A 576,716-nucleotide genomic window follows, 5' to 3' on the forward strand; every position below is an offset into this window, starting at 1 on the left:
TCCTGCCAGAATGAGAAGCCCTTGATGAATTGGATTAACACTGCATTCCTTTCTTCCTATCCCTGTATAGACATATATGACAACGCCAGCGACCTGGTACTACCCTGTCTAGTGGTGATTGGTTAAGTGATGGTCCCCAGAGTTGGAAGCTACACACCGCCATTCACATAAATAATTAGCATAAAATTCACATCGAGTATACTTAATATGAGTTTTCCGCATTCCATTCATGACCACCTTGGTGACGCGGGGTATTGGTTACTCTTTAAGGGCCTTTTCCGGGGCTTTGTGACCAGACCGCCTTGGGCATCCTGGTGGTTCCTAATACTGGTTCAACGGTCCACTTATGCACTCCTCTACACCCAGCGACGACTATTTCGTTTTTCCAGTCATTTTACCTAAATACATGGTTTTATTGTATTTATCATTTTTAATTACTGGGGAACGCTTATTACCCTTAGCTCACTATAAACGTTTGTCAATAAAAGTTCCAGCGCTCCACGCATGTGCTGTGTCCCCCCCTCTGAGCCGCCACGTTTGATTAAGTCAGAAGTCTAGATGCAGACACCCACGTATCTCGCACTCGTGATCACGTGCTGCTACAGCCTCCCTATTACAAACAGTTACCGGGACCGCTCAGTTGTCGGGTCCTGATCCATGTACCAGGTTTGGAAGTTCCGCTAGAGGAGACAAAGGTGAGTAACAGCTACCCATTTACCGGCGTATTGCACCCTTTTTTGGCTGTCTATCGCCTTCATTACGAACTTACGAACTTAAACACCTGATCACAACTATTTTCCTACCTATCTACAGGGTCCCCTAGCACTTCAACGTGTGACAGGATCCCTGTACCAAGATACCCGTAAAGATAAAGTGAGCGACTTTCTTCTTTGTTACGTGTTGTTTGTCCCGTTTTGTCTTTGCACATGACGAATGTATTCCAAAACACATACCACGCGCTATTTCTCTGATATTATTTTTATATAGAAGTATACCCACACAGGATGTGCCATAGTTATATTTCTAGGCACCATAAGAGCATTCTACTAGTAGTCGATAAAAGTCCACCTTGGCACATCGCACAGGTTTTTTTCAGCGCTCGCATGCCTGCCGCACTTGATCCTGACATGCATGATGCATGAAAGAAGCAGGTATTTCCACCTGGGCATTATTCGCTCACCACAAGCACAATATAAGCGATTCTGATTACGATGATAGAATATGCTTTGCATTATATTGTTTTCTTTTCAGATACTTTACGTACAGGATCTGTGAGTATATCGATCCACTACATACACAATGCGCTTTAGGGTGCGCGTTGATATACCTACACTCCGCAGTGGCCACCCAAACCTTTTTTGGCCACTCACACTATTGGTCCTGAAGAAAGCCTCACGACTATCGTAGAAGGCTGAAACTAGTAGACCTACACCTCTTGATTGAGATATAGAGGGACATTTTTCCCTCAATTATATCCTGCCTATGTTTTTACCCATGCCATAGGACCCTTCAATTAAAACTTTTAAAAGGGAATTTCCTATAGGCATTTTTAGCACATAACTCACTTCACATAGCACGTTCACTTTCACACGAAATCCTGCTCCGCTGTAGACAGGCGTTGCAGCACAGCTGGATCGCACTCGGTGATCCAGCTGGGCCCCGATGATGAAGCATGGCACCTACCAGGTAGGTGGGTGAGGGGTTTCTTAACAACAACAATCTGTTGTTATCATCATATGACCAGGTGCCAGGGTAATATCCCTGACCTGTACCTGCTCGAGGTCTTGTCCAAGTTATTCTAATATTGATTCAGCAGGTAGACCATTACCCATCCAAACACGTGGCTCATGGGAATCAATGTATAGTAAAGCAGTAGACATGCACTGAAAAGATTTTTTAGCAGAAGTGTAGCACTTGGCTGCTGGTTTAGCTCTCATCAGGGTCGGACTGGCCTTTAGGGCAATCAGGCAGTGCCCGATGGGCTGATCTGACAGAACAGTTGTGGGTCAGTGTTTCAGCAATTGGTGGGCTGTATTTTGTGGTAGTTGGGCCGCCTTTTACTGTAAATTTCCCTGACACTACCCCTAGCATTGCCTGCAGCAATCACAAAAGCATGCAATCTCCCATACTTTGCAAAATATCCTTACATCATGTTTTTACAAGTTCAAAACTGGCCTGATTTGTAAATGTGGGCCACTTTTTTTCGCTATATGGTTCGCTAATGGGGGCCTCTTTTATTTTGGTCCCCAAGGCCTATTTTTTGTTCCAGTCTGCCCCTGGCTGTCATCTCCACATGCATGCCCCATTCTGATTCTGACACACAAAATATAATTGGAGGAATGCTAGCAAATAGTTTAAACCAGTGATAACTTCTCCCAGTAGCTAGTGGCGTAACAAAGGCCTCTGCAGCTCCAGCGGTACAGAGGGGCCTACGTGATCTAGCGTCAAGACACTACATCCCCATCAATTACTAAATAATCATGCAGAGTAGAATTCAAAATAGAAACTGGAAGTTTCTAATAACTGAGTTGTAGATAAAAATAAAGTTTCAATTATTTATTGCAGAATTGTTAAGATAAACAATTCAGGAAAAATCATTGCTTGCAAAGAAGGCTCAGATACAGAGCACTGAATCATAAAATTGTAGTAAAAATCACTATTTAGACAATTTAAATCCCTCCAGATTCTGTCAAGCCGACAAAGAGATCTGACTGTATTCAAAGGGAAAAAGAGAAAGTCACTGAATAATCGGACATAGTCTCAAGAGGAAAATTAGAAGTCAAGCTCGAACCTTCAAAACCAGGTTCTTTATATACACAATGTATGCATAACAATTAGCAAATTTGCAGATTCAGCATGGTATGATCATGGTTTGGTTGCAGTGGCAAATCAAAACCACTCGCAATATTTAAAACTTCTTAACACTAACCCATTTCTTAAGCTTTTCTTCTGCTTGCGTCGTCAGCATCTGAAGAACCGGGATAACCCACTTACTGGGTCTCGGCGGCGGGGGAACCGCCCAAATCTTCCATACCTTCCATACTTAGTAAAAGGAGACACAGGAGCCTTCATCTGCAGGAGGAACCCAGATTTATTTCAATAGCCCGGGCTATGGAACAGAGTCCCAAACTAGTCAGAGGCAATACCCAGGAGGCTGCTACTTCACTCTGTAGCTTACAAGCCTTTTATACATTTTTCATCCCAGTCTTTGGCTGTCAGACCATTGTTTAATCAGGGCAGTGTTTACAGTCGATAACCAGATCCAGACGATGTTTGTAGTTAGTGACCTGGTCAAGGCTTGGTACACAGATCATTGTTCACTCGGCTTTGATCAAGGCTCAGTTTTTCAGGTCTTTGTTCAATTGCTTTTATCAAAGCCCGGTCCTTCAAGTAATTGTTTAATCACCCTGATCAGGGCCCAACAGTCAGACCATTGTCTAGATAACCTGATCACGGTGTCAAGGATGTTTACCAGGCTGGGAGCAGGAGATGGAAAACAAGCTTGTTTACACGGGGCGTGGGTGTCTCATGGCTTTCTGTTGAACTGCAAAGAACAGGGGGTTGGGTGTGCGACAGTTCCTGGGCAGAAATGCAGGTTGCAAGATGGGTTTTGTTGTGTCAGTTTAGATTTTCCTCAGGTATCAGCAGAAATGACCAGGTGGGACGTGTGGAAGTGTTTGATACGAGATGGCAATGAAAAAACAATGGAGTCCCGGTAAAGATGATGCTAATCAGAAAAACACTTTTCCGCAGACCCTCCTTTTGTCATTGAGTGGCAAATACTTTTAAGAAATGTCAATGTTCATAAGACCATCTGATTCTTGTTGGAGCATCATCATCATCATATTGGTATTGTGAATGTTAGAGGGTGGAGGCTTGATGGTCTGCACACACATTGTACAGAGCACTGGCAGGCACTGAAAGCACAAACAGCAGGAGACCAGGACAGCTACTCCCAAGGCAAGGAAGGTGAGGACCCTCTAACCCCACTGGGAAAGGAGGCCCCAGATCCAGCCGGTGAGGGCCCAGCTGCCTTCATCCAAATGAATTTCGGAAGAAAGGCGACGCAGACGTCTGATGGCATCGTACACTGTAGGTGCGTTGTCTGGGATGTACACGCAGCAGCTGGAGCCGATCAATTTAAATACACCACCACGATCAGCAAGGATGACGTCGAGGACTATGCGGTTTTGGAGCATTATAAGGCGGTTCGCCTGTAGCTCTGCAGTGATATTGGCGAGGGCACCAGCTGTTACTGTGATGGTGGCCTCAAGGACCCCGGTCAGTCCTCGTACAGCCCGACTGTTTGCCATGGGGCCCCAGAATGGAAGGAAACCTTTAAAGAAGTCCCCGGCTTCCTGGCCCAATGTATCCTAGGCTGATATGACGCCCCTACGTGAGCGGCGCAGGGCGCCCTTCATTGACTGGTGGTAACCTTCATGGGTAGAGTATGTTGGTGGAAGGAGGAAGGCCAGATAGCAGGTACCAGACCAGTTACGGGGGAGCCAAGTGTAGGCGGCAGTGCCACAGATGAAATAGGTGTTGGGGGATGCCACCAGCTTCGGAGGAGATGTAGAGTTCAAAGCTTTTGTGATATCACATGTACTGGTACCAACTTTCTTAGTCCCGAGGCCATGGATGCAGACACAGCCTTGCACATTTATGACATTCACAGTGTCTCGTTCATCAGGCAGTATCCTTCTTGTGCGGAATCTGGAAAATGTTCGTCGAGTGGTTGAGTTGAATACTACCATTTCACTGAGTTCATCTGGTGGTAGTAGCAATGTGGACAAGCTGGTCGGGCAAAAAGGAGCATTGGCATTGCCAGATCTGTTCCGCCAGAAGTCATCCCGAAATGTCCCAAGGATAGAATTGGCAGTACCATTGACAGTGTAGGCCTCCTGCATCAGCATCCACCATGCAAGACAAGACCCAGTGATGGAGAAGGGGTAAGGAAAGAATGGAACAGGGTGTATCATGGAATGTGGCGTCAGTCCACAAACCCAGCAGTTGGAAGTGTTCATGATCAGCTGATGATGATGCAACATTTGGATGAAGGTGTTGTTGAAGAATTCTGCATGGTGGGGTAATTTGTGGGCTGGTAGCGTGTAATACTGCTGTCCTGCAGGAGTCGGGGTAGGAGTTGGTGAGGTAACAGGATGGTAGATTAGTAACAGCCAACCAAGGATAGACAGGATGAGGGAGACAAACAGCGTCACCACGGTTGCTATGGAGCATTTCCTATGTCGGAGACTTACATCTTGTTTCTGGATTCATGCGTTTTGGACGGCTGCCATTGTGCTAAGCCAGGGACCTCTAGCGGCTGTCTGTGATTGGTGGTTGCTTCACTGGGCGCAGGTGCCAAGGAGCACCATGGCATACCTTAGTCTGACACATCAGCACTACTCTCATCTGGGAAGATCACAGCCCTACAGCCTATCGGCACTTGGCGAAGTCAAGGGCATGTCTTCCCTCGGGGGCGCAAGTTATATCGGTCGGAAGTAGGAACAGTATGGTCGGGAAACAATTGTTCTTGGTGTTGAGCAGAGTTAGGGGAAGGTTCCACGCTTCCTTTCAGTATGTTGTCACTCTCTGCGTCCGTAGATGTAGAATGCAGTCTGGCATCGCTGAATGGGACACACGTCTGAACTGTTTCTGTTTCTGAGTCTCCTTCTCCTTCCCTCACCCACTGATCATAGGGGAGGGGCAGAGGCACACGCCAGCAGTGAGACGAATTAACCCAATTCTTCCAACCTTCTACATTCAGAGCGGTGCGGGTGGCCAGTAACACCTGACGGGGCTGTGTCCATAGGGGTTCGAGGCTCTTAGTCCGTTGAAAGTTCCGGATCAGGACATAATCTCCAGGTTGGATAAGGTGTCCTGGGCCCTCGCTTTTGTCATGTATGGCCTCGTGCACCTGGTGATAAAGAGTACGAAAGGTATTAGTTAGACTGTACAGATAATCAGTTAATACAGGGTATTCAACATCAGACAGTTTCTTAGGCCGTGGGACACCCCAGACATTGGCAGGCCTCCTGACCACGATCTCGTGGGGGGATAGCCCTATCCGGGTGTGTGCCGTTGGTCTTGTAGACAGTGGGGCTAGGGGCAGAGCATCAACTCAAATGACACCTGTCTCGGCTACTATTTTGGACATTTTAGTTTTTAGGATGCCATTGTACACCTCTACTAGACCTGCTGACTGGGGTGGTTAGCTGCATGACATTTTTGTTTTATACCCAATGCTGTACAGACATATTCCATATTTTGGGCTTTAAAGTGGGTCCCGTTATCACTCCAGACGAAGCAGGGCAAACCGAATCGTGGGAGGTATTCTTTTAATAGCACTTTGGCGGTAGTGATAGCAGTGCAGTCTTTGACGGGGTAGGCCTCCACCCATCTGCTGAAGGTACAGACCACCACCAGGACATATTTTAGATTGTTACATCTGTCCATCTGGATGTAATCCATTAGGAGGACTTCAAAAGGGAAGGTAGGAGGAGAGAATCCTCCGTTAGGAGTAACTGTGCCTTTTCCTGGGTTATACATTAGGCAAATCATGCATGTTTTAAACAGCTTTTCAGCATATGCTGGTATCTTAGAGTTGTACCACGTAGGTTTCAACAGCTTGCATATCCCTTTTGCACTAATGTGAGCAGGACCATGGGCCATCGTAACTACTGGTGGCACGTGACTGTCAGGTGACATCCATCGTCTTTCCATAGTCGTACGGACCCAGCAACCATCAATTCACTCCTTTGCTAATTGCTCCTTCCACACCCTTAGTTCCTCAGGAGTAGCATGGGACTGAATATCAATCACGCTTTGTACTGTGTTTTCAACCATGCCCTCGTCTGCTATCCACCTAGCGAGGGACCTCCTACATACATTCCTTCCATTTTCCTAAGAGCTGTTTGTCTGGCCGTCTGGTCAGCCAGAGCATTGCCTTTCCAAACATCATCTGTCACTTTCTTATGGGCCTTACATTTTATAATGGCCACCTTTCTGGGGAGTGTCAGGGAGTTTAACAGTCGGTGAATTAGGGGGCCATGTTGAATCTTGGTCCCATGGGAAGTAAGGAAATTCCTTTCATTCCACAACCTCCCGAAGTTGTGGGCCACCCCGAAGGCATACTGACTGTCAGTATAGATATTTACTGTTATTCCCTTGCTTAACTCACAGGCTCTAGTGAGGGCCACTAATTCTGCTGCCTGAGCAGAGCACTGTGGAATCTGAGCTGTTTCTACTACTTGCCCCAATGTCGTGAGGGCATAGGCGGCTGAGGTGTTACCATCTGGCCCTCTGAGACATGATCCGTCCACATATAGTGTACCTTCTGGTTCTGCAATCGGGGTATCCTGTAAGTCAACCCGTCCCTTTGACTCCTCCTCTGTCCTTAATATGCAGTCATGTGGGTCTAAGCGGGCATCCTGAGTATCCAGTGGGAGTAATGTGGCGGGGTTCAGTACAGTGCGTCTTTTTATGTTGATGTGGCTGGCAAAGAGTGTCAGTTCATATCCTGTGAGTCGTGCGCTAGTGAGGTACTGTGTCTTGGTCTTATTGAGGAGGGTATCTACAGAATGGGGGACCATCAGAGTCAGGGGGAGTTCATGACGATTCCCGCACTCTGACAGACCATGAGGGCGGCCACAGCGGTCGCCCGTAGGCATCCTAGTAGAGCCCTTGCAACAGGATCTAAGGTGGCTGAAAAATAGGCAAATGGCCGTTGGTGACCTCCAAACATCTGGGTCAAGATAGTGCATGCACAGCCGTCTGTCTCATGTACAAAAATAAAAAATTGTTTGCTATAGTCAGGAGTACCAAGGACTGGAGCAGTACACAGGGCCCTCTTCAAATCTTGGAAGGCCTGTGCATGCTCTGTAGTCCATGGAAAGGAACTGCCTGATATGTCCTTAGTGGCGAGGGCAAGAAGAGGTTTGACCATGGCCGAAAATTGGAAATCCACTGCCTACAGTATGAGGTTTGGCCTATGAAGGCTCGCACCTGCTTTTGTGTTCGTGGGGCCGTCATAGCATTGATAATGGCTACACGATCAGCGGTGAGCTGCCTTCCCTCCTTCGAGTGGAGATGACCTAAATAGGTCACCTTCTCTTGACAAAATTGAAGCTTTTTCAAAGAGACTTTTTGATTATGGAGGGCAAGGTGGCGTAACAAACAGAGAGTAGCTTCTTTACATGCTGGGGCAGAATTTGCAGCAATGAGGAGGTCATCTACATATTGTAATAGTGTGGAATTATCAGGGAGTTCCAAGGAATCTAGTTGACTTTTTAGGTCTTGACTATAGATACGGGGGCTCTCGGTGAAACCTTGAGGGGCGCGGCAGAATCTAAAGCTCCGCCTACAAAGGGAGAAACCAAAAAAATGTCTGCTGTCAGGATGTATAGGAATGCTGAAAAAAGCATTCTTCAGGTCTATGACAGAGAAGTGTGTGGCGTCAGAAGGGACGATCGTTAAGAGGGCTGTAATATCGGGGACAACAGGATATTGGGAGATTGTTATTTTGTTAAGGCCTCTCAGGTCAATCAAAAATCGGTATATTTTAGGGGAGAGAGAATCTCCATTGGTCTTTTTAAGAACAGGAATAATGGGACTGTTACAGATATTGCTACGTGTCTCCTCCACTACGCCCTTGTCCATCAATTCAGATATTATTGTCAAAAGGGCCATTTCTCCTTCCGCGGGTAGTCGATACTGTCGGAGGTGGGGGAGAAGTGCACCTGGCTGGATGCGTACCACATGAGGCGGAATGTTGAGACACCCTACATCAGTGTCTGATGATGCCCAGAGGGAGGAAGGTAAAGACTGCAACTCTGGTGGGAGGGGACCGGACAGATACATCTAGGAAGCTGCGGTGGGAGAAATTGTTAGGGATACACCTTGGAGATTACATCATATGGTTGCATACAGAGCTTTCAGTAAATCCATCCCTAACAAGTTTTCACTGCAACCTGTAGTAAGTACCAAGGGACCGTCAACATGTGCAGGGCCAATATCGAGAGGGAGGGGTTCAGAGACAGGACTGGTCACGGGTGTCCCTGCAAAACCCACGGAGAGATTCATATTGCCAGAAAGGGGTGCCTCCGGGACTGACAGATGTGCTATAGAAGACCTGATGGCCCCAGTATCCGAAAGAAAATTCTTACTGTTCCCACAACTGACATTTGAACATACGGGCCCCTTTGATCCACTGGAATTTGCACTCTGGTAATACCCCTTTCCTGGCTGTCCTATGCTTGGTAGGATCCTGTCTCATCAACTTCGTCAGAATGATCATTGTAATAAGTGCGTGTTGCTTCGTACCCATCAAACCTGTTGGCCGGGCGCGGCCGGACGGGAGCGTCATCCCTGGGCCTACGTTCTTTATCCTGTGGATGAGGCGGGCCATGGTCCCTAGTCGGCCTCGCTTCCCTAGGAGCACGAGGCCGAGTCTTCCCTGTTCGGATTTTTCAACTAACACAGGACACTCATCTATCCACTGCCCGTACCCCTTACAATAAGCACACTGATCTGTTTGGAGGGCTCCCGTGCGTTGAGGGCTGGAGGGGGTAGACTGGCAAGCCCTCGTAAGGGGTTGGAGTTGAGGTCTAAAATTCCCGCACGCATCGGGACCTCGGGGAGGGTAAGCCTGCTGCAGAAGTGCCTTAGGGCCATATATATCAAGGTACCCATTTGCGATTCTGAAATAGCGATTTTTAAAAAATTGCTATTTCAGAATCGCAAATTGATATGTATGTACAAATTCACATTTTTTGTGTGAATTCTTAGTATTCCTTAATTGCGATTAGCAAATTATGAATCGCAATTAAGGAATACTTAACCATTCATTTCTATGGCCAGGAGACCCATAGGAATGAATGGGAAGGTATTCTCAATTTTGCGATTCGCAATTTGAAAATTGCAAATTGAGAATAATTTCAAGGGTACAGGGGTGTCCAAAGGACAACCTGTTGCACCCCTGAAATAAGCATGAGTGCACATGTGGTGCACATACATGCCCTAAGGGCATGTATGTGCGTCACATGGCACTTTGAAAAATGCAAAAATTGGCATTTTTCAAGGAATTCGCAAATTACCACCAACTTGAAGTTGGTGGTAATTTGCGATTCCATAGGGACAATTTGCAATTTTTTTTGCTTCATACATTGCATTTTGGAATCGCAAAATTTGCCATTGACATACGTTCCTGTTTTCTTTCTTGAGCCTTCTGTTTTCTAGCTCTCTGCTCTATCTCTTTCCTCCAAAATCGGACAGACATCCCAGTTCAGAACCTGGCTACATGCAAATTAGTCTGTCCCTGGCCCAGTGCATCATGGGAGCAGGGCAGACCAAACTACCAAGCCAATTCTTTACTGGAAAGGAAACAAGCTTCCGGGGACCGGTTTCTGGCATTAAGTGTGGAAGGGTATGCTCAGATGTGAGTCCCTTGCTCACTGCACCATCAGGATTCAAGCAAGCCGGGCCGAAGACGGCTGTAATGCCAGAAACTGGTCCCCGGAAGCTTGTTTCCTTTCCAGTAAAGAATTGGCTTGGTAGTTTGGTCTGCCCTGTTCCCATGATGCACTGGGCCAAGGACAGACTAATTTGCATGTAGCCAGGTTCTGAACTGGGATGGTGCAGTGAGCTAAAAAACGGTGATGGATCAAGCCCTGATCTGTTGACTGGGTAGGAGTGTTCTGATTAACTCAGATACTCTGTCCATCACCACCCCCTTTTTGAAATTATTTTGGCCACCATAAGTGTGGAAGGGTATGCTCAGACATGAGTCCCTTGCTCACTGCACCATCAGGATTCAAGCAAGCCGGGCCGAAGACGGCTGTAATGCCAGAAACCGGTCCCCGGAAGCTTGTTTCCTTTCCAGTAAAGAATTGGCTTGGTAGTTTGGTCTGCCCTGTTCCCATGATGCACTGGGCCAGGGACAGACTAATTTGCATGTAGCCAGGTTCTGAACTGGGATGGTGCAGTGAGCTAAAAAACGGTGATGGATCAAGCCCTGATCTGTTGACTGGGTAGGAGTGTTCTGATTAACTCAGATACTCTGTCCATCACCACCCCCTTCTTGAAATTATTTTGGCCACCATAAGTGTGGAAGGGTATGCTCAGACATGAGTCCCTTGCTCACTGCACCATCAGGATTCAAGCAAGCCGGGCCGAAGACGGCTGTAATGCCAGAAACCGGTTCCCGGAAGCTTGTTTCCTTTCCAGTAAAGAATTGGCTTGGTAGTTTGGTCTGCCCTGTTCCCATGATGCACTGGGCCAGGGACAGACTAATTTGCATGTAGCCAGGTTCTGAACTGGGATGGTGCAGTGAGCTAAAAAACGGTGATGGATCAAGCCCTGATCTGTTGACTGGGTAGGAGTGTTCTGATTAACTCAGATACTCTGTCCATCACCACCCCCTTTTTGAAATTATTTTTCTGGTAGAGAAGCACAACAGACCTTCTGAGTGTACCACAGGTCCAGAGGGGTACCGAAAAGTTGGACCTGAGGGTCCAACATGTATACCTGGTGCCCATTTTGAAGTAGGAGAAGATTTTGGAAGGTTCCACCCCCAGAGATGCTTGAAATTTTAAGCTTCACTGCCCTGCCCCAGACGGTCTCCGGTCACAGCAGACTAGTGTCAAACCCTTTGTGAGTGTGCTCAGGTAAAGCCTTTGTGCTGTGCAAGTGTGGTAGGTGACAGCTCCTCCCCTTCATCAAGTCAAAGATGGTGCATCCTGTCAATGTCTATGGCCTTTTGTTACACTGTCTGGGAGAAATACACAAAGACCAGCTGCCAGCTACACCTAGTCCCATGATCAAGGATTCAGGCAGCAGGTACGAAATGGTTGGGACAAGAAAATTCCAACTTTCTAAAAGTGCCATTTACAGAACTGTGACTTAAAATGTACCATTAACGAGGGCTCTAAATTACAATTCTCAGACACCAAACTCATCATTCCTACCTGCTCTCAATTGAAAGTTATCACTTATTAAATGTAATAAGTTAACCCAATTCTATCCTATGGGAGAGGTAGGCCTTGCAGAAGTGAACAACAAATTTAAGAGTTTTTCACTACCAGGGCATATAACTATTTAAATACACTGCGTGCTTCCCTATGGTCTATTTAGGGCAGGGGTACTCGCAAACATTTTCCCAAGGGCCAAAAAGTTCTGTCTGTGATGTGACTGAGGGCCACAAGGCCACATTGATGCCAGGAGGGTGGTGGTTGGGGCGTAGGTGGTGTAAGGTGGGTGTAGGGAAAGTGACCCATGTGCATATAGTGGTTGAATTCTACCTGGGATAAATCCTGGCTTCCCCACTTGACCAAATTGTGTGATCGTAGACAACTGTTTTATTTTACTTTGCCACCTTTTTCTTCCATTTCACACATAGGAAGACCTCAAAATACAGGACTTCAAGACGTGTCGAACAAAACCTTCTTGTGATTGACTTAATAAACTATAATGTTGTCCATATTTAATAGCAACAGGAGAGACAGAGGGTGCCCATACAACTTGATTGCCTCTTAGTTCTCTACTGGCATTGTTGTCAGGGTGATGGGAGACATGAATATTTCTAAATTCATATTTGAAAACTGTTGCTTTAAAAATAAAACACAGTAACGCTTCTGCATGTTAATGAAATACACGTTTTTGACTCGAAGGGGTTTTTACACTTTTTTTGCAAGATGTCTTCAAATAGGTGATCCTAAAGTTAAGTGGTTCTGTGCTATTTTTTTTTACTTCAGTTGGACGGTAAATAAATGCTTGCAGTTATTTTATATATTCATGAGTATCAGTGCTTTGTAAACCAGACAGCAGCCTACTGCTGCTGTTCAATCGGGGGCCGCATGTAAAGGGCAGGCGGGCTGCATGCGGACCCAGGGCCGTACTATGAGTATTGCTGGTTTAGGGCCTACCGTAAGGGTGACTTATATGTATTAAAAGGGAAGGTTTTGGATTGGCAAAAGGTTTATTTTGGCAGTTAAAAATGGCCTGTTTTAACTGCACACATTCTGCAACGGCTGGCCTGGGACTTGTTTAAAAGGCAATGTAAAGAGTGTGGCAGGGCCACTAGTGTTTAAAAATACAAGAGCAACCCAAATGTCCATGTGTTTCGAGTATAAGCTTGGAACATGCATTCACATGGAACTCATTTGTTTTAAAAAACAATATAATACAACATGAATTTCCATTCTGAAATCAATCAAAATCAAAACATTACTAATGGGAAAGAAGTAGTCTGTCAATAATCAATCTAGGCACAACACATGAAAGTCAACTAGTATGTCATTGTCATATTCAATTTGTCAGAATTGACAAAAAAACAGACATAAAAATGTTCAAGAACAGAATTATGCAATCAGGTGAGTGGTGAGATTGTTTTTCAAGAAGCCTCAAGTGAAAGAAAACATAAACAAAGAGGAAACGTCAAGGCTGCAGGGATGGCTGCAAGGATGGGGTCCAGGTAGTAACCTGTACAGAGATACATGCAAGATTTTAGGTAATGGAAAGGGCACTGATACCGCATAGTTATATAAGTGTGGGTCAGAAGCTGCTTGCCAAGGGATGTAATAAGTAATGGATGCATTTAAATGCCAAGGTCACCAATGTGCAAGATAAAGGACATTTTGAATACTGACGAGCTCTACCTACAGTCGTGCATAAAAAAAAGAAATCAAAGATGAGAGGCTGTGATTCAAAACATAATGCCGGTCTCTTAATTAAAATATCAAGCATAGATTATAGAGGTTTGATTTGAATTAAGGTCTAGGACGTTCCAGTTTCAACTTTCAACCACCCAGGAGTCAGAAATAGAGAGACTGCCACAAAGCATGCCATATGTCATATTAGGAAAAGTGTATTGGAATCTAAATTGTGAAATGTTACAATTTATATTTCTTGTTTTAGATGTCAACGCTTTTGTAATGCTGGGTGAGCGCAGAAGACAGAACAGACAGATTGAAGATATCCAGTGTCTGTTTCTCTCTCTTGCTCCATTCCAATTATCCTGGGTCTACTGCTGATCCTGTGCATGAGTGTCAGTGGATTTAGGGGTTTGAGGTGATTAGCATCACTCCTGTTGGATTCAGTTTGCCAGGTTAGTGCAAACATGACAATAGGTAATCTTATTACTCCAAATGGGCCTACCTCAACCCATACTCAGTTTTGGGTGGTCCCTCCTTACAATGCAGGCACATGACTGCTCCTAAACAAATTTGACTCCACTTCTACTTGGGTGAGTGATCATGCAAGAAATCCAGGTTGGTACGTGTTGGACCTGGCACCATTGGCGTGAGTCTCCCTTCCATTTTGTCGGATTGCCTCCTCTGTTTTTGATATGTTTTTGCTGGTTATATGCTTTGAGCACTGTGCCACTGCTATTCAGTGCCACAGTGCAAGTGCTCCCTGTGTTAAATTAATGTACTAATAAGTGAGTCCATGATTGGGTTATTTGATTTACTTGTCAGACCCTAGTACAGTGCACCATGTGTGCCCAGGGCTTGTAAATCAAATGCTGCTGGTGGGCCTGCAGCACTAGTTGTGCCACCCACAGAAGCAGCTGGTAAAGTGTGTTTCAGGCCTGCCATTGCAAGGCCTGTGTGCAGTCTGTGAGTACCATGTCGATTTGGCAAGTGCACCCACTTGCCAGTCCCTAAACCTTCCCTTTTCTTCATATCAGACACCTTTAAGGTAGGCCCAAGGGCAGGGTGCATTGTAAGTATAAGGTAGGACATGCCTTGGTGTGTGTGGCATGTCCTAATAGTGAATTACAGCCATTTTCGTTTTTCACTATTGCAAGGCTACCTGTTCTCCATAGGCCAGAATGGGCAGTTAGATTATTACATGTTATAATCCTAACTGACTCAGGGAACATGGTAGAAATTCGAATTTAGTATGCCTGAACTCAGAATGATAAAATACATCTTTTAGTAAAGTTGGTTTTAACATTCTGTGTTTGAAAATACCACTTTTAGAAAGTAGGTATTTTCTTGTCTAACTATCCAGGCCTGCCTCTGATAGGCTGTGTATTCCTTGTCCGAAGTTTGAGTGACAAGGCTGGGGTATTCAAAGAGACAGAATGAGTCAGCCCAGTGGTGAATAGGGAGATCTGCATCTAGATGGAAGGGAGAAGTTGCAACTGGGACCTGAATGGGGCTGGGCCTTTGATCCACAATGCTGGCTCCACCCCCTGGGATGCGGCTGATGTCTCTGCCCTGCACCGTGAAAGAAGAGAAGGAATCATGTCAACAAAGTGCTCCAGGGCTGTGCTTTCCCTCCACAATGCTGACTCTACCTCCTGCCGGGCGACTGATGTTTCTGCCCTGGACTGTGAAAGGAAAGAAGGAGTCATATAAACAGAGTGCTCCACAACTGGTTGGACTGGGCAAAGGCCCCTCTGCCTTCAGAGAACAAAGAGAAAAGCAGTATAAATATTGGGACCCAGACCCAAGAACTTTACATCCCTTCTGGGAACAAGACAAACCTTTTGCCAAGGAGAAGAACCAAGGAAGCTGCAGGAGTTTGGACTGCCCCTCTGCCAGTGTGCTGTTTGCTGGGTTGGCCTGTAGTGGTTTCTTTATTTCCAAGGCAAAGGAGAAGGAACTTATTAAGGATGCACCGAGAAGAAGCGTGATGCCACCGTAGCTGTAGTCGTCACATTGCCGGAGAAAGCGTGCCGCCGCTGCATCTTCCAGGAAGCGCGTCTTCGTCGAAGCTGTCTGCTGTCGCATCACTGGAAAAGCGTGTCGCAGGGCCTGTTGCAGCTCCAAAGTACAGAGTCGTCGCAAGGCTGCCAGGGTGTGAATGCATCGTCGTCACATCAAGGGCGCCAATTCTCGCATCGCACCAGAATTGTCGCATCGCATCGAGGCGCCATCTTGCACATTGTTACTGGGCTGCAAGCCAGGAACCTACACATCATCCTCACATCGGTAAGGATCACGACGCATCCCCTACTCTGCGCAAGCATTGAGGCGCGACGCATCATCTCCCCCGGAGCACGGAACCGACGCATCTCCCTTTGCGAGCCTTTTGGGGGTTTTTTGCGTTACGCATCCAAGTACTTTTGTGAGAACTGTGTTGCATTTATCATTAACTTGAACTAAGCAACTTTTACCATCTTTAAGTCAATCTTAAGTACAGTATTGTGGATTTTTGTCATTTGTGGTCTTGTGATAAGACTGTATAAAGAATACTTATTTTTAAAACCTGTGTTGTGTCCATCCGTAGTGTTTTCACTATATCACTGTATATATTCACAAATGCTTAACACTCTGCCTTTGAGATAAGCCTGTCTGCTCGTGCCAAGCTACCAAGGAGGTGAGCAGGGGCTATCCAGTAGTGTAATCCCCTTATCCGGACTTAGAAGCAAGGGTCCCTATTTAGACAAAGGTGTATACCATTGCCAACTAGTGACCCCCAGATCTAACAGTACGCCTCAATGCAATTAGGATTACAAAACTCCAATTTTGCCAAGGGGAGTCTTTCACATTTGATTCGCTGGAGACCCTGTACTGTGGAATCTCAAACTGAGAACCAAGTACCCTTGGATCCCATGATTCTCTGACTTTTACATACTTTCAATTGCAAATAGTCCAGAAAACCAAGACCTAGAAATGCCATGGGTGGACACACTCAGAGGACACACCAACAGATCAGCCCTGAGGGAACTTGTGATGAACCTAAACCTATGATAGACCTGCTAATTCTATACTACAGGTGACTAAAGGTGCCATCATTTTCATGAATGTGGTCAGACTGTTGGGGGGTCTTCACTGTCTTGTCAGCAGCTTGATAGCAGTAGAATGTTGTGGTGCTCCTGCTTCTTCTGGGGCACCTCAGAAAATATTTAAATGTAGGTCAAATGGACTGTGGGGTGCTCCTTTAGCCTCAGGGTTCCCTATCTATCATTTGATTCTCCCACAGTTTCTGCTGCAATATTTTTACTCTACTTTCCCTTTTTTACACTTTTTGTTTTTGGAGGGCTTCCTGGCCTTCAAATTCTAATTGGTATTTTTTAGTATTTGGAGATGTTTTTCCACAGTCTTTAGGCACTGTTGATTCCTTGTTTTTCGCTGCTGCTGGACTGGAAGAGTCTGGACCTGCCCTCCGTTCCAGTCCTGACCATGGTTCTTTCAATAGCATATCAAGGACTTTACAGCAGACCATTATCCTTGTGTACTCATTGACTCATTGTCAGTGAAATGGCTCTCCCCTCCACGCAGCTATACCATCAAGTGAGGCTTTCCCCGAGCCCCTGCACTCTTGAGTGCTGGTGTTCGAGGCCCTCCTCCACCCGCAGGTTTTACCTGCGCCGCATCCCTGGTGGTCCAGTGGACCTCTGTCTCCTTTCTCTCGCTCTGCTCTTTCTCGCCGTTTTCACTTGTTTTTCACTGATTTTAATCTTCCCCTTTTACACTCCTTCAGTGTCTTTCCACCGTTTTCTCTCATTTTTTTACTGATTTCAATCTCCCCCTTTCACTCCCCCACTGTGTCTCTCCTCTGTTTTCACTAGTTTTTTACTGATTTCAATCTCCCCCTTTCACTCCCCCTCTGTGTCTCTCTTCCATTTTAACTTGTTTTCTACTGATTTCAATATCCCCCTTTCACTCCCCCTGTGTCTTTCCTCCGTTTTCACTTATTTTTTACTGAATTCAATCTCCCCCTTTCACTCCCCTTCTGTGTTTCCTCCGTTTTCACTCGTTTTTCACTGATTTAATCTTCCCCTCTCACTTTCCTTCTTTGTCTTTCCCCCACCTTTCTTGCACCTTTCACTGCCTCATTTCCACTCTTTCCTCTCTTTTGCCTTTTCTGCCTGTTTTTCCCTGCCACTTCTGCCCCCGCAGCCCCTCCTCCCAGCACGACCAACGTGATCAGCCCAATCCAGCTCCCCTCCCCACTCCCGCCTCCCAGCTGTCCAGCCCTCCCCTACCCCTACTTAATGGCAGCCGCTGCAGGGACAGGCGAGCAAGAACACTGACTCATTTTCAGTGAAATTGCTCTCCCCCCTCGCAGCACCACCATCAAGTAAGGCCTTCCCCGAGCCCCTGCACTCTTGAGAGCTGGTGTTCGAGGCCCTCCTCCACCCGCAGGTTTTACCTGTGCCTCATCCATGGTGATCCAGTAGACCTCTTTCTCCTTTCTCTCATACTGCTCTTTCTTTCCATTTTCACTTGTTTTTCACTAATTTCAATCTCCCCCTTTTACTCTCCTGTGTCTTTCCTCCATTTTCTCTTGTTTTTTTATTGATTTCAATCCCCCCTATTACTCCCCCTCTGTGTCTCTCCTCTGTTTACACTAGTTTTTTACTAATTTCAATCTCCCCCTTTCACGACCGCTCTGTGTCTCTCCCCCATTTTCCATAGTTTTTTACTTATTTCAATCTCCCACGCGACCGGCCCAATCCAGCTCCCCGCTCCACCTCCAAGCTGTCCAGCTCTCCCTGACCCCAACTTAATGGTGGCCGCTGCACGTCCGTGCAAGCGCTGCTGGACAGCCAAAGGCAAGCTCATCTGCGCCCGTCTGTGACCCGACTGCAAGCAGCGCCAGGAACCCTGGACCTCCTCAACACCAATGCTACGACCCAGCGGCACTCCCCGCTCTCAACCCAAGACGCAACAACTGCAAGGTAGCATCACCAGCCGACACCCACGGACCCTTAAGCTGTCACTGCTGCCGGCACACCAGCAGCACCGCTAGGACCACGGACCCGGCGCAACCCACCCGCAAGACCAAAACCCAACCAAAGTCCCTGCAATGCATCTTCCTCAACGTCCGATCCCTCCACAAACACACAACCGAAATCTGGGACCTCCTCGACAGCACCACCCCGGACGTAGCGTTCTTCACCGAAACATGAACCAACACCGCCTCGGGACCGGACATCGCCATCGCCATTCCCCAAGGATGCAAGATTTCCAGGAAGGACCGCCCCACCCGCCCGGGAGGAGGAATCGCCATTGTTGACAAATCCAACCTCCACCTGAGCACACTCCCTGATGAGCCCACAGACATGATGGAACACCTTCACTTCAAGATACTGGCCAGCCCTACCACCACCCTCCGAGGAACCCTCATCTACCAACCCCCTGGACCCCGCAGACTCATCTCCCCACATGCCATTACGTCCATCACTACACCCTACTGGGAGACCTCAACTTCCACCTCGACAACCAACTGGACCCCAGCACCACATCCCTCCTGGACAACCTCCACAACATTGGACTCCGCCAGATCGTGACCGAACACATGCACTCAGCAGGACACACCCTCCACCCCCTCTTCACAACAGGTAAGTCCACCACCTTCAGCCACACCACCGAACTCCCATGGACTGACCATCGAAACGTCCACTTCACCCTCAGAACACCCACCATACACAGACACGTGCACCTGCTCCCACGAAGAAACTGGACCAGAATCACCATCGACCAGCTAATCACATCACCCAGCCACTCCACCCCAACCATCACGGAAAACGACGACCCCAACACCGCAGCCCGAACCCTGCACAGATGGACTTCAGACAGCGCCAACATCATAGCCCCCCTCAAGAAAAACACCCACGCCAAGAAAGCCAGATGGTTTACCACCGACATTCGAGAGTCCAGATGCACTTGCCACCGCCCCAAAAAGGCCTGGAGGAACACCAAATCCACAGGAGCCTACAACAACTTCAGAGCCCCCACCAATGCCCACCACTAACTCATCAGAAAAACGAGAAAAAAGCGATTGAAGACAGAATCTCCACTCACGCACACAACAGCAAAGAACTCTTCAACATCATCAAGGAGTTCGCCCAACCCACCAGCTAGTCCACCAACATCCCTCCCTCACAAGACCTCTGCGTCAAACTCAGCACCTTTTTCCCCCACAAAATCAAGTGCATCTATGACAACCAACACACTGAACCCTCACCAACCGCCCTCGACACCCTCAAGCCAGCGATCGACAACTGGACAGCCCTCACCACCGAAGACACACTGAAGACGATGAAGTCAATCAACTCCGGGGCTCCCACGGACCCATGCCCCACCACATTTCCAACAGAGCCGTCGACACAATCGCACCCATGCTCTGCCACACCATTCACCGCTCCCTGCCAACCGCCACGTTCCCCGATGACTGGAAACACGCCGAGGTCAACCCCCTCCTGAAGAAACCCCTGGCGGACCCCAAGGACCTCAAACACTACAGACGCTTCTCTCTGCTCCCGTTCCCAGCGAAAGTCATCGAGAAAGTCATCAACAGCCAACTCGCCACATTCATCAAAGAGCACAATATCCTCAACTCCTCCCAATCCGGCTTCAGAAAAAACCACAGTATAGAAACCGCCCTCCGCGCTGCAACAGACTATATATGCACCCTACTGGACAAAGAACAAACAGCAGCCCTCATCCTCCTCGACCTCTCAGCGGCGTTCGACACAGTCTCTCATCACACCCTAATACGCAGACTCCACGACGCAGGGATCCAAGACAAGGCCCTCAACTGAATCTGCTCCTTCCTCTCCGGCAGAACCCAGTAGGTCAGACTCCCCCTTTGCTCTCTGACCCTACACCTACCACCTGCGGAGTCCCCCTGGGGTCCTCCCTCAGCCCTACACTCTTTAACGTCTACATGGCTCCGCTCGCCCCCATCATCAGAACCTACAGACTCAACATTGTGTCATATGCAGATGACACCCAACTCATCCTCTCCCTATCCAACTAACTCAATACCGCCAGACACAATTTTCGAGAAGGCATGGAAGCCGTCACCAAATGGATGAAAAACAGCTGCCTACAACTAAACACCAACAAAACAGAAGTACTCATCATGGGCCCAAACCCCGACGCATAGAACGACACCTGGTGGCCCCCGCCCGCGGAAGCCTGCCCACCCCTAAGGACCACGCACGCAACCTGAGAATCATCCTGGACTCCAAGCTCAAAATGGACCGCCAGATCAACTCCGTCTTGTCCTCCTGCTTCCACACCCTCCGCCCCCTACGTGAGACCTTCAAATGGATCCCGCTCGAACACAGAAAGACCGTCACTCATGCCCTGGTCAACAGCAGACTCGACTACGGCAACGCACTCTACGCTGGAAACAAACACCAAAAACAAAAACCTAACCCGCAAGCTACTGAACATCCAGAACGCCGCCGCAAGACTGGTCCTCGAATTGCCAAGACACTGCCACATCTCCCAGCACCTGTGCACACTCCACTGGCTCCTCATCTAAGCTAGAGTCACCTTCAAGATGCTCACTCATGCCCACAAGGCCCTCCACGACACGGGACCAGCATACCCCAACAGCCGACTCCAATTCCACGCACCCCGAAGGACCCTACAATCTGCCCAGCTCTCCTACGCTGTGGTCCCCCGCACCAGAAAGACCAGATCAGGAGGCTGCTCCTTCTCCTTCCTCGTGACCCGAGCCTGGAACGCCCTGCCGCTCCACCTCAGACAGACAGCATCCCACCCCATCTCCGCAAGAAACCTCAAAACCTGGCTCTTTAACAGACCCCACCCTTGATGGACTGGAGCCTGCTAAAACTCCCCCCTCAGCACCTTGAGACCCTTACGGGTGAGTAGTCGCCCTTAACAAACGCCTTATTGATTGATTGATGTACACTGCCCAAGCATCCAAGTCATTCTGCCACTTGTAGGGTGCATCTTTTCCCATCAAGGACTTGAGGCACCCACAACCAGAACCAGCCATAACAGTCCATAGGAGACCCCCTTTTGTAAAGGTCCTCATCAAGGGCAGCCTAACTTGGCTTGAGATGGAGATGGGCAGCACATACGCTAGCTCTGGATACAGAGCTCAACAAAAGTCTAATAAGTAAAAGCTAAGAGCCCTTCTACTCAAGACAGTGGTTTGCCTACAGTGTCGGTACATCCTTCTGTTGCTCCTCTTCTCCTCAAAGGTTCTTCCATGTCTAAGGGTTTAATAATGGAAACAGGAAATTCTTACAGAGCAGCAACTGCTTCAATGCAGTCATTGAATACCTTACTCTCTCCAGTCATTTCTTATAACAATTTAAAAGATGAATCACTACTAACCCTTACGCCACAGGTTAAAGGGGAAGATGCAATGATTCGGATAAGGTAGTCTCAATCAGAGTAATGGCACTAGTGAGGATATCTTGAACCCAATTAGTGAATGCGAGGTCTTTGTATTCGAAGAGACCTAATCAGACATTAGGAACAACTTCGCACATGCACGTTATTTAATCAGCATCAAATAATCCACAATGAAGACCACATATTCCACCTATGCCCAATAACAAACTCTTGATGCAATACAAAATAGAATATCATACTTACTTTTTATTATGGATTTAGTAAGTTATTATATCACTTAAAAGCGTGAACGGGGCCTCGAAACAGTAAAATAACTTTTTTACAACATGAAGTTGTAAGTGCAAATAAAGCCGCCTTCTTAGAATTTTTGATTGGAGTGTTGTACCTTAATTACTTAAGATATTAACCTAACTACCACCCCCCCCCCCCCCAAGTAATCTGAAGAGCGAAAGGTTTACATCCTTCTCCCACAATTTCAGATCACTTAGGGATTACTATGAATAGTACAGGATCCAGAAACTAGAAGAAGTGAATATATTTGGTGGATATGTACAGGTGATGTGATCATACTATGGAAAGGTTAGAGGACAATTTTAAAGAACTTCACCAATGTAGGAAAACTAAATCGTGAACCTTTTGGATGGATTAGAACCGACGAAAGGCTCAACATTAAATACAACAATATACAGCAAACAAACAAATAACAAACCACACCTTAAAGGTATGTTTCCATTCCAGAAACTTGATTCCAAAATTACCTTAATGCCAATCGCTAAGACTCTAAGAATTCTTTCGAACACACAAATCTATGTGCATAAAGAAGAGCGATTTCTGACTAAATTTCAGCCACGAAGATATTGGGAAGACACTTTACAAGTGGCAAGAGATAGATTAGTAGTGAATCAGTACTCAGCAGTATCAAGAAATATAAAATGAATCGTCATGGGTCATTGGGAAATGATCCAACAAGAGAGATAATTACAGAGCATTTTCCCACAAGACCCTTTGTTTATATATAAAAAGTCATGCAACTTGAAGGGCCTACCAATAAGAGCTGAAAGGGCATTTTAGAAAGAAAAGCAAAAAGCCATCAGAACATAACAAGCTGGATTACTACTGTGCTTATCATGTTATAATTCAAGAGTGATGTTAAAGAACACCCACACAAGGAAAACAATGTAAGACACATACGTGACATTTGTGATAGTACATACATGATATAGAGCATTTTGATGAGATGAAACAAATAGTGTCAGAAATAAAAATTCAAATACTGGAACAAGTTGCTCCATAGATAACAGGAAGTGGAAGACATCTGAAATTAAGCCTGTGTGAAACTTGTTGGACCAATTTGCTAGAAACACCTGTACCAATCATATTAAATGGGTATGAGAACCTATTGTGTTATATCACACCAGTTACATCTTGCCTTTGGTAGAAATCCCATCCAAAGTGGCAGACGGATAATGACATGATAACATATGAAAGTAAAGAACAAGGTCAAAAAATGGTGTTAGATAAGCGTGGCTTGACACATGTAGACAAAGAACTCTGCAGAGTATGAGTGTAAGCCCGGAAATAAGGGGAAAATCTATTGCACAGAGGTATTGTGTATAATTATAGGAAGCTTTTGTTGAAGATCTCATACCCAAATACTGGCTTGTTTATTAAATGTATTTGTAGATTATCTGCCAGAGAACCCATTAAAACACTATACTCATGTTAATGGGAGATACTAAAAGTAATTTAAAGCATGTACATAATGAAATGAGTTAAGGGAGTGGAAATTGACAGTTGTTATGTGATTTATGTCCTGTATTGTTTCTGTGAAAAGATATCATTCGAAGGTAACGTGTCTTACCATTTAGCTTGTTGATGTCAGTTCCTTTATTTGTGTGCCAACAGTTGCGGATCTGGAGAGCTACCTCCGCCATTTTTTGACCACCTTTTTCTTGGCTTTTGTCAGGCCATTTTTCAAACATTGTTCCAGTGTGCTAGGAACATGCCTCCAAACCCATAACCCATGCTGTGGTTGACACAGGCAGATGTCTGTGAATGATCCCCACTTGGTCTGGCTTTAATGCCCACGGTTGTCACAACTCGAAATCCTGTCAGGATTGTCAGTTGATGCAGTCAAAGGCGATTTGGGAGAGAATGCTGAAGCACCTCGCTGTAGGGATGGTCTCTGCTCCACTGCCCCCTTCGACCGCTTGTTTTCTTAAACAAAGCTGTTGTCAGGTAAGTCCAAGAAAAATAAGTCAAACCACCGTGCCCTTTTCACATGTGAGGCAGGTTACTGTAAGGAAGACAACCTGTTGCTGTTAGGCTAATCAGTGAAAGACTGGCCTCACTCTGACTGACCCTTCAATCAGCATGGTTACTCTGATGACCAAACAAGTATCGCTTGTTATTGGAGATGACTCTGAGGCAGGAAATAGTATCACCGGATGCATACCCAGGTCTGAAAAGGTCTTTCAAGATGGTTTCAGATTCCAGTCTTTTCTTATTGCCGCAACTAACATTTGGGAAAATGATGATCTTAGAATCAAGGTAGAGCATCTTCCCTTTTTATATTTCACCCTACACAACAGTAAGCATAGTCCGATTCACGCTCTAACTACACTAACACCCCAGTGATTATTGTGCAGGCTCTATTATTGGCTTGTGTTATATATGTGCCAAGATGTAGGAAAGTGCCTCTTTTGGCATGGTTAACTCCTACTTTTTGCCTGGTGTATGATGTGATTTCGAATTGAAAGTGCATTGGGTGCCTGCCAACCAGGTTCCCAGTGCCAGATCTCTTTCCTAAAACTGTACCATGATTGGCACAACTTAAGCAACCCCTGTAATTTCCTAGTAAATGGAACCCCTGGTACCTAGGTCAGTGTACTGAAGAGGGTCCCCTGCGGCTGCAGCACCAATTGTGCCACCCCAGAGACCCCTCACCAAGACCATGCAAACTCCCATTGCAGCCTGCGTGTCTTGGTGCAGAGAAAACCGAAGAGGCGACATGGCACACAGGCCCACATACACTGCATGAGGCATAGGCAAGTCACCCCTACTGCAGGCCATATAGCCCTAAGGCAGGGTGGGTGCACTATATCCCATGTGTGGACATATCTGCATGAGCAGATATGACCCTGCAATATCTGAGTCATTCTTGGATATTGTAAGTGCACAGGGAAGCCAAAGAGAGTGCAAGGGCTGGATACTTGTTTCTTAGCTCCACGATAGCTTCACTGTTCCATAAGATGTGCTTGGTACCAAACATCTCATCTTAATAAATCCTCGCTGATGCCAGTATTGTATTTATTAATAACCGCACACAGGAGAACATTTAGAGGGTCCCCTGAAAACCTACCAAGCACTGGTATGGTCTCTGACTAGTCTTAGCCAGCCATCCACTACCACTTATGTTCCTGACCTCATGGGGTGACCGCCAGCGCTCTCAGAAGCCAAGAACAAACCCTGCTCTGGGCAGAGGTGCTTCACACCCCCTCCAAGCCAGGATGGCCTTCCAGAGCGGGAAGCTTCAAAGACGATGCCGCCTTTGAAATGGGACCCAGGCATCTCCAGATAGTGGAGCATGCCAACCCCCATTTCCTGCTCCACATTTGGTGGGAGGATAGATGGGAAAATTAGTTAAATTAGGTAGTGGGTCCCCGTTCAGCCAACAGCACCCCTAAGGTGAGGCAGGTGATGTGGAGCCCACTTTTCATTTCCCTCCATCTTGGTTGTAGAGAGAATTTGACATTTATGGTCAGGGTAGTGCCCTTTCCCACAGGAAGTGGTCACTTAGAGGGTGAAGACACCCTAAAGGTAGGTAGACCATTGACTACTACCTGTCATCCCCTTTAAGGCCCTTAAATTTAGTATTTAGGGGGCGTGGCCAAGATGGCGGCGTGAGCCGATATGTCTTTCCGAGCTCCCGCCGCCGGCCTTTCCTAGCACGGGCTCTAGCAATCCTGAGCCCTTCATCAGCCTCATAAACGGACCGCCCGGTACCCCCAGTGGTCCCTGGCAAAGGTGGGGGCCGGCGGCGAGCAGCGTGGGCTTTCCGGCCGCGGTAGTCAGCGCGGCCTGCTGGGCGGCCCGGCGTAGCGGATCGGTGAGTGGGCGGAGCCAGAGTCGAGCCCAGGACCTGCCGAGTCTGGTGGAGGCCGCCCCGGGGGAGCGCTACGCATGATACGGTGCGGCAATGGTGGGTCCAGCCCGCACGTGCACATTGCGCGAGGCGCCGGGAGAAAAGCTGCCCGGAGGCTACTGCGGACCCACCTACAGCTGTGCGGCTGGATCAGCGCGAGCCCCCGCTGAGAGCCTCGAGGCGGATGAGACAGGAGCGGCTGTGGGTCGGCCGCAGCCTTTTCAAAATCCCCGCTGGTGGAGACAACAGAGAGTGGAGCGGGGACCGGACGGCTTCAGCGGCACGGTGGAGAGGGCGGTCGGCGACCCCAACACCGCAGCCCGAACCCTGCACAGATGGACTTCAGACAGCGCCAACATCATAGCCCCCCTCAAGAAAAACAACAACACCCACGCCAAGAAAGCCAGATGGTTTACCACCGACATTCGAGAGTCCAGATGCACTTGCCACCGCCCCAAAAAGGCCTGGAGGAACACCAAATCCACAGGAGCCTACAACAACTTCAGAGCCCCCACCAATGCCCACCACTAACTCATCAGAAAAACGAGAAAAAAGCGATTGAAGACAGAATCTCCACTCACGCACACAACAGCAAAGAACTCTTCAACATCATCAAGGAGTTCGCCCAACCCACCAGCTAGTCCACCAACATCCCTCCCTCACAAGACCTCTGCGTCAAACTCAGCACCTTTTTCCCCCACAAAATCAAGTGCATCTATGACAACCAACACACTGAACCCTCACCAACCGCCCTCGACACCCTCAAGCCAGCGATCGACAACTGGACAGCCCTCACCACCGAAGACACACTGAAGACGATGAAGTCAATCAACTCCGGGGCTCCCACGGACCCATGCCCCACCACATTTCCAACAGAGCCGTCGACACAATCGCACCCATGCTCTGCCACACCATTCACCGCTCCCTGCCAACCGCCACGTTCCCCGATGACTGGAAACACGCCGAGGTCAACCCCCTCCTGAAGAAACCCCTGGCGGACCCCAAGAACCTCAAAAACTACAGACGCTTCTCTCTGCTCCCGTTCCCAGCGAAAGTCATCGAGAAAGTCATCAACAGCCAACTCGCCACATTCATCAAAGAGCACAATATCCTCAACTCCTCCCAATCCGGCTTCAGAAAAAACCACAGTATAGAAACTGCCCTCCGCGCTGCAACAGACTATATATGCACCCTACTGGACGAAGAACAAACAGCAGCCCTCATCCTCCTCGACCTCTCAGCGGCGTTCGACACAGTCTCTCATCACACCCTAATACGCAGACTCCACGACGCAGGGATCCAAGACAAGGCCCTCAACTGAATCTGCTCCTTCCTCTCCGGCAGAACCCAGTAGGTCAGACTCCCCCTTTGCTCTCTGACCCTACACCTACCACCTGCGGAGTCCCCCTGGGGTCCTCCCTCAGCCCTACACTCTTTAACGTCTACATGGCTCCGCTCGCCCCCATCGTCAGAACCTACAGACTCAACATTGTGTCATATGCAGATGATACCCAACTCATCCTCTCCCTATCCAACTAACTCAATACCGCCAGACACAATTTTCGAGAAGGCATGGAAGCCGTCACCAAATGGATGAAAAACAGCTGCCTACAACTAAACACCAACAAAACAGAAGTGCTCATCATGGGCCCAAACCCCGACGCATAGAACGACACCTGGTGGCCCCCGCCCGCGGAAGCCTGCCCACCCCTAAGGACCACGCACGCAACCTGAGAATCATCCTGGACTCCAAGCTCAAAATGGACCGCCAGATCACCTCCGTCTTGTCCTCCTGCTTCCACGCCCTCCGCCCCCTACGTGAGACCTTCAAATGGATCCCGCTCGAACACAGAAAGACCGTCACTCATGCCCTGGTCAACAGCAGACTCGACTACGGCAACGCACTCTACGCTGGAAACAAACACCAAAAACAAAAACCTCACCCGCAAGCTACTGAACATCCAGAACGCCGCCGCAAGACTGGTCCTCGACTTGCCAAGACACTGCCACATCTCCCAGCACCTGTGCACACTCCACTGGCTCCTCATCGAAGCTAGAGTCACCTTCAAGATGCTCACTCATGCCCACAAGGCCCTCCATGACACGGGACCAGCATACCCCAACAGCCGACTCCAATTCCACGCACCCCGAAGGACCCTACGATCTGCCCAGCTCTCCTACGCTGTGGTCCCCCGCACCGGAAAGACCAGATCAGGAGGCTGCTCCTTCTCCTTCCTCGTGACCCGAGCCTGGAACGCCCTGCCGCTCCACCTCAGACAGACAGCATCCCACCCCATCTCCGCAAGAAACCTCAAAACCTGGCTCTTTAACAGACCCCACCCTTGATGGACTGGAGCCTGCTAAAACTCCCCCCTCAGCACCTTGAGACCCTTACGGGTGAGTAGTCGCCCTTAACAAACGCCTGATTGATTGATTGATGTACACTGCCCAAGCATCCAAGTCATTCTGCCACTTGTAGGGTGCATCTTTTCCCATCAAGGACTTGAGGCACCCACAACCAGAACCAGCCATAACAGTCCATAGGAGACCCCCTTTTGTAAAGGTCCTCAACAAGGGCAGCCTAACTTGGCTTGAGATGGAGATGGGCAGCACATACGCTAGCTCTGGATACAGAGCTCAACAAAAGTCTAATAAGTAAAAGCTAAGAGCCCTTCTACTCAAGACAGTGGTTTGCCTACAGTGTCGGTACATCCTTCTGTTGCTCCTCTTCTCCTCAAAGGTTCTTCCATGTCTAAGGGTTTAATAATGGAAACAGGAAATTCTTACAGAGCAGCAACTGCTTCAATGCAGTCATTGAATACCTTACTCTCTCCAGTCATTTCTTATAACAATTTAAAAGATGAATCACTACTAACCCTTACGCCACAGGTTAAAGGGGAAGATGCAATGATTCGGATAAGGTAGTCTCAATCAGAGTAATGGCACTAGTGAAGATATCTTGAACCCAATTAGTGAATGTGAGGTCTTTGTATTCGAGGAGACCTAATCAGACATTAGGAACAACTTCGCACATGCACGTTATTTAATCAGCATCAAATAATCCACAATGAAGACCACATATTCCACTTATGCCCAATAACAAACTCTTGATGCAATACAAAATAGAATATCATACTTACTTTTTATTATGGATTTAGTAAGTTATTATATCACTTAAAAGCGTGAACGGGGCCTCGAAACAGTAAAATAACTTTTTTACAACATGAAGTTGTAAGTGCAAATAAAGCCGCCTTCTTAGAATTTTTGATTGGAGTGTTGTACCTTAATTACTTAAGATATTAACCTAACTACCACCCCCCCCAAGTAATCTGAAGAGCAAAAGGTTTACATCCTTCTCCCACAATTTCAGATCACTTAGGGATTACTATGAATAGTACAGGATCCAGAAACTTGAAGAAGTGAATATATTTGGTGGATATGTACAGGTGATGTGATCATACTATGGAAAGGTTAGAGGACAATTTTAAAGAACTTCACCAATGTAGGAAAACTAAATCGTGAACCTTTTGGATGGATTAGAACCGACGAAAGGCTCAACATTAAATACAACAATATACAGCAAACAAACAAATAACAAACCACACCTTAAAGGTATGTTTCCATTCCAGAAACTTGATTCCAAAATTACCTTACAGCCAATCGCTAAGACTCTAAGAATTCTTTCGAACACACAAATCTATGTGCATAAAGAAGAGCAATTTCTGACTAAATTTCAGCCACGAAGATATTGGGAAGACACTTTACAAGTGGCAAGAGATAGATTAGGAGTGAATCAGTACTCAGCAGTATCAAGAAATATAAAATGAATCGTCATGGGTCATTGGGAAATGATCCAACAAGAGAGATAATTACAGAGCATTTTCCCACAAGACCCTTTGTTTATATATAAAAAGTCATGCAACTTGAAGGGCCTACCAATAAGAGCTGAAAGGGCATTTTAGAAAGAAAAGCAAAAAGCCATCAGAACATAACAAGCTGGATTACTACTGTGCTTATCATGTTATAATTCAAGAGTGATGTTAAAGAACACCCACACAAGGAAAACAATGTAAGACACATACGTGACATTTGTGATAGTACATACATGATATAGAGCATTTTGATGAGATGAAACAAATAGTGTCAGAAATAAAAATTCAAATACTGGAACAAGTTGCTCCATAGATAACAGGAAGTGGAAGACATCTGAAATTAAGCCTGTGTGAAACTTGTTGGACCAATTTACTAGAAACACCTGTACCAATCGTATTAAATGGGTATGAGAACGTATTGTGTTATATCACACCAGTTACATCTTGTCTTTGGTAGAAATCCCATCCAAAGTGGCAGACGGATAATAACATGATAGCATATGAAAGTAAAGAACAAGGTCAAAAAATGGTGTTAGATAAGCGTGGCTTGACACATGTAGACAAAGAACTCTCCAAAGTATGAGTGTAAGCCCGGAAATAAGGGGAAAATCTATTGCACAGAGGTGTTGTGTATAATTATAGGAAGCTTTTGTTGAAGATCTCATACCCAAATACTGGCTTGTTTATTAAATGTATTTGTAGATTATCTGCCAGAGAACCCATTAAAACACTATACTCATGTTAATGGGAGATACTAAAAGTAATTTAAAGCATGTACATAATGAAATGAGTTAAGTGAGTGGAAATTGACAGTTGTTATGTGATTTATGTCCTGTATTGTTTCTGTGAAAAGATATAATTCGAAGGTAACGTGTCTTACCATTTAGCTTGTTGATGTCAGTTCCTTTATTTGTGTGCCAACAGTTGCGGATCTGGAGAGCTACCTCCGCCATTTTTTGACCACCTTTTTCTTGGCTTTTGTCAGGCCATTTTTCAAACATTGTTCCAGTGTGCTAGGAACATGCCTCCAAACCCATAACCCATGCTGTGGTTGACACAGGCAGATGTCTGTGAATGATCCCCACTTGGTCTGGCTTTAATGCCCACGGTTGTCACAACTTGAAATCCTGTCAGGATTGTCAGTTGATGCAGTCAAAGGCGATTTGGGAGAGAATGCTGAAGCACCTCGCTGTAGGGATGGTCTCTGCTCCACTGCCCCCTTCGACCGCTTGTTTTCTTAAACAAAGCTGTTGTCAGGTAAGTCCAAGAAAAATAAGTCAAACCACCGTGCCCTTTTCACATGTGAGGCAGGTTACTGTAAGGAAGACAACCTGTTGCTGTTAGGCTAATCAGTGAAAGACTGGCCTCACTCTGACTGACCCTTCAATCAGCATGGTTACTCTGATGACCAAACAAGTATCGCTTGTTATTGGAGATGACTCTGAGGCAGGAAATAGTATCACCGGACGCATACCCAGGTCTGAAAAGGTCTTTCAAGATGGTCTCAGATTCCAGTCTTTTCTTATTGCCGCAACTAACATTTGGGAAAATGATGATCTTAGAATCAAGGTAGAGCAACTTCCCTTTTTATTTCACCCTACACAACAGTAAGCATAGTCCGATTCACGCTCTAACTACACTAACACCCCAGTGATTATTGTGCAGGCTCTATTATTGGCTTGTGTTATATATGTGCCAAGATGTAGGAAAGTGCCTCTTTTGGCATGGTTAACTGCTACTTTTTGCCTGGTGTATGATGTGATTTCGAATTGAAAGTGCATTGGGTGCCTGCCAACCAGGTTCCCAGTGCCAGATCTCTTTCCTAAAACTGTACCATGATTGGCACAACTTAAGCAACCCCTGTAATCTCCTAGTAAATGGACCCCTGAAGAGGGTCCCCTGCGGCTGCAGCACCAATTGTGCCACCCCAGAGACCCCTCACCAAGACCATGCAAACTCCCATTGCAGCCTGCGTGTCTTGGTGCAGAGAAAACCGAAGAGGCGACATGGCACACAGGCCCACATACACTGCATGAGGCATAGGCAAGTCACCCCTACTGCAGGCCATATAGCCCTAAGGCAGGGTGGGTGCACTATATTCCATGTGTGGACATATCTGCATGAGCAGATATGACCCTGCAATATCTGAGTCATTCTTGGATATTGTAAGTGCACAGGGAAGCCAAAGAGAGTGCAAGGGCTGGATACTTGTTTCTTAGCTCCACGATAGCTTCACTGTTCCATAAGATGTGCTTGGTACCAAACATCTCATCTTAATAAATCCTCGCTGATGCCAGTATTGTATTTATTAATAACCGCACACAGGAGAACATTTAGAGGGTCCCCTGAAAACCTACCAATCACTGGTATGGTCTCTGACTAGTCTTAGCCAGCCATCCACTACCACTTATGTTCCTGACCTCATGGGGTGACCGCCAGCGCTCTCAGAAGCCAAGAACAAACCCTGCTCTGGGCAGAGGTGCTTCACACCCCCTCCAAGCCAGGATGGCCTTCCAGAGCGGGAAGCTTCAAAGACGATGCCGCCTTTGAAATGGGACCCAGGCATCTCCAGATAGTGGAGCATGCCAACCCCCATTTCCTGCTCCACATTTGGTGGGAGGATAGATGGGAAAATTAGTTAAATTAGGTAGTGGGTCCCCGTTCAGCCAACACCACCCCTAAGGTGAGGCAGGTGATGTGGAGCCCACTTTTCATTTCCCTCCATCTTGGTTGTAGAGAGAGTTTGACATTAATGGTCAGGGTAGTGCCCTTTCCCACAGGAAGTGGTCACTTAGAGGGTGAAGACACCCTAAAGGTAGGTAGACCATTGACTACTACCTGTCATCCCCTTTAAGGCCCTTAAATTTAGTATTTAGGGGCGTGGCCAAGATGGCGGCGTGAGCCGATGTGTCTTTCCGAGCTCCCGCCGCCGGCCTTTCCTAGCACGGGCTCTAGAAATCCTGAGCCCTTCATCAGCCTCATAAACGGACCGCCCGGTACCCCCAGTGGTCCCTGGCAAAGGTGGGGGCCGGCGGCGAGCAGCGTGGGCTTTCCGGCCGCGGTAGTCAGCGCGGCCTGCTGGGCGGCCCGGCGTAGCGGATCGGTGAGTGGGCGGAGCCGGAGTCGAGCCCAGGACCTGCCGAGTCTGGTGGAGGCCGCCCCGGGGGAGCGCTACGCACGATACGGTGCGGCAATGGTGGGTCCGGCCCGCACGTGCACATTGCGCCAGGCGCCGGGAGAAAAGCTGCCGGGAGGCTACTGCGGACCCACCTACAGCTGTGCGGCTGGATCAGCGCGAGCCCCCGCTGAGAGCCTCGAGGCGGAGGAGACAGGAGCGGCTGTGGGTCGGCCGCAGCCTTTTCAAAATCCCCGCTGGTGGAGACAACAGAGAGTGGAGCGGGGACCGGACGCCTTCAGCGGCACGGTGGAGAGGGCGGTCGGCGTCAGTGGCTCCGGTAGTCAGAGCGAAGGTGAGGTGCGGTGTGGCGGCCTGGAGGGCGGACATTAGCAGCACGGCCTGCTGCACGTGAGGCACTATATTGGCACGGCTGGCTACGAGAGAGAGCACTGCGGGCCCCCGACATTGGAAATAGTGGACTGTGGGGCTGCTGGAGACAACTGTGAGCAGGTAGGTAGTTTGCCTACGACCTTGCGTCCCCTACACAGAGTGCACCAGGGCCCCATACCGGCTGAGGGACTGGAGCTGGGAATCGGCCGATGAAGTGAGAGGCCGCGGCCAGAAACAGGGTTGCGCCAGCAGTGGGCCGCAGCGACAACTCGAGGGAGGCTTCGAGAGGCGGGGCCGGACATACAACTCCGGGCCCAGCGGCAGAGGGACAAAGCAGCCAGGCTGTAGCCCCAGCAGCACAGGGCCCGCTCCAATTGCCTGAGAACACTCCCGCGAAAATTTTTTGGAGGAGGCCTGGGGAGCGCAGAGACAAGCAGGAGACTACGCTATCTCGAGCGCTGGTAACTACCGCATTTGCACACGATTTTAAATGTGAAATAATGTGATTTTAAACTTGTAAGCACTCACTTGATTATTTGTAAAGCGCACTTGTTCCCCGGTCCGCCGCCAAAAGTTTGGTTTGAGTGGAGGGACGGCGCCACGCCCACCACAGAGGAAGTGATTGCTACTTCCTGTGCCCAACCAATCAGCGATCTGCAGCTGACTCTCCACAGGCTCTTAAGCCGCTACCACCATTCACGCTGTTGATTCTTGAGTGCAGAGACAAGCAGGAGACTACGCTATCTCGAGCGCTGGTAACTACCGCATTTGCACACAATTTTAAATGTGAAATAATGTGATTTTAAACTTGTAAGCACTTACTTGATTATTTGTAAAGCGCACTTGTTCCCCGGTCCACCGCCAAAAGTTTGTTTTGAGTGGAGGGACGGCGCCACGCCCACCACAAAGGAAGTGATTGCTACTTCCTATGCCCAACCAATCAGCGATCTGCAGGTGACTCTCCACAGGCTCTTAAGCCGCTACCACCATTCACGCTGTTGATTCTTGAGCGCAGAGACAAGCAGGACTACGCTATCTCGAGCGCTGGTAACTACCGCATTTGCACACGATTTTAAATGTGAAATATTGTGATTTTAAACTTGTAAGCACTCACTTGATTATTTGTAAAGCGCACTTGTTCCCCGGTCCGCCGCCAAAAGTTTGGTTTGAGTGGAGGGACGGCGCCACGCCCACCACAGAGGAAGTGATTGCTACTTCCTGTGCCCAACCAATCAGCGATCTGCAGCTGACTCTCCACAGGCTCTTAAGCCGCTACCACCATTCACGCTGTTGATTCTTGAACGCAGAGACAAGCAGGGGACTACGCTATCTCGAGTGCTGGTAACTACCGCATTTGCACACGATTTTAAATGTGAAATAATGTGATTTTAAAATTGTAAGCACTCACTTGATTATTTGTAAAGCGCACTTGTTCCCCGGTCCACCGCCAAAAGTTTGGTTTGAGTGGAGGGACGGCGCCACGCCCACCACAGAGGAAGTGATTGCTACTTCCTGTGCCCAACCAATCAGCGATCTGCAGCTGACTCCGCCCCTGCCCATTTAACACATGTGTCCTCGGCCGCGCAGCGGACGCGCGCAGCGGGCGCGCCGATGTCGCGCCGAAGTCAAGCCAAAGTCCTGCCCGTCTGCGCCCGTCCGCGACCAAACGCGGCCAGGGGCCCCTATCCTTAGCTCTTCCAACTACACCCCCATTACCTACTCCAAAGAGGTTCTTATGGCATGTATTCCTCCTACTTGCTCTAAAGGCAATCCCATTAATTGCATAGATACCCCTTTCACATGCCCTGACTGCAGCCTCTGTCTCCATTCCCTACCCTCTGAAACTGATCTGGAAATTGCCGACTTTCCACCGGCACAGCATATAATAACTCCTACTCCACCCTTAATGGACCTCTCTTTCATCAGTCTGAATTGCAGGTCACTACCTAAACATAAAAGGGATATTTTTGATTTACTCACGTCGTCACAACCAGCTGCACTCTTCCTCACGGAGACCTGGCTGAAAAATAGCTCGGGTCCAGACATAGCAGCTGCGCTGCCCGCTAACTACAGCTACATTAGCAAAAACAGAATCCATAAAGAGGGAGGTGGAATCGCTATCATTTTTCAAAACATATATACATGTCAATGGATAGATCTGGACATCCCTAACTGTGAAGCCGGATCTTTTAAGCTCTTGCTATCCCCAAACTTCACGTTAACTGGTGCTTTAATATATCGTTCTCCTGGCACAGCCAGCACCTGGGCAGCCTCTTTCCCGGAGCTCATTGCACCTTATCTGTTAGATGCAAATAACTTTTTGATAGTCGGTGACTTAAACATCCATCTAAATGACACCTCAAGTCATACCAGTACTAATTTTATTGCGGATCTATCTGCCCTAAACCTCACTCTCCATAATGCAGGTCCTACCCATAAGGCGGGAAATCTTCTTGACCCTATATTCTTCAACCAAGATAACATTGTTTGTAAAACATCGACTCCTATCCCCTGGTCTGATCACTACGTAGTGGAATTTACAATAGTAGTGCCACGACCGGCCATTTCTCATAAGGCCCCCTCCGGACCTAGGATACTAAGGAACTGGAAAAAGCTGGACACGACCAAGTTGAATACTCATCTTAACGACACCAGGCCCTTTACTAATATAACAAACATAGAGGAAGCTTCCACCATTCACAACTGGCTCAGCTCTGCCATCAACGTATGCCTCCCACAGAAAAATAAAAAACAAATCCCACTGCATCCCCCAGCCCCCTGGTATACAGATGCACTTAAATTAGAAAAAACGGCCTGTAAAAATCTAGAGCGTAGATGGCGGGTCCACTATGACCCGGCACAAAAATCATTATATAAAGCAGCCCTTCGGAAATATCATGCTAACTGTGCATCAGCTAGAGCTGAATTTGCCAAAACAACCATTGAGAATGATCAAAATCGGCCCAAAGCACTTTTTAAAATAGTCCAGGAACTCTCTGGTGCATCTTGCCAACCGAAAGCCCCCTCCCTGGACGCTGTACAATGCAATGCTCTGGCGGAATTCTTCATAAACAAAATTGACAAAATATATGAAGAGTTCAAAGATTCAACTTCTTCCCCATCAGTCCCAAATTCCCCGGTTAGCATGTCCAACTGTGAAAATGCTAGTACACACCCTCCCTCAGGTGTCCCCCCTCAGCATCTAGCCAACTGGGACCCCCTCAACCTGTCATCATTGCATGAAATCATAAAATCTATCAAATCTGGCTCCCCCCTTGACCCTTTTCCCCCTCAAATCCTCCTTTCACTCGACACCCCCTCCCTTACGCTTATCTTAGAGCTTCTGAACTCTTCTTTAATAGAGGCCAAAGTTCTAAAGCATGGAAACATGCCATGGTCGCACCTCTACTGAAGAAAGCCACTGCTGATCCAAACGACCCATCTAATTTCCGTCCAATTTCATTGCTACCCCTATTCTCCAAAATTTTGGAGAAACATATTGTAACCCAACTTACTCACTTCACAGAAACTAATCACCTCCTCCACACATCCCAGTCAGGATTTAGGGCAGGTTTTTCAACGGAATCTACCCTACTGGGGGTTTCCGAAACGATACGCCGACAAGTTGATGAGGGGGAGACCGTGGCACTCATCTTACTCGACCTAAGTGCTGCATTTGACACGGTCTCCCACGCCATCCTCCTTAACACCTTGCAAACTTGTGGCATTACTGGACCTGCCCTGGCATGGCTAAAAAGTTTCCTCTCCGATAGAACCTTTCAAGTCTTCTCTTCCACATCCTCTTCCAAACTTCAGAATTCAGCATTTGGGGTTCCCCAGGGTTCGACACTCAGCCCCATACTATTTAACTTATACCTCAGTCCCCTTGCCACCTTAGCCGAAAAATCTGGGTTGACGATCTACTCATGACGACACCCAGATTGTCTACTCACTTTCGGCGAATGCACACTCCAACCCGTCCTCCCTCCATTCGGGCCTTAATAACATTGCCAAATGGATGTTTGACAACAAACTAAAACTCAATGGAGGAAAGACTGAACTACTCCTGTTTGGGAAACATACTACCCTATGGGGCCCACTACATTGGCCTTCTCAGATGGGACCTACACCCACCCCCTCCAAAACCGCTCGCAACTTGGGCATCATCTTTGATGAACACTTGTCCATGAAACAACAAGCGATCAGAGTGGCAGCCACTTGTTTCAACATACTCAAATGGCTCAAGAAATTCAGGTGGATGCTCCCCCAGAACACACTAAAAACCGTAGTCCAAGCTCTAATTACATCTAGACTGGACTACGGCAACATCTTATATCTGGGGGCTTGCAAAGAAGTCACTAAGAAACTTCAAACAGTGCAAAACGAAGCAGTGAGGCTGATATGCATGATACCAAAAAAAGCACCAACTTCATCTGGTCTTCGGAGTCTCCACTGGCTCCGTATCGAACAACGAGCAAAATTTAAAGCTCTATGTTTCATGCATAGAATCAAGTCTGGCAAGGCCCCAGCCTATCTCAGCTCTCTTGTCCATCAATATGTTCCTCCAAGAACCCTCCGTTCCTCGACCCAACACAAGTTCCAGATACCCAGGATCAATCGAGTTAGACAGGGTGGTCGCTCTTTTTCCTATCTGGCCCCCTCCCTATGGAACTCCCTTCCATTTCAGCTCCGCACGACCGATTGTTACCTTCAATTTCGTAAGAACCTAAAAACATGGTTGTTCAACCAATAATTCCGTTATCAACAGTTCACTAGTCCCCTCTTTGTTTATTCGCTCATTTTGTCCTCAGCGCCGGGAGACCTTTGGGTAGCTGTGCGCTCTACAAAAATAAATATAATAATAATAATAATAATAAGTAGACGGTTGGCGATAGCTCACGGTAGCGAGTGTCTGGAGGACCCGTCCCGGTGCAGGCGCTACACAGGGGCACGGCAGAGTATGCGACAAGCCCAGTACTGCGGGGAGATCCTCTACGACCGGTGTTCGCAGGACAGGCCTGGTACCGAGGTTGTCAACCCAGCACAGAGCGAGACCGGCAGGGACGCGCCCCCCGATACAGCACACTAGAGTCTAACAAACCACCGAGCTGCCCACGTTGCTTGGATAGCACTTTCGAAGCAGGCCCGCGAGGAAACTACGGAACCAGGGATGAGTCAGGGCTAGGAAAAGTTCTCTCGGAAGTTCCACCCAGGTCTGCGACGCGAGCCTCATGTCAGTTACGAAGGTCCGCAAGGACAAAACAGTGAAGGAGATGTTTGCTAAAGCCCAGTCGTCCCGTCACCTAAAGACACGTTGACGGCTGAGGCCTGCCAGGCTGAGACCGCGACTGTTGGTACGGAACCCATCACGAAAGCCTTCTTGGAATCTCTCTTTACGGCCTTAAGGGATGACATCCACACCTTCAAGAAGGAATTTTCGGAGGAGCTTCGGGAAGTTCGTAGAGACATTGATGGCATTGGGGAATGAGTAGTGGAGCTAGAAGCCAAGCAGGAGGGATGAGACACCGAGATCGAGGCACTGCAGCAAGAGATAATAAGGATACACGATCAACAGGTGGACTTGCAAACCCACCTAGAGGACCTGGGAAACCGCTCTCGTCGGCACAATGTACGAATCCGAGGGGTGACGTTGACGGAGGACACCAAAGACCTGTTTAAATTTACAAGAGAACTCTTCAACCGTGTCTTGGGACGGCCTTTGGAGGCAGAACTGAGGCTGGATAGGGCACACAGAGTGGGACCCCCACAAGCCACGTCACCCCCCCAAAACCAAAGACTTACCGGCTCCAGGAGGGGTCGCAGAGACGCTGCCTACATCGCCTTTGCCACACAGCACCGCTGGGTCCCTGACGTTGTGGTCGCCCCCGCAGCTGTGCAGCGCCATCGCACGGCCGCGGAGCGGAGCAGACCACAACTCCCAGCGAGCCCTGCAGTTACCTCCGCCCACTTCCTGCACAAGCGCCAGGAGGCGCTACTAAAGGCGACAGCTCCCGGAGAGGAGCGGGGGTCCAAACCAAAGACTTACCGGCTCCAGGAGGGGTCGCAGAGACGCTGCCTACATCGCCTTTGCCACACAGCACCGCTGGGTCCCTGACGTTGTGGTCGCCCCCGCCGCTGTGCAGCGCCATCGCACGGCCGCGGAGCGGAGCAGACCACAACTCCCAGCGAGCCCTGCAGTTACCTCCGCCCACTTCCTGCACAAGCGCCAGGAGGCGCTACTAAAGGCGACAGCTCCCGGAGAGGAGCGGGGGTCCAAACCAAAGACTTACCGGCTCCAGGAGGGGTCGCAGAGACGCTGCCTACATCGCCTTTGCCACACAGCACCGCCGGGTCCCTGACGTGTGGTCGCCCCCGCCGCTGTGCAGCGCCATCGCACGGCCGCGGAGCGGAGCAGACCACAACTCCCAGCGAGCCCTGCAGTTACCTCCGCCCACTTCCTGCACAAGCGCCAGGAGGCGCTACTAAAGGCGACAGCTCCCGGAGAGGAGCGGGGGTCCAAACCAAAGACTTACCGGCTCCAGGAGGGGTCGCAGAGACGCTGCCTACATCGCCTTTGCCACACAGCACCGCTGGGTCCCTGACGTTGTGGTCGCCCCCGCCGCTGTGCAGCGCCATCGCACGGCCGCGGAGCGGAGCAGACCACAACTCCCAGCGAGCCCTGCAGTTACCTCCGCCCACTTCCTGCACAAGCGCCAGGAGGCGCTACTAAAGGCGACAGCTCCCGGAGAGGAGCGGGGGTCCAAACCAAAGACTTACCGGCTCCAGGAGGGGTCGCAGAGACGCTGCCTACATCGCCTTTGCCACACAGCACCGCTGGGTCCCTGACGTTGTGGTCGCCCCCGCCGCTGTGCAGCGCCATCGCACGGCCGCGGAGCGGAGCAGACCACAACTCCCAGCGAGCCCTGCAGTTACCTCCGCCCACTTCCTGCACAAGCGCCAGGAGGCGCTACTAAAGGCGACAGCTCCCGGAGAGGAGCGGGGGTCCAAACCAAAGACTTACCGGCTCCAGGAGGGGTCGCAGAGACGCTGCCTACATCGCCTTTGCCACACAGCACCGCTGGGTCCCTGACGTTGTGGTCGCCCCCGCCGCTGTGCAGCGCCATCGCAAGGCCGCGGAGCGGAGCAGACCACAACTCCCAGCGAGCCCTGCAGTTACCTCCGCCCACTTCCTGCACAAGCGCCAGGAGGCGCTACTAAAGGCGACAGCTTCCTCCGCGTCGCGGACGCGCGCGGACGGCGCCGGGCGGAGCCCGGGCAGAGGGCGGGCCGTCTAAGGCCGTCCAAGGACGACCAGGGACGGGACGGGCCACGTCCGTAACATCATTAATCATGGGTAAGCGTAAATTGGTTACATCAGCGGCAGATGAAGCAAAAGCGAAGGTGCCAAAGTATACTACCAGCATACTGACATACTTAACAACAAAGGTGGGGGAATTATCATCGCAGATTGCTGAGTCCGAGCGTGAACTAGGCCTTGTCCCTAGCCCTGGGATTGTTGATACATCCAATTCCTCTGCTATAAACTGTATTCCGTTGGAGCCCCGGGTTATCATTGAGGCTTGTAGACCTACTTTATCCCAACTCGCCACAGTTCTTCCATGTCCGGCTGTAACTGAAACTGTGATACCTAACTTTCCTATGAACCCCGGGGAGGTTGGAAGGTCTGCTCTAACTATGGCTGGCTCTACCCAGCCAACTTTTGTAACGGAGGAGGGCATTATGGCCTTATTGGAAAAACTGTTCACAGAAAGACTGGAGACTGCCTTAATTCAGATTGCCTCGGACATTAATGAAACTCTGAAGGACTGTGTTAAGAACCTTATGGCAAAATGTGATCGCATCAATGATACTCTTAGCATTCGGGCCCCTTCTTCTTTTATGCCTTTGGCTCCATGTCCTTCAGTTGTGCAGGTGTCTGCCACCAAAGTTGGTGACCCACCCACAATCAGGCCGGTTGCTATCCCTCTTCTGCCTATTGTTAACCCTGTGCCACAAAAAGGGAAAGTAGATAATGGGATATATATTCCCATAACAGAGGCTGGCAACAGTGCAAGTTCCTCCACAAGGCCTAGAGGCCAGTGGGGGGCAGTGGAAAAAAGGGTTCCCCCAATAAATTTACCTCCGGATGCAACACCATTTGTTGCAATTTTGGTTAACGTGCCCAAACTTGAAGACGGGGTGGTGGAACAACATGAGACCCTTCTTAGGCACGTTAAAAAATGGTGTAATGCTAACTGCACGGGAGAAAGTAATATTGCAGACAATATCGTAACAAGTAGACGGGTAAATTGGGTGGGCAGAAGCAAGAAAGAGGTATCTGGAGATTGTGTCATTGTAAATTTCAAATCCAAGAATGTCGCTAGTCGACTTTTCTGGGATGACTCTCCTCTGGATTCTGCAAGTAAAGGGGTTCGGGCGATGCCCCTTGGCTTTTTTTATCCTCGTCTTTATAGACCAGGTGTTATGGAGATCAATAAGTTACAGTCTACTGATAATACCTGGGCAGAGGATAAACTTATCTCACCTATGCCTACTAATGTCTGGATGATTAAGCCAACCAAAGGTAATGGGGTGGTAAATGCTGTAAGAAACACACCCTCTAATGATCTTCCATTGTCAAACATGTTTTCGGCTCTAGCTGATAGAATAGACATTGAATGACTAGAACCTGAACCTGAACAGGAAAACCTGACTCTCCTATGTACAGGCAATACTGAGGTGGCCCCACCTGATGACAGAGTTGAAACTGTTATAAATGACCCATTACAAATAGGTGGGGGCACATACGGATATTATCATGGAACATTGCGGGCCTACGGGCAAAACAGGACGATCTGATTTGGTTACAATCAGTGAAGAACCATGATATAGTTGCCTTACAAGAAACTTGGACGAAAGATAAAGGCTTCTGGGTAGATGGATACATTTCTTTCTTTGTTGATGCCCAGAGCTCTACATCAGGAAGGGATAGAGGGGGTTTGTTACTCCTTGTTTCAGTTAAAATTGCAGGGAATGTTAGAGAAATCCCCAGTGCTTCGCATTATTTTCAGCTGGTGGAAATTTGCTTGGCTGACAGGAATAAGATTGTATTAATAAATTGTTATAATTCTATGCAGGGGGGCCCCCAAATTTTGTGTTAGATGGTTTATCGGCCTTTTTAACCAAATATATGTCAAAACAAACCACTTTTGTCCAGTTTATAATGATGGGTGATTTTAATGTTCATGCGTGTAAGTCCCATTGTCAGATCATTGATGATACCGGTCCTGATTATACTTCGCTGCCACACTTTGAACATAGCCCTAAAGGTGTGGCATTGGAAAACCTGTTATCATCAAATGACTTATATGAACCGGGGTTTTCAGATCCAATAAACCGTGTGGTCACGTATAACGCAAGGGGCAGTGAATCGATTATCGATTACTTTTTTATGTCTCCAGGGCTCCTTCGTTACGTATTGTTTTATAATGCAATTGTAAGTGGGTTTAGTGACCACAATCCTGTCTTGTTGGTTTTGGACGCCCTCTCTGGGTTGCATAAAGGAGAATTAAGGGCTAGCTCTACAAGGGACGTAAGGAGTAAAGATCAGGGAAGACGCCTTAAATGGTGTAAAGTCTGCCCAGAGGATTTTCATGGTCTTATTGTACAAGATATGTTAGTCGAAATTGAGAAATGTAGGAATGGAGAGAGGAGGGAGGGGGAGGTTGTGAGTGCCTTTGAAGCTATCTGTGCTAGAGTAGAAAAAGAGCTTAGAGCTAAACCAGGGAGGGGTTCTGCTCCAGCGTGTAGATGGTTTGACCGCTCTTGCTCACAGGCTCACTCAGCTTTGCTGAAGGGTCTTAAACAATCTCCTAGAGATAGGTCTTTGGTGGCACATTTAAGAAGACAATATGTTTTGGCAGTTAAACTTCGGAAAAAAGCCATCAAAGATGAAGCATGGGACTCTTTGATGGACCCTATAACTCTTAAACATAGCTCCAAATTCTGGGCCATAATAAATAATCCTTTGTTCTCCCACACTAACAACATGGATCTTGAAACAAATATATCTGAAGCTGACTGGATTAACCATTTCTCCAATATATATGGTTCAAATGAAATAGCCGAGGCGTTTAATATACCTTACTCCTCATCGTCTCCCTCTAAATTAAATTTTACCAAATCAGAAGTAGAGTTGGCAATTTTAGGCTCTGCTGCAAATAAAGCCCCGGGCCCGGATGGGGTACCCCTGGACCTATATAAACTTAACTCTGAGATGTGGGCTGAGATTTTAGCTAATGTTTTTAACTGTGTGTATGAGGGGGGTTTGCCAAAAACGTGGTCTTGTGCTATTATAGTACCCATTTTTAAAAAGGGTCAAAGAAGCGACCCTAAGTGTTTTCGACCAATTTCGTTATTAGATTCTTCTATGAAGATTTTGGGCAAAGTCCTGTTAGCTAGAATTAACACCTGGTCCATAGACAATGATATTCTAGTAGATGCCCAGTATGGGTTCCGTGCTGGTAGAGGGACTGAGGACCAATGCTTAAATCTTCATTTGTTAATTTCGAAATACACAATTGTTAAAAAAGGGTCAATTTTTGTTGCTTTTATGGACCTGTCCACGGCTTTTGATTTGGTGAATAGAGCCCGGCTGTGGACCATGCTGTTAAAGCTGGGCCTTGATCCTCCCCTTGTATACTTTTTGGCAGAACTACATAAAGATTTAAAAGCCCCAATTAGAATGGACCAAGAAGGTAATTGTACTGCGTGGTTCAAATCCAGTAGGGGCGTGCGGCAGGGCTGCATTCTTGCTCCCATTCTGTTCACTTTGTATATAAATTCACTTGAGGAGACTCTTTTAACTGCTACCTTGGATACTCCGCGTGCAGGGGACACTCGTATTCCTGTGCTCCTGTACGCGGATGACGCAGCTTTAATAGCTCGGACCCCGATAGGTTTGCAAAAACTTTTAAATGCTTTTAATGATTTTATGTCATCATTAGACTTAGTGATAAACAACTCCAAATCTCACGTCATGGCTTTTGGGGCTGGTAAAAATAATTCTAAACAGTTCTACTGCAATGGTGACGTGATCACTAATGTCAAAATTTTCACGTACCTGGGTGTTATTTTTGATACTAAGGGGAGTTGGGCTCCGCAAATTGTAGCTAAAACCAAAGCGGTCAGGAGCTCGGCCACCGCTATTTTAAGTTTTTCCAGGAGACTGGGCGGGAAGCCAACTGGTGCCTTACTTAACTTGTACAGGGCGAAATCAGTAGCAATAGCCAGGTACGGCTCAGGTTTGTGGGGCTATGTAAATAGTGAATCAGTACAAAGGGAAGAAAATAAGTTCCTGCGTTCCACCTTAGGGCTTCCCCAATCTACAGCCACGTTTTCAGTTCACCAGGAAGTTGGCCTTGGGTACATATCTGACATCCTTCTCATGGCCCCTATCTTGTTATGGATAAGGCTCTGGACCAACAAAAACTTGGGTCTGAATCATAAAATACTGGTGGACTGTTTAAATCTGGATAATTACAAAAACATTACTTGGCTTTCTTACATACAAAAGTGTTCTCTGGACCTGGGACGTCCTGACATTTTTCTGGTCCCCCAGGGTCTAAAGAAATCTGATTTAGATTGGGTGAAGGCCAATTTCATTACATTGAAAAATGTGGAGAGGGAGGAACGCCAATTACTTAAGCCCACGGTCAGAGCCCATTACCTGACCATCACCTGCCTTACTATACAACCGTACCTTACTATCGTCACTATCCCTTTCCATAGGTGGCTTCTGGTTAAACTCCAGTTTAATCAGATTTACACAGTTTTGTGTGATAGTCAAGGCTGGTTTAAGGAGGAGGACGCACCTGTCTGTAATTGCGATAATTTTTCTACGCAAAATAATATGCACTTTATGTTGTTTTGTAATTTTTTCACTGCGCCCAGACAGAAATACCTGGTACCATTATTAAAGGACAAAGCTTTTTACCAGGCAAAACCTGCCCTCCTCTATCTCCAATTATTGGACTCTGCGTTGGCCATGTTTAGCGTGGCCAATTATCTTGTTGCTGCTGTTAGGATTAGGAGGAGAAGACTTAATAATGCTACATTAGGGTTTTGTAGAGAAGACTGAAATGGAAATGTTGTGCATATTTAAATATCTATCTTATTGAGTATTTACTCTTTTTACGATGTATTTTTACACTGTATATTAATTAATTATTATTGATGTTTTCTCATATCATCTTTTTATTATGCATATGTAAATACTATTGATTGATGATTTTTGTAACTCCTTATGAATTTGTATTGCCCTTCTTCTGTTGTGATTGTAGAATGCTTTTATGATTTTTAACTAAATCGAATAAAGTGGTTTTTGACTTGACGTCACCCCCCCCTCCCCCCCCGGACATCTTAGTCTGTTTACAGGACTTTCGGACAAAAGAGGAAATTCTCCAGAAAGCTCGGCAACTACACCTTATTTCTTTCAAGAATCAATCACCGACCCTGTTTCAGGACCTGTCTGCACTCACGTTACAGAAATGTCGAATCTTTAGGCCAGTCACAACGTACCTCCAACAGCAAAACATTCCCTATAGATGGGGCCATCCCTTCCGTATCGTGTTTAAATTATAAAACAAGCTTTACCAGCTCCGCTCCCTGAAGGAAGCATGTCACCTGTTGGGTATTGACCCGCCGGAGGGGAACCCGTCAACCCGCTCTGGGAGTTCGGTGGCCCCGACATCCCAATGGCGTCAGCAGGGCAGACAACGCCGCGTCAAGAAACCCCCGAAAACCGAGATTGATGATGGCCAGCGGGCGGCCCTGGCAGCAGTGGCTTCGGATTTAGCCTCATCTCATCCAAGCTGAATGCTCCGCCGACGCCCCTTGAGACTGAGGGTTGTTAGTCATTCTTACCAGGTCGGCGGTGGGAAGGTGGAGGGTTTTGATTAGATTGCATTACCCCGTGCTATATTACTGCCAATCACCTATGAGGATGATGGACTATGGTCTGTTTAACTTTAATTTTTCTGTTGGGGGATTTCTGGTTGAGGAGGGGGGGGTTGGTGTTCGGGAATGGGGAAGGGATGGGGGGAGGGTTGTTCCATGTCTATCGGGTATGCTAGAGGACCTAAGACGACCGTTTCTGAGATCTTCTGAAACAACTGGTGCCCCTGGGTTCTTGACTACACTTCATTTTTGCGGGGCTCCTGCCCCTCGACCTACCCTTACGGTAGACGCTACAAGGGGTTTGCACTTTTACGTCCCGATTAAATACTAACTATGCCGACCTCCACACTTAAGATCGTGACCCTAAATGTGCAGGGTCTCAATAACCCGGTAAAGCGCAGAGCGGTCCTGTCATGCTTAGAAAATATGCAGGCGGATATCTGCCTCTTACAAGAAACTCACCTTTTAGCAAGAGACTGCCAGCGCCTGCGTTCCTCGAAATTCCCCACCCAATTTTTTTCATCTGGCCCCACTAAGACAGCAGGAGTAGCGATTCTGGTGGCTCAGCGGTTCCGGGGGGAGATTTTGCAGAAAGAAGCGGAAGTCAAGGGGAGGCTTTTGGTCTATCGTTTTGCTCTTAATGGCATGACTTTTACCATCGGCGCCATCTACGCACCTAATGAAGGCCAGGAAAGATTCCTGCACGAGACCCTAGCGAAGGCTACAGATACCACAGATAGGCACATCATATTGGGGGGGGGCCTAAACCTGGTCTTTGATAATCATAGGGACAGGTCAAGTCAACTCTCTCACCAAACGGGCGCTATTTCTAGGGAGGGGATCACCCGCATTAGCGACTTAGGCCTATGTGATCTCTGGCGCGACCTACATCCACAAGAACGAGAGTACTCATATTGTTCCAACGCACACAAGACATACGCGAGATTAGACCATTTTCTAGCATCCGCATCGGTCTGTGCACTCACGGCTTGGGTTGAGATAGGGACGGCATCCCTGTCGGACCATTCGCCAGTCATTGCTACCCTCACCCTCCCACCTAGAACTCTACCTTCTAGAGTGTGGCGCCTCCGAGACCCGCTCCTTCACCGGCCAGATGTGGTTAAGCGTATACAGACCTCCATTACTGAGTACCTCTCCCAAAAAGCTAACCTGGACACCATTCTGGCAACGCAGTGGGCAGCGTTAAAAGCAGTGGTGAGGAGGGAGTTCATTGCCATTGTAGTAGCCGATAATGTTGAGCGCAAACGTAAGAGGGAAGAACTGACGCAACAAACTAAGGAACTAGAGAGGATACATCAGAGGACGGGCGTTCCGAGGGTATGAAAACAGCTGAAAGCCGCGCACCGTCAGCTAGCAGCGCTTGATCAAGACAGGGCGGAATTCGCTGCGCTGCGCTTAAAACACTCCGACTACACGGGTGGGGATAGATGTGGACGCCTTTTGGCCCATCGGTTGAGAGAAGCGCGTCAGAAACAGGGGGTCCCAGAAATCCGTAGAGCAGATGGTTCATGCGTTACCGAAGATGAGGCGATAGCCGGGGCATTTCGTGACTTTTATGCCACCCTCTACTCCGGCGCCCCGTTAGATGGCACAGACGGGACAACTTTTTTAGATTCAGTCACTCTGCCGGTTCTCACCCAAACGCAGGCCAATCACCTGGATCAGGATATACGCACGGAAGAGGTCATTTCGGCCTTCTCACGTCTTAAACCGGCTAAGGCACCAGGGCGGGACGGCTTTTCCGCTATATTCTATAAGACCTTCTGTGCCACCTTGGCCCCCTTGCTCACTAAGCTCTTCAATTCGTTCGCTGACCCAGGGGCAGTTCCGAGCGATCTTTTAGAGGCATCAATCGCAGTCATTCCCAAACCAGGGAAAGATAAAACTGAGTGTGGAGCATACCGGCCGATATCTCTCCTTAATATTGACCTGAAATTATACACTAGCATACTAGCGGCTCACCTCGGCCCACTCATGTCGGGGCTTATAGACCCAGATCAGGCGGGATTTATTCCCGAACGCCAGACATTGGATAATACCAAACGGGTTCTCACCTCATCGAGAAGGCCACACGAATCCCGGGAGAATATATGATGCTCACTATTGACGCTGAGAAGGCGTTTGAACGTGTTCACTGGCAGTATCTAGCGCAGGTACTGGAACGCACGGGATGGGTGAGAAGTTCTGTACCTATATTCTCAATTGTTATAAGTATCCTACGGCAGTGGTTCGCGTGAATGGGCACACATCAGCTCGGTTTCCCATTGGGAGCGGCACGAGGCAGGGGTGCCCCTTGTCGCCCCTCCTCTTCGCCCTCTATATGGAGCCGCTGGCGGCGAGGATGCGGGAGAACCCAGCCATTACTCGCATAAAGTTCAGCGGATATGTCCACACGATCTGCCTGTACGCGGACGATGTCTTGATCGCTCTCACCAACCCAGGGACTGCGCTGCCAGCCTGTATGGAGGACTTGGTCGCCTATGCCCGCGCGGCAGGCTTTAAGGTGAATACTGATAAATCGGTTGCCATTGATCTCTCGCTGTTGAAATCTACCCGGGAGCGCCTGCGGGACTTGCTCCCTATACAATGGGCCAAGACTACGACCCCATATCTGGGGATCCAACTGGCCTCTTCACTCCCTGAGGTGGTCAACACTAATTATTCCCTTCTGAGTCAGAAGATCCGACGAGAACTCGGCAGGTGGAAACATTACCCTATATCATGGCTTGGTAAAATCGCGGCGGTCAAAATTACCATTTTACTCCAGATACTATACCTCTTCCGAGCCATCCCTCTCCGGCCCCCGGTGGGATGGATACGCCAGACACAGGCCGAACTTGCACAATTCATCTGGAATGGACGGAATCCTTGGATGCAACGGGAGTTGTCGATGCTTGCCCCAGAGGGGGGTGGACTGGGAATTCCAAACCTCCATCTCTATTTTCAGGTCGCCCAGTTGCGGTATATGGTAGAGTGGAACCGGTGGGAGTCGGAGAAGCACTGGCTCTTTCAAGACCAAGCGGTATCAGCGCGACCCTTACAGGGCGTCCCATTTCTTCGTAAAGCACATAGACCCCCTAATCTATACGCCTCGCATATTACACGGGTTCCCTTGGAGGTGTGGGACGCTACTAACATCAAGCACCAACCTACATCCTTTCCCTCCCCACTAACGCCACTACAGGATAACCCGGACTTCACCCCTGGCACGGACTCGGTGGCCTTTGCAAGATGGGGGCCTGCCGGATGTCGCGTCCTATACCAGGTCTATAGTGCGGAAGGAGCCCTTCCTTTTCCCCAGCTGAAGCAGACTTATGGACTCTCAGAAACAGACAGACTTCAATATCTTCAAGTAAGGCACTGGGCGCTTCAACCTAGCGTCCGCACCCATGCAAATAGACTCCTGTTCCCTTACGAGAGATGGTTAATCACCCGCACATCTGACAAGAAACTCATTTCTGATTTGTATAAGGTGCTACAAGGGCGCCTAACACATACCTACAATCCTAGCAGGGCGAGGTGGGAGAGGGAGATCGGTAGAGTCCTCAGCCAGAAAGAGTGGGAAAGCATCTACTATAGGGCTCGACATTCCGCATACCACATGGAGCACACCGACACTCTCACGAAGATAGCCACATACTGGTACTATACTCCGGAGCGTCTGCACGCGATGGATAACACACAAGAGGCGCTGTGCTGGAGGGGCTGTGGTGAAGTGGGTACCCTAGTACATTTATTGTGGGAATGTGAGCATGTACAGGCATACTGGGCCCAGGTCTTAGATGAAGTAGACAAGCACTTTGAGATAGAGCTTCCGCGCTTCCCAGCGTATGTTTTGCTTGGCCTCCCCAACCCATTGATGTGCCCGCTGCGCTCCCGTAGAGGCAGGCAGATAGCAATAGCGTTAGGATCTGCGACACAAAATATACTCACACATTGGAGTACTTCCAATGCCCCTACATTCACTGGATGGTTGTATCGTCTGTGGCACGTCCTCGGAATGGAAAAACTGTCACTCACTCTAGTCGGCAAGGGACCTAAGTACAATGAATTGTGGCAACCCTTTCTGTCACTTCTGGCCACAGAATTTAGGGAAATAACATGCCCCAAATACTTGAGACTATTGCGCCTCACTGGTCGGCGGGAGACAACCTGAAGGGGAAAAGGACTGCAGAAGAAATTGGATATATTTGGCAAGAGACGTGGAACATGAGGAAGGGAGGGGGAGGCCGGTTGGGGGGAGGGAGTGTTTATGGGGGTTGTTTTCTTAGTTGGATACGTAATTGGTGGCGGCACTATTTGATGATGTACCAATCGTTGAGTTTCATTGTTTAGACTCGCAGACTGTGACTGTCTACCCCGGAGCTTTAATGATTGATAACTACCTATATGTTATTATGTGCTTGTGTTGTGCCTTAAACCTACAATAAAGAAATTGAAACCTAAATGTAGTATTTATGTGGCATCCTTGGACCCTGAACTTAGATTCGAATGAAACAAAGAAGAAAAGGACAAAGAAGAGCTACTGAAGCCTTGCTGCAGAACATTGGCGCCAAACCCTGCCTGCTGCCATGAGGACTCGACAATTGTGGTGTGCTGTCTCGTCCTGCAACTGTGAGGGCTCCAAGAACCCCGGAGCCCCTCCAACCTTCGACAAATTGCTAAAGAACTCCCTTGGAGTGGTGGTACCGCTCCCCTGCAGCCACAGGCACTAAACCACAGAATCTGGTTTTACAGACTGGTTGCTCCCCGGCGACTCCGATGCAGCACCCAAACCAAAAGTAGTACACCAGCTCCAGAGGATCAAATCTGTCATCCCTCCAGGGATTACCGGAGCTGTGCCCCAGCAATACCCAGGGTACCAGACCCTTTGCAGCATTCACTGAGATGAAGAGTCTATCCAATCCGGACCCCAACAGCCCAGGAAGCAAGTATCTGTCGAGGGATGTCGAGACTTCTGAGACCCACTTCTCATCCCTATTATTTCATGAGTTTAGTGCTTGCCGTTTTCATCATTCATTCTCTGCATTGTCAATAAAGACTGTTCAGATTACCAAGTGGTTTCCCCCTTTGTGGTGTTTTCCTTTAATTTGTAACCCTCTTAACGAGACACTTGACATCTTTCACGTATACTATTTAGTTCAGGATGGCACCATGACCACTGGAAGGAGTAGCCCTTCTGCTCTGGCAAATCTAAAAGGGGACTAAGGAGACAGTCTGGGCGTCCAGTTCTTGAAAGTTTGATGTGCTCATAGACTATATTAAACACCTCCCAGACACTACTGCTTCTCAGTCAGATTTACAAAGAATTTTTAAAATCAATGATTTTTATCTGTGACGGGTTACTTAAAAAAATTAATGACTGATTATAACAAATAGTTGCCGCACACCTCAATTTCTATGCAACATAGGATATTTTTGTATTTGAAATGGACAATCGGATCTAATGTGGGCCTGTGAGTCAAAAAGGTATGCTCATTTCGAGAAGCATTTTGCAAAGTGAAAAAATATCTGTCTCTGCACAAACGTTTGGGGTGAAAAGAAACACAGCTTTAAAAATTTTTAAAGCATTTGTGCTTTTGTTTTAACTTAGAGTGATCTATTTCACGTTCTCCTTATTAGCATGTATGTTTACGGTGCAGCCACTTCGAAATATACACAATATAAAAATGCACCTATAGCATGGGAAAATATTGACTAGAAGCAAATATTGGCAGATCAATAGGTCTAGCTTTTTATTAGGGGGCTTTGATAACAGTTGGGTGACTTTGTTTGTGTTACCCTTATTTAATGTGGCATAAGTAACCCATAGAGAAGCTACAGAGGAGGCATTGGAATCAGTTTTAATTTTGAGGCAGCTTTTTGACTGCTCTTGTAGTGAAGGCGATAGCCGAGCAGTATTTCATTTGTAGGCTTCTGTCTGTAATTTGTTTTGCTCTGAGTAGTAATTAGTGGTCACTTATCTTGCAAGAAATCCCCCTGGCAGTCAGTTCTACACACAAATCAAAGACACTAGTCAAATGAGTCTTTCGGGGAAAATCCTCACAGGCAAAGAAAGGCAGACATCGATCGTGCAGGAAATAAAACCAGGGACCTTCCACGGGATTCATGAATTATAAACCGTCAACGTGTGGTGTGGAGTAAATGCTACTAAACAGTGTCTTATTTAATACACCATTCTGGGTAACAATCTTTGAAATAAGTAAATATATTTGCTATCAACGCAGTACTTGGAGAAAGTCTTGGCGCTGTTTTCGTTTGCAGTAAATCCATCTCTAATTCCTTTATTTTTACGCCTGTGAATTTCATAAAATGGATGCATATTCTATTTCCCAGCGCGTGAAAAACCTGGGCCCTAGACATCATTTTGCAGACGTCACGTTGATGCCGCATTCTTACGTTATTCGCGAGACTGTTTTACGCCGGTGCTTTCTCGTAGAAATTGAAAGCTGCGTCATGTGCACCTGAACGTGTACTTCATTCTTCACGTCGTGAATCACAGCTTCCGTACGACCCTCGTCATTGCACAGATGAATATGGAGCTCGACAACCTTTATTGCAATCCTGAACAATGTCTATTAAGATGCATGCTTATTTATTGTTTGTTTATAACACACTCATGCAGCTGTCACATTGCTTCATAGTGTGAAGAAAATGAGGAGAAAAAGGTTGTGAGAAAGTAGGGGAAGTAAACGAATGTAAGTGTTTAAAGGTGTTAATATTCGGAAGGAAATGGCTGGTGCTCAGACTTCGAGTTTTGAAAATGTGCTTTGTAGATTTTGGTGAAAAATGCTTCTGTCTTTCTTCCTCAGTGTACACCACAAATAGGGCCATAAGTACTAATACCCAGTTGCTTTTTGCAACCAGTATGTTTGTAACATTCAAGAATTTTAGAACCTATGTTGTAATAGGTAGTTGATAAAAATGTTGATTCCGAATCAGACATAATCCTACCTACCTTATGAATATTAAAGAGTTAGGTTGCATCTCATGGATGGCAGTTGACTAGGGTCATCAGACTACCATGCCTGTGATGCCTTTCAAAAAGATTTTTTTTTAAATAATTAAGCCTCTTTTCCTTAAAGGAAATAGGGTTGCGTTAAAAAAAAACTAACGTTGTTTCAATCAATCAATCAATCAAGAATTTGTATAGCGTGCTACTCACCCGTAGGGTCTCAAGCCGCTTGGGGAGGGGGGTCCGCCAATGCTCGAACAGCCAGGTCTTGAGTTGCTTACTGAAGGCGAGGTGGTCTTGGGTAAGACGGAGGTGGATCGGGAGGGAATTCCAGGTCTTTGCTGCCAGATAGGAAAAGGATCTTCCTCCCATGGTGGCTCTTCGAATATGTGGAACGGCGGCGCGGGCGTGGCTGGTTGATCGTAGTTGGCGGGTCGGAGTGTAGAAGGTCAGGCGGTTGTTGAGGTACCTTGGGCCTAGGTCGTGGAGGGCTTTGTGTGCGTGGGTGAGGAGGCGGAACGTGATTCTTTTGCTGACGGGGAGCCAGGGCAGGTCTTTCAGGTGTCCGGAGATGCGGCTGTGACGGGGGATGTCCAGGATGAGTCGTGCGGAGTCGTTCTGGATGCGTTGGAGTCTCTTCTGCAGTTTGGCTGTGGTTCCGGTGTAGAGGGTGTTTCCGTAATCCAGTCGGCTGGTGACGAGTGCCTGGGTGACCGTCTTCCTGGTTTCGGTGGGGATCCATCGGAAGATCTTACGGAGCATGCGTAGGATGTTGAAACATGATGACGAGACGACGTTGACTTGTCTGGTCATCGATAGGGAGGAGTCCAGGATGAAGCCCAGGTTGCATGCGTGGTCCATTGGTTTGGGTGCGCTGCCTAGGGCTGGGGGCCACCGGGAGTTGTCCCAGGCAGATGGTGATGATCCCAGGATGAGGATTTCCGTCTTGTCTGAGTTCAGTTTCAAGCGGCTGTTCTTCATCCATTCGGCTACTTCTTTCATCCCTTCGTGTAGGTTGGTTCTGGCGGTGGCGGGGTTGTTGGTGAGGGAGAGGATCAGCTGGGTGTTGTCGGCGTAGGAGATGATGTTGAGGCTGTGTTGACGTGCGATGGCTGCGAGGGGGCTCATGTACATGTTGAAGAGGGTGGGGCTGAGTGATGATCCTTGTGGTACGCCGCAGATGACTTCGGTGGCCTCGGATCAGAACGGGGGGAGGCGGACTCTCTGGGTTCTTCCGGCGAGGAACGAGATGATCCAATCCAGCGCCTTCTCTTGGAGCAGTGGCAGACAGTATCGAACGCTGCGGAGAGGTCCAAGAGGATGAGGGCCGCTGTTTCCCCGTTGTCGAGCAGGGTTCGGATGTCGTCAGTGGCTGCGATGAGGGCGGTCTCGGTGCTGTGGTTGGCTCGGAAGCCGGACTGTGAGTGGTCGAGGGATCCGTTCGTCTCGAGGAAGGAGGCAAGCTGTCTGTTGACGGTCTTCTCGATGACTTTGGCAGGAAACGGGAGGAGCGAGATGGAGCAGTAGTTCTTGAGGTCGGTGGGGTCTGCTGATGGTTTCTTCAGGAGGGCGCTGAGTTCGGCGTGCATCCAGCTCTCCGGGAAGGTGGCAGTGTTGAAGGAGCAGTTGATGATGTCCCGGAGTTGGGGTGCGATGACGGAGTCGACCTTGTTGAAGATGTGGTGGGGGCATGGGTCGGTTGGCGATCCGGAGTGGATGGTGTTCATCGTGTGGATGGTGTCCTCGGTGTTGACTGGGGTCCAGGCGCGGAGGGTGGTGGTGAGGGGCCTTGGTTCTGCGGTTGGGTGTGTGGCTTGTTCGTCGAAGCTGTTGTGTATGTCTGCGATCTTGTTGTGGAAGAGCGTTGCGAGTGAGTCGCAGAGGTCTTGCGAGGGGGTGATTTTGTTGTTTCCGGCACTGGGGTTGGAGAGCTCTTTGACGATGCTGAAGAGCTCCTTGCTGTTGTGTACGTTGTTGTCTATTTGTTCCTTGAATGCTGACTTCTTGGTGGTGTGGATCAGCTGGTGGTGTTTGCGGGTGGCGAACTTGAGGGCTGTCATGTTGTCTGTGGTCGGGTTCTTTCGCCAGGCTTTCTCAAGGGTGCGGCAGTTCTTCTTGGAGTTCTTGAGGTCGTCGTTGAACCTTGGGGCTTTCTTGCTTCCGGGCCTGTTGGGATGGGTTTTCAGGGGTGCGAGGTCGTCGGCGCAGTTGGTGATCCACTGTGCGAGGTTGAGGGCTGCCTGGTTGGGGTCCGTTGATCCGGCGGGAGGGTTCTGGCTAAGTGATGTGATGAGCTGGTCGGTGGTGATCTTGTTCCAACTCCTGCGGGGAACTTGTTGCGGGAGGTGGTGAGTCGTGGTCTTTCTGAAGCTGAAGTGGACGCAGCTGTGGTCGGTCCAGTGGAGTCCGGTGGAGTGGCTGAAGGAGATGTGCTTGCTGGAGGAAAAGATTGGGTCCAGCGTGTGTCCGGCGTAGTGGGTAGGGGTGTTCACCAGTTGCTTGAGTCCGAGGTTGTCCAGCAGGGTGGTGGTGTTGTTGTCGTTGTTGTTCTCCAGGTGGAAGTTGAGGTCTCCTAGGAGGATGTAGTCAGCGGAGGGGAGGGCGTGTGGGCTGATGAAGTCTGCGATGTCTTTGCTGAATTGTGTGCGGGGTCCTGGGGGGTCTGTAGATGAGGGTGCCTCTGAGAGTGGTCTTGGGGTCGGTGTGTATTTGAAAGTGAAGATGTTCGGCGACCGTGAGGGTGTCGTCGGAGTTGGTCGTGATGCAGATGGTGTTCTTGTGGACGATGGCGATGCCTCCTCCAGTCTGGTTGACGCGGTCCCTCCGGGTGATCTTGTATCCGTCCGGGATGGCTGTGGCGATGTCGGATGCTGAGGAGGCGTTCATCCAAGTCTCTGTTAGGAAGGCGACGTCCGGAGAGGTGGTGTCGAGCAGGTTCCATAGTTCCACGGCGTGTCTGTGGACGGATCGGGTGTTGAGCAGGATGCACTTCAGGTGGTTGCTGTTGGTGCTCGGCTTGGCGGGTGCAGGTGAGTTCCAGGTCCGGTTGCAGGAGAATTTGCAGGATTGGCAGGTGAAGGGTCCGTGGGTGTGTCCTGGGGCGGCTTGGTGGCAGCCAGGGGGTCGGCCGGCGTTGAGTGCGCTGAGGGTGGCGGCGTCGTATGTCCGGCGGGTGGAATGGCATCTGCGGGGGCCAGGGGGTATGGTGCTGGGCGCAGTCCAGGCACGGACGGCGCAGACGGGCTTGCCTTTGGCGCGCCTTCGGCGCACCATTGGCGCGCCCGCTGCGCGCACGTGCGGACCCTGCCATATATGGAGAGTGGTGGGGCGGTGCGAGGGAGGAGCAGCTGGGAGGCAGGAGCGGGGTGGCGAGTGGGTGGGAAAAAGCGGTGATGCAGGAGGGAACGGGGGTGGGGGGAGCAGCAGCAGGGAGCGGGGTGGAGGGGCACAGGGGTCGAGAACACAACAACCAAAAATACAGTGGCACAACAGGGGCAGAAACAAAGACGGTCACGAACAAAATAATATGCTCAACAAGTAAACGGCAACAAAACGAGATACTGTACGGTCAGGTGAGCTCAGGGGCACAGGAGCTCAGGGGCACAACAGAGGCACAGCGGGCAGCGGCGGCGGCAGCAAGCGGAGATCGGGCACACCAGGGATGGGCCACGAGGTGGGTGGAGCGACCGGCTCTGACCAGGTCAGGTCAGGTCACAGCTCCCCGCCTCGCGGACGCAGCCCTAAGATACCAGTGGGAGGGAGGAGCAGCTGGGAGGCGGGAGCGGGATGGCGAGTGGGGAGGGGAGAAGCGGTCATGCAGGAGGGAACGGGGGTGGGGGGAGCAGCGGCAGGGAGCGGGGTGGAGGGGCACAGGGGTCGAGAACACAACAACCAAAAATACAATGGCAGAACAGGGGCAGAAACAAAGACGGTCACAAACAAAATAATATGCTCAACAAGTAAACGGCAACAAAACGAGATACTGTACGGTCAGGCGAGCTCAGGGGCACAGGAGCTATGGGGCTCAACAGAGGCACAGCGGGCAGCGGCGGCGGCAGCAAGCGGAGATCGGGCACACCAGGGATGGGCCACGAGGCGGGTGGAGCGACCGGCTCTGACCAGGTCAGGTCAAAACAGTTTGTTTGAGAGTTGGAAGTGATCACCTGGTCCACTGACCACTCCCAAACAGTTTCTTAAGATTCTCAGAAGGGTTTTTGCGAATATGTTACAACTCCAACTGGGGAGTCTGTAACTCTTTACCGGCCCATGCAACAAAGGAAAAACTGGTCGCACACGGGCAGATTCTCAGAAGCTGCCCCTTTGCGACCAGTATTTTTGCATTTGGGATGATGCATCCCAAATGCAAAAATATCTCTAACTTGCGATTCCTTAAATTGCGATTGCATTTAAGGAATCCCAAATTGAGATTCCTTAAATGCAATGCATGAAAGTTAAAAAATTAGTGAGTTGAACTTCATGGTAATTTTCAAAAACTTAGAAAAATGCACTTTTGTGCATTTTTCAAAGTTTCATGTTGCCCACACACATGCCCTAAGGGCATGTGTGTGTGCAGCATATGTGCACAGATCAATTTCAGGGGTGCAACAGGGTGTCATTTTGACACCCTTGTACCCTTGAAATTGCATGAGCAATTTGCGAGTACCTACTGGTACTCGCAAATTGCTCATGCAATCTCCAATTCAATCCTATGGAACTGGAGGCCCATAGGAATGAATTGGACAGCATTCCTTAATTGCGACTAGCAATTTGCGAGTAGCAATTAAGGAATATGTATCGCTATTTTTATAGCGATTCCTACCTGCATAGGCTTTTGAGATTCCTAAATAGCGATTCCTTTGAAAATCGCTATTTAAGAATCGCAATTCCTTCTGTTGATGCATGTGGCAGTTAATGTTTTGCGACCGAATTTTAATCTCAAAACACAGATACATTGCATACCGAATTAGTATTTGGAAGTGACACCTAAAACATGCCCCTTCCAAACAGCAATTCGGTATGGTGTCAGAATTCCATTTAATGAGTCAGTAAAGGTTTACCAAATCCAAAAATTGGATTCATAAGTTATGAATAGTATTTTAGTGGTAGTAAACTCCAAATCAGAGTGTTTCCGACCGTAAAATGCTTCATATAGCAAGCCCGTAGGTCCAGCGGATGACAGCTCACACAGTGAAACATGACACAAAACCTCTTTTCAGGAACAAGGATTGTTTTAAAATGCCTATATTTGGGTTGCCCAAGCTGTGACATCTTAAGAATTTGAGTCGCCCATGGCAAGATATACTTTGGGGCCCCCTGTTTGGAACAACTTTGAATTTATTATCCATAATCAACTCATTTAAGACCTTGGGGAGCGAGGCTTGCAGCCGATGGCGACAGACGCGAGCTGATGAGCTTCGACCGCCACTTTCCTGTGCACAAGTATCCTGACCCCCAGACACAGCGGGGGAGCCAGAATCCATGGAGTGCAGCACCGGAAAGTGGGTGCTTCCGACGGCAGAGCCCTGAAACGGCTCTGAGGTGGTGGCTGAGGAGAAATTGTAGAGCTCCTGGCCGGGTGGACCTGTGAACAAAATGGCAGGTGGTTCATGATTCCACCGCCGCTGCTGCCCTACGTTCTGACCCCGACGGAGAAGGCTGTACCGGGCAGTGGAGCCTAACGGTGTGCAGCGGAGTTGGGGGCAGAGCGAAGGCTGTCACGCTGACCGGTGCATCCAGCCCCGGTGACCTGCTGCGGTGTTGGTGAGGCCAGTGATAACATGGCGGCCACATCACCCGCGCCCTGAAGCGTGTTCCGCGACATTGAGGAGACCAACTGTGGCGGTCCTCAACTGGCCCCATTGGGGTCTCTGAAGCCTTGTGCGTCATGGTGGGGTGCCGGCCCATGCTGGGGAGCCTCCGGGGCCGATAAGCTGCTGTGAAGAGGGTCTGGTAGGACTGACTTCAAGATGGCACCTGCCTGGAGGCCACCTCAGCAGCTCCTTGAATGTCCATGAATGAGTGGAGAAGTGTGGCTCACTGGTTAGAGGAGGCAGACCTGGAAGCAGAGGTCAGCCCGGGACCAGGGTTCAATTCCCGGCTCGCGGGGTCTTGAGTCCTAAAATGTCCATGGACTCGACAATTCTCGCTCCGGTGCCTACTCGATTCACGGGATCACACTCTGCGACTCTGGGCAATAGCTTGCTTAATCTCCACAACGGCCCCTCGCGGCGGGATGCCTGGCTTTCACCTTGCGGATACCCTGCCGGGGTTATCTCACAGGGGAATACCAGGACGGGTTCCCTAAGCAAGCGCTTAGAAACCGCTCGGTGATTTGCGCTATATAAATTCCTGTACATGTACATGTACATGTACACATGTCCACCTGATTAACGTACTATGTCCTGCAGCAAACTTGCCCGGTGAGGAGAACTGATTTAGGGCGCCTGGTTGGGAGTGAACTCAGCAAGGGCGAGAAGTGACCTGGGTACTGGCGCTGCCAGCATTGACTCTGGCGGGCTTTCCTTCAGCTGGCGGCGAGAGAGCGGGATGCCTGAGGTGGCTGGTGCGACTTGGCCCAGTCAGGAAGCGGTGGAAAGCCCCCATTCCCTGCTGAGTGCCTCGAGAGGTGAGCACGCCTGCGGGACCCTGGGGAGTGACGCAGCGGCGGGGAGCCCACACGGAGTGACACCTGAACTGGCAGGAGTGCATTCGAGTTGGTGCCGGTGTCCTATATGTCCTAGTGGAGGTCAAAACGGAGGGTCGGTAGTGGCAAGCAGGACCTACCCCGCTGGAGGTGCTTAAGTGGACTGAGAACTGACTGACCCCACCACTTGACAAATAGGGCCAAAGGAGGCACGGGGACATCTGGTCTGGCGGGGGGACAGTGGAGTGCGGGCTGGGCCCGGTCCCCCTATCGGGGAACAGAGAACCCTGCACTACTGTTGGATAATCTTCCCGCTTGCCAGCCCGTGGAGAAGGGGCCAGTGATTGATGCTGCGCAGACAGCGGGGACAGTGGCGCGCCTGATGTAAAGCGGTCCCTTTCGGGGCTGGAGCGGGGGGCGACTTCTGCCCTGCCGGGGCTGCCCAATAACTGGCTGCCACCACCAAAAGACGGCGACTCCTTTGACTTACGGCAACATTGCCACGCTCTGTGGTCCTGGGAGGGTGCCTCGCAAGCGGCAGGCTTCGCTCCCACCACGTACGGACCCCTGCTGGAGTCTCAACATGACTACAAGGCGGTGATCACATGGTTACAGGACACCCACGCGGAGGCCTGGACTGTGGGGAGGCCACTCCCTGCAATCAGCGGATAGTGTCATCTGGTGAGTGGGGGGCACCTAGCCTGGTGAGGTTCGAGGTGGGGTGCATCCTGAGCCCAAGCCACATAATGATGACAGGAGGAGTTGCCAGGTGACCCGCGGTAGCAACAAAACGGCTGTGCAGCTCCCAGAACCTGGCGAACTGGACCGCATAGGGGGCGCCAAAAACATCACTGTGACTTCACTCTCGCTGTAGTAGGGTGCAAAGGAGAAAAGGAGCTGAGGAGAAAGTTTGGGGCACGTAGCTGTCAGAAACGAACTATCCCAAGGTCACGCCTCAGACGGCGGATGATCTCATGTGAAACGTTGGTCATGGCAAGGAGGAGTGATGCCTTTCAAAGCGCTGGAGGTTTCGAAGGTTGCCCTTGGCTATGCCCGGGGCTCCAGCTGTCTCCCATGGGACGGCGATCCTGAGGGGCAGGGGCAGAAGTTTCCAGTTACCAGGCATAGACTCCTTTTACTGACACTCTCCTCATAGACCTAAGTACACTCCGCACTGCAGTGCTGCCCTTGGCCAACAGGTCTGGGGTTTTTTGAGATTGGGCTGGGATGTCTGATTAATGTGCTGGGGAGGCAGGGGTGCGGTACCCTAGCACCGAGACTGTAAGTTGTCCACCCCTCTAACTGTTACTGGTTGATGGTAGGGTTCAGAATTGTTTGGATGGGAGCTAGTTCTTTGGCACCTGTCCTAGGGAAGGGGAGTTGGGGTTGTTTATTAGGGTTGGGTATGTTTTGGGGACCCAGGCGTTTCGGGGGAGGGAGTTTTAACAATGACAAGATCACACCACGGCAAAGGGATTCCCACTAGGCTTGAAATGTATGTAGTGGAACGTGCGGGGTTTGCACTCAATGGTACGCCATCATAATATTCACTCCTATCTGGTTCGCTGGGGGATTCAGATAGCTTTCCTACAAGAAACCCACACATTGGCGAAAGAAGGATTGGCTTTACAGCGCCGCTGAAGGGGTCAAACATATTACACCACTTACTCCTCATTTGCACGGGGGGTTTAATTTGGATAAGAGCAGGAATTCCATTTCAGTGCACACTCCCGTTATTGATGTGCAAGGTCTTACCACATGGCGGGAATTGGCTGAGACTGCAGAACTGGGCAGACCTGGGATTGGCCAGTTTAGGAGACCTATACGAGAAGGGCACCATGCTCCCGTTCAATGATTTGCAAACTAGATATGACCTACTCGGGGGAGACTTTCTGCTGTATACAGCACTTACAGCGACTATCCGCAAGCACTGGGGGGTGGGTCTCAATGAACCAAACACGTCAATGAGTTGCCAATACGTGGTAATGGCGGCAGGCACGTTCAAAGCAGTGACGTGTCTATATAGACGCATGACATTTGAGGCTTTACCTCCCCTGACTATCTTGAAGCTTAAATCGGAAGCCGACCTTGGGGAAGATATCCCAGAGAAATCTTGGGGGGAGTTGGTGGAGAGAGCTTGGAAGAGCACCAGGAATGCACGGTTCCAATTAGTACATTTCTATATTCTACACAGGGCTTCACTACCCCGGAAAAGCTCAATAAGTATTTCTCCAACACCTCGGCGGCGTGCAACACTGAGGAGGTAGGCTTCAAGCACATGTTATGGGACTGCCCGTGTCTAGACAGTTACTGGGAGGAATTAACAATGATACTGACTGATGTCACGAATTGGGAATTGGAACCGTCCCTGAAACACTGCGTCTTACATTGGTTCCCTCATACATCCCAAAATAAAGTCACAAGTAAATTTCTGGACTTGGGTTTACTCCTGGCTAAGTGTAATATCACTATATATTGGAAAGCGAGGGGGAGGCCAAGCATAGCGCGCTGGAAAGTAGAGCTCCTTAAATGGGTTGAATGCAAGGGAGTGATTCAATTGCAGAAAGCGACACGCACAAGGAGTGAGAAGGCGTTTGTAAACAGCAAAGGCCTGGGAGGCATTAGTGGTAGAACTCAAATCCCCTGATACTAGCGAAGATGACGCCTCGGCGGGGGGCCCAGCAATCGACTCTGGGTAATCTGTGGACGAGCGTGGAGTACAGGGAGCCTATTACTCTGCTTCAGGAGAATACAGCAAAACACCTTACCGGGATGAGTTCCCCTACAGTGATACCCCAACTAGAGGGGAGGCCCGCCAAGCCCTGTATGAATCTCTCATATAACTGATATAGACTTACGTGTCATGACTGCGGGGGCGGGATGGGAGGGGGTAGTTGGAAGGGGTTGGTTGGAGGGTAGGAGGGAGGGAGCAGTTTGGGAGCCAGGGGTGGCATTTGCAGCAGTTGCTATTGGATCTGACTGCAAGAACTGACACAGCGCCAGTTAGCTGAGGGGCCCACATTAAAATGCAGCTGATCTGCTATCTTGTGGGTCCTATTTCGCTCTACTTTTGATACAAGTAACTTGTTGCCCAACTGTATGTTTTACCGGGGCGAGATGCCACGGCCTACACTCTTTGTATGAAACTCAATAAAGTCTGTTTAAAAAAAAAATCAACTCATTCAAGTCCCTGTGATGCCAAACAACATTGAATTATAAGTTGAACTTTCCGAAATGGGGGTAAGCCAAACAAGCTTTAAGCTCAAGCTGGTGGTGTCCTCTAGCCAAATAGTAACAAAATTAATCTTGAACAAGCATTGATGAAACTGCTGGAGTGGGAATCAATTTAAAGAAAGCAGTTTATCACTATCCAACTCAAACAGGGTGGATCCCTGCCCGGTGGGACATGTGCCCTTCTCTCTATGCGACAGACTTTTGCCGGCATATATGAGAGGATGAGGAGCTAAAAATTGTAATCACGATAACGATCTTAAGTTCAGTAACTAATGAAAGTTATGTGTACGTTTTAGAGTTTTATTTTCTTTAAACGTGTAGTAGAGTTCCTTTATTCAGTTAGTTCAATTATCAGTCAGTTCACAGAATTGGACACAAATATGGTTAGAATAAATCATAATCAACAATGGATCAAGTGCGTTCCATGAAGGAGAGAATCCCTATTCTAAGAATGGGGCGGAAATGGTCTTAGCGTGAACCTATAAAGAGTTCAAGATTTGAGAAGAAAGAATGAGATAGAGCATGAAGCTCAAATTCGATTAATCAATATCTGTAGAACATTCCATTAAGAGAGGTTAATGAAACTCAGTAAAGTTTCAAGGAATAAGGCAAAATAATCATGCAACATCAAACTGCAATCAGCAACATGGTCGAAAAGAATGGTAAATCAGCGTTCATACTTCAACAGTAAGCCATTAGCATCCAGAGTAAGGGAAATGGGAAGTGTATGAAACAAGGGTCTGGGAAAAAAAGGCTTTAACCTACTCTAGGAACACGCATTAATATAAACAGTTGAAAGAAATGTTGCAGTGCACATTGTATCTTCTTCTCCTCTCTACCAATCAGCTTTCGGTGTTCTTCTGAGAACACTCTTCTCTCCCTTTCTCACGTTAGGTGCTATGGCCTACTGAAAGTTAGCATGAAATATGAAACATTATTATGAGAGTGTCTACCTATTGGGTTTGTCGATGCACAAATCTCCTTTTCTCATGAGCATGACTACATTCTTAACCTTCTAATAAAATTATTGTATGTTAACCAGACAATAGACTATATGAAATAGAAAAATCAATGGCAATGAAATGTTACTCAGCACCACATCTTTTCATTATAAAATGAGGAAAATATGCTAAAAAGGGTCAACATTTCTGTTCATGCATTGAATTTCGTGTGAATTAGTTTAGTCAATTATAAAGCTTTCTTAGCAAATATTTTTAAAACGTTATTATTAATCAGAATCATTATGCAATGTTATGTGAAGATTTCATTTGAAAGCATATCATGGTAAGGTCAATCTTAAAACCTTTTATGCATGTCTGAGCACATTTGGTTAAGTCACTAATAAAATAGAGCTGCTTGGGGGGGCGTGGCCTGACAGGGAATGGAGTGAGACACAACTTGTCTGAGTTCCCCATGGTCCATAATGCATCTAAAGGCCACTTCTGCACGGCCGTTCGACACCTGGTGACACCTACAGAGGCACAGAGTCAGGCTTGACGGCAAACTGCCTTTGGGAAGCCGGAGATGCAGACGGAAGCTCACCTGCTCTTCCGTGCGGCCTGCTCCAGAGGGGAGGTGCCATTGTGTCCCCTTGCTGCAGCACTGGTAATTGGCTATCCGGGAGAAAGGCCTTTCCAGAGGCGTCAGCGATCTCGGGGCGGACGCAAACCGGGCGGAGCAGCCCATATGAAGAACCACTAGCAACAGTTGGCCTTTGAAGGAGCCCTATAGGAGGGCAGCTCCTACCACTGCCTGACCTGCAGGGGCTGAAGGGGGCCTGCCCACCCACTCCTACCACATGCATTAGGGTTACTTCTTGACATGCCCCCCACGCACCTGTTATCAGCCCTGGGGTGACCCGAACCTGAGGGCATTTAACGATTACACACCGTCCCACACGGTGGGGGACTGAAGAGGCCTGCAGCACTGGTGGGTGGACGCGGCCTACTGCTCCATCTGAGATGTTTGCCTGTGGCCCCGGCACTGACCTACTCTTTTGAGGGCCTCAAACTGGTGAGCACTGCAGTGATCAACCCGTGCTGATTCCACTGGGCCGGGCCCCTGCGTGCCTATATGCTGAGTGGGAGAGCTGCCTAGCGAGGAGGATCCCAACGGCATACACGGGCCTGGTGCCTTCTGGGCCTATGGGGAGACATTTGCAGAGCTGGCACAACAGCATGACAAAGTGGTAAGCACCTACCATTGCCTTTGCAGAGCCTGGGAAATGTGCGGGCCTTGGTGACTCACAGACTGTCACAATTGTCCCCCTTGCTACCAAAGACAGGAGGGCGAATTACTTGACCCCACGCAACAATAGCCCACTTTCTGAAACTTGGCGGACACAGTCTTAAGGCACCTGCCACCAAAACCGCAGCAGAATGTCCCAATTTTCTGGCCTCTGCCCAGACACCTTCCCAGGCACAGTGGACTATCCTGCCTACTCCACACTCACCGGTTACAGGAGCCATACAAGCCAGTGAGCTCTGGTTAGACATTAAGACACAATGCTGAAGTGGCATTGCGCACAGCGCAGAGGGGGGCCCGCTCTTCTGCCCATACCTGGGAGCTGCTCCCCCCTTGACTTTTGGGGCGTATAGGGGTCCTGGACGCCCCAGTGGCACAATACGCCAGAGAATATCTTGGACCTTCCCTGAATACGAAAATTCTCGCCACAAAGCCCTAGACTGACTTCTCCAGGCAGGATTCTCCTCTCTCTGGTGACTATATCCATACCGAGCTTTGGCCCACCCGCTGCAGCGACATCTCTATTTCTCCCTGGCCAGGATTAACCACACTGATCGTGGTAGACTGCCTCCCCACAATGCCTCGGGGTAATACCCACTGCAACAACCATGAATAAAAAAACAGAACCCCATCCGTAGGCTGCCTCACCATCCCTCAGCCCTTATATTACTCAGGACTACATGGAGCGATTCCTAGGTGAAATCCGCCAAGAAATGACCTCACTGAAACCGGATTATAAAAGCTGTCTCAACGGCCTGTGTAGGTACATCATGGAGGTGGTTGAAAGGGTGGATGATCTCGAACACACCATGAACTCCCGAACAGAAGATCAGGAGACACTGTGGAGACATGTCTAGCTCTAGAGGAGCTACACATGGACCTCCAGGCTAAACAGGAGAACTTGGAAAATCGTGGACACCGCAATGACATTCATATAGGGGGAATCCTGCACAGCTCAGAGTGTGATGACATGTTGACATTCACTAGAGATCTCCCCACCGCAATCCGGGGGGACGACAAAGGCCAACCTTTAATCCTAGACAGAGCACACAGCGTAGCACCTTCAGCTATCCGCCTAGACTCCCCCTGACATAGTGACCCAAGTCTACTTCTTTCTGGAAAAAGAGGCCATCCTCAAGGCGGCAAGGGGTAAGGCAGACCTAGTCTTCTGAGGACACACAATGCAAGAGTACCAGGGCCTCTCACCATTGACACTCCAAACACAATGAGATTTCAAATCAATTACTGAAAAACGGAGAGAACAAGACGTCAAATATCACTGGACTCATCCCTTTGGCCTACTCTTCCAGTGGAACAGTAGAAAACTGACAATTCACTCACTACAAGAAGCAAACTGCATGCTCAACCTGCCGGAAGATGCTCCTGATGAGGGCATTCCTCCCTCTCAATCCATGACTGGCAATTGGAGGTCCACTTGGACGTCTGTCCGGAGGAAATACTCAAACCATGGCAGTGCAGCTGCAGCTTCCAACTTGACCAAAGAAGAAACCATCGCCCATCTCCATGACATGAAACAGGACCCTTCCAATTTGACTGCGAATTAATATATATCCACTGCTCCCCATTAGAGACCCAGCACAGATATGCTAATAAGCCATTCAACCTACATGAAGGCCCCTCAACTTCACGGCTGGATTCATGGACTGGAGCCAGACCCATTTTGTCTGGAGTATTGTTTGCTCTCGCTAACCAATTTTTTTCTAGCAGATTGTTCGTTGCTGGCAGATTGATCAGCCAACTCCCCTCTTTATTGGACCATTCTCTGTAGCACGTTACACCTCAGACAAGATAGGGTTGGCTTTTCCCACTCCTCTCTGGATGGAGTGATCCCCATTGTTGGGCCCTGGTGGCCTCTTAGTTTTTCCGACAACTCTCCCCTCCATAGAAAGTCTCCCAACAATCTTCACTGTCCTAGGAGGCCATCTAATGTGGGGTTTAGATTAATTGGCTGCAGAACCAGAATTTCAGAGGGCTTTAATCCTGACACAACATTGCTCTACCCCCACATACACTCATTGACACCGTGGCAGCAGTTCAACTTTTACCCTAAATGTTCGGGGGCTTAACTCACCCAATACACACTGCCAGGTATGGAGATAGCTTTTACAACAGGATTCCAACATAATCTATTTGCAGGAGGCTCATCTCCGCAGGGAAGACTGTATGTTTCAGTGGAGAACTCGGGCTGGGCTGTGAAGGAATCTGACAAGAAGGAAGCCTTCCAAACATTCTATAAAAACCTAAACACAGATGGGTGGAAGATCAAATCGCCATTGACTCGTACTTGGCAGACTGCCCGTGGCCCCTTTTTCACCCAAGCTCACACAAGACTTAGAGAAACCCTTCTCATTGGATGAACTCCAGAGATTAAACACCCCAGGGAACAGTATAACAAGACCATAATCGCCAGGAAAAAAAAAATTAAAGGGAAAAATCATGGTTACATTTGCTCTAAGCCGTGGAAAGCAATGATATTTCACTGTTTTGGAGCACTGTAAATACTGCTTACCTGAAGGATGAGGCGAGCCCAGTGCTTACCTCCCTGATATCCTCACAGGCCTGGGTGGACCATTTTGAGATACTTTTTGATCCAGCTTTGAATGATGACTTAAAGCCTGCATCATTGGCCCAAATAATATGATCAATAGACCTACCTGTGGTAAAACCCCCTCTAACATTTACGTTAAATGAAATCTTGGATGATTTGCGTAGTTGTGCAGGGGGGAAGGCCCCTGCATTTGACGGGGTTTCTGTTGATGCATTTTTGGGGAAAGTAGAATTGTGGGCACCAATATTGACCCGTATCTTTAATTCAGCTGTACAGGGTATCTTCCCTTCTTCTTGGGCCAAGTTTGTCATAGTTCCAATATACAAGAAAGGCAATAAAGCAGATCCAAAATGCTACTGTCCCATTTCCCTCCTGGATTCCTCTTCCAAACTCCTGGGATGGGTAGTTCTAAAGACACTGGAAGAATGAGCAATGGACAATTCTATTCTGTCAGAGGCCCAGTATGGATTTAGAAAGGGATTTGGGATGGTGAAACAATGCTTAAACTTGGAACATTTGAGGGGGAAGTACACTAAAGCAAAGACGGGCTTGCTGCATATGTGCTTTGCGGACCTTACTAGTGCATTTGACTTAGTTGACCACAGGATTTTGTGGACCACTCAGCTTTCATACGGAGCCCCTATGGAAACTGTCTTCCTCCTTGCGCAGATTTATGAAAATCTATCAGCCACAGTGAGGTTCTGACCCAATGGTGAACTGTGCCCCTCATTTAGAATTAGGCCAGGTGTCCACCAGGGCTACAAAATTGGCACCCTTCTTATTCTCCTTGTTCATAAATGTGGTTTACATTATGTGGAGATCCTTGCTGGCCGATGCACCAGTTGTTGCTGTCCGCTTGGTGCCAGTCCTCCGATAACGCAGTACGTTTATCAAGGACCACAGTTGGGCTGCAGAGACTAATAGACTCCTTTGCAAACTTCATGCTTTCAAAAAAATCAATAATCAATGTCAAAAACCTTCATAATGACCTGTGGGAAAACCTATAAAAACTACATTTATTGTATCTAGTGGGTACCCAGGTTGCAAAGGTCAAGTCTTTTTTTTTTACCTGGGAATGTCATTCTCTGCCAATGGTTTGTGGGCTGGACATATTCATAATACAAGGCTCAAGATGAAAATACTGTATGAGGGTACATTTACATTTGCTTCTCAATTAGGAAGTCGGCATATTAAAGAGGTGGTCATCATTTATAAAGCCATGGGTCTATCCACTGCAAACCATGGTGGAGGAGTGTGGGGCCACGCAAGTACCTATCCTTTACAGGTTGAGGATAACAATTTATTATGGCGTTTGATGTGCCCCTCCCCCCCCCCCTACTCCGCTATCCTACTGCATAGGGAAATAAGGCTGAACAATCTGGATGATATTTTGTTCTCTAAACCATTCACCTTATGGTATTCATTCTGGGCCAAATCTGAAACCGATCTAAGGCTATTGCATTGGACTGCCTAACTCTTGCCCGTATTCCTAAAATACCATGGCTATCCTCTTTTAAACAAGGTGTTCAGTTTGTCTGTTTTGATGACCCGGTTAAAGATTTTAAAAATTACAGAAGTCGCCAGTAAAGGCTGCCTGTGGGACTTGGCCCGTTTTGGCTAGAGTTCCCTAAACTTTTTGCTTTTCCCTTAGAATTTTTTTTCTGACATGTGTTGCCAACTTAGATGCTTTGGACACTTTGCCACTGCTAAACAGTGTCAAAGTGCAAGTGCTCTCTGTGTAGAGTGTAATGGAGATTGGCTGTCCATTATTGGTATGTTTGCTTTACTAGTAAAGTCCCTAGTAAAGTACATTATATGTGCCAGGGCTAATAACGCAAATGCTACTGGTGGGCCTGCAGCACTTATTGTGCCACCCACTCAAGTAGCCTTGAGAAGAGAACTCAGGCCCGCCACTGCAGGGCCTGTGCGCAGTTTCCTAAAGTGCCATGCTGCTCTGGTAAGTGCACGCACTTACCAGATCCTGCCCTTCCCTTTCCATACACATCAGGCACCCCTATGGTAGGTCTAGGGTACCCCCTGGACAGGGTGCAGTGCATGTGAAAGGTGGGACATGTACCAAGGTGTATACCATGTCCTGGCAGTGAAATATTCTCCATTTCGTTTTAACTGCTGAAAGGCCATCTTGTCCATTAGAATAGAATGGAAAGGCTGTGTAATGTGTTTGCCAGCCTATATTACCAAAGGATTAAGATGGAAAGGTGAAGCTTAGTTTACCTGAACTCACCCTGCAATAACACATCTTTTTATAAAGATGGTTTTTGCATTATGTGTTTGTATTCCACTGTTTCAGAAGTGGCTGGGTTTTTGTCCTTTAAACACTTTTGTGTGTCTCTGCCTGGTTGTGGATTGACTGGCTGGATTTGAAAGCGATAGGATCTGGGGGATGTCGTGACCCAGGGGAGGAGGTGAGACAACACAGGCTGACATGCATCTGGAGTGTGTAGGGGGAGGCCTAGAGGCGAAGAGGCCTGGGCTGGTGCTATAAAACAATTGCTCCATCGCCTGCTAGGTGATTGAGAATCCAGACCCCCACTAATCAAAGAAAGAAGGTGTCACTGGTAGGGAGGCACCCAGAACTAGTTTGAGTTGGGGTCAGTGCCCCCTGTAACACAAAGACTTCAAAGCCAATGAGGGGTATAACTATGCGAGCTGAAGCTTTGGAGAATGGCTTGATCAAGTGTGAACAAGACTGAAGCTACTTCATGGATCAAGAGGAACCTTTACCAAGGAAGAAGCAACTGAAGAGACTGTTGGATAGGACCGCTCTTGCTGTGTAAGCTGGGGCTGGCCTGCAGTTTGCTGTTTCAACTAAGGAAAGGCTGTAGGGACTTTACTGTGTGCTGTGTCCCCCTGCTTGAAGGACTTTGCTGTGTGCCGTGTTCTGAAGTAACTCCCCAAGGGCCCGAGGTGAGCTGACTCCCTGTTTGGAAACACAGGAACACAAAAGTTTCCAATGAAGACTCTTAGATACGCTGTAGGTGCGTGTGCTCTGTCTAGCCTGAGACCTTCGCAAGTCGTGCCCTGTGATCTTGGGCACCCGGAGTTCCAAACGAGACTCAGAGACGCGATGTGCGTGTGCTCTGTCTAGCCTGAGTCCTTCGAGAGGATCGTCCTGTGAATGTGTGTACCGGGGAGTCAAGTAAGTCTCAGCGACGCAGTGTGCGTGTGCTTGGGGGCAGCCTGAGACATTCGTGTGGATTGGCCCGTGATCGTGTACATCAGAAGAGCAAATGTGTCTCAGCGAAGCTGTGTGCTTGTGCTGTTTGCAGCCTGAGACCCTCGCTGGAGGTGCCCTGTGATCTGGGGCACCGGAAGATAAAGTGTGTCTCAGCGACGCTGGGTGCGTGTACCATCTACTGCCTGAGACCAGCGCAAGAGGTGCCCTGTGATCGGGGGCACTGGAAGATAAAGTGTGTTTCAGCGATGCTGTGTGCGTGTACCTTCTACTAGCTGAGACCTGTGCAAGTGGTGCCCTGTGATCCTGGGCACCAGAAGATCAAGTGTGTCTCAGCGACGCTGCGTGCATGTGCCGTGCGCAGCCTGAGACTATCATGAGGAGTTGTCTGGTTATCGTGCACCCGAAGTTCCTGTGAGTCTCACTGACTCTGAGTGCAGGTGTAGTGTGCAGCCTGGGATCTTCCCTTTGCCCGGAAATTCAGAGTAATTGCATCGGAGGCCCAAGTCGCTGGACGAGGTGAGGAGAGTGGGTTCGCGCCTCCAGGTAACGTATGTCGACTCCTGGGGCGGGACGCAGGCTCAGAGGGAGACGCTCTCGGCCTCTCTCTCTGTCCTGCAGTGCAAGACTGTGCTTCGGCTCGGATTGAGACCCGTGTGCCAATGGAGTGGCAGCACCGGGGGCCTGAGTGCGAAGCAGCATTTACTGTGTTCTATCTTACCCGTGTGGGTGGGGGCAACTGTGGTCGGAGAGTAACCGCAAGCCAGCATGAGTTGCGGAGAGACAGCCGGAGGCACCATGAACGGTGCCGTAGTAAATTACATATTGCATTACTTCTGCATCCCGGAGTATCTGATGATTGTATAACGCATTGCTTTATTCCTGCACAGCGTACTGCCTGCTTTCTCGTATTGCTCACTGCATTAGTTTGCTGATGGGTGTGTTATGCATTGCACTAGGTTTGCATAACGAACTGCCTGATAAATTTGTTACGCCTTGTCTGAGTCCTGCATCACGCTCTGCTGGATTGTCGTATTACACATTGCATTAGTGTTGCATACCAAACTGAGAGATATATGTGTTCTGCATTGCATTCGTTTCACATAACAAACTGCCTGAAAACTGTATTACACGTTGCATTGCTTTTTCCTAACAGAGTACCTGAAAGGGGACCGTACTCATTGCATTACGGGGGTATAGCAGTTTACCACGTTGTTGCTTTACGCATTGTATTACAGTGACAGTACAAATCGCCAGATAGCCGTATTACGATCTGCCTTATTCTTATGTTGTGAAGTACCTGATCCTTGCATAACGAACTGCATATTACGACATTAGGATTACGTAGGATTGTTTAGTTTAGCTCAAAAATAATGTGGGTTTAGTATTGCCTGGTCGCATGGTATATCTTTTTATAAACATATACATGCTTTTCTATGAAACACGTGTGGAGTCTATTTGTGGTGTCATCATTGGAGGTCTTCTACTGAAAGGGAGAAACACACAGTAACAAGGTATGTCATATAACTTTCCAATAGGATCTCATCCATATTTAACCTGGGTACTAAATCATCAGCATTGGTATGCCCTGACCAGGCTACGCCTGAATATGGTGCACCATCTAGTCTCCTTCTCCAAAATCAAACAATGGGACTCGACATCTATCCTATGTCCATGTGATGTTGATTTTAAATAATGTACATTACATTTTATGCTTTTTCGTCGGTTTTATGACAATTTAAGGAAGCAATTTCTAAAAACCCTTATTTATTGCGCACAATATTAGGGACTCTAAAGCAGCCATGTACTTTTTATGTGCTTTGGGATCCCCAACTGTATGTTTTAGCGTTGCGTCATACGTCTGCAATGCAATTCGCATTAGGAAGAGTTTGTGCTAAGGCTGCTCTGCTCTGTAGGTATCTGGGGTGTGCTTTCAAATGTTAATTGCCATCTGACGTGTTGTTTTTACTGTTCATTCAATACGAGAGAGCACACATATTTAATTGTATTGGGCGTGGGGTAATTGCATTTTTAAACGCTGTTTTTAATTGAATGTTTTTATATCTATTATATGCACTTTTATGGCCTTTAACAATAGTGGCGAAATAAAGTTTCTTTGACTTGACAAGATGTTAAGTGGACTAGTGCATAATGCTGAAGTAAGACGTGCACATACTGCTTGAAATTGTAGCTTGGTTGCTGAATATTTGTAATCACAAATCTATACCCCTTCACTGCTGTCATTCTTGCTGAAACATTGAAAATCAAAGCCTTGCCCCAACTCTCCTCTTTATAAGTGTTCAAGTCTCCTGCTGACAGTTACCCGCGACCCTGCTGAGTAAGAGAAATGGGATGGACAGAATACAGGAGATCGACAGAGACATAAAGGGAATGGTAGAACTAGAATAATGAAGTAGAATGAGAGATAAAGATGATGTCGAAAAGACATGAGACGTAGGGAGGGAAATCGAGAAAGATGAGGTAGCTAGAAGGAAGGATAAGAAGATGTAGGTAGACGATGAGATGTAGAAAAATAAGTAAAGTATTAGAATGCAATAGATCGAGATGGGGAGAAGCAACTTAATAAATAGGCAGAGGAGTCCAATACTCCATAAGGGGAGCTAGCAAGACAAGTAATGTTGAGGAAGGGAATGATTTTGCTATATAGATATCCTGGGACACTCTCAATACTTAGCCAGCATGAACCCCTGAGTAGGCCCTGCTGCCTTAATGTTACATTGGCCAGAGAGCTGCCATTTTCTCTCAGTTAAGCAGAGAGCAGGTCTGACCCAGGCTTCACCCCAGCCCCACTTGTCTGCGAGGCTCCACACTCCTATTTCAGGCCCCCACCCTACTGTGTGCTAAGTTCACGAACGTTAAAGTTCAAGTTCCCCTTATTATTTCACACACCCCGGAGCACCACCTAAGGCTTTGAATGAGGAAAAGGGAAGTACCAGCCACAGCTATGCTAATCTTGTATGATAAATGTGGCTACAAGAATGACAGACTGGCATATACACGCATAAAGAAAATCCTTTTGCGCAATAATAACACTTCTCTGCCGTCCATGCACAATTTATGACACCCTTCCAGTCAACAAGGCACGACCTTTAGTCTAGACTGGTGTGCGTGCCACAGTTACAGGAAAGGGGCTACATTTGAACGTACGGATGGGAAAGGTACAGGGCAGGTCGTAAGTGACGATGGAAGGGTATGTGATACGAGGTGGCGCGAGATGACGTGATTATATTCTCACCGTTTGGACAGTATAAAAATGAGACCCGCAAGAATATCTTTGGGCAACTCCTCATCTGTTTGTAGGTATTCAGGCACAGAGTTGTCTCCAAGGGCCCTTGATCAATTGTTCATACTTTGTGTATACCTATATTTTACCTGCATTGTATTTTAGCTGCTTTTTTAATAAGAAAATGTATCTGCAAATGTTCTCTTAACTTGTGTCAACCTTAATCACATTACATGCTTTTCTATTGTGATTGCAGGATATCTCACTTATGTAGTTTTGTGGGTGTTCCCAATGATATGTACCTTGTATTTTATGATAATTTCAGGACTTCTCACTTATCTCACTTATAGGCGAATGTGAGTATTCTCAATGAAATGTGCATAACCATTTATATGCAATCTGCCTCAAAGCTTACAAGTGTTTATAAAGTATAGTCTCTCTCTCCAATATAAGCTGAAAAACTGTATTTAGTATAATCAAACTGGCTTATGCGACTTTCAGTGAATGCGGAGCGCTGGCCATGTACTTATGTGATTTGTTATGATATGATTGCTCATTTCTACAACTTGCACCTCCTCAATAAAACTGTTATACTTTCAGCCTCAGTTTCCACGGCTCATATATCTGTTTATCTCTGTTTTTATAGCAAGCGTTCCAGGACCACCCCGGTACAAATTAAGCCACCCCATTTGTCCCTAGCTCACTCTCACAATCTTCCCAGCGCAGGCTTCTGAGCCGCTGCGCCAAGCCCTGACCCCCCCTGCCCTGCAATAAATCTCCCTCCAACGATATAGAAAAAAAATACTTACAGAGAAGCAGCAAGGGGTAGACGTACACAGCAAGACTTGTGGAAAAACAAAGCGATGCAAGGTAGAGCAACAACAAAATGAGAAGAGGTAGAGAAAAACAGGGAGTTGAAATTGAGAACAATGTCCAGAAGAGATATATGTTTGGAGGAGAGAGACAGAGGGGGAAACAGAGGAGAAGATGATATAGAAAATGTAACAGAAGTATAGAGGAAGAGTTCGCTAGAAAGGAGTCAAATGTTTTAGAAATGAAGGAAAGGGACCAGTCGTAGAACAAAAGAAAGTTGAGGTGCATAGATGAGGTAGAGAAATCGTGAGGTAAGTTGAAAGGTTACGAAGTGAGAGAGCGGTGGGGAAGAGAGAGGTGAAGAGGATGTGAGAAGAGAGAAATTAAATAGAGAAGTGAGAAGAAGTGGTAAGGTAGAGAAACGGCTGAGAGATAATGTAAAAAAGAAATGAAGAGAGATACAGAGGTGAGGTAGACATAGAGATGAGATTGTGTGAAAACTGAAGTGGATGGAGGCAAGATATTGGTAGGGCAGATGGAAAAATTGCAGCGAGGTCAGAGGGAGGGATGCGGTTGAGGAAGAGAACGGGACTCAAGAGTGACAGATAAAGATGTAGGCACAGAGTGATTGAGATGGTCAAGTCATGAGAGAAACGTAGAGAGAGATTAAGCCGAGTGAAGTATAGTGAAAGAAGGATCAGTAAGAAAAGTGAGGAAGAGAGAGCTGAGGAAGAGAGACCTGAGATAGAGAGATAAAGAGGATGATAGTATTAAGCAAAGTAGAGATATAAGGAGGGGTTAAGAGAGAGGGTTAAGGTAGAAGTGGATATATGAAGTAGGGAGAGAAATTACACAAATATTAGTTTTCAGTTTAGTTGCCACTAACTGCCTGAAAGTTGGAGGGTTAAGACTGGGCAGGTCAGGCATGTGAAAGTGGAATATTTATTGTTATAGCCACAGTTGCTGTGCTGCCTTGCACAAGGGGAAGAAAGAAGCACATAGTTGATTTTATTACAAATTACATGCTTCTGCTCAGTATTCCTGCACAGGTGCATACACAGATTGCTCATCGCCTAAGTGTGCTGTCTTGCACAGGATTTGAACTGGAAGCATACCTTCTATACAAAATCTTTTGCCTAGACACATTTGGAAACACTTCACACTTTTTATGAGTGATCTACAATGTTTGGAAGATTTGGAGAAAGGAAAGCAATTCTCCATGTTTGCACCTGGCTTAAGGAGGCGTTTTTTTATGCAAAACCTGGTCAGGGTATCTAAGCAGATCAGGCGTTGTGTCAAAAACTTTGGGTTCTTGCAGCAATCCACCCAAATTACACACAACTAATGCCCCTTGATGCAAAATGGTGCAAAGTGATGCAAAGCAGTACAAAGCTCTATTTGCTCTGAGAAAAGAGCGCCTTTCAAGCATAAAATAAATACCTTTTGTGCTGAAAAGTAAATACCCTTGCCAGAGGTTGTGCTGCTTTGTATCACTTTGTAAAACGTTGTCCTGGTGCAAACCAGTCGGAAATCTGGACCCCAGTTTCTGTTCAGCATGCTCATTGCTCAACTTTCAAATTAGAAAACAAAAGTTTTTTATGAGCAACATAATTGTGGCAAGAATGTCAATTGTACCAATCACTTTGTCAGGGGGCCCCTTGGAATGTCGGGAACCTGGGCATTCGCACACTTTGCTCATTCCTTAACCCCTCCGACGCTCATGACGAGCTCAGCTCGTCATGAGCCACGATTCTCGTGTGCTCATGACGAGCTCAGCTCGTCATGACCGTTAGAACGCTCAGGTGCGGGGCTAATTTCCCTGCTGTGCTGGGCGTTCTAACTAACGGGCGTGGTCATGACGAGCTCAGCTCGTCATGAGCGCACGAGAAACGTGGCTCATTACGAGCTGAGCTCGTCATGAGCACCGGGACGCTGTGCGCGCCCCCCAGCACAGCGGGGGAATCAGCCCCGCAGCCAAGGGGTTAAAACGTCTCTGTACCTAAGTACCACATGCCAAACATTTCGGTCACTCACAAACCACAACACATAATACTAGATCCTGCTTTTTCCCGGCTTAAAGATGCCCTGTTTAGTTCCTTGTCCCATTGGATACCTTAATAACATAAGGGGATCATCTGTGTTCTGCTACCAAATCTGAAATGTTTCTGGGTTTTTCTTCTATTCTTAACCCTGCTTCATATCCCTACCTGCCCTTCGTCCTGGATTCTTCCTGGCACTTTCTGTAAACCTTTTCATAGACGCCACTTCAACAGTCATTAACTGCACCATTCATCGTTTCAGCATTTTTCTGTACATCCTTCCTTGCCAGCCATTGAGGACTTCAGGACTCCCACAGTAGCTTGGCTTCTGCAGGTCAAAAGCTGCAGTGCAACCTGTTAAAATAACCCTTTTTGACAGGTACAATCCTCCCTTTTAAATACTAAAGTGTCGCCCTTATGTAGGCTATGTAGCCCACAAGATCAGGTGTGTGGAATTTAAAAATGGGACCTGTAGAAACTTATAATTAATGTTACCATCTTCTGCCAATGACAGGTGCTTAATGCTATTTTCACTGTAGCAGGCCTAGTTTTTCTGCACAGTACAGATTAAAACACGATCTCAGGAATGGGACTAGCTATGAAAATAATTAAACAACTATTTTTAATACCTATAAAAATGCAATTCAATAGTGAAGTCGGATTCTTAACCCCATCGTTGTGGGGCTAATTCCCCCGCGGTGTGGGGGGAGGAGGGCCGCGCGCCGCGCCGCGGTGCTGAGGACGAGCTCGGCTCGTCATGCAGCACGGTGGTGCTGTGCTGATGACGACCTGAGCTCGTCATGGCCCGGCCCGCTCAATGGAACGCCCAGCACAGCGTGGGAATTATCCCCGCATGGGCGTTCAGCGGAAGCCATGACGAGCTCAGCTAGTCATCAGCACAGCGCCATCGTGCTGCATGACGAGCTGAGCTCGTCATCAGCATGGAAGAAGTTAAAAATGTTCAGAAAATGTAACTTCAAAAAGTAACCTGTACCCTGCCTGAAGTTCCTGGAGCTAATTTACATTACTAGTACTTGGCCTGTATAAGGTGTGAAGTCCCCCACAGTCCTAGTGCTGAAGGATACTGCTTTTGTCTTTCCAGACTTCTGTCTCCTGATTTTTGTTGTGGGAACAGGGATGCTTCAAACTGGATTATAGTGTTAAATGTGGAAGGATACTGCTGATTACCATAGTATAGACCCCTGTACAAGTCACAACTCTCAGAGCCCACGTTTAGGGTTGTAAAGGTTTTCACCATTTTGAAAATGACCTGGCACATGGCATTTTGGGCCTCTCTGTAATACAGCAGACAGCAACTACTGAAAAAATGGATAGGGTTGTCTGAGGAACTTTTAGCCCGTAGTGCCAGGCACTTCAAGGCAACTCCTTAGAACTCTTTCTGAACCTGTGGAAGACTAGAGGAAGGACTGCACTTGCTGTTTGAGACCTTCAAGGAGACTGAACTGCTAGGCCTGCTCCAACTTGTACCCAGGACAGAGAAGTGAACGCCAAAGAACAGATGGCTACCCTCCCGTAAGGGTCACAAGGCTTTTTCCTAAAGTGCCTAGTTGACAAGAAGCGTACTCCTATGGTTGTTTGGGCACCAAAAGAAAATTTGGAAACTTTACAAAACTTTTCTGCCAGACCAGTGGAACTTAAACACATTTTTTTAAACTTTCTGACTTCCATATTTTCATGAGAGCAGTTCACTTGGTGTATCTGGCCCGGCCTCAATCCCTGTCAGACTGAAATTGCATCTTGGACCCAGTCTAATGCGACCATTGAGTGTCACTGGTGCTTTATTTTTTCTAGGTGGTTATTTGCACATAAATCTTTAAAAATTCATATCTCCAGTTCCCCTATCGAATTTCTGTCATTTTGGTGTAATTTCACTCATTACATTTTCCTTGCTTTTTTTATAAACTGGAGTGGGATTTTTATTTTGTTGTGTTTTGACTTTTTAACTGTTTCAGTACCTCTACATGCTTTACACATGTTCTCCAAGTTCAGCCTGTCTGCTCAGTGCTATAGCTAACAGGGGTTGAGGTCAGGTTTAAATATTGAAACCCTTGACTGGACCTAACAGATTAGTGAATTTATTACTTGTGGTGCATTACCATCCACCCCATATATGCTTCACCTTTTTGCACACAGACTATAGAAAAAAACTGGGATGCAGCAACTGAAGGAATCATTGAATTCTCAAAGGTTAGTCCATGGGCACGAGGGGGCAATGGGGTGGAATAGTGGTGTAGCATATGTTTTTTGTGTACAGATGTCAGGTAACTTTGTGCTTATATCAGTGTCTGATGCTATATTTGCATCAGTTATGTTTCCTACTATGGAAACTGAGGTAGCATCATAGTGCCATTCAATGCAGTTTGTTCTTGTACAAACTGGGCTTGCTGTCAGGATATTTTGGTGGAGGTGTAGTAGAAGCATGGTAGAACGTCCAAGAGCCGCCCCATAGCTTACTAGGAACCGACTCAACAGAGTGCAAGAGTGTGCTTGCTTGGCAGAGGAACGGGGCAGGCTCCAAATGTCTGGTCTGATTGGGGGAGGTCCTTGCAGAGGAGTTGCTCAAGGTGAAGATGTTATCCCCTTCCATCCCCAGCATAGCAAGCTAAGAATCCCAGTGAGGCAGGTAGATGATGTGTCACTCGTGGCACTGTGACTAAGGTTTAGAATGTATGCCTATAGGTTAAGGTTTAGAGTTCCATTTTCAATATTGTTAGGTGTTGGTTTGTTGGGTGGTTCAATGGGTATCTCTTGGGTAACTGAAAAGTCAATGGCTTTAATATTGCAAAACATAGCCACAATTTAGGGAATGTTTGGAGCCATTGAGAAGAATGCTCAGGTTTGCCTGATTCAGTCATTGAGCTCAGCATTGTGGGTTGTGGGCCTTGTTCCAGTATGGGGAGGTAACGTTCTAATTTATATACAGTATATATTCGCCTGCATTACATGGTGTCTCTCCAACAGTTCAGTGAACTCTCTAGCCACATGATTTTATGTTCTTCACGTGCCAACATAATCTAGGAGTTTGGTGCAAGTGCATCTAAAGGCAACATGATGGGGTCATTACGGCACAAGATGGGACACAGCAACCATGGGCAGTAGGCTCAGATATGTGTAAGCCTGGCATGGAGATGCAGGGGAGGCCTGCTCCCTTGGCATCGGAGCAGTAGATCAATATCATGTGTGCATGGCTGTTGGGTTTGGAAAACAAGTTATGAACCTTCGGTGATGCTCAGTGTGGTGAATGCTCGATCCACAGATTCCTCACCTTATCAATATCCACGGGCACCAAAACTGGACCCGAGGAATTTTCTCAGCAATGCTTTAGCGTGTGATTCGGTGGCAGCATGTGCATCCATGTTGACTCCATACGATCCAGAAGTAACACAGCAGAGTCGAAAAGAAGCACCCTCAGATACCTCATCTTAATAGCAAATACAACAGTAGTACTTTTCAATGTTGGAGGGTTTGGAACAGGATCAGAACGTCCTGCAGGACTGAGCAGACAAAACGGCCTGTGCAATCAGACCTTACTGTGAAGGCAGTACTGTGTTGTCAACATGTGCACAGACGCCCACGTCAGTGACTGGCAGATGTCCAGTAGAAGCAGCCCCCTTGCCATGCCATCATAGTAGCTTTGACCCTGGTAGAATGAGCCTGCAAGCCTTCAATGGGGTTGATTCCTTGTCACCACATAGCAGATTTTAATGCACAGGCTATCCATTTTGACAGGGTTCATTTCTGCATCACCTTCCCTTTCTTAACTCCAAAGAATGCTACAGAGAGCCAATTGTCCACACAATAGTATTTTGTGCTGTAACTGCAAAAACTCAATGCCTATTTTGAGTTGGATGGAAGGAGTCTCTCCTATTCCTTCAAAGGGTGAGATGGATAAAAAAAGACGTTGTCAGTGACAGTCTGACAAACGTGAAAATGTATCACAACTTTGGCTAGGAAAGCCATCCATGTTCCCAGCACAAACTTGTCCAGAAAGAAGGTACTGTAGGGTGATTGCATTCATAGTGCCTGCAGTTTACTCATCTGCAAACACAAGGAGATGATGGATGGAGCGCTGAAACTTTTCAGACACTCACCCCCAGTCGCAGATCTGGGTTGAATCCATTATCATTCTTTAGCTCACTTCGCCACCCCAGTTCAGACAGAGCTATATGTAAATCAGTCTTGGTCCTGTCCCTCATGGGAACAGTCCAGCCCGAACTGCCAAGCCATGTCTTCCCTGGACTGGAAACATGCATCCTGGGGCCGATTTCAGGCTAACAGCCTTCATCAGCTCTGGCTAGCTTGAATCCAGTGGCATAGTGAGCAAGGGACCCACGTCTGGGCATACTCTGCCAACTTAGGGCGAACAAAGCAAACACAAGGAGATGATGGACGGAGCACTGAAACTTTTCAGACACTTACCCACAGACACAGATCTGGGTTGAATCCATCATCATTCTTTAGCTCACTTCGCCACCCCAGTTCAGACACAGCTATAAGCAAATCAGTCTTGGTCCTTTGCCTTATGGGAACAGTCCAGCCTGAACTGCCAAGCAATGTCTTCCCTGAACCTGAAACAAGCATCCTGGAACTGGTTTCAGGCTAACAGCCCTCATCAGCCAGGCTAGCTTGAATCCAGTGACAAAGTGAGCAAGGGATCCACGTCTGGGCATACCCTGCCAACTTAGGGCGAACAAAGCAATCCTCATCCGCAGCACAGTGGTGATGGTAATTAGGAAGACTGTTTTGAGCATTAGCAGTCTCTTAAGTTAAACCTGACTGTTCTATGCCAAGCAAGGGATAGCACAGGTTAATTTAGGGTGTGTATCTGACTTTCCCTGATTAGGACTGTGGTTCCTGTTTGGACAGGGCGCATACCTCTGCAAACCAGAAACTCGATTTCTAACACCAGCCAACTTGCAGAGATATACTAATATGGATTAAGGTAAACATTCATTTGATTTAGAATAGGCTGTACCCTGAGAGAGGAGGCATGCTGAGGATGGAAAGGAAGGAGATAGTCAATCAAAAGAAAAAGGGGAGTTGAGAACTGGAAGTTTTAGTCTGCAGCGAGTTTTCATGCAGGAATTTTATTAATTTTATGAAGGCTTTTGAGAAAGTATGCAAACCTGTAGAAAGAAATAACATTATGTGCATGTGTTGCAATATCATTGTAGGCTAAACAAACAACAGTGCACACATGCAACACCATCACCCATGGGTAAATAGAATTTAAAAAAATATGGTTTCATTTTCCCATAAAATCCAATGGAAGGAAAACAGGAATTTTGTATTTTAAATGTCTGAGATAGAGATGCATTACCCCTTTCACTCTGAGGATCAGGGCAGGATAAAGGAGAACAGAGTCTGTTTCAGTTTATTTGTGTAAAGTAATGCTTTTCATGGCATGGAGACCTGGGGATGTATCTAATCTGGATCACCCACAACATAAACACAATGAGGTGTGAGAATTTGCATCTGGTTGTCATTCAGACTTCTTGTAGCAGTAATCAGACATGGTCGACTCCTTCAAATAATCAACCACTCCTGGTGGCTAGGGTCTGAACACTGCACTTTCGACCCACCTTTGAAGGTCATCTTCTGTTTCACTGTTAGTGAGCTAGCCAGCGCCAAGGAGGAGATGGGTGCTCCTCTCAGTTACTACCAACCAATCAAGGGAACAACAGCATTCAAACAAAAGAGCAAGTTCCAGCCTGTCCTTACTTCAGTGTTAAGAAAGACAATAAAACACAATTGATTATCTGATTTACATTTGGCACACCTTTTAACAGGACAACTTTTGGTACTGTATGTGTTGTTCCTATTACCTGCAACACAAGCAAAATTAGTGGATCACTGGTAAAACTGCTCTATGAAGGCTACATAGAATGACAATATTAAGATTATTATTAAAGGGTTAGATTGCTAACTTTAGCTAATAAAATAGCATTGCCACAATGAAGCCATCACACGTTTCAATCATTTTGGAAATGTATTTAAAAAATGTATTGTAAAAATAAAACAGTCAAACCAACAACGTTAGGAATTTGACTGATGTGTCTTATTTAGTCATTACCAATGAAGTTAAATATCGTTGAGCATGTTCTGGACTAAAATAACCAATCAGAAGTTAAAATATTTGGCCTTTTGCCGTGATGCTACTTACCAAACAACAGTGATAATTGTGGCAAAGGGGGACACCCAACCATAAAATTTTCGAAAACGAAATAATTGCTCCCATACACACTTTTTCTCCTGAGACATTTTGATACAACGCCCAAGTTCCTAGGTGAAGAAAAAAAATTAAATACTCAGAGTGGGCCGAGGCGAGAACTAATGTTCTCCCCTACCATATCCTGCCAGTCCCAGACATCTACTATGAGTGTGAAGTAGCAGGAGTGACAATAGCTAGGTTGGAAGGCGGGTCCCGTGCCCGATAAGTCTCGCTGTTGGAGATACGTTAGCCTGAAACCTCTGAACCCCTCCCCTTCTCACCCAAGTCTCAAGCATTGTACCAATGGGTATCAGGTGTTCCGGCCTGACTGGTGGGTGAGCTTTAGAGGTACAGTTTTTGACTTGTAATTTTTTCATTCAAGTATAATTTAGCTCAATTTAAAAAAGAAAAAAGAATTTACCAAGGGGTTTTTAGTTGTGTATTTACTGCTTCTCTAAAATGGCTGCCAATAGAGGAATCGCACTCTCTAGGGACGGCCTGACAGGTGGGTGAGCATTAGAGGTACAGTATTCAACTTAAAAAAATGTTTTATTTCATTCAAGTATGATATATCTCAAATTGTTTATAAAGCATTTACTAAGAGCTTTTGGCTGTGTATATACTGCATGCACAAGATGGCTGCCAAAAGAGGAACTACACTCTCTAGGGAAGGCCTGACTGGTGCGTGAGCATTTAGAGGTGCAGTATTCTACTTAAAACATTTTTTTTATCTCATTCAAGTATGATGTGTCTTAATTTTTTTTAAGCATTTACTAGGAGCTTTTGGTTGTGTAAATACTGCTTGAACAAGATGGCTGCCAAAAGAGGAACTACACTGTCGACTGTGAAACACAAAACTATTACAGCATGTGCCACACAGGTGCACGCGCACTTTGCTTCAGTATAAGGAGCCATTACATTTCAGAGTAAATGAACAGTTAGCCTGCATGACAGCCAATGAGAACGACTCGTCAATGTCATGGCCCTGTGCTAGCTGCCTGCAATTTATAAAACAGCAGAACACGAGTGACATGAATGTAGTGTGCAAGCGTATGTTCCATATTATGGACGTCTTTTACTGCCACAGCTAACTGCCCAGAGAATGTCCCACTTGACAGGTGGCTTATTAAAAACAGAAATAAACCATGAGTTTTCTTTAAAAAAAAAAAATACAGCGAAAGTGTGATGCCATTCAGAAAGCACAATGTACAGCTAAAGCTCACACCCCCATAGCACCGTAGGAGAGTTGGTTGCTACATGGAGTTAAATTGCAACACGTCCAATTCTATTTACATTGCTTTCAAGGAGCCGCTTTGGTAATACAAAAACATTTCAGTGCTAAAAAATATTTTAACTAGGAGATCATGGTCAGCTTCCATCCTCCAGGGGACAAAAGTAATCGATGTGCTGGAATTTGAGAACCTCATTGCCCCAACTGGTCCAGCCGGCTTGCAGGTTACGCGCAAACAGCTCCAAGCACTCTGCTCCCGGCTTGATGTAATCTGTCAGGACCTCTGCAAAACACAAGCAACACAAAGATGACGAAGAGGAGCAAGGCGAGCACACACAAAAAAATCAATCTCTTCTCAGCTGCTGGAAGATGAAAAAAAGGGATGTGTCATTAGAAAAAGAAGACAGCAAATTAATTTCAAGGATTTCATCAACAGGCCTTGCTATTTATAGGGAGAAAATCGTTCGAAATAAGCGCCCTTGAGGCCGCGAACAATACCGACAGAACCTTCAATAGGTGTGATTTATCAGTTTTCATTTAGAGACGGGGACTCGGGATTTCACAGCTATGCGGGTGACTTTTCAATATTTCAATATAGTCATCTTAGCACATGTCTCCTGGGTGCAGACTTAATGTTCCAAATGTTAGGCACGTCTAAGTGGAGGAGTGAACCCAATGAGGACAGGATCCGAGCATTTAACAAATGTTAGCCTTCTAAAGCCCTCAGACAAAAAACGTCACTTATGGAAAAATGTAATATATGCTGCAGCTGTGAGTTATGATCAGGCCCTCATTCTGTTAACTATTCCGTTTGTAATAATATATACTTATTCTGTTCAACACATCCTATTTTCTATTATATGTTTTGTTTATTTGATCACTTTTGCGTCGTGCTTTTCCCAAAAATTGGTATACAAATTCATATCAGAAAAAGGCAGGGAAACATTACATTGGTTCTGAACTGGAAACGAGCAGGAGAATCTCCAGCTACAAGTGAAAGGTGGAAGTCACAATAGAAATGAATCACAGGGCATTTCTGAAATTGAGGATTTTGTGGGGAAGACTCTCGATAGGTTGAGTTAATCACTAAAGAATTGTCTGACAGTTGCGATGGTCACAAAAAAGAACATCTCAAAAGGAAAACGCCTTAGAGAAGCCTCGTCAAGTGGCAAAAATGGCAGCAAATACAAGCAGATAAAATGGGATGGTCTAAACTAGAGGCTTGAGACCTAAATCAACACTATGGGGATGAATACGATACCGTCGACCGCTATCGCAACGGTCAGACAGCCCGACATGCAGTCGGTGGTTCGGCCGCTGAATTAGGATGTGACCAACGGGCTGGCGGTCGCAAAGTGCTCTTTTTCACGATGGCTTATGTTGCAGCCCAGGAAAAGGGCCGCAGCAAAGTCGCCGTGAAAACAAGCACTTCCTACACTTCCATGGACCTTGTGCCATTCACCATGTGGTGCATGGCACACGGTGCATGGAGTTGAGCAGGGGCACTATATTTGCAGTGGCCCCTGTTTGGGGCTCCCAATATCCCTTTCTGATCGCCTGTACATGGCAGTGTTCCTCCCATGAACAGGCTGTTGGAAAGGGATATCCAAATACCGACAACGTTGCCTAGCTCGGCACAGCCGCCATTCTGGGCCGCGACTCCAATTGCCACCCCCGTCGGAATCAGATATCTTGTCGGAGGCGGCGGTCTGGACTCTGCTTGCTGTGGCCCTGACCGCCACATTAAAATGCAGTGGTCGGACCAAAGGGCTGTCGGCAGTCGGACTACCACTGACTGCTTGTGGTTGTGCGGTCCAACCAACATCATAATCATCCCCCATACTCTGGAAAATATAGCCAGCCTTCAGCCACCCCTGGGGATCTTGAGAATGCTAAATCTTTGAGGTCATTGGCTCACAAACTAACAATAAGCACCACTAAATGAGCATTTAAATTAACAGCTGATTGCATTTAGGTGTTATTAAAAAGCCTGACTCATAGCTTGGGTTCTACAAACTTTGGGATTGTTTTAGTCTTGTTCACTTTAACCTTCCTATTCTCTTGCTTGTAAATAAAGTTTTATCCCTTCTTTAAAAAAGTAGGACTGACAAGACACTGAATTTTTCTGTTTGTGATTGTTGTGTCATACTGTATTTAGCCATACACATTCCACCTGCTATAGTAAACCTAGACTGTTTGACTAAGTAATAATTGGAAAGTCAATTATAAAAAAAAAAGAGTCTAGGCTCACAATTTGCAGATACCAGAAGCCAAAGCCGAGTTTACCCAGTGACCACAAACTGCCACTTTACTTAGAATGCAAATAGTGATGGTTTGCAAGAACACTGAGAAGTCAGATGTAGCTGTTGAGATATTAGTGTGCCTCAACAATTCCAAAGGTGTATAAAATAACCTTTCTTCTGTATCTCGTTGTTTAGATTGAATCTCAATCTTGAAATATATTTCACACTTACTGTGGCTACTCTTTTACTCCAGAAAGTAGAAAAAATTGTTCAACACATCCTCTCAATTTGTATTGATTCATTTCTGGATAGGCGAACTCACACAAAAGTAACCGAGTTATTTCAAGAGTTTGGGCCTTTGATGGGGCGAAGTAGCTCGTTTAGCTATTTATTTGAGTCTCCTGTAGTACGAATATAGAATGCTGACATGCTGCTGTACGGTAGGTAGCATTATTGTAAAGAAGTACGGTAACATAAGACAAGAACTCTGTTGAAGCAGGTCGAAGGATGAAGAGACTGCAGCAGGGGTTGCACAGATTGATCACATAATAATATATATGAGATCAGGGGCTATTGGCAGGGGTATCCTAAACTGTATAGCTGGCTTTTCTGGGGCGGTGAACCGGTTTAAATAAGCAGGTTTTCAGTAGACTAAAGAATGTGAGCAAAAAATAAATAAACAATAATAAAAGAGAAACTAAGTAGGTTGATGGTTCTGATGTGTGCACACAATTAGTTAGAAAGGCATAGGTTGTTGCTATACAGGAGCTACCACAGCAGAGAGCTTGCTTATCCTTTGGGATTTCTTAATTAACATTATGGCCTGTGTTTGTTAAGTGGTGTCAGTTTACTTGTAAGATAGGAGAGATTCCAGGTGTCGAACAATTTACATGGAATGCAGTGGCATCTATGCATGACGCCAAATCACCACACTGGTGCCTATAGCGCAGTCAACACAGTCTGTGGTGTCCAACTCGGCCCATAAAACATATTTTGCTTCATCTTGCTCATCGTGGAGTGTCTTCAATCAATCAATCAATCAATCAATCAATCAATCAATCAATCAGTATTTGTAGAGCACGCTAATCACCCGGAGGGGTATCCAGGCGTGGTGTCTGCGCCCAGAGGTAGTTCAAAGGGTCTTCGCCCAGTGGGGCGTGCCTTAGTTAAATCTGTTTGCTATGCCAACATCACTCAATGTTGCGTCCTTTAACACTCTGGACTATACATCTCAAGGCTCCTTGGAAGACATGTTTCACCTTCAGTGGCATTCTGGGCTCCTTTCTGCATTTGCGCCTCTACCTCTGCTATCCCAGTTTTGAAGAAGGTCAGGAAAGACTGGGGATGCCAAATGAACATCACAGGATGTCTCCAGAAGTGTAAGTACTACAAAACTTTATCTGGGTGTAAATGTGACCTATGTGTGGGAAATTCTTAATTAAACAGGTAGGTATGCACGTTACACATCCTTAATGGATGCTAAGTGTGTAGGCAATATGCACAAGTGAGAAAACATGGAGGAGAAGGAGGAACGTTCCCAGGGAAATTCTATATGCGACATGTCGTACTGTGATGGTAGTGTTTGACCTTAGCAGTGGTAAGGAACCATGAAGTGGTACATTCCAGACTATGAGGGCTGTCTCTGCCTTAAGAATGGTCATTGTACATTGAATGGTGGCATCCCCTTCAACACAGTAAGGGCAAACACCATTCGGCTGAAACAATCTACACTGTACAATGCTCTGAACAATGGCACCCAGGACTTGGGGCACGCCCCACGTTTCAAGTTTAAGTATTACCCTAATTAACATGCCTTAACAGTACGGGGGCTCCCACATTGTGATGGTACAGTCTGTCCTGCAATATCCACCAGGATCTTTTTGTGAGATGTCCCACACTGATAGTAATGGGTGCCTCCAGTGTTTGTGCTGCATATTCCATAATGGGTAGGCATTGCTTTCCTTAAGCCATGGCCACTGGGATTTTGTTTAAAGATGCTTATTCCAAACTGTGACACTCCGGTATACCTTCAGTCATGGCCGCTTGGCGCTGGCCATGAGCATTCCACAGCATAAGGACACCATATGCAACGAACAATGGTGCAAGACAGCCGATTCTACCACGCAAGGGTAATGACTGCCCTGAGAAATGGATGCGGGCTTTGCTGCAAAACATTCCACGCTGTGAAGAGACTGTCTTCAGCATTTGGTACCAGGCTTGGCTAAGAAACATCCCAGGTCACAATGTGGCAATTTCTCACACATTGCAAGTGAAAACCTTAACCCAGGAAACGTCCCAGGCCTTCCACACACAAGGTGTGCCACACTTTGTGGGCGGTGTCTGTCTTGAGCATAGCTGCTAGGCCTAGGCATGAGACACTGCGCCGCACTGCGTCAGGGGATGTATGACGTTACAACGCATACTTTTACATCACACACCTTTACAACGCATTTTTTCAACGCATTCCATTACAACACATGCCATTACAACGAATCTTTTAAAACTCCCTTTACAACGCATTCCATTACAACGCATAATACCTTTACAAGGCATACCATTACAACGCATAACATTACATTGCATGTATGGTAAGTATTGGATAGTGTAGGGGTAAAAATGACTATTCTAACCCCAGGGGATGCAACAGTAGGGTACGTGTTGGATAGTGTAGGGGTAAAAATTACTATTCTAACTCCAAGGGGTACAACAGTAGGGTAAGTGTTGGATGGTAATTGTATGCGTTGTAATGGTATGCGTTTTAATGACTGCGTTGTAATGACATGCGTTGTAATGGTATGCGTTGTAGTGTCATGCGTTGTAATGGTTGCGTTGTAATGGCATGCTATGTAATGGATGTTGCGTTGTAAAAGTTTCGTTGTAATGGTAGTGCGTTGTAAAAGTTGCGTTGTAAAGGTTGTTTCCTACGTCAGGACAGTTTCTAACCCAAACAATGGCTGCCGACATTGTGGAGTGCACTGACTTGCCTGGTTTTGGCACAAGTACTCTCTGATCTTACAGGAGACTTGGTTACCTGTTTGTACAAGGGTGTCAAAGGCTGCAATGTTCTCTCATGTTTCCCGCCAGTTTTTATTTAACCCCTTCTGTGCGGGGCTGTTTACCCCGCTGTGGTGGGGGGCCGGGGGGGGCGTACAGCGCCCCGGTGCTGATGACGAGGTCAGCTCGTCATGAGCTACGGCGCTCCGGTGCTCATGACAAGCTGAGCTCGTCATGGTCACACCCGTTTCCATGGAACGTTCAGCACAGCAGGGGAATCAGCCCAGCGTGCGAGCGTTCCACGAAATGTGCGAGGTCATGACGAGCTCAGCTCGTCATGAGCACCGAAGCGCCGTAGCTCATGACGAGCTGACCTTGTCATGAGCACCCAAGGGGTTAATGCGGGAAATGGTAGAAGAGGTAAGTCTACAGCCAAAAGCTGAGATTAGCAGGAAAATACCTGCCAGGACTTCAGTTGGAGCAGTCGCCTTTCTTTTCCTCCTCTCCCTAGCCCTGTCATATTCCAGCCTTGTAGAGTCTCAGGTTTTCTTATCCTACCTTGAAGATCGCAGTGCACCAAGTCTTTCTTTTGAAGAGGGCATGCTCCCTGACAGCCCACTGTGAAACATCCAACAAGTGCTGATTCATTTGAATCTAACGTGCAGATCGCTGTGCTCTCAGTAAGAGCAGCTATGCCATTTTGCACACAATAGCCCTCAATGCAATAACTCCTATTCACTTACAAATTATTAAATGTGATGTATCTAAATAATTACAAGTAATATACTTATTTTTAATAAATATAAAAGGACATGAATTTCTAAATTTAAAAAAGGTCAATAGTTGTTAAAAAGTACAATAATTCTGTTTTATTAAAAGCAATTTTTGTAACATTATATAACGTTTTTTAATAGTTGAAATAATGTATTAAAGAATGAGGTCCAATGATTTTTTTTAAATCCCTACCCCTAATATGTTCTCTGGGAGGGTGCTGTAGTACTTGTGGATGGCAATGGGTGGTTCTGGACATACGCCATCTCGGAGCTGGATTATATTTTCGGCTGTTTTAGATCCTTTGTGACTGTGGGAACTATAGAAGTGCCATTCGTGAATAGGAAAGGGCTTTCTATTTTGTGGGTGGATGCATGACCCTCCCTAAACTCCTCTCTACTCGTCCCTTAACCGCCCCTTAATTTCGCCTAAACCCCTCCCCTTTAGTAGTATTACCCTTTTCCAGCCACTCCCCTCTTCCCTCCCACATTTACTACTAAAATGTAGGCATAAGTGTATGGAAATCTCTGCAGTCGGACGGAGACCTCTGCAAATAAAAGATTGGAGAACAAAGATCTCAGCACGTATTTTAGTGAATAGAATTTGGAGTATATTAGTAGTACTATTAAATGCATTGATATTTATACTGCATTTAATTATTGTACTTACTTAGCAGTCTAAAAGCTTCTCTAAAAGAACCAGAAGTGTTCAACAAATGTGGAACCATTGATGTTTATTGTAAAGAAATAACCCAAGTCATGCTTTGATTTTTTCATGACTCAATACCTAGTGGCATCATTCTACACAGGTAGGGCTATTTTGGTGAAGGAGACGAGCCATAAAGAGGATGGAAGCTGTGGGCGCCCGGCACATAGGTGTCTTGCTAAGGGCGACTGTTATTATTTATCAAATGGTACTCTGTAAAAAAGTTTATTTAGGACACCCCAAGCACCATCACAACACTGGTAGCGGGGATTCTGCTTTACTGCTGCCTTTCTGATGATTGGCCTTCTGCCAAGGTAGCATGAATGCTTGCCCACTGTCGTTCTACTTATTAGACTTCTGTTGGCGGCATTTACAAACAAAGGGCACAAAGTAGGAAATAGCATGTGAGGGCAGCGGTATCATCACCACAATAGGATGCCCTCCAAAGGCAGGGTTGATCACCAAGATAGAGTAAGACCTCCTACAAGAACTCCTCACCTTGCTAGCCCCTCTCACGCAGCCTTTAGCATTTCACCCTCCTACTTTTCTCTCCAACATACTTGATCTCCAGTGTATATTTTGTAGAAGAATAAGTGCTGGTGCCCTGGCCCTGCTCAGAAGCCCTCAGCAGGTACCGGTACACGAATACTAAAGGTGTGTAGGTTGGAATCTACCTCGTGCCTCTTTAATCGACTACCAAGGAACTCTCGCCACTTTATCTCACTCTAGCAGGTTTCTGATTTCCATTTATTCGAAGTTTTTTTCTGCCTTTATCTTTCTCCTTTGTGCGTTTTCCCTCTCTTGCTCTCGGGAAATGCCTGATAACAAAAAATAAGTGCTGGTCCTCAACTTGGAGGGCCGATGGGCCCCACTGGCAACCACCAGCTCAAATTAAGTACTGCTGATCTCTCTCACTGCACCTCTTTCCTTTTAAACCTTACCTCCCCCACTACCTCCACCATCCAAGAAATATCCAAGTTCACATTAAAATCAGCAAGTAAATGAAGACCGCCCAAAGAGATGTTGGAGGATCACACCATCCAGTAACGGGAACTAATCCTAAAACACAAGGAAAGCATGGCCATCAATTGACTCAGGACCATACCCACCTAAGAACAAAAATGTGTTGCCTCCGAAGGGATGGTAGGCAAGATCACATGCACAACTATGTATCACTCTATTTATTCTACTCCAGGCAAAAGCTTAGGTTAAGGATTACCGGGGAAGTTTTAACCACCCAATCAAAATATTTAACACAGAGGACACGCAACCTTTTTCAAACAGACAGGATAACAGTTTTGAAATCAAATATTCTAACATTTATTTTTGACTCCACTACATTTCTTAATACTGTGACATATGACAAGTTAAAGAGCACCACTCTGGTTTCCCACACAACACCAAATCGGACAAAGGCTCCCACACTACTAGCCTGCAGCATCCTTCCAATCAAGCACAACCTATGACATTGCTCGCTACCTCTTCGCTAATGAATTATGCACCTCATTAGATATGAAGGGCTACACAAAAGCCGACTACAGTACTATTAACAGTCTATTTATGCTTTGCTTCTTGGTTGAATCTGTTCCAGCCCTTCCGCAGATCTTTTCTCCTTCACAGACTGTTTCCTGACTGCTTTTAGTTTTCCTTAGCCATAGCAAAAAAAATCTCCGTGCTCCCAAACTTTAGTAAAGTGCATTTGTGGCATTTTTGCTAGTTTGCTTCTTTTTGTTAAGCGAGCAAGAACTATATATATAAATTAAATAAAGCAGGCACTGCCATGAAGATAATGCAGTGAAATGGACACATCTGTGTGAGAGAGCGCCATTTACAGTGAAATTTGTAGGGGTGCATCATATGTACAAGTAGTCAGCACCCGTATATACATAGAGGACTTTAATCATGTTTAGATGCAAGGTGGGATCGAGTACTAGAGTAATGGGTCTTAGAAAACGTGAAGAGCCTTATGAATTGCAAATCCACACTTGCTGTTTAACATAGAGATGTCATTGAAATGAAATCTTTCACTAATGAGATGTGTGTTTAAACGAGCACTATTGTGCATATAGAGGCTGTTTTATTGAAATGTGTTACAGTGTTTTTATATACTCGATAACTAGCTTAAAGTAGAAAATGCATTTGCTGTTAAGGTTGGAGGCCTAATGAACCAAGGGATTGCTCATGTAAGATGTTGGGCCTATAAATCAAGCAGACGCCTAGTTCATAGAAATGGTGCAGGCCTGTGCGAAAATGTCTTGCTTAACATTTAAACTGTAGAAATGCTTTATAAAAGAGGCCTTTAGAAAATGTTGCAACATTATTAGACTGTGAGCCTATTTGTGTGTATTTCTTTGCAGGTGCATCACCAAGTAGATTGTAGAGTAGAAGGGCCCATTGTGTATGAGAGTTAGAAATGCTAGACTCAGACATGGAGGAGTAGACCAGGAATTTGAAGAAGCAAGTTGAAGCGATGAAGAGTCTGGGACCCAAGGACGTCTGCACGGACAAGGATGGACAAGTGCCATACTGGAAAATTTTGAAAGCCAACACCTTCAAGAGGGGCGTACCTGAAGGCGTGTCGTTCACATTGTGGGGTTTCGTATTAGGGACAGCACCCCGAGGGTGGAAGTAGAGCAGACGAGCTGAGGAGCTAGAGAGAGCGGTTGTTTGGGCAAAGAGCTTAGTTGCGAAGCAGGAGTCTCTAGTCTAAGAGAGAATGTGGGCGAACTTCTTTGGGAAGTCACCACGGCTGACACCTTTTGGTTAGGTTGGGCTATTGTTGAGTAGGGATGTCACTTAGTATAGTGTAGGGACAGATTAATCTGAATTTATGCTTTTCCCAATGAATACCAGATCCCAGGTTATAGCAATTCTGTTTAGTCTAATGATTCTGGAATTGATTCTCGTATTATTCATTAGTCGCTTGAGACTTTTCTGTAGGATTATGTTTGTATTAGTGCCTGTTTATATTCTGAATCTTTTGCTGAGGTGTTTATACCTTCAGTTGTTTTTGGTTATGTAATAAACCTTTAAATTCAGTCCTTAGTCAGTGGTTCTTTGGGGAAAGTTGATGGGAAGCTTTAGAATTGGATTTATTAATTGTGACTAGATTGCCTAATTCATTCTATGACAGGTAAAAAGGTCCAGTCGACCTGTGACGGGATTCTGGAGAATGGTAAGCAGACTCTAGAGGTGAAATCCCGCCTTTCCAGTTGGTAGCAGACACCCGCGTAGCAAGGGGGGTGCGGTCCGCCCCAGGCGGCACTATTTTTGGGGCGGCCGGGGCCGCACGGCACCGGAGGCCCGTTGCGGCCGCCTTTATAATTTATTTGGGAATGAACACAGTGTCCCCAAATAAATTATAAAGGCGGCCGCGCCTACGCCAGTTGCTAGCACGCTCCGGCGCCACCTGTGTGCACCCCGGGCCGCAGAAGACTTCACTTGCGAGCAGCAGCAGCTCAACAGTTAAAGATCTGCTCTGACTCTAGTCCTACAATGTTACATTATTTGCCCTGCTTCCTGCGAAATTCCCGCCGGCTGCGCGGCTAGTGTCATTCACATTGAGCCACTCTGACTGCAGCCCAAATAATTCCGACACCCCGCAGAAATAATATTTTTTTTAAATGTGACCAACGACGACATCCACACGATCGTTAGCTAACCCGACCTGACCCCAACAAGCACAGGAACGGCGCGGTGACTTCTACATCCCAGAACACACTCGGCCCGGGCTGCTGAATTTTCATGCAGCTGGAGTGGTTGTGTTCACGAGGAGGCCGATCCCGTACCAGTTTTCAGCTGCTGAAGCTCACCTCAGAAAGTAAGTAGAGTGAGATATCCTCTCTCCTCTAAAATGTGGTTTCAATTATATTATATCATGTGGGTTATCTTTGCCTGCCTGCCCTGTGTTTACAGCTGAAGACTAAGTGCGAGTACTTCATTTTCAGCTGCGACATCATCTGTACCATACTGGTGGCTGCGCGCTGACTTGGACGATCGCAGGTCTCGGGGTGAATGATTTAGGGTCGAGTCATTATTTAAATAAAGATTGAGATAGCATAGCGTGCACCTTGGTTGTGACCTATGTATGTTTTGCGCTTCAGCCTGAGGCTTCGATGCTCGGCTGTCGAGTCCGATAGTCAGCAGACTGTTGACTATTTCTTTTTAATTACTTCAGCTGACGAAGAAGATCCATGTTGTTGGGGCCTCGCATCCTATTTTGGCGAGGTCCAACGTGGGACAGAGTGGCCTGCAGTGCACATTTGCTCTGCATCTGATTGATTGCCAGGGAGTACCCAGAGGGGCCCAGTTGGCAAAGGCTGGCTAAAGCGGGGAATGTTACTTAATGGTCTGCCGGTCCGCTCTGCTGGGCCTGGGGCACACCTGTCCGGTCACGCTGTGACTAGGTTCCACGAGTTGTCTTTAAAAGACAGCATTGCGATACTTCACTCTGCTCTGCACCACAGACCATGTCGATTTAAGGCTCAAGCATGAGCGTATTATAAAAAAAATGTATTTGTAAAGTGTATATAGGGACTTTACTTTCTGTCTTCACTTTATTTATGAGCCAGTTATTAACTTCGCAGCTCCAGAACACTGCAAAGAGTTTTTATTTTTACTGTTTAAAATATGCGCTTATGAGGGGAAAAATATCGACTTTCATGGCTTCTCAGAATTTTTGTAACAGCCAGGACAATTAAATACTGGTCATGCCAGTAAAACAGAGCCTGATGGTAACCCTGAAAGTAAGTGACTATTCTGCAGCAGATCACATGTAGTTCCTACTGTACCAGATAGCAATAGTGAAGGCAGTAATCCTTGTTATTGGCAGGAGGGTAAATGGGCACACTGAGAAGCATTTGCTGCTGCTTTTGGGCCAGTCCAGGCCTGGTTGTATCTTTTTGTTATTATGGTGGGGAGAAGGGTTTACATTACTTATCAGGTTACATTTGTGTCAAAGGGTGGCTGGCTCTCTGTGTCACCTAACACCAAGTACTATAATGTGACCTATCCATAGCTGCTTCCTGTTGCGCTTCATGTGAATTGTAACAGTGGGAATCCTGACTTGTTATTCCTACATACTTTGGAATCTGAGATTAATAGTTTTCTCCTTTTCTATAATAATGCATGGGCATACAAACCCCAGAATACAAAGAACACCTAGGTATAAAAAGCAGACATTTGGTGATCAATAGGAAACTTTAATTTCAGGTGCTCTGCAGCAGTTTCAAGATCTTTTTAGAGTTTCTCACAGCTCAAAAAAGTATAATTTGTAATATTTATCCGTTCCCATGGACTTCATTGCTTGGTTTTGCTTGCGAGAAATTGTCACTCATAATCATTGAAATGTCATTCATATAATAGCACTGAAATTAAAAAAATGTCACACATAGCAATCAGTGACCTGTTATGCGCTTCACCGCTGCGCTTCACCACTACGCTCTTGTGAGGAGTCCATTCCGGCCTGGTGCTTGCAGCTTTGGGCATCGTTTTGCTGGCTCTCTGGACTGAGAGTCTGGCTGCTGCACTGCAAACTCAGTACAGCAGAAGTTATTAGGGGATCAAAGTTCGAACAGAACCACCCCTGCCTGCCATAGAGACCCTGCCTGGAGCGAGTGAGGTAAGAGGAGAGCAGCAGCAAGCTCAGAGGGGTGGGTGGCTGAGTCTGTGGCTCATCCATAGCTGCCAAGGTTTCAGAATGCTATGTGTGGCACTTTCAGAATGTCATTGTAATTATGAGTGACATTTCAACGTCTAGGAGTCACACTTTCTCACGGGCAAAAATTAAAATCACTCAATAAAGATGAAGGAAAGTCATATGAATTCCAGAAATTACAGCCATCACTCCTCCACGCCCCGCCCCCCAAGCGGCGGCAATCTGAGGGATAGCCCCGGGCGCCACAAGCTCTAGCTACGCCCCTGGTAGCAGAGTAGGATGGTTTACCTTCTGGAGTGAGGGTAATCTAGAAGTAGGTTGAGATTTCCCCGAGGCCCATAGAGAATCAATGAAGAGTGTCCAGAGAGTTGCGGACGGAGGATGGCGTTCCAAGGAAACTGACAGAGAGTGGCAGTGCGGCAGAAAGCAGCAGGTCGGAGGAGAGTGAGTATGAAAAGGGTCATGCGTCGTTAGATTGCGGTTATGTTGTGTTGTTGTGTTGTGATGTCTTGCGGAGTTGAATGCCTGTAGTGTGAAAGGATCAGGTTGTGAGCACGCGCAACCGGATAAAATCTTAGGCTCAAGGGGAGTTTAAGTGGTTCGGGTGTATCGAACACCCAAAGTAATTGTCGACCATTGTTAAGGGGGTCATGAGGTACCATTGATCGCCCGAAGGACCGAGATAGGGGGAACGAATGTGTGAGTGCGTGGGTAACGGACGCTGGTCGGAAGTTGCCGTGTGTTTGTAACCTATCAGTTGAGGCGATTGTCCGGTCGTTGGTGGACAAACATTTGCCGGTTCGGTGACAATTACAGTTAGACTGTGAACGTACAGTCAGGAAAGTGGTCGCTTGGTCGGAAGTGATCATTTTCAGAGTATGATTGGGACGCATGCGTGACCGGGAGACGAGCAGAGAGAGGAGGGGAGCTGCTGCGAAACGGAGGTGAGTGACGTCAGAAGGAGCCGCGCTGGGATAGGGCGGTTAGTGTGAAGCCGCGCTGGGATTGGAGGATTGTCATCAGGAAGTAAATGAGCGCTGTGAACAAGGAAACGTTGTGGTTTTCATCATGAAATGTTTTAAAGTGTTGCGGAATTGTTTCAAGGGTGAAAAGATGATAGAACCTCGGGTTGGGGAGGAGGCTCCACCCGAGGATACTCCAGCTTATTACATGGCAACAAATGTTGGGTTACATACCATATTGTGGCTTGATAACTGGTGTAAGATGACAGACGGAAACGAAGAATTGACATTTCCTAAATACGGAACGTTTAGACTAGAAGTGTTGTATCAGCTGAAAGCGATTATGGCTGCGTTGCGACCTTTGCCCAGACCAACACAGTTTGAAGCGCTAAATGCATGGATCAGGGCAGCCCATGACAGGAACAGAGATAGGCGACAAGAAAGAGTGAAACGATCAGTTAGGGCGGTCCAAGATGCGAGATGGGATGCCATGGCCAAGAGGTGGAGGGTACAGACCATTAAAGGGGATAGGTTGTACCCGTTGCTGGAAAATACAGGGGATGCGCAGAGGAAAAGTACGGAGGATGAGGACAGTGAGACAGACGACAGCCTGATAGAGAGGCTGTTGTCAGGGAGACCACCTCCATACAATCCTGAATTGGAGGGAACGCCAACATCAGCAAAGAACTGAGAAGTCTCTGACGGGGATGGTGGGGTCCAAATGGTGAGTGGTTTGAGTACCTCAGGGGACAAGTTTTGCCCAGCGGAGGGAGAAAAGGCACCTCCTCCTTCCCCAGTGACGAGAGTAGTGGGGAGATTTACAGTACAAAAAGTTCGGGTTGAAGAGGGTGTAAACTCTCAGAAACTGCCAGATGCCCTTACAGTACCTGTTACCATAGGTCCCATAGTATCAGTGTACAATCCCGAACAGAGCCGAGGTGAGGATCCACCACCAAGAGAGAGTGAGAGATGTGTCAGTGAAGACAGGGGTAATGTGGCGGATGGATGGAGGCAAATACCAAGGCCGGTAGAGAGGAGCACCCCTTTGGTAGCATCAGCAGACTCCTCGGAAAACCAGGGGGGTTGGAGGGGCCGATGGATCTGAGGGGACCGCGGCCAAGGTCGATGAGAGAATTAAGGCCAGATTTGAGAACTTGGGAAACCATTGTGGACACTCAGAGCGACAGATCGAGGAATGTGTTTGGGTCTGGGAACCAGGAGAATAGGATGGAGTCTCACTGTGCGCCTAGCGAAAGCAGGCAGAAATCGGAACGCGGAAGTGTGGGGAGTAAGGGGGTGTCCCACCATACCTCGGGCGACCGTAGACAGGAGTGGGACTGCGAGGGTTGGGAGAACAGGAGGGTTCCCCCTAACACACCTGAAGAGAACAGAAGGGAGAGTCAGGACTGTGGCGGGAGGGACTCTAAGGAAACTTCTAACCAAGGCACATTGAGGGCGGCAATAAAGGCAAGACGGTTGGATGTGTTGAGACTAAAATCAGAAGTGGAGGAAATAGTGGAAGGTACATTGCCATTAGAAAGGATCGAACTCTATGAGCCAGATGAGTTGTTGTTTGTGGCGAAGGATGTTACACGGAGGGCTAGGACAGCTCAAGAGAAACTTTCTGAATTGGCGAACAAGTATACTGTAGACTTGACGAAAACAAAAGCACTGCAGGGTGGCCACCGGTTACAGTACTCAGACCAAGATCTAGAGGAAAAGAGGGTGATCGGATTAAAAACTCACATTAGGGAGCTGATTGTGGGAATACGAACATGGTCCCAGTTGGAGAAATGGGAGGAAAGGTGGTCAAAGAAAAAGAGTGCTAGACGGAGTACTATTGAGACATCCCCGGGAGGAGGGTTGATGCATACAGAGGCGTACCCCTTGCGGGAGGTGGCTCATGGGGGATATGTACATGTACCCTGGAGTAGGGGAGATTTGGCTGCCTTTACGAACACATTTCCAAAGGTGCGTGAGAGTCCAGTGGAATGGTACAAGCAGGTAGAGAGGTTCGTTAAAATCTCAAAGGTGCTGTGGATTGATTTAAACACGCTGTTTGACATTGTGGTTCCAGGAGATTTGTGGATAGCATGTAAAGTCAGTGTTGAATGGCCCACGGCGGAGCCAGAACGAGATGCGGCCACCAATGGACCGTCACCCAGGGTGATGGCAAAGTACGAGCAGGCGATCACATGGTTAAAGACTAAGGTACCACCACAGGACATAGATTGGGTGAAAATAGACCGGACTAGACAGGAACCAAAGGAGACAGTACATGAATATTATGAGCGATTATTGCAGATTTTTAAACAATACAGTGGGTTAGATGTGATGGACCCAAAGGACATGGGACAGTTCGTCTCCAAGTTTGTTCTGGGATTGAGGCCTGATATCTGCCTCATGATACAGCAACATTTAATCTGTTGGCAAAACAAGCCTCTGGATGAGATCTTGAGGTATGCGAGGTATTGCAGTGATGAGATAGATTCGCAGACAAGGAAGCTCAAGGATAAACTGATGTTAGTACAGATGCAAGCGGGAGGACAGGGTCAGTCAGGCAATGGCACATTGGGGAGGAAATCAGGGGGACAGAAAAGGGACAACGAGGAAGGTCTGAGACCAAAGATAGATATATCGACCCTGAAAAAGACGACCAAGTGCCATCAATGTCATGAGGTCGGACATTGGAGACGCAAGTGTCCCCATAACCCTGACAATCAGGTACAGGAGGAGGAGGAGGAGGAAGTTCAAGCCCCTCCGGTACGGAAGGTGACAGTAACCAAGTTCCAGACGACAAAAGGGGGGACTTCAGCCCCTAGGGCTCCGGTTCCCCAGCCGCCGAAGATTTCCGCAGGGAACAAGATCTACAAACAGATGCCTTTTATAGTTGAGGGGGACGAGTACTATTACTTTGACCCAGTGACAGGACGGTGCCTGAGTGGGGAGGAGGACTGTACCCTTGGGGCAGTTCTAGAAGTAGATCAGAGGGGACCTTTTGTGGGGGCAGATGTGGACGGGCACCCTACCACTTTTTTGGTTGATACTGGTGCTTCCCGTTCTACTGTGCGGTCCGCAGTTGTACCCAACTTACCCCTTTCAGGACAGACTATTCAAGTTGTAGGAGTCGCAAACAGAAGAATGACAAACCCCCTGACTGAGCCAGTCCCGGTGAAGATCGGAAGTTTCAGGGACAGACATCAGTTTGTAGTATGTGATTCCAGTCCCGTATGCCTGTTAGGAAGAGATCTTTTGTGTAAACTCAATTGCACCATCTATTGTACCCCCAAGGGAGTAGAGTTACAGACAAACGATGACGATGCTGATTTTAAGGTTGCGAATACGCATGTGTGCATCGAATTGTACCCTGCTATAACTGTGGAGGAACTCCCTTGGGATTTCAGGGATTCGGTCTCACCGGAGGTGTGGGACTTTACAGGGGAGGAGATCGGATTAGCCAGTCAGAATTCAAGTAAGACCGAATGCTGAATTTCCAAGAGCACCCCAGTACAAGTTGACCCCAGAAACACTTGCAGGTATAAAACCCGTGATTGAGTCCATGATTAGACAGAGAATTCTGAAGGAGGTCAAGGGCAGTCCCTGTAACTCTCCGATCATGGGTTTGCAGAAACCAAGCGGGAAGTTCAGGATTGTGCAGGATGTACGAAAGGTGAACAACATAGTTGTTCCATGCTGTCCAGTGGTACCGAATCCATCAGTGATACTGTTTCAGATACCGTTCCAAGCTGAATGGTTTTCTGTGATTGATTTGTGTCAGGCTTTCTTTTCCATCCCATTGCATGAGGAGAGCCAATTTCTTTTTGCGTTCAAAATAGAGAACCGCGTCCTAACATGGTGTTGTATCCCTCAAGGGTATACAGAGAGCCCATCGATCTTTAATCAACTGCTGAAGAGGAATCTTGAGAGTCTGGTACTGCCGCAGAACTCTGTTCTCGTACAGTACATAGACGACCTCCTTTTTGCGTCAGACACCGAAGATGCTTGTAGGATTGATACCATTGCCTTGCTGAACCATTTGGCAGAAAATGGACACAAGGTATCCCCCAACAAGTTACAATACTGCCTGTCTGAAGTGCAGTATCTGGGTCACAGAATAGAGAAGGGAAAGAGAAAAGTGTCGCCTGACAGGATTGAGGCGATCATGAGAATGACGGTGCCCTCGACTCAAAGAGAGGTTAGGATGTTCCTAGGCATGGTTGGCTATTGCCGACAGTGGATTGCTAACTTTTCCCTGAAGGCGAAACCATTGCAGAAACTGACGCACAAGGACGTGAGTGATCCGGTACCATGGGACACAGATTGTATGATGGCTTTTCTTGAGTTGAGAGAGGACTTGTGTCGTGCTCCGGCTCTGGGAATGCCCGATTACACCAAATCATTTGCATTATTCTGCTGTGAGAGAGAGGGGTGTGCTTTGGCAGTCTTAGTGCAGGATCATGGAGGAGTCCGTAGACCAGTTGCTTACTTTTCGGCTACCTTAGATCCAGTAGCCGCAGCGTTGCCCGGATGTCTCAAATCCGTTGCTGCAACAGCTGTCAGCATTGAAAGGTGTGAAAGTATCGTGATGGGATATCCACTGACAGTACATGTGCCTCACTCTGTGGAATTGTTGATGACCAGGACCAAGACGCAGCACTTAACCAACAACAGGCTCACACGCTACGAGCAGGTTATACTTGCTGCGGAGAATGTGACTCTCAGGAGGTGCTCTGTCTTGAATCCTGCTACTTTGTTGCCATTACCAAATGATATAGAAGATGATTGGGAAGACCATGATTGTCTTGATGTGACTGAACTATGCACCAAACCTAGACCGGATATTGTTGATGAGCCATTGACGGACCCTGACGAAATTTACTTTGTGGATGGCTCATGTGTAAGGGACAATACTGGTCAATTGAGAGCAACGTTTGCTGTCTGTACTATTTCTGGAATCATTGAAGCAGCCTGCCTAGAAGGAGTACACTCTGCGCAGGTGGCTGAGATAATTGCATTGACGCGTGCCTGTCTGGCAGCCAATGGGATTCGGATCACCATATTCACTGACAGTCAATATGGATTTGGGGTGGTTCATGACTTCGGGCAATTGTGGTCTCAAAGGGGTTACATGACATCATCGGGTTCCCCAATCAGAAATGGAGATTTCATCAGGTTACTGCTGGAGGCTTTGCAAGGTCCAGCAGAGATAGCTATGGTAAAATGCACAGCCCATACCAAAGGAACTGATTTTGTGTCCATGGGGAATCGCTATGCCGATGAAGTCGCACGTTATTGTGCAGAGCAGGGATACTCCTTTACTGAACAAACTGTCGAAGGGCCAAGGGAAAGAACCGAGTTAAGCATGATGCTTGAGGTGGCTGACACATGGGAAGAATTGAAGAGCATGCAGGGTCAGGCGTCAGATTATGAGAAAAGGGTGTGGGAATTAGCTGGTTGTGTAAAGGGAGACTTGGACATGTGGGTTTCGGCTGATGGAAGAGCTGTGTTGCCGAACGAGCTGGTGAGTTCGATGGCACGACAGATACATGGTCCTGTACATCTGGGAAGAGATGCGATGATGCGTGTATTCAGGCAAACGTGGTACAATCCCAAATTTAGACAGGCTGCGAAAGCAGTATGTCAGAGATGTGTGACATGTCAACAGATGAATGTGGGGAAAAGAACACCAGTTACATTGAGTCACATCGGAAGGTCTGGTGGACCTTTCTATAGGATGCAACTGGATTTTATGCCGAGGTGCAACCGCCTCAGGTATGTCTTGGTGATTGTGTGTGTGTTCTCTAGATGGGTTGAGGCATATCCCACTCGGAGGTGCGACACACTTAGCAAAACTATTGTTGAGGGAGCTAGTGCCACGATTCGGGGCTCCGACCTCTTTGGAATCGGACAGAGGGAAGCACTTTAATAGCGAAGTTGTTAAGATGCTCTGCTCTGCCCTGAACATTGACCAGAGACTGCATTGTAGCTACCGTCCAGAGGCTTCTGGCATAGTGGAGCAAGTAAACGGAACTCTAAAGGCCCGAATGGCAAAAGTGTGCTCATCCACATCCCTGAAGTGGCCCGATGCATTGCCGTTGGTACTAATGAGTATGCGTAGTACCCCAGACAGGAGGACAGGGCTCTCACCTCATGAAGTACTGATGGGGAGGGCTGTGAGACTGCCATCTATTCCTACAACTGCCTTGCTGAATATCACAGATGATCTGATTCTTGATTACTGCAGGGGACTTTCTGATGTCATCCGTTCTGTGTCTCTTCAGGTGCAGGCTGCTGAAATCCCGGCTTCTAGCGACCTTTGTCACGACCTGTGCCCGGGTGACTGGGTCCTGGTGCGGAAGCACGTCAGGAAGAGCTGCCTGGATGTGCGCTGGAGAGGACCTTTCCAAGTTATTCTGGTGACAACCACTGCTGTGAAGTGTGGTGGATTGCCAAACTGGATCAATGCTTCTCACACCCGCCGAGTCCCAGCACCCTTGGAAGGAACAGCTCCCCAAGTAGAGGGAAATCCTGACGAGGAAGAAGATCCAGAAGGGGAGACGAGCCAAGCTGTGGGGGTGCCGGTGGAAGTTGGTGACTCTCCTGATCGAGCAGAAAGTGACCACGACAACAGTGACACTGAGTCTGCCTCAGAAAGGGGAAGTGGCGACGAAGGTGATCTGAGCACAGAAGAGGCTGACAGTGGGCACGAACAGGGTGTGCAAACGAGAAGCAGAAGAGCAAGAAGTGCAGAGGCTCATTGGCCCGAGAGACGGAGGCGAATGAATGTGAGATTGGCTTCCGAAAGAGATCTTGCCCCTGTGTCCGAAGAATCAGATCCGGAAGAGGGAGATCAAGAATCAGAGCAAAGGGGTCCGAGAAGATCAAGGAGGGTGAGAGTACCTTGTCGAAGATACGCCACTCCTGAGTGGACCTACCCTTTTACAAACGCCAGGTGTACTGAGGTCCGGGAGGGTGAGGTCAGTGGCTGTGACCAGTACGATCCCAAACGTTAAGTTGGAAGTGATACTGTTGGTACCTGGACTTGAAATCGAAGGCGTACTGACACTCACAATTCCTAATCCCCCTCTCCTAAGCAAGATACGTGATTTACTCCTGGATAGACTGATTTTTCCTACATTTGGTCCGGAAATACCATCTTATGACGCGGTTGTGCTCCGCATGGAACTTTTAGACTATGTGTTGCAGGCAATTGGAGCAAGTATCATCATTGATTATTAAAGACTTGTAAAGACTTTGAAAAGACTTTTGTAAATAGCTGTTGAACTAACCTAGAGCCGAGTGGAAGAAGAAGACATTTAGGGACTTTCCACAGAGGACGGAGAAGGGTTAGGGCTGTCTGTTGTTGAAGTAAAAGAGGAACCGAAACAGGGATTTCTGCTGCCAGATGTGGTTTGAGAGACTCAAATAACAAAGAAAGAGACTTTGGGTGCTTTCCGAGAACAAACTACTTTGTGCTGAGACCATGGCGGCTGGAAACCCGAATCGTAGAGCTAAGTGCATAGTAGGCACCCTTTTGGGAGGAGTGATACTCCTTATAGTTATAGTAGTTTTAGTTTCCTATTTTGCACCACACGAACAGGTAGTGAAGGCTGAGGGGACACCGACACCAACCACCCCTAGCCAGAAGGAAGACAGAGCAAGAAGAGAGAAAGCATTGCTGGCTGCTGAAAGTTGTAGGTTACATGCAGATCTGTCTAAGGAAAATTTTGGACAGAATGCGTATGCAAAGCTGTTGTATGAATACATTGATGCGATGGATGCGAAGGACTGTTATGTGTGTATGCAACTGCCAGCTTCAGTAGATGAGGGTATTAGATACCATCACCTTCCATTGACATATGGAATTTCATGTAGTTTGCTGCTTAGCATATTTTATGGGCGAAACCATTTTGAATATTTCTTTTCGAATTATGATGCTGTGTTACCAGAAGTCCCTGCTTATAGGCACTTGAATAAGTGGGATTATTATAAGTCAGAGGACAGACTTGGATACTTTTTCATCCCCACACAAGAGCTAGACACCCCGTATGCACACCGACACAATTTGACATGCTTATTGTCTGAGACAGAGAAGAAGTTCATTGAGCAAGTAGAAGATAGGTACACGAAGCAAAAACAGTTGCGAGATTCAGGACAAGGCAAGGTAGATTGGACCGAAGAAGAGAAGCAGCATAGGTCAAGAGGGAGTTATGGTCCAATAGCTTTAGATGCGGTACAGAAAGGGAAGTTGTGCCTTCACCGACCACAGACGTATTATGAAAATGTATATGTGGGTCATACTAAATGTGAACACACCTTCACATTGGAATATTACACGAAAGATTTCCTGAAGAGTGTGGTGCAGGTGATCCCTACTGTGTATTTTGTCTGCGGAAAGAATGCGTATGTGAGGTTGCCAGAGAAGTGGAATGGAACATGCTACCTAGCAATTATTTTCCCCAAGATTTATCACACCGAGGATTTTGTGCTTTTAGAGGGAGGGCCTCAAAGGAGGGTGAAGCGAGGGGAAAGTGCTGGAGCAATTGTGGGAGATGTGTTTGGAGCAGCGATACCTATGCTGGGTGTCCTTTTGAATGACATAAAGATACGGCGGTTGGCAACTGTGGTGGATGAATTGTCAATGAATACAGCTAAGTCATTAGTGCTGGTCGAGGGTGAGATGTTGTCGATCAGGACAATGGTTTTACAGAACAGACTTGCTTTAGACGTCATCTTAGCGAAAGAGGGCGGAGTCTGTAAGCGTTTGAAGGTTCAGGAATGTTGTACTTGTATTCCAGACAACTCTAAAGATCTGGAGAAATATATAAGCAACATTACTGCAATCCATTATGAGATTGAGGATTTGACCCAAGAGAATGCGTGGGAGACGGTTGGCAAGGGATTTGGAAAGGTTGGAAACTGGTTTCCAAACCTAGGGAAGGGTTTCCTTGGGTTTGTACTGAAACCCCTTATCATAGTAGTGGCGTGTGTGATTGGATTGTGGGGTTTAGTGAGGATGTACAAGGGGTATATGTCAACTAGATTGGCGAGATCAATGAGAGCGCAAGAGATGCGAATGGAGAGGCTGCAAGACAATCAATACCGCAGCTTGAGAGCATTAGAGATGCTCAAGAGGGGGAAATGGCCACAAGCTCTGTTTAGCTTGGTTCTTACCCTGAGGATGATGTAAGGGTGGTGATGACACGGGTCATCAAAGGGGGGAACTGAGAGAGCGCCATTTACAGTGAAATTTGTAGGGGTGCATCATATGTACAAGTAGTCAGCACCCGTATATACATAGAGGACTTTAATCATGTTTAGATGCAAGGTGGGATCGAGTACTAGAGTAATGGGTCTAAGAAAACGTGAAGAGCCTTATGAATTGCAAATCCACACTTGCTGTTTAACATAGAGATGTCGTTGAAATGAAATCTTTCACTAATGAGATGTGTGTTTAAACAAGCACTATTGTGCATATAGAGGCTGTTTTATTGAAATGTGTAACAGTGTTTTTATATACTCGATAACTAGCTTAAAGTAGAAAATGCATTTGCTGTTAAGGTTGGAGGCCTAATGAACCAAGGGATTGCTCATGTAAGATGTTGGGCCTATAAATCAAGCAGAGGCCTAGTTCATAGAAAAGGTGCAGGCTTGTGCGAAAATGTCTTGCTTAACATTTAAACTGTAGAAATGCTTTATAAAAGAGGCCTTTAGAAAATGTTGCGCAACATTATTAGACTGTGAGCCTATTTGTGTGTATTTCTTTGCAGGTGCATCACCAAGTAGATTGTAGAGTAGAAGGGCCCATTGTGTATGAGAGTTAGAAATGCTAGACTCAGACATGGAGGAGTAGACCAGGAATTTGAAGAAGCAACTTGAAGCGATGAAGAGTCTGGGACCCAAGGACGTCTGCACGGACAAGGATAGACAAGTGCCATACTGGAAAATTTTGAAAGCCAACACCTTCAAGAGGGGCGTACCTGAAGGCGTGTCGTTCACATTGTGGGGTTTCGTATTAGGGACAGCACCCCGAGGGTGGAAGTAGAGCAGACGAGCTGAGGAGCTAGAGAGAGCGGTTGTTTGGGCAAAGAGCTTAGTTGCGAAGCAGGAGTCTCTAGTCTAAGAGAGAATGTGGGCGAACTTCTTTGGGAAGTCACCACGGCTGACACCGTTTGGTTAGGTTGGGCTATTGTTGAGTAGGGATGTCACTTAGTATAGTGTAGGGACAGATTAATCTGAATTCAATTTATGCTTTTCCCAATGAATACCAGATCCCAGGTTATAGCAATTTTGTTTAGTCTAATGATTCTGGAATTGATTCTCGTATTCTTCATTAGTCGCTTGAGACTTTTCCGTAGGATTATGTTTGTATTAGTGCCTGTTTATCTTCTGAATCTTTTGCTGAGGTGTTTAAACCTTCAGTTGTTTTTGGTTATGTAATAAACCTTTAAATTCAGTCCTTAGTCAGTGGTTCTTTGGGGAAAGTTCATGGGAAGCTTTAGAATTGGATTTATTAATTGTGACTAGATTGCCTAATTCATTCTATGACAGGTAAAAAGGTCCAGTCGACCTGTGACGGGATTCTGGAGAATGGTAAGCAGACTCTAGAGGTGAAATCCCGCCTTTCCATGTGTGCACTGCTGCAGGATGTGTGTAGGAAAGCATGGCGATGCATAGCTACTAGCATGTATAAATAATTAATTTTGATGGTGATAAATGTTCTTAGGTAATATCATTATAAATGTGTAATTTATGTTACCCTAGAAATTCATGCCATATGTAATCGGGGAGATTTATCTTATTGCAAACAGCCATAAATCTTTTTTCTCTTCATAAACAGTACTGACTTATGCATGCAGGTGTATAATTTGCGCACTGGTCTAACAGAAATGTTTGAATACTCAAAAATTGCAAATTAGGCACACACAGCAATATTCTTGGTTTTTTCTCGTGTGTCTCTATTCTGTAATGGGATTGGTCAGCCACCTTTGAATAGCGCTTGCCTCCTGCACTGTAGCTGCTATATGATGAAGACCATGGAGGGCGCCATGCTGTTTCACAGGTGCCCATTCATAAATCTCAGAGGACAAACTCCACTCTCTCCATCTCTCCTGTAGACACCTCCTCTAGGAGAGCTGTTCTTCCATCAACAAGTAACCACCTTGACAGGCATGCTTCTACAAGACAATATGCACAGGAACTCTACTGAAATAATTGGGACTGGAAAACTGATGTTGATTTCCCATGACAATAAATTAGCAACTAGTCTACAAGAATGAAATAAATTAGAACAATGAGAAATATGAGAACAATCCTTCCTTGTTTCCGCAAGGATTTACTGATTTCCTTATTGGGTTCAGCCCACTGCAGGGGTGTCACTACTGCCCCCTGAACTTATCAACACTGGGGGGTTCCTTTAAATCTGGTAATGCGAAATTAACTGGGGTTTGGGTTGAACCATGCGAATACCTAGAAGAATGAGAAATTATATGTGGAAGCGATAATTCCTGGTCTGAATATAGTAGCTGAAATCTCAAAGAGAAATATGACGGATCAGCTGTAACTTCAGACCTTATAATTCCCTATAGGGCCAGTAACAGGGTTCCCCGCACCTTTGGGAATGGCAGGCCTCACAATATGAGGGTCACTTTGCGCTAAATTGTAAAAGTTATGCATGCTAATTCTCAATACACATTTCCAATTTGCTTATTTATAAGGCGATAATTGTTTTACACTTCTGTGTCGATTTTTGCTACCTAAATATGTCGAACTATCACTGTAAACAAAAATCTATTTTTCTGCTGTTTAAGACTGTCAGCCTGTTACAACAAGGGACGCCTTCTGAGAAGGTAATACCTCAAGAGGTTTTTAAAGCATTGTCTCTGCTTGGCACCGATGCCAGTGCCACAAACTATGTATTTGCCTTTTTTCTGAAGCTATTTGAAAGAATAAATCCGAATTACAAGTCCAAATAGCAGGATTTATAGGGGAAAACACTTCTTAAATCAGAACACTTGTTTTTGCACTCATAAATGGATTTACTCATACCAGGGTTACCTTAGGTAATCTACTTCTGAAGTTGATCAGTAGGGCGCCCCTGGGTGGGAATTCCCTAGAAGTTTGTGCACAACCACTAACTGGCACATCTGTGGGTATTCACAAACCATTTTTAGACATATTTCCATTCTCGAAATGGTCTGATATTTAATCCTCTCAAGAACAAGAGTACAACCTTTCCAAAGTGGGAATGGAACACCAACAAAGTGTTTCAGGATAGGGGAACATATTTTCTCTATGGTGAAAAAACAGATATACGTTTCTTTGCATCTGAAAATATACAATATCTTACATGTGAAAAATGAATTCAATTTTCATGAGTATAGCTTCAGCACTGATATTGGCACGAGTTTCCAGGTATAACCAAGAAACATTTAGCATTTCTTGAGATGAGTAAATCTGTACTTACATGAGGTTTTAAAGTCACTTCAGCAGCATATCCCATGTTTGGATATTACACGTGTTGCTCAAGATTTGATAATCCCCCCCCCTCCCCCCCCCCCCCCCCCCCAAAAAAAAGTAGATGTGTGGATTGCGCAGAAGTTATGTTGAAACTGCATGCAAAAATCGCAAACGGTGTACTTTATGCCTGGACCGATTTATAAAGAAATTTCGCAATTTGCTCCCCTTGTGTTACTCCTACATTTCCAACAAATGTTCAACTGTCTTGGAATTCATAAAGAATTCTAGGACTACTTCTGGGAAACTGAGACTCTCGCCGAACTCCAGGAGGGTTCAGATGTGTAGACATCTGCACTTGCTAACATGTTTTCTATTTGGAAAAATGACTTTCCATACACCGCCACTAATTTGGGAAGGGAGGCTCTTGCATCTCTTTTCCCAACCCTAAAACAATAATTGCTCCTGCTCCAGACAGGAGTAAATATGCAACTATTTCAAGATGACCATTGAAAAAGTTTTAAGAATACCCACACATTTCCAAATGTATAGCTATTCACCACCGTCTGTAGGTGTTTCCAAAGTGGGACACCCACAAGGAAAACCTATGAACAGATATGTCCACATATATGTTTGTTTTGTGAATCACAAAGATTAATATACTGCACATGTAAGTGTCACAGAGAAGCATAAATAGATTTGTAAATCAGGTCAGACGCATTTCCAAGTTTTTTTAATTTCAAAGAGGTTTTTATTAAAGTTTTGTACGAACAGGAGAGTACAGCTGAAAAACATAGAAAAAACAATCTGTGGGATGGTACCAACATATCGTATGGAGGCAAGAGTACATCATGTGCTAAGTGAATCTCGTATATTAGCAATGGAGGGTAGGTGTAATTGTATATATGTGAGATAATGAAGTGGAATGAACTGTTGTTTTTAAGGTAAGGGAGTGAAACTATTTAGAGAGAGAATAGTGCGGGTACCCTGGTTGGTAGCGAGATAGGTGGAGAGCGAGAAAAATTAAGAGGAGGAGAGAAAGAAGAGAGAGGAAGAGAATAGACAGGCTAGATTTAGAATAGGGAAAGTGTGTGCAGAGTAGCAAATGAAGAAGGAGCGCGGGGGATGGTGAGATGGGGAAGGGAGAGTGGAAGTGGCAAATCCTACTAATTTAGAGACATAATTGAGATAAAACTATATAATTTGAGACAGATTTTACTACTGATCATTGATGGTGTCCTTACGTATGTGTTTAGTGAGTTAATTGCACCTCTATTGCACTAAACCCAATCCCACCAGGTACGGGAGGAGAGTTTGGATATGTCCTTCTACTCGGAGTGTATGTCTTTGAAGCCGACTGAGATCAGGATGTCCCACAAAAAGCGGTCTTCTTTATTTAGGGTATATTTTAAGTGTGGGGGAGGATTCCTAATTTAATGGAGGCTAGATTAGGAGTCCAAGTTATGTGAAGAATTTGTGAAATGGTATTACTAATGTCTAACCAGAATTGCTTAGTGAAAGTACACTCCAGTAACATATACCTTAAGTCACCTGCTTCTTTCTCACAGCTCCAGCACGTGTCAGAGGATCGAAGACCGAGTTCACATAGTTTCCCTGGGGTCCATTGATACATATATGCAATCCAGTCCCAACATTGCACAAGTGATGGTGTGATTATGCAAGAGGTAAGGCTCTCCCATATGGACGGCCAGTCTAGCGTCATCTCCTGGAAGCATTTTGAGTCAGAGAGTAAGGATTTCCATTTATATTGTATTAATTCGGTTAGAGTGGTTTTTGAAGCGGAGAGGAGAGAGTATAGTTTGGATGCTAGATGTCCACCTTTGCTATGCGATTGTAGTGTGTTGGGTAGGTCGGTAGGATTTCAGTCTGGCTATGTGTGTCTTAATCTTTAAGAAGTGCAAAACATCTAGGTTATTAGGTCGAAAATAGGTTTGAGTTGGGAGAAGGGTATAGGCTAGGAGGGTGTACCGAGATCTCCTACCAATTGTATGCCTTTTTGTGCCCATTCCTCTTCAAACAGAGTTTTTCCTTCCAAGTTCAGATTTTTGTTTTGCCATAGGGAAACTATGTGTCAATATCGCATTTTTTTAGAGAGTTTGTTATCGATTTTACGCAAGGCTTGTACTATGCTTGATAGGATGTTTGCAAAGTGGTCCACTTTTATTTTCTTAATAGTTATAAGAGATATAAGCGAGAGTGGTTTAACAAGTTCTTTTTCAATAGAAAGCCAGGAAGGGGAGGAGTGGATAGAAGGCAGAAACCAGAAGCTTCCCTGTTTTGCTAGGAAAGTGTGTTGATATCTCTTACAGAATGGTAGGTTTAGGCCACCAAGTTTTTTAGGTAGCCTTAATTTCTTCAGAGCAATTCTAAGTTTTTTGGAACACCATAAGGACTCCATAAGCATTGCATCTATTTTACAGAGAGGGTGTCTGAAAGGTGTATGGGGCACATACTGAACAAAAAATGGGTAAGGGGAATGACCATCATTCCGATGGATTTTATTCTGTCCCACCACGTATTGAATCTGGAGGACCATTTTTCTAAACTGACCTTAATTTTTTCTGGTGTAATTTTTTCGTTGAGGTCTATGAAATCTTTGAGGTTTTGGGTGGACCAGATTCCCAGATATTTTATCTTCTCAGAGGCCCATTTGAGGTATTGACCGCTAATAAACGTGCTCTTACAATGCACATTAAGTGGGAGGACCTCTGTTTTATCTTTGTTGAGACACTATCCTGATTCTTTTAAGTACTCATTGATGGAGGATATAATGTGAGGGAGAGATGATTCTACTTGCCACATAGGCGGGCAGTTTCTGTGGACCTGAAGAGAATGGAAAGCCAGGGATAAGGGGATTTTCTCGAATTAGTATGAGCAAAGGTTCTAGCGGTTCTAAGACTAAAAGAAAGAGAGAGAGCATCCTTGTCTGGTTCCTTGTTGGAGGTTAAATTAATTGGATAAGGCGCCATTGATGTTTAGTCTAGCTCTAGGTTCTTTATAGAAGGCGAGAATCATCCTGGATAAGGAGAACCCTAGGTTGAACGAGGTGACAGTGGCATGGAGAAGGGCCCTTGCTTTCAGAGTGTTGGCATGCTCTCCTCTCTTCCTGGTGCATTGGTGCACTCTTCCCAGTGTAACTTGATAATAAGCTGTTCTCAGGTTGAGCTCCGCAACCGTAGCATCCTCAGGTTAAAGGGAAGAGCACAGCTGTTGAGAATGATTTCCAGAGTTTTATGGCAATTAGGTTTCCTGTTATGTTGCCTGTTTGGTGAGCTTCACTTGGGAAAGGAGGCATGCATTACATTTTTTTTAAAAAGAGAATCGATTCCTTGATGACCAGTGGTGGCAGCACAAGGGTACTGTGTTAGAGCGACGGCCGAACTATTTTTCCACAGTACTGTGATATATGCTAGCAGGGTTTCAGAACCACTATATATATAAATGGCGCTCAAAATCCTCCTACTTCAAAAAGGACAACAGCACTCCGGGGGTGGTGAAGATCACAGCGGTCTTTAATGAAAAGTATACAAACGCGTTTCGGCGCAAGCCTTCGCCAGTGTCAATGACTCAATTTAAAGCTCCTACATGGTAGTAGACATCAGCAAAGGACTTGCCCAAAGTCAAATATAGACGCCATCTTGTAACGAATAGAGTCCAATACATAAGATATGTATCTGCACCCCGTGCAAGACAATAGTACCGTACATCGGTACACATACAAGAAGTATGGGCATAAAAATTATAAATTGCAAAATGTAACAACATCTAGCCGTGGATCGGCAAGAGTCCTTTAACAATCAGTCTGCCCCAGCAGGAGTAAAGCATGAATCAGCGAGACATTCATTAAAAGCAATTGCATAAATGTACATATATAAACAAATGGCCATCAAAACTCCAATATTTCTACATCCTATGCTCCTAGGAGCAAGTAAAAAATGACCATTATGTGCCATATCATATCCTATAAGAGGATTAATCAATATACCCCCGCGACCATCCCACCCATGTAAAGGAAATAGGATAAAAGCAAGAAAAAAAAGGGAAAAAAATACACATACACACATATATATGCCTGCATACATATAAATTAGATAGATATATACATATATATATATAAATATATTATTATTATTTTTTGAAACACGGTGGAAGGAATATTGGAGAAAGGGAATCTTTTTAATTCTTCATTACAAGCACTTTTTAAGACAAATGTGGTCCTTGATAGTAGACTGTATAAGAACAGCAGTCGTCTTGTCCTGTGTTTTTCAATCATGGAGCACAGAAAACACTCCTCCAAGGGACACAACTGTTCAAGAGATGATTGTGCTGATGGAAAGATACATAAGCAGGATAAATTATCCCCTGTTTGTACTTCTGGGGCTTTTCAGTTCTCCGAGGAACACATGCAGTATTTGATTGCCTCTTTGCCTGATCCTCTTGCTAAATCTAAAGATAATTCCAGTTGTCGTCATTCTATGTCCTCTCCCACACCATTTAACATTTCTTCTCCTTCATCTGTTTCATGAAGATTGTCTCCTGAATATGAATAATAGGAGATTCAGGTCCATGAAACAACTCATAAGAGCAAATTCATTCAGAAGCCTGACCGTTAAGGGATGATTTACTTATTCCTAGGGAAGAGGAAATGCCAAGCACTTGTACTGGGATATACAAATAACTACAGTTCCACTCTCCGGCTTGTTTAGCTATGAATAAGGAGGTAATGGATTTACTTCTGAGGGAATTGAACAATCAGGTGAAGGCAGAATTTCCTAAATTCTTAACTCAGTTGTGCCTTTTGTCTAAAAATGACATGAAAATTCCCTAAACCATTAGGATTGACTCAATGTTGGCTAATCTTGCTGGGCATTCAATGGTAATAGCGGAAGAAGTTACAGTTGCAGATATTGTGGACTGAAAGGTGGGGAATTCCTTGAAAACTTTATTTAGGGCTAAACCTGGCATTGAGAGCAACGGCTTATGCATTATATGTCTCCAATCTTTGGTGAAAGATTTTCAAGCTTTAACTTCTGCAGTACAGGAGAAGAAAATATTGGCCAAATTCTTATCATACATATCGTGTGATATTTTGAAGGAATCTGCTTCCTCTATAGCTTCCAATTTAGCTCCCAGATGTCAAATTTATTTAGGAATTGTAAAGCTGAATGGTCCTCAAGAAGGAAGGGCCGCTACATATGCCCTTTTCTAGAATAAATTATTTGGAGATCAGTAAGAGGATATGCTGTGAAGAGCCTTTCAGAAACATGCTCAGTTGTTCAGGGCTCAAGGTAACTCAGTCCCCCCTTAACTAGCTGCAAGAAGGAGATGACAGATATGTTTTTAATTTAGTTTTTTAAACTTGCTAAATAAGTCGCATCAGTTTTACTCAAGCAGGGGTCAGTGTTTGAAGCTCCCGTCTCCTCCTCCAAAGCCTGAGAAGCACTCCTTACTATGGCGAGCCCCTGGTCGGAGGACAACATTCCTTTTTCCTTCAAAAATGGAAAGAAAATGTTTCAGATGCCTAGGTTCTTCAACCAGCAGAAAGAGGTTATGCTTTGAAGTTTGAGGAGAATCCTCCAGACTTGGGGCCGATCCATCTGTCATACTCAAAGGATCCAATCAAAGTTAAAGTTTTGTCTCAGGAGATATCTGTACTACTATTAACTAATGTAATCTGTCCAGTTTTGGAAGATTGGAAAGGAAAAGAGTTTTATTTTACTGTCTTCCTGGTCCAAAAACTCTCCCAGGAAGTACAGACTGATAATCAACTTAAAGAAATTGACTGTGTTTCTCTGAAACACCCATTTCAAGATGGAGACACTTCAAAGGATAATTCCTTTGGTAATACTGGGGGAATGCATGACGGCTCTGGACCTGAGAGATGCTTATTTCCACATTCTTTTTCCCCTCATCAAAACTTCCACAGATTCTATGTGGAAGGTCAAAATAGACAGTTTAGGTGCTTCCCTTTGGTCTAACATTATCTCCCAGAGAATTCACGAAAGTTCTAGCACCAATAGTGGCAACTCTGAAAATCAGAGTGATTCGGATCCACCCTTATTTGGATGATTGGCTTAACAATTCTCCCTCAAAAACAGTGCTTCTTAGTCACACCAATCAGATTTGTCTGACTTTGTAAGAATTCGGTCTCTTGATAAACTGGGAAAAATCTCATCTTTTACCCACAAAGGACTTGGAGTTTACTGGAGCACGGTTCCAGACTCATCTTGGGATGGTGAGTGTACCAGAAACGAGAACTCAAGTTATCCTAAGCCACCTTCTTTCACCTGGTCGGCAGTCAGAGGTCGCTGCCTGACAGTGGTTGCATCTACAAGGACACATGGTAAGCCAATTTCTAATAGGAAGACTTTCTTTTCTGTCATGTTTTCTTATGGATTATTTCATAAGTCCTACTGAATCATTTTTTTTTCTTTAGGCAGCATTTGTTTGCAGTGTCATGGGCTCACCTCCATTTGAGTCCTTTGGTTTGTCATTTTTTTAGCTTGCTGGAATCTGGCATTGGACAATCTAGAAAATATGGTGCCTGTAACGGATCACATACATTTAGCAAGGGAAGTCCGGCTAAACCATGGCCTCACCTTACATTCGGACTATGGATACAAGCAAGTTGGGTTGGGCGGCCACTTAAGGCAACCAGTTTGTTCAGGGGACATGGCCGGGAGAGAAAAGGTCTTACTCCTCGTACTTAGAAGGAAATGACAGCGGTTCATCATGCTCTTCTTCATTTTCCCCACATTCTTCTAAATCAGGTTGTCATAGTGAGAACAGACAACACAGTCACAAAATGTTACATTAACAACGAGCCAGGGACAGGGCCATATGGAGCTTGCCTTCCAGATAATCCGTTGGGTGGAGACTCATCTGATAGCCTTGTCAGCAACCTACATTCAGGTGAAGGACAATGTTCTGTGGGATAGGTTAAGCAGGTAATTACCTTCTTCCCACAAAATTTGTTTAGCTCCTTTAATTGTCAACCAAATATGTCAAAGGTTCGGTACCCCACAGCTAGATTACTTTTGCCAGTGCATAGAATACTCTTCTGCCAGCATTTCTGTCAAGATTTCAAGAGCAGGGTTGTTGGAGAGTGGATGCCCTGACTTGTCCAAGGCCTACTGTCCTACTGTTTGACTTCCCTCCCTTTCCTCTGATATCTAAACTGCTAGCCAGGTTGATGAGGGAGAAAGTGGACCTTGTCCCAGTGGTTCCAGTCTGGCCAGCAATGGGATGGGTTTCTTTAATGATGATAATGGCAAAAGGTGCAGAATGGATACTTCCGCTAGATCAAAGTTCCCTTCAGTCTCCATTACTTCCTTTAACCACATGTAGAAGGATGAGACTGTTGGCATGGTTGTTGAAAGGAGGGCTTTGAAAAATCTGGAACTTTCTTCTCTAGTAGCCAGTTATATTCAACAATCAAGAAGAGTATCCACTAGAAAATCTTATGATCACCATTTGTCATCTTTTTCTAGATGGGCTATACAGAGATCTTTAAGCTCTACGTATTGTGAATTCAGATGGATTCTTCACTTTTTGCAGGTCAGATTTGAAGAGGGTCTAACAGTTGCTATTTTAAAAGTCCAATGGGCTACAATAAAAGCAGTTAGTGCACCTTAGAGTATTACTGAGATAGATTCCTTAGGTTCAAGGTTGCTGAAGGCTTTCTCCTTATTGAAGCCAAATGTAAGATCAAGTTATCCTTCTTAGGATTTTCCTCTGTTTCTCCAAGCATTACAATCTCATCCCATTGAACCTCTAGAAGAGATTGATTTGAAACACCTTTCCTTGAAGGTTTGTTTTTTATAGCCCATAAGATCTGCCCTTACATTTCAAGAACTGGGTCCGTTGTCTATTAAGCCTCCTTATTCAAGAAGATTTTTTCAGATAGATGAGGTATTAATTGGGGCCAGCTTTTTGTTCCAAGATACTGTTTTCAGTGGGTGTGGCCGAGGCAAGCTGCAAGATGGCTGCTTGCTAGTGTGGCTCTGCCGGCTGAGCACACAATCCTACAAATATCCGGCGCCCAGCTACAGATCCTAAGCAAAGTTCAGCCGGGGCAACAACTAAACGTGAAAGGAAGAATTAGAGCGGTTTTCAGCAGCACCAAGCCGCGATTTGAAGACGTAAACTACAGCGGAGCTGCTGAGCGGGTTCTCTGCCATGGAGCTAAGAAGGCGCCAGCTGAGTGACTGAGGCCCTGGGAGGTGAACGGCGACCCGGGAGACATCAGTGACAGGAGCTGACTGGGCCGTGCGGCGCAAATGCCGGAGGCTACGAGAGGCGGTGGCCGGAGGAGCTCTGAATCTCCAGCACCGCGGACTAATCTAGCAACTGACGGCCGGGTGAGTGAGCGGCGGCCGCAAAACCTACCTGCGCGGCCTGGCAATTATCGAGGAGCCTGCAGTGCTGCATAACAGCGAACGCCCAGGCCGTATGTGAATCACCCCTGGCACGTGCATAATTAAAGGAACAGGAGTGTTGGCGACTCGGCCAGACACCAGTTTGGGGGGCCCTGGGTGAAACCAAAGAAGAAGACAGGGCAAACCAGAAATCACACTCACAGTTCAGGGCAGCTGCCGAGGGCAGGGACCACCAAAAGAGACAGGCTGCGCGAGGGGTAACACACCGCATTGGCAGCAGTGAGCAACAACAGGAAAAGCACAGAATAGCATAGGAGGGACAACTAGACCACACGCGGCGGGCACACAGCTGTGCACTGGCCACACCTGCGTGATCACTTAACGGCAGGACAGGAGTGGTGAAGGAGCGCCTTCACTGGACTGACGGCTGTAACACAGTGAAGGCCCTGGTATATCCACCGGACATCGCGGGTGGACGCTGACAGCAAGTGCTACCTTGCTGAGGCGTCTCACAAGCTGCACAATCTGACCTCTACAAGTGGTGAACAACTACGGTTGGTGTCCCCCACACTATCGCCATAAAACACCAGCGGGTCAGCAACAGAGTAAAGGGTTCCCCTCAGCACCAACAGCCTGCGCAGCCTAAGTGAAGAGACTGAGACCTGAGGCCGCGTGGCAGCCGCCTCCTCGTGCGGGCGACCACATACATAGAGGCCGAAGACATCCAAAGCCATAGATGGCCTAGAAGGGGGGACACAACACAACAGACGCAAGTCATGGAAGCAGCAGACGAGCACCAATAAAAACAAACCAGAATAGTCCGGAAAGCAGTGGAGGTGCAATCACCAGGTGCAATCGTTACAAAACACCAAAACGAGAAGTTATACTCAGAGACGAGCTGGCGGAACGTGGCCCTGGGTTCATACCAACTACAGACAGACGCTACAGTAGAAGAGCATATATGGGGAAAACGGATAACAAACAAGCCAAAATAATTTTTGAAAACCGCTCATCCAGGCCAACAGACATCGGTTCCACCCCAATGACTGTAGTACGGGAGAAGCAGATGGAACCAGAGCTGGAAAATGACATCAAAAGCATGTTCCAGGAAGTGAAGGTCAGCCTTAGAGAAATAGATGCCAAATTGGACTCCCTGGCGCTGAGACTGGACAACGTCACACAAAAAGTAGATAAACATGAAACCAGAATCGACACCTTGGAAACCAGAGTCTCAGATTCGGACAATCGGCAAGTAGAGACACAAGAGCATCTACTCAGAATGAATAAGGTGCTAGACGTCATCAAGGCACGCAACGAAGATCGGGGGGCCAGGTCACAACAAAATAACGTCCAAATAACTGGAATACCTTAGTCCACCAGCATACCCAACATGGAAAAAATTGTAGGGGGTCTCCTGAGAGACGTGTTTGACCCTGACTTATCACCAATGTTCCTGGTGGAGAGAGCGCACAGAACCCTGGGACCCAGACCTCCGCCTGGTACTCAACCTAGAACAATCATGGCTCACTTGCTCAACTATAAGGACAAAGACACCATACTGAGGCTGGCCAGAGAGAAAGGTGACCTGAGACATCAAGGATATACCGTCGCATTCTATCCGGACTTCACCCAAGCAGGGCGGCGAGATTTTATACCAGCAAAGAAACTGTTCCTAAAAGCCGGCACAAAATACGCGATGCTGTACCCCGCGAAGCTAAGAGTGCACACTGGGCGAAAACCTATGATATTCACTGAAGCTAGTGCTGCATTAAAGTTTGCCAAACAGACGCTGAGAAAGCAACACAGCAGAGACGCTGAAGCTGCGAGATCCTCTGGCAGTCAACTGAGCAACAATTACTAAAACCTAACAGCTGAAAGAATGTCATTTGCAGGGGTGGTGCTCACAGTCTCACACACCAGTTGAAGCTCAAGGTTTGATTTGATTCGAAATGTTAGATTAAGAAGGTCTAATACTCGGCCACCCCATCAACAGGTGGACGGGGCACTATGCCAGCATCTCCATGCCCCTACGGAATGATTCCCACTGACAAAATATCACCTGGGTCAAAACTCGCTAAGGGGGTGTGGGGGAGGTATGGAGGGACACACAACCTGATTGGGGGGTTGATGTGGGTGAGAGGGTGGGAAGGGGACATTCATGTTATATGTTGGCAAGTTCTTTACACTATAGATCTGTCACACAAATCTCTCGCGCTGAAGATCACATTATACCAAAAGGGCATGACAAGTTAACTCGCAGACATATAGCACAAGGCATGCAGGGAGAGGTTTATAGGGCCCGGGCGCCTCAACACTGGGATCCCAGGACATATACAGCACCGAAGCATCACATCTCTAAATGTCTAAACTAACATGTATCACTTGGAACATTCGCCGTTTCAATGACCACTACAAAGTAAGATTGGTACAGGCATACCTAGCTAGACACATGTACAATATATGTCTCCTACAGGAGACGCATCTGAAAGATGACACTCGAAAATGATTGACCACCAACGGATGGAGTCACGTTCAAACCTCAAGCTACTCAAGTTACTCCTGTGGTGTAGCCATAATGATTAGGAAAGGTATACCATGGCAGACACACAAAACACTATGTGACCCGGAGGGTCGGCATATAATACTAAAAGGGTCGCTATGTAATCGGCTGGTCACAATAGCAAATGTCTACTGTCCCAACACAGATGACCCTCTCTTCTTCCAACACATTTGGCACAAGATTCAGTCACTGGGAAATGCTGCGTTATTGTGGGGAAGACACTTTAATGTTGTGATGTCACTCACTGAGGATAGGGAGGGAGCATCCCGCACACACCACCCCCGAGCCACGGCGATATTGCAGGGGATACTGCAAGATCCTCATCTAGTAGACTCGTGGCGTGCGATCCACCCTACGAAGCGGGAAGGCATGGTATAACACAACAGTATCAGGCATGGTCCAGACTGGATTTTTGGCCCGCAACCAAAGACTTACATGCATGGGTCGTAGATACACAGCACCAAGCTCACACCTCATCAGACCATGCCCCGGTGATGCTGGCTCTTTCTGTGCCAACACCCTATATACAGCCATTTGCGTGGCGGCTCCCGCCTAATGCACTCTTAGACACAGCATTTCGGGAGACCCTTCGAACGCAGATTACAGATTATTTCGAGCAAAATACGGAGTCAGTGGACACATTGGGAACTCTGTGGGAGGCGTTCAAAGTGGTGATATGAGGGCACTGTATAGCTGAACAATCAGGGGTGCCATAGGCAGCCTGCCAGCCAAATTTTATAAAGAGTACTTCGACCTCCTGGCGCCACAGCTCTTCCCCGTTTACAATGAGACCGCGGAATCCGGCATATTGCCAGACTCCATGCGTGAGGCCATCGTTATCACCATATTAAAACCCGACAAAAACCCTACTGAAGGTGACTCTTATAGGCCACTCTCACTTATTAATTTAGACACAAAGATATTCGCCAAGCTAGTAGCAGCCCGGCTCCAGCCGTTGCTACCGCTGATAGTTTGTCCAGATCAATAAGGTTTCATACCAGGGCGATCCACCTCTCATAATCGGAGAACGCTATTCGCGCTCATCCACTACCTCGCCCCCCCATGTGCCTGCGGTGGCAGCGTTATTAGACACCACCAAGGCATTAAAATCCTTGGAGTGGGTGTTCTTATTCCCGCTCCTTCACTGACTCGACATGAGCCCATTATTCATTAAACAAATCCAACTGCTCTACACCAGACCAACGGCGCGACTAAGAGTAAATTGCCTAGTCTCCAACCCAATATCTATCACAAGAGGCACCCGACAAGGATGCTCTTTGTTGCTGCTACTATTTGCAATAGCCACTGAGCCACTGACGGCCAGAATCAGGCAGCACCACACGGACAAAGGTATCGATTCACCACACAAGCACTCACTGTGTCCATGTACGCAGATGATATCACCCTATATATGGTAAACCCAAAGGACAACTTCTCACCCATGACACGCAAGGTGGTGCGATACGAGGGGTTGTCGGGAGTGGAGGTAAATTGGGGCAAATCCGTCAATCCCGCTGACACCCTTTGATAAGGAATACCCCATAGGTTGGCCAACTGAGCCGACACGATATCTGGGAATTTGGGTAAGCAACGACTTGCAAGAAATCTGGAAGAGCAACTATGGAAGAGTGACGGACTGGTTTGAGGCCAAGGTGCAAAGGGGGAAGAACCGTCCTCTATCTTTAATAGGCCGCATTGCAGTGGCCAAAATGGTAATTCTCCCAAAACTGCTATATTTATTTGTAAATGTCCCTATTCCCCTCACAGCACAATTCTTCAAAAAGATTTGCTCCTTAATGATAGAACTGATCTGGGCAGGAAGACAACCAAGGATCACTTGGGTAATACTCACACTGCCGCAGGCGCAGGGAGGGCTGGCAGCTTCGGACTTTGCCCTATACGCTTACTGCGCGCAAGCACAGATCCTGCACTATTGGGTGTACCTCACCCCGTTCCAGCCCTACGTCGCGATCGAACTGGACAGAGTTGCTCCTCTCCCACTTAAGACCGCCATCTATAAACCCTTCCTTTAAGGAAAACGGACTGCATTTTTTTTTAAACTGCTTTATTAAAAAAAGTAGTCACAGACATGGTGGTCTGCTGACCCCAGCAGGCCACCATCCCTATGAGTGCGAGCCATTCCCAATGGGGTCGCAAATTGCGACAGCCTCATGACTATTAATGAGGCATGCAATTTGCGACCTCATTCGGAATCGCAAACAGTGTCCGAGGCACTATTGTACATCAAGTCGCAATTTGATGCAATTTGCGACTCGCAAAAATGAATGGTCGTACATCTGGCCCTCAGCTCTTCCTTGATTGCATTACGGTCAAGTTCAGTACTGGTCATAATTTTCAACATTTCCCATCTGGTTATTTGCAGCCAGCGGACGTTTGCTTTCATCTGCACAGTGAAGAAGGGTATGGACCCTCCCGCATTTACTTGTTTGTCAGAAAACAGTCTAAATTCTTCCAGAATGTCTTTGAACTGAGCCAGCCAAAATAATCATTTCTTTTCTCTCGAGCCTGATTAAACAGAGTTGTCTTCTTCAGGGTCAGGTGTTGGTACAACTATGACAGATCTTCTCCAGGAAGGGTCGGGTGTGTATGGTGATGAAGGAGCATAGATCCCACCATCCGGGGACGAGCTGGATGTAGGCAAATTCACTGCACTGCCAGTAGGCATCCATCAGCGTGGACGTGTCCCATTGGATGTCTGGTATGTGTAGTATTGAGCCACAGTTCTCAATTGTGCCGAGTGGAATTGTTCCTTTACCTGTGAAACACAAGGAATACAGCACAAGTTTCCATACAATTAGGGATTGCCCCTTTCCTTTCAACCATGGGAACCTATCTATCTCGGTATCCCATATGTCCTGACATGGGTTATCCGTGCTGGTGGGAGACTTATTTCCCTTTGTATCCTCAAGGTGGATGGCCATATACTGGAACTTCATGTCTGGCATCCATCTGTTATTAAAGAAGACTGCCCTACACAACCTAAGGGCCACTATGGGATCACAGACAAAGTGGGAGCGGATGTGTTTGGGCACTGGTGCAGTGGCTTTGTTATTTCCAAGAATTTCTTTTCTAGAAAGTCTTGGGCCAAACAGTGTCCTCCCTATGGTGCCGCTCCTGCGCATCCTATCTAGCTCGGTTTGAATAACGCTAGGCTCAGTGAAGAGGTACAGCTCTGCGGGGTTGGTCTTGTGATAGGTCATATTTACCACTACTCTATGGAGTTCTACTCTGTTGGGTTGTATATTGGTCCTATTTCTACATAAGTACAGGTGGAGAAGGCATTTCGCTTTTTCGGGGGCTATCTCTTGGGATAAGTAAAGCCTGTCTGGGCCCACTGAAAGCGGTATCAGTGAGCAGACGTAACATGACCTGGCTGATGTCTGGGCGCCCACGGCAGTCATGTGCTGATACCATGTGTTGTGTAGGAGTGCGATGTGTAGTGCGTTTGGGATGCTAGTGATGGGTTAAGTGTAATTATAAGTCAAATGGGAGAGGTACCTATGCAAGTGATGTGCAAATGCCTGGATGAATTCCATTTGACTAAGCGGATATTTGGCAACGTATGGATGCAGCTACAACCTCAGTATACAATTGTACAATAACACATAACTTATTGAACATTGCAGGTCTTGGGGATGGATTCAGGGACGATGTCTGTAGTCCTCTGGTAATCAGGAGTTTCTTTACTTTTGGAAGAGTTCAAAAAGTTCATGGAAAATGTTTGTGGAAAAAGTTTCTGGTCTTTGACTTGCACACTTGGGTCTTGTTAGGATTACTGAAGTGGTTGCCGAAGAGATGGTGGCCAGCTGTAAGTGTGGTGCACTTTGGTGGCTCGATTGTGGACCTGATGGATAAGAGCTGTTGTTCATTGGTTAAGATCAGAAAACAATTGTATCATTACGTATACCTTCATCAATCATTTTTTGGATTCCTGTTCCTTTTTTTTTTTTAGGAGTGCGCCTTTATATTCATACATGCTATTTTAGTGGGGCACCAGAAGGTGGCCCCAATCGGGGTGTCTGCTTTTGCTACATTTTAAAACACTAGGTATTTATTCATGGTTTGCCTTAACTCTATTGTTATGGGTCATCTGTTCTCCCCCCTCACCCTTAAAGAAAAGGATGTTCGTTAAGGTGTGGTCTTCATGAGCGTGTGGATAATCTTGGTTGCTTTAACTAAAATGTTATGGGTGTCACTAGACTTCCAACATCCTACCTTCCCTAATGTGTGTGCGACGGAGGTGCTTCTTGACCTACATGTGTGAGGGGCGATGTATAAAGAGGGGGCATGCTGCAAATAGATGTTGTTCATGATTGCATCGCGCTCTTGGGTCATGTGTGTACCCCTCCAGTCCTGGCATGTGACGTGCAGTGGGACACTCCCTAACGGCACCAGGTGTCTGGACTATGCCCTTTTTCTAAAGGAAGCATTCTATTTGGGCTAGCTTTGGGCTTCTTTTTACTGATCTTTTAGGTGTTTCCCTATGTTTCCATGTGATTTGCTTGTTCTAGTGTCGTGTACCGAGAGGGTCCGAGAGCTGTCCCGTGTCCCTCATGTGTTTCTGATGTGGCGGTGTCTGAGATTGGGTATTTACTTCCCTAGAAGGTGTGTGTTAGGCCTTGTGTGTCAGCTGACTACTAGGCCAGATATATTTCTGAGTACCTCGCATGGAGCTGTGATGGGATTTTGCAGTCTTTCTCCTTCCCAGCAGCCCCTTTCACTCCATCAATGTCCTATCCAGGATATTTTTGGCCTGCTGTCCCTGCCTATCTGTGGTATTAATCTGGATATTTCCTGTTCACACATTTGTTCTTCTGGTTACGTGTCACCCCACCTGTGATCTATCAATCAGTTGCCTCTGGCCTAGGATGCAGGACCTGCCTGACCATGTATTTGTACCTCAGGGTTGACGGAGAGGTCATATGGGGTGATTTCGACAACAGTGATTCGATTTAGTTTTTATGCACATATATATCATTGCGGACATCAATATTCACAGAAGCATGGCTCTCAAAAACTGGCTGGAATCATGTAAAAAAGAAAAACATTGATATCATACACATATGGGTGCATGACCAAACACTGTTGTTGCATGTGAAGTTGCATGAGCTGCGCCTCATTATAGGAGTAATGCCAAACATGATTGTTCCCGATCTCCAAACTGATGGCTGTGCTACCACTAGGAGTACATCCATTTCCCTATGCACCATATAACTTTCCGAAAATCGTAGATAGAAATATTGTTTGAAAGAAATAATGAGTCCTTAATATCATTGACAAAGTCATTATCCCATTGGGTGTATCTATTCTCAGTTGTGGCCCGCAATATTGTCAGCAAGTGTAGCACTGTGGTTGGGTTTGCACACCACCTGCTACAAGCGCATTGAAACCTTTTTGAAGCAGCTGGCACGTGTTCCTGCCTACAGCATAGGTAATTATGCCGAGTGGCTGTGCTGCTACAAATAACAGTGACCCTCTAGGTAACGGCTGTATCTTAATACATGTAAAACCAATAAATCAACAGGAAACGCAGGTCTCTAAGTGACAGCAGCAGGAACTTGAAGATGCTGGTGTGACTATCACCCAAGTGAGAATTGTGTTAGGTTATGCATATTTACGAACTCATCCACCTCTGCATTGCTCGTATTGAGTAAAGCACCTGCTCCAGGGACCTGTCTGTGATCTACATGCCACTCATGCCTTAACTGTACATGTTCTGTGAGCGATGAAAGCCTGTACAAGTCTGCTCTTCTGATTCTTCTATTGTGCCAGATGGGCAATATGTGTGTAAACTATATTTAGCACATAATATGTCATACAATATTCTGACTATGATATTCTGGTGCCTCCCCCATACATACGAGGGCAGAATCCCCCAGCAAGGAGATATTGCATCAGTCCTGCAGCAATCATCAGTCCACATGAGGGTTTATCGGGAAATCATCATATCGATTCAGACGAAGAGGAAACAAAATTGCCAGGCCCCAAACCAGGACTGAAAAAGTGCTCAATCCTCCACCTTGCATGCCCTGATTTAAACTCTTTTTCTGTCATGGTCTATAAAAGGTTCAAAGTCAACACCAGTATTGCTTGTGCCAGCAACCCAGGGCACCAATGAAGACTCATGTGTGGTGTTGATGCTGAGAACATGCAGTTACCACTCTGTTGGCACATTCACTATGGCAGACTCCAGGCACACATATACTGCAAATCCCTGTGCCAATTCAGAAATCCTAGACAATGCCAATAGAGAACCCTTCGATGTCAAACTGGCCTAAGGATGCATGGACAGAGCTACCCTGCAACAGCAGCACCTTTAACAGAGGCAGGATATGAGAGAGCTTTACCTCTCAATGCAGCAGACTGCTGAGGGTTGTGGACCATATACACTGGAACACAGATGGACAAGAAACTACATTGACTGAGTTGTGCTGACTGGTATTATTACTGTGTCCTTTAAAGTAACTGCAACTAGGCAAAACACCTCAAACACACTGTCTCCACCTGCAGAAACACTCATATCAGTGGTCCCAGTATGGCTACAACCCCCAACTCATCCGGCTTTGAGGCAGCTACTTCTGCAATGTGCAAGATATCAAGCACATAAACACATTGCCCATAAGTCCTAGTGCAATCACCTCATCTCAAACTACCATCTCCAACATCACTGCAGTTCACTTACCATGCAGGGCAAACAGATCTCATCTGGGGCAGTGTCCTCTCTAAGGGTGCAATCTGTCATGCACACACACAACATGAACTTCAGAACTAATAATATACAAATGAGTACGTGATTCAACTACAGGGATTTGGTTAAAATAAAAAAAGAGGACAAAAGAAATGTAATGGGAAGGAATGGTAAATGTAGGAATCGTCATAGACAGTAGAACTCAACAAAATATAATCATTTGGTGCCTGCAACTTGTATCCTGAGACACATGACTGGGTGTTGCTGGCAGTAGGTCTTTCTTTGTGTATTACTCCCAGACAGTGAGAAAAAGGGGGAAAGGGTGTTTGCAGGATGGGCCATCTCGAACTTGGTGAGTGGGCAGAGCTGTCATCTACCACACTTGCACAGCACATAGGCTCGGCTCAGCACACTCACAAAGGGTTTGATACTAGTCTTTTGTGCCCACAGACAAGCTGTGGCTAGGGTAGTGAGGAAGGAAATTCCAGACACCTCTGGGAGGGGTAGATTGGATAAATAGTGGTCCCTCAGAACCACCTCTTCATTACACCTCTGGACCCATGAAAGACTCAGAAGGACTGCAGTGCTGCTCAACTGCAAGGAGGACTGCGACTCGGTTACCCTCCACTCTGCTGCTGTGTAGCCCTCCTGCCTTGGTGAAAAGGACTGGACTTGCATCTTGATCCGAGGACAACCAGAATGATTCCAAGGGCTAGATGGCTGGCCTCCTGATCAGAGCCTCAGTGCCAGAATAGCCGCCAACTACCTTTAATGCAGCACCTAGATCTATCTGCTGTGAGTCTTGCCCCCAAAAGTTTCTGGTCGCTGTACACCACTCGTAGCGTGGGAGCCTTTTGCTCTTTAGATATCCCAGATATCAGTATACGGACTGCTAGGCTTCAGAAACAAATTACATGATCGACCCTGGACCAGGTGGCGTTAAAGGCTGTGGGCAATCCCTTTTTAAGCACTTTTTCATACAATTACCAAGAAGTAGCCCATAAGTATACTTGAGTAAACCTGGACTTGCTACCATAAATGTTGCACCAAAGGGTAGTATATAAACATGAGATCCTAGGTCCCAGTCTTTACATCGCGAGCACTTTGGATCATCTTCAAGGAGCTACTCAGGAATACATGTTGGATTATAAATAAGCCTGAAAAGGTAAAACAGAGAGAACGCCGATTGTTAGTTACTCAAAAAAGAGTTTGATTTTCTTGAATAATTGAAAATGACCAATGTGGTTCATTCTATGTCAGCTTTAGTCAGTTTCTCTTGTATATCTGAAAATGAGTTGTCACCAGTATAGTTCAACAATAAACTGGTATATCTCTCACTTGCTTGTAGAGATGGATCAAACAAGAGTGTACCTAGTCAGGTTCAAAGGAATCCATAATAGATAAAAGCCAACAACAGAGTTTAAGATAGTGAAAAAAGGCCCCTCTATTGGTATACCGTTTTCCACCTTAATCCCGGGAAAGGGTTTGATTGAACCATCTGGATCTCCAATAGTTTTAATTCCTTTTTTCCTGAAACATTATCATCAGATAGTGCTGAGGGAGTCATAATTTCCCCAGAGTTGTGTCAGTTCAAGAATTTGAGGGGCCTTATTAATCGTTTGTGCATAGCACAGAATGCTTTATGGTAAGTAGCCAGGATACAAAATGTGATTTATTTTTAATTTGAGATGGTCAAATTTAAAACTATATCCTTTCATTCCTCTTTGACCTGACATGAACCACATCAAACTGTGGGAGAAATTAAAATACTTTGACATAAGGATACATATTACTAAATATTTTTTCTGAAACATTTTTAATATCTACACATATCAAGGGTAAAATAATTATACCATGAGGGATTGCGGGGTCTTACTTTACAGGGACAGTGTGTGAATATGTCACAGGTTATTTGTATTTTTTCTTGATTATATTGTTAATATGTATACTTTTACATACAGACCCAAAATGTGAAGGTTTTTCTATTAGTTATAATTGCTTTTGAGATTTTCACATGGTATGTTGTGCTCCACTTACCTTTAGTTTTGCTGAGCAGCTCCCAGGGGGATCACAACTACTTGAAGATGCATTTCCCATGGCAACAGGGACTCCATGGTTCTGTTGAATATGGTGTGGAATGGGTTTGATATTTAACCCTCACGCGCAGGTGTAGAGTATTGTCTGCAATGGATCTGTCGGTGGGCGGCATTCTAAAAATGGCGGCTGGAGTGAAGCTTCTTTTGCTGGTCTGTCAACTAGTTTTCTTCCATACAAACTTTGACGGAGGAGCAGGAGTGTGGGGAAAGAGGCGGACGAATACAGATGTTGCAAAGAAAATGCTCCAGACGCTCAGTACTGTTGACTGTTCCTCTGCATCCACCAAACTCTTAAGGTTAAAGTCAGCAGCGACCGCCATAAACAAAGGGTGGTGGTGCGGGTGGGGTCGCACGGGAGGCTTCTCTCTGGAGGGGGAGGGAGGAACAATTTTTTTTTTTAAAGGAACTTACCTTTTTCCGCTGACCGCCTCCGGCGTCTGGTCGTGCCACCTCTCCTTCCTGCTTGTCCCAGCAGCCCCTGAGGCAGACTCCCTGTCCAATCCCTAATGCAAGGATTTGTCTGAGCAGGCAGGAAAGACGCCCTGCTTAAATCAGGAAGCCTGTGGGGTTTCTCCAGCCCGGCTGCCTAATGCAGCTGGACTGGACAAACCTAAGTGCGCATGTGTGTTTTGATCGGCCTGGGACGGCCAGCCAAACACACAAGCGCACTTAGGAAGTGGGGTGCACATAGCACTCCTCCTCCTCCCTCCCATGCCTAGCCCCACCCCTCCCAACACCGCTGGCTAAGAGCCGGCAAATGTAAAATAGAACAATGCAAGAACATTGCTTTATTTTACATTTGCTGGCTGTGAGCCAGGCAGTGGGGTGACGCTGCTCCGCCATTGCGGGGAGCCGCCACTCCAAAAAGTCTTGTTGGAGATGGACCAATAGTACCGTCTGCACAGAAGGTGAAATCAAATACTGTGTTCCTCACACGATGAGAATGAGAATGTAAACCGGTAAAGCCGTTAAAGTTATAATAATGCCTTTAGTTCTAGAATGGTGAGGCAAAGGTCGTTCTGAGGCGTCCAACCGGCGATCACCTTTTTTATTTTCAACATCTGTTCCAAAGCATTAATTTTAAACAAATTAATGGTATTTCTTGAGGTTTTCGTATCTGTTGTTCCTCGGAAAACATGGGCTTTCGTATCACAATTTTCAGTATCTACATCAAAATTCATAAAGTACGCAGCAAACCCCCCATTTGTCTCTTTCGCAAGATCACACATGCCAATACATTGATTATATGGTAAACCTTTGTTCAGCATCGAATTCAGGAAACGGCAGTAGCTGAGACACTTCTATTTTTAAAACGTTCAAGTTTCATTTCTATGTTCGACATGTTTTGTGCATTGCTTTAAGTTTCTTGCACCGTAATACATGGTTTACAGTCAACTTTTTGAATAATTCCTGCCAATGAAACTAAGTATGATTCATGACTGTATGAGGGACAAAAAAAGACACAATGTCTTAACATTTGCTAAACTAAAAAGGTCCTAAATGGCGGAGCTGGGGGTTGTAAATCAGACCCGACACGACGCCTGCTGGTGTCTGAGTCAAAGCTATGACATATTAAATTTAATCCCGAACCATTTGCATGAAGTAGTTTAAATACATTTCCTGTGACATGAGAAAGCTGCGAGCACGGGATGCGGGACATGTATCACCACGAACGGAGCCCTGCAGTCATGATTTCATAGTTAGGAGCTCGGCAGGAAGCTGCGTGTCTCCCTGTGATGGCTTACTTTAATTTGCATCCGATTCCTCTTTGTGAGCCAGAGGAATAAATTGATGCAATCCTTCACTAAAAAATAGGATCCGGGTTTGTGTCGGCAACAGTGGCGCGGGACAAAATGACAGACAATAGTAATAAATGCCTATATTTGTGTCCAAAACAAAACGTAAAAAACTCGAATGAGTCATCGAGGTCTTATACGGCCCTCACTTCTCGCCAAAGTAGAAAACTTTTCTTCACATTGTTCAGAAAAGTTCACCCGTGTGGGTATGCTGCTCTCTGGTGGCACATATAAGTAATGCATCTTTCTCAAAGCGTCTGCTGCTGCACTGGTTCTATATGTTTTATGTAGTCGTTCTGAACAAGAGTGAAGGTAATATGACTGTTTTAGTAACTTTAAAAAAGCCACCTCTTTACTGGGAAAATGAAAAATTAATTTGATCTCGGGGGGGTGGGGGGGACATATTTGTACCTAAACATTTGGATTTTCAGTCCACACGTTTCCAAGAAATTACAAAATAGGATTAGGTTTTATTTTTTTAAATTTAAGTTAAGACAATGATAGTCAATTTGTCGGTGCAACATGTGTTAAATGTGAGGGTTAAGACTTTGGGAGGAAAAACATCATTCAATCTTTGTGACTTAGTAAACACAAATGAAGATGTTTATACGAGTATTGAAAACTGGGAAAAAGTGTGCTTTGCTTTTACTGTGGCGGCTGTAGTGTCCTGGTCAGGGCCTGCACTAGTAGGAGACAGGACACAGGTCGTATGGTTTGTGGCAGCAACTAACTTCACCACGCCCAGCTCCCTGGGCCTTTTATTCAATCACCAGCGTGTCCACGCTTACGCATGGAACAGACCAACAGCCCCCTTACGCTCTGGGGGTAGAATAGGGACAACAGTGGGGAGGGGACGTGCGCTGCAGTGGTACACCCCACTGGCAGCAACACTACATTCCTCCTTTACTTAGGGTACAAACAAACTGGAGAAACACAGGGTTATACAAAAGTGTCGGGTGGTCAGCGAAAGTGCTATGACCGGTAACTCTGCAAATGTTCAACACAGTCCACTGGACAGTCTCTCGTGCAGTCTCTGAATTGCTCTAACCAACATAACATCTAGGGTACAACTAGGAACAGTCTTACTTGTGTTCTCGGCGGGGTCAGCCATCTGGAGCATCTCATCGCCAGCACTGGGCCACAAAGTCTTGATACCTCTGGGAAGGCATGGGGCACGGGCGTAGATTGTACCTCGTTTGGCTGCGTTCGTCTGCCGAGGCTGTGGGGATGTCTTCCGCTTCTCCAGCGTCAGCGACGCTGGGGACTTCAGATGATGTGGTGGTGTTTGCGTTGGTTGACCCTGACGGTCCGTGCTGCGGGCACAGATCTCTGTCTTCCGGTTCCGGGCCTTCTTCTCTTTCCGGCACTTGCTTGAAGAATGAAATGTTTCTTGTGACTACCTCTCCATTTCTGACGGCAGTGATCATAGTCCCGTTCACTTCGGTGACCTTCCAGGGGTCCAGTTCAAATGGAAGGCGGAATTTCCCGCCGGGGTGACGGTCTCTCACAAGAACTGCGTCTCCGGCTTGAATGGGGCTGTCTGTAGCCCTCCGTCTTCGGGACGCCTCCTGGTTGTTCTTGGCGCGTTGTTCCATGGACCGGTTGCTGGGGTTTGGGGCCAGCTACCACGTGGGATGGTGCGGGATAGTGTCAGTAGTAGCCCGGTTGAAAGAGAGTCTGTTCGGGGTGATTCCAGTAGTGCAGTGTGGGGTCTGGCGGTATTCTCGGAGAAACTGGTAAACAGCCAGTTCCAGACACTGACCGTCTGCAACTGCAATTTGGATTGTCTTATTCAGAGTTCTCATTAGCCGTTCGACCTCTCCGTTGGCTTGCGGCCATCTTGGTGTTATTCGTTTATGTTTGACGCCATGGCTTTGCAGGTACTCTGTGAACTCGCTGCCGTTGAATGGGGGCCCATTGTCTGTGCGGACTTCCTTCATGATTCCGTGGGTGGCAATGATCTTCTCGAATTTTGGTATCACCTCTGACGCTGACGTGGAGGTCACAATTTCTACCTCAGGGTAGTGGGAGAAGTCATCTACTACGACCAGCATGTGCTTGCCTCCTGGGAGGCTGCCAAAGTCTGCGCTCACTCGAATCCACGGGGAAGTTGGCCCTTCCTCGGTAATGATCGGTGCAGGAGGGTTCGGTAGGCTTGTCGCCAGGCACACTGGACAGCTGTGAACTACGTCTTCGACGGCTTTGTCGAGTCCCGGGAACCACAACTTACTTCGGAGCCTGTTTTTGGACTTGACTATCCCTTGATGTGACCCGTGTGCCAGCAAAGCCGCCTGCCGGGCGAGGCTGCTGGGTAGCACTAGGCGCGGGCCTCTCAGTAAACATCCTTCACCTGAGACGGATAGTTCATGTTTTACCTGGAATAGTGCTTTTAGGACCGCTTGGGCATCTTGAGTGCGAAACGATGCTGGGCTTTGTAGTGCCTTCCAGTCGCTGGATTCTATGGCTTGGATAGCCATCTGGAGGCAATCGTCGTCTTTCGTGGCTCTCGTTACATCTTCTAGGGACATTGGACGTGGTTTCGACCGTTCGACAATTAGCCGGACATACTCTTCCGTGGCTGCTGCTTCAGCTGCTTCAGCGTCTGTGGCTGGTCGAGCGTGTCTTGACAGGTAATCTGCAGGATTCCGCGTGCCAGGTCGGTATTCCACGGTGAAGTGGAATTCTTGCAATTGCAACACCCATTTTTCAATCCTCGGAGGTGGGCGAGAAGATGAGCCTTGGAAGAGCGGGATGAGGGGCTTGTGATCGGTGACCACTGAGAAGGGATGTCCGTAGAGGTAGATGTGGAAGTGACGGCATCCCCATAATATGGCAATTGCTTCACGTTCTATTTGAGAATACCGTTGCTCGGTCGGGGTCAGCGTGCGGCTGGCGTACGCTACGGGTGCCCACTCTCCACATGCTTGACGCTGCGACAGGACTGCTCCTAGGCCAGTGGGGCTGGCGTCCACTAGTAGTTGTGATTCGTGTTGCGGGTTGAAGTATGCCAGGGTCGTGTCGGCCGACAGGGCCGCCTTGGTGTTTGTGAACGACTCTTGCTGTTCCGGGCCCCACTTCCATGTGGCATTTGACTTTGTAAGATCGCGGAGTGGTCCCTTTAGATCTGACAGATCCTTGATGAAACGCCCGCAGTATGTCACCATACCTAGGAAGCTGCGGACGGCAGTCACAGAGGTGGGGGCTGGTGCGTCATGGATGTCCTTGACCTTGTCCGGGTCGGGGCCAACTCCTTGGTCGGAGAACCTATATCCGAAAAAGCTGATGTCTTTGCGAAGGAATTCACATTTGTCTTTGTGGAGGGTCAGTCCTCTCTCTTTTAGCCGGTCGAACACTGCTTGGAGGCGTGCGACGTGCTCTTCCAGTGTTGGGGCGTGCACGAGGATGTCGTCGCTCACATTGAGTACCCCGTCCAGGCCTTGGAGGACATTGTGAATGATGTTCTGGAACACCTCGGCTGCACTTGAGATGCCAAAGTTCAGCCTCGTGTATCTCCACAGGCCAGCGTGTGTGGAAAAGGTTGTTATAGGGCGCAAGTCTGGGTGAAGAGGGATCTGATGGTATCCCGACCGCAGGTCCATCTTGGAGAACCATTTCGACCCTGCAAGTTCTCCGATGATGTCGTCGATGGTCGGCGTCAGGTGACGCTCCCTCTTGATCGCCAGGTTGGGGAGGCGCATATCCACGCATATTCTCACGGCTTCGGGTTGCTTTGGCTTCTTGGCCACGACGATGGGGGACACCCATGGCGTGGGTCCAGTCACCCGTTCGATGATGCCGGCGTGTTCGAGCATCAGCTTCGACTTTCGGCCGGAGGTGAAAAGCGATCCGTCTGTGGCGGAGAGCCACTGGGGCTACCGACTGGTCAATGTGGAGCCGGACGGGAGGGCCTCGTAGGCACCCAATGCCTTCAAACAGCGAAGAATGCTCTGTCACCAGCTGGTCTATGCCTTGGGCTTGCACTGTTAAAGCGAAGTGTATCAGGCCGAGCTCTTGTGCTGTCCTGCAGCCAAGGAGGAATCCTGACCCCTCCTGGGACACATAGATTTTTGTCTGTAGCTGCGTCGAGTCGTGGGCCACAGTTGTCTGGAACACCCCGCATAGGCGCAACGGGCGCCGGGTCCCGTAAGCAAATACTTGCACTCTCGTGGGGTGAAGTACGGGGGCATTTTCGAGGCACTGGAACACACTGGCAGCCATGAGATTTATGGTGGCGCCGGTGTCGATGAGGGCTCTGACTGATTGGTCGTGTACCTGGACAGTGCACATCGGTTCGGTCGGCGATCTGGCAGCTAAAGCGTTGAGCATGCGTACTACGTGGACTGTCTTGGCGTCTTCTTCGTCGTCGTCCATGTCGCTGCTGTTCGACGTGTTCGGCAATGGTGCTACTTGTCGCACTCTCCTGGGCGGGCCGCTCTGCTTCTTCCGTTGGGACGACAAACAGACACTGGCATAGTGATTTGCTTTACCGCATGCGCTGCAGATCTTGCCATGGGCCGGGCAGGCGCCTTTGTGGGGTGTGACGCCTCCGCACCACATGCAGCTCTGGTCGTGGGTGGATTGGGTCGGATTCGGTCGCCATTTCCTGGGGGTTCTTACTCTGCTGTCTGTGGGTTTCGACCTGATGGCACACACGGGCTCCGTCTTGATCGTCACCGCCGGAGATGGTTCCATGTGGGCGGCACGTGCTTTTGAGAGTTCTTTAGATCGCCCTAGGGCCAGGATGTCGCGCATGGGCATCGCGTCCGTTTCCAGCACCCTCTCTCGTAGCTTCAGGGAAGAGCACCCTTGTATAAATTGGGCGCGAATTTCATCAGCTGCATCCGGGAGAGTGCACGTGCTCGCTAATTTCTTGAGCCGAGCGTAGAATACATCCACGGACTCTTCTGGGAGTTGGCGCGCTTGGCGTAGCAGGAAACGTTCATAGTCTGCGCTAGTAAATGGCTCAAAGTACCTCGTAATGGCGTCACGTAGAGTTGCGTATGTGTGTGGTGGGGCGCCTTCCTTGATGTCTTTGGAGATATCGTGGATGGCCTCGCCTCCTAGGTGGAGCAGCATGGCACGTTGACGCCCTACTGCGATATTCGCCGCGATAAAGTAGTTCTCCAACCTCTCAACCCATTTTTTCCAGCGGGCAGCCTGAGAGGGGGGGCTGCCTGTGACCTCGAAGGGTTCAAGATGAGGCACGGTGGCCATGATGACGGAAGCACTGGAGGTTGGGTGGCAAAAGGGGCTTCAGGAGGCACTGCAGAGTAGTGTAAACACCCGGAATGGATGCCAAGAAACGGAGGGGCCTGGGGGCTCCGTTCCGCGAAATGCGTGAGCAATTGCAGGTCTGTGCTCACGCGGGAAGCGTGAGGATCGGAGGGTCCGCCGCGCGGGCGGCAGGAGCGAGATGCCGGTGCACACCGCGCATGCGCGGGAAGACTGAAGAGCCGATCTGGGGGGGCCGGAGGGCCGCGCTGAGCGGTGCAGCCAGGGCTTGAGGCAGAGCGTGGCAGCGGGGCACACACGGTACCTGATGACGGTGATCCGGGCAATGGAGCAGCGGCAACGCGGGGGAGTCCAGGAAGTGGATCCGGGACGTCGGCCGGCCGCAGTGAGTGGAACGCCGGGGTGGCGGGCGGAGCGCCACGCGCAGGGGCTGCACGGCGTACAGTTGTAGGGCACGCCTGGGTTGCGAGGGTGTAGCGGTGGGCGCTACAGGGTGGATTGCTGACCACCTCGTCGCCAGTGTAGTGTCCTGGTCAGGGCCTGCACTAGTAGGAGACAGGACACAGGTCGTATGGTTTGTGGCAGCAACTAACTTCACCACGCCCAGCTCCCTGGGCCTTTTATTCAATCACCAGCGTGTCCACGCTTACGCATGGAACAGACCAACAGCCCCCTTACGCTCTGGGGGTAGAATAGGGACAACAGTGGGGAGGGGACGTGCGCTGCAGTGGTACACCCCACTGGCAGCAACACTACAGCGGCCACTGCCTATCTTGAGTGGTAGGGCGGCTGCGAGAGGAGGGCAGGGGTTGGGCCGGGGGGGGAGGGGGGCGGCGATAAAATAATACAAAAAATTAAAGACTAACCTGCTCCTCTCCTCGCCGTCAGGCCGGATGGGGATCAGCCCCCAGGGCACAGGCTCCACATCCAATCCTGATGCTCCTGCCACATGAGAGCAGCACCAGGATTGGTCAGAGTGACTTTGTTTGCCACTCGGACGGTGCATTGAAGCCTGTGCCTTTTCTCCAACCCTGTTGTGTAACAGCCTGGTCGGAGAAACATAAGTGAGCACGTGTGCTTGGCTGGCTTAAAACGGCCGGCCCGCCAAGCATATATGTGCACTTATGAGTGCACTGTACACCTTCCTGATATGCCCGGCCCCACTCTATAGTCATTGCGGGGCTCGGACAGACAGCATAAATAAAATGACAATAACCATACCATACTAATACCACTGCTGGCGCGGGCTGTGGGGCGACGCTCCTCCGCCATTATTTAGCACAAAAAGCGAGGATGGAATGCTTGAATCAATCTCTACCACTGGTAATTATTCTGGGCTGCTTTCCAGCCAATTGCAGTGCTAGCGTATCTGTGCCCTTGTGAAAGGGACCAAACATAAGCAAATCAGCCTTCCTTTCTCCCAGAAGGGACAATCCAGATGCAACTACTAGGCCAAATCCCAACTGAACAGAAAGAAAAGCCACCCCTGGTCACTTTGAGCCTTTCTGGGTACCATCAATGAGGTGCAGCTTGAGTCCTAAGGCACGCAAACAAAACCCACTTTCGGGCATACCTATTGAACTTAGGGTGACTCACCACAAAAGCTGATGGATGGGATGCTTGAATTAATTACAGTCAATGGTAATCTGGACTGTAGTCCAGTCAATCCTAGTTTTATTGTATATTCATCAATACAGTCATGGGATGGTCATGGAGTAATTAGTCTTTGCCCTGCCTCAGAAGGGATAGCACAAATAGAACTGGCCAGGTTCTATCTGAACAGAAATATTAGCAACCCCTTAGTGGTTTAACCCCTTAGCTGCGGCGGCTATTCCGGAGGGGGAGGCGGGGCCACGCGGAGCTCCCGTACTCATGACGGAACCGCTCCGTCACGGGCCTCGGGTGAGCTGTGCTTGTGATGAAACGGTTCCGTCACGGCCCCGCCCGCTCTTTAGAACGTCAGAGCAGGTGCGGAATTCGCGCCGGCGGAATTCGTGCCGCGCATGCGTGGCGAGCGGGCCGTGACGGAACCGTTCCGTCACCAGCACAGCCCACCCGAGGCTCGTGAGGGAACCGTTCCGTCACGAGCACGCAAACGGTTAAGCTTACTGGGCTACATCAGTGAGTAGCAGCTTGAGGTCTAAGGCACACTGACCTTGAGACCCATGCTTGGGCATATCCTACTACTTTGGAAGGCTTACTTGGATAGCAGAAAAATGCTTACTTGTCAAAATAAAGAGCGGGTTGAGGGCAGGGGCTGACGGCCATGTGCAGCAGGGGTCAGCCACCCTCGGAGTTGGGAGCATGGCCAGGCCAAAGGCCCCTTTTCAGGATTTGAGGAAGCTTGACACCTAATGTGGAGGCCAGGGTCTGAGGTATCAAACCGTCTTTGAGTCTCTACCATGGTCTGCGCTCTATGAAACTTGTGGGCCCACTTTAGGCTCTCTTCCATAGTCCAATGTCTCTATACCAAGATCACAGGATGCAGCGCCAGGATTTTGAGTCTGCAGCATTGAAAGAAAGTCTGTGGACTATGAACACATTTGGGCACAGTTCTAAACTTAAAACCAAATCATCCCATCAGAAAATTGCCCACTTAGGTGTAGAATAGCATCAGATTCAACTTTAAATAGGGGACTTCAAAGGGAAGTCAACTTTCTGAGAATGGAACTTGTCACATCTAGCATTCAGGGCAGATCTTCCTTTATGGTTTGTACACTTCTGGTCGAGTACACAGATGTATTTGCAAATCTGAAGAGCATTCTGAGTTTGGGAAACAAATGGACAAACCTCAAGACGGACAATTTATTGCTACCCCTGAAAAAGAAGTAGTATTATGCCGTGGAGAGAGTGAAAAGGTGAAAAGCACAGCAAAGATTCAGAAGAGGGGGAGTTCCCACAAAAACTGGTGGGGAAAGAGACTTGATTCAAGAAGAGTCGCCTCTGAGCTATGGGACCCTGGGCCAGATGTACAAAAGATTTTTCCGGTTACACATGTGCGACTAGAAACATTGTTTTTCTGCAGCACAAATGCAAAATGCTGTCATACGGCTTGTACCTTCATCCTTAAAACTGTGCGTTTGTTGGACAAGATAAACGGCAGGATTGAGCCAGACTGATTATATTCACACCGTCAGGATATGTTGTTCTGTATCCCTGCTAGCCCACATTGCACCATCTGCACCCCTAACCTGAAAGGATAACAAATGTGTGTGCAACTTCAGAACATGACAACCGAGATCCCCCAAGGAAATTGTGGTAACAGACCTAGAAACTTTTCGCTTGGCCTGTCTTGCATACCCAAAGAAATACACAATAAATAGTCAGAAAGGAGTTTCAATATTTATTGAAACATTGTGATTCTTGTATAAAATATGTGCGCTGTGATAATCAATGGAATTAAACAGATTAATTAGCATTACAAGAAAAGTGGAAACAATGAACATTTCTACCAGTGTGCTAAGACAGTGAATGTACGCAGGTATACAAGTACTGTGTACAGTTGTACTCCTACCTAGTTCTCCACAGCCTAGTCTTGTCTAGGATGGTTGATTAGCCAATTCCCTGCCTGGGTGGTCTAACTCCCCATTACCAGCTGGTAAATGTCATCAGGCTGTCTATCTTGGTGTAGAGCTGGACATCCCTCGTGTTGGTATGCAGGAATCAGCAGAGCTGGAATTCTGGTATGTAGTGAACTCCCAGTGTCAGCTGAGTGCTCCTCTCCCTAAACAAGGAAGTGGTTCTGTATATATAATAACAGTACCCATGTGGCTGTCACAACCCCTGTCAGGCATCAAATGCTTATTCTGGTTAGATAGCGCAACTTCCAATTGGACGATAACATTAATAACATTTGCGCAGTGAACTTTATCCTTTGTAATGAATGTTCAAGGTGTCGTGAGAGAGTGCCTACGAAATGGAAATATAAGCAGTGCAGATTCAGAGAATGTTATCCCACATGGTCATACATGCAAATCTATGTCAAAAGTCACTGTGTGTAAAAGAAACGTGAGCATGTAAATTGTAGTGTTTCTAACCGGGGCTATCCTGACCACATGACAGTGTGATTCGGTAACTTGTGATTCGGTATTGGGAAGGGGCATGTTTAAGACGTCCCGTACAAATACAAAATTGGTACGGCATGTATTACTATTTTCCGACCAAATGCTGGTTGCATAACAGTAAACCTTTACCACCAGTTTAAAACTGTGGTAGCCCATTCTCAAAGAAGAAGGGGTCTGCAAGGGACCCCTTCTACTTTGAGAATGTAAAAAATGAAACTGCAAAGTTTCTTTTTTATTTTTAAATGCATCCCATTTTTCTCTAAGGAAAACAGGCTGCATTAAAAAAAAAGTTGCTTTATCAAAAAGCAATTACAGACATGGTGGTCTGCTGACCTCAGCAGGCCACCATCCCTGTGATAGCTGCTATTCCTAGTGTGTCGCAAATTGCGACCTACCTCATTATTATGCATGAGGTAGGACTATTTGCGACCCATTAGGAATCCCTAATAAAACTCAAAAGAGTTTCACACATTAGGAATACCTATTTCCAAATTGCAATTCGGAGAGAACCACAATTCGGAAATCACTATTTCTAATGTTAGTACATCTGGCCCATAATGCTTAGCAGGAAGCAAGAAGGAGTCTACTCCTTCACAACATTAACAATGTAACAATACCCAAAAGTGGAAGCAGTGAGAAGGAGTACAGGGAGTGTCTGCAGGAGCAGAAGAAAAAAATACCAATACACCAAGAATCGGAAAGACCACACAATATTCTGCAAGTAATGCTACAGTAAGCAGAACAAAACAATCACCAATAAAGCTTCTCTGCACTCTACTGCACAAGGGACAAGCACAACATCTGGTGTGGGAAGAAGGAAAAAAAACTAAAAAGTTAATCAGTACTAGTTCACTACCCAAGTTGCAGAAAAACAATAAAAACACGAAAAAGAACAAAAACGCTAAATTACAAAAAAGAAACAGTTCTTTGGAGAACTACCCAAAAATAAATGACTAGGGCCCAACAATTCCACCTTCAGTGGGTTGCTTGCAGGGCTTTACTGTAGGCCGGGACATGCACTCAACCACCTCAACTCAACCACTAAGGCACTAGCCAAAGACTATGCACGTATGCATTGGAGGTTGGCCTCCAACAGTGAGGCGGGCGCAGGGCAAGGTCCAGGCTCTGCAGCCAACCCCCACAGTGCACAGTGGGGAAGGGAATCATTTCATAAACGCTGAATGTAGCATAAAACTACAGTTTAAGTGAAGTAATGGTTAGGATTGGGTATCGCACCTTAACAATGTTTTTTTTTTTTTTAAACTACTGAAATTCAATTTAAAACAGTTAAAGTTTTGAAATGCTGTTTTTCAGCTTCTTTTTCCTTGTCTCTTTTTCGTTCCCCTCTCCTCACCACCCTTAACTGCTGTTTCTTATCCTTTTTTCGTTGTACCTAATTAGAGGTATGCCCCTTAACACCCTAAGCCCCTTTCCCTACTTCCCTGTCAACATACTAGGGCCCCTCCTCAGTACCCCTTCAATGCACGACTCTTTGCCCCAACATCACCCCTTAATATATTTAAAAGTACGTTGATTTCTTCTTTTTTCCCCAAAGCTTAAATCCATCTCGCTCTCCTTATCCCTTTTTCTAACTGGCCCTATAATATCATATCATGAAGCCTTTAAAACAAGCCCTAGAATACAAACTATGCACACTGACAAACCAAACTTGGACTCCAGATAACTTTTTTCTTGTAGTGCTCCAGGTCAGTAGACACAACCAGCGAGCACCACTACCAGAAAGAGTACCGTAAGTGAGGACACCACAGGATCCATCTGGCACCATGACTCTTGTGCACCTTCCTCCGCAAATACTCCCCTCAACAGTAAAATGGTGAAATGGGCAAGATGGGCCAATCTATGATGGAAATACACGATCCATCCAAACCATCTCCACCAAAACTAGGTCAACTCTTCCACTGGATATTACTTGAAATTGTCAATCCTTAGAAACAGTCCCACAAAAAGGAACGTTAATGTGAGGCGTGACTCTTGAACATGCCAAGACCCAAAGTTATATGCCAGTAAAAATTTGTCCAAAAACCATCTAATAAAAAGAGCAAATGTCCCACCATAAAATGCAAAACATCAATGTATAGGTGGGAGTCATGCAAAGCACACAAAGTAGCAATTGTACTATTTCCCTTCACAGTCAAGCCTCTGAGGGAAAAAATCAGTAGCTGCCCCAACTCAGGTGTGATGAGCAAAATCCCCATCTTATAGGGATGTCTGCAACCTCACAAAATTCAACACAGTAAATAATCCTGAGAGCTGTCATCTGTTTCTAAGGCACCCGTCAACTTCAGAAGCATGTGCATCTATTCATGAATTATTTGTCAGTCGTTGAATTGAAATAATAAGCAGCCTTCGTGTGGCCCAGAGCTTACGATTGGTCATCAAATTGGAAGAATGCGATATCAGGAGAGGATAATACAAAATCGTGTGATTAACTCGAAATTCTGAGACAACCCTGGGCAAAAAAGAATATTTACCATTTTAGAAACCAGCATGAGCAGATCAGTCGACATCAGCGACAATTGAACGAATCTTCTGACAGAGGGAAAACCATCATAAAACTGATCAGAGGAAAGGGATTTTGAAAATTCACAGTTTTAGTTGATATCTGCAACTAGAGGAGTCAAACAAGGACCCTCCAATGCTTTTCCTAAAAAATGGAAGGGTCGTCAATGTAACCCCGAATAACTGAGAGATAAAATCGTATTCTTACGTTAAAGGTGGAAATCTTGCAGAGGTTGACAAACGTCTTGCATGAGGCACAGGGCGCCCAGGAGGAAATGGTGTTGGCCTCCACTGATATCGAGAAGGCATTCAACACGGTGAACTGGGAGTACCTCCTGGGAGTCATGCAGGCCATGGGATTTAGTCTTCGGTTTTTGCCCTGGATACGACTGTTGCAAACTAACCTGGTTGCATATGCCACTGTTTAGCACAGGCACGCCACACTTTACTAAAACCGTTGTTTCTAAAATATGGAACACGCACATGTCAAGATGCGATGGAACTTCTTTTTAACTTGGACATTCCAACGGAACTGGCAAGATTTGCGAAATCTAAATATAAGGTGAAAGAACTTTTAGCTAATGCTTCACACATTGCACTTTAATTGAATTCCTCGCGGCTAAAGCACCGAATACGGACCTGCACAGTCGCCATGGAAATTTTCCTAGGTCCCATAAAGATGAGCGAAAGTTTGCACTTCAATGAAAAAACTCTAAACCATCGCCTAATCAGGGATTGTAACTAATTTAAGGCATTGACAGCAGACTATTTGCACTGTTTTACTTATTTTAGCGTCAAATGTAATATTTTTAATCAATTTTATTCTTGTGGTATTTATTATTGGTTGAATAGATACCGACCATAACTGAATCAATTAAGTTCTGGAATATCTTCGCTGGTTCTCCATTGTAACAATTTTAATTAATTGAAACAATAAAATGTATTTCATTTCATTACTAACCTGGTTGCGCGGGTCTGGGTAGACCAGTACTGTTTGGCTTAATGGAACATTGAGCGCAGCACCAGACAGAAATTACCCTTATCGCCCCTCCTGTCCACCTTGGCGGTTGAGCCACTGGCTACTCAGGTCTGGCGTGTGATGCACACTTGGGGGAGTGAACTTGGGCATAGTAGACAGGTGGTGTCTTTGCATTGCCTTGTTCTATCTGTGCGCTCCGAAGGAGTCGTTGCCGATGTTGTTGCTGATTTTGAAGGACTTTGGTGGGGTGTTTGGTCTCAGACTTAATAGAGCGAAGTCATTGTTATTCCCCTTTGTGGCATTGTAGTGAGTACCTGGGTGGGGGGGGGGGGTCACTGCCAGACCTGGGGTTGAGGTGGTAGTTAGTTCATTTTCGTTACCTGGGAGTGATGGTGGCACACACTAAGGAGATGGAATTATGCTCTAATGTTGAGAGGGTGTTGGACTCCCTGCAGAGTCCCGTACAGTTTTGCAAAACATTGCCACTATTTCTCATGGGTAGAATCGCAGTGTAAAAGATGGTGCTGTTGCCACAATGTTTACATAACATCCAGCATTCGATGTGCCCCTTGCAGACCGGAGTCTTTGTACGCCTCAATGCGCTCCTCACTTCACTCCTATGGGCTGGGAAGAGGTGCTTGGTAGCTCGGACAACACTGATGAGGGGGTATCCGGATTGAAAGCTGGGTGCCAAAAACCTGGAATTTTAATTTTTATGCATTCCATCAGCAGCACACAGCACATTGGATGGCTGAGGGGGACAACTGGCAAGAAAATCTGTTGGCGGGGTTGGTGGAGGATGACAAGCTTCCAGAGATGCTGATGGCGGGCTCAAGCATCCTTATTGAGGCTCCTTATATAGTGTGACAGGCCGCGGCTATCTGGTAGAGGGTGGGTACAGTTGTAATAACGAGGGCTCCCTTTCATAGGGAATTACCACTTCAGGTATTGGCCCCATTTCACCCAGTATATAGGGCCATTTCGTTTCAGGGGGTTAACTGAGTCGAAATTGCAGAGAAGCTCTGATATATTATTTGCACAACGTGAACAACAAGTCTCCTCAGTTCTTTGCTCAGCCATAGTGACGAGATGTGCGCAAGGCCGAGACCGGGCTAGAGTGATGTTGCCGACTCGGTTTTCTAGTGGTAGAGGGTAGAGGGTAGAGCGTAGAGTCGCGGACAGACATGCTCCCTGAACTGCGCTTGCCCAAGATAACTAGAAACGAGATGTGAGAGCTGCTGGTGTGCGCACGCAGTTGCGAGCATCAGCATATGTTTCCAATTATCGCGCCTGCGTCTGGGCACGATAATTGGAAACATATGCTGCTGCTGCGCGTAACCGCAAGCATTAGGCCGTGGGCGTGAACATGTGGAAAAAAAGGTGGGACAAAAAGAGCCTTTGGCCAATTGCGTGCTGTCTTTGTGAAAAAGACGCACGCAAAGGCCAATAGCCTGGGACAAAAACACAAGCGTGGTGAGCTTTCTGAAAGACCTTACATAAAGTCAAGCAGTGCATGCGCGATGCACTAGGCTCGACCTAAAAACACATTTTTAGGTCTTTGCTAAACCTTAGCAGGGTGGTGTATGATTTTAAATACAGTGGAAGGCTGTTCCATAGCATTGCGATACCGCCAATAAAACTCTTGCCTCCTCATTTGGCCAGTTTAAACTGGGAAGTCCTGACATTTTTAACTGAGGCAGAACGAAGAGTTCTGGCAGGGGTATACGATTAAAGGGTCTTGCTGAAATATTCAGGGCCTGGGTCATGTACGGCCTTGTGGGTGATGCAGAGGGCTTTGAAAATACTTCGTTTTTTGGTGGGTCGCCAATAAAGTTTATCTAGGGCTTGGAAGGCTGACTGAAATTGTAGGATCCCTGAGAGCATAGGAGCAGCTGCATTCGGCATGGTGTGAAGCTTGTTTGGCAGGCATTGTTGCAAGTTAAGATAGAGGGCGTTGTTGTAATCAATTTTTGACAGAACCAGGGTAACAATCACTGTTTCTGGAGTTCAAGGGGAATAAACAGATTTTTTTTTTTTTATTATTCTTAAAGTGTTGAAGGAGGGTGAGTTGAGCACATTCACCTGGGCTCTGAACGTCAGTTTGTCATCAAATAAGACGCCCAGGTTTCCAGGCTTTTTTTTTCTTTTTTACTTTTTATTAAACAATCATCGGCATATGATCAATGAAGTCAGTACGATACAGAAATATGCATGACAACAGGCATTACAATAGCAGATTACATGCAGTGAGGACTTTCAGGGGGAAAGTAAATCATCAAGCTCGATACTTTGTGGGGGGTACAAATATCACCACGATAGGAGTTCCACTGTGACCAAATGCGGGCCCATTTTATGGGGCAAACTCGGGCCGTATACACTGTTTTCTCTCTAAACATACACCGGTCCATATCATTCTCCCACCCATCTAGTTTAGGAGGGGCTGCCACTCCCCAGGCCTGTGCAATATTTCTTTTTGCCATCATGAAACCCAAAGTTGCCCATTGTGTTTGGTGAAAGTTCAGATCAGTCGGCTCCCAAATGTTTAGTAAGCACTTGCGTGCCTCCGGATGAATAGGGACAGTCAATACTGCGCTCATCACTTCGTGTACGAAATAAGCTCTGAAGTGGAGAAGGCATCACTGATGAGAGTTGTCTTTTAAGGAGCGGGAAGATAAAGAGAAGGTTGCTCAAATGAGGTGTGGAAGGCTGTAGGAGGGGGAGGACCAATCCATGAACTGTTTCACAGCTAATCTCCTGTGCTTTAATGTCATCTGTTTCTTCTTGCAGTATTCAGTCACTACTGTTGTCTCTTACCTGATGAAGTAGATATGAAAGGATCTTGCCAGTTCAAGTGAAAGTAGCCATGAGCTGGCCTTGTGCCTGCTGCGATACTGGCCCGCGTCCTAGGTGGGTACACTACTGACCACTGTGAAGGGAAGACGTTGCGTATCTTTAATCCAAGTTAAAACAGCATTAGTGAACTCAATGTAGCTGCTGAAACAGGAAAGGAAGGTATGGGGAAAATGCTTCTGACCCACACAGGGTCGATATTATTGATATAATCCAGGAATGTTGGGCCCCAGTCACCAGGAAGCAGATTCTACTCCGCAGTGAAAACCCATCTGGGGTAGCTGTGCAAGGTACACGTAGCACGAGGTGGAGGCAGTTGCTCAAAATAGATGACGGACAAATGGTGGTGCAGCGGCCAGAGCGGCTGACTCCTGAGCGTGGAGCTCATTGTCCAATCCCCAGTGCCGGCTGCAGCTCAGCTACGCATCATGTGACTCCGGGTAATAGTTCACTTGATCTCCACGACAGTCCCGAAACGCCTGGATACCCTTAGGGGTGATATGTTTGCACTTTACAAATGTGGAATTATTATTATATGCAGGAAAAATACTTTCTGAAGGAAAATCTCGTGGGAGACTCTAAGGTGACCCAAAAGGTAAAAGAGAGTTAGATGCAAGGATAGGTTTACTAAATATGAGTTAACTTCAGTCTAGCCCTTCATGATGCAGTTTTGAGTCTCGGCCACTTTAGCAGCACAACTCAAGCCTTTAATTTCTAAAGTGGATAGGCTTACATCCTTGATACATTCCAAATGGCCACATAAAACGCATGGGCAAGGGATCACAGATTCAGTCCCTAAATGCTCAACAAATGTTCAGTCCCCCAAAGATGTATCAAACAACACTCAAGCTACTGTAGCACCTGGGAACCTAGTTACATCTCAAGTGTTGCAAATAGGGAACAACCCACCCCAATTTAAAACTACACCCACCTTAAAGGAGAAGGCTCCCAATCTGACTCATCAACACTCTGCCGATGGAAATAACACCACCATAATCCAAGTAAAAGATGCTGCAGAGAAACCCAACATACCTTCAGTATCTCTTCCCATGAACAAACTCGAAGGCCCTAAGGCAAAGCAGGCACGCTTTAGGTCAATTAATCTACCTCCAGAGGTTTCCCCTTTTGTGGTAGTGTTGACAGCAGTCCCCCCGCTGAAGGAGGGTGTAAAAGAAACTTTCACTGAGCTTAGAAACAAATGTGCCCAATGGCTGCACCTACATAAACCCTTACCTAACAACATGAACGGTGAAATTCTTACCGTGCGTAGAGGGGACTGGGTGGGCAGAAGTAAGAAAACTATAGTAGGGGATGTAATTACAATTAATTTTAGGGATATAGGGGCTGCTAGCTATATATGTAATGCACCCAATAGTGGTCCTGCAACTCAAATTAACCCACTTCCTTTGTCCTTCTTTTTACCGATGTCTTCAAGACTAAATCCTCCTTGCCCCCCATTTCAAAGTAACGGTGGACCTGTGTACCCTCCACAATTTGCTGCCAAACCCTGGCAGCATCCTCTTCATCCGCCTCCTTTTCTTCCAGACAGTGTTAATTTTCAGCAGCATCCATTAATTGTCCCACCTTTCCCTATGCTCCCGGTTAATTCCCATTGGCAATATCCCCTTCATTTCCCAACACCTCTGCCTCAGTCTGCCCATCAGTGGCAGCAATCTTTTCTGCCACTTCGACCAGATAAACATCAGTGGCAACAAACACGGCAGGACCTGCCCCATTCCCACAACCCCCAGTTTTCACAATTTGCCCATCCAAATAAATTTGCTGCGCTAGATCAGGTAGATTGACTCAGTCCTACTAAATCTTCGGATATTAAAACCCCTACGCCCTATTTAGATATGGCGAGTCCTTCTCTTGTCATGCCTATAGCCGCGTTTTCCGAACATTTAATAGTACCACTGGTAACACCCCTCTTGTGTACAGAAAATAGGGGTAGCCCTGACACATGTACAACTATTGTTCGTTCCAGACTAAGTCTAGATACCACCCCTCTCGAAGACGGCCCAGCTCTATTACCAGTAACCCAGTTAGAACCATGTGTTGGCAATGATCCTGGTAAACCAGTAGGACTTTCTTTTGTTTCCTGGAACATTGCCGGCCTTGCCAGCAAATTGGGTACACCCTTCTGGACCAGCTTTTTGGGGGAGGGACTGGACTTAATTTTATTGCAGGAAACCTGGTGTCCAGACCTCATAAATGTTGAAGGGTACGCATCTTATTGCCTTAGAGCAATTAAATCTAGCTCGGGTAGGGCCAAGGGGGGTCTTATGTTGCTCTTATCCACCAAGCTGTGTGACTGCACGGTCAAATATAATACGACTGTGGGGACGCACAGCCAAGTAATAAGGGTGGAGTGCAGGAAGAATACTGATTTAGTAGTTGTAAATTTTTACAACAACATTTTTGACGCCACTAGAGGGGATATTTTACCACCTCTAGAAAGGGAAATTGTCAAAGCCCTTGAATTCTCGAAAAGAAAAGCCGTGGTTGTCTGGGCAGGTGATTTTAACTTGCAGCCTTGCCATCTGTCTAACGGCAACACCTGTGGCTTTGGGGCAGCAACGAGTAGTCATTGGGGGGGCTTGGGGGCATGGGAGGATTTTCCTCACTTTCAACACTGTAGCTATGGTTCCACACTAAATAATATGCTAGTCACGCTAGATATGACCCTGTTAAACTGCAATATCAACAATCAGGCAATTATATGCCCCACATTTACAGGCAGAGATGCAGGTTCATTTATAGATCATATTTTGTTGTCTAGCAGTGGAGACTTTACTAATCTATATGTAAACGAAGAAAGTCTTAGTGATCATAACAGCATTCGTGTTACTCTCCTGGGGCATGGTACTTCGTTAGTCACAGGAGGGAAATGTTCAACTGACCTAGTACCCATTAGACCAAAAGGCCTAAGGATCAAATGGACTGGTTTAAATTCTAAAACCAAGCAGAAAGAGGTTCTTACCCAGTGCAGGAACCAAATCAGTTGCTGTTTGGACGAAGATAGCGATTTTAGCTGCTTAATAGTTCATTTCGTTTCCATGAACAGAATAATCGACGGTATTTTCACTAAGACTCTGTCAGCCAATAGTGCTCCGAAGCAGGGGTGGTTTGACAAGATCTGTACAGTAGCCCTCCGCGACCTAAAGAAGGCCTTAGGCACTAAACCGCGGGTCATGACGGATATACAACACTTTAGGGCTAAATACAAACTTGCAATTAACAATAGAAAAAGGGTTTTACAGTCTGAGGCGTGGGATAAGTTGAAGGAGGCTGCCGAGACTAAAAACAGTAAATTGTATTGGGAGACAGTCAATAGTCCGTTTCTCAATAAAGATAATGTACCAGAACTAACCTCCTACGTAGCATGTAATGACTGGGTTAGTCATTTTTCCAAGATATTCAATCCTGAAGGGTTATCTTCTGAGTCAACGTTACTAGAGCCTACTCCATGGCTGCCCTTACCATTGGGAATAACATTAGAAGAAAGCCACGAAGCAATTTCTCTAAGCAAAGGAGGTAAGGCCCCTGGCCCTGATGGGGTCCCACTGGATTTATATAAAGATGAAACGGCCTTATGGGCCCCCATCCTGACGGGGATATTCAATAGTGCGGTAGAAACCAATTTTCCATCTACCTGGGGCCAATCAGTTATTATTCCTTTACATAAGAAAGGTGATAAATCAGAGGCCTCCAATTATCGTCCAATTTCATTATTGGACGCCTCCGTTAAAGTGATGAGTAGGATTTTGCTTAAGAGGCTGGAAGAATGGGCAATAGATTTTAATATTTTAACTAGAGTCCAATATGGCTTTCGGAAAGGCCTGGGCACACTGGATCAATGTGTCAATTTGGACCTATTGATCAATAAATATACTGTGGCCAAAAATGGCAACCTCTTTTTATGTTTCGCTGATTTGAGCAGCGCTTTCGATTTGGTTAACCATAACATTCTTTGGGATGTTTTGCTTGATGCAGGGGCCCCAAGGGAAATAGTTCATTTTTTGGCTAGACTCTACGAAAAGCTTTCTTGTAAAGTCCGTTATGGTACCCTTGGTGAATGTACCCCGTTTTTTAAAGTGTCTCGCGGTATACGCCAGGGATGTGTTTTGGCCCCGCTTTTATTTTCCCTTTTTATTAACGAGGTCGACCGTTCCCTGGGTAACATCCCAGCAGATGCCCCCCAGATTGGTGGTAAACCCGTCCCGCTATTACTTTATGCGGATGACGCTGTTCTTTTATCTCGTACACAGATGGGCCTTCAGCGCCTGATCGATAGTTTTATGCAGTTCATTCAAGCTAGGCGGCTTTGTGTGAATAAAGCCAAGACTTATGTAATGTCGTGCGGTCAGGCAGCTAAGCAGGCAAAGCATACTTTTTTTCTGGATAAGGAAAAGTTGACTTCAGTTAAATCCTTTTGTTATCTAGGAATCACATACACTAATAGTGGGTCCTGGACCGAGGAATTTGAATCTATTAGAATAAAAATGCTGCGGTCCACAAATAGTATTTTCCGTTTCGCCTCTAAACTTGGCTCACGTAGCATCTCAGACATGATAAACATATACAATGTATGCTGCGTTTCCTCTGCTCTGTATGGGGCAGGGGTGTGGGGACAGAGCGAGGGTATTGCCCTGCAGAAGGAAGAAAACAAGTTCTTAAGGAGGTTGTTATGTGTTCCCCCTTCTGCCTCCATCCAGCTGATTCATGATGAAGTTGGGATCGAGTTTATTTCTGACTTAGCAGCAGTTCGGCCACTCTTATTGTGGCGTTCTATTTGGGCTAAGACAGAGACTCGATTCACCCAAGATATTATTCTTGATTGTATAGGCCTGGACCATTCATCACGTATATCATGGCTAAGTTACATTCATCGCTGGTATCTCCTTCTTTTTGATATCGATGTGTTCCATGAGCCTGAGGAGGTTGCTTTTATTTCAAAAAAAGAGATTAAGACAACGTTTCTAAATTATCGGAAGGCAGAACGTGATAAAATGTCTGGCAAACTTGTCTCTGTGAAATTTTATAAAGATTTAAAGTTAATTTCAGGACTCCAATCCTATCTTGTGTATGTGACTCGACCCTCCCATCAGTATGTTTTAACACGTGTTAGATTGGGTATCGTTCATCACCTGGTTGCTTTTCCAAACATGAGAACCAGTTCGGACATACCCTGCCCGTGTGATAATATTTCACGGCAGAGTAGTTGCCATTTTTTGCTTTTTTGTAAATTTTTCCATTTTCTGAGGATAAAGTATCTTAAACCAATTTTTATTAAATATAATATTTGTACAACAAAAACAGCATTAATATTTTTATCCTCATTAGAGAACGAGGAGATCTGTTTTTTTTTGGCTACTTTTATCTTGAAATGTACAGCTGCCAGGAAAAGTATTGTATTATAATATGATTCTTATAAGTACCTGTCTGTACCTTTGCTATACAGCTGCCAGGAAATGTTCTAATGCTATTACCGCTAAACAATCCTGTCTGTATATATATGTTTTTAATTTTTATATCAATCTTTGTAAATTTGGTATTATTTATATCTGTCCACAGTATATTATGATCATTTATAAATGTACAGTTGCTAGGAAAGGCCTCTTGAGTATTCCTACTGATCCTCATTTCTGCACACGTAAGAATGTTATGCATTATGGTGACTTACAGAGATATGTTCACTTATTAATTGCTGCAATTTAATTCCTTCACTTTGTCACTTTCTAAGAGAGTTTATATGACGATTTTAATATTTTAATTATGTACCTTGCTTGTATGATTTGTATGTACAAATCGAATAAAAGCTTTTTGAAATTGAAATTGAAATTGAGTCTCGAACCCAAGCAGGCATAAGTCCACGTAGAATTAACATTTTTCAACTTTTTCTACATCACTGATGCACTGTCTTTCGACTTATTTCAATGAACTTGATATAATTTGTGAGATTCTTACAGTGAGCTTCCATGAGCTTTCTTGAGGCTTTGACAATAACCCACAACTGTTTCCTTCTTGTTGTGCTTTCAACAACAACAAATTATGCAACGCCACCAAATACATACATTTAATGTAATACTACTATGAAAACGTGCTGGACAAATTTACTAACAAAATAACGCAAGTTTGAGCCAAGAATCAGTCTGCAAGGGAACATAGTCAGTGACAGCTGTTGGCCAATCTGCATAGCTCTTATTTGGCGTGCATAATTGGTGGTTTAGAAACCAGAAGGCGGCCTGTTTACGTGAAATGTACACGTAACAGGTACAATCCCGTGTGATCAACTCCCAAAACAGAGGCTGTTTCCACACCTGCAGCAGTGATGAGCGGATAATCATGCAGAGGTGAGCCTTATATACATTCTGGTACCTGTGCCGGCTAGCTGGCACGAGCGTGATGACGCAGACATTAAAAAAGTAAGCATATGTAGCGAGTTAACCACTTGCTCAGCAGACACATTAACCTTAACTCGCTAAACTCGTGAGTGGTACATCAGACCCTCGGTGACTGGGCTCATGTGACCCGACTTAAGTTCCCACCGGGAGGAAGAGCGTTTCATTAAACAGATCACAAGTCATTTGGCGCATCCCAGAAGCGGAGCTTCGTGAAATGCCAAAAGCAGACGAGCAAATAAATGAGTTGAAAAAACGCAGGCATGTCTCTGATCTGATGTCTCTCTCTGTGTTTGTCCTTTGCATCAGCAGAAGGCATTAACAGCCTGATTCATGAAGCTAACAGCACCGATTCATCAAGCTGATTTGCGCTCGCAAAAGGGCAGGATTCTGAGAATCTGGCCCTTTGCGAGTGCAATTTTTGCATTTGGGATTCATCATCCCAAATGCAAAAATCGCTAATAAAGAATTAGCAAATATGCGAGGATTAGCATTTAAGGAATCTCTATTAGAGATTCCTTAAATGCTATTCATGACACATTTAAAAATTGTGAATTTGCAATTTAGGACCGCTATTTACCGCGAGGTCAAACCTCGTGGTAAATAGCTAAAACTTAGAAAAATGCATTTAAATGCATTTTTCTAAATTGCATGTTACACACACACATGTCCTTTGGACATGTGTGTGCGAAACACCAATGTAGATTACATTTCAGGGGTGCTACAGGGTGTCCTTTGGACACCCCTGGCACCCTTGAAATGGCATCCTTACTTGCGAGTAGCAAATTGCTAATCGCAAATAAGGAATGTGTAGGAATCGCAATTTATTTAGCAATTCCTACATGAATCCCGTTTTGCAAGTCCTTAATAGCGATTCCTTAAGAATCGCTATTAGGGGCTCTCAAAACGGGAGATTGATGAATCAGGCTGTTGGTGCCTTGCAAATAAATCAGAACAAAAAAAGGGCAGGGGACAAGTTGAGGGTATATGGTGTCCACTCGCTATTTCACAGGGTGGACTCGGTCTACCCTGCCAGAAGGTTGAACCCCACAGAAATATGCTAAACTTGTCCTGGTGTAATTTTCAGACACTGGGACCCTTTCAGCTGCGCCTGCTTGTTGTGTGCTTATGTTCCAAGCAGCAAAGTGCAGGCAGGGAAGGGTCTTATCAGATTCCAGCTGCGCCCATAACAAAAGCTGAAGTTAAGGGGCCATCAGGCCTCCTTTTGTTGGAATATCCTGGTTAGGAGCTCTGGGAACCAACACACTGTAAGAATGTCAGATGTGTTGGTCCGTCCCAGTATTTACACAAATAATTTAAATACCACTATTTTCTTTGATAGCACTTTAGCACTCCTCATCCCAATGCAGGGTGTCAGACTGCTTTATATCACATTTACACATTATACATTGACAATAAATCATGTGTGGGTGCAGGGTGTGTTACATAAGGCAGTGAGGTTTACAGTGTGTAGAAGCCACATGTCCTTCATAGCTCACTGTACTATATTAGAAGGATTATAAGTTCTGAACTGCAAGTAACAAAAGGATCTCTGTGTTAAAAGCAGTGACCCACTTACCCATTTACATAAAATGAAAATCTGTGATCTGCATGTTACAGAACGTACTTTACAGGAGACATATTAACCCTCTATGCTACTTTGATTAAAAACTGGGACTAGACAAAACACATCTCTCTCCAGAAAATATGTTATCCTCCAGAGTTATCTTACCATTATTATTATTCCCTGAGGTTTAGCAGGCACACAAAAATCTGCAGCAGAGGCCTTAACCCCATAAGATATTTTAAAATAGAGAATTTGCAACCAATTAAGCAGAACAGATTTACTGCCACGTTTCTCCTCTCTGGCAGGCTTTAAAGAACAAATGTATAAATTGAGGTCCAGATTTTGCATTGGCGTTGCGTCAAGTTTTTTTACATAACCCCAAAGCAAAATCTAATTTGTTAAATATTGCAATGAGCTCAAATGAACTCCTCATAGACCTGCTAAACACATGTAAGGTATTAAGATCGGATATCACTTCCTGTGAGGTCATAGGTTGTGATGCCACTTCCTGTGATGCCATGTGCGACGTCACGCACCGTAATGCCACGCACTGTCATGTTACGTGCCATGATGTCACTTGCATACTGCCTAACTTGGTTGATTCCCCCACTCTTTTTTTTAGGACTTTTGCCCTGAAAGAGGACATTGGGAAAATGATAAAATAATGTTCACGATTCTGCAGAGCATTCTGAACGACAACACACAAACACACACAGACACACAACCACGACCTACCAGCCAGAGGAGGCTTGTGGGAATGAAGGCTGCAGGGGACGCTGACAATTAGCTTGTGGTCCGGAATTGGGGTCTCGTCCTTGTCCGACGGCCTTTTTGGTACAACAGAAGAACAAAGAAAGGCGAGAGAGTGAGCATTACAGAGTAAAGAGTAAAGCAGACTGCTAGCTCACAGAAAACAGTGTTGTGAATTATCCACTTGCAGTTAATATAAAATGGTGGAGAGCCAGTCTGAATGTATCGTGATGTCAGGCCCTGCAGAAGTCCTACCTGGATGGTGACTTTGCTGCTGCGCGGAGCCTGCCAAGTACAAGGACTTCGTAGGGTTTCTTATGGGTGGATTCCAAGGGAAATACGAATTCCCCAGATCTGGTAATCTGCCAACAAGAAGCGAGATAGAATGAAAATATATGTGGGTGTTTGGAGCTCATCTATCTACAGCAGCTGTGTCTTTGCAGGCTCTGTATAAATATTTTTTTCAAAGTTTGCTTTTATTAGCTTCTATTTCTCTCTCTAAGGGTGATTAGTCATTTTGTTACAGCTTCCGAAAGATTTTTATTAGAAAGTAACAATATGCTTAAAGGTGGTTCCGGATCTCTGACTCCGTGGCAGTGTGTGTCAGACTCGAGTTCGGGTCACCCTCGGGGCATGGGCGGGAGCCTGCTAGTCACGTCACGTGACATGCCCTTGCAGGAAGACATGCAGGCCAAAGACAGCAGGGAAGCAGAGAGGAAGGTAGAGAAATGGGCTTAGGGTAGGAAGGAGATGAGGATTATAGAGGAAAGAGGTAAATGACAAATAGAGGAAAAGTAAAGAAAGAGTGATTAGGTCGATAGAGTGGTAGAGGCTGAAGTAAAGAGAGAGTAGTGTGATAAGAGTGGTAAGATATGGTATGTGAGGTGGATAGAAATATTAGGAAATCTAAGTAGAAAGAGAGGTGAGGTAAAGATGGCGAGTTGAAAACAGAAGAAAGAGTGTGGGATGTTTTTACTGAGGGTCAGGTGGTTCCAAACAATGCTACTTGGGCTGCTCGAAGGTCTGTTAAAGACTCTTTTGGAATGCCATTTGCACATCTACTCTGCTTTTTCCCGCTAAACCGCCATTTTGGTAAGGCTGAGCTCTAGTCTTTTTCATCCTCAGCGGTTCTTTAAATTGGCCAATGCAGCGGACGTGCAGCAGTGAGATCCGACCACTCTGTTTTTTATAAACTCTGCTGCGTTCGTGTATTTTCTTTTCTGGTTCCCGACAAATCTGTGTTTGTTGTGTTAGCAGGTCATTTACCTCAGTTTTTGCAAGTGGGGTATAGTAGACCTTCTTTTTAACTTTTAACAGTGCCCTAAGCATTTATGTTCAATAGCTCTTGTGCGTTTTACTCTGTGTGGAAGGGTTTTACCGGGGGTCAGGTGTTTCCAGACAACGCTCGACGGTCTGTTAAAGACTCTTTCGAACTGCTATTTGCACATTGGCACCTTCACTTTCATTTTGTCCTGCTAGAGCTGCCATTTTGGTGTGGTTGCGTTCTAGTCTTTTTTTATCCTCAGTGGTTATTTAAATTGGCCAATGCACCCTACGGGTATCGGACGTGCCTAGCGGGTGTGCTGCTGGTGTGCCTAACGCAAGCTTGTCTATTCCCATCCGCGTCCTGATCGGGGCCAGCACCAGCCATGCTGACCGTGACATGTCTCATTCAGCAGCTTCTCCTTCCATTAAATATACCAATATGGAGCTGTGGGCACTGCACCCTGCACACTGCATTTATCTAGGAACCCCTTATGTCATTTCTGATACAGGCTTTACCAAGTTGTGGCTTTACTTTCACATTGTTTGACCAAGCCTCTCTTGCCTTCTATAATCCCTCCAGATCTTTACATTCTGGCGACTCTTAGGGAGCTTCCTCAGGCTAAAAAAAATGGCTGGCCTGCTGAATTACCATTCTCTATCGAGACATGCCCTGGAGATTTTGAACTTGTTGGCTGAAAATTATTGGGATGCCTTGTTCTTAACGGAAACGTGGCATAAGGACAGTTCGGCACCTAGCCATCCCACAAGATTTCTCTATCAAACATCTTATGCGTGATAATAAAATTGGTGGTGGGATTGCAGTGATACATGGTGCATCAACTCTGTGCTCTAGTTCTAAGCTTAACAACTATGTCATAACAGAGGGTATGCTGTTCACCATTACCCTTTCTGCCACCTTTTCTGTCTCTGGTGCGCTTATTTACTTTCCCACGGCTGGGTCAGCTACTTCTTTACAATCTCTTTCGGAAGCACCAGGCCAACTCTATTCACTGCATGCTAATTTTATGATTCTTGTAGACTTTAATCTCATCGTAGATGACATGAACAACAGATTGGCACAACAATTTTTGGGCACTCTGGAAGGTTTTAATTTGGTACAACTTGTTAAGGAACCTACTCATGCAGCTGGTCATACCCTGGATCTTATTTTGGCTAGCCCTCTTCTGATCAAAGTACTCCAGGTCGTTAAATTTATATGGTCGGATCATGTCTTAATTCCTTTTGAGATTTTAAGTCTCCCCCATGTGTCCTACCCTGCACAATCAGAACATTGTCCAGACCTTGGCACAAAGTTAATAACCTCCTTTTGGCTGACAAATTACAATCTGTCATTGTTGATCAAACTAGTGGTGGCGTAACAAAACTTGATGGGGGTCCCCCTTGCACAGTACACGGAGGGCCCCCCCTCCGACTCTCTCAGGAGCTCTCAGGCTAAGGTACTCTGCTGAGGGGGGCCCCTGGAGCTTGGGCCGGCCCGCACTGCGGGGGCTTTTGTTAGGTCACTGGATCAGACAGAAGTGTTAGAGCCAGATGCCACACTTTTTAATGTTTGGGCACAGAGAGCTATTGACATTATTGCCCCTATGAAACTACATTCAGCTAAGAGACTTAAGCCTCCAGCCCCTTGGTTCTCTGACTCTTTATAACTTTTAAAATCCAGCTGTAAGAAGCTGGAGAGACAATGGAGAACTAATTATGATGTAGAGGCAAAGTCAATTTATCAGGAGGCTCTTAAGAAATACCATACCAGCAATCTATGATTTCTAACTGTACTGGCTATAAGTATCCTTACCATGTAATTGCATGATGCTTTGCCGAATGTCAATGTTTATGTTTAATAAAAAGATATCTAAAAAATATATATATCATAAAGCCATATATATGGCTTGTAAAGCTTTTATTGCAGTGTCAATCTCTGAAAAAAGAACTATTGATGGACAGAATGCAGAACAATGTCATACATTCACCCCAGTACAGAGATCTGGGCCTAAATCCATCGTTTTTTTTGCTCACCATGCCATTCCGGTTTGGTTTTGCTCTGTCAATCTCTGAAGCAGATAACGCCCCCAGTAAAAAATTGTTTACAGTGATCAACGCTTTTCTTTCTCCACTGGCGACTTAAAATACACATATTCCTTCCATGAAACTCTGTGCAGAGCTCTGTTTTTTTGTAAATACAATTTAGGTTATTTACAATTTTTTTCCTCATCCTTCCACAGCCTCTTTAGGCTTTTTCGCTCTTTCTTCTGCTTCACTTTTGTCTTATTTTTCTCCCATCTCCTTTGAAACATCTGCTACTGATCTTGTCAATTGTAAATCAGGAACTCCACTTGATCCATGCTCCCCAACTTTTCTTAAAAAGGTAGCATCAGGGATTGGCCCATGGGTAACCAACTTGCTCATTGAATCTCTTGCTCAGGCAATGGTCCCCTCTGGTTGGAAGCCCTGCTACTCCCCTTATTAAAGAAGCCTTCAACTGACCTTAAGATTTTGAGCAACTTCAGACCTATCTCTCTCCTACCTACTATGGCAAAGTTGGTAGAAAGAAATGTTAACAGACAGTTCACTCTTTTCTTGGAAAAAAACCTTCTGGTATATGACTTGCAATCAGGTTTTCAGCATGGTTATAGTACTGTGACAGCTCTTCTTGAGGTTTCTGAGCATATTAAAAGCAATCTTGACTGACATTCCCCAGTTATGTTAATGTTCCTGGATATCTTGGCGGTATTTGATAGGTCTCTCATGCTATATTGCTTGAGAGGCTGAAGGTATGGGTGTTACTGATCGTGCCTTGTCCTGGTTTAAGTCCTTTATCTGCAACCGTACACAGGGGGGTCTTTCTCCCACCTTTTACGTCTGCAGCAAAGCCTTTAAATAGAGGCATTCCACAGGGTTCGGCTCTAAGCCCTACTCTTTTCAAAGTATATATGTCACCCTTGGCCAATACTGTGGAGTTTTTCGGAGATACGAGTTGTTTCATACGCGGACGATACTCAGCTATTTTTGTTCCTTCACAAAAATGTTACTTCATCATTGAACACGTTGAAATCTTGTCTCAGATCTGTCATAGAATGGATGAATACCAATTTTTTGAAGTTGAACTCAGACAAGACCGAGATTCTAGTCTTTGGTTCTAAATCTATACCTGACTCCAACCTTTGATGACCATCTGAGATGGGTAATCCTACTTATCCGTCCCCTGTGGTCAGAAACATGGGGATTAAATTTGATGCCGAGCTCACCTTTGAATCTCAGATAAAATTGGTGTCTAGTTCTTGTTTTCTGACTCTCAGATCTTTGAGACGTATGATGCAGTTTATTTCCGTGGAACCGCAGAAAACTAATGTACATGCCTTGATCACGTCTAAACTGCACTATTCCAATAGTCTGTATCTCATGCGCCCTTACATTCTTATTCAGCATCTTCAGATTATTCAAAACTCTGCTGCCCGATTGATCCTGAAACTTTCTCCCTGGTGCTCTATCTCTAATAATTTGCGTCAGCTTCACTGGTTGCCGATCAGCAAAAAGGATCCAGTTTAAGGCCCTCACTTTTGCTTTTAAGATTTTTTACTCCTGGGGTGTCCTCTATATCTTAGGCACCGGTTCAAACTTTCTCCCCAGGTGTGATCCCTATGTTCTAATAATCTTAAACTGTTTCAAAACCCCTTGCATTGCTAAATCCAGAAGAGGTAGTCGTTCCTTTGCCTACCTGACAGCCAGACTGTGGAATGCCTTACCGTTTACATTGAGAAGCTGTCCATCTGAAACAGTTTTCAGGAAAAAACTTAAAACGCTTCTTTTTGACCTCTGCAATAACCTTCTCCTAAACTGGTTTCTGCCCTTGAATTTAATGGATACTCTTAATCACTAGCGTCTGGACACCTTTTTAGGTAGCTGTGCACTTTACAAATGTAGTGTATTATAAGTAAAGAGCGAGAAAGAGAGAGAAAGAGAGAGAGAATGAACGGAAGTAATGATAGCGAAAAAGCAGAAAAGGAAGTGAGTAAGGCAGTGAGACAGGTGAGGTAGAGGGAACAGGGGTAGAAAAAGAGCAGAGTAACAGACGAGAGATAGTGAATTCCTGGTAAGAGAGAAATTAGGTAGAGAGGGGTCCGGCAGAAAATGGCGAGGTAAAGTGCTAGGTATAGATATGTGAGGATAGAGAGATGGAGAGAGCTAAAGGGTGAGGTAAAGTCTGATTAGGGTGCGAGTGAGGTGAAGTCAGGCCCGGACTGGCCGTTGCGGGCACCGGGCAATCCCCCGGTGTGCCGCAAGGGTGGGGGCCGGTTTTGGGCCCCTGGGGGCCGTTTTTGCAGTGTTGCTGCAAAAACGGCCATGTAACTAAATCGGCCGAAAACCGACCCTGGCAAAGAGCGCAAGGTCGCACCCCCCCAAACCCCACCTCCCCCCCCCCGGGGGAGGGGGGGCCAGCCGAGCACTTTGCCAGGGCCGGTTTTGGTTCCCAGTCCAGCCCTGGTTGAAGTAGAAGCCATCTCACTTCCCTGTCTCTCTACAGAGAAGTGAGAAGGCAACAGCAGCGATTTGCAGAGAGATGGGTAGATGCAATTGAGGTTGAGTTTCCCGTAAAGAGAACAATTATCCAACAAAAATTCAACTACATAATTAATTTGCATTTATGTGTTATTTCTGGAAAAAATTAATTTTGAAAAGTACCCCAAATAGACTCTCGACACCAAGGGGGGTGTTTCACAACTTACTTTCACCCAATGCCATTCAGCCAGTGGTTCCACCGACCAGTCCGGGTACAGTTCGTCTTTCACAAAGCGAAGGTGCTTCTGTCTATTCGTGACCCAGGTAATCACCAGGCAACCTGGAGCAGCCAAGGCTGGGACCGGCAACTGTCGGATGTGCCACGAAGGTAAGAAGCCGTATCTAAATAAATACAGAAAATATATCAGTTGGGGCGTAGTTTCAGGAAGAGGGGTGTTTGTGTGTCAAACTTCCCTAATAAATGTATTTTCTGATTAATAGTTGCGTGCAGGTGCTTTCGGTCGGGTATGGTGAGGGGTCTGTCGGATTTCACTGACAAAAACACACACACTCACTCTCTCATCTCTGTTTTGAAAGTCCTAAAAAATGTTGGTTATTTTACAAAATCAGGGGGCTTTTTAGCAAGAACCTCGTTAAAATGATCGTCGTTTTAGCGGCAGGAAACTGCAGCTAAAACGACGATAATGGGCTTGCTAATATGTGTTACATAATTCCAATAGAAGCCCAGGTTAGATGTACAGGACATCTAACCTGGGCTTCTATTGGAATTCTATAACGCATATTAGCAAGCTCATTATCGCGGTTTTAGCGGCAATTTCCTCCAGCTAAAACGGCGATCATTTTAACGAGGTTCTTGCTAATAAGCCCGTAGTTTTTCTCTCATTTAGTACTCCTACCAATCCGCATTCCTCTCCCTTTCCGCTGCCCCTTAAGCCCATCTCATGCGCCCTGAATGTCGTATAATGTATTTTAGCCTTATATTCCAGCGTGATTGTTGGCAAATCTGAAACTCTCACACACCCTACACCCTACTCAATCTTACTGACCCTGCCTAACCCCTGTATATCAGCGAACATAGAAATGGACACGCAGACGAGAGCGGTGCTCTCGCTAAATGCAAAGAGACTAAACACTGTAAGCAGCAATTTCAAATGTGAAACAACAGTGACATCAAGTGGGCAAATCTGTTTCTGCAGTTTGGGAGAATTACTTTTTCAGTTGCTTTTTAGGGCTCGCCTGCTGATGCGCTTCAGCGCATAGCTGGCGAAGCTCTATAGGGGCTTATCCAGTGTTTATCCACTGGCGATTCCACTGGCGATTCCTTCAAGTGCATGTGCTTTTTAGGTCATTGCGCTTGCGCAAGCCCTAAAAAGCGCGTGCACAATGCCACCAGCCGCCTGCCTGCCTGCCTCGCATTACCACATCAAAGGCAGCCCTCCGAGCGCATTTCTCACCCCCTAATTATTCACGGCCGGGCGGCAGGCACATCAAAGGCTGCTGCTGCCGTGACTCGCATTTCTCCTCCCTCCTCCCCTATCACTGCCCAGGCCGGCCGTACTTTCTCTTTACAAGGGCGCCCATTCCTGAATCACTTGAAATCTCTCCACATTATTTGCATTTTGTTAATTAAAAAAATTAACTTCAACACAGCGTTGCACATTTTTCTCGACTTCGGAAGGATGAGTCCCAATCTCATTTGTACAAAGTGTTGTAATGGGATTATTGGAGAGTTAGAGAAACGTGCTCACAAGTTACATTTTTATGCAAATCATCTGAGTAAATAAACAATAGCATGGTGCCGTTTGCGTCCTTGACTTGATCTGGTTTTTATTTTTATTTTGCTATTATTCTCACAAAGGCTAAGAAGGTCTGCCTACTTTAGTATTAAGTGCTATACGTCGCATAAGCAACAGCTAACCATTCACTCACCCACGCAACGCCACTCACCCATGCAACGCCACTCACCCACGCAACGCCACTCACCCACGCAACGCCACTCACCCACGCAACGCCACTCACCCACGCAACGCCACTCACACACGCAACGCCACTCACACACGCAACGCCACTCACACATGCAACGCCACTCACACACGCAACGCCACTCACACACGCAACGCCACACACACACGCAACGCCACACACACATGCAACGCCACACACACATGCAACGCCACTCACACATGCAACGCCACTCACACATGCAACGCCACTCACACATGCAACGCCACTCACACATGCAACGCCACTCACACATGCAACACCACTCACACACGCAACGCCACTCAACCACGCAACGCCACTCACCCACGCAACGCCACTCAGCCACGCAACGCCACTCAGCCACGCAACGCCACTCAGCCACGCAACGCCACTCAGCCACGCAACGCCACTCACACACGCAACGCCACTCACACACGCAACGCCACTCACACACGCAACGCCACTCACACACGCAACGCCACACACACACGCAACGCCACACACACACGCAACGCCACACACACACGCAACGCCACACACACACGCAACGCCACTCACCCACGCAACGCCACTCACCCACGCAACGCCACTCACCCACGCAACGCCACTCACCCACGCAACGCCACTCACACACGCAACGCCACTCACACACGCAACGCCACTCACACACGCAACGCCACTCACACACGCAACGCCACACACACACGCAACGCCACACACACATGCAACGCCACACACACATGCAACGCCACTCACACATGCAACGCCACTCACACATGCAACGCCACTCACACATGCAACGCCACTCAACCACGCAACGCCACTCAACCACGCAACGCCACTCACCCACGCAACGCCACTCACCCACGCAACGCCACTCAGCCACGCAACGCCACTCAGCCACGCAACGCCACTCAGCCACGCAACGCCACTCAGCCACGCAACGCCACTCAGCCACGCAACGCCACTCAGCCACGCAACGCCACTCACACATGCAACGCCACTCACACACGCAACGCCACTCACACACGCAACGCCACTCACACACGCAACGCCACACACACACGCAACGCCACACACACACGCAACGCCACACACACACGCAACGCCACACACACACGCAACGCCACACACACACGCAACGCCACTCACACATGCAACGCCACTCACACATGCAACGCCACTCACACATGCAACGCCACTCACACATGCAACGCCACTCACACATGCAACGCCACTCACACATGCAACGCCACTCAACCACGCAACGCCACTCACCCACGCAACGCCACTCACCCACGCAACGCCACTCACCCACGCAACGCCACTCACCCACGCAACGCCACTCACCCACGCAACGCCACTCAGCCACGCAACGCCACTCAGCCACGCAACGCCACACACACACGCAACGCCACACACACACGCAACGCCACACACACACGCAACGCCACACACACACGCAACGCCACTCACACACGCAACGCCACTCACACACGCAACGCCACTCACACACGCAACGCCACTCACACACGCAACGCCACTCACCCACGCAACGCCACTCACCCACGCAACGCCACTCACCCACGCAACGCCACTCACCCACGCAACGCCACTCACCCACGCAACGCCACTCACCCACGCAACGCCACTCACCCACGCAACGCCACACACCCACGCAACGCCACACACACACGCAACGCCACACACCCACGCAACGCCACTCACCCACGCAACGCCACTCACCCACGCAACGCCACTCACCCACGCAACGCCACTCACCCACGCAACGCCACTCACCAACGCAACGCCACTCACCCACGCAACGCCACTCACCCACGCAACGCCACTCACCCACGCAACGCCACTCAGCCACGCAACGCCACTCAGCCACGCAACGCCACTCAGCCACGCAACGCCACTCAGCCACGCAACGCCGCTCAGCCACGCAACGCCGCTCATCCACGCAACGCCACTCAGCCACGCAACGCCGCTCAGCCACGCAACGCCGCTCATCCACGCAACGCCGCTCACCCACGCAACGCCACTCACCCACGCAACGCCACTCACCCACGCAACGCCACTCACCCACGCAACGCCACTCATCCACGCAACGCCACTCATCCACGCAACGCCACTCATCCACGCAACGCCACTCATCCATATGCAAAACGAAAAATGTCAAACTCTTCTATTGCGAGACCTATTGCATTTTCAATGCTTGTTATCGCTGAGCTCGAGCAGTGGTCCCCTAATTCCTTTCAGAAGTCATATCTGACAAATACGACGAACATCAATGTTGCTCAATGAAAACAGACATCGATCTAAATGCAATGTACTGCCCCACAAATCTTCACCACCTTCCCTCGTGCAGTATCACTACCGCAGATATCAGCAATTACATTCAACTTTGCATTGCTCCATATAGATAGCAGCAAATTGAGAAATCTTAATTATCAGCACATAGACACAACACACTCTTTGTGTGGCCTCTGAACCTCGGTATAGTTGTAACAAGGCAGCCGACCCTTAGCAGAGTGGCGGAGGGGGAACCCCCTCACACGATAGTGAACCTTGACATCCTGGGACACGTGGCCATCGACTCTGGGGGCCACTGACTGGCTCGGCCCGCATTGTGGTAAGGAGAAGAGAAGAGTGTGCACACATACACCTGGTGCACACAGTATCGCTAGTATTGACTCATTCAGGTGGTGGGGGAGGGTAGTAATTCACTTATTGTTACCAGACGCACAACACCAATTGGACTCAAAGGGCTTCAGCCCACCCCCCCCCTCTCCATCATGTGTGTCAGCCCGGGCTGAGACAGCTTCCGGAGCACACACACAGCCACACCCGAGTACTTCACAGGTCTTTAAAAGACAATTTGCTTGGTAATGAGGCTGTGTTGTTTTTTCACCCCTTTTAGAGCCCCTGCATCTCCATTCTGCCTATTGCTAGAAGAATTAGCCCCCCGCCCCCGAAATTTCGCTCGAGTTGCGCCTCTGATTGTTACATATACCCCACGTTTCAGGTTGCTGAGTTCGAATGTTAAATGTCTTGCTTATGAAGATAGATCCTTCTTAGAAGGAGGTGTAGGGTGGGTGGAGTTGGAGAGCTGAGGGATAGTGTGGTCACTCACTTTACAGTTTTATTTGATGTTTGTCGTGCTCTACAGGCCCAAAGTGTTACAGGTCAAACAGACGTTCACTTCTCCCACACTTTTAGTATCCTATAAGTCACAGTGGCCGGTGCAAAGATGGAGTTGCAGAGAGGTACACCAATGTAGTTTTCGGTGTGCCAGGGTGGTGTGGTGTGGTGTAAACTGGACCTAAGCTCAATGGGGCTGTGGAGGTACATGGGGCTGTGGAGGTACATGGGGCTTTCCCGGGCATTATCACGCCTCATGCATGACAAGACCTCAGGCCGGTACCACATTATGTCCTGGAATGTGAAAGTGTTGAATAAAAAGTCAAACAGGGATCAGTCATGCTCTATGCCAAGAAGCATGCTCCTGATGCTCTTTTGCTTCAAGAGGTAAATTTGTTGGGCACTAAATATGACTTGCTGGTTCGAATATTTCACTCAGGTTTCACCCAGGGTACCAGAGGGAAACCCTTCCCTTTTATACAGTTTGCAACACAGACAGCCCTCCCGGACCAATTTACCATTGTGAGGGGACGAGTACATGGACCCCTGTGGCTGCTCGAAAAGTATATAATATACATATCTCTGGGTCAAAGTCAAAGTCTAAATAACCTTTATTCGGATATTGCATTATCCATAAAAGCATACACATAATTACGTACATGGTCAAGGTTAAAATAAGGTAACTGTACTACATTTTCCTTAATAAAAACAATGACAGAAAAAAGTGCAAGATATCATTAATGTCCATATCCACCAATTCTTGTCTATTTCTATAACTCTATCTAATAAATATACATGTACAGAGGTCACCGTTAAACTAGCAGCAATGTATACATAGAACATATGTTTAGCAGCATTATTTTGAACACAGATTTTCTAAAGTGCATAGGGCATAAATCCTAATTATTAGACTATCTAAGTAAAGTGCATGGTGTAATAGCAGCCAAAGATCAAGGAGTAAATTATTATCAGTGTCTCCATATTTACCAGAGTAAGGTCAAGGGAAAGATAATTCACATATTTACAAATAGCAGCATAAATTTAAGGTGCTAATGTGCAAAGTGCAAAGAGACCTCCTCCCGATCTATTGAGATCTAGTTCATTTAAATAAGAATTAATTCATAGAAATAGGGGATCGTATGGCCATTTTTAAAAAGGTAGACACACGGTATATTAATCCATCATCTTTAAGCTGTAAAACAGATTTAAATGCCACGTTAAAATCTTTAATGCCTTTAGCTCTAAAAAATGGTATCAGGAGGGGCTTACTGTATTTATGATAATAGGAGCAAAAGAACAAAAAGTGCATTAGTGTTTGCTTTCCAGAATTCTGACATGGGCAGACCAGATTCTCAATGTTACAGTGGTAGCCCAAGGGGAAACACAATAGGTACTTTATAGATCCTGCTCTTAGGCGAAACAAGAGGCTGCGCTCCCAGCATGTAATTTCTTTGAGGAGGTAGCCGACTGGTGTGAGCGAGGTGGATACGATGTCGCCTTCTATTTGGATATAGCGTTTCACAGAAGATTTTGCTAGGTCTATATTGTATCAAGTCTCCCCATAATGCCTATAGAGGATATTCCGTATTATCTTCCCATTAGTCCCCTCTAGTCCATTTGGGTTGTCAAATATGTGTTCAAGATTAACCGCAGCCAGGCTTGCCTGAACTTGGGCAAGCCATGGGATTTTAATACCCTGATCATATTTTAGACAATCAGCCAAGATTTCTCTTGTCAGTGAGGCTTCGGGGTTTTTCCAAACCTTAATCCAGAACAACACAGGGCGTGCCTTAATGTAGTCCTCCAAATAAAACAATTTTAATTAATTGTGGCTTATAAAGGTGGAAGATGAAATTGGTAGACCCAAAAGCCTTCTGCAGAAACTGTTCTCCTCAGTCTGGGCGTTTTTTAAGTTTGAGTATCCCCAGATTTCTGCCCCATATGTCATAACAGGGACACATTGTGTCTTATAGATTTCTAATAAAGACTGGACCACCTCAAATCGCTTAGGCTTGGGAAGAGACAGTACGGGGTTTATGGCCTTGATGAACTTAGACCGACCGTAAGCCAGGTGAGCTGTCCATGAGCCGTTATCGGCGAATTGTAGGCCCAGGTACGGAAAAGTGCAAGTGCATAACAGTGATCCCTGATCTAGGACAATCCTATTAATTTTTTTTTGTTTAAATTTGTTTATTGGGTTTTAGGTTGCATTTACATGAACAATACGACAGCGATCAATCAAGATAAACGAGCATTACAAAAGTTAAAGTCATAGAGATACAATTGGAGACGTGAATTCTGTCAGGTATTTCACAGTTCGGGGTCATCGTCTGTCTATCGTCCCTATCTGTGTGCTTTGGTAGCACTTATCACGTGGCATCCCACCATAGCGTATGCGTCCCCCTTGGGCGGGATCGTCTCGAACCTGTTAGTCTGTCAACTGCATCCATGGGGGGGTGAACTCGTGTTGTGTCAGGTACTGTGGGGGTGTTGCTATGGGTATCAGGTATTTGGGTGTGATTCGCAATAACATGCGGCACCTTGGTGTCTCTATGCGTGAAGTCAATCAGCGAATAATATGTACTGGTAGCACTCTGTCTAAATCAAGCTGACCTTCATACCCAGGAACTATGGGGGTGAACCGATTAACTTGGGGAAGGGGTGGAAGTGAGGGAAGGACGGGAGGGGGGGGGTTTCTAGGTCTCCGTGTCCAAGCACAGAGTGCATATTCTCAGGTCGTTAGGTGTAGGCCTATAGCGAGCGTCGGTGATTCGTGTCTGGGTGTCGGGGGGTCGCTGATTGTGGTCACTCACGACCGGTATGTATAATCCATGATATGTTTATGGAAGCATGGGGGTCGGTGTTGTCGGTCGTACCTGGGATTGTGAGGCTGTCGGTGACTCCTGAGGGCGTGTCGCCTGTGTGAAGGTATATAGTAGTTGAGCCCACTCCAGGGATATGGGATGTTTGCGGTGTCCCCGTACCTCCTCCTCTCGGAGTATCTCTTCCTCCGCCTTACCCCATTTTTGTACCGCGCCGATCCATGCTGCCTCTGGTGGTCCCGTAGGGGCCCTCCAGTGCATGGCGATACTGCGTTTCGCCAGAAGGATTGCTAGTGATAGGAATCGGTATTGCGTTTTCTCAGTTTTCCGTTTGCGGAAAATTCCGAGTGCGCATGCCTCCCATGTGTTCATGGTGGCAATGGTCGTGACCTCTTCTAGGGTTCGGTGGATCGTGTCCCAGTACCGGCGGAGAGTGGGGCAATCCCAGAACATGTGTCTGAAGTCTGCTCCCGGGGTTCGACATCGGGGACATTCGAAGTGAGTGTCCGGGAAGAATCGTTGGAGGCGGCTCGGCGTGAGATAGGCCCTGTGGAGGACGTTGAATTGTATGTTGCGAAACCTTGCGTTTCTGGAGACTTTTTTGGGAAATTCCAGGGCTGACCTCCATTCCCCGTCATGGACCACTCTACCGAAGTCTGTCTCCCACTTCTGGCGTAGGGACTGGAGGGATGGGAGGAGTAACGAACGCACCGCCCTGTAGAGCCATGTTACTAAGTGTCTCCCCACCCCCATGTGCATGATCGCGTGTATCACTGGATATGTCGTGGGTTCGCCGGCCTCCGGGTTCCAGTGCGTGCCGCTGCTATCTACTAATTGCCTATGGAGCAAAAACTGCCCCGGGGGTAGGTCGTATCGATCCATCATCTGCTCGAACGTCTGCAACTGTCCGTCTTCGAACAGAGATCCGATCTCCGTGATCGCCAGCCCCGTCCAGACCCGAAGCATGCACGGGGAATAATACAAATCCCTGCGCGGGAAACCCACCAATGGCAACAACGGCGAATACGGCGGCTGTGTTTTTGACATGCGGTGTATTCGCATCATGCACGTTCGGGCAACTGACACCTGCAGGGGTCGAGTCCGCAGGGGTTTAGTGCCTGGCAGCAAAAGTCTGACGATCGCGGCCTGCGAGAGAGGACCAGTAGCTGTGATGGTTTCCCCTGTGTGGCCTCCCGCCGTCCAGTAGGACAGCCACTGGAGCTGGGCCGCTAGGAAATATGCCTCAAAGGCCGGCGCTCCCAGTCCCCCCTCCGTGGTAGGCAGGTAGAGTGTGGAGAGTGCCACCCGTTTTCGACCTCCTCCCCATATCAGTTCTATCAGAAGAGTGTTCAGTTCTCCGAAGAATGATCGAGGTGGGATCACCGGGAGATTCGCGAAGCTATACAGCAGGCGGGGGACCATAATCATTTTTGCCAGTGCTACTCGGCCTATAGGCGCCAGTGGGAGTGTCTTCCAGAAGTTGACCGCTGATCGAAGACCAGCGAGCGTCCTACGATGATTCCCTGTGTATAAGTCTTCCGGGGTGTGGTACAACCGTACTCCCAGGTATCGGGGGGCATCGGCATTCCAGGCGAGTGATTGGGTACCCATTCGAATTTCGAAGGGGGCCATATGGGGACTCAACGGGTATATGGATGATTTCCCCCAGTTGACCCTTAGGCCCAACACTGTCGCGAACTCCTCTAGCGTCCTCCAGATGCACGTCAGGTCGCTCGTGGCGTCCCTAACATAAATCAGGAGGTCATCTGCATATAGAGATACGCAGTGCCACGAGTGCGCTATGGGATACCCCAGTCTTCACCCTCTCGTCTTAGACGTATCGCCAGAGGTTCAACCGCCAAGGCGAACAAGAGGGGTGACAACGGGCATCCCTGTCTAGTCCCTCTATCTACGGTGAATTCCGAGGAGATATAGGTGCCGATCCGGACCCTGGACTTGAGTTGTGTGTACAGGAGCCTGGTGTAAGCGATTAGGCGGGGGCCAAAGTTGTTCTTGGTGATGACTTCGAACAAATATGGTCATAGGAGGGTGTCAAATGCCTTCTCTAGGTCTAGTATGAGGCAAGCTGCATTCGGGAACTGGGTTCGAGTTATGTCTTGGACGTGGAAGAGCCTACGGAGATTTTGGGATGTGTTGCGGTTTGGTACGAATCCGTTTTGGTCGGGATGGACCAATTGGGGTACGACCTGGGCATACCTCGTCGCTAACAGTTTACCTAGGATTTTACAGTCTGAGTTAAGTAACGCGATCGGCCTGTAGGATGATGGGAGCTGGGGGTCCCTGTGTGGTTTTAAGAACGACACTATTAATGATTCCCTAAGGGAGCGTCGGGGACTCCCGCTTTGAGTGCGTCTTCGAAGATAGTCGTCAATCGTGGGGCAAGGTGAGCTAAGAAAGTTTGGTAATACTCGAGGGGGAAGCCGTCCATGCCTGGGGCCTTGTTCCTGGCAAGCGTCCCTATCGCTGCCTTAATCTCGGTCTGTGTTAATTTCCTGTCTAGGTCCTTCCGGAGCGCCGGCGAGACTTGGGGGATTGGCAACGGGAGTAGGAAGTTGGACACCGTGAGGGCGTCGCCTCGGCTGGAAGTCTGGTATATGTGCGAATAATATGTGTAGAAAACCTGCATAATCGCCACCTGGGAAGTGTGGAGGTGACCGGCCTGGTCTGTGATTTCCGTGATAAGTTTCAGGTCGGGGTCCTGTCGAGCCAACCATGCTAAGAGTGTGCCACCCCTGTTGCCCTCTCGGTGTACCTTACTGGCGTATTTTCTGAAGTTGTATTTCCGTAGGTCCCGCAGTGTCTCAGCGTATTTTGTCCTAGCCTCTGCTATTTGCAGCTGGGTCACCTCGCCGCGGTCATCCGCTTGCAGCATGGTTGCTAGCTCCTGCTCTGTAGTGTGTAATGCGCGTTCTAGTACCTTTCGCACTCCTAGCACTTGCTGAATGCAGTGTCCCCGCGCCGTCACTTTGTGTGCATCCCACTCCACGAGACTAGAGGACGCCGAGCCCGCATTGAGTCTGAAGTGTTCCTGCAGGTGTTCCCCATGATCATGTGTGAATGCCTGGTCTGTGAGGCACTCCCGAGGGAGCTTCCAGGTCGGTACTGGGGGGTGGGGCGGTGTCCATCGGAGGGTCAGGGCATGGGCGTCATGATCTGATAGCACTCTGCCTAGGTAGTCTGTGTGTCTAGCTTTGGCGTGTATAGCAGGTGAGCAGAGAAATCGATCAAGTCTCACGCGAAGGTCGTGTGGGATGGAGTGAAACGAGTATAGTCTCGTCGTGGGGTTCAGTGCTCTCCACGTGTCCGTCAGTGTCCAGTGTCGAACCCACTCATTAAAAAGTTCCGTCTGTCTATATATTGGTGACCGTGGTGGCGGGGGGCGGGACCGGTCGAGGGTCGTGTCTAAGATACTGTTATAATCCCCTCCCAGTAGCCAAGGGGTGTGAGTGTGATGTGCCAGTGTATTCGTGAGGCGAGACCAAAAGGCGTTCTGTTCCACATTGGGGGCATAGATACTGCCTATCAGGATAGACTGTCCATCCAATTGTCCTTCCAGTAATACATAGCGCCCTTCCTTATCTACCACCCTGGATTGTTCACGGAAGGGGACTCCTGGTCTGACCCAAATTAGTGTGCCCCTGGCAAATGCGGAATACCCCGTGGCACAGATCATACCCCTCCATTTTCTCTGTAACTTACTGACTTCCGCTGTCGTCAAGTGAGTCTCTTGTAAGAGAGCTATATGCGCCTGCTGTCTCTTTAAATAGGCATAGACTGCATACCGTTTGCTTGCCGTGTGCAGCCCCCTGACGTTTAGTGTGATAAAGGTAAAGTCCGTGTTAGGGGGATTTGTCATGTGAGGACGTCAGTCGTGTTGGGCGATGCACCCGTCACACCCCGGCCATACCCAGAGCCACTCTCGCTCGCATGACCTCCCGCCATATATGGTTCCACCGTGACCAGAGTACCACCTCCCGTGTAGGTATCAGGGTTAAAAGGGAAGGGACGTAACATGGAAACAACATATGGGAAACAGTCCCAACTGAAGGGGCCCATTGCAAGGCACAATGAGCCCAAACTGTACATCTCGTACTGTCTCTAGTTTGTTTGGTGTGAGGGGGTGGTGAGGCGGTGGAGCCCCGATCTCGGGTCAAGGCCACCCGCCGCATTGTGTCTCTGCGTGTGTGTATGCTACCACCCATACCTTAGGCGTGTCTTCCCAGTGTCCCACGTCGGTTGGGTGCTCCGTCGTTTCAATCTTACCGCTGGATGTGTCAGTCGCCATCAGATGAGTGTATCCGCCGTCTGTGGGGTCACCAGTGGCGGGGAGGCGGAACCATCTCTGGAGGTGCGGACGTCACTCTGACCCTCATCCTCGGATGTAAAGATGTGGGGGCCTCGATCCATCTCCTGTTCGGCGTCCAGTTGCCTGACCTCCGCCGCTGCCTGAATGGCTTTCCGTCGGTCTGCTATGATTTGTTCCAAGTCCGGGACGCGTTTGACGTTGGGTGACGGTGGTCGATTCATCTGTGTGAGAGTGACTTTTCTGGCACGGAGTCGCCGCCGTTTGTCGGACACAGAACTCGACGGTGTATCTTCGCGATCTAATCGGGGCTGACTGCGATGATCCAACCAGTGTCGTACCTCCGCGGGGTCCGTGAAGAAGTGTGTTGTGTCTTCGTAGATGATCTTGAGGCGGGCCGGGAACAGGAGGGCATATTGTATCTTATGTTGGCGCAGGGCTTGCTTTACTGCCAGTAATGTGGCGCGTTGGCGTTGTACTGCTTGAGAATAGTCCGGGAACACCATCTCGTTTTTGTCTTCCACCCTGAGGACTTTCGCTTGCCTGGCCGCCCGTAAGATCGTGTCCCTGTCCTGATAGTGCAGCAGCTTCAGAAGGAATGGTCTGGGTGGGAGGCCAGTTCGAGGTCGTCCAGTCGGGACCCTGTGTGCCCTTTCTACTGAGAAGAACGGCGTTAGGTCCTGGGTCCGGGTGAACGTTTTTATCCAGGTCTCTATATATCGGATAGGGTCTTCCTTCTCCACTCCCTCCGGCAGGTTGATCAGACGTATGTTGCTCCGACGGGAGCGTCCCTCTAAATCGTCCGTCTTGCGTTCTAGGAAATTGACCTTCTCTTGTAGGTCCTTGATGGCTTTTCGATTGAGGTTTCAGTTCATGGAGCGTGTGACTCTCTTGCTTCACCTTATCTGCCAGCTTCCTATGATCGTCGCGTAGTAGGGTGATGTCCGAGGCCAGTTCCCCGAATTTAGTTTCCATGGAGACTCGGGAGTGCTCGATGGCCGCCAGGACTTTGTCTAGTTTCGTGGACATGTCCGATTCCTGCGGAGGTCCTCCGGTCTTCGATCCGCGTGAGGGGCCCGGGGAGGGTGATCTTCTCTGAGCTGGCGCCGGCGTCACGGGCACTGTCCGCTGCGGTCGCCCCATGGGTGGCGTGGGTGACCTATCGGTCCGATCCGGCCTGCCAGGAGTGATTCAAGCCCCTGGCTGTAGTGACGCTGGGCAAACCGGGTCTCCGGGGTCTCCTCCGTTTCAGTGTTGCTTTTCCAGTCTGGCACGCGGGGGGTCTGTGGTGTGTCCTCAATAGGGGAGGTGGGAGGCTCTCCGTATGGATGTACCCCACACTTACTGCTTCCCTATTGCGCTGCTGGGGAGGCTGGGGCGCTCCCCCACCGTCACTCCTGGTCCCCCCGCAGTGTGCAGCTACTGTAGGTCAGTGTTCCCCAGAGGGCCCCGGATCTGGCGCCGGGGGGCCCGAGTCGGGCACCGGAGCTCACCCCTGGGGTGCACGTGTTATTGCTCCCTGGCACCCTCCGTCACGTGGCTCCAAGGCGGCACTCTGTGGTGTTGGTTCTCGGGCACCAGGTTCAAGGGTCTCCGCAGGTCTCCCTCGCAGAATCACTCCGACGGCGCCATTTTGGGTTGGGGAACCCATGGGATCATCTTCGGGTGGCCTCACCGGCGTCCAGCTCTGAGCGGCCGGGTCCGCACCGGTCTCCGCGTGCGTTTGCCGCGGTGGGTCACCAGGGGTCACACCCGTCCAGGCTCCCCGCGACGGCGGGATCGTGCACAGCCCTCAGTCCGCCATGTTACCGTGGTGGGTCCGGGGTCCACGATTCCCCCCTGGATACCGCTGCACCTTGCGTGTGGTAGCGCACTCCTGATGCGACGGATGACCGGCGAGGCGTGCTGGGCGCTCCGGATCCTGGCGATGGTGAGGACCGCGCCGGCCACCCGGGACCTCTCGTGTCAGTCCCTGGGCGCCGCCATTTTGGGGGAGGTTCCGCCGGGGTCGTCAGGGGCCAGTGTGGGCGCTCCCCGGACACGCCGTTATTCTCCGAGGCTCCCCCGCTGGTCCCGGGAGTCTCCTACAGCAGTTGGAAGCGATAAGGTTGCTTGGCGGTAGCTTTCAACGTCGACGTGGCGGGTAGCCGACCGGAGCTCTAGGGGAGTCCGTCCGCCATCTTGGCTAGCTTAGCCACGCCCCCAGGACAATCCTATTAATGTGACGTTTTTTAGGGCCACAACACATTAAAAACGATTTTTTTAAATTAGTGCAAAGGTCAAGGCTATACATAAAATCCACAAATCCCCTCACTAAACTCCTCAAGGCATTCGGTGTGCGACCCATTAAAACTGCATCATCTGCATAGAGTAGGGAGGGGAGTTTAGTGCCATTTATTATAGGGACATCGGAAGTTAAATTAGACAGGGCGTTATGGAATTCGTTAATATATAAAATAAATAAAAGAGGGGCAAGGACGCACGCTTGTCTAACGCCTCTGCCAACCGTTATGTCTCCTGACACTGCTCCATCCATGCTTATCCTTACTCTAGCTTTTAGGTCTCTATGCAGGTATGCCAGAAAGTATACCAGATTATTATCCAGACCGTAGTCCAAAAGGAGCTTTGACCTGTTGACAAAGTCGAAAGCGGACGAAAGGTCCATAAAAGCCAGGTACAGTGGACTGTGTCGAGCGATGGTATATTTTCCTATGATTAGGTTCCAATTCAGGCACTGTTCCACTGTACCCAGATGGCTCCGGAAACCCAACTGGCATTTATTTAAAATATTTTCTTCCTCTGCCCATGCCCTGATTTTATTAAATAAAACCCTTCCTAATATTTTGAGGGTATTGTCGATTAATGAGATCGGCCTATAACAGCTAGGGTCCGATCTTGATCCTCTTTTAAAAATTGGTACAATTACAGAAGTTGACCATGTACTAGGAATATCAGTTGTAATTAAATTATTAAAAACATTTAATAATAGGGGGGCCCAAAATTCCTGTTCTACTTTTATGAGGTCTATCGGTAGGCCATCGGGGCCAGGAGCTTTATTACCCACACTCTGGGATATTGCCTTCTCGACCTCGCCTATAGTTATTGAAATTTTAGTAGGGCACATATTAGACAAGGAATCATCACAATCTAATGGGGGGCATATATTTTAGAAAAGTGAGCAACCCATACTTCGCTAGAGATATTGCAGTCTAGGGGTGTGGAGGGATTCCCGAGAGTTCTTAGGGATTTGGTTGCGGACCAAAAAGCGGTTGTACTTTTAGTATTGGCTGCACAAGCCAGATTATCCCAATGTTCTTTCAAAACGGTGTCACGCCTAGTTCTTAGGACCCTCTTATAATTTGACTTTAGTGTGCGAATGAGCATAGGATCTCTGGTGTTTGCTGACAGAGCCACTCTCAACTCCTTATTAGCTCTGGAGCAGGTGTTATCGAACCATTTAGGGTCAGAGTTGCGTGTACCCACTGGTCTAGAGATCAGATTTTTTATGCCTACACATAGTTCGATAAATGCAGTAACAACCGCAGGATTAGGGTCTGACAGGACCAGGCACGTCTCCCATAAGGTGGGGTATGTTTTTACCATCTTCGCAAAGATCTCCTTGTAGTCTAAACCTCTCCATTTGACTCTCAAGGTGTCAGTGGAGAGGTGTAAATTGCTCGTGCCTGGTTCCTTCCTAAAATTGACACGACGTGCCACCTTTAGAAGAACAAATATGGGGTTATGGTCTCCAAAGGTGGACTGCTTTACCTCAGCCCTGAGAAGATGACTTTGTAACGAGGGTGATAGAAAAACATAGTCAATAACTGACCCTCGTCCTGATCCTCTATAGGTGGGCGTTAAATTCCCATTGATGTTAATTGGGGCAATATCCATTACATTTATGAGACTGGTGTTTACTAAAAGATCTATTAATTCATACTGCCTTTTACATGGGTTGTGGATATTAAGGTCAGAAGGGAGTCCATTGACACCTCTTCCAATCTTTGCGTTAAAATCACCCCCCAAGAAAATACCCGCCAGGTTATATTTCCCTAATAGGTTATCTTGATCCATAATAAAATTAAAAAGTTGAACAAAATTGGGATTCGGGGTTCTTAAAAAATCATTGTTATAAAAATTAATAAAACAGATTGAAGGACCCCGTGTGTAAATTAGAGCTTGGAAGTTGGTGTGACCAGTAGGGATTAGTTTTGTTCTACCCTCCTGAGGCGATTCTGATCCATACTGATAGTCCCCCTATCGGTCTACCGTGACTAGGGGTAGCGGGAATGATGTTAAAGCATTCATATCCCTCAAGATATAACTCTTTGGGGGCCCAGGTCTCTTGGAACAAAAGAACATCATGTTCTCTAATCATATTCACCCACTCTGCTGATTTTAACTTTGGGGCTAGGCCTGCCACATTCCAACTTAGGACTTTCAATATGGATTCAGGAATATCAGCTTTGCAGGGGTTGGACACTTCAGGGTTGACAGGGACAATCACGTCCACATTCCCACACACCAGCGAGCTATTAAAAATGGGTGACTCAGAAGGTCAATCAAGTGTATCCAAATCAGAGAGGGCCAGGTATTGGTTTGTGAGCTGGGGGAGACTAGAGACTGAGTATTGTGTCAGTGGGTGTTTGTAAAAGAACCCAAGGGGCAAAGCACAGACATTAGTTTGGCTAAGATTGCTAGTTTCCTTAACCCCAAGTATGGATCCAGCAATCCTTGGGTGTGAAAAATTAATAACAATACAGTCCCCTTTGATAGTTTTTGGTGTGGGTCCTACCCAGCCCACCCTGCGGACCATTAGGATTTCGCTCATGTCGGGCCTTTTGAACCTTTTGTGTTTAGCCAACCAATCCATACATTTATTTCTAAGCTGAACCCACGACTCAGATTTATTTTTCTGTAGGGGAGGGACCCCTGCAAGAACTAAAACGTATGGGCAGGATGGAGGTGGCAGGTTCAGAATGTCTTTATTGGGTTCGTCAGGCCCTTTATCCGTAACCGCAGCTGTGCTGGCATTATCTATCGTCCTGCTATAAGCAGGGTTTGAGTTAGGATCGCATGGTAAGCCAGGGCATGTGGATGTATTGGGATCAGTGGTGACTGGCAAAGGTTTTGCAATTTGGGTTACTGGGGGTACGGGGGAGAGCAGTGATGTCCCTGATGGCTTGGGTACTACAGCTTTAGGTGCTTAGGGTATGGGGATAGGCAGTTGTTTGTCTGGCATATGAGTTCTCTGACTATTAAGAGGATTAGTATGTTCATTATTTTCCTTGTTTGACAGTGTGGATTTCAAGGTTAAGCTTTCCAATCGATCTAATCGTTTCCACAGCCTATCAAAACTTGAATCTATCAGCCTTTTAATACGATTACAAACTGTATCAACAATAATATCGATTGCAGTGTCCCCCAATGTAAAGTCTGAAAAGCCAGTTTGTGTGGATTGTGTTTCCTTAGAATTACATTGTAAGTCCTCCTCGACTACTATGATTGGAACAGTGGTATCGCTACAACAGTTACCAATTGGAAGTAGATCTGTGGAAGGTTCGGGATCAATAGTAGGGTCAGTGGTAGTGGAGTTGCCCTCAAGCCATCTATTTAAGATTGCACATTGGGGTTTCAGACGAGATAGCGGTTTTCTTTTGGGTTTGGGGCAAGACTGTTTTGATGCCTTCCTCTTCTTTTTAGTTCTACATATTTCTGGGTCAGGCGTGGTGGGTACATTCACAATGAGTGAGTGGTCAATTTGACTTAAGTCCACTTCAACATTTATAACCGGACTCGTCAGATCCGGACCTTCCAGGTCCAAAGAAGTTTCTCCCATTACAGTCTGAGGTAAATGTACAGTTACTGTGCGTGACAGTGGTTGGGCGTGCTATTGTCTGAGGTGTCAAGTAAGTTTATGCCTGGTTGTTTGATGGTACCCACAGACAATCTCCTCTTTGCCATCTGAATTTCATTGTTCACCAAGGTCATAGCATGCTCCAGTACAGTGTCAATGGCATTTAAATTGGTCGCAGTGGCTTTAGCACCATTCTTTCCCATTTTGTACTGCAGGTGAAGACCGGGGAAAAGATGTAAATATAAAACCACTCACCAGTCGTTTATAGAGAGATAAATGTCAAGGGTATGGCCCTGCCCTGCCTCCTCCTGTCTCTGGGTCTGCATACACTACACTCAATCATATCTCCAGCTCCCTATTGAGTGCTCCACCAGGGTCGGAAATTCTAGTGGGAACTTAGCAATGAGCCCTACACTAGATGTGCACACTACGAATTTCTCAAGCAGACCATAGGCCCTGTGTAAATAGGCAACCTCACTGGGTCTTATGAATGACTGAAGGTGTTTTGTAAAGCACACAGCTACTCTGAAGAGTGTCTCGGCTACTGACACATTGCAGCGATGGCACATAGAGGAAAGGCAGTACACTTATTATTCAGCACACATCACTCTCTTTCACGCATTGATTACACTTTCCTATCTGCTGTGGAGTTGGCTGCCATTTATTGGGTGTGGAAACTCCCAAGAGGACTCTCCGTTCACTCCCCAGTTGATAAGGAGGAGGCAGAGGTCCGAGAGGGATATGGAGGCAGAATGGCTGGTCGCCAGGGTTGGATTGGGATTAAAAATTGGCCCGGGCACGCGAAAAATAAAGTGGTCCACATTTGCTTATTGCCTTTTGCAAAACACTGCTTCAGCGAAATTTTATAAAAAAAGGGGGGTGGGGCTTAAAAAATGCACAGATTAGTTTACACTGGTGAAATACACCTGAAAACAAGTGAGGCCACTTCTGCTCAGGCCCCCAGCCCCCGCTCAGTATGCACATATTATTTGGCCGGCCCTGCGAGCGAAAGGGAGTGACACCTCTGCCCTTTAATAAAAGGGAGGTAATGGACGCCCATCTGCCTCCAGAAAGGCCACTTAGGCACCCCATATCGGCCCCCAGATTGCTAAAAAAAACAGTCCACGGGGCGTGGCCAAGGTAGCCAGCATGGCGGACGCAGCTTAAGAGAGCTCCATCCCGCCGATTCATTATCCACAGTAATATCCTGCCTTCCCCTCACTCACGAGCGTCCCGGCGAGGTGCAGTGTAGTTGAAGGGGGCCGGCGGACCTGGAGCGAAGCTGGGCCGAATCGGAGGTACGGAAGACCGAGAATCGTGTCCAGAGGAGGTGCGGCCTTGGCCAAGACGAGGAGCCGGGGACCTCGAGTTTCGCGACGGCGGCGCGGAGGCTATATCCCTGGCAGTGGCAGATGCCCGGGCGGCGCTCACTGTTCCTTGACACAGCGGGGCACAGAGGCGCCTACAGCAGCGAGAATCGCCTGGTGAGCCCGGAGACACGGCGGTAGAGAGACCTGGGAGGCGCTGTGCAGCCGGGCCCTAAAGTTGGAGAATTGGCTGGCCGGAGGCAGTGGCTGCGTCGCCGAGGTGCGGCAGAGGCACGACACAGCGTCTACACGGTGAGCCGACCTGGGGAAGACGGTGTGGTGGCCCAGTGGAGAAGCGGCAGCAGAGGGGCGATTTGCAGGGGCCCGGCGGCGGTGTCGGACCGCGGCGAACGGGCCTGTGTCGGCGGGCGTAGCGGGGACCCCACCCCCCCTAGCTCCCAGGGGGTGAGTGGGCCTCCCCGGGAAGGGAAGAGTGTTGAGCCGCTCGGCAGTTGAATCGGACCGCGGCGCCAGAAAGTAAACGCCCGGCTCGTGGCGAAGTGACCCGCACGGAGCGTAGCAGCGGCGCGACAAATTAAACCGGGCGTATAAGGGCGGAAGCAGGGCCCAGGGGCAGTGGGTGCAGGTCCCGAGGCCGGGGACCTAGAGACGCCTCATTGCGGGAACCAGAAGAGGAGCTGAAGGGCCCCACGAGCAGACAGAGCAATACCTGGTGACGGACATTTGCAATTCGGAGTCCCAGAGAGCGGCTTGAGACAGTGGCTGCATGACCGTCTGGGTCCTGAGACCTACTGGAGGGGTGGCTGGCGGGACCGGCTGGGCCTTGGAGGACAAGCGAGACACTAGCGAGGAGCCCCCCTCTGGTGGAATAGTGCTGGGAGTTGAGGGCTGACTACAGCGGAATCCGGAGGAGCTACCCTAACCGTCCCTGACCATGACCAGAGGTGGGAGCGGCGGCGGTGCTTCGAAACAGGAGACACTTGACAAGTTTACCGGTCCGAGTGGGACCGCGGGAGCCTCGGGAGGTCCCCAGGCACCGGGGCCAGACAACGCAGCACTTATGGCGGCCATTACACAATCTAGAGACATGCTGGATGCCAAAATAGGGGCCGTGGGGGCGGACGTTACCCTTCTGCGACAAGATTTGAGGAATGCTGTGGCCCGCATAACAGAAGCTGAGACCAGAATAACGGGAGTAGAGGACGATGTGGCGATCCTGAAAAAGAAGGTAGCCAACATGGAAGGGATTCAGAGGGGCCTGGCGCTCCGGGCAGAGGACGCGGAAGGGCGGGCTCGACGCAACAACTTGAGATTTGTTGGATTTCCGGAAGACTGTGAGAAGGGGGACATGGAGGCCTTCCTAACTCGGAGGCTGGAGGGCTGGCTCCTGCCGGAGTCCCTGTCTCGCTGCTTCATAATCGAGCGAGCACATAGATCGCTTACACAGAAACCGCCGGTAGGCGAGCGCCCTCGGCCGGTAATAGCCAAACTACTCAATTATCACGATCGAGACACTATCCTGAGGCAAGCGCGACTGAAGGAGCCCCTCATGTGCGACAACCAGAGAATCCTGATTTTCCCGAACTACACGAAACTGGTTCAACAACAACGGCGATCCTTTACAGCGGCTAAAGCTCGCCTTCGAGACTTGAAGATACAATATGCCCTGCTCTACCCGGCCCGCCTGCGGGTTGTTTATCAGTCCCGCACACATTTCTTTAATTCTCCTGAGGAGGTGTTCACCTGGACCGATGAAACGGTTCGGGTCAGGGTGCATACTCCGCCTGCCAGAGATCCTGATTTGTCCTCGTCAACGGCATCACAGCGGACCCCCAGGCGCTCACGGAGTAGGAGCAACTGGAGATCTCGAATGTCGAAATGATCGCCCTCAAAGGAGAAAGGGGCTGGGGAGGCTGAAGCTCCAGATGCTCAGAAGTTGGACCCGTGAAAGATGGTGAAGTATGATTTGAATCTGTGACATGCGGTGCTGAGCGAGACCCTTGAGCGGCTGTGAGTGGCCAGGCCGTAAAGGGCAAGTGACATTGACATTCACAGACTGAATGGTGTGGAGGCCTATGACTTTGCAAACAAGGGATGCAGATGTGGGTGGGGGGGAGCGAGAGGGAGGGCGGACGCGTTTCCCAAGTTTAGAGGAGTTCTTATTTTGAGGGAGTAAGTTGGGGATTGGGGGGGTTGTTTATGGGGATCCATTGGGATAGATGGTCTCCAGCCTCCCGTTGGGGGTTGGCGATACCCTATGCCGCGACAGGTACTTCAACGTTGCTGAAGTATGGGAGGGGTGGGAGGGGGGGGGGAGTTGGGAGGGTGCGGAGGAGTTGAGGGGAATGTTACCGGGTCAAGAGTTTTGGGGTTGGGATCAGGGGGGAGGTGGGGAGGCTGGAGGGAAGTGGGGGGACGGATTGCACTGCACACAGCTGTCTCGCTTGTTGCTTCGAATGTGTTTATGCCTACTATGCCCATTGTTGAATCCACTGCTATGCTTGCGATTGGATGGCGTTTGAGGACCCTGGACGGAGGCTGACTAAAGCCTCAATGAGAGTGATGAGTTGGAATGTGTGGGGGATGCTAGATAAGATAAAAAGAGGTGCAGTACTACGACAGGGGAAGAGAGAAAGAGCGGACGTTCTCCTGCTACAGGAGACACATCTGTTGGGTAATAAGGCGCTAAGCCTGACGCGCTATGGCTATGATCAGGTCTTCCACGCCGGGTTTGTGAGGGGGTCGAGGGGTGTGGCGATTCTAGTTCATCGCAGATTGTCCTATATCCACTCCACGCAATGGATTGATCCACAGGGCCGATATGTGTTTATTAAAGGGACGATAGGCATGGAGTCGCTTGTACTTGGGAGCGTCTACGCCCCGCCTCCACTGCAGTGGATATTAATTGAGAAATTGTTTACCATATGGGCCGAAATTCCGGATAGTCTGGCAGTGATAGGAGGCGATTGGAATGATGTAATGCAATGTCGATTAGACCGCTGCAGACCTGGCAGTGAGCAACACGCAGACACACCTACCAAACTGGGAAACATGGTGCAGGGAATGGGATGGGTGGACACGTGGCGCTATCTACATACACAAGATTGGGAATACACATATGTTTCGGCTGTACATAAATCCTTTTCTAGACTTGATTACATCTTTGTCCCTCGCGCCGTAATAGGGAGGGTTGACTCGGCGACCATATTGCCCCGCGGACTGTCAGAGCACTCTCCCGTTACAACCGACGTTACATTAGATAGGGAGCGACAGCCATTTCGGTGGCGCCTCTCAACTTGGAATTTGCAACAGGAGGCTTACCAACGTCATATGGGGAAGGCTATAGCCCACTATTGGGAGGAGAATGTAGGCACGGTGCCTGATGTGAGAACGACATGGGAGGCCTTGAAACCCACGCTCCGTGGGGTGGATATTGCTTGGTGCGCGGAGGCGAGACAGAAACGAAAGGAGGAGTTGGTGAGAGCCGCAGCGGAGGTGGAGAGGTTGGAGACTCGGTGTGGGGCTGCGCGAGACAGGGGGGAGGTCAGACAGCTACTCCTGGCACAGCAGTCATATGCGTCCCTGCTACTGAACGAGGCTCGACAGGTGTGGCTGGCGACAAGGAGCAGAATTTATCAATGGGGGGACAAATCGAGTACGATGCTGCATAGGCTCTGCCAAAATACGTTTCAAGCGCAGGCGCTGCCGAGTCTTAGAGATGATGCGGGGGTGTCAATCCTAGCCCCGAAGAAGTTAGCGGACAGCTTCGCCCAATATTTCGCAGCCCAATATACTCCACGGGAATGTCTCCCGGAGCTAGACGTAGCCAAATTCATTACCGACCTTCCGCCCTGCGCGCTCCCACAGGAGGTGCGAGATCGCCTTGAGATTCCGTTGTCGGCCAAGGAACTGAGCACGGCCCTGGGTGAGCTCAATACCGGTAAGGCCCCTGGGCCCAATGGGTTTCCGGCCGAGTTCTTTAAAAGGTACCATCTCCAGTTGGGATCCCACTACAAGGCGGCCTTGGAAGCGGCGAGAGAACATGGTCTCTTGCCAGCGGACTGGCGGCACGCAGAAATAGTGGTGTTCTGTAAACTTGGAAGACCCTCTGACAGACATGAGTCCTATCGGCCAATTTCTCTCCTAAATATCGAGGCCAAGATACTGGCCAAGGCGCTTGCAAATCGACTCCTCCCCTATATCACGGACTTGATCCATCCGGATCAGGCCGGATTTATGCCTCGTAGGGCGACGAGACACAACATCAGACGTGCACATGTAGCGGTAGACGCTATGGAGAGAACTGGGGCCCAGGCGGCGCTGCTACTGGCCGACATCGATAGGGCCTTTGATTCTCTGAGCTGGGTTTATCTGTTTGCGCTCCTCCCGCATCTTAATCTAGGGCCGCACTTCATGTCCTATCTAAAGTTGCTGTATACCGGTTTGACGGCCTCGGTGAGGGTGGCGGGAGCGACATCGGAGGCCTTCCCGATAGGGCGCGGCACCCGGCAGGGATGCCCCCTCTCGCCATACCTGTTCGCTCTGGCTATGGAGCCGCTGGCCACATGGGTGCGGATGGACGCGCAGCTACGGGGGTTCGAATGGGAGGCGGGCCGACAGATAGAATCGCACTATATGCGGACGATGTCCTGTTCTTCCTCACAAATGTAAATCGGTCGGGACCTAGAGTCCTGGAGATAATGAAAATCTTTGGTGAAGTTTCGGGACTGTACCTGAGCCCGCGGAAATCCACCCTTTGGGTGTTAGGTGACCGCACGGGGATTGGGGCATGGGCATCAATGCTGCAGGTGGCAGTGGGGGTCCTTAAATACCTGGGAGTGGTTTTGACGGTATCACCGGCAGTGGCTTGGGAACGAAACATAATGCCGGTCTGGGACAAGGTCCAGACTGAGATGAAGTCTTGGTCCCGTATGCCCCTCAACCTCTATGGCAGATCAGCTATTTTCAAAATGGTAGCCCTCCCGCGCCTTCTCTACCAGCTGCAAAATCACCCCTACACGATCCCGTCGCAATGGTTCAGGCAGGTCAACTCGGCTCTGGGCCAGTTCCTGTGGGCAGGGGGGGCAGCGCGAGTGGCCTTGCGCACCTGCTTCTTGTCCACATACTGTGGAGGCCTAGCGACCTCCGATATGTTATCCTATTATCAAGCATCCCATTTACTGGTCCTAAATGAATGGTGGTACGGAGACAGAGGGGACCCAGCGTATGCCCTTGAAAGATACCTGATGGACCCGGATACGTTACACACTATTTTATACTCAAAGCTGAGGAAGGGGCTGCACAGGGCAACCCAGGAGGTATTTCAGATTTGGCGACAGTCGCTGCGTCGTATGGGATGGTGGGGGAGACTAACGGAGGAGACCCCGCTCTGGCATAATGGACAACTGCCGGCATTGGCATCGCTGCAGGGCTTCCGCGGCTGGGATTCGATAGGAATCTCCACATTGGGGCAGGTCCTGAAGGGCACGATGCTCAAATCCTTTCAAGAGCTTAGTATTGAATACAGCATGCCCCGAACACAGTTCTTTAAGTACCTACAGTTCAGGCATGCCATCACGCCCGCGCTGGAGGGACTTGACTCCATGCCTGAATTCAGCCCGATAGAGGTGAAGATATTCATGGGGGACCTGGAGGATAAGAAAATATCCCGCATTTACCAAACACTAGTTACACACTGCTCTTCCAACTTACAAACACTACGGGACCACTGGGTGGAGGATGTGGGGGAATTGGAGGAGGAGGATTGGAGGGAAGCCCTTGAGGCTCCTAGAGGAGCGGCCATTGCCATGCGCCTGCGCTTTATACAATTCAAGTACTTACACAGGGCCTACTACACCAGGGAGCGATTGTGGCGGGCGGGTTTGATCGATTCTCCACTGTGCCTAAGGTGTGGACACGAAGAGGGTACCTTCATACATACTGTGTCGAGCTGTGTACGCTTGGCTGGATTCTGGACTGGGGTATGGGACTGTCTGTCGGAGGTGCTGGGCTGGGACCTCCCCCGTACCCCCAAATTGGGACTGCTTCATGTCCTTGAGGGAGTGGGTGGCAACATCTATAAGAGACATTTACTTTTACTGGGCCTTACAGTAGCTAAGAGGGACGTAGCTCAGGCTTGGAAAGATCCCAGGGCTCCCAAAGTGGTTACATGGAAAAAAGGCCTGGATTTCTGTATGGGGTTAGAGCGACTGATATTTGAAGCCAGGGGCTGCCCTAAGAAGCACCACCAAATATGGAAAAAGTGGGCGGATTACAGGGGTATTTGGTTGGAACCCCCGGCGCTGCGGGAAGAGGATGCGGGGTTGATATGATGGTGTCATAGAGGCAATATCATACACACTATGTTTTATGCAGACTACAGATTTTCTTGAGAAAGGTAGAGACGTTGTGAAGGGGGGGAGGGGGGAGGACAGGGGCCATAGGGGTGGGGGATAGGGGGGTTTGGGGGGCAGGGGCTGTGTATTAAATTGTTATATTGATCGCTGATTATGCTATGATGTACTTATGGCAGCTCCTCCGGGGTACAGAGTGCTGTGTCTCATACCAGATCTGTCAATAAAAAGAGTTTTGAAAAAAAAAAAAGCAGCCCACAGCTGGAACTGGACATTGGCCCCTCGGGCATTGCCCGAGGGCCCGCGTTACAAATTCGGACCCTGCTGGTCGCTGCATAATGAGCTGCTGGCCGACCTACTCAGAGATGTCATCACTGAAAACTTCAAACACAGCGAGAGTTCGGTCTCCTCTCAAGCATCCCTGTGATAAGAACTCAAAAATGTGGTCAAGAGCCAGGTCATGTCCTATTGCAGGAGTTAAAACAGGGAAAGGGAGCCTGAGGTGGAGGAACTAGAAGAGCAGTTTAGAAAACTGGAGGCACGACTAGTCACCAGGCAAACAGAGGACACGCAGACACAGCTTGGGGCATTGAAAGATACCCTGAGGGAGAGCACGTTGGGCTCTGACTGATATGCCTGGCTACATCCCCAACACAGAATATACGAGTGGGGGGACAAAGCAGGCAAATTGCTCTATTAGCTTGCCAACAGGGACACAGAAAATGGACTGTCCCTTCATTTACTGATGCTGTTGGAATCGCCTCTATTCTACACAGACAGATTATGAATGGAATTGAATGGCGGAGCAAGCTGACTATTAAAACGCCCTTATAGTACGGGACGTGGCTCCCTTTTAGGGAGCCAGTTAAAAGGATTCCACTCTTAAGACCTTATTGCAATTTTTAAACCCAGGGGACACCTGGGCATCCAATCATGAAATCAATTGAGCAACTGGCAGAGGATTATGCCCTTTATAAAACCCAATTCTTTAGAGATCTGCAGCGCCGCCATGCCCTGGAACTCTGCATAGAGATGAGAACAGTGGTACCTACATCTAATCAACAAGAGGCCACAACAAGAGTGGAACAGCTGGATTAAAAGGGCATCCCAGGATCTTTAGATCACTGCTGCTCCATGCACCAGACCTCTTGGCACCGTTCAGAGAAAAATGGGAGCTGGACATTGCTTCCGCTGGACCAATCATAGATTTGTTATTTATTTATGTATTTAGCATCTTTCTATGGCACATAGTCACCCACGATAGAGACGTGCTTTACATGGTAAACCATAACAGTGACACAAGGTCTTAAATAGAATAGATTAAAAGTTTCTATGGATGAAAAGATGATACACCTGTGGTACTGGGTCAGGAGAAGAGAAGGGAGGAGGTTAGGTAGAGGAGGGTGGGTACAGGAGCCGGGGTAGGTGAAGGGTTTGAGGGACATTGGGTAGAGGAAGCGAGGGGGAGGATGGGGAGACTGATGGAAGGTGTAGGTTAAGGAGGGAAGATAGAGATTATCTAGAGAGTAGGGTTGAGCAAAATAAAATGTGTTAATAAGGGTGGTTGTTTTCAGAAGCTTAGATAAATGGGGAGAGGATGTAGCCTGACGGCTAGAGCGGTTGACCTCAAAGCTAGGGAATCGGGTTTGTGTTTCAGCAATCACGCTCAACCTGTGATTCTGGGCAAACAACTTAATCTCCCCGTGCCTACCAAACATGAATGTGTCCTTAAACAACGAAACTGGTGCTCATGTAAAGCGCTCTGATACCCAATGTCTCGGGTCTAGTTCACGCTATATAAAACTCTAAAAAAGAAATATATATAAAAAAAATAGAATGGGGCTTTTGCATGAATTGCTTTGAAGTTTAATCATCCCAACTTAAATTTGATCCTAGCTTCATTTGGGTGTCAGTGTAGGTCGGCGAGTATCAGAGAGATGTGGTCAAATATTTTGGTTGATGCAAGTACTCTGCTGCTGCATGTAGGACCACTTTTAAGGGAGTAAGGGCAGTCTGTGAGGTACCAACTAGGACCGTGCAGCCAAAGTCTAATCTGGACAATATCACAACAAGGAGGGCTGCTTCTGGGTGGAATGGTTGCAGGATAGGTTTCAGATTCTCCAGCATGTTTAACTGGAAATTCACACTTGGTGATGTTGCCAATGTGTTAGGGATGGGTCTAGTGTTAGTCCGAATGAGCATGCTGACTGTGCCAGAGTGGGGGTGAAGTCAGGTAGATTAAGGTGATGAAGTTCAGGGTTGAATTTTTTGTTGTTGATTTAGGTGAGAGTAGGATGAATTCAGTCTTTTTTTAAGAAAGAGAAAGTTTTTATCCCTCTAACATCTGATGTTCAGCAGATTTCCTCTGAAGGTAGGAATATCATTTATGTCAGATGTCTTTAGGTACATTTGAGTGATGTGTGCATTTGGGGGAATGAGGACAGAAAAATCTTTGCAGATTTCAGCGTGCACCTCGACAAAGGTTGAAGTGCATAGGAGATAAGACAGATCCGCGAGGTACCCCACAGATGATAAGGGAAGGATCAGAGACGCAATTATCAACTATTACAAACTATGATCTCTTAGACAGGAAGGATGCAAACCATTTCATGACTATGTAATTGATTTCAAAGTAAAGTTTGAAAAGGTTAAGCAGTCTAGAGTGATGATTGTGTTGAACACTGCTGTAAAGGTGAGTAAAACAAGCTGACAGGACTCTCCATCATCCAGAACATGGCGAACATCATACAAGATTTTTAGGGAGGCTGTTTCAACTCAGTGTCCAGCTCTGAATCCAGATTGATGGGGGGCTAGTGGCTTTTCTATATTGATGAATTAATTGATTAAGTTGTAAGGAAACATTTTTCTATGATGTTTCCTAGCCAGGGGAAGTTGGAAATTGGTCTGTAGTTTTCAGGAAGGCCGGGGTCAAGGTTGGGATTTTTAAGTAGAGGAGAAATTTGGTTGCATGCGAGTGCGTCGGGGGGAGGTCCTTTGACAGAGGGAGGCATTGATCATTTTTCCCCAAGACTCCAAGATTAAGGAGAAATTCTCTTTGATGATGGCTGCCGGAATGTGGTCATTGTAGTAAGTGGTGGAATTGAGGTTTTTCACAATGCTGATAAGGTCAGATTGAGAGATACTTTTGAAAGTACTATAGGGGCCATATTACAGAAACAGCCCAAGGGGGCGCAACAGGGGTGTGTGCCCGCTTTGTGCACCCCCATGCACTTTGGTATTACAGAAGGGGGTGCAGATGCTTGTGCGGCCCCTTCTGCAAAACTGATAGCGCTGATGCACATGAACAGCCAGATGCTGCGTCTGCAACCCCCCGAAGATAGTCCTCTTGAGGGGTTAAAGGAGGTCCGATGGATCCCCCAGATATCCACATGTAGACGGATGCAGTCACTCACTGTACCCACCAGCAAGTGGATCTATAATCCCTCTTGAAAGTGCAGGTGGGTTGCCACCTGCACCCTGAAACACACAGCAGCTTTTAAACAGCTGCACCGTATTTCACTTCAATGCGCTGCCCCCAGGACGCAATCTCGCGGCTACGCTGAGGGCAGGGCATTCATCAAAACGGGGCGCATTTTCCCTGTTTGCGGTACAGGGAAAGTGCCCCCTTTTAGTAACAGGGGCCCGGATGTTTGCTAGTTTGGCTGTCATTGTGGAAGAAGGAAGTTGGATTGCGCTAGTTGGATTTGTTGTTCGTAGAGTTTCACATTTCTGTGGATTATTGGAGTTAGAATGTCTTCAGTACTTTTGAAGTACATATATTTCTTTTCTTTGTTGTTTAGTTCAGTGGTAAACTACGAACTTGAAGGCATGAGATGTAAACATTTTGGTGCAAGGGGGTTAGGACTGTGCACTGCTTGAGCGATAGTCTGGTTGTATCTGGAAAGAAGAGAGATGATGTCCATGTTGCCATGGAGTGTAAGCAGTTTACTAGACATCCCACCAATCTGGTTAGTAGACATATTTTTTAAGGATTGTTTTCAGATGATGGGTGGTCGAACCTTGTTGAGGGTTAGTAGGTTAGGGAGAAAGAGGGAGGAAAAGGATGGGGAAGTGGTCAGACCAGTAGACTGTGATTGGGTGATGGCAGTGGACTCAGTTTTCCTGAAAATCATGAGGTCTAGAGTCTGGCCTTTGCAGTGAGTCTGGAGGGTATTGAGTTGTTTGAGATCATGTGATTGGATGATGGAGTTTAGGGAATGATAGAGGCAACATTTGATGTCACCTCAGTTAATGCTGAAGTCTCTGGGATAGATGATATTTGAAGAAAATGATTGTTTGCAGCCAATATATCCAGCTATTTGTTGTGGAAAGCCTGCGTTCAGGCTAGGTGGGTGGTATATAACATGCAGGTAGTGAGAGTAGGGTGATGTTTCAGAGTGATTCGAGACTTTCAAAAGTTATTGAGTTAGTTGTTGGTATTTGAGTGCAGAAAGGATTTTTGTGAATGATGGCTAGTCCTCCATCATGTTTGAAGTGTCTGTCTTTGCAAATGATTTCGTAATTAAGTGGCAGACTAGAATAGGACTTGAGAACTAATTTAGCAATGTTTCTGTGATGCAAAAGATATCTAGGTTGTAAGTGGTGATGAGGTCTGCTATATGGGCATGGCGAGTGTGAGAAGTTAGCCTGGCATATGATGCCCACTAGTTCTTGTGGGCACCTTGCACCAGTCTAATCGACCCTTATTGATGGTGGTTGTAAAGTCAACCTTATAGAAAGCTATCCTAGTGGTAGCATGAACCAGCAGTCTTCAGGCTAAGACTTCAGTAGGCGAGTTAAGCAAGTTGTTTTACCATATATAATCCCTTGAATACCAAATGAAAGTACACCACACCAGGTATATATCAAATATATATGTATTTAATCTAAACACAACCCCTCTGCTCTCTTTACGAGGTCAGAGGTCAAAATACAATACAAGTCACACAGTTAATATACCATAAGTTACACAGTATACGTTATGCCCTAGGGGCCTTCACAAACCATATACTAAGAAAGTGGTATAAGTACCACGTGAGAGTGGGGGCGTGGCCGGACCAGCCAAGATGGTGGACGTCTCTCTTTGAGGCTCCCGCTGCCGGCCGGTGACCGCGGCCTCAAGTGCCCTTCATACAAGTCCTGTAGCGGCATAGTGCCCGCCGCTGGTTCCCGAGGACTGCGGGGAGCGTGCCGGTGTACCCTGGTCGCGGCGGAGTGGAGCGGCGGGGACGAACTCGCCATGTCTGTACCCCCGGCGGACGGCACACCTAAAATGGCGGATCGGCGCCGGGACCCGGCGAACATCTGAACACCACTCCCGGAGCCGTCCCGGCGGGCGGAGCGGACCCTGAGGGGGGACGACCGCGGGACGCGCCTGGCTTGTCCTGACAACGCCGAGCATCGCGGAGAGCCGAGGCTCGGCCCAACATCGGCGCGGTAGGGGCCCCTCCCCCCCCCTCCTGACCCGACCGGCGGACAAAGATCCCGCGCCAGCACCCTCGAGACGAAGTGGAGAGGCGTCATTGGGTCGGCAGGGCGAGAAGAGTCTAGCAGGCACCACTTAGGACGTGTGCCCAGCGATAGTGAGGTGAGGTGGTGGGGGTGACCCAGGCCCGGGGTCCCAGCAACCCAGAGACTGCAAGGGGAGGCGCCCGACGCTGGGGGGCGACCTTCAACATCCCCGCGACCCTAGGGGGGGGTCTGATCAGAGGCATAGGCAGTGGGGAACAGCACGACCTAGACGCCGTGACCGCAGAGCCCTCGCAGCACTCGGCTGAAGCAAGGGAGGACCTCTGACAACTACCCCCGGGCAGAGCAGGACCTGGAGGAGGACGACTGCGGAACGTGCCCGGCTGGTCCTGACGACATAGAGCCTCGCGGAGAGCCGTGGCTCGGTCCAACATCGACGCGGTGGACGCCCCTCCCCCCCCCTCCCTCCCGACCCGACCGGCGGACACAGATCCCGCGCCAACACCCCCGAGACAACGTGAAGAGGCAGCCCGGGTTCGGCGGGACGAGAGGAGTCGGGCCGGCACCGCCTAGGACAAGTGCCCTGCGATAGTGAGGTGAGGTGGTGGGGGAAGCCCAGACCCGGGGTCCCAGCAACCCAGAGACTGCAGGTGATGCGCCCGACACAGGGGGGCGTTCTTCAACACCCCCGCGACCCTAGGGGGATCTGTTCAGAGACACTGGAAGCGGGGCACAACACAGCCTAGGTGCCGCGCCCGCAGAGCCCTTGCAGCACTCCGCTAAAAGGGAGGGAGAGCCACTCAATCTATACGCTCCCTCCCCCGCTCCGCACCCGCACCCCGAGGCTGACGACAACGACCGGCACCGGCAGACGGACGCCGTCCCTGCGGTGCGCCTGGGAGCAGGGGGGACGCCGAGACCCGCCCTCCCCTCCATTGAGGCCACGACGGTGCATCCATCACGCTCCCGGTACCGTGGGGTGGAGACACCTCAGGACTTTAGCACTCTGGCCCGCCAGCTTCTCGCCACCCCTGCAACCGCCGCGGACCCCTTCCTGAACTAGACCGGAGTGAAAACCCCCAACCACAACTGCCATCGAGGCAACACATCGGGTGGTAATCCCCCTCTCAACATGGGCCGGCCCCAGAAGACGCCCGTCCAGGCGCCGGCGGTCACCAGACCCCGAGATGACCCTCCCGAAGACAGCACCATGTCCAAGAAACTCGACCAGGTCTTGGCGGCCATAGAACACTCCAGAGCGGCGATGGAACACAAATTCGACACCCTGGCTACAGACATGAACATCAGTACAGGATGATCATAGGAAGCTCGCCGACAAGGTGTCCCAAGGTGCAGCAACAATGCAAACCGTAGAACCGCAAGTTCGACAACACCAACAAACCTTGAAGGAGCTTCAGACCCGGATTCAGGCCCTGGAGCACAAGACAGATGATTTGGAGGGGCGCTCCCACAGAAGCAACATCCGCGTTATGAATCTGCCGGAGGGAGCGGAGGGGGCTGACCCGGTCAAGTTCATAACGGACTGGATCACAACATTCACGCCGGCGGCCGAACTGACCCCCCACTTTTCCATCGAAAGGGCGCACCGGGTACCAGCTCGGAAGCCAAAGTCGGGCCTTCCACCCAGGCCCTTCCTACTGAAACTGCTGCACTTCCTGGACCGGGACACCGTCCTCCGTGCGGCCAGGGCATGTGGACGGCTACAGGTCGAGGACAAGCAAGTAATGTTATTTCCTGATTATTCCCAGGCCGTGCAACGTCAAAGAGCCACCTTTCAAGCGGTCAAGCACGCCTTGCGTCTACGAAAAGCCCAGTACGCTCTCCCGTTTCCGGCCCGCCTCAGGATTGTCCACGACGGGAGCGCGCACTTCTTCTCGGACCCAGGAGAGGCGAGCTCCTGGATTGAGCAACACCTTCCGCACCAAGATGACGCCCTGCCCACGCGGAACGCCCATGGTGCGCGAGGGGGGAGGCGGTGGGCGCGAAAACTCACCCTGACACAACTGGAGGAACGGCCCAGCCCCTCGGGAACAGGGTCCCCAGATCTGACGCAAATCATTGCGGAGCGCCAGAAAGCACTGAGAGTGGTGGCCGCCATGGGCGCCGGGAGGAGAAATTCGGACACGGAGGAGGGTCCCCACCTATTCAGCTCGGAAGATGAAGGCAGCGACGTACCTGCATCCCGGGAAGGCTCAGTGACGCCCCGCGAGGTGACCCCCCAAACAGCGGATACCCTGCTCCAACGAGACTGTTGAGAACACACGACGCTCAGACGGATAGATAACGTCTGGGGGAGCTGGGACACAGCGAGAAGCGGTCCTAGGACACTAGCTGAGCTAAGAGACTTATTGACTATTGGCCACCGCTGGGGGGGGCGCCGGGACCTGGGACCCCCCACCCAGCCGACCCTAGAGCCAAAACAAGCCGCATTCAGTGGACACTTCACCTTAGCCTACAAAGGCCGCGGAGCCGAGCCGGCAGTGGCCGGAGAGATGCCCTTCCACGACCCCACAACTACGAACTAAAGTCTTATGCAACCTAGTTTGGACGTGTTGCCTCGTGCAACGGGTCCCAGATGTTGGGACTGTTCCCCAAAGTTACAGTTTTTTTCTTTTTCTTGTTTATCCCCTTACCCAGTTCATTCCTTTCTCAGTCATCTCCATACGAGAGGGAGACACACAGAGCAAACAAATCAGACTTCGGGGGGATGGGGGCAGCGGGCGGCGGGCGACGGGTGGGGGTGGACTGGAAGAGGGGCACACCCGAGTTGAGCGTACGCATCACGTAGCCACCACATGCCACACAAACTATTGAACACGGACCTCAAGGTCTTTACGCTCAATGTCAGGGGCCTGCATACAGCCAGCAAGCGGTATTCGGTATATGCATATGTGAAACGCCAACAAGCCCAGATAGCCCTCCTACAGGAGACACACTTGACGACGCAGGAAGTAGGTCGATTACATAAAAAATGGCGCGGAACCCTTTGTGCCACGGGGTACTCCGCCTTCGCAAGAGGCGCGCTCATATGGATTAGACCAGGGGTCCCCTTTAAGGAACACGCCAGGATCATAGACAGGGAAGGTCGTTATGCCATACTGATAGGTCTGCTAGAAGGCCAGTCAATCCTTATAGGGTGTGTATATGCCCCCAACACAGATCAGGAACACTACTGGAACGCCCTGACCGGTGTCCTGGCTCGCCACGCAGACATCCCCTGGCTCCTGGGAGGGGACTACAATTGCGCGCTAGACCTGCACCTCGACAGATCTCACCCCCCGCCACTCCACTCACCAGCACACAAACAAACTGGACGCTTCCGCCGGTGGTTGGATCACTGGTCCCTGGTGGATGCGTGGAGGACGTTGCACCCAGCCGAATGCCTCTACCCCTTCCATTCTATCCCACACGACTTAAGGGTGAGACTAGATAGATTCTTATGCACCACAAGTCTGCTTCCCAAGATCAGACACGCGGAGTACATGGGGAGAATACTGTCAGATCACGATGCGCATGTACGGACTCTTCGGTGGCGGCCCCCACACTCCCCCTGGAATGTCTTACTGATCAAGACTTTCGGCACGCTCACAGCGAATTCCTCCGGGACCACTTTCTACACAATGTGGGCACGGCCTCCTCCAGGGCTATGGAGTGGGATGCTTACAAAGTTAGCGCCAGGGGTCACTGCATCCAACAGGTGGTGGGAGATCGGCGCACACTAGAGCGCGCGCTGAGTATAGCGGAAAACTCACTAGCGGACCTGTCTCGGGACACAGACCAAGGGGCAGCCACGCTCACACAACTCACTGCGGCAAAACTAGCGCATGCTGAGGCCATGAGGGACTTGCGTAAATATAACTTCCGCGCATATGCGACCAGAGCACACAGGGAGGGCAACAGAACGGGCGCGCTTTTAGCCTGGCTGACTAAACAAGACTCGACGGCGCCGCCCGTCACGGAACTTATAGATTCACAGGGCCACCTAAAACACTCCCAACTTGACATACTGCACATTTTCCGTGACTATTACGCCACAATATACCGCACCCCGACACCGACGACGTCGCGCGACCTCCCCCACTTCTTGGGCCAGTCGAGCATGCCGATGGTCTCTCCGACCGATAGGAAAGACCTAGACAGTGCGATTACACCCAGAGACATAAGGGGTGCCATGTCCTCGCTAGCAAAAAAGAAAGCGCCGGGGATGGATGGATTCCCCCTGGAATACCTCCATACCTTTGCGGCCGACCTCGCACCCCACCTGGCATCCGTATACCGAGAAGCCCTAACCACCGGCGTCCTACCAGCCTCATTCCGAGAGTCGATAGTCGATAGTAGTAACCTTTCCAAAGCCCCACAGGGACCCCACACTCCCGGTCTCCTATAGACCTATCACACTGCTAAACGCAGACTGCAAGCTTCTGGGGAAGCTGTTGGCCGACCGCTACAGTCGAATTCTCCCAGCGCTAGTACACCCCGACCAATACGGCTTTGTCCCCCGCCGTAACACTTCCCACAACTTACGCCGCCTCTTCCACATACAACATGAGAGCACGGATCGTTTTCCGCGCGCGGCCTGTCTGATCTTTGACTTAGAAAAATCTTTCGACACCCTGACCTGGCCCCACCTGTTCGCTGTCCTACGAGCCATCCAGATAGGCCCCACCCTGCTGGCATACACTCAGCTTCTGTATAGAAACCTGACCTCCAGGGTCAGAGTTGGAAAGCTGATCTCGGCCCCGTTCTCAGTGGAGAGGGGGACCAGACAGGGGTGCCCTCTCTCCTGTTTGCGCTGGCTGTGGAGACCCTGGCCATCCGCTTGAGGCGAGAGGGAGAGAGCTGGGGCATCCCGATCGCGGGTGCTTTCCACTGCGTCTCACTCTACGCGGATGACCTACTGGTCTACGTCCGCGACGTAACGGGCGATCTCGCCCCCATCTGGAGCGCTCTGCAGGAGTTTGGAGACATGTCAGGTCTCAAAGTAAATTGTGATAAGTCAGCGTTATACCCGCTTAGCCCGGACCTGGCACCTCATGATTTACAGATCGGTGAGCAGACCCTAAAATGGAGCTCGGCGGGCCCTAGATATCTGGGTGTGCGATTGTACCATTCCCCAGCGGACCTATACGAGGGCAACCACCGGAGCGCCCTGGCGAGCCTGAGATCCGCAGTGGGCTTCTGGAAGACTCTCCCACTGGCGCCCATAGGGAAAATAGCCGTAGCCAAAATGGTCATGGTGCCCAGACTACTGTACCATTTCACTAACCTTCCCGTGATTCCGCCCCGGGCCTTCTTCCGGGAACTGGACACACTCCTGACGATGCTGATATGGGGGGACGGACGACGCAGAATCGCTCTCCGCACTCTCCAGCTCCCCACTGCGTGCGGAGGCCTGGGCGCCCCATCCTTCGGATCCTATTTCTTGGCGACACAACTCCAGTGGCTGTCCCTTTGGACGGCAGAGAGACAGATGGGAGAGACGGTCTCGGACGCTGGGGCCCTACCTCTACCCCTTCTCAGGCGGCTCCTGATGCCAGGCTCCAAACCGGACCGTACCCACCCGGTGCATGTCGCCCGCAGATGCATGATGCGCATTCACAGGCTATCCAAAGAGCGGCCACTATACTCCCCGTTGCTCCCCCTGGTAGGCTTCCCTCGGACGGAGGGGTACTACATCGACAGAGACCTGCAGACGTGGACGGACAGGGGGGTATCAGAATGGGAGGCCCTATTTCAGGAAGGAAAACTGAAGACTTTCGATCAATTGATCGAATGGCACGACCTTCCTCCCGGACAATTCCTCACGCACAGACAACTGATAGACAGCTGCCGGACATATTGGGACCCGCAGGCGGGCGAACCCCCAACACACCCGGTACTGCACACAATATTGCGTATGGGTGCGGGCAGTCACCTGGTGACGTGGCATTATAAAGCCATTCGGGAACTCACTGAAACTCCACTAGATAGGCTGCGACAATCATGGGAGGATGACATAGGACGGGTTCTCCACGACACGGAATGGACACGAGCGTTAGAGTACCCAAAAAAAGTATCCCGAAACGCCCGCTTTAAAAATATACAGTTCAACATTCTCCATCGAGCCTATCTGACACCCGACAAGTTACATAAATACTATCCCGACACGGAATTCCGCTGCCCCCGCTGTCTGATGCTGAATGCAACCTTTCACCATATGTTCTGGAACTGCCCGTCCCTGCAAGCATACTGGAACAAGGTGCTCCACACATTACGCGAACTAGTGCACCTACTAAATATCGCCACTTGGGAAGTCTGCGCCCTAGGCATATATAAGAGGAAGAAATCCGAGAAGCTACAGTGGCGATTCGCATCCCTGGCCCTCCTGCTCGCCAAGCGAAACATAGCCATGCACTGGAGAGCCCCGGCTGGGCCACCGGAGGAGGCTTGGGTGGGAGCCGTTAATAAGTGGGGCGCGGCGGAGGAGGCGGTCCTGAGAGATAAAGAGGTCAGGGGGATGCGCAAGCACCCTATATCTATGGAATGGGCACAACTGCTGATACAGTTTAAGCATGACACGTCAGCCCAGGACACCCCAAAGCCGGCGCAAACCCAAACTGGTAGCCCGCCTCGGGACCCCAGTCCCTGCACGCAACCAATACCACACACATAGCGCCCCTGTGAGATACCAGACACGCCGTGACGACGCGCCCAGAGGCGGAGGTCCATAACTACGACCTCGATTCCCTCCCCCCCCTCCTTTTTGATTAGAGCGAGCCCCACCCCCCCCCCATGACATGCATCGCCGGGTCTCACCGGCTAGACCCTCGCCCTATAGCGCTTCGACCCCTGCGCTCGCCGCTGCCCGCCCCCCCCCCCTTGCACTGCCCTCCTCTCCCTCTCCCCCCTATGCCCCGCGGGGGAAGTTTACCCCCCCCCCCCACGCGGATCCCAGTTTAACCTCAGTCGGAATGTTTAAATCCGTCGAGCTCGCACACGACACCACTGCGGGCATTAGTTACACAGGGTGGAACGCAGTCAGTGGGAAATGGATCTTTGCAACCCCAAGATCACACAGACCACGGAATCAGGTACACAAAGACATGGCATTCACTTACACGATAGCCTACTAGCAGACTCAGGAATTCCCTCCATGGCGGACGCGCCCAGGAGACATAAGTTATCCTGTCGTCATTGTATCAGAATTATATTGTCATGCAATAATCGCATCTTTGTTGAATGTATTGTGACATATCCTGAACATGCAGAAAACCCTAATAAAAAATTTTTTACTAAAAAAGTACCACGTGAGAGTTAGAAAGCAGGCCTGGGGCCTGTGGAATCGCTGGGGCTACACTAAACAACCAAAGGTTAGGAAGTAGGAGGCCCACGGGAGACGCATGCAGTGTCTAAACACAGTCGCGAGTTACCATTGACTTTCTACGGGAAATGAAGAAGTTACAAATATGCGATTTAAGGACACTTCCGGATGGACTAGGATGGAACCCTTTTAAACTAGGACACTTCGAGAGTCAAGACCCACGGGAGCACCGGAGTACTCGTGTTACCTTACCCAGGGAAGCCGGGTACATAGGTGTCTTTTCGTGTCGAGTTTCGTCGTCGTTTTCTATGGAAAGCTGCAATGAAGTGCTGCAGGCGACCAGAGGAAAAGTGTCCGGGTGGATCCAAGGGTGGATCCGTGATGTGAAGAACCTGAAAGCAGAGGGGACAGAGTCTGGGTCACTAGGCAGTGACCAGGAAGGTACCAGGAAGGAACCAGGCAATGTTGGGTGCTTGAAGGTGAAGAAGGTGAGTTTGCCTCTTCAGCCACGAGGTCCAGGAGGCATCGACGATGACCAGGCGCTGGATTTGAGCTTTCCCACGATGGATCTAGATGACTGCTGTGTCGGTATCCGGATTGGACCCAACAAGCCTTGCAACCGCAACTCACGCAGGATGTCAAGATTGGCTCTGTTGCAGACCAGCAAGGTCTGTGGCGCTTCTCCTTTTCAGGGAAGCTGGAGCAAGCCTTGAGCAACCAGGACAGCAAAGTAAATTCAAGATGGCATCTTCAGGGGGCTCACTAGCCAACGAGCAGGGAACCGGGAAGATGCGTCGAGCTCAAATGCAAAGGCGGGGCTCACGGGACACCCGCGGATTGTGGGGGCCTGGGCTTCGGTGCAAATGGTACTCAAGGCTGGGGCTTCTCGTACCCCAATGCACAACTTACTGAGGCTTCAGGAAAGGAGTGCAGGTAGCAAAATGCAGGATGTCCAAGATGTCCGGTCCCACGTCTCTCGTGTGCGCCACGGGTCTGAGCTTTGCTGTGGATGTGGATCGGGGTCAGAGAAGTCTGGAAGTCCAGTTCTTGAGTCGCAGAGTCTTGGGGTCCTGACGGGAGCCTTGAAACTGCAGACCGGCGAAGTTGCTGTTGGTGCCTGTTTGCACAGGGTGGTCACTCCCTGACCACAAGGGAGATGTCTTCCGTCTTCCAGTCAGAATGGAATGTCGAAGGTCCAAGATATGTCTTTCAAAGATTCGTCCAGGATAATCTAAAGTCCTGGGGACAAAGCTCCTATACTTATACTAAGAAAGGGGGCTGGATTACCTGACTAGGTCCCTCCTATGGGTGGACCTGAGAAGGGGGTGGTTACACCCCTTTCCCTTTGTCCAGTTTTGCGCCAGAGCTGGGGCTGGAGTGCCCCAGCAACTGGTTTGAACCGGGCTATGCATGGAGCACCTTGTGTGCCCCAGGCAGTGTCTAGATGCATTCACTGAATGCAGCCCTCCCTGCCCCAATACACAAAACCCCTGTTTGGGGAGGTGCTGGCACCTCCCTGGACAGGAAACCTATTGTCCAGGCCGCCCTTGCTGGAGTTTCCCCCAGCAACAGGAGGTCAGACTTGTGTCTGTGGCAGCAGCATCCATTTTGTGATGCTGAGGCTCGGTTTAACTTTAACCGGGTAAAGCAGTAAGCTACATGTCTTTTCCCTCTAGAAGGGTGGAATGCTATCCCCGCCGCCAGAATTGGCAGGGGAGGGTAGTATTCCAAAGGGGTTGACACCTTACACGAAATGTTTTGATAAAGCCAAACCAAAGTTAGCATTAACCGCGAGGATTATAATGCACTTAAGAGTATATGGTATGGCTATATCATAGAACAGCTATAAGGAGATGGTTCCGAAAGCTGCAGAGGGGTTCAGCTCATGCTAGGGCACCCTCTCACATAAAACCAGGCATTCTGCCTCCAGGATTGTCGAGGCCTACCATAGGAGTGGCTTATAGGTGTATATGTGTCTATATGTAAAGGCAGATATAGGTATACTATACCCAAGTAAGGGGGGATTACACCACCTTACCCAGGCTGTGTGAACAGACCTGTGGTGTCAGTTTGGAAGGCAAATCAGGGGTGGCACAATTTATTTATTTGTTTTATTTTGAAAGTTTTATATAGCGCGAACAAGATCTTTGCAGATATCAGAGCGCTTTACAGACGAAAGGAAACAGCGTGTGAGTAGATAACACTTGGGGTGGGGAAGGTACATGTGGGAACATAGTCAGCCAGAAACATCACTAATGAAACAGGTACAAATAATTGATAGCGTAAACACTCAGGCAGGTCAATAATACGAGTCATACAAAAAAGCATAAAAAATTAGTATAACTGAATGGTACAACGTCTGTAAAATCATCCCCAATAATAATTCAAGTGTATTTAGCCATGAGGATAGCTTTTACTTCTTTCTTAAAAAGTATGGTAGAGGAGATGAGCCTGATTTCAGGGGGGAGTGAGTTCCAGATCCTGGGTGCCATTCCTGAGAAGGAGCGTTTATACGTTTTTTCCTTGCGGAATCTTTGGGGCTTTAGCAGGAGATTGTTTGTGCCTCTGGTCTTTCTAGAGCCTCCGGAGATCATCAGCTTCTGAGCGAGGTATCCGGGTGAACTCAGGTGGACAGCCTTGTGTGTGATGCAGGCGATTTTCAGATGTATTCTGGCTTCAAAAGGCAGCCAGTTCAGGGCTCTCAGGTCAGGGGAAATGTGTGAGTGTTTTTTTGATCCGGTGATGAGTCTCGCTGCGGCGTTTAGAGAAGCTCTTATGGGTGCCGTGGTAGTTAGTGGGAGACCGCAGAGGGCGATGCTGCCGTAATCTATTCTGGGGATGACTAGAGCTTGTACCGCAGTTTGGAAATCTTTGGCTGGGAGGAAGGGTTTGAGTTTCCTTAAGGTATTGATCTGGTAGTTCGCCCCCTTAGTTGCTTTGTTGATGTGTTCCTGCATGTTGAGGTTGGTGTCAAGTGTTATGCCTAGAGATTTTGCTGAGTCCACGATGGTGGGATGAACATTGAGTGCGGTTAGGTGTTTAAGCCAGATTTGAGTGGTATTGGACTTCGCAGGAGGTGAGATGCTGCAGCCCCTGGTAGGCCTAGGGTACACCTATGCCCTGGGTACCTATGGTACACTATACAGGGGCTCACAAGAGTGACCCAGTAACCAATCTGGTATGTACCTAAAGTACATGGTGTCCATTTTATAGAGAAAGCAGATAGTCTGGGGCCCTGAATAGCAGGGTCCCAGGCCAACTAAGTCGAAAACCAGCAAAACACCAGGAAAAAAGTGGGAGTAACCATATAGTCAGATTCCACTTTCCTACAATGAGCATTTGAAGAAAGCCATACATATCATATAAAAATGATAACGTGCCATCTAGATGATGCTCTGAAACTTGAATTCAAAGCAGACCATTTGATCAAAGATCACTGCCTGGTTTCGAACTGTCCTTGAAAATGGTTGACCCATAGTAGTCAGCCAACCCAAAGGAAGGGGATCTTAAGAATTTGTCGCTTAAAGGCAAGACTTTGTTACTCTTCTTTTTCATCCAGGTTTGATGGCTGACATACAGTTTGGCCACTTGGCTACATCACTCGAATCGAAATGCAAGTCCAAAAGTTAAAGTTAGAACCACGTTTCCATAGTTAATGGATTTTTTGGTTGCTAGTAACTTTGGCACCGTTTGACAAATTATTAAGAACCTTAATTAAAAAAAAGTCTTATCCACCAAACAATTTATATTTTTCTGTTGGGTTACAGTATATTTGTTAGATTAGAAAAAATAAAAAACAGTACTTCTGCTGTTTTGCCCCTGGTTTAGGTCTCTGGGCAAGGATTAATTGAGCTCTCCTAAGAGAGGAACACAAATACACTGTAATTGAATGTGGCCTTTCCTTAGGTTTTATCTAATCAATGCTTTATTGATTAGTGGGTCATGTGGTTTTTGTGTTACAACATAAAATCAAGTGCATCAATATCTTATTGCCAAATTAACATGTATGAGGTACTCTGGGGAGAGACTCAATTCACTAGTCTAATATGTATTCACAATGGAGAGGAGTGTGCTGGAATATGCCTGTGATTAACAGAAAATCAAGGCGGTTGGTTCCATTAGTGTGCACTTAAAAATATTCTCACTCATCTGAAATTAGTTTTCCAACTTTCGTGTTTTCTCTGTTAATTTTTTTAATTTTTATTTTTTAACTTTAGCTGTTTTAGCCCAGGGAATGAGGATCACAATAAAATTAAAACTATTTTAATAGATACCTGTTGCTCCGTTTCACTGATTTGTTCTCCCATGGTGGATCAATAACAATGACGTCATACTTTTTGCCATCTATAAAAGAAACATGGGTAGAGGTGTATGTCATTTCCAAGCTACTGCTACGTATTCAGGTTCAAACAATATATATATATATACACATTAAGCAAAAGCGATAGCCTGACTGTGCAGAAAATATCACAGACGGGAAATAGCAAATGGAAAAACAATTGAAGTCATCGTCAATAGAATGCACGCTCATTTCCCAACATCTAGCTTAATAAGAAGGCATCTCATGATTTCCTAACATTAATCTCGACATGAAGTGTTATCACTGCATTTTCCAGCACCGATCTGTATGCATATGGCACAGGAAATAACACTGGTTTCCCTCCAACTAAAATCTTTGAAACAAGAAACCAGGAAAGCAGACTCATTCCCCATCATCCTTCTGAACAAGATGATATTTCCGAATCTCCCAAAATCCATATCAATAGGAAATGACTTTATTGCTTTACTCCAAACTCCACCACCGTACGCCCTTCGATCTGCGTCACAGGCTGAGGGCGGCTAAGACAAGGGCATCTCCTGTTTTAAACTGCTCAGACCAGAATACCTAGGGATAGAATCCATGTTGGCACAGTAAGCCATCCATAATTATATATTTTTATCCCTACACACACCATTCCCCCTCTCACATCAAGACCACATAGACCTATTCACCATACTCACACATCTATCACAAACAACCTCATCCACATACCACTCACTTGAATACACATACGCCCCACATCACACCATCTTCAAATCATGCTCCTCAATGCACAATCTGAAACAAGTTATGCCCCCAACATCGTCAAAATCATCACCCACCACAACCTACATGCTCTTTTCATTACAGAAACCAATACCACAGACTCCTCCATGCACATTTCTTAATATCCTTCTCCCCTTTGGGTAGAGCATACAATATAAGGAATGCACCTGCAAAACTGGAGGGAGACTCGTAGTCATACACAAGTCGACAATACCTTGTACTTTCTCCAACATGACCACCCCTCAATCTTTTGAGCTCTTCGCCTACCGCTTTCCTCTCACTGCCTGCAAAGCAGCCTCCTTTCCTCTCATCTACAGACCACCCACAAGCCATAAGGACTTCATAAAAAAATATCAGAACTTATCACCTCGCTCTCCAATCAACACTCCCACCCCACCTTCCATGGAGATTTCAATTTGCCCAGCGACTCCAGTGCCAAAACCATGAAGGAAGCCCTAACTACTCAACACCCTACAATTAAAACACCAAATCACCAACTCCAAAGTTAACACATGGAGAAGTGTGGCTCACTGGTTAGAGGAGGCAGACCTGGAAGCAGAGGTCAGCCCGGGACCAGGGTTCAATTCCCGGCTCAGCGGGGTCTTGAGTCCTAAAATGTCCAGGGACTCGACAATTCTCGTTCTGGTGCCTACTCGATTCACGGGTTCACACTCTGCGACTCTGGGAAATAGCTTGCTTAATCTCCACAACGGCCCCTCGCGGCGGGATGCCTGGCTTTCACCTTGCGGATACCCTGCCGGGGTTATCTCACAGGGGAATACCAGGACGGGTTCCCTAAGCAAGCGCTTAGAAACCGCTTGGTGATTTGCGCTATATAAATTCCTGTACATTTACATTTACACATGGGACCACACCTTCTCTGCATCCTTTAACATCCAGTGCCAGCCCCCCAGACTCCTAAACTGATCATCTTGCTGGCCCCTCACCACCACACATGCCACTCCCATACACGAGGCTTACAAAAAGTGATGGACGGAATGCTCGCATTAATCTCAGCTACTGATTATTACTCTGGTCGCATCCCAGTACATCATAATTTTGCACACAATGCTGTCTCTGTTTGGACGCAGCCGTAATGCAAATCACTCTAGACCGTTCTCCAATGGGAACAGTCTAGCCTGAACTGTGAGGCCAGGTCCTCATTGATCTGGAACACAAGCAACCCAAGACCGGTTTCGCCCTGAAAAAGGCAAATCCGCCAGGTGTAGCTTGGTTCCAGTGACAGTGTCCAAAGGACCCTTGTCTTTCGGATGCAGCCCCAAGTGATTGCCAGTGCCTGAGATGAATTCAAGCATTCCATTCATAACTTTGTTTTTGACTCTCCTACATGAAGGCAGCACAAAAGGAGAAAATGACCTTCTGCTGCTTTAACAACATCCATCTAGAAGAACTGAAGACCAAGAACTAATCAACCTATCTAAAAACTTCTAGCCCCCACCGAAAGTCAACATCATTCTCAACATCTACAACACCAATTTAAAGAATCACGGATTCGGCGGGGTCTCGGGCTCAATTTCCTTGGACCTGTTCATTCTCGCCTCGGTGCCTATTCTAATCACGAGCCCCACGCTGCAACTCTGGGCAATAGCTTGCTTAGCCTCCACACAGGCCCCAACAGCGCTAAGGATGCCTGGCTTCACCCTGGCTGCTCTGCCATTGCAGAGTGCAGCCAGCGAAAATGTGAATGCAGTCTGATCTGTGTAAGGCACTCGAGTCCTCTCCTCCTAGGCGGGCAGCGCTACCGCTGCACGTCTCGGCTGGGCCCGTCCTTCATGCCTCCTTCACCAACAATCAGTGCTCGCTGACAATCAGCGAGGAGTTACTGACTGTCACAGCCCAGCCCTGGCAAGTACCAGTGTGGTTGGCGTTTGCGGAGAGCTCAGCTGCCACCACGAGTGCAACTGCAGCGGTGCGATTAGGAGGGCAGTGACATCAACAATACATTGATGGGGTAAGTGTCACTGAGGACAAGTTACTTTACACACGATCACAATCCATTCATTTTTAAGCTATTAACCACGTTTTCGATCTCTCCAAGTTTCAGTTTCCGTCTTTCTGCCCCACGTTTATAATGGGCAGTGCCAGTTCACCCACATATACCTTTATGTTTCATTTATGGGTCCCTACGTTTTGGTGTGAGTTCCCTGTGCCCCTCTACCCTGTGTCTGCATTCACTTGTAGAGTTTCTCGGTCCGCAAATGGTTTTAAGTTGTAATATTTATATATTTCCCTTATTCTCGTTACTTCATTTAGCTCATGAGAAAGTGTCACTCATACTAGTTGAAATGTCACTCATAATAACATTTACATTAAATTGTGATACTCCTTCACCCCTCCCAACCCAGTCATGTTACATGGCAGGGCAGGAGTCGAGAACCCCCTTAACGTAACCCCCCACCATCACACAAATGTCGTGAAAGGCGATAGAAAGCAGAGGTAGAGCCGGGACTCCTGCATTACTTTGCTCGGCAAGCCCCCACGGCATCTAGCCTGCCTTCTTGTGGGGATGTATCCTGTATCGGCTGGCCTCGACCCACAACCCACCTCCGCCCTCCTAGTCCTTTCCTCCTCATCAAACACACTGACACCTCAGCAGCCAACTCCTGTCGAGCGAGAGAGAGAAGGGGGGGGGGGGGCTCTGTTGCTACCACGGCTGTCCCAGAGATCTGAAAGAGATGACAACGAGATGTCCCTCCCTATGGTATAACCGACGTCAAATTAGAAACCGCTGCTGCGAATTAAGCACAATTATACTTTTTGCAAGAAAGAGAAAACTCCGAGATAACTTAAATCTATGACAGAAAACACACTATGGCAGCCCTGGTGCTTGAGAGAAATGACGTGAGACATTGCCATTGTAAGAGACAGAGCTGTAATGTGTCATGTGTGAATGTAGGACAGTGGGGTAGTTCAGCTCATCTCTCTGCCTGATAGGACAGTGTGCGAGACCATCTGTTCAGCAGGAAGGGCGGATAGTGTGAGCACCCTGGAGTTCGACAGAGGATTGTGGGCAGGACAGGAAAGGAAGTGCATAGTTTTCATTTGAGCACCAGGCCCGACCACTGAACCCTCATCATTGCCCTGTTTTATAATTCAAACAGCAGCCAAAAGGTATATTTCCTTGTGACGCATTGTCCACGCTGCAGGGTTTACTATGCGACAGAAGAGATAGGGACATGCTGAAATGTGACACACAGAGAGGCCCTGACTATATGAGAGAAGACTAGACAGCCTTGGTATCTGGCAGAAGGGACAGTGATACACTCGTATTACTCGATACAAAATACAAAACACAGTCCTGTATTCTGGCAGGCGGGACATCGAGACATTCTTGTTGTCTAACAGAAAGGACGTGAGGCTGTCATACATCTGCCCCCAACCTGTGGCGAAGCTTGGGCCCCCGAACGAGCCTCTTGGTGGGGCACTGCACCAGAGTCTGTTTAAATTAAGATTTTCCTGCGCCGGCCCAGTGCACAAACATTATTTTCTGGCACTAGTTGTTGTACTGAATGATTACTGAGGCTGCTTTTGGTGCGCACATCTTTTATCAAATGACTACCTTCTTATGGAAACAAGATTCTGAACGTGGTGTAGTGTGTCACACTTGTTGTGCTGATTATGTCAGTCTTCTGTTTTTTTGTGCTACAGTGTGCTGCTTGATTGCAGTGTGATCTGGGTTATAGGGGCGCGATGGAGACCTCTGCAACCTCTGTGGCGCTTGGGGCCCACCACAATGACCTAAAAGTATGTGAATTGCATTGCATCGTAAACTATGAAATGTGGCGCAAAAGGTGCTGTGCAGTTTGCCTTTCATTTAATTTTGTCACATGATTTAGCTATCATGGGGAAGGAATGCTGGCTGGGATCCCCGACGCACTGAAAACAAAAAAAGTCAGTCAAGCAGTGTTTGCACATTGTAGAGTACATTTCTAGGGGATCCATCAAAGGTCTGCTGTGATGAGTGATCTGCAAGGAAACCTTTTCCCACTGCGGCTCTCAAAGTATATTAAGGAACAGTCGAGTGGCTTTCTACATTACCGACAAGTTATCTAACTCGAGCAAACTTAAACCATGTATTGCTGTAATATTCCAGATAAAAGTTTTTTAATTACCTTCAAATTCATAAATTGGATAGGAACAGAATTCCGTTTTGAAACAGCACACATGTATACATGACCGTTTCACACCCCGTGTGTTTATATTGCTGATCACGTATTTAATTCTAAGTTCATGACTTGCACTTTTTATAATTCAAACAATACTTGCTGCTTAATATACTGTTGCTCGGTTGTTGGGAGCTTGTTTTGAGCTGGTTAAAACGGAAGGTGTTCTAACATTCAGGCAAAGAGAAAGTTCCATGCAGATTGCATCGTGACATTCCCGTCATCTGTGTCAGTAAACAGTAGCCAAACACAAACTATAATTGGACTAAAGGGTAAGAGCACTAGCACTGACAGGGGTTACCTCGGCAAACAGTCATTTAGCATCTGTTGAACCTGAAAATGCACAATTGTGGCTCAAATAGGTATTGTGGGGCTGCAGCATAGCCAGTGAAACTGAGAGCAGGTTTTCTACTTGGCAAGAGCATCAGACCAGAAAGGAGTGATATAAGAGCATCAGCATCTGATGAACTTAGCACCACTGGGACTTAAAATGCAGCCCAATATTCCAGTAAACAAGCCTGGCCTCTTTAAGTGGCTGCGCCAGATGCAGACTTGGTCAGTGCACAGATAAAGCACTGCCCCTCTCTCCAGGCAGCCGTGACCTCACACCTGCTATGGAGGCAGCACATTAGTGAAAAAAATGTACCAGCTGACTAAAGTAGCTCTTCCACTTTTCACAACACATTGGCAACATGGCCTGTTACTGCATCTGCCTGGAGAGGTACCTGTCCTCCTTATGATACCCAAATATTGTAATTTCTCCAAATCGGCACATAGAGCACTGCATTTGTTCCTTTTCAATGCGCTAGTGAATTTAGCTAATTTATTCCAAAAATGTGCTTTAAATGCACTTTTTGATTTAATCTTTTTCAAAATTTTCATATGGCAGGGGAACCTCCTATCCTGAAATTCAGATTGGGTATTACATCTGACTTTTAGCAGTGCCAGTTGAGGATGTGGGTGGAGTGGATAGACTAAGTGGGTGGAGCCAGTGGAGGAAATGGGTGGAGCCAGAGAAAAGTAGGTGTGGCCTCCGACAAACATTTGAGCACCTGCACCTCATATTTTACAAATTAAGCACTGGCGTAGTCCAGCGGTCATTTTTTTGCCTGCTCGTGGTCCTCAACGTCAAGTTGGCGACCGCAAGCAAGCAAAATGACATCTCGGCGAGACTTTTTCCTCGTTTGCGATCAGCAATATCAAGTTGACAATCGCGAGCGTGGAAAATAAACTTCTCGGCGAGATTCTCAACGCGGGAGGTCAGGTTTCTCATTGCGAGTGGTCGCGTATGCTCGCGACCACTCGTGTTAAGAAACTACCAGTCCGCGTTGAGAAAGCTGCAGCTCGAGTAAAAATCTACTCGAGCGGCAGAAATCTACAGCTCGCACTATGCAAGATGCCGCTTTCAATGACTGCACAGTGCCGGATGCTTGTCCGCACTGTGAAATCATTGAAAACTGCATCTTGCACAGTGCGAACAGGGTACGACGCAGTTCGCGTAGTGCTACGCGTAGCTCGTGTAGTGCGAAGTGCACGTGTAGTTTCCCGTAGCGCTACTTCGCAAACTACGCCCAGCCCTAGTGAAAATAAGAACCTCTTTTCACCCCTTGTAGGATGCTTCTTCAGCCAAAGCAAGAAGGTGGGTGCTGCTGAATTTGACCCAGGACCAGCGAATTTCACAACGAAAAGGTCAGCGTGTTTTACGGAGGGAACTCCGGATTCAGCTAAATATTAGACACTGGATCCGTAATTTGCTGGATTCACCTCATTTCCTGCATTGTGTGCATCACTGCAATGAGAACATCAAAACACATGACTCGGCATGTCAAACTTGAGCAAACATCTGTTTCACCAACCAGTGCTTTTGAATATGGGTGATGCCCCTATACTGCATGGTTTAGAAGGTATGCGAGCTATGAGGGATGTTTCAACCCTGTATGTTGTAGACTAATATGTCTACAGCTTGAATATATCAGGATGATATGTCATTTTCTCATGTTGCACATTTCAAGGTATATATGGTGTACCCCCACTGCATATTTTGGAGCTTTGTGTGTGTATATGTTCTGCAATATGCAGTGTGAGCATACCTACATCTGTTTGAAATATGCAGTGCACTTACCTTGTAAATATCAATCTGCAGGGCTAAGCATCACAGTTAACTGAGCACATCATACATATGATCATGAAAGGGGTAGTGTAATCAAATGACGCATCTCGTCCCAAAAAAGGGAGTGTGAGCACATCACATACCTTAGTTTAAAATATGATTGCAGTGGACGTTTCATAAATCTCCTAAAAGCATGCAGCCACTGAACACCCCTACTAGGACAGTGTCTTCCTGAGTTTATACTCAGTATAGTGTATATATGTCAGAGCACAGTTGCAAAGGCAAGTGGGGGGGGGGACAATGAACTTAGTGCCTGGACGATCCGTCTCTTAATGTTTGATCATATACCACTCTCCTATACACAGACCATGACACCCTCTCATTCGCTGACCAAAGCCATTGTTAGTTGGGCTATTTGCAGTCTTGTGCAGTGCCGTGAGACACATTGTCAATTAGTGGTAATGACATGTGAATCTATCACTGGTTTGGCATCGTAGTGCTTGAATGCAAGTCTTTAGTAATGTACTACTGGCTGATGGCCATGTTGAACTTTAAAGTGATAATAAAAAAAAAATGAGGAAAGCCAATGCTATCAAGACTGGTAAATCCAGCAGGTCAACACTTCCCTTCTAATGACGAGACCTATTGCCTTTGCCAATGCTTGCGAATAATAATTTCTTTTTATCTGTGCCATATCCCACAAATTTAGCCTAGGTGAGTTATTTGCTAAAACAGATTCCAAATTTCAGTGCCCGTATTTCAAAATGAGTAGAATATGACTATACATTAGTTCACACTTGTAGCAAACAGTAAGGGCCAAAAGGAAGGTATATTTCTATATTAAAATCAGAGATATTTTTCTCTACTTGAGGATCGTTTGGGATTTAAAATTGGCATAATAAATAGCCTTCACTACTTACGGGAGGATCATAATTCAATTTCACATGCCTTTTAATATAAGGGAAAGTGTGCAGAGTTTAAATAAAAACCTTTGCTCCAAATGAGAAAATACAGCTAACGGTTTGTATGCCAGTAGTCAAATATTCAAAACATTTAATAATTGTTATGGAGTCACAAAATTTGCCCTTTGGGTATAGTACATTTGGGAGGGGGTTGGGTCCCAAATCCTTGATCAAAAAGTGACTACTTTCATGGTAGGAAGAGGAGGTGACATTTTTGATCAGGTTGGCAAATTCTATTGTTATTTCGATTGTTTTTCTTTATTTGGACATAAATGTACTTCACCATTTTAACAACAGTTTTCTTAAGAGGTTGAAACTCAATCAGCCTGAGGCGGGTAGTACTTTGGAATATTTCCATAGTGCCCCTTGAAGAATTATGGATTTTTGTCAATTCATGGAAAATTGTGTTATATATAAATTGCACCATTTGACTCTGGGTTTTTTTCAAACATTTCTTGTGGAAACACCCTCTCACGCCCAAACCTTTTCATGGAAAGCCAGGCTTACTCTGGAAAATTTGAGGAAGTATTTAAGCCGCACTGCTTTCAAAGTTCAAATGCCGCCATTGTGTGATGCTAAACCCCATGACGACTAAATGCCAACAATATCAAACATTTTCTGATTCTGTCATTGCTCTCCGACTTAAATCTAACAACTTCATGCCCAACTGACAGAACAGGCCGAATCCCTCGGATGCACCATCAACTCAAACCTCTCACTCAAAGAACACATTTCCAAGATCCCAAAACAACCTGGTTCCAACTCTCCTGAAAACAGTGAAACATATTTCCCAGGAGAAGACATCAGAATAACTCTTTGGGCCCTGGTCCTCTCCCACCTAGATGGAGGCAATGTCGCGCTCAACAGCATCACAGAGACCACTCTTGTTCTCTGAAAGGCATTCTTCATGTAGAAGAATGTCTCAAAGGGCTGAAGAAATCCGACCACAAAACCTTTGCATTAAACGATCTACACTCACTCCTCCTGCAAGCACGGATCATCTTCAACATCAGCTGCTTCACTTACAAGGGGCTCTATACCTGTTTACATACCTAACAATGGTCAATGCCACACGAGGAAATCAATAGATTAGAGACTAACCTCTACAAGAAGGAGGAAACAAGCCTTCTCATTCTGTGCCTTAAGGATCAGCTAGTCTTCCAATTCAGGAACCAACTGAAAACTTCATGGAACACTACCACAGATAGGCTGACTTCTCACCCCTTTAACCAGGTCTTACGCTAGCCATCTAGGTTTGTGCTTCCAAAATACCAAAACATATATACACCTTATGAGTATCCAACATTGATCATAACGTTATGATGTGTGGACAAATTTCTGGACATTGCCACAATAATACTTACAATCTAGAAGCGGCTGCATGCAGGAAATATCAGATAATAGGAAACTGCATTTTGGTGGCAGTAGATATTTCTGTCCCATCAGTCGTATGATCCTGGCGCAGTCCGTACTATTTTCCATCATGTGTGAAAGCAGGTCCAGCTCTGCCTTCGAGAGTGCTTCCTCATTTGGTGCTAGTATGAGGCGTCCATGACATTCGTTCTCCGAAGTTAGTTGTTTTGCCATTTCGCACAGTTCTGTTAACCTGCAGCTCCCAACCTGACCAGCAGGATCGCTTGGCTGATGCTTCTCTGATTCAGGAAGTGGGTCAAGGAAACCCTTCTTAAGTCCTTCTTCTATCAATGTTTTCGATCCTTCCGAAATCAGTGCACTGATCTTTAGTAAGTTAGTGGAGCGGGATAAAAAATAAAATAAAGATTGAACTTTTTCAATCAGTATTTGTAGGCACGACAACATTGTTTAATCCTGAGGTATAAGTTAAATTCAAACTATGTTCAGGCTGTTTTCCTCATCATACTGTGATTCAGACAAGTATTAGATAAGAAAAGTGTGAGCTATATACGTTGCGTTACATGCTAGGAATATAGGTCATGATTTATATAGTCATTTTAAATAAAAATTCAAAATGTAGTACGTAGTTTGTCTTCAATAGGTTGCGTAGATGTCAACATTTTAGGAGATTCACTAAATTTCCAGTACTCCTGGAAATCTACAACAGTTGCTTCTCCTCTTCCATACTTAACCAGGCTCCTTGTCCACTACATATACGGTCTCCTGACTAATGATGAATGGTTTGTACTATAGCATAGTTACTAATTTCTTTGCCTTTGGAGAAACCCCTTCTTTTACACAACACCATTAAATTTGAAGTTATTACTTTTCCTTTCCCACCATTGTTATAGCTGATCAAACATTTTTGGGAAGTAACTTTACAAATGTGACCAGAATAGGATTGGTCATGTAAAATGTCACTCAGGCAAGGGTTTGTAAGTTTTGCATGCAGTCTGCATAGAAAATCTACCACTTTCAATTCCTAATCCTAACCACCTTTCGATGGAAAATGTACCATACTGGTTGATTTCCGAAGTTGTAAATTCACTTTATCATCCCAGAATTCCGCTTACAATGATGAGTCCGTGAGTTAGGATTTTGTTTTAATTAAGAGTCCTAAATGCCTTTTTGAGCCCCCAAGATTAACTTAACTAGCAACACAACAACAATATTGAATGGAGCTATACAGGAGAACTGACTTTTGCGAATGGTGTATTTCTGCATACGGTACATGCATGTCAAGTGCTCCCTGAATGATTTAGATGAAACATAAAACAATGAGTTATGAATATTTTTATCAAGCATCAATAATTAATTTTGTTAGGTTCGTGGTGCATTCTAAAGGCAAAAAAACGAAAACTACTCCTTTCCATAGAATCTTTACACATACAAAACAATTTCTACATACCTTCGTGGCTGGGAATGTAAAGTTTGTAGTACTGCACCGCAATGATCAAATATGTAAAAATTTCTCAACAGGTTAGTTCTTGTGGCCTCACTGTGTAAGAAATTTGCAGTATGCTGTCCTCGCGTGCTGTCTGTGCGTGGACATTCTATTATGTGATTACTCGCCCTGCCCACGGGCTCGCGCCTAGCTTTGTGAGGTGACGGTTGTTTGGGGACAGTTGGGTGCGTTAGCGATGTGCTTGGACACATGGCTGAGGGCTGTCTGTGGTTTTTCAGCGTACAAACGGAATAAAGACTGTTTACCTCATCATACGTATCCTGTCTTCACTACATGGTTCATGGTGACGAGCTGGACGACAAGCTGATAAAACATAGAATCCACGTACAGCTGCTTACCCTCATTCGGAAGTACAAGGTGAATGTACTTGATGTATAAGGTACATGCGGTACCTACAATGCAACACGATGTGGTCCGCTAATACGGAATTCAGACGAGAGGTAGGAAGCAGTTCTTCGCCACCCACACCCGACACACGGCGACACCAGTACGAAAACCTGGAATGCTTAAAGGATCTGTGGTGTGGAGGAAGAGGAGGAGTTCCGCAGTGCGTAAGTTCCCAGCTACAACCGCTCCTTCCTGAATGCCTTTCTTGGCTCTGCCTGGTTGGGGCGGAACAGGAGGCGGACAAGACTGAAGCTTTTCATAAAAGGGGCGGAAGAGAAGCACATGCAGAGGCGGGACACCATTCCTTGTTGGGGTATGCTTTTTTTGATCTTCTTTACCTGAGGCGCGGGCCACGGCTCCAATTCACCCCGCGAGGTGGATTCTCTCAACGTTCTCTCGGAATTCACAGCCCCTGAGGAGGAGTTTAAGACGACCTCTCAGCCAAGTGAGGTGGAAAATCTTTCCTTCATTGCGTCCACTCAGGAGAGTTTGGATCAAAATTTCAGTGAGCAATTGGTACGTGACCAATTCATAAGCCATTGCACAGACAGAACCATTAGAAAAAAATATTGTCTTTAGGGAATCCTACCCTTGAAGAGTCTATCCGTATTGCTAAGAGCATTGAAACTGCTCAAGGCTCAGTGAAGAAATTAGAAAACAAAACTGTGGAAGTTGTCACTCCAGTACGCATTAACAACTATAAAAAAAAAAGGGAGAAACTTCTCAAAACTGTTTTTTTAAAAGATCTGACATTGCTTTTGGTGTGGTAACTCTACGCACAACAAAAACAGCAGACCGTACCCTGTAAAAAACGTAGTCTGCCAGTCTTGTGGCAAAGTAGGCCATTTTGCTAAGGTATGTCAGGGGCATAACAAAGAAAATGTCAGAGTAGGGTATGTCAAAAGACACTAGTGACAGTGAGAATGAAGACCCCTTGTCTGAGATGAAAGACATGATACTAGTCGTCAGGGAGAGTGAAATTAGAACTGGTGATCCTTCCGATTGTTTAGATCTTTATGCTAACATAATTGTAGGGAAAAATAAATTGCGACTTCGCGTGGACTCTGGTGCATGTATCAGCATAGATATCTAAATCGCTATTCACTGCCAATTGGGGTGAAAGACTGTTGTTGCCTCCTGATCGTTCTCCTGTAATCTACGAAGGGCATAAAATCGATCTCCAAGGATATTTCAAAGATGTCATGAAATTTAAAGGCAGGCGCATCAAAGGGAAAATGTACGTAGCTATCCAAGGTCTGAATACACTAGGGTGGTTTCACCAAGGTTTTGTTCGACGTGATGTTGTGCCCAGGAACCAAAGAACAGGTTTTAGCCATACGTGATTCCTCCCAGGTTGAGGAGCTTTTGAATAACAATCCAAAGACTTCTCTGGTGATCTTGGAACACAATTAAAGGCTTCAAGCACAAGATTAAAGTAAAAGAAGGTGCCATACCTGTTAAACACAAGTTAAGGAGCGTGCATTTCAGCGTCAAGAGAAGACCTTGAGAAAGAACTTACAGCATTATGCAACAGAGGAGTAATCAAACCTGTTGAAGCATCAAACTGGTTGTCTTCACTTGTCACAGAGCGCAAAAAGACCAATTAACTCAGAATTTGCAAAGACTTGCGCAGTCTAAATAAATAGTTATGGGTAGACTCACACCCACTACACAATATCACCGAAATCTTGGCCATGGTTGCAGGGGCAAAGTTCTTCAGCAAACTTGATCTCGCTTCTGCATACCATCAAGTTGAGCTTGACAGAGATTCACACCATCTCACTGCGTTTAATTCTCCATCCGGCATGTTCCAGTTCTGTTGCATGCTATTGGGACTAGCATCAGCAGCATTGGTTTTTCAGTACCTCATGCTTACTCTACTCAGAGGCATTAAAAATGTTGCCATTTTTCAAGAAGATGTTCTTATACATGCCATTGACAAAACTACACATGATGAAACCTTACACCAAGTTTTGTCCATTTTCCAAGAGCAGGGGATTGTTCTCAAATGTGAGTTCTCTAAAAATCTGGCAGAATAACTAGGTCACACAATCTTGGGTGCAGGTGTCACACCAAGACCAGGGTTGGCTCAAGCCATCTTAGATGCATCTCCTCACATTGACAAAACTGGTGTCACATCCTTCTTAGGTTTAAGTGAATTCTATTCACATTTTATACCTGAATACACCACGAAAGTATGTCCTATCTCCAACTTGCTAAAGCATGAGACTGCTTTTGCATGGGATGATGAGTGTAAAAATGCATTTGAATGGTTAAAAACACAACTTAGTAAGGTTAAGACTTTGAAACCGTTTGACCCAGCAGTACCTTGCATACTAACTGTCAATGCCAGTTGTTATGGTCTCGGTGCAGTCTTAAACCAGTGCATAGGCACTCAGGAACACACCATAGGATTTGCATTGAGAGTACTAAGAGACACAGAAACACACTACTATGTCATTGAAAAAGAATTACTGGCATGTTGGTGGGCCATTGAAAATTCAAATGTTACACATGAGGTAGGAAATTCACTCTACAGACCGACCACAAACCCTTGGTAGCCATTCTAGGTAACACAAATTACCGCAACAGTACACCATGTATAGCTAGACTTGCTTCCAAACTCCTCCAATTCCAATTTAATATTGTACACATTCCTGGTGGGAAAAATGTGCGTGCGGATGCTCTTTCATGTTTGCCTGCAGTTTCTAACATGACAGAGTGTATTGACAGACCCAACAGCGATGACGAACTCGAAGATTGTCTAGTTGCTGCAATTGAATTACAACTCACCTGTTCTATATGTGAAAATGATTGGAAAATTGCTATGCATAATGATGAAACTTTGGAATGTATCCAGAAATACATTGCTGAGGGTTGGCCTAGAGAGAAAAATGTAAATGTTGATGTCCAACCATATGTGAAGAATTACCTGTAGAAGATGGCCTTGTCTTCAGGCGAGAAACAAGAGTTCCCCCATGACCTCAAGAATACTCTGTTGTCTAAAGCCCATGAAGGACATTTGGGTGCTACTCTAACAAAATGACAAGTATGCGAATATTTCTGGAGGCCCCAAATGGACCAAGACATTGACGCCATGATTGTCCAATTTTTGCTAGCAGTGACAAAACAATCCTTCTCTTACATCCATTCCCCTTTCCGACAATCCCTGGGAAAAAGTGGGTATTGATGTACTGGGTCCCTTCCATGCCTTACCTCATCAGACCCGTTTCGCTATAGGCTTAGTTGACTACTACTCAAAGTGGCCTGAAGTCAAATTTGCAGCTAAAGCGGACTCTAAAGAAATCCTAGAATTCATGAAAGAGGTTTTGATGCGGGAGGGTTTTCCCAAGACATTAATCTCGGACAATGGTATACAATTTATATCTGCTGAAGTTGAAGTATTCCTCAAAGAATCTTCAATCAACCACCTCAAAGGTTCTCTCTATAATCCACAAACCAATGGTTTAGTGGAAAGGCTAAACAGAGTTATTGGGGATTGCATACGGTGGGCTATTTCCCGTAACAAAGTAATACCTGTTGCTGTAAGAACCATGCTGTGGTTTTACAGAACCACACCGCACTTGTCTAAGGGTGATTCTCCTTTCGAATTGCTCAATGGCAGGAAGGCCTGCTCTGAATTCAGACTAGCATGGATGTCGAAGTGGTTCAAACACAGGGTCACTACTTACGAGTTTGACGCTATGGTCAGAGACAAAGTTGAAGACACTCTATCCAAACAAAAAACATATTTCTAGTAAAAATGTCTCTGATAGAAATTTCGCAGTAGGTGACTTAGTGAAAATAAAGAAACAAACTTTTGTAAGAAAAGGTAACTCCAAGTTCAGCTAAGCTGTTCGCATTGACAACATTTGTGGCATTGCTGTTCATGTCAATCAACGTAACTGGTGGAAAATGAACAAAGTTGTTAAGGTCAATGACAAGATACATTATAAACCTTCTCAGTGTGCTGATGATGGTACCATGCATGCCACTGGTACAAGATGCAGTAAATTTGATGACGATGAAAATCCTCTTCTTCTCCCCAGGAGGATTGGCAGGGATATCAGACTCCCTGCCATGTTCAGGTAATTCCCCCCCTCTCTTCGCCCTCTCTTCATCCTTTATCTCTTCCTTCCCCCCCCCCTCACTCTTCTCCTCTTCCCTCTTCTCCCGGTTCACCTTTCTATGCTTCCTTCATTAAGGAAAAGAGATAGGTAGTATGCTGTCCTTGCGCGCGGTCTGTGCGTGGGCATTCCATTATGCGATTACTCGCGCTGCCCCTGGGCTCGGCCTAGATCTATGAGGTGACGGTTGGTTGGGGACAGTTGGGAGCGTTCTCGCTGTGCTTGCACACATGGGTGAGGGCTGTCTGTGGGATTTCAGCATACATTCGGAATAAAGACTATTTACCTCATCATACATATCCTGTCTTCACTACAAAATTCTGAAAGGTAAATTACCACTCCACTGACATTGCATCTGGCCCAAGCATTCAGCTTAGGGAGATTGTGCTTATGTAATACTGCTGGTAGTATGAATGACTTCTGGAGAGTAATTACTGCAGTTAATACATATGCAAGAGGAACAACAAATATTTTACCGCATGGCTAAGATTTTAACACATATCTGCATGGAGTGGGGAAGTAAAAGAAATACTGCAACAATACAATTTAAATTAAATGTCAATGGTATGAAAATCGCATCAAAAGCACAAACCATTCTTCCATCAATACCAAATGTGACCATGCATTACTCATAACTCAAATTGCTGCCTGGCGAACACACTAAGACAACAGTAGCTGGAACTGCACAATACATGGGAGAATTTGTGAAATAGGTTAAAGCCAAAAATGTCACATTGCGTGGTAACAATTTCAATCTTTTTGAGAAAAGAGATGATGCAGCTACAGCCCAGCTTTAGACCCAGCTTACAAAATTGGAATTGAAAAATAAGCATGAGGAAAGGAAAATATGTTAAAGCAAATTAAGAAAGGAAGAAAACCCAGCATCAGCAAGGGCATGTAAGACATTGTTATGAACAAACCAGTTCTAGTATGAAAAAAAGTAATAAAGCAAACGCATTCATGAACACTCAAGGACAATAGCTACTCTTTACCAATGCTCCCATCCCCACGAATCCAGGTGCGGCTTTCCTTCAGCCCAGCCTAAAGGTTTCTTAACATCGGAACCATCATTTTATTACAGCCTTATAGCCTGCTGCTGAGGGCTATACCGGTTGTTAAAGGCCCTGAACCAGAGTTATAGGCCCGAGCCGCAGGTGAGGGACTATAATGAGGGAGAGGGCCTTTAACAACCGGTATAGGCGGGGGCAGAAGGGCTACAAGGCTATTAGAGCATTCCACTCACTAAGAGCAGATGGTTCTAAATTAGAAAGGGAAGAAACATGAAGACAACCATTGCAATGTTATATTATAAGCTCAGAGCTATTCCATTGTCTTCAATTAAGTTTTCAACATTCCAATGTACTAATAAATATTTTTTGCTCCCACTGCTCATCTGTATTTATTCTCTTTTGGTGAATTCATGTAACTGAATCTAGATGTTAATATTTCATCCTGGCTTCTCAATGTGTTCTGTGATGTGACCGGCCCAAATGCTGGCCACCCAGAGATCATGATTAAGAGAACCACTATGTCCAAGTGAATGGATAAATCTTGGAGCCCGATACCGGACGTTGGAATGGGAGGAAAGTCTGCCAGCTCCCTGGAACAACAAGGTGATAATAGCGGGCATGTCGCAATGCAAGCATCACATCCCTCTCACAGCATAGTGCTCTGCTTTCACCCACATGGTCTCCTTTTGCCAGTGACTGTATATAGTAGGAGTGAGCAGGGAACCCACTGGAGTTATTTCCAAAGGGTGGGAGAGTACCCACCCCTTAACTGTACATATTCTGTAGAAAAAGTCTACATGGACACTGGTTTCCTTGGGCTACATGAGGTACACACTAATGACACTATATCTTTGGCTGCCAAATACTACAAAAGCATGAGGTGCACAGAGCAAAGGAATTGTCAACGTGTTTTAGATGTACAACATTTGAGTAACAATTAACTTTGAGTATTAATTATGATGAATTCTAGACACAAATGATGAAGTAATAACATTGCACTTTATTCGAGTTAAATATGAAATTTAAAAGTGTGTTTATTAATGTGATTCAGTTGTGCCACATTTTCAAAGTTAAAATGGATTCGGCTTTGTTTATCTTGCGCATTACCCATTCCATCAAGTCCCTCTGCATTTCTTCTCTCCCGCAGTCTCCGCAGACCACAACACACTGTGACGCTACAAGTTATTTTCTAAGAGTGCATGTATTGTGAATGAAGCTTCCTCCTCATGTTCCTAAAGTTACGAATGTCCAAGGGCTTTTCCACTGTCGTTCCGAGGTGGGCCTACCAGAATACTCTAGTGTATGTGGAATTGCTTAAATAATGTTTCATATAGTGTTGTGCAGTGCAGAAGTTGCTCAACGATTTCTGAACAGTGGGTTTGAATTATATATTTCTTATGTGTCATGTTCCGATTTGCCTAAATGTGTTATCACTAGTCATGCCAAGCTAGATTTGCCGTTTTTGCTCATTTTGTATTCTGAAAATGTGTAGTAAGACACAGTAGGTCAACAGCGGTAGGTCTTTGCCGCACTTCCACGCCAATTTCACCGATTGAAACACTGCACGAGCACTAAGCAACGACTAGGCTTGCCAGGCACGCTGCAAGGATCTCTCTACATTTTTTAAATAACAAAACTTTCTTTTTAAATTGCACCATAACCTGATGTAAGTGATTAAACTCACTTACCAACGTCGTTGTGTCAGTTCTACGCCCTGTTCCACTGCGGCTGGTGCCGTTTGTTGTGGAGGGCTGGCTGAACCAGAAGTACTCCGGCTGACTTCCGGTCATAGGGGGCAGCCTCTTGCCTGCGCACCAATTCCCTGCTGCATTCACACAAAATTAGGATGCAGCAGCGGACGCACGCAGTGGGCACGCCTAAGGCGCGCTAAAGGCAAGCTCGTCTGCGCCCGTCCACGCCCGGACCGGGCCTAGGGCCAGAACCCCTGTCCGTAGCATCTCAGAAGCAGGGACAAGACTGACATATTCTAACATCGCTCTTCGGAATTTCAATAAAGTTAATTTAAAACCCCCCCTGCCATCCGCTTGACCCTTCCAAAGAGCCCAAGTCATGCCCTCACTGCAATACTAAATTTCTTTTCACAAAAACAAAGGTCTGTTCCAAGGATTAATATGTCTCTTGTGGGCACACACCAGTCCACAAGACATTCATAGGACTGCTCATTAACACCCGCTCCCTGATAAAACACAACATTGAGTTTGCTGAATTACTGTCCGCTCACAAAGTGGATATGGCGTTCGTCACAGAAACTTGGGCAAACAGCACCTCAGATCTTGACCTGGCCTTAGCTATACCTCAAGGATTCTCTATTATAAAAAATTACAAACAAATCAAACGGGGAGGAGGCCTAGCGGTTATAGCCAACAATTCTCTGGATGCAAAAGGCTCTCCAGCAGGAAGCAGCTCGGATTGTGAGCTGCTTTCCTTCCGAATCACTTTAAGTGCTAATTACACCTTTAATGGCACACTACTATACAGACCACCATGCACAAAAAGCAAAAGTAAATTTGAGGAAATCATCAGACCAATAATAGAAGCTAGCACTGACTCAGAGGACTACTGAATATTAGGTGATTTTAACAATCACCTCGAAAATTCAGAAGACCATAACACAGTATCGCTAATAGAGATGATGGCCAACGCCTCATTGGAACAGAAAGTTATGCATCTCACACATGATGCTGGTCACATCCTGGATGGGCTATTCACATCCAACCCCCACCTTAAAATAATAGAGGTTCTGCCAGTTCCATGGTCAGACCACAGAGCCATCCTGTTCACCGTAACCACCACACATCACATTCCCAGCCCATATATTCCCCATAAGACAATCAAAAGACGCCAACAGATGCAATGCACACTAGCATCCTCCAAACCGGACCTAAAACCTGAGGCAAACTTAGCAACAGGCAGTTCCACCAACTGGGACAAATCCGCTGTGTACCTACTGGCACCGGAAAAAAGCATTACCGGCAAGCGCACGAAGAAATCTGCACCCTGGTTCTGTGATGCCCTGCGCAAACAGAAGCAGATCTGTAGAAAATCCGAGCGACGATGGAAAAGTAACTACACAATAGCCGAAAAGAAATATATTCCCAATCATTGAGCACTTATAAAAAGATGATTACGGACAAGAAAAGCAAATACTTCTCAGATTAAATCCAACAAGCAGGCAACTCCAGCAAAGCACTATTCACAACACTGAAGAAACTTGTCAAACTTACAGAACCTCAAAAAAAGGACTTTAGTGCAGCATTCTGCAACCAACTCGCAGGCTACTTTAAGGACAAGGTGCTTACCATTTTCGAGTCCCTCACAGACTGGGATAATGGCATGGCAGTCACTCCCACTACAAACTCCCCATGTCCCACCAATGTTTTAGACTCCTTTGCTCCATCAAGTATTGAACAAATAACGCAGACCATCCAATCTATAAAATCGGGAGCACCCTCGGACCCCTATCCACCCATGATATTTCACATGGCACCGGACATAATCAGCGAACAACTTAGCACACTCTACAAAGAAATCATAACATCAGGCGTCTTTCCAGACGCTGGGAAACAGTGTCAATTCTGCCTTTATTGAAAAAAACCTAATTTAGATCCCAGTGACAACAGTAATTACACACCAATAGCAAGGATTCCTTTCCCGGCCAAAGTTTTGGAAAAAATTCTCAACTCCAAACTAACGACTTTATCTCCTCTGCGGACTTACTGGATCCCTCCCAGTATGGTTCCCGACAAGGGCACGGCACAGAAACTGCCTTGATAATGGCAGCAGAGGAGATCCGGGCAATACTGGACACAAGAGCCAAGGCCGCCTTGATCCTGTTGGATTTGTTGGCGGCTTTTGACACAGTGAAACATGATATACTAATCAAACGGATCCAAGAGGCAGGAGTCACGAACACTGCTCTAGAACTGATCAAATCCTATCTGAACAGCAGATATCAACATGTTCAGGTCGGTGACTCCTGCTCAGAGCAGTTTACGCTGCCATGTGGGGTGCCGCAGGGCTCTTCGTTAAGCCATTCCCTGTTCAACCTTTATGTGACCCCTTTAGCCAACATCATCAGGCAATATGGCTTCACACTTCTATCTTACACGGATGACACCCAAATCATGGTGTCAATTTCAAGCAGCCCTGAAGATACAGTCAGCTGCTTTAAATAATGTATGTACCACATAAACCAATGGATTGTCTAAGGCTTAACGGTACCAAAACAGAGGTCCTCCTACTGGGATCAGATACCTCTTTTTGGTCACAGAACTGGTGGCCCCCCAGTATGGGGGCTCACCCCACCCCAGTTCAAAAAGCGAGGAACTTGGGCATCATCTTTGATGACAAATTTTCCTTCCAACACCAGGTTGACAAAGTCGTATTGATGATATTTCTGATTTTAAAATCAATCTGCAAAATACGCACTTTCATCCCTCCTGAACCGTAAAAACCCTAGTGATAGTTCGAGCCATGGCCAGACTGGACTACGGAAATGCCCTATACCTAGGCTTCTACAAACAGCCTATGGCCAAGCTTCAGCGCGCACAAAATGCCACTGCCAGAACATTGTTGGACATCCCCAAATTCCAGTCCACCTCAGAAGGCTTGAAAAACTCCACTGGCTCCCCATGAAGAAAAGAATACATTTTAAAGCTCTAAGGGCGATATGTATCAACATTCCGTTTTGCGATTCCTAAATAGCGATTTTTAAGGAATCGCTATTTAGAAATCAAAAAATGGTATGTATGTAGAAATCAGCTTCTTTTTAGCGATTTCTTAAAATTCCTTAATTGCGATTAGCAAATTTCGAATCGCACTTAAGGAATAATTTCCCATTCATTTCTATGGGCCAGGAGGCCCATAGGGATGAAGGGGAAATGTGCGATTAGCAATTAGCTAATCGCAAATTGAGAATATTTTCAAGGGTGCAGGGGTGTCCAAAGGACACCCTGCTGCACCCCTGAAAATGACATGTGTGCGCATATGGCGCACATACATGCCCTAAGGGCATGTATGAGCGTCACATGGCACCTTTTGTTTTAAAAAAAATGCTTTTTTACAGGAATTCGCAACTTACCACCAACTTGAAGTTGGTGGTAATTTGCGATTCCTTAGGGACCATTAGCAATATTTTTTTGCATCATACATTGCATTTAAGGAATCGCAAATATTGCGATTCCTTAAATGCAATTGCAAAATAAGGAATCGCAAATTGTGCGATTCCCTATTTTGAACCACATTTGCTTAATACATACCATATTGAGAATTCGCATTCGCAAAGGCCGAAATTCGCAGAATTTCGGCCTTTGCGAATGCGAATTTGCTTGATACATATCGCCCTATGTCTGGCAAATAAAGCAATACATAGAAATGGACCGGCATTTCTGAAACAACATCTCACCTGGTACCATCCATCCAGACACCTTCGCTCAGCACAGAGCAAACTCCTTCAGACACCAAAATTCAAAAAACCCAATTGGGGTGGAAGAAGCTTTGTTCTGGGCACAGCGAAACTATGGAACTCGCTTCCTATAAACATCAAAAGTTGGCCAACTCTGCTGGGATTCAGAAAACTAATAAAGGCCTGGCTCTTTTCAAATTAACTCAAACCATCCTCAGCTGGATCTCTGGCACTCTCCTCCGCAAAAAAGCGCCTAGACGCCCATGGGCATTTGTGAGCTATATAATTCTTACAATCAAATCAAATCAAGTAAAACCCCTTTGTTTTGAGGTGAGCTATATTACTTTCTGCGAGGGGACTCTGTCCGTTTCAATTTTAGATGACTTACCTTATCTACCAGGTTCTCTGCTCAATTTATTACTGAGATTGTTAGATTTTAATCTAGGAAAGCTGTCCTTTCTGTACGATTGTGCTGTTCATTTGGGACTTAGAATAATACTGATTTCCGATGATTTACTCTGCATTTATGTCTTCATGGCATTTAACAATTCTTCTGTACCACTTGATTTATAAGATTTTGTAATAAAACATTCAAACTTTTCCTTGATTTAGAACTCAGTTATTGAGTGGTTTGTGGCAGGAGAAATGGAGAATTGAGAGAAGGGCACCTTAGGGGCACAGGAGGGATGCGCTCTAGCGGTTCGCTCTCACCCAGCCCGGAACCGAATACGAGGAGGGCGGAAGAAGAAAACAGGAGATACGACGGAGAGGAGCAGAGTCGGGAGGAGTCAGAAGAGGAGGACCTGAAGAGAGCGAAAGGAACAGAGGATGTGGGGAGAGCGAGAGGAACGGAGGACGTGAGGAGAGCAAGAGGAACCAGGACCTGAGAAGAGCTGAAGTAGAGGAGGACGGCGGCCGGACCTTGGAGGACGATGAGCAGGTCACGGCAGAAGGAGACGATCCTACGGGCCGTGCTGAGCCTGAGAGAGACCCGAGGGAAGGCGTGATGGACGAGGCTGCCGTGACTCCGGTCGGGAGTCACGGCCCAAGGCTGTTGTCCTCAGGCGAGATGCTGAAGTGGGTAGGGCTTCTCCTGTCGGTGGTAGGGTCGGTCCTGGAGGATGCTCAGTGGGGAGGAGGGGTTTGAAGGGAAACATCTATCTTTTCCTTCCCTTATTCACCCACCTAAACAAAACCTGCCACACTTGAGCAAGACCACTGACTCATTGTCAGTGAAATTGCTCTCCCGCCCTCGCAGCTCCACCATTAAGTGAGGTGCCCCTGCCCCTGCACTCTTGAGTGTTGGTGATCGAGGCCCTCCTCCACCCGCAGGTTTCCCTGCGCCTCATCCCTGGTGGTCCAGTGGACCTCTTTCTCCTTTCTCTCACTCTGCTCCTTCACTCGTTTTTCTACCCTTTCTATCTTTCAACTTTCTGCACCTTTCTGCATCTCTGCTCTTTTGTGCCTTATTTCTGCCCATTTTCCCCTTCTCTCCCTCTGCTCCTTCACTCGTTTTCACTCGTTTTTCTACCCTTTCTATCTTTCACCTTTCTGCACCTCTGCTCTTTTGTGCCTTATTTCTGCCCATTTTCCCTTTCTCTCCCTCTGCTCCTTCACTCGTTTTCACTCGCGCCGCTGGTGCACCAAAGGCGCGTCAAAGGCAAGCACGTCTGCGCCCGTCCGCGACCCGTCCGCGACCAGCACCAGGAACCCTGGACCTCCGCCCCGCCAACGCTACGACCCAGCAGCACTCCACGCACTCAACCCAGGCTGCAACAACAACTCCAAGCTAGCATCACCAGCCGACACCCATGGACCCTTCAGCTGTCACCGCTGCCGGCACACCTGCAGCACCGCCAAGAACACGGATCCAGCACAACCCGCCCACAAGAACACAACCGAACCGAAGACCCTGCAATGCATCCTCCTCAACGTCCGATCCCTCCACAAACACGCCACAGAAATCTGGGACCTCCTCGACAGCAGCACCCCGGATGTAGCATTCTTCACCGAAACCTGGACCAACGCCACCTCGGGACCGGACATCGCCATCGCCATCCCCCAAGGATACAAGATCTCCAGGAAGGACCGCCCCACCCACCCAGGAGGAGGAATCGCCATCGTCCACAAATCCAGCCTCCGCCTGAGCACACTCCCTGACGAGTCCACAGAACTGATGGAACACCTTCACTTCAAGATACTGGCCAGCCCCACCACCGCCCTCCGAGGAACCCTCATCTACCTACCCCCTGGACCCCGCGGACCCTTCGCCAACTCCATCACGGACATTATCTCCCCGCAGGCCATCGCATCCACCAACTACACCCTGCTGGGAGACCTCAACTTCCACCTCGACAATCAACTGGACCCCAACACCACATGCCTCCTGGACAACCTCCACAACATTGGACTCTGCCAGATCGTGACCGAGCCCACGCACTCAGCAGGACACACCCTCGACCCCCTCTTCACTACAGGAAACTCTATCACCTTCAGTCACACCACCGTCCACAGACACCAGCACCTGCTTCCACAAAGAAACTGGACCAAAATCACCGACGACCAGCTCACCGCCTCACTCAACAACTCCACCCCAACCATCGCGGAAAACGACGACCCCAACACCGCAGCCCGAACCCTGCATAGATGGATCACGGACAGCACCAACACCATAGCCCCCCTCAAGAAAAACAACAATACCCGTGCCAAGAAAGCCAGATGGTTTACCACCGAACTTCGAGAGTCCAGGCGCACATGCCGCCGCCTCAAAAAGGCCTGGAGAAACACCAAATCCACAGAAGCCCACAACAACTTCAGAGCCGCCAACAACGCCCACCATCAACTCATTAGAGAAACGAGGAAAAAAGCGATTGAAGACAGAATCTCCACCCACGCACACAACAGCAAGGAACTCTTCAGCATCATCAAGGAGTTCGCCCAACCCACCAGCGAGTCTACCGACATCCCTCCCTCACAAGACCTCTGCGACAAACTCAGCACCTTTTTCCACCACAAAATCAAGAGCATCTACAACAACTTCGACGAAGACAACCAACACACTGAACCCTCACCAACCACCCCCGACACCCGGAAACCAGCGATTGATGACTGGACAGCCCTCACCACCGAAGACACACTGAGGACAATGAAGTCAATCCACTCAGGGGCCCCCACGGACCCCTGCCCCACCACATCTTTAACAGAGCCGCCGACACCATCGCACCCATGCTCCGCCACACCATCAACCGCTCCCTGGCGACCGCCTCGTTCCCCGATGACTGGAAACACGCCGAGGTCAACCCCCTCTTAAAAAAACCCTCAGCGGACCCCACCGACCTCAAAAACTACAGACCCATCTCCCTGCTCCCTTTCCCAGCGAAAGTCATCGAGAAAGCCATCAACAGCCAACTCGCCACATTCATTGAAGAACACAACATCCTCGACTCCTCCCAATCCGGCTTCAGAAAAAAACACAGTACGGAAACCGCCCTCCTGGCCGCAACAGACGACATCCGCACCCTACTGGACAAAGGAGAAACAGTAGCCCTCATCCTCCTAGACCTATCAGCGGCGTTTGACACAGTCTCCCACCGTACCCTAATACGCAGACTCTACGACGCAGGAATCCAGGACAAGGCCCTCGACTGGATCTGCTCCTTCCTCTCCGGCAGGACGCAACGGGTCAGACTCCCCCCTTTCCTCTCAAACCCCACACCTACCACCTGCGGAGTCCCCCAGGGCTCCTCCCTCAGCCCGACGCTCTTCAACGTCTACATGGCTCCACTTACCCCCATCGTCAGAACCTACGGACTCAACATTGTGTCATACGCAGACGACACCCAGCTCATCCTCTCCCTATCCAACGAGCCCAACACCGCCAGACGCAACTTTCGAGAAGGCATGGAAGCCGTCGCCAAATGGATGAAAAACAGCTGCTTACAACTAAACACCAACAAAACAGAAGTACTCATCATGGGCCCAAACCCCGACGCCTGGAGCGACACCTGGTGGCCCACCGCCCTCGGAAACCCGCCAACCCCCACTGACCACGCACGCAACCTGGGAATCATCCTGGACTCCGAGCTCAAAATGGACCGCCAGATCAACTCTGTCTAATCTTCCTGCTTCCACACCCTCCGCCTCCTTCGTAAGACCTTCAAATGGATCCCCTCGAACACCGAAAGACAGTCACTCACGCCCTGGTCACCAGCAGACTCGACTACGGCAACGCACTCTACGCCGGAATAAACAAAAACCTCATCCGCAAGCTACAGAACATCCAGAACGCCGCCGCAAGACTGGTCCTCAACCTGCCAAAACACTGCCAGATCTCCCAGCACCTGCGCACACTCCACTGGCTCCCCGTCGAGGTGAGAATCACCTTTAAGATGCTCACCCACGCACACAAGGCCCTCCACGGCACCGGACCAGCATACCTGAACAGCCGGCTCAAATTCCACGCACCCCAAAGGACCCTACGATCAGCCCAGCTCTCCTACGCCGTGGTCCCCCGCACCAGAAAGACCAGATCGGGAGGCCGCTCCTTCTCCTTCCTCGCGGCCAAAGCATGGAACGCCCTTCCGCTCCACCTCAGACAGACAACATCGCTCCCCATCTTCGCAAGAAACCTCAAAACCTGGCTCTTCGACAGACCCCCTCCTTGATGGAATGGAACCTGCACCCCCCCACCCCTAGCGCCTTAAAACCCTTACGGGTGAGTAGTTGCGCTTTAACAAACTCCTGATTGATTGATTGATAGAGGAAACCAAAAAGTTGGTTAAAACTCACAAACCTGGTGTGGTGTTCAGTGCAAAAGTTGTGATTGATCAAGGGGTTCACAATATAAAGAAACAGATAATTAACTGCAGCACACCCGTTTTTGTGTTTCCTGAGGGCATAGCGGAGATGAAGGACGAAAGACGGAAGAAAAGTGACTAAAGGCGAAGAACGAGGATAACACTTTGTGTCACCTGAGAGGCTGTGTGTTTCTAGCGGAATAGAGAGAAAAATAAAGCAATCCCTTGCTTATCATTCACCTTGACTCCGCCTATTTCTTGTCCTATCACGTGGTCCCAGTTACTTCATTTCGTTACTCTGCAAAAAAATGTTGGACCTATGGTTGAGGAGGGTGTTCTTTATCATAAGATCAAGGGTGGGGAGTGGAAGTGACCGAGGTAATTTTGAGGTGATCAAAATTTTTGTGTCTGAATTTTGGAGTTCCGCTCACAAAATTGGTAGCAGAAGGTCTTTGTGTAAGAGCACCTCGTCTTATGTAGGGATACCCCAAAAGTTACCTAGTCCTTAATGTCTGATCTACCATTCCCTGGGAGTTTTTGGAACTCCACCAAAACGTTCCAGTACTGGAGATACCTGAGAAGTGCCTAGCTGGACATTCCTGAACAATTTGGAGTGTAAGTATGAATAAGGTGCACTGATTTATGTGTATGATAGTTTGAGAAATGGATTTCTGGAGTCTGTGCGAGTTGTCTGGATATGGGATGATTATTGTGGGTTCAATTGGGGGAATGATTACTGTTCTGTTGGTATATTATTCATATTTGTAATCTCATTTGGTACTATTTGTTTGGTTTAATTAACGGATTTGACTAAATCCAAGATCTTGAAATATATTGGTTTCACTGGTCTGTATAAGGTAGTGTATAGTGCAAGCACCACATACACACTGACAAAGATTCCAAAACCAACAAGTCTTCCTTTACAGGTTGTGTGCCTAATTTGGGGTTTGTGTAGCTTGCTGCTGAGTGCACAGGAGTGAGCACACTAATTAGGGTTCACTGCAGCTGGATGGGGGTCTATCTAGTGTGAATTGCGTTTTTTAACAGGGTTTCGTTTGTCGTTCTTGACTTTGAATTCTTGTTTCCTTACTCCACAAGTTTCATGGCTTGCAAATGAATTGCTTTACTTGATTCAGTATTTCCTTCCTATCTAGGGTAAACAAACGAGATTATTTAGTTTATTGGTTTAAAAGAGGTTTTGTAATAGTTTTCCTGTTTACAAGGAAGTTATGCTGCGATTGTTTTGTCTAAGCAAACAGACCTGGGGTTACTGGATCGAGGACCTAGCTAAGGTGGCGTTTGACCCCAAAACAAAATTGAGTTGGAAGGTTAGGTATTTGTAGCAAGAAAAAGTAGATGCTTTCTTGAGTCCCCTCACTCACAGGGGTTTCCCACCGGTGACATGCTTCATCATTGGGGTCCTCTCAATCCGCTGCGGATTGAGGCGTGCTTCAACTTGCGAATTACATAGGAGCGCTCAACAGGCGACTATGTGTGGTGCAGTGTAGGTGGAGTGGATAGGAAATCTAAAGATACCTGGCTAGTGGGCGAAACACTTTATTCTGGCTCCTAGTTGGTATAATAAAAAACAAGGGGTACTAGACAACTAATTAACCATAATGAGTTAAATGTTCCTAGCGTTGGTCAACATGTTTTGAGCCACCCCATTGCTCTTCTTCATGAACACACAGGGGCCAGCCCTGTATGTTCCACTCCTAAGTGACCTAAAAAGTGAGGTAAATAAATAGTTCAAGTGGGAAGTGATGTGCATCCCACGTAGACCCAGGGGACGAGTAGGTGATTGTCCGACGAGGCGAGCTCAACTCTAAGTAAGAATACGAGCCCCTCACCCCGTCCAGACCATGGGGCCATTCTGAACCTCATTTAAAATACTACGATCAATTGAGTTTAAATCGTATGTATAAAAGTGCAAACACAGTAGGTGTACCCGCAGTTGGAGGCAAAACGTGGAAGGCAAAACGTGGAATAACGTGGAATAACTGCGTTGAATGTTGGCGGGTCCTTTGGTGGGGAGGGAGCAGACTGATCATGCTACTTGGAGGGCTCATTCTTGAAGGGCTTCACCTGATGTAAGTGGATCTGTTCTTTCCCCCTCCTTATTGACTTTGACACAATCAAACAACCCAGGGGAGTCACCACTTTCTCCGCATTACACTGTCTGGCGCAGGGGCATCTCAACACTCAAGAACTACAAATCCTTTAGCCTCCAAAAGGGATCATGGGGCGAGATAGAGGACCAGAGGGGCAAACCAAGATGGATTAGTACACGGGCCCCGCTTGGGGGATGAAAGGACCCTTGAAAGGCACCCAGGGGGTAACACCACAGTGACGGGCAACACTACGGCACTCGTCTTGCAGGCTATTCAAGAGTCCAAGAAGTCACTGGAGACCAAAATAGGGGAAGTGAGGACGGATGTATCTCTACTCCGCCAAGACCTTCGTCATATGTTAGAGAGGTTCCTGAGGCGGAAGAAAGAATATCTACCTGAGGACACAGTTAAACACATCTCTTTGTAAGTGGCCCACCAAATCAAAGACATGAAAGATCTGCAGGACTGTGCGGAAGACATAAAAAACAAGGCCTGCGTAATAATCTTACCTGGAGCAGTGGCTTTGGACCTGGATGGACTCCTCTAACCTCTCCAACTGCTTTGTCATAAAACGGGTGCACCGCTCCCTTGCACAAAATCCTCCTCCTGTGGGGCCGTTGAGACCCTTCTTAGCAAATTTTTTAAATTACAAATACAGAGAGGCCATTTTAAAGGGTGCGCACCTCGCCAAAGAACTTTCATATCAATCCGGGCTCATCTTGATCATTCCAGAATGTACTTGTATGCTACAAACCAAACATAAATCCTTCAACCAAGTTAAAATCTGACGATGAGCTATGCGAGTTTCGTACATGCTCTTGTACCCTGCCAAGCTACAAGTGGTACACCAGTCCAAAACGCTGTTTTTGACTCACCAAAGGAGGCATGGACCTGACTCACTGAGCATGTACCACTCACTCTTAACTCGCCTGCTCCTTGGGGCAACATGAATCTCCAGTGAGGCGCTATCAGGGAAACCACATGGCCAAAGAATAAGCACCAATGGAAAAGCTCGAGACAGCGTCTAACTGACCATCACACTGAAGATCCAGCCTCAGATTCAGAAGGAGAACAGGAGTGCTGACAAGTTGAAGATAGCCCGCAGACTCAGTCTGACCTAGCAAGCTCACTCATTGACCATGATATCCTGATATGGTAATATTCCCCTGTACTTAGGAGCAGTGGGCGGAAACTTCTGGGTCTGCACAATTAAACCTCACCCCCATTTATTGGATAGTTTGTTGTACCCTATGTTGGGACAGGGCAACTGAGGCTTCTTCTGAGTGATAAGTTTAGGGTGGGGGAGGTGGCGGGAATGAGGATTGTTCTATTTATTTATGTTAAGTTGGTATTGTCTTGTTTTGCCTTGAAGTTCTCCGGATGGATGATGGACTGGATGACCCATCTAACAGGATTTCCGCTGTAAGCCTCTTCTGTGGATGCCCTACTTTTCATTGCACTCAAGTCATAATATGCCACATCTCACTGCCAGCTGACACCAACATGTCCCTCTCTTTTGCGATTTTTACCTGGAATGTTAACGGTCTATTAGACCGTAATTTTTAACAATTGTGTTTATTGAAAATAAGGCATTATCAGTCACATATATATTATTAGTCAGTACATGTTGCAATATATATGGTCTACAAACTTTATCAAGCACATTTTCCATTTCCTTTATCCATCCGCCTCCCTCCTGTTCCATCGATGTTCCATCAGTTCCATCTCCGTGGTCGGCAAGACACATATGTCACCCCTATAAACATTCCGCTTTCCCCACTTTTTATTCCACTTCTTGGGGCAGCCTCTAGATTTGAAAACGTCCTTTTCTGCAACCATACATTTATCCAGGTCCCTTGCCCAGTTTCTAGAAGATGGAGTGTCAACTGCTCCTCACTTTTCAGCTATGCTCCGTTTAACCAGTGTGTGTCCCAGGGCAACACACTGTTGCTCCACTATTGTGTTCTTATCTAGGAACCTAAATCGATATTCCTATTTTATGCCCTTGTCCGGTTATAATCAATAATATCCATACAACGGCATAATAATCATATCCATATTCAGGCGTAGCACATGCTGTCACATTAAGCAAAATTGCAAAAAACACAGTTGATGGACAGAATGTAGAACAATGTCATACATTCACCCCAGTACAACGATCTGGGCCTAAATCCATCGTTTTTTTGCACTCCACACCACCCTGGGTTAGACACTGGCTATAAGCAAATCAGCTCTGACCCTGTGCCTCATGGGAACAGTCCAGTCCGAACTACCAAGCCATGTCTTTCCCAGACCGGAATCAAGCATCCAAGGACCGGTTTCTGGCTATCAGCCTTCATCAGCCTGGATAGCTTGACTCCAGTGGTGTGGAGAGCCTGGGACTCACGTCTGAGCATACCCAGCCCACTTGGGGTGAAAATTGCAAAAAACACAGTTGATGGACAGAATGTAGAACAATGTCATACATTCACCCCAGTACAACGATCTGGGCCTAAATCCATCGTTTTTTTGCACTCCACACCACCCTGGGTTAGACACTGGCTATAAGCAAATCAGCTCTGACCCTGTGCCTCATGGGAACAGTCCAGTCCGAACTACCAAGCCATGTCTTTCCCAGACCGGAATCAAGCATCCAAGGACCGGTTTCTGGCTATCAGCCTTCATCAGCCTGGATAGCTTGACTCCAGTGGTGTGGAGAGCCTGGGACTCACGTCTGAGCATACCCAGCCCACTTGGGGTGAAAATTGCAAAAAACACAGTTGATGGACAGAATGTAGAACAATGTCATACATTCACCCCAGTACAACGATCTGGGCCTAAATCCATCGTTTTTTTGCACTCCACACCACCCTGGGTTAGACACTGGCTATAAGCAAATCAGCTCTGACCCTGTGCCTCATGGGAACAGTCCAGTCCGAACTACCAAGCCATGTCTTTCCCAGACCGGAATCAAGCATCCAAGGACCGGTTTCTGGCTATCAGCCTTCATCAGCCTGGATAGCTTGACTCCAGTGGTGTGGAGAGCCTGGGACTCACGTCTGAGCATACCCAGCCCACTTGGGGTGAAAATTGCAAAAAACACAGTTGATGGACAGAATGTAGAACAATGTCATACATTCACCCCAGTACAACGATCTGGGCCTAAATCCATCGTTTTTTTGCACTCCACACCACCCTGGGTTAGACACTGGCTATAAGCAAATCAGCTCTGACCCTGTGCCTCATGGGAACAGTCCAGTCCGAACTACCAAGCCATGTCTTTCCCAGACCGGAATCAAGCATCCAAGGACCGGTTTCTGGCTATCAGCCTTCATCAGCCTGGATAGCTTGACTCCAGTGGTGTGGAGAGCCTGGGACTCACGTCTGAGCATACCCAGCCCACTTGGGGTGAAAATTGCAAAAAACACAGTTGATGGACAGAATGTAGAACAATGTCATACATTCACCCCAGTACAACGATCTGGGCCTAAATCCATCGTTTTTTTGCACTCCACACCACCCTGGGTTAGACACTGGCTATAAGCAAATCAGCTCTGACCCTGTGCCTCATGGGAACAGTCCAGTCCGAACTACCAAGCCATGTCTTTCCCAGACCGGAATCAAGCATCCAAGGACCGGTTTCTGGCTATCAGCCTTCATCAGCCTGGATAGCTTGACTCCAGTGGTGTGGAGAGCCTGGGACTCACGTCTGAGCATACCCAGCCCACTTGGGGTGAAAATTGCAAAAAACACAGTTGATGGACAGAATGTAGAACAATGTCATACATTCACCCCAGTACAACGATCTGGGCCTAAATCCATCGTTTTTTTGCACTCCACACCACCCTGGGTTATAAGCAAATCAGCTCTGACCCTGTGCCTCATGGGAACAGTCCAGTCCGAACTACCAAGCCATGTCTTTCCCAGACCGGAATCAAGCATCCAAGGACCGGTTTCTGGCTATCAGCCTTCATCAGCCTGGATAGCTTGACTCCAGTGGTGTGGAGAGCCTGGGACTCACGTCTGAGCATACCCAGCCCACTTGGGGTGAAAATTGCAAAAAACACAGTTGATGGACAGAATGTAGAACAATGTCATACATTCACCCCAGTACAACGATCTGGGCCTAAATCCATCGTTTTTTTGCACTCCACACCACCCTGGGTTAGACACTGGCTATAAGCAAATCAGCTCTGACCCTGTGCCTCATGGGAACAGTCCAGTCCGAACTACCAAGCCATGTCTTTCCCAGACCGGAATCAAGCATCCAAGGACCGGTTTCTGGCTATCAGCCTTCATCAGCCTGGATAGCTTGACTCCAGTGGTGTGGAGAGCCTGGGACTCACGTCTGAGCATACCCAGCCCACTTGGGGTGAAAATTGCAAAAAACACAGTTGATGGACAGAATGTAGAACAATGTCATACATTCACCCCAGTACAACGATCTGGGCCTAAATCCATCGTTTTTTTGCACTCCACACCACCCTGGGTTAGACACTGGCTATAAGCAAATCAGCTCTGACCCTGTGCCTCATGGGAACAGTCCAGTCCGAACTACCAAGCCATGTCTTTCCCAGACCGGAATCAAGCATCCAAGGACCGGTTTCTGGCTATCAGCCTTCATCAGCCTGGATAGCTTGACTCCAGTGGTGTGGAGAGCCTGGGACTCACGTCTGAGCATACCCAGCCCACTTGGGGTGAAAATTGCAAAAAACACAGTTGATGGACAGAATGTAGAACAATGTCATACATTCACCCCGGTACAACGATCTGGGCCTAAATCCATCGTTTTTTTGCACTCCACACCACCCTGGGTTAGACACTGGCTATAAGCAAATCAGCTCTGACCCTGTGCCTCATGGGAACAGTCCAGTCCGAACTACCAAGCCATGTCTTTCCCAGACCGGAATCAAGCATCCAAGGACCGGTTTCTGGCTATCAGCCTTCATCAGCCTGGATAGCTTGACTCCAGTGGTGTGGAGAGCCTGGGACTCACGTCTGAGCATACCCAGCCCACTTGGGGTGAAAATTGCAAAAAACACAGTTGATGGACAGAATGTAGAACAATGTCATACATTCACCCCAGTACAACGATCTGGGCCTAAATCCATCGTTTTTTTGCACTCCACACCACCCTGGGTTAGACACTGGCTATAAGCAAATCAGCTCTGACCCTGTGCCTCATGGGAACAGTCCAGTCCGAACTACCAAGCCATGTCTTTCCCAGACCGGAATCAAGCATCCAAGGACCGGTTTCTGGCTATCAGCCTTCATCAGCCTGGATAGCTTGACTCCAGTGGTGTGGAGAGCCTGGGACTCACGTCTGAGCATACCCAGCCCACTTGGGGTGAAAATTGCAAAAAACACAGTTGATGGACAGAATGTAGAACAATGTCATACATTCACCCCAGTACAACGATCTGGGCCTAAATCCATCGTTTTTTTGCACTCCACACCACCCTGGGTTAGACACTGGCTACAAGCAAATCAGCTCTGACCCTGTGCCTCATGGGAACAGTCCAGTCCGAACTACCAAGCCATGTCTTTCCCAGACCGGAATCAAGCATCCAAGGACCGGTTTCTGGCTATCAGCCTTCATCAGCCTGGATAGCTTGACTCCAGTGGTGTGGAGAGCCTGGGACTCACGTCTGAGCATACCCAGCCCACTTGGGGTGAAAATTGCAAAAAACACAGTTGATGGACAGAATGTAGAACAATGTCATACATTCACCCCAGTACAACGATCTGGGCCTAAATCCATCGTTTTTTTGCACTCCACACCACCCTGGGTTAGACACTGGCTATAAGCAAATCAGCTCTGACCCTGTGCCTCATGGGAACAGTCCAGTCCGAACTACCAAGCCATGTCTTTCCCAGACCGGAATCAAGCATCCAAGGACCGGTTTCTGGCTATCAGCCTTCATCAGCCTGGATAGCTTGACTCCAGTGGTGTGGAGAGCCTGGGACTCACGTCTGAGCATACCCAGCCCACTTGGGGTGAAAATTGCAAAAAACACAGTTGATGGACAGAATGTAGAACAATGTCATACATTCACCCCAGTACAACGATCTGGGCCTAAATCCATCGTTTTTTTGCACTCCACACCACCCTGGGTTAGACACTGGCTATAAGCAAATCAGCTCTGACCCTGTGCCTCATGGGAACAGTCCAGTCCGAACTACCAAGCCATGTCTTTCCCAGACCGGAATCAAGCATCCAAGGACCGGTTTCTGGCTATCAGCCTTCATCAGCCTGGATAGCTTGACTCCAGTGGTGTGGAGAGCCTGGGACTCACGTCTGAGCATACCCAGCCCACTTGGGGTGAAAATTGCAAAAAACACAGTTGATGGACAGAATGTAGAACAATGTCATACATTCACCCCAGTACAACGATCTGGGCCTAAATCCATCGTTTTTTTGCACTCCACACCACCCTGGGTTAGACACTGGCTATAAGCAAATCAGCTCTGACCCTGTGCCTCATGGGAACAGTCCAGTCCGAACTACCAAGCCATGTCTTTCCCAGACCGGAATCAAGCATCCAAGGACCGGTTTCTGGCTATCAGCCTTCATCAGCCTGGATAGCTTGACTCCAGTGGTGATTCCGGTCTGGGAAAGATATGGCTGTTGTAGTTCGGACTGGACTGTTCCCATGAGGCAACAGGGTCGGAGCTGATTTGCATAAAGCCATTATCTGACCCAGGGTGGTGTGGAGTGCAAAAAAACGATGGATTTGGGCCCAGATCTTTTGACTGGGGGAGTGTGTGACATTGATCCACATTCAGTCCATCACTTGTTGTTTTTTGCAATTGCCGCCCTAAGTGCGCTGGGGATGCCCAGACGTGGGTCCCAGGCACTCCACACCACTTGGAGTCAAGCTAGCCGGGCTGAAGAGAGGTGTTACCTCGAAACCGGTCCGGTCCTCGGATGCTTGATTCCGGTCTGGGAAAGATATGGCTGTTGTAGTTCGGACTGGACTGTTCCCATGGGGCAACAGGGTCAGAGCTGATTTGCATAAAGCCATTATCTGACCCAGGGTGGTGTGGAGTGCAAAAAAACGATGGATTTGGGCCCAGATCTTTTGACTGGGGGAGTGTGTGACATTGATCCACATTCAGTCCATCACTTGTTGTTTTTTGCAATTGCCGCCCTAAGTGCGCTGGGGATGCCCAGACGTGGGTCCCAGGCACTCCACACAACTTGGAGTCAAGCTAGCCGGGCTGAAGAGAGGTGTTACCTCGAAACCGGTCCGGTCCTCGGATGCTTGATTCCGGTCTGGGAAAGATATGGCTGTTGTAGTTCGGACTGGACTGTTCCCATGGGGCAACAGGGTCAGAGCTGATTTGCATAAAGCCATTATCTGACCCAGGGTGGTGTGGAGTGCAAAAAAACGATGGATTTGGGCCCAGATCTTTTGACTGGGGGAGTGTGTGACATTGATCCACATTCAGTCCATCACTTGTTGTTTTTTGCAATTGCCGCCCTAAGTGCGCTGGGGATGCCCAGACGTGGGTCCCAGGCACTCCACACCACTTGGAGTCAAGCTAGCCGGGCTGAAGAGAGGTGTTACCTCGAAACCGGTCCGGTCCTCGGATGCTTGATTCCGGTCTGGGAAAGATATGGCTGTTGTAGTTCGGACTGGACTGTTCCCATGGGGCAACAGGGTCAGAGCTGATTTGCATAAAGCCATTATCTGACCCAGGGTGGTGTGGAGTGCAAAAAACGATGGATTTGGGCCCAGATCTTTTGACTGGGGGAGTGTGTGACATTGATCCACATTCAGTCCATCACTTGTTGTTTTTTGCAATTGCCGCCCTAAGTGCGCTGGGGATGCCCAGACGTGGGTCCCAGGCACTCCACACCACTTGGAGTCAAGCTAGCCGGGCTGAAGAGAGGTGTTACCTCGAAACCGGTCCGGTCCTCGGATGCTTGATTCCGGTCTGGGAAAGATATGGCTGTTGTAGTTCGGACTGGACTGTTCCCATGGGGCAACAGGGTCAGAGCTGATTTGCATAAAGCCATTATCTGACCCAGGGTGGTGTGGAGTGCAAAAAAACGATGGATTTGGGCCCAGATCTTTTGACTGGGGGAGTGTGTGACATTGATCCACATTCAGTCCATCACTTGTTGTTTTTTGCAATTGCCGCCCTAAGTGCGCTGGGGATGCCCAGACGTGGGTCCCAGGCACTCCACACCACTTGGAGTCAAGCTAGCCGGGCTGAAGAGAGGTGTTACCTCGAAACCGGTCCGGTCCTCGGATGCTTGATTCCGGTCTGGGAAAGATATGGCTGTTGTAGTTCGGACTGGACTGTTCCCATGGGGCAACAGGGTCAGAGCTGATTTGCATAAAGCCATTATCTGACCCAGGGTGGTGTGGAGTGCAAAAAAACGATGGATTTGGGCCCAGATCTTTTGACTGGGGGAGTGTGTGACATTGATCCACATTCAGTCCATCACTTGTTGTTTTTTGCAATTGCCGCCCTAAGTGCGCTGGGGATGCCCAGACGTGGGTCCCAGGCACTCCACACCACTTGGAGTCAAGCTAGCCGGGCTGAAGAGAGGTGTTACCTCGAAACCGGTCCGGTCCTCGGATGCTTGATTCCGGTCTGGGAAAGATATGGCTGTTGTAGTTCGGACTGGACTGTTCCCATGGGGCAACAGGGTCAGAGCTGATTTGCATAAAGCCATTATCTGACCCAGGGTGGTGTGGAGTGCAAAAAAACGATGGATTTGGGCCCAGATCTTTTGACTGGGGGAGTGTGTGACATTGATCCACATTCAGTCCATCACTTGTTGTTTTTTGCAATTGCCGCCCTAAGTGCGCTGGGGATGCCCAGACGTGGGTCCCAGGCACTCCACACCACTTGGAGTCAAGCTAGCCGGGCTGAAGAGAGGTGTTACCTCGAAACCAGTCCGGTCCTCGGATGCTTGATTCCGGTCTGGGAAAGATATGGCTGTTGTAGTTCGGACTGGACTGTTCCCATGGGGCAACAGGGTCAGAGCTGATTTGCATAAAGCCATTATCTGACCCAGGGTGGTGTGGAGTGCAAAAAAACGATGGATTTGGGCCCAGATCTTTTGACTGGGGGAGTGTGTGACATTGATCCACATTCAGTCCATCACTTGTTGTTTTTTGCAGTCACATTAAGCAAGGCTACTTCCCGGGCCCCCTAGAAAGCACAACGAGTTCTCTAAACAATCCAAACCTCCAGCAACCTGGGAAATCCCCCTTGCTTTGTTTTGATTTCATCCTAGAACTCCTGTAAAGCACTGTAAGAACGGCCAGTTCTTAGTGACATCTTTATTGACGTCTTATGTCCAGCCTTACGTCAAACCCGGCACCTTTCAGGTATAAATATACCAACGTTGCCTTAAGCAAACACACGGTGGTGATTTTGGAGCAGAGCAGCTATCTACTTGCCCGAGAGCCCAGCTGATGCGAGAGCCCACGGACGCTGCCCCTCCCTTTTGACGCACTGAGAGAGACGCTGTCTTTTCTCCTGCCGAGAAATCCAGCTCCGGTGTTTCCAGATACCTTCGCGGGTTACTGGAATATCGAGTCCTGAGAGAGAGATACAAGACCTCCTGCTTTCTAATTACCCAGGTACGGAGCTGACTAAACCCTTAAAGAGAATTCTTGAGTCAGATTCTTGGCAAAAACAAACTTAACTTAAACTGCTACTTATTTACTCCTTCCCACGTATTAGGCTTAGGTCAGGTACACAGGGGTAGGCGTATTTAGAAGCACCAGTTGAGTACGTTAGTCAATGTATATATGTGTATATATTTTATCTATTTTAAAGTATCATATGGCTAAGAAACCATATCAATGCTTTTACAGTATTATTTTATAATCCTCCTTTTTCTGTACGCACTTTACAATGAGTATTGCAACTGTGGCAATTCATTTCTCTTGTATGAGGAAGAAGACTGCTCAATAAATTACACCTTTTATTGAAAACGCCCGTCTCTCTTTTCTCTGCACTCTGGTGAAACTAAGTACGCACATTTGACTGAGTGAAATAGCTGTCTATTGTTTTCACACGACTCTAGAGATACACTCTTATTCTGAGGGAGCAAAGTTTGTCATGTTATATGGTTGTCAGAAGCTAATCCCTTCTGGTCTATCCAGGGAGGTTAAACTCCTCCTCGTTTATTCGAGAAAGTTTCTAGTGACCTCTGAGCTAGCTGGCAAAACCTTAAGTCTAATATAGTCAGTAGAGACCTAGTTAACCTCAGTCCTACGTCTACACTACTGAATATATTATTCCAATGCGCAGAGCCTATTGGGAATATAGGAACTACACTACATGGCGCCCAACGTTTGGTAAGGCGATAAATCTAACGCAAGACGTTAGAGTAACTCAGTCGGGCTTTTTCACACAGACCCTTTTTTCCCGTAAATACTCCAAAAGACGTCTGGAGTGGGTAAAAGGTTACAATCCGCCGGAACTTAGTAGGAAGAGATTCCTATGTATAGTTTTTGGTTTAGTCAACGTTGAAGGATACAGTGTTCCAAAAATATTGTGCACCTTATCTTTGTTTCCTTGAAACTTGATCTGCAAACAAAAACCTTTCTGTCAGTAAAAATGTCAGAAAGTGAAGACGAAAGGGAGGCAGCTAGAATAGCAGCTCAACTCCTAGCGGATGACACAAGTCTCCAAGACAATGACCCGAATGTTATACTCATTCCGGTCAACATAAGAAAAACTATAACTCTTAAACTTATAGAAAATGGACTAACACCGAGAGGTGGAATAGTCGTATTCGTAATTGAGGCACATGAATATCGGCAGACAGAGGTATTCTACACATGGATAAACTTTCCAGCAGCAAACGCTGTAACACACGACTTCCACTAAAAAAAAAAGCGGCCTGGCGAAATATCTGGGGTGGGCCTGGAGGATAAGATCCGCAAGGATGATGATCCTCCAGTAAATGGCTCCATTTTATAATCCATCGGCTCATTTACCTATTGTTGTGTCCCATTCCATCCCCTAAGGTCGACTAAGTATGTGTCCCTATGACTGTCCTAAGATGGACGTTTTTTAGCACTGTTGTATATTGCACTTTTTAAATGATTTTTTCTCGTGATTTTAAACTCAATAATTGTTTTTATTCTGTATCTGTTTTACTGCAATGCTTTTATGAAATGAAACATTTCGAAATAAAGCTATACGATATCGATTACAAAATAGAGAAACCTCCGGATGAATACACTCCTTTCGAGGAGGTTGAAATCCCATTAAAATACCAAGAGCACCTGCTCTGGTTTAAAGGCGCCCTAAAACATAATAATCACATCACCAGGCTCGGTCCACTAGGTAGACCAGGAGCAACGTGGCCGGTTCTAGCCAGCTACACACCACATCCAGACATTGAAAAAATGTCAGTACCAGAACTTTTAGTCCAGCTAAAAGTACTAATTAAAATACATAGACAATTAGTCCAATATGTAATGCGGACGTCAACAGTCCAACCAGCTATTAACATTCCACAGCTGACCCCTCATCAGGGGAACACAAACAAAATTACACCACAGAACATACAATCATGTCTGGGTAAAGTACCCGCAAAACGGGAACAAATTCCATTCTGGTTAGCACAAAAAATAACTCAAATAGAGGCAGTATTTCCGGATACTACCCCTACTGAGAAACACAGAATTCTGACTATCTGTCTTCCAATGGGGATCGCACCACATGTGGAGGACTGTGACACTTGGGGCACAGTCTTTGCTTCCATTTACACAAAAACACATGGTGTTCCGTCTATGGCGATAATACCAGATGTGCTAAGACAGATTCAAAATGAATACGGTGCAGAACCTGCTTTAACTCTGGGTATGAAATTACTGAAAGACTTCAGGCAGGTCTCGGCTATATTATTAGCCAACATAAAAGGAGAAGCAGCATCTGTGGCGATCCGCCAGAAATTGAAAGAAACAGATATAGCAGACCAACCAATTGAACTTGCCAGAATCATAGAAAATCCTATGAAGAACTAGGTAGAGATAGTTTGGGTGGGAAACAAGTAAAACCCCAACTAACTGGAAATCCTGAAAAAAGATTTATTAAAAATAATCTAAACACTCCAAAAAAGAGCTGGGATGGACATAAACAATCCACTCCCAAAGAAAAAAGATTCCAGTCCAGAGGAAGGTCTCCTCGGCGGAGAGAAAGGTCTCCGGACCAAGGACACAAGTCTCCCCAGAGGGAGCCCTCTGAGAAAAGATACAACCTTAGAAATAGGGATAATCTAAAGAAACCTGATAGATATCAAGACATTGATACACGTCACTCTCGATCTTTTCAGACTTCCTCGCAGAAATCGGAAAGAAGAGGACGGTCAGAACACAGGGAAGAGCACGTCAAGTCCAAAGACAAGGAACCTGCTCATCAAAGTAAAAAATTACAATTTCCAAGAAAGAAGGTAGCCAGCATTAAAATAGTTAAACATGCCGAGGATACTGAGGATACAACTGAAAAACGGAGAGTGGGCCCAGACAATGCTAGACAGCGCAGCAGAAGTGACCATAGCTCGCAGGTTCCTGATGAATCTTCTGGAGACAGTGGACACGAATGAATACATTCAAGTGGAAACTGCAGAAACCAGAGTTAGCGAACCTCATAAAATATACGAGATAACATTACGTATAGAGGGAGATAAGACTAGGAAAGTAAGGGGTCTATTTTGGGATAATCTTTCCAAAGGCTATGACATCCATTTAGCGAGAAAGACTGGCCACCAGAGTTTGTCAGGGAGTGCCCTCATGGCGAAGAAATGATTATGCCTGCCTTCTAAAATCATATTCCAAAGCATAAAAAATATACATATGCAAGAAAATGGGCAGTAGCCCAAGCTCCTGCATTATATAAAAATCATGTAGGATGGGATGAGGATTCTCCTCCTCACAAAATCCAATTAAAATGGCAACCAACTGCACAAAGACAGTACCCAATTAAGCAAGAAGCTAAAAAACAGGTCAGGGAGATCTTAGATCAACTTGAATACCAGGGGGTGATTGAAACATGCACCTCACAAATGAACAATCCTTTGTTTCCTGTCTCCAAGCCAGACGATTCATATCGTCTAGTTTTGGACTACAGACACCTTAACTCATGTTGCAAGACATTTGCAGTTCAAAACTCACACAGTGCAGCACTAATGAAGAACATTGTGCGCAAAAAATACAAAACAACATTAGACATCTCTAATGGGTTCTTTTGTCAAAACATTGCACCTGAAAGCAGGTATTTGACCGCTTTCTCAATAATGGGGTCGCAGAAATTTCTGTCGACTCCCACAGGGATTCAAGAATAGCCCAGGATTATTCTCAGCAAGAGTAACAGAGTTACTACAAATATATGATGATGAGGCATTATCTATCTAACATGATGACTTGGACACTCACTTGAAAAGGGTGAACACCATAATACTTGGGTTCGCAGCAGAGGGTTACAGATTCAACTTTAAAAAGTCACGAATTGCCCATCTAACTGTCCTGTTTTTAGGATATGAATTATCAAGTGAAGGCAAAAGCCTAGCAGACAATTTCTTAGAAAAGTGTGCTGTACTCCAAGCACCTAAAACGCTGAAGAACTTACAATCAATACTAGGTTTCCTGAATTTCGGAAGAACTTACATTTTAAATTATGCGGAGAGGGTTAAACCTCTCTATGAATTGATAAAACCTGATTTTAAACCAATCAATTGGACTCAAAAACACACAGAAATTTTTAGATCATTGCAAACAGACATGTTAGCTAAAACAAAATTGCAAACTCGCGAAAACACACGCAACCTTGTAATCCGAGTCATCCCAGGAAGATGCGGATTCACGTACCTAACCTCTAATGAGGGAGAAAAGGTACCAATAGCTTACAAATCACACTTGTACACACAAGCTGAAAAAACATTCAGTCTTGCGGAAAATGTTCTAAATGCGGTTCAAACAGCTGTAGCAAAAGAAAGAGACCAAGCCCAAGGCAGACAGATAACTGTTTTAACAGCAGAATCAGCCTTCGAGGCATTAACAAGCCCACGCAATTTAACTACCGTGGCATTAGATCCAAAATGGATACAATGGGAAAATTCTCTTGCTACAGAAAAAGTGAAATACTATTTTGACCCGAAAATGAAAAAACTAGAAAATCTAGAATATGAAGGAGAATATCCTCTGGCAATCGAAATTCTGCCTCTCAAACAGTACAAATGTGTAATCTACATGGACAGATTTGCACAACACTACGATGTAGAGAAGAATTCCTACAACGCAGCGTGCACGATTGTTAAAGGTCGCTGGCGCTTGGGTAAATTCAGACCATTAATTACCAAAACTGAATCACTCAGAAGCTGTTCAACTCAGCGAGCTGAAATAAGATCTTTAAAGATGGCGCTTGAAAATGCCGATCGCGAATTCCCCACACTAATAGTGTGCGATTCGCATTACTGCGTCAAATCTTACAATAATGATTTGCAGAACTGGGTTCAAAACGGTTACAAAGATGACACAGGTGCCACAATAAAGCATAAAAAGCTTTGGGAACAGGTAGTTCTTTTGCAGAAAGAACTACAAAAGACTCACGTGATACATACACTGAGTCATCAGCGTGATGGCGTTCACGCTGCAGGGAATTCATTGGCTGACACAGCCACAGCGGAAGCAACTAAACCGGCTTCCGTAGCCACAAAAAAGCGTTCAGAAAAATACATAGATGGGGAAACCATGCTGGCGGTAAAAACGTCTATAAAAAGGCGACTGTGCAGCATTACCCGTGAACTATCCACTCAATTATACATACATAATCGATGCAAACTCTGTTCCTTTTGCTCGAATCCCTGGAGTGGGGGATAGAGTAATTCCAAACACGAACAGGAGAATCTTCTTAATACAAGAAGCACATATGGGATTAGGTCTAAGGCATCAGATGATCAAAGAATCTCTGACAGAATTACAATCAGAATACTGGTGGCCGGGAATGAGCTTGCATAATCATAAATTTGCAATAAACTGTCAAAACTGCAACAGAGATCGCAGTGGCGACCGGCCGAAGTAGTGCCAGAACACCTAATAGACAGCATAAAGCGATCTATACGCAAAATCAAACAGGAAAAATGCGTCCCAATGTATATTATTTAAGACTAGATTCACTTAAAATGTAGACACCAGCGCTCGGCTGATGCCAGAACTGTTATAAAAGATTTGCGAGTCTATATCGGCACATACGCAATTGGCATGCTACATTCTGACCAGGGTCCTGCGTTTAGCTCTCGAGCTTACAAGGAGGCCATGACCAGCATGGGCATTGAATTGCGGTACTCTTGTCCCTTCCATCCTGAGGGAAATCGGATTGTGGAAAGAAAAAACCGAGACATAAAGCAATCTATAACGGCGAGGGTATTAGGTTCGGGTGATGGGTGGGTCCAACATTTAACAAGTCTCCAACGTAGTCTTAATAATCTGCCAAGAAATTCTCTAAAAGGTTTCAGCCCGTACAAACTATTGTTCGGTACTAGAATGCATATTCAGGACTTAGATAGTCAGACTTCAGTGGTAGAAGAAAAATGCTTTGATATGAAAGATCGTTTGGCTATTTTACAGAAAAGACCTGAGCAACATAAAGCTAAAACAGCAGCCAACAGCCACTGAAGAGAAACCACCTGTCCCAGCAAGGCCTGTCTGGATTCCAAAGATTGGGGATCTGGTCAGAGAGAAAAGCGCGGTGAAGAAGGAATTTAGGCCTTCTTACAGAAATGCAGTACCTGTCTGAGCTATCAGCGGAACAAGATCAGTAGTACTACCGCCCCTTGCTGGTAAAAAGGAGAATCGAGTTGTATCCATCGACTTGGTAAAACCACAATCATGTGGCCAATAATAAGTAGTAGGCCCAGTGGACTCCCAAGAAGTAGCAGAACACCAAAACTTGCTACAATACAAGAGATTCAAACTGAGAGACTAATCACATTTGTAAAACCTGCAGTGAATAAAAAAAGGACTATGCAACAATGCCATGGAACTTGTGCCTCTTGAAACCCAAATTGCAACAGTTCGTCAAGAATCACCAGTCTACAACGATGTAGCCTCAGACTATGCTAATGAAACAAAGAAAATTCCAAAAGCAAATGAAAATCCGGAAGCGATTCCAACTATTGACAGAACTGCATCTGGCTACTTCATCAATTTCGATGACTTTTCTGAGGATCCAAGCGAGTCTGAAGAACAGCCAACAACAAAAACGTTTAAAGACAAAGCAACAGAACTCTTTCATCAACTCAAAGAAACCTATCTGATTTCTCCATGGATTGAATTTTGGATTGTGTTAGGTGTACTTTTCCTCCTGCTTTGGCTCATCATGGTTCTTTGTTTGGGAAAATTCATTGAGGGAAAATACAGTACAATGGACACAGCAAGTCAGAATATCAACTTGGTCCTAAAGCCACACAAGTCATCTCACATCGAGAAAAGAGAACTATCATCCGTGAATGTCACAGCCAATCCAATACCCGGTGGGGTAGCTTGGGACAAAACAGATTACGAAATCTATGGCCCGGTCGAGCTCTTGAAGTATCCACACCAGTTTAAGGTTTCATTAAGTGACTTTGTAAAACCGAGTACATTCTCTGATGATTGGGACTTTGAAAGTATTAATGATATGATGTCAGATTTAGTAATGTCAGCAAAATTTAAAGAACATGATTACTTGCAGGGTTCATCAAAATATGAAGAAATGTACTGCTACAACCACTTTGCACATCATTATTTGCATAAATCTGCTCAACCTAGAAATGTTTTTAATTATAATCAATGGGAACATTGTGCAACTCCACCAAAAGGCAGTTTGAAAACATTTTACGAGAAATTCCCATACTTCTCAGGGTTTAACACAAGTGATGCAGAAACGTTTTATTTTAAAATATTAAATAAGACAGGAATGAAAACAATGCTGACAAACACTAAATTAATCTATTCAGAAGCATTTTATGAAAAAATGACTACATTTGGTTTTGATTTTTGGAAAAAAAACATTGAAACAAAAACAATCTGGGGTACCAAAGATTGACAGGTCCAAGGTATAGAATCATTATTTAGAGCCTGCATGATCCCAGAACAAATTATATTCTTGAATGACACAATTCAACAGACAACCTGTCTTGGCCTAGCCAAAATCAAAGACTTAAACAAACCGTCTATTCCAAAGCCAACACCTGACAGTAATAGCACTACAGATGTTGAGATAGACGTATCCCATATTTTTAACCAAAACAGAACACATCCTGATTAGAAAAAATGGTTGATCTGGCCCACAGACACAAATAACTGTCAAGATAGATTCCTGAACAAATTACAGGGGTTAAAATTGACCAGGCCAGACCCTAGATACTCCCAGAGACAACATCCAGGGATAGTTACAACATACAGTGTAGGACAACTCTGCCTCGAATGGCTACACACATCCACACTGGCAGAAATTAAGCAACACTTGACTTTACTTAAAGACGGTGCTGACTTGCGTGATTTCATAATGGGACCACGCAAACAGCATCAAAAACGTTTCATAGCGGCCGGTGTATACGCTGCATACAACGAAGCTTGGAAAATAATGCAAATTGAAACAGCAGAAAAAATACGAGAAATTGATCGTATCAATTTGGAATAATCACTTTTTGTTGTGGACAATGGGTTAATGACTCTGTCTTCCAGAATATATTCACTGTTCAGTATTGTATCATCTGCTATTGATATAATAGAGCAGGACTTACTAATGCTACAACACGGTCAGTCCCAATTGCGTTCTATTGTACAGCTTGGCTGGACGTTGCAAAATCTGCGTTCAGGCTACGTGCCCTGGCGTTTAATCAACACAACGTCATTATTTTCTATCTTTAACCTTACTGATACACAAATCAGTTTGGCACAAAAAGGAGCAGAGTATACAATTCTGAGCATTGAAAAACTTGAGAGATTACCATTGACAATGTCAGAAAGACCTGTCATTGAATGGATAATACACGGAATAATAACAATTCCGATAACAACTTTCCAATTTAAATTCTGTCAAGAGTATATACCAGCAGGCCAGTATGAAAGGTTGGGTAAAGGGTACATTAAGTCATCATGGAAATTACCTTACACACACACATGTTATAGTGAAAAGGAACAGAATGTATTTCTTAGTGGTAACAATTGTAAACGATCACTAAGTGGTATACTTCTGTGTCAAGGTATTAACTTGCATGGGGCCTGTGAGGGGACTTCAAATAACCTTTCATAGCACACCTGCAACTCTAATAGAGCCATTCTTTAGACGGCTTTCTAACGGGAGCTATATTCTAATAGTGGACCACAGATGTTGTGGCATGGTGCCAGGAAAAGCTTATCTCGTGAGCGTTAGTTCCATGGTCACTTGCTGTATGCAAGTATTGTATCCAAACAGCACTCCAGACAGGGAGGCGAAAATTTGGCCCTTTTTGAATATCTCTTCTATTCGAATTGATACTTTAAGCAGAATGAAATCTGTTCTTCTACAGACAACTGTGCCCTTGACGTCATCAAAAGAAACGTATGATCTTCAAGTTGCAAGGACAACGGCAGAGATACATACACTTTTATCAACAAATTGCCCCCTGCATTTCGCAGAAATGCTAAGCCAAATGCTAAATATGTCTGATACCAGCGGTATCCCACATATATTTAAGACAATTTTTTCGGGACTGTTAACACCCTTCAAAACAGTTCTGGGCATTTTTCCTAATTTTGTCCATTCTGTCTTTGGCGGCCTACAACTTCTGTTGGGACTCGTAGCAGGCATTTTATTTTTGATACTTCTGCTTCGATATGGCAAGCCAAATCGCAGACAAGACTGCAGCAACGATGGAAGAAACGATCCTAGCTATACGCTATCGGGACCGCATAACTAAAGTCCTTGGATTAGCCCAGCTAAGAGATCTGAATATGACCAGGTTTCTTTCATTCAGACCCATCTGGCAGAATTGCATCTTACCTGTGCTTCGATGTATGCTATGCGGAGAAGAATGCGTGTTGGACGTCTGTCTTACACTACCATCAGCAGTACCTTTGGATACAGATACTTTGCTAAGTCCTGTAACGGCTCATGCATCATGTTGTCCCCAGTGGTTACCCATCCTGATGACGGCATTCGTTGAGACTTCACCACTGCGATTAGAGGGAAGTGAAGTACGAGATGAGAGCAACATCACCCAGGTACGACCTTCTGTGAGCATTGCTGATCCTGACATTGATGATAGCAATCATTCTCACAACTGCACAGTTGCGGCATTTTCCAACTTGGTCGAACTTTCACCTGAAGCGGTAAACCACTTTTTTGAAAGTCTGTCTGAAATGATGTTCTCCCCTGAACAAAAAGAATAACTTGTAAGCAAACAAAGTACACAGCGTTCCCTAAACTCTGAATTCGGCCTTCGGCTTTGATAAACAAAAGCTACTGAAAATATTTGGAACTATTTTTTTTTCTCTCCCCTGAAAACGAAATTATTATTTTTTTCCCCCGATTCCAAAATATTTACCTTTTTCTGGCACATGTACTCTGCTTAAAGTAGAACTATTCTTAGAGAACAGAGCTTCTATTTTAGGAACTCTAGAGACAATATATCACGTCAGCCTCTAGCACATTTATAGCAACTGTATTTATATGTGATGGAATGGTCTCGACCTTCTTTTCTGTATTAAGAGCCATTTCATGTGTAAATTTCGCAAATCATTCATGCTGATATATATATGCATCCTTTTTACTGAATGATTACACTGCTTGAATAACGTACAGTACCTATAATCATTTTTCGTGTATATCTATGCACCATGTCAAATGCAAAAAAATTATTTTGGGGTGGGTTGGAATACACATGCACCTTTAAATGTATACTATTGCTTAGTTTTAGTAATGATGGACATTAGATTGTGGAGTGGATATTGAGTTTTTATCTAGGAACCTAAATCGATATTCCTATTTTATGCCCTTGTCCGGTTATACAAGTGGTACACCAGTCCAAAACGCTGTTTTTGACTCACCAAAGGAGGCATGGACCTGCCTCACTGAGCATGTACCACTCACTCTTAACTCGCCTGCTCCTTGGGCCAACATGAATCTCCAGTGAGGCGCTATCAGGGAAACCACATGGCCAAAGAATAAGCACCAATGGAAAAGCTCGAGACAGCGTCTAACTGACCATCACACTGAAGATCCAGCCTCAGATTCAGAAGGAGAACAGGAGTGCTGACAAGTTGAAGATAGCCCGCAGACTCAGCCTGACCTAGCAAGCTCACTCATTGACCATGATATCCTGATATGGTAATATTCCCCTGTACTTAGGAGCAGTGGGCGGAAACTTCTGGGTCTGCACAATTAAACCTCACCCCCATTTATTGGATAGTTTGTTGTACCCTATGTTGGGACAGGGCAACTGAGGCTTCTTCTGAGTGATACGTTTAGGGTGGGGGAGGTGGCGGGAATGAGGATTGTTCTATTTATTTATGTTAAGTTGGTATTGTCTTGTTTTGCCTTGAAGTTCTCCGGATGGATGATGGACTGGATGACCCATCTAACAGGATTTCCGCTGTAAGCCTCTTCTGTGGATGCCCTACTTTTCATTGCACTCAAGTCATAATATGCCACATCTCACTGCCAGCTGACACCAACATGTCCCTCTCTTTTGCGATTTTTACCTGGAATGTTAACGGTCTATTAGACCGTAATTTTTAACAATTGCGTTTATTGAAAATAAGGCATTATCAGTCACATATATATTATTAGTCAGTACATGTTGCAATATATATGGTCTACAAACTTTATCAAGCACATTTTCCGTTTCCTTTATCCATCCGCCTCCCTCCTGTTCCATCGATGTTCCATCAGTTCCATCTCCGTGGTCGGCAAGACACATATGTCACCCCTATAAACATTCCGCTTTCCCCACTTTTTATTCCACTTCTTGGGGCAGCCTCTAGATTTGAAAACGTCCTTTTCTGCAACCATACATTTATCCAGTTCCTTGCCCAGTTTCTAGAAGATGGAGTGTCAGCTGCTCCTCACTTTTCAGCTATGCTCCGTTTAACCAGTGTGTGTCCCAGGGCAACACACTGTTGCTCCACTATTGTGTTCTTATCTATGAACCTAAATCGATATTCCTATTTTATGCCCTTGTCCGGTTATAATCAATAATATCCATACAACGGCATAATAATCATATCCATATTCAGGCGTAGCACATGCTGTCACATTAAGCAAGGCTACTTCCCCGGCCCCCTAGAAAGCACAACGAGTTCTCTAAACAATCCAAACCTCCAGCAACCTGGGAAATCCCCCTTGCTTTGTTTTGATTTCATCCTAGAACTCCTGTAAAGCACTGTAAGAACGGCCAGTTCTTAGTGACATCTTTATTGACGTCTTATGTCCAGCCTTACGTCAAACCTGGCACCTTTCAGGTATAAATATACCAACGTTGCCTTAAGCAAACACACGGTGGTGATTTTGGAGCAGAGCAGCTATCTACTTGCCCGAGAGCCCAGCTGATGCGAGAGCCCACGGACGCTGCCCCTCCCTTTTGACGCACTGAGAGAGACGCTGTCTTTTCTCCTGCCGAGAAATCCAGCTCCGGTGTTTCCAGATACCTTCGCGGGTTACTGGGATATCGAGTCCTGAGAGAGAGATACAAGACCTCCTGCTTTCTAATTACCCAGGTACGGAGCTGACTAAACCCTTAAAGAGAATTCTTGAGTCAGATTCTTGGCAAAAACAAACTTAACTTAAACTGCTACTTATTTACTCCTTCCCACGTATTAGGCTTAGGTCAGGTACACAGGGGTAGGCGTATTTAGAAGCACCAGTTGAGTACGTTAGTCAATGTATATATGTGTATATATTTTATCTATTTTAAAGTATCATATGGCTAAGAAACCATATCAATGCTTTTACAGTATTATTTTATAATCCTCCTTTTACTGTACGTACTTTACTTTACTATGAGTATTGCAACTGTGGCAATTCATTTCTCTTGTATGAGGAAGAAGACTGCTCAATAAATTACACCTTTTATTGAAAACGCCCGTCTCTTTTCTCTGCACTCTGGTGAAACTAAGTACGCAAATTTGACTGAGTGAAATAGCTGTCTATTGTTTTCACACGACTCTAGAGATACACTCTTATTCTGAGGGAGCAAAGTTGTCATGTTATATGGTTGTCAGAAGCAAATCCCTTCTTGTCTATCCAGGGAGGTTAAACTCCTCCTCGTTTATTTGAGAAAGTTTCTAGTGACCTCTGAGCTAGCTGGCAAAACCTTAAGTCTAATATAGTCAGTAGAGACCTAGTTAACCTCAGTCCTACGTCTACACTACTGAATATATTATTCCAATGCGCAGAGCCTATTGGGAATATAGGAACTACACTACACGTCCTCATTAAGGTCTGTCGCCTCTCATACATTGAGAAGCCCTAATTGTGGAGTCAGTGTGATGTCTTTCTGTAGTGCTTGTTGCATGTGCTGTGAAGCCCTATCCCATAAGGCCTGTATGGATGAACACTCCCATATGATGTGGTAGAAGGTTGCCTCCCCGTTGCAACGGCGGAGACACAGAGTCCTGTCGGTTCCCGATCTTTGCAAGGGTGATGCCTGTGAGGTACGTTCTGTGTAGGGCCTTTAATTGAACAAGACAGAGCTGGAGAGGGATAGCTGCCTCCCTCGGGACATCAGCGCTGTTTGCCAGTCATCAGCCTCAAGCCGCCCCAGGTCCGCATGCCATTTATCTCTAAGAGATTGAAACGGGTCTGGTAGATTGTTACAGAGCTTTCAGTATGTAAGTGACACTGCTTTTTTGGTCAGCGGCTCAGAGAGGAGATGAATCTCAAGGGGAGAGGATTCTGGCAGTTCGTTGGCATCTCAGAGAGCTGTTGTAAGAGCGTGAAGAATCTGGAAATAGCGAAAGATCTCTCCCTGTGTGAGATGGTACTCCTTTCTTAGTTCAGAATTTTACCCTTTTTCCATAGGAAACCTATCGTCGAGATACCGATAGTATCCCATCTATCAAAGCCAGACTGGTTGCAGAGGGTACCTAGCTTTTCGGTCGACCACAGCGGGGTAGCCCTGGTCAACACATCAAGCCAGCCAAGTCTTCGGTTTTTGTCTGACGTCAGACATCCACCGTGAGGGCCATGGGGCCCAGAAAACACCCTCTCCCGGCTTTCGAATAAAGGGCCTCCAGGTATCCCTCCCAACCCATTTGGTAGCTATCTAGAAAGAAGGCAGGGTCTGTTGGGGGCCGATATATCAATTGGTTCACTACCACCAGCTGCGAAGCCCAACAGTACATTTGGATATCTGGGAGCGCTATACCTCCGTCGTACCATCCCTTGGTTAATTTATTCATAGCGATACGGGTTGCCTTACCATCCCACAGCAGAGTCCGAACCTCACTCACAATGTTTTAAATAAGAGTCGGGAATCCTATGGGCAGTTCTGAAGTACATACAGGAAACAGGGGAGAGCCAACATCTTATCTTATCATCTTATCACCCTCCGTCTGGGACGACTCCTGGTGGCCCCCCGCCCTAGGCAGCGCACCCAAACCAACAGACCACGCATGCAACCTAGGCTTCATCCTGGACTCCTCCCTCTCCATGACCAGACAAGTCAACGCCGTCTCCTCGTCGTGCTTCAACATCCTGCGCATGCTACGTAAGATCTTCCGGTGGATCCCCACCGAGACCAGGAAGACGGTCACCCAGGCCCTCGTCACCAGCCGTCTGGACTACGGCAACTCTCTCTACGCAGGAACCACCGCCAAACTCCAGAAAAGACTTCAACGGATCCAGAACGCCTCAGCACGACTCATCCTGGACATCCCCCGTCGCAGCCACATCTCCGAACACCTGAGAGACCTGCACTGGCTCCCGGTCAACAAGAGAATCACCTTCCGTCTCCTCACCCACGCTCACAAAGCCCTACACAACCAAGGACCAGTATACCTCAACAGCCGCCTCATCTTCTACGCTCCCAAACGCCAGCTTCGATCGACCGGCCACGCCCTCGCCGCCGTCCCCCGCATCCGAAGATCCACCACAGGGGGACGGTCCTTCTCCTACCTCGCCGCCAAGACATGGAACTCCCTCCCGACCCACCTCCGCCTGACCCAGGACCACCTCGCCTTCAGGAAGCAGCTCAAGACCTGGCTGTTCGAGCAGTAGCGGCTCCCCCTCCCTGAGCGCCTTGAGACCCTCTGGGTGAGTAGTGCGCTATATAAATGCTTTGATTGATTGATTGATTGATAAATCACAGCTCGGCCCCACAGGGAAAGGGGTAGTGTTCGCCAATGCCAGACGTTACTGCGCAATCTTTCCAGAGGCAGAGCCAAGTTTTTGGCATGGAACAGTGTAGGATCAGGGGTGATAAAGATCCCCAAGTACCGAAAGCCCTCAGTTGCCCTTTCAATGTCACAATCGGTCAGAAGTGCCGGGATCTGGCCATGGGGGGGGGGGGGGGGGGATTACGGATTTGGACCAATTAATGGAATAACCCGAATATTTACCAAAGTTAGCGAAGATATTTAAGAGTCTATGCACTGATTTTGTTGGAGATGCCAGATACAACAGGATATCATCAGCATAGAGGGATATTCTATCTTCCCTCCCCTCTGCCCACTTCAGTCCTCGCAACACTGGATCCCCCCTGACCCATGACGCTAGTGGCTCCAAACTCAATGAGAAAAGCAATGGGGACAGGCGTCAACCTTGTCTCGTGCCCAGTCTCAATGAGAATGGTCTGGAGAGACGGTTTTTGACCCTTACCTGACCCTTAAGGTCTGTGTAGAGCAGCCTAACCCACCCAATGACTTTCGGGCCGAACCTGAAGCGACTCAACACCTCTAAAAGAAAGGGCCACTCGATGGAATCAAACGACATCTTGGCGTCCAAAGACAACACAATAGCATCCTCCGCTATGATGTGTTTATGACCCAGGATATTGTAAAGGCGACGAATATTTACGGCGGTGCTGCGGTTTGGCACGAAGCCCGACTGGTCGGCACGGAAAAGCGATGCAAGGACAGGGGTAAGGCGGACAGCCAAGAGCTTCGCAATAATTTTGGCCTCTGCATTAATCATGGAAATCGGTCTATAAGAATAGCAGCTATCAGTGGGCTTTCCTGGCTTATGGATTACCACAATGGATGCCAGTGGTTGATCCAGTGGTAGGATCCCTTTTTCGTAGCTCTCAATATACATGTTCTGCAGGTGGGGTGCGACAGGCGAGGCGGTGGTCTTGAGAAATTCAATGGGGACACTGTTGGGCCCAATAGCCTACCCTGATTGCATGCTGTTAATTGCGGAGCTGATCTCCTCGTCGGTGAGATCAACCTCCAACTCGTCCCTTTCTACCTCGGACAGAACAGGCAGATGCATTTCCACCAACAAGAGGTGAGAGTCATCCGCTGTGGCCATGGCCAAGGGTGTGTATATCCATTCTAGGTGGTTCGCAAAATCATCCGCAATTGCCTGGGGGTCTGTTAACGTCTGTGAGTCATCAGTTTTGAAACAGGGGACCCATCGCTCCGACTGCTCCCTTTTTTCCAACTGCACAAGCATCTTGCCCGCTCGATCCCCAAGTTCGTAAAGCCTGTGGGGCGTGGCCAGTAGGCGTGAGCCAGCCCGCTCCCAGGCCTGGGATTTTTATTCGAGTTGCTTAGTGGTTAGACTATGTTCCGTGAGCTCACTAGGGGAACGAGAATGTGCCATCTCAAGTTGCAACAATTCGCCCTCGAGCTGTTCTAGCTGTGAATTTTGTTTCTTAGTATACCCCACCTGAAGAGCCAAAGCCTGACCCTTCACCACTGTTTTAAAGGCCTCCCATATTATCTGCGCTGAGTTCATCAATCCAACATTTTCTTTAAAATAATTCTCGGATTGTGAGATGAGGTTCTCTTTTATATCTGGAACCTGGAGCAGACAGGGGTAAATGACTATGGTGTTGCGCGGTCGCAGATTATAGTGTGTGAATTCCACCCATAGTGGGGAGTGATCCAAAATAGCCCGGGGTAGACCGCGCGGCTTCAGAAAGCTATCTATTTGGACCTATTGGGACAGGAAAAAAAAATCAATCCAGGAGAGACTGCGATGGGAACCGGGATGGTAGGTGTAGTGTGTCAGGTCTGGGTGAAAATATCGCCATATATCAATGACGCCCATGGCTGCGAAAAAGTTGGACGAGTGTGTTAGAACGGTGCTGGGGGCGTGACGGGTATCGACCTACTAAGTCATTTGGAGTCATATTAAAGTCCCCTCCGAGAATCAGCTGACCTGTCAGGAGATCCAGCAGGAGTTTCCCCAAGTCGGCCAACGCCTCCCTCCCCAGCGCATGTGGAATGTACGCTGAAACCACATTAAGGGGCTTCCCCACCCAGCTAGCCTCCAACACTGCAAACCTGCCCTGTGGATCTGCCCATGTACGTGTCGGTGTGAGTGCAAGATTCCTTTTCACCAATATTGGAACCGGAAGTATACCCTGCATGGAGAAGAAGTTTGCAGCCCCAGCGGGACAGAGCGTTGCAATTATTGCCCACCAAATGAGTTTCCTGTAGTAGGATAGATCAGGGTCGTGGCGTTTAAGGTATTGCAACACAAGGCCTTTCTTCAGTTTGTCCCCCAGCCCACTGACTTTCCACGTCAGGGCAGAAAGTGATGTCTCTATAGAGTTATTAGTCATGGCACCGGAAAGGGTAAGTGTATGGGAGCCCAGGCGTGAGTCCATCCGGCATTCCGGACAGGCGCTTGCCTCTCCCTCCGGGCAGTGGAAAGGGGGCAGTATGTAGGCAGATGGAATTTAAGTAGCGTTTGGAAACCATAGTGAACCTGAGTGACGATAAAGACTGTGACTGTATAGTGATGCAAACAATGTGAACACAAGAAACATAACAACCCCCCCCCATCCCGACCACCACCCCTGCCCTGCTCCCCTGCCAGTGGATCTAAAACTATCCACTCCCCAACAAGGCAGAGTGCCTGTCGCCCCCCTTCCTACAATTACAGAGGTGCTGGTGCGCAGCCACCCCCGCCCGAGTCTGAACATCATTCAATATACAAGCGTCATAACAAACGTGGACCTCCTCTCAGAGTAGGCTACCTGGCAGGCACACTAGAGAAGGTGTCCCCCTCCCACCCAGAAAGTCAGTGAGTAAACACATTGCAACTTATTTCACAGTTCAATAGTATCCTAACGATATTTTCCAACCAATGACCCCTGACATTCGCACATGCATACATCATAGGCGCAACCAGAGTCACTTTTCTGAACTCGATGATGGGTCAAAATCCAAGGGATCCTCAGCTTCCGGGGGCGGCTCATTGTCTATAGAGGCAGATTCAGTCAGAGGCCCCACCAGCGGGCTTCACGTTGCTGTGTCATAGACCAGATTGTTTCTCAGTAGTGGATCTTCCACCTCGGCGCCACCCTTCCAAGCCAGTCCCACGTGTCCTCAGGGGAGGAGAAGAAGCGAGCATTCCACTCTGCCGCAACAGGCAGCTTTGCTGGAAAAAGCATTGCATATTTAATGTCTCGATCCTCCAGTGCCTTTTTAACCGATAAAAAGTTGCGCCTCTGATTTTGGACTTTCGTGGTGAAGTCTGGGAAGATGGTGATGGTACTGTTCTCTATAGTGAGTGGCGGGCAGGAGCGCGCAGTCTAAGGATAATATTGTGATCCCGGAAGTTAAAGATTCTTGCTATTATCGGTCTGGGGGGAGCCCCGGGCTTAGGTCTCACCCCCGGGATTCGAAGAGCCCGTTCAATCGAGAAGTAGTTGGATAACCCCTTTGGTTTTAGGTGATTGGAGATTAGGTCCTCAATGAAGAGATCAGTAGTAGGGCCATCGGCCCGCTCCGGGACCCCCAGGATGCGCAAGTCGTTTTGGCACGTCCGCCCTTCATAGTCATCCAGTTGACCTCCATCTTGACTAGGGCATCCCGGAGCCGCTGTACTTCTTGTTTACGTTGGGAGGTATCTTGTGCGAGTTCCGTTGTGACTCCCTTGACTTCTTTGACTATCATCCATCTTCCAGAGGTCTGCCCTTATGAGCGAGACCTCAACATTCATTGCGTCGATTCAGGTCTCCAGGTGCCCACTCAAGTAATGGCATCCATGATGTCCTGAAGCGTCAGGTCTTGTGGGGTGCATGAGGCTCTCACCTCACAGTCCTCCGGCCAGGGGACCCCTTGATCTTCACCTGATTTAGATCAAGCAAACTTGTTGAGCTCAATCTGCATTGAGGGCTTTGTACCTCTCCCCCCGCCATACTCTATCTGTTCTTGGCAGGCAAAAGGATGCAGGGATAGGGCCAAGACCGGTAGTCGCTTCTGCGTGCCCGGGGCGCACGTGCCCTCAGCGGCCTGTCATGTTTCCCGGTCTGGGCAGCTGCGGGCAGTGGTGGGCGACGGATGCCGTTGTCCCCACCCTTACAGCACTGGGTGTCGTGGAAGGAGAGTTAGCCAATTGTACTGGAACGTGATGTGTCAGGGATCCCCTCTTCTTACCCGCTATGGGGGCACTGCTTTTGGATATTAGTAGAGCTGCGCACCTTCCCCTCCCGCTGGTGTCTCAGGGCAAGGGGCTGCCACACTGGCCCATGAGTTGCTCCCCAAGGATCTTCTACAAAACTGGGCCAATAAACAGTTGCATACAGTCACCAATCTGGGAGCCGCTAAGGGAGCTCAGATCACTGTTATCACATTGTAGACTAGCACCACGGTCCCAATCCTGGCCCTGCCGGCGGTCTCGCCTACCTTCTGTTTGCGGCATCCCTGCTGTTCATTGCTGGACGCGGGAGTTTCCGTGGGTGTCCTCCGCGATTGTCTCTGAAGTCCTCACTGCAGGACCCCACCCCCTCTCGGGCGCGTGAGCTCAAACTTCTGCACCGCTCCCAACAGGAGCCGGCGCGTTACCATCGATCGCCGGCAGAGAACAGTACCTCAGCACCGCTCCTCCACCTCGAGTAGGCCACTGTTCCAGTGGGCGGTCCTCAGCTGCTACGCACCCACAAGCACCACGGCGGGCAGCAGGTACAGGCATAGAGCACCGCCGGCTCTGATGTCCACGGCTGACTCAGCACACACGCCGTGCCACCATTTTGTTATGTCTGCACCTCACCGACTCGTCACATTTTCGCCTATTTCCTGCACCGGCAGCCGTTAAATTAGCGGGCAGCAGTCAAAGACCACAGCTAGGGCTTAGGGTTCAAATGAATCAAGGTTCAGAGTCAAGTTTTAATTCAGGATACATGGCGGATAGCGGGCAAGGGCTTCAGAGCCTCGCTAACGTGCAGCCATTCCGTTGGCTGCTGGCCACGCCCCCTATCAGACCGTATTAAGAGAGAAACCGTCTTCTAGTTCATCCAGTGCCATTCCCCGAAGTTATTATTACTACAGGAAACACATCCCCAGGGCTCCAATTGTCACTTCCTTGCCGGCAAGTCATATGACAGGGTATTCCACGTGGGGTACACTAGGGGTGGCCATCCTCCTTCCCTTCACAAATCCCTGCCCATGGTTGTCACCAAGGTTACGAGGGATACCAAAGGCAGGTATATCCTTACCAGGGCATCATGGAGAGTACCCTATACAATCTGCTAAGCGTTTACATCCCTCCAACATTGCATCAGAATACGCTTAAATCCTGGGGGACTTGCTGGCTGCACTCCCACAGGGAATGACCTACTGGCACAGACCCTAGGGGCACGCCCCCTGATGTGGTCAAGGGCTAACGGACTGGTTGAAGGGGCTGGGACTCAGTGACGCGTGGCGAGTGCGACATCTAATTTACTTGGGCTTTATCCATGCATCGGCCGCACCCGGTTCGTTCTCCCGCATCGATTATCAGTTTCTGCCAGCCCCTGATCTCCTCTGAAGCATTGGCTCCTAGATCCTGTCACTGGGATATCGGACCACATGCCTTTTGAGGTGGACTAACCTACCTCTCAACACTATGGGTAGAATCGCTTTGTAAAAAAAAATGATGATCATTCCTAAATTCCTATATACTCTCTACAACTACCCTCTGCACAGATCTGGTTTGACTCTGTGCAGGTTTTGAGCTGCAAACTTATTTGGGCTGGCGTCCCTTCCAGGATATCCTTTAGCAAGTGTACACTGGCAATGTATGATGGGAGCCTCACTATGGCAGACGTGTGTCTTTATTACTGGGCTTCACAACTAGTCCCTATCAATGAATGGTTGCATGGAGGATGAGACGATCCTGCATACAGATGTGAATTGGCTATCCTTGACCTAGATAACATCCCACATATCCTTTATGGTGCCCCCATCCCTTTCGACATTACAGAGGTTACCCAGGTGTTGTTTGGAGTGTGTAGGGCTGTGTTGCAGTGGCTGGGATGGAACAGCAGGTTGACAGAGAAAACCCTGTTGTGGGTAGGCAGGTGACTGGAGCCAGTATCCACCCTAGAAGGGTTTAGGGGATGGGACTTGGCGACATGTGGAGGGGCAGCCACATGAAGGAATTTCAAGGGCTCTAATCTAATTTCCGCATGCCCAACTCCCAATGTTACCATTATTTAGAGCTAAAATGTGTAGGAAAGGGCCCCTTTTTGCATGGTTACCCCCCATTTTCTGCCTGATATCTGATGCACTTTGAGTGTGCACTGGGTCCCTGCCAATCAGGTTCCCAGTGCATGTGTTCTTTCCCAAAACGGTACCTTTGTTTTCACAATTAGCACACATCTGGCCCATCTGTAAGTCCCTTGTAAAAGGTACCACTGTTACTAAGGGCCTTGGGACCAAAAAGGGGCTCTAAGGGCTGCAGCATGTACTGTGCCATCCTCAGAGACTCCTCGCCAAACACATACACCCTGCCATTGCAGACCGCGCATTTTGGTGCAGATAAAACTTAAGAGTCTACATGGCACACATCCATGTGAGTCATACCCACCAACCACTGCCTGTTGCATAGGTAGGACCCCCCCCCTCTCTAGCAGGTCTCACAGCCCTACGGCAGGGTGCACTATACCACAGGTGAGGGCATAGCTGCATGAGCCATGCACCACTACAGTGTCTGTGCCACTCACAGACAAGTGCAGTGGAGCCATATAGAGTGCATGTGCTGGAAATCTGTCATTACAAAATCCACAGCACCATGGTGGCTTTACCGAATACTAAGAAGATTGATATCAAACTTTTCAACATAATAGACCCACACTCACTCCAGTCCTGGATTTATTACAAAATGCACTAAAAGGGCATCTTAAAGATGCACCCTGAAAAGCAACCAACTCCCTCGTGTCCAGCTACTGGTCTGCACCAGGCTGCACACACAGACATGTTTCTGAACCCCTTAGGTGAGAGCCCTTGTGCTCTCGTGGTTCAAGAACAAAGCCTGCTTGGGTGGAGGTGCTTCACACCTACCCCTTAGCAGTAACAGCATTCAAGGCGGTGATCCTCAAAGGCTTCCTGTCCTCTGTAATGCTAGCCAGGGCCTTTCCAGCCACCCCCCTGACCAATTAGTAGCCAGGAGAGGTATGTCCCCTCTCAGCCAGGACCAACCCTAAGGTGTCCAGCGCTGAAGTGACCACCTCATTAGGAAATCCTCCATCTTGGATGGAAGGATTTTACCCAATCAGGTTAGGGGGTGCCCTCTCCCCGAAGGGAGGGGACATTCTAAAGGCAAGTAGCTCATTACCTACCATCTGCCATACCTGTAACACCCATAAATTCAGTATTTAGGGGCACCCATGAACCCTGATCCGCAGATTCCTGCGACCCAAGAAGAAAAGGACATATAGGATGCCCTTCAGCCAAGCATGGAAGACGACTATTGATTTGGCATCAGCGCACCCGGCATGTCTCCTGCTCAAAGACCATGCCTGTCCTGTGACCAGCAACTTCCAAGAACCCCAGGAAGACTGCCACTCTTCAGCCAAGTCCAGATCTCCAGAGGACAGTGGTCCTTCCAGAAAACTCCATCTTCAAGAACTCTGGATCCAGGCGGATCCGCAACCCCTGCCCACTCTTCCTGAGTCGGAGTTGCCTACCTGTCCAATGACGTCTCCCCAGCAATCCGGAACTCGATTCCATCGCTGACTGACTTCTCCTGGACCCCACGAAGTGGCCTGCAGCCTCTACATGAAGGGAACCCCTGACCGCAACTGACTCCAGTAAAGAAAATCTGACACCAAAAAGCACCCCTGCATACTGAGCCACCGCCTTCGGGGAGCTCAGCCGACAGTGCCAAGGTCTGCTCTTGCATCCTATCTTACCAGCCCAAGCAGGGGTCACCTTCATCCAGGCTCCTGGTCCAAGCCTGCAGCCTCTTTGTGCGGCCAAGAACCCGCACTGAAATGCATTGGGCACCAGATGCTGATTTACACCCAACACCCTACTGCCCCTTTGCCGCTGGTGGTGTCAATTTGGTGCTCCCTTATTGCTCTCCCTGTGCTTACCTTAACCCACAGGGCCTGTGCCCTGAAACTGTGGGTACCTACCTGCAATCTGCACCTTGTTCAGTGCCCCAGTCTCCATTGACTAAGATTGGGCTCAGTGACCTCTGCACCCGGCCACCCCAGTGCCGCTAGTGGTACAGGTCCTACCTTAAACGAAACCTTGCCCAGTGTTGGTCTAAACCCCTGAAGACTGGAAGAGTAAGTTGTGTACTTATCTGTTAATGCATATACATGTTTTCCTCCCAAAAGATTGCATTGCATTTTCTTCAATTGCATTTACCTGTCTATCTTTTACAATTGCTAAGTTTTACTGTTTCTGATTGACAATTCAAAAGTATTTCTTTTACTGTAAAGCATTCTTACCGCCTTGCAAAGCAATTCCTACTGCATCTTGAAAAGTATTATTGCTATTCTTGAAACTGTTACTTACCTGCAACTGAGTTCTCTTGTTTCTAAAATGAAATAAAGTAATATTTGTTTTACAAAACAATTAGTCTTGCATTCAGTCTTTGAGTGTGTGCAGTCATTTCTTGCCTGAGTGTGTACAAAAAATTATTCACATAGTCCTCTATTTAGCCCAACTGCTTGACCACACTATGACTAATAGAGATTTTAGTAGGGTAGAGATCCAATTAAGCCTCTGTAAGCCTCCCGGGATCCACTGATCTCGGTGTACACCATACCTTACTTTGGTATAGTATATACAGAACCATATACAGAACCAGCTTCCTACAAGATGTTAACTACATACATACCAAGATGCCCACCAGAAAATTCCTGAATATAGCCCCTTGGAAAATAAGATTCTTATGAGCCACTTAAGAAAAAGGGGGTGTGGGAGGTTTCCCACATTTACAAATCCCTGGTAGTGCATCCACCTACGTCATTGACCGCTCTGAAGGAGAGGTGGGAGGGTCATGTTGGGGTACGGATGAGGAGGATTGAAGAGATGCCTTTATGGCCCATCACACTGACAATCTCTGCTAGACTCCGCGTTATACAGTTTCAGAATTTACATCAGGCCTACATGTCCCCCTACACCTGCAGAAGGAGACCTTTTCGCCTTCCCGCATGTTATAGGTGCAGGACTCAGGATGGAGATTTTTTCCATGTTGTATTGCAATGTCCATTGATTCAGAATTATTAAAAAGCTGTTTCTGATGTATTTTCTGCCTTGGTGGGTGAGACTGTGGCTAGGACTCATGTATTCCCCCCGCTTTGTATACTTGATGACCTAGGAAGACACAGGGGGACAGAATATTGGTTGTGGTGGGCAAGCCAAGGGAGACATTGCCTGTGGCTGGACTTCCGCAATGGCCCCCTCGATTATGGCCATGACTTGGGGCATGGATTGGTGTGACAGACTGTAGGAAACCATTTGCGAGGCCTGGGGATGCCCCCCCCCCCCCCCCCCAGAATGATAGAATTTGGGAAAATGGTGGAACTACCATGGTCTGTCGAACAGATAATACTAGAGGGTTGAACTGTAGCAATGTGGACATTATGGATCTTGACTTAGTTCTGTGCTGTGAAATGACGGTGATACAATCTGATTTGGCTTTTAAACTGGACAAAGCAAACGTTTTACTGCTTTCATGTAAAATTACTTGCAGTACACCTGGCAGGTGCAAGCTTCATATCCTGAGCCATGTGGCCAGCTCTCCCCAGCGACCGAAGCAGCTTCCAGCTCTTCAAGACGCAATAAGTTACTTTCTCCCCAACCGGGGGGAAAATTCATTCTTTGGCTCCTGACTGGAGCCAAGTAAGGTTTGACGTCCTCCTAGACCTTGCTGGTCAGTCACAGAAGATCTTGCTGTGCGGCTAAACAAGCTAGTCCAATCCTCACTCTAGTCCCAGGCTACAGCCCAAAGTATCTGATGATTTGGTCCCAGCAGCCCCTCCGGGCCCACAAAGATGCTGCAGGACCTCCGGGCCCAACGTAGTCTCCTCCGGTGCAGTCACCCACACACGGTACCCCCTACTGGCTTACGGGGTCACCGCTACGTCATTCACAAGTCCTGTCATGGTGGTCACAAAATTACTATAACGGAGGCCCCTCTGGCATATGGGGTCACCACAAAGAGACAGTGCGAACTTGGTACTCTCTGCACGACGCCCAATACTTGGCTCAGTCTACGATGGCCCTCTCCTGGCAGGAGACTAAAGACCTGGCTGTTCGATCAGTAGCAGCTCCCACCTCTCCCCCAGCGCCTTGAGACCCTCGCGGGTATGTAGTGCGCTTAACAAAACAAATGACTGACTGGCATACAAGGGTCACCGAAAACAATACTGCAAATAGGCTACAACCCCATCTGTGCACAAACGAATCCTCACACCTCGAGTCATCGCTGTAGAGCTATTCACTGGACCTAGCTCCCTCCAACGCTCTCCTCTTCCTCACAGGGTACACTGGTCTTGGCAAACAGGCAGGTGCTGGTGCTCCAGGAACCAGGGCAGGTGACTTTGATTTCTCTGGGTGATGTCCCTTCAACCAGCAAGGAGACTAGCAGCCTTGGCACCCAGTCAGTCCTGGTCACAGGCAGAAGTCTTGCAGAGCTTACCCTCCTCACACAGTCTGTGTGGCTGCTTGACAGGTGACACATTTTGGGGTATCAACCTTCGCTTCTTATAGTCCTTTTCCAGATATCAACATGTAATTAAAGGTCTGAGTCTTTGAGGCTTTATGTTGGGGTTCCACTTCCCTTGAAATGTCCACATCTCTTTTCTACTTTCTCCTTGAAAGGCTATCCGTCACAGCAGGCAAGACTCCAAAGCTGATTGACCCACAACATAATTCATGGGAGCGGCCAGAGTTCACACCTGGATGTCAGCCACAGTGATATGTGCACCAAAAGGTCAGTCCAAGGCTCCCAGCCCTACTCTTCATGATTCCCTTATCATCCCCATCTCCTTCCTGTGATGTGTCCAGGCCATTTTCTGGTGAACTATCATTGAATCAAAGAGCAACCTTCTTAAATGTAATAGGGCGAGTCTCTTTCTCCTTTCCTCCTGTGTGTGTCCACCCAGCTCAAAGGAGTGCAGCAATACACAAATCTGTCTGCAAGGATTCCTCTCCTTCTCATGTCTTCACCAGGCAGGCCCGGGCTTCCAAACATGGTACCCAGGGTCCTCCATATAATGTATCATTTCAGGCACAATTGCACTCAGTGTACATTCATAGCACACCGAGTGCCTGGTCCTGTAACCACAATGCACTGTGCCGTTACAGACACACACATTCAGTCTGGGCACACTGCCCAGTACTGTAGCTCTTCTGTAATGTACCTGGGTGTGCTATTTGCAAACACACACACTTCACTCATCATGTATTGTACTTCATATCAGCACATATACACCAAGCACATGCTCCATTGCTCCTGCACTGTACACCACTATAGCTTTCATCTCATGGATTCCATACACTCTGCACATGCACTAATCCCGCATGCACTGCACAGTCTTGCTCTATACCCATACTGTACCCTTCCCAACCACACTGTGACAGGGTCTCCTCGGGGGTCGACCTTGTGTGCCCCGAGGGCACAAGAGGAATCCATCCTCAGCCTTCTTTGGCGGTTAGGGTATGACCAGGAAAACTACCGCACCAAGTTCCGAAAAGAGAAGTGGTTACCCCAGGACAATCCCTGCGCTTTCTTCCATCATATCCAGGATCTGGGAACCAGTTGGCTACAACCCCATACCTCTACTACGGAGGAAGTTATGGACAGGATACTGCTGGGACAGTTCCTAGAATGGCTTCCAACTGCCACCCGAGCAAGGGTCAAAAAGCACCCGAACGTCATGGTCTCCAGAGCCATAGACTTGGCCTGTGCCCATCAGAGGGTGCCAGAGCAGTGGGCTATCACACCACGGATACCGACCAGCTGGTCCAGAGATGGAGGCTTTCTGCACCAGGTCCCTCGATCCCTCCTTACCGACCACTCATTGATCCCCGACTGCTCCCTCGCCCAGTGGTCAGCGGTCAGGGAGAACAGACAAGGCCAACAGTGATACCATTGTGCTGACTGGGGCCATATAGCACGCAACTGCCCCCAGAAGTCCAATCCCTCTGAACCAATGGAGGTGAGTTATACAAGGGGTAGGGTTCTCTGGGCAGGAGAGTTGAAAGAGGAGTATTACCTGTATCTCCTGGTGAACTGCATCAAACTAAGATCCTTATTGACTCTGGTTGTCGCCATTCCGTCCTCATGCAAGAACGCATTCTAAAACACCAATGGCAGGCGGGAGAGAGAGTGGCTATTACCTGTGTGCATGGGGACCAGAAAACATACCCTGTGGCTGTAGTGTAGGTACACAATGAGAGGCCTATCCGAGTGGGTGACATACCCCGTTTAGTGGAGGAAATGATCATTGCACGGACGTCATTGAGTTTCCCGACCTCCTCTCCAGGGCTATTGAGGAGAAGGAAGGGCAGGCATGGTTGAGGGAGGCTCCCTTGTGTACGGAAAACATAGAAGGGGGTAGGTACAAACCAAAAAGATCCGGAAAGAGAGAAAAGAGAACAGAGCAAGTTGATGATATTAAACGGGCTGACGAACACCCCTTCTACTTCCACAGCTGCAGACGGAGAGCAGGGCACACCGCGTAGTTTCAGGGTGGGCCAGAAGGAGGATACCACCTTAGGCAATGCTTGGGCCCAAACGGTGACCGAGGAAGACGACCAAGTAGGCCCCTGTTTTCTGATATCAAGGGGTTTGTTATACAGGAGGGTAAGAAAACCCACTGATACTATAATACAGCTCCTGGTTCCTCTTCCCTTCCGTATTCAAGTCCTTGTACTTGCACATAACCAGGCGGGCCGGGGTCACTACAGGCGGGAGGAAACAGAAGAATACCTCATGCGGCAGTTTTATTGGCCATTTGTCTTCTCTGATATCAGAAAGTACTGCGTAGCCTGCCCCCAGTGTCAGCTCCTCAACCCTTCGCATATGCCTAAGGCACCCCTATATCCCCTTCCAATAATCAGGGTCCCTTTCTCTAGGGTAGGGATGAACTTAGTGGGCCCTCTGGTTGCCTCGGCAAGGGGGTATCAATATATTCTGTTTTTGGTAAACTACGCAACAAGATACCCTGAAGCCATACCACTTACCAGCATGAATTTATTTATTTATTTATTTATTTATTTATATAATTTATATAGCGCGCAAATGCCCTAAGGTGTCTCGGCGCTGCTCAAATCATGTGCTGAGGGGGAGCCCTGACTTATTACTGATTAAAAAAACATGTTTTTAATTGTTTCCGAAATGTCATTAAGGAAGGACTGTTTTTTATATAGTGGGGGAGAGTGTTCCACAATCTCGAAACAGCCACTATGAATCGTCTGTCTCCCCAATTCACTTTTTTTGTACCTGGGATTGGGAGCAGATGGGCTGAGGATGAGCGTAAGGCTCTTTTGGGAGTGTATACACACAAGGCTTTTTTTAGGAATTCTGGCCCTATGTTATTCATGGCTTTATAAGTAATACACAGCGCCTTCAATTTGGTGCGACTCCTGACCGGGAGCCAGTGAAGTTGGCGAACAATGGGGGTGATGGAAGAGAATTTTGATGTACAGGTCAGAATTCTAGCAGCCGCGTTCTGGATTAGTTGCATCTTGTTGAGGACTTGCTCTTGGGCATTTAGTAACAGACCATTACAGTAATCGACCTTGGAAAGTACTAGGGTACACATAAGGGTCTTGCCTGCACTGGGGGGGAGGAAAGGTAGTAGTTTTTTAACCATCCTAAGAGTGTAAAAGGATGCAGAAACTACTGCATTAGCATGGCTCAGAAATGACAACTTATTATCAAATAATACCCCTAAGTTCCTGACTTTGGTGACGGGTGTTGAGGGAATGCCTAGGTCCGGAGGCCACCATGCTGGGGACCAAGACGGGGTCAAACTACCGAAGATCATGACCTCCGTCTTGTCTGAATTTAATTTTAAGCAATTGTGATCCATCCAGGAGCTGATGGCCATCATGCCTTCCTGAAAGTTGGCCGCAACTGCTCCTCCGTTGTTATGAATGGCCAGTACCAGCTGGGTGTCATCGGCGTATGATGTCAACCCAATTCCATATGATTTAATGACCCTCGCCAAGTCCGACACATAGATGTTAAATAGTGTCGGACTTAACGAGGATCCTTGGGGAACACCGCATGGTAAGGTGAAAACAGGAGAGTAGAAGCCACCCAGTTTAACAGACTGTTTACGGCCAGACAGAAAGGAAGTCAGAAGAGATTTGGCTTTACCCTGAATGCCAATGTGGGCTACACGGTCGATCAAGATGTTATGATCGACCGTGTTGAAGGCTGCAGACAAGTCCAATAATATCAGGACTGCTGCGCCTCCTTGATCCATAATCAGTCTGACTTCATCTGCTGCTTTTATCAGTGCTGTTTCTGTCCCATGACCTTTCCTAAACCCAAATTGGGTGTCGTCAAGGAGGTTATTCTGATCGATATAGTTGGCCAGCTGACAGTTCATGATTTTCTCAAATATCTCAGACGGAAAGGGGAGAGATGCAATCGGTCGATAACTTTTGGGTTCTGAGGGATCAAGATTTGTTTTTTTCAATAAGGGTTTAATGATTACTTTCTTCCAGATGGACGGATAAGAGCCAGAAAGAAACATGGAGTTACAAATGTTTGTAAGAGCTGGAGCTATCAAGTTAGTCACTGGCTTAAGAATCAAAGGTGGGCATGGATCGAGTGGTGATCCTGATTTAATAGTTGTCATAAGTTCAACTATCTGCGTGGGGAAATTTGACTAAATTCACCAAAGGCTGAATTTAGTCAGCCTTTGGAGCTCTTATTGGAGCTAGCAGGTTCTGTAGTCACCTTGGCGGTGAAATTGGAGAAGATGTCATTGACCTTAAGCTTATAAAAGTCCGCCAGGTCGTTACACAGATTTTGGGACGGTTCTATGGTAGTACATTCTGGTGGAATAGACAGCTTCGTGACAACTTGATGAAGTTGTTTAGTAGAATTTTTAGCTAACTCTATTTGCTCGAGATAAAATGTTAGTTTCTCTGTAGTTAGAAGCTTTCTATATGTGGCCAATGCCTTTTTATATAGATCTCTGTCATTATTGTCATAATCTTTACGCCAACGCCTTTCTAAGTTTCTGCACCGTTGCCTTTCTAGTCTAAGGGTTTCTGAGAGCCAAGGGGCGGAAGGTGTGTTACGGTTGGGCAGCATTTTTTTAGAAGGTGCTAACGTAGTAAAGGCATTGTTAAGCCAAACATTGTAATTCTCAGAGGCTATGTGTGGATCTGTTGTGTCCCCTGGTTGAGTGGAGGCCAGGGTAGACTGTAGGATTGAACCGTCTATGTTCTTCCAATCTCGAAATTGGACATAAGAGCGATTTGTGATATGTCAATTTTTATAATTTCTGGTTATGATGGTAAACATTACTGCAGCGTGGTCTGTCCACGTTAGAGGTTTCACTGAGGACGAAATGATGTGAGGGTTGTTAGTAAATAGGCCATCAAAGGTTTGGCCAGCCTGATGGGTGGGAGCAGTGATCATTTGTTTAAGACCTGCTGAGGAGAGGTCCGAGATTAGGGCTGATGAATCTCTGTCATTAGTGGTTTCTAGATGAAAATTAAAATCACCTAATATCGTATAATCAGGATTGGCTGCCATAGGTTCTAGTAAGGTATTGATAGATGCCAGGAAAGGGGACCGGAGGGTAGGTGGACGATAGAAAAGAGTTCCTTTGAAGGATTGCACGGGAGAAAGCATAATAAAAAAAGTTAATGCTTCGGCAGACTCGATATCAATGGGTTCTATCCTTGTTACAAGGTTTTTTCTATATATAATGGCTATACCACCGCCTCTTTTCCCTGGGGATCTATCCTGCCTGACCACATGGTATCCATCCGGGGTGGCCATACAGAAATCTGGGCCAGATGCTTGATCCGCCCAGGTTTCAGTGATAAAGAGGAGATCTATGTTATGACTGGTTATAAATTCATAGATTTCCTCTTTGTGTTTTATAAGAGAGCGAGCGTTAATAAGCGCACAATAAGTGTGTTTGGCCTTTAAATCTCCTGGGGATGGATTCTGCATTTGTTGATGAAAAGGAAGTGTCAGTTTATATAAACAGTTTAAGCATTGAGAGGATTGTAAGTTAAAAAGGGAGTCTGAGTTAAAATGAGGACAGCGAGAGCCTCCCATGGTGTTCCTTATGTCCCTAAGTTGAGTGCTGGTATAAGTAATTGCCTTGCCTCCATGATGAGGTCTGGGGGGGCCAGGAGACATTGCGCTAAGCGCGATCTTAGCGCGGACGAGCGCAGACGGGCACCCCTTTGGCGCGGCTTCGGCGCGCCTGCGGCGCGTCCGGAAGATCATGTGTAAGATATAGTCTAGCCCCTCCTCTAGCTAGACCGCAACCTCTGGTCCTGCCGGGCTCCGGGACTGACTCAAGATGGCGCCCTGCCCACCACACTAACGGCAATGCAGCCGCGACGGACCGGGGCAGGGGGAGCACAATTCACAACAGGTAGGTAAAGGAAATGTCAATTGATGTTGCAGCAGCAATTAGATCAATAAAACAGTGGTTTTTAAAATGCGAGTGGGAAATTATAAAAACGAGCAATTTGGCGATCAATAAGCAGAAGAGTACACAGTAATATTAATCATTACATTAGCGTGCCTCGCAGTCTGCCCCTCAGCGTTTTAGCAGAGCCGTAGGAGCTGCCACCACCTACCACTACCGCTTCGCGCTTCAGTCTGTCTGTCAAGATATAGTCTAGCCCCTCCTCCAGTTAGACCGCAACCTCTGGTCCTGCCGGGCTCTGGGACTGACTCAAGATGGCGCCCTGCCCTCCACACTAACGGTAATGCAGCCGCGATGGACCGGGGCAGGGGGAGCACAATTCACAACAGGTAGGTAAAGGAAATGTCAATTGATGTTGCAGCAGCACAAGCCATGTTAGGGTTCTTCAGTAGGGTTGGGTTCCCTCGAGAGCTGCTGACAGATCAAGGCACACCCTTCATGTCATGCTTATGGCTCAGATCTGCAAACTCTTGGGGGACGGCAGATACTTACCTCTGTTTACCACCCCCAGGACAGATGGTTTAGTACAGAGTTACAACCATACCATCAAAAACATTCTCAAGAAACCGGTGTCGGACACAGGGAGAGGCTGGGACAGACAGCTACCGCTAACCTACGCCTACCTTCACCTACGCCTACCAACAGAACCGCTCCCAGACCTTTGGTCTCCTCCCCGCCAGCTCCTCCCTCTGACACTGAAACTCTTCCTTTGGCCTACAACACAAGTCGTCTCAGCCTCTCTACCCTACCCCCACCGCATGCCAAAGGAACTACTACCAAACCACTGTCTTCTTGCCCTCAAGCGCCTCCCTCCTATATTGATATATCTCTGCACCATAGAGCAGCTAAATTAACACCGAGCATCCATAATTCCATTCTGTATCTAAAGAACCTCTTTCACCTCCTTGAACTTTCCTTCTCCAAAGTCAAGCCACCGTGGAACATCACCCCCCTCCCTATCACAGAGCCCCCCAATCACCCACTCCCGCTATCCTTGAGACACCTTTGCCCTCGCAAGCAACCATGCCACCTCTCGGAGGAGGAAATCCTAACTCTCCTCATCGCCTGCAACTCTACACTTGTCACCCCAAATCTGCTAGACCTTACTGAAGAGGAAATTCTAGCCATCCTCCCTTCCTACAAGTCCACCCCAGTAACCCCCAATCCACTAGACGTGAATGTCGAACATGCCATCCACACAGTCGCAATCAACCCCAACAGAGCAGCCACCCTCCGCAACAGAAGTGTGGTTGACAACAACCTAGTGCCAGTACACCTGTCCGCCTCTTCGCATGACACCCTCTCCGACCACCCTCTATCTGACCTCCTAATCAACTGCCGCTCAGCAGTTAAGCACGCCACCGATATCGCAGATCTCATACTGAGCCAAAACTTTGACTTAGCAATCCTGACCGAATTGTGGCTCAACAAATCCTCATCTCCATGCCTGGACCTCCTAATCTCTCCCAACTACAACATTGCAAGGCTGAACAGACAATCTAGCAAAAAAAGGGGAAGTAATCTCCTGCATTTACCGCTCTAACCTCCTCGTCACAGAACTCCTGGCAGATACCACAGACTCCTGTGAATACCTCGCAATTTCCATATGCTGCAACGCCACCTAACTGTGCAATCTGCACATCTTTTACCACCCCCAGGCACGAATGACGCCTTCACCGACAACTTCATGGAAATCATCACAGCCAAGGTTTCCTCCAACTCTAAAGACCTTTTCCTTGGTGACTTTAGCCTGCATTGGAATGACCCCAAAGATCCTCATGTCAACGCCATCAAAGATTTCCTTGCCGACCAAGCCCTAACCCAAGCCTGCTCACTCCCTACACACCCGAAAGGCACCACTCTAGACTGGATCATCACTAAGGAATCAACAGTCAAGCTTATCGCTACAGACCCTTGTGACTGGTCAGACCACCACGCTATCACTTTCTTATTACCTGGCACCCACAAGACCAGGGCACCGCAACAGGCAATCCCTAAATGCTGGGTTAGAGACACCAAGAGCCTAGATCCCTGGGAACCGGCAGCCCGTTGCAAATCCGCCCTCCCCCCCCCCATCACAACAGTCAGTGACCTCAATGATCATTACTTTGCGACTATAACTAACATTCTTGATGGCCTTGCCCCGCTAAAACTATAAAGAACCCAAATCAAAGAAGGAAACCCCTGGTTCAATGGGTCCCTCAACAGCAAGAGGAAGTCCCTCCGGCAGTAAGAAAGAATCTGGAGACAGCACCCCTCAGCCGCGCATTTAAAACTTCTCCGCCAGGCCAGAAATGCCTACAACAGGAACATCCTCAACTCAAAAAAAGAATTCTTCATGTCTGAACTGGGGAACGCCAAGAACAGACCCCGCAAGCTCTTCGAACTGGTCAAACGCCAAACCAACAAACTGGCCAAAACATCAAAAGAAACCCCCAAGTTACTAATATCATCTGAGGAATTCTCCTCCTTTTTCTCTGACAAAATCACAGCCTTAGGCAAGCAGCTCAGATCCGCCAACTACTCTCAACCCCTTCCAGATCTGCCTCCTCTCTCCGAGCCGCCTCCTCAGGCCTCTCCTAAAAACCAAGCACACTGGACCGACTTCAAAATCAACGACGAACATGCCATCGCGAAAATCCTATCTACCTTAAACCCAAACAACCACTTTAATGACCCACTCCCCTCCAACTGCCTAGCTGCCACCACCCAATCCATCATCCTTAGCTGGACCGCAATAATTAACGCCTCCCTGCTTCAAGGATCGATACCCGACTCTCTGAAAGCCGGCCAAGTCCTACCAATCTTTAAAAAAAAGGCGCTTGACCCTGCCTCCCCTGACAATTTTAGACCTATTTCTAATATCCCACTATTAGCCAAAGTTCTGGAGAAGTGTGTGCAACAGCAGTTAAGCCAACACATCACCAACTTCCACCTTCTAGATGACTTCCAATCCGGTTTCAGGCCTAGGCACAGCACGGAAACCACCATTCTCCACATCGTGGATGATGCCCTTTAAGCCCTTGACCAAGGGAAAACCTGTCTCCTAATCCTCCGAGATCTATCCTAGGCATTCGACACGGTCAACCATGAAAAACTACTCGAACGCCTCAAACTCAGGATGGGATTGGACGGCTCTGTTCTGGATTGGTTTAGGTCCTTCCTCCATAACCGATCTCAGAGATTCCTAATTAACAGTAACCTGTCTGCTCCTTCTCCGGTCATGGTTGGAACCGCTTGCCAAAGTATTGAAAACTGCAAACGTCCCCTACCATATGTACGCTGACGACACCCAGATCTACATCAAAATCTCCTCCTGCGAGGAGATTCCTTCCCTGAATGAAGCTTTGAAGCGGTCTGTCCAATGGCTCTCCTCCTCTCAACTCAAACAAAAAAAGAATTTCTTCTAATTTCCCCACCCAATATTAACCCTGAGACTCAGGTTTGGATTAAGGCCATCACAGCCTTAAACTGCCCTCCAACCATCGTGGACTCGGCAAAATCACTTGGAATAACCCTGGACTGCAACTTTAGGATGCGAGACCACATCAATTCGATGGCCAAATGAGCCAGATTCCACCCGAGCTACCTAAGAAAATTGAAACCCTTCCTTGATACTCCCGACCTAAAAATGGCAGTCCAGTCTCTAGTCATCTCTAGACTTGAATATGGCTGCTCTACCCTCTCGGGTCTACCCAAGATCTTCCTGGCACCTATAAAGGCCTGCCTCAACACAGCTGCCAGACTACTAACTGGCTCAAGGAATGCGACCATTTTTCTCCTCACCTGAAAGCTCTGAATTGGCTTCTTCTACAGGCCAGAATCCAACTCAAGTTGGCATGTATCACACACAAGGCATTATACTCAAACTCCCCTGCATATCTTGTTCAGAAACTCGTGTTATCCGGAGGAACCAGAAACACATGATCCTCCAAAGGCCTCTTGCTCCAACCTGCACGTTTTCGGAAAATGAAAACGTACAATCGGGCCTTTTCTGGGGCCGCACTGAGAATATGGAACTCACTCCCGCCCGCCATTAGAAGAATCCCTTCTCAGGCTCGCTTCAAAAAGGATGCCAAATCCTTCCTAATGGGCAAAACCCTCGCCTAAACTTTGCCTCCTACTCATCCAGAGACCCTGCCCTACTTCCGTCTAATGCACCCCCCTGGAGTATCCTGACACAATCCACCCTGAACTTCCGGGCATCTCTCCATGTACCCAGGGACCTACATTGTCTCGTAAAATGCAAATGTAAATTTAATTGTTTGTCCTTTATCCCTTGTGTACCCAGCCCCCCCCTCAAGTATGTTGTATATTATTGCTGATTCCTGTAAAGCGCTCTGATACCCTAACGGGTCAAGTTTGCGCTCTATAAAAACTTCAAATAAATAAACATTGTTTGCGATCCAAACACATACCCAATCCTCCATGGGTTACAGCCTGTTTGAGAGGAAACCCAGAACCCTACTAGACATGACCGCAGAGAGGTGGGAGGAGGAGGAGGACATAGGGAAGGCCTTGCTTGACTACACAGCCCTGCTCAAGGACAGACTAACTAATCTGTGGGAGGGGGTCCGACGGAATTTGGACTTAGCCCAGCAAAAACAAAAGGGGGGTATGACCAGCAAACAACCCTGAGGCACTTTTCTGTTGGGGACCGGGTCCTCCTCCTGCTCCCCTCCACCGACAACAAGCTCCTGGCCAAATAGCAGGGCCCCTTTGTGATACTGGCTCAGGTTACAGCTGTCACCTATAGAGTAGCAGTCACACATACAGGGAGGGCGGGAGGATATATCAGGTCAACCTACTAAAAAAATAGGTAACCGTACCAGATGCCACTGTCCAACCCATCACCACCAACTTACTGATATCCAATAGCCAGCCCTTAAACATCCCTTTTCCACATGAAGACATGGTCCTAGACTTCAACGCTATCCCCAGGGGCTCACAGTTACTGCCTGAGCAGACGAAAGACCTTCTGTCCGTAGTAAGCGACTTTTGGGATGTCTTTTCACCTAAACCCGGAAGGACCCATCTGGTACAACACGACATCAAAACCGATGGGGCTAAACCAGTCAGGCAAAAGCCTTACCGGATACCGGAAGCCAGAAGGAGGGTGGTACTTAAAAAGACTCCTAACTATCCACCGTCCCAAACGCAATCTGAGGTCCTTGGGCAGTATGCTGTTCACTGTCCCTCGTATCTTCAGAGCCAGAATGGGTGGCCGCTCATTCCGCTATCTGGCAGCCACCCACTGGAATAAACTCCCCCTGAATCTGTGGATGGAGCCATCCGAAAGTCGCTTTCGACTTAAACTCAAAACTCACCTCTTCCCCAGTCATTAGTAGAGGGCAGGGTGTGGCTGCATTGTGTTTTGCTGTTTTTATCTGGGCGTTCTCTATGGAACTCATCCACAGCGCAGGGACACACTATTTTAAGTGTAACCATGCGCTCTATAAATGATTTTATTATTATTATTATTATTTGGAAAAAGAAGTCGAGGACATGTTACACAGTGACATCATAGAACCATCCTGCAGCCCATGGTGTTCCCCGATTGTACTAGTACCCAAACCAAATGGTACAGTGAGGTACTGTGTGGACTACAGAAGACTGAACAAGCTTTCCCGCTTTGATTCCTATCCAATGTCAAGAGTAGACGAGATCATAGAGAAGCTAGGCACAGCCCAGTACTTGACAACGCTCGATCCGGCAAAGGGGTATTGGCAGATAACGCTAACTGGCACTGTCCGAAAAAATACAGATTTTGCCTCCCCTTCGGGCTTGTACCAATTTAAAGTCCTGCCTTTTGGCCTACACGGAGCCCCAGCCACCTTCCAGCATCTCATGGATGTGGTGTTAAGGCCCCACCAGGCCTACGCAGCCGATTACCTGGACGATATTGTGGTATACAGCTGTACGTGGGATCAACACCTCCAACACCTAAAAGCCACACTAACCAGTCTTTGTCATGCCGGACTGGCAGCTAACCGGAAAAATGAATGTTGCCCACAAACGCCATACGATATTTGGGGTACCAGGAAGGCCGGATTCGCCCATAGGTGGACAAAGTGGACGCTATCAGGTCATTAACAACCCCCACCACAACTAAGGGCATCAGGGCCTTCCTGGACCTGTTCGGTTACTACCGGCAGTTCATATCCCATTTCTCGGAAGAGGCCACCTCACAGACGGACATGCTGAAGAAGTCATGTCCTAACACCATCAGGGAGTGGTCTTCCTCTCAGCTGCGGAGCTTTCACCATCTCAAAGACCTGTTGTGCCATGACCCTGCCCTTGTCTGCCCAAACTTCGATAATGGCTGCACCCTACAGACCGATGCAACAGAAAGGGGCTTTGGGATGGCGTTGTCTCAGGATGATGGTTCGGGAGGGCTACAGCCTGTGGTCTATCTTAGTCGTAAGCTGCTACCCCGGGAGACCCGATACTCCAGTACTGAGAAGGAGTGTTTGGCTATCGAATGGGCCATCCACACCCTCCAGTCCTACATGCTCCCCTGGTTTGGCTGGAGCGGCATAAGGATTCAAAGGCCCATGTTCTTTGCTGGTGTAAGGCCTTACAACCCTTTTCGTTTCAGGTGGCCTATCGTCCTGGTTCCCTCCAGGCCAACGTGGATTTCCTCTTCCGGTCTGCGTCTCTCCCATGGCCCGATCGGCCATGCCTTTTGGGGAGGCTCTGTGACGAGGTCTCCTTGGGGGTCGACCCTGTGTGCCCTGGGGCACCGGAGGAATCCTTCCTCAGCCGTCTCTGGCAACGTCAGGGGGCAGAGCCCGTATGTGGACATAACCCCGAAAGAGATTCCAGATGAGGAGAGGAAGGAAGAGAAGGAGAACGGCGGAGAGAGCAAGAACGAGGAGAGAAGCGGAGCAGCGCGAGAAATGGAGGAGGCGGATTCGGGAGACAGAGACCGGACGAGCGAGAAGGAGGACAAGACGAAGAAGATGGGAGGCCCAGAGGGAGAGGGAATGAACAGCCATCAACGGGAGGAGGCATCCCCGGAGGAGGAGTGTAAGGACGAGGCGGCCGTGACCCTGTCAACAGGTCACGGCTACAGGCAAGTGCTACGAGGGACAGGGTGCCTAGTGGGAAGGTAGTTGGGGTCTCAAGCAGTGTTCACGAGGATGTGAGGAGGGAGAGAGGATATACAGAGGGAAGGGAACAGCCTTCCTTGTCTCGCACAATTGAGGGTCACTTCTAGTACACTACAGCGTTTATTCTAGCACTGGGCACATAGGGATTCTAAACAGGCTGAAGGCTCAAAACTCGCATTAAGGGCACACAAGGGAGGGAGTCACCTAAGGCTAAGGTCCCCTTCTAGGCTGCACTTACCTAACAGTGTGAAAGAAAACACCAAAACCCCTCTCTTTGCCAGGAAAGCAGGACAAGTGATAAAAAGGGGAGGTATTACTCTACTGTCAACAGGGACTGAGGGAAAAGTTCACAGCGCTCACAGCCTCTCCTTACTTTCTCTTTTCCTGAGGGGACGAGTGGCTGAGAAGGGGCCAAGAGTGGACCCAGGTGCCGGGCAAGAGAAGAAGGCAATCTGGGAAGATGAGGAGTATGGAGAGATAAAAAACAGAGACTGTCATACTAGGGCTGCAATTCCTGACCTTAGTGGATGCAATAAAACCTTTCCACAAGTACTTCAGTCGTGTGTGATACTTGGGTTGGTGACACACACATCCATCCAGTGCAGCGTCACTAGTCCTGTATAGCTCAGCACTCTACAATTAAACTACCTGGGGTAGGCCAAGGGGTAGTTAAGCACACAGCAGCGGAACTTTTAAAAAGGTGTGTGAGCCTGAAGGTACCACTTCAGTGGAACAAGGCAAAAAGGACCTGTTCACTACTACTATTCATTAGACGGTATGCGTCCACCACTGCGCTCGTACTGTTTAACTCCTCGTGAAGGTGGTAGCCTTTTACCACTATGAGGGTAGTGCTTTGGGTGCCCTTCCCGGTCCATGAGTCAAGCCTATACCATGCTGCACACAAATGATCTGTGTTTACCTGTGACAAAAGCAGTAGGGATCCAAACAACAGTACGGTAGGGCACTCAGGGCAGAGGTACATGTCTTTAACCATGCAGAGGACTTTTCCTTCCCCAACAGGGTCCCAATTATGCTGCAACTGCAGTGGTAGCTGACAAATATAAGGCTGTGATTTGGCATTTGAAAAAACGGCTTGCTGAAAAGATTATAAATTGATTGAACATTTTAAGAAATTCACAAGAGTTGAGAGAGTCAGTCCATGACTTTTACGAAAGGCTTATGCAGATTTTCAGGAAGCATAATGGAGTCGATGATCCAGAGAAAGATGGTGTCAGTTAATTTGTGTCTGCTTTCATGATGGATTGAGACCTGAGACTAGTAGTCTTTTCAATGAATTGTGTAGGCTCACAGAGAGCACAGATAAAATCTTTAAGTTGGCAAAATACAGTAGTGATTATTTTGATGAGAAGCAGAAAAAGATGAAAGAGAAGTTTATGATTACTCAGAAAAAACATTTGAGAAAGGGTCCTGAAACAAAATGGGTTCAAATGTGAATTTGGACTCAGCCCATTGCGGATGGGATGAATCAAATGTAAGGTGTGCAAAAGAGAAATGGAGCGATGCAGATGCAAGGTGTTGGAAGAGAAATGATGAACAATGATGGCATGAACATGAGTGTTGAAATGTTGAACAAGAACTCAGCTTGTCAGTTCTGTGGGAAGATTGGGTATTGAAGAGGGAATGTCATCAGAATCCAAATAGGATACAGGGGAAAATACTTCCACAAATGCAAAGAAATGTGCCTAATATGCAAAAGTTTGATCAGAGTGTACAGAATCAAAAATAATTTAGAATGCCGATACGTTCAACTCCAATGATGCCGAAAAACAAAATGCCCTTTAGTGGAGGGTATCAGCAGAATCCATTTATTCTGAATGGAGAATTGGCATGGAGTAGTTCACAATGATGGTGCCTGAGCAAGGGGAAGAGGATTGCATACTTGGAGCAGTCTTAGAGGTAGACTAAAGTGGCCCATATGTTGACTGAGAAGTCAATGGCCTTCTCATCAAATTTTTGATCTATACCGTGGCTACCTGTTCTACAGTCCATTCTGTGGAAGTCCCAAGGCTACCCCTCTCAGAAACAGAAGTGCAAGTCATAGGAAATAATAATAAACAAATTTGCTGATCAGGTCTCAGCAGATGTCCCAGTTAAAATGGGTACAATGGAGAATAGACCAGTTTATTTTGTGACAGTCAAGTCCTGTGAACTTATAGGGAAGAGACTTGCTCTGCAAAATCAATTGTATGATTTATTGCACACCGGATAGTGTTGCAATTGAAAAAACAAGATAAGGACTCTAAGTTGGGGGGCGTGGCTTGGCCGGCTGCAAGATGGCCGCACTTTGAGTGGGCTCTGCCGGCCAAGCTCTTTATCCGCCACGATCCTGGAGCCTGAACGTGTTTTTATGCCCTTCGCTATCCACACCTCGACCATGGGATTGAGAGGAGTTGCCTGTGACTTTCTTTGGCTGACTCCGACGTCGCTGGGTTGCTGATCGAGCTCTAGGCTGGTGCCGGGCCTGCACCGCGTTTCTCCCGGAGCCCCCGTGGTGACATCATACCTGGTCCGTGTTGCTCGGTGAGGCGCCGCGGCGGTGCACCGGCTGCCTGGCGGTGAGTGGTGTCCCGCGGGGGGGGTCTGCTGGTGGTGGGCTGGGGGCTCCCGGCTGCCTGGCCTGCGCGTGTGGTGCGGCGGCCTAGTTGGGGCCTAGCTTCCGCCTCGGCTGCTTCCCTGGTTCGGGGCCGGTTCCCGGCTGGCGCGCTAGCCCGCCGGGTTTGGTGTGGCGGTGCGGAGGCCTTAGCCGGTCCTCTCTGGTTGCGCCTCCCTCTGTGGGGCGCAGGCTCCTGCTCCCTTCGGACCTCGGTCGGGCCGGGCCTGGGTGATCGCTGCTTCATCCATCTGGCGGCATGGGGCCCGGGTGCGGCTCCGGCTGAGGGGGTGCCGCGTTGCGCGGTCGTTGGGGACGCCTCTCCTCCACTGAGCCCCGACCCTGCCTCGAAGACACCAGGCGACCCAGCGGACAACTCTGGCGCAGCGTCTCTCCCCTCGACTGTCTGCTCTGAAAACTAGACTCGTCCGCCTGCTGATTGCTGTGGCCCGGGCCTGGTGATTCCTCTCCCGACCCCCTGCCATGCGCTACCCTGATAGTGGCCGGCTCCTGCTGCTGGTGTAAACGCGGCCTGCTACACCCTGCCTGGGCCTCCTACACTGCTGAACTACTGGCCATCACTTCCGCCCCATCCACGCCTGTGATTTCTTCATTGGTGGCTGGCCCCCTCTGCTTTGGGACTTTTCTTTGCATCCGAGTGCCCCCGCCTGTGGGGTTGGGTGCTGGGCCGCCTGCGACTGTTCACCCAGCAACCCTCAGGGATCATCGCGCACACGACTGCCCCCCTGCTGGAGTCCTGCTGGGTCTGGTGGGCCGGAGTCCTGGGTACTGAGCCGCCAGTGGCCGGTGGGGTCACTGACCGGGCCATCTAACTCGGCCCCTGGTGAAAAACTATCAGACCTATACCTTGCCGCGGAGCCCGGGAAGTGGCTGGTGGTTAGGGGCTGGCATTTCTCCTACTTACCCGCATGGTCGCACCACGTCGCGTGGTTCGGCGGTTTGTTGCCTGGTTCGTCCTCCGGACACCTTGACCTCTGGTGGGCTCCTGTCGCACTCTTCTTTCAATCCTTGGGTCTCTCCTCTGCTGGTCGACCCTGCGGCAAGCCATATCACCATGGGGAAATCGGACCCCAAGCAGCCCAAGATAGCTTTCGAGCTCCGCAGGTCTTCCCGTCAAGATGGTACGGGCTCGAAGGCGGCGGACTCTGCCGGAGCCCCCGACGCTCTCCCTCGCCGAGACGACGATCTCAAAGCTATAATGTTGGAGGTGAAGTCGGCGGTCTCTGGGATCGCCTCTCAACTGGAGCAGCTCTCGGCTCGCCTTGACTCGGTGAAGGCCCGGGTGGACTCCCACGACAATAGGCTCCTTCATGTTGAATCCAGGGTCTCCGACGCCGAGGACGCGGCCACTCAAGATCGACAGAAGCTGCTTCAAATGGACAAAATCCTGGCGGTCATTCGTGAAAAGAATGAGGACTTGGAGGCGCGCTCCCGTCGGAGCAACCTCCGCCTTACGGGCCTTCCCGAGTCCACCAAAATCTCCAAAATGGAGGACTATCTGGAGGACCAGCTCAGGGAACTCTTTGGGGATGTCCTTTGATCCTTCTTCGTGGTGGAACGCGTGCACCGTTCCCTGGGCCCCCGTCCTCGTCCTGGTATGCCCCCCGCCCTATCGTGGCCCAGATATTGAACTTTCGCGACCGAGAGGTCATCCTCCGGGCCGCCAGGGACAGGGGCACCATCACGCACCAAGGAAACACCCTCTCCTTTTACCCAGACTACATCGTGTCCGTGCAGGCCGCAAGGAGAGAATTTCTTCCAGCCAAGCGAATCCTTCAAAAACATGATGTGTCTTACTCCCTGGCATATCCGGCGAAACTGAGAGTTCGCCAGGGCACCAAGACACTGGTGTTCCCCGACCCAAGGGAAGAGCTTGCCTTTACCAAACGCCTTGACAAAGACTCCAGGAATTCCCCCTCTGGGTCATCCCATGAAACCACCAATCAGCTAAGTGACAATGACTAACTGTTCAGGCTGGTCACTGTTTGTATTTCTCATTGTTTTATGTGATTAATATCGGACCTCCGTGTCCACGCTGATCTTTTGCTCGCAACTCTTACCCCTTTATTGTCTGCGGGTGCCCTAATTAATGCGAACTATGGATTGCTCATATGTGTTGTTTTACTGATCCCCGCAGCTGTTATTGTGCCATGTATTCTCCTTTCCTCTTCTTGGCTGTTGTGGGGCTCCTCTTCAGGCCCGATGGACATGTGAAATGTACGGTTTACACATTATTTTTCAGGAGGCTGCATTTTGCTCTTAGCTTGGCCACCCTGCTGTCTCGCAGGGGTGTTCGCCGAGCCCTGCCATGCCCTACCTGGGATGAATCCCACCTCTGTGTTTTTGATTCCCGATCCAAGTTTTGGGTTCCCGGGGTGGGGTGGGTGGCATTCTCAGCCTGATTGGGGGGTTGGAGTGGGTGGTGGGAGGTGGGGTGTGGGGGTTTCTGGGTCATGTCCACTAGGTGCGGACCTAGGTTTTCTGGTGGGGTGGGGGTGTTCTCCACATGACGTTGTGGCTTTGTTGTATTGCTGTTTTATTGATGTTTTTTTTCTTTGTATGCTCCAATGCTTATATTGTGCCATGTCTGATCTTCTGCATTCCTGTGCCTGGCGAAACACTTGCTGCTCTTTTGAACCTGACTAGCCATGTTTATTCCATCCCAAGCACTGCACCCTATCTGCAGCCCTGTCTTGTCGCCTTAGTGGCGGAGTGCATTGCTTCAGTACTGGCTTCGGCTTCTGCTGCCACCACATGCCCTCCTCCCCCTTATCGGCTGTGTCACGGCGGTGCGTCTTTCGTACCACCGATCCTCCTGCTACCCGGTGCTTGCGTCTGCCCTCCCCGGTCTGGATTCAGCGTCCTTCGGGCCGCCACCTATCCTCCTCGCGTTCCCTCCTGTTGGATTGGGGGGGGGACGCGATTGGTTTCCTGGCGGATTCCCCCGCGCTTCGCTGCCTCTGACTCTTCCCTAAATGGCTAATATTACGTACTGGACTTGGAATGTCCGTGGCCTTAATGACTTCCGCAAGGCACGCCTGACTCTTGCCCACTTGCAGCGCCATTGCATGGATATTTGCTTATTGCAGGAAACTAACCTGCTCCTCAGCTCGGTATCCAGGCTGCATGCGCGTTACTGGGGGGAGGCCCATTCCTCTACTTATTCCTCCTACGCCAGGGGGGTCCCAATTCTGCTGCGCCGAGGTCTCCCTTGGCAGACTTCCAATGCCCTAATTGACCCGGAGGGTAGATACGTGGTTTTGCACGGCCTCCTGTATGCCCAGCCAGTTACAATCGCTGCGGTCTATGGCCCGAACTCTGACGACCTCACATTTTTTCATCACGTGTGGCATCTGATCTCCTCCTGTGGCCCTGCTGCTGTGATCTGGGGTGGGGATTTTAATGTAGCCTTTTTCGCGGCGCTGGACCGCTCGGGGGTCTACCGGTCCCACCCGCGGGCTCCTAGTGCTCTGTCCTCTATCCTGATTGACAATTCGCTCTTCGATGTTTGGCGTCATCTTCGCCCGGAGGCCCGTGAGGGGACTTGTGTGACGGGTGCGCGCGGCTGCTGGTCAAGAATTGACCTTTGGATAACTTCACCTGACGTTTTGTCTTGGACGGTCGATGCCACTCACATGGCCCGAACCCTATCTGATCATGCGCCGGTTCAACTTATCATAAAACCCCCCTTCTCTCAACGTCGGGCCTTCTCCTGGCGCCTTTCTCCCAGTGCCCTCAGGGACACCGTATTCTGTGATGAAATGAAGTCCTCTATCACAAATTTTTTCGAGCTCAACGCAGGATCAGTGGACTCAGCTTCCATCCTCTGGGAGAGTTTTAAGACATACATTCGGGGGGAGTGCATATCTAAGCATTCGGGCGTTCTTCGATCTATTCGGTCTACGCTGGCCAGATTGGAGGGAGAGATACGTGACCTTGATGCTGCTCTGCTATTGAATCCTGGTCCTGATGTGCTGGCGCTCCTGCGCCAGAAACACACTGAATTTTCTGAAGAAGCTGGCCGGGAGCTCTCCTTTTTGGGCAGAGAGGGTCGGGTCCGTCGATTTGGGGAGGGCGATCGCCCGGGGCGCACCCTTGCTAACCTACTGCGCCCTCCTCGGGCTGCTTCCTATATCACCGCCCTCTGTGACGGGGTCCGGATCGCACCACGTCCACTGGGGAGATATGCGCCCGGTTCGCTGCATTCTATTCTGATCTTTACTCCGCCGGCTCTCCCCTCCTCGGTGGAGTTTGACCAATACTTTGAGCCTATTGCCCTGGTATGGTTAGCGGAAAATCATCGGAAATTCCTTGACGAGCCTTTTTCGAAGGAGGAGATACTGGCGGCGATAAACAGCCTCCCAAGTAATAAGGCACCCGGCCTGGACGGCCTGCCAGCTTCCTTCTATAAAACATTTGCCGATCCTCTTGTTCCGCATTTAGCCGCCATGTACAACGAATCCTTCGAGACGGGCACGTTCCCACGATCCCTTCGCGAGGCCTCGCTGACCCTCCTTCTCAAGCCCCGATAAGCCAGCGGATCGGTGTGACTCTTACCGCCCCTTTCCCTTATTAATATAGACAACAAGATCTTCGCCAAATTAATCGCCTCTGGTCTCTTACTATTAATGCCCACCATTGCACTCCCGGATCAATCTGGCTTTATCTCTGGCAGGGCCACCTCCCACAATCTCCTAACCATTTTCTCAGTTTTACACCAAATTAACCCTGAGCTCCCAGCCGTGGCGGCATTGCTCGACGCCACAAAGGCGTTTGATACCCTGGAGTGGCCTTTCTTATTCTACGTTTTATCGCGCATGGGCTTTAGTGCCCATTGTTTGCAGAATATTCGTCTTCTATATACTAATCCCACGGCCCGGCTCCGTATAAACGGAATGGTGTCTGATCCCATTGCCATATCCTGCGGAACTAGGCAAGGGTGTCCTTTGTCGCCCATGCTTTTCGCGATCGCTATGGAACCCCTAGCTGCTCGGTGGCGGCAGCACCACACCCACAGGGGCATCGGTTTTTCGTCTCGCTCTCTCCTGGTATCCATGTATGCGGACGACGTCACTCTTTATGTTCGCCACCCCCAGGACAACCTCAGCCCCCTGGTGCGAGAGGTCATTCAGTTCGGCGGACTCTCTGGAGTCCAGATCAACTGGAATAAATCTGTGCTCTTTCCCTTAACTGACGCCACTCGTTCGTTCGCGCCCGATTATCCCTTTGAGTGGGCTTCCGGCCACACGCGTTATCTAGGGATTTGGTTGAGCAGGGACCCAGACGAGCTCTGGCGCTCTAACTTTGGCCGCGCGGTGGATTGGTTCGAGTCCAGGATCCCTCAATGGAGCGGGCTACCGCTATCCCTGGCGGGCTGGGTTGCTATTGCCAAGATGGTAGTCCTCCCCAAATTTCTCTATTTATTTTCCAATATACCTATCCCCCCGATGGCTTATTTCCTCCGTCGACTCCGTTCGCTGGCGGTGCCGCTGGTGTGGGCCGGGCGGTAACCCCGAATTGCGTATGAAATTCTAAACCTTCCTATGTCGATGGGTGGTCTGGGTCCCCCAGATTTCAGAAAGTATGCCCTTTGCGCTCAAGCCAGCTTCCTCCATTTCTGGTTGCATCCCACCCCTTACCAACCCCATGTCGTGGTGGAATCAGATGTTGCCTCCCCCTGGCCCCTGTCCACGGCCCTATTCGCACCCGCTGTTCAACCCTGGGTGGAAGTGAATACTGTGGAGACACTGTGCTGGGCATGGTCGCAGCTGAGCCACCTCGCTGGTCTCCCTCTACTGTCCGCCAACGCCGCACCCCTTGTTGATCACCCGGATTTTCCTCCCCTGCAGTCCTCTGCTATGTCACTCATGCGGCGTCTCGAGGCCTGAAGACCGTTGCGGATCTATACCCGGACGACTCCTTCTATTCCCTTCCGGAGTCCCCGTCCCTGATGGACACACTCCTTTTTTATTAGCTGCGTGCCACCCGTCGGAAACTGCATCCAACCTTCCTGCGCCCCCCGCCTACTTTCCCGGCATTAGATTACGTATACACTTCGGCTTCCGCACGTAAACTCGTTACCAGATTGTACGCCCTTACTATGCTGGCCTCTACCGTTTCCTCGTCTCGTGCGCGCGACGCTTGGAGCGCGGACCTCGGAGTGGAGATTTCGGACGCCGATTGGCTTTACTGCTGTAACCAGACTACCAAACTGTCCCCGAATTATCAGCTTCGCTTGATCCACTTTAAATTTTTACATAGGTTTTATCGCACGCCTGTACATCTTCACCGCTTGGGGCTATGCCCAGAGGACTCCTGCAGGCGCTGTTCGGTGCCGGCCGCGGACTTTGCTCACTTATCCTGGCTCTGTCCTAAGGTGCAGGGGTTCTGGATAGAGGTATATTCCATTATTTCTGCCATTACCAACGTGGAGGTACGTCCGGATCCTTCCGTTTGTCTTCTTGGTTTTGTGAAATCCTGTCCCGATGCCTCCCGCCGGCTGATCGCCATGCTCCTGGTGCTGGCTAGGCGAAGAATAGCTATGTGCTGGGGCCGTCGTCCAGCTCCGGAGGTCGTGGCATGGCTGGAGGACGCCTCCCGTTGTCAAACGCTCCTGTCTGAATTTTGGGACCTGATGCCGGCCAGATCGCGCCCGGTTGATATCTGGGGCCCCCTGGTTGCCTATCTCCTCTCCCGTGCCCCCTCTAGCGGAGCTGCCTCCCCTGCGCTCCCCGCCGGGCCTGAGTCCGCGGTGGCCGCTGCTGATGACTGCGCCTGACAGCCCTCTCTTACCCCGTCCTTTACCGCGTTGACAGCTGATCCCTACCCTGGCTGCCTCTCCCGCGCTACCCGCCGGCCCCTGGTCCGCGGTGGCTGCCGGTGCTGGTCCCCGTTACCCCTGTCTGGCATGGCCTCGACCGTCCCTACGCCTTTCCCCCTGGGGTTCCCGCCCCTCATGTCATCACTCCAGGAAATCTTTCCTTTTCTCTCGCACTTACCAGGCAGCACAGCACTGTTAAGCTATTGTTTTCATGATTGCTTGCTGAGTATTCGTTATCTATTGTAATAGACATGGACTTGCTATTATGTAACTTGTCACACTGCATAATATACAGACGTGGAGCTTTTTTTGCATTCATTTGTTGTAATATGTATGCATTATAAAATGATAAATAAAAAAAATTAAAAAAAGATAAGGACTCTAAGTTCAAATAAACTTGCAAGAGTTCAGTTGTTCCCAGCTTTAACAAAAGAAGACCTGCCTCTGGATTTAAGACACACTGTCAAAGATGAGGTATGGGATTTTAAAGGAAAAGAGATTGGATTAATAAAAGAGCAAAGCCAGTTAAGATAAAAGTAAAACCTGATAAACAGTTTCCCAGAACTAGACAGTACAGACTCAACATAAGCAGAAGAGGGAATGAAGCCAGTGCCTAAAAAGCTGATTGAGTAGGGAATCCTCCGGGAGTTACTTGTAACTCTCCTGTGATCAGAATTAAAAAACTGAATGGAAAATGGCTTGAAGAAAGAGCTAGAAAATTTGAGGTTACCTTTCAATTCAGTATTGGTTCAGTACGCCAATGACCTGCTGGTTGCATCAAAAAAAGGTAAAAGGATTGCACGTTTTATATAAATGGTCTGTTGAATCATTTAGCTGAAAATGAATGCAAGGTTACTCCAACTGAAATGCAGTAAAAATGAAGTCATTTATCTAGTACACCACATTGAAAATGGTGTGATGAAAGTCTTAAAAGAAACATTTCTGCAAATCTAAGGATGAGCTCACTAACTAACTAGAGGAATTGTTGGCGATTGTCATCAGTGGATTCCAAACATTCCCTTGATTGCAAAACCTTTAGTAAGGTTGACATGTAGTGATAGTGTGTCGTGCACCCGTACTTTGGATGCCTGATTGAGTTAACCATTCTTTTTGTTTTGCCATGAAAATGGTGGATGTGCACTTTCAATTCTTACATAGAAACATGGAAATCTCATGTGGCCAGTGGCTTACGTATCAGCTATGTTGGATCCAGTACCTGTAAGTCTTCCAAGTTGTTTGAAATCGGTTGCAGCAGTTTGCATTGCCATTGAACAAAGTAAAAGGATTGTGATAGGCCATACTTTAATTGTATATGTCCCACATTCAGTTGAAATTTTTCTGATTATAACAAGGACGCTACATCTTACTAACAGCAGGCAGACTCGCTACAAGGAAATCATACTTACAGCTGAGAACATCTTTATTAAGAGGTACAACTCACTAAATCTAGCAACACTGCTTCCTATTTCAGACAAAGATTGTGAAGACAAGAAACATCATGAAGTTGATCATGAACCTGATTATGACTACATAGAAGTGACACAAAACCAAGACCACATATAAAAGAAAAACCTATTGAAATGGATGATCTTTCATTACTTGTTGATGGTTCTTGTTTGAGAGAACAATACGAAGCGCTGTGAGCTGCCAATCTAGAATGTTCCATTTCTGAGACTTTGGAAGCATCTTCTCTACTTGAAGTAACTTCAGCATAAGTGTAGCCAGTCTGAGACAAGGAGCCCACATTTTGCATCCCAGAGCCCTTGTTCTCCTCCCTTTGGTCTTATAAATTGAGATTTCTAAGTTATAAGTGGCTAAAAATCTCGACCGACAGTTAGTAAAAGTAGGTGGATCAGGACTGATCCATTCATTGGTGATACATGATCGAGCCATAGCAACAAACAACAGGCTAGTCATAGATCTTGGCTTTGGATGACCCTCCCTATCAAATCCCACACCTAGAATTACCGATTCCCCGGTAATTTTTATCAGCGTCCCAGAATCAAACACATAAACTTCTCAATTTCTTGCAAAAAAGACCCCTAATCGAGGGCAGGAAAAAAACATATGGACCAAGTCTGCAGCTTGTAATCCACACCTGTTACATTTATCCCCTTTCTATCCTCCCCATTTACCAATCTTCCCTGGGGTATAATATAAATCAAAAAGAGACATCAAATGCTGACTCCTTAGTCTGCCGGTCATTAAAATCTAGTTCCCCAAACCTAAAGATTCTTCTATACTAATACCGGCAAGCCCAAGCTTGTTCTCCCACTTAGCATTCCACATACCAATATCATCCGGAAATGTTTCCAATATCTGTTGATATACCTGCCCTATTGAAGTTCTTTTCCTCGCTTTTTCAATCAGGGGAATTCTTGCCAAACTGTAACTCTGCACCTGACCCAAGCCGAGATAGCAAGCTACGGACTTGAAGATATTTTGAAAAATCATGCGTTGCCAGGCCGAACTTCTCCTGCAAATCTGCAAAAGACACAAATTGGCCCCCTTCAAATAATTTGCCCAAACAACTAAGATCTTTCAAACCCCATCTAAATGTAAGTTGACCCCGAAAGATAATGGGGAGCAAACCTGAAGCGTTAAAAGGGGTGTAAGCATTGAGATTTGGAATATTCATCTTTCGCCTAATTTGCTTCCAGACTTGAAATGCAGCCTTGAGTACCTTAAACTTCGTTTTCTTATAATAACTGGGATTTAATATCCTGACCAAGCAGCTATTGGCCTCCTCCCCTAATCCCAAAGCATAGATGGATGGTCTGCTGAAAACAGGGATTTCCGCCTTTCGCCCAGCTAAGAGAGGGCCCATATACTGTAGCATGGATGCCCAATAATAGACCAAAAAGTGTGGGGTACCCCATCCTCCCCGATCTCTCGGTAAAATCATTCTTTTACATGCCCTTCTTGGTTTCCGATAGCTCCATAGAAATCTAGAGCACATCCAATCTAATTTAGTAAAACAGGAAGAAGAAAACTCAAGGGGGATTGTTCTAAACATATAAAGAAACTTAGGAAGTACCATTATTTTTAAAACATTGCAGCGCCCATAAAGGGAGAGATGAGGGTGATCTAGTCTTTCCAGAGTTTTATTAACTTTATCCATCACTGGTATAATGTTCAGATCCGGTATCTGGTCCACTTCCGGTGTAATTTTAACTCCCAGATATGTTGCCGAAGATGCTATTGGTAAACTTAGTGCGTGAGTGAAGCATCTGAGTTTGATCTATGTTTCGTTTGCAATCGGAGAATCTACCAAACTGCTCAGCCAAAAGCTTTATGACAGGAAGTGTCGAAGTAATGTCGCTAGTGAGAACCACAATATCATCGGCATATGTCAATGCTCTGTATTCATTATTTTGAACCCTAACCGGTTTAATATCAGTGCTCAAATTAACTTTATTAAGAAATAGATCTATGTACAGTGCAAAAAGCAGGGGGGGACATGGGCACCTCTGCCTGGTCCCTCTGCTGATACTAAATGGGCTTGACTCCTGGGTAGAGATCTGTATAGATGCTACTGGTTTAATGTATAGAGCCTTAACTGCTTGGATGAATTCCAAACAAAAGCCCTTCCGGTGCATTATATCCCACAGAAACCGCCAGGAGACTCTGTTGAACGCCTTTTCGGCATCCAACAGGATCGGCGGAGAATCCATAGCCTGAGCCCAATCTAAAAGTGCTATCACGCGCCTCAATTGATCGGCTGTATCCCTTCCGGGAATGAAGCCATGCTGATAATCAGAAACAAAAAAAGTAATAATCTTCCCTAAACGACAGGCTAGAATTTTTGAAAAGATCTTGCTGTCAGAGTTGATCAAAGAAATTGGTCGATATGAAGAAGGATACAGTTCTGGCTTATCTTTCTTTTTAAAAACAATAATAGTGGTTTTTCGCCAAGAATCCGGCACTAAGCCCCTTTGAGCAGCTTGAAATAAAAACATAAGTTCTGGCCGAAGCACCTGCCGAAACGTCTTACAAAATTTGAGGGCGATACCATCTGGCCCTACCGCTTTACCAATGGCTAAAGACACAATAGCTCCCTCCACTTCTTGCCAGGTAATATGTGCAGCCGGTTGCTCATTCTGATCAGATGTTACATTATTTGTCTCTATTCCTGAACCGAATTCCTGCATCAAATTTTTCCTTCAATAATCTCTCCCTCAGTTTATAGCTGGTGATAGTACTTGCTAAACACACCTAGAACTCCTTCCGGGGAACCCCGAATCTGGTCACCCTGATCCTTAATTCTGTTAATTAGATTATACACTTCTCTTTGATGCAGTCTCTTCACTAATATTCTCCCATCATTTTCCCCTATTTCATATACTTGAGCCCTATAAAGGGCATATTTTGCGGCTACCTTCTCCGCCAAATGTTGATAAATCTCCATTTTTAATATAGCAATAGCCTTATACGTTTCCTCATCACTTGGATGCCCTACTATTTTCCCCATAAGCTCTATTTCTAGCAGTCTTAGCTGCTCAATCCACCCCTTTATTTCTACATGGATTTTCAAAGGGTTAGATAAGGAGTAACTAAAAGATTCCCCTCCGTACCCCAGCCTTGAAGGCATCCCAGACAATAGGATCGGGAGCTGAGCCGCTGTTAATTTAAATAAACTCTTGGATCCAGTTACTCATGTGCGCACAATATGCCGGATCCACAGTTCTGGCAGTTCTAAAATTAACGGGTTATGATCTGATACAACCCTGGGTGCAATCTCTATTTTAGCTCTCTCAGCTTTTTCCACTGGAACAAAAACAGAGTCAAAGCGCACACATTTTTTATGGGGAGCTGAAAAAAAAGTGGCTCCAGGATCATTTCTTCTCTGCCTATACCACACATCCACCACCCCAAACTCTTTGACCTACCCTTGAGTGGCTTTAAAAACTTCAGCTTTCCTCCCCCCGTTTGGGAGCTCACCCATTATATCAAAGCAGCTATCTAAATGTAACTTAAAATCTTCACAGATGATTATGGGCTGAGACCATGATGCTAGTTCAACACTCAGATAAGATAATGCAGTGCTTCTGGGTCATATAAATTTGATCCATAAATGGAGCAGATTGACAACAAAAAACCATTGACCAAGATTTCAACAATACCCACCGTCCCAAAATGTCCTCTTTTACCCATTTACAAACTCCTAAGACATGTTTAGCCAATATGGCTACACCTCTAATGGTAGACCCTTGCCTAGTACAGGCAAGTACATCCATACCCAGATTCGTCAGCCACCCCCGATTGTTCGAAGGGATATGGGTTTCTTGTAAACAAAGCAGGTCAGTGTGCATAACGTGTAACATTGGAGCAGTCACTCCTCTTTTCCTCCTATCATTCAAGCCACATATGTTCCAAGAACAAATACGTAAGCTAATAGTCATTGTTAATTCAGAAAAAATTAATCTCATATCGGACCAGCCCACCTCCTAGGCTAAGTACCCTGGACATAGAACAAAGCATCTTCTGTCACAAAAAAATATGTACCATAACCATGATAAGTAGACAACAACTTAACCACCAATGCCACCCCCCCTTCTCGCCCCCCACCCCACTCCAAACCCACCCTAGCCCCCCTTCCCCTTCCCCCCCTCACCTACTCCCTCCCACATGAGGCATAAGGACCTTGGCCCTCTGTGATGGAAAGTGGATAGTGAACCATCCCCCCGCCCCCCCTGATATAGGCAAACCATTGTACATTCTGGGGGGAAAAAAAGTCCCGATTTTGGGCCAGAAAACAGAGGAAGGCAGAGTGGGTAACAGACAAAATAAAGAAACAGAGCACCTTATCCACCTCAAAATGTGCTCAGAAATTCTTTGGCTAATATTTCAGATACAAAAAATTGCGTCTGACCCCTATGGATGATTTTCAGTTTGGCTGGGTTGAGTAAGAAAGCCTGAGCCCCCTTCGCCTAGAATAGAGGGATCAATTGCCGAAGATGCCACCTCTTTTGGACTGTGGCCTGACAGAAATCTGGGCAGACAAAGAATTCACATACCTTGCCCGCTTTCTTCCTATCAGGTCGTGCCAAATCATATATTGCTTCTCGTGACAGAAAATTATTAAGGCATATCAAGGTTGCTCTGGGCCTTTCACTTGACCCCCCCTTCTTTGATTGATTAAATGGGAACCGATGTGCTCTCTATTACACAACTTTCCAGTCCCACTGCTGCAACTCAGGGAAAGCTTCTGAGAAAAGTTCAGCTACAAACTGCTGGATATCACTGCCCTCCAATACTTCGGGCACTCCCAGAATCCGCAGATTGTTCCTTCTGGAGCGATTTTCCAGGTCAATCAGTTTCCAAACTGTGCCATCTTTCTGGGCCTTCAAAGGTTCAGTTATGAATTTCTGCTCCAGTACTGAGATCCTGCTTTCAGCTTCCCCGATTCTAATTGCAAAATTCAAGCAAGACTTACCTACTCTGGGCACGGCATTTTGCAATTCACGCATTGCCCCCAGGGTCCGGAGTCCTTCCTCCCTGGTCTCTTCTCGATGAGCCAGTATACTTTGACAAATGGTGGCGAGAGTAATTTCAGATGGCACCCCTACCCCAGCATCTTCTTTAAGGGTTTCCCATTGCCCCATTTCATCAGCAAGTTGAGGAGAAAGCGAATAATCCCAGATTAATTAACCTGCAGTGACAGGAGCCCCGTTTACCAGAGATTCCCACATCCCCCTTTGCTTCCGGACAGTCTCGTTATTCACAGGCGCTTCCTCACTTTTTTACTTCCATTGTCTGCCCAGTCTTTACCCAGGCTCTCATCCACAGAAGAGTTAGAGGGATCCAACATAGAGTAGAACTTGCAGTTCGAATCTACCTCTTTAGAACCCGCTGTGATCAGTTGCTCCAAAATCTGCGAGTCCTGCATACCACCTCACTCCCTTTCCCAACTGCCACAGTCCATATCATGACTGCTAGCCTCCTGCATCTGACCTGTCACCAAGGGGTCAACAATAGGGGTTGCTGCAGAGGCAGAGACCCTAGAATCATTTTCAGCTGGATTTGTAAAAGTCTCTTTTCCTGCTAGTCCGAACTCATCCTCAGAAAATATAGCCACTTGAGTGTCTCCTTCCCTTCAAACCCCAGCACTTTGTACACCACTTCTCAAGTCTTCCAAGCCTCCCTGTGCTGCCTCCCTGCCGCTATCTGCTTCATTAGATATCTCCCCTGCAGTATGCTCGAAACCTTGTTTCACCGGAGTTCGCCCCGCTGCAACATTGTTTACAGAGTTCTTCTCAGTGTTTGGTGCACCCTCCACTGGCATGGCGGCATCTTCCGCCGGAATCTTGCCTTTGCTGACTTGTTTTTTTAAATATTGTGACAGTCGGGCTGGGGAAAGGATGGACGCTACGAACTGAGGTGCTCGGATAACCCTTTTTATTTATAAGTACACTTGCTCGGGTTGTCTAGAGTTCAGAGATGCATGCAGTTCAGCATCCAACAATGCACAGAGTCCAGTAAGCGAGGTTTCCTTCCTGTGTTGGGCTTCCTTTTCTTGAATCCCCGTCTTGGCTCTCCATGTGGCTCTTCTTGGGTCCGGTTAGGCTCAGGAAGAAAAGGAAAAACAAACAGCCGTATTAATGGCTGAGACCGGGGTCAATGAGTGTGAGGGGGGGTAGGGGAGTGAGGAATCACCAGGGTTCCACCACCTTCTTAAGACTTAGGTCGTAACATCCGAGTGACGCCGGGAACAGTGCACAGAGCCTGTGACCACCCTCACCCTACCCCGTCCCACCCCGTGAATTAAACAGCCCTTGAAAACGCCCTCGTACCTTGTGGAGCCACGCTTCTCCCCTGGAAGCGTGGCAGGGCGGCTCGTGGGTCCGTTGGCCTCCTGGCTTGTCAAGTCTCTGCTCCGGCAATCCTTGAAGCGGCTCTTCGGTACTTCCGTCTTCTTCTTCTTTGGCGTTCTCCTCGCGGGTCAGCTTCTCTCCTGGAGGTTCCGCGCCGGCAGATAGAAACGGGGCTTCCTTAAACGCCCCTGGCTCATCTGATTGGCTTGGGTCAAATGACGGACTCTTTCCCGATAGGTGGAATGTCGGGAATGCCAGGGAACTCCCCCCTATCGTCAAGGAAGGCAGGCCCAGTGAAGGGGTCAGCGAAGGCAGAGCTGAGGAAATCCAGGAAACGTCCAAGGGATCCTGCGGACGGGGCGGAAATGGACAAACGTTAGCAGGTACACCCCGTCCGTCCGCGACAGGGACCATGTCCTCGTGACACATCCCACCCCCACGATTGACCCGATCGGGGGAAACAGGAAAGCGGGAGAGAAAGTCAACATTCCCCTGTAGAGAACCCTTCCGATGCCGGACGTCAATTTGGAAAGGCTGCAAAGCCAAGAACCAACGCAGGATTCGATCATTGTTTCCCCTGTTACGTTGGAGCCAGGTCAAGGGGGCATGATCGGTATACAATACAAAGGGTCTCCCCTCGAGATAGTACCTCAGTTTTTCCACCCCCCACCGAACAGCCAGGCACTCCTTCTCAGTCGTCGAATAAGCCCGCTCCCTAGGAAACAGTTTCCGGCTGATAAAGAGCACAGGCCTCTCCGCACCTTGTTCATCCTCCTGGGAAAGAACCGCCCCGATGCCAACCCCAGAAGCATCAGTCTGCAGTATGAATGGTTTAAGGAAATCAGGGGAAATGAGGACAGGGGAAGAAGTTAGAGCGTCTTTCAAAGCCTGGAAAGCCGAGGTGTGTATGACAGAAGGGGTCGGTAGAGATGAGGACTTAACAGCCTTACCCAGGAGGTCAGTGAGAGGACCGGCCAGGTTTGCAAACTGGGAAATAAACCGGCGGTAATAACCCACCAATCCCAAGAAAGCCCGGAGCTCTTTTTTTGTGGATGGGTATGGCAACGCCTTAATAGCTTCGAGTTTCTCAGTCTGGGGTTTGATCTGGCCATCCCCTAGCAGATAACCCAGGTACTTGACTTGCTGAAAAGCAACTCGAGATTTATTTGCGTTGATATGCAAATTGGCCTCTTTCAGACTAAACAATATGTTCCCAAGTGTACCAGGTGGTCGTCCCAGGTCTTACTAAACACGACTATATCGTCTAAATAAGCCGATGCATAGTTCAAGTGAGGTGCCAGTAGTGTATCCATAACCCTCTGAAACGTTGCTGGTGCCCCATGCAACCCAAAGGGTAGTACTGTAAAGTGGAAATGCCCAGAAGGGGTGGAGAAGGCCGTTTTTTCCCTATCCTTAGTTGCAAGGGGTATCTGCCAATATCCCTTGGTGAGGTCAATGGTGGTTATATAACGGGCCTCACCAAGGCGTTCCAGGAGTTCATCAACCCTAGGCAAGGGATAAGCATCTTGTTTAGACACCCTGTTAACGGCCCTGAAGTCTATACAAAAACGGATGCTACCATCAGGTTTTGGCACTAATACCACCGGCGAGCACCAGTTGCTGTGGGAGGGAACTATGATCCCGGATTTCGGCATGTTTTGTACCTCTGTCTGAAATGCTAGACGTCTTGCCTCTGGGATCCGGTAGGGTTTTTGTTTTACAACTGCATTTGGGAGAGTGGTTATGAAATGTTCTGCCAAATGTGTGCGCCCAGGTTGGTCAGAGAACACTTCCGAATAGGACAAAAGAAGAGACTTGATTTCTTCTTGTTGTTCAGGAGACAGATCCTTGTTTATAGGAGTATCCCTGACTTTATGGTTAGTGTCTGTTACTGGAGAAACCACATTGACTGTTGGTGGAGGTTTACCTAGCCACTTTTTGAGAATATTAATGTGATACATTTGAGATGTGCCTCTTCCCAGCTGTACCAGATATGTGGTGCGCCCTATTTTCCTAATGATTTTGAAGGGCCCTTGCCACTCTATTTTCATTTTATGTGTAGAGGAGGGTAACAAAATCAGAACCCAGTCCCCGACATCAAGTACCCTCCATTTCTTACCCCGATCATAGAAGGTTTTCTGTTTGGCTTGGGCTATGGCCAAATGATCGTGGGCAAGTGTTTTGAGTTTATGTAACCTGGTCTGTAGCTGGCGTGTATAGTCCAATAAGGCCTCAGCTTCCTGTGCTCCCTCAGCTTCCCAACTGTCTTTCGTTATTTCAAGAAGTGTTCTTGGAGATCTTCCGAACAGTAACTCAAATGGGGAGGTCCCTAGGCTGGACTGTTTTGGACTACGGAGCACAAAGAGGGCAAGAGGTAGCAACTGGTCCCAGTTCTTTCCGTCCCCAGACAGGAGTTTTTTTAGTGTTCATTTCAGGGAGCCGTTGTATCGCTCAACCAATCCGTCTGTCTGGGGGTGATACACAGATGTTTTAATGTGTTTGATGTTTAACTGCACACACACTTGTTGCATCAAACGGGAAACAAAAGGGGTACCCTGATCGGTAACAATTTCCCTTGGAAAACCCATACGAGAAAAAACCTCCACTAACCTCTGGGCTATGGCTACTGAAGTAGCTGCCTTAAGAGGAAAAGCCTCTGGGTATCGTGTAGCGTAGTCAACCAATACAAGGGCATACTGATGTCCTCTAGATGACTTAGGCAACGGGCCGATCAAGTCCATTCCAATGCGATCAAAGAGAACCCCTATAATGGGCATAGGAACCAAAGGGACCGGAGGAGGAGTGTAGGGGTTACGTTTCTGGCAGATTCTACACTCCTGACAGTATTTTTGGACTTGAGCGTAGATTCCTGGCCAGAAAAAATGTCGCAATATGGACTGTTTAGTGGATGGATCTTGTCTGTCTCGTGCGACCTGCCATGCATTTGTGAGACTTGCGTCATTCAACTGAGCCGTTCTGAAATGAGTGTCCCTGGCCCAAGGTTCTAAAGCTAACAAGGAATCATGGGGAAGAGACAGGTTTTGGAGGGTGTCTAACAACAACGCATTAAAGGAGGGATTATCTGTCCCTATAATAATGGGCTCTGGTAGTCCGGACAGAACCCCTACAGTGACTTCCATACCTTTCCCTGAGGGGGTGTACAATGTGACTCTGGCTACAGGATATTCTTTAACGTCCCCATGGACACAACGAATGTTGACATGTTTCCCCGGGATGAGAGAAGAGTGACCTACAAGCTCCTCTCTTATAACTGAGTGTTTGCAGCCGGAATCCAACAACGCCCTTATAGAGGTACCATTAAGAGAAACTCTTACATAGAAAGTGGTTCCTGTTTCTTGGGCGTATAGGATGGACCTGGGGGCATAGCTCACGTCCTTGGGTTCGTCTTCTTTTTCTTTTCGACAGTACCGTGCTATATGACCCCACTCTCCGCAATCATAACATTGAGGTCCAGAGTTTGGCAGTTCAGGTCGTTGGAACCGTAACCGTGGTGGTTCCGGCACGTTTTTTTGTACTTTCTTTTCAGGTTTGAGGGGAGTTATAGTCTTGATTGGTTTATCAGGTTCCCTCATATACGGCTTGCCTTGAGCCCGAGCAGATCCCCGGGAGACCCTCTTTCTTGGCGGAACCGTAGTCGATGGGTTTCTTCATCTACCCCCAACCTATCGAGGATATATTGTTTCACCACTGCGTAGGCCGTGGTGCCATCTCGATTCACCGTCTGGTACGCTGCCTGAGCTTCCCCTATCAATAGGGGGGCCAGATAAAAAGGCCACCTATCCCCTGGCCATGAACTAGCTCTCGCGGCCCTCTCAAAGTTCAGAAAGAAAGCAAGGGGGTCTTCTCCGGGGGTACATTTCTGCAGCGGAACTACCGTGCCTGGGGGTGGGGCTGCAGCCCTTCCTTGACCCAGAACAGTCATTAGTTGAGTTTGTCCTTCTGCCAGTTTCAGTATATTATCCGACTGGCTTTGGATGGCTTGGGAGAATGCAGTCCGGTCTGCCTCCATTTGGGACAATATGGTTTCCATTCTTTATCGGATGGTGTGGTTCCCCGTAAACTCCTGGCTGGCTCGCCAATTGTGACAGTCGGGCTGGGGAAAGGATGGACGCTACGAACTGAGGTGCTCGGATAACCCTTTTTATTTATAAGTACACTTGCTTCGGGTTGTCTAGAGTTCAGCGATGCATGCAGTTCAGCATCCAACAATGCACAGAGTCCAGTAAGCGAGGTTTCCTTCCTGTGTTGGGCTTCCTTTTCTTGAATCCCCGTCTTGGCTCTCCCTGTGGCTCTTCTTGGGCCCGGTTAGGCTCAGGAAGAAAAGGAAAAACAAACAGCTGTATTAATGGCTGAGACCGGGGTCAATGAGTGTGAGGGGGGTAGGGGAGTGAGGGATCACCAGGGTTCCACCACCTTCTTAAGACTTAGGTCGTAACATCCGAGTGACGCCGGGAACAGTGCACAGAGCCTGTGACCACCCTCACCCTACCCCGTCCCACCCCGTGAATTAAACAGCCCTTGAAAACGCCCTCGTACCTTGTGGAGCCACGCTTCTCCCCTGGAAGCGTGGCAGGGCGGCTCGTGGGTCTGTTGGCCTCCTGGCTTGTCGAGTCTCTGCTCCGGCAATCCTTGAAGCGGCTCTTCGGTACTTCCGTCTTCTTCTTCTTTGGCGTTCTCCTCGCGGGTCAGCTTCTCTCCTGGAGGTTCCGCGCCGGCAGATAGAAACGGGGCTTCCTTAAACGCCCCTGGCTCATCTGATTGGCTTGGGTCAAATGACGGACTCTTTCCCGATAGGTGGAATGTCGGGAATGCCAGGGAACTCCCCCCTATCGTCAAGGAAGGCAGGCCCAGTGACGGGGTCAGCGAAGGCAGAGCTGAGGAAATCCAGGAAACGTCCAAGGGATCCTGCGGACGGGGCGTAAATGGACAAACGTTAGCAGGTACACCCCGTCCGTCCGCAACCAGGACCATGTCCTCGTGACAAATATATTTGGAATACTATGGTGGCTCTGGTTTAACATACCGCTTTTTACTGTTGGGATCGAATTTCGATACCATGCATTATTGGCCTAATATATCCAATGTAACCTCGTAATTATATAATCGTGTAGTTAGAATACACTATGATTTCTTAGTGCTTGTTGATTCACTCATGACTCGTTTGTTCCTATTGATATAACCAGAACCATTTTGTTTCGTTTCCTTATGTGCTCCTGCTGTTTCCCTGAAATCACGTGATCACGTTCGCTGATCGAAACTATGACGGCAGCCAGGCCGCTTACTATAGTTGCTAGCTGGTAGCTCAAGAAAGCCCAAGGTCACATCTGCCTTTCTTGTGGGATGCGCACATTCTAGCAGAGCCCGTTCCTGTACTCCCCGGGCTACAGATAGACAGGGAGGCACCTTGCTGACCTGCCCCCGGAATAGCTTAGGCCTAGGCTACTAGCAATCAATTGTGCCTTATATGGGTATTCCTCTTGGCATACAGACAAGTTGTATCTTTCCTTGTAGGGTGTTATCTTGAACACATGAAACGTATATATGCTTTGTGTTTTGAACATGTAAACAGTCTCCTCTGCGCACCTTCGAGGGTCGTGTAGACTGAGGCTCCCCTGCCAGGGCTTGTATTTTGATTGAATAAACGATTGAACCTTCTCCATTGCCGAATGAGTTATTATTATTAATTAACGTACATGGGCTGGTGGTAAGTATGGCCCGATAGAATAATTTTGAATCCTTCAGTTGGCGACTCCGCCGGGACTCCGCGATAGGGTCGTCCCCTCCTGTAAACAGGGGTGACGGGACAGGGAGGAGTTCTGACCGAGTGGGTGGACAGAAAGAGGATCCTGATTTGAGACACCCGTTTGCGGTATGAAAACAAGCTTGTTCCACTCTCGAGCCCAGTATCCCTCCCAGCTTTTGAAGACCCTACGCCGGAGTCCTACGGGCTTAACCCGAGAGAAGAACAGACTGTGTTGGTCTGTCTAGGAGTCGGCAGTGGAGAATACGCAATCGACCTGAGTGCACCAGGTGAGTGATATTTGAAATTGAATTGGATAAGAATCACTTAGAGGAAGTGTTTTCTTTTTTGGATAACAGTTAACTGTTTTGTTTGAAGATGGCCGGTAAAGCCGGACCACGAGGGAATCTGGGGATCTATCGTTGCGGCGAAGGGGCAGCACGAGTAGAGGCTCCACGGACTTGTTTGGTGAATAATTGAGAACACATCTGATGCCTTAGCAGAGTACGGTGTTGCTCGCTCGGCCGAATTCTCTCCGGGAAAGCCCTGGGAGCAACTGGGTAAGCAAGGGTTCTTGAGACGTGTCTAGATGCCCGGCCCAACCAGAACAGGACCATGGGATGGCCTGTGAGAGAGTTCGTGGTTCGCCTATCAGATGCTCTCAGAACAGTCTGATGACTGTTCCCTTTGGTGAAATTTTGTTGGTCTGGAATTCATTTGAATCGATTCCCCGAACAGGAGTCAACGGGCTCTGTTCGTATTTGAAGACGTCATTTGCATAGAGTAGTATCTGAGAGGTATTTATGCCTTGCACTGTTTTACAGCACTTTCTTGTGACTCTTGAATAAAAGGTGTATGGGTGGATGATAGAAAGGACGCGTCCAAGTATGCATGTGTTGTGAGATTTTTGTGACTAAACAGCAACGTGAAAATATTATCATAATGTCGTGCTTCAGCAAAATATGTTTTGGGTGTTGTTGTCGGAGAGGTACACGGCTCTAAGAAAGACAGCCTGCCCCTCCCGAAGGCAGCCCCAGTTTTGATATGTATACCAAACATGGTTTACAGCCAATTCTGTTTAATACTCTTTGGAACAAATACACCAAGGATAATTCGGATTTACAATGGCCTCTCACGGGGTCTTTTGATGAGAAAAAGATTATATACAGAATAAATTGTTTATGAAGAAAAGTCGTCAGCCAATGTTTGATTCCTTGAACTTATGGTTGAAGGAAGCAAAAAGATGACGAATCAGGGAAGAGAAGCTGGGGAAGATAAAGTCGGGTCAGCCGGTCACACAGAAAGCCATAGCATAAGGAAAAGGTGGAAAAGAATATTGAACGGATGGATAGGCAGTTCCGGTTGGAAACTGATAAAAGCTATGTGACTAGACCAGAGACGGGAGATGAATTAGAAGAATTGCTGGAAACCCGACCACCTCCCCCTTATGCCCCGCAAGGCTTGTATCCAGCTGTGCCTGTGGTACGAGTTGATCAGGCGGGTGCCGTCTCGGCAGCCCGACCACACTCGGGGATGGTCGCCACGGCCCCCGTTGGTAGATCGGGATCCGATATTCTGGTTTTCCCTCCTTCTCTTCGACCAACTACCTCGCCCTTAATATCCCTTCAGCCGGACGCGGCTGTCCCTTCTCCTTTGCACCCTGCATTTCTTTCCCCTCCGACGCAGACCACTTTAGATCTCCGAAATATAGTTGGTCCGGGTTCCTCGCCCAAGCGACCGATGTCTGACTTGAGTGATCAGCGAGCTTTCACTCGGTCGCTGTTGGGACAGGAGGAAAGGAGAGCTATTATAATTCAGGCATCCCAGTGGATGCGGAATCCTAATTATACTTTGGAAGATATTTGGAGTACTATGAAGGATTTTGAACCTGTTGCACAACAACTGGCTTTAGAGAGCATGGCGATCCGATTGATCTCACTAAGGGAACAGTGTTTTGAGGAAGGATTACCTCCTCAGATACTGCGTGACATCAGGGATCATGCTCATAAATTCCATCTCCAAATCGAGGAAGTGTATCAGAATGTAAACACCCTTTTGCATTATAGGGAAAGGATGCACCAAAAGAGTGCTGAATGGGGGGCGCAGCACCCCATGAGAGAGGTGCATCCCCTTTTCATTCCGGAACTACCTGAAATAAAGGATAATGCTGGCAATGTTACTAGAGCACGAGAGGACGCCAGACTTCAGGAACAATGGGTTTACACCCCTTGGAAACGAAGCGAGGTCCTTACGTTAAAAGCCCAGCTCCCTGACCCCCGTAAAAATCCTACAGCTTATTATAAAGAATTGACGGAGGCCGCCAATTCGGCCATTATGACTATAGCCGATATCGAGCTATTTTTTGGTCTCCTGATTCCGGTGGATATTTGGAGACAGATACATGATACGGACCATATTCCTGAGTTGGGAGGAACTTGGAATCAGTTAAAGGATTGGGATAAGGAACGAAAGCCGGGTGAGAAACCCCGGGATGAAATATTAGCAGTACCAGAAAAAATTGTTACCTATATGCAGACTCTTCTCCCTCCAAGGAAGGTAGATTGGGATAAATTGACAGCGTGTAAACAGAAAAAGGACGAAAGTGTGTCCGATTTCTTTACCAGGTTTGAGAAGGTGTTCATAGATTTCAGTGGTCAGGACCTCTCTACGGAGGGTGTTATTCGATAATTTGTAAATAGATTTGTCACAAACTTGCTTCCTGAGGTTATGACTCTTCTTCAATCGGCAGAAAGCACATGGACTACGGCTGCGCCCTCCGTTATTCTTAGCGTGGCTCAATATTATGAACATCGAGAAAATGAGAGTAAGGAGAAATCAGAGAAAAAGACTAAGGATCTAAAAACTAGGGTGCTATTGCAGCAAGTTAGTAGAGGAAATAATTCAGGACGAGGAGTGCGAGGCTCATTTCAGAGAGGTCAGACGACAGGAAGAGGAAGGGGAGGCCCACCGAATATTGGAATAAATCAATGTTCCTATTGCAGGGAGGAAGGTCATTGGAGGGTAGATTGCCCTTTGTTGTTGACAAGGAATGGACCTAGTAGAGGACGAGGAAGAGGCCGAGGGAATGTAGATCGGAATAACATGAGAAGAGAGGAATCACAACGTGAGGGTTCTCGAAAAAATTATTTCGATGACCCTCAGAACAGACAACACTATAATGAGACTTACCAGGATGATAGGTATGATGAACGGGATTATGCATGAGACAGCCATGGACCGAGCAGGGGCCATATTACAGTACCAGTTGATCAAGAGGGACCTTATGTACAAGGAGAACTGTTGGGTACATCGGGAACGTTTTTAGTGGATACTGGGGCGATGAGTAGTTCAGTCACTCGTACACTGGTCCCAGGGGCAGCTCTGTCTGGCCAAAATAATGTATCAGTAGGATTCTCTGGAATACCGGTAGTAAGCCCGTTTCAAAACCTCTGCCTTTTACGATAGGTCCTATCTCCATGCATACCCCCTTCCTTCTGACTTCTAATTGTGGTGAAAACCTCTTAGGGTTAGACATTCTAAAAAGATTACATGCTCGCATTTATTGTTCCCCGGATGGTGTTTTCCTGACAATGCAAAAACCATCGGTGACAGAGACCAAATACTTTGCAAAAAATTAGACCATGCCCCCTGAATTCTCCACCATTCCTCGGACATTGTGGGTGGCAGGGGACACTGATGTGGGTCTGTTAAGAATAGCCCCCGTGACAATAACCCTGAAACCAAATGAGCAGCTGCCACGCATTCCCCAGTACAAGATTTCACCAGAAGGTGAACAGGCCTTGTTGCATATCATTCGTGACCTCATTGACAAGGGAGTGGTGGAAGAAACGGCGGCTAATGTTTGTAATAGTCTCATTTTGCCGATTCTGAAAAAGACCCCAATTGATGGTGCCCCTGATTATAGGACTGCCTATCGCTTTGTAATTGACCTTCGAGCGGTTAATAAGATAGTAGTCCCTCAATACCCAGTGGTACCGGACATTACAACAATTCTTACAATGATTCCCCCTACGGCCCAATATTTTTCTGTAATAGATTTAAAGAACACCTTCTTTAGCATTCCAATTCACCCTGATAGCAGACATATCTTCGGATTCTCATTAGGAGGCCGAAGCTTTAGATTTACGCGTGCACCCCAAGGCTATACTGAAAGTCCCAGCATATATAGCCAGGCTTTGAAGGCAGTCCTGGATGAATTAATTTTGCCTGCAGGTAATGCGATCATCCAATATGTGGATGATATTTTGGTGGCCTCCGATACAGAAAAAGGCTGTAAGGAAGCGACTGTGAAATTGTTACATCATTTGGCTGATAAAGGAAATAAAGTCTCCCTCTCCAAATTTCAATATTGTCGACAGGAAGTGACCTACCTTGGCCACTTACTGTCGAAAGCGGGGAGACGACTAACACCAGAACGAATATCTGTAATTACTAACATGTCTGTACCTCGTACTCAACGTGATGTCCGTGCATTTCTTGGCATAACCTCTTACTGTCACCAATGGATTCCTAACTATTCACTCCTCTCCAAACCCTTGTTGTATTTGACTACCAAAGATGTGCATGAACCCCTACCCTGGACGGATGAATGTCAAGAAGCCTTTGACTCTTTGAAATCTGCTTTGTTGTTCTGCACCTGTCTTGGGTACCCCGGATTACCGGAAGCTTTTTTCACTTTATGTGCACGAGGTGGACGGTTGTTCTCTTTCAGTATTAACACAGGATTTTGGCGGGAAGCAGAGACCCTGCGCTTTCTTTTCATCAGTGCTAGATATGGTTGCCCAAGCCCTTCCCAGTTGTCTGAGGACCACTGCGGCGGTAGCGGTGGCCATCCGGCAATCAGAGGGAATAGTTTTGAATACAGAGCTCACAGTCTTGGTACCGCATGCAGTGGATATTCTGTTGAATAGAACTAAGACTCAGCACCTTACGAGTGCTCGTTTAACGGGATACAAATTAACATTGTTTGCACCACACATTACAATCAAACGATGCGCTACATTAAATCCAGCAACATTATTGCCCCTCCCTTCCGATGCTAAAACAAATGACACACGATTGTATATTCAGAACTGAAGAAGAAATCAAAGGCCGTGTAGATCTTACCGATACCCCTTTACCAGAACCCCAAGGAGAGTTGTATGTGGATGGTTCTTGTTTTAAATTGCCAGATGGTACGGCCACAGCTGCGTATGCTATTACGACCTTAGAAACGGTGGTGGAAACCGCTAGGATTTCACATCACTCAGCCCAGGCAGCTGAACTAATAGCTTTGTTACGAGCCTGCGAGATCTGTAAAGGCTTAAGAGTCAATATTTACACAGACAGCCAGTACGCCTTTGGCGTTGCCCATAGTTTTGGGAGGCTGTGGAGGGAGAGGGGTTTCTTTACTACGCATGGTCAGAAATTTCAACACGGTCCTTTAATTGATCGCTTATTACATGCCTTGACATTACCAGATAAAGTTGCCAGTGCTCATTAGAAAATCATTGATTCTACGGGAAAGGGAAATGCTTATGCTGACTCAGTAGCTAAAGAAACAGCGCAGACTAAGATGACTCCCATGTTCCCTAGTGCTTCAGCCAGGTGGGTGGCGGAGACATCTGTGTTTGATAATACCATTGAGAGCGTGAAAGAATTACAGAAGGAAGCTACCATAGATGAGGCACAAAAATGGGAACAGGAAGTGGGACAATTGGACAAGAATGAATGTTGGATAGATCGAACCGAGAAACAACGTTGGTTGCTCCCTAATGCATTGGTATATGCTGTAGTAACCATGGCCCATGGTCCAGCACACATAGGAGCAAAAGGTATTTGTGCAGTGTTGGACCCAGTTTGGAATAACCTAAATATTCCCAAAACAGCAGTGCATGTGGTTAAATATTGCCCAGTATGCTTACGTTATAATTCGGGGGGCAGACAGGCGGTCCCGAGTGGCAATTTTGCACCACCATCTTTGCCCTTTGATGTTCTTCAGATTGATTACATACAGATGGAGAGAGTGAATAATTTGAAATATGTGCTAGTGGTGGTTTGCGCGTTCAGTAAATGGGTTGAAGCCTACCCCACTAAGGAAGCCACTGCAGTTGCCACTGCTAAAGCCTTGATTAAAGAATATTTTCCCCGATTTTGTTTGCCCCGGATTATCTGGTCTGACAATGGCTCACATTTTAATGCCTCCCTGGTTCAGAGTGTTTGTGATGGTCTACAAATTAGGCAAAAGTTTCATGCAGCTAGACATCCTCAGTCAGCGGGTCTGGTCGAAAAATATAATGGCATATTGAAGTTAAAGATGGCCAAGATCTGTGCTAGTACGGGCCTGAAATGGCCCGATGCCCTCCCTTTAGCCTTACTGTCTTTGAGAACCACCCCGCAAACAAGAACGGGTTTATCCCACTATGAAGTCGTTTTTGGCCGACCGGCCAATGTGTGGGGAGTCCCTAGGCCCAGATCCTTTAGAGATATTGATTATCCTTTAATGACAGACTACTTGTACGCTTTGACTAAAGATCTGCGTTCTATTCATCAACAGGTATCCGAGACATTGCGGCCGCTACCAGAGGGTCCAGGACATCGATTGGAACCAGGCCAGTGGGTCCTGGTGAGGAACTATCAACGGAAATCGAGTTTGGAACCAAAATGGTCTGAGCCCTACCAGATCATACTTGCTACAAGGTCGGCTGTGAAGGTGCATGGACATAAACACTGGATCCATGCGAGCCATTTGAAGCGCCTTCCGCTTCCTTTGCCCTTTGATTTGTAAAACCGCGAAGGAATTCCTAGCCAGGAGGGAGAGTCGCTGAAGAGCTTTGTACCTTTTTCTGAAGGCAGAGAGGAGGGGCAGCCAAGTGAAGTGTTGCCCTCAGGTGACAAGGCGGCAGCTTCATCAGCGGAGGCCATTATTTCTGGTGTATCACAGGGGTCAAATGCATCCGATGCCCCTGCAACTGAATTGTTTTCCGACCAGGAGCAACCTGGTCGCTGTAATTACGACCTGCGGCCCCGAAAACAGCGCAGTACCCCAGTCTTTCGTGGAAGAAAATAGGGAAAGACTTCATTTGAGAAACATCAGATAGGTACACTGGGGTACTGAGCGAGACACTGGATTGAACTCGTTGAGAGCTTGGAACACTGGGTTAAGGAGCTCTGTTCAGAAAGAAAAGACTGAGTTGGGGGCTGCGGTTGTTCTCCCAGACGAAGGAAGTTTTCACTTGATGGATGATGAGCGTCTGCCTGTGAGGCTCTAGAATGGACACAGAGAGAAGATCCCCTCTGGTGGCGTGCGTGCTTTGTGGATACAAAGATAGTTCTTAGACTTATAGAGAGGGACCGAGTTAGACTTGGACTTATAGAGAGTATGTTTCCTTTTGCTCGATTTGCGATGGAGGATGAAAGGCCACTGCCCCCTCGTCGAAATGTGGATAATATGCATTTCTTTTCCGGATGGTCCACCAGAGTGAGGGTGGCATTCGTTGCTTTCATTGTTATTATTACAATAATTATGATGTGTGTATTCGTATATTTAGAGTTTCAGCATCCAGTACAGAAGCTGTTAGGAACTACTGTTGCCCCGGAAGAGCATCTCTTCTATTCTTTACCTCCTCATAAGGCCAGACACAGAGAAACTTATATGAAAAATGCTTTTATTGAAATGTTGCACCAGACACATAGTACCACAAATAAGACGAACTGTTGGGTATGTGGGTTACTTCCTTCAGTCATGCACCAGCATGAACTGTTTATCTCCTTACCGATGTCTTATTTAGCCTGGTTCCAATTGTTATCTTTGATGTATTCACATTATGTAGCTGAACCGAAAATTTATACTGAAAAAGATTATGAAGCCATTTTGAAATACATAGAAAAACATCAAGGATTCGATGCAGCAGGAAATGGGGGAGACGGTTCTTTAGACCCTAATGCTTGCATGAATGTGTACACAGATTATAAGAATGTTACATGGTTAATGGAGGAAAGGCAGAATTTTGAACTTTTTAATGATACTATGTATTTTCAGCATTTTAAGGAAAGAAATGTTACGAACGACAAAGCCTTGCCGATTCCCATCATTAATACTACCTCTCCCTTTTGCATACAGGGACGAGGTCATGTTAAGGTAGAAAAGAGTAGATGTAATTACACCTATACGTTACAGATATATAGCACCCCACCTTTGATTACTCCACCAGATGTATATTTCGTCTGTGGGGAGAATGCATACACATGGCTTCCCCGGGGATGGGCAGGAAGTTGCTATCTCTCATTTCTCTACCCTCCTGTGTATATTGCCCCGCCCGACTATCGTCGAACTCATCAGTTAGTCCAGAAAGAGACAATGGTTAGCAGAAATATTAGAAGCTATGACACTGACAGTACAGACCAAACAGATACCTCCTTACAACAATTCGAAGATTTTGGTAAAGGTCTTATCCCCTTCTGGGGACCCATATTCAATAGCCGCAGCATACGACGCCTGTCCCGAATAGTTGAGAACGTGGTCCAGACCACTACTGGGATTTTAACTAATATCACTGTAGAGCTTGCTGCGACGAGGCTTGTTTCGCTCCAGAACCGGATGGTTCTTGACGTCATCCTCGCAGATAGGGGAGGAGCCTGTCGTGTGATCGGCAGCTCTTGCTGCGTGTTTATTCCAGATTCAGCCCCTACCATTCATCTTGCTATACAGAAATTACATCGATTAGCCAGCGAAGCACATGTGGATAACGGTACCTGGTCCCTTAGTAGTTGGTTTTGGGGTCTTTTAGCTACTTGGGGTTGGAAGATATTCATGGTGCTGGCCGGAGCTTTTGGAATAATATTTACGTGTTGCCTGTGTCTCCAGTGTGGCCCGGCCTGCTGTTCGTTTTGCGCAACCAGAATAACATCTGCTTTAAATTTTTCTCGGTAAGTAAAGGTTGAGAAACAGATGATCCAAAAGGAGGTGTCGGATCTCATGCAGATTGATGAAGGGGTTTTTGTAGAATAGATTTGTATTGGCTATAGTAGGCCAAAAGGGCCGTCTGTTGGGATCGAATTTCTCCCGCCCCCCTCCCGCCGTCCGTGTTCTCTCCCGCCCCCCTCCCGTCGTCCGTGTTCTCTCCCGCCCCCCTCCCGCCGTCCGTGTTCTCTCCCGCCCCCCTCCCGCCGTCCGTGTTCTCTCCCGCCCCCCTCCCGTCGTCCATGTTCTCTCCCGCCCCCCTCCCGTCGTCCGTGTTCTCTCCCGCACGGTGCGGCATCCCCGCAGACATCTTCTCCACGGCGAGGCAGGAAGCTGCTGGTGCATGAAAGTGACTCACTTTGGGGGGGGGGTCTCCTCATGTTTGCGGTCTTCAGCCTGGCACGCGTTGCCAGGAAGAGCTGCATCGACCTAGCCCAGCCCCAGAGAATAACCGAGGGCAGTGTGTGTGCCCGACAGCTCGGGTGCACCGTTGTGCATCGTGCTGGTGTGTGATTGAAGCTAGCCAGGGTAAGTGACTGCTCGCCTCCCGTTCCCTTCTCATGGTGCGCACTCCAGGCCGCCTCCGACAGATCACTGCTTGGGATTCACCAGCGTCTACGTGTCATTTACAACTCAATTGAGGGGAGTCAGCACCGAATATACAGAGGCCACACTCTGGATTTAGTTAAAACAATGGCAAAACGTAGTAGACTTCACTTCATCAGAAATCTTCTCGGTGAGTTTGCAAGTTGTTTATTTGTTAAGGAGTTATATAATTCCACGAATGCGCCTCACTCTTCTGACGGTCGCTTGTTTTTTGACGAAGAGTATTTGTTCTTCCAATTCCTATTTTGTTATCGCCCTTGTCGTAAGCAATATTGTAACTACAATCATAAACCTCACTAACTTCTTACTTCCGCCTATTTCCTGACGCTGCAGAAGTGGCCCTGGATTGACTTCCATGAAGTTTGCCGCTGATATTAAACTAATTCGAACCTCCGGCAGCTTCTGTTGTAAACTGTGCGGTGCTCTGAGGCAACATGTTACATCCTTTTCAGTAAGGAACTCTGATAGCTGTACCATCTAGTGTTATATATGTGATAACTTATGCTACGCTGAGCATCAGACTGTATTATCCCATTGCGCGTCATGTCGTTAACCTTGTTACTTGAGTGGGGTGCGTGTGACCTGTAATCGCGTTCAACATACGTTACAGCCACGTTATTTCGCATGTTATGCGGTGGGGTCGTTCTTTCCAAGCCACAGAAGGGTTGCAGTGGGGTGGAGGGCTCCACAACGCACCGTGCTGTTGTCCTGCATTCGCTGGGCTGTAGTATACTCACTGCCACGCAGTATCCTGCTTTTAAATGTTCCTATTTTAATATTTTTTCTGGAATTTTCATGTCATGTTGTCACATTATGTCGTGCTCCGCTGTGCACTTTAGCCACTTCTAACTATGCCATGCATAATGCCCGTGCCAGGCTCAGTTTTGTTATGGCATGATAGTTTCCCGCCATGTTATCTCAGACGTTTTAAACCTTCTGCATGCTCGGCCGTGTTGTAGTTTATCCGTGCACCCTTTTCTAGTTTACCACTTCCCACGTTTGATCTGGTACACATATTTAAGTCATACCCATTTTTTGTATGATTGAGTAGTTTTGCAACAATACAATAAAGTTATGTCATGTATTTGAGCAAATATGTATATATATATATTTATTATGTTATTGCCATTTATCTATGTTAATAAATACTGTTCAGTCTTCATGCATTTGTTTGCTATTTTAATCACACGACGTACGTATAATCTTGTTAACGCACATTTATGACCTACGTATGTCATGTAAAGTCATGCCATACTGCACACATTTCAATCACACGACGCAATTGTGTCATGTTCTGCCTCTTATCACGTAATACGATTGTGTCATGTTATCTTACGACGTGTTTCGTGTTGGCATGTCGAGCTTTCAAGGCGGCATACTGCACACTTGTAAAATATGTATGTCGTATGTTATGATTTATGGTTTTCATCACGTTTTTTTTGTATGGTATTGTACCGTATTTCTAGTTCCTAAGTCCTTTCCTGACACTTCCATAATATAATACGCTATTTTTATTCTCCACGCCATACCACGGTCTCCTTTTAATACTATAGGTACGTGGGTCTTGCTTTGCTATGCCAAGCCATGCTGCGCCTGTTATTCCATATTTGAATTGTATAATTTTTTTTGTACCACCGTACATCCTGCCTTGTATGTGTAAGGTGTACCGTGACATTCTATGCCGCGGTGCACTACCATATATTTGTATCCTAGTATAGCATGCTGCCTTTAATTATATCAGTCATTCTATTTCATGGTACAAATTATATATTTTTATAATTGTACAAGTCATAATGCATTTATGATACATTTCTTTGATTCTGTGTCATGGTGCATATATAATATATTTGTGTCACCCTATGCCAGAGTACAAGTACATATATATTTAGGTCATGCTACGTACATATGATGTATTATGTATGTACCACCACAGAGCATGACCAATCATATCAAGATACATTTGTGTCATTCAATGTAATTGTACATATAATTATATATCTGACATTTGGTGTTATATAGGTTTGTGTTATTCAATATAGGATATGTGTGTTTTCTCATTTGTGATGTGGTTAACTATATTACCCCCTCCTCAGCCCTTGTTTCACCTCCAGAACACTCTATAATGGCGTTTGCTTCTGTATTACTGTACATGAGGTGTGCTTATGCCATGGTGCAGTTTATGAGCATTCTCCTTTTTATTCACCTGGCATGATTCTGTTGTGTTATTCACACGTGGATGGCGGCGGCACAGTTCTCTCATTTATTTTTGGAGTTCTTCATATTGTATTCTTGTGTCTTAGAGCAGTCCAGTTTATGCTATTTCAGGACCCAGCTTAGATTATGCTTTGTTATAGTCCAGTTTAGGTTGGTTGGTGTCACAGTGCAGTCTAGTGTTTAATATTTGAGTACTTAGTTAAGATGATGCTTTGTTGTAGTGCAATGCAGGTCACAGGGCAGCACAGTTTATACTATACACGGTTCAGATAACGAAGCATAATAGTGCAGTACAGCTATGGCAGCCTCATAGTGCAGTTCAGGTTAGTATGTCTCAGTGCAGTTACATTATACTACTGCATAGTGTGGTTTGGTTTTTGTTGGCTCATGCTGTCCACTGTAATTGTTGCTTCAGGTGCAATAAGTTTAATTTGAAGTTACTACTTAAAGATCATCTTATTCAGGAGAAAACAAGTACAGCCATACAAATGTGGAGCAGTACACCGTTTGAGAAGTATATTTAAACATGAGCACGGATGTTGTGGCAGTACGTCCAAATGTGATCATACCCCCTCTACAAATGTAGGTAGGACATGGCCTAGAGTTTTTGTTGCTGAAAGCATATGCCTACCTTCCCCGGATTAGCAGGAGCACATACACTCATGCACGCACTTCAAACACAAGCAAATGATCAAGTAATTTACTTAACATATACATTATACTCTTAACTAGGGGCTTTAGTAAAATTATATTTTGCAAGGTACTTGCAGGATGCATAGCTCTTTACAACGAAATACTTTGTGGCCACCGTATTAGCCACATGATTTATAATGCCAACTCCACACTGATGCCAAGCATACATAAGACATATCTGGCATGGTATATGGGAACTGCAATCATATTAGGTTTTTATCAGTACTCTAAAGAAGCACTACATGAAACCACAACTATAATAAACAGTCATAGAAATAAATGAGGAAGAGCATTTAGATGCTAAAATTACAGGCACATATCTTTTATACATTTAGACGATTAATTAGCTCACAGCATTTGAAGAGTAAACATTTTAAATCTATCAGCAAGTTAACGTTGGTTTGCATGTTTAAAACCCACTTTTCACTGGCAATGAATACATCGTATTTTAAATGTAATAGATTTTTGTGTTTTAAGAGTGAGGGATGGCCAACATTCACAATCTTATACGTGTCTGAATAGATGCATTTTACATGCTGTTTGGATACAAACACATTGGCAATAAAACATGCAAGCTGGGAAGAAATGGTTTTCTTGGATGAAATTATTTCCCTGTACCCCAGCCCCATTTATATAATGCCAGCTCAGACAGACGGTGTGCGATGTTATATGGCCGGCTCTGAACGTAGTGATGTTTGATTGCAGCGACTTCCAACTCTCATACTTCTTTGGAGCTGACCATATCTAGCTGCTGGTGTATACTAACAGCATACTCTTGTTCTTGCAGGTCACACAATGCAACGGTTTCGCCTTTGGAAAAGTTTGAGTTATTGGCATTGTAAATGACAACATTTGTATTTATGTGTTGGTTTTGAAAACAGATAAATAAACGGCATTGTCATTTACATTGCAAATAGCTTTAACATTTCCAAAGGCGAAACCGTTGCATTGTAAATGCTTGTTTCTGTTTACCTCCTCTGTTTACGATGTTTTTGCTCGAATATTGCTTTGGGCACTGTGCCACTGCTGATCAGTGCCACAGTGCAAGTGCTCCCTATGTGAAATTGATATTGATTGGATTCCATGTTTGGCTTATTTGGTTTACTGTCAGTCCCTAGTAGAGTGCACCAGGAGTGCCAGGGCTGGTAAATACAAATGCTGCTAGTGGGCTTGCAGCACGTGTTGTGCCACCCACAGAAGCAGCCTGGTAAAATATGTCTAAAGGTCTGCCATTGCTAGACCTACGTGCAATCTGGTACTGTCACGCGGGCTGCGCAAGTACATCTACTTGCCAGTCTCTAAACCTTCCCTTAACTTCATGTTAGTCACCCGTGTGGTAGGCCCCAGGGCAGGGTGCATTGTAAGCATAAGGTAGGACAAGCCCTGATGTGGGTGGCATGTCCTAATAGTGAATTACAGCCATCTTCGTTTTTCACTATTGTAGGGTTACCTGCTCTCCATAAGTTAGAATGGGCTGCCAGGATTATTAAACGCTATAATCCTAGCGGGCTCGGGGAGCATGGTACAATTTCGAGTTTGGTATCCCTGAACTCAGAGTTTAATAACGCATCCGTTTGGGTGGATGGATTTTGGACTCTGGGTTTGAAAATAGCACTTTTAGAAAGTGGCTATTTTCTTGTCCGACTGTCTACTGGTCTCTGCTGGTTTGGTGTGCGTGTGACAGGGGCTGGGTGGCTCCAGAGGTCTGAATGTGTCAGTGTGGGGTAAGTGAGGCATTTGCATTGAGAGTAGGGGAAGAGTAGCTCCTGATAGCCTGCCCTGCCTGACACAATGCTGGCTCCACCTCCTGCCAGGCGACTGATGGCTCTGTGCCTGCCAGGGAAAATCCTGGCTTCACCTCCTGCCGGGCGACTGATGGCCTTGCCCCTGCCAGTGACAATGCTGGCTCCACCTCCTGCTGGGCGGCTGAAGACCCTGCCCTGCACAGTGAATAGGCCAGGTGCCTCGGCCTGGCAACACCCACAACAAACCCAGGATGGGGGGGAATTCCCCTGCATGGACAAAGGGATCAAAGCAGAAAAGGGGTATAAGAGAAGGACCCCTGAACCAAAGATTTAGATCACTTCTGACAAGGAAACCTGAACCAAGGACAAGAAGCCTGCTGATCCAAGGACTTGCCTACCGCTTCTGCCAGTGTGCTGTTTGTTGGGGGAATCCTGCAGTTACTTCTTTATTTTTGCCAAGGAACCAGGAGAGAGGAACTGAGTGTGTACTCTCAAGCTTTGCCAAGGAAATCGCCAAGGGTTGGAAGAGTGCCAGCCTCCTGTTGAAGTCACAGGGTTAAAGGACTTCATCATTTGCTAAAAGTGCCTGTTGCTGGAACCTGAAAGTCCAGCACCTCTGAAGAATCCAGCAATCCCGACGCCGACGGACGCCGCCGAATCCAGCTCGACATCGTGAGTGCAGCTCCAGTGTTCCGCACCTTCGACGCCGGCCGCCGGGCCCGATCGATGCTAGTAGCGAAGCCGCTACCGACGCCTCGACACCGAGCCCTCTCAACGCCATGAGCGCTGCTCACTCTTGCAACATCACCATCGACATCGACGACGACGCCGTATCCTGCTTCGCCTCGTGAGCGCTGCTCCTGCCTGACATCTGTGGACGCCACTGCAGATCGCCCCGACTCCGAGGCCTGATCGACGCCGAAGACGCGACGCCGGACATCTCGACGCCGCTGATCATCGTGTGCTTCACTTTTCCAAGGTACTGTGTTGTGGGGGTCTGTTTCGACTCCGGGCTCGACGTAGCGCTCCTCGCGGTCGACGCCGAACCTTTGGATTAACTTTGCCTCGACGTCGTGTGACTCCTGTGGGGGTTACATTGTTGCCAACTGTGATTTAAAGAAGAAGAGTTGCTTTTGTTACTAAAGACTTTGTGCTAAGAAGAAACTACACTTGAACTATTATTTTTCCTTCCAAGAGTATTTATTAAGATTGTGGTATATTTTTGTCGTTATTTGGTCTTGTGCTAAGCCTTATATAAACATCCTTATTTTTATAATACTACTGTGTCGTGTCCATTTGTAGTGTATTCACTTTATTACTGTATGTGGTCATAAATGCTTAACACACTGCCTCTGAGATAAGCCTGTCTGCTTTGCCAAGCTACCAAGGGGGTGAGCAGGGGTTATTTAAGTGTGTGATCCCCTTGCCCTGACTAGAAAAGGTGTGTCCCTATTTGTCAGAAGTGTATACCTCTGCCAACTAGAGACAGCCGGTTCTAACACCGACGAAATACATCCTTCTCAGCTTCTGCGGCTTTTTCCGGTCCTTTACTTCTCCGATCACTGCAGGTTTACACAGGTCGACAGGGGAGCGAGGGATTATCCCCGGGAAGTTGCCAATATCCAGCCTACTCAGCCGAGCAAGCGACCGCCATCTTGCCTCACACGCCAATTGAATAACCATGGTAAAAAGACTTAAGTGTTGATGAACCATATTGGTAAATCAGAAGGCCCATTTACAAGGCGTCAACTGACTTTATAGAGATCCCAAATTACAATGGATTGAAATACATCCTAGCAACTGTCTGTTTGTTCTCTAATTGGATTGAGGCATATCCCACCCAGAGATCAGAAAGCTTTACAGGTGCCAAATAGTTGTTGAGAAGAGTTAATACCCCGATTTGGGCTGCCATCATCTACTGAGACAGATTGTGTAACACACTTTAGGAATGAAGTTGTGCAAATCATCTGTGAAGCATTTGAGATCAAATTCTGTTTATTACATTAAAAAAAAACTTACAATATAATTGCAGTTGAATAACAACCCATCTTAGACAATAGCATAGTAGTAGCAGTACATTCAGGACTACATACAAGTATTACAATACAACTGACAAAGGATCCTGGGAGGGAGAAAATCCGAGGTGTACAATCGTGCTCCTAGTAAGAAGTCAAGGAGAACCTTAGCAAGGGCCTGTGCAGTGTAGTCTCTTGTTTTGCTTGAGGTATGTTTATTAAATGTTCAAAAAAAACATTACAGGGAAATAAAGTTGCAGTTGAAAAATAACCTCAAGTAGACATTTGCATAGTAGTAGTGAAACATTTAGGACTATGTAAAACTAACTGTGGCACCCTAGGGCGCACGCCTACCAAATAAGTGTTTACTTCTCTTGAAAAACCCGGAAGATCCCTGGTGCTGTGAAGCATTAGAAATAAAGGTTTCACTGTAGTCATTGTTGACAATCTTCTGTAGTGGTGGAAAGGGCCAATGGGACTCTTAAGAATAAATGGCAAAAATGTGAGCTTCAACTGATTTAAAGTGGCCTAATGCCCTTCATTTTGTTTTGATGAGCATGAGAAGTACACCTGACAGGAAGACAAGTTTATCGTCTCATGAAGTAATCGGGGGTAGAGCAATGAAGCTTGCATATATAAAGTCAGCTGCACTAGCTTCAATAACTGATTTTAGACTCCTGCAAGGGTCTGGCTGATATGGTGAAATCTGTCTCTTAGCAGGTAAATGTGGCAACAGAGGAAATGAAGGACATTCCTTATGATGACTTAAGCCAAGGTGATTGAATTACAGTTCAAAACAACGTGAGCAACAGCTGCTTGGATGAAAGGTGGAAAGGAACTTTCCTGGTGATTTTAAAGACAAACACTGTAGTGAAGTGTGCAAGAGTGGATCCACATTGCTCACACAGAGAAGAAAGAGCAGTTGAAGCAGTGGCTAAATCTGCTGAAGAGATGAAGACATGTTGACAGAGTCAGAATCAAGCACAAATTCAAGTACAAAGTCAAACTCAAGTTCACAGCACTATTCAGAGGGGGGTGAAACTTTTGAAATTGATGAAGATACAAAAATGGAGTGAGAAAATTTGAATTTCAGGTTAGTGAAAGCTTTGATAAAGAACATGGAAATTCTAAAGTCAAATTTCAAAGCAGGGTTCAGATTGAAGAGCTGTTGCAGAGCAAACTTCAAAAGCATGAGCGGCTGCGAGAAGGAGTAGTCTCTGAACCAATCAATGAGAAGTTGCCATTGAAAATCAAAGTTACAAAGACCCCCAGGGCAAGAAATAAATTTACAGTGAACAGAACATACAAAGATAAAGCTGTTACTTCCGGGTGTTTATACAGCTCAAGCTGTTGCTTGCTTACTGGCCACTTCTTTGAGGCTGCGGAAGACATTTGTCACAGGATTAGGACCAGCTTGATTTGTTATATATTATGAACTTTACCTTTAGTATGAGCCTCTTAATGAATGTGGTGTATTCTGTTTGGGCAGTTGGTCCTGAATGCATTGCCCTTTATTGTGATTCGCTGATTTCTCAAGTTATTTGATAAGGTTTTAATAAGTATATACTGCTCTGAACAGTTGTGATGGTTTACTTACTTTCCTATTTAGCACAATATGTTTATTTTGTTTTTAATTATGTTTCACCTAGGAGTGATCCGTTAGCTGTATCTTAATGTAATGTATTCAGACGTATCTTGTTGTTTTGCGGAATTGTAGTGAGGGGTCTTATTCAGTATGTTCTTTTCCGACCCTGAACTACTTGTATGGTTTATGTATTTGATTACATTTTCACAATATGTTTATACAGTTTTTATTAGGTATAGTTAAGGAATGTAGTGGTGACCCAACCAGTGAAAGTATTAACTTATATTCTGTCTTTTTATTGATTATTTTATGTATTTGGATGTTTTCTTTTTCATTGATTGTTTATGTAATGACGTTACTATACATATTTATGGGTTATTTAGATCAAATAAAGTTATTTTGAAGATAAAGCTGTTCAAAGTTCCAAGTTCAAGTTTGAATTTGAGTATTTTGGAAAATGAAGAGATTCTGACAAAGACTGTTGCCAAAAAGACAAAAACTGAAGACGATATCCCAAGGAAGAGAGCTTGCAAAAGAAAGCACTAGGAGCCAGTTGAAACCCTTGAGATACAAACAAACTGAAACTAGTGGAAGTCAATTACAAGTGGCCAAAAGATCAACAGGAAGAAGAGTCCCAAATAGAAAGTATGCTACACCTGAATGTGTGTATCTAGCTACAGTATCTGAAGAAGAGGAATAAGCAATAGAGTTAGAAAATGTTGACCCAGTAGTTGAAAAACAGTGAATTAAATAAATGGCATGATGCGTTGAGCAAGTTGAAAATTTACCAAATACAGACTGATGAACCTTTTAAAGAATTCTTTTAATGGTTGAGAAGACTCATTTTTTATTTTGATTATTGTTTTAATGAAATAATAAAAAGAAATAAATTACTGTTTTAAAGAAATTTTGTGTTGCCTTTTCCTTGTTTAATTTTCTTGTTCAATGTTAGATTTTACTGTCTCAGAAGATGGGATATAGAGAATGATAAATGGGAGGAATGACAATGCTAATAACAATATTAGTAATTTTAGTTGGGCTGTTGGTGTGCTTACTATCTCAAGTGGGACATATTTCCATGACAGATGAATTAACACCTGCTAGCAATATGTTTGACCAAGATAATTTAGAACGTAGATAGAGTTGTAATAAGGGGTTCCAGGGCAACATATTTACTAGGATGATTAATGAACATAGAAAAATAATGCTTGTTTACAGATGGTATATCTGAATTCTTCTTCTTACTTTACCTGTTCATCCACAATCCTTCATTCTTCCAAATTCCTCCAATCTTAACTCCTCTCTCATTGTATTCACTAATACACTCTTTTTGAAGATGGAACATGAAAGAAAGTGTGAGTTATGTATAGTTCCAAGTAGAATTTCAAATGAAGTTAAGGTTGAAAATGTGGGAGAGAATCAGTGTGAGAAAAGCTATGAGGTGAGTGGATTGAGGATATGGACTGGTGGCCCTGCATCGAAGCTGGGAGTCCTGCGTCTGTACTGGGCTACTTCTATAGGCTACATGTTGTTTATTCTGCAGAATGCATCATTAAACATAATATTGCATGCTTTGCAGTATTTGTCTGCTCATCAATGCTGCATAATGATTCTGGTGTTGTAATGCAGCTGTCACTAATATATAAACTAGCTAAAGGAATTAAAATGTTCAATAAACAGATTTAAACATGGAGGTGAGCAAAATATTTGCATGGTGGAGAACCAATTTTGAGAGGAATTTATTATGACTATAGGAAGAGAGCTTATATTAACTTGCCAATAAACGGATTTGGTTATTGCTATATGGCTTTAGTGTTTCTTATAATATACTGCGTGCATGGAATTGATGACGTAATGAATTTGAAAAAGAGCATTGGTATAGTAATTTTAGATATATTAGGTGCTATGATTCCTTCTATAGGCTTTGGAATGAATAATGTGAAAATTTGAGATTTGTATACCTTAGTGGATAGAATGGCAGTTGATACAGTCAGAGCATTGAAGCAGAATATTGAGGAGAGGGTTGCTGTTACAGTGATAATTATGCAGAATAGATTAGCATTATCTATTCTATTGGCAAAGAAAATAGGAGACTTTAAAGGAATTATAGCACAGAGTTGCTGTACCTATGTGCCTTATAATAGTAGAATTATAGAATCTTAAATTACTAATCTTACTAATCTCTTGAATACTATTCAATTTTTTGAACAGCCTGACTTTTGGGAAAAAGTAGGTTCCTGGTTTAGTGATCTATGAAAGGGCTTTATTAAGGTTTGTCAGTGGTAGGGTGATTTGTGAAGAAATACTTTCAAAGTAATACGGACACCTGTAATAATAATAATGGTTTGGACAACTGTTATGTTTCTTTTGCTAAATGTTTCTGAATACATATTTGGAAGATGTAAAGGTAATAATAGGTTGAAGAAAAGAAGTAAGTCCATGGCAATGGAAATGGCAAAGTTAAAAGATTATGTCTACAACCAGATGAAGATGGCAGAGGCGAACTCACAAAAGCAACTGAACGTAGTGGCTATGTCAACTAATACTGATTAATAAAGTTTTATTAATGTGTTTTGGTGACAATAAAATAATCAGATAGTGTTTATCAAAGATTTGGATATGTAAAAAATGTGGGTAACAATTAACTTTGAGTATTAATGATTGCTATGATGGTTTTGGGGCGTGGCCACGGCGGCAACCGAAATAGCCGCACCGCTGTGAGGCTCCTCCGGGCGGGCGCCCGAAGCGGACGAAAAGGAATGTAACCCGCATCCCCGCTGCCACCAAAGGCTGTGTCCTGCCTACTGATGATCCAGGGCAGCCCGTGAGAGATGGCCGAGCCGCGGGGACGGCTGGCCGCGTCAACCACGGCGGAGGGGATCTGAGGCCTCCGGACCTCGGCGCCATCTTCCCTGCAGCACCGGTACACCGGGTGAGTGCCGCTCGGCCGATCGCAGCCGCGGCTTCGTTCCTTTATGCTCCTACCCCTTGCGGCCTCGCGCATTGGCTCGCCGCTGCCGCTCGTTTCTGTCTTTTCCCTGTTTTTCCGGGCTCTCGGGTGAGGCTGCGGCCTTGGGTCCGTTGGAGCGCGGGAGCCGGGGACTGGATTTTGGACTCGGGCGGAGCTGGGGGACTTGCTGCGAGCGCGGGCGGGGGTGGGGCGATCCGTGTGCCTGCTGGGCGGCTTGGGGGCACTCCCTGGCACCACGCAGCGGCCCCGCCGTGTGACCGGGCGGCGTGCCACCCTACATTGCTGTCACGAGGCTTCTACTTGCTGCGCCACGATTGGGGTGGCTCCCGCCTGCAACCCGGAGCACCATATTGCGCTGCCTGCCACTGACTGGTTGCCCCTGCTTCTGCTACTTAGGCTACGGCCTGAACACTTGCCTGTCGCGCTGCCCACGATCTCCGGCCTTGGTGGTCTATAGATCGGCCTGCTTTACAATTGATCCCTGCTCACCGCCGTTGTCGCAGCGACTGCGACCCCGCCAAGCGTCATCCACAATGGGGAAGAAGGATCCTGCCCAGAGAACCCTTAATTTCGACAAGCCTCCTCTCCCGGCTGCCGACCCCCCACCGGGTACTGCATCGGGAGCTCCAGTGGCACTGGACAATGGCGACGCAGCGTCCATGATGGCCGCCATGATAGGGGAGATGCGTGCCGGTTTCAAAGCGCTGGACACCAGGTTCGACAGTCTGGAGCAGAAGCTGTCTGCCATCAACTCCACGGTGCAAGCTCACGATCGGCGCCTGGACCTGGCGGAGTCTAGAATATCCGACTTGGAGGACGGGTCCTCCAAAGCTCTAAAGCGCCTGGAGAGGGTGGAAAAGATTCTTAAAGATGTCGCCATCAAGAACGAGGATTTGGAAGCGTGCAGCCAGCGAAATAACATCGGAATCCTTGGCGTGGCGGAGACTACAGCCACTGGCCGGTTCGACACCTTTGTGGAGAACCTCCTCATTGAACTGTTTGGAAAGGACACTTTTACGGCTGGTTTTGTTGTGGAAAGAGCACACAGGTCCTTGGGGCCTAAGCCGCTTTCTGGTCAGCTGCCCCAACCCATCATTGCCAGAATAATGAACTTTCGTGACCGTGACGCCGCGCTCCGGCGGCGCGAGAGATGGGTGAGGTGAGATGGCAGGGGAGCAAGTTGTCCTTTTTTCCGGATTATACTGTTATGGTGCAGGAGGCTCGGAGGAAGCACATCAGCGTTAACGCGGCACTTCGAAACCTGGGCCTTAAATACAGCATGCTCTACCCAGCCCGGCTGAAGGTGGACGTTCATGGCCGGTTTCGCATCTTTGACTCTCCAGCTGAGGTCCAGGACTTCTGCCACTCATACAAAAAAGGTCCGGGATCGGCCTCTGGCTCCAGACCCACCTCTCCCCTGCTGCCGGACACACAGGCCAGCGCTGACTTATTAACTGACGCTGGTCGAGGCTGATTGCACATAGCGCTCTGCTTCTGGTTCGTTTTTCTCCTTGCGGGGATGGCTAACAGTTCTTTAATTCCTATTTGTTCATGACATTCCCATCATTCCGTTGGATTGCCCGCTCGGGGGTTAGCGTTGCTTCCCCCCCAGGCGCGGGCCGATATTTTCTGTTCCCTTTCCTTGGGTTTCCTAGATTGCATTATGCAGCCTCTTTCATATGCTTTTCCTATTTTGCACTTGTTGTTCTGCATTGCTGATTTGCATCTAGTGGGGTTCTGCCTCTCAGGGGGTTCTGGGAGGCTGGGTGGTGGGTGGGGGTGGGGGGGTTTGTATTTTCCATGTTTTTTCTTTTTTTTGGTATCTGATTGCACGACACATGGCACTGGTTTGTTCAATGACCGCTTCTTGCCCACGATTCTTGATTTGACTCTATGGCCCGGATAGGTTTGCAGACTGGCCCATCTAGCCGAACATTGATGACATGGAATGTCCGCGGCTTGAACTCCACCCGGAAACGGAAACAGGTTTTACAATATGCAGTGAGACATAATGTTGATATACTTGTTTTACAGGAGACGCACATTGTCTTGACGGGTAGCAAAGTTGATGGGGAGGGACGATATGTGATTCTCCATGGTCTGCTGTTTGGTTATAAGATTACCATTGTAGGGGTATATGGTCCTAATGTCGACTCCCCGGCCTGCCTCAAAGAGCTGCACCTGTCCCTACTACACGCTGACATTAACCTGCTGGCGATGGGAGGCGACTTTAACTTACTGATGAACCCCGGCAGAGACAGAACATCCCCCTCCCCTGATCGCAAACCGCTATCCCGCACTGCGATGGCAGATATTTGCTCCCACTTTTCACTTCAGGACATAGAGGCTACACGTCACACTGCCTCCCCCTCCTTCACGCACCATTCCGGCTACCACAACACGAGCACCAGGATCGACTACTGGCTCCTTTCTCCGGGCCTGGTGGGTTGGGTCACTGATTTCCGCACCCTACCGCGCACCATCTCGGATCATTCTCCTGTGGTTCTGGCGCTTGCGATTCCCAGGTTGGGTGGGTATGAGCGGCAATGGCGATTCCCCGGGCGCGCACTCGCGGATCCTGTTTTCACGGAGGAGATCCGCTCGGCGATCGAAGACTATTTCGACCTTAATACTGGCTCGGTGACCGCATGGGCTACACTGTGGGAGGGGTTCAAGGCAACCATAAGAGGGTTCTGCATTACCAAACATGTCGGAGCGCTGCGCGAACTTCGAGCCTCCCTGTCCCGCCTAGAAAATGACCTGTTGGCTATTGACTCCCAGATCCTAGCTGACCCCTACCCGGCCAACGAAACACGGCGCATTGAGCTCCTTTTAGAGTTCAGGGACGCGGCGGACAGGGAGCTTAAGTATCTGGGCAAGTACCATTCTGCGCGCCAGTATGGCGAGGGAGATAGACCGGGCAGACTATTGGCCCAGTTGCTGCGCCCACCTAGGCAAGCTGCGTACATTACGAAAATAGTTGCTGCCGACGGCACGCCACACTTCAACACTCCCGCCATTTGCAACACATTCTTGTCTTACTATAAGCACCTTTACAAGTCTGCCCTTACTGACGAGCACCGTGACCCCGGCCCTTACATTGACGAGATAGCTATGGTCTTTTTGGAGAAATATATGCAAGATTTCTTGGCGCATCCCATCACGCCCGAGTTGATCGCGGAGGCAATAGACTCGCTGAAGGGGTCTTCGGCACCGGGCCTGGATGGCTTCACGGCCGATTTCTATCAAACATACAAGGAGGAACTGGTACCCATTCTGGTCGAGGTCTATGCTGAGGCCCTGGAATCCGGTATTCTCCCTCCTACGCTCCGTGAGGCGGTTATAGTCTTGTTACCCAAGCCAGGCCGCGACCCAACGGTTTGCGGCTCTTACCGCCCGCTGTCACTACTGAACCTGGACTATAAAATCCTAGCTAAGGTGCTCGCAATGCGGCTTGCGCTGCTTGTGAACTCTATTATTTCGCCGGTACAATCTGGTTTCGTCCCGCAGAGGTCGACGTCCCTGAACCTTCGCACTGTCTTCTCGGTCCTGCACAGAATTGACCCCGACATCCCGGCTGCTGCGGTCTTTTTGGACACCGAAAAGGCTTTTGACACTCTGGAGTGGCCCTTTTTTTTGGATGTGATGCGTAGGATGGGCATGCCCGCTATGTTTGTGGCGACTGTTTAATTGCTGTACACGGCTCCCACGGCACGTATTCGCCTCAATGGCACCATCACAGACAGGTTTACCCTCTCCAGAGGTACGCGGCAAGGGTGCCCCTTATCCCCCTTACTTTTTATTCTGGCTATGGATCCTCTGGTCCGACATTTTCAAGAGAAGCATCTGCACAGGGGGCTCCAGTTCCGCACCGGGCCTCTTCTGGTGTCACTCTACGCGGACGACATGGTTTTGTACGTCCGCACCCCCGAGACCAACCTGCAGCCTCTGCTACCTGAAATTACGCGCTTTGGTGAATATTCCGGCCTTAAGGTTAATTGGCACAAATCACAACTGTTCCCTCTCACCCTCGCCACTGCGAGGTGGCCTTGCTCCCTCCCGTTGGAGTGGTGCGAAGACTCCATTAAATATCTTGGGATACATATCCACTTGGATACCGTGTCCATTGTCCGCCTGAACTATGGACGCGCCCTTGACTTTTTGGAGGACAACACTGACCGATGGCTCCGCCTCCCTTTATCGATGGCTGGGCGCATTGCTATAGTGAAAATGGTGGTCCTGCCCCGGTTTTTATATCTCTTCCACAACATTCCCATCCCTCTCACAAAGGTTTTTTTCACCCAACTGCGCACAGCCCTGCTCAGACTGGTTTGGGGAGGGAAGCGCCCTCGCCTTGCCTGGAACACACTGACACTGCCTTACGAGAGGGGTGGATTTGGGGTCCCGGACTTCCACCTTTACTACCTGGTGGCCCAATGCTCGTATGCCCACCCCTGGTACCATCCTGACGCCAGGATCCAACATTTAAAACCCGAAGCAGACGCCGCGCTCCCAGTGTCCCTAGATGCCGTGCTTCCCAGAGGCCTCCCTCGCGACCCACACGACATACTCCCTCTCACCACAACGACTTGGGCTTGGGACAAACTCAGACGCTTACTGCGCGTAGACACTCTGTACTCTCCGGCCCTTCCGCTTCCCAACCCACATTGGCTCCCCATAACAGGCGAAACATTGATTAGTCGAACACTCTCCAAATACCAACTGAACACGGTGGGCGACCTATTCCCAAATGGCCATGCTCTTTCTATTACTGAAGACCCCCGCTTCACTGAGCGCACTTTCATGGATACTTTTGTGTTTGCAAGACTTAGGGCACTGATGCGAGCTACATTTCCTACCTTCCCGTTACCACCTGAGGGCGTTCTGGCACTCACGTCCATCATCCAGAACTCTTCGGGGGCTCATGTTGTGTCCAAACTCTATAAACTCTGCCTGTCCTCACTCCCATCGTCTGACGTGGCGGTGCGCACCGCATGGGAATTGGATCTGGGCGCCCAGATCTCTGACGAGCAATGGGAAGCATGCTGTGCCATGACCAGGGAGGTTTCAATGAATAGCAGGCACAAACTTATACACTTTAAATTCCTTCGACGGCTGTACTACACCCCAGCGCTGGCCCACAGAATAGACCCGACCCGACCTCACACTTGTACTAAATGCAATGCCCCTCAGGCCGACTTTGCCCATCTTTCCTGGACCTGCCCGAAATTACACTCCTATTGGGTTGAAATGCATGACACACTGGGTGCGATATTGGGCCTATCGCTATCGGTCCTACCGGAGATTGCCCTGATGGGATATATGTCCAATTTTCCCCGCAAGATTCGCAGGTTGGCATCGGTCTGCTTCCTTCTGGCCAAGAGAGAGGTAGCGCTGCACTGGTGCTCGCGACGTGCTCCCACTGTTGCCGCTTGGCTAAGGAGTGTGGCATACTGCAATGTGAACAGTGTGGAATATTCTGATCAACTCCCTGCCTCTTCCCGCCCTACCGATATTTGGGGTCCGTACCGCCAATACATTTCAGGGAAGGCGTGGGAAACACCCTCTCAGTCCCTGCACCCCAATACACCGACCGGGGTGGGTTAGACCTCGGGTCCCCCATTCCACATTCCCACTCTGGCGCTGCTTCTGCTGTTGTTTGCCGCTGTCCTTGGATGTGGATGCGGGGCCTGGTAAGCGGGGGCCCCGATGCTGTTCCCGATTCAGGGGTCTTTAATCCAACGAAGGAGAATGGCTTTTTCACGCCCACGCAGCCCGCCTATTTGCCCTTCACGACAATTTGGCAATGTGCGAACTCCTGCTGCTAGTCCAACTCATTCCTGGGTGGAGAGGTTCATTGAATGCTTTTACCGGGATGCGGTTATTGGCTACGGTGCTGCCTGATGGGATACTGAAAGGTCCAGTGTGCTGGTCTTGCAATCTGGTTCTCATTATTACTGTCCTTTTTATCCTTTCTTTGTTTATTGTACGAATGATTATGTTTACTTTGTATTTCAGTTGCCTTATCGGAACATTTTCCTACTGTAACATCTTACATGTTTCATGGTGCAACCCGAATGTTTATTTTGCTGTACTCATCAATCTGCTGATTAAGTTACTTGACTGCCATAAGCACGGACCCTGTACGCTGGCTTTGTTTCTCTTTATCACTGTGGTTTGCACCTTCTGCCTCAATAAAGTGTTTATAATTAAAAAAAAAAAAAAAATGATTGCTATGATGAATTCTAAAGGTCAATGATTAAGTAACATTGCACTTGAAACACGTTATATATAACATTTTGAAGTGTGTTCATTAATGGGATTTAGTTGTGCCACATTTTCACAAGGTCATTATAATTGTCAACATGGATGCTACTCTGTTCATCTTGCTCTTGCTCATTACTTCTCCTGTGAAGTCCCCCTCCATGCCTTCTCTCCCCACAGTCTCCGCAGAGCACAGAACACTGTGAAATTTTCCTTAAAGTTCATGCATTGTGAATTAAACTTCCTTGTGATTTTAAAGTAACAAATGTCCAAGGACTTTCCCTCTGTAGTTCTGTAAGGCCTAACTTAATACACTGCTGTATTATTTAAATAATGTTTCATATTCTGTTATGCAAATATGGACAGCAACAGAGCAGAATTGCTGGACGCTATCTTAACAGTGGGTTACTGTTATATACTTAATTCTTACATGTCGTGTTCTGAATTGCCTAAAATGTGTTATCACTAAGTATGGCATGCCGAATTTGCAGTTTTTGCTAATTTTGTATTCCGTAAATGTGCATAAAAACCTCTTGGTTCTGTGGTGAGCCATATTATTTTCCTATTTTACTGGGGGTTCTGTCCATTCGAATTTTAGATGACTTTTCTTTTCTACCAGAAATTCTGCTCAATTTATTACAATGATTTTTAGACTTTCCTCTAGGGACGCTGTCCTTTCTTTATGATGTTGTTGTTCATTTTGGACTTAGAATAATACTGATTTGTAATTAGGTGCTCTGCAATAATGTCTTCGTGGCATTTAACAATTATTCTGTACCACCTGATTTTTTAGATTTTGTAATGAAACCATTTAAGTTTTCCATGATTTAGAACTCAGTTGATGGAGCAAGGTTTCACACGTACAGAAACTTGCTTGTATTCAACCCTCTTGAAATAACCTCTAATTAATTAATCAATCAACATGTTTTGTTTACTAATGTCTGCATTACACGACATTTTTAGTATCCAGGGGAAGCTAGACAATGTGCTTTTACTAACATTTACCTGAGTGTCTTAAAATGGCCGCCGAAAACGCGGGAACTGTACTACGCATGCGTCTGCCACATCTACGTGCTGTAACGTACTTCTGCTTTTGGTGGGAACTTCTCGCTTCTGTGCACTAGTGCCAGAAATGGCCGCTTCAAACCTTACATGCTAAAAGGCATTTGATGACCTGAAGCAGGCCATGTGCACGGCACCAATTCTGCAAAGTCCTAACTACTCCAAAGAAGTCATTGTCCAAACAGATGCATCTGAGTTGGTGGTAGGGGCTGTGCTGTCACAATTGAATGATGAAGGTCAGGACCAGCCAGTAGCTTTTATTGGCAGAAGGCTGACCCCTAGAGAGAAACGTTGGTCAACTATTGAGAGGGAGGCCTTTGCTGTGGTTTGGGCTCTGAAGAAGCTGAGGCCATACTTGTTTGGCACTCACTTCACAGTTCAGACAGACCATAAGCCCCTCTTATGGCTAAAACAGATGAAGGGTGAAAATCCCAAACTGCTCAGGTGGTCCATTTCCCTACAGAGGATGGACTATACAGTGGAACATAGACCTGGGAGTAACCATGCCAATGCAGATGGACTCTCCAGATATTTCCACTTAGAACATGAAGACTCAACTGGTCTAGGTTAGTTTAATGTCCCTGCGTTGGGGGGGGGGGGGGTCGTGTAGGAGAGTAGGATCTGCTTCCCCCACTTTTTGCTGTGTTTCACTGGTTTTTCGACTTTAGTCTGGCTGTGGCCCTGTTAATCAGGACCACAGCCTAGGGCATAGGTACCCCAGAGGCCTACCAGGGGCTGAAGCATGTATTATGCCACCCCTGGGAAGCCTTCCAAAATGGCACCACAGGTCTGCACTTTCAGCCTGGGTAAGGTGGTGTAAGCCCCCTTACTGGGATATAGTATACCTATATCCACCATTTAAAACAGACACATATTAACGTATAAGTCACTCCTATGGCAGGCCTTGACAATCCTGAAGGCAGAGTGCTTGGTTGTGTGTGAGAGGGTGCCCTACCATGAGCTGAGCCCCTCTGCAGCTTTTGGAATCCCTTCCTTATAGCTGTTCTGTGATATGGCCATACCATATACTCTTAAGTGCATTATAATCCTCCTAGTTAATGCTAACTTTGGTTTGGCTTTATCAAAACATGTCGTGTTTGGTGTCAAACACTTTGGAATACTACACCTCCCCCCCCCCCCACCAGTTCTGGCGGCGGGGTAGCATTCCACCCTTCTAGAGAGAGAAGACATGTACACACTGGTATACCCGGCAATAGTTTTAAAGAACCTCAGCACCACAAAATGGATGCTGCTGCCACAGACACGAGTCTGACCTCCTGCTGCTGGATGAAACTCCAGCAGGGGAGGCCTGGACAAAAGTTTTCCTGTTCAGGGAGGTGCCAGCACCTCCCCAGACAGGCTTTAGTGTATTGGGGCAGGGTGGGTTGCATTCAGTGAATGCTTTTGAGACACTGCCTGGGGCACACAAGGTGCTCCATGCATTTCCCAGTTCAAACCGGTTGCTGGGGCATTCAGCCCCAGCTCTGGCGCGAAACAGGACAAAGGGAAAGGGGTGTAATCACCCCCTCCCCAGGTCCTCCCATAGGTGGAACCCTAGAGTTAATCCATCCCCTAAACTTAGTATAAGTATAGGAACCAAGTCAATAGGACTTTAGATTACCCTGGACGAAACTCTGAAGACAAAATCTTGGACCTTCAACATTCCTTATCGACTGGAAAACTGAAGAAATCTCCCTTGGGGTCAAGGAGTGACCCCCTGTTTAAACAGGCACCTAAGAGCATCTTGCCGGTCTGCATTTCCGAGGCTCCCGTCGGATCCTGAAGAATCTGCGACACAGGACACGGACTTCCAGACTTCCCTGAGGCCGACACGAGATCCCAGCAAAGAGGAGACCCGCAGCCGTCACGAGAGACGTGGGACCGGAACTCCTGGACATCCTGCAATTTTGCAACTGCACCTACTTCCCGAAGTGGGACAGCTCGAATCCAGCTCCTGGTCGTCGTCGACGTCTCCTGGTCCTCGTGGCTGAAGAGTCAAGCTTCACCTACTTCACCTTAAAGCACCCGACATCCTGGTCACTGGCTACTGACCCAGACTCTGTCCCCTCTGCTTTCAGGTTCTTCAGATCTCCGATCCACCCTTGGATCAACCCGAACACTTTTCCTCTGGTCGCCTGCAGCACTTCTTCGCAGCTCTCCATTGGAATCGACGACGAAACCCAACACCAAAAGACACCTATGCACCCGGCTTCCTTGGGTGAGGGTAACACGAGTACTCCGGTGCTCCAGTGGGTCTTGACTCTCAAATTGTCTAACTCTAAAGGGGTTCCACCGTAGTTCACTCCGAAGTGTCCCTAATCTTTAAAATTGTAACATGCTTTTCCTCCATAGAAGTCAATGGTGATTCGCGGCTGTGTTTAGACACTGCACGCGTCCCCTTGGGTCTCCTGCGTCCCTACCTTGGGTGGTTCCTGGTTGCCCCAGCAGTTCTACAGGCCCTAGGCCTCACTTCTATCCCTCACAAGGTTCTTATACCACTATTTTAGTATATGGTTTGTGAGGCCCCTAGGGCAAAACGTATACTGTGCTATTTAAAGTTCTTGTGTTGTACTTTGGCCTCTAGCCTCATAAAGGGACTAGAGGGGTTGTGTATAGAATAAATACATATATTTTATATGTATACCTTGTGTGGTGTACTTTCATTTGATCATTCAAGAGATTATAGACTGGTAAAACAAGCTGCTTTACATTCCTTCGAGACTTAACCTGAAGGCTGCTCTCCACAGTTACCACTAGGATAGCTTTCTATAAAGGTTGTCTTAAACCCACCATCAATAAGGGTCGTTTCGACTGGTGCAAGGTGCCCACTAGAATAATGGACATCATATGCCAGGTCAACTCCTCACAGTTTCTCTTTGACTTTGCTGATAGCTCGTACTTGGGCCTGAATACTGATACAAACTCCATCTTGGAAAAAGCTGTGTGTGTGCACTCTAGCTCCAAAGTTGCTGAAGCACTGGCATTGAACCCCAGCCAAGAATCATCTTACCCATGATGTCTATGATAAAATGCCCTTCTGACCTCAGGAGGAACTGAAGCTATATAAAATGTATCAAATTTGTTGAACAGTATTGCTGGGTGGAATAAAAGTGCATGGGAAAATAAATTATGGGCGGTAACCGGAAACCAATAATGAAATGACTTCATCTTAGTATGGTTTGATGACCTCTCCTCGTCTTTCTGACCAATCACTGAAGGGGAACACATAGATTTGCAACATTTAGGGGTGGTACATTGCCCTCGAAATGGTATAACTAAGGTAGGTTTAGATAGAGACATTTTATTATTTATTTATTTATTTATTTATTTATAAAACTTATAAAGCGCACTGTCGCCTTGCAGGCATCCTGGCGCTGGTGCTCCATAAGACATGAACGGAGGGACAGCAGTAAATCAGCCAACTCAAACCATAGGGAACAGCCAAGTCTTCACGGATTTTCTGAACGGGAGAAGTTTATCCAGTTGCCTAATCTCCCAAGGTAGACTGTTCCAAAGTTTGGCCGCAGCCACCCCAAAAGATCTTCCCCCTGCCCTGACTTTTTTAAATCTAGGGACTCTCACCAGGCGTGCTGACGAGGAGCGCAGAGCCCTGGCATGGGTATACCATGCAAATTTAGCTTGCAGCATTCTGGGTCCAAGCCCATGGAGGGCCTTAAAAACAAGGCAGAGAGACTTAAATCATATTCTCTGCCTAAGGGGGAGCAAATGGAGTTCGGCCAGGGCCGCGGATGCTGATGTTCTTCTAGGCCACCCCAAGGCCATTCTGGACGCCGCCGATTGAATTCTTTGAAGCCTATCAAGCAAAAAACTGGGAGACTCGAGCAAAAGTGCATTGCAATAGTCGAGTCTACTCAGAATTGTACATCTGGCCACAAGGGCCCGAGTAGAGGAAGGTAAAAGTGGCATGATCTTGCGAAGGTACCTAATCAGGGCAAAGCAGGAGGATACCGTTTTTGCAACCTGAGCCTCCATAGACAGCTTGTTGTCCAGCATAACACCTAGGTTGCACACTGTTTTAACAGGAGAAACCCTAGTGGCAAATTCTGGGGGCCAGAGATTATCATGGAGAGAGTGTGGAATCTTGCTCCCCGCATAGAAGAGCAATTCAGTTTTACCTGCGTTGAATTGCAGGGAGTTAACCTGTAGCCAGCCAGCAACGTCCCTCAAACACTCATGGAAAACCTCAACCGATATTGAATCCTCCCCATCAAAGGAGAGGATCAGTTGAGTGTCATCCGCATAATTAATCGTATTGATCTTATAGGAATTAATCAGGGAGACCAACGGTTTTAAATAAAGATTAAAAAAAATAGGGCTGATAGCCGAGCCCTGAGGCACCCCATGTGGTACTGGAAAAAACGCAGATTGAAAAGGAGGGAGGGCCACAGCCTGCTGTCTGTCCTCAAGAAAGGAACGGAACCACCGCAGGGCACAGCCCCTCACCCTGGCCTCCTGCAATCTGCGCAGGAGGATCTCATGGTTTACCGTATCAAATGCGGCAGACAGGTCAAGCAAAATCAAAGCGGTTGCCTGACCCCTGTCTGCACGCATTTGAAGCTCATCCATGGCCGTGACCAAGGCCGTCTCTGTCCCATGGGCAGGGCGAAAGCCGAATTGCAGATCCTCCAGCAGCTGGTGTTGCTCCAAATGTTTAGACAATAAAAAACTGACCCTACGTTCAACAATCTTTGCAGGGAAAGGAAGCAACAAGATTGGTCTATAATTCTTAGAGCACTCTGGGTCCAGCGAAGGTTTTTTCAACAGCGGGGATATCAAAGCTTGTTTCCAGCGAGTGGGCACAAGGCCGCTGGTCAGAGACTGGTTGCAGATCAGGCGAAGAGCAGGGAATAATTCCACCTCATACTCCTTCCAAATCTTATGCGGGACCGGGTCCATAGGTGAACCGGAAGAGATGTCCCACGCCAGCCTCCTAAAGTCCTCCTCCCCTAAGGGAGAAAACCCTGATAATTGCTCCCCAGGCTGTCGACAAGGGCCAATGTCCCTGCCAAACGAGGTCCGGTCCATCAATACCTGGGAGCAGCTGGGCACAGGGGGGGCTTTGAGATCATTGATAATGACCTCGATTTTTTCCCTGAAGAACTTGGCCAGGTTCTCACAGAGTTCCTGCGAGGGGGTTATCGAGTTCCTGGAGCAGTCCGGGCTAGTGAGGCTGTTAAGAATAATAAAGATGCTCCTAGAGCTGTTTGAAGCGTTGCAGATCGTAGAGCAAAAATACTCTGCTTTAGTGTTATGGATCAGGGTTTTATACTCAGCCAATTTAAGCTTCCAAAACAGCCTGTTTGAGTCGTTATACCCCCGCCGCCATTTCCTCTCTGCCGGTTTACAAGCTAGTTTGGTGGATTTCAAGGTATCATTAAACCAAGGGGCCGAGGCTCTGCTTTTGCATCTAAGTTTTTTTAGCGGGGCATGGGAATCTAGCGTTGTGGTAATCCTAAGGCACATTTTCCGACTTGTCCGAGTAGCTGACCTGTCACTGACTCAATGCATACTATAGGAGATCGAGAGCAGAGGTGCTGGCGGAGCACTCTGTCAGAAGAATCAAGGTGTTGTGGGAAATTATCGATAACCCAGTCAGGGTACTAATTGGCTTGCTGAGAGAGAGGGGTGTGACGCTGGCATTGCACTTAGAGGAGGTAACCTATCCTGAATTGCACCTGTCTTGTCCCGTGGGCACCGGATTAATCGGGAGCCCTGGTCTTTTTATCCCAGCCCGTGACCAGGATTGGTCATTGCACCATTCTAGGTAAATATAATCCATGTGGTATGTCCTTGTGCTATTTCCCTTTCTCACCCTTCCCAGGTACCGATGTTTAAAGGTGTTACTGTGATTTCTTACAACTTTATGTCCTATTGGTTATATTCTTGCTTTGTAAAATTTATGGTCACAGTATTGTGGCCTTTCTTTTTGACTCAGAAGATCTTGCATGGATAAAGCTTTTAAAACGTTCCCCGAGTCTGTGGTTATTACAGGAAAAGTAAATGTGTTTAAATACTGTCTGTTTATTCTAACTCTTTATTCGATCCCTAGGACTTATAGCAAAGGTGACAAGGATTGGTAAGTCATGGTTTACAGGTATAAGTCGTAAGGACTCAAAATACTGATAGGGGTTTAGTTAGTAATCCAAGGCAGGACTGCTAGTTCAAGGTATGAATGTTATATGGGTCCAGGTGAGTATGGTAAAACTGAGCTAGTGGTCCAGCGCGCTCTATCAGTATACTTTTCTGGTAGCAGTAGCATGGTTAGGGATTAGTTAAAAATAGGTAGTTAGTTGCATATTGATTATTGATTTATTGATTTATTGATTTTATGTACTAACCAAAATCCACTTGTATTGTTAAATGTTGTCTGGAATATCCAGGGATAAGGAAAGCAGGTGGTAAATAGAAGACACACTGCTCTGAGGTTACTTGCCTCGAGGAATAGGTGCGTAAAGTTAGGTAAAACTTGAAGCACTAGTTAGGGTTTAATTTTCTAGTATAAATGTGAGAGTGATTGGTAGCAAAGGAGTTCGCTGGTGAAACTTTGGTCTTATATCACCTAGAAAGGGTAATTCTGAAGGAGTAGCAGGTTATCACCTAGAAAGGGTAATTCTGAAGGAGTAGCAGGTTCTTTTTGCTTAAGTGAAGAGTAAACGGAAGGTTGTTTTACTCACAGTGCATGAAGAATAGGCGGAAAAAGGTTTACTCGTTGTGAAAGAAATTATCTTTCCTTTTATTTTTAGTCAATCAGGCACAGTAGCGAATGTTTTCATGTTGTCAATTAATAAAATGCATAATTGAATTTTGAAAGAAATTGAATTGTTGTATTACCTTGCAAAGGAGGGAGTCAGGCGCAGATACTGCACTGACGTCATAGAGAGCCGTGCTGGGATTGGTAGAAACAGCGGGTGTGTAGCGTGAGAAAATTGTAAAGGAGGGGTGAGTGCAGAGAGTGAGATTCAGGTCACAGAAAAGTCACGAAATCATTGGTTAACGCTGCTTGTAAGTCTACACCTCATTGGTCATTAAAATTAAGAAAAGCGCTGGTATTGGAGAAATATTTCTGCAAAGGAAACAAACTGAATTAATTTAATTAACTGACATTTCATACAAAATTAAATAGCGGTATATGTGGCATTTAGATCCAGCATTTATAGGAAATAATCCTGATAGAAAATATTTAGGATTTGCTAAAGAACAACAGGTTAGAGGAAGACCCTATAACATGTATGGAGAAAGAGAAAAAAATGTTTTTCAAGAATATAAAGAATTACTTTAAGAAGGACAAAGCTATTAAAACAAGAGAAGGGAATATTATTCCACCACCCAATACGCCCGCATCATACATGATGGTAGAAAGGGGATACCACACTTGTGTGTGGTTAGAAAACTGGACAGAATATACAAAAAATGATGGCATACTAGCTTTTCCAGAACATGGTACATTTAATGGTAGAATATTGCGTAATTTGCAAACTTGCATGAATGAATTAGATCCCAGACCAAGATTAACCCAATATGAAGTCCTAGAGGAGTGGGAGACAGAGGCTTTTGAGCGAGATAGATCTCGAGGTGACAAAAGTTTTAGCAGAATTTATCCCAGATTTCCAAAGGATACTCGAGATAAGCAAATGAAAAGATGGAGACAGTCCATGTTAGTAGAAGGATTATATCCTGTTTGTACTACAGAAGAACCATCAGGAAGTAAAAGTACAGAGAAAACGAGAAATGTAATGACTGGTGGTGATTCGGACGATTAATATTTAGATGATTTGTTAATGAAAAGTCCGCCACCGTACCAAGAAGAAACTCATAGAGTTACACCTACTGCTCCGTTTTAACAACCACCTTTAGGTCCGCAGATTATACATGAAACCTCATTGGAAAAAGTACTTCAGGAAAGGGAGAAAGAAGCTTTAAATAAACAGCGTTGTGAATTATTTCTCAATTAAATACAAGTCATGAAGCCCTGACAATACCTGTAACCATAGATCCCGTAGTTCCTTTATAAGTCCCCGTTCTGACTACACCTATAGTACAGCCAAGAAAGGAAACCCTAATAGTTGATGATCAAGCAAGTGAATGTGAGTCGGTAATTTCCCTAATGGATTTACCTATACGAGAACCAGTAAGTGACTCAGTCCGAAAAATGACTCCCCGATATTCAAAAGAAGTACAGATCGAGACATCCTCAGGAACGAGAAATGCAACTGTAGTAAGCCCAGAAGAATTAGATCGATGGACCCGAAGCATAGAGAATCCAAAATCACAATCAAAGGTATTGGATATATTCAAATTGAGGGTGGAAGTAGAAGAAATGGTAGCGGGAAATGTGGGATTGGACAGACTGAACTCATTTGATGAAGGTGAATTGCTGTTTATATGCAGAAGTATTACTCGAAATCCAAAAATATACCATGAAAAGTTAATGAATTTGGCTTTGGAAATGGGAATTGACATTGGTAAATCAAAGTTATTACAGAAACCACATAGAGCTGAATGGACTCCTGGCAAAAGGGGCAATTTGTCACTCCTGCCCCCACCCGGCAGGTTTTATCAGCGATCTATTTTTAGTGCAGAAACAGGACGTTGGTCAATGCCCGGTGATCAATCTCTGGAAATTCAACATGTGGCTGGTATATCGCCACTTAAAAATGGAGGGAATACACCTCCTTCGGGACCTGCTTCGGCCCAACAATTGGAAGGTCATTCTGTACCTCAAATATGCTTACCTCACAGTACCCATTTTTCCACCTCATCAGCGTTTTCTATCATTCCAGTCGCGGGGTCAAAGTTTCAAGTTCACATCTCTTCCCTTTGGTTTCTCCTCCACACCCTATTGTTTCACCAAGGGTCTGAGGCTAGCCATCGAGACCCTGGGATCGGCCGGTATACGCATGATTGTTTATCTGGACGATATGCTACTGATGGACCAATGCCCGAGGAGGCTATCACAAGACTTCCAGAAGGTGGTGACACTCCTGCAATCTTTGGGGTTTATCTTAAACCAAGCAAAGTCCTCTTTGACCCCCGTGTTCTCGGTCATCTTTTTGGGGTTCATGATCGATTTGGTGGCGACCACCCTGAGTCTTCCTTCCAGGAAGGTGGCAAAGATACGACACAAGGTCTCTTGTCGGCCTCGATTTTCCCGGGCCCACTTCACTTTCGAGCCCTGCAGCGCCTAAAGGCGTTTCACCTTCGCAGAATCCTCACGTACTCCCAGTGTGTTGTCCTTTGCCGAATCCTCACGTACTCCCAGTGTGTTCCCCTATCGGAGGAAGCCAAGGAGGAGCTTAGGTGGTGGCTTTCCCACATGGAGGCGTGGAACGATCGCGCCATTTTCGGTTCTCACCCATATCTAGTCATCGAGTCGGACGCCAGCGGTCCTGGTTGGGGGGGGCACGCTGTGGTCGGTTCACTTCAGGCGGAGCTTGGACCGCCGACGAACAATCCCTTCACATAAAATGCCTGGAACTGATGGCAGGTTCATTTGCGGTCGAATTTTGGCCCAGGGATCATGTCCAGTCATGAGTCTTGCTGAAGATGAACAACGTGGCAGCAGTCTGTTACATCACCATCTGGGGGGCATGCACTTGAGAGCTCTTTCCAATCTGGCCTAGGACTTTTGGGAATATTGCCTAGAACACTATGTGTCGGTGACCGTGAAGCATCTGCCAGGGTCAGCCAACCAGGTGACAGACTGGCACTCGCGTCATCTTCTGGAGTCCAGCATGTGGCAACTCCCCCCAACAATATTTCAGACCCTATGCTCAAGCTGGGACCCCTGCACAATCGACTTATTTGCATCCTGGCTTGACCACCAGCTTCCCTGGTACTTGAGTTGGAGACCAGACCCAGGAGCAGTAGCGACCAATAAATTCCTGCAGGATTGGTCCCGGGAGCAGGGTTACGCCTTTCCATTGTTTGCCATGATCATGCACCTGACCGCTCAGGTACCCCGGCAGGAAGCGGAGATGGTGTTGATCGCTCTCTATGGAAGTCGCAAGTGTGGATTCCAGTTCTGATGAAACTTTCTTGGGCTTCTCCAATCCGTCTACCCCAATTCCCTCACCTTCTCACCGATTCGGCGGGGAACCTTCACACTGGTGATGAACGGCAACCTCCATCTGATGGTGTGGAGGATTACAGGGCAAGGTGGCAAGTTCCGGGCATATCGAGAGACGCGGCAGACCTCCTTTCGTCAGCTTGGGCAGACAAAAGCATTAAAAGAGATACCGCTCTGCCTGGTCCCGTGGGGACAGACGTTGTTCATATCCTGAATTTTTTGGCCTCTTTGGCATAGGGAACCATGGCCTACAGATCTGTAAATACGTTTAGATCGGCTATCTCAGCGTGTCATGTAATGGTCACGGGCGCACCGGTAGGGTAGCATTCCTTGGTACGTAAACTGCTTTGTGGCGTTAGGCTTGCTCTACCACCGAAACCCAGATACTCAGGAATATTAGGACCTTGTTAATGTCCCAGAGAACTATCCTCATGGCCGAACAACAAATACCTCTCCCGGTAGCAGTTATTGGCTAAGCTAGTGATTCTGCTGTGCCTTATCTCCTGCAGGCGAGTGTTCGATGTCAGGGCCTTAGATCTCTTTACACAGGAGGGAGTTACCTTTCACATATCAAGGCATACCAAATGTAACTTGCGCATGATTTCCTACTCTGCTTTCTCTGAGGTGCCGAAGTTGTGCGTAGTCAGATACATCAAGGAATATGAAAGCATAACGGCAGAGCTTCGCCCCCCAAAGGGAGAACCAATCATTAATAGCGCTGATGAAGCCTTTGAGTATTCTCCTCTCCGACCATCGCAAGATGGGTACATTGGATCACACAAGAGGCAGGAATTGACACGAAAATGTTTGGTGCACACTCTGCTCGAGGGGGTATTTCCGCCAAAGCTTTTGTTCTGGGAGCGAGCTTGGAGGATATTTTTTTTATAAACTTTATTTTAAGATTTTCAAGTACATCAACCATTGGTGCGCACACAGTAGTGAGCAGAGGTGATACATAGGCATGTAAATCAATAACAATGTTGCAAGACATCTGTCCCTCCCCCTTCCATCCCCCACCTCCATAATCTGGGGCAAGAACAGAGCTTTTAAGACATTACTCCTCCCCCATCCTCCCCATCAATGCCCACTAAATTGACCCCTAAAGTGGTGCTCTGTGTACCCATTTGGGAGTTTCCGGCCAATATATCATGGCATAGCTCCCTCTAGAGCCTAAAGTCGTCCTCAAGCTTTTCATCCCTACGACACTTCTTCATGTGCACCTCCTCAGCTAAGGTCCACTCATGCACATCCAGCATCCATGCCAAAAACTACGGAGGACTTGTCCATACTATTGCAATTCTACGCCTTGCCAACATCAGCAATAGTTTCTGTAGTCTATACCCTATTTTAGTTCGTTTTTTTCTTTTCTTTATCAGCCCCAGGAGACAGTGTTTTGGTGTTAATTGAACGCTACTGTTTACATGGCCCCATATCAACTCCACTACCTCCATCCAGAAGCCACCAACTGCAGGGCACTCCCTAGCCAAGTGCAAGAAATTAGCCCCAGTTCTATAACACCTGGGACATGTATGAGACCTGCACAGAGCAATGCGATGTATTCTTGCAGGGGTCATGTATGTGCGGTGGACGTAGTTATAATGTATTAGGCGAAACCGAGCGCTACAAGAGATTGTGTGCATGAGCGCACCTACCACCTTCCAATCCTTTTCTTTCAATGGCTCCACTAGATCCGCATTCCAAGTCGCATATGCGACAGAAGGGGAAACCCTGGCGTCTGCCCTCATTGCCCTTTACAACAGAGATATAATATGCTTGCCTGTCCCACACATAAACATCATATCTAATGTTTGTGTGGGCCATATCTCTTTGAATATGTTAGCTAGGGCAGCATATTGTAGATATTGCCCTTGTCCCAATATGAAGTCCCTACAAGCCTGTTCAAATGTAATCAAGCACTCGCCTGGGTATAGGTCTGCAAGCAATTTGCATCCTCCCCCCTGCCGTGTCCTAAATGACATGTTGGCCATCACCTTCCGGATTGGCGCCAACTCCCATACTGTTAATTCCCTGTGAAACGGAGCATGTCTGAGGATTTGCTCCACAAATAGCTGCCACACACACGCTGTCTGTCTAACCACATAAGGTGTAGCTTCAGAGACCTCCATAAGTAGAGCCGGTAGTTCAGTGACTGGTACGCTATCAAAGAGTAGCGGTTACTCCCAATTGTCCCCCTCCGCAAACCACTTGGCAGCATGCTGCAATTGAGCGGCAATATAATGTAGTTCTTATTGTATTTATTTATTTATTTATTTATTTATTTACGCAACTTTTATAGCGCAACAAATACCCTAAGGTGTCTCGGCGCTGTGGAGCTACTGAATTCAGCTATCCTCTTACTGGTTAAACAACCATGTTTTTAAGAGCCTGCGAAAGCTCATCAGGTTCGGGGCAGTTTTAATGGCGAGTGGCAAAAGATTCCAAAGTTTTGGTGTGGCTACAAGGAAACGCCTGTCTCCCCAAGTGGCCGTTCTTGTACGTGGCACAGAGAGGAGACTGATGTTAGCCGATCTTAATTGCCTTCTGGGGACATAAAGCTGAAAGGCTTCAGTCAGGAACCTGGGTCCTATGCCATGTACTGCCTTGTATGCAATACAGAGGGCCTTAAATTTTATGCGGCTCTCAACTCTCAGCCAGTGGAGCTGACGGATGCCATGAGTAGTGGATTTGCGGCGAGGAATGTTTAGAAGGATCCTGGCAGCCGCATTCTGGATGGATTGCAGCTTAGTTATGACACGCTTCTGGGTGTGAAGAAAGAGCGTTGCCATAATCTATTTTTTAGAAGACTAAGGTGGAAACCAGAGTCTTCCCAGCTGAGGGAGGGAGATAAGGCAGTAGTTTCTTTATTTTTTTCAAAATAAAGAATGATGACGAAACAACCTTGTTAGTGTGAAGGTCAAAAGCCAACTTGCTATCAAATATCACTCCCAGATTTCTGGCTTTTTCCAGTGGGACAGGTGGAGGGCCAAGCTTTTCCGGCCACCAACTGGAAGACCATTCAGGGGAAAGTTTTCCGAAGGTCATAATCTCGGTCTTGTCCGAGTTGAGCCTAAGACAATTCGAGGTCATCCAGGTACTGATCTCAAGCATAGCTCTCTGGAAGTTAGCTGCCACAGCAAGGCCATCCCTGTGGATAGCCAGGACCAGCTGGGTATCATCTGCGTAAGATGTAAGCCGTACCCCATAGGCCTTTATTACCCTCGCTAAGTCCACTACATAGATATTAAATAGCATCGGACTTAGCGAGGAGCCTTGTGGGACTCCCCAGGGGAGAGCAGAGATAGGTGAATGAAATTCTCCCAGCCTCACCATCTGGGTACGGTTTGCGAGGAAAGATGAGATAAGATCCCTGGCCAAACCGTTTATCCCCAGGGCTGTGACACGGTCGACTAGAGTGACATGGTCGACCGTGTCAAAGGACGCCGACAAATCCAAGAGAATCAGGACAGCCGCCCCTCCCTGATCCATGATCACCCTGATCTCGTCGGAGGCTTTTATCAAAGCAGTCTCTGTTCCATGCCCCTTCCTGAAACCAAATTGCGTTTCGTCGAGAAGTTGGTGAGTCTCGACGAACTCTGAGAGCTGTCTATTCATCAGAAATTCGCATACTTTGGCAGGAAAGGGCAGACACGCAATGGGTCTGTAACTGGCAACAGCTGTGGGGTCTAGGGAAGGCTTTTTTAGAAGGGGTTTTATGACAGCCTTCTTCCATATATTGGGAAATTGGCCTGTCTGAAATGCAGAGTTGCAAATCTCCATAAGGGGGCGTGAGATCACTTCTGTGAGTTTTGACATCACTGAAGGGGGGCATGGGTCCAAAGGGGAGCCCGATTTGATGAAAGAAATGAGTTTGGTAACATCATCAAGTGAGGCAAGTGAGAAACATGAAAAGAAATCACGGTTGTGATGGTAAGACCCTTCTTCCCCAATACCGCCTCTATACTCAGTTTCGGTTTCCCCTTTAAATGATGCATATATATCTGCCACCTTTGAGGTAAAAAAGGTGGATAGTTCATTGCAAAAATTCTGTGAGGGCTCAACTTCAGAGCCAGAGGGGGGTGTGGACAGTGTCGTGACAACAGAGAACAACTCTCTGGCAGAGTTGGCAGCGGTCTCAATTTGCGCCGAAAAGAAAGTCGTTTTTTGAACCATAACCGCCTTTTTATAGACTGCAAGGGCATCTTTATAAATTTGCCTAGCTATGGGGCAGTAAGCTTTCCTCCATCGCCTTTCTAAGTTCCTACAATGTTGGCGATGAAGTCTAAGATCTTCGTTATACCAGGCAGCCGAAGGAGATGCTCTGTTTGGTCTCGTGCGTTTTTCAGGGGCCACTAAATCAGCGGCGGTACGGATCCAATCCTGAAAATCTGAAGCTGATAGTACAGGAGTATTTCCGTCCAGAGGACAGGAAAAGGCTAGGGAGTCCAGCATCTGAGGTATATCTGCATTTTTCCAGGCACGGGTCCCCACCCTAGTTCGGGGCCTGGGAAATGAGGGATATACAGATCTTATGTGTAGCTGGAATATAATAGCCCTGTGGTCTGACCACGTGATGGGAATAGTGTCCAACACAGAGATGTCAGGATCATTAGTGAACAGACCATCAAGGGTATGTCCAGCTTGATGAGTACTACCCCTGACTAATTGGTGCAATCCTAAATTAGAAAGGTCGGAAATAAGTTGAATAGTGTCTGCGTTTTCCTGTTCTTCCAAATGAAAATTAAAATCTCCCAGTATGGTATATTTGTCTGAACCTATAATGTTATCGTTCAGGTCAAGAAAAGTGGAGAGAAAAAGGTTACGGGGGCCAGGGGGGCGGTATAGTTTTATACCCTTAAAAGCTTGCTTAGGGCTGATGCTAATAGCAAAGGCAGCTGATTCACAGTTAGCCGAATTTATAGGGTCGAGTGTGGTGCGATATAAATTCTTGTAAATAATTGCGAGGCCTCCACCTCTTCCTATAGGCCTGTCATGTCTGTCGACGCTATAGCCATCCGGGACAGCGTCGCAGAAATCCGGCCCTGACCCGGCATCTGCCCAGGTCTCAGTAGCAAACAATAAATCAAGATCATGAGCGAGAATAAACTCATTAACCTGGAAGCTGTGACAAGGGAGTGAGCGCATATTAATAAGTGCGGCTCGACAGCCATGCAATGACGTAATGTCCAAAGCAAGATGTGAGACATAATTAGGGTCTAGATGGGCTAATACATGAGGTGGGGGGAACTGATAGCTGCAACCTGGACACGGGGGGGGAGGAGTGCTCATCTCAGTGGTAGGAACGACAGTAATACAATCCTGATGTATCTTACCAGGATTCAACTCTTTTAAATAGAGAGTTGAATACAACAACCGGGAACCAGGTGTTGTGGCCCTGGGCCGTTTCCGGCCGCTGACGGGCGCAGACGGGCTTGGCTTTGGCGCGGCTTCGGCGCGCGTCCGGCGCGCCCGCTGCACCAGCCCGCTGCGCCGTCTGGTCATAATACTAATTTATGGGGCGTGAGGAGGGTGGGAGGGCAGCGCGACTAGAGCGCAGCCCCAGCCCACACCCAAGATGGCGCCCGCCGCCGCCTTCAATCAACAAAAGCGGCAAGGAAAGGCGAAAAAGGAAGCTTGATAGCGTGAGTAGGTGTCAGTGTGCCTCACATAAATTCCCTTTATACTCAAAGATAAAATCGTACCCCCAGCTAAAATTTCAGCACAACGTATAAAATCCTTTTTAAAAATCAGGTTCAACAGTGTTCAATGCAGCAATAGAATTAGAACTAATTCCGAGTAGCTCGCAGCCCTAGTGCTCACCTAGGGAGAGCTTCAGAGGCAGCGAGCGTCGCGAGTTTAGCAGGCTAAATAGTCTGGGAGCGCAGGAGGGCAGCGTGACTAGAGCGCAGCCCCAGCCCACACCCAAGATGGCGCCCGCCGCCGCCTTCAATCAACAAAAGCGGCAAGGAAAGGCGAAAAAGGAAGCTTGATAGCGTGAGTAGGTGTCAGTGTGCCTCACATAAATTCCCTTTATACTCAAAGATATAATCGTACCCCCAGCTAAAATTTCAGCACAACGTATAAAATCCTTTTTAAAAATCAGGTTCAACAGTGTTCAATGCAGCAATAGAATTAGAACTAATTCCGAGTAGCTCGCAGCCCTAGTGCTCACCTAGGGAGAGCTTCAGAGGTGCCTCTAGCCCACCCCCCTCATACGTACGGTTTAGCGTAGCAAGAGCAACTCTGCTACGCCATCCGGCCCTGTATAAGTCTATCAGCAGGGTGTCCAAAGCCCTGAATATTCGGCGGGGTATGGGCCACAGCGCTTTCTGTAGCACATAGAGGCAACAAATCAGCACCACCATTTCATTTTAGCTATCGCCTACCGGCCCATTAGGAGAAAGTGGTAGCGTATTCCAAAAGCCAATTGACCTCTTTAAGGCCTCCAACGTCTTATGGATATTAAATTGTAGCACTTCGGAGTCCTCGCCAGCCACCTGTATGCCCAGGTACCTGAAGTGCAAGGTCTCCCATCTGAGTCCCAGTTGAGGGAGCGACTCCGTGCAAAGGCCAGTCAAGCGAGCCAGGGGAAACAGCAGTGATTTACTTATTGATTCTCAGCGCCGAGCAGTAGCTTAACTTCTCCATCATCCGTAAGAGTCTCGGTACTGCCTCCCGGGGTGAGGTGACATAAAATAATGCGTCGTCCGCATATAGCGATATGACCTGAGATGCTCCGGTGACATTGATGCCCCAAGGGGCCAGGTCCCTACGTGTCCAAATTGCCAGGGGCTCGATTGCCAGTGCAAACAACAGAGGGGAGAGCGGACAGCCCTGTCGCGTCCACCTCTCTAGTCTCCATTCACCCGACCGGCTACATCCCAGCCGTATACAGGATCTGCACCCATCTCCTAAATTTAGGTCCAAAACCGGCTACCCTTAGCAAGTCCAAGAGGTACCCCCAATCTACAGAATCAAAGGCCTCTTCCAGGTCTATAGATACTAAGGCAAGCTCCTCGTCTCTTTGTCGTGTTTCATACAGCATGTGGGACAACCTTCTGATGTTCATGCCCGTGTTTCGAGTAGGTATAAACACACATTAATCTTCATGCACCAGGTGAGACATGTGGGGAGCCAGTCTGGTGGCCAGGGCCTTACATAATGTTTTTCACATCGGAATTAAATATTGTAAGAGGTCAATATACTGAGGGGTCCAGTGCACTCTGTCTTAGCAAGACACTTTCAGTTCAACAGGCCCAAGAGTCATACCACCTGTTCCACAAGGATCAGCCCCAGCCCAGGATTGGGCCACGTGTGCAATTCTCCTCCCCAGAGCGAGCCCATCTTGATTGCATGCCTCAGTCCTGCTTGCGACCTATATTCACTCCAAGTCTCAAGGCTGGGCCAGCCTCGACCCTGCTGTTCAGCAGACTGAGCACCTTCAGAAATATCCTGTAGACCTAACTCGGTCAAAGAGGTTCAAACCCCTCGCCCGCTTTACCCAAAAAGGGCTCCTGCAGCTCCACGTCACCACAGACAAGCCCAAGTGCCCGTCCATATTGCAAACTCAGTTTACAATACCTCTACGTGGCGCAGGCAAGGCTTCACTTCTCACAGCTGCTGGCGTGCTAATATGAAATCACCCCCAATGTGACCAGTTCCAGATATACCGGGCCCAAGCCGTCCATAGGGGTCCCACCTCCAGAGCCCCTTAATAGTTGACATCAGGGCAGGCCAGGGCTCTATGTACGTTTCACCACGGCTCGCGATCAGCAGTTCCCACCACAATCCCTCCTGTGCCAGATCAGCTGCTCCCAGCAAAGGAGATGGGGGGACGGGGAAGGAAAGCAGGCCTGAAGGCAAGGCCCGCCACGAGCAACCTGACCAAGCACCCAGGAGCTTGCACAGTCCGTTAAGTCACGTGTGCAGTGGGGCCGCCCAAGCTGCGCATGGGCTCGCTCACCTACTGGATCCGATCTGGTCCCGCTGCTCCCTAAATGCTGGGGCCTCTCCACTCCTCCTCCACCTCAGAGGCCCACTCCGCTTCTGCATGCCATATTCCGTAGAGGGGCCCCCGCATGCTCAACAATACCCCAGACAGCTCAGGAAGTCTTGGCACACAGGGACCCCTCCATTGCAGCTGGGTCTTGTGCAACAAGCGCCATCATCCGCCAACGCCTACCCCCCGAGCTAGTGGCGCCGACCGCACCACCAAGAAGGAGAAATGGGGGGAAATCCACAGCAAAGACCAGTCGGCCGCCCCCGTGGACTACCTCAACTGCTGCAGACTCACGATGATCCCCAGGCGCGGCAACGCCTCTGCCAGTCCGCTGCATCACCACAGGCCCCTTCGGTCCGGTCCCAGTGAGAGCCCTCTGGCAGCACCTCCTTAAAGCCGCATCACCCGGCAGCCGTCTCACAGCAGGCATACAACTAGTTGCGGGGCACAATGAGAGGGTCAGGGAGAGCGATCAGCTCCGGAATCCAGGATTAATGCAGGAATTTGGTGATGGGCCGGCCGAAAGCTCGAAGGATCACATCCTGTCGGCCATGTTCCTAGGCCACACCCCCTTGGAGAATATATTCAATGCAGCGGACTGGTCTTCGGATTCAACCTTCGAGAGGTTCTATTCTAAATCAGTCTCCTAGATTGCGGCTCTGGTAGTGGACAAGCTTTGACCAGCATAATCCTCGCCTCCGGGTCCAGACATAGAATGAAAAATTTCCTAGCTATCATAACGGAAAGTTTCAATTCGATTAAGGACTCGGAGGCGAGGATGAACCCACTTGAACACATGTGGCAACCCACCCAAAGGTTCGAGACTTGTATGAGAGTAAGTAAAGCCTTACTGGTATACTCAGGGTGTTTATTTTGTTGTGATTTTCAGTATCTGAACTTTGGGTCTAAGGACACGGTCTATGATATTCTTTGGGTTGCACCTTTTTTTATTGTTTACTAGACTTCAATTGTTTGTGGTCGACAGAGATTGTTCCCGGTGTCTTCATTAGTGCTCTCTATATTCCAGGAAAAACAGGACTGAGGAGCTTCCGATGGCGGCCTGATCGCAGGAAGAAAGAGGGCAACTGACAGGGGACAGGACAGATTATGCTAGGCGACGATCCCTGATTGGATATTGGACTGTTCTTGATAGACTTCAATTTCTTCCCTACTGTTCATGGGAAATTAAGTGTTGTTTGTGGTTTGGTGTTTACTGGTTAACATGGCTGCTGTAATAAAAATGAAGAAAGAACAAGCAAAATCCTCGTCTCCGAGTCCTTAATAGAATTAAAACTTTCCGTTACGATAGCTAGGAAATGTTTCATTCTTTTTTTTAGAAGTTTAATAACATGTTTTTCCTTTGGCAATTATCTTTGGACACATTCATACTCCATTCTTTGTAGAGCTGCGCCTTAAGCCCCTGTCTGCAAACATACCTATCAAAACAAACTCTTGAAACTAAACTTTTCCAAAGAGAATACATGTAAGAGGGATAGAAATGTCTTTGCAATGACAAAGAGAGCAAAACACACTATAGAGGTATGAAATATAAGTTGAAGTAAGGTGGTAAAAACGTAATTGATTAAATCCTTGTTGTAACTTACTTTTAAGTGGTACTCAAGTGCATCCGTTTCACCCTGATTCAGCGCACAGCACCGTCTTTTCCGTTTCTTTAAAGGGAAATTAATAGGAACTAGTTAGCATTAAAGAGAAACTAATCTTAGTGCACAAATATTAACAATATTCCCAAAAGAAAATGCATTTAAAGCGGTTAGTCTGTGCCATTTTCCTCCATAACATCCCATAGAGAAAGGAAGTGTAAATATTTGAATTTCACCTCCGAAGGGCTGTGGAAGACTGCAAATGTCCTTGTTTTTTTTCGAGAGTTCAAAGTTGCTCAGTTTGTTTCAAGACACAAACCAGAAAGTTTAATATAAGCAGAAATTTGAGATCATGAAGATCAGTAATAAAAACAATACAGTCAAATACCCTTTCAAAACAAAAAGATTGAACTGGGAGTCCCTTGAGAGATGTGAGTGAATTGGGAGAAGAATACTGGAAAGAACCACTAGGATTCTTTCTCCACTCCTGGGAACCAAGGATTTTTATTTGTACGACAATGATACAATAAAAACTTCGGTACAAATTGTATTATACGCCAGAAAGGTAACATGCTATGGGCAAAGGTAGGCCGCCACTACCGTCTTATTTTTTACACTGAGGCTAGATCGTTTATCATTTGGTTTTAGGAGTGATTCAATTTATATGTTCTAAGGTTGAAATCTATTTCAAGATCTCGTACCTGGATGATGGCACAGGATCCCAAAATACCTTTATGAAGCTGCACAGAAATGGAGGCCCCCAGAGACCCCAAACATCAATGAGATGCACATTGTGACCAAAGGCGAAATTAGGCATAAACGAAGAGCTGCTGTGCTTCAATCCATAAATAAACGGATAAGGAAATGAACCAGTGTATCTAACTTGATAGAAATATTTACCAGAACAGAAAGCGACCACAAATATTTGGAGGAAATGGAATAAAAGCTACATCGTCCAAAAGGGGAAACATTGGTGATCAAGATGGGTATACGATGGCTGGAAATTCACTAACCAACTGTGGTACAACTCTGTGGAAGTTACAACATGAGAAAGGCTTTCCTCACTGAACAAAGGTTTACTAAGGTTTAGCTGCCTGAATGCATGGGGCACGGTGGAGTTGTGTGCCTACTGGATAACAGGCACTTATGCCAGTCTTTAGTCAAATAGGCCGGTTAGGAAGTTTCCCCTCAAACTCGTTTCAGCCCTGCGGCCATTTTAAAAATATGGCGGGAAAATTGGACTGACATTTGAGTGGTTACATTTTTAAATAAAGATTCTTTTTTTACTGATCCTCCCTCTGGTTGGGATAACTTGAAAAGCCCAACCAGAGGAAGGAAAACAGGCGTAAAGTCACAGAAAGTGTATCACTCGTACTTTGTATTGTCTAGACAAAGAACTGACATAGCCTGTAATAAAAGTCAATTAAAGGGAAATGTATTGTTTTCAAATGCACAGGGCATGTTAAATTCTTCATAGTGTGGACAGATTCTGGGCTTGACTGTGTCTTTAGTACTTTTCTTGTCATAAAATGTATGATTAGCAACAAAGATGGCTTTGTGGAAAGTGGCAAAAGCATTTCTAGAGTATATTTGTCTATATAACCCTATTTTGCTCTTTCTTTCTTCTCATCTCAATCTTTGAGTAACATGTTATAGCAACAGTTCTTAACCTGGGTTTCACAACACCTACTCAGGGGGCACACCACTGCTTTGAAAATTAAGTAATATGAGCAGATTAGTAAAGTATTCACACATAAAAAAATCATAATTATAAACATAACAGTTTAAAATGTTCTGTAAATGTAAAGGAATTTTACATTAGAGGCGAAAAAAATAAGTTGGCACCCTTATCTTGATTTAGGAGAACAGTGCATCTATAGAAAACAGAATCAAGCATTGACTATTGGAGGCCTCAACTGAAACACTGGTATGCACTGAAAAAAGATAGCATGCATTAGAAGAAAACAAGATAAAGTGAAATGCTGGAGTCTAGCGTATCACATCAACTTTTAAAACAACATTTTGAAAAGCTCGAACCTTACCATTAAAATGAAAGTTGAATTTTTGCATTTTTTTTTAATTAGATACAATATTTAATAATTTGTGCATCTATTGGACATATGCTAGGCTCGATATCTCCCCTGTCACTAGAGATGTGTTTCAGGGACACCGGGGTTAGATAAGTGCGGTGTAGGAAGTTGAAGTGTGTTAACTTAAATCTGGCGTTGCATGAAACTGAGCATGTGAGGGAGCCTATGCGTGCCATTGTGTCTCTTCTAGCTAGGTTGCGAGGTCCCTCTCCCAGGTCGCCCGATAAGGCGGTACCGGGGGGTTGAGTTCAGCTTCATCGCTTTGTACAAGAGTGAAATCAATTTGCAACCTGCACCGCAGGAGAGTATATTTAAGGTGTGTGTTGGTGGTGGGATGTCGGGGTACTCAGGCCAGGTGACCTTCATCCCATCCTGAATTCCCCGGAAGTGTAGGAATTTGGCCCTGTCCAAGGCCAAAGTTTTCCTCCGCCTGCTGGTAAGTGATGAAGGTCTCGTTGGGAAAGAGGTCGGCAAGAACTTCACACCCATCCTCCCTCCAAGGTTGAAAGGACATGTATTTCCCCAGATCTATGAAGGGGGCCAGTATCCAGATCGGGAGCTCGCTGTGAAAGGGTGCCCTCGTTAAGACCTTCTCAACAAACTGCTGCCATTTACCAGCGGTGTGTCGTACGACATAAGGAAGAGACGTGTCCGACCCCCTGCTCTGCATCAGTGCTTCCTGCAGCGTCTGAGTGTCTACCCTGCCAGAGAGGAGGTGTTTCCCCCAATTGTCTGCATCTGAAAACCAAAGAGCCGCAGGTTGTAGCTGTGCCGCATAACAGTACAAGTCGAAGCGTGGAGCTTCCAGACCATCCTCTTCATAGCTACGAACTACAGTGTTATGAGCTATCCTACTGCGCCGGTCTGCCCAAAGCAGAGACATAAGTAAGGTGTTAAGAGTTTTGAAAACTCGTGGCAACAACGGACATAGTGAGTTCTGAAGTAAGTATAGTGTCCTAGGTAGCATCACCATCTTAGAGATGGCCAACCTGCCCATCAACGAAAGAGGCAGGGTATTCCAAAATGACACCGACTGCTGTAACAAAGCGATTGTGTGGTCTACATTCTGGGCTATCGCCTGTGTGTACGTTGGGCCACCTGTATCCCAAGGTAGCAGAACCCTTTCCGTTCCCAGCGCAACCCGAGGTCTGGAAGATCCTCCGGGGGCACTGAGGCCAGCCCCCCCCCCAGCGGGAAGATCAGGTACTTACTGCGGTTAAGTCGTAAACCCGAGACCTCTCCAAACCGATCTAGCGGGTGCAGGAGTACCGGCAGGGCATCCTGAGAAGCCAAATAAAACAGGGCGTTGTCAGCATATAGGGAAATAATATGACTCGTGTTCCCTACTCTAATACCCATTCCTCCATAATAGTCCGGACCTGGACCGCGGAAGGGCTCTATGGCCTGGGCGAACAATAAGGGCGAGAGAGGACACCCCTGGCGTGTACCCCTTACCAATTGCCACTCTTCTGACCTCGCACCCCCTTGCTTTACTCTAGTGTGGGGAGCTGTATATAGGATGTGAATCCAGCGACAAAAGTTGGGGCCCAACCCCACAGCGAGTAGAACCTCAAGAAGGTATCCCCAGTCCACCGTGTTGAACGCCTTGGCGAGGTCAATGGATACTAATACCAACTGTTCCTCCCAGTCCCGCACCTCATGTAGAACGTCGGTTTTGCCGTCGCAAATTCATGGCAGTGTTTCATCCTGGTATGAAGCCACACTGGTCCTCATGGACCAAGTAAGTCATGTATGCCGCTAATCGAGAGGCCAAGAGCTTGCAAAGGATTTCAACATCTGTGTTGATCATCGTGATCGGACAATACGATAAGGGCGCATGGGAGTCCCCATCCGGCTTTAGAATCATGCATATTTCCCCCTGTGTCATGCTCGGTGGGAGAACTCCGCGTTCAAATGCCTCAAGATAAACCTGCAACAGGAGTCAGGGAAATGTGCCTGTGAAGGCTTGATAAAACTCAGGAGGTAACCCATCACTCCCTGTAGATTTGGCTCGTGGTAGGTGTTGCAAGGCGGATTGTACCTCGCCCAGTGTTAGGGGCTCGTTGAGTTCCTTCTGTGCCTGTTTAGGTATAGATCGTACGGTCAGGTCACGGAGGTAAGAGAGATAGGAGGCCTCACTAATTGCGGGGTCGGCGGTATATACCAACTCAAGATGGGAATTGAAGACCCGCAATAGTCCCACCTCGGAGTGCACCAAGTTGCCTATGGGCTCCCGAAGAGCCACAATCGCAGCAGGGGTCGATTACCGGCGGAGAATCCAGGCCAGAAGACGGCCGGATTTATCACCTTCCCTATGAAGGCCTTGTCTGTACTGTGTGAGGGTGTATTTGTCAAGCCTGTCCCAAATGTCATGAATGTGTTCCCAGATGCCATGTTCCCTATCCCTCTCTATTGTGTCAGAGGCCTCAGATGTCTGTACCTCCAAGAGGTATCGTTCCTCCTCCTGCAGCTCTTGTTGGAGCTGCTTACGAACCCCACAGGTGAGGCTTATACATACCCCTCTCATGACCGCTTTCAGGGCTTCCCACTTCGTGGCCTGTGATAAGTCCGACTCACCCCAGTTTAGGTCCACATAGTCAGTTATGGCAGTTTCTAGGTGCTGTTTCCCCGCCTGGTCCTCCAGGAGCTCCGCCGGCAAGTTCCAAGTTTGCGGGCGACGTATCGGGGCCAACCACACATGCCACCGGGGAGTGATCAGATAGGGGTCACCTCAAGGGACATAGCCACATCCGGGTTATTGAGGAGGACCCTATCTAAGCGACTGTGCGTATTACGAGTGGATGAAAAGCAGGTGTACACTTTCTGGGTTGGGTGCCTCTGGCTCCATACATCGTGGGCTCCTATATTCCCCATGACTTCTCGGAGTTTCATTGACATCCTCAGTTTCGTGCCAGTGCATGGTGGGAACCTATCCAGGATGAGGTCTAGGACACAATTAAAATTCCCAAACCAAAGTAGTGGAACCTCCAGTTCCGATACCAGGACCTCCTGCAGGGAGTGAAAGAAGTCCGGGTCATCGGTGTTTGCGGCATAAGTGTTCATTATGGCCACATCCCTCCCATCAAGTTTAGCTCTAAGGAGCAGATATCTTCCATCATCAATAGAGCACCTCTGATTGTTGTCCAGGGTTACATTAAGTGCTACATGTCCATATTGCAGCATGAATGAACATTTAGCACATATTTTAGATTGTCACTTTCACAGAATAGTTCACTTTTAAACTACACTGTTTCTAGATCACTTGCCCCATAGTTTGATCAAACTGGGCTGATGATTCATTTGTGCTTCATATCACGTTTGGTAGCATACCATTGCAGATGTAATTAAGTCATCAGGTCAAGTGAACTCAAAAGACACATAATAGCAATCTCCTTCTTTGTGTTCAAAGACAATGAAGAAGGAGAATCAGCAATAATGTGGCCATGTGCATTATGTACAAGAAAGCAAATGTACACAATAAAATGTTTCAGTGACCGAAAGTGCGATGTGCATACAAGTTTCAGCAAAACAATAAATGTATAGTAAATACACAAATTGATTGAATCTGCTTAATTCATATGAAACATTCCACCATACCTATGTTAGTAGATAAATATCCATCCATTGATCAACAACATATACTGACATCCTCCTAAGGAAGGACACATTCATATTGCACCATTTAGACAAAAACGTAATTGTGTACCCTGCATAATATTAAATGTATACATTTTAAATTACTTACCGGTTAATTATGTAATTGAATTTAAATTGATCAAGCAAGAAACAGAAATCAGCACATAAGGATATGTCACTTGTGAGGGAATACAATACATCATATTTCAAAGAGTTGTTAATTATGATGGGGACCTATAGATTACAAGTAAGTTCTATAACAAACATCCGAGTGTGCTGTTCTTTATCCAAGGTAAGTTTTCCACACAGGATGGTGGATGCTTGTCTAAGAGGTCAAATAGTGGAGACCATAGTTGTTTCAATGGTGAGCGTAGTGGGTTAAATACAACCAATTTGTTCTTAGCCCTCTGAGTTTGGCAGATTACATTCCACGCCTGCCAGTAGGATGATGCATCAGGGTCTTTGCATCGGGTAGTGAATTGATGGAGTACCACTGCTGCCATTAAGTTGAGTAGCTTGGTTGGGGAGTACGCTTTTGCTGTCCTGTTACTTTTTTCAACCTTGCTGCCGTTTGGGGCCATACAGCGTGACTATTTTAATTCCCTGGTGGGACCGTATTCCCAGGGTTTGTGTCAGCCCACTACTGCCTGCATCCTGCCCCAGTCCTTACTCGCACTACCCTGGTGGAGGACTACAAAGTCCAGGGTGCAATGCGCTACGACCCGCTGCCGCTAATGAGGGGGAGGCGCTATCTGTCAACTCGCTACATGAAGCGCTGCCTCTCCCCCAGCGGCGCGGGAGTTCACTTTTGCTGTCCCGTTACTTTTTTCTACCTTACAGCAGTCTGGGACCATACAGCATGACTATTTAAATTCCCTGGTGGGACCGTAGTCCCAGGGTTTGTGTCAGCACGCTACTGCCTGCATCCCGCCCCAGTCCTTACTCGCACCACCCTGGTGGAGGACTACAAAGCCCAGGGTGCATCGCGCTACGGCCCACTGCCGCTAACAAGGGGGAGGCGCTAGATGTCAACTCGCACATAAAGCGCCGCCTCTGCCTCCGTGGCGCGGGAGTTTACGCTTGCTGTCTTGTTACTTTTTTCTACCTTACAGCAGTCTGGGGCCTAACAGCATGACTATTTGAATCCCTGGTGGGACCATGGTCCCAGGGTTTGTGTCAGCACGCTACTTCCTGCATCCCGCCCCAGTCCTTACTCGCACCACCCTGGTGGAGGACTACAAAGCCCAGGGTTAACGTGCTAAGATCCGCTGCGCCCACGAAGGGGAGGCGCTAGCGGTCTACTCGTGCATAAAGCGCTGCCTCTTCCCCCATGGCGTGGGAGTTCGCTTTTGCTGTCCTTTTACTTTTTTCTACCTTGCTGCCGTTTAGGGCCATACAGTGTGACTATTTGGATTCCCTGGTGGGACCGTTGTCCCAGGGTTTGTGTCAGCCCGCAACTGCCTGCATCCCACCCCAGTCCTTACTCGCACCACCCTGGTGAAGGACTACAAAGCCCAGGGTGCAACGTGCTACGACCCGCTGCCTCTAACGAGTGAGAGGCGCTAGCTGTCAACTCACACATAAAGCGCTGCCTCTCCCCCTGCGGCACGGAAGTTCGCTTTTGCTGTCCTGTTTTTTTCTTCTACCTTGCTACCATACATTGGGACTATATGAATTCCCTGGTGGGACAGTGGTCCCAGGCTTTGTGTCAGCCCGCTACTGCCTGCATCCCGCCCCAGTCCTTACTCGCACCACCCTGGTGGAGGACTACAAAGCCCAGGGTGCGACACGCTACGCCCCACTGCCGCTAACGAGGGGGAGGTGCTAGCTGTCAACTCGCACATAAAGCCCTGCCTCTCCCCACGCGGCGCGGGACACGCACGGGACGCGCCCGGGCAAAGGGTGGGCCCGTTCTGTGCCTGTCGGTAACAGGAGGAGGCGGGGCCACCCCCTTTGTCACTCAGCTCAAGTGTCTGGAGCTCCTTCGAGGTATGTTCATTTATCCCAACGAACCACATATAGGGTGAAAAACGATCCTCACTTGTTCGTATAAGGAGGACTGTGTGGGACTTATGGGCTTTGCCACCCTCAGCCTAATTGATTTATTTTTCCAGAGTATATTTTGACCTTGTAGCTCAGGCAGTCTGTGCGTTACAGTTGTGGCACCGCGGCTCAGAACCCTGGAACATCATTGTATGGACTAATGGACTAAAGAACTGTTTTGACCAAGAGAGACTGTCGATAAGTTATACGTGACAGAAGGGAGGGGGGGTTAGAGCGAGGCATTTTGTGGGATCATCACTAATACGCATAGACAAGGCGGGGTGTGTGATATCAGCACAATACTGTGACCTGACAACTGTTTGGTGTTCTCCACCTACAGCCCCAGATCTAATTAGGCCTATTATTCTCTACTAACCCACGCAAGTAAAATTCTTAAATATACGTACCCGAACTAACTAGTCAAAGTCAAAGTCAAATGGTCTTTATTCGGATATAAAATATCCATAAAAGTACAAGTCATCACTGCCAATATACATATAGTATACATTCATCAACATCAATAAAAATACAAAAAGAATTAAAAACGGGATAGGACAATAGTCTTACAGTCAATAAATAGCATAAAACCAATGTGCAAGCCGTAGCAATAAAGTGCAAATGAGCGCAAATTTAAATCTTCAATAAGTGCAAAAAAATCTAGCAGCATTATTGTGCAAAGATCGCAAATTTGTTAACTTTGGACTGAGTGCAAAGTAAGCAATTGTAAACATCCGACTGAGTGCAAAATAAGCTATTACATGTATGCTAGATCCGAATCGAAAAGCCATTACAAGTGTATAACATGGTTTAAGGTGAATTCATGGAAGCTCGTGAACGTACCACTACTCGCAGAAATGAGCTCACTCGAAAAATCATGTCATCACAACCCAGCTGCAGTATTTCCTGGTATGCCAAAGTATAATCAGAAATCGCATTTACCTTAAATTAGGGGATTAAATATTGTTTTGTATATCTTACATAAAATTTACAGGAGAACAGGAAATGTAATATTGTTTGTTTACAACCAGTGCCACATGGGCAGCATGTCTCCTCCAGGTTACTATTAAAACCAATCGGGAAACAGATTGAGTATTTTATGCTGTTATCCCGGAGGCGAAAAAGCAAACTCCTATTCCATCTTTCAATATTTTTCCTAGGATAGTCCTGTGGCATATAATAATTGTTACTTAATGACCTCAGGATGGGAATATATCTAATAATTGAAGATTTACACAACTCGTTTTTTCCTCTTTCTTCACGATATAAATCATATAGTGCCCCTCTTACTGCCTTTAAGTTTATACCGTCTACAGTTAAAGGAAGATGAAAGGTATATTCTAGCTGAACACTGGCTAAACTATTTTGCACTGCTCTAAGCCAGGGTATACCTTTGCCTCCATCACATTTAAGGCAGTCTGTGATAATTTCTTGGGTTAAAATAGCAGCTGGGTTGCGCCATATCTTTAGCCAAAATAGAGCAGGTCCCGATTTAATAAAATCCTCCACATAATGTAAGTTTAGTTCTTTATGGCATATGTAGGTAGGTGATGAAATTTTGGCCCCTAGAATCTTTCTACAGAATCTATTTTCCTCCATTTGTATTCCATTACAATTTAGATGCCCCCATACTTCGGCGCCATACGTCGCCGTAGGCAGGCATTAGGTTTTATAGATCTGTAATAATGGCATCACCACTTCAGCCTTCTTGGGCTGTCGCAGGCTAATGATGGAATTAATTGCCTTACCAAGTTTATTTCTACCTTGAGCTATATGCGAACGCCATGATCCTGATTCAGAAAAAACTAAACCCAGATAAGGGAAAGTGCTGGTGCTTTTTAAAAGATCACTTCCCGACGTTATGTGCTTAATATGGTGCTTTTTTAGCCCACAAGACATTATGATAGATTTTTTTTAATTAGTGCAAAGTCCCAAATCCGCCATGAAGGATACAAAACCTAAGATTAAAATGCGTAGTGCTTTTGGTGTGCGGCCCATTAGGACCACATCGTCCGCATATAGAAGTACGGGGTAAAATTGACCATTAATTTTCGGTACATCCCGTGTTAATTCAGACAGGGAGTTATTTAATTCATTAATATAAAGAATAAAAAGCAAGGGAGCTAAAACACACCCTTGTCTCACCCCTCTGCCAATTAGGATGTCCCTAGAAACCTCTCCTTCATTGTTGATCCTCACCCGTGCTTTCAAATCTCTGTGCAAATACGCCAAAAGTTAAGTCCATAAAACCCAAATATAAAGGTACTTTTTTAGCAACAGTATATTTTCCCAATATAAGACTCAAATTTAGGCACTGTTCAACAGTTCCAACACTACTCCTAAAACCCAACTGGCAACAATTTAAAATTTGCTTGTCCTCTGCCCAATTCCTGATCTTATTAAAAACAACCCTGCCCAAAATCTTTAAAGTATTATCAATCAAGGATATTGGGCGATAACAACTAGAGTTGGATCTGTCCCCTTTCTTAAAGATGGACACAATTATACTCGTTGACCAGGTTTTTGGAGTTGGAGTGTTGGTCAAATTATTAAAAACGTTACATAAAAGAGGGGACCAGAAATCCGGTTCAGATTTAATGAGATCAATTGACAAACCATCTGAGCCTGGGGCTTTATTCCCTGCGCTTTGATGTATAGCGTCCTCTACCTCAGCTAATGATATTGTCACATTGGTAACTGGGGGGTAGCTATCAGTGCTTGTTATATGGGCTGTATATATTCTTGAAAAGTGTTCCGCCCATGCCTTACTAGATATATTACAGTTTAGGGGAGTATTGTTCAGTCCCATAGCCCGCATTGATTTAACCTCTTTCCAGAACCCAGTTACATCTTTGAGAGCAGCTGCGCAGGCAAGAGAGTCCCACCGTTCCTTTAATACTTCCTCTGCACGTAGTTTGGTAGCTTTCTTATAGCGTTCTCTCAGTAATCTGACTAATGTCATGTCCCTTGGTTCGCAGTCTAATGCGTCGCGAAGAGCCCTATTGGAGCGAGAACAAGTACCATCAAACCATCTAGGGTTCTTGCCCTGACTCATGACAGGTTTAGAGATCTCCTGTTTGATTCCGGCACATAACTCAGAAAAAGCCTGGACTATCTCTATTCCTGAGCATGTATTAGGCAAACACGTTTCCACTAACGACGGATAGGATTTTATGGTGCGGGCAAGTAAGGCTTTGTTATATATGCCCTTCCAAATCACTTTCAGTTTGTCTGTAGATGCCTCCAGGTTTTTCGCCTCTATTTCCTCTCGTTTTTTAAATTTATTAAAAAATCTAATAGTTGTTAAAATTGGATTATGGTAGCTGTAACTTGTGCCTAATACTTCAGCCTTGACTAAGAAATTCTCAAGAGAGGAAGAAATAAAAACATAATCTATGGTAGTTGAACAACCACGACCTCTATATGTAGGCAATACACATTTATCTGATTCGCATCCTGCTTTATCCATTACATTAACCAGATCGTGAGTAGATAAATAACTAGACAGTTCCTCCCCTCTTCTACACGGGATTATCCGGGCAGATGTAACAGCAGATTTATCTGTTCTCTTGTTCAAATGGGCATTAAAATCCCCCCAGACAAATTCCATCTAATTTGCCATACCTTTCCTCATCTACCAGATTATCAATAAATGCAAATAAATTGTTAAAATTCTTATTGGGCAGTGATGTAAACTCATTATTATAAAAATTTATTAAGCACATCGTAACTCCCTGCGTATAAATCAGAGCCTGGAAATTCCCGTCATTCGTCTCTATGGGTTTTATATTGCTGTCAGCAGTAATCTTTATCCGTATAGATAATCCCCCGCTAGGTCGGCCAAATTCAGGACTAGGAACAATATTATTATAGCAGGCAAACCCATCAAGCAACAGGTCTCTAGTGCACCAAGTTTCTTGGAACATTAAGATGTCAAATTGGCTAACCAAATTAATCCACTCGATTATATTCAATTTAGCTTTTAAGCCTGCGATGTTCCAGCTAATTATATTTAAATTTTGATCTAAGGGTCATGGATCAGAAATCACGGGACAAGTTGCTAATGATTTTACCAAGCAAATTTCATTGGGGGTATCTATCAACCTAGATTCGGCGGTAGCCGAACAGTTCAACAATAATCCCACTTGCTCTTCTACAATATTTAAAGGTCTGTTTGGTGGTCAATCCTGCCTCTCCAGGTCAGATAGAACTGTGAACCTATTATATGTAGAGTATAGTGGAGTGGCTGGGTTATATCCTCTGTTGAGGTCTGTAGAAAAAGCCCAACAATACTAGGGTGATATATGTGGGACCATTAAACTGATCAGACGGAACTTTTAGTAACCATTTCACCAGTGAAGGGTACCTCAGATTCATGACTATACAGTCTTCCATGATGTTTTTAGTGGAAGATCCTACCCATCCCACCCTACGCGGCATCAAAATATCGTTGGCAATCTCCCGCCCCACCCGCTTATACTTGCACAACCAATCAATACATTTATTTTTAAGCTGGTCCCAAGACTCATTTTGATCATCTCTAAGGGGGGGTACACCAGTTAGAATTATTGCATAAGGGCATGCCTCTTGGGGTAGATAGAGGACATCCTTCGTATGTTTTTTGACCTGTGAGACAGTAGTAGGACTGTTGCTTAAATCTAAAACTGGTTTTGCCCGGACCGGCGCAGGAACTGCAGCTGGGGCTACTATCTGGGGTGAATGGTCACTAGGGGGCCTATTTACTTCAGGCGCTTTTTGCAATGGCGGCAGTACTAGACACAGTATTGACTGGTAAACTATTGGTTTTCCCATTACATTTTTCGCAAACATTATTGATATCAAGCAATGCACAAGTACCGCTCCCCCCTGTGATTCCTTTGTTAATTGCTTCCAAGTCCTTTAGGAGCCTATCACCCCTAGCTTGATCAATGATAGAAGTCCCTTTTCTCTTGGCATCCTCCTTCTTCACTAGGCTTTCCAATCTGTCAAGACGTTTAAAAATAACATTAAATTGTTTGTCCATTAGACTTTTTAAGAGATTAAAAGTGGAATCCACTATGGTTTCAATTAGGTTTCCATTAGACCTTCCTTGTATGCCTTTTTCCAGTGCTGACTCGGTTTGTGTACAAGCAGAAGGCTGAACAACTTCTGCCTCAGTCAGATCTACAGTACTGTTATTTGGTTGCACGGTAGGACTAACAGGCACCCCACTAGATACAGTTGTTCCTCGTGTCCACAAACTCATTGGGGTTGGTTGCGATTTATTGCGGGGGGCTGTTTCCTCTTACTTATGGGCAATTTCGTAAAGCCTCTCTTCCTTTTCTCCCCCACATTCTTTGTCGTTATAACTGCGGATATAACACGGTCTACGACTCGGGGTCCCTGCTGAGAGTCAGAAATCTCTGTTACATCATCATTAATCACAGGGTCCTCAGGTACATTTCCGTGGTGAACAAAATTATTTATTGTTATGGCTGGTGATAATGGAAGGGGAGCCACAAAGCCACCCTCCTCTAAACCATCAGGAGGGACTTGATATGATGTTATTTGGCCCATGGAGAGTGTTTTCAATCTCCAAATTAACCATATTCCCCGCATTTTCCAACAAATTTTCAAATGAGGATGTGATAATAGTAGTAGTCTTGGGGACCGGGGTAATAATAGGGGCTATGCGTTTTCCCATTGTTTTCTGAGGTATGCTCACTCACCGTAGTCCACAGCTTAGGGAGGGGGCCCAGCCCGGCCTCGTCTGGCCCCGGATGGCCACAGACGGCCCGCCATTTGCCCGGGCTTAGCCAGGCGCAACCCGCGCGCGATCCCGCAATGCGGGGGCTGCCCTCAGTTTTGAAGCGCCTCCGGGTGTGGAAATGGCAGTGGTGACTTCCGCCTGCAAGGGAGCCTGGGGGATGAAGTCCCCCTCCACACTGCGGCCGCGGTAGATGTGAGGCTGTGGGGGCGGGTGGGAGAACCGGCAACCAGCAAGCAGCGCTGAAGGAAAGGGAAGGCTCAAAAATGCCCCTGCTCGTGTCTCGGGAATTCACAAGGCGCCCCTAACTAGTGACTAACATGGGCAAAAGAAAACACAGGGCTATAACATGCTCACAGCTCACTCCAGATAAATCCCAAACATCATTACTAAAGTATATTACTGGAGCAATGGGAGCCATAGAAAACAGGGGTGCAAACGTCATGTCTAGTTACTTGACTGCTATGTGGAAGTAGTGTGGAGTGAATTACAAATTCACCACACCCTGTCACCCACAATGCAATGGTTTAGTTGAGAGATTCAACAAAACCTTAAAGGGCATGATCAAACGTCTCCCAGAAAAGCTTAGGCGCAGATGTAACATCCTTTCGCCCTGCCTTCTATTTGCCTACAGGGAAGTTCCTCAGAAGGGGGTTGGTTACAGCCCTTTTGAACTTGTGTTTGGACATCCTGTTATGGGTCCCTTGTGTCTAGTGAAGGAGGGATGGGAGTTACCTCTCAAACATCCTAAACAGGATATTGTAGACTATATACTTGGTCTCCGCTCCAGGATGGCAGAGTATATGAAGAAGGCCACCAAAAACCTTGAGGCTAGCCAGGAATTGCAAAATACCTGGCATGACCAAAAGGATGTTCTGACTGTTTACCAGCCAGGACAGAAAGTGTGGGTGTTGGAGTCTGTGTCCCCAGCAGCCCTCCAGGACAAGTGGAATGGCCCCCATAAAATTGTTGAACAGAAGGGAGAGGTTACCTACTTGGTACACCTTGGAACTCCCAGGAGCCCCCATAGGGTACTCCATGTCAAAAGACTGAAACCATATGTTGACAGGGCAGACATGGGCTTGCTCATGGCTACTGATGAGGGACAGGAGGAAGATAGTGATCCACTCCCTGACCTGCTCTCACAGAACCCTGATGATGGATCAGTAGATGGTGTAGCCTTGGCAGGCAGCCTCACTGCCCAGCAGCAAGCTGATTGCAGACAGGTGCTCAATCAGTATAGACATATGTTTTCTCTGACTCTAAGTCAGACTACCTGGTGCACTCAGGAATTGGACACTGGGGACAATCTGCCTGTTAAACATAAGATTTACAGGCAACCTGACCATGTCAGGGACTGTATCAGGACTGAAGTCCAGAAGATGTTGGATTTGGGAGTTATTGAACCCTCAGATAGCCCTTGGGCTAGTCCAGTAGTCTTAGTGCCCAAACCGCACACCCAGGGTGGTAAGAAGAAATTAGGTTTTGTGTAGACTTCAGGGGTCTCAATGCAGTCACTAGGACTGATGCCCATCCAATAACACGGGCAAATGAGCTCATAGATACTTTGGCCTCAGCCAAGTTTCTGAGCACATTTGACTTGACAGCTGGCTACTGGCAGATCAGACTAGCTGATGATGCAAAGCCAAAACAAACATTTTCTACCCTTAGTGGGAATTACCAATTTGTGGTGATGCCCTTTGGTTTGAAGAATGCACCTGCCACTTTTCAAAGGTTGGTGAATAAAGTCCTAACAGGCCTGGAAGACTATAGTGCGGCATATCTAGGTGATATTGCTGTCTTTAGCTCCACCTGGGAGGAGCACCTGGTCCACCTGAGAAATGTTTTGTAGGCCCTGCAGAAAGTAGGCCTAACTATCAAGGCTACTTAGTGCCAGATAGGGCAGAGTCAGGTTTCGTACCTGGGCCACCTTGTGGATGGATGCCAGGTTCAACCATTACAGAGCAAAATCCAGACCATCATGGACTGGGGTGCTCCAACCACCCAGACTCAGGTCAGAGCTTTCTTGGGCCTGACTGGGTACTACAGAAGATTGGTCAAGGGGTATGGATCCATAGTGACCCCCCTGAATGACTTTACTTCCAAGAGAATGCCAAAAAAAGTTCAGTGGACAGTTTGCTGTCAAAAGGCATTTGGTGACCTGAAGCAGGCCATGTGCACTGCTCCCATTCTGCAAAGTTCTAACCACTCCAAAGAATTCATTGTTCAAACAGATGCATCTGAGTTGGGGGTAAGGGCTGTGTTATCACAATTGAATGATAAAGATCAGGATCAGCCAGTAGCTTTTATTGGCAGAAGGCTGACCCCCAGAGAGAAACGTTGGTAAGCCATTGAGAGGGAGGCCTTTGCTGTGGTTTGGGCTCTGAAGAAGCTGAGGCCATACTTGTTTGGCACTCACTTCTTTGTTCAGACAGACCAAAAGCCCCTCTTATGGCTAAAACAGATGAAAGGTGAAAACCCCAAAGTTTTGAGGTGGTCCATTTCCCTACAGGGGATGGACTATGAAGGTCAGGACCAGCCAGTAGCTTTTATTGGCAGAAGGCTGACCCCTAGAGAGAAACGTTGGTCAACTATTGAGAGGGAGGCCTTTGCTGTGGTTTGGGCTCTGAAGAAGCTGAGGCCATACTTGTTTGGCACTCACTTCAACGTTCAGACAGACCATAAGCCCCTCTTATGGCTAAAACAGATGAAGGGTGAAAATCCCAAACTGCTCAGGTGGTCCATTTCCCTACAGAGGATGGACTATACAGTGGAACATAGACCTGGGAGTAACCATGCCAATGCAGATGGACTCTCCAGATGTTTCCACTTAGAACATGAAGATTCAACTGGTCAAGGTTAGTTTAATGTCCCTGCGTTGGCGGGGGGGGGGTGCGTATGTAGGAGAGTAGTAACTGCTTCTTATAGCTACCCACACCTTTTGCTGAGGTTTCACTTTTTTTCGACTTTAGTGTGGCTGAGGCCCTGCTATCCAGGACCCCAGCCTAGCTGCTTCCTCTCTAAAATGATTCCATGTACTTTAGGTACACTCCAGTTTGGTTACTGGGGTACCCTTATGAGTCCCTAGTATACGGTACCCTAGGTACCAAGGGCATAGGTACCCCAGAGGCCTACCAGGGGATGAAGCATGTATTATGCCACCCCTGGGCCGCCTCCCAAAATGACACCACAGGTGTGCTACAGCAGCCTGTGTAAGGTGGTGTATGCACCCCTTACTTAGATATAGGTTCCCTATATCTGCCTTATATCACTACACATATACAAACCTATCAGTCACCCCTATGGCAGGGCTTATCAATCCTGAAGGCAGGGTTCTGGGTTGTGTGTGAGAGGGTGCCCAAGCATGAGCAGGGTCCCTTTGCAGCCTTCGGAATCTATTCTCTGGGGATGTTCTGTGATGCAGCCATTCCATATACTCTTAAGTGCATTATAACCTTGCGGTAAATGCTAACTTTGGAATGGCTGCAAGGAAACATGTTGTGTTTGGTGTCAAACACCTTGGAATCATACCCCCGCCAGTCCTAGTGGCAGGGGTATGATTCCACCCTTCTAGAGGGAAAAACATGGCCACACCGATACACCCGGGACCAGCTTAACAGAACCCCTCCATCATAACATGGATGCTGCAGCCACAGACACAGCCTGCTGCTGGACGAAACTCTGGTAGGGGAGGCCTTGACAATAGGTTTCCTGTCACAGGGAGGTGTCACCACCTCCCAGACAGGCTTTAGTGTATTGGGACTGGGTAGGTGCACTCCAAGAGTGCTTTGAAGTCAGCACTGGGAGCACATTTGGTGTCCCTGTGCATAGCTCAGTTCAAACCGGTTGCAGGGGCTACCAGCCCCTGCTCTGGAGCGAAACTGGACAAAGGAAACCGGTGTAGCCACCCCCCTTTCCAAACCCTGCCATAGGTGGGTCCCCCAGAGTTTGTCCCACCCATTCCTTGGGTATAAAGTAGGAACCCCCGACTAGAGGACTTTAGATTTACCTGGACGAAACTGATACTGAATCCTGGAACTTCGACCATCTACAAGGCGCTAGATGACTGAAGGATCTCCCTTGGAGTAAAGGAGTTACTCCCCTGCGTGGCAGGCACCAAAGACGCATCTGACCGGTTTGCATCTCTGAAGCTCCCCTCGGACTCTGAAGAATTTGCAACAAAGGAGGTGGGTTCCCAGACTTCCCAGAGGCCGACCCGAGTCCCGAGCAAAGCGGAGACTCGTAGCCCTCCTGGGTACCATGGAACCGGAACCCCTGGACACAGTGCACATTTGCAAGTACATATGCTTCTCGACGATCCTTGAGGCTGTGCATTGGGTTATTTTGTAGCCCAGACCCCGAGCAGCATTTCCACCTAAGATTGTCGGCCTACACCCCACGAGTGTTCCGTGAGCGAGCCCTTTGTGTTTTCTCTCCTGGTACCTTCACGATCCCTGGTCCGTCGACTTGTGGGTCCCTGAGAAGGGAACTTTAACTTTCCTTGGGCTTCCCTGGTTGCTCCAGATGTGCCCTGACTCTCCATCGCTTGGGGAGTCCCCTGGACCTTGCTGGTCAACACCGAAGCATCTTTTCTCTTTCTACGTGGGTTGCTGTTGCCCTAGGCTTGTTGTGTTCAATTCGAGCACCGGCGCTGCAGCACTCAACATCCTTCGTGGGACAGCTCGAATCCAGCTCCTGGTCATCATCAATGCCTCCTGATCCTCATGGCTGCAGAGTCAAGCTTCACCTCTTCGTATCTGAAGCACCCGACATCAGTGGCCATTCCTCTACCCTGCCCCGGGTCACTGGCAAGTGACCCAGACTCTGTCCCCTCTGCTTTCAGGTTCTTTACATCTTTGATCCAGGCTTAGATCACACCGGACACTTTTCTTCTCCACAGCAGCAGCACTTTGCAGCAGATCGCCATTGAAATCAATGACAATTCCCGACACCATTTGATACCTATGCACCCGGCTTTCCTGGGTGAGGTAACTTGAGTGCTCCGGTGCTCCCATTGGTGTTGGCCCTAGAACTCCTTAAGTCTAAAGGGGTTTGCTCAAAGTCCTCTCCTAAGTGTCCTTTAACTTTAAAATTCCAACCGCGACTTTCCCCATAGAAGCTAACGGAGTTCGCGGCTGTGTTCTCAGACTGTACACGTCCCCCGTGGGTCCCTTGTGTCGCTACCGTGGGAGGTTCCTTGGGGTCCCAGCGATTCTATGTGCTCTAGGCACTGTGTCTAGTCAAGTCGTGGTTCTTATACCATTTTCTTAATATATGGTTTGGTTCCCCCCCCCTGGGGCCCAGTGTATATTGTGCTATTTACTGCAGTTCTATTGCATTTAAATTGGGTACTTTGCTCTGTAATCTCATAAAGAGATTACTTGAGAGTGTTTAGTAATAAATACATATATTTTATATATACCTTGTGTGGTTCTCCTTTCATTTTGACATTTAAGAGGTTATAATCTGGTAAACCAAGCAGCTTTACACTCCTTCAAGACTTAGCCTGAAGGCTGCTCTCCATAGCTACCACTAGGTTAGCTTTTAATAAAGGTTGTCTTTAAACCTATCATCAATAAGGGCTGTTTGGACTGGTGCAAGGTGCCCACTAGAACTAATGGACATCATATGCCAGGCCAACTTCTCACAGCTGCCATCTTGGGCGCCAACTGCACCCGCTCCCAGTGTCAGCTCAATTCCAGGGTTGCGCCAAGCACATCCCAGTCCCAATCAGCTCCTAATAAGGGGCCCCGGCCCCACTAACCCCTGGTGGCAAGGAAGCGGTCTGGAGGTTTTTGATGCGGTCAGCTGTAGCGGCCGTTGATGGAGGGGGTCTGGAGCACTCTCAGTGTGCTTCCACCATTGTGATGCCCTAAGCGATGCTCCCAGAATTCAGGTGATAATTAGTGCACAAGGTCTTTACTGTTACCATAGCGTGGGATTTTAATGTAGAACATAATTACATTTTCTGGAGTCCCCACTCCCTCAGAATGAAGCCTAACATGTGGAATCGGTTGCTTTCCTCTGATGGAACTGTAAGTTTCCTTTGATCCTTCCCAGGGGTGGCGAGTGGAATTCAATGGATTTTGCTTTCGATCTTCAGTACCATCACAGAAAAAATATTGTCACTGCTCCTGCACAGCCGCAAGTGATACTCACGGAAGGCTATCACTGCAGCCTCTGCGCCCGCAAGTGGGACACTCTCTAAGACTTCATTCATTAAATTCCAGCTGGTGAGGGTAAAACTGATCAAAGGGCAGGAAGGCCCAGAGGGAACTTGCCTGCCAGATAGCACTTCAGCGCTGCAACACTTTGGGCTTTTCTAAAAGAGTCCGTGAGGGACTTCTGAGGCTTGTACTGCTAGTGGGGCCTAACCTGAATGCTGCCTATAGTGAATGGGGAATCATCACTACTGCTAGTGAGAGGGAAGTGGGACCTACCTATTAAACACTAGAGCCCTGACTTTAGGGGGCTGTGAGTATTGTTTGTGTATGCAGTATTTCACTTTTGTGTACATATATAAATACTATTTTTGTCATAAAAGACAGTATTTGAGTGGACAATCATTTGTGGAGTTGTGAGCCTGTGATCACCACCCTGTATCTACGTCCCTCTCGACAAGCCTTTAACTGCTCAACTTGCGCTACCACTGAGACTCAGGTCCTGGAGGGGTACTTGGCCTAGTTGCTCAGGTTCCCAAGTAGGACAGGCCCCTTGGAATGAAGCCTAACATGAATTGGTTGTTTACCTTCGATGGGACTGTACGTTTCCTTTAACCCTTTCCACAGGTGGCAAGTGGGATTCGACAGCTTTTAGTTCTGATCCTTGGTCCCATTGGAGGACACCTAGCTGCTGCCCATGCACAACCGCACGTGATACTCATCGAAGTCTGCCACTGCAGCCTCCGCGCCTGTGAGTGGGACGCTCTCTAAGACTTCAGTCATGAAATCCCTCCTGGTAAGGGTTACACTGATCAAAGAGCCGGAAGGACCAGGTAGCATTTGTCTGCCAGATAGCCCTTCGGCGCTTCAACACTTTTTACTTTTCTAAAAGAGTCTGAGAGGGACTCCTGAGGCTCGTACTCCTAGTGGAGCCAAACCTGAATGTTGCCTATAGTGAATCGGGAACCATCACTACTACTGGTGAGAGTGAAGTGGAACTCAGGGGCCTATCTTTTAAACACTAGAGCCCTGACCCCAGGGGGCTGTGAGTATTGTTTGTGTATGCCGTATTTCACTTTTGTGTACGTATATAAATACTATATTTGTCATAAAAGACAGTATTTGACTGAACAATCATTTACTGCTGCTATTGAATGTATGTGGAGTTGAGAGCTTGTGATCACCGTTCTGTATCTACCTCTCCCTTGAGAAGTCTTTGATTGCTCGGCCTGTGCTAAAGCAGTACTTTTATCCTAGTTGCCCAGTATCCATAGTAGGACTGGACATCAGGAGTAAAACACTTCAACCACAACGGTTGAGCCCAGTAGGTCCTGCCAGCCCCGTGGCCCTCTGAAAGGGGTTCTGGCATATGCCTTGTGTGTTTTTTCTCCGGGACGGTGTCCATGGAGAGTAAGTGCACTAGCACTCCTGTTGTGCAGGTATTGCATTACCTTGTCCTACCACTTCAAAGAGGTGTGTTTGGCAGCAAAATGCTTCTGCAATTAAACTAAACTTGAGTCTGTTAAAAGCAGCACAGCTCTGGTATGGAGTATAATAGGTTACCAATACAAAAGTACTGCACCAGGAAAACACTACTTTGTGCACTACTTGTTCCAGTGTTACAGTGATAAACTGGTAACCATATTATCTGCCTGGTGTGTTTCTTGTACCCCATTCAAGGTTGTTCCTTTGTCTTCCCATGCCAGGATAATTGCTATAATTTTTATAGCTATTTAGGAACAATCATTGTAGAGAATATGCTCATTCTTCCCACAGGAAATGTGGAAGATTGGTAAAAAATGTTGCATTTTATAACGCATATTGCTCCTGCTGGACTTAAAAGTAACATTGCTGTGTTAGTGGATTTTACGCTTTGTGTGGTGGGGACTTAGTATAAAACTGAAAGTGTGGTTGTTACTATAACATATGTTGTTAATAGTCGCTATTTCTGTTGGGATAACCGCTTTGCAGGATATTGACCATCGGCCACACATTCTATGTGTTCTGGAGCTTAAAGGAATTCTTGTATCTTTGCATGCTAGAACACCATTCATTGCTATGTTATTTACGGAAATTAACCTTTTTGCCAGTTCATTAGGCATGGTGGATTTCCTGCATGAATGTAAGTGAGTCCCCTCATATGAGAGCTGCTTAACGTGATGTGCTATGAACAAACATATTGATTTAGGATAGCGTAGATTCCCATCACTGTAATTAACAGGTGGTAATATTGCTGATTGGCACTCACTTATTCAATGTCAGGAGGAAAAGATAATGCATTAGGATTCAATCATACATACCGAAATCAGGTGTATTAACCCGGGCCACAAGTCCTAAAAAAAGAAGTGGGGGCGGACTAACCTAGTCAGGCAGTATGCAAATGACATCACGGCGTGCAACATCACGGCGCATTACCTCATGGGGCAGGATATCACAAATGGCATCAGAGGAATTTGCATCATAGAATGTGGCATCACAAGTCACGACTTTACAGGAAGTGGCAGCACAAGACGTGACATCAGATCTAGAGCCCACACATATATGTTTAGCAGGTGTATCATGTGTATGTTTTAGCGCATTGCGAGAATAATAGTGTGCTATGGAAGATGATATGTGACTTCTACGCCTTGCAATTCCTTGGTTTTATGTACCATATCCTGTACATTCATTTACAAACTTATATAATTTATTGTACATGTAATATGCATGTGCTGATGTAAAGCGCTCTGACACCCCGCATTGGAATGAGTAGAGCTATACAAGAAAAAATAGTGGTACTTAAATTATTTCAACGCCTCCACAGGGGAAGTAAGCTCTATATAAATGCAATTTGCTTTGTGTAAATACTGGGAAAGACCAACACATCTAATATTCTTACAGTGCTTGCATATCTCCTACATAGGGACTGAACAAAGTGAAAAGCTGCCTCTCTTAAGAATGTGTGAAGTGCTAACAAGGTGTGAGCCTTCGTTTCCCAAATGCTTCATGTTTTTTTTATTTAAGGAGTTTTATATGGCGCTGGCTGGACCCGGGGGTATCGGAGCGCTTTACAGCAGTTTTTCGCAAGAGTCATATAATAGAACAGTGTTATACATATTGGTTCAGAAGTACAAAGTGGGCTGTGCAGTATTGTGGTAGTACGTAAGTCGTGAGATAACTTTGATTAGTGCACATTGTTTTGGGATGAAACTTTAAGAGGGGGGGAGGAACAGGAGGTGGTCAACGAGCAGGAAGGAGGTAGGTCTTTGTGATACACTGTCAGGGAGCAACGGCGAGTAGGGATTTGCATTAAGGCAGCGGCTATCCCTTCGGGAGGGAGCGGTTGAGGAAGAGGACTTTTAGGTGTTTTTTTAATTTTGTGAAGGACGAGATAGTTCTGATATCTGCTTGGATTGAGTTCCAGATGTTGGGCACATTTCCGGCAAAGGACCGTGCAGCGGTTTTTTGTTTGTGTGTTTTTATAGGGATAAGGAGTAGGGTATTGGAGCTCCTGAGGTTTCTTGTCTGACCAGCCCTCTTGAGTTTGGCGGCCAGGTAGTCAGGTTTTCCTGTGTGTAGGGCTTTGTGCGTGAGGCAGGCAGTTCTGAAGCTGGCACGCAGTTCGACTGGGAGCCATTATAGTTCTCTGAGTGCTGGTGAAATGTGATTGTATTTCCTAATTCCAGTGACCATTCTGGCTGCTGTGTTGAGTGTTGTTTTGAGAGGAGCTAGGTGGGATTTTGTTGTACCAGTGAGGGTTGCAATCCCATAGTCAAGTCTGGATAGCATCAGTGATTGGGTGACTTGTTTCAGATCTTTGGTAGGGTTGAATGGTTTAATTTTGGTGAGTAGCTTCAGATTGAGGAAGGCACTCTTTGCAGAGTTTTTGATGCGTTTGGCCATGTCGAGTTTTGGGTCTAGGGTGATTCCTAGCAATTTTACAGAGTTTGCCAGAATGAGATTACCGTTGAGAGCATCTATAGCTTTTAGCCATTCTGCATTTTGAGGGGTCTCTTCTTTGCTGGAGATGAGGAGGATCTCAGTTTTGTCTTGATTGAGTTTTAAGTTATTTAGAGACAGCCAATATTGGATTTCTTTTAGAGTGTCATTTAGTCTGTGGATGTCATCTAAGGAGGAGGTTTCTAGATACATCTGGGTGTCATCTACATATAGGTGAAAAGGGATGTTGGCATTTTTAAGAATGGCGGTGATTGGTTCCATGTATATGTTGAACAGTTGTGGTGAGAGCACTGATCCTTGGGGGACGCCTCTGCTGATGGGGTGTAGGTCGGAAGTAAAGTTTTTGATTTGTATCCTTTGCGAGCGGATGTATAAGGAGGAGAACCAGCATAGGACCACCTCATCAGCAACTACCCTTTCTTGTAGAGCCTTGATGAGTAGTTGGTGGTCAACCGTATCAAAGGCTGTCGAGAATGAGTAGCAGCATTGATCAATATCGAGGGATTTGTGGATATCGTCTGTGATGTGGAGGATCGCGGTCTCGGTGCTATAGCCTTTTCTGAACCCAGATTGATGGGGATCCAGAAGATTGATGTTGTTCATGTGCTGAGTCATTTGTAAGAGGACGCATTTTTTGAGGATTTTAGATAGGAGGGGGAGATTGGAGACGGATCTGAAGTTATTCAGGTCCTTGAAGTCAAGGCCTGTTTTTTTTTAGTAGTGGCGTGACTTGGCCAACTTTGAGGCATTCAGGTATGATGCCGGTTTCCAGGGAGCCGTTAAAGATTCTGCACCAGAAAGGGGCTATGGGGAGTTTCAGTTTTTTGGTCAATTGGGTGGGTATAGGGTCATGGACGTGGGAGGCGGGTTTGGAGATGGAAATTAGCTTGAAGATCTCGGCTTCCAGGATGGAGTTGAAGGACTTCCACATGGGGTGCATGCATGTGCAGTCTATTGTCACTGGGGGCAAGCTTTTGCATGCGGGGTTGACGTTGATGTCTAGTGAGAGCTCAATCTTGGTGATTTTTTCTTCAAAGAAGTTGGCGAAGTTTTCGCACAATTCTTTGAAGGCCTGCATTGAGGATTCGAGGGGCTTGGAGGTTTGTTGCTTGATGATTTTAAACAGTTTTTTGGGCCTGTTTTTTGCGTTGTCCAGGGCAGAGCAGAAAAAGGTGGCTTTTTCGCTGCTGTTGTGTTTTTTGCACTTCCTTCAGGCTGCTTTGAGTTGTTCGAGGCTTGTGGAGAGGTTGTTTATTTATTTATTTATTTATTTACCTAATTTTTATAGCGCAACAAATACCCTGGGGTGTCTCGGCGCTGTGGAGCTACTGGAGTCAGCCATCCTCTTACTGGTTAAACAACCATGTTTTTAAGAGCCTGCGGAAGCTCATAAAGTTCGGGGCAATTTTGATGGCAAGTGGCAAAAGATTCCAAAGTTTTGGAGTGGCCACAAGGAAACGCCTGTCTCCCCAGGTGGCCGTTCTTGTACGTGGCACAGGGAGAAGACTGGTGTTGGCCGATCTTAATTGCCTTCTGGGAGTGTACAGCTGAAAGGCTTCGGTCAAGAACCTGGGTCCTATGCCATGTACTGCCTTATATGCAATGCAGAGGGCCTTAAATTTAATACGGCTCTCAACTCTCAGCCAATGTAGCTGACGAATGCCTCCATAGTCTTTATGTAGCTCTAAGTTGTCTCCTTTCGTTATTACTGTCCGTGTTAACCCTGGATCTAGATGGGATGTTCCTGGGTTTTTTTAGTTTCAGGGGGGTACTTGGTCTAGAATGGATGTCAAGGTTGTATTGTAATGGGCAGTGAGTTCTGTGGTGGATAGATCATCCGCGGAGGTGGTGAGGAGGGAGTTAACCCTTTACTCAAGGGCAGTCTTGTTGATCTGAGTGAGGTTTCTGGTCCATTTGGGGGGCCTTGGGTGGGGGGTTGGAGAGTGATCGGTTGAGTGAGGTGGAAGAGGATTAAGTGGTGATCTGACCAATCCACGGGCAAGGTGTGGTTTATTGTGACTGTCGCGTTTGGCGATTATGGCATCTAGGATTGCTCCTTTGTTGTGAGTTTCCTCTGTGCAGTGTTGGGTAAGGTTGTTGTTGTGTAGCAGCTCCTTCAGGTTCTGGATTAGCAGGTTGTTTTCTTCATTCCAGTGTAGGTTGAGGTAGCCCAGAATTAAATTGTTCACATGTCGGAGAGAACAGTGGGCAATCAGGTCAGATAAGTGTTCAGTGAATGTGGTGGTGCTTGCCTGGGCGGTGGTAGATAAGGTGGCAGATTAGTGTTTTGTTGTTGCTAGTGTTAATGCTGATGGTTAGGCATTCAAAGGGGTTGTACTTGAAGGAGTCTGTTTCCGTCACGGAATTATTGTTTTTGTGGACGATTGCCGTGCCTCCTCCTCTTTGGTCTTTTCTATCTTTGTTGGTGATTGTAACGCCTGGAGGGACAAGAGTATCCAGGCGTGGTAGGGAGGAATCATTTAGCCAAGTTTCAGTGATGAATGCTATGTCTATGTCGTGAGTGAGGATGGATTCCGCTAGCTCTGTGACATGCTTGGTGGCTGATCTGCAGTTTATGAGCATGCAGTTGGTGGGGGTCGTCTCTGTTTTGGGTTTCTTCGCTCAGGGGCCGTGGGGATGATAGTGCGGGTGGCCGGGGGTCTGGGGGATATCGGAAGGGCTTGGTCTCTTCCTAGTCCGATGATCACCTGGATTATGGATTGGAGGCTGACAGTAATAGGGTTGTCGTACGAGGAGGCGAGGTCTGCCACTTCACTCTGACATTGCATCTCTAGTGCTTTTGGGTCTCCATGTCTGATTGGAGAGGGGGGTAGAGATCCATCTCTGGTGGGAGGGCCTTTGTTGGGTTCCTTTGGGGAGGGAGGGGATATGTGGAGACTGATGGGGTGTGGCGAGGTTGGATAGGATTTTGCTAAAACCCTGGATTATAGTTGCTATCTGGGTTTCAAGCCGGGTTAGTCGCTGCCCAGTCTTTAAGTCGGTGTGGGTGTTCAGAACAGGTATGTTAGACCTGGGGGGTGAGGAAGGGGGGGGGGTCTCACGTTGTTGGGTTGCTTTTTTGTGGGTCTGTTGTCCGTGTGGGTTCTGGGCAGGCCATGAGTGCAGGGTGACAGGAGTCGTATTGGGGGTCGGTGTTGGGGTTTATTGCATGTGGGTTGGGGAGGTGGTTGGGAGTCAGAGATTGTGTGTTTAAGTTGTTCGGGGTGGGTTGGGAGGTGCAGGGCAGGTGGCGGGTGAGGGGGAATGCCGGAGGGGGGAAATCGTGGGGTCTTGTTCTCTCTGGTAGTGGTGAGGGTGAAATCGGGAGTCGAAGGGCAGTGTAGTTACTAGGGAGCACCGGAATGGTGGGTGAGTTCTGCTGGCGGGTTCGTTTATTTGGGGGAAGGAGTAGGGACGGGAAGAGGAGGAGTGCGTGAGAGGGGGCAGTCCGGAGGGATGGGAAGAGGGCATCAAAAGACTCTAGAATGTCGTTGTTGTGTTGTGCATCAGGTGTGAGGCTCCTCACTGCTTCCAGCCAAGAGACTCGAACAAAAGGAGGCCTGATGACCCCTCAAATTCGGCCTTTGTTATGGGCCCAGCAGGAACCTTAAATAAGAAAGCCAGCCGGCACGTTGTTGCTTGTTGCAGATGAAAAGCAGACAACGTGCAGGTGCTCCGGTGTTTGGAAATTACACTGGGACGAGTTCAGCACATCATTCAGTGGGGCCCAAATTCTTGGCAGGGTGGACGACGTTCACCCTGTGAAAAAGTGGGTGGACGCACTTCACCCACGTATACCCCCGACTTGTGCCCTGTGTTAACCCATCAAGCTCAATATTTCGAGACCTGTAAATGCATGCAGGATCAACCAAACATAATTCGTAAGTTTCTGCTGCGCAAACTGAAATCGTACCTTTTGTCAACAGTCAGGCAGGAGCAAATATCCTGAAGATGAAATTAAATATTCACAAACTCAACGTCCTTTCTCAGACGGAATTTTAAATACATGGGTCAGTGTTTTGAAACAGCTTTGTGAAAATGGTTCTAAAGTGCTTTGTTTCGAGGGGGCGTGGCGGACCGCCAAACATGGTGTACGTGTACAGACTGAGCTCCGGCCGGAGTCCCGTGAATACACTGTGTACGAACAGCGGCAGGAACGGGAGGAATGTACACACGCAGCTGCAGTGGCGCAGAATACCAGTAGTGCGCTGGAAAGTCAGGAAGACCCGTAGCTCAAGTGCCGGAAGGGAGACGGGATGACATGCAGCCTGTGGGTGCGGGTCTGAAGAAGGCGTATGGAACCAGGCATCGTGACAGTGGGCGGGCGGTGGATACAGATCAGGCTTACCAACGGCAGAATTTAGTGCTGCTGCGACCTCGACAGAGCAGTGTATAAAACTGACAGGCGCTGAGGTGTTCTGCCGGGGAAGAACTCCGATCCGAGGAGCTATGAGGGGACGACGCACCCATAAAATGGCGCTGGACGCGGAACGGACCTGAGCTGTGGGCTGCCCCGCTGAACGCATGACCTCCCTTATATTCGGTGTGCTCAACAACGGTGTGGCGAAGGAAGGGCCAGCACTGTGGTGTCTGGGGACTGAGACCGGCAGGAGATGCCGAGGGCACTCACAGGGCCGCGAACACCAAGAAAGTGCGGGGATCAGGCAGAAGGGCTGCCGTGCAGGCTATGCAGGCCGAGATCAGCTGTGAGCAGCCGGATCCCAAGAGTCCCCCTTGCCCCTCTCCATGCACGCACTGCGATTGCTGATTGGAGTGCATGGATATGAAGTGCGATAGAATGCCGGATGGGAAAGTTTTTGAGACTGCAGGTGATACAGTGAGGTCGACACGAAGACCAGATGGAGGCATTCTATGAAAGCCCCCCCAGACTGCTGCATGTACCAGAGCTTTTGGCAGAGAAACCCTGACACCCCACCAGTGCAAATGGCTTACCATTGGAAACACGCTGCTGCTAAAGAGGGGCTGCCACCTGGGACTGCTTCCACACAGGTACACACTGCTACTCCCTGCACCAGATCTGATGTAATATTACTGGATGCATTGATGTCATGACCAGTAGCTACATTGGGAGGCTTGTGGAGACGTTGCGACATCTGCATCCAAATTGGGTTGTGTGGAGATTTGATCTGGCCTTTAGACACAACCCTACTACTAATCCTCCTTGATGGGGGGTGACGGAAATAACTAGCTCTGTGGGAAAAAGACAATTTTTTACTTTTTTGGCGCTCTATTATAAAAGCAAGGAATATCTGTTGATCGCTTCGCCTACATATATGTGTCTACTGTTCACATTGGGAGGTGAAGTGGAGCCTCAAGGTGTATTCTAAGACAGACGTGTATATATCTTGCTGCCCTGGTGCACATTTACTGCATACTTTGTGGCATCATTGAACCTGTTCTCGAAAGTGCGCCATTTGACTCCTACTGCTAGTGCTTTGTTCCTCATATACAATGGGCAGACCGAAAACTAAACAGTCTGACCCCCATCTACAGGAGATGGTAACACCACGACGCACACTGATACTTTGCAGGGTTCGGAGCAGGAAGTGATACCACCTATGGCATCCGGAGAGGACAAACTGGATCTAATACTGAAAGAGATAAGAGAATCACAAACTGCTATTAAATCACAAATTGGCACATTATCTGTGAACTTCACATTACTAAAGGCCGATCACGACAAACTTGCGGACAAGGTAAACAAGCATTAAATATTGTTGGGTGACCTAGTGCCACAGCAGACGGCCACTACCTTGTCGAATGGAACAGGTGCTACGCAAATTGAAAGGCTTGCAGGACAAGATGGATGATGCGGAGGGTAGATCCCGCCGCAACACTGTAAGAATTGTAGGTGTCCCTGAGAGAAGCGAAGGGATGAATCCTACACAATTTGTTGAAAATTGGCTGCAAAACCATGTGGCGAAGGAGGGTCTGTCACAAATGTATGCTGTAGAAAGAGCACACAGAGTGCCACCTAGACCCCCGCGCCCTGGAGCACCACCCAGACCAATTATCGCTAGGATATTAAATTACAAGGAAAGAGACACAATACTGCGTGCGGCCAGGGAAAATGCACCCTTACAATTTGAGAACAAGCGTATCTCCATTTACCCGGACTTTACGATGGCAGTCCAGCAAGTGCGGAACAAGTTCCGAGAGGTTAAAAAGATCTACAAACTCACAATCTAAAATATGCTATGCAATTCCCAGCGAGACTGAAAGTCATACACAACCAAAAATCACTGTTCTTTGATAATCCAGAAGACGCAGAGGAATGGGCGGAGGTAACTTTACCTCCACACTCTTCACAAAGTTCAGCACAGGATAGCAGGAGAAGGAAATCGCAACCAGGCAAAGGCAACAACCTCAAGATGGACGGACACAGGAAGACAGGGTCTTTCCCTGAAACGGGCCACACGCCAGAGGAAATCACGGAGAGACAGACACAGGCCTTGCTGGCTGCGGCGGCTTTGGTAGAGCAGGACGCGACTTCTGTTGCGGAAACTGTAGGCTCATCGGAAGACTTGGAGGAACACTCGGACTCCGAGGCCAGCCTGACACTGTTCCCCGTGGTGACCCCACAAACTGTAGATGATCTATAACTCTGGTTTACTCCGATTATTACTTATGGGACACACCCCATTGCAGATAAGCATATCATCCAAGATGTTGTCCTGTGTCTATTGTCCTGCTGCCTATATTTCAATTACACTTTGTTGGGACCTGAGCTGGGCTATAGATGTGTACTGATTTGGAGTGTGTGATGTATGGACAGGGTGAAGCGGTCTCCACGCCCCCGAATAGCAACTGCACTATGTTTTATATTTTTCAGTGTGCTGGTTGTACAATTGTTCACTGTTTGGTCCTCTACTGTTACTTGGGGGAACCTAGTATTGGAAATTGGTTTTGGGAAGTTTATAAGGAACTCAGTCACGTGCTTACTCTTTTGTTTACACAATAGCAGGTCACAGAAATATATTGGGTGCCACCGATACCAACACCAAGGCACTGTCTAACAAATATACATACATGTCCTGGAATATAAGGGGACTGGGATCTATCCACAAGAGACACAGGGTACTAGCGCAGCTCAATCGTAGGAAAGTGCACATTGTCTTCCTTCAAGAAACTCATCTCACACAAACAGAAGCGGGTAAGCTGCGGAAAAAATGGACAGGACAATTGTTTCAAACCGCTTATTCGGCTTTTGAAAGAGAGGCAGCAATATAGATAAGGAACGGTGTTCCTTTTGAACTGCTGGAACAAAAAACAGATTATATATCGCAGATTCTTTCTACTGCTTGGTAGGCTTGATGGGCGACAGATAGTAATGGGCGGTGTATATGCGCCTAATGTAGCTCAGCATGTGTTTTTAGAAACACTGTCCACAATGTTGACAGATTGGGAGGACTACCCTTGGGTACTGGGGGGAGACTTTAACGCCATACTGGATGTGGAGCTGTATAGATCATACCCACCCCTACAGCGTACGAGTAGTAGGAAACAAGCAGAGGCGCTGCAGAGCTGGGCACTGGAACATTAGAGATGCTTGGCGAACGCAGCATCCAGATAGTAAAGAATACTCTTTTTACTACCCCCGCACAGCTTACATACTCAGATTGATAGGATTTCTTGCTCTACGAGACTGCTTCCTAACATAATGGACACAACATACTTAGGAAAAACCCTGTCAAACCACAATCCATTAGAAGTCATCCTTACATGGGGCAGAGTGCCCACACCAGTGCCCACGTGGAGATTACAGCCCTTGCTATTGGAAGATCCTGTATTTAACAGCACACTAGCTGTGGCTATTACTAACTACTTTACTGAAAATGCCAATACAGTCTAGCTCAAGACAGGTGGAGTGGGACGCATTTAAGACAGTAATAAGAGGGTGGCTATTAGTGTGAGAATAGGTGAACGTTCAGCCCTGCTAGACAAACTCACAGACATAGAAAATAAATTAAGTATACTAGAGAAGAGGGCACAGGCAGATGCAGTCTGTAAGGATGAATTGCAGGAAGCAAATATACGGCACGCAGAACTTTTAGAGGACTTAAGACCACTGGACTACCGGATGCACACACAAAAACAACACGCAGAGGCAGACAAGGCCGGACCTCTTCTGGCGAGAATAATACGAAACACACAGACCAAGACTCCCACCTTAGCAATAACCACCCCAGAAGGGACAATTGTAAATACCCAGCTTGAGATTAACGAAGCATTTAAAACATACTATGAGACGCTATATGCGCCACATCCTACATTATGTGACACTGATTACACTGCATTTTTCGAGGACCTCCAGCTACCACAGTTGTTAGAGACACACAGGAAAGAATTAGAAAAACCCATAACAGAGGCTAAAATTAAATTGTTGATTAAAAACTCCAGGGTCAGATGGCATACCTGTAGAATTTTACATGGCGTATGTGTCAATACTGACGCCGCACTTTCACAAGATGTAACAGGCGTCAATAGACTCGGGTGCGCTGCCTAACACCATGCTCCCGGCCATAGTAGTCTCCCTGCTGAAGCCAGGCAGGACTAGTATGGACATAGCAGGATACCGGCCGCTATCGTTACTAAACACAGATCACAAGATCCTAAGTAAACTCCTGGCCAACAGACTGCAACAATTTATACCCCTTTTAATACATACGGATCAATGTGGATTCATACCGGGTAGAAATACAGCTCTGAATATACGTAGGCTGTATCAACTGATAACAAGAGCATCGTCGCACATTAATACGCAAGGCTGTATAGCACTGGACTTGAGGCAGGAGTTTGACTCACTGCAATGGAACTATATGTTCCGTACTTTATCCGAAATATGGCCTTCCAGACTATTACACGAAATGGATTGAACTGCTATATGTTAATGCAACTGAGCGTGCCCGCACGGGGACCCACTTTTCATCACAATATGTTGTAGCTCGTGGTACGAGACAGGGCTGCCCGCTCTCACCCGTAATATTTATTCCAGTCCTGGAGCCGTTACTGGTTAAAATTAGCACACTGGCACCACAACATGGGATACATGGAGGTAACGAAATTCACATTGTCTCGGCATACGCGGACGATATTATATTATATCTTGAAGACCTCAAAGGAGATCACACACCTCTCTGATGTATTTCAGAAGTTTCAGTGTTTGTCTGGGCTCTCTATAAATGACAATAAATACTATGCATATACCTTTATGGCACATGCATCACCTAACCCGTTTCATTTTAGCTCAATTGTTGATAATGCCTGTTTTCAGTGGTGAGATCACAAAAGGCACTGCCCCAACGTTGCTAACTGTACGAGGACAAAAAGGATTCGGCTCCACGGATAATCCTGGAGCTAGAGTTTGGGTGCAATCGCCTAAGAATCCCCCTGAACAAGCTGAGATTATTGCAACCGGTCATGATAATACTGTTCTAGTCATGAGACCAGGGAAAGATAGCTGGGAAGCTGTCCCAGCTGACAAATGTTACCTACGAGAATGAATAATGCCTGTCTTTAATTTTCTTTCAGATCATTCTCTGGACTATTGCTGCAGAATGTGTCGGCGTTGGACTCCTTTTGGACTGCTACGACGGGAGAGGAGGGAACCCATCAACCCGGGCTGATCTGAGAACCCGGATGCCGCGTTCCTTTGCTGCGTGGGATTCGTCATCGAACTTTTGGACTACTTTGGCCAAGCGAGTGACTAATGCCCCTCATTTTTGTTTAACACCGATGCGTTCGGTGACTGACATTCTAGCGACTTGTTTAGTTGCTGTCCCTGCTTCATTAGAGACTTTGGCCCATATTTTTAATATATCGAATGCCCGTCCTAATGTCCTTTTGGGCGATTTTGCTACACATGAATACTGCCCTTTATGTACTGAATTGTCCGATTCGACACCCTTGATCCAGTCCCAGATAATCACTTATAATATCACGCAGGGTGATTTATGTTTCTTTCTTACTTGTGATCCCAATGCTATTTCTGAGTGTGTGCGTTTAAAATTGAAAGGTACTACATCATTCACAGCTCATGAAAGGACTTTGTGCTTCCGAAGATCACCGAAATTATGTACCTCTGTTCAAAATAATATGACTTGTAAGAGTTTAGTGGTGACCCCCAGTCATTACCGTACAATGCTGCTACCCTCTGGTTGGCTCTTCTCTTGTGGTAATACATCCTGGCCATATATTCCCGCGAACATTTCCGGAGGCCCTTGTGCCATTACCAGACTGAGTTTGTTGATGTTCTCCTCGCATCCTAATGCTAATTCCCGTGTGATCCGAGATACTGTAATGTTACAGGAGGACTGTGATTCGTCTATGCATTTATATTCCAAATCTGAATACCTTAGCTTAGCTATCTCAATTGTTGGTGTTCCTGCCTTGGCGGTCTATAATGCCAAGTCTATTGGGAAAATGGCCTGCTGGATGGTAAAATCCATTAATCATACTTCTACGATTCTGTCTGACATACTATTAGACGCCCAGGGTGAACGTAGAGCTATCTTGCAGAACCGGGCGGCCATTGATTATCTTTTGCTTAAACATGGACATGATTGTTCTGACTTTGAGGGTCTTTGTTGTTTCAACCTGTCTGACCATACAAAATCCATTCAGGCTCATATTGACAAACTTCATGACTTGACGGAAGAGGTTAGAAAACACATTGACCAGGGCTGGTTTGACTGGCTCTTTAATTGGTTACCTGATTTACATATGTTGCGTCAAATATTAGGGGGGATTTTGATTACTATTAGCATTCTGATTGCTATCTGTTGCTTTATTCAGTGTATTCCTTCTCTACTTCAATACTGCAAACCTGGTACTAGACATAGATCAGTTAGTTTTGTTTCCTATTATTCTTCCACAGATGTTAGTTCTGTTTGATGAATGTATAATAGACTGAAGTCAAGGGTGAAATGTTCTGCTCGATTTTCCCGGCCCTCTTTTGAGGAAAGGTGATTGATGGTGACTTCAGTCTCTTATCATTCCAGTGCAAGGGTTAGAGTAGTGGATAGAGCCTATTCACGAGGCACTTTGATATAATTCTGTATTCTCCTCCCTAGATTAGAGCTTATACATATAGGCTAGGGGATAGATTCGCTAGTATTAGGGATAATCCGTCCTTTAGTTAGGGTATTATTATACTTTCCATGGAGTTATGCTGAATTCGGGCCTGGTACGCCTCAAACGGGAGAGACTCCATCTTTCTTTCTGCCCCGGCAGCTTGGGATGCTTCTAGGTCAAGTGTAATGTTTTAGTTACGAGGTGTTGTTCGCTTGGAGAGAACCGGTTCAGGCCGGCTCTTGTCGAAGGATTGTATTTTTCTTCATGCCGAAGACACAACATCAGGCCGGCCGGCTGGGAACGTGTCCTTGGTACGGGGAGGTACAAGAATTTGGTGGGCGGCAGGTTACTGGCTGGAATTTTCCATGAAGAAACACGCTTCTATATTAGTGAAAGCCCGAGATAGTTGTGCAGTCAGTTCGTAGGCGGCATCTAGCCGTTAGTAGAAAACCTATTACTTATTCCAGGGAATACAGACGCCATTCCAAAGGCGGAGAAGAATCGAGAAACAGATACTCTCCTAGCAGAACAGCCAGGGAAAGAGAGTAGCCGATGAGAGGAAGGTCCCAGGGGCTTGGAGAAGGGTGAAGGGAACAGCGCATAGCGGTGCAGCCGTGTACCCGTGATTGCGGAGGTGTGACTCCAAGACGAGCCAAGGCCCAGACGAGAAGGGAACCTAGATGACTGCTGAATGTGGACTTCATATTAATAAGGTGATGTCGACCCTTTCTTATTAGAATGTACAACCTAATCTTTTACTTCTCTTTGCAGGTTATGTGTTGTAGTATGATGTTATATGTTTGTTTATTGTAATGGGAAATAAAGTACCCCAGTTCTTGGTGAACCGACATGTGCCGCGTGTTCTTGTATGAGAGGGTAACCTATTCTTCTAGTCAGATGCTGCTATGTGAACAGATGCTAATCCTGATCAGGTAAGTGGTAACTGAATAAGGGAGAGAGGAGCCCCTTGAATTATCGACCACGTTGTACATCATCTAAATTGGCAACCGTTGTGTGATCCGGGACATTGTAGTTCTATAACCCTGATGAATAGTGAGACCGATCCCTTTATGTAATGGTAATTATAGGATAAGCTGCCGTCTGGGTAGGTTGTCTGGGTCTGTATGAGACCGCGAGATCGCCGATTCTGATACTGCCGTCTGGGTAGAGAGATCTGGGTTCGTATGGGACCGTGAGATCGCCGATTCTGATACTGCCGTCTGGGTAGAGAGATCTGGGTTCGTATGGGACCGTGAGATCGCCGATTCTGATACTGCCGTCTGGGTAGAGAGATCTGGGTTCGTATGGGACCGCGAGATCGCCGATTCTGATACTGCCGTCTGGGTAGAGAGATCTGGGTTCGTATGGGACCGCGAGATCGCCGATTCTGATACTGCCGTCTGGGTAGAGAGATCTGGGTTCGGATGGGACCGCGAGATCGCCGATTCTGATGCTGCCGTCTGGGTAGGTTGTCTGGGTCTGTATGAGACCGCGAGATCGCCGATTCTGATACTGCCGTCTGGGTAGAGAGATCTGGGTTCGTATGGGACCGCGAGATCGCCGATTCTGATACTGCCATCTGGGTAGAGAGGTCTGGGTTCATATGGGACCGCGAGATCGCCGATTCTGATACTGCCGTCTGGGTAGAGAGATCTGGGTTCGGATGGGACCGCGAGATCGCCGATTCTGATGCTGCCGTCTGGGTAGGTTGTCTGGGTCTGCATGAGACCGCGAGATCGCCGATTCTGATACTGCCGTCTGGGTAGAGAGGTCTGGGTTCGAATGGGACCGCGAGGCCGCCGATTCTGATACTGCCGTCTGGGTAGAGAGGTCTGGGTTCGTATGGGACCGCGAGGCCGCCGATTCTGATACTGCCGTCTGGGTAGAGAGGTCTGGGTTCGTATGGGACCGCGAGATCGCCGATTCTGATACTGCCGTCTGGGTAGAGAGATCTGGGTTCGGATGGGACCGCGAGATCGCCGATTCTGATGCTGCCGTCTGGGTAGAGAGATCTGGGTTCGTATGGGACCGCGAGATCGCCGATTCTGATACTGCCGTCTGGGTAGAGAGATCTGGGTTCGTATGGGACCGCGAGATCGCCGATTCTGATACTGCCGTCTGGGTAGAGAGGTCTGGGTTCGTATGGGACCGCGAGATCGCCGATTCTGATACTGCCGTCTGGGTAGAGAGATCTGGGTTCGTATGGGACCGCGAGATCGCCGATTCTGATACTGCCGTCTGGGTAGAGAGGTCTGGGTTCGAATGGGACCGCGAGGCCACTGATTGCTAATAGTATAGGAGGTACATGGTATGTATCTTAGGAATTCCCTGTCCTTAGGTGGTAGATATTTGTGTGAATAGGTCCTAGGGAGGGGTAGAGGGTAACGTTCTGGCTGGGTTAGTAAGGCTCTGATGAGCTGGTTCTATCTAATCTGAGAACCCAAGCAGAACATTTGGCGTCACGAACCGTTTACGAAACCTGTGTGCGTCGTTGTTGTTTTTCTGTTTGTCCTCGGCGCGTACGTGCTTTCGTTTGTGTCTTCTTTGCCTATATTTGTGTGTATAGTTTTGTTTTGTCAGGATGTTTTTGAGAAAGTCGAAATCTGTTTTTAAGTTGCCTGTTGATATTCCCGGCTGGGATTCAACGCCTTATGAGGCCTTGGCCCGCGAGTGGGCTGATTCTACTGGTTTGAGTGAAAATTGGAATTCTTGTCTGGAGCTCGCGGAGCCGGCTGATGTGATTTCCTGTTTACAGAAGGCGCCAGTAGAGAAGGGTGATGAGCTTCCTATTTTGGGTCGCAGGGGTTGGATTGTCTTGTCTGCGTACAGGCTTGTACATGAGAGGTTGGTGAAATTGCAGAGGGAGCATGTGGAAACGGAATGGAAGTTTGTTGAAATTCAGAATGATCATACTTTGTTGCGGTGTCAAAATAAATTGCTTGCCGACAAGCTTGAGACGTATCAGACTATCGCCGAAAGGGCGGCTGTGCGGATTGCACGATATAAATACAAGAATCGTCGAGGTCACGTTTCTAAACGGAAAGTGCGATTGGTCGTGGCGAAAGCCGGACTGGATTGGAATCCCGATGAATGGGATGGTAACATCTGGAATTCGAGTGATTCTCGTTCCTCGGATGAGGAGTCTAACAATCGCGAGTCTTCTCGCTCTGGACGGGCTTTTAATTCTGCTTCTTGTGCTACGGATGTTGAGTCCCGCGACTACGATCGCTCTTTGCATTCTGTTGATTCTTCTCATGCGGATTGTTCCCCTAAGTTTACTGATCAGGCTCCTTGTGGTGCTCTTCCTGCGGTCTCTGCACATCCTGTTTTTCGTTGGAAGTTGCAGCAGGCTCCCGGTAATCCGAACGGTATTCCTTTGGATTCTTTGGAGGATTTTACTCAACAGGAAATTAGTGATATTTTGCAGCGATTTCGACAGCGCGCTGGTGAGACCTTGCTTTCGTGGATGGTGCGCCTTTATGAACTGGGCGCTGCTGGCATTATGTTGGATGCTGGCGATTCTTTGAAATTCTGTTCCTTGAGTTCGGATTCTACTGTACAAGATCATTTTCGTAATTATAATGGTGGTGGTCAAATCAGTTTGCTTCAGTTGGCGACTGAGGGGTGTAATCAAAAGTACCCTACTGAATCTGACTGGCCTGTGAATGACAAGCCGTGGTATACATTGCGCGATGCTGCACAACGTCTCAAAGAGGAGGTGATGAAAACTGCGATTTTTCTGAGTACTGCTGACAGATTGCTTGATGGTTTGTTAACGTCTTCTGTGCGGAATCGTATTATTCGTTCTTCCCCGGTTGCTTATAAGCAGGTCATGATGACCTTATTGATCAATCAGACTGGTAACGCGTTGTCTATGGTACTGGAATCTGTGCGCCAGCTCGGTGAGTTGGGCGATTGGTTTAAACCTGACCGTCAGTCTCGGTCTGACACTCGTACTCCTGGAGACAATAAGCTTACTAGACGTGACATGTTTATGGCACTTTTGGCTGATGGTGTGAGGAAGGAGGATATTGATGGTGAAACTACTTCTCGTTTGTGGGACTTGTTTCGCAAACGCGGTTTAGACCGAAAGGAGGGTGCCCGGCGTGTGCGGACGAATGAGTGTGATCGTGAGTATTCTGATGACAGCGGTGATGACAACCGTCGTGTGCGTCCTGATCGTCGTGATGATCGACGATATGTACGTGATGCGTCCCCTCGTCGTGGAAGAGAGAGAGAGAGAGAGGGGGAGAGAGAAAGGGGGAGAGATGATTATGGTAACAGCCGACGTAGAGATGAAAGGGATCAGTCCCCTGAGTTGAGGAGGAGGGAGGATCGACACAGATTTTCCGATCGCAATTCACAGTACAATACGGAGGACAGGAATCCATTTCGTAAGGGAGATGGATATGAACATGATATATTGATACGTGAGAAACGTGAGAACCTTTATCCTGATTTGTCCTGGATGATAGAACGCAGTAAAAATGACTAGGAATCAAGATGGCGGCGGAGTAGGAAGTGCTTCTTGTCCCCTCCGGCGCCGGGCCTAACATAGCCTTGTCCAGCATTGACCCCAGGGGCTCCTCTGGGCAGTGGGTCGCTCCGGAGCCTCCTAAGAGCGGTGACCGGCGGAGGTGCGAACCTGGCCGCTCCTGGTGCCAAGAAAGGGGAGCGTGGCTGACCGCGGAGTCGGCGGGCCTGTGGCGCTGTGTGCTACGGCGTCGGGAGGAGCCTGAGGGGCCCGGGAGGCCCAGCGGTCACTAGCGGACAGCGGCTGGGGGTCGGAGGTGCCTGCCTGGTACACGGCGTTGCGGGAGCTGGACGGTGGCGAGTTCGGCCACGGCCGAGGCTTTGGTCCGGAGCCCGAGAGGAGGCGGGGCTTATTGCCCGCGAGCGGCGGATCTCCAGCACGGCCGGCAGCCTACTTGAGGTCCGGGTCTGAGGCCTGGCCGGGAGGCGGTGGACACTGATCCGGGACCCAGCTCTCTGCGCGAGTCCCGCGGAGGTGGAGGTGAGCTGGTGGAGAGGGGAGGCGGCCGGCACGGCAGCGCGGGACCGGTGAGGGGGCGGAACCTTCTGGCCGGCATCAACCGTCGCGCTGCGGCTGACGGCGCACTCGAGGCTGGGGACTGGGGCCTTGCTGCCGGGCTGTGGGCCTACTGCTGGGAGCCTCGTCCGGATCCCCGCCTGGTGGAGAGCGGTGGCGGCGGCTTGTGGAGACGGAGGTGGGTCCCCCCCATGATGGTGGGCTGCGTCGGGTGGCCAGTCTGAGTCCTGCAGCGGCAGTTTGGGACGTCATACCTGGGGGACCTCGAGGAGTGAGACCTACCGGTGTGGAGGCGGAGGACCACTGGTGGAGGTCCAGCGGCGGAGTTGTGGATAGCTCTGGACGTAGCGGCGGGAATTGGAGTTGTGGGGACCCCCCTTACTGCTGTGGACCTGCTGGTGGGAAAGGAGCGCTTGCTGTAAAATGGTGGTGGTGGTGGCGCCGGATGTCCGCAGCAGCCCCGTAGTGGCCGCCTAGAGTCTGCCTTGGGTTCTTGGAGCGGTGTGAGACGACTGGTGCGCCTGTGTTCATCCTGCCTGACCGCCATCCTTCTGCTGATCGCTTCTCCGATCCTAGGGAACAAGTCACTGGGGTAGCGATGGCCAATAATTCCCGCAAAGGGAAGGTTGTGTCTGCCAAGAACTCTCAGGCGCCGGCCTCCCCTGGTCAGAGTTCATCGTCGGGGAGGTCTGACGATGAGGCCCCCGCGACTAAGGCTTTCATGAAAGAACTTTTTGCCTCCATCAAGGATGATATCTCCGAACTCCGCAACCAGCTGACCTCTGATCTCCGCGAGGTAAGGCGGGATGTCGACGACATTGGGGAGAGAGTGGCGACCCTGGAAGATCATGATCTTACCATGGCCAATGATGTGCACTTGCTGCAGCAGGATGTGCTCCGCCTGATGGAACAGAATATAGATCTGCAGGCTCATGCGGAGGATCTGGAGAACCGTTCCCGCCGGAACAACATCCGCATTAGAGCGGTTCCCTGGGACGGTGAGGCGGGGGACCTTCGGGAATATGTGCAGGCACTCTTTCTTCAGATTCTGGATGAGGAGGACGTGCAGGAGATCAGGATGGATCGGGTTCATAGAGTGGGCCTGCCCCGGCGGAACGGTGGTCCCCCTCCGGATATCCTGGTGTGTGTCCACGACTTTCAGGTCAAGGAAAGGATACTGAGGAAAGCTCGAGACATACCTTCCCTGCAGTTTAGGGATCATCGCCCTCAGCTCTATCAGGACTTGGCCGCGACGACGCTCCAGAAGAGACGTGAGTTCCGTCCTGTCACTGCCTACCTTCGAGAGCACAATGTCTCCTATTCCTGGGGGCATCCTTTCCGGATCATTTTTCGATGGCAGAACAGGTTGGTTCAGATTCGCTCTCTCAAGGAAGCGAAAGACTTGCTGGGCCTTGAGGATGAGACCCCGACGCCCGACCGCCGGAACTCCTCACCGCGGAGAAGACGACGCTCATCGTCCTGGCACAGGGTGGGCCCGGAGAATCGTCGGAGGCCTGACCGCGCGACTAGCCTTCAGGAACGAGGGAATGCTGTGGCCTCTGTGGCCTCTGCCACGCTCCCGCCGTCACAGCAGAGCTCTGGGGCGGCCTGATCTTCGTCTTGCTAGCCTTGGTGCCGGAGGGGCGCGCACTTACAGGTAACGGGGCGATGAATGTACTTTCGGAGAAGACACCCCGGTCTTTGGCAGGATTAATCAAAGGTGGATAGGACACTTGTAACCACTACTACCAAGAGAAATATTTGGAAAACCCTCATAAACGTTGTGTATAACGTAAGCGGTATATGTTGTTGGCCGCCCCACACAAACGTTATGGCAGTAGTCATTGGGTTTAACAATTTGTAAATTGCCAGCCTCACCCGAGGCGTTCTCTGGTTTTGTGGCAGTCTCCAGAGAATTTAGAGTTACCCCACTGAGAGTGTGCAAAAAGGGTTTTGTTAAAAAAGCTTCCAGACGACATAGATACTCTTTATTAGTATCGCTGGACCGCTAGGTTAAAAAAGGTTGGGTATGCTCGCAGGAAGTTAGGTATCCATAGCATGTGATTAATAGTTTTGCAAGAACGTCGACATGTTTCTGCTCTGTTGGCCAGGGTGGTCTAAGAGCATTCGTCAGGACAAGTACAACATTTAACACAGATAGAAAAACATATCACTACTTGTGATGTTGATGGGTAGATTTTTAAACTTATTAGTCTTACCCTTCTGTTTGCGGTATATGAGGTCACCTAAAAATTATTAAAGAGAAAGGTGGGGTCACTCCTAGCATTTATCCAATATTCAGGAAATGGTTAATACACAGAACTAGATACTGTTTTTGTAAAAGCTCAATTGAGACATAAGGAAACAGGTTAATGGGGACATTAATGGCGAGTAATGGGTGGCGACTGGCAAGAAACTAGCGTTTGCATAGTAGGTCTGTAACTTAGTGATGATAATAGTACAGTACCTAAATTAATTCATAGACTGTGACATACCTCTAGTTAGGTAAGCTATTAAACCTAACGGAGGAACTAGCGTTTGCATAGTGAGTCCGTGACTTTAGTGATGACAATAATGCAGTAACCAAATCAATTCATATACTGTGACATACCTCTAGTTAGGTGAGCTTTCATATGAACCTAACGGAGGTAAAAAACGAGGGAAGGTAAAGAAAGGGGATTGGATCTTAATCCATGTTGATGGCAGAGAGACGATCCGAGTTACCTCAGGTGAGGTCTTACCTTAAAAATGAAGAATCAAGGTTTCATCAGGAGGAAAGGACATTGTCCCAGGCTATAATGATAGCAGGCTTAAGTTAGTACAGTGCCGTATCTTGGCGAATCACCGCTAGCAAAGGCGGGAAGAAACTCACCCGCTTTGGAAGTGTGCCGCGTCTTGTGCTGACTCTGCCTCCTGGACGCCAAGAGCACGCTTTCAATGGCGTTTTTACAGGGCATTTCATGAAAATAGAAATGGGACTTATAGCAAGGTGAGAACGAATTAGGACTAAGTAAAAGAACAATGTAAAATTTGTTTTTTACGCTCGAAGTCAATTATAAGTAAACTCCAAAACGATGTGGTAATTATCATGGCGTTATTTATAAAAATTGAAAAAATGAATTATGACACTGAAATATGGATATCACGTATATTTACAAAACTAAATCTCGTGACTTTCGTACTGCAGAAAAAGTAGTTCTTTTTTGGGGTCTATTAGCGTGCAAAGTGGTGCCAGCAAATATCATCATTTAGACCGATCTGATTGGTCTTAAGGCGGTCCACCCAACGCTGTTCCTTTTCATATAATACTTTATCAGCATTGGGTGTTGTGTCTGGTATTCTTTCAATAACTGTCCACTTCAAGTCCTCAATTTTGTGTTTCTGTTCTGTGAAGTGTGTACAGAGCTTGGTCGTATTCTTGTGTAAGCGAATGTTGCTTTTATGTTCCCCTATGCGTAGTTTAACCTTCCTGCAAGTCATCCCAATATATTTCTTGTCGCAGGGACAGGTGATCATATAGATCACGTGCGAGGTGTTACAATTACTGTGTTGCTTTTGGGTCCAAGTGAATGTTGCAGACAGCTGTAGAGTCTTTGACATTGAGGTGGATGTGCAGGCAGTGCAGGAGCCACATGGGTAATGGCCCGTCACTGGTGTCATGTTGGTATTCCTGATAGGATTGGTTGGATTCATTTGTTTTGGGCGGGTATGTACCAGCATGTCACGCAGATTCTTTGTTCGTCTATTCGCAAAACGAGGTTTTGGCCAGTTGAACTTTCCGGTGTTTACAATGTGCCAATTCTTGCTTATAAGTTTGTTAACCTGATATGATGCAGGTCCAAATGTTGTGACGCAGGTCATGAGGTCCTTGTTCTCCGCTTTTTCAAAAGTTGTCAAGAGGTTTTCTCTGGGTTGATTTGAGGCTCTTTTTTGACATTTCGATATTGTGGATTTTTTATAATGTCTTTGTTGGAGTCTCATGCTGAGAGCTTTAGATTGTGTTACATAATCCTTTTTTTGACTACAGTTCCTTTTGAGCCGTAAGAACTGGCTGTAAGGTAGATTGTCTCTTAATGGTTGTGGGTGAAAGCTGTAATAGGACAACAAACTATTTTTTGCAGTAGGTTTTCTGAAAGTTTTTGTCTCAATTCGGTTTTCCGCTGCAAAAATCGTTAGGTCCAGAAAGTCAATGCTCTCTTTATCTGCTGTATACGTGAATCTGAGCCATGGGTCACGTGTGTTCAGCCAATCAACAAAGGTTTTTAGATCTTGGTTATTGCGCCAAATCATAAGGACATCATCAATATAACGTTTCCAGTAGAGAATACTGGAAACGTGAGGGTTGGCAGTTGTTAGTACATGATGAGTTTCAAAATTACTCACATACAGGCCGGCCACCGAAGGGGCAAAGGCACTGCCCATGGAGGTCCCATGGCTCTGTAAGTACAGTTGGTTTTCAAATTCGAAGTAATTCTCTGTAAGTGCCATCCGGCAACATTCCAGGACAAAGTGTCTAGGTGTTTTAAAATCCCAGTTTTCTGAAAAAAGGACATCTTCCAACATTTCTAGTGTCTCTTTTTGTGGAAGGCTGGTATATAATGATTCCACATCCATTCCTACCAGGAGCATACTTGTAGGGTCAAAGGCTTGATCTTTAAGTTGGACCAGCAGATCTCGGGTATCTTGTAAATAGGCAGGTGTTTTTTTGACAAGTGGTTGGAGGAATTGATCCGCAAATTTTGAGAGAGGTTCCAGCACTGATCCTATACCCGAAACAATTGGTCGGCCTGGTGGAGGAGTTCTGTTTTTGTGTGTCTTGGGTAAGGAATAAAAATACGGGGTCTTTGGATGTTCAGTCGTTAGGAATTCAGCCTCTTTTTTGCTTACCCAGCCGTTTGTTACTGCTTCATGGACCATGATTGCCACGGTTGTTTTTAATCTTGATGTTGGGTCCACGGTAATTTTGGTGTAGAATTTTTCATCCGTCAGTAATTCGCGGCATTGGTTTCTGTAACCTTCCTTTTCCAAGATAACTATTCCGCCACCCTTATCCGCGGGTTTTATGACAATATTTTCATTTGTCTGTAGTTCTTCCAAGGCGATCCTTTCTGATCTCGTTAGATTCTGGAAGGGTCTTTTGACATTGGTTGCCATGTTGTCAATTCCAGTTAGGATGGCTTGTTCGAAAGTTAGTATTTCTACTGGCACCATGTTTATTGGCGGGGTAAAACTCGATTTTTTACGAAGATTGGTGTCTCCGAGGTCAGGTGTTGGTGCAGATTCCCAAAAGTGAGCTTTTAATTTCAGGGTGCGGCAGAATTCCGATAACTCACACTTGAGTCGGAACAAGTCGAGGTTAGGAGTGGGGACATAGCCAAGTCCTTTGTTTAGGACATTTTCTTGTTCTTTTGAAAGGACCATCGGACTTAAGTTCACTATCAGTGATTCGTTTTGCTGGTCCCTGGTTTTGTCGAGGTCATACTTCTCGTTTGAACATTCGGCAGTTGGTCTTGCCAAGATATGTTTCTTCTCCTGCCTCTTTGGTTTTGGCCCCTCAATAAAAAAGGATCTTGATTTTGGTTGTTTCCTTGTTGAGGTATGCCCATAAAGTTTTGCATTTGTTGGGGTCCTTGATCGTACGGATTCATCCAGCCTGTGTATGGTTGCATATACGGCTGAAAGTATGGCATTGGGGGGCCCATAAAATGTTGTCTTGGCCATCTATTGCCTCTTCCCTGTGATCTGGACCTATACTGTCCTCTGCCCCGTCGGTGGCCAGAATCCTCAGACCCTGTGTCTGACCCTCCTGAGGAATCCCAGCCTTCAGAGGCATTATCTGTTTTTGAATCTGATGATTTGTAATCTTTTTTGGTATAAGGATGCATTTTCTCATGACTGAATTTTTTAATGTCTTTGCTTAGCTTTTGTAATTTACTTTGCATCAGAAAATCTTCACTCTCTGACATTTCTTTGTTTATTTCTTCCAGTCTTTTTTTGAAAACCGCAGGTTGTATTCCTTTCTTTAGTTCCGCTTCACAAGCTTCTATTTGAATTAGAAGTTCATCAGAAAGTCTTTTTGCAGTTTTGACTATTAGCACTAAGTAGTCAAGAGTGCACTTCCACGAGATTGCAGACCAATCACGTTTAAATGCCAGGTCATGTAGAAAAATTCGTGGTGCGTTGGTGATCCACAACTCTCGTGGTGCTATCTTTGAACGTAAATATTCAGTCATGATTATACCATGTATCGCGACTCTTATCTGCTCCTGTTTCTTTGCTGTTAGATTATCCCAATCATCGGTCTGGGCTAATACTTGTATAAATTCTGGGTTTCGATTTAGTGTTTGAGCCGCTAGAATCTCGCTGATGTCGCTTCCCGAAAAACTCAAGCCATTCATATCTTCCATTTTTTTGTTTCCAAACGATGTCTTGTTATTCATAAACAAGACAAGGAAAATATTCCTGCAGCTGCACGCTGCTTAATACGAGTTCATCAAGATGAGGGAAGAGGAATAGCTGTCCTATCTGTTCCCCAGAATTAGGCAGGATTAATCAAAGGTGGATAGGACACTTGTAACCACTACTACCAAGAGAAATATTTGGAAAACCCTCATAAACGTTGTGTATAACGTAAGCGGTATATGTTGTTGGCCGCCCCACACAAACGTTATGGCAGTAGTCATTGGGTTTAACAATTTGTAAATTGCCAGCCTCACCCGAGGCGTTCTCTGGTTTTGTGGCAGTCTCCAGAGAATTTAGAGTTACCCCACTGAGAGTGTGCAAAAAGGGTTTTGTTAAAAAAGCTTCCAGACGACATAGATACTCTTTATTAGTATCGCTGGACCGCTAGGTTAAAAAAGGTTGGGTATGCTCGCAGGAAGTTAGGTATCCATAGCATGTGATTAATAGTTTTGCAAGAACGTCGACATGTTTCTGCTCTGTTGGCCAGGGTGGTCTAAGAGCATTCGTCAGGACAAGTACAACATTTAACACAGATAGAAAAACATATCACTACTTGTGATGTTGATGGGTAGATTTTTAAACTTATTAGTCTTACCCTTCTGTTTGCGGTATATGAGGTCACCTAAAAATTATTAAAGAGAAAGGTGGGGTCACTCCTAGCATTTATCCAATATTCAGGAAATGGTTAATACACAGAACTAGATACTGTTTTTGTAAAAGCTCAATTGAGACATAAGGAAACAGGTTAATGGGGACATTAATGGCGAGTAATGGGTGGCGACTGGCAAGAAACTAGCGTTTGCATAGTAGGTCTGTAACTTAGTGATGATAATAGTACAGTACCTAAATTAATTCATAGACTGTGACATACCTCTAGTTAGGTAAGCTATTAAACCTAACGGAGGAACTAGCGTTTGCATAGTGAGTCCGTGACTTTAGTGATGACAATAATGCAGTAACCAAATCAATTCATATACTGTGACATACCTCTAGTTAGGTGAGCTTTCATATGAACCTAACGGAGGTAAAAAACAAGGGAAGGTAAAGAAAGGGGATTGGATCTTAATCCATGTTGATGGCAGAGAGACGATCCGAGTTACCTCAGGTGAGGTCTTACCTTAAAAATGAAGAATCAAGGTTTCATCAGGAGGAAAGGACATTGTCCCAGGCTATAATGATAGCAGGCTTAAGTTAGTACAGTGCCGTATCTTGGCGAATCACCGCTAGCAAAGGCGGGAAGAAACTCACCCGCTTTGGAAGTGTGCCGCGTCTTGTGCTGACTCTGCCTCCTGGACGCCAAGAGCACGCTTTCAATGGCGTTTTTACAGGGCATTTCATGAAAATAGAAATGGGACTTATAGCAAGGTGAGAACGAATTAGGACTAAGTAAAAGAACAATGTAAAATTTGTTTTTTACGCTCGAAGTCAATTATAAGTAAACTCCAAAACGATGTGGTAATTATCATGGCGTTATTTATAAAAATTGAAAAAATGAATTATGACACTGAAATATGGATATCACGTATATTTACAAAACTAAATCTCGTGACTTTCGTACTGCAGAAAAAGTAGTTCTTTTTTGGGGTCTATTAGCGTGCAAAGTGGTGCCAGCAAATATCATCATTTAGACCGATCTGATTGGTCTTAAGGCGGTCCACCCAACGCTGTTCCTTTTCATATAATACTTTATCAGCATTGGGTGTTGTGTCTGGTATTCTTTCAATAACTGTCCACTTCAAGTCCTCAATTTTGTGTTTCTGTTCTGTGAAGTGTGTACAGAGCTTGGTCGTATTCTTGTGTAAGCGAATGTTGCTTTTATGTTCCCCTATGCGTAGTTTAACCTTCCTGCAAGTCATCCCAATATATTTCTTGTCGCAGGGACAGGTGATCATATAGATCACGTGCGAGGTGTTACAATTACTGTGTTGCTTTTGGGTCCAAGTGAATGTTGCAGACAGCTGTAGAGTCTTTGACATTGAGGTGGATGTGCAGGCAGTGCAGGAGCCACATGGGTAATGGCCCGTCACTGGTGTCATGTTGGTATTCCTGATAGGATTGGTTGGATTCATTTGTTTTGGGCGGGTATGTACCAGCATGTCACGCAGATTCTTTGTTCGTCTATTCGCAAAACGAGGTTTTGGCCAGTTGAACTTTCCGGTGTTTACAATGTGCCAATTCTTGCTTATAAGTTTGTTAACCTGATATGATGCAGGTCCAAATGTTGTGACGCAGGTCATGAGGTCCTTGTTCTCCGCTTTTTCAAAAGTTGTCAAGAGGTTTTCTCTGGGTTGATTTGAGGCTCTTTTTTGACATTTCGATATTGTGGATTTTTTATAATGTCTTTGTTGGAGTCTCATGCTGAGAGCTTTAGATTGTGTTACATAATCCTTTTTTTGACTACAGTTCCTTTTGAGCCGTAAGAACTGGCTGTAAGGTAGATTGTCTCTTAATGGTTGTGGGTGAAAGCTGTAATAGGACAACAAACTATTTTTTGCAGTAGGTTTTCTGAAAGTTTTTGTCTCAATTCGGTTTTCCGCTGCAAAAATCGTTAGGTCCAGAAAGTCAATGCTCTCTTTATCTGCTGTATACGTGAATCTGAGCCATGGGTCACGTGTGTTCAGCCAATCAACAAAGGTTTTTAGATCTTGGTTATTGCGCCAAATCATAAGGACATCATCAATATAACGTTTCCAGTAGAGAATACTGGAAACGTGAGGGTTGGCAGTTGTTAGTACATGATGAGTTTCAAAATTACTCACGTACAGGCCGGCCACCGAAGGGGCAAAGGCACTGCCCATGGAGGTCCCATGGCTCTGTAAGTACAGTTGGTTTTCAAATTCGAAGTAATTCTCTGTAAGTGCCATCCGGCAACATTCCAGGACAAAGTGTCTAGGTGTTTTAAAATCCCAGGACATCTTCCAACATTTCTAGTGTCTCTTTTTGTGGAAGGCTATTTGACCCTACAAGTATGCTCCTGGTAGGAATGGATGTGGAATCATTATATACCAGCCTTCCACAAAAAGAGACACTAGAAATGTTGGAAGATGTCCTTTTTTCAGAAAACTGGGATTTTAAAACACCTAGACACTTTGTCCTGGAATGTTGCCGGATGGCACTTACAGAGAATTACTTCGAATTTGAAAACCAACTGTACTTACAGAGCCATGGGACCTCCATGGGCAGTGCCTTTGCCCCTTCGGTGGCCGGCCTGTACGTGAGTAATTTTGAAACTCATCATGTACTAACAACTGCCAACCCTCACGTTTCCAGTATTCTCTACTGGAAACGTTATATTGATGATGTCCTTATGATTTGGCGCAATAACCAAGATCTAAAAACCTTTGTTGATTGGCTGAACACACGTGACCCATGGCTCAGATTCACGTATACAGCAGATAAAGAGAGCATTGACTTTCTGGACCTAACGATTTTTGCAGCGGAAAACCGAATTGAGACAAAAACTTTCAGAAAACCTACTGCAAAAAATAGTTTGTTGTCCTATTACAGCTTTCACCCACAACCATTAAGAGACAATCTACCTTACAGCCAGTTCTTACGGCTCAAAAGGAACTGTAGTCAAAAAAAGGATTATGTAACACAATCTAAAGCTCTCAGCATGAGACTCCAACAAAGACATTATAAAAAATCCACAATATCGAAATGTCAAAAAAGAGCCTCAAATCAACCCAGAGAAAACCTCTTGACAACTTTTGAAAAAGCGGAGAACAAGGACCTCATGACCTGCGTCACAACATTTGGACCTGCATCATATCAGGTTAACAAACTTATAAGCAAGAATTGGCACATTGTAAACACCGGAAAGTTCAACTGGCCAAAACCTCGTTTTGCGAATAGACGAACAAAGAATCTGCGTGACATGCTGGTACATACCCGCCCAAAACAAATGAATCCAACCAATCCTATCAGGAATACCAACATGACACCAGTGACGGGCCATTACCCATGTGGCTCCTGCACTGCCTGCACATCCACCTCAATGTCAAAGACTCTACAGCTGTCTGCAACATTCACTTGGACCCAAAAGCAACACAGTAATTGTAACACCTCGCACGTGATCTATATGATCACCTGTCCCTGCGACAAGAAATATATTGGGATGACTTGCAGGAAGGTTAAACTACGCATAGGGGAACATAAAAGCAACATTCGCTTACACAAGAATACGACCAAGCTCTGTACACACTTCACAGAACAGAAACACAAAATTGAGGACTTGAAGTGGACAGTTATTGAAAGAATACCAGACACAACACCCAATGCTGATAAAGTATTATATGAAAAGGAACAGCGTTGGGTGGACCGCCTTAAGACCAATCAGATCGGTCTAAATGATGATATTTGCTGGCACCACTTTGCACGCTAATAGACCCCAAAAAAGAACTACTTTTTCTGCAGTACGAAAGTCACGAGATTTAGTTTTGTAAATATACGTGATATCCATATTTCAGTGTCATAATTCATTTTTTCAATTTTTATAAATAACGCCATGATAATTACCACATCGTTTTGGAGTTTACTTATAATTGACTTCGAGCGTAAAAAACAAATTTTACATTGTTCTTTTACTTAGTCCTAATTCGTTCTCACCTTGCTATAAGTCCCATTTCTATTTTCATGAAATGCCCTGTAAAAACGCCATTGAAAGCGTGCTCTTGGCGTCCAGGAGGCAGAGTCAGCACAAGACGCGGCACACTTCCAAAGCGGGTGAGTTTCTTCCCGCCTTTGCTAGCGGTGATTCGCCAAGATACGGCACTGTACTAACTTAAGCCTGCTATCATTATAGCCTGGGACAATGTCCTTTCCTCCTGATGAAACCTTGATTCTTCATTTTTAAGGTAAGACCTCACCTGAGGTAACTCGGATCGTCTCTCTGCCATCAACATGGATTAAGATCCAATCCCCTTTCTTTACCTTCCCTTGTTTTTTACCTCCGTTAGGTTCATATGAAAGCTCACCTAACTAGAGGTATGTCACAGTATATGAATTGATTTGGTTACTGCATTATTGTCATCACTAAAGTCACGGACTCACTATGCAAACGCTAGTTCCTCCGTTAGGTTTAATAGCTTACCTAACTAGAGGTATGTCACAGTCTATGAATTAATTTAGGTACTGTACTATTATCATCACTAAGTTACAGACCTACTATGCAAACGCTAGTTTCTTGCCAGTCGCCACCCATTACTCGCCATTAATGTCCCCATTAACCTGTTTCCTTATGTCTCAATTGAGCTTTTACAAAAACAGTATCTAGTTCTGTGTATTAACCATTTCCTGAATATTGGATAAATGCTAGGAGTGACCCCACCTTTCTCTTTAATAATTTTTAGGTGACCTCATATACCGCAAACAGAAGGGTAAGACTAATAAGTTTAAAAATCTACCCATCAACATCACAAGTAGTGATATGTTTTTCTATCTGTGTTAAATGTTGTACTTGTCCTGACGAATGCTCTTAGACCACCCTGGCCAACAGAGCAGAAACATGTCGACGTTCTTGCAAAACTATTAATCACATGCTATGGATACCTAACTTCCTGCGAGCATACCCAACCTTTTTTAACCTAGCGGTCCAGCGATACTAATAAAGAGTATCTATGTCGTCTGGAAGCTTTTTTAACAAAACCCTTTTTGCACACTCTCAGTGGGGTAACTCTAAATTCTCTGGAGACTGCCACAAAACCAGAGAACGCCTCGGGTGAGGCTGGCAATTTACAAATTGTTAAACCCAATGACTACTGCCATAACGTTTGTGTGGGGCGGCCAACAACATATACCGCTTACGTTATACACAACGTTTATGAGGGTTTTCCAAATATTTCTCTTGGTAGTAGTGGTTACAAGTGTCCTATCCACCTTTGATTAATCCTGCCTAATTCTGGGGAACAGATAGGACAGCTATTCCTCTTCCCTCATCTTGATGAACCCCGGTCTTTGGCCCTGAGAGACTCATCCTTGGGTCTTCAACTACGCCCCTTGGGAGACTTCCAACTGGGACCGTCCACCTTGGGACTCGATTTGTTACTGTTTTGGGTGGTTGGGGATTGGTGGGTTGAGAGGGGGGCTGATTGGGGTATGTTGGGGTGCTGTTGGGTGGATGGGGTCTGGGGGGGGGGAAGGGGGAGGGGTGGTGACGACGGGTGGGTTGCTGTGTGTGTTCGGACTGGTATGAATGGTGTTGTCCTTAACCTGGGGGGGTCTGGGGAGGGAGATGACCGAGAGGAAGGGGGCATGCTGGAATCCGCTGCTGGCGAGCTGGGAGGTTTGATCTGCCCGCATGCCTATTAGTTTGGGTACCTGGAACGTAAAAGGCCTTAACTCGCCACAGAAGCGCCTGAAATTGTGGAAATATCTCTTGGATCACCACTTAGATGTGGTGGGACTACAGGAGACCCACCTAGCCCGTAGGGATGAGCTTTGGCTCCGTCATAAGCAGTTCCCACTCATATACAGGTCTTCCGCGCCTTCTAAGCATAGAGGGGTGGCCCTTCTGTTTAGGTCTTCTATACAGTTTCAGCCTCTGGGAGTGAGTAGCGATAAGGATGGCAGGTGGCTGATGGTTAAAGGGGTGCTTCATGGGCGTTTATGTACGTTTGTGGTGGTATATGTGCCGAATGCCCAGCAAAATCAATTTCTACAGGGGCTGTTGGAGGCAGTGGGGGCCTTCGTCGAGGGTCATCTGGTGGTTATGGGGGACTTTAACATGGTGTGGGATCAGGCTGTGGATAGTTCACGTGCCCAGAGATCGGACTCTGGAATATTCTCTGATGTGACCAAGCAGAAAATGGAGGAGTTGGGTCTTCTGGATGGGTGGCGGGCGGTGAATTTGCAGTCCAGGGACTATACTTTTTTTTCTCATGTACACCACACCTACTCTCGCATTGACCATATTTTTGTGAATCAGGCGCTTCGGGGAGATGTCCGAGCTTCTGCGATCTTTCCTCTCTCTGTCTCAGATCATGGCCTCTTGACACTCCAGCTTCAGTGGTCGGTGAGGGGGGATGGGTATCGAAAATGGTACTTTCCGGCGGCCTTAGTGCGCGATGAGGCGTCCTGTAGGGAACTCAGGAAAGCCATTAGGGAATTCTTGGCGCTTAATCCGAGCTCGGACACCTCCGTGTTTAATACATGGGATGCATGTAAGGCCTCGCTGAGGGGTACCTGCATAGGGCTTAATGCAGCTCTTAATCGTCTGCGTAGGGAGGAGAGAGAAGCCTTGGAGGCTGAGCTTGAAAAACTTGAGAGGGCCCACAAACTGGCGCCGTCTCGCATAACACTCCGTCCTCTTACAGCTATTAGAGGGAAGCTGAAGGCGCATTATGCCAACCGTACTGAATTGACCCTTTTGCGGCTGCGCAGGGGCTCGTACGCTCAGGGGAACAAGGTGGGTCGCCATCTGGCTCGACAGCTTCGGGAAAAAAGGGAGAAGGACTATATAGGCGGAATCCGGGACACGGGGGGCGTGCTTCGTCATCGGGACGGGGATAAGGCGGACGTTTTTGGGCGTTTCTATGAGACGCTTTATACTGGCGATCCTCTGGATGCGGTAGCGCAGGACGCCTTTTTGTCCGCCCTCCCCCTCCCGCAGGTCTCTGCCGTCAGCAATGAACATTTGGCTGCCCCCTTTACTAGGGAAGAAGTCCTTGAGGCGATTAAGGCCCTTAAACCCAATAAAGCGCCGGGGCCTGACGGGTACACGGCGTATTTTTATCAGTCGTTTGCCTCGGAACTTGTGGACTGCCTGGTCACCCTTTTCAATAGCATGGCGACAGCTGGGGAGACCACGGGCACTATGGCGGAAGCCCTGATATCTGTGATTCCCAAATCGGGGAAGGATCCCTCCAGCTGTGCTTCGTACCGCCCAATAGCCTTATTGAATGTCGATGCCAAGCTGTATTCTTCTCTCCTCGCCCGCCGACTGCAGGATCTAATGCCGGCCCTTATACATCCAGATCAATCTGGTTTCATCACGGGACGGCAGACTCACGACAACCTACGGAGAGTGATTCACCTGATTGAGAAGGCAACTAGGTTCCGGATCCCTGCTGTGTTGGTAGGTCTGGATGCTGAGAAGGCCTTTGATCGGGTCGATTGGGGCTTTTTGTTCCGCACTCTGACCGTTTTCGGGTTCTCCCATCAATTCCTGACGATGCTGCGGGCTAATTTCCATCGTCCTACCTCGAGGGTGTTGATTAACGGGCACCGTTCGGTTGCCTTTCCCCACTCTAGAGGTACGAGGCAGGGGTGCCCTCTTTCCCCTCTCCTCTTTGCCTTGAGTATTGAGCCTCTCGCATTGGCGATTCGGGAGAATGACCGCATCATAGGCATACCCTTCACAGGGGAGCAACACAAAATCTCTCTATTTGCGGACGATGTCCTACTGTCTTTGGGTGACCCCGCTCAGTCTCTGCCGCCTGTGCATGAGGAACTTTCCAGGTTCGAAGCGGTGGCGGGATTCCGGGTCAACTTCGACAAATCGCATGTCCTGAATTTGACTCTTCCCTCGGCGGAGGTGGACCGCCTGCGCGGGATGACGCCTTTGTCGTGGACCACCTCGTCCTTATCATACCTGGGAGTGCGCCTCACGTCATCTGTGGGCTCCCTCTTTGCGGCGAATTTCCCCCCCCTGTTAGCCTCAGTGCGCACTGACCTCGATAGATGGAAGCCAAAGTTCCTGTCGTGGCTCGGTCGGATACATGCCATTAAAATGGTCCTCCTCCCTAAATTTCTTTACCTCTTCCAGGCCCTACCTATACCTTTAGACGCGGATTTCTTCCGCCGCCTGAAGACGATGATGCTGAAGTTTATTTGGCAGGGAGGCCGGGCTCGGATACCCTTTACGACGCTCCGTCGGCCTAGGGTGGAGGGGGGAGTTGGACTCCCAGATATGCAGTTGTACTACAAGGCCGCACAGCTGCGAGTGATAGTGGAGTGGACCCAGCAGCTTTCCGAGAAGCATTGGCTACATATGGACCGAGCGGTGGCGGGCAGGTCTATTTGGGACCTGGCGTGGAAACCTAAGAGAGACCGCCCAAAGAATGCTTATATTAGCACGCCCACTAGCACGGTTTTAAAGGTGTGGGATACGGTCACTGGTGACGATAGGTGGACCACTTTCCCGTCGCCCTTTACCCCTATCCATTTTAATCTGGCCTTTCCGCCGGCCGCTCAGGAGGGACCCTATCGCCAGTGGCGAGAGGGTGGGTGTCGGGCGCTTACGCACCTGTTTCATGGAAACGTACCCCTCACCTTTCCTAATTGTGTGCGTGATTATGGTGTATTACCCACGGAGAGCTATCGTCATGCCCAGCTGCTTCACTGGGCGACCTCGGAAGGGGTGCGAGAGGCGGCTACTCGTCCACTCTCTCCCTTTGAATCCTTCCTACTTCGCACTTCAACGATGCGGGGAGCGATTTCTTTCCTATACTGCCTCCTCCTGCGTACGGCGGTTGCCCCGCGGCCTCGGTTTATGGAACGCTGGGAGGGCATTTTAGAACGGGACATTTCTGACACGGAATGGAAACACCTCTGGAGAGACGTGGCAGCACACAACCACTCTGTGAGCCTTCGGGAAGCCCATCTGAAAACGATGTATGATTGGTACCTGTACCCTTCCAGGCTTCACCGCATTTTTCCTACAACATCGGACCGTTGCTGGAGAGGGTGTGGTCTGCTGGGTGACTTCCACCATATCTGGTGGGATTGCCCGGTCATCCGCCCCTTTTGGTCGGAAATTCTCTCCCACATCAAAGAGATCTTGGGGTACCCGATCTCAGACTCGGTGGCACATGTGCTATTGGGGCTTCGGGATCCGTTGTTGGAACACCAGACTAAGGCTGATAAACGTATTCAATGGCTTTGTCTGGGAGCGGCCAAACTCACCCTGGCGGCGGCGTGGAAGAAGCCGCATGCACCGGCTATATCATTGTGGCACTCGAGGTTGTGGGGCCTTCTGAGCATGGAGAGAATGTCGGACATCTTCCTGGGGGACTTTAAGAATTTCCACTTTCGCTGGGGTCCACTAGTCCGCTTTTTGTCATCTGGCCTCCCGTCTGCGGTTTGCCCGCCCACGATACGGGCTTTGCACCTGTTCCAAGTCTGAATGATGTCTGTGTGTCCTGCCGCCAGGATATGTGTGAGCATGACTGTGTCGTCACCACCGGGGAGGGGCGGGGGGTGGGGGGGGGATCCAGTTGGGGTTTTTTTTTTTTTTTTTTTTTTTATTCTTAGTTACTGTTTATTGTTGCGACATTGCTGCACTTGGTGCCTTAGAACTGCTATAACTTCAAGCACCTTCCCTTGTTTGCCTCTGGACAGAGATTCCGTGGTTCACGGGAACGGCACGAGCATTGTGTCTGTCAGTCCCTGATACCTGCGATGGAGTGAACTTTCGTGGACTGCCTACAACATTTTCGTTGCAACTTATTATGCTCCCCTGTGTGGGATTTATGGCAGATTTGTCGCCTGTTCCCTTTCCCTCTCCCCCTCCTCCCTTCCCCTTTTTCCTCTGTTTAACTTCAATAAAAATATATTTTACAAAAAAAAAATGACTAGGAAGTAGGTCAAGCTCCCGTACACAGATGGGCTCACCGAGATAATAGACCCTATGTAGATATTGAAATTTTTTGGAGACATCGTAATATTCAAAGGGCCCGAGCATTGGTAGATACAGGAGCGGAGGCCACTCTTATTCATGGAAAATCAAAGAAATTTAAAGGCCAATTTTTTACAATTACTGGTTTAGGTGGAAAGGAAACTCCCGCAGTACAAACTACAATTGAAATGAGAATAGGCAGAATTCCTAGAAAAGAATATTCTGTATTAGTCGTGCCCCTCGTAGAGTATATCATTGGAATTGACATTTTGAAAGGAATGACTTTACATTTGGATGATGGATGTTATCAATTTGGAACTAAACATTATATATCGTCCAGACCCGTACGGGTTGGTCGTTTAAGAATGCCCCCCATAAAGATTCCCCAGGCGACAAAAGTGGTTTGCCAGAAGCAGTATCGTATCCCAGGTGGTCATGAAGAAATTAGTACCACTATTCAGGATTTGGTGGATGCAGGAGTTATAACTCCGGTTACCTCTGCCTGGAATAATCCTGTTTGGCCGGTGCGTAAGAGTGATAACTCCTGGCGCATGACTGTTGATTATCGAGAATTGAATAAGTATACGCCCCCTTTGACTGTCGCAGTACCAGATATCATTACTTTAATTGAAAGAATTCAAAAGCATCCAGGTACATGGTATGCGTCCATTGATATTGCTAATGCTTTCTTTTCAATCCCGATTGCCCCTGAATGCCAGGAACAGTTCAGTTTTACATGGAACGGACGTCAAATGACGTTTAGAAGTCTTCCCCAGGGCTATGTGCATAGTCCTACGATATGTCACCGGCTGGTGGCAGAGCATTTGGCTGAGGTACCTGTACATTCGAGAATTCAGATATGTCATTATATTGATGATGTCCTGATTCAAGGTGAAACACAAGATGAAGTTCAGACCCAATTAGATAAAATCCTTGAATGTTTACGTGAGAAAGGTTGGGAAATCAACCCGGATAAATTACAAGGTCCATCCCAGACTGTAAAATTTTTGGGTATTAATTGGCATGAAGGTCACAGAGAAGTGATCCCACAAGTAAAACAAAAGATTCTTGATTTTGCAGTTCCGAGGAATAGGAAAGAAGCCCAAAGCTTCATCGGCTTATTTGGTTTTTGGCGCCAGCATATTCCTCATTTGAGTCAAATATTGGCCCACTTGTATCGAGTCACTCGTAAAAAGAATGCGTTTGAATGGGGTAAACCACAGCAAGATGCGTTTAGTTTGGCAAAAGAAGCGATTCAGTATGCCTTGGATTTATGGCCTGTGTGCGATGGTGATGTGGATTTGAATGTGTCTGTACAAGGCCTTTATGCAAATTGGAGTTTGTGGCAGAAACAAGGCAGAAGTAAAGTACCGTTAGGTTTTTGGACTAAAAAGTTACCCGATGCTGGTGAGCGTTATACACCTTTTGAGAAACAGTTGCTTGCATGTTATTGGGCTCTGGTGGATACCGAGCAATTAACTTTGGGACATGATGTGGTCCTGCGACCTGAAATTCCTATCATGCAGTGGGTTTTGAGTTCGCCGAAAACTCACAGAATTGGACACGCTCAGGAGGCGAGTGTGATTAAATGGAAATGGTACATACAGGACAGGGCACGTGTGGGACCAAAGGGAGTTGCATCCTTGCATGAGCAGGTGGCGCGGGCACAATCGGTTGAGACAGAGAGTGAATGCTCCGTACCTTTAGTACAGGAATCCCCTGTCAAGTGGGGTAAGCCATTTGATGATTTGTCCCCGGAGGACAGAAACCACGTTTGGTTTACTGATGGTTCGGCAGGGTTCATAGGGACAAAACGACATTGGAAGGCAGTGTCCTATAATCCGATCACACAAAAGTTGCTGAGTACAACTGGTGAGGGAAAGAGTAGCCAATTTGCTGAGCTTTATGCTGTTTATCAAGTTCTGAAGCAAGAGTTACCTGGCACATGTCATATTTTTACTGATTCCTGGTCTACTGCCAATGGATTGGCAGTTTGGTTACCGACTTGGCATTCCCATAATTGGGAATTGCATTCAAAAGAACTGTGGGGGAAAGAATGATGGCAAGAGATTTGGGAAATGCTCCCGCAAAGTACTGTTACAATCTTTCACGTGGATGCTCATACCCCAATAGACTCCCTTAACAAATTTTTTCATAATATTGCAGATGAACAATCTAAAATTGCTGAGGCAATGGTGGACATGCAGGATTCTGATATGGAAGGATTGGCGAAATGGGCCCACCAGAAAGCAGGACATTATGGAGAAAAAGCCACTAGCAGGTGGGCTGCTGATCGAGGAATTTATATTCCTTTAGATTTAATCAAAGACATTATTTTGCATTGTCCCATCTGTCAGCATGCTAGACAGCGGAAAGTGCCTCAAATTGTTAAAGGTCATTTACATCGCGGGAAACTGCCCGCTCAAATTTGGCAAATTGATTATATTGGTCCACTTCCTATGAGTAAAAATTGTCAATACATTTGCACCATTGTTGATACATACAGTGGCCTGTTAGTGGCCTTCCCCTGTAAACAAGCTACCCAAGTGAATACAATTAAGACATTGGAATTGATTATGCTTTATTATGGTGTCCCATTCCAAATTCAATCTGATAATGCATCCCATTTTCGTGGAAGATTGGTACAGGAATTTTGTGTGGAGAATAATATTGAATGGGTGTTTCATATACCATATTATCCTCAGGCCTCGGGCCTCATCGAGCGGATGAACGGTTTGCTGAAACATCAACTGTGTAAGTTAACCGACGACCGCTATAGGAATTGGAGAGACTATTTATTTCAGGCCTTGTTAATTTTGAATAATCGTCCCTTTCTAAATGCTGAATCTCCATTGATGCGTTTGTTTCCTCCAAATGTCGATGCAAAGCCCAATCATATTGGTGATACTGTGATATACTGGGAAATTACCCCCGGAGCACTGGCTCCATGCAGAGCGACCCCGGGGTCGGCAGGTCTAGACCTGCATGCCATGAATGATACTATTATGAAGAGTAAAGATCGAGTCATCATTGAAACCGGTGTTGGTGTCTGTATACCCACTGGAAATTTTGGATTAATCGCCCCTAGATCGGGGCTGGCTGTGAAAGGTGCTCAAGTACTCGGAGGAGTCATTGACAGTGACTATCAGGGAGAGATTAAGGTGCTCCTGCTGAATAACAGTGAGGTTGATTTACCGATTCATAAAACTGACCGAATTGCTCAATTATTGATAATGCCTGTTTTCAGTGGTGAGATCACAAAAGGCACTGCCCCAACGTTGCTAACTGTACGAGGACAAAAAGGATTCAGCTCCACGGATAATCCTGGAGCTAGAGTTTGGGTGCAATCGCCTAAGAATCCCCCTGAACAAGCTGAGATTATTGCAACCGGTCATGATAATACTGTTCTAGTCATGAGACCAGGGAAAGATAGCTGGGAAGCTGTCCCAGCTGACAAATGTTACCTACGAGAATGAATAATGCCTGTCTTTAATTTTCTTTCAGATCATTCTCTGGACTGTTGCTGCAGGATGTGTCGGCGTTGGACTCCTTTTGGACTGCTACGACGGGAGAGGAGGGAACCCATCAACCCGGGCTGATCTGAGAACCCGGATGCCTCGTTCCTTTGCTGCGTGGGATTCGTCATCGAACTTTTGGACTACTTTGGCCAAGCGAGTGACTAATGCCCCTCATTTTTGTTTAACACCGATGCGTTCGGTGACTGACATTCTAGCGACTTGTTTAGTTGCTGTCCCTGCTTCATTAGAGACTTTGGCCCATATTTTTAATATATCGAATGCCCGTCCTAATGTCCTTTTGGGCGATTTTGCTACACATGAATACTGCCCTTTATGTACTGAATTGTCCGATTCGACACCCTTGATCCAGTCCCAGATAATCACTTATAATATCACGCAGGGTGATTTATGTTTCTTTCTTACTTGTGATCCCAATGCTATTTCTGAGTGTGTGCGTTTAAAATTGAAAGGTACTACATCATTCACAGCTCATGAAAGGACTTTGTGCTTCCGAAGATCACCGAAATTATGTACCTCTGTTCAAAATAATATGACTTGTAAGAGTTTAGTGGTGACCCCCAGTCATTACCGTACAATGCTGCTACCCTCTGGTTGGCTCTTCTCTTGTGGTAATACATCCTGGCCATATATTCCCGCGAACATTTCCGGAGGCCCTTGTGCCATTACCAGACTGAGTTTGTTGATGTTCTCCTCGCATCCTAATGCTAATTCCCGTGTGATCCGAGATACTGTAATGTTACAGGAGGACTGTGATTCGTCTATGCATTTATATTCCAAATCTGAATACCTTAGCTTAGCTATCTCAATTGTTGGTGTTCCTGCCTTGGCGGTCTATAATGCCAAGTCTATTGGGAAAATGGCCTGCTGGATGGTAAAATCCATTAATCATACTTCTACGATTCTGTCTGACATACTATTAGACGCCCAGGGTGAACGTAGAGCTATCTTGCAGAACCTGGCGGCCATTGATTATCTTTTGCTTAAACATGGACATGATTGTTCTGACTTTGAGGGTCTTTGTTGTTTCAACCTGTCTGACCATACAAAATCGATTCAGGCTCATATTGACAAACTTCATGACTTGACGGAAGAGGTTAGAAAACACATTGACCAGGGCTGGTTTGACTGGCTCTTTAATTGGTTACCTGATTTACATATGTTGCGTCAAATATTAGGGGGGATTTTGATTACTATTAGCATTCTGATTGCTATCTGTTGCTTTATTCAGTGTATTCCTTCTCTACTTCAATACTGCAAACCTGGTACTAGACATAGATCAGTTAGTTTTGTTTCCTATTATTCTTCCACAGATGTTAGTTCTGTTTGATGAATGTATAATAGACTGAAGTCAAGGGTGAAATGTTCTGCTCGATTTTCCCGGCCCTCTTTTGAGGAAAGGTGATTGATGGTGACTTCAGTCTCTTATCATTCCAGTGCAAGGGTTAGAGTAGTGGATAGAGCCTATTCACGAGGCACTTTGATATAATTCTGTATTCTCCTCCCTAGATTAGAGCTTATACATATAGGCTAGGGGATAGATTCGCTAGTATTAGGGATAATCCGTCCTTTAGTTAGGGTATTATTATACTTTCCATGGAGTTATGCTGAATTCGGGCCTGGTAGGCCTCAAACGGGAGAGACTCCATCTTTCTTTCTGCCCCGGCAGCTTGGGATGCTTCTAGGTCAAGTGTAATGTTTTAGTTACGAGGTGTTGTTCGCTTGGAGAGAACCGGTTCAGGCCGGCCCTTGTCGAAGGATTGTATTTTTCTTCATGCCGAAGACACAACATCAGGCCGGCCGGCTGGGAACGTGTCCTTGGTACGGGGAGGTACAAGAATTTGGTGGGCGGCAGGTTACTGGCTGGAATTTTCCATGAAGAAACACGCTTCTATATTAGTGAAAGCACGAGATAGTTGTGCAGTCAGTTCGTAGGCGGCATCTAGCCGTTAGTAGAAAACCTATTACTTATTCCAGGGAAGACAGACGCCATTCCAAAGGCGGAGAAGAATCGAGAAACAGATACTCTCCTAGCAGAACAGCCAGGGAAAGAGAGTAGCCGATGAGAGGAAGGTCCCAGGGGCTTGGAGAAGGGTGAAGGGAACAGGGCATAGCGGTGCAGCCGTGTACCCGTGATTGCGGAGGTGTGACTCCAAGACGAGCCAAGGCCCAGACGAGAAGGGAACCTAGATGACTGCTGAATGTGGACTTCATATTAATAAGGTGATGTCGACCCTTTCTTATTAGAATGTACAACCTAATCTTTTACTTCTCTTTGCAGGTTATGTGTTGTAGTATGATGTTATATGTTTGTTTATTGTAATGGGAAATAAAGTACCCCAGTTCTTGGTGAACCGACATGTGCCGCGTGTTCTTGTATGAGATGGTAACCTATTCTTCTAGTCAGATGCTGCTATGTGAACAGATGCTAATCCTGATCAGGTAAGTGGTAACTGAATAAGGGAGAGAGGAGCCCCTTGAATTATCGACCACGTTGTACATCATCTAAATTGGCAACCGTTGTGTGATCCGGGACATTGTAGTTCTATAACCCTGATGAATAGTGAGACCGATCCCTTTATGTAATGGTAATTATAGGATAAGCTGCTGTCTGGGTAGGTTGTCTGGGTCTGTATGAGACCGCGAGATCGCCGATTCTGATACTGCCGTCTGGGTAGAGAGATCTGGGTTCGTATGGGACCGCGAGATCGCCGATTCTGATACTGCCGTCTGGGTAGAGAGATCTGGGTTCGTATGGGACCGTGAGATCGCCGATTCTGATACTGCCGTCTGGGTAGAGAGATCTGGGTTCGTATGGGACCGCGAGATCGCCGATTCTGATACTGCCGTCTGGGTAGAGAGATCTGGGTTCGTATGGGACCGTGAGATCGCCGATTCTGATACTGCCGTCTGGGTAGGGAGATCTGGGTTCGGATGGGACCGCGAGATCGCCGATTCTGATGCTGCCGTCTGGGTAGGTTGTCTGGGTCTGTATGAGACCGCGAGATCGCTGATTCTGATACTGCCGTCTGGGTAGAGAGATCTGGGTTCGTATGGGACCGCGAGATCGCCGATTCTGATACTGCCGTCTGGGTAGAGAGGTCTGGGTTCATATGGGACCGCGAGATCGCCGATTCTGATACTGCCGTCTGGGTAGAGAGATCTGGGTTCGGATGGGACCGCGAGATCGCCGATTCTGATGCTGCCGTCTGGGTAGGTTGTCTGGGTCTGCATGAGACCGCGAGATCGCCGATTCTGATACTGCCGTCTGGGTAGAGAGGTCTGGGTTCGAATGGGACCGCGAGGCCGCCGATTCTGATACTGCCGTCTGGGTAGAGAGGTCTGGGTTCGTATGGGACCGCGAGGCCGCCGATTCTGATACTGCCGTCTGGGTAGAGAGATCTGGGTTCGTATGGGACCGCGAGATCGCCGATTCTGATACTGCCGTCTGGGTAGAGAGGTCTGGGTTCGAATGGGACCGCGAGGCCACTGATTGCTAATAGTATAGGAGGTACATGGTATGTATCTTAGGAATTCCCTGTCCTTAGGTGGTAGATATTTGTGTGAATAGGTCCTAGGGAGGGGTAGAGGGTAACGTTCTGGCTGGGTTAGTAAGGCTCTGATGAGCTGGTTCTATCTAATCTGAGAACCCAAGCAGAACACATACCTATACTCTTACAAACACACATATTCAAAACGATAGACACCTTATTAATAGAGTTAATCTGGGGTCCTGGTAGGCGCAGAATAGGACTGTCAAAACTCCAGCTAGATACTAAGAACGGAGGAATGGGGGTTCCAAACTTTAAGACATACTATTATGCTAGCCAGCTGCAGTGGTTGGCTTACTGAATAGTGGGCCGAAACCTGCAAGAAATAGGCATGTCTCAGAGGGAATGGAGTAGAGGTAAGCTCCATACGCTCCCTCTACCAAACAGTAGGATACCACTGAACACACCTCTGCTGCTGAAAGTGGCTCTAAAGCATTGGAGGAAAGTATTGCGATATCCTAAACAACAAACCCCGTACTCCCCCAACATACCACTGATGGGTATTCCCTTACACCTGGAGGTGGTGTCGCAAAGACGCATCTCGGCCTGGTTGGAAGTAGGTGTAGATACAGTAGGAATGCTATTCGGGTATGGTATGCTCCTAGATCATGTCACTTTTGTAAGAGAACTGGGAGTGCCCAGCTCACTATTCCTGACACATGCACACATATTGCGGTTTGTCCATGACAGTTGGGCACCAACCGGCACGGTACCTCAGACACATGAGTTGGTACACATGCAGTACCTCATGGGGAATGGTGGTCATCTCACAAAATGGCTAGCGCGTGGAATTAAATCACACACAGCAATACCACTACATAATATTAGAGACAAATGGTGTACTGACGTGGGTAGGGAATTTACAGACACGGAATGGAAGGCCATACTCGAATACCCCAGAAAGGTGTCTCGTAATTCGAAGTTTAAGTTTATTCAACTAATGATTTTACACCGGGCATGTCTGTCTCCTCACAAATTAAGTGTCATGTTTACGGACATGGCAGATGTGTGCCCCCGCTGTCAAGAATCGGAAGCTACTTTGCTTCACATGCTATGGTCATGTCCGAGACTCACACAGTACTGGTCCACGATCGCGCAATAAGGACACTCCACGCATCTGCTAAGTAGCATAAAAGGTCACTTTATTTTAGGACAGGCAAAGACAGACTCCAAACCTTGCATTTATTAAATAAACAAACCTTTGTATATTTACCAAAAGCTTTTCCCCAACTGGTTTTTGCATCACCATCCCCCAACGATTTCATCATTTGACAAAACTCCCAAACTGTTTAATACCAAACCTATGATTTTTCCTTCCAACTTTACCTTTCCCTTTTCCACCTACCCTCCCCTACCCCCCAGAGAGAAAGGATAGGTCCGCATAGACTATCCTATCCCCCAAAACACGCCTAAAAGAAAATATAATACATAAGGAGAACTGTCAAGACTGCCCTAGAGTGACATATTTGTTTCTTTTTTTTTTTTTTTTTTTTAAACACAACAAGTAGAGGTAACCAAACCCCCCCCCCCCCCCCACCAACCCACAGAAAGAGGGCGGGTGGGTGGGTCAAAAACGCCGACGCCACAGCTCCCTCACTCTTCCCGAGTGACGTCACCCTCCCGCTCCCAACACGAGCACAAACCAGCCCCTCCCACTCCCCAACTTGACCAATCGCGCCGCGTGGGACGTCCCACCGTGCGAACTATCCCAGGGGGACACTGGCTCGTGCCACGTCCCCCCGGGACCCATCGCGCAATAAGGACACTCCACGCATCTGCTAAGTAGCATAAAAGGTCACTTTATTTTAGGACAGCCAAAGACAGACTCCAAACCTTGCATTTATTAAATAAACAAACCTTTGTATATTTACCAAAACCTTTTCCCCTACTGGTTTTTGCATCACCATTCCCCAACGATTTCATCATTTGCCAAAACTCCAAAACTGTTTAATACCAAACCAATGATTTTTCCTTCCAACTTTACCTTTCCCTTTTCCACCTACCCTCCCCCACCCCCCAGAGAGAAAGGATAGATCCGCACTAGACTATCCTATCCCCCAAAACACGCCACCCAGGAAAACCCAAAGTGTTTTCCTGCCCCACCCAACACCCCCCCCCTCCAAACAGATAACTTCAACCCTCCTTGTTAGAACACCATAAATCAGCACCCCAAAACCCCGCCAACAAATCCCTTAGCTCCATTAGATAGTACGCCTGCCCCAATTGAGACAGATGTACTTCATCCCTTCTGAACAAATGAAGCTCCTTGCCTGACAGATGTTCATGAGCCAATACAGTAATGCCCATAGCAGTGCAATAAATTTTCATGGCTCTATTCAGCTTCCGGCGAGCCTTCTCAACTGCCGAGTGCGTGCGGGCACCTCGCCATTGGCGTCGGTACACAAATTCTGTCCAGACCACCGCTGTGCCAACCCAATTGTTTTTTATGACCGCTAAGTCCATTTTCATTTGCTGAATCAAAGTGAGACCAGATAGTTCGACCAGGTCGTTCTCACCCAAATGTAGGAGTAAAAGATCTGGAAACCCCCATTCCTGAGCCAATTTGGACAATAACGGGAAAAGGTCTCTCCATTTCAACCCCCCAATCCCTTTCCACAATACCTCATGGTCTTTGCCATGCAAACCCAAAGCCCTTCCACATATCTGTTGTTCTGCAAACACCGATGACCACTTCACCAAAGAGTGGCCCACAATCCATGTTCTCTTTTTCCGGGGAAAAGACAAAACTCGACCTACGATAAGAAAGTAAAGTGACTAGCAGCAAAGAAACATATTGTATTCATTGACGAACATATCTATAACAACAGTCAGATTTCCAACGCCCAATGTGCTGAATCTCCTCCCTCCCCCAACCCAATCTGGCAGCCTCTGTAGCAGCACCTATTCGAAAAGAATGTGTACCATAGCACCGTGGATTTTTACCCACCAGTGATAAACTTTTCCTCATAACTGCTAACAATTGAAAACAAGATATTTGGCCCCCATCTTCATGACAAAATATGACCCCAGCTCTAAAAACAGGTGACTTTAAAAATGACTCCCATACTGTCAATGGACAGCAACCCGCCACCCCGCTTCCACCCAGTTGTATCCAAGTTCCTACCCTTCTTTGGTCTGTCTTTAACTGTCGTAACCTGATCCGTAAAATTTTCTCATTTAAAATTTGTATATCAGACGTGTGGATCCCAAACTGATTCCTTAAACCCAATAACTCCGAAACCCGGAAAGCCCCGAAAAACAGCCAAATCATGCACAACCTGAACCTCACCAAATCCCATTCACTATAACAAAAACTAGGCAAAACAACTAAAATGGAACGTAAGAGTTCAAAAGTAATAGGTTCCCTCAAATGTAAGGAATTAACTCTGCTTCTACCTAAACCCTTTAACATCCTGCTCAACAAAAACCCCACCCGCACTGCTTGACCTAACAATAACTGACTATAAAATGAAATGCCAGCATGTTTGCCTGAAATAGTCGTGTGCGACAAACCTTTGTCCATCAAATCCAACACAAAATGTAACATGAACTGCTCATCACCCACAGCCGCACCACCTTGATCCTGCGAGGAAGCATAATTTTGAAATTCAGACCACGCTTGCTGGTAGCTTCGTCTAGTGGACTGAGCAATGGAGTGTTCGACCAATTCTGCAATCCTCACTCCCCCAGGTCCCAGATGTCCGAAGGGATTTCCGTCTTGCAACTGTCTGCTTTTGGCGCCAGAGGACGAAACTTCTGCCAATTACAACGGGACAGAGCATCAGCGATTGAGTTGTTCACACCGGGTATATGCCTGGCTCTAAAAACAATGTTTAGCTTAAGAGTTTGTAACATAAATGCCCGCAACAATTGCAGTACGCACACATCCTTAGCCCTCTGCCCATTGACTAAGCTTACCACTGCCATATTGTCAATGTGAAAGAGTAGGCTGCGATCCCTAAACTCCTCACCCCATACCTGCACTGCCACCAATAGAGGGAAAAATTCCAGGAAGGCGATACTACGACCTTGCGACAGCCAATGTGCAGGCCAACACTCCGCGCCCCAGCGCCCTTCCCAAAACAGCCCAAATCCTTGAGCCCCCACAGCATCTGAAAAAATCTGCACCTGCCATACAGTGTCGTCTTCCACAAAGTTGATCGATACCCCATTGAATTCCTCCAAGAACCGCAACCAAATGACCAAGTCATCCTTAACTTTTTTAGACAATCGTATGCGGTGGTGTGGCAGTGAAGCACCCGACATAGCAAAACCAAGGCGTCTGCAAAAAGTGCGCCCTGCTCTCACAACTCTACAAGCAAAATTTAAATACCCAAGCAGCCGCTGAACCTGCCTGAGCTCCAATTTCCTTGCAGTAAGAACTTCCCGCAAAAAGGTCCTGATCTCTTGTACCTTGTCCAAAGGCAATCTAGCCACCATTGCATCTGTATCTTTTTCAATGCCCAAAAAGACCAATTCAGTGTTCGGACCTTCCGTTTTATCTGGAGCCAATGGCACTCCAAAGTCCTTTGCCATCGTTTGAAAACAGTCCAACACCTTACTGCATTGCTCACTCCCTGTCTGACCAATAAACAAAAAGTCATCTAGGTAATGACAAACTGCTGAATGACCCGACCTCTGTACTACGCACCATTCCAAAAATGTGCTAAAAGTCTCAAAGAGAGAGCAAGAGATGGAACAACCCATGGGCAATACACAATCTACATAAAAGTCCTCCTCAAAATACATTCCAAGCAGTTCAAAATCCAAAGGGTGGATGGGCAACAACCGAAAAGACGCTTGAATATCGCTTTTGGCCAACGCTGCACCCACCCCCGCCATACGCACAAGACGCAACGCATCATCCACCGAGGCATATGAAACCGCCACATCTTCCAATGCAATGAAGTCATTTATTGACTGTCCTTCCGGCCAAGACAAGTGGTGAATGAGACGAAATTCGCCCTGAGCTTTCTTTGGAATAACTCCCAAAGGCGAGACCATCAACTTTGGCAAAGGACACTGCTGAAAAGGACCCGCTATTCTACCCAGGTTCACTTCTTTACTCAATTTGTCTCGAACTACAGCAGGCAATTCTTTTGCCGATTTCAAATTGTCAGCCCACCGCTGTTCCCGAGGACCCTGGTATCCAATGCGAAAACCTGCACTAAACCCCCAAAACAACTTAACCGCTGCTGCCCTATCCGGGTAAGCCTCCAGACAAGGTAACATGGACTGAAGTTTAACTGGGGTAGGAGCCTTTTGGGACAAAAGGTGGTCGGGCCCCTCTGCCTCTCTGCCCCCTTCCCTGATCTTCTTGGTGATGATTGGGGAAGCACTGAAATATGGCATGTCTCCCCCCACACTGAGCACACTCGTGCTTGAATTTACAGAATTGCCTGACACAGGCCCCCCGGTTGAAGCTCCAACGCGCTCCCGTGGCAGGCAATTGAGCTCTTCCAATTCCCCCGGCCCCCAATGGAGCAGGTCGCTGAAGAAAGGGCCGATATGTTATGGGAAGACCACTCGCCGTATGGACAGTCGCCGATGAATGATGCACAGACATCCATTGAAGCCAGAGCTCCTGATCCACTTCCCCCCACGGCTTGTCGTTGAAAAGACTCACTCTGGCCCTAAACTCTTCATCGTAGTTAAGCCAGGCATAGCCTCCCACCTGTAAATGAGCCCTCCTAATGATGTCAATGTATTTGAACATTGCCACCGCCCTCTCCGGATACCGTTCACAGTATACACTAGCATAGATTATAAAAGCGGCCGTCCAATTTTCTATGGTCTTAGGCACTTTAGGGCGACGGGACAACTCCATCTCTTCTTCTTTTGATCCCTCTCTAGCCTGCAGATCTCTATGTAATAGACGGAACACATCTACATAGTCATGGCTCCAAATTTTTTGTCTCGTCCGTTCCGACAAGTGTGTGCCCAAAGGCATGGCCACTCCCATATAGGGTAATCTCGACCGACCACACCCTTGAACCCCACTTTGCACAGAACTAACTACAGATGAAATAGGACTTGCCCCCCCAACCAATTCCTCTTGACCACATGACCCCGGATTTGCCTGGGGCAGTTCCTGTGCAACCTTGTGTAAGTCGAACTGAACATTTGCATTCCCTTCCGCATCACCCACCCCTGGCATCACACTTGAGCCGCTCAACAAAGGCCGCGCCCACGCAGCCCACCAGTCTTTCTTATCAAAAACGCCGACGCCACAGCTCCCTCACTCTTCCCGAGTGACGTCACCCTCCCGCTCCCAACACGAGCACAAACCAGCCCCTCCCACTCCCCAACTTGACCAATCGCGCCGCGTGGGACGTCCCACCGCGCGAACTATCCCAGGGGGACACTGGCTCGTGCCACGTCCCCCCGGGACCCATACACAAAGTATGTACTACACTGTTGCCAGGGAGGGGTAGAGATACGATGGAATGCTGTCTGTTAGGTATGAATATAAAAGCTAAAAGTGGAAACCCCAAGCCCGTTTCCGCAATGTGCTGTTGATACTTGCTAAAAGAACAATAACAATGCGTTGGAAGGCAAGAAAGCCACCATCAATCATGGACTGGTATAACGAGGTGAACAGGTGGGGCAGGGCTGAAAGTATGGAATTACGTTAAAAAAACATTTCGCTTGAGTGGAATATTCTGTTGGAGGAATACTCAGCGATGGCTAATAGTTGAGACAAGTTGTCTAGTGCTAGCATAAACAGGACACATCAAGTCAGTATACTGGAAGTATGCTGTAACTCTTCTGTCATCACCAGTAATTGAGTGCTTGGGAGCTACTGACGGCTATTGTGTTATATAAAACAATTAATGAGTTCATCGGGAGGGAGGGGAGTGTTTAGTATTAGAAATGGTCTATATATCAGGGCCCGTTTTGGAATATGTACTATGTTGTGTTGATTTCATGACTCCACATATATAGGTGGCCTTATTAAGGGGATGAAACACTGGTAAAATGTAGCGACGTTATGTGCAACCAAGAAACAAAGATGCATACGACAACCTACCAGGCGCGCAACACCCATTGGGCTGAGCGGGCTTCAGCCCCCCCCGTCGTAATCTCCAGCCCGGGCTGCCAAGGTTCAGATGACAGCACAACATACTTTCCTGACTTACAATTATGTAAAATAAGGAAAGTATGAAAACCGTTTCCCCACTTTCATTTGCATTAAGGCTCCACATTTATTCTCGGATGGTTTAGAATCCGAGATTGTGGATTTTAATGACCCCTTCAGAGAGGCCCAGAACCAGCCGGAGGCAGCTATCCTCTGACGGTTTCAGCAACCCTCCCTGCCCCCTACCTTTTGTTTTCTTTCAGAGGGGTGCCACCGAGGTGATTTCCTTGCCTGAAGCAGGAGATTTCACTTAAGCACGTTTGATGTGCTGTGCATCATGGAGTGTGAAGATGTGCACAGCAGGGAGATATGACGCCAGCAGGAATTCCTTTACAAAGGAAAAGCGTCACCTGCACTGGCCATCCCTTTACCCCTGCTGTGCACATCTTCACACTCTCTCAAGTGAGGCCCCGCCTGCCCTGGGCATTTTGGACACAGCTTTTCGAGGAACACCTCAACTGATTTTTTTTCCTTAGGAGCTGTCCTTACTTGTATCCAGCCTGTACTTGGAGCGTTGCTCAAACCGCAGATCTACGTGAGGAGGGGAGACACATTGCAATGGTAAATGTTAGAGGGCTCTGTGAAGAGCACCACACTCGCGTCCTGTGGGTAATGTACGGTCATTCTTTATGCGACCCGCCGCTGTGCGCCATTACATCCCAGGTTTACAAGCATTATCAGTTTCCTGACTGGACACAGTGAATAGGGGTGCACGATAGTGCTGCTCATTGCGTCCTATGGCCCCTTCATTGGTTGGAAGGGATTGTTGGGGTGGAGAAGAGCTGTGAATGTGCGTAAGCACGGATATAGCTCCTAGTGGGTTTTGGCACTGGTTTCAGTGCTCGTGCTGGCTATGAAAGCGGCACATTGAGGTAGGGAGAATGGAAGCACCTACAGTTGGTGCCTGGGGTGGGGCTGTCACCAGATGCTGTCAACAGTGGCCCAACTTCTAATAGGAAGGTGCTAGCAGCCGAGGGGAAAGCAACTCTTTAATTTAATGCTTGACTGGTCCGTTCTATGATCAATCCGATTTTATTATTTTTAACAAATCTTGCCACTGAAGGGTGTTACTTGGTTGGAAATAAAATGTTAGGCCCTGGTTCCCCACAATGTTTGCATCGATGGATGTAGGTGCTTTGATTTGGTTTCTGCACTCCTGGGTGGGCTGTAGGGTAACATGGTGAAGTGAGAGCAGAGATCCTGCGTTGAGAATTATGGCTGTGAAGTTTTGCAACACCTGGTGTGTCCTCACCTTACACCACAAGTGTGATGGAGGTGGTGGTCAGGGGCGCGTGCTAGGCCTCAGTTCAGCTGTGTGGGCTTGGGGCAGTGATGCCACACATACCTGCCCCCGTGTCTGCTGAGTGGGCCGGACAGTGGTACTATGGATGGGTGTTACTTGCAAGTGTTGCTGTTGCGAAGCAGAGGAGCTATGGATGGGTGGTACTTGCAAGTGATGCTGTTGCGAAGCAGAGGTACTATGGATGGGTGGTACTTGCAAGTGATGCTGTTGAGAAGCAGAGGTACTATGGATGGGTGGTACTTGCAAGTGATGCTGTTGAGAAGCAGAGGTGCTATGGATGGGTGGTACTTGCAAGTGATGCTGTTGCGAAGCAGAGGTGCTATGGATGGGGGGTACTTGCAAGTGATGCTGTTGCGAAGCAGAGGCGCTATGGATGGGTGGTACTTGCAAGTGATGCTGTTGCGAAGCATAGGTACTATGGATGGGTGGTACTTGCAAGTGATGCTGTTGAGAAGCAGAGGTACTATGGATGGGTGGTACTTGCAAGTGATGCTGTTGAGAAGAAGAGGTGCTATGGATGGGTGGTACTTGCAAGTGATGCTGTTGCGAAGCAAAGGTACTATGGATGGGTGGTACTTGCAAGTGATGTTGTTGCGAAGCAGAGGTGCTATGGATGGGTGGGACTTGCAAGTGATGCTGTTGCGAAGCAGAGGCGCTATGGATGGGTGGTACTTGCAAGTGATGCTGTTGCGAAGCAGAGGTACTATGGATGGGTGGTACTTGCAAGTGATGCTGTTGAGAAGCAGAGGTACTATGGATGGGTGGTACTTGCAAGTGATGCTGTTGAGAAGCAGAGGTGCTATGGATGGGTGGTACTTGCAAGTGATGCTGTTGCGAAGCAGAGGTACTATGGATGGGTGGTACTTACAAGTTATGTTGTTGCGAAGCAGAGGTGCTATGGATGGGTGGTACTTGCAAGTGATGCTGTTGCGAAGCAGAGGTACTATGGATGGGTGGTACTTGCAAGTGATGCTGTTGCGAAGCAGAGGTACTATGGATGGGTGGTACTTCCAAGTAATGCTGTTGCGAAGCAGATCGTAGCCGCATTCTCAGCAAGTGGCCTTGAGGCGGTGGTGGCCCTGGCATGTCCTTGCAAGAGATGTGATGCTGATGTGAAGCAGAACACGCCCCCTTATCTGCAGAGTGGCCCCGGCCAGTGGTGCCACAGGTGGGGTGTCCCTGTCCGTGATGATGTTTGAAGCATATGGGGCCCACTTCTACTACATCCAGTCAAGGGGTAGGATCGGCCTTTCTAAAGAAGTCTGCAGTACTGTAAAAACAGATGATGGCCGAATATGTCTACCATGTCCTAGGTTTGGATTGGGAGTATGTGTATTGTAGACAGGTTTGTAAGTTTATTTGTGGATTTTTAGTTTATTTTCTTGTTTTTCTTCGATTCACCCTCTATCTCAATAAAGACCGATAATACCTGCCAATCTTAAATATTCACTGTGCAGTAATTCAATTGTTACATCATCATAATACACATTTTAAGAACATGAAAAAAAAATAAAACAAATTTTGTTGTGCGCACTGCATCGCATTTGGCGATGCAGTGCGTGCAATGAAATTCATTTTATTTATTTTTATGTTTACTTACCTGTATTTGGCCGTATTCCATAGTTTTCTACCCCTCACCCTGCCCCACCCCACATCACCGCCCGACAGCACTCCCACCACCGACCGCTACTGGTTCTTTGTAAGAATTTCCTCCATCTGAAGCCAGGCCCAATGTGTTAAGCTGATATATAACACCAGGCTTGTTCCCAGGCCATGAGTCTAGACTGTGATAATTACTTTTTATTAGTTTCATTTCATATTTTGTTTACTAGATAAATTGGCTTGTGTGTGGTCTCGTTTTGTTATTTTCTTCATTCTTTGGTATTATTTGGCCATTTGTTAAACATGTACGCTAGGAGCCTCTTGGTGCTATAGATATGAAACTTATAACAGATTCAGCTTGGTGGAAGGAACTATAGTGTGAAAATACAGGTTTTTAGCTTATTCCTTTATTTCAGGCGGGATAGTGTTCTGTAATGGTACAGAATGATCTAACACCTTACACAAACACACAAGTACAACAACATTTGAAAGTCTTAGTTTATTAAATGCAACTTTATTCTACATAGATTTCCTTCCTTATGCATTTAGATACCTTTCATGTACTTAAGTATCTTTATGTTTATTACTTTGCACTACCCTAGATGTCACCATATATCTCTTGCAATATATTCCCTACCTCCACCCGACTCATCTCAAACCTCACTCTACTACTCTCTCCAATGCACTGCCCTATTTTTAACCCCATACCTCTATCAGTATATTCTCTACCTACACTCTTTCATTCATCCTAAACCCCATACTCTTCTATCCTCTACCCCTCCTTCCATCATCTCATACCTCTTTTAGTATTCAGATCGCCCAAATAAGCCTTTCTAAACCTTTCACTCTGACTCTTCCACCTCCATCCCAAATCCCTTCCTACTGCTGTTACCCCCCCAAAAAAAAAAACATTCCAGACCCTTCCTTCTTTCTTCTATTGCTCCACTATTCCTTTTCAATACAAATAACAGACTAAGATCTCCACCACTCAGATTAATTTAATATTTCCCTATATCAGTCCCCACTAATTCTGTTTGGGTTCCAGAGTAGTGTGCTACCCACCAAAAATCGCTTCAACACCTCATATGGGGTAGTAAGTGCGAAGAACAGCAAATGTAACATGATATTATCAAAATGTAAATGCTTTATTATTTCTCATGCACCTTCTGAATTCCAGCATGATTATTATGCCTGTACATTAAAGCACCATGCTTTAATGTCTGTACTGCCAATAAATTAATGTTTATTGATACTGTAGTTTGTAACAACACTGCAAATGTACACATTGCAAAATCTCAAATTCCTTCTTTGTCTTTGGGGGGTGGACAGAATTCCCTTTTTTGTGTGAATTATATCTGTGAACAGTCTAGGTTTTTCAGAGAGTAGCATGTTGTTCTGGGCTCTTTAGACCCAGTTTCATGGGCATTCCATTAGAAAAAAGGGTGTAATTTTAACCGTCTACATAATATCGTTGTGAGACAATATAATGTATTTGAGTGACAATTTATTGCAAGATGAACTAATCCCTTGTCTGTTATATAAATGGTTCACATTACCCTCTGTTCTCCAATTTACTTCTCATAAAACTGATTGTTGTCCAGTTTTGAATGCAGAATTTGCCAATTCTTTTTCTTAGCTTGGCCTGAGCATTATCCGATCCTGATTGTCTGCCAATTTAGCCCCGCCCCCATTAACAATGTTAACCACGCCCCTTTTTATGCCATGTCAGCCCCCCCAACTTAAGACCTAGTTGCGCCCCTGCAACCTACAGTATTTTATATGCTACGTCCTTGTATGGAAGGAAGCAACATGCTATACCAGAACTGTGACACTGTGCAAAATACTAATATACTGTATATAACCAGAAGGTTGATAAAGTATGTTTAAAAAAGTGCTTTGTTTCGAAATCTGCAGAAACTGCTTTGCAGCTGTGAAATCATTATTTCCCTTTTCAAAGATCTGTCAGTAGCCTATAAACATTGGCATTACAACTTCAAACATATTTGTTGTAATCGTATCCATTTTGACGAGTATATTTAAAATGAAAAACTATCATGCAATGTATCACTTTATTACATGTGCTCGACTACGAACGTTTACAGCAGGGTTAGCACCTGTACTATTTTGCCCAATGCCCATAGACGCCTCCGTTCGAAATTGGCAGTCGATCTCCTCAATCGCCTACAGAGAGCCTACCCAAACAAGGAGCGGCCGAAAACGCATGACAATTTGAGGAAGCCCACTGTTAGACATTTCCGACTTACATGATTTGCAGCAAAGTTGTAACTATTCATCTGTTGAACGTCAATTTGTCAAGAATTCACAAAATTAACCGGAACAGACACGTCTATATTTAAAAAATGTAACATCTTGAAAAGTCATAAAGAATGATACAGTTTGATAATGGTTTGAGGGGGCAAGTTTCGTTTTCCAGGGAGGTACTTGCTTAAAGTATACACGGAGCTACCATTCCAATATGGCCACTATGTTTGCACAGCCTATGAGGCTGATTTCGCGGGACAATAGAGCACAGCGAATGGTCCCGCCCTCAGAGGAGGGGGCAGGCAGGCAGAACGAACCAAAGCAGAACGTGAATTTTTGTTTCCAAAGACCACTTACTCTTTTGCGGCTTTGAGGTAACTCCGAGTCCTTACAGGTCGTGGTTACCAGCGCAGGTTCCGTGGCGTCAGCGGAAATTGGCCCAGGGATATGAGGCCGTTGAAGTTGAAAGTAATGGTCTCGAAAGCACAGGCGCGGGTCATGCTTATACTGGTTGTTCACAAAACGGAGATGGTCGACTAGCCACCCGGCGGGGCTTTGCAGCAAGACAGACATGGCGAGTCTGGGGCAATTTTCAGCCCCTCCACTGGCAGTCAGTTGTTCCTCCTTTAACTTCACACTTATGAAGAAAACCGATGCGCGCCCCCTACCGAAAGCCTCCTCCTCCTTAGTCATCAGCCCTTTGCTATCGACAGAAATGTTTAGGGATACATGGGTGGTATTGAGTAAAATATATTTGTTACAACCTGATTTGATAAAATGCCTGATAATGAAGTTACTGATATTTGTTGCAAGATTTCGTAAAATTACCAGCGCAACGTTTTTATTAGTTCAAGTACTTTCACTTCTATTTTTGGACTGGGAAGTGAGTGCACCCTATTTCTATCATAGAAACTACAGTTGCCATGATTCAGTGTACAGTGTTGTGAATGTAAAAATTGTGTAACAGACACAGCTGCCAAGTTTACAGCTTGCTTATGTGTGACATTTCCATGTTTTAGTGTGGTTAGGTTCGACATTCGTTTTAGGTGTGATACAGTGATACTTTATAGAGAGTTGGAACAAAGCAGTCTGTAAATGTCAAGAGATAAGTATCAACAAGCATTGGTAATGCATCGGTTTTGCCTATGTAATGAATAAAGTGCTGTTTTCATCAATCATCGTCCAGAAGAAGGAAAGAGCTCGCAGAGAGATAACACAGGAGTTGAGAGACTGGCACAGCTGCCAGAGCTGCAGACTGGGGATCTTAGTGTCTCAGCGGTGCCAGGAAACATCCTGTGATTCTGTGCAAATCAGTTAATCTCTCTGGGTGATAAATTGTTATAGTAAAATGCAAAACCTAATGAAAATATAGTTCCACCAAAGTCGATGTTAACTGTATTTCGGCAGCGGGAAACTGATAAAAGAAGCAGACGCAGAACAAGCATTGGTAAATGCAGAAAAATATGGTACAGGCAATAGGAATGGGGGAAAGTTAAGTGGGACGCACAGGAACCAATGAGAAGCCAGGAAAAAGAGGAGGCGGGATGTAAGTCCCTTTTAAGTTTATAATAAAAACAATAGATTTCTCAAGCACAGCGAAACCTAAAGACTGCCCTTCTAAGTATTGTAACAGTCTAAAATTGTTCTTAAGATACCTAGAGTACTCACAAACTGTTCGCACACGGGCACTAACCTACCCCTTTTACAAAATGATACAGGGAACCTAGCAGTTTTGATATCTGGAAGTTCTCCCTAATTGTGTAATTCTTGACCCTGTATTGGAAAAATATTTTAGACCTAGATAGAGGGTGAGTGACAGTCATGGCGACCTATACAGAATAAACTCCACATTACCAAACAGTGATTGCCTACAGTATTGGACGCTGATATTTGCTGCTCGACTATCAAGGGGCTTCGCATTATGGAGTTGGGAAGACCTATGTCTAGTTTAAAGATAACAAACTCTTTCTATTTCTTAATGAAGTGCTAAAAACTAGAGAATAATCTACCAGTAGCATTTTCTTCACCGTACTGTCCAAATGATGAAGAAACTCCATCTGTGGATTCTCGGTGAGGTTTACAAATACCTTTAGATTTGTGCTTTTCCATCTACCTTTAAATAAGACATCTACACTGCTCAACTAAGAGGGTGCACACTAGACACTATTCAAGCTCTTGTCAAAATCCTGGAAACTGCTGATATGCTTGCTCTTCTCGTTACCCATTCAACACTTTTCCATTTACTCCTGCTTCCCTTTGAACTGTTTTCTTTACTTCACTTCCCATTCACCTTCGTTCACTGATTTCCATTCTCTTGTTCTTCCCCCTCTAAATTCCTTTGACTTTTCTCCATTGTTTCTCCCTGCCTTAATATATACAGCAATCTGATTCTCTAGCTCTCCTTTCGTACTCCTCTGCAATCTTTCTTCTCCCTCACTCTAAATTTGTGTCTCTCACTCTCTCTTCTCCTTGTGGCATGAGACTGTGATGCAGTTTGATGCTGCTTAAGGTTGTATGAAGCTGACTTGTTAAGATCTTTGCAGTGTGCTCTTTGCCTCCCAGTGGCTAAGCGAACCTCGTGTCACTCAAGTTTCAAGTTTCAAGTTTTATTTATTATGATTAGGAACTCTTTCGAGGTCCACACAAAAAACCAGAAAATATATACAAGAAAAAATACATAAAATGTCATTTTAACACTAAACACAAATGAAAAATAACATATTAATAAAGATCCAAGAAACATTTAAAGAAGCCATACAATTTAAAACAAAACATTTCATTAGGAGGGTTAATCAAGGCCATCTGAAATGACTGTGCAGAAAGAATATTAAGTTGTAAGCAAATTGGACGTAACCATCTGCGCCTGTAAGACATCAGGGCCGGACAAACAAACATGACATGATTTAAGTCCTGAACATGCTTTTGACAAAGATCACAAAGTGGAGAGTGACCATACCATCTGCCATAAAGAACTTTCAGCGGAAGCAGGTTTTGTCTTAATAAGTACACTAAGCGACGAACGCCATGAGGGATGTTCCAGTACATATAAGGTTGCGCTTTCCGCAAGAGACATGATTCAATGACAGGAGTACAACCTTTTTTTAACAGACAGGAATCTCTGTCATGACAAAACCCCAATTCCCATGAAGAAATCTTCAATATAGATTTTAATTGGAAAGAGGATAATAAAAATAAGGTTTCTTCATCCAATTTCAATTGGGCCACAGCAAATCTAAAAAATTTTACAATCAAAGAATGTTCATTTAGACTTCCTAACAATTCACTTTTTATAAGAAATCTCAGAGTATTAGGTTCACTTTTTACTATGCCTACTACCCAACGAATGGAGCCAGCCAAACCTTGGGCCCAGCTGCTATGCAGGCCAAGTTCCTGTCTCATGGAAACAGTCGAACTTGCTGAACTAACAGATAGTAAGCTGCGCAAGATTTTCCCTTCCGTTGAAGATAAAAAACTCCATTGATTTTGCTCTATTAATTCTAAGCCATATAACAGGGAGGCAGGGACTTTTGCTCTAAAAACATCTAAGAGAATTGAGAAATGCCTTCTACCTGTAGCTTTATACAGGGCTACTAAACTCTTTCCCTGAGAAATAGCCTTTCGGGAGTTATTATCTATATGGGCTTTGTCACTTAGATTAGCTGTTACAATTTTACCAAGGAAGGTATAAAATTTCACAGTTTCCAATTTTTTCTCCCCCACAAACCATGGAAAATTCAGAAATTTAGGTTTCTTCCTGCCGGAGAAACACATCACTTTGCTTTTTGCCGCATTTATCAATAGGTAATGGTTTCCGGCATATTCAGACAGTGCCTGCAAGCGGTTATTTAAACCCTTCGGGGTAAGGTCCAGAATCAGGATGTCATCTGCATACATGAGGCATGCAATTGGAACCCCCCCCAAGGACGGGGCAATACCAGCGCACGCTGAAAGTGCAACAGGTAAATCGACTGTATAGAGGGAAAACAGCAAGGGGGCCAAAAGGCAACCTTGCTTTAACCCATTGGAGGTAAAAATTTATTTAGATAAGTCGCGTTCACCTCCCAATAAAACTCTGCACCAAGTATCAGAATAAAGTGCACGAATTAACTTAATTAAATATAAGGGCATACCCAAATCAGATAACTTTCTCCACAGTAATATCCTATCCACTTTATCAAAAGCGGTGGAGAAATCAATAAAAGCCCCATAAACCTGCCCGCCACGAACTTTGACATATTTTTCTGTAAGGACTTTTAAAGCCGACAGGTTATCTAGAGTTCCATGATTCTGTCTGAAACCTGTTTGTTCAATAGGTAGAATTTTAAAATCAGTTACCCATTGATTCATTAAAATTAGAATACATTTTGCGAAAACTTTACCTATGGCATCAAGGAAAGCGATTTGACGATAATTTTGAGGAAGATCTCTTGCCCCCTTTTTATATAAGGGGACAATGATACTTCCTTTCCAGGAGGGGGGGACTGTTCCACTAAAAAAACAAAATTTAAAAACTGGAAATAGGATCTTGCTCCAGAGTTCACTCTGTTGTTTTAATACTGAGATAGGGACTTTATCTGGCCCCATCGCACCCGAGGAACGCATGTTCATAATAGCAAATTCAATTTCCTTTTCAGAAGGACAATCAAATACACATGAAACATCATTGAAATCCACCATTTGTACTTGCACATTATTATTACTATACAGTTTCTCAATGTATTGGACCCAAATCTGTTCCTCAATGGGAATCGGAGTGGCACAGGCTCTGGTCCCACAGCCCTTGCCAATTAAAGACCAAAACAATTTTGCTTTACCGTTATAGGAAGCTTCCCTCAATTGTATCCAGAGGGAGTCTTCCTTATCACGTTTTAAACGGGCCTTAAGCCTAACTCTCCTTCTTTTTAAAATAGACAATTTATGCTTGGCTTCATAAGAAAAAGATAAATATTGCCCCCTTATTACTTTATTAATTTCTATATTTAAAGCCCGCAAAGAAGGGGGGACTGCAAGCGATTTTTTCACCCCAGGTTTTTTCTTTGCTGTTGCAATTACCAAATCTAAAAAATTAGCAAAACTTGACAACTCTCTTCCATCCCAGAGAGATAAACTCTTAACAGTTTGATTCAAAAGGGGCAACAGACTTTCAAAACAGTGAAAATTCCAGAAACATTTCCCACTATTTGAGTCGAAATTCACCAGATCCCTCTCCATGCTCCAAGAGTCAACTTTCGGCAGACTGACGGAGACTGTAAGCAACAACGCATTATGGTCACTTAGATTAGACTCAATGACCTCCATATTTTTCAACTTGGAAAATAAAGCATAATCAGCCATGACATAATCAATGATTGAATTTCCCTTATGTGATTTATGCGTACAAGCTGCCGGGGTGTCAGAAGGAAGCCTTCCATTTACTATTAAACAGTCAGCTTTATATAGACCTTCTAGAACAAGTTTACCCCTTTTGTTAGTTTTAACTTTGACAGGGAACTGGGCCGATGGGATATTCAAAGATTCTTCCCTAAGTTTATTTCTGAATAAAGCTAGCCCACAATTGGAAATATTACAGTTAAAATCTCCAAACATTAATACATAAGGAGGAGAAATGACATCCATCGCAGCATTTAAGAAGGAAAATAGCGTGTTGATGCCACCATTATAGCAGCAATTTGGGGGGATATAGATGTTTATTATTATCAACGATCTTTTAGGGCAATCCTCAAAAACGTCTTTTAGGGTTATTGCTTGAAACAAATTCCCTGGATCGAGATAATGAGAATACTTCCATTTTATTCTATTTGTTAACATACATGCTATACCTCCCTTTGCATGACCTCTTGTAGAGGAGATTGCGCTCTTTTCTAAAACAAAAAAATCCTTTTCTAACGCTATTCTACCTTCCACCCATGTTTCTTGTAAACAGATTATATCCACCTTATGTGAATACAAAAAGTCTAATTTCTCCTTACAATCTTTAAAACCTGCTGTGTTCCACGAAATAATCTTCAGCTCTTTGTTAAAAATTTAAATGCGGTTTAAGGCCGGAAGAAGCTTTACTTGCTAAAACTCCCGGGAGCCAACTCCATTTAGATTCATCATCCTTCAACATTTGTTTCAAAGGTGGATTTTTATACAACACTTGCCTTTCATTCCTGGACACACATATTTTTAAATCCTCTGAACCAGAGCTAGACCACTCCGTCAACTTCAAACCCAAATGGGGAGAGGATGACAAATTGGGGAATGCCTGAGAGTTACGTTTTTCCCCAAAATATGGAATAACATCTATTCCTCTAATTTGCAATTCTGCAGCCCACTGTAGAATAAGATTTAACACTACTTTAGAATGAAATTTCACCCTTGTCGATCTCCCTAACAAAGAGTTAAGAAGGAATACTACGTCCAAATCAGACGTTTGAATTAATTTTAAACCTTCAATTTCTTTGAAACAACTAAGGAGGGCAGATCTATTTAAAATTAAATCAGTATCAAATAAGGGCAAAAAATCAAGAAAAAAAGTATCTACAGTTATTTTTTCTTTGATAGGACTGACTACAGTTGGGGGTGCCTCAGAGAGAGGACGTGCTAGTGGATTAAAAGAGGGGCGACAGGAATTATCAGAGGAGGAAGTGACCTTAGGAACATCTTGATAAGGTACTGCGGATGGGTTAAGACAGGAAAGGAAAGGATTAACAACAGGTGAAGTAACCCTATTGAAAAAAGGATTAGTAGAATTTATAGGACCTAGACCCGTGGAAGTGGACTCCACTTTAGAGGAGGCAGTCAATGCTTCCACGGGAACAGGCAAGTGAACAACCTCAGGGGAATGTTCTACAATTGGTTCCACACTTTTATCAAATAAGAGCTTTCTCTGTCTTTTTTTTGATATTCTTCGAATGGGTTTTCTCTTCTTTATTTTCATCTTTTTATGTTTTAAAGGGATAGATTCATTAACCATTCCTGTATTTGCCATACAAATCTCCTCATTTTTAGACTGAATGGAAAATATTGGAAAGAGAGAGGGAGTATCAATTTTATGGACGATAGAAGACGAAGATACTACCTCTATTTCATCACTAATAGAAGCTATACAATTAATACCAGCCGAAGCCGCTTTGCGGATCAATAGATCAGCCGGGAATGCTACTGAATTCGTAGCTTTTTGGCTGTCCTTGAGGAGAGAAGGGCAAACGGGATCCCGGTCTGCTTGTTCGCTTGGTGGACTTTTTTTGGAAGTCTCCATCAAGTTGATAAACATAGGAGGGCAATCAGACACCGGGCCATTCTTATTTTGCAAAAGCACTTTTAAGATTTGATTTACCGTATCAAAAATACATTCAGAACCTCCAACAAATTTTTCTAGTAGACTCAGGATCGAAGAAAGAATAGATTCCAAAGAAAACAAAGATTTGGAAAATAACCTCCCTTCAGCATTTGGTGACCCCTCCGGTACATTGTTCAAAATAGGACCAGAACAAGAAGAAAAATTTAATTCGGCTGGTGAAAAATCCAATTTGTTAGAGGGTGTGCTACTTAAGGGACCCGTACTTGAAATGGTTATAACTTCATTAGAATTTAGAATAGCCCTGGCTTTCCCCTGAAGAGATATCAACCGATTCTTGTGAGCTGTTAGATCAATGTCAGGTAATGTAAAATCACTGTCTGGGATCGGCAAATTAACTGGCAAAACTGGCAAAGAGTCAGTAATTACTATGGCATTGGGGGCTTCCGCAGGAGACTCTTGGGGATAATTAATATTATCCAAATTCATAACCTTGCCACCCGCAGACTCATGAGGACAAATTAGGCCTGGTTGAAATCCATTTGTCATCAGACATGAACCCCTTAATATTTCGGGACTGAGAGGTAATAACAGAGATTGACTAGGAATCAAACTCAGGCAGGGTGGAACGATACTAACCGTATTGGCCGCTTCCAGAGCATTGTAGTCAGAACCCTCACTCGGGGTTTGCAACTCAGGTGACTTATCTTTTCCTTTATCCCACAAGTTAAAGAGCTGACACTGGCCTTTTAATTGCATGGCGGATGTAATTTTATTACGTAAAGGGTTAGATTTCGTTTTAGACCCAGATTTCCCTACTAGGACGCGACCAGAACGTAATTTTTTGGCCGTCATAAGCCAAGTGTAGTGAGGCAAGAACAAAAAATAACACTCCCCAAAAAGGAATATTAGCCTGCAAAATAAATTACCAAACAGAAATATAACAAAAACAAAAATCAAAGAGAGAGGGCCCAGCCCAGCCTACTGCAGCCTCTGACGGCCTCAGACGGTCCCGCCCTTGTCCCGGGCTTGTCCCGGCGCGCTCCCGCGCGCTCCCGCTTTGCGGTACCAAGTGAGAGATATATAGCTGCGCTGAGGTGTGGGAGGAGCCAGCAGGGAGAGCGGGTCAGCTGGTGAAGAAGCCGAGGGTAAGGCGCTCCTGGGACTGGAAGTCCTGCGCCTCCCCTCGCTCGCAGCCCTGCTTTCCCCAACACCTCAGAAGCTCAAGCGCCAGAGTTTTCAAAGCGCTATGCCGGGAAGTGCTGGCGAAGCGGGACCCGCGAAGCGGGTTCCGCGAGTAGTGAAGGCTTAAAAGCAGTCTAAAACAGAGCAGCAATCAGGAAGAGCGAGTCCTTGGTGCTCGCAGTCCAAAACGCCTTCAATGAATGTAAAATCAGCAGGTGAGCAATCAACCAAGGCTACAGACGAGCAGGCTTTTAGCTGCGCTGAGGTGTGGGAGGAGCCAGCAGGGAGAGCGGGTCAGCTGGTGAAGAAGCCGAGGGTAAGGCGCTCCTGGGACTGGAAGTCCTGCGCCTCCCCTCGCTCGCAGCCCTGCTTTCCCCAACACCTCAGAAGCTCAAGCGCCAGAGTTTTCAAAGCGCTATGCCGGGAAGTGCTGGCGAAGCGGGACCCGCGAAGCGGGTTCCGCGAGTAGTGAAGGCTTAAAAGCAGTCTAAAACAGAGCAGCAATCAGGAAGAGCGAGTCCTTGGTGCTCGCAGTCCAAAACGCCTTCAATGAATGTAAAATCAGCAGGTGAGCAATCAACCAAGGCTACAGACGAGCAGGCTTTTAGCTGCGCTGAGGTGTGGGAGGAGCCAGCAGGGAGAGCGGGTCAGCTGGTGAAGAAGCCGAGGGTAAGGCGCTCCTGGGACTGGAAGTCCTGCGCCTCCCCTCGCTCGCAGCCCTGCTTTCCCCAACACCTCAGAAGCTCAAGCGCCAGAGTTTTCAAAGCGCTATGCCGGGAAGTGCTGGCGAAGCGGGACCCGCGAAGCGGGTTCCGCGAGTAGTGAAGGCTTAAAAGCAGTCTAAAACAGAGCAGCAATCAGGAAGAGCGAGTCCTTGGTGCTCGCAGTCCAAAACGCCTTCAATGAATGTAAAATCAGCAGGTGAGCAATCAACCAAGGCTTCAGACGAGCAGGCTTTTAGCTGCGCTGAGGTGTGGGAGGAGCCAGCAGGGAGAGCGGGTCAGCTGGTGAAGAAGCCGAGGGTAAGGCGCTCCTGGGACTGGAAGTCCTGCGCCTCCCCTCGCTCGCAGCCCTGCTTTCCCCAACACCTCAGAAGCTCAAGCGCCAGAGTTTTCAAAGCGCTATGCCGGGAAGTGCTGGCGAAGCGGGACCCGCGAAGCGGGTTCCGCGAGTAGTGAAGGCTTAAAAGCAGTCTAAAACAGAGCAGCAATCAGGAAGAGCGAGTCCTTGGTGCTCGCAGTCCAAAACGCCTTCAATGAATGTAAAATCAGCAGGTGAGCAATCAACCAAGGCTACAGACGAGCAGGCTTTTAGCTGCGCTGAGGTGTGGGAGGAGCCAGCAGGGAGAGCGGGTCAGCTGGTGAAGAAGCCGAGGGTAAGGCGCTCCTGGGACTGGAAGTCCTGCGCCTCCCCTCGCTCGCAGCCCTGCTTTCCCCAACACCTCAGAAGCTCAAGCGCCAGAGTTTTCAAAGCGCTATGCCGGGAAGTGCTGGCGAAGCGGGACCCGCGAAGCGGGTTCCGCGAGTAGTGAAGGCTTAAAAGCAGTCTAAAACAGAGCAGCAATCAGGAAGAGCGAGTCCTTGGTGCTCGCAGTCCAAAACGCCTTCAATGAATGTAAAATCAGCAGGTGAGCAATCAACCAAGGCTACAGACGAGCAGGCTTTTAGCTGCGCTGAGGTGTGGGAGGAGCCAGCAGGGAGAGCGGGTCAGCTGGTGAAGAAGCCGAGGGTAAGGCGCTCCTGGGACTGGAAGTCCTGCGCCTCCCCTCGCTCGCAGCCCTGCTTTCCCCAACACCTCAGAAGCTCAAGCGCCAGAGTTTTCAAAGCGCTATGCCGGGAAGTGCTGGCGAAGCGGGACCCGCGAAGCGGGTTCCGCGAGTAGTGAAGGCTTAAAAGCAGTCTAAAACAGAGCAGCAATCAGGAAGAGCGAGTCCTTGGTGCTCGCAGTCCAAAACGCCTTCAATGAATGTAAAATCAGCAGGTGAGCAATCAACCAAGGCTTCAGACGAGCAGGCTTTTAGCTGCGCTGAGGTGTGGGAGGAGCCAGCAGGGAGAGCGGGTCAGCTGGTGAAGAAGCCGAGGGTAAGGCGCTCCTGGGACTGGAAGTCCTGCGCCTCCCCTCGCTCGCAGCCCTGCTTTCCCCAACACCTCAGAAGCTCAAGCGCCAGAGTTTTCAAAGCGCTATGCCGGGAAGTGCTGGCGAAGCGGGACCCGCGAAGCGGGTTCCGCGAGTAGTGAAGGCTTAAAAGCAGTCTAAAACAGAGCAGCAATCAGGAAGAGCGAGTCCTTGGTGCTCGCAGTCCAAAACGCCTTCAATGAATGTAAAATCAGCAGGTGAGCAATCAACCAAGGCTACAGACGAGCAGGCTTTTAGCTGCGCTGAGGTGTGGGAGGAGCCAGCAGGGAGAGCGGGTCAGCTGGTGAAGAAGCCGAGGGTAAGGCGCTCCTGGGACTGGAAGTCCTGCGCCTCCCCTCGCTCGCAGCCCTGCTTTCCCCAACACCTCAGAAGCTCAAGCGCCAGAGTTTTCAAAGCGCTATGCCGGGAAGTGCTGGCGAAGCGGGACCCGCGAAGCGGGTTCCGCGAGTAGTGAAGGCTTAAAAGCTTGAATAGTGAAGGCTTAAAAGCAGTCTAAAACAGAGCAGCAATCAGGAAGAGCGAGTCCTTGGTGCTCGCAGTCCAAAACGCCTTCAATGAATGTAAAATCAGCAGGTGAGCAATCGTGTCACTCTAAATCACTAATAATCAAAATTGGTAACTTTGAAATCACACATTCGGAAAATCATTTGTGGGCCAGGTGCTTTAGTTATATTTGTGCTGCATCTTCCAACATGCATGTGGCCCATGGACACGTTTTCACTATCACAACCTGCACGTTAAAAAAAATCTAGGTTTCTGAAATTGATCTGCTTGCCAAGAGCTGATTTATTACAAAAAACGTAAGAACTTGCTTGAAGTTTAACAGCCAACATTTGCTTTAATTTGAATGTGAAGGCAGGAAGTCATACAGGCATGCTTCTGCAGACAGCACTAGTGTTTACATAATATTGAAGGGACTGTGATTAGGGGAATGTGGTTGTTCAGACATACATACACACTTATCAACCTCTAAACGATTAACCAAAATATACATAATGTATACATGTTCGCTGCTTAATAGATGATGCCAACCTTCTGCCGCCCAAACATTGTGAATGGACTCACGCTGTGCTCTAGCCACTGATCACCACTATACAGCTGCGCCAGGGTCCTTGGACTGTAAAGACTTTCATGTGCCAGTCCTTAGTAGTGCAGGCAACCTCCTGGTCAGGGATGTTAAAGCTAACTGTGGATGAGCCTCTGGGGGAAGTCCAGGTGAAAATGCTTTACTTCTAGCATGTACTGCAAAATAAAATACAATTTTACTTGCCTGAGACAACCTCCATCTGTCGGTGACTCAGCCTCTGCATGAAAGTCATTTTAGGGACAGCGGGTACAGCAGGGAAAAAAAGCTGCAGTACACAATCTGGGTGTTTCTGTCTCTCTAGTCTCGCAGGGAAATAACTGCTGTGTGATTACAGTGGTGCAAGTGCCTTGCGAGAAAACGGGCAAAGCGCGACCTCCTGCCCCACTTCCATATGGGACACTCAGACTAGTCAGTGCTGGGTCTGCAATTATTACTGTTTGTGTCCACCACGCACCAGTGGCAGAAGGCACATGATGGTGGTTGCCGGGCTTGGATTATGAGGTGAAGTGATTAAGAATCAGTGCAGCGCCAAGAGTTCATTTTATGGTGTGTATTTGTCTGAACACACATAGCGCACTCACTGGCAGTGATAAATGCAGCATGGTTGAGCATTCCTCAGCGTAGTCGCAGAGGGGAATTCTAATGCGTGAATAATGCAATTTAGTGCAGTAATGCCGCTATCGGCACTAAAATGTGTTGGTCAAACCCTTGATGCGTGGTACTTTGCAGAGCTGCAGATAAATCACATCTCAATAGTAGTATGCCCTCATAGGTCAGCATAGCGCAACATCTTTGTTGCGTGCCTTAGAAGTCTTTGAAGATGTAGCTCAACGTGTCCACAGCTGCCAGGTTTTCAGACTGCTTACGTGTGTCATTTCCATTGTTTAAGTGTACTTATGAGTGACATTCAACGACCAAATGTATGACACTTAGGAATCAATCAATCAAGCAAATTTGTATAGCGCGCTACTCACCCGTTAGGGTCTCAAGGCGCTGGGGGGAGGGGGGGAGTGGGGGGTTGCTACTGCTCGAACAGCCAGGTCTTGAGTTGTTTCCTGAAGGAGAGATGGTCTTGGGTCAGCCGTAGGTGGGTGGGGAGGGAGTTCCATGTCTTGGCCGCCAGGTAGGAGAAGGATCTTCCTCCGGCGGTGGCTGTGTGGATTCGTGGGACGGTGGCGAGGGCGAGGCTGGCGGATCGGAGATGGCGGGTGGGTGTGTAGAGTGTGAGGCGGCTGTTGAGGTATTTGGGGCCCAGGTGGTGGAGAGCCTTGTGTGCGTGGGTGAGGAGTCTGAACGTGATCCTCTTGCTGACGTGGAGCCAGTGCAGGTCTCTCAGATGGGCAGAGATGTGGCTGTGACAGGGGATGTCCAGGATGAGTCGTGCCGAGACGTTCCGTATGTGCTGGAGTCTTTTCTGGAGGTTGGCTGTGGTTCCAGCGTAGAGGGTGTTCCCGTAGTCCAGTCGGCTGGTGACGAGGGCCTGGGTGACCGTCTTCCTGGTTTCGGTGGGGATCAATCTGAAGATCTTTCGGAGCATGCGCAGGGTGTTGAAACAGGTTGACGAGACGGCGTTGACTTGCTTGGTCATCGTGAGAGAGAATCCAGGATGAAGTCTAGGTTGCATGCATGGTCCGTTGGCTTGGGGGCGGTGCCCAGGGCCGGGGGCCACCAGGAGTCGTCCCAGGCAGAGGGGGATGGTCCCAGGATGAGGACTTCCGTCTTGTCTGAGTTCAGTTTCAGACGGCTGAGCTTCATCCATTCCGCGACGTCTTTCATTCCTTCCTGGAGGCTGGCTCTGGCGGTGGTGGGGTCTTTGGTGAGGGAGAGGATCAGCTGGGTGTCGTCAGCGTAGGAGATGATGTTTAGGTTGTGTTGGCATGCGATGGCTGCGAGGGGGCTCATGTAGACGTTAAAGATGGTGGGGCTGAGCGAGGATCCTTGCGGGACGCCGCAGATGACTTCGGTGGCCGCGGATCGGAACGTGGGGAGGCGGACTCTCTGGGTTCTTCCGGCAAGGAACGAGATGATCCACTCCAAGGCTGTTCCTTGGATTCCAGTGTTGAGGCGCTGTATCAGGGTGCGGTGGCATACGGTGTCGAAGGCTGCTGAGAGGTCCAGGAGGATGAGGGCAGCTGTTTCCCCGTTGTCGATCAGGGACCTGATGACGTCGGTAGCTGCGATGAGGGCGGTCTCGGTGCTGTGGTTTGCTCGGAAACCGGACTGCGAGGGGTCGAGGGCTCCGTTTGTCTCGAGGAAGGCGGAGAGTTGTTTGTTGACGGTCTTCTCGATGACTTTGGCAGGAAAAGGGAGGAGCGAGATGGGGCGGAAGTTCTTGAGGTCCGTGGGGTCCGCGCTGGGTTTCTTCAGGAGGGCGCTGAGCTCGGCATGTTTCCAGCTCTCCGGGAAGGTTGCGGATGCGAAGGAGCTGTTAATGATGTCTCGGAGTTGGGGTGCGATGATGGAGTCGGCTTTGTGAAAGATGTGGTGTGGACAGGGGTCTGTTGGGGAGCCGGAGTGGATGGTGTTCATCATGCGGGTGGTGTCTTAGGTGCTGACCGAGGTCCAGGTACAGTGGGTGGTGGTGGGGGGCGCTGGTTCGGTGGTTGGGTGTGTGGTCTGTGGGCCGAAGCTGTTGTGTATGTCGGCGATCTTGCGGTGAAAGAACGAGGCGAGTGAGTCGCAGAGGTCTTGCGAGGGTGTGATGTCGTTGTTGCAGGCGCTGGGGTTGGAGAGATCTTTACTGATGCTGAAGAGTTCCTTGTTGTTGTGGGTGTTGTTGCCCAGTCGTTCTTTGAATGTTGTCCTTTTGGTGGTGCGGATCAGCTGGTGGTGTTTGCGGGTGGCGTTCTTGAGGGCTGTCATGTTTTCTGTTGTCTGGTCGTGGAGCCAGGCTTTCTCGAGGGTGCAGCAGGTTTTCTTGGAGTTTTTGAGGTCGTTGGTGAACCACGAGGCTTTCTTGCTGCCGGGTCTGCTGGGAGGGTTCTTCAGTGGTGCGAGGTCATTGGCGCAGTTGGTGAGCCACTGTGTGAGGTTGCGGGCTGCTTCGTTGGAGTCCGTCGTGTTGGTGGGAGGGTTCTGGTTGAGGGAGGTGGTGAGCTGGTCGGCGGTGATCTTACTCCAGCTTCTGCGGGGAACCTGTTGCGGGTGGCGGTGGGTCGGGGTTCTCCTGAAGGTGAAGTGGACGCAGCTGTGATCTGTCCAGTGTAGTCCTGTGGAGTGGCTGAAGGAGATGTGCTTGCTGGAGGAGAAGATTGGGTCAAGCGTGTGGCAGGCGTAGTGGGTGGGGGTGTTCACCAGTTGCTTGAGTCCGAGGTTGGCGAGGTTGGCCAGCAGGGCGGCGGTGTTGCTGTCGTTGTTGTTCTCTAGGTGGAAGTTGAGGTCCCCTAGGAGGATGTAGTCTGAGGAGGTTAGGGCGTGTGGGCTGATGAAGTCTGCGATGGCTTCGCTGAATTGTGTGCGCGGTCCCGGGGGTCTGTAGATGAGGGTGCCTCTGAGGGTGGTCTTGGGGTCGGTGTGTATCTGGAAGTGAAGGTGCTCGGCGGCGGTGAGGGTGTCGTCGGAGTTGGTCGTGATTCGGATGGTGTTTCTGTGGACGATGGCGACGCCTCCTCCGGTTTGGTTGGCTCGGTCCCTCCGGGTGATCTTGTAGCCATCCGGGATGGCTATGGCGATGTTGGGGGCTGAGGAGGCGTTCATCCAGGTTTCTGTGAGGAAGGCGACGTCTGGTGATGTTGTGTCGAGGAGGTTCCAGAGTTCAACGGCGTGCCTGTGGACGGAGCGGGTGTTGAGCAGGATGCACTTGAGGTGATTTTTGCTGGTGCTTGGCTTGGCGGGCGCGGTGCAGGTACGGAGGCAGGTGAATTTGCAGGCTTGGCAGGTGAAGGGTCCGTGGGTGCGTTTCGGGGTGGCTCGGTAGCAGGCGGGGTCTGGCCGGCGTTGAGTGCGTGGAAGGTGGCGGTGTCATAAGTCCGTCGTGTGGGCTGGCATCCTCGAGGGCCAGGGGTCTCGGCACTGGTCGCGGTCCAGGCGCGGACGGGCGTAGACAGGCTTGCCTTTGGCGCGCCTTCAGCACGCCCGCTGCGCGTAGGCGTGGTCTCCGCCATAAATGGCGAAGGGGGAGGGAGGGAGGGAGGAGCAGCTGGGAGGCGGGAGCGGGGTGGCGAACTGGAAGGGGACAAGGGTACAGAAGAGAAAAAGGGGCGGGGCCGACAGGGAGCAGCGGGGGGTGTACAGAGCGGGAAGGATGGTCCCAGGGGCTTCGAAAATTAAGAAAATACAGTCGCAAATACAGAGGCACAAAATACAAGTGCAGGCACAGAAAACAGAAAAAAATACAAAAACCTTAGCAGTAGGGGCAGCGGCGAACTCACGCTGGCAGCGGGGATGACCAGGCGCACTCACAGCGAGCCGCGCTATGTGTGGAGCGACCGGCCCTGCGAACAGGGTCAGAGTGACACTTTCTCGCAAGTACAGCCAAGCAATGAAGTATACTGAAAAGAGACTAATGACACTCTGTTATGCAATAAAAAACTCTAAAACTATCTTAAAACTGCTACAAAGCACCTGAAATTGCAAGCCACTAATGTACTCCCCCCCCCCATATCAGGACAGACACTGGCTATGCTTTTTTCCTCTTTCGTGCTACTGCATTACTCCTTTCTCACCAACCCATCACACATATCATCAAAGTTAGGTGTGCCCTGCAACTCCTCAAACTCCCAGTGGTGTAGTGAGGAAGCAGCCCACTATGTCCTTCGGTAAAGAATGTTCCTGGACATGAATCACTAGTCCTGTTTTTTTTCAACCCATGTTTACTTTGTATGCTAAGATTTGTATAAAGCCTATAGAATATGATAAGGAAAACCTATAAGTATAAGCATGCAAAGTGTTCAGGTTTAAAAGTGAATCCCAGGAAGTGTCACTCATTACTTGAAGCAATTGGTTATCTGGGAGTGATGGATCACCCACAGTGCAATCCTGGGTGCCACCTGACAGAGCTCAGCTACCCTCTGCTACTAACCATCTGATGATGACTCGGGCCTCTTCCCAATCTCTGGCCACTTAGCAAACTCACTGAGCTAGAAGCAAATGCTGCAGGAAAGCTCTACTCTCTACTACTATCACGGCCACCCCACCAGCATAAAAACAATCTTACACCCTCCTGAACTACTGGCCAACACTTACCACCCCTGGGCAACCTTTCAAATGCTGCAGCTACGGCCATCTCTATCAGTCTGCACTTATCACTGTTAGTTTATTTCCAGAAACTGCTGCATTGTCTCACTGGGTAGCCTTAGATTCCCTCAGAAATTAATACTGCCTTAAGTCTGTTGTTCTTCAATCTCTTGCCAACTCATGGAATCTGTCCTCACAGAGCTCAGGTATGTCAGTCGACAGTGATTGCCTCAGGCTGGGCTGGTCACGGCACTTTAAAATACCTTTTTTTTATATCATTGAAATGCAGAAATTCTTCATATAAAGGAACTGGGGAGTCTTTTGTTATCAGGAAAGGCGGCCTGGTGGTGCACTGCTCAACGAACATCCACTTTAAAATAACTGTATGCCCCGGGCACCCCAACAAACACACTGAGCCAGAGCAGGTGAGAGGTTGTTGCCTTCTCATTGTAGACCCCCAAGACAGAGGGCCCCTGGAGGTAACTGGGAATGTCTAGCCAGGTGATTGGGGGTTGTGGAGGAGTGTGGCCTGGCCGTTAGGTCTGGACACTTGCTGCAGACTGAGCTTGATCTGCTGCCAGGCCAAGAAAAATAACATCCTGCGGCAAGTACCACCTTCCTCCAGTGAGCACTGTGAGAGAGAATGGTATCATGAGTTGCAGGAAAGGGGCCATGATTCGGCAGCAGATGTGACATGGTAAAAACAAAGCTGCCACCACCCAATAATCCAAAATTATTAACTCCTCCGTGCGGTCACCAGGAAACTCGCCACGAAGAACCAGATCAATGTAGTTTTCTCCACCTGCTCTCTCACGCTACGCATACTCTGAAAAAGCTTCAGATGTCTCCCAGTCTCCACCAGACGCACCATCACTCGAACCCTCATCACCAGCTGCTTGGACTACAGCAACCCGCTCTACGCTTGAATTGCCACACCCCTCCTGAATAGACTGTCGAACATTCAGAACGTAGTGGCCAGACTCATCCTCGACCTCCCCAGATGGACACACATCACCCCTTACTTGAAGAAGCTCCACTGGCTCCCTGTCCACAAGAGATGACAATTCAAGATTCTGACTCGTGCCCACAAAGTCCTGCACAACCAAGGACCAGCATACATCAACCACCACCTGAGCTTCCATCATCCAGACCCTTGCGATCCGGCTCTCTCCCTCACCCTGGCATCCACTGAAGCAACAATGGAGGACTCTCATTTTCCTACCTCGCCACAAAGTCCTACAACAGCCTACCCATCCATCTCTGTACATCCCCCTCTCTCCAGGAGTTCAAAGGAGGACTCAAGACCTGACTATTCAGCTGACGACGCTTGAGCGGCTTGGATCTCAGTGCCTGGATACCCTTGAGGGTGATTAGCTGCTCTTCACATATCCCACTTGATTGATCTGGCGGCTGTGTATTGATTCTCACTTCCCCCGTGTTGACGATTGAGACCACGTGGTCTCTGAAATCGAGCGGCCTAGGCACCTGGCTTGCAGCCCACATGGAGTGGTAACGAGGAGAGATGTAAATTATTAATTTAAGACACATGGAGTAGTGATGTCATAGGCATCCCGCAGAACAAGCCAATTTAGCGCGGAGGCAGGCTGATTGGTTTTATTATGCTACTGAGCTCTGGTGTTAGTGTGCCCCATCAGGAGTAATAACCTGGCGTGCTATAATTCATGACAAATGCATGTTAGTGCGGTGATGCGCATACCAGCACTAACATGTAGTAGCCTAACCACAGATGCGTGGCATTTGGCAAAGCTGTTTCCTTTTCATGGGGTAAGCTCTTTTAAAACAGAGTAGGTTACTGGAACCCAAATGACACGTTTCGGAACCCCTTTCAGAGGGCCAAGCAGGAGCAGCTGGGTCCAACTGTGCAGGCTGAGGCATTTTACTCCTGATGTCCTGGGGCCCAACCTACTAGGGATCCCAAGCAACTGGGCCAAGTACCCCTTCAGCACTTGACTCTCAGTGGTAACGTGTGTCAACCAGTCCAAGGCTTCTCAGTGGGGGAGAGGCGGGGTTCAATTCCATTCTGTACCAGTAATAAAATTATTGTCCAGTCAAATTCTGTTTGTTATAAGTAGTATTTATTTACAACCACAATGTGAAACACAGACCCCTGAGTCCAACTACCCTATTACTAGCAGTAGTGATTATTCCCCATTGGCTATAGGCAAAATTCAGGTTAGACCCCAGTAGCAGAACAAGTCTCAGGAATCCCACTCCCACTAGAAAGTCAAAAATGTTCCAGCACCGAAGTGCAATTGGCAGACAAATTCCCCTGGGACATTCCGGCCCTTTGCTCAAACTTACCCATAACGCAGAAATTGTCCAACGTGAGTCTCCGAGAGCGTCTCTCTCACAGGTGCAGCGGCTGTCTGAAGTGAGTTTTCCACATGGATCTGCAGGGGCTGGCCTTGAAAAATCTGACAAATTTTACCAAACCTGCAGGTCAAATGACTTGAATAATTTCCTCGACCTAACTGGTGCGCTTGACCGATAAAGGCATCTCAAATTGTATGATCCTAGGCAATTTTTTTTTACATTAAGTTGCATTTTTCTTCATTATAACAAATGAGTGCACCTTCTAATGTGTGACTTCAGCACGTCTACTGTACAAAAAACTTTTATTTCATAGACTATACTTTTGCTCCTTGTATATTCAAAATATAGCCCACATATAGGGAAACTCATGACCACTCACTTGCCTCTTAGTTCACTAATAGCATTGTCATTAGGACAGGGGCAGGAATGTTTCTCAGTTCATATTTCAAAACTCTCCCTTTTAATAAAGAGAGATGCCCCCCCGCAAAACAGCTAAACGGGTTTCTGCCCCTTGGTTTACCGAAGCACTGGCGGCTTCACGGCGGCAGTGCAAGGTGGCAGAGAGGGCTTGGCGCTCGCAATATGATCCCGTGGCAAAGCTTGCTTACAGGACTTCTGTCAAAGCCTACCATCGTGACATCCTCTCTGAAAAAAGAGGCTATTTTGCAAGGAGGATTGAGACTGCCTCTAATTCGTGCAGGGAGATATTCGCTATCGTGAGGGAATTTACGGCTCCACGCACTCTTTCGACTCAGGTACCCCCTTCTGAGGCGTGGGTGAGCGCCCTTGCCAACTTTTTCACCTCTAAGATTAAATCGATCCAGGACTCTTTCCCCCTGAAGGGGGCTGGTTTACCTCCTTGCATTGAGGGTGTCTCTGATCTAACAGCAAGTGCGGACCCGGTTCTGGCAGACTTTCCACCACTCTCAGTCTCCTTGTCCTTGGAGCTTATGGCCAACCTTAAATCTGGGTCGCCTCTGGATGCGTGCCCTGCCAAATTTTTGGCAAAGGTGGTCGAAGTCATAAATCCCATTGTGAATCCCATTTTGAACCGCTCCTTGAGTGAGGGGGTGGTCCCTCAGGCCTGGAAGCAGGCGATGATCATCCCTCTGCTCAAAAAGCCTGGTTTGGATTCAGAAGTTTTGGCCAACTACAGGCCCATTTCTCTCCTGCCCGCTTTTGCTAAGATCTTGGAGAAGCACGCGCATATTGTGCTCTCCAACTATTTGGAATCCCATGATCTGCTGCACGCCACCCAATCCGGCTTCCGCACCAACTTGAGCACCGAAACAGCGCTCTTGGAAGTTTTGGAGGCTATTAAGGAGGTGCTGGATTCAGGAGGCAAAGCGATGCTCGTGATGCTCGATCTGTCGGCGGCCTTTGACACCGTCCCCCATGAGGGTCTCCTTGCCAGACTTTATGAGATCGGTCTGAGGGGGACGGTGTTCAGCTGGTTTAGATCTTTTTTGGCTGGCCGTCGACAAACGGTCTGGGCCTCCCCCAGTTCTGCCGAGATGCCGTCATTGGGAGTCGGAGTCCCGCAGGGCTCAGTGCTGAGCCCGACTCTCTTTAACATCTTTATGACCCCTCTGGCGGCACTGGCGGAATCTTTCGGGGCCCAGATCGTTTCCTACGCCGATGATACCCAGCTCCTCATTACCTGCGGGAAAGGAGTAGATTTTGACGGAGAGAGTATCCGCGGTTGCCTTGGGGCTGTTTTTAACTGGTTTCAGCTTAACAGCCTCAAGTGCAACTCGGATAAATCGGAGGTACTTTTCTTCGGCTGTAGATCGGACCCCGATTGGCAGGAATGGTGGCCTACCAATATGTTTCCACCAGCAGGCTCTTCCCAGCTGGCCAAGAATCTGGGGATTAAGATCGACAATAGTTTGACATTGAGATCCAAGATTCTGGGCCTCACTGGCACTTGTTTTGGCCTCCTCAGGATGCTCCGCAAGTTTCTTCCTCTGCTCCCGGAGGATCACAGGAAGATAACGGTTCAGGCTATAGTTGGCTCGAGAATGGACTACTCGAATGTCCTTTATCTCGGCTTGCCGGAGTATCTGCTGCAACGGCTGCAGGTGGTCCAGAATTCGGCAGCACGGGCCGTTTTTGGACTATCCGGCTGAGCTAGAACCTCGGGCCTCATGCAGTCACTCCATTGGCTGCCTATCCGGAAGCGGATAGTTTTTAAGGCCTTGACCTTTGGCCATAAAGCCCTACATGCGTCAGGAGCAAAATATCTCCAAAAGAGGCTAGCTTTTTATTGCCCTGCCCGCTCCCTGAGATCCGAGTCTTTGTTCCTCGCCGTGGTCCCTCGTATAAAAAGGGCACGTACGTACAGGGGGCCGATCTTTCAGATTGCTGGCACCGCAGCTTTGGAATACTCTACCAGTGACATTGCGCAGCACCTCCAATTTGTTGGCTTTTAGGAGGGCCTGAAAACTTGGCTTTTTACTCTTTAGATATGAGTCTGACTTTCGTTCATGGTCTTTTATTCTCTGCTTCTTTTTCTTTGTTATGTTTTGGCACAGGTTTGCAATAAAGCGCCGGGACACTCTCTGAGTAGCCGTGCGCTATACAAGACAAATATAACATAACATAACATAACAACATAAATATAGTACTAAAGCATGATGTGGTAGCGCACTTCATTTACAGACATACATTTTCCATCGAGATGGTCAAAGAATTTCCCGCTCATGCAGCTTTACTGATAAAACCAATGATAATGTGTGGAGATCAGGTTACAGAAAATATTTATAATTTGCACATCACCAAGTAAAGTATTCTGATTCTTAGTTTCCATTTCACTTCAGAATTTCAAAAAAGTGCTTTCCTAACTATGAAATGTATTTTGAAATATGTGTACAGGTCATTTAAAAGCTATTTAAATGTTCGATGTCCAGAAATTGTGTCATCTTTTAAAAAAGTTTTTGAAGATATTTTAATAGATTTTGAACGGACTGTATTTATTGATAGTTGGTTGCATGAATTACTGATATATTTTATAGTTATGCATTTATTTTGTAGAATTGTTGATCTTAGCTGAGGTTTAAATCAATAAACTTGAAACGTGTATGTGTGCCCAGCAACATTGTCAGTTTACTTTTTATAAATCTCAATCTTTGCAATTAGAGTAAGAAAAGTAAACGCCAATCTCCAGGATAAAATAAGCAGCAATTTGTTAGAAGACATAAGCTGACATTTGATGCATGTCTTTGCACTCCCAGTAAATGTGACAAGATAAAAATAATGTTTAAAGACATGTTTATTGTTCATTTACTTGAACAGAACACCCCTTCTTTGTCAGCTCGAATTCATCTCCAGGCTGGTCCAGTAGACCATAAAAATAGTTTGCCCTGGAGGAGCTACGTGCTGACCTAAGCGTAGGCTCTCGGCACCGCCGAGTCCATCCGCCGGCCCGAATATCCTGGCAATAATCCTGCCTCCTCGAGCCCTTCTTCCAACTGCGGAGGTCGCGCGGTGCTGCGGCGGCCGACTCTGGGGTCCAGAGGCCGTCCGGGACGGAAGCTGTGTCTGCCTTCGTTTTCTGGCCTGGTGGGCGGTGGAGCCGGGGATTCGTGTCCCTGCATCCCCCGCACCGCAGTTTAACAACAGCGGCGGCCCCGGCTGGAAGCCCCCAGCGGGGTCTGTCGCGAGTGAAATTTCATGGATGGAGGCGCAGTGAGACGGCGCTGTTGTTGGAGGCCTCTGCCCTCCCCCTCCCCCGCTCCTTCATTCTAGATCGGCTGCCGCCCCAGGGTGCCTGAAGGCTCGTACATTGGCAGATTGCCTGGAATCGGCAGAGGCGGCCGGAATAGTGATTGCATTTGGCCTGGGGGTGAGTGTTGGTGGGGGCTTCATTGCTGGGGGCTCCCCCCCCCCCATTTTTTCCCTGACTTTTCTTTCTGGGAGTGGTGTTCCTGGAACTGGGTAGTCGGCGGGGTGGCAAAGCAGGCCCTGGCATTGATCAACAGGAGGCCCCCGGCTTGAGTAGTGATTGCCATTGTTTATTGGCTGTTTGGATGACCGCACTATCCACTGGGAGTGTGGAAGAAGGCGCAGTGTGTACTTTGGTCCTCCCCTGCTGGTTTGCTCTGTACAATGACGCTGGGTGAGCAGGGAGGGCGAGACGAGTGGCGGCCTGCCTGGGCGATTGGGTACTGGGGTGATCGACCTCTCCCTTGCCCCTACGGACGGAAACCGGCCCTGGGACATATCGCAAATAACTCGAGCCTGATCGCAGGGGGCAACGATAGGGATTGTGGTGTGTTCCAAGGTGGGCAAAAACTAGTAATTTCGATACCTCGTGAGATGGCGTCCAAGCAAGATAGTGAGCAACATTCTTCCAAGGTGCAGAGGACCCTAAAGCCAGTGCAGACCAACAAGCTGGACCGATTTACCCTGCCTAAATGATCGCCAGGTGGAGCGGGAGCTACGGCTGTGGACTCTGGAGTGCCCCCGGATCTGGGAGGCGAAATCACGGTGCATGATGTAATGGGAGCTATAGATGGTGTCAACAAATGGAGACTCTGGATACCAAATTAGATAAGGTGTCTATCGAAGTCAACCTCATGGAGCAGACCTTACTAAGGTAAATGAGAAGGTCAAGTCGCTGGATATCAAGACATCCAGCCTGGTGGATGACGTGGCTCAGCTTCAACAAGGTGTGCGCGTGCTTAAGGCCTCACATGAGTTGGCGGAATGCAAGCTGGATGACTATGAAAGTAGGGCCCAGCGAAATAACGTTCGTATTCTGGGTGTGCCGGAGAGAGCGGAGGGTCCTGCCCCTGATTTATTCGTGGAGGACCTTATCCTCAAACAACTCCAGCCTAAAGGCCTTAGTAAACTTTTCACCCTTGAGGGCGCGCATAGAGTTCCCGGAGGGAGGCCGAGGCCCGGAGCTCCGCCTTGTCCTATGGTCGCAAGAGTCTTAAATTTTAGGGACCGAGACATCATCCTCCAAACCGCAAGAGTAGGGGGTCCTATTCAGTTTGAGAACGCCGCCCTGTCCTTTTTCCCTGACTTCACGCAGGCAGTGCAGAAGCAGCGACGGAACTTTCTTGCAGTAAAGAAGAAATTGAAAGACCGAAGTTTGAAGTATGCCATGATGTTTCCGGCACGTCTGAGGGTGGAGGTGCGTGGAAAGGTCTGGTTCTTTGACAATCCAGAAGTTGCGACTGATTGGCTCAACACTCTCCCTCGTGACGGAGCGGAGTCACCGGACCGGTCTCAGGAAGAGGCTGCATCGGAACGTGAATGAGACTGTCTTTGATTGTTTGGGGTGGACTGACATTTGTGGGGGCTGGAAATATGGTTTAGTGTGCTATTGCGTGACCTAGTATTTTCGTGATGAAGAAGTGGGGGCTCAGGGATGTAACCTGAAGGGATCTGGGTTTGGGGCGGGGGTGGTGGAGCGGAATCCTCCTCAAGGTTTTCTTTCTTTGAAGTGTTAGGGGCGACAGGCACTCTGAAGTTGTTAGTGGGCAGTTGTGAGCCCAGCGGGCAGGGCAGCAGGGAGGGGGGGTGTTGGGGGGGAATGCTTGTTCTTTATTGTCACAGGTTAGTTGGTTTCATCAGCACTGTACATTGCTTTCATAGACGACGTATAGGGTTGGGTTTGCAGTACCGGGCATATGATGGGGGTTAGCGAACTAAAGATTTTGAGTTGAAACGTTAACAGGTTGGGGGATAAAATCAAAAGGAGTGTAGTTCTTCAGTTTCTTAAAAGGCAAGCTCCAGACGTGGTCGTGCTACAAAAGACTCATCTAATTGGCAACTCATGCAATGCTTTACATAGATGGGATACAAGTTAATTGCGCACTCAGTGTTTGCCTCGGGATCCAGGGGGGTTGGGGTGCTGGTGCGTACAACATTTCCCTTTGCAGTCGCCCCTAGTTGGGAAGATGGGAGGGGGAGCTACTCTGGAGTGACCGGCACGTGGGAGGGTCATCACATAACCTTCCTTTCCATTTACATCCCTCCCGAGCTACAGGGCACGACTGTTGCAGATTTGGGCACGGTCCTCCTTTCGTTACCTGAGGGTCTCTTATTCTTGGGTGGGGACTTCAATGCAGTCGTCCCTGGGACAATGGACAGACACACTCCAAGAGAAATGGGGAGGGCGACGCAATGGCTCTCCGACTTTATAGAAGGAATGGGTCTTGTTGATTGCTGGAGACTACTCCACCCCGATCGTAGGCAATTCATTTTCCTTTCCGGTGCACACAACAGTCTATCGAGACTGGACTATTGTCTGGTCCCGGCAGCCCAGGCCTCATATGTGGCGGGGGTCACTCATTTAGCTAGAGGCATCTCGGATCACTCTCCACTATTGACCCGTAGAGTTGTACATCGAGGTTCACCAGAGAGACCCATGGTATTTACGCAACCCCAAAATTCGGAAAGACCTCATTGCCAGGTTAGAAGAATATTTTGTTACTAATGTAGGGTCAGTTTCCTCTTCGGGGTCCCTATGGGAGGCTTTCAAAACCGTTATCAGAGGTCATGCCCTGTCACTAACAGCAGGGTCTAAGCGGGAGAAGCATAGGGAGGTGACGGAGTTAGAAACTGAACTTGAGGGATTGGAGAGAGAACTGGAGCAGGGGGTGACGCACTGCAAACTTCACCGGTTGCTTCTGAAGCAACATGATTATAAAGCGGTGGTCACGGAAAGGGTCAAAGCTCTTGGTAGGGAACAACAGGGTAGGCTTTATGATTTGGGTGATAAGGCAGGAAAGCTTATCGCATGGTTGGATAAAAAGAAGTGGGCATGTCGTCTGGTCCCTCAGGCAAGATAGAGTCATACAGACCTATCTCATTATTAAATGCCGACTATAAGGTCTTTGCGGGGGTATTATCGACGAGACTGGCTAAAGTAGTAAAATCCATTGTGCACTGTGACCAAAGAGGTTTTATCCCAGATAGACAACTGAACGAACTAACTTTTCAAGTGGTTGCAGCAATGGACGTCGCTATAGAGAGAAAGCTGCCGCTGACCATTGTGGCAGTCGATGCCGCCAAGGCATTCGACCAGGTAGAATGGGAGTACCTCTCAATGTTTTTTTTTTTTTTTTTTTTTGGCCTTCCATATAACTTCATAACAGCCATAAAGGCCTTATATTTTGCACCAACAGCTAAAATTCTAGTAAACGGTTCCCTCACTGACCAGATATCTGTTGTCCGAGGCACTAGGCAGGGCTGCCCTCTATCTCCCCTTTTGTTTGACCTATATATTGAGCCTCTGGTCTGCGTGCTTAGATCAGATCCTTTAATTAAACCATTTAAAATCGCAGACCTTGAGCTGAAATTCGCGCTATACGCAGATGATTTGTTGATGTATACCTCGAACCCGGAATTGGCCTTACCCAGATTAATACAGCATGCAGAAAGCTTTGGTGAGATTTCTGGGTATACAATCAACAAAGACAAAACAGAAATTATGGAATGGAACCAGCAGACAGAGACGGTGGGGAGAAAAAACAAAATCAGGTATTTAGGAGTTCATTTAGTGAAAAAAATAGATGACATCCCAAAAATTAATTTGGATAGAGTTATCAAGGATATAAGTGCTTTACTTCACCGATGGTCCTCTCTCCCCTTAAACATCTATGGGAGGGTGAACCTACTTAAAATGATTATTCTCGTTTTTATTTAACTCAATTCCTTTGTCTTTCCCGCTGCCATTAATTAAAAAACTGCAGGGGAAATTGGGATCCTTTATTTGGAACGCCAGAGCCCCACGAATTACCTGGAAAAAACTCAGGAGAAGCCTAAAAACAGGAGGGCTGGCTTTCCCAGACTTACTTCTTTATTGCCAGGCGTTCCACTTCAAACACTTTAGATTAATGGCCGGGCAATTAGACCAATCATTTATGGGCCTAGTATTTTTTGCGTTGCTACAGGATGTCCCTCACGGATCAGACTATTTCCTTTTTAAGTTCAGAGACCCAACATTTAAAAAAAAAGTAAGGCTGAAGATTCTGGGGACAGCCCTGAAAAATTGGGTATTTATTAGGAATAAGCTGAATATTCCCTACTATGCAACACAGGCCCCGAAATGGGACTCACCAGGATTACCAGCATGCCTAAGTGACCAATTGTCAATTCCATTGAAGCAGGCAGGGTTGCACTGTTGGGGGGATCTGCAGGAGGGTGGACAGCTTTTAAGTTGGGACACGTTAGCCAATCTGACAAGGGGTACACTTACCAGGTTTAAATTCTACCAGCTTTCGGGGTGGTGGTCAGGTAGACCTATAGACAGTAAAAACCCCAACCCTAAATTTGACCTAGTCACGAGAAGTGGCAGGTGGAAAAGCCAAATTGCTTTTTGGTATTCAGCAATGCTTGAGGCTGAGGAAGTGACTGAAGCTGAGCTAACTAAACTTTGGTGCAACGCGTTCACACTAGACAACGGAACCCTCAGCGATCTCTGGCTTGATTCTTTTAGCACCCTACAATCTGTAGTTAAGCCAGCGGCTCTAAAAAGGAACCACCTGTTCACTATGTATAGGGTTTACATAACTCCGAAGAAACTGGCTAAATTCTCTAACCTAGCCTAATATTGCCCGAGGTGCGGCCAGCCTAATGCGGACGACGTCCACATGTTTGCTGACTGTCCCGAATTAAAAGATTATTGGGGCAAGATCAGTGATGTTCTGGACAAGGTCCTTTCAGTACCTATTATAATCTCTACTGCCTCTATAATTTCAGGGTTATATACAGGCTATAGAGTTAATGATCTCCTCACTAGATTTGTCTTTTATGTTATTCTTCTCGCAAGGCGTGAGATTTGCAGAGCCTGGAAGGATCCAAACCCCCCCACGTTTCCGAGCTGTCTACGGCAAATTATGATTACCAGTAAGTCTGATATGGCATGTGATCCCTCAAGTCTGGTTAAAGTCTGGGCAGCCCTGGAGGCATGGCAACTTCGATGATTGGTTATCCAATGATTTATCTGGAGCCCTGCTGGTTCCCTAGACTCCTAAGTAGCCTGGGAGCCCATAAGTCGGCGAAACGGAGTATTGATGGGAAGGCAGAGGCTACTTGAGGGTTCAGGCGTACCACCCTGCTATTGGCCGTTTCCAACAAGGGCCGGATTAGGATGACCAATCTGCATCGAGGTGCCTGTATCCCATCAAGAGTTCCAACTACGGTATATGAGGATTACCAAAAAAAAAAAAAAAAAAAGGTCCCTGAGCTACTGACTGGGGAGGGAGAGAGACTCACTGACCCGCAGGATATTGTAGCTACGTTTGCTGCACATTTCCGAACGGTTTTCACCGCCCTGAGGCTGACCCACAGCTCTTACTTCGCGACATACAGCTACCGTGCCTTTCCTTAGAAGATACGAAATTTATGGATAGTGAGATTACTGCTGATGAGGTCGCCCTTGCGGTCCGCTCCTTAAATTCCAGCAAAGTGTTAGGACCCAATGGACTCCCTATTGAGCTTTACAAGCTCAGGCCTTATCGTATTGCGCCCTACTTGAAGGATATGTTTCTGGAGTCTAGAGAGAGTGGGATCCTCCCTAGGGATCAGAGGATCGCATCGATAGTCGTCATACATAAGGAGGGCAAGGTAAAAACAGACTGCGCTTCATATAGACCCATTTCTTTGCTCAATGCTGAGCATAAAATTTTGGCCAAATTATTGGCGAACAGGTTGATTAAAGTCCTCACCAAACTTGTACACCCTGACCAGTCCGGTTTTATGCCACACAGAAACACGGCCTTAAACCTACGCAGGCTACATGGTGTGTTGGCCAGACCTCATACACTGCAGGAACCTGCGATGCTTGCGTCACTTGACGCAACTATGGCATTCGATATGATTGAATGGCCATACTTGTGGGCGGTATTGGCCAAGTTTGGGGACGGTTTTATTGGCTGGGTGCGTTTGCTGTATTCGGCACCGCTTGCTCAAGTGGTGGTAAACAATAGAGTCTCATCTTCCTTCGTTTTGGGGTGGGGCACCAGACAGGGCTGCCCGCTATCCCCCCTTCTTTTCTCACTGGCTATGGAGCCCCTTGCCGCCTGGATACGTTGGGAGCCATCGATCAGGGGCTTGCAGTGGTCCCCTGACTGGGAGGACCGCATATCACTATATACGGATGATATTTTGCTCTATCTTGCCTCTCCTCGTAAGTCTCTTATTGTGTTGTTTGATGTCCTGGCCTCCTTTGGAAGGAATTCTGGGCTCTCGATTAATTGGAAACAATCTGTTTTATTTGTATTGAAGGGTGACCCCCCAGTGCCACCTAGAGACTGTCCTATACTGTTTAGCACTGAGGGATTTAAATATCTTGGGATTTTTGTATCCCTGGACCCCTCGGTTCGGTTCTCTCGAAACATTCTTCCCCCTCTCCACCGACTTAGGAGTGATGTCTTGAGTTGGAAGAAACTTCCTCTTTCATTATTAGGAAGAGCTGCCCTGTTTAAAATGATGGCCCTCCCTCGGTTTATTTATGCTCTGCAGAATACTTTGGATATAGTTCCTCCTCATTATTTCTGTGAAATTGAGAGTCTGCAGCGGAGTCTGGTGTGGGAGGGTAGGCCTCGTATTGCGCTACACAAACTTACTTTCTCGTGGTATGACGGAGGCATTTCCCTCCCTGATATCAAGAGATATTATTGGGCTGCCCATTTGGTGGCAATTGATCATTGCACCTACGGAGGGGTTGAGGACCCTGGCTTTGCCATGGATAAATGGCTTTTCCCCGGCAATAATTAAAACAGAGCACTGTATTTTCAACCTAACAAGGTGACATTGACGGGTCCCACTAAACATTCTGTACATATCTGGCACGTGGCCACGGACTCACTGGGTTGGAAAAACACGTTGACGGTGGCTACCCCCTTATGGGACTCTGGACGGCTTGGCAAGCTTTGGAAGACAAAAGGCTTTGATAGATGGGACCTTTTGGCATTTCCACGTCGGTGACATCTGGGGTAAGGGGAGGATTAAATCATTTGAAGAAATTAAAGGGGGTATATAAACTCGCACAATCCGAGTTTTTTCGTTATGGACAGATCCGTCATTCCCTTCTTTCATTGTTGCCCGACGGAACGGAACCTTCGGAAGCTTCCCCCTTGGAGGATAGAGTGTTAGATGGAGACCTTCCTGATAGGACGATCTCTCTCATATATAAAAAACTGGTTAATCACAGAACAGATTATTTGGAGGCGTTGAAAACGAAGTGGACGCAGGACGGTATAGAGCTGGATGAGGAAGACTGGGAGGCAGCTGTCTCCTCTCCCAGAGAAGTGGCGATTCCAGTGCGACTCCGGCTGGTCCAACTTAAGATTCTTCACAGGGTCTACATCACGGGACCTAGACTGGTACACATGGGGCTGTCTGAGTTGGGACAATGCAGGAGGCAGTGCGGACAGGTTGGCACCTTTATGCATATTATCTGGGATTGTGAGTATATCAATGTTTACTGGCGTAATATACACAACACTATACACAGAGTATTAGGGATTTCCCTGTTTCCTGAGGCAAGGATATGCTTATTTAATATATGGGAACCGACTGATTTAAATATTTCACAGACGCAGTGGGTCACTCTAGCCTATATGATTTCCAAGCGGAATATTGCCCAGCTGTGGGGAGCGGAACAGCCCCCCTCCGTGGAAGGATGGGAAGATGATTTAGATTGGTGTATGTTCAGGAAGAAAACGACATACCTCGCGAAGGGACGCCCTCGGAAATGGTCTTTGATTTGGAGGCCTTGGAATAGTTACAGAGGAGATATATGTACACCGCCCATTCATGTAACCCCTGATGATTCTCCCTCCCCGTGAATTTCTGATATGTTTTTTGTATTTTTTTAATCCTGTATCCCCACGGAGTATGCGTGGCTGCTATAAACAACCTCCCCTTCGGTTCAGGTTACTCCCGGAGGTACCGACGGACAGAGCGGGGCTTCTCTATCCGAGCTGTTGCCGGGTGAGGTGAGGCTTACTTCCCACACAACGCTGGGAAAGGATTGTTCTCTGCATGGTTCATCACCAGGATACGGTAGGGTGGCTGATTCAGCCACTTGATTAAACTTACCCTAACCATGTCACACAGTTTTTTCTGACTTTCGTTTTCACATTGAAAATAATAGATGTTGCAGTAGCTATTTTTTCAGCCTGGCCCTGAAGAATGCCTGTAAAATAATACTTAGTGGCAGAAACATGTTGGCCTAGTTCATAGATGCTTACTGTACAGTGATATTTTCACACTGTCATCACATCTCTTTTAACCTGACGTCCAGGGAGATACCAATAAAAAAAATGTTTCTACCTTGACCGCCATTTTAATTACGCACTTTTTTTCTTGAGCACTGCCCCCTATCAGTACCACTCTCAGTGAGGACTCATCTTCCTTCAGTACAGGATCAATTGGTACCAAGCAAGTACTTGTGAGCTTGGCCATATGAGAACCTGCTGATAAGGTCCTAGATGACGAGGTTCCGCCATATGGGTGGTCTGATAGGACTTCTTCATCACTGATGGTCCCTCACCGTTAGTCGTGACAGTGGTGTGTGTCATCTTCTCGTGGTCACTTCTCCTTCACCCTAACAGACCTCCAAGTTCTTTTGTTGTTGTTGCTATAAACAACCCCCTGAAATGTGTTTTTGCTGATGTACATTTCAATAAAAAAAAATATAAAAAAAATATTTTTTTTGCCCTGATAAAATCTGACTCACCATAGTGAGTGGGCAAGTAGGTTTCTCGAAGCCTGTGAGGCCCCTGTTGGTTGTCCTCGGCTCACCTTCGGTGTGGTGGTAATTTCCCCTTGGTCTTCCCCACGGGTGGGGGGGGATTTTGGCAGCATCTGGTTTCGATCCTCAATTGCTGTTTGAGCCTGCACGGTTCACCACGGCGACCTCTTTGCGGCTATAGCTTCAACCAGGTTATGATCCTTGTCTTTTTTCCGGTGAACCCCTCTGGCATTTAGGGTCCATCACATTTGCTTCTCATGCGGGAGGCGGCCCTATCGCACAGCAACAGGTTCCTCTTTACCGCAGCCCCCTCTGGCATATGGGGTTGGCGACTCTGGCACACGGGCGATGGCCCAATTAGTGCAATAAACTTCATCGTGGTTCCCTCTGGTATATAGGGTCGCCGACTTAATCACTGCACATGGGCGACACCCCGATCGGCATGGCAAACATCCCAGCTGGGTCACTGACCAGCCTGCATTTGGACAATGACCTGATTGGTGCAACAGCAGTTGTCTCCTCACACCTTGCTGCAGGGATCCACTCATCAGGATACCCTAGTAGACCTTGCACCCGCCGGTGTTGCCCTCTTCCTCACAGGGCACACTGCTCTTGGCAAGCAGGCAGACACTGGTGTGCCAAGCTCCAGGGGCAGGGGGTCTTGGATCTCCCTGGGTAATGTTCCTTCACCCAGCTGGGAGACTGGCAGGCCATAGCCTCCAGCCCTGGTCACAGGCAGAAGTCTTGCAGAGCTTCCTCTCCTCACACAGCCTGTCAGGCTGCTTCAGAGTTGACAATTTTGGAGGCCTCAAGCTCCCCTTCTTGTAGTCCATTTCCAGATTATTTCCAGATAACTGTGAGAGGATTTCTCTAACAGGTGCCCTAGCATCCCGTTTGGGTAATTTGGTTGTACTTGCAGGCTGACCTATATGGGTATTCTAAGATAAGAAGAGTTCTTATCCCAGCCTACATGATTGCGGTATAGTCCCAGGGCTTGTGCAAGAGCCCATTAAGATGCGTAGGCTTGTTTAACTTCATCAGGGACAAGCCCAGAAAATGATGGTATGATTACATCCTCACCCTGTGTGGATGTGCATAAAAACTCTGGGGGTCAATTGCCCTGTGCCTAGAGAATGTCATATGATAATGTTACCTTTTCCCAGAATATTACTCCTATGGTGCACTGTACGTCACCCTCAATTTGCATATCCAAATCATACACGCCGTTCTAGGGTTTTAACTGTAATATATTTATCAGTTGCGTTCACTGCCAGAAACTCATGGAGAATAAGGCCTACTATAGTGATCTCTGCCGTAATGTCGAGGAGAGTCACTGCTCACCTCCTGTTCAGGAGGAGGGTTCTCGTTGTTAATGGCATATTTTGCGGTAAATGCCGCAACATTATTTTCTGAAATTGTGGTTTAAACTGTGGAAGAGTTTCTTCTTTCTTAATCTTCTCATCAGACGAGCTGCATGAGTCCTTTTTCGGTTTCACATACTCTTCCTGTCTGTGGTCAGAATGTCCTCCTCTCGTATTGTTTATCCGTTGAGTCTTGAAAGGAACAAGAAGGACGTGTATCAGGTGGCTTCAATTGTGTTTGATCAAGCAAATTATAGTGTCTTTCAAAGGTCACTTGCTGACAAGAACCACCTAGAGACCTATTTCTTTCCTTAGATTTGATTTTGTCTCATTGTTTTTTAACAAACCCCGGAGTATGCTTGGCAGTGCCCTTGTCGGAACCCGGTTTGCCAAAATTTAGTTTATTCTGTCTCGCTTCCAAATTATGGCTTACTTTGGAGGTGTATACTTCAGCTATAATTATAGCTGGCTCGCATTCCTGGTTGACTGGTGCTACTAGTGCGAGCCGTTGGTGTAACGCCAAAGATGCTGCTTTGCCCTTAATGTTTGCTAGAATTATTTCGAAGACAACAGGAAAGTTTCCCATTCATTTCATCCCCAAATCTGGGGCAGAAGCTGCCGGTGTCAATTTTGTATCTCCTTTCACACCTCCAGCAAGACTGCCATAGATGGAGGACCATGTTTAAGGTTATAGACTGCAGCAAAGACTGTGCCCCAAGTGCCACAGTTACCGATTCCAGGAACCATCACAAAGGGTAAGCACGTTGTTTATCTTGTGATCCCATAAGAGGAAACACAGCTTCAATCTGATTTATCCGTTGAGCTATCCAAAATGGAATTTCATCACGTTTAGCATGAATTTCCCCCATAATTGCAGTAATAATGACAGGGCTAATTTGATGTATAGCAGGCAACTCTGGTTGTCCTACTAAAGCTGCCCGTGCCAGGACAGCTATCAAGTTGGGCAAAACCAATTGCATTAAGTGTCTATGTAGCCTCACTAGACTGTTAAATAGTGGCACAAGCTCATTAGCATTGATATTTTCTACATAAGGGTATGCCAGACAACGCGAGCCAAGTGGCCCATTCATTACTAAGGGACCCTGTGCTGACATGGGCCAGATTGTATACTAGGGCGCTTCCGAACCAATTTAGATGTTCCCAAACAGTGATAGTTCTAGCTGCTGATATGCTCTGTATTGAGGTGGTAGTGCAACGTTAGCGTATGTAGGAAATGTTTGTGTGTTAGCATCCACAGCTGGAAAATTGACCCAAGAATAAAAGACTTCCAATCTATAGGCATAGTGGGCATCAAGGCGAAGGTTACATCACTACCTACATTGGCAAGTCCATATAAAGCGAGATGCTCATGGTCTGCAAGTGTCAGCCGACAGGGAAATCCTTAAGCTTAATGGAAAAGATTTAATTTTCTGTGTCAGCACTTTTTTGAAAATGGCAATCCATTCACGTGCTTCCATGAGTACTTTACAGTAGACTTGATTGTACTTTTTATATCTTGCTGCTATTTGACAAGGAACTTAAGCTTGGATTTTGGTTGGTGCTGATGGAGCGAGATAGAAAACAGAAATCTGTTTAAACTCGTGAAGTCACATTTCCATAACATAAATAATATTATTAATGATTTGTGATGTGTTATATTAACACAACCTAGATTAAACTTTATACATGGGGACATTAACATGTGTGCTCATAAACGTGCATAATTGTTGCATCTTTTGTTCGTGCAAAAATAATAGATTAATTTTGTTGTTTTCGTTTTGTCATTACTAACTGCAGCAAATTTAAAAGTGGCATGTGCTTATTTTGCTTTCCTTGTCTATGTGATGTCATTTCTACTATTCTAGGTGCACATAAGGTTTCATGGATTCATGAAGACTGGTAGATATAAAATGCTGCTTTATTTGTTTGCTTTTGCTAGGTAACAATAGACTAATTGGGAGGGTTAATCAATTAGTAAACGAAGGGTGGAAACAGAATAAACGATATTTCTTACATTAATACTTTTCTTGTGTTTGTTTTATACTAGAAAAATAAGTTGCCTGCTTTTGGGCCTAGTTTGCTCGAGCTTGCTAAAAGATGAATTTAATTCTGCAAGGAGCACGAGATGTCAATGTTGAAAAAAAAGTTTCCGTCAAAGTCACATTCACTGAGCAAAAAGATGAAGCGTTGTCATTATTCTGTCGGACGTGGCCAAGGTCAGAAACCGGTAGAAAGAACACTTGCTAACTTGGCATCCGCGGAAGTAAAATGGAGTCAGTGAGAACTTTTGATTAAAATTGTTGCAAACCAAGGAAGCTTTGGAACACGTACAAGAGAGACAATGGTCCCAAAGAATATGACCTAATGGAAGTTTTGAAATGTGGGTGACATGTCACTTGTCACTCTTGGACCAATGAGACATCGACTTTTGCAGAAAATTTTCCTTTACTTAGATTAGCTAGCATAGAAAGGTATAAAAAGTCCATGCCCCTAGGGATGGGCTGGCTGCTGCTTTCTAACTTTCGGATGAGGGTGTCGTGCTGCTGGACTTTGCGTGGAGCACGTAAGAATCCTCAAAGAACTTTACTTTATTTCCATTTATTTTAGCTTAGTTAGGGATTAGGATTTTAGAAATGCTAAACTTATATTTCCTTGCTTAAACTGTATTTTCTCATGATACTTTTCAAACATGCTTGCTTTGATTCTAATAAAATTACATTTATGAAACTATATTTTGAAATTTCTACAATTAGTTAATAAAATCTTACTTTTGAAAACAAGCTGGTCTTGGTTATTCAGAAGCACAGGTTACTATTAGCTAGATGTCATCGCCATGGTGGTCATTTAAATAGTTAGGATTTGTTCACATGTTGTCATCATCTACCGCGGATGTATATAGTTGTATATAATTTGTAAATAAGGTGTATATAGGTTTAATTTGACCACCTGATTCAGTAGGCCAAATATGTCATATTTGGTTAATGGGTCCATAAGTTAGAGTGATATATTATGAAGTAGGTTATAGAGTTAGGTAGCGTTGTTTATGATATATTTTCTATAGGCCGCTGGATCAATTCTTCTGGTAGCAGAAATTGATGGTTGCTAAGGGTAACCAAGGTGTTATGGTATGGATACTAAGGGTTGCTAAGGTGTTATGGTATGGATATAGGATCGATGTTTAACACATGTTGAGTTCGTTTTTGTGCTATGTGTGTACCGGTACAAACTGTGTGATGAGAAGGTAGTCACACAGAACATTTGATCTGTTTCAGAGTAGTGATATCGCCGAGTATCACAAGTGGTATCGCGGTGTATCACAAGTGTTGTCGCCGTGCAACACAGTGTTGTGGCCGTGCAACACAGTTTTAGGGCTAGGTGTGAATCTTGTATAGTGAGGATTATCTAAGAAATTTGAACAGCATGAGAATAGGGACAAAGCGCCTGTTGTAAAACTCACTGTGATAAGAGTATTAGTTATATTCGAGCTTGAGTGAAGGGTAGGGTAACGTCGGTGCATGATTATCTATAAACAGGTGAGAGTCCTGTAGGGATACATGTTTTATATCTATAAACAGGTGAGAGCCCTGTACGGATAACGTCGTTATTTTACTAACGGTGCATGATTTCTATAAACAGGTGAGAGTCCTGTACGGATTTCATGTGTGTTTGAATTTAGGGATTTTTCCGTGTGAAAGTGCGAGGTTGTTTTGTAATTTATGTTCGAGTGGAACTTTTGGACAGTCACTTAGTTGTGCGTTCGGAGGGAAATGAGTTCATATATTACTTGTTAGAAGGGTAGAGTAAGAGTTGCTCTACTGGCAATTGAAAATTATTCTATGAGAATAGGGCCGACTATTCCGAGTTGAGAATACTTGAATGTATGTAAACTATTCTATTTAGAGAAACAGACAGATGAGTCCTTATTGTCATTGTTAAAAATTAATTTTAACCGAAAATGGTGTTCTCAAAATGGCGCTGTGAAAAGATTTTGTGAAGGAGGGGTAAGCGCAAAGAGTGAGAAGTGAGAAACCGCAGCTGCTGTGTACGTCACAGAGCCGCGCTGGGATTGGGTAACATACGTCACAAGCTGTGCTCTGATTGGTTCTTGAGTCTCTGACGAACTGTAAGCTGATTGGTTCTTCAGAAAATCTCCATTTTTATTGGTTGAGTAAAAAGTGACGTAGCTCAACTCTTATTGGGTCGCTGGTGTGTTTCGCGCACGGATTGGTTGTTTTTGCGGAACATCCCGGAAATATTTTACGAACGAATTTGTTAATTGAATTTAACTCTTAAAAATGAGTTATCATTTTAAACAGGTTGAGAAAAAGCCAACGTTGTTTCAGAAATTTAAAAGTTTTATTTCGCCTGACAAGAAAATTGAAACGCGAGGTGGTAAATTGCTTCATAAGTACAAAACACCTGCAGCGTACATGGAAGGAGAATATGGATATCATACTGTTTTGTGGTTTGATATTTGGAAACAATACACAAAGGATGACGGTGTTTTGGCTTGGCCTGATGATGGTTCATTTAATGTAAAGGTTTTAAGGAATTTGCGAGAGAAAATGAATGCTCTTAAACCTAAGCCTAGACCAACTCAATTTGAAGCTTTAGTTGAATGGGAGGACGAGATGTATCAATTACAAAGAGAAGCGAGTGGAATTAAAAGACCTCCTAAACCTCCAAGTTATAGAAGAGAAACACATGAAGACAGGATGCGAATGTGGAGACAGGGAAGCATGAGTGAGGGACTCTATTTAATTAGAGAGATGGTTTTAGGTTCTCCTGAGGGAAAAAGAACTGAAAAGAGAAATAATGCTCCTGTAGAAAGTGAATCTGAAGATGCAGTTTTAGAGGAAATTTATACTTCAGATAAAAGGAATCAGCCTTTGAGACCTCCTAGGTCATGGTCTACTCCGATGGTTTCTACAGAAACTACACCGAGTGCACCTCCAATTAATGAAGCTCCTAAACTTTATCCAAATAATTGTGAAATTGTTGAAACTCCAAGAAGACCGGAATCTGAGATAAATGCAAATGTCCGTAATGAGGGTAGACATTCTTCATTAATTCCAAGATCAAGGGAAGCTCCAAAAAATTATGTGAGAGAAGCTAGAAATGTGGAAGCTGGAGATTCTTCTGAGTATTTACGATCAAAGGAAGAATTAATTCGACAAATAACAAAAAGCATGGAAGCTGTGACAGTTCCAGTAACAATTGGTCCTGTTCAGCCTGTTTTTGAGCAAAGAGAAGCTAATAAGACAGGGTTGACTGTTCCTTTAAATGCAGAAATTCAGAGAGTTGCTGAAAAATTTTACTCAGACATATCTGAAATAAACTCTTCAAGATCGAGAATGCCTGATTTGACTTTTAATGAGGATTTATCTCCAAAAACACCGATGGGTGCAGAATCTGATGCTGGAAGTCCTGAAGTCAGGGTGACCAAACCTAAACTTGATGTTGCAAAATTAAAAGCAAATATTGAGGAACTAATAATTGGTACGATTGGTCCTGACAGTTTAAATTATTATCGAGATGATGAACTACTGTTCATTTGCAAGAGTATGCAGTGGAAAACAAAAAACAAATATGATCAGTTGGAAGAACTGGCAGCTGAACTTGAAATTGATGTGAGCAGGCAAAAGAATTTTGCAAAACATTACAGATTAGACTTTTCAGAAAATGACATTGAAAGCTTGAACTCAATGGGAAGAATAATGCGCATAAAAGAGTTGATTGTTTACATTAAAAAATTGGGAGAATTGAGCAAGTGGAGAGTGAAATGGACTAAAAAGAAGGAAGATGAGAAATTGGAAAAATTGTCAAAACAATTTCCAATGAGAGAGATTGCAGGTGGAGGATATGTTCATGTCCCATGGTCAAGACAGGACATATTGTTGTTCACAAATGATTTTCCAAGACTGAGGGAGAAACCAGTCGAGTGGTATAGGCAGGTGGATAGGTTCATCAAAGTCTCAAAAGTTCTGTGGATTGATCTGGATGGATTTTTTGACATAGTTGTCCCATCAGATCTTTGGACAGAATGCAAAATAGCCATAAGTTGGCCAAAAACGGAACCTGACCGAATTAAAGAAACAGGTGCTCCAAATCCTCTTGTAATGGATTTTTATGAAAAAGTGATTTATTGGTTGAAAACCAAAATTCCACCAAAAGAGGTTGATTGGGTTAAAATAGAAAGAACAAACCAGGAAACAAAAGAATCAGTTCATTCGTTTTACGAAAGGTTACTGTTGATTTTTAAACAATACAGTGGCTATGAAAAACGAGACGAGAAAGATATGAGTCATTTCGTCTACAGATTTGTTTATGGTTTAAAACCAGAAATTGCAGACATGATCAGGAATAGTATTGTTGGATGGCAAGCACTTTCTGTTGATGATATTTTGAGAAAGGCAAAGTACTGTAGTGATGAGCTAGAAGTGAGACAAAAGAAGCTCAAGGAGAAAGCCATGTGGGCTCAGGTAAAAGTAGCTGAGCAACAGATTGCCAGTCTTGGTAATAAAAACACAAATTTTGTTCAAACTTCAAAGTCGAATCATGGGCAAGGGAAGTTTAAAGGTAATAATTTTGTAAGAAAAATTAACCCAAGAGATGAAGCAAAAATTACCTTGTTTTAATTATGGCGAGATTGGACACTGGAGAGACGAGTGTAAGAAACCACCTAGGAATTTACAAAGTCCATTGTTAAATCCACAGATGCAGAATGATGTTGACCTGCAGCAACAGCTACAGATGCAACAGAGTTTAAACGAGTTAAACCTTCAGCGACAGCTGCAGCAACAGGTGAATAACCGGCAGAATCAATTGCCACAGCCACCGTTTCCAAATTGTGGGGGAACTCAAAAATATAATTCAGGTGTGGGATTCCAAGGAGATGATCAGGTAATAAAACCGCAAAGGCAAAAAGTGCAAATGCAAAATGCTTCACAACAGTTTTTGTTAACAGAAGGGCAGGAAAGTGATTCTGATGACTATTACTGACGGTGCCCGAGAGAGGAGGAAGAGTGTGTTGTTGGAGCCACTCTTGAGGTTGACCAGTCTGGTCCATTTGTAAATGGGAAAGTTAATGATGTAGACATCACTTTTCTAGTGGATACTGGTGCTACCCGTTCTACTGTTAGATCAGTGGAAATTGAAAACCTACCTCTCTCTGGGGATACCATCCAAGTCGTTGGAGTAAGCAATCAACAAATCAGAACTGATTTGACTGATCCAGTACCAGTGGAAATTGGAAATTTTAAAGACAAACACAGATTTGTGGTTTGTAACAGTAGTCCAGTGAATCTATTGGGCAGAGACATATTGTGCAAGATGAATTGTAGAATATATTGTTCTCCTGAAGGAATTGAATTACAAACAATGGAGGAAGATGGTTTGTACAGGATGACAATGATGCTGATGGAAACAGAGGAAACAAAATTGTTTCCTACGTTTGAAAAAGAAAATCTGCCAGAAGAGCTCAAAGAAACAGTGAAATCTGAAATTTGGGATTTAACTGGGAATGAAATGGGTCTGATGAAACATGTCGATCCAGTCAAAATTACACTGAAGCAGGGAATAGAATTTCTTAATATTCCTCAGTACAAGATGAAAGCAGAGACAATTGAGGGAGTTATACCTGTGATTGAAAAATTCATTAAACAAGGTGTCTTGAAAGAAATTGAGAGTAGCCCTTGTAATTCACCGATCATGGGAATTAAAAAGTCGAATGGAACGTACAGGATAGTTCAAGATTTGAGAAAAGTTAATCAGATTGTTGTTCCATGTTGCCCTGTGGTTCCAAATCCAGCAGTTATTTTGTATCAGATTCCACATGATGCGGAATGGTACACTGTCATTGATCTTTGCAATGCATTCTTTACTGAGAGAGAGTGAGCAAGCCGTAAAGGCGAAACGCGTCGTTTTCCACTTGCCAAATAAATTGTTTTTTGCAAGTCAACCCGGGTGTCCGAGCTTTATCTCTACATTGGAGGCAGTTTGGTAAAAAGTTATTGGTATGCCGGTACCGGACTCGGACCGCCCGTGACAGCCCATGATCTCGTTTCCGGCATTGGTGTAAAGTTGAGTTACAGACTCATCTAACAACTATGACACATCACCAACACCATATACTTACCTCTGAGGTCTGCAACATATATGTTCCTCAAGTATAACATGTGTTGTCCCACCTCTGGATATTTGGCCTATCTGAAGATAGTCTATCAGGTATCGCTTTATCACCTGCTACCAGCGCATCTAGCTGCCGCGCTTTTTACCTGCTAGTACTCGCTATAATTTTAAGTCTATTTGTATCTGCATTTTAGATCCCGCGGCGCTTTAACGCTTACCTTGTTAGCGCTCACCTTCTTGGTCAGATTTCCCTTACCATTCTTTGTTCTGTCGGCGTCCGTAGGCCGGGGAATCTTTTGAGGCATACCGGCACATAATTGCTCACTTCCTCGCATTCGGCGGGGTTAGACAGACTTAGTCGGGTCCGCCATCTTGGGTTGGGTAGTGAGGCGAGGCACTCCGCGGCCATCTTGCGTAAGGCAAGAGGCTAGTAGGCGGTCCTCCGCACTCTGGGGTGCTACTAAAGGAACCTTGAAGCAAGGTCAGCCAGAACCTGCTACCAGCGCATCTAGCTGCCGCGCTTTTTACCTGCTAGTACTCGCTATAATTTTAAGTTTATTTGTATCTGCATTTTAGATCCCGCGGCGCTTTAACGCTTACCTTGTTAGCGCTCACCTTCTTGGTCAGATTTCCCTTACCATTCTTTGTTCTGTCGGCGTCCGTAGGCCGGGGAATCTTTTGAGGCATACCGGCACATAATTGCTCACTTCCTCGCATTCGGCGGGGTTAGACAGACTTAGTCGGGTCCGCCATCTTGGGTTGGGTAGTGAGGCGAGGCACTCCGCGGCCATCTTGCGTAAGGCAAGAGGCTAGTAGGCGGTCCTCCGCACTCTGGGGTGCTACTAAAGGAACCTTGAAGCAAGGTCAGCCAGAACCTGCTACCAGCGCATCTAGCTGCCGCGCTTTTTACCTGCTAGTACTCGCTATAATTTTAAGTTTATTTGTATCTGCATTTTAGATCCCGCGACGCTTTAACGCTTACCTTGTTAGCGCTCACCTTCTTGGTCAGATTTCCCTTACCATTCTTTGTTCTGTCGGCGTCCGTAGGCCGGGGAATCTTTTGAGGCATACCGGCACATAATGGCTCACTTCCTCGCATTCGGCGGGGTTAGACAGACTTAGTCGGGTCCGCCATCTTGGGTTGGGTAGTGAGGCGAGGCACTCCGCGGCCATCTTGCGTAAGGCAAGAGGCTAGTAGGCGGTCCTCCGCTCAGCGTAATAGTACATTAGGATGGATAGATCGACGCGCAGCGCTCGCGTGCAGCGGGCGCGTCGTAGGCGCGACGGAGGTGCGCCAGAGGTAAGCCCGTTTGCGCCCGTTCGCGCTACGGACGTGCTTAGGGCGGCTGCCTCTGGCCCCTCCGGCCCACTTCGTATCGCCTACTCTCGAGCGGAGCTACTTAGGCTCAGACCTTGCCAGAACCCGGCTAGGCAGCCGACTAACAGGCGAATTTCCTGTGGGTTGCTTAATGTCCGATCCCTCTGCAAGCACTACACGGAAGAGGTGTGGCGCCGCGGCCAGGGCGACTGACGCTGGAATCTGGGGATCACGGTTCGAGGACTTTACAATGAAATAACGTGCACACTGAGAAACGTGGCAACGTAGCTTTACATAGGCCTAATACTCGTAGCCTTCACAAGAACTGGAAACTGGCATACTAGAGATGGACACAACTGTAATTGCGTCTTTAATCGATCATGGGGAATACATATGCATATTAATCATGCACATATAGCATAAGATGGGGAACACGTAGGGACACAGAACATGGCAAAATTTACTTTTCCACATTCCCTCCTTGTCACTACGTTTCCATCAGGTAACATCAATATTCATGATACCATCTATCATTTCATACAGTATCATTTGCTCGTCTCGAATTGTCTTGGAACGGGATCTAGGACGGGACTTGGGACTAGGAATACAAGAGGTAGCACAAATGCCGCAAATCGCAGGGCCACATTGTATACAGAGGCAGCAACTGAATATGATCGCTACTGCAATACCTAGAAAGGACAATACTTTCCATCCCCAGGCAGAAATTATACTCCAGAACCAACCGGACCATGTCCAGGTGCCTGGATTCTGGTGTAACCGATGGGCAATTTTATGAAGTCTGGTTATAGCTGAATAAACAGACGGCGCGTTATTAGGAATGAAAATGCAGCAACTAGATCCGATGACTCTACATGCTCCTCCTCTATCGGCCAGTATGACGTCAAGAACGAGACGATTTTGGAGCACGACAAATCTCATAACAGATTGCTCTTCGGTTAAGTTACCTAGAGCAGAGGCAGTCTCATTCACTACTGCTTCAAGAGTTCTTGTTAACCTACGGATTAACTTACTATTCTGGATAGGTCCTATAAAGAAAAAGAATCCTCTATTGAAATCTGTATACTGTTCTAGAGCAGTTTCAGTTTGATCGACAATCGGGGACTCGATCTCCCTTCTATGTCTAATGTGCACTAGATGTGTGTTTCTGTGATAATCGGACGGGGCTAGGAAAACTGGTGGCAGTAGGAAGGCAATGTAACAGGTTCCATCCCAATCGAGGGGCAGACGAACATATGCGGTCTGACCACAAACAAGATAAGAATGACGTGAAGCTTTGAAAATAGATTTCCCACTGTCACTATACTCGATAATAGTAGTACAATCACTATGTCCTACATGTACGGAACCATTATTTCGGACACATAATTCGCCTTTGACTGGTAATACTGAAATAGCAGGTAAGTCTGGAGTAGGATCAGACTGAACATTCAGAACCATGAAATTCGAAGAATAATTACCCAAATTATAAACTTCATTTTCTAGATCTAACCCTGTTCTGTGGGGAAGACCTTGCTTGTCTGGAAAACATGTACTGTTCAGAAGGGACATATCAGTTGAGGATGACGTTAACGTGGACCATGCTCCACATGAACCATTATGTGAAAACGGATAAGGAAAGAGTGGCAGAACTCCCTTCGGTGTCTGGAAAGGGGGGAGTCGACCACACACCCAACAATTAGTGGCATTGCTGGTCTGGTGTGAATAGTGTAACATACGGATAAATGAATTATTGCGCATAGCAAGACGATAAGATAGTTCGTGAGGAGGCAGATCACTAAATGTGTGCTCTACTGTAGCATTAGAAAACATATTTACATGAGAAATTGGAAAACATAAATGAAATGCATAACTCGTGCAGGTAATCATCAAGCTTAAAAACAATATAAAACTTAGAAAAACGATACATCGGATTGAGTTTTGACTAACTCTCTCACTATGGGGGTCTATCTCATACATGTCAGATACCTGTCTAACCGTTTCACCTAGGGGAGGACTTAGACAATTAAACTGGCTGACTTATTTTACTAGACCGTAGCTTACTTTTATACTCCTGCTGCGGAGTTTTCTCTAACAGGGAGGGCTTGATATCAATGTCATTTGCGGGACAGTCCTTAAGAATAGTATCTTGGCAGTCTTTAAAATCTTGACAATCCTTGGAAATGTTCTTGGAAACAGTTTTTAGTCCGTGAAATTTCTTGACGTGTGACAGGTGCACCCACCCCTTCCTGCCTTCCAACTTGACGGCAGTACGGGTGGTTAGAAGGACTAACTTCGGCTCCTTCCAGCGAGGCTCCAGCGGACTTGAACGATCAAAATTGCAGACGAGGACCAGGGTGCCGGGAAGGATCTCGTGTGGCTTGACTTCAGTATTGTCGGGAAATGCAGCGGCAACCTGTGAACGACAAGAGTGTAGGGCAGACATCAAGGAAGCTAGGTAATCTGTCAGCATATTACTGGAAACATCGGTAATACTTCGGGGTCTAGGTGTACCCCACATATTCGGGGGCGGCCGAATACGACCTCATAAGGGGACAGACCTGATCTGGAGTGTGCGACCATGCGCATATAAAACAAAGCGACTGGCAGAGCAACTAACCAGTCTACACCTTTTTCTTGACAGACTTTGGCAATACGTATTTTCAAGGTTTGATTATGTCTCTCTACGAGACCGGCTGCTTCTGGATGGCGTACACAATGGAACTTCCACTGGTACCCTAACAAAAGGGAAACGTGCTTCATTAGTTCAGATGAGAATGGCTGGCCGTTATCAGAATACACGACCCTAGGGAGTCCATAACGGGGGAAGAATTCACGAACCAACTGTTTGGCAGTGGTCGCGGCTGTGTAATCTGGGACTGGATATGCTTCTGTCCACCTGGACAAAGCGCATACAACTACAAGGACATACTTGAAACCTCGACATCGCTCCATCTGAATATAATCCATCTGGAGGACTTCAAAAGGGTGGTCAGGAGGTTGGAATCCACCTTGTTCCACCGGGACACTTTTACCTGGATTGAACTGGCAACATATCATACAGGTACGGACTTTCTGCTTGGCTGCAGCTCGTAAATGCTTGTTAAACCAAATGTTCTGGATACTGTCTAACATGGCTTTTTCTCCTAAGTGTGCTGGACTATGTGCGGTATTGATAATGACTTGAACCATTGAGTCGGGGAGAAACCATGTGGCTTTTCCCTTCGTCACCCATCCCTGATCTGTCTGGACCCCTCCTTGTTCGGACCATTTCTTGATTTCCTCGGGAGTAGCATGTAACTGGATATCTATGACATCTTGAGTAGGGTCCTTAACTGTCATACAAGTAGTCTGTTCGAGAGTGGATGTCGGTGTCTTGTTAACTGGTATGTCTGGAGTCTGTGCTGTAAGCTTGGCTGTTCGATCTGCTAGATCATTACCTTGGGAAATAATGTCAGTAACTTTCGTATGTGCCTTGCACTTCATGATAGCGATAGATGTCGGTAAATGTATTGCATCTAACAGAGCTTGAATAAGGAGACCATGCTGAATCTTGGTTCCATGAGAAGTCATGAAACCTCTCTCCTGCCAGAGCACTCCGAAGTCGTGTACAACTCCGAATGCGTAGCGTGAATCTGTGTAAATATTAACTTTCAGGTTCTTGGCGTGTATGCAGGCTTGAGTCAGAGCAACTAGCTCTGCTGCTTGAGCAGACAGGGTGTCAATACGATGTGTTTCAATAACTTCAGTGTCGGTAGTCACTGCATACGCGGCTACTAGTTCTCCTGTACTCGTTCTCATACATGAACCATCCACATAAAGTGTCAGGTCGGGGTCTGGTAATGGAATATCTGTCAGGTCTTGTCTCGGCTTAGTCATAGTGTTAACTACTTCCACACAGTCATGTGTGGCAGGATTTGAAGTAACTGACGGTAACAGTGTAGCAGGATTTAGAACGTTGCAGCGTCTGATTTCTATGTGTGGCTGGAATAGTGTCAATTCATAACCTGTCAAACGTGCAATTGTCAAGTGCTGAGTCTGTGTTCGGTTTAAAAGAACTTCCACGGAGTGTGGAACTTGTACTGTCAAGGAATGTCCTAATACTATGGAATCACTTTGTCTGATAGCTAGTGCTGTGGCTGCAACTGACTTGAGGCACGCAGGCAGCGCCTGGGCTACTGGATCTAATGTGCTCGAAAAATAAGCACAGGGCTTGTATTGTCCGGCTTGATCTTGTGTGAGAACAGATAATGCTGTACCATCGCGTTCTGTGACAAAAAGTGTAAAAGGCTTACTGTAGTTCGGTGTAGCTAGAACAGGAGCTTGGCATAAGGCTTTCTTTAATTCATTAAAACTAAGTGTATGTTCAGATGTCCAAGGGAGAACAGTCGATACGGCTGCCTCCTGTGTCGTTAACTGTATCAGTGGCTTGGCTAGAAATGCATACTGAGGAATCCATTGTCTGCAATAAGAAGTAAGGCCGATAAAAGCACGTACCTCCTTCTGTGTCTTGGGCTGAGGGAGACTCGCTATTAACTGGATGCGATCAGGTGTCAACTGCCTACCCCACTTGGACAGTAAGTGGCCTAAGTAGATCACTTGCTGGACACAGAATTGAAGTTTTGAAGGGGACACCTCGTGCCCCATCTCGGCTAGGAAGTACAGAACTATAAGTGACGCTCGCTCGCAGGCACGTTCAGAACGGGCTGTGATCAGTAGATCATCGACATATTGGAGCAGGGCAGTGTCAGTTGGCATGTGAATATTGTCTAGTTGTCTCTTAAGTGCTTGACTGTAAATACTAGGACTTTCTGTGAAACCTTGAGGAGCTCGTGTGAATTTATAGCTCCTTCCATTTAAACAAAAACCGAAAAGGTACTGGCTGTCTGGATGAATGGGGACACTGAAAAATGCGTTTTTGAGGTCTATGACTGTGAAAAATGTAGCCTCAGAATCAATGGCTGTCAATAGAGATGAGATATCTGGAACAACTGGGTACTGGGGAATGATACATTTATTGAGTTCTCGAAGGTCAATCACTAATCGATATACTGGGGGTGCATTTGGATCAGTACGTTTCATGACTGGAATGATAGGAGAATTACATACATTGGAGTCAGTTTCTACAACTACTCCTTGAGCAATGAGCTCGTCAATAATTTTGGATAAGGCTGCTACAGCCTCAGGTGGCAATCTGTACTGTCTGATTCGTGGTAACACTACACCCTGCTTGAGAGTCACACGATGGGGTGTGATTTGCATGAAACCAACATCAGTTGGACCTTGCGCCCATAGATGTTGCGGGACATTTGACAATCTCAGATCAAAATCTCGTAATACATAGTGACCCTTGAAGTCACGTAAAAACAAACGTATCCCCTCTGGGGAACAGCAAATAACTGCACCTAATTCTTTCAGTGTCTTAATACCTAACAAATTTTCTGGACATGACTTCGTAAGCAATAGATCAGTAGTTCGGGACAATGGACCTACTTCTAGAGTAACTGGCTTTGATATCTCGTTTACAATAGGCTTTCCTGAAAATCCAAGGGAAACATTTCTAGAGCCTGAGAGCGGAGCCCCTGGAACCTCGTCGTGACTAATGGTAGTCCTACTTGCCCCTGTATCAATCAGAAACTTTCTGTCTTTCCCTAATACTTGACTGTGTACGTAGGGACCTTCTTGATCTACAGGAATCTCGATGAGAGGCAAGCCTACCTCCCTCTCTAGGCTGTTTCATGAATACGCTTGATACTCTGGATACTCGGATTGTGCATACTGGTACATCTGCTGTGTAACATGCTGTGTTGCAGCTATAGGCTGCGGTGCTGGAACTGTCTGTTGTGCATTCTGTGGTGACTGAGAAGTCTGTGAAACTTGTTCTTGTCTAGGCGGACGTGGTCTTTCTTTAGTTTTACCAGTGGCTATATTGTGTTTCAGAACTGCACACTCGTTTATGAAATGACCTGGCTGTTTACAATAATTGCATGTCCCTTTAACGGGAGCTGCAGGATGACTGGCTTGATTCGGACCCCTCTTCTGACTGTCTTGTGGAACAGATTGTGCAACTAGTACTTTCATTTTCGTGTCTTTCATACGTCTCCTCTCGTGTTCTTGCTCTTCTCTGATTCTATTCTGGTGATACTGGAGCATCTGTAACATCTGTGACGGAGTACTAGCTTGCCATGTACTTTCGACTTTCAAAACTCGATTTTTAACTTGCGGACTTGAATTCTCGACTAATTTAGTAACAAAAAGATGAGGGTATGACTCGCTACTCGTCTTCAAACCACTGTTTATTATAAAACATTTCTCAAATCTAGAATAAAAATCACTAGTGTCTTCGTCTTGTTTCTGTTTACAGGCTGAGATTGCATCCCAGTCTTCCTTTTTAGTGGCTAATAATCTAGGCAAAACTTGTATTAATAATTCTGGTAATTCTTTACATTTGTCTCCAAGACCGGTACCTGGTACTCGTATCTTATCTTCAGCTTCTAGAGCTGTCCAATCGATCTTTTTCTCTCCCACCTCCCAATCCTTTTCCTTGAGTTTTTCGTATATGCCCGCAGGCAACAGGACTTTTAACATTTTAATAATATCTGGATACGTGTATTCTCCCATACGGAGCATGTCTTTTAATTCTCGGTGGAACCCTGCTGGATCTTTGTCGTGACAGGGAATTAATTTCTTCATCTCTAAGAGTTCCATCTTGGTAACTGGGGTGTAAACAAATACTCGTTGCATTTCACCACCCGCTGTCCTAACTGGGTGTACTTCTCATAACGGATGCTGTCTATCTATATAAAACGGTTTACTTTCTGGAGGTGAGACATGAACAAAATGCGGATTTAGGAACGTTCTATATTTGTGGCGCTGTTCTAGAATGACACTAATTAAATCGGTGCCTAAACCTTTCCATCTATACTGGAGTAACTCGTTCAGGACATCATGTAACGGACCTGGATCAGAATGTTGACCCTCATACAGAGTAATGAGGTGTTGGATCATATACATACCCACCAGTCGCTGCTCGGCTGGGGGCAGTTTCAGAAACATTTGTGCCACTATTTCGTCTGGAAAAGTGGTAGAATCAGTAATCCATCGGACTGCTGATCGGGCTAGTTCTTGTTCATGCATGGTACTTAACTCACTATAACCGATTCGTGATTTCAGAATGTGATCGGTAGCTTGAAATACTTGTTCTAGAGAACCTTGTTCTGGTGCTGGAAGAGGAACAGTTTTCTTGTGTTCTAGGCGTAAATGTCGGTCTGGAAATCTAGATTTACCTACATACGCTATTCTGGCGGTGTTCTCGTCGTCTACCTCTTCAGTAGGAGAGTCATTTTCTTTCTCGCTTCCTAGAGCTTCTTTGCGTTGTTCGTGTAACCTTATTATTTCTTTACGTATTTTCTTGTACATACTCTCTATACTATTGAGTGTCTTGTGCTTACCCTCGGCTATATTATCACTCCACTTTGTCAGAATTTTCATTTCGGTCGGATCTTTAGTCGGGGAATCTTGTTCCCTAATTAAACAATTGATCAGAAACTTTAACAGCATGAACTGGATCTCAGATTTTCTGTGAGACATGACTTCACCAATACTTTCTGGATCTTGTCCTGTACGAATGAAACGATACATTCTGTCTAGATCTTCTTTCATATTCGGTAGGGTGTCCAAATACTCGGTCACCCGTCTTACACGTAATGAATATATAACCATACTATCATCACCTGGGACCGGATCATAACGGCATTCGGAAAGAGCTCGTCTGATATCTGTAACAGACTGATGTTTGGGCGTGCGCTGTAACGCACGTTCATGTAACTCGACTGAATCGTCGACTGATATTCTTCGTGCTGGCAGAGTGACCAGTGTAGCGGGTACTTGTAATGTAGGCTGGACCGGGGGTACCGTAACAGGTGCTGTAACAGGTGCCCCGGTGACTGGAGGAGCAGGATTTACATTATTTACAGGAGCTGGCGGAACAGGATTTGCATATTCTGGGACTGTGTCGTCCAAATAGGACGAGAGAAAAATATCAGCTGCGGTCGGTTTGTGACGTAGCTTGGTCGGAACTAAGGGTGGCGGAGAATTACTGGATGCTTCCGGGGTTGCTTTTGGCAAACCCTCGGCAAGAAGAGGATACATACCCTTAATGAGGGCATTCCTCTGTCTGTCTGACTGTTCGGTTTTAACTCGTTCACCTATTTCAAGTAATTCCCTTTCTTGGGCTCTTTCTAAGGATTCTCTACTTAATTCTGACTTTCTGATTTCTTTTTCGGTTCTTTTATGAGATTCTTTGCACCATAACTCGATGGCATCTTTCTGTGACTGTCTGGCTTTCTTTTTCCATAATGCTTCTTCTACTCGCATGATGCACTCGGCATCCCATGTACCCGATACGGGCCATCTATACTTTTCTTCTAACTGTTTGGTGTACTCCACCCACAAATCTAGATATAATATGGCACTTATGCCATGCTTTTGATACATAAAATGACCTGGACTGTCCCTAGGCGGGACAGGAACTGCTTCTTCTAACAGACCTTTTCTAGTTCTTAACTGACGTAACTTTGAAAACAATGGCATGACTGGGCTGGAGTCTAGACACGATACAATACACAATGAACACGATAAGTACTGAAGGGACACCACTTTCATACCACGCCATTGAAATACATGAATGACATTTAAAATAACAGTTCGGACAAAATACTACCTGGAATACTGGAAACAGAATACATGAATTTCTCGAGAACAGAACGGACTAGAACAGAAACGAGATGCACTGCTAAAACAGTACGAAACTTACCGGTCTCATAAAGAGACACGTCAGGACCCGCATCCACCTAAGTGGACACTTCGTGTTGGATCTGTGTACCCAAACCCACGGACCAGAGACAATGCAATTGACCCTGTCTAGATACTACCCCAGCAACGGTACTCACCGGGCAGCAAGAACGGAAGGCCTCGGACTGGACTGGACTACTATGACGCCGGACGGACGAACTTCGGACTTCTGTTACGGGTGGGCCTCCGGATACCTCGGACCTTGGACTCTCGGCTTGGGCTCTGGTCGGGACTCGCCGCGTTCCTCCACCGCCTCGTCTGGATGCTGGACCGCAACCTCCGTCTCCTCCGTGGGCCTGAGGGATACTTGAAGCAGAAATATCTGCACGTGGCCGGTATGGTTCCGTCACGGCTGCAGAGGATCAGGGGGCTTGCGTGGCTTCACCGGTGCGTGGGGAAAGGGCAAGTCCCTATTCGGGCGCCATTATGTGGTAAATAAATAAATAATACCTCTATTTTTGACTAGATATACGATAACAGATAGCTCAATAAATAAGAGTCAAGATTCGAGGTAGTAGGAGTTTGCAGGTTTAATACAGCATAAAGGACAGGAACAGGACAACCTGCACGGGAATAGGATGGCAGCGCTGCACGGGGCAGGGACAAAGGAATGGAATGGCAACTTTTAATAACAGTGCACAAGTATATATACTTAAACAAAATACATGATGTTCAATACAATAGGCGTAGCAGTGGGCAGGGCCTGTAGCAGTCGCGAGAGATAAGGCAGAAAGTAGGTGTAACAAGAGGCGTGAACAGGGCGTATACATAGACATGTGATGTAAACGTAACGGAATATGTCATAAATGGGGCGGAAACATGGAGGGGGCTACCAAAGGAGCCGGGACCTCTAACCTAGTGGTGCGCGCAAGCTGGCAATGACGTGTTACTAGGGAGAAGCTGGGGGCTATGACTTCTGAGCTAGAAGGAGAGACGAAAGTCTGGAGAGTCAGAGCGACATGTACCTAAACACTATCTAGTATCTGATGTTTAGAGAACATGTTGATAGAATCCAAAAGTTATCAGGGTAAAGGCTAACAGACACTAAGACTGGTGCATGCATTATTCTACATGTAGTGTGTGTTGAGGAATATTAAATGACCATAAATACAGTATTTCTCTTACATGGAGACGTAAAGCCTAGACGATGACTGAAACTATTGATGCGATTCAGTAGCTTAGGAATGCAGAGAAGGAGAGCTGGACTGATAACTGGAATCATAACATACTCTTGGCAGACTGGGAGGCAGAGCCAGGCCGAGCCGGGCACTGTGAGGCAGGAAGTAAGTGAAGGGTCAGGGATACAGGTGGGGGCTGTATCGCTCCTCGGAGAGGGTTCAGGAGACAGGAGCTGAATCTGAGTCCGGGCCCTTTTGAGGCCTAGAAACGGGGACTTTACAATGAAATAACGTGCACACTGAGAAACGTGGCAACGTAGCTTTACATAGGCCTAATACTCGTAGCCTTCACAAGAACTGGAAACTGGCATACTAGAGATGGACACAACTGTAATTGCGTCTTTAATCGATCATGGGGAATACATATGCATATTAATCATGCACATATAGCATAAGATGGGGAACACGTAGGGACACAGAACATGGCAAAATTTACTTTTCCACAGACCCCGTCCAGAGAGCCGGGCCCTCAGTTTGGGAGCTCCGGTGAGTGAGGCCAGTCGACCCCAGCTGAGTGGTTCCCCCCTTCCCGCTCTGGACCAGGCCCTCAGCTTGGGAGCTCCGGTGACTAAGGCCAGTCGACCCCAGCTGAGTGGCTCCCCCCTTCCTGTTCTGGACCAGGCCCTCAGTCTGGGAGCTCCGGTGACTAAGGCCAGTCGACCCCAGCTGAGTGGCTCTCCCCCTCCCGTTCTGGACCAGGCCCTCCGCCTGGGAGCTCCGGCGATTGAGGCCAGTCGACCCCAGCTGAGTAGCTCTTCCCCTCCCTCCTTGGAGCAGGCCTTCAGTCTGGGAACTCCGGCGATTGAGGCCAGTCGACCCCAGCTGAGTAGCTCTTTCCTTTCCTCCTCGGACCAGGCCTTCAGTCTGGGAGCTCCGGCGAGTGAGGCCAGTCGACCCCAGCTGAGGAGCTTTCCCCTTCCCTCCTTGGAGGAGTTTGGCAGCCTAGCCCTTACGATCTCATCTGGCTCGCCTCTCGATCCTCTCCCCCCAAAATTCTGGAGGTTGTTTCAGGAGGAACTTTTTCAGCCTCTGCATTCCATCTGTTGCCAGTCGTTCGAAACAGGAACTGTACCGGGTTGTTGGAAGAAGGCAGTGGTATCCCCGCTCTTAAAAAAATCTACGCTTGACCCTGCTTGTCTTTCCAATTACCGGCCAATTTCCCTGCTTCCTTTTCCAGTCAAAATCATGGAAAAATTGGTCACCCGCACTCTGTCCGGCTTCCTAGAAGGGAACGCCTGGCTGGATGAGACGCAATTCGGCTTCCGCCCAGCCCATGGGACGGAATCCGCGTTAGTGACCGTGTTAGACAATCTGCGGGCGCGAGTCGATAGTGGTCGAGCAGCCTTTTTGGTGCTGCTCGACATGTCGGCCGCGTTCGACACGGTCAGCCATCCTACCTTAATATCGAGGCTGGAAGAGTGCGGGATCAAAGATAAGGCCAGGGACTGGCTAATTTCCTACTTGGACGACCGTCAGCAACGGGTCTCGCTTCCTCCCTTTAGTTCAGAGGAGCGGAGAGTAGGACAAGGAGTACCTCAGGGCTCAGCCATCAGCCCGATACTCTTTAATATTTACCTCCGCCCCTTAGTCCAGCTTAATAAATCTTTTGGGATCTCCGCATTTAATTATGCGGATGATACCCAGCTGGTCTTTTCACTCGAGGGTCAGGATGCAGTCCCGCTGGAGACCTTCCATCGGTGCATGCAGGCTACAGCGGAATGTCTGCGCTTGAACTCGTTACAGTTCAATGGAACTAAGACAGAGGTCCTGCACTGCTCTAACGATCGAGTTCCCAGAGATCTCCCAAACGACTTCTGGCCCCAGTCATTTTCAGATACAGTGTCAGCCGCACCATCGGCGCGTAATTTGGGTGTCATTTTTGGGCCCAACTTGCAGTTAGATCTGCACGTAAACAAGACTACGTCAACGTGCATGATGCTTATCCGCATGCTGCGCAAGGTTTTACCCCTCCTCCCTGAGCAAGCTAGACCTGAAGTAGTGCGGAGCACCATCTTGAGTCGACTCGACTACTGCAACGCACTACTTCTGGAAGCCCCGGTAACACTTCTGGGCAAGCTCCAAAGGGTACAAAACCTTGCTGCCAAACTTGCCTTATCCCGCCCCTACTACAGTTCCTCTACGGCCGCGTTACAGGCACTCCATTGGCTTCCGGTCCATCTACGTGTCCGTTACAAAGCAGCATGTATTGTGTTTAGAGCTATCCACGGCTTGGGCCCGATCCCTCTGCAAAGAATGTTTGCCTGGTATCTTCCATCTCGAGCTCTTCGGTCCTCTTCATCTAGGCTACTAGTAGTCCCGCGGTTCCAGAGAGTGAGGATGGGTGGTCGTTCGTTCAGAGTAGCGGCGGCCAAACTCTGGAACTCCTTGCCAATATCCTTAAGGAGTCTCGAAGATCTCTCAGCCTTCAGAAAGGCATTGAAAACTTACCTTTTCCCTAGGACAGGCTAGCTGCTGAATTCGCTGGATCAAGGTTCAAAGCGCCAGGATGCCCTTGGTGGTGACAGGCTTGCGCTATATAAATATACCACAATACAATTTACTGTTCCTTTACATCCAGAGAGTCAGGAAATTTTCGCTTTCAGATTCCAAAGTAGGACCCTCGCATGGTGTAGAATCCCTCAATGGTATACAGAGAGTCCTTCGATCTTTAATGAGCTGTTGAAAAGATCTTTGGAAAATTTAGACTTACCTGGCAGGTCTACGTTGGTGCAGTATATCGACGATTTGTTGATAGCTGCTAAAACAAGAGAAAATTGTGTGACAGACACAATAATGCTTTTGAATCATCTTGCAGACGAGGGACATACAGTGTCTCCAGCAAAATTACAGTTTTGCAAACAAGAAGTAAAATATCTTGGTCACAGAATTGCAAAGGGAAAAAGACAGGTGACAGTTGAAAGAATAAAAATGATTCAAGCAATGCAACCTCCAAGAACACAAAGACAGGTTAGAATGTTTTTGGGAATGGTTGGTTACTGTCGACAATGGATAAGTGGATTTTCGGTAATTGCGAAACCACTACAGAGACTGACAAAATCTGATGTAAAAGATCCAATTATTCTCAACGAAGCTGAGATGGAATCTTTTGAGAACCTGAAAAAGAGCTTATGTCAAGCTCCTGCTTTGGGCATGCCGAATTATGAGAAAGATTTTGAACTATATTGCAGTGAGAGAGAAGGTTGTGCATTGTCTGTGTTAATTCAGAGACATGGGAATTTAAAGAAACCTATTGCATACTTCTCTGCAGTTTTGGATCCCATAGCAAAAGCATTACCAGGTTGTTTAAAAGCAGTTGCAGCTACAAGTGTCAGTCTTGAGCAGAGTGAAGGAATCATAATGGGATTTCCTGTGAAAGTTTTTGTGCCTCATTCGGTTGAAATACTACTGACAAGAGGTAAAACTCAGCATTTAACAAGCAGCAGATTGACTAAGTATGAGAAAATCATACTAGGAGCAGACAATGTTTCCATTTCAAGATGCTTGAATCTGAATCCTTCTACATTGCTGCCTGATTCGGAAATTGTTGATGAAAATGAAGTGGAACATGAGTGTTTGAAAGTCATGGAGTTTTGCACCAAACCAAGGCAGGACATTAAAGATGTACCTTTGCCTGAATCAGATGTTGTCTACTTTGTGGATGGCTCCTGTCTGAGGACAGAGGGAGGTGTTTTGATAGCATCATATTCAGTCTGTACAGTTGCAGATGTTAAAGAAGCATCATGTCTTAAAGGAATTCGTTCAGCACAAGTGGCTGAATTGATTGCTTTGATTCGTGCTTGTGAAGTATCAAAGGACATAAGAGTCACCATCATTACTGATAGTCAGTATGGGTACGGGGTTGTGCATGATTATGGACAGCTCTGGTCTCAGAGAGGCTATTTGACTTCAGCAGGGTCACCAATTAAGAATGCAGTTTTTATCAAAAGATTAATTGAAGCAATACAGTTGCCGAAAGAGATCGCAATTGTAAAGTGTGCTGCACACACAAAAGGGGTGGATTACATCTCAAAAGGCAATGCCTATGCAGATGAGACAGCGAAGTACTGCGCAAGAAAATGTTGTGCATACAATCGGGAAAAGAGTAAAGAAACTGATTCAAATTCATTAATGCTAACAACAGTTGTAGAGACATGGCAGGAAATCAGAGATTTACAAAATGAAGCAGATGATGATGAAAAAGATCAATGGTTAAGATCAGATTGTAGACCACGTGATGAGGATGGAGTGTGGGTCTACAAAGATGGCAGAGTAGTTTTACCAAATTGTTTGATTGCTGATATGGCCAGATTGTATCATGGCCCAGCTCACCTTGGAAGAGATTCTATGATCAGACTTTTCCGAGAGACTTGGTTCAATACAAAATTTAGAACGATTGCAGAGTCTTTTTGTCAAAGGTGTTTGTCATGCCAACAAATGAACCCAAACAGAAAATCAGTTGTAGGTACAGGGGTAATTGGTCGAGAGGGTGGTCCCTTTACCAGGTTGCAGATGGATTTCATTGAAATGCCCCTACACAATTGTTTGAAATATGTTCTTGTGATTGTTTGTTTGTTTTCAAGATGGGTAGAAGCATTTCCTACACGACATTGTGATTCAATTACAGTGGCAAAACTGCTACTAAGAGAAATCATCCCAAGGTACGGTTTTCCAGTCACTATTGAGAGTGATGGAGGAAGCCATTTTGATAATAAACTGATGAAGCTGATATGTGAGGCACTGAGCATTGAGCAGAAAATACACTGTGCATACAGACCAGAGGCATCTGGGGTGGTTGAACAGATTAATGGGACAATTAAAAACAGGATTGGAAAAATGTGTCTTGAAACAGGTGTAAAGTGGACAGATGCTCTTCCACTTGTTTTGATGTCATTGAGAAGTACACCTGATAAAAAGACAGGTTTGAGTCCTCATGAAATACTGATGGGAAGAGTCATGAGGCAAGCTTTTGTACCTGTAGGCAAACTGTTGAGCATAAATGACAGTGCTATTTTGGATTACTGTAAAAGGTTATCTGATATAGTGACTTCTGTGTCTAATCAGGTGGGAACTGAAGCACAATCAAATGAGAAAGTTCTGACACATGATTTGAGACCTGGTGATTGGGTCAGAACAAAAGTACATCGAAGAAGAAATTGTCTGGCTCCTAGGTGGCAGAAGCCTAGACAAATAATTCTGGTCACTACAAACGCAGTGAAATGCAGAGGATTGAAAAGGTGGATACATCCTAGTCATACTATTCCAGTACCAACTCCTGAGAGTTCTGATGCTGAGAGTGATACTACAGATGATTCTGATTCTGAAGTAGAAGGTGAAACAGATCCAGATTCTGAAGATCGACAAGGAGGTCAACATCTGGAACATGTGCCTGTGAATGGAGAGTTGACAAGGAAAGACGTGGAAATTATTGAAATAGATTCTGGAGAAGAAGAGAATCTATTGAAAGGAAAAGCAACTGAAGATTCAGTCAAGAAGATTAATGGAGTAAGTTCCATTGAAGACAGAGAGGCTGAACCAAAAGAAATTTCTGACCAGGAGAGTATCGAAAAGCAGAAGTCAAGCTCTGAAGTAAGGAACAGAATTCCAGAATCTGGGAAGTTGTAGGTAATTGAAGAAGAGGAGGAAGACGAATTACCGAGTACCAGTGATGGAAGACAAAGCATAGTTCCTGAAGGAGTGAAACTGCCGAATAGAGAAGTTCCTGAGTCAATAATTGAAGTTTCAGACTGTGATACTGAAGAAAGTGACGTGGATGGTGAAGGTAAAAGTCCAAAGAAGAGATCTTGGAAGTCAGAAACAAGTGCTTCAGAACCAAAGAGAAAATTTGTAAGGAAAACAGATTTCTGGCCTGGTGGAAGATTGAGAGTCAGGTTGATCAAAAAACCGAAGGAACAGGTGGGAGAAATCAGTAGTCAAAAGGGTTCTGAAAAGGAAGTTGGAGTTGGGAGAAAAATTGAAGTAGTGACAAGAAAAGGAAAGAGGATTATAAGGCCAAATCAGAAATATAAATCCCCTGAGTGTCATGGAGCCGTTGCTACAATGACTGGTTATCCTGGCCGACTGCGCCTATTCTGTGATGTTATCGATTAATTGTACTTTGCAACGCACTGATGCTTTGAATGCGCAGCTCCTTTGCTTGATGGCGCTGTTTGGGAACGGTGGCGTCCATTTTGTCTAGGACCATCTCCTTTATGTTGAGTACGGCCATTTGGTCTTTTTGTTTTCAGTGGGGGCGGGCCCTCTGAGGGAGTCAGGTTCTGGGATACGGTTGCGGACGGGCCAGGGCTAGGGGGCATTTTTTCTATGGCCATGTGCTTGATTGGCGGGTGGGATTCGGGCTGGGGCGCTTTTTCATTGTGTGTCGCTGTCCTCTGTGCTGACTTTCCCCACTCTCTCGTGTGCATAGGGCTGTCCTGTTGTGTTCGGGGTGGACGATTTACTTGTGGCCGGGGTGACCGAGAGCATATAGACTTGGCCCTGGGGGACCCAGTTTGCACGACATTTTATTTTGTTTCTTGCGTTGAATGTGCTGATTTTCCCCACTTCAGTTTGTAATTGCTATGTCATGTTCTTTATTCTTGCTGATGGGGGGGCGTACTTTGTGCTGGCCGGGGATCTGAGTGTGACTGATTCTGCCATTCTTTTGTACCTATCTCTTCCGCATCTACTGCTCTGCACGGCATGACGGTTTTGTATGGCTGGGAGTCCGGGAGATCTGGTATTGGGTGGGCTCCTCCCCACCTTCTCTTTTTCTGGGAGTCGTGGATTGGTTTATTCTTTTCTCACTCCCTATATTTCAAGTGTGAGGGGTTCTCTTTCCTTTTTCTTCACTTTTCTTTTTCTTCCCTTTTTTCTTGCTCTATATTTCGGGTTCTTTAATGGGCGACAGACACTTTGCCGGGGGGGGGGGGTAGGCCGTAGCCTCCGCATTGGTGTAGGGTGGGGGGAGGGTTTTATTTTTCATTTAGTTTCTATGGGCCTTATTTTTCTATGTTTCTGCGCTTTCTTGCTCTGTCTCTGTACTGGGTCCGCGGTAGGGGTTGACGGGGAGGGGGTGGCGCTGTAGGTGGGGCGTAAATGCTGGCTAATTATCTTGTTGTTCTACTTTGCACCGCCATACTGTCTGTGGTCTTATTTTCCGTTGTTGTTCTCAATGATGATGCCACCTGCCTATGTTGTGATTCTAATGTGTGGACTCAGTTCCCCTTATCTCTTATTCTTTACTGATTTTTGTTTAGATTGGGAACGAACTTAAAATTAACCTTTAATGCTCCTGTTCCTCGGTGACATGATTCTATTCAGTGTAACGTTTATTAATTGTTGCTATGTCATCTGCTGCCGCTGAGGAAATGTATTGCTTGCGATTGTGCTTCAAAGTGTCGTGGCCGGCCTGACGGTTGTGGGCCCGTATTTGTTCTTTTTCGTGCACAATAAAGGTTTTCAAAAAAAAAAAAAAAAATAAATAAAAAAAAAAATAAATCCCCTGAGTGGACTTATCTAGTAATTCCACCTGTCATTGACATTTACGATAGTAGTCAAGAAGAAGAAATTGAAGAAATTAGTGACAATGATTGAAGTACAAAATTTTTAATTGGATTTTTGGGTTTTTAATTTTTGGCAAAAGGCTGAAGAAATCTTGTTAGGTGACACAAGGTCGAAGAAAAGTTGTTTAGTTGAGGAAAACTTATTTGTGACATAAGGTCGAAGAAATACTGTTAGGGTTAAAAAAATAAAAAAAATATATATATATTTTAAAGGGGGGTGTAAATAATTAATCATTTTAATTTTAAAATAGTTTTTGTTTTCTTTTTAAGGCAAAACTAACCAAAGATGCCTTATGTTCTGGAACAGAGTACTTCAAGATGTTCCATGTTTAAGAGATGCTGTAAGATGACTCTGGTGTGTCTGCTCATTTTAATTCTGCTCTGGTTAGTTTTAGCTGTTATTATTCCATTTGAGATTAACAAAGATTTTCACAAAGCCAACATGTCAAGCAAAGCTTTAGTTAGTCAAAACAAACATAGTGCAACTGGCAAAGTTATTGATCATCAACCTAACATTCATCAGGACAAATCTATTAGTGATTTTTCAAGCAATACATTCACAAAGCTTTTGAGTGAATATGTCAAGGTAATGGATGCAAAAGATTGCTATGTCTGCGTTAAATTACCTGCTTCTGTTTCTGAGGGAGTGACATACAATATGCTTCCTCTTACATATGGTGTAACATGTAGTGTGTTAGCTAGCTTGTTCTATCAAACTGGACGCTTAGAATACTATTATTCAGATTTTGACGAGATTTTCGCAAACTTAAAAATTGAGGGTGCTTTGAATAAGCATAAGAAAGCCAAACAGATGAGGGAATTTTTCCTTGTTACTAATGAACTCACTTATGAGTACGCTTACAAGAACAATTTAACATGCAAACTGAGTGCTGAAGGAAATAAGTTTTTGAACCTGGTTGAAGAGAGGAGAGCAATTTACAAGAGAAATGAAATAGTCAAGCAGACTAAGTCCAGGTTCTGGCAGAAAGAGGATGAGAAGCTTAATGGCAAAATGCTTGAAAATGTTGCAATTCACATAGATAAACCAATTAGTGGTAAGCCTTGCATTAGGAGAGATAATACACTTTTTGATAACTACTTTGTGGGTGCAAGTAATTGTGAAGATACTTATCAGATTATGGGAGGTTGGGGATTCAAAGGTGGAAAGGATCCAATTTTCCCTGGGATTTATTTTGTTTGTGGTGACAAGGCTTACTACAACCTTCCTGATCATTGGTATGGAACTTGTTATGTTGGGATTGTTTTTCCTAAAATGTTCCATGTTGACAGAGATTCGGAAGGATTGTTCAAAATTCACAATTATGTAAATAGGGTTAAAAGAGAAACTTTCACAGAGGTTTTGGGAGATATTTTTCAAGCAGTGATACCTTTTGTAGGTATAACCCTGAACGCAGGAAGAATCAGAAAATTGTCCACAATTGTTGACAGATTGTCAACAGATACTGCTGATGGTTTCCAATTAGTGAATGTTGAGGTCATTGCAATTAGGTCCATGGTGATTCAAGATCGCCTTGCTTTAGACATACTCCTAGCAAAAGAGGGAGGAGTCTGCGGCATTTTGCATGTGCAACATTGTTGCACATATATCCCTGACGAAAGTAAGAACATTGAAATGTACATTAAGAATATCACAGAGATGCATTCAGAGATAATTCCATTAGAAGAAGAAGATTTTACAGAAAGACTTTCAAAAAGATTTCAATCAATTAAAAACTGGTTCCATGACATTGGAAGTTCAGTTCTTGGCAAGATTTTGGCACCTTTGATTGTGATAATATTCATTTTCATTTTGACAAAAATTGGTTGTTTGTTGCACAAGAGAAAGAAACAAATGAAGGAAAAGAGAAGAATTTATAAAATCAAAAAAGAAGAGGAAAGGGAGATTGAGTTACAAGAATTACACAGAGCTCGTTATGACAATTGCAAGGATTTTGCAGAAACAGGTTTTTAGAAATACTGACACAGATGAATTTGAATCATTTTCCAAAAAGTCTAAATTTCCAAATTTTGGGTGGTGGTGTGGTGATTTGTTAATCACCAGATGAGGGAGTTGATGGAGCGAGATAGAAAACAGAAATCTGTTTAAACTCGTGAAGTCACATTTCCATAACATAAATAATATTATTAATGATTTGTGATGTGTTATATTAACACAACCTAGATTAAACTTTATACATGGGGACATTAACATGTGTGCTCATAAACGTGCATAATTGTTGCATCTTTTGTTCGTGCAAAAATAATAGATTAATTTTGTTGTTTTCGTTTTGTCATTACTAACTGCAGCAAATTTAAAAGTGGCATGTGCTTATTTTGCTTTCCTTGTCTATGTGATGTCATTTCTACTATTCTAGGTGCACATAAGGTTTCATGGATTCATGAAGACTGGTAGATATAAAATGCTGCTTTATTTGTTTGCTTTTGCTAGGTAACAATAGACTAATTGGGAGGGTTAATCAATTAGTAAACGAAGGGTGGAAACAGAATAAACGATATTTCTTACATTAATACTTTTCTTGTGTTTGTTTTATACTAGAAAAATAAGTTGCCTGCTTTTGGGCCTAGTTTGCTCGAGCTTGCTAAAAGATGAATTTAATTCTGCAAGGAGCACGAGATGTCAATGTTGAAAAAAAAGTTTCCGTCAAAGTCACATTCACTGAGCAAAAAGATGAAGCGTTGTCATTATTCTGTCGGACGTGGCCAAGGTCAGAAACCGGTAGAAAGAACACTTGCTAACTTGGCATCCGCGGAAGTAAAATGGAGTCAGTGAGAACTTTTGATTAAAATTGTTGCAAACCAAGGAAGCTTTGGAACACGTACAAGAGAGACAATGGTCCCAAAGAATATGACCTAATGGAAGTTTTGAAATGTGGGTGACATGTCACTTGTCACTCTTGGACCAATGAGACATCGACTTTTGCAGAAAATGTTCCTTTACTTAGATTAGCTAGCATAGAAAGGTATAAAAAGTCCATGCCCCTAGGGATGGGCTGGCTGCTGCTTTCTAACTTTCGGATGAGGGTGTCGTGCTGCTGGACTTTGCGTGGAGCACGTAAGAATCCTCAAAGAACTTTACTTTATTTCCATTTATTTTAGCTTAGTTAGGGATTAGGATTTTAGAAATGCTAAACTTATATTTCCTTGCTTAAACTGTATTTTCTCATGATACTTTTCAAACATGCTTGCTTTGATTCTAATAAAATTACATTTATGAAACTATATTTTGAAATTTCTACAATTAGTTAATAAAATCTTACTTTTGAAAACAAGCTGGTCTTGGTTATTCAGAAGCACAGGTTACTATTATCTAGATGTCATCGCCATGGTGGTCATTTAAATAGTTAGGATTTGTTCACATGTTGTCATCATCTACCGCGGATGTATATAGTTGTGTATAATTTGTAAATAAGGTGTATATAGGTTTAATTTGACCACCTGATTCAGTAGGCCAAATATGTCATATTTGGTTAATGGGTCCATAAGTTAGAGTGATATATTATGAAGTAGGTTATAGAGTTAGGTAGCGTTGTTTATGATATATTTTCTATAGGCCGCTGGATCAGTGCCCTGGAGACAGTGTTGTCATTTATTTCATGGTCCGAACTTCACAGCCTATATTTGACCGCACTTTAATGTATTATGGTGCTAATTGCTTACACTTGACCGTACTCATACTATATTGTGCTGCTATCTGTTAAATCTCTTTGAACTTTATCAAATTATGCTACCTGATATGAGAAGTTCTGCCATACGTTTTAGGTTTACCATAAGTTATATCTACAATTTGCTGCTGTGCACATTTTTGTCTTTTTGTATACACTTATTTTTATTGCAGTACATGTTACAATTCACAGGTCCACGTGTGCTTACTGTTTTAAATTGCCTAATGTTTTTAAATGTACATTTCTGTTGGTATCTTGCTCTGTGCTTTTATGGATATTTCATATCAGAATAAATATTTATTGAATGAATGAATTCTCAGCAATAGGTACAGGCTATGGCGCCGCCATTCCTAAGTAAGTAAAGCAGACAGCGGAAACACTAATATGGGTATCCTTTTAAAGGTTCAAGCTTGAACAACCAACAGACAAAATTTAGGTGCTTCCTAAATAAGCTGTGGAAGACATAACTCTAACACCACGGACGTCTCCAAAAGAGGCATGTAGGGTACTAAGGGCACACAAAAGTACTACTCAGGAGACCTGTTAGATAAGTACCTGACCAAAGTTGCTAGTGTGATATTGCACGGATTCTGCTGGTTATGCAGAACTGTGTGTTAGGATGACAGGACATCAGAGTTTAGGGCCTGAGTCTCTCTACCACGTCAGTACCTGTCAGCCCAATTCTGGCTAGCACACAATACCTCACCTGAACCCCTAACCAATTTTCCATCTAATTTGTTTCCTCTGTGTGCAGCGGTGTAAGGTCTCTATGCGCTGCAGCCAAGGCTATGTGTGCCAAGAATCTTACTGTGAGTGTGAGTGCAGCGTCAGGGATTCCTAAACAGGGGGTTCTGCTTGATTGTGCATATACCTGGCCTAGGTACTGGAACTCAGGAGGCCTGCTTGATGGGGCAGGCAGGTCCAGACTGGGAACCCAATGCAGCGCTGTCAATTTTGTCGGATATGCCCCCACCCCCTGTGGGGCAGAGGGTGGGCAATTGTCAAGCACTCCGGCTTCACAAAACCAGTCCCCAGCCCTGTTGCTTTTGTAACTGGGGGTTGATATAGCAGCATTGCTGCAAAACTGGCCGCCAGTAACCAAACCGGCCTCAACTGCAATAAAACCAGTCCCCACTCTTCCAGCCTCCCGGGAAAACGCTCATTGCCCGTGATGGAGCGAGATTTTAAAATAAATTTGTTTTTCACTCGCAAAGTTAAACTTCCATAACAGAATAATTGTATTAACGTGAATATCACTAAAGCAACCTAGATTAAATAAGGGACTAATATATGTGCTCATATATGTGCTTTATGTTGCAAATGCTTGTTTGTAAAAAAATAATAAACTAACTTTGTCTATTGTCTTTGTCAGAATTAAAAGCGGCCGTTTTATTAATGGCATGTGCTTATTTGCGTGTGCTCATGTTTTGTCTTTTTGTCTTCATGTTGCAAAATTCTGTTTGTTGCTGAAATGCTTTGGCTAGGTAACATTTATTAATGGGTTAATAATTAGCAAAGGTGGGTGGGTAACAGAACAAATTCTATTTCTTTCATTAATCGATGTTTTGTGTTTGTTTATACATTAGTTTTACGAATGGGCCTAAAGAAAATGGCTGGCAGTGCTGCAGTTTATGAAACTTGACCAGAGTGAAGCCTTCACTCATGCGCAGACGAAAGAGTATTTTGCTGAGCTGACAACGTTTTGTGCAGAAATAATTGTGGTCGAGTCGGATGTGTTCTTGGAGTCATAGCCAAGGACAGGATGCTGAATGGCCTGCCAAGATTAGGAAGTGTAAAGTTTCTCCCCGGGAAAAGTATCATTTTGAGGAAGCAAAAAGGATGGTGAAACTAAGAACAATAAGGGCTATGATGAGGCCCCAGACTTTGTCAGGAGAGCATGACCTAATAGTGGACTGACATGGCTCAGCCAATTGGAAGTTTGGATTCTCAGAAAAAATGTGCGATAAAGATACTTTAGTTAGTTAGAAAAGGTATAAAAACTGTCCCCATGGGAGGGAGGGGGCGCTTGCTGCTCATCTTCTTCCGATTCCTGTTAGGCGTGACGTGCTGACGGACTCTTTGGGCGGTAATTGCAAACACAACAGTGATGGACAGAATGTGGATCAATGTCACACATTCACCCCAGTCAAAAGATCTGGGCCCAAATCCATCGTTTTTCCACTCCACACCACCCTGGGTTAGACAATGGCGATATGCAAATCAGCGCTGACCCTGTGCCCCATGGGAACAGTCCAGTCCGAACTACAAAAGCCATGTCCTTCCCAGAACGGAAACAAGCATCCGAGGACCGGCCCGGTTTCGAGGTAACACCTCTCATCAGCCCGGCTAGCTTGAATCCAGTGGTGTGGAGTGCCTGGGACTCACGTCTGAGCATCCCCAGTACACTTAGAGCGGTAATTGCAAACACAACAGTGATGGACAGAATGTGGATCAATGTCACACATTCACCCCAGTCAAAAGATCTGGGCCCAAATCCATCGTTTTTCCACTCCACACCACCCTGGGTTAGACAATGGCGATATGCAAATCAGCGCTGACCCTGTGCCCCATGGGAACAGTCCAGTCCGAACTACAAAAGCCATGTCCTTCCCAGAACGGAAACAAGCATCCGAGGACCGGCCCGGTTTCGAGGTAACACCTCTCATCAGCCCGGCTAGCTTGAATCCAGTGGTGTGGAGTGCCTGGGACTCACGTCTGAGCATCCCCAGTACACTTAGAGCGGTAATTGCAAACACAACAGTGATGGACAGAATGTGGATCAATGTCACACATTCACCCCAGTCAAAAGATCTGGGCCCAAATCCATCGTTTTTCCACTCCACACCACCCTGGGTTAGACAATGGCGATATGCAAATCAGCGCTGACCCTGTGCCCCATGGGAACAGTCCAGTCCGAACTACAAAAGCCATGTCCTTCCCAGAACGGAAACAAGCATCCGAGGACCGGCCCGGTTTCGAGGTAACACCTCTCATCAGCCCGGCTAGCTTGAATCCAGTGGTGTGGAGTGCCTGGGACTCACGTCTGAGCATCCCCAGTACACTTAGAGCGGTAATTGCAAACACAACAGTGATGGACAGAATGTGGATCAATGTCACACATTCACCCCAGTCAAAAGATCTGGGCCCAAATCCATCGTTTTTCCACTCCACACCACCCTGGGTTAGACAATGGCGATATGCAAATCAGCGCTGACCCTGTGCCCCATGGGAACAGTCCAGTCCGAACTACAAAAGCCATGTCCTTCCCAGAACGGAAACAAGCATCCGAGGACCGGCCCGGTTTCGAGGTAACACCTCTCATCAGCCCGGCTAGCTTGAATCCAGTGGTGTGGAGTGCCTGGGACTCACGTCTGAGCATCCCCAGTACACTTAGAGCGGTAATTGCAAACACAACAGTGATGGACAGAATGTGGATCAATGTCACACATTCACCCCAGTCAAAAGATCTGGGCCCAAATCCATCGTTTTTCCACTCCACACCACCCTGGGTTAGACAATGGCGATATGCAAATCAGCGCTGACCCTGTGCCCCATGGGAACAGTCCAGTCCGAACTACAAAAGCCATGTCCTTCCCAGAACGGAAACAAGCATCCGAGGACCGGCCCGGTTTCGAGGTAACACCTCTCATCAGCCCGGCTAGCTTGAATCCAGTGGTGTGGAGTGCCTGGGACTCACGTCTGAGCATCCCCAGTACACTTAGAGCGGTAATTGAAAACACAACAGTGATGGACAGAATGTGGATCAATGTCACACATTCACCCCAGTCAAAAGATCTGGGCCCAAATCCATCGTTTTTCCACTCCACACCACACCACGGTCCTCGGATGCTTGATTCCGTTCTGGGAAGGACATGGCTTTTGTAGTTCGGACTGGACTGTTCCCATGGGGCACAGGGTCAGCGCTGATTTGCATATCGCCATTGTCTAACCCAGGGTGGTGTGGAGTGGAAAAACGATGGATTTGGGCCCAGATCTTTGGACTGGGGTGAATGTGTGACATTGATCCACATTCTGTCCATCACTGTTGTGTTTGCAATTACCGCTCTAAGTGTACTGGGGATGCTCAGACGTGAGTCCCAGGCACTCCACACCACTGGAGTCAAGCTAGCCGGGCTGATGAGAGGTGTTACCTCGAAACGGGGCCGGTCCTCGGATGCTTGATTCCGTTCTGGGAAGGACATGGCTTTTGTAGTTCGGACTGGACTGTTCCCATGGGGCACAGGGTCAGCGCTGATTTGCATATCGCCATTGTCTAACCCAGGGTGGTGTGGAGTGGAAAAACGATGGATTTGGGCCCAGATCTTTGGACTGGGGTGAATGTGTGACATTGATCCACATTCTGTCCATCACTGTTGTGTTTGCAATTACCGCTCTAAGTGTACTGGGGATGCTCAGACGTGAGTCCCAGGTCCCAGGCACTCCACACCACTGGAGTCAAGCTAGCCGGGCTGATGAGAGGTGTTACCTCGAAACCGGGCCGGTCCTCGGATGCTTGATTCCGTTCTGGGAAGGACATGGCTTTTGTAGTTCGGACTGGACTGTTCCCATGGGGCACAGGGTCAGCGCTGATTTGCATATCGCCATTGTCTAACCCAGGGTGGTGTGGAGTGGAAAAACGATGGATTTGGGCCCAGATCTTTGGACTGGGGTGAATGTGTGACATTGATCCACATTCTGTCCATCACTGTTGTGTTTGCAATTACCGCTCTAAGTGTACTGGGGATGCTCAGACGTGAGTCCCAGGCACTCCACACCACTGGAGTGAAGCTAGCCGGGCTGATGAGAGGTGTTACCTCGAAACCGGGCCGGTCCTCGGATGCTTGATTCCGTTCTGGGAAGGACATGGCTTTTGTAGTTCGGACTGGACTGTTCCCATGGGGCACAGGGTCAGCGCTGATTTGCATATCGCCATTGTCTAACCCAGGGTGGTGTGGAGTGGAAAAACGATGGATTTGGGCCCAGATCTTTGGACTGGGGTGAATGTGTGACATTGATCCACATTCTGTCCATCACTGTTGTGTTTGCAATTACCGCTCTAAGTGTACTGGGGATGCTCAGACGTGAGTCCCAGGCACTCCACACCACTGGAGTCAAGCTAGCCGGGCTGATGAGAGGTGTTACCTCGAAACCGGGCCGGTCCTCGGATGCTTGATTCCGTTCTGGGAAGGACATGGCTTTTGTAGTTCGGACTGGACTGTTCCCATGGGGCACAGGGTCAGCGCTGATTTGCATATCGCCATTGTCTAACCCAGGGTGGTGTGGAGTGGAAAAACGATGGATTTGGGCCCAGATCTTTGGACTGGGGTGAATGTGTGACATTGATCCACATTCTGTCCATCACTGTTGTGTTTGCAATTTGACTGACTCTTTGGAGCACGTAAGGATCAATAGGGTTAAATGACTTTTTACCTTTATTCCTTTAGGCGAAGTGAGTTTTAGACAGGGAAATTAGGGCTTAGGTGATGAAAACTGTTTATTCTTCATTTAACATGTTATTTGATTTTGCTTGGAACTGTCAGTCTAATTTGCTATTCCTCTAATAAAATGCATGTTTCTTGAATAAATAGTTAATAAAAAAGATTTTTTAAAAGACAAGCTGGTCTTGTTATTTCATGGTTATTACCATCAGCAGATCCATTTGCCTAAGTGACTTAATTAAATGCAAAGCTTTACAAAAACCATGGTGAAATCAAAATGTGTATATAATTTGTGAATAGGTTTTATTAATTAGGTCGCATGATTCAGTTGCTCAAAATATGTCACGTTAGTTTATGGGCCTTGTGAGTGTTTTATGATTAATGGTGAGTATTGTGGAGTTGGGTAGCGTTGCTATGACATATCTTCTATAGGGGCGCTGGATCAATTCTCTGGTAGCAGAGTTACGGTTGCTATGGTAACTGACATGCTACATGGTAGTTACATAGGATCGATGTTTAACATATGTTGAGTTTGTTCACTTGTTACATGTAGTCGAAAGGTTTTTTCCTGCAGTGTGAAAAATCTTAGTTGTGTCGGCATATGAGTGGTGTGACAAATGAAGTTACACAGTGCATTTGTTCTGTTTCAAAATAGTGGTATTGTCATATATCACTAGTGTTGTGGACGTACAACACGAATTTAGGGATTTTAGGTGTGCTAGGTAGAATGTATAGTGAGGATTGTCTATAAAATTGTAGCTTTTGAGTATAGGGACTTAGAGCCTGTTTTAAAACTCACTGCGAAAAGAGTAGTAGAATTTTATCTGAGCTTGTGTGAAGGGTAAAGAAGCGTCGTCTATTCTTACTGGCAAATGTGGATTTCTATGGTTGGTTAAAGTCCTACCAAGATTTCATGTATGTATGGTTAGGGAAACTTTCCGTTTGAAAGTGCGTAAATGATTTTGTAAATTCGTTCGAGTCAAACTTTGAATTGCTACTTTATGTGCATTCAGAGGGAAACGAGTTCGTTATTACTTGTTAGAAGGGTAGAGTAAAAGTTTACTTTATCAACGATTGTATATTCTGTGAGAGTAGCGTCGTCTATTTCACGCAAAAGAATACTTGAATGACTATAAGCTATTATTTTATTTTAGTGAAACAGACAAATGATTTGTTTTTCTGTTGTTATTAATTGAAATTTATTGAAAAGGTTTTCTTAAAATGGCGCTGTGAAAATATTTTGTGAAGGAGGGGTGAGCGCTAGGAGTGAGAGACGAGAAGCTGCAGGGGCTGTGTACGTCACAGGGTCCGCGCTGTGATTGGCTAGCCTAAGTCACAGCTAGTGCACTGATTGGTTCACGTGACTGAGTCAAGCTGTAAGCTGATTGGCTCTTCCAGAAAGCGGCAATTCTATTGTTTGAGCAAGGTGGTGACGTAGCTTAACCTGATTGGCTTGTTGGTGAGTTTCGCGCACGGATTGGTTGGTTTTGTGGAACAACCAGGAAATATTTACGATCATTTTGAATTAAACGAATTTGATTAAAACATGAGTTACTGGCGTGGCTAGCAGCCGAAGATGGCGGCAGCATAGAGGGCGAGCTCCGCGGTTGAAGCGGCCTCCGCACAGATCCGACTATCTATCCGATTATAAAAATCACTCTGCCGGAAGGTAGCGAGGCCCGGGACCGGGTGGCACACCCGACAGGAACCAGATTGCAAATCCGACTGCGGGAAGTGAAGTTCGTCGCATAGCCCACTCAGGCCGCAAACAGAACTGGAGCCGGGGACCTGCCTAACGTGGAGGGGCCGACAGGAAGTGCTGCGGGCTGGGCGAGGAGGCGCCGGAAGCGGTCGCTGGTGAGGGAGCACCGGGAGCGAGAGGGGTTCGCAGCCCAGTGCGAAGACCGGAGATTCTGATACCTGTACCCGCGAGACGGTGCATCAATGCCTGCTCCCCGGTGAGTGGCGGAAGCGACCCAGGCTATTACACGGCGGCGGACGGACCCGGCTACCCGGACCCGGGACCGCCATCTTGATCCCCGGTCACCGGAAGACCCGGGATATGAGACTGTAGAGGCGCCACGGAGGACGACACGGCGCCCTGCTTGAGACACGGGGGTCAGGGGCAGGCATTGATCGGACCACAGGAGGCTTGGCGCGAGAGGCGCCAACATCTCGAGTAGTGGCGCAGGGGCGGCCATTAGCGCACCGGCACACGACTCCGAAGCAGCTGCAGCCGCGCGGAAGTTGTCCCGCGGAATAGGTCCGGCCATCCTGGGCTCCCGCACCCCATCATCGGCACGCAGTGCTCTAGACTTGGCTGCTGGGACAAGATACAGTTGGACCCCCGGCACTACGGGGAGGGAACCACATCACTACTGGGCATCGTTGTGTGCCCATTGACTTGGCAGGTCCTGTGGCGTATGGTGTGGACCCGGCTGGGACCTGGGAGCAACGGGGACTGCACCAACCATCCTGGGATTCACAGGGGCACAGAGAGGGCGGCCTCCAACGGCGCGGTTTGCGCACTCTACCCCGGCCGAGGGCTACCTCCATTCATTTAGTCACGTGGGTCTGTGGGCCTGGCGGATCACGTGGCGACTTACCCTCGCCTGTTCGACTCGCCGGCGGTCTGCACCCTGGGAGCGACACGCGGTGCGGGCCGCGTCCGTCGGTAGCCTACAAGCTAGAAAAGACGACAACATCGACTGGTCCTCCGGACATCAGCTAGGCCCAACCACGTCCATGAGCCACTGACGAAGCGGCAGGCCTCCACCGGGGTTCCTTCTGGAGGGACTCTGCTTCCTGAGAACTCTGTCCGCAGCGACCACCTCATTGTAACGACAGTTGTTATGGCAGGAATGGGGCCAAAGGGAGGTAACACACAGTTGCGACTCGAGAGGTACGCCTATGACAAAACGACCTCTTCCCCACCAGACGCTAAAGCTCAGGAGACCAAGACAGCTGATCCGGCGGGTGGAAAAAGGCGACCCTGGAGGACGTGATGCGGGCCCTGACGCAAGTGCAGGCGACGGTGGGGTCGATCTCCACGGAAATAACATTAATAAGAGCAGACTTCCACAAGATGTCGGAAAAAGTTAACTCGATGGAGGTCGTGACCAAATCTTTAGTGGAGGATGTCTCGGAGCTCCAGATTAGTGTGGAACGAATCTCGAAAGAAAATAAAGACCTGCGTGCTAAGCTGGATGAGCAAGAAGGGCGCTCAAGACGAAATAACATCCGCATACTGGGGGTCCCGGAGTCGGAGGACACGAGGGTGATGGACCTCTATGTGGAAGAGCTGATCAAACAAGAACTCAAACCCAAGGGTCTCTCCGCCTTTTTCTCAGTGGAAAGAGCACATCGGGTCCCGGGGGGACGTCCGAAGCAAGGCGTAGCCCCGCGACCGATCATTGCACGACTCTTCAATTTTAGAGACAGGGATGTGATCTTACAAGCGGCAAGAACTTCGCCCCCAGTTAAAATTCAAAACTCTACCTTGGCGTTCTTTCCAGACTACACGGCAGAGGTCGCGCGCAGGAGGAGGACATTGTTTGAAGTTAAGAAGGAACTTAGGGCGAGAGAAATTCCCTATGCCATGCTGTTCCCAGCCAAGTTGAGAATAGTGGCGGATAACAAAACTTGGTTCTTCGACACTCCGGAGGCTGCACGCGACTGGCTGGAGGGCTGGAGAACAACGGGCCTACCTCGCCGCTCCAACAGACCAAACAAGCACCGCACTAATGGATTCCGGCCAGGCTCCCAAGCATCCGGTGGCGACGTAGATCCACACTCACCCCTGAGTGAGGCTCAAGAAACTGAAGGTAACGAAGAACAATGACTTCCCGGGACTACTATGACAGACTAAATGCAACTCTGGCCGGGCAGGCCGCCAAGGACACTGGGCGGAGGTCCTCCGTGGACACGAAGAGAGGCCGCCGACTCCGGAGAGTCCTTCACCCCAACGAGCAAGTACTGTGTTTGGGGTTTGGGTCAGGCACTCTGCTAAGTTGGGGGGGCGGGCAGTTCTAGGTCCGTTTCGCAGGGGGGCGGGGGGGGGGGGAGTTGGGGATGGGGGGGTTTGTTGTTTTTCTTTTCCATACTGTTTCACAGGTGAAGATTGGCTTCGCGAGGCACACACACACAGTACGGCGTGCTCCTGGCAAGGTACTAGACCACATTTACTATGGTACGTAGGTCCTCTCAACCACAGAAGCTATGGCACACAACACACGGGATGATATAGGGAGGGGGGAACCTAGGACGGGGCCAGTGGCACCTCTGCAACTTTTGTCCTGGAATGTGAGGGACCTGGGGGACAAGGTCAAACGAGGGTTGGTAATACAAAGTATAAAGAGATTTAATCCGTCCCTGGTCCTGCTGCAGGAAACGCACCTAACAGGCACAGCCCCACATGCTCTAGACAGGAAAGGTTACCGCATGATCGCTCATTCAGAATTCACTAAGGGGTCCCGGGGGACAGGAATACTACTACATCGATCCTCCAGATTCATACTCCAATCCACGAAAATAGACACGCAAGGGCGCTTCGCAGCGGCACTTGGACAGTGGGAAGGGAGGCGGCTGAATGTAGTCTCAGTGTACATTCCACCGGCACTGCACACGGTAGCTCTCCCGGACTTAGGGAAATTTCTGTTGGAGCTCCCAGAAGGAGATCTCATAGTGGGGGGGGATTTTAATTTAGTGGCACACAATACACTAGATAGATTCCCGGTGCGAACATTGACTCCGGGGTCTTCCCGGCTGAATGACTTCCTAGAAGCGCAAGGTCTGATAGACCTTTGGAGACGCCTACATCCAACTGATCGACAGTACACATACCATTCGGCGGTCCATGATAGTCTGTCACGGATCGACTACTTCCTGACACCGGGCCACGGGCTGCTCACTGTCGACGACGTACAGATTAAGCCGAGGGGTGTCTCGGACCACTCCCCATTGACGCTGACTCTCTCTGACCCGACACGGTCCCAAAGGCGCATATACCCGATATTCCCGGGATATCTTAGGATACCACAGGTGACCAAGGCTCTTAAAACAGCGACTAGGTGTTACTTCGCCAAAAACGAAGGGTCGGTCTCATCCCCATCGGTCCTGTGGGAAGCCTACAAAACAGTTCTCCGGGGACAGGCCATTTCCGCTGTCACGAGATATAAGCGCATCCAGAAACAGGAACTGCTAGACTTAGAGGACAGACTCGCTAGGGCAAACGAAGACCATATGGCTAACCCGACCGGAGACACCCTGCACACGCTTCAGCTGTGTCAGCAACGTCACACTGATCTCCTACGCCGTAAAGTGGTTGAACATATGGCGGCCTCGGCGAATAGGGTATACGATGTAGGGGACAAGGCGAGCAAGCTCCTGGCTTGGCTAGAGAAGAAACGAGAGGGGCAGAGGACTATTCTCCAACTGAAAGACCCTACGGGGGCGATGCACACTCGCCCTGCACTGGTAGTCGAGCTCCTGGCTGATCACTTTCAGAAAGTATATTCCCCTGAAGTAGAAGTTACACAGGCACTGGCGGAGACAGCGCTTGTGGGAGTGCCCACCCGCACCCTGTCGCAGGACAATGTAGAAGATCTAGAGTCCGATCTGACGGCTGATGAGATACAATCAGCTATCGCGGCGCTGCATTCAGGAAAAGCCTTGGGCCCCAATGGGATACCGATTGAGTGGTACAAAACCATGTCTGAGACGCTGACTGCCCCATTACTCAATATGTTCGTAGACAGTCTGGAACAGGGACACCTGCCACCTGACCAATGCCTGGCTACCATTGTAGCGATCCCGAAACCTGGCAAGCCCCCTGAAGAGTGCGGCTCCTACCGGCCGATTTCCCTCCTTAATGCCGAAAGCAAAATCTTGGCGAAACTGTTGGCGAACAGGTTGCTGCCTCACCTCGGACACCTAATTCATCCAGACCAATCGGGATTTATGCCGCACAGAAGTACAGCAATGAATCTCAGGCGCCTGCATGGTGTAATGGCGAGGGCTCCATTATTGACGGAAGATGCAGCAATCCTTTCGTTGGACGCCAAGATGGCGTTTGATTTGGTAGAATGGCGGTACCTCTTTGCAGTCCTTCAGCATATGGGCTTTGGCCCAAAATTCGTAGCGTGGATAAGGCTACTGTATAGTAACCCTGTGGCGCGAGTGACAGCGAATGGCCACCTCTCGAGAGTCATTTCATTAGCAAGGGGCACGAGACAAGGCTGCCCACTCTCGCCGCTACTGTTCGCTTTAGTATTGGAACCCTTGGCAACTATTATTAGGACCACCCCGCTACTGCGGGGCATAACATGGGGAGATGGCTGGGAGGACAGAGTGTCATTATACGCTGACGATATGTTACTATACCTAGCGGACCCGGCAGAGGGGATTCCGGTATTGTTGGCACTGTGTGAGCGACAGGGGGTAGCCTCAGGTTATAAGATCAATCGGACGAAGTCGGTGCTCTACATGTTGCGTGGGACCCCGCCACGCCTGAGAGTGGACTGCCCTTTGCTGGTGGAGGCCGTCTCCTTTAGATACTTGGGGATCCAGATCACACGGGACATGAATCTAAGGCCGCTGCTCGACAGATTGAAAGCGGACGTGCGCCACTGGAAGACACTCCCGCTGACATTGTTGGGCAGAGCGGCGCTTTTTTAGATGATGGCGCTGCCCCGGTTCCTTTATGTTTTGGAAAATACACCAGCACTAGTCCCGCCTTCCTTTTTTAGACAGATATCAGGACAGCTGTCGGGCCTGTTGTGGGGGGATCGGCCGGCGAGGGTCGCGCAGGTGAAACTGGTTAGAGACTGGTACAGTGGGGGGATTGCGCTCCCAAACCTGGAACTATATTATTGGGCGGCGCACCTCAAGGTGATTAACCAATGGGTGCATGCACCGCAGACTGACCCGGCATATCTGGCAGACAGACGGCAGCTTGGCATTGATACACTTCTGGCCCCGCTCTACAATAAAAGTCTGATGGCGAAATTGATCGGCCCGACTAAACACACTGTCACATTATGGCATAAAGCTCAGACACGTCTGAAGTGGGGGGGGGGTGATCACACAGCTTACACCCTTGTGGGATTCTAAGTCCCTGGGCAACCTGAGACGCAGTAAGGGATTCGACCGCTGGGACACTATCGGGATTTCCACGGTGGGTGATATGTGGACCAAGGATGGGGTGGTTCCGTTCGACACCCTGAAGGAGCAGTATGAGTTGAATACTACTGAGACGTTCCGATACATACAGATTAGGCATGCATTATTGGCTGTACTGACACCGGGCACGAAGGTCCCGGAATCTGCTCCTTTAGAAGACCGGCTACTCACCGACTACATGGAGGCTAGCGCTACTTCCCTCACGTATCGCAAATTAGTAAACAACCTGCCTGACCCATTGCAGAAACTGAAAGAAAAGTGGGAGGACGAGATTGGGGAACTGGATGAGGCAAGTTGGAATGCTGCAATGGCGTCGCCTAGAGAAGCGGGAATTTCGGCGAAATTCCGATTGGTACAATTCAAGATACTACACCGGGTATACTACACGCGCACCACCCTACACAAATTCCAAAGGGCAGATCACCCGCTTTGCTTGAGAAATTGCGGGGAAGAAGGAACTCTGTTTCATACCCTGTGGTCTTGTCCTAGCATGGTAGACTACTGGAGGCGAGTGACGCGCACGGTCGCCCAGACTCTGCAGCTCCCGGTCACACCTGACCTTAGAATTTGTCTATTGAATGTATGGAGCCCAACCAACCTGACACCACATGGGCGGAGATGGGTAGTTATAGGAATGATGCTAGCAAAGCGGGATATAGCACAAAAGTGGGGGGCATCAGCGGCACCGACCTTGGCGCAATGGTGCAGAAACATGGACATGCTCATGATGGTGGAGCGGGCGGTGTATCAGCAAAGAGCTAATCCACGTAAATGGAATAAAATATGGTCGCCATGGAATGTGTACAGGGGGGAGCTTTGTGACCCGCTGCCAGAGGAAGAAGATGTAGATAGTTCAGAGGATGACGACGATATGGAGTAGGGGTGGGAAAGCGAAGGAGATACAGGGCTACAGGATGATTCAGAAACTCCCGTGCCCTCCTGGCATGGACAATAGACAAAATACCTGTGGGATGTGAAGCCTTGACCGCTGTACTGATACTCATACAAACAATGATTCTTACTTTGAATGCTTCTGAACTGCCAATCTATAGACCTGAATGTTGACTGTTATGTAATAAAAAGTAAAACGTTGCGCTCATGGTGGGATGTGGCTGAATGTTGACGCCACACCGTTTACTGTATGACACTACTGAATGCTTTATTTTGATGCAACAATAAAAAATAAAAAAAACATGAGTTACTATTACCGGAAAGAGGAAAAGAAGCTTACATGGCTTCAGAAATTGAAAAATATATTTTCACCTGATAAGAAAATTGAAACGCGAGGTGGAAAATTACTTCATGAGTACAAAACACCTGCAGCCTATATGGAAGGTGAATATGGTTATCATACTTGCCTTTGGTTTGATAATTGGATGGATTATACCAAGAATGATGGTGTTTTAGCTTGGCCAGAGGATGGCTCATTTAATATGAGAATTTTGAAAAATTTGAGAGAAAGAATGATGGCTCTTGTGCCGAAGCCTAGACCAACACAATTTGAGGCTTTAGTTGAATGGGAGGATGAGATGTTTGAACTTCAACGGGAAAGCAGTGGTATAATAAGAAGTCCAAAATCAAATTTTAAAAGAGAAACTCATGAGGATAGAATGCGTCGATGGAGACAAGCGGACATGTGTGATGCTTTATACCCAGTAAGAGTAATGATTACTGAAATACCAGGTCAAAAGAATACCCAAAAGAAAAATAATATCGAAGAAAGTGAATTGGAAGATCCAGTTTTAGAAGAAATATATCTTACAAATAAGAAACAGACTCCTTTAAAACCAGCTTGTTCGTGGTCTACCCCGATGGTTTCTACAGGAACCACTCCAAGTGCACCTCCACTTAATGAGGAATCACCCAGATTTTACCCGAATAATACAGAAACTCCTGAAAGAATAGAAACGAGAACTAATTCTAGTGCATATGGTGAAAGTAGAACTTTTCCTGAAACTCCAGTTTCAAGAAATGAGACTCCTTCCAGGGGTCTAATGGGTGCTGGAAGAGATGAGGAAACTCCAAGTACTTCAGAATATTTACGATCAAAACAAGAATTAATTCGACAATTAACTAAAGGAATGGAAGCAGTAACAGTTCCAGTAACGATTGGTCCTGTTCAACCTGTATTCGATCAGGGAGAAATTAGACATCCAGGTTTGACTATTCCATTAAATGCAGAAATTCAGAAAGTGGCTGAAAAATTTTACTCAGAATTAACTGAAATACATCGAGAGAAAACAATGATGCCTGATTTAACTTTTAATCCAGGTTCATTATGCAGAACACCAATAGGTGCAGAGTCAGATACTGAATCTCCAGAAAAGAGTATTGAGAAAACAGATTCAACCTCAAAGCTTGATGTCTCGAGACTTAAAGCAGAATTAGAGGAATTAATCATTGGCACAATTTGGTCCTGACAGTTTAAAGCATTATCAAGATGATGAACTGTTATTCATTTGCAAAAGCGTACAATGGAAAACAAAAAATAAATATGAACAGTTAGAAGAATTAGCTGCAGAATTAGAAATTGACTTGAGCAAACAGAAAAATTTGGGAAAACATTACAGATTAGAATTTTCTGAAAAAGACATTGGGAATTTTAATGCGATGGGAAGAATTCTGCATATAAAAGATTTGATTGTGTACATTAAAAAATTGGGTGATTTAAGCAAATGGAGAGTGAAATAGACAAAGAAAAGAGAGGAAGAAAGGAGAGAAAGGAGCATGGTGGCTAATCAGTACCCAATGAGAGAAATAGCAGGAGGTGGGTATGTGCATGTTCCCTGGTCTAGACAGGACATCTTGTTGTTCATAAATGATTTTCCTCGGTTGAGAGAAAAGCCAGTGGAATGGTATCGACAGGTAGACAGATTCATAAAGGTTTTGAAAGTTCTGTGGATTGATCTGGATGATTTCTTTGACATTGTTGTCCCGTCAGATCTTTGGACAGAATGTAAAGTCTCTGTAAGTTGGCCAAAGGTAGAACCTGCTCGAGATGAAGTAACAGGTGCTCTGTCATCAGAGGTTATGGGTCTGTATGATAAAGTAATTTACTGGTTGAAAAATAAGATTCCCCCAAAAGAAGTTGATTGGGTCAAAATTGACAGAACAAATCAGGAGCCAAAAGAATCAGTGCATTCATTCTATGAAAGACTACTGTTGTTTTTTAAACAGTACAGTGGCTATGAAAAATTAAGTGAAAAGGACATGAGCCACTTTATATACAGATTTGTTTATGGCCTGAGACCTGAAATTGGTGATATGATCAGAACTGGTATTGTCGGATGGCAATCACTCTCAGTTGATGATATACTGAGAAAAGCAAAATATTGTAGTGACGAGATAGACGCGAAGCAGAAAAAGCTTAAGGAAAAGGCAATGTGGTCACAGGTGAAAGTAGCTGAACAGCAGATTGCAAATTTGGAAAACAAAAATGTCAATGTTAATCAGAATCAGGGTCAAGGAAAATTTAAGGGCAATTTTAATAAACCGAAATTTAATGTTAATATTGAAGAGCTAAAACAAAAGTTACCTTGTTTTAATTGCGGCGAAATTGGACACTGGAAGCGTGAATGCAAAAATCCGTCCAGAAATTTAAAAAATGCATCATTAAATCCACAGATGCAGAATGATGTAAATCTGCAGCAACAGCTACAGCGACAGTTAAATGAGCTAAATCTTCAGCACCAGCTACAGCGACAGTTAGTGAATCAGCAGAGTCAGATTCCACAACCTCCTCTTCCAAACTGTGTGAATGGTCAGAGGTATAATTCGGAAACAGGATTCAGCGGAGGTGATCAGGTAATTAGACCGCAAAGAGTGAATGTGCCAAATGTTTCTCGACAATTTTTGATGACAGAAAATGGTGGAAGTGATTCTGAGGATTACTTATGACGGTGCCTGAGAGAGGGGGAAGAGTGTGTGCTTGGAGCCACTCTTGAGGTTGACCAGTCTGGTCCATTTGTAAATGGCAAAGTGAATGATGTAGAAATCACTTTTCTTGTGGACACTGGTGCTACCCGTTCTACTGTTAGATCAGTGGAAATAGAAAACCTGCCTCTCTCTGGTGAAAGCATTCAAGTAGTTGGTGTAGCTAATCAACAGATTAAAACAGATTTGACAGAACCTGTTAAGGTAGAAATTGGCAAATGTAAAGACAAACTCAGATTTGTAGTTTGTAACAGCAGTCCTGTAAACTTGCTAGGGAGAGACATTCTCTGCAAGATGAACTGCAAAATATACTGCTCACCGGAGGGTATTGAGCTTCAGACACTAGAAGAAGATGGGCTTTACAAATTGACAATGCTAATGGTTGAAGCAGAGGAAAGTAAATTATTTCCTGCATTTGATAAAGACAATTTACCTGAAGAACTGAAAAAGACAGTCAAAGCTGAAATTTGGGATTTGACAGGAAATGAGATGGGCTTGATGAAAAATGTAGACCCAGTTAAAATAACAGTGAAACAGGGAATAGATTTTCCAAACATTCCACAGTATAAAATGAAAGCAGAAATAATTGAGGGTGTCATTCCTGTAATTGACAAATTCATAAAACAAGGTGTTCTAAAAAAATTGAAAGCAGTCCTTGTAATTCACCGATTATGGGGATCAAAAAGCCAAACGGAACGTACAGAATAGTTCAGGACCTGAGAAAGGTTAACCAAATAGTTATTCCATGTTGGCCAGTTGTTCCAAATCCAGCAGTGATTCTTTACCAAATTCCGCATGATGCAGAATGGTATACAGTCATTGACCTTTGCAATGCGTTCTTTACTGTTCCATTGCATCCAGACAGCCAGCACATTTTTGCGTTCCGGTTCCAAGACCGCATATTAGCATGGTGTCGTATCCCTCAAAGGTATACATAGAGTCCATCTATCTTTAATCAGTTGTTAAAAAAGTCTTTGAAGAATCTAAATTTACCTGGAAAATCGACATTAGTTCAATACATAGATGTTCTCCTTGTAGCAGCAAAAACCCGAGATAACTGTGTCACAGATACAATTACTCTTTTGAATCACCTGGCAGATGAGGGACATAAAGTATCTCCTGCAAAATTACAGTTTTGCAAACAAGAAGTAAAATACCTTGGGCACAGAATTGCAAAGGGAATCAGACAAGTGACAATTGAAAGAATAAAAATGATTCTGGGAATGCAACCTCCAAAAACACAGAGACAGGTCAGGATGTTTTTAGGAATGGTTGGCTATTGTCGCCAATGGATTAGTGGATTTTCAGTAATTGCAAAACCACTGCAGAGATTAACAAAATCAGATATAAAAGATCCAATTGTTCTCACAAAAATTGAGATGCAAGCTTTTGAAAAGCTAAAAAGAAGTTTGTGTGAAGCTCCAGCTTTAGGCATGCCCGATTATGAGAAGGATTTTGAGCTATATTGCAGTGAAAGAGAAGGATGTGCATTGTCTGTTCTAATTCAGAGACATGGGAAACTGAGAAAGTCAATAGCGTATTTCTCAGCAGTACTTGATCCTGTTGCAAAAGCATTACCAGGCTGCTTAAAAGCGGTAGCTGCAACTAGTGTGAGCCTTGAGCAAAGTGAGGGAATTATAATGGGATTTCCTGTGAAAGTCTATGTACCCCATTCAGTAGAAATTCTCCTTACCAGAAGCAAAACTCAGCATTTAACAAGTAACAGACTTACAAAATACGAGAAAGTTATTCTGGGATCAGATAATGTCTCGATAGCAAGATGTGTGAATTTAAATCCTTCTACGTTATTGCCTGATGGTACTGTAACAGAAATTAGGAATGAAAACGACATTGACCATGAGTGCTTGGATGTTTTGGAATATTGCACCAAGCCTAGGCAGGACATTAAAGATGTTCCTTTGCCTGTGTCAGATTTTGTTTACTTTGTTGATGGTTCTTGCCTGAGAACAGAGGAGGGTTTTCTGAGAGCAGCATATTCTGTCTGCACAGTTGCTACTGTGATCGAAGCATCATGTCTCGAAGGAATTCGTTCAGCTCAAGTAGCAGAATTGATTACTTTGATTCGTGCTCGTGAAAGAGCAAAAGAGTTAAAAATCACTATAGTGACTGATAGCCAATATGGATATGGAGTTGTGCATGATTGTGGACAGCTCTGGTCTCAAAGAGGTTACTTAACCTCTGCAGGTACTCCTATCAGAAATGCAAAACTGATCAAGAGATTGATCGATGGCATTCAGCTACCAGAAAAGATTGCTGTCGTGAAATGTACAGCTCATAAAAAAGGTGAAGATTTTATTACAAAAGGAAATGCCTATGCAGATGAGATAGCGAGGTACTGTGCGAAAAACAATTGTTCAATTAATCGGGAAAAGAATGATGAACATGTCTTGAACTCACTTATGCTAACATCTGTAGTTGAAACATGGCAGGGAGTGAAAGATTTACAAGATGAGGCAAGTGATGAAGAAAAAGACACATGGTTAAAAGCAGACTGCAGACAGCGAGAGGAAGATGGGATTTGGGTATACAAAGATGACAGACCAGTTTTACCAAATAGCATGATTACTGACATGGCTAGGATGTATCATGGTCAGGGACATATAGGAAGAGATTCTATCATTAGGCTTTTCAGACAAACTTGGTATAACCCAAAGTTCAGAATTATTGCAGAATCCCTTTGCCAAAGGTGCTTGATTTGCCAACAAATGAACCCCAACAGAAAAACAGTTGTGAGCATGGGAACCATAGGACGGGAGGGGGGTCCTTTCACCAGGTTACAAATGCATTTCATTGAAATGCCACCACACAACAAGTTACATTATGTCCTCGTGATAATCTGTTTGTTTTCAAGGTGGGTTGAAGCGTTTCCTACACGCCACAATGATTCTGTTACTGTTGCAAAATTACTTTTAAGGGAAATCATACCTAGGTACGGATTTCCAGTGACTTTGGAAAGTGATCGTGGAACACATTTTGAAAACAGATTGTTAAAATTGGTTTGTGAAGCTTTAAACATAGAACAGAAGCTACATTGTGCATACAGACCAGAAGCATCAGGTGTTGTTGAGCAAGTGAACGGAACTATTAAAAATAGGATTGGAAAAATGTGTTTAGCTACAGGTATGAAGTGGACTGACGCACTTCCACTTGTTTTGATGTCTTTGAGAAGTACCCCTGATAAAAAGACAGGTTTAAGTCCACATGACATTCTCATGGGCAGGGTCATGAGACAGGCATTTATACCAGTAGGAAAATTGATGACTATTAATGATAGCGTCATTTTGGAATACTACAGGAACCTGTCTGACGTCGTGACTTCTGTGTTCCATCAGGTGGGAACTGAAGTGATAACAAGAGACAAAGAGCAAGCACATGATCTGTTACCAGGTGACTGGGTGAGGACAAAAGTTCACCGAAGAAGAAATTATCTGGTACCCAGGTGGCAGAAAGCAAGACAAGTCATTCTTGTCACAAAAAATGCAGTGAAGTGCAAGGGTTTGAAGAGGTGGATTCACGCAAGCCATACCATTCGTGTACCTCCACCTGAAAATTCTGATGAAAGTGACAGTGACGCCACAAATGATTCAGATTCCGAAGAAGAACCTGAGAAAAATCCAGATCCTGAAGCTCGACAGGAAAGTCGACATCTGGAAAGTTCAAATGTAAATCAAGCATCGAATGAAAAAGATTTGGAAATTGTGATACTAGACTCTGAAAATGATGAAGATGTGCTAGAAAAAGAAGCAGAAAAAGAGTCTGATCAAGTTGTGATTCAAGACCAGGAGAGTATTGAAAAGCAGAAGAGAAGCTCTGAAAGCAGGAACGGAAATTCTGAAACTGGGAAGTTGAATGTAATTGAAGAAGAAGAAGACGAATTACCAAGTACCAGCTATAAAGATAGAGTTCCTAACGGAGTGAAATTGCTGAGTAAAGAAGTACCTGAGTCCAGAATTCAAATTTCTGACAGTGAAACTGACGAGAGTGATGAAGATATCGAAATAAGAAATTTCAGAAAAAGGGCTTGGAGAACAGAGTGTAATGTGACAGAGCCAAAGAAGAAATTACCGAGAAAAGGTGATAACTGGCCAAGTGAAAATGAAGGCCTAAAATTTAAATTGGTGAAAAGATCAAAAGAACAGGTGAATGAAGTGTCAAGTCAAAAAAGTGACACTGGAGAGAAAAGTGAAGCAGGGAAGAAAATAGAAGTCATTAGTGGTAGAGCAAAGGGAGTTGTAAAACCAAACCAAAAATACAAGTCCTCTGAGTGGACTTATATTATCATCATCCCACCTGTGGTGGAGGTGAACAGCAGTAGTCAGGAAAAGATAGATGACAATAGTGACAAGGATTGAAATTTATGTACATTTTGAGATTTTGTTATTGGCATAAGGCTGAAGAAATTGTGTTAGGTGACACAAGGTCGAAGAAATTGTGTTAGCTGGAAAAAACACATTGATGTAAGACGCAAGGTCGAAGAAAAGTTGTTAGAAGGTGGGGTTTTAATTAAAAATAATAATAATAATAATTAAAATAGGGGGGTATTAGAAATTTAGAAAATTAGACATTTTTAATTTTTGATTTTTGTAGAAGAGTGAAAATGCCTTACATTTTTACTAATACCAATTCAAGGTGTTCCATTTTTAGGAGATGCTGTAAAATGATTTTGATTTGTGTGGTCTTAATAATCTTACTTTGGTTAGTTTTAGCTGTCATTTTCCCTTTTGGAATTGACAAAGAAATGTACAAGGCTAACATGACGAGTAAAGCTTCAATTAAACAAGACAAACATAGTGTAACAGGCAAAACTAACAGAGTTATTGATCACAATCCAGAGATTCACCAAGATAGATCTGTTGGTGATTTCTCTAGCAATACTTTTTCAAGGCTTTTGGCTGAGTATGTAAAGGTTATGGAAGTAAAAGATTGTTATATCTGTGTGAAATTGCCTGCTTCTGTTTCGGAGGGAGTTACCTATAACATGCTTCCTCTTACTTATGGCATAACCTGTAGTGTGATAGCTAGCTTATTTTATCAAACTGGTCGTTTAGAATATTACTATTCTAACCATGACGAGATTTTTGCAAACCTGAAAATTGAGAAAAGCACAAACAAGCCAAACAGATGAGGGAATTTTTCATCGTGACAAATGAACTCACCTATGAGTATGCTTTTAATAACAATTTGACTTGTAAATTGAGATCTGAGGAAAAATCTTTCCTGAATTTAGTTGAGGAGAGAAGAGCAATTTATAAAAGAAATGAGATGCTCAAACAGACCAAATCTAAATTTTGGCAGTTAGAGGACGAAAAACTTAATGGTAAATCTTTTGAAAATGTTGCTATTCACATTGACAAACCAATTAGTGGAAAATGTTGTATTAGGAGAGACAATACATTGTTCGACAATTATTTTGTAGGTGCAAGTCATTGTGAGGACACTTATCAAATCATGGGGGGTTGGGGATTCAAAGGTGGCAAGGATCCAATTTTTCCTGGAATTTATTTTGTATGTGGAGACAAAGCTTATTATAACCTCCCAGATTACTGGTATGGGACGTGTTTTGTTGGACTTGTTTTTCCAAAAATATTCCATGTTGACATAAATGAAGAAGGTTCATTTGAAATCAGCAATCATCTGAGTAGATTTAAAAGAGAAAGTTTTTCAGAAATTCTGGGAGACATTTTTGAAGCAGTAATACCTTTAGTGGGTATAACCGTGATTGCAGGTAGAATTAGAAAATTGTCCACAATTGTTGACAGGTTGTCAACTGACACAGCTAGTGGCTTTCAATTGGTGGATACTGAGCTCATTGCTATAGGGTCCATGGTAATGCAGAATCGTCTTGCTTTAGATATTCTGCTAGCAAAAGAGGGAGGAGTTTGTGGCATTTTGCATGTCCAACACTGCTGTACCTATATTCCTGATAAGAGTCAGAGTATTGAGATGTATATAAAAAATATCACTGAGTTGCAATCAGAAATTGTACCCTTAGAAGAGGATGATTTTTCAGAACGTTTGAGCAAAAGATTTGCAGCAATCAAAACCTGGTTTCAAGAGATTGGTGGTTCAATTCTTGGCAAAATACTGACACCTTTATTAGTTATAGTCTTTGTGATACTGTTGTTAAAGATTAGTTGCATGTTACACAAGAGAAAGAAATACCTGAGGGAAAAGAAGAGAATATACAAGATCAGAAAGGAACAGGAGAGAGAGATAGAATTGGAAGAGTTTCGTAGAACTCAATATGAGAGTTGCAGACAAACAGCTGAGACAAGACTTTAGAAATACTAACACAGTGAAAATCAAAACATGTTCTTCTTTGGGATAAAAATTTTGCTAAATTTTTTGGGTGTAGTTTGGTGATTTTGAAATCACCAGATGAGGGAGTTGATGGAGCGAGATTTTAAAATAAATTTGTTTTTGACTCGCAAAGTTAAACTTCCATAACAGAATAATTGTATTAACGTGAATGGAGTGAATATCACTAAACCAACCTAGATTAAATTGCAAAACATTACATAAGGGACTAATATATGTGCTCATATATGTGCTTTATGTTGCAAATGCTTGTTTGTAAAAAAAAATAAACTAACTTTGTCTATTGTCTTTGTCAGAATTAAAAGCGGCTGTTTTATTAATGGCATGTGCTTATTTGCGTGTGCTCATGTTTTGTCTTTTTGTCTTCATGTTGCAAAATTCTGTTTGTTGCTGAAATGCTTTGGCTAGGCCAATTAATTAATCAATCACAGCATTTATATAGCGCACTACTCACCCGGAGGGTCTCAAGGCGCTGGGGGGGGGGGGGGGGTCTGCTACTGCTCGAACAGCCAGGTCTTGAGCTGCTTCCTGAAGGCGAGGTGGTCCTGTGTCAGGCGGAGGTGGGTCGGGAGGGAGTTCCACGTCTTGGCGGCCAGGTGGGAGAAGGACCGTCCTCCTGTGGTGGCTCTTCGGATGCGGGGGACGGCGGCGAGGGCATGGTTTTATTTATTCATTTATTAATGGGTTAATAATTAGCAAAGGTGGGTGGGTAACAGAACAAATTCTATTTCTTTCATTAATCGATGTTTTGTGTTTGTTTATATATTAGTTTTACGAATGGGCCTAAAGAAAATGGCTGGCAGTGCTGCAGTTTATGAAACTTGACCAGAGTGAGGCCTTCACTCATGCGCAGATGAAAAAGTATTTTGCTGAGCTGACAAAGTTTTGTGCAGAAATAATTGTGGTCGAGTCGGATGTGTTCTTGGAGTCATAGCCAAGGACAGGATGCTGAATGGCCTGCCAAGATTAGGAAGTGTAAAGTTTCTCCCCGGGAAAAGTATCATTTTGAGGAAGCAAAAAGGATGGTGAAACTAAGAACAATAAGGGCTATGATGAGGCCCCAGACTTGGTCAGGAGAGCATGACCTAATAGTGGACTGACATGGCTCAGCCAATTGGAAGTTTGGATTCTCAGAAAAAAATGTGCGATAAAGATATTTTAGTTAGTTAGAAAAGGTATAAAAACTGTCCCCATGGGAGGGAGGGGGCGCTTGCTGCTCATCTTCTCCCGATTCCTGTTAGGCGTGACGTGCTGATGGACTCTTTGGAGCACGTAAGGATCAATAGGGTTAAATGACTTTTTACCTTTATTCCTTTAGGCGAAGTGAGTTTTAGACAGGGAAATTAGGGCTTAGGTGATGGAAAACTGTTTATTCTTCATTTAACATGTTATTTGATTTTGCTTGGAACTGTCAGTCTAATTTGCTATTCCTCTAATAAAATGCACTTTTCTTGAATAAATAGTTAATAAAACAGATTTTTGAAAAGACAAGCTGGTCTTGCTATTTCATGGTCATTACCATCAGCAGATCCATTTGCCTAAGTGACTTAATTAAATGCAAAGCTTTACAAAAACCATGGTGAAATCATTATATTGCTGTTGTATATAAAATGTGTATATAATTTGTGAATAGGTTTTATTAATTAGGTCACATGATTCAGTTGCTCAAAATATGTCACGTTAGTTTATGGGCCTTGTGAGTGTTTTATGATTAATGGTGAGTATTGTGGAGTTGGGTAGCGTTGCTATGACATATTTTCAATAGGGGCGCTGGATCACCCGCTATGGCCCGCCTGGCCCTGGGAGCAGGCCTTCTTGTTTGTAACTGGTGTACACTGGTTGTGTCATGTTGGCAATCACACGTCGAAGCAATTCTGTACCAGTGTCAAGCAAAATTTATTTGGTTTAAATCGGAAATGTAATTTGGCTCATTATTTAAAAATAAAGCGTGGCAAAAAGACATTCTGCCTCTCTCTAGACACATTCTAATGGAAAGCTTAACACAAACCATAAATCTGAGAGATGCAGAAAAAAAAGAAAGACATCTGAATACCCTTTTTTGAATCTTAAAAAAATAGTTATTTAAACAGATCTGTCAAGAAGTAAAATGATAATGTAAACAGGGATTAAAGTAGAAAATGCAGCTTTACTCACAAAGCCTTAAAAGAAGTATGTGATCCAGTATTTGCTTTTTCCACAGGCTTTGCTTGAAATCTACCCTGTTGAAGTGTGTAACTCACCGGGTCTCTGCAGCACAACTTGAAGAACAACCTTCTGTGGCAATATATTCAAGTTACTTGTTCCTGCACCGGCAAGAGCAGCTCACACAACACAACACCCCACCTTGCAAGCCAGAATAAAAGTGGCGTCAAATTTGGCTCTGTGCGCTTGACAACATGTCTGGTTTTTTGGGGATTTGATTTCAAGGGCTATTTAGTCCAAAGCTAACAAGAACAGTCAGGGAGCTGTAATCCATACTGGAACCAAATTCACCCCTCCTGCTCTTGTAACCTCTATGCCCAATATACAGTACCATGGAAGTAGCTTGTACGTATGGTGCGTGAAAAATGTACGGACACGGAGCAGCATGTCAGAGGTGCTGTCTCTCTGTTGTAATGTAGTGCACAGGGTGTGTGCTTTGAGAATCACTAATGTATATTAGTGATTCTTTTAGTGATTCTTAAAGCAGAGGTCTTCATTCTTGACTTGCTACATGCCTTTTATTAACCCCTTCCCTGCTGATGACGAGCTCAGCTTGTCATGACACACAGTGCTTGTGTGCTCATGACGAGCTCAGCTCATCTCGACACCCACAGGCACCAGAGGGATTCCCTTTTCTCCCCCAAAGCCTCGGGAGCTGGGGAAGAGCTTCCCCAGCTCCCGAGAACCCCCCTGGTTTCCCTGAAATGACGATCAGCGCGCACGTTGTGCTGACGTCATTTCAGTGAAACTGAAACTGAAATGAGCCAAGAGGCTCATTTCAGTTTCCCTTTCTACGTGCTATGGGGTCTATCTCAGCCCCCTGAGCACGTAGAAAGACAGGAGAGGTGTCGTTGGAAAGGGGATTGCCACAGGAGGGCGATCCCCAAGCAGGGATCCACCCACTAGACACCATGGAGGGGAGAGCGGCCCCTTGGGCAAGGGCCTTTGCTCCCCCCAATGTAAATTGGCACAATTTAGTCATAAATACATTTAAAATAAGGGTGGGGGCTGTCCAAAACAGGCATGCCCATGCCCCCACCCCGCAATTATTACAGTCTTTCTGCCCACCCCGTGGGGCAGATGGGGCATTGGCCCCTAATCTGCCCCTTCGGGGGGGGGCAGAAAGCCCACTAAACACCAGGGACTTGTTTTTTGATTTTTTTTAGGGTGGGGGCTTCCCGAAACGGGCATGCCCATGCCCCCACCCCTGCAATCATTACAGTCTTTCTGCCCCACCCTGGGGGGGGGCAGATGGTGTATTGGCCCCTAATCTGCTGAAAGCTCACTAGACACCAGGTATTTTTTTAGAAAGTAAAAATAAGGGTGGAGACTGCCCAAAACGTGCATGCCCATGCCCCCACCCCCGCAATTATTACAGTCTTTCTGACCCCCCGGGGGCAGATGGGGCATTGGCCCCTAATCTGCCCCTTCGGGGGCCAGAAAGCCCACTAAACACCAGGGATTTGTTTTTTGAAGTTTATTTTAGGGTGGGGACTGTCCGAAATGGGCACGCCAATGCCCCCACCCACCCGCCACCATTACAGCCTTTCTGCCCCCCCGGGGGGTAGATGGGGGCATTGGCCCCTAATTTGCCCCTTCGGGGGGCAGAAAACCCACTTGACACCAGTGATTTATTTTGGGGCAAATTTGAATTAGGGTGGGGACTGCCCAAAACGGGCATTCCCATGCCCCCACCCACTCCCTGCAAATATTACAGCCTTCCTGCCCCCCCTGGGTGGCATATGGGACAGTATCCCCAATCTAACCCCCCGGGGGAAAAAAGACCACTAGACGCTAGGTTTTTTTTGGGCAAATTTTAATTAGGATGGGGGCATTGGCATGCCCGTTTTGTGCAGCCCACACCATAGTAAAAATTTGCTAAAAAAATCCTTGGCGTCTAGTAGGCTTTCTGCACCCCCTGTGGGGCAGATGGGGGCATTAGTCCCCAGTCTGCACCCCCGGGGGGGGGGGGGGAGATCACTAGTCACCAGGGATTTTTGGGGGCAAATTTTAATTAGGGTGGGGGCTGCCCAAAATGGGCATGCCAATGCCCCCAACCCCTACCCCGCAAAAATTACAGCCTTCCTGCACCCCCTGGGGGGTAGATGGGGCAGTAGCCCCCAATCTGCCCCCCCAGGGGGGGGGAAAGCCCACTAGACGCCAGGGATTTTTTTGGGCATATTTTAATTAGGGTGGGGGCATTGGCATACTGTTTTGGACAGCCCCCACCCTAATTAAAATTTTCCCAAACAAATCCCTGGCGTCTAGTAGGCTTTCTGCACCACCTGAGGGGCAGATGGGGGCATTAGCCGCCAATCTTTACCCCCGGGGGTAAAAAGACCACTAGTTGCCAGGGATTTTTTGGGGGCAAATTTTAATTAGGGTGGGGGCTGCCCAAAACAGGCATGCCGATGCCCCCACCCCTCCCCCGCAACAATTACAGCTTTCCTGCCCCCCCTCGGGGCAGATGGGGCAGTAGTCCCCAATCTGCCCCCCACGGGGGGGGAAGCCCACTAGACGGCAGTTTTTTTTTGGGGCAAATTTTAATTAGGGTGGGGGCATTGGCATGCCCGTTTTGGGCAGCCCCCACCCTAATAAAAATTTGCCCCAAAAAATTCCTGCCATCTAGTAGGCTTTCTGCCCCCCTGCGGGGGCAGTTGGGGGCATTAGCCCCCAATCTGCCCCGCCGGGGGGGGCAAAAAGCCCACTAGTTGCCAAAGATTACGCTGGCTTTATTTGTGCGTGGTGGCTGCCCAGAATGGGAATACCAATGCCCCCACCCCCCCCAAAAAAAGCCACAGTGTTTCTGCCCCCCTTGGGGGCATAATCAGACCCCCCAGGATATAGCGGCATGGATTGGCAAATTTAGCGGCACAAAAATGAAAATTTAGCAGCACAAAAATGAAAATTTTGCGGCATTTAGCGGCATTTTATTTTGGGGGTTTTTCGACAACAAACACAGATATCTTACTGTTTGAGTTATTTGCCAACATGGAGCTATGTACATTTCGTTTATTTACAATTCAGCCCATTTGTTTTGGTTAAAAGGCATTTTAATCTTGGCCATGTACGTTCAGTTCTTCTGAGCACTCCAAATCTAGACCAGTATTGTGCTGCTGGTTATAATGTAAAAACAATAATGCCCGGATCGATCAGTACAGTGCAACAAAGTTAAAAAACATGGATTTTTGCCCCCCCGGGCCAGCCGCGTGCCCCGTGTGCGGCGGGCCCCCACAAAATGGAAAAATACTTTTATTAAGTACGGCGTGAAGGACGTACCTGTTCGCTGTTCGCCGGCTGTCTCCTGCTTGCCGGCGGGGTGCCGCTCCTGCTTCCGTGTTCCTGGGCTGGGGGCTGGAGAAGATCCTTCTCTGGCAATGCGGTGAGAATCTGGAACTCGCTACCTCCATTACTCCGTACCACCACCTCTACCCGGACCTTCAAAACTGACCTCAAATCTCTTCTCTTCCAAAGACACTTCCAGAACTAATACATCCTTCTTCAAGTCCCTCATGGAAGTCCTTTCTTTATGGTAAATTTATGATCTATGCCCTGACAATCGTCATCCTAGTGTGTTTTTGCTTTGTGTGTTTTTGTGTGACTGCTCGTTCGTTTTTGTAACATGTAAATTTTGTAACACTCTCCTTATGTAACGTACTTTGTTCTATTGCAAAGCGCTCTGACACCTTTGGGTAAAGTCTGCGCTAAATAAAAATGCATGAAATAAAATAAAATAAATAAAAATTACTCAGTGTGCGTGGACTGTATGAAATGTATGTCAGAGAGAGGCTATGGAGAGATGAGGTGCACTGTTGGAGAGTGGTAGTGTGGGAATTCATGGAGAAGGAGGATATGGGGAGAACACCAAAAATGGCTGTTGTAACAGCTGCCGCCAGCGCTCGAGTCGTCCCTCGCTGTGAGTCTTAGCCCCTGCCCCTTGAATTTCAGGTATAGTAACGCCCCTGACCCTCTTCGCTACTTTGAGTCAAAACTGTGAGTAGACAGAACACTGATCTCACCCGCAAGTGCATTAACCACTAGCGTTATCTTACCTTTATTATTTTTCCCTGAAAATTCTTGGCAACACCGAGATTTCTGCAGCAGGTATTTTTATTTTAAAATGCAGTCTAAGCCCTTTGTGACCAATTAAGTATACCAGAAAATATTTACTGTTACATGTGGCCTTGTTGCAAATCTCATCGTGGCAGCTTTAAAATAAATAAATGTATAAGTTGACTGTTTTCAAGATTCCCCCTCTGGTGGCTCCACGTCCCTCTCGGTGCCAACCCCTGACCTCCAATTTATGGTTTCCACCCCCAAAGTAATTATTTTCCATTTCCAACTCTGGCTAAAGGCTTTCATATTAAAACGTGAGTTACATTGCACTTGTATGTATATTTTGTCCTCTTATAAAACCACTGGACCAGCTACCCAGGTATGGACCATAGACTTCGGAAGCTGTAGGATCTAGAATAGATGCATGACATTTGAATGGAGTGCTCTGCAGCCCCTGTGCTCAAACAGCTTTAAATGGGGGAAGGGCGTGATTTGTGATCTTACAGTTCAAGCCATCTGGTGCCCGCAGCGTGACGCAGATAGCCCCGGAGCTGTGAACGATTTAGGTGCGCACACAGTGAAGTCAATATGTTTATTGCTGCCACCGATGGGCCCTGCCTCATCCAACATGGCGGTGCGGGTGTGACGTTACGTCTCTGCTTTGGCCGGCCGGTACCCGCAGGGCTGCCTGTACTCGGGGTGGATGGCAGCGGCCACCGCGACCTGTGGAGGTCGAAGACCTGCGGGAAACACCGTAGGAGGAGCGAGGAGGGTGAGGAATAGCGGGAGGACGGACGATTCAGCAGGGGCTGGCGCGGTGAAGATGGGGCTCTCAGCTGCTGAGAGTGATAGTGCTGCTCGGCAAAGACCACAGCCTGCTGCGGGACCCTCCTCCTTTCCATTGATTGGCGGCTCAATTGGCGGCTCACGGAAACGGCGGATTTCGCGGGCATTTGTGTAAATATTGCGGCATTTGCACGGATCAGCCGATTTCGCGATTTTTTTGCAAATCGCGAAATCGCGATAAGCTGGAGGGTCTGCATAATGGGGCAACACCACCCCGATATCCCTCCCGGGCAGCAGAAAGCTGACTGGGCATGGAGTTCTTTATAGCAATATGCCTACTTGTGGATTTTGGCCCTAGCGGCACATAGGGAAACCTAGCAAACCTGTACATTTTTGAAAACTAGACACCATGGGGAATCCAGGGTGGGATGACTTGACTGGCTCTCACCAGGTTCTGTTACCCAGAGTCCCTTTCAAAACGTACAAATGTGTAAAAAAAAAAACATTTTCCCCAAATTTCTGTTGTGGAAAGTTCTGGAATCTGCGTGGGTCCACAAAATTCCACCCACCCCGCGTTCTCCAAAGTCTTCATAGAAAAATGGTACCTCACTTGCGTGGGTAGGCCTAGTGCCCGCGACAGGCAAGGGCCCAAAACTCATTGAGGCGTCATCAAAATTACCTATCACAAACCAACCTGGTTTTGCAAGGGGGTCCCATGAGTTTTTGGCCCGGGGCTCGGCAGCCATCTAGGGACACCTACCTAAACCCACACATTTCTGGAAACTAGACACCCGGGTGAGTCCAGCGAGGTATAGCTTGCATGGGTTCCTCATCATTCTCCTACCCAGAATCCCCTGCAAACCTCAAATTTTACCAAATATTTTTTCTCACATTTCTGTGTGGGAAAGTTCTGGATTCTGCGTGGATCCACAAATTTCCTCCCACCCAGTGTTCCCCCGGGTCTGCTGATAAAAATGGTACCTCACTTGTGTGGATAGGCATAGTGGCTTCAACAGGAAATGGCCAAAATCGTACTGTGGAGACTTCAAAATTACCCATAGCAAAACTACCTGGTTTTGGGGGGGAGGGCACCTGAGATTTTGGCCCCAGGCCCGGCTGTCATCTTGGGAAAGTACCAAACCCACACATTTCTGCAAAGTAGACACCCAGGGGCTTCCAGGGAGGTATGGCTTGTGTGGATCCCCCAACATTTCCTTACCCAGAATCCCCTGCAAATTTCAATTTTAGCAGAAAAAAATCACATTTTTCACACATTTTTGGTTGGGAAAGTGTGGCATCACCGGGCTCACACAAATACCTACCACCCAGCGTTCCCCCAGATCTCCCAATAAAAATGGGGCCTCACTTGTGTGGGAGGCCCAAGTACCCGCGACAGGCAAGGGCCTAAACCGTAGTGAGGCAACATCAAAATTGCCTATCTCAAAACCACCTAGTTTTGCAAGGGGGTCACCTGGGTTTTTGGTCCCGTGCTCGTCGGCCATCTAGGGAAATCTACCAAACCCACACATTTCTGAAAACTAAACACCCGGGGGCTTCCAAGGAGGTATGGCTTGTGTGGATCCCCCAACGTTCCCTTACCCAGAATCCCTTGCAAACCTAAATTTTAGCTAAATAAAATAATTTTTTTGACACATTTTAGTGTGGGAAAGTGTGGCATCACTGGGCTCACACAAATTTCCTACCACCCAGCGTTCCCCAGGTCTCCCGATAAAAATGGTCCCTCACTTGTGTGGGAGGCCCAAGTACCCACGACATGCAAGGGCACAAAACGTTTTGAGGCAACATCAATATTGCCTATCAAAAAATGTTTTGAGCCCTTGCCTGTTGCGGGTACTTGGGCCTTCCACACAAGTGAGGCACCATTTTTATTGGGAGGACCTGGGGGAACTCTGGGTGGTAGGAAGTTTGTGTGAGCCAGGTGATGCCACACTTTCCCACACAAAATTATGTGAAAAAACAGATTTTTTTCAGCTCAAATTGAGTTTTGCAAGGGATTCTGGGTAAGGGAACGTTGGGGGGTCCACGCAAGCCATCCCTCCTTTGAAGCCCCCGGGTGTCTAGTTTTCAGAAATGTGTGTGCTTGGTAGGTTTCCCTAGATGGCCGCCTAGCACGGGCCAAAAACCCAGGTGATCCCCCTTGCAAAAGCAGGTGGTTTTGAGATAGGCAATTTTGATGTCGCCTCACTACGTTTGGGGCCTTTGCCTGTCGTGAGTACTTGCTCCTCCCACACAAGTGAGGCACCATTTTTATCGGGAGACCTGGGGAAACGCTGGGTGGTATGAAATTTGTGTGAGCCAGGTGATGCCACACTTTCCCACACAAAAATGTGTGAAAAAACTGATTTTTTTCAGCTAAAATGGAGGTTTGCAAGAGATTTTGGGTAAGGGAACGTTGGGGGATCCACGCAAGCCATACCTCCTTGGAAGCCCCCAGTTGTCTAGTTTTCAGAAATGTGTGGGCTTGGTAGGTTTCCCTAGATGGCCGCCGAGCACGGGGCCAAAAACCCACGTGACCCCCCTTACAAAAGCAGGTGGTTTTGAGATAGGCAATTTTGATGTCGCCTCACTATGTTTGGGGCGCTTGCCTCTCGTGGGTACTTGCGCCTCCCACACAAGTGAGGCACCATTTGTATCGAGATACCTGGGGGAATGCTGTGTGGTAGGAAATTTGTGTGAGCCCGGTGATGCCACACTTTCCCACACAAAAATGTGTGAAAAAAATGATTTTTTTCAGCTAAAATTGAGGTTTGCAAGGGATTCTGGGTAAGGAAACGTTGGGGGATCCATGCAAGCCATACCTCCTTGAAAGCCCCCGGGTGTCTACTTTCCAGAAATGTGTGGGTTTGGTAGGTTTCCCAAGGTGCTGGCAGAGCTAGGGTTAAAAAACTACAGCTAGGCACTTTGCAAAAAAAGGGTAATTTTTCACTGCGAAATTGAGGTGTGACCACGTTGCGTTTTGCGACGTTTCCTGTCGCAGGCACTAGGCTGACCCACACAAGTGAGGTACCATTTTTCTCTGAAGACTTTGGGAAACGCGGGGTGGAAGGAAATTTGTGGATACACACAGATTCCAGAACTTTCCACCACAGAAATGTGGGAACATTAGTTTTTTTTTTACAATTGTGTAGGTTTGCAAGGGTTTCTGGGTAACCGAACCTGGTGGGAGGCAGTCAAGTCACCCCATCCTGGATTCCCCTGGGTGTCTAGTTTTCAAAAACTTATAGGTTTGCTAGGTTTCCCTAGGTGCTGGCAGAGTAAGGGTTCAAAATCTGCAGCTAGGTACTTTGCAAAAAAAGGGTCATTTTTCACTGCGAAATTGAGGTGTCACCACGTTGTGTTTTGCCCCGTTTCCTGTCACAGGCACTAGGCCGACCGACACAAGTTAGGTAGCATTTTTCTCTGGAGACTTTGGGGAATGCGGGGTGGAAGGAAATTTGCGGATACATGCAGATTCCAGAACTTTCCACCACAGAAATGTGGGGAAAATGTGGGTTTCTTTTAACAATTCTTTAGGTTTGCAAGTGATTCTGGGTAACAGAACATGGTGGGAGGCAGTCAAGTCCCCCCATCCTGGATTCCCCTGGGTGTCTAGTTTTACAAAATGTATAGGTTTGCTAGGTTTCACTAGGTGTCGGCAGAGCTAGGGTTCAAAATCTACAGCTAGGCACTTTGCAAAAAAAGGGTCATTTTTCACTGCGAAATTGAGGTGTGACCACGTTGCGTTTTGCCCCGTTTCCTGTCACAGGCACTAGGCCGACCCACACAAGTTAGGTAGCATTTTTCTCTGGAGACTTTGGGAAATGCGGCGTGGAAGGAAATTTGCGGATACATGCAGATTCCAGAACTTTCCACCACAGAAATGAGGGGAAAATGTGTTTTTTTGGACAGTTATTTAGGTTTGCAAGGGTTTCTGGGTAACAGAACCTGGTGGGAGGCAGTCAAGTCACCCCATCCTGGATTCCCCTGGGTGTCTAGTTTTAAAACATGTATAGGTTTGCTAGGTTTCCCTAGGTGCCAGCAGAGCTAGGGTTCAAAAACTACAGCTAAGCACTTTGCAAAAAAAGGGTCATTTTTCACGGCAAAATTGAGGTGTGACCACGTTGTGTTTTGCACCGTTTCCTGTCGCAGGCACTAGGCCGACCCACACATGTGAATTACCATTTTTTTTGGAAGACTTTGGGGAATGCGGGGTGAAGGAAATTTGTGGATCCACGTAGATTCCAGAACTTTCCACCACAGAAATGTGTGGAAAACGTGTTTTTTTTACCATTTTTAGGTCTCGCCTGTCGATGCGCATGCGCATCGAGCAAGCGAGACTATGGGGGCTTATCCACACTTGATCCACTGCAAGGAATCGTGGCGATTCCTTGCAGTGCCCGTGACTTTTAAGCTCAATGCGCATGCGCATTGAGCTTAAAAGCGCGTGCACGTCCGTCTTGTTTTACCCGCTCCGCCCCCTCCCCTTCCCGCTGTGTACCATTTCTCCTCCCCCCTCCCCTCTCCTCCGTCCGTCTTGTTTGTTTAATTTAACCCGCTCCGCCCCCTCCCGCTGTGTACCATTTCTCCTCCCCCCTCCCCTCTCCTCCGTCCGTCTTGTTTGTTTAATTTAACCCGCTCCGCCCCCTCCCCTTCCCGCCGTGTCGCATTTCTCCTCCCCCCTCCCCTCTCTTCCCTCAGTCTCGTTTGTTTAATTTAACCCGCTCCGCCCCCTCCCCTTCCCGCCGTGTCGCATTTCTCCTCCCCCCTCCCCTCTCTTCCCTCCGTCTCGTTTGTTTATTTTACCCGCTCCGCCCCCTCCCGAGTTAGCCCACTGCTCTCTTCCCAGCTCTGAAGATCATCCTCGGCAAAAGAGCCGCCGACCCGCAGCCAGCATCAATGCGGTACAGACCTAGGACTATGCTGGTAAGTACTGGCCTCCGGTGCAAATGCTTGTTTCCTTTGTTGAAGGATGGGACATGTAATTTCCTGCCTGACTTTAACGTGGCCGCTGGATCAGTGAGCGAATTGTGTATTTTGTCTGCCTTTCTGGCCTCTTACCAAGCCCGGTCATGTGGTTCTAGAGCGCAGATGCGTGCGAGGGCTGCAAAGAAGTAAACAAACGAGTGGGCGCTGTGGTGTGTCACCGACGAGTTGAATAAACAATTTCCCACGGCAAAAATCGTGAAATAAAGCTCTTATCTTTGATTTATGGTAGTTGCGCTGTTGAAATGAGATATACTTCTATCAGCCCCACCTCTTGACAGAATGTACACACATCATGACACCGTCCCAACTTTATTTCTTGGCAAGCAAGCGCAAATAATACAGAAATCTACCTGTTTAGCATGTACTGCAGTGCATTTCCTTAATTAGGATCCACACCACAGGGTATCCGGGTGACCCGAATGTGTAGGGACTGTCCCGGGTTTCAACATCATTCTAGCCAGTACATTTAGCAAGTAGACAAACGAGTGAACAAAGGTGATTTGTCATGCGCTCCAGTGCAGAATGAGTTAGAAGCCCTCTACGGAAAATAATTAACTGAGAAGATCTGATGTGTAAAAGTTTGCATTTATTTACTCCTTATGTTTGTTTTCTACATTGGTGTTCTGTGGCCCTCAATTGATGCAAACTTGTGGTCTTGCTTCTGTGTTTCAGCAATGTCTCGGTGTTTGGTTTTCAAAGTCTGATCGCCATGCCTTAAAAATAATGCATTTTGCAAGCTGCATGTGAACTTACACTACAGCTCGTTACAAATAAATGCATCTCTGTTGACACCACTCATTCCTTTGGACGTACCTCTTAGGCAATTGTGGGGAAGAATGACTTGTGTATTTTTAGTGTTTTGAGGGCCCAGAATGTGACAGAAAGCATTGTGAAAATGAAGTTGTTTTAAACTCACATTATACCAGAATACGGTAGGCTGTCACAAAATGTGTAAAAAAAAAATAGGTTTAAGAAAAAAGCGCTTTCAAATTATAGATTTTTTGTAATACACCATCAGACTGTAACTCGTGCAAACATTTTTATACGTGTCCATTACAATCACGCACTCCACAGCTCAGCAGCTGACACCCTTACAGTGCCTCTCAAGTAGCATAGATCTATGTCATCACAAGGTTTCAAAGGGCTCCATCAATTAAAGCCTCACCCTCACCAACCCTCACCCTCACTCACCCTCAACCCCTCACCCTCACTCACCCTCACCCTCACTCACCCTCACTCACCCTCACTCACCCTCACTCACCCTCACTCACCCTCAACCCCTCACCCACCCTCACTCACCCTCAACCCCTCACCCTCACTCACCCTCAACCCCTCCCTCACCCTCACCCTCACTCACCCTCACCCTCACTCACCCTCACTCAGCGCAACCACAGCATCTTCACTAAATATATTTAATAAACTTTAAGCTATTGGCAATATAAAATAAAATCCATTTTATTTACGTATTAATTATTAATTGTTTTTTTAAGCCATTGATTTTTTTTATATCAATACATATAAGTCACATATAAGTCCCGTTAATACAAAACATGTTGCTTTACAAATGCTAGAGGTGTCACATTTACAAAAATTATAACTATTGGCTTTGTAAAGAAGAAAGCTATTAATTTAGCTATTTAGAAAAAACAACACATAAATAAAAAACAAAAAAAAAAATAACACCTATAGCTCAAACTTTACTACTGCGAGACCTATTGCATTTCCAATGCTTGTTTAGGTTTGCAAGGGATTATGGGTAACAGAACCTGGTGGGAGGCGGTCAAGTCTCCCCATCCTGGATTCCCCTGTATGTCTAGTTTTAAAAAATGTATAGGTTTGCTAGGTTTCCCTAGGTGCCGGCAGAGCTAGGGTCCAAAAAGTACAGCTAGGCACTTTGCCAAAAAAGGCTCATTTTTCACTGCGAGATTGAGGTGTGACCACGTTGCGTTTTGTGCCGTTTCCTGTCGCGGGCATTAGGCCGACCCACAAAAGTGAGGTATCGTATTTCTCGTACGACTTTGGGAATTGCAGGGTGGGTAGAAATGTGTGGATCCACGCAGATTCCAACACTTTCCACCACAGAAATGTGGTGAAAATGCGGCTTTTTTGACAATTGTTTAGGTTTGCAAGGGATTCTGGGTAACAGAACCTGGTAGCAGGCACTCAAGTCACCCCATCCTGAATTCCCCTGGGTGTCTAGTTTTCAAAAATGTATAGGTTTGCTATATTTCCCTAGGTGCCAGCAGAGCTAGGGTTCAAAAACGACAGCTACACACTTTGCAAAAAAAGGGTAAATTTTCATTGTGAAAATGTGGTGTGTTCACGTTGGGTTTTGAGCCCTTCCCGGTCATGGACACTATGCCTACCCACACAAGTGAGGTACCATTTTTATTGGGAGACTTTTTTTTTTGTAAAAACAATTTTTATTGGCAATTCAGGTCGTTACACCTCAATACAACGAATAAGCTATGCAGTAATATCCAACAGTACAGGATAACAGTACCTCTCTGACCATATGCCTTTTATGATAACACTCCCACGAACCTTCCCTCCCTGGATCCCACCCCCCTAGTCAGTGCACCGGGTCTTCTCTCTCATTAGTTGATAATCAACAGCCAGTCATCTCCTCGAACCAGTCGAGAGGAGAAGGTAGGTAGTGCATACCAATGGGGGACCTGAACTACCTGGATCTCCGTCGGTTCTTGTTACAGTGGTGCACCTCACCGGGAACAGGGAACCCCTCCGCAGAGCCATCCTACGGTGTCGCTAATTCACCATCCTCACTTTGGTCACTCTCTGGCAATTGGAGCGCGGTCACTAGTGCCTCCCACGCTCTGGCCGTCTCTAACGCCCTGTCATTATCTAGTCGCCTGGCCTGTTGCAGCCGCAATGCGCTCTCAGCCTTCGCCCACCGCTCCAGAGTGGACCTCCATCGCGAGTAACTGGGGCCCCGGCTAGATTTCCAATGCATGGTGATCTCCCGTTTGGCCAGTATTAGGCCCAAGTCATAAAATTTGCTGGTAATGCGTGTGCGAGGGGTGTGAGGGAACCACAGCAGTAAGCAAACGCCCATATCCGCTTCAAGTTGCCGATCCGTGACAGCATTCAGGCAGGCCACCACCGCCTCCCAGTAATCAGTTAGGCTCACACAAGACCAAAACAATGTGGGCAAAGTCCACGCCCTCCACTCCACATCTAGGGCAGAGTGAGGATGCACCCTCAAAATATTGCGAGATCTTAGCTGGTGTCAAGTAAGCTCGGTGAAGGGAGAAAAACTGGACCAGTTGGAACCTGGCATTCCTAGTGCCCTTCCATGCCCGCCGCAAAAGCTGCGGCCACGTCAACTCAGGGATCGGTCGCCCGATATCCCCTTCCCATTTGGCTCGCAGCCCATGCAGGGGCTGCAACGTTTCAGTCGACAGTCTCCGATAGAGGCAGGAGACGGCCTTATAAGTGCCAGCCGCCATGACCACATATTGACAGCACTCAGACGTCGGTGGCTCAGAAAGGCCCTTCTTCCAATGGCTCCGGATACCGGCCACCAGCGAGGCGTGCAACAGATAGTCCCCCCTCGGGAGGCCGTAAGCGTCATGCAACTCTTGAAACGAGAGCAGCAATCCCTCCTTGTACAAATCACCGAGCATTTGCAGGCCAAGGTCCTCCCAGGTCGCCAGCGCAGACCAATCTCCCCCATGTGGAAAGGCAGTGCACATCCCTAGTGGGATCTCGGGAGCGTAAGGGCGAGTGACACCTGACCGCCTATGGCATCGCAGCCAGCAGTTTCGAATCGTCCACTCCTCCCCAGTAAGCTGGGAAAGGTCCAATTTCTGGCCCAGAATTATAAATGAGATGACGAACCTCGGAAGGATTCCACCTGCAGCCCCCTCTGGACCTCGGAATTCTAAAGCCACTGCTTGGGTAAGCCACTGCAGTTGTGCCGCCAAATAGTATCATTCAAGATCTGGGGCTGCTAGTCCCCCACCCGATCTGGGGCGATTCAATGTGGCCAGCGCCACTCGCCTTCTGCCCGTTCCCCAAATGAACCCGGTAATTAAGGAGCGAAGTCTGGTAAAAACCGATGTCGGGATCCAGACCGGCAGCGTGCGAAACAGATACAATAGACGGGGTAGCGCCACCATCTTAAGTAACGCCACTCGCCCCGCGACCGCCAACGAGAGCGTCCGCCAGAATCCCATGCAGCCACGCAGGCTCAGAATCGCTCTTTCAATATTACCCTCTAGGAGGTCCAACGGTGATCGGTATATGTGCGTGCCTAGATAAGGGAGGCAATGATATTCCCATCGCAGCTCACCTTCCGGCTGGAAGTCATCTGCTCCCGATACCAACGGGAAGAGGCAGGACTTCCCCCAGTTGACCCTCAGTCCCGATAATCGGCAAAAATCCGACAGCAGTCGCCTAGCCCCACGCAAGGCAACGTCCGCGTCGGCCAAAAACAGTAGGCAATCGCCGGCATAGAGGGATATGTAGTGGGTGTCGCCTCTCAGCTGGAGGCCCTCATACGCTTGGCTCATACGGGCGTGAGCAGCTAGGGGCTCTATGGCTAGCGCAAATAGTAGGGGGGACAGGGAACATCCCTGCCGGGTCCCTCGCCCCACTCTATACGGGGTAGAGATGGTAGCCCCGGTCTTGACTCGGGCTGTGGCCGCCGCATAACGCAAAGCAGTCCACTTCACAAACCGCTCGCCCAATCCGAAGGTCTCCAGCACCCGAAGTAGGTATGGCCACTCAACACTGACGAACGCTTTCTCAATGTCGATCGACAGGACAGCGGCACCCGGTAAACCAGCAGCGTTGCCCCCCATGACCCGAAGCAGCCGACGCACGCAGGTGGCGGTGGTGCGTTGGGGAATAAAACCTGCTTGGTCCGAATGCACCAAAGTGCGCATGTGGGTCAGAAGCCGCGTCGCAAGAACCTTGCTCAGGATCTTATAGTCCGTCGTAAGCATGGACAGTGGACGGTAGGCCGAGCGTGAGGTAGCATCGCCGCCCCGCTTCAGTAAGGGGATTACCAAGGCCTCTCGAGTAGTCGCAAGCAGGAGCCCGGTGTCCCAGGCCTCCCGGTAAACCGTCAACACTCGCGGTATCAATACATCCGCGTAGGTGGCATAAAATTCGATCGGTAGCCCATCCGTGCCAGGGGTCTTGCGGCGAGCCATTTGTTTAATGGCCAATCGAACTTCTCCCTCAGAGATGTCCCCACCCAAGCAAGCCACGTGGTCAGGGTCAAGCCGGGGAAGCCGCGCCGCCTGGAGAAACCCATCCAGCTCCTCCGGCACACACGGCATCTCGCTCTTATACAGGCGCGCGTAGTATGTCAAAAATTGGCCATTGATCTCCGATTGGGTGAAACCTCGTTCCCTTCCGGGGTGGTCAGAGCCACAATCGGGGTGCCGCGGGACCCCGGATCGGCCAGCCAGGCCAGAAGTGAGCCCACTTTGTCGCGTTCGGCATGGACCCTAATGAGGAACTCTTTATAATCGAAGCAGCGTAACTTCTCCGTCGCCGTCGCCACTTCCTCCCGCGCAGCCGAAACCACCTCGCGAGCTTCGGGGGTCACGTGGTAACGTCTCTCCTCCTCGCGTAAGCGATTTTCGCTCCGCGTAAGTTCCTGCAGGAGAGTCCTGCGGACTCCCGCGGTAGCCGAGATACAGACTCCCCGAACCACTGCCTTAAAGGCATCCCACTCCAGTGCTCTACTGGAGGCTGTGTCCGCGTTAGTAGCAAAGTAGCCTTCCACCCCATTGCCTACCTCGGCCTTAAACACCGCATCCTCCAACGCCAACGGGTTCAACCGCCACGTCGGTATAGCTTGGCGGTGCCGCATCCATTGGACCACTACCAGGCAAGGGTTATGGTCAGAAATAGTCTTAGCCAAGTATTCACTGTGGCGGACCAAGCTTTGATTATCCGGTGAGCACAGAATGCTGTCCAGGCGAACATGAAGCGCGTGTGGGGGGGAATGAAATGAAAAATCCTTCTCTGTCGGGTGTTGGGATCGCCATGCATCAACCAGGCCCCAGCCTCTCTGCCACTCTCCCCTACTCTTCGCTAGCCTATGTGCTGCCGCCTGCGCCAGAGGAGGGTGGGACCTATCTAGTTCCACATCTAGTACAGAATTAAAGTCTCCCCCCATCAAGACCGTGCTGGCTAGTACTGTCGCCAGTTTCCCCGACAGTCGTGCAAAGAAGGCAGGTTGGTCCACATTTGGAGCGTAGATGCTGCAAAGTGTCACGTCCCTCCCATATAGGCGGCCCTGTACAGCTACAAACCTCCCCTCGGGGTCGAGCAGCGTCTGCAATGGCTGGAAGGGGACCCCCGCCCGCACCCAGATCAAAACCCCCCTCTCAAAAGCTGAGTAGTCCGTGTGGAACAACTGTCCCCGCCACCTGCGCTGTAAAGCCCGCCCCTCTGTCTGGTCAAGATGCGTTTCCGGCAGAAAAGGCTATTTGAACCCCCCTACGAATAAGATAAGCATGCACCTTGTGGCGTTTCTGCATAGTGTTCAGTCCCCGCACATTCCAGGTCACACATTTTAGTTCAGGTAGGGTCCCCATACCTATCAACAAGTACAGTCCTGACAAAGGATAAAAGTCTAGGCACACTGACATCACCCCAAAACCAGTTCTTGAAAACCCCCCAACAATCCCGCGTCCCACCCATCCCCAGAATAGGCCCCAAACAGCAGAAACCCATCCAAAAGTTAATAGCCCAAGTAAAACAGTCTCTGGTAACTACCACAATAGGTGTGGGATAGGGGGGGCGGCTTGTCGCTACGTCCAACAGACCGCGATCTACCCGTGCCACCTGGCCGGCCCTCCCCAATGTGCCCCAGTTGCCCCACATCCCCACCCCTGCCAAGGCAGAAACCACTAACGGTGGGAGGCAGTCCCCCCACCACAACACATCTCTTCGCTCACCCGAGCCACATGTCTCCGCCCCAAGCCCAAACACGGGTCTGGCTGCAAATACAATACCAGCACGGCGGGTCCTGAGGATCATTCGTCCAATAAACCATCAGCAGTCCCAGGCGTGACATGCGGCGGCCCAGAGCCACCAGCACCCGACTCCTCTGACACCGCTTCCTCAGAGCCTTCTCGGGAGCCCGTCTCCACTGCGGATGTCGATGCCACCGCCTTGGAAATAGTAGAGACCGCCCGAAGGGCCTCTCTGCGCTCCAGCGCGGTCTGCGAGACAGAAGGCGTCCCTGCCTTCGGTGGTCGCCTCCTGGGTCTCCTGGTTCGCTTGGGCCTCTGCGCCGTCCTCCGCTGCTCCCCAGACGCAGGATGATCGTCCGCACCAGCCTTGTATAGCTCCAGCCAGTCCCAGACTTCGTCCGGTGAGTTGTAGAAGGAGGATTTACCATCCATCATGATCCGCAGGCGGGCTGGAAATAAAAGAGAGTAGCGGATCCCCTCCTCTCGTAGAGCTCTCTTGACTGCCAGAAAGGTGGAGCGCTGCCTCTGTACCTCAAAAGAGTAATCCGGGTAGACGGAGACCTGAGCGTTGTCCACCCGGTAGGGCCCTAGCGCCCTCGCCCTCTGTAGAATAAAGTCACGGTCCTTGTAGTGCAGCAAGCGCGCCACCACTGGTCGGGGAGGCCGGCCCTCAGCCGGAGGCCGAGCCGGTACTCGGTGAGCGCGCTCCAGAGTGCAGAACGGGGTCAGACCCTCCGGAGCCACCACGTCACGCAGCCAGGACTCCAGGTAGCCCAGCATGTCCGCCCCTTCAATGTTTTCGGGCAGGCCAACTACGCGTATATTGTTGCGGCGGTTGCGCCCCTCCGCATCCTCCGCCCTCTGCTCCAGTAGGTGTACCCTGTGCTGCAGCTCCCCCAGCGCGGCCTCAGTCGCCTTGGTCGTTGGCTCCAGCGCGTCCACTCGAATCTCTGCTTGCTTGACCCGGTCCGCCAGTTTGCCGTGGTCCGCCCGCAGGAGCCCCAGGCTCATGGACACCTGTCCGATGTCCTGTCGCAGTGCTTCCCTGGTGTCGGCGATGGCCTGCAATATCTGTTCCAATTGGCCCTGCGGGAGGCCTGGCTCCGAGCCTTTGTCCACCGTAGAACCCTGGCTGCACGCCGCTCCCTCCTCAGCATCCATCGAGGGTTTTAAGCGTCTCCCCATGGTGGTAGCTGGCCGCAGGCGCAGGGCGTCCCCCAAAATTGCGTCATCAAGGGTGCAAGGTGCGCCGGAGGGCCCCCAGCCCTAGGGCTACCTCCCGCCGCTCGCTCTCTACAGCGCAGAGGGCTCCGGACCCAGCACCCCCCAGCAGGGAGTCCGCTAGCCGATGAAATGTGTACCCTCCTGGCGTATTGGGTTCCAGGTTCAGCCAGAGGGGGTCAGCGCCACTGCGCGCCAGACCATCACCAGTCCCGGAGGGTCAGACCTCACTGCCCAGCCAGAAGTCTCTCCAGGGCAGTAGTGCTCACGTCAGTAGCTCTCAGCTGTGCTCTCCAGGCCCCAAGCAACTCGGGGGCCCCCCAGCGCCGTCTCCTCAGGGCTCCCACTGCCAGAGGGCCGCGTCGGTCAGTCAGGGGGAGCGGCCGGGTCAGCGAGGCACCTACCGCCAGATGTCGTCTCCCGGAGTCGAATTGGGTTCCCCGGGCTCAGGTTCAAGAAGCCCCCGCTGTCGCCTGTGTCGGCCTGTTCTCTCCACGCATATGCTCCGCTAGCCGGCAATGCCCCAGCGCTCCCGCGGGGCAGCCCATCCTCCGCCGCCGGGGCTCCGGTCGCGATGGTGCGGACCCGATCCTCGTGGTGGTCGGCGGCCGGGCAGCTCGCACCGCAGGTCGGCCTCCCCCTCAGCCGAGGCCGGGGATGCAGCCGAACACCCAGGCCGCACAAAATGGCCGGCACCGTGCCGGAGAGCTCAGGCCCAGCGCGTCCCTGCGCCGCCGCCGGGACAGCTCCGCAGCCCCAAGGAGAGCCTGGCAGTACGTGGGCAGGGATATGGTCAAGCCCTAGCCAGCGGGGCCAGCAAGGGGATGTTAATCAGGATAAACGGGAAGGCCGTGATGGAGCTCCGGGCTAACGCGTCCATTCCCAGCAGCGGCCAAGCCACGCCCCCGGCTGCCTCTTTATTGGGAGACTTAGGGTAATTCAGATTTGTAAAGCAACTGTTATTACCTATTGAGTTTTTATGCATTTCTGCCTTCCAAATGAAAGACATTGTGTAAAAAAGAAGTTATTTTGAAAAATGACCAATAATTCTCATTCTAGTATGAGTATTCCCAATTTTGAAAATGTGCAAATATGTACTGTTTCTAAACTCTATAATTCGTACCCATTTCCGCTACACTGGCTGCCGGTGCGGGAGCGTGCTCTCTTTAAGCTCGGCTGCCTCACTTTTCAGGCAAGAGCAGGGACTGCCCCTAAATTTCTTTGTTCCGCTGTCATCCCTTATCTCCCCGGCAGAGAGCTCCGCTCTTCCCACGCGGCCCTCTTAGCCATCCCTCGATTTAAGAAACTGAGGGCTGGCGGTGCGAGGTTCGCTGTTTTGGCCCCCACCTTTTGGAACTCCCTCCCTGTCGCCCTTCGCACTGTGCCCTCCTATACCCAGTTCCGGAAGGATCTTAAAACTTTTCTTTTCATTAAAGCCTATTCTGTTTAAACTCCCTCCCTCTGCTGACATCCTCTGTTATCGCAATAGCGCCATGAAACCGCTAGGTAGAAGTGCGCTGAATAAATGCTTTTAAATTAAAAAAAAAATTCAAATTCATTTCAGAAATACATAGGTGTCTTTCATACCGATTTATCCATGTACACATTTTCACACAATAATTGCTATCTACCCAGTACATAATAAAAAGCCATTGCAAATTGTTACTCAGTTTTTGACTCTGGGTTCGTCTGGTTCTTGGTGAACCTACAAGTCCTATAAATCCCCACAACCAGGAAGGTCAAGTGGATGTAAGAGTTGTCATATTTACAAGAAGTTACAGGTGAAAATGTTGACACAAAAGGCTGTTTTTTTCAACTAATGTTCTATTTTTCCAATATTTAACTGTTAGTTTCTATAAAGAAACCTTGATGGATTTACACAAATGACCCCTTTTTGAATTTAGAATTTTGTCTACTTTTCTAAAATGTATAGCTTTTTAGGATCCATTATTGCTTTTATAATAATTTTTACTATTAACTGGAAGGAGGTTGAAAGCACTAAAAATAGCAAAAATAGGCTATGTCCCAGAAAAATGCCAAAACTGCGTAAAATATGTTGGTTTTCTGACAAAAGACTGTCATTTCCTAAAAGCTAGGAAAATGGTGATTTCAGCCCCACAAACCCTTTTTGATAACATTTGCAGGGAAAAACCCAGACGCTTTCATTTGTAGCCTGTTTTTCCCATTTTTCTGAAAAAAACCCAAATTTTGCTATATTTTGGCAAATTTCTGGGACCCCTCCAAGAGAATCCACAAACCCTGGGTACCTTTAGAATCCCCATGATGTTGGAAGAAAAGGACGTAAAATTGGCGTGGATACCTTATGTGGTCAAAAAGTTACAGAGGCCTAAGCGCGCACTACCCCAAATAGCCAAAAAAAGGCTTAGCACAGGAGGGGAAAAGGCCTAGCAGCAAAGGGGTTAATAGGGCGCTGTTGAAGGCAGATTGTGTGCATTTTTGAAGAAGCGCTCTATTAATAAAATGCATGCAGCAAGTCCAGAAGTATGGCGTCTGGTTTCAGAATCATTAATATATATCAGTGATTCTTAAAGCGGAGGGAGGGTGTTCTTCTTGACTTGCTGCATGCTTTTAGATAATAGAGCGCGGCAGGGCGCAGATTGATTGCATTTTTTAAAGTATTCATGGTAATTGCAGCGCTCACATGGCGCTTCAATTAACATGAACGCCTTCAAACATGTACACAATCTTTCCCCCAGGTGCGCTCTTTTGCCACAGGCATGCAGTAAGCTCTGAAGCCACTTGTTTCTAAGCTTGGTCTGTGACCTTTGACCCCACAGGCTGCCATGTAAGAGGGAACTTGCGTTCTCCTCTTCACGGCAGTCTATTCCTCAGCCTCCCTTTAGAGGTAAATGAGCCGCTTTTTAAAAGGGGTGGCGCGACAGGTCTCTCGCAGTGTGCAAGCTTCAAAATAGACACTGCGCGCGTGGAGATTGGTGCGCACAAGCGCACATCCTACTGGGAACAGTGCTCCTAACCATTCAAAGTAACAGGTAATTTCGGCAACCTCAACCATGTCCCTCTAGTCCCCAAGGGAACCGTGGAAACAGATCCTCCCCTTTCGTTACTCACTTACTCATGCATGTCCATAGTAAACATAGGAAAGACACGAAGAAAGATTACAATACATGTATTGAAACTATCGTAGTCTATTATGAAGCAAATATACTGTGACCATTAGGCAGATGCAGCTAAGCAAAGTATTTAGCATTACTAACAGACTGTATAGGATAAACATCCCAACCATGGCAAATTATATATATCTGTCTAGGTCTACTCTTAGTATGTAAGCACAGGGATATATTTGTGATCTCTGGGATTGGCCTAGGACCTCATACCTGGTGTATGCAGTTAGGTGGTCCACTCATGAGTGTATACTTAGTGTATGCAAGGCTGCATGTCGGGCACTACTATTGTTCCAGAACAGTTGTCTCTGCTGGAATCCTCTCTGGCCCCTAAGTGGTCCGAACACAGTTTATGTGATAAGACTATTGTGCTGGAGATGCTGCTGTGCGAAAGTGTTATGTTTAAACATTAGGAAATGTTGCTGAACAGGCGAAGACAACAGTACACTATGTTTTATATATTTCCAGTAACCTTGAACAAAATGTGTAAATGAATTCCCAAGAAGAGTCCTTGAATAACAAACAACATGTCCAACGTGTTCTCAAAATAATGTTGAAAAAATAAATGTGTTATATGTGGCTATGCAGAACGAGCAGAGGCAGCCTAAAACGTCTAAAACGCAAAATTAAGTGAGAATCAAAGTGTGCCGAAAAGGGAAATAACTACACTGGCATACCTTCTGTCAGTCATTATGATCTTGGGGGGTCTGTTGCAAGAAGCATCTAGAAGAGTGAGCCCTGACTTGGAAATAAAGAGCACAGGTACAAAAGAAGACAACCTTCCCTATCTGTTCACACTTCTGTGGAAGATGGAAAGCAAGAAGTGGGCTTGCATCTATCTTCCATATCAAAAGGCCATTTGATCTCCACCACATCTGTAGTGGAGAGAGCTTAGTTGGGCACTTTCAGTTGCAAATTTAATTTGTTATCTTATTTATCCTAGTAAACTCTGTGCTGAGTACCCAAGCACTTGTCATCCATCCCATATTGATACAGCAAAGAGCTTGTGTCAAAAGTCACCTGCAAATCAATATGCAGTATCCCACCGAAGGTAACAGTAAATGGCCAGCTCTTACACTTATGATCATAACTGCTACCACCGCTACCAGCCATTATCTTCTTTGCAGAAGTTAGAGTAGAGCATGGTGCATTGTCATGAACAGAAACCAGGCAACTTGAACCATAAATGGAAAACAGCTCTTGAAACGTAAACAATATTGTTATCTCGCACACAGTGAAACTTAAGCTAAAAACAAGAAGGGAGTGTTTAGGATGGAGAATCTTAGCCTCCATATCTTTAATAGAACTGAAACCTCATCACCTCCTTGGCGACTCTGATTAGGTCAGTTGGTTTCAGCCTTACATCATATGCGGACGACACACAAATTGTGGTGGCTCTGCGGCCCGGTCAGGCAACAGGAATCAACATCAGATTCCACAATTGCATGGCAGCTGGATGTCACAAAACTGACTGAAATTAAATTCAGGAAAGACAGAGGTCATCCTGTTCGGGAACAATCCTAATTTCTGGACCCCAAAGTGGTGGCCAGATGATATGGGGACTCTTCCAACCCCCGTTAGGAAGGTGAAAAATCTAGGAGTCTTCATTGATGAAAAACTTAATTTTGGCAATCAAGGCAACACAGTGGCATCTTCCACCTTTTTATAATCAGAATGCTTTAGAAAGTACTCCCTTTCCTGCAGGCTAATAGCCAACGGACTGTACTTACGGCACGCATCATGTTCCGGTTTGATTATTGCAACAGCCTGTATCTATACTTGCAAGAATGTTTTTTGAATAAATTGCAATTGCTGCAAAATGCAGCAGCTCGGCTGCTCACAGGTACTCCCAAATCTGCCTCCATCACCATGGAAATTAAAAAACTACACTGGCTGCCGATTAGGAAACGTGTGCATTTTAAAGCACTTTGTACCGACTACAAGGTACTACACGGTATTGGCCAAGAATTCTTGAAACAACAAATGCAGTGGTACATACCTAGAAGAACCCTACGTTCCGGAGGAACCAAATTGATGACAGTGCCACCGATCAAAAAGGCCTCTTGAGGAGGAAGAAGCTTTTTGGCTTGCGCTGCCAAGGCCTGGAATGATCTTCCCCCTTATTTGAGAAAGGCCCCGGCCTCCTCACTTTTAGAAGAGGATTGAAAACATGGCTTTTTATGCTTTAACCCTGTGTCTCTTGTCCCCGAATTCTTGTCTCAGTGTCTCAGAGAATTAGTGGTCAGTGCGAGGACACCTTCGGGTAATTGCAGTGCTTAAAAATTACCATAACATAACATCTCCAAGTAACTAATGCTTTTGGTGCCCTCATGGCTGAATGAGCCCTAACAATAGATTGACCTAGCCTTTCCTTCCCCCTGTGATGACTGGTTTCCTGGTGCCCCATCTCTCATACCTCTCACAGTATCATGTCTCTGTCATTTAGAAAATGGGCAATCACAGGCCTGGGGCCCCCACCGGTGGCTTCGCAGTAAGGGTTTGGTGCGCTGTTTATATAATGAAACAGTTGGAAAACGTCTCCGAAGGTATGAAGACCCTCCACCAAGTCTCAAGAAGGGCTTCCATATTCTGTCCTTCAACCCCCTCATGGAGACCCACGAAGCATAGATTATTCTGCCTTGTGCGGTTTTGTTATATCATCCATCCTTCAGAGTAGATCTTACATTGTGGCCTGTAATTTGGTGACATCGCCACGGATGGCGTATATGGTGTCCTCCACCTCTGATATGTGTGTCTCGGTCACTGTCACCCTCTCAGGTACTTTACACAAGTCCTGCCTTAGCAGCGTTACTTCAGAGCGAACTTCGCCAGTTCTATTCTCCAACGAGTCTCTGTAAGACTGAATAGTCTGCATGAGCGCAGCGTTATCCTGCATTACAGAGGGGTCACTTGTGGTCTCTGTCTGTGTGGGCATCACGGTGGTATAGCGTCCATCCTACCCTGCCTGGGCTGTTTGGGATCCTTGTCACTCATTATTGTATATGATGTGGGGGGCCACCAGTCTCCATCCAGTCCCTCCGAGACCACTCCACTCCAGTCACAATTTTGGTCCCTCCCAGTGGGTGTCCTTGTGCGCCATGCAGGTGCAACCTCTAAAGAAAAGCCAGGCCCAGAGTCCTTCCCCAGCTGTAGGGGAGACCGCCAGCGATGCCGTCCTCCGGATGGTGTGAGGTGCTTGAAACCTGTAGGTCTGAGAAGGGGTTAAGAAGGCTTAATATATCTGGTGACCAGCAGGCTACGCAGTCCCGCACTGTTACAGATAAGGGAGCAATTCCACAACGCCTGTAGGCTGCCAACCACAAGCCTCAATCATTTTTAGTGTTCCTGTGCCCCCCTCCCCATTCGGGCCATCAAGGAACCTGCCAAATCTTCACCCGGTGGTAGGCCTTACACAAGAGTGCGCTATGCCGCCCCAATCTACTCAGCGATTTTTCACTTGCTAATAGGGGCCACTGGCAGGTGCAAAGTTTATATGAGGAGGAAAGTAGACACTCCTCACCAGTGCTGCTCCCCTACCGCACTCTGGCAGTCTCTCCTCTGTCGCGGGTCAGCAGCAACAACGCACTCACCCATGGCCCATCCACTGCGTCAATTCAAGACCTCCGGCTGCATCCTCACCTCCAGCTGCCGGGCGGGCCAGGGACCATACGAGGGCCACAGCACCCCTGATGTCTGCGCTCCACGGACAGAAGACGCCTCGGTGCTCCAGACAACAGGTCTCCCCAGGCCCCACTGGGTCCTAACGCCTCCTCCACAACCAGCTCCGATGCTTTCGTGCCCAAAGCACACGACGCACCTCCCGGGGCACCTCTACAGCACCTCCGACGCGGCCAAGGGGTGTCGCCCACACACTGCAAAAGCGGCGACCGAAACAGACGAAAAACGCCAATGGCCAATGCTTGATAACGCTCAGCCTTGTGCAGGTCCATGATCGGCAATCACACACCCAGCATATGGGCTCTGGTGGTTGAAAGCCCCACTCTCTGTAGCCTCCCAGGCAGAGGGCGCCACTTTCCCCTGTCGGTATTGCCCGCGGGACCTACAGCAAACACCATCAGCTGCAATATTGATTGGTGTGGATGCGACAGGTTCCCTGATGAATATCTGCATCAGTACACATCTGGGGTGCCTCAAAGCTTCTGGCAGGCACAGCACAGTCTCCCTCATCGCCGGGGCAGAGTGTGTGAGTCGGATGGCAGATAGTGACCTGGATAAGGGCAGGATTCAGTTGGAGTCAGCAGAGCCAGCGAGAAACGTGGCTAGTCGGCCATCATGCAGCAAAGTTAGGCAGTCTTAAGCAGGACCCAAGGTGAAAGGGAGAGTACCAGTCTCTCCACCTGGGATAGTTGGGAAGAGGAGACACGGACCTAGTGAGGTAGCCAGCGCAATTGCATCACCATGTCATGCCCTCACCAGAGCAATTCTATGTCAGGACTGGAGGTGAGGATTATGCCTTAACGTGCTTCACTTTATTTTCCAGCAGCCATTTCCAAAACCACATAACAGGACTTCATTCACATGAAACCTTAGGAAAAAATTAAAACAGTAAACTGTCCTATCTATAACTAAAGACCCATTTATAGTTCATTGTTCCTTTTGCTGCCTCCTCTTTCTTCACTGCTCCAGCCGCCCAGATAAATACCTCCAGCCTCTGTGCCACAATATTGCCTGTTTTTCACTGCATATTGTCAGAATTTGTAGTTGTTTTCATTACAGCAAGGCCACGGAAACACTCGTAGCTCCTCAGTGGCAGCTCTTTTAATTTGGCGCTGCGGCGCAGTGACACGTGCGTTGTGGTCCTCCGACCACAAGCAGGCACTACATGTTTGAAGAACCATGTCTTGTGCATCGCTTCTTCCAACTGGCGTGCTCAAAACTCCATTATAGAGCTGAGCAAGAGTGTGGCAGGCCGGGAGCCTGGTATTTGGGTGTCCCGCACTCCTGGAACCTTGATATACCCTTGGGGGGGGGGTTCGCATCTCAAACATTACGCCATTCAGCACAATTGCGCTAGATAAAGAGAAAAATGTCTGCTCATCCCCTTGGACACCGGCCCAGGCATCCCCTGCTCAGTGCAGAACCTTGGGTGTGGTGACCCTGGGGGCCTAACACTTTGCCGCCCTGGACTTACAGGCCTTAAAGTCAGCTGTGGAGGACCCGCAAGTGTGCATATTGTCCTCACACCTAGCCTGGTCAACTCAGACCCCTATAATTACATTGGATGATTCCCAATAAGACAATCCCCCTACTATTCATTGGGCACCATGCGCGAAATTGAAGAGGAGGATAGCATGACCTATCTCTCTATAGATAATTACTTTTTGAGGTGATGGGTTCCTTTACTTTGAATGCGGTGACACAGGTGGTAGCACCCCTAGAGTAGAAGCTATTAAGTATGGCAGAACACTACTTTAAGCCCCTCCCTTTGAGAGAAAACACTTTGGGTATCTCGAGCCTGTTACCTCAGGGGCCGCCTAGCCGTCTGGCACTGAATATGAAGTGCAAACGGAACCATGCTCCTGGCATCAACCTTGACGCATTGGACGCATTTGCATGATTAAAACAGGCCTTTATGGACCATTCCCAGGCTCTGCCTACTGACCCTATTCTGGTGCCTATGCCCGGTCCTTCAGACCCCCAACCCAGTGATACAGAACCCCCTCCTAGACCACCTGCGCCCCTAGATGGAATTGACTCTCCCTCTGGCTCCGATGGGGACCCCGATACGGGCTCTTGGCCAAGGTGTCCCATGCCTACCCTTAGACCGCCCACAGGTGAGATGCTGGGGAAGTTTCTCCCAGGAGACACCATCAGATTGTGGAAAAGTGTAAATTCTATGTTAGCATAAGCGGCAGCCATTTTGACTGTTGCGTCCATTTCGTTTCTGTCGTATTCATTTTGCTGTCTGTTGTTCGCCTTTTCACCCAGCCTGTGTCCTCAACTTCAACTAACCTCTCTAACATGGTCAATCTGATGTACATGCTGGGGGACTGCAGCTGCCGGTGCACCTGGTCTCATATGTTATCAAATGGTTGCTTATTGCCGCCATAAACATTCCTTACTCCCCCTCCTCATCTCCTGACCCCCTGGTCACCCTCTGCTCTAGTTTGCCTATAAGCTATTTCCGTGCTTAAACTTGTTTCTTCCAGTTTTACTGCCCATACGATCACTCTGCAACAAACGGTATATAAGGGTGATGGTTTTTGTATTTGAGGCACCTCCTCCCACAACACTTTAGGATGTTGCTCGGACGCGGTCCCACTCATGAGTGATTAATAAACTTGGTTTGTTTTACTTCAATTGCCAGAAACCTGTCCTCGGTAGCTTGTTTCCGGTCCAGGGAAGGCATGGCTTAGCAGTTTGGGCTGGACTGTTCCCATGAGGCACAGGGACAGACTGATTTGCATATGTCCATGTCTGCATTGGGGTGGCAGAGTGGGCTAAAGAACGGTGATGGATTAAACCCAGATCAGTTGACTGGGGGTGAGTGCTTGTATTGTCAACGCTCCGTCCATAATTTCCTTTGGTTTTTCTTTGTTTTACTTCACTCCAGTGCCGATTGCGCTTTGTTAGTTTTTAGACCCGTGGACGAGAGGGTGACCCTGCACCAGTGTACCCACCTAGGGGTACATTTTCCACAATTGGCGGCCAGAACATGGTGCCCCATCTGAGACGCATCCGTCTGAAGGAGTGGTCTTGATGGAAGATCGAAATCATCACTGAGGGGCGCACTGCATGAGAAGGCCCTTGTCCTGCAGCCGAAGTGAATTTTCCAGTTTTCTTGACTTGACCCTCCTGGTGGTGGCCAGTCTCGACTGGGGCTTCTTCGGCGAATTTTGCAGTGAGCATCGGCAGAGATCGGCAGGTGGAAGCTGAAAACCTCTGTTTTATAAGGTCACTAATGCGGCACACTTGATTGTTTGGTTTTGTTTTATATTCATTCTTTGCAAAGAATGAAGGCAGGTAATGTGGGGATTTTTTTCCTTCTGAAACTTGTAATATTTTATACACACTCATAATAACATGCCTGTTTTTAGCAAGATTCGTAAGTGGTGCTGCTGTTGTAGTACCAGAAATGTTTTGGAACAAAGTCAGCCGGCTCCGCCGGAAGGGACAACGAATAGAGACATGTATGTAAAGTATGGAATCTGCCCCATAATGTATGGTTCATTATGGAACAAAGAGAGTACCCGATCTACAATGGCCAGTGAACTGGTCATTTGATTTTAAGAAGGTTCAGTACGTGGAACAGTGTGTGTTCAAAAGAAAGAGTAGACAGGATATGTTTGATGTTTTGCCTATGTGGGATAAGGAAGTACAAGAGAGAGCGAAGAAGGCAGAAGCTATAGCAAAGAAAGGCCCGCGGAAAATGATGTATCAGAAAAGTGTGGAATTAAGATTGAAAGAAATACATGAAGAAATAGAAAAAAAAGATAGAGAACGTCGATTACAGGTTAATGGCCAGTACCCTATTAGACGTCCTATTTATCCGATACTTAATAAGCCTCATAGTGATTGCATCCTTCTGGAGTGACCCACACCCCTGTAGAAATCCCCCGTTCCAAGTGCCCCTGAGAGAGGTGCTTCTGATGAGGAGCTCTCCCCCTCAACAGAGATAGATAAAGATAAGCAACTTATGCGACAGACTCGCTATACTCTATCTAGCGAATTAAAAGATAAATTGAAGGGCAGCGCTAGAGAGGAATCTTGTTGGAAAACCACAGCGACGGTTCTCACAACTATGGTTCAGGCTTGGGAAGACGCAAAACAGCGATATTATTCAGAAAAATTCTGTTGGGATGTAATATATGGTTGGCGCAATTTCTCTAGCGAAAAAGAACCAGACGATTTGAATGTAGCTTATAAGCAATTGGAAGATGGGACTTACCCTGTCAAAAACATATCTGATACAATTCGACGAGCGGTTAAATTACGGGATGATACATTAAAAATGAAAAAGGAGAAAAAATTTGCTAAACAGCAGCATAAAATCGTAGAAATAGAAACGTCTCAGACAGAGAATGCAGATGTCCCAATCGAAGCAAATAATCCAAGTAGTAGTACGCTTGCTATGAAACCAATGCATGAAGCCGCACCTTTGTATGTTCCCCCGAAGGGTGCGGGAAGAAGTGATGATAAGAGTTCCGAATATGCAAAGGGATATTTTTTATTTATATAATTGGGTTTACACTCCTTGGAGTAGAGCAGATGTTATGGCTCTTAAGGGTGCCTTGCCCGACTTGGAAAAATGCCGCCGCCTTCTATGAGGAGGTGGAAGGAGCCATCAGTTCTTGCACTATGACCGTAGCAGATATAGATATGTTCTTTGGGCTTATTTTTCCTCCTGATATGTAGAGAACTATATGTACAATTTATGACGCTGCGGCATTTGGTGAAACTTGGTGAAGATTAGAAGAAATAGATGCGAACAGGACACCGGCCCAAAAGCCCCTACAGGAGATATTAGATCTTCCCAAAGCTATTGTGACTAAATGAAAGACTTTCATACCCCCTAAAAAAATAGATTGGGCTACGTTAGCGTCCTATAAACAGAAAAAGGATGAGTCCGTTTCTGATTTCTTTTCCAGATTTGAGGAGACATTCCATGACTTTAGTGGCCAGTCCCTGACTGATGAAATGGGTAAACATCTGTTTGTTGATACATTTGTTGCTAATATGTTACCAGAAATATCTAGTCGCCTTAAAGCTAGTGTAAGTTCTTTGACTACGTCCTCCCCAGTTTCCCTTTTGACAATGGCACAATATTATGAGCAAATCAATATGGTGTGTAACCGCACAACCTTATTTTCAACTGAACGTTCATCAAGTATAGATATAATTATTTATTAGTTTTAGGTTGCTCCCAAGGTGGCGTTTACCGTCAATAACGCCAGGGTTTAATCCAACATTGTGTGCTTCCAAGAGTGCTTAGTCTCAAATCCCTTATTAGGGCACTCCTATAGGTCATTAAGCTCCAAAAAAAGTTCATAATCACTTTACTTTTTTCAGTGAACAATTTATTCATTCAATGCTTCATTTAAGTTCCTGCATATTATATTCCATATGCGTAAACTTGCAAATTCATCAATTGAAATCTCCCAGTCTCCAATGCATTTCGAGCACCCCTGTGCTCTTCATCAGGGAGTCAAACTAGAAAGGTAAATAGATAATATAATGCTTAATCTCATTATGTTGAAGCGTCACGTTTTTATAACATGTACGTAGCAGTATTCAAATCAAGAAGGTCAGTGTGGTTAGTAAGCACACGTGATTCAAATGTATTCAAAAATGTCAGTACTCCCTTATAACAGCATAACTAATACGAATGTTCCAATGATTTTTGACAGTGAACTGTTGAAAAGATAAAAGAAACCCATGGTCGAAATTGGTATCATGCCTTAATATGAGTAGAACTATAATACAAGTAAGTGTAACATACAAGTAAGAGTGTCTGTCGCGCTACCATTCCTAACATGTTCGTGATGATATACGTTTAAACTAGTAGCGTCTCCAATAATCTAAAAAACATGTTACATATCGGTGCGTAATGCACTTTGCAATAGTATTGCATTTTTTTGTCTTACCGTTATATCTTCTTATTGCAAGATACGACTCGTCTTGTTACACGGCATTTTGTGTAGTGAGTTGTGCCTGGCGTCTGACATCATTATTATGGGCGTAGCATATGACGCAGGCTTCTATGGCAAGAAACTAAACAAGCATTTACAATGCAATGGTCTCGGCATCATTAAAGGTAGAGCTACTGGCATTGCTCATGACATTTCTTTTTTTTTTTAAATCATCAATGGCATTGTCATTTACATTGCCAATAGCTTAATCGTTAAATAAATGGCATTGTCATTTACAATACCAATAGCTACACCCTACACAGAGCCACCCTCACACAGACACACTCAACAGCACTCTGCACTTTGTACTGAACAGCACTCTGCACTTTGTACTGAACAGCACTCTGCGCTTTGTACTGAACAGCACTCTGCACTTTGTACTGAACAGCACACAGCACTCTGCACTCAACAGCACTCTGCACTCAACAGCACTCTGCACTCAACAGCACTCTGCACTCAACAGCACTCTGCATTCAACAGCACTCTGCACTCAACAGCACACAGCACTCAACAGCGCACAGCACTCAACAGCACACAGCACTCAACAGCACACAGCACTCTGAACTCAACAGCACACAGCACTCTGCACTCAACAGCACACAGCACTCTGCACTCAACAGCACACAGCACTCTGCACTCAACAGCACACAGCACTCTGCACTCAGCAGCACACAGCACACTGCACTCTGCAGCACACTGCACTCTACAGCACACTGCACTCAGCAGCACACAGCACTCAGCAGCACACTGCACTCTACAGCACACTGCACTCTACAGCACACTGCACTCTTCATCTTAAATTTGCTGTGAGTCTCCATTTGGTTACGTGATTTTAGTACATGTGTACTGTTTAGCTGCTTTGTGTGTTTTGGTAGGGACTTACTTTGGGTATCACTGTTTGTGACTGCATTGTGCAGACTGTGTGCTGTTCGTCTAGATCTACGTGCGATGTGGTTCCTCTCCATGTTTTATGGTTGTTTTGTCTATGTTGGTGATGACTGATCTAGTCTGTTACAGTTTGAATCTGCATTTTCTTTTGCAGATCTTAGTCACCTCTCTGCAGTAGGCAGATGTTTGCATCTTCAGAAATGGTGGCTTTAGTTCTCTCCGATTCTCATTTCACCACAGCCAATAGACAAATATCAGCATGCCCAATCTCCTTATATGGATGAGGAGTTTTAGGTAGCAGTGCTATAAATGGCATCTTTTATTCTAGTGACAGCGCCCTAACAGCACATTCTATCTAAGTGGTGTACTGTGATTGCTGGCATTTGCTCAGGGTATTAATCAAAGGCTCCTCACAAGTCCCATGGATGACCCAGTCTTGAGAAATAACATGTTCTCTTATGATATACATTAGGGTATGGAACCAGCGGCCCATGATTGAGAACATTTTCAGCTGTTTTAAGCTCATTTGGCATTCTTTGATTCTCAAGCATGTGACTAAGAGTGTCAGATGCCCATGGGTGAATGAATGAATGAACCACCTTCTAAAGCCCAGCAGCTGCTCCAAACAGGAGCGTCCTGGTGCTATGTTGAGATAGGGACGTAGGGTCCTAATTCCACTAACTAAACAGAAAAGTCTTCAAATAACACAATAATGTAGGGTCCGATTACACTTCTTTAAATAGGTGAGTCTTCAAATGAGTCTTAAAGACGGACTCTGAGGAAACACTACGAAGATGTTCTGGAAGAGAGTTTCGCAGACTGGGACCCAAAAATGTGAAAGATCTACCCCCAGCTCTCTCTTTATGCATCCTAGGAATGCATAAAAGGTCACCAAGATTATGAAGTCCAGGACTCAAAGGCAGCTTAAAAGAACAGTTGGGGCAGATGTAAGCCCCCTTACCTTTAAAAGAAAAGTGTGAGATGGCCGCATTTGGGCGTCTGGAACCCTATTAGGGTCTCCTTACTAAGAAGTATTCTTCCATCCATGGCTGTAGAAGAAAAGGCAGCATGGCTGGTGCTGGTCGCATTCTGGGCATGGACGGGCACTGCAGTCTTTCACTCGCTTGACCCGGCGCCGAGTGCCTCGAAGCCTTTCTTCTCCCCACTGCGCTAACCCCGAGGCCCGCCTCCGACCCATCCCCCCAGGGACCCTCGATGATGCCTGTCAGTTACAGACCCGTGGCGCATGTTAATGTAATTGATCTATTTTCTGCACCGGGTCAGTTATTCCCTCTGTCGCATCTGTCAAGATTAATTAGCATCAGAAATTAGGCTTTAATGTGGCGCTGGCTAGGCCCAAGTCACGTTCACACTCACTCTCTTTCCCAGGCCCCCCTTTCCAAACACATTTAACGCCTGTTTGACCACGCGGCTCCCCTCCCCACGTCCTTGCGAGTGAACTTGAGACTACAAAGGGGCCCTTTGCTCTTTAAACGCTTTCTTCCCGACACTCACCTCCCCCGCCGCACAGGGGTGGAAGAGGTTCTCAGCTATACAGCGCTGAATGGAATGAATGCATACATTGTGGATGCCCTGAATGCCAGGCCCCGGCGGTCTCACACAGGCGTGTGGTGGCGCGGCAATGAGCCGTTTTTCACACAGGATTAGCGGGAAGCGTGGGGGTAGCCGAGAGCCGCTCAGTTTTCAGTCCGCTCTGCCAGTCGGACACGGGACAGGTGCAAGGGTATCGCTCACCTTCCTGCATCACTACTAAACCAGCATCCCTGCGGCCCTGCTGGCCCCGGGCGAGCTTCTGCCAGATTCGGAAGGGAGGGGGCGCGGGGGGGGATGCAAGTAAACACTAGATATAGCAGGTCAACCATCAACAAGAAAAACGGCACTCACCGGCTGTTTGGGGAGGTGTCGGCTCCTCTCTGCCGCGGGCAGGGCTGCTGGGCTTCTCCGGTCATCGGCGGCTGGGGACGGGCTTCTTCTCCTTGCCGGGCAGGAGCGCGGGGAGACCTCCCATCCGCTTCCTGCCTAGCCCACTGTACTTCCGGGTCGCGGCTACGATTTTCGGGTGTCCTGGGCTGCGGCGGTAATGCGGGGCTGATGAGGGGTAAGCTCCCTCTTTAATTTAAATAAACAGCGGGGTGAGCACCCGATGGGGGGATCCCCACGCCGGGACTTCTTCCGGCGGCGGCGGTGGTCGGGCAGAAATGGCTGCTTCAAAGCTTACGAAATTTTTCGGATTCGGGGGCGTGTTTTGCTGTGCTGAGTGACGGACGACGTCACTGTCTAAAGAACAGCAAAACTTACGCCCCCAAATCCAAAAAAGATGGGGCTTCTTTGGAGGGACGGTTCTCTCCTCCAATGGCTGCCCTCCGTTTAGGAAGCCAGCCAATGGTGGAGAGACAGAGCAGGGAGGTGGGTTCTGAAGCCCTACTAAGAAACATAAAATCTCGGACTTCCGGTTCTGCCTTCGGCAGACCGGATATTACCTCGACCTAAAAAGGACTAGAGTGTATGTAGTATAGTGGCAGCCATGTTGTAGGTGTTAACGCTAGTTTGTAATACAAGGCATAGAACCTAAATGTAAAAAATTAATGGGTGTTGATGGTGAATTACATTCAATAATGTTAGTTAATGTAAATTATAGTCAATATAAATTATAAACATTATAAAATAGTGGAGTAATATAACATTTTCAATGTCTCATGTTATATAATTGGAATCCATTCACAGTCTATGAGCAAAATAAACCCACATGGGGTGTGTTTACAGGTAACATAAAAATTCATTCCGATCGTTTAAACCCATTGGTTTCATAGCTTCCAATAGATCGATCCAGTGATTTTCACGCTTAAGTAAATGTGTATTATTGTCCTACCCTCTACTTTTTCAATCACTTCCAGTACTTGAAATCTGAGTTGGGCTATATTATGCTTGTGTTCATGAAAATGCATGGCCACTGTGGATCTTGGATTCTTCGTTCTTATATTCGATTTGTGTTCATTGATATGTAAATTGATGCGGAAATTAAGACTAAGAAATCATTTTGAAAATGTGATACCTTCTCAAAGCACTGACATCAAAGAAGAAGATGAATTGAAGGGCCTCAGAACCCGGAGTACCTACATGGCTCCCACGAGCCACAAAACATTGGACCTTTTTGAAAGTATAGTCAAGAAAGATCTACTGACTATAAAGTTCAAATCCACATCAAAAACATGAAAATGTTATATTACTCCACTATTTTATAATGTTTATAAGTTACATTGACTATAATTTACATTAACTATCATTATTGAATGTAATTCACCATCAACACCCATTCATTTTTTACATTTAGGTTCTATGCCTTGTATTACAAACTAGCGTTAACACCTACAACATGGCTGCCACTATACTACATACACTCTAGTCCTTTTTTAGTTTCTTGCTATAGAAGCCTGCGTCATATGCTACGCCCATAATAATGATGTCAGACGCCAGGCACAACTCACTACACAAAATGCCGTGTAACGAGACGAGTCGTATCTTGAAATAAGAAGATATAACGGTAAGACAAAAAAATGCAATACTATTGCAAAGTGCATTACGCACCGATATGTAACATGTTTTTTAGATTATTGGAGACGCTACTAGTTTAAACGTATATCATCACGAACATGTTAGGAATGGTAGCGCGACAGACACTCTTACTTGTATGTTACACTTACTTGTATTATAGTTCTACTCATATTAAGGCATGATACCAATTTCGACCATGGGTTTCTTTTATCTTTTCAACAGTTCACTGTCAAAAATCATTGGAACATTCGTATTAGTTATGCTTGTTATAAGGGAGTACTGACATTTTTGAATACATTTGAATCATGTGTGCTTACTAACCACACTGACCTTCTTGATTTGAATACTGCTATGTACATGTTATAAAAACGTGACGCTTCAACATAATGAGATTAAGCATTATATTATCTATTTACCTTTCTAGTTTGACTCCCTGATGAAGAGCACAGGGGTGCTCGAAATGCATTGGAGACTGGGAGATTTCAATTGATGAATTTGCAAGTTTACGCATATGGAATATAATATGCAGGAACTTAAATGAAGCATTGAATGAATAAATTGTTCACTGAAGAAAGTAAAGTGATTATGAACTTTTTTTGGCGCTTAATGACCTATAGAAGTGCCCCAATAAGGGATTTGCGACTAAGCACGCTTGGAAGCACACAATGTTACAATATTATGAGCGACAGGAACTAGAAGCGAAGAGAAGGGAGGATAAAAAGGTTAAAGATTTGAAAACGAAAGTCATGATGGCTCAAGCGTATGGTCCACCATTTAGGAGAGGTGGAGGGGACGCACGTACAATGCATGCACCAGGAGCACTCCCTCTCCTTCGGGCCAATATTTTCCTGACAAGTGTGCCTATTGTAAGGAGACTGGGCACTGGCGTTCTGAGTGCCCTGTTTTGCAAAGTCAACAATATCAGCGGGGACGGGGAAGTATGAGAGGGCGCCCAGGGAATGTAGTGAGCAGGGGTGGTGCAGGTGCTCGCCCCCGGTTTGAGGCAGATGAGCAAGGACCGAATTATCATAATACTTTTGACAAATGGCATCTGTACCAAATGACTGACTATTCTGCTGATATCCCCACAGATTCCGATTATGCATAGGGATGCCTAGGATGCGGTGTGGGACCGGTTGAGGTGCCAGTAGATCAAATGGGTCCCTATGTTGACGCAAATGTCTTGGGATCTACTGATCGGTTTCTGGTTGATACAGGGGCTACCCATAGTGCCCTGTCTAAAAGACTGGTTCCTAAGGCTCCCTTGTCTGGCACAATGATAACATCGATAGGGTTCGATGGAACGCCTACACCTAGACCACTATCACAACCACTCAAATTCAGATTAGATAAATTCACTACAGCATGTCCATTCTTGCTCTCCCCTAACACTCCAGATAACATTGTAGATATAGATATGCTTAAATATTTACGTGCTACAATACGCTGTTCCCCGGAAGGTGTACGTGTTATTCTTAATGACAACTATGAAATAATTGATAGATCTTGCCTTATCAATGAGGACTTTGCTCTGGCGTCCCTACCTTTCAGCCAGTGTACAAGATCAGACACTGATGTAGGTCAAATGGTTATTTCACCTGTACAAATTCAAGTGAGGGAGGGTGCCTCATTGCCTCGTTTGCCCCAATACAAGATATCTCGAGAGGGCGCGGAGGCATTAGCAGGTATTGTTCAGGATTTGATTGGTAAACAGTCATAATATCGATTCCAAAATATAGAATGGACATAATATCGAAGTAAAAATATAGAATGGACAAAATATCGAATGGACACAATATAGTGGTTAAAAATATCGAATTTAAGGTAAGTAATATCGATTTTCAAAATATAGAAGTCAAAATATCAAAGTATACAATATAGGCATTAAATATATCGATTTTTTGATAATATAATTTTTTTTAAAGTGTTTTGTATGTTAGTATATGTGTGAAAAGTGTATATTAATTTTTGTAATGTATGTTTAATGTATTTTAAGTAACGAATTTTATGTTATTTAATTTTTGCGTAATTTAATTCTGTAGCGGGTTGTGGGTTTATAGGGGAATAGGGTGGGAAGTAATTTAATTACATTAAATTAAATATTAATTTTTAGCAATTATTAATTTTTAATAAAATTTTGCTTTTTAGTTCTGTAGCGGGTTGTGGGTTTATAGGGGAATAGGGTGGGAAGTAATTTAATTGTAATTAATTAAATATTTGTATTTATTTATTGGTATTCATTTTGAATTTAGTGTTATTTTTTAATTGGTAATTAATTTTTATTAATTGCCAATTAATTTGTATTAATTAATTAATTGATAATTATGTTAATTTTCTAAATTTATTTTCTGTAGCGGGTTGTGGGTTTATAGGGGAATAGGGTGGGAAGTAATGTAATTGTAATTAAGTAAATAATTTTTTTCATTTATTGGTATTGATTTTAAATTTATTGTGAATGATTGTTTAATTGGTAATTAATTTCTATTAGTTGGCAATTAATTTGTATTAATTGGTAATTATTTTGTATTAATTAAATATTTGATAATTATGATAATTGTATTAATGTATTTTCTGTAGTGGGATGTGGGTTTATAGGGGAATAGGGTGGGAAGTAATGTAATTGTAATTAATTACATATTAAAAATACTGTTTGTGTATTGATAATTAATTTACTGTTAATTTTTAATTGGTATTATTTTTATTATTAATTCGTTTTTGTTATTGAAAATTAATTAGTTGTTAAATAATTATGAATAGGTTATTAATTTTTAATAACTAATATGTAGTTGTATTTCTAATTAATTATTACACAATATTAAATTGGTTATTAATTTCAATTAATGTTTTATTGGTATTGATATTTAATTTATTTTTAATAATATATTAAACCATTACTTTCCCTACTGTTGCACTCACTGGAGTGGGAATAGTAATTTTCACCCTCCCGCTATCCAACACTTTCCCTACTGTTGCACTCTCTGGAGTGGGAATAGTATTTTTTACCCCTACGCTATCCAACCCTTTCCCTACTGTTGCACTCTCTGGAGTGGGAATAGTATTTTTTACCCCTACGCTATCCAACGCTTTCCCTACTGTTGCACTCTCTGGAGTGGGAATAGTAATTTTTACCCCTACGCTATCCAACGCTTTCCCTACTGTTGCACTCTCTGGAGTGGGAATAGTATTTTTTACCCCTACGCTATCCAACGCTTTCCCTACTGTTGCACTCACTGGAGTGGGAATAGTATTTTTTTACCCTCCCGCTATCCAACGCTTTCCCTACTGTTGCACTCTCTGGAGTGGGAATAGTAATTTTTACCCTTACGCTATCCAACCCTTTCCCTACTGTTGCACTCACTGGAGTGGGAATAGTATTTTTTACTCCTACGCTATCCAACGCTTTCCCTACTGTTGCACTCTCTGGAGTGGGAATAGTAATTTTTACCCCTACGCTATCCAACGCTTTCCCTACTGTTGCACTCTCTGGAGTGGGAATAGTATTTTTTACCCCTACGCTATCCAACGCTTTCCCTACTGTTGCACTCACTGGAGTGGGAATAGTATTTTTTACCCCTACTCTATCCAACGCTTTCCCTACTGTTGCACTCACTGGAGTGGTAATAGTAATTTTTACCCCTACGCTATCCAACGCTTTCCCTACTGTTGCACTCTCTGGAGTGGGAATAGTATTTTTTACCCCTACGCTATCCAACGCTTTCCCTACTGTTGCACTCACTGGAGTGGGAATAGTATTTTTTACCCTCCCGCTATCCAACGCTTTCCCTACTGTTGCACTCTCTGGAGTGGGAATAGTAATTTTTACCCTTACGCTATCCAACGCTTTCCCTACTGTTGCACTCACTGGAGTGGGAATAGTATTTTTTACCCCTACGCTATCCAACGCTTTCCCTAATGTTGCACTCTCTGGATTGGGAATAGTAATTTTTACCCTTACGCTATCCAACGCTTTCCCTACTGTTGCACTCTCTGGAGTGGGAGTAGTATTTTTTACCCCTACGCTATCCAACGCTTTCCCTACTGTTGCACTCACTGGAGTGGGAATAGTATTTTTTACCCCTACGCTATCCAACGCTTTCCCTACTGTTGCACTCACTGGAGTGGTAATATTAAATGTTACCCTCCTGCTATCCTACGGTAAAATATTGTACATTTTTTATTAATAACTTAAATTAATTATATCTTAATTTTAAGGTTATTTGAGTATTTTTAAGTATGTTTTAGTTAATTATATTTATTATTTCATTAATTTTAAATTACTTTTAAGACATTTAAAAAAATTCGATATTTTGACTGACTATATTTTTTACAGACTATATTTTGGATTCGATATTTTTGTACTTACCTGTTTGTAGATAGGAATTCGATATTTTGGCATTCTATATTTTGGTGACTATATTTTGGTAAGTCTATATTTTGTCATTCTATATTATGTCAGTGATCCGATTTGATTAAAGTAGGTGTAGTGGAAGAAGTTCCCTATAATACCTGCAATAGCCCTATCCTTCCTATTTTGAAAAAGGAAACTGATACTAAGATTTACAGGTTCATTATTGATTTACGTGAGGTTAATAAAATTGTGGTGCCTCAATATCCGGTAGTTTCTGACATAACAAGTCTCCTCACTATGGTACATCTCACTGCCACCACATTCTCAGTCATTGATTTGAAGAATGCATTCTTCTCAATACCTATTCACCCGGACAGCCGTTACCTATTTGGATTCACACTGAAAAATAGATCATTCCGGTTCTGAAGAGCTCCACAGGGCTATACAGAAAGTCCCAGTATTTACAGTCAAGCATTAAAGAGACAACTTGATTCCTTACCTGTTCCAAAAGGGGTGGCTCTGATACAATATGTTGATGAAATTTTGCTTGCTGCAAATACTCTGGAGCTATGTGAAGAAGATACATTGTTACTGTTATCATTTCTTGCATCACATAATCACAAAGTCTCTAGAAAGAAATTGCAATATTGTAGACAGCAGGTTACCTATTTAGGTCACCTCTCTTCTTTTACTTCTTTTGTTATAGTTGCAAAACTACTTAAGATCTCTTGATAAGAGGTGGTAATATCTAAACATTTCTCTATTGATTTTAGAGAGTTCTTTACTACCTTTGCTGTAATCTCGAATTGGTCAACTTTATCCCACTTAAGCGAGAACCCATTCAGCCTATCCAGAGTCAGATTTTTTTGCCCATATATTCTCGATAGATTACTTCTATCAAATTTATTCGAGTTAGATAGTGTAACACTATTTGAGAAGTGATCGCTGGTAGCAATGTCATGTGTTTTAAAATTCAGGATACAGGACGCGGTGCTGCTTGATACAAATATAAAATATATAATGTAAGTGGCTCCTCTACCATTAAAAATCTGAGTGAGTGGAACTAAAGGTCCGACCAATTCATTGGCCAAACCTAGTTCCAAAATAAATAATGTCTCATTCAGACACTAACCACTTGTTGTGTGCGGAAAATGTGTCAAATTCATCTGTCAAACCACAAGTTAGATTACCATTGTTCCTGCATGGTGTTAAGTTCAAATCTCCCCCCCATATTATAGAGACATTTTTTCTATTCTTGTTTTTGAATTCCTGTAGGGTGGAATGGATATCTTTTAAAGTTGCAATCGGGGGCGCTAGAGGGCGCACTGCGGGATGGCTGGCTGAACAGACAGCTCCGCCGGACGGACTACCATTTGCGCTATTAAATGCGCTATAAGTAACCGAATTTATCAATAAAGGGTGAAATTAGGCAGCGGAATATGTGTGGCAACTAATGGCAGTGTTTCGGCCACATAAATCCAGACTGCGGTGAAGAACCGCAACTTAGAAGCTTAGCGTACGAACTGAACGAGGCCGGCTAAGATGGCGCCCGCGAGCTAACTCCACCGAACCTGACAAGATCGGAGACCCAGCGCCTGCACAGATTTGGAGGTATGTGCCAGATCGCGATGAACAAAGGCTCTGCTAGTGCGGATATCGCAAGAAGATTACACCTGCAAAACTAGCACATGAACATGCACAGACGAGTGTATTTACTGCCTACAGTGGCACAAAATGGCGGCGCCCATAAAACACACATAATGTCGGATTGCTGAGCGCGAGATAAAGGCTGATATACCCGGTGTAGCGCACACATACCGTTGGCAGGAGAGAAACAACAATTAGCGCGAAGAGGCACACAGTGCATGTCTTCCCATGGGCAAATAAGACGGACTCAGCACGCAACGATCGTGATGTGGCAAAAGTGATTTTTCTGGTGCAAGCGGATGATCGAAACTCTGACATTTCTAAATGGAAGTGTCCGTATATAGACCGTAGTGTATCTCCGAACATCAACATGGCGAGTGTTATATGTATGTAAGGCCTGCGAATTCCAACATGGTGAGGAGCGCCATCGTAGATCAAACCTACAACAAAATGGCGGATCACTTCACGCTACTGCAAAGTTGGAGTTCCCGAGCACCAGAGGAGCGCAACTTTCACTAACTGCCAACTTAACATGTACCTAGAAGCACGACGACAGGCATGGCATGACCAGTGAAATTTGAAACCCAACTAGCTCACTCTCTCCGAGGCCGTGCTGCAAGTCTAGTCACCAACACTGTTTCCGATCTGTACGGCACACGCCATGCCTGTAACTGCGCTAAAAGATAAATGCATGGTGACATTTACGTAGCGGACATAAGAAAATGACACCAAGTTTCTGTATCATCGGAACCACGTAGCAGTTGCACGTCGCACGACCCTCATACGCAAGAACTAAACCGGGCCTAGGGTATGTGCAATACTAGTCTCAACTCACACCTACTTACTGAGGTGAGGAAGTCTCGCTTCAAGTACTGTGAGCATAGGTGACGTGTTCCATGCGGAAATAGCACATATACCTTGGAAGATCAACACTACACGATCATACAGCTCGGGTGCAGTGACTTGCGACCTTTGTAAACATCGTCGCCCCAATCCCGAGCAATACACAAGCGAAGCTGTCATATAGGGGCCAACGGAAGGCTCCGAACAGAGTGTCTGGTTGAACTACGGGCTGAGACGGCCCCGACTGGGATACTCCAGGCCAGGACTATACCCTAAGCCAGAGGTCTTCAAACTTTTTTCAGTTGAGCCCCCCCAGCTGAATTTCTTTAGATGTCGGGCCCCCCCTCCCCCACTACCTGACTCTGGTACACTACATAATCGACCGCCATTCGCATATCCGAAGCCATATCCGGCAAATAATGTTAAACATAGTAAGAGTGTTTAGTAAACTGCAGGTTTGTGAGTGGGTGTGTTTAAATGACAGATGCTTATTACACAGTACAAATAAAAAAATTCCAAGATAAAATGTGTGCAAATTATTTTTACTAGGGTTTTACTGATGCAATAGTGTCCTAATGTTAATCGTGTTGTCATTTGTGTCCATTGTCTTTATACTTCCGATTGTATTACTATATAACTGTATGCCACATAAGGTGCAGACATCATTCAGTCAGGCGATAAGTGGTGCTTTACATGGGTCCTAAAGTAAGAAATAAATATAAAGGCATGAGTTGCGTACATTGCTAGTAAGCCTTCAGTTCGACACAGGCATCTCCAAAAGAGCTAAGTGAAAATTTACCAAACCAAGAACTGAATGAAAATTGAATGGTCGAAAAGCTGCTATGCCATTAAAATATGATGGACTTTTGATTTACTAGTTTCGGAGTTATGCACTGCGAATCTTTCCTATAAAAAAAACCCATGTTAATTTGAGGAAGTGTAAGGTTGTGCACCCCCACCCCATTATAATTTCTGAGCCATTTGAGGATCTGCCCACTGAATGATGTTTACCCATGGCTTACACAATATGAATTACTGTGGAGTAAGTTGCCAAACCAGCCTGCCGAGTACATGATGTATTAAACATGCATGAAAAATGGCTACATTACACATGCACTTTTGTAATTTTTAAATAAAACGGTGAGTGTATGGCATGCTCATATTTACTCAATTTAAAGAGAAACGTTGCCTCCTTTCTTTGAAAAACTTCCTGCCGGATGGTTATTTCCAAGAGCTGAAATGTTCAGCTGCCGTGGGAGGCTGGGAGCCTCCTGTGATATGAAACCGAAAGCAAATTGCTCCCGGTTTTCTTTCAAAATAGAAAAGTATGTGCACGATTAGTACAGCTGGAAACAATCTAAAGTGAGATTTAAGGGTAGAGTGCACCCCCCCCCTGAGAGGGTGTCGCGCCCCCCTAGGGGGGCGCGCCCCACAGTTTGAAGAACTCTGCCCTAAGCACTATCAAAACATAGACAAAACAAAGGGGCCTACTATCCTGAATCAGTGGATACCGAAAGCCTGAGACAACTTGCTACTACATGATGGGGAAACCGGACAAACAGCAGCCAAAGATTACGTTTGAGCCACGTAGATCAACAAGGGATCCTTCTTCCCAATCGGATGCCGAGGCAGAGTCCGACGGTGTTCCAAAACAAGGTATGGAATCCATCCTGAAAGCAATCCAGACAAGTCTCCAAGACATTAATGGCAAGTTGGATCACCTCACTTGTCGGATGGACACTATGGCGGCGAAAATGGATAGGCAGGGTGAACGACTGGATGAAGCAGAAACACGATTGTCAGCAGTAGAAGACGAAGCGCACACCAGCACTTCAAAATGTACCGGATTTGAAAAAGTGTTAGATGTGATAAGAAACAAGGCAGAAGATTTGGAGGCCAGATCACGTCGCAACAATGTACGAATCGCAGGTATTCCAGAGTCCACAAATACAGGTCGTATGGAGACATATGTAGAGGAACTATGTCACACCTTGTTTGGCAAAGAGAAACTGTCTCCAATATTCATAGTGGAGAGGGCCCACAGGTCATTGGCACCACGTCCACCACCAGGCGCCCCACCTAGACCTGTGGTGGCTCGCATTTTGAATTATCGAGACCGACATACCATATTATGGATGGCAAGGGAGCAGAAAAATATAAACTACCAAGGTAATACACTAGAATTCTATCCTGATTACACAATGGCAGTGCAACAGGCCCGTAAAGAATTTGCCAACGCAAAGGCGAAATTGCGCAGCATGCAGGTAGTGAAGGACTGGACTTTTAACAGTACCAGCGGTGCCAGGGAACAACACCTATAACCTTCATGGGATACCTGTTTCGGCGCACAAACTACAGAGACACGGGACACTTCCTTCGGCGTCAAAGATCAGCTTTTATTACTGCAGGGAAACAAGAGTCATAAGAAGTACATGGAGTAGTTCTGCGAGTCTGCTTCAATTTGTGTTTGTAGGTCGCTCTCTTTTATACATAATGTTGCCATTGCATAACATGTGGACAAAAGATTACAATCCAGTTCCCACAGTAAACTTCAAAAAGGTCGCTTTCATGTGTTCAGAATCCCGGAACATGATTACAATAGCCATGCCGGTTCCCAACTGTAAAAGTACATCTTCCCACCATTAGGCACACCCATTAGAGTTGTAAATGACAAAGAAGAAGAGACAAGAGCAGCTGCAAGGAAGTCAGACACGTGTAGAGAAAAGAGTGTGGGGGTAATATCGGAAGCATGATCGTAGTGTGGAAAAGTAAATTTTGCCATGTTCTGTGTCCCTACGCCTCATCCATCATATGTTATGTGTGCATGATCAATATGCATATGTTATTCCCCATTTCTGATTAAAGACGCAATTACAGTTGTGTCCACCTCTAGTATGTTAGTTTCCAGTCCTCGTGAATACTACGAATATCAGGCCTATGTAAAGTAATGTTGCCACGTTTCTCAGTGTGCACGTTATTCCATTATAAAGTCCCGGTTTCCAGGCCTCAAAAGGGCCCGGACCACAGATTCAGCTCCTGTCTCCTGAAAGCCTCGCTGAGGAGCGATACAGCCCCCACCTGTATCCTCGACCCTTCACTCACTTCCTGCCTTGCAGTGCCCGGTGCACCCCGGCTCTGCCTCTGAGTCTGCCAAAAGTATGTTATAGTTCCTGCTATCAGTTCAGTCCTCCTCCTCTGCATTCCTAAGCTACTGAACTGCATCAATAGTTTCCGTCATTGTCTAGCCTTCTCGTCTCCACGTTAGAGAAATACTGTATTTAATGGTCATTTAATATTCTTCACGCACTACATATAGAATAATGCATGGTCCAGTCTTAAAATCAGGTTAGCCTCTCCCCTCATGACTTCTAGTTTATATCAACATGTTCCCTAAACATTAGATACCAGATAGGGTTTAGGTACATGTCGCTCCGACCCTCCAGACTCTAGTCTCTGCTCCTAGCACAGAGTTCGTAGCCCCCAGCTTCTCCTAGTAACACGTCATTGCTAGTTTTCGCGCACCATTAGGTTAGAGGTCCCGGCTCCTTAGGTAGCCCCCTCCAATGTTTCCGCCCATTCATGACATATTCTGTTACGTTTTGCATCACATGTCTAAGTAAACTCCCAGTTACACCTCTTATTTCTGTTATCTCTCGCGACTGCTACGCGTCACGCCTTCTACTCCACCTACTGTTACGCCTACTGCAATGTAATGCTATGTGTTTGCGCTATGTATATAAGTCAATGTTTTGTTATTAAATGTTAGCGCGCTCATCCCAGACCCAGCCCCGGCAGCTGCCGGGCCTTATTGTCCTGTTCCCATGCAGGTTGTCCTGATCCTGTCCTTATGCTGTAATAAACCTGCAGAAACTCCTACTACCTCGAATCTTGACTCTTATTTATTGAGCTATCTGTTATGCTATAAGTCTAGTCAAAAATAGGGTATTATTTATTTATTTACCACATAATGGCGCCCGAATAGGGACTTGCCCTTTCCCCACGCGTCGGTGAAGCCACGCCGACCCCCTGACCCTCTGCAGTCGTGACGGAACCATACCGTGCACTGGCAGATATTTCTGCTCCAAGTATCCCTCAGGCCCACGGAGGAGACGGAGGAGGCGGTCCAGCATCCGAACGAGACGGTGGAGGAACGCGGCGAGTCCCGACCAGAGCCCAAGCCGAGAGTCCAAGGTCCGAGGTATCCGGAGGCCCACCCGTAACTGAAGTCCGAAGTCCGAAGTTCGTCGTCGTAGTCCAGTCCCGTCCGAGGCCTTCCGTTCCGTGCTGCCCGGTGAGTACCATTGCTGGGGTAGTGTCTAGACAGGGTCAGTCTAAATTGACTCCTGGTCCGTGGGTTGGTGGTACCCAAGCCCACAAACGAAGTGTTCACCTAGGTGGATACGGGTCTTGATGCGTTCCTTTATGGGACCGGTATGTTCCGTACTGTTACAGCAGTGCATCCAGTAACTCTAGTCTGTTCCGTTCTCGAGAATTCTGTTCTGTTTCTGTTTTCAGTATTTTCAGGTAGTATTCTGTTCGAACTGTTATTTATAATGTTGTTTAATGTATTTTCAACGTCGTGGTATGCCTGAATTGTTTCCCCAATTGTTATTGTTTTTCGTGTATTGTATTGTGTTCCGATTCAAGTTTAGAATGCCGCTCTTTTCCAAGTTACGTCAGTTAAAAACTAGAAAGGGTCTGCTGGAAGCAGCAGTTCCTGTTCCGCCTAGGGACAGTCCAGGTCACTTTATGTATCAGAAACATGGCATAAGCGCCATATTGTATCTAGATTTATGGGTAGAGTATACCAAACAGTTAGAAGAAAAGTATAGATGGCCCGTATCGGGTACATGGGATGCCGAATGTATCATGCGAGTAGAAGAAGCATTATGGAAAAAGAAAGCCAGACAGTCACAGAAAGATGCCATCGAGTTATGGCGTAAGGAAGCGCATAGAAGAACGGAAAAGGAAGTCAGAAAGTCAGAGTTAAGTAGAGAATCCCAAGAACGAGCCCAAGAAAGAGAATTAATCGAGATAGGTGAACAAGTCAAAGCCGAACAGTCAGACAGACAGAGGCATGCCCTTATTAAGGGTATGTATCCTCTCCTTGCCGAAGGCTTGCCAAAAGCGACCCCAGAGGCACCCAGTAATTTCCCGCCACCATTAGTTCCGACCAAGCTACGTCACAAACCGACCGCAGCTGATATTTTTATTTCGTCCTATTTGGACGACACAGTTCCAGAATATGCAAATCCAGTTCGCGCTCCACCTGTCCCTGTAAATCAGGCACTTCCCGTTCCTCCAGACACCGGAGTACCTGTTACGGTACCCCCGGGTCAGCCTGCCATACAAGTTCAGCCCACGTTACAATTACCGACCCTGCAAGCACGAAGAATGTCAGTCGACGATTCTAGTATAGGGGCCGCAGGAGGAGGTCCTCCTCAAACCCCGCCGCCACACAAGCGTTTATCAGCACTCGAATTACATGCTCAAGCATCACAGCGTACTCCTAAAAGTAATAAGTCTGTTACAGAAATCAGACAAGCCCTTGCCGAATGTGTCTATGACACAGTCCCAGGCGAGTATAATATGGTTTTATATTCCGTACGCGTAAGAAGGGTGACCGAGTATCTAGTCACCTTGCCGAATATGAAAGAAGATCTAGACAGAATATATCGTTTCATCCGTACAGGGGATGATCCAGAAAGTATTGGCGAGATTATGTCTCAAAGGAAAGCCGAGATTCAGCTCATGATATTAAAGTTCCTGATCAATTGTTTAATAAGAGAACAAGATTACCCGTCTAAAGATCCCGCCGAAATAAGAATCCTAACAAGGTGGAGTGATAATATAGCCGAGGGTAAGCACAAGACCGTCAGTGCCATGGAGAGTATGTACAAGAAAATTCGTAAAGAAATAATAAGGTTACACGAACAGCGTAAAGCAGCACAAGTAAGCGAGAAAGAAAGTATCTCTGATCCTGAAGAGGAAGACGAGAATCCCGCCAGAATAGCGTATGTAGGAAAATCCAGGTTTCCAGATCGCCATTTACGTCCAGAACCTAAGTCTATTTTTCATCATCCAGCACCAGAACGAGGCTCTCTAGAACAAGTATTTCAAGCTACCGATCACATTCTGAAATCACGAGTCGGTTATAGCGAATTAAGTACCATGCACGAACAAGAACTAGCCCGATCAGCAGTCCGATGGATTACTGATTCTACCACTTTTCCAGACGAAATAGTGGCACAAATGTTTCTGAAACTGCCCCCAGCCGAGCAACGACTGGTGGGTATGTATATGATCCAGCACCTCATTACCCTGTATGAGGGTCAACATTCTGATCCAGGCCCGTTACATGATATCCTGAACGAGTTACTCCAGTACAGATGGAGAGGTCTAGGTACCGATTTAATTAGTGTCATTCTAGAACAGCGTCACAAATATAGAACGTTTCTGAACCCGCATTTTGTTCATGTCTCACCCCCAGAAAGTAAACCATTCTACATAGACAGACAGAATCCGCTACGAGAAGTCCACCCAGTCCAAGGGGCGGGTGGCGTAATGCAACGAGTGTTTGTATACACTCCGATATCAAAGATGGAACTTCTTGAAATGAAGAAACTAATCCCCTGTCATGACAAAGATCCAGCGGGGTTCCATAGAGAATTAAAAGACATGCTCCGTATGGGAGAATACACTTACCCAGATATCATTAAAATGTTAAAGGTCCTGCTACCCGCAGGGGTGTATGAAAAGTTAAAGGAAAAAGAATGGGAGGTGGGAGAGAAAAAGATCGATTGGACAGCTCTAGAAGCTGAAGACAAGGCACGAGTACCAGGTACCGGTCTTGGAGATAAATGTAAAGAATTACCAGAATTATTGATTCAAGTTTTACCCAGATTATTGACAACTAGGAAAGAAGACTGGGATGCAATCTCAGCCTGTAAACAGAAACAAGATGAGGATATTAGTGATTTTTATTCTAGATTTGAGAAATGTTTCAGTATTAACAGTGGTCTCAAGACAAGTAGTGAGTCATACCCTCATCTTTTCGTTACCAAATTAGTCGAGAATTCAAGTCCACAAATTAAAAACCGAGTTCTGAAAGTCGAAAGCACCTGGCAAGCAAATAGTCCGTCCCAGATGCTCCAGATGCTCCAGTATCACCAGAATAGAATCAGAGAAGAGCAAGAACACGAAAGAAAACGTATGAAAGACACGAAAATGAAAGTGCTAGTTGCACAATCTATTCCTCAAGACAGTCAGAAGAGGGGTCCGAATCAAGCCAGTCATCCTGCGGCTCCCGTTAAAGGGAACTGCAATTATTGTAAACAGCCAGGTCATTTTATAAACGAGTGTGCAGTTCTGAAACACAACATAGCTACTGGTAAGACTAAAGAAAGACCACGTCCGCCGAGACAAGAACAAGTTTCACAGACTCCTCAGTCACAGAATGCACCACAGACAGTTACAGTACCGCAGCCTATTGCTGCAACACAGCACGTTACATCGCAGATGTACCAGTATGCACAGTCCGAGTATCCAGAGTACCAGTCATATTCATGAAACAGCCTAGAGAGGGAGGTAGGCTTGCCTCTCATCGAGATACCTGTCGACCAAGAAGGTCCCTATGTTCATAGTCAAGTATTAGGGAAAGACAGAAAGTTTTTGATCGATACAGGGGCAAGTAGGACCACAATTAGTCACGCCGAAGTTCCAGGGGCTCCGCTCTCAGGCTCAAGAAATGTTTCCCTTGGATTTTCAGGAAAACCCATAGTTAATGAGATATCAAAGCCAGTTACTCTAGAAGTAGGTCCATTGTCCCGCACTACTGACCTGTTACTTACTAAGTCATGTCCAGAAAATCTATTAGGTATTAAGACATTGAAAGAATTAGGTGCAGTCATTTGCTGTTCCCCAGAAGGAATACGTCTGTTCCTACGTGACTTTAAGGGTCACTATGTATTACGAGATTTTGATTCAAGATTGTCTAATGTTCCGCAGCATTTATGGGCGCAAGGTCCAACTGATGTAGGTTACATGCAAATCACACCCTATCGTGTGACTCTCAAACCAGGTGTAGTGTTACCACGAATCAGGCAGTACAGATTGCCACCTGAGGCTGTAGCAGCCTTATCCAAAATTATTGACGAGCTCATGGCTCAAGGAGTAGTTGTAGAAACTGACTCCAATGTGTGTAATTCTCCGATCATTCCAGTCATGAAACGTACTGATCCAAATGCACCCCCAGTATATCGATTAGTGATTGATTTACGAGAGCTTAATAAATGTATTATTCCTCAGTACCCAGTTGTCCCAGACATTTCTTCCCTGTTAACAGCCATTGATTCCGAAGCCATGTTTTTCACTGTTATTGACCTCAAGAATGCATTTTTTAGTGTTCCAATTCATCCAGACAGTCAGTTTCTTTTCGGATTTTGTTTAAATGGAAGGAGCTATATGTTTACACGCGCTCCTCAAGGTTTCACAGAAAGCCCTAGTATTTACAGTCAAGCACTCAAGAGACAACTAGACAACATTCACATGCCAACTGACACTGCCCTGCTCCAGTATGTCGATGATCTACTGATCACAGCCCGTTCTGAACGTGACTGCGAGCGTGCATCACTTACAGTTTTGTATTTCCTTGCCGAGATGGGGCACAAGGTGTCACCTTCGAAGCTTCAATTCTGTGTCCAGCAAGTGGTATACTTAGGACACTTGCTGTCCAAGAGGGGTAGGCAGTTGACACCCGACCGTATCCAGTTAATAGCGAGTCTTCCCCAGCCCAGAACCCAGAAGGAGGTACGTGCTTTTATCGGCCTTACTTCTTATTGTAGACAATGGATTCCCCAGTATGCATTCCTAGCCAAGCCACTGATACAGTTAACGACACAGGAGGCAGCCGTATCGACTGTCCTCCCTTGGACATCTGACCATACACTTAGTTTCAACGAGTTAAAGAAAGCCTTATGTCAAGCTCCAGTTCTAGCTACACCGAACTACAGTAAGCCTTTTACACTTTTCGTTACAGAACGCAAAGGTACAGCATTATCTGTTCTCACACAAGATCAAGCAGGTCAATACAAGCCCTGTGCTTATTTTTCGAGCACATTAGATCCAGTCGCCCAGGCGTTGCCTGCGTGCCTCAAGTCAGTTGCAGCCACAGCACTAGCTATCAGACAAAGTGATTCCATAGTTTTAGGACATTCCTTGACAGTACAAGTCCCACATTCAGTAGAAGTTCTTTTAAACCGAACACAAACTCAGCACTTGACAATTGCACGTTTAACAGGTTATGAATTGACACTGTTCCAGCCACACATAGAAATTAGACGCTGCAACGTCCTGAATCCTGCTACACTGTTACCATCAGTTAGTTCAAATCCAGACACACATGACTGTGTGGAAGTAGTTAACATTACGACAAAGCCAAGACAAGACCTGACAGACATTCCGTTACCAGATCCCGACCTGACACTTTATGTGGATGGTTCATGTATGAGAACTAGTACAGGAGAACTAGTCGCCGCGTATGCAGTGACTACTGACACTGAAGTTATTGAAACACACCGTATTGATACTCTGTCCGCTCAAGCAGCAGAGCTAGTCGCTCTGACACAAGCCTGTATACATGCCAAGAACCTGAAAGTTAATGTTTACACAGATTCACGTTACGCATTCGGAGTTGTACACGACTTCGGAGTGCTCTGGCAGGAGAGAGGTTTTATGACTTCTCATGGAACCAAGATTCAGCATGGTCTCCTTATTCAAGCCCTGTTAGATGCCATACATTTACCGACATCTATTGCTATCATGAAGTGCAAAGCACATACGAAAGTTACAGACATTATTTCCCAAGGTAATGATTTAGCAGACCGCACAGCCAAGCTTACAGCACAGACTCCAGACATTCCAGTTAATCAGACACATATTCCAGATCTGACTACATGCATGACAGTTAAGGACCCTACTCAAGATGTCATAGATATCCAGTCACATGCTACTCCCGATGAAATCAAGAAATGGTCTGTACAAGGAGGGGTCCAGACAGATCAAGGATGGTTAACGAAGGGTAGAGCCACATGGTTTCTCCCCGATTCTATGGTTCAAGTCATTATCAATACCGCACATAGTCCAGCACATTTAGGAGAAAAAGCTATGTTAGACAGTATCCAGAACATTTGGTTCAACAAGCATTTACGAGCTGCAGCCAAGCAGAAAGTCCGTACCTGTATGATATGTTGTCAGTTTAATCCAGGTAAAAGTGTCCCGGTGGAACAAGGTGGTTTCCAGCCCCCTGACCACCCTTTTGAGGTCCTCCAGATGGATTATATTCAAATGGAGCGATGTCGAGGTTTCAAGTATGTCCTTGTAGTTGTATGCGCTTTGTCCAGATGGACAGAAGCATATCCAGTCCCAGATTACACAGCCGCGACCACTGCCAAGCAGTTGGTTCGTGAATTTTTCCCTAGATACGGACTCCCTAGAGTCGTATATTCTGATAACGGCCAGCCATTCTCATCTGAACTCATGAAGCACGTTTCCCTGTTGTTAGGGTACCAGTGGAAGTTCCATTGTGTACGCCATCCAGAAGCAGCTGGACTAGTCGAAAGGCATAATCAGACTCTGAAAATCCGCATTGCAAAAGTCTGTAAAGACAAGGGTGTGGACTGGTTAGTAGCTTTGCCAGTCGCTCTGTTTTACATGCGTATGGTCGCACATTCCAGATCAGGTCTGTCCCCGTATGAGGTCGTTTTCGGCCGCCCCCCTAATATGTGGGGTACTCCTAGACCCCGAAGTATTACCGATGTTTCATGTAATATGCTGACAGATTACCTAGCTTCCTTGATGTCTGCCCTCAACTCATGTCGTTCACAGGTTGCCGCCGCATTTCCAGACAATACCGAGGTGGCACCGCACGAGATCGTTCCAGGCTCCCTTGTGATGATCAGAAATTTCGACAGATCAAGTCCGCTGGAACCACGTTGGAAGGAGCCACGTCAGGTCCTCTTGACCACCCGCACTGCCGTCAAGTTGGAAGGCAGGAAGGGGTGGGTCCACCTTTCTCATGTAAAACTTTTCAAAGGATCGAAACCAGTCTTCAAAAACATTTCCAAGAACATTTCCCAGGATTCGAAGGATTGCCAGAACATTGTTTTAAAGGACTGTCCCGCACAAGACATTATTACATTCCCCTCCCTTGTTAGAGAAAACTCCGCAACAGGAGTATAAGTTAAAGCTCAGGTCTAATAAGTCAGCCAGTTTGATTGTATAAGTCCTCCCCTAGGTGAAACGGTTAGACTGTTTCTGACATGTATAAAATAGACCCCCATAGTGAGAGAGTCAGTCAAAGCTCAATCAAATGTATCGTTTTTCTGAGTTTCGTATTATTCATCAGCATAATGGCTTCCTGCACCAGCTATGCTTTCTATCTGTGTTTTTCAGTTCCTCATGTAAATATGTCTGCTCATGCTACAGTAGAGCACACGTTTAGTGATCTGCCTCCTCACGAATATTCATACCGCCTCGCTATGCGTAATAACACATTTATCCGTATGTTACATTACTCACACCAGACCAGCAATGCCACTAATTGTTGGGTGTGTGGTCGACTCCCCCCTTTCCAGACACCGAAGGGAGTTCTGCCACTCTTTCCTTATCCATTCTCACACAATGGTTCGTGTGGAGCATGGTCCACGTTAACGTCATCCTCAACAGATATGTCTTTTCTTAACAGTACATGTTTCCCAGACAAGCAAGGTCTCCCCCACAGAACAGGTTCAGATTTAGAAAATGAAGTATATAATTTAGGAAATTATTCGTCGAATTTCATGGTTCTGAATGTTCAGTCTGATACTACTCCAGACTCACCCGCTATTTCAGTACTACCAGTCAAAGGCGAATTATGTGTCCGTAGTTATGGTTCTGTACATATAGGTCATAGTGAATGTACTACTGTTATCCAGTATGGTGACGGTAGGAAATCTATTTTCAAAGCTTCACGTCATTCTTATTTTATTTGTGGTCAAACTGCATATGTCCGTCTGCCCCTCGATTGGGAGGGAACCTGTTACATTGCTTTCCTACTGCCACCTGTTTTTCTAGCCCCACCTGACTATCATAGGAATTCTTTCTTAGTACACACTAGACACAAGAGAAATCTCCCGATTGTCGATTATACTGAAACCGCCGCAGAGCAATTCATTGATATAGATAAAGGTGTTTTCCCTTATTTAGGTACAGTTGTAAATAGTAAGCTCATTCGTAGGTTAACAAGAACCCTTGAAGCAGTAGTAGATGAGACTGCCTCCGCTCTAGGTAACTTAACTGAAGAGCAATCCTTTATGAGAATTGTCGTTTTACAGAATCGTCTCGTCCTTGACGTCATACTGGCCGATAGGGGCGGGGCCTGTAGAGTTCTCGGATCCAGTTGTTGTATTTTCATTCCAAATAACGCGCCGTCTGTTTATTCAGCTATAACCAGACTCCATAAAATTGCCCATCTGTTACACCAAGATCCAGGCACCTGGACATGGTCCGGTTGGTTCTGGAATATAATTTCCGCATGGGGATGGAAAGTCCTGTCCTTTTTAGGTATTGCAGTAGCGATTATATTTAGCTGCTGCCTCTGTATACAATGTGGCCCTGCGATTTGCAGCATGTGTGCTACCTCTTGTATTCCTAGTCCCAAGCCCCGTTCTAAATCCCGTTCCAAGACAATTCGAGACGAGCAAATGGTACTGTATGAAATGATAGATGGTATCATGAAAATTGATGTTTCCTGATGAAACGTAGTGACAAGGAGGGAATGTGGAAAAGTAAATTTTGCCATGTTCTGTGTCCCTACGCCTCATCCATCATATGTTATGTGTGCATGATCAATATGCATATGTTATTCCCCATTTCTGATTAAAGACGCAATTACAGTTGTGTCCACCTCTAGTATGTTAGTTTCCAGTCCTCGTGAATACTACGAATATCAGGCCTATGTAAAGTAATGTTGCCACGTTTCTCAGTGTGCACGTTATTCCATTATAAAGTCCCGGTTTCCAGGCCTCAAAAGGGCCCGGACCACAGATTCAGCTCCTGTCTCCTGAAAGCCTCGCTGAGGAGCGATACAGCCCCCACCTGTATCCTCGACCCTTCACTCACTTCCTGCCTTGCAGTGCCCGGTGCACCCCGGCTCTGCCTCTGAGTCTGCCAAAAGTATGTTATAGTTCCTGCTATCAGTTCAGTCCTCCTCCTCTGCATTCCTAAGCTACTGAACTGCATCAATAGTTTCCGTCATTGTCTAGCCTTCTCGTCTCCACGTTAGAGAAATACTGTATTTAATGGTCATTTAATATTCTTCACGCACTACATATAGAATAATGCATGGTCCAGTCTTAAAATCAGGTTAGCCTCTCCCCTCATGACTTCTAGTTTATATCAACATGTTCCCTAAACATTAGATACCAGATAGGGTTTAGGTACATGTCGCTCCGACCCTCCAGACTCTAGTCTCTGCTCCTAGCACAGAGTTCGTAGCCCCCAGCTTCTCCTAGTAACACGTCATTGCTAGTTTTCGCGCACCATTAGGTTAGAGGTCCCGGCTCCTTAGGTAGCCCCCTCCAATGTTTCCGCCCATTCATGACATATTCTGTTACGTTTTGCATCACATGTCTAAGTAAACTCCCAGTTACACCTCTTATTTCTGTTATCTCTCGCGACTGCTACGCGTCACGCCTTCTACTCCACCTACTGTTACGCCTACTGCAATGTAATGCTATGTGTTTGCGCTATGTATATAAGTCAATGTTTTGTTATTAAATGTTAGCGCGCTCATCCCAGACCCAGCCCCGGCAGCTGCCGGGCCTTATTGTCCTGTTCCCATGCAGGTTGTCCTGATCCTGTCCTTATGCTGTAATAAACCTGCAGAAACTCCTACTACCTCGAATCTTGACTCTTATTTATTGAGCTATCTGTTATGCTATAAGTCTAGTCAAAAATAGGGTATTATTTATTTATTTACCACAGTAGGATCAAAGAGTTGGATCCCATCGCCTGCACGGCTGTCACAATAAGCCGGCACGACCAGATTACCCTCAAGCTGAGCCATTTGCCTTTGCTGTGTCATTCCTCCGGCCATAAAGACGCATAAAAGGAATATGCGTCTTCCGCAAGGCTTGGGAACTAGAGGGTCAAGGGGCGAACAGTTACCTGCTCGCTGACTACGTGAGGGCAAGAAACAAAATGGATGCCATATCTAAAATGGAACCCGAGGGTTCAGATGAAGAACGCGTAATATTAGACGAACCCTGGCAGGTAGCGTAGCGAAAACACACACCTGCTGAACTCGTCATTTACGGTTCGTAGATACCAAACTCGTCCATATTCGGCAATGCCCAGAACATCGTAATAATTTTTACGGAACCTCAGTAGAATACGCAATGCTATATCCAGCCCGATTGAAAATCACCTGGGACGGAAAACTAACGATACTCTCCACGCCGAAAGCAGCAAATGACTTCATCAAGAAAATTCATAATCAGCAAAAGGAGCAACGGCAACACGACGAGGAGCAAGAAGCAGAATGAGTAACGGCTGATATGAAACTCCAATCGTCATGGCTATCTACTACAGGTGTCTATTATCCGGAAGTTGGTAACTATATATACCCCTCTAACTAAGTGAATTGTCCTGTAGACTGTGCACCTCCAGTGGTAAGTGAGCCATTTAAGTTAATATACACACTGTCATTGCACGAATCAGACCTACGGGCTGCAACTAGACTGGTTAGGAGTGCAGCATGAAAATAGTGAACTGAGATAATGGGGAGCCAAAACTCTACCAGCTAGGCATAGAAGAAAACTGCATCTGAGAACTGTGGCTATGCAAGGTAGCGACTTCCTCATTCAGAGACGGGACATCACTGGAACTTTTAGCTTGACAGATATATTTTTCGGAAAATGGCAACTACGATGTAATCATACTAGATATGTTGAGTGCATACATGTAATCACTTGTAAGATGACGACTGATGGATACTGGTAAAGGGTGGATACACTGGCGACGTGGAGCGGGACACTCGCTTCAGGATGCTGATTTTTGTAGGCATATGTGGTAACTTTATGTAGGTACTGCGTACTGATTAACTTGCCAATATTGTGGTCGATCGTAATTAAGCTTAGATCCGCTATTGCCCAATCGGACTCTCAGACATGTGTAGATGGCGTATTGTAGGATTAATGTGAGAAAGTCACACTATGAAACAGATTTCATTATGAGACGATATAAGATGCGAGTGGGTCAGCTGAATCATGTGGCATATGCCATAGTTTACTAGATTCATATTGCCAAGAATGATGCAAAGGTTATTGCAAGATTACCTAGTCCGTCTACATCCATTAGGTTGGATGGTGATGTGCATCCTAGGCGGACCCCTACATGGGTGATCACCACAAAAGTTATGTATTTTTGGGGTGTTAAAAATGGGGTATGGCTTCGGCAGGTTTGGGCTGCTGTTGTGGGAGGGAAGGGATGGGGTTATGTTTTAATCAATGGACCAAACTGCTTGAGATGCATTGCTGAAATCCAAAATGATGTTTGTAACTGCACAGAGATATCTGCTTATGTGATCAGTCAATTGAGCGATGTAGGGGATGTCACAGGGATAATACAATTAGAGGCTATAGTCTACTCTTTTGGTACCCACGGCCACGAGCACACCAAGTAAACAATCACTAAACCTACTCACATGGAACATACGGGGTTTCACCAACCCGAAGAAAATTAGACAAATATTTGCATGCATGACCGATGGAACATTGATATAGTATTACTGCAGGAAACACATACTGATCCACTTTCACACACCCAGGTGGGCCGCCGCTGGGCAGAGACTGTTCATAGTTCTAGTTACTCTTCTTATTCCAGGGGGATCACGATATTAGTGAAAAAAGGGACGAATTTCAAAATTGAGACTGCATTACTGGATGAGCAAGGTCGTTATGTCATAGTTAACGGAACGTTGCGCGGGCAGCGACTGACACTTATTAACACATACGGACCAAACACTGACACACCTGACTTCTACCATGAGATATGGCAACAATTAAACAGGGAGCCAGATAGGATCTTACTTTGGGGTGGAGACCTGAATCTAGCCCTTGACGATCAGTTTGACAGATCAGGCATTACT

The 576,716-nt window shown here is 46.9% G+C and overlaps 1 protein-coding gene across 1 annotated transcript; it reads right to left on the reverse strand.

Annotated features, from left to right (window-relative positions):
* Positions 1-84,549: 84,549 nt before the first annotated feature.
* On the reverse strand, positions 84,550-429,982 carry METTL4 (methyltransferase 4, N6-adenosine). The gene is made up of 8 exons (XM_078685692.1): positions 429,704-429,982; positions 353,125-353,190; positions 214,801-215,173; positions 205,369-205,438; positions 162,697-162,871; positions 156,944-157,050; positions 156,674-156,765; positions 84,550-85,258 (listed from the first exon to the last, which is right to left on the reverse strand). The coding sequence occupies exons 1-8, from the start codon at positions 429,917-429,919 to the stop codon at positions 85,113-85,115; spliced, it is 1,245 nt and encodes a 414-aa protein (XP_078541818.1). The 5' UTR covers positions 429,920-429,982; the 3' UTR covers positions 84,550-85,112.
* Positions 429,983-576,716: the final 146,734 nt, after the last annotated feature.

The sequence above is a fragment of the Lissotriton helveticus genome, chromosome 4_1 (genome assembly GCF_964261635.1).
Source record: "Lissotriton helveticus chromosome 4_1, aLisHel1.1, whole genome shotgun sequence".
Classification (NCBI taxonomy): domain Eukaryota; kingdom Metazoa; phylum Chordata; class Amphibia; order Caudata; family Salamandridae; genus Lissotriton; species Lissotriton helveticus.

Coding starts and splice junctions, on each gene's coding strand:
- METTL4 (XM_078685692.1), bottom strand. CDS start 429,919: ATGTCTGTCTTGCTGCAAAGCCCCGCCGGGTGGCTAGTCGACCATCTC. Junction 353,191..429,703: donor TACCTCAAAGCCGCAAAAGA/GTAAGTGGTCTT, acceptor TTCCCTTTAAAG/AAACGGAAAAGACGGTGCTG. Junction 156,766..156,943: donor GCAGCAAAGTCACCATCCAG/GTAGGACTTCTG, acceptor TGTACCAAAAAG/GCCGTCGGACAAGGACGAGA.